At 45.5% G+C, this 576,716-nt stretch overlaps 6 protein-coding genes and 3 pseudogenes across 13 annotated transcripts; 4 read left to right on the forward strand and 5 right to left on the reverse strand.

The window, feature by feature from the left end:
* Positions 1-27,634: 27,634 nt before the first annotated feature.
* Positions 27,635-370,768, forward strand: MACF1 (microtubule actin crosslinking factor 1; the record flags this gene model as incomplete). Of its 3 annotated transcripts, XM_079698745.1 has the most annotated exons (101): positions 127,752-127,860; positions 148,934-148,995; positions 161,636-161,725; positions 163,469-163,561; positions 165,605-165,682; positions 171,907-171,999; positions 194,575-194,741; positions 195,530-195,642; positions 195,744-195,850; positions 196,271-196,390; positions 196,536-196,631; positions 197,632-197,759; positions 197,842-197,935; positions 198,133-198,287; positions 198,966-199,242; positions 200,223-200,351; positions 201,304-201,381; positions 202,105-202,266; positions 203,589-203,693; positions 204,473-204,568; positions 205,814-205,939; positions 208,432-208,584; positions 210,220-210,374; positions 213,895-214,021; positions 214,420-214,603; positions 215,008-215,177; positions 221,290-221,468; positions 222,529-222,667; positions 223,772-223,965; positions 225,205-225,367; positions 226,179-226,262; positions 229,658-229,765; positions 229,957-230,055; positions 231,924-232,076; positions 232,384-232,472; positions 235,379-235,514; positions 239,028-244,457; positions 245,047-245,196; positions 246,474-246,689; positions 246,777-246,929; positions 250,958-251,191; positions 253,414-253,563; positions 254,493-254,726; positions 255,808-256,011; positions 258,249-258,767; positions 259,546-259,722; positions 259,977-260,100; positions 260,914-261,122; positions 261,503-261,820; positions 272,844-273,010; positions 274,298-274,454; positions 276,357-276,474; positions 279,768-279,830; positions 280,487-280,728; positions 281,560-281,689; positions 282,388-282,587; positions 285,229-285,724; positions 286,408-287,879; positions 316,537-316,698; positions 316,872-317,042; positions 317,678-317,844; positions 321,785-321,944; positions 322,294-322,620; positions 323,559-323,643; positions 324,147-324,388; positions 325,417-325,623; positions 326,980-327,099; positions 327,541-327,648; positions 328,583-328,801; positions 329,786-329,989; positions 331,656-331,887; positions 332,535-332,761; positions 333,842-333,964; positions 334,062-334,163; positions 334,757-334,858; positions 334,952-335,125; positions 335,218-335,373; positions 335,536-335,733; positions 336,288-336,416; positions 337,220-337,393; positions 339,807-339,962; positions 340,067-340,273; positions 340,412-340,531; positions 340,948-341,117; positions 342,141-342,300; positions 343,374-343,568; positions 343,895-344,023; positions 345,198-345,341; positions 345,805-345,993; positions 348,065-348,185; positions 348,743-348,906; positions 350,290-350,452; positions 352,415-352,569; positions 353,462-353,536; positions 354,610-354,627; positions 357,548-357,665; positions 358,496-358,564; positions 364,417-364,628; positions 365,149-365,259; positions 367,792-367,921; positions 369,082-370,768. In XM_079698745.1, the coding sequence occupies 101 exons, from the start codon at positions 127,752-127,754 to the stop codon at positions 369,336-369,338; spliced, it is 22,626 nt and encodes a 7,541-aa protein (XP_079554871.1). In that variant the 3' UTR covers positions 369,339-370,768. The 3 variants fall into 3 exon arrangements, with proteins under 3 accessions (XP_079554872.1, XP_079554871.1, XP_079554873.1); XM_079698746.1 differs by lacking the exons at positions 127,752-127,860; positions 163,469-163,561; positions 239,028-244,457; ... (5 more) ...; positions 358,496-358,564; positions 365,149-365,259 and adding exons at positions 27,635-27,854; positions 349,472-349,483; XM_079698747.1 differs by lacking the exons at positions 127,752-127,860; positions 148,934-148,995; positions 161,636-161,725; ... (57 more) ...; positions 358,496-358,564; positions 365,149-365,259 and adding an exon at positions 304,730-309,058.
* Positions 234,695-234,885, forward strand: LOC307049291 (cytochrome c oxidase subunit 7C, mitochondrial-like; annotated as a pseudogene). The gene has a single exon. The product of its transcript is annotated as a cytochrome c oxidase subunit 7C, mitochondrial-like (transcript).
* Positions 370,769-375,111: 4,343 nt separating the features above from the next.
* Positions 375,112-406,642, forward strand: LOC307048196 (bone morphogenetic protein 8B-like; the record flags this gene model as incomplete). 2 transcript variants are annotated; one of them, XM_079697138.1, is made up of 7 exons in its annotated part: positions 375,112-375,454; positions 394,186-394,375; positions 394,816-394,964; positions 402,927-403,121; positions 403,902-403,981; positions 404,535-404,702; positions 406,493-406,642. In XM_079697138.1, 7 exons carry the CDS (start codon positions 375,112-375,114, stop codon positions 406,640-406,642), a joined length of 1,275 nt encoding a protein of 424 aa, XP_079553264.1. The 2 variants fall into 2 exon arrangements, with proteins under 2 accessions (XP_079553264.1, XP_079553265.1); XM_079697139.1 differs by having other exon boundaries at positions 404,535-404,645.
* On the forward strand, positions 396,659-398,212 carry LOC307048425 (succinyl-CoA:3-ketoacid coenzyme A transferase 2, mitochondrial-like; annotated as a pseudogene). Its single transcript has one exon. The product of its transcript is annotated as a succinyl-CoA:3-ketoacid coenzyme A transferase 2, mitochondrial-like (transcript).
* A 5,304-nt stretch (positions 406,643-411,946) lies between the features above and the next one.
* Positions 411,947-433,816, reverse strand: LOC307064119 (peptidyl-prolyl cis-trans isomerase E-like; annotated as a pseudogene). Its single transcript has 10 exons — positions 433,786-433,816; positions 432,652-432,750; positions 430,994-431,037; positions 430,097-430,123; positions 427,285-427,366; positions 426,651-426,751; positions 423,707-423,830; positions 417,934-418,117; positions 412,213-412,353; positions 411,947-412,015 (listed from the first exon to the last, which is right to left on the reverse strand). The product of its transcript is annotated as a peptidyl-prolyl cis-trans isomerase E-like (transcript).
* A 910-nt stretch (positions 433,817-434,726) lies between these two features.
* Positions 434,727-449,615, reverse strand: PABPC4 (poly(A) binding protein cytoplasmic 4). The gene is made up of 16 exons (XM_079698122.1): positions 448,396-449,615; positions 445,618-445,811; positions 444,779-444,894; positions 443,395-443,534; positions 442,940-443,034; positions 442,138-442,275; positions 441,427-441,522; positions 439,434-439,706; positions 439,002-439,089; positions 438,795-438,866; positions 438,158-438,244; positions 437,936-438,063; positions 436,684-436,777; positions 436,439-436,569; positions 436,073-436,175; positions 434,727-435,029 (listed from the first exon to the last, which is right to left on the reverse strand). The coding sequence occupies exons 1-15, from the start codon at positions 448,586-448,588 to the stop codon at positions 436,086-436,088; spliced, it is 1,935 nt and encodes a 644-aa protein (XP_079554248.1). The 5' UTR covers positions 448,589-449,615; the 3' UTR covers positions 434,727-435,029; positions 436,073-436,085.
* A 32,736-nt stretch (positions 449,616-482,351) lies between these two features.
* Positions 482,352-495,319, reverse strand: HEYL (hes related family bHLH transcription factor with YRPW motif like; the record flags this gene model as incomplete). Its single annotated transcript, XM_079698076.1, has 5 exons — positions 482,352-483,010; positions 486,005-486,086; positions 487,329-487,412; positions 488,478-488,544; positions 495,240-495,319. The coding sequence occupies 5 exons, from the start codon at positions 495,317-495,319 to the stop codon at positions 482,352-482,354; spliced, it is 972 nt and encodes a 323-aa protein (XP_079554202.1).
* Positions 495,320-518,130: 22,811 nt separating this feature from the next.
* NT5C1A (5'-nucleotidase, cytosolic IA) lies at positions 518,131-532,188 on the reverse strand (the record flags this gene model as incomplete). The annotated part of the gene is made up of 6 exons (XM_079720623.1): positions 518,131-518,496; positions 520,201-520,385; positions 522,652-522,774; positions 524,373-524,502; positions 524,969-525,136; positions 532,063-532,188. 6 exons carry the CDS (start codon positions 532,186-532,188, stop codon positions 518,131-518,133), a joined length of 1,098 nt encoding a protein of 365 aa, XP_079576749.1.
* An 8,889-nt stretch (positions 532,189-541,077) lies between these two features.
* HPCAL4 (hippocalcin like 4) lies at positions 541,078-543,630 on the reverse strand (the record flags this gene model as incomplete). Of its 2 annotated transcripts, XM_079696908.1 has the most annotated exons (3): positions 541,078-541,275; positions 543,126-543,341; positions 543,469-543,630. In XM_079696908.1, 3 exons carry the CDS (start codon positions 543,628-543,630, stop codon positions 541,078-541,080), a joined length of 576 nt encoding a protein of 191 aa, XP_079553034.1. The 2 variants fall into 2 exon arrangements, with proteins under 2 accessions (XP_079553034.1, XP_079553035.1); XM_079696909.1 differs by lacking the exon at positions 543,126-543,341.
* Positions 543,631-576,716: the final 33,086 nt, after the last annotated feature.

The raw sequence follows: 576,716 nt of genomic DNA on the forward strand, positions 1-576,716 counted from the left end.
TGTGTTGGGTCTTCGTTGCTGTGCATGGGCTTTCTCTGGTTGCGGCGAGCGGGGGCTACTCTTCGTTGCAGTGTGCGGGCTTCTCGTTGCGGGGGCTTCTCTGTTGCAGAGCACAGGCTCTAGGCATACGGGCTTCAGTAGTTGCAGCACATGGGCTCGGTAGTTGCGGCACACGGGCCTTAGAGCACTCGGGCTTCAGTAGTTGTGGCATACGGGCTTAGTTGTTCCACAGCATTTTGGATCTTCCCGGACCAGGGCTTGAACCCATGTCCCGTGCATTGGCAGGCGGATGCTTAACCATTGAGCCACCAGGCGAGTCCTTAGAAACATGTTTTCAGATGTAGAAGGGAAGGTATGAACCCTAGAAAATTAATGTAAGTGTTGAGAATATAATGGAAACCTCAGATATCCTGCAGCGTTTCTTAAACTATTTTTTATTGTGTTAAAATACACATAACATAAAATATATCATCTTAACCATTTTTAAGTGTACAGTTCAGTGGTATTAAGTACATTCACGTTGTTGTGCAACCATCACTACCATCCATCTCTAGAACTCTTCATCTTGGAAAACTGAAATTATATCCATTAAACAAAAACTCCCTCTTCCTCCTTCCCCCTAGCACCTGGCAACCACTATTCTACTTTCTATCTCTATGATTTTGACTACTCTTAGGTACCTCATTATGAGTGGAATCATACACTATTTGTCTTTTTGTGACTGGCTTATGTCACCTAACATAATGTCCTCAAGCTTCATACATGTAGCATATATCAGAATTTCTTTCCTTTTCAAGGCTGAATAGTATCCCATTGTATGTGTATACTACATCTTGCTTATCCATTCATCTGTCAGTAGACACTTGGGTTGCTTCCATGTTTTAACTTTTGTGAATAATGCTACTATGAATATGGGTATACAAGTATCTCCTTGAGACCCTGCTTTCAATTACATTCCCACCAGTACTGCAGAAGAGTTCTAATTTCTCCACATCTTCACCAACATTTGTTATTTTCTGGGTTTTTTTGATAGCCACCTAATGGAAGTGAGGTATCTCATTGCAGTTTTTTTTTTAATTTATTTTAAAATTAAATTTATTTATTTGACTGCGTTGGCTCTTCATTGCTGCGTGTGGACTTTGTCTAATTGCAGCGAGTGGGAGCTACTCTTCGTTGTGGTGCATGGGCTTCTCGTTGCAGTGGCTTCTCTTGTTGCAGAGCACGGGCTCTAGGCGTGCGGGCTTCAGTAGTTGTGGCTCAGTAGTTATGGTGCATGGACTTAGCTGCTCCACGGCATATGGGATCTTCCCGGACCAGGGATCGAACCCATGTCCCCTGCATTGGCAGGTGGATTCTTAACCACTGCACCAACAAGGAAGTCCTCATTGTAGTTTTGATTTTCATTTCCCTAATGACTAGTGATGTTGCATCTTTTCATGTGCTTATCGACCATTTGTATAGCTTGTTTGGATATATGTGTATTCAAGTCTTTTGTCCATTTTTGAATTGAGTTGGGGTTTTAAAAAAATTTTTCCTAAAGTCCAATTTTCTATTTTTTCTTTTGTTGCCTTTAATGTCATATCCAAGAAATCATTGCCAAATCCAATGTTGTGAAGCTTTTGCCCTATATTTTCCAAGTTTTAGGTTTTTTCGGTCATGGGTCCATTTTGAATTGATCTTTAAAAATATAGTGTTAGGTAATGGTCCAACTTCATACTTTTGCATGTGGATATCCAGATTTTCCAGCACCATTTGTTGAAAAGACTGTCTTTTCCTCATTGAATGATCTTGGCACCCTTGTCATTTGGCCATATGTGTGAGGGTTTATTTCTGGACTATTATTCTGTCTGTCCATGTTTCTGTCTTTATGCCAGTGCCACACTGTTTTGATTACTGTAGCTTTGTAATAAGTTTCAAAGTCAACAGTCCTCCTGATTTGAGTTCTCCAGCTTTGTTCTTTTCAGAATTGTTCTGGCTATTCAGGGTCGCTTAAGATCCTATATGAATTTTAGGATGGGTTTTTCTATTTATGCAAAAAAATTGGGATTTTGACAGGGACAGAATTAAATCTGTAAATTGCTTAGGGTAGTATTGATATCTTAATAATTGTCTTCCAGTCCATGAACATGAGATTTCTTTCCATTTATTTATGTCTTTAATTTCTTTCAGCAGTGTTTTATAGTTTTCATTGTACAAGCCTTTCACCTCCTTAAGTTAATTGCTAAGTATTTTTTTAGATGCTATTTTTTAAATTTTTATTTTATGTTGGAGCATAGTCGATTTACAGTGTTGGTGTACAGCAAAGTGATTCAGTTGTACCTATACATGTATCTATTTTTCAGATTCTTTTCCCATATAAGTTATTACAGAGTACTGGGTAGAGTTCCCTGTTCTATACAGTAGGTCCTTGTTGACCAGCTATTAGATGCTATTTTTTTTTTTTTTTTTGGCTGCTCTGGGTCTTCATTGCTGCCTGCGGGCTTTCTCTAGTTGCAACGAGCGGGGGCTACTCTTTTTTGCAGTGCACGGGCTTCTCACTGCAGTGGCTTCTCTTGTTGCGGAGCATGGGCTCTAGGCATGCGGGCTTCAGTAGTTGTGGCATGTGGGCTCAGTAGTTGCGGCTTGTGGGCTCTAGAGTGCAGGCTCAGTAGTTGTGGCTCACGGGCTTAGTTGCTCTGCGGCATGTGGCATCTTCGTGGACCAGGGCTCGAACCCTTGTCGCCTGCATTGGCAGGCAGATTCTTAACCACTGTGCCACCAGGGAAGCCCCTAGATACTATTTTATTTATTTATTTATTTATTTATTTCTCTCTTTCTCTCTTTCTCTCTTTCTCTCTTTCTTTCTGGTATGCAGGCCTCTTACTGTCCTGGCCTCTCCCGTTGCAGAGCACAAGCTCCGGACACGCAGGCCCAGCGGCCATGGCTCACGGACCCAGCCGCTCCGCGGCATGTGGGATCCTCCCAGACCGGGGCATGAACCCGTGTCCCCTGCATCGGCAGGCGTACTATCAACCACTGCGCCACCAGGGAAGCCCTAGATGCTATTTTAAATGGAATTGATTTTGCCTTTTTTTTTTTTTTTTGGATTGTTCATCATTAGTCTTGCAACATTTTGAGTCATAAATGTCAGCTGTAAGGCTTGAATATAAGTTCTCCTCAAAAGAGAAAGTGCACTGTGTCCTAGTCTCAATATTGGAAATAGGGGATTTGGCATTTGAGCAGGCCCTGCTTATTCCTTGTGTTAGCCAAGCAGAGTTTTCTTAAACTAATCATTAATCAATCACAATGGAGAACAAAGCTGGAGGCCTTTCAGCAAGATCCTGCGCTGTGGCCCTGTGTTAAGTTGTTTTATTGTGCTCTAAACACACAAACTTTTCTGAAGTTTTAAAGCCCCAGATGGCTTTAGGTGCATACATATTTATGGAAAAGCAGAGGCCAATTGGAAATGCCAGAGAGGAAAGTAGAATGTTAATCAAGTTAAGGTAGGTACATGCTCTTTCATTCCAAGGTATCTTTTATTCTTGAGCTCTGGGTTGTAGAATGAATGGAAATCCCACAAGATTGTATTTACCTAAAGGTAAAAAATGAGTGATAGAGAACCCTTAGTTGTGTTTGTTGGAAAGGGTTGCCTTGATGTGTTTACAGAATATCAGAAGCCTTTGTTTACATCAGATACCCATAAACACACAGCTCTGGGATAAGCAACCCTGCCTCTTGTCTTGGTGTATTTAGCAAACTTTGTGCCTTAATTGCTTTTTTGAGAAAGTGGGACAGCAGTGTTATGAGCTGGTGAAAGCAAGGAGCCAGCTCCAAGACCCCTGTTCTTTAAGCATTTGAATAAGAACAAGCAGAGTTAGGACTGTATCTTTTTGAACAACTACGTTGGACTAGAATAGGACTGAGATTGGGGGGGGCAGGAGGGAGAGAAAGCTGTGAGGTGCTTTGCTGTTGATGATTAAACACTAAGTTACTTGCTGCCCTAGCCCCTCTCTTCACTCTGGTAAATGGGACTCATAACTTCTTTGGCCTCTGCTTTTTAACCCTGACTGCCACAAGGGAAACCACTAAATACTTTGGCAACTGCATTTCAAATTTTCATTTAATTTTTCTGAATAGGTAATTTATGTGGCTCAAAATTCAAATAGTACGAAGGATATATAATGAAAAATCTTCCCCAGGCATCCAGTTCCCCTCCCTAGAGGCAATCAATGTTTTGAGTATCCTAGAGATTCTGTGTCTACACATACATACACACATTTTCTTTGCCCTTTTTGAAACAAACGGTAGCAAATTGTGCATGTAGTTCATGCATTTTGCTTTCTGTCCTTACTATATTTTCAAGAATGATCCATAGCAGGCACATGACCCAGTTGGAGCCAATGAATGACTCTTGCTTGGAATACTGGAAGAGAGGAAGGATATTTCCTCTGGATTTAATGCTGAGAAGGTTTATTATTTATTGCTGACAAGCATAAATAATGTAGTTGTGCACATTCTCAGGAGTGATTACATTCTGGGACCCTATCAGAGTTGACTCTAAAGATGAACCCCAAATATCTAGAAGTGCAACCAACACCTTCCCAGCTCAAATTCTAACAAGATCAAAAAGCAGCACCTAGGAAGGTTGGCATTTAGGTTAATCACAGGTGAAATCAATCTAAAGTGGCAACTCAGCTTCAACTCTCCTCTAGGTAGAATCTGAATGATCACTTCCTTTAATGCTTAGAGGAAGGGATTTCTACTTTTTGGGAAATAAGCAAGAAGTATACTTTATTAGCTTCTATTCTTTTAGAAACAGTATCTGGAATACAATATGAAATTACGAGACATGCAAAGAAGCAAGAAAATGTTTGAAATTTATGAAAGTTTAAGAAAATTGTGACCCATAACCAAGGAGAAAAAGTCAACCAAACTATTGTAAATATAAAGAAATTTGTTATGGACAAATGAAAATTCTAGAACTGAAAAATACAATGTCAAATAAACTCACTGAATGGTCTTAACAGTAGATTGGACACTGTAAAAGAAAGGGTCAGTTAATATGAAGACAGATCAGTAAAAATGATCAAGACTAAAGTAGAAAGAGAAAAAAGATTGTAGGGGAAAACAAAAGAATCAGTTATCTATGGAATAATATAAAGCAGTTTTGTTGTTGTTTTTACCGTATGATTCCATTTATATGAAATGTCCAGAATCGGCAAATTCATAGAGACTGTGAAAGATGAGTGGTTGCCAGGCAGGGACTGGGATAACTGCTAAAAGGTATGGGGTTTCTTCTGGGGGGATGAAAATGTTCCAGAATTTTACATAGGTGATGTGTAGGCTCGGACCAGTTCTTCACTGTGCAGGACTCTGTACAAGGCAGGCTGTCCACCACATCCTCAAAAGGCCTAAAGTGTGACAACTGGGTGCCCTCCAGGCCACCCACCACCCCTTTCCAAACTGTCCCTTGGGGGAAGCACTGACCAGGCTTGGGAGTCACTGCTGGGGATGGAGAAGTGGAAGACTGGGCTGAGCAGATCTCAGACTTTCCTTTCTGTTGCCCTCATGGCCCAAACAACTTTGTTCCACACCATCAGGGTTTTTGCTGAGCCAAGTCCAAAGTTCAGAAGCCCCAGAGTCTCAGAAGCTTTCTCACAACTCCAGGAAAGGAAAGAAGCCCCCATCTCAGGCAGAGGAACAATTTACCACCTCCTCTCAGACAATGTGCCATGGTGGGGCAATGCCAAGTTTCCAGGAAATCACTCCACAAAGGAACGTAGGACAGATTTGCTAGTGAGTCCACCAACTGCACCATCACAGGGACAAAAAGGCACATGATTAAGAGGAAAGACAACAGGTACCTGTGGGTGAGATGGATGTCCTACAGAGCTTCTTTCTTTTTTTTTTTTGCTGTATGCGGGCCTCTCACTGTTGTGGCCTCTCCCGTTGTGGAGCACAGGCTCCGGATGCACAGGCTCAGCGGCCATGCCTCATGGGCCCAGCCGCTCTGCGGCATGTGGGATCTTCCTGGACCGGGGCACGAACCCGTGTCCCCTGCATCGGCAGGCGGACTCTCAACCACTGCGCCACCAGGGAAGCCCCAGAGCTTCTTTCTATTGGCTGCACCTAACTTTGAGCTGGTTCATCTGCATGTAAAGCAGTCTACATATAATTGGAGTCTCAAAAGGAGAGAAAAGAGACAATACAGCATATGACATATTTGAAAACAATCTGAGAATGCAATTAAGAAAATTCCATTTATAATAGCCTCATAAAGAATGGAACAAAAAAATTAACAAAAGGGTAAAACTGGGACTTCCCTGGTGGCACAGTGGTTAAGAAGCCACCTGCCAATGCAGGGGACATAGGTTCAAGCTCTGGTCTGGGAAGATCCCACATGCCACAGAGCAACTAAGCCCGTGCACCACAACTACTGAGCCTGCACTCTAGAGCCTGCGAGCCACACTACTGAAGCCTGCATGCCTAGACCCTATGCTCCACAGCAAGAGAAGCCACTGCAATGAGAAGTCTGCACACCACAACAAAGAGTAGCCCCTGCTCACCGCAGCTAGAGAAAGCCTGCGCGCAGCGATGAAGACCCAATGCAGCCAAAAATAAGTAAATAAATAGATTAATTAATTTTTAAAAAGAGGGTAAAACTTATACTCAAAGTACAAAATATTAGTGATGGAAATTAAAGAAAATCTTAAAAATGTAAAGGCATTCATGGATCAGAAGACAATATTGTTAGGACAGCAATACTTCTCAAGTTGATCTACATATTCAGTATAATCTCTATCAGAATCCCAGCTAGCTTCTTTGTAGAAATCAACAAACTGATCCTAAAATTTATATAGAACTATAAGGGGCCCAAAATAGCCAAAACAATCTTGAAAATGAAGAAAGTTGAAGGACTCTCACTTCCCAATTTCAAAACTCGCTACAAAGCAGCAGTAATCAAGATAGTGTGGTAATGGTGTAAGGATAGACATTTAGATCAATGGAATAGAATTGAGAGTCCAGAAATTAATCCACATATCTATGGTCAATTGATTCTTGATAAGAATGCCAAGATTATTTAATGGAGAAATAATAGTCCTTTTAACAAATAGTGCTGGGACAACTGGATAATCCACACGTAAAAGAATGAAGTTGGATCCCTAGTTACCATATAGAGTGTCTTTTCACAGACCCATTCTAGCACTGGATAAAATCAAGTTTCCACAAATTCAGGGAAATCAACCAGTAATATAACTGCCTGACAAAACAAAAATCAACTTCAGAAAATAATAACAGAAGTCAGAGTCCCTACAATTTTTATTATTCACATGTTCAATATTCACAACGTTCAATATACAGTAGACATGCTTACTGTAAACAGGAAGCGTGACCCATAGTAAAGGAAAGAGCAGTCAACAGAAACAGACCCCAAGATGACTCAGAAGTCCAATTAGCAGACCAGGACTTGAAAGCATGTATTAAAATTATGTTCAAGGACTTAAAGGAAAAAATGATCATAGTGCATGAACACATGGGAAATCTTAGAAAAGAAATAAAAACACAGAAAAAGAACCAAATGAAATTTTAGAATGCAAAACTACAATATCTAAAATTTTAAATTCACTAGATCGGCATAACAACAAATTGAAGACAGTAAAAGAAAGCTTCACTGACATTAAAAATAGATCAGTACTTCCCTGGTGGCACAGTGGTTAAGAATCCGCCTGCCAGGGACTTCCCTGTTGGCGCAGTTGTTAGGAATCTGTCTGCCAATGCAGGGGGCATGGGTTTGAGCCTTGGTCCAGGAAGATCCCACATGCCGCGGAGCAGCTAAGCCCGTGCGCCACAACTGCTGAGCCTGCGCTCTAGAGCTTGTGAGCTACAACTACTGAGCCCACATGCCACAACTACTGAAGCCCATGCGCCTAGAGCCCGTGCTCCACAACAAGAGAAGCCACCGCAATAAGAAACCTGTGCACCACAACAAAGAGTAGCCCCCGCTCGCCACAACTAGAAGAGAGCCCATGCACAACAATGAAGACTCAATGCAACCAAAAATAAATAAAAAAAAAAAAAAAAAAAAAGAATCCACCTGCCAATGCAGGGGACATGGGTTTGATCCCTGGTCCGGGAAGATCCCACATGCCGTGGAGCAACTAAGTCCATGTGCCACAACTACTGAAGCCCACATGCCTAGAGCCCATGCTCTGCAACAAGAGAAGCCACTGCAATGAGAAGCCCACGCACCACAATGAAGAGTAGCCCCTGCTTGCTGCAACTAGAGAAAGCCCATGTGCAGCAATGAAGACCCAACACAACAACAAAAAAAGATCAAAGAGGGAGAGCAAAAAAGACAATAAAGGGAATCTGAAAATCATGTCACGTGTGAGAAATCAGACACAAAGAAGTATATATACTGTATGATTTTACTCATAGGGATTTCAAGAACAGGAAAACCAATCTCTGGTAATAGAAAACAAAACAGTAATTGCCTAGAGAAGCAATTGGATAGGGATTCGATGGGGGAAAAAAATGAGAGAACTTTTCTATGGTGATTGTTCTATATCTTGATTGTAGTGATGATTAATGTACACAATCATCAAAACTCATGAAACTGTGCACTTAAAAGCTGTGTATTTCACTGTATGTATGGAATTAACCTAAAAGAAGGCAGGAGAAAAGGAATAGAACAAAAAACTAGATGAAATAAATAGGAAACATAGCAAAGTGGTGTACTTAAATCCAACCATATTAATAGTTAAGAAATGGTGCATATATGAGTAAATGTAAAGGTAGCTTTTTTCTTTAATGTCTCTGAAAACTACAAAACGATGATGAGAGAAATTAAAGGTGACTGTGATAGGCTGCTTCTAAAATGACTCCTAGTGATCCCATCCCCTTACATGCATGCCCTATGTAATCGCCTTTTATTGTGTGTTGACCTGATTTAGTGACTTGCTCCTAACAAATAGAGTATGGTGAAAGTGATGGAATGTCACTTCTGAGATTAGTTTACAAAAGACTGTTAACTTCCATCTTGCTGGTTCTCTCTCTCCCTCACTCTCACTCACTCTTCTCACTTGCTCACTCTGAAGAAGCCAGCTCCCATGTTTTAACCTGCTTAGGACTTTGACACTGCCCCTCCTCCCCAGCCACCACCCAGCAGTAACAAGGTGACCCTCATCCATCCAGAGGAGGATTTTGGAAGAGAAGAAACTGATGAATGGAGTTTTTAAACCTGTGTATGAAGTCCAAGGCAGACTCCTGAGTGACCCACATGTCAATAGAATAGAAGCAATATGGCAAATATTTGAGAACTGAATTATAGTATGGAATATCATGCAGCTTTTGGTCTCTGGTAGCACACAAATGAAGCAGACCAGAATAGCACTCAAACACTATGAAAATGAAATCGTTTGGAATGATAGCCCACAAAATTAAGGCAGGACCTGCACACTAAACTAAATAGGGTGACTGCCAGCTAAGATAGAAGATTTAAATAGGATCAGAGTTTTATAACATAATATGCAAATGCACAGGTTTCAATAGAAAATCACTCATCATCCCCAAAATTAGAAACTTGAATGAGAAAACATAATCAACAGATGCCAGCACTAAGATAATTTAGATGTTGGAATTATCTAACAAAGATTTTAAAGCAGTCATCATAAAAATGCTTCAACAAGTAATTGCAAACTCTCTTGAAACAAAATAAGAATCTCAGCAAGTAAAGAAATATATAAAAGAACAAATCTGAAATTACTGAACTGAAAAATAGAGTAACCAAAGCAAACAATTCACTAGATGGCCTCAGCAACTGAATGAAAATAACAGAAGAAAGAACCAGTGAACTTGAAGGTAGAAAAATAGCACAGTTCTAGAAGAAATAGAATATATTTGTGGGCTGGGGTTGGCAGAGATACCTGACAAGGAACACAGAAATCACTAACCATTATAAAAAATTGATAAATTGGAATTCATCGAAATTAAGACATTGTTCATCAAAAGACACTATTAAAAACATGAGTAGGTAAGCCAAGATTGGGAGAAATCTTCAAAATATATCTGACAAAAGTCTTATATCCAGGGTATGTATATATGTGTGTGGGGGATGGTGTATACACACACATATGTATATGTTACTTATATTTCTGCAAATCTATAATTCAAAGGCTAACAACCTTGGGTGTTTTTTGTTGTTGTTCTTGGTTTTGTTTTTGTTTTTTTAATGGCAAAAGACTTGAATAAATACTTCCACAAAGGAAGATATACGAATGGTCAGTCAGCACATAAAAAGTGCTCAATATCATTAGTAATCAGGAAAATGCAAATTAAAACTATAGTGAGAGGGAGTCCCCTGGTGGTCTAGTGGTTAGCATTCAGCACTTTCACTGCTGTGGCCTGTGTTCAATCCCTGGTCGGGAAACTGAGATCCCTCAAGCTGTGTGGCACAGCCAAAAAGAAGAAAACAAAGCAAAACAACATATAGTGAGATACCACTTCACACCCATTGGAATGGCCAAAGTTAAACAAACAACTGACAACACCAAATGTTGGTGAGGATATGGAGCATCTGGAACTCTCTTGCACTGCTGGTAGAAGTATAAAATGGTGTTGCCACTTTGGAAAACTATTTTCCAGTTTCTTATAAAGTTAAGCATACATTTACTACATGATCAAGAAATTTCACTCCTAGATATTTTCTCAAGATAAATGAAAATATGTTTAAACAAAGTTCATAGCATTCATGCTATGAACATGAATGTTCATAGCATCTTTATACATAATAGTGAAAAATCCAAATGATCATCAGTATAATAAACTGTGGTATATCCATATAATGAAATACTATCTAACAATAAGAATGAATGAACTATAGAAACACAAAAAAAAGATAAATCTTAAAAATCTTCATGCTGAGTGAAAAGCCAGACACACAGTGCATGTTGTATGATTCCATTTATACAAAACTGTAATAAAGACAAATGGAACCTAGAGTGATAGAAGGTAGATCAGTGGTCATGGGAGGGAGGAGGGAAGGGGACTGACTGGGAACCAACACAAGGGAACATGTGGCGTTAATGGCAATGTTCTATATTTTGATTGTGGTGGTGGTTGCATGAATGTTTACATTTGTGAAAACTCACAGAACTATATTATTTATTTATTTATTTATTTTAATTTGTTTATTAATTTTGGCCGTTTTGGGTCTTGTTGCTGCGCAGGCTTTCTCTAGTTGCAGTGAGCAGGGGCTACTCTTCGTTGCGGTGCACGGGCTTCTCATTGCGGTGGCTTCTTGTTGCAGAGCATGGGCTCTAGGCGCGTGGGCTTCAGTAGTTGTGGCATGCAAGCTCAGTAGTTGTGGCTCGTGGGCTCTAGAGCGCAGGCTCAGTAGTTGTGGCGCACGGGCTTAGCTGCTCCACGGCATGTGGGATCTTCCTGGACCAGGGCTCGAGCCCATGTCCCCTGCATTGACAGGCAGATTCTTAACCACTGCACCACCAGGGTAGTCCCAGATCTATATACTTTAAAATGTGTGCTTTTTATTTGTAATTTTGTCTCAATTTAAAAATATTTTGGTTTATGGGACTCCAAAGCTTACATTTTTGAAAGGTATTGAATCCACATCTATCTATCTATCTATCAGTATTCTTTGGTTAGAGCATTGTATTTTGAAGATTTCTCCCAATCTTGGCTTGCCTATTCACTTTTTAAACAGTGTCTTTTGATTATTTATCAATGGAAATAAAAAATAAATTCTGTCCTTTGAGGGACTTCCAATTTAACCATAATTCAAAACAAAATAGGATAAATACCACTGGAGAGCCACTTTATTTTATTTTATTTTCATTTTTTTGGCAGCACAGCTTGCAGGATCTTAGTTCCCCAACCAGGGATTGAACTCGTGTCCCTTGTAGTGGAAGCGTGGAGTCTTAACCCCTGCACCACCAGGGAAGTACCCCCTTGCAGAGGCACTTTAAAAGCCTCTGAAGAGGAGCTCTTTCCTGAATTACCCTCTACCGAGCTTTATAGTTAAGTCACTTAAGCCTATCTGACTGACGTCCTAACATGAAGGGGGTTTTGGAGTGGATCATGTCTAAGTTTTCTTCCAACACTAAAGTTCATTGATCCATGAACTTCCAGCCCATCCAATGCAGTTGCATTGAGGCCTTGAAAAACAGGGCAGGATTTCTACTGGTAGACTTGTGAGAATGGCTATTCTGGCAGAGCATTGCATGGGCAAAGGTGTGGTTACTGGAAGCACAAGCTCTGCTCAGCTAAGAGCAAGAACTCCGTCTTTAGAGTGAAGGTTAGATGTGTGTTGGGGAGCAGTGGGGAGAAAACTAAAAAGGTGGATGGGGCCCAACTGGGGCCATGACTGCCAGGCTGAAGACTCTTACCCAAGAGTACAGGGTTCCAGAAATATCTGGGAAAGAGGGGTCAGCAGAAGGAAGGCAAACAGGCAATAAATTTAGTCCTTCCCTATGTGCATGTCCCTCTTATTAGTGCTTACCTATGGGAGAAAGTTCACAGATCTGAAAGATGCTGCAGTCTTACTCAACATCAGTGCTGTATTTGACCTAAAGCAGGTTTCTAAAGGTTATCCTTGGTCATATGAAAGACAGTCGCATGAGGATCAGGCTTTCAAAGGGAATTTAAAACAGCATTTCCTAAGTGTGCTGTAAAGAATTGCTTCTGTGGGATGTCAGTAGGTATTCTTTGGGGAAGTTGTAAGAGGTCAAATACATTAATGCTGAGTAAGCTGAGTTATTATTTTTTAACTGTAGAACGTCTTAGAACCTTAACTATGCTAATATGTTTTGTGAATCTCCAAGAGAAGGATAGAATATAGCATTGCCCTATTGTATTTGGCGACAGAACCCATTTTTGATGAAGCATCTCCTGGGTCCCATGTTCTATTATACACAGTTTGGAAAATAAAGAGATAGAAATTTCTTATCCACAAGGATGAAGAAGAGATTGGCCAACCTACTTTCATTTACCTAATATTTTTATTCAAGACATGGGATTAAGCATGAAACAAAGTACAAGATACTCTATTGGGCTTTGTGGAAGAGTTAAAGATGATAGAGCATGGCCCTGCCCTCATGGAGCTCACGGTACAGTGAGAGAGAAAATATGGGCAAAAATAAACAGTTCATGGTAGAAAGTACTTTTCAGTTTCATGAGGGAAACACATCTGCCTTGAGAGTGATTCTGCTGCCCCACTGGTGCCTGCAGGTTTGGGCACTGAAATGGCAGAGCTGACCAGGCTCTTGTTTGAATCCAGAACTACTTGTTTGAATCCATGAAGAGAAATAGAGCATTTTTATGCCTCTCCTAGGAGCTATTGAAACTTTCACATTACCAGGATCACCAGTCTGGCTGGAGCCACAAACACAGCATTCTTTGCTGTTTTAGAACACAAAGCTGCTTCCCCTCGGGGCTTTACTTTGCAGCCACTGAGAATCTAAGGCTTTTGCTGACCTACATGTTTCTATGGGCCAACTGGCTCACTCTGTAGGGCTTCCACAAGAATGGGCTGGGAGCTTAACTCTGGGTCATGTCCTGATTAGGGGTTTCTCAAGAGGAGGAATGAGCTAGCTCTTTCCTGAGATGAGAGAGGGGAATTTTTTTTTTTCTTACTGTAACTACTCGGAACAGTGTGTGCTAAAGCAGAGTTTGGTGCTGGGAGAGAGAGAACATTTCTGCAGTGATGTAGCAGGATCCTTAAGGATTCTGCCAATAGCTCCTTTTCTGGTGTGACATCCAATCTTTGTTGTGGCCAACACTTCCTGGAAATCAAACACAAGTTTTGAAACAGAGATAGCAAGTCCAAACTCCTATGGTAATGTAAGAACTAGCAATACAAGCCTTTTGTCGGTATAAATACAGTCATTGCAAGAGGAGCAGGACCTATGGTCAGCTCATTACAGTGTCATTTCATAAGCTCATCAGAGGGTCAGGGGATGCCTAGCTCCAGCCAATCGTTACCAAGCAGAAGTGCAGGCCAGGATGGCTTAGCTTCCAGTGTTATATGAGAAACCAGAAGTCTACATTTTTATGGGAAATATGTGATTTTCAAGTGTTGCCTTTAATTTTTTAAAGGATGTGGAACAACTTCCACTTCTGGAAAGATGGAATAGATATACTTTTCCCTATTCCTCCTACTAAGCACAGATAAAAATCCTGGACATTATATGTTAAACAAACACAAGACTCTGAAAGAGAAGAAAGCAGACGGGCTAGGGACATAAAGACCCAAGGAATGACTCAGCAGTGAGTTCCCTGAGTTTTCTTTTTGCCTCATATATGTCAGACTGGGTACTGGAGAAGCCAGCAACCCAAAAATGCCAATGGGTACAGGCAAGAGTCCCAAGAGAAAGCCTGCTTTCTCTGGTCAAAGTACCAGAAAAGGAGCAGCCTAGAAAGACAGACAATCCTTAGACAATATTCCCTCTACTCCAGCCCCTCCTCTATACCCATCAGCAAAGGTCAGGTGGAAAGCCTAGACCTCTACCCTCCCCAGGCTGTAATGAGGCATTTCTCCTCCCCTCTAGAGTGGTGCCAGAAGAGGCCTAGTTATCCACTCAGGATTTTCACCACTGATCAGCAATAACAAGGTCATCTCTCCCCACAGTGCCCATGGAGGAAGTGAGGAGGACCTCTTTCCTCTCTCAGCCAGTGTGATATCAGTGAAGACGTAATAGGACACCTGAACTCCCACCCCTTCCCAGAAATAGGTGTTAACAGAGGCCAAGTGGAGAACCTGGACTTCCACACCCACCTGGCAGTAATGAGGCAGCATTCCCCCTTTCGCACAGAAGCAATGTTAGAGGAGGCCTCCTAAAACATAAGATATAAATGAGATCCAGAGTCTTACAACACAATATCCAAAATTTCCACGTCTTAATCAAAGGTTACTTGTCATACTAAGACCAGAAAAATCTGAACTTGACTAAGAAAAGATAAACTATAGACCCCAAAACCAAAATGACACAAACACTATAATTATTGGCAAAGGATTTTGAAACAACCATCATAAAAATGCTTCAATGTGTTCAATGACAAACACACTTGAAACAAATGAAAAAATAGAAACTCTCAGCAAAGAAATATAAAGCCTCAGCCAATAAATAAGAACCAAGTGGACATTTTAGATATAAAAATATACAGTAATGGAAATTAAAACTCAATGCATGGTGCTTGCCTGGTGGTGCAGTGGTTGAGAGTCTGCCTGCCAATGCAGGGGACACGGGTTCGTGCCCCGGTCCGGGAAGATCCCACATGCCGCGGAGTGGCTAGGCCCGTGAGCCATGGCCGCTGAGCCTGTGCGTCCGGAGCCTGTGCTCTGGAACGGGAGAGGTCACAACAGTGAGAGGCCCTTGTACCGCAAAAAAAAAAAAAAAAAAAAATTCAACGCATGGGCTCAACAGCAAAATGGAGAGGAGAGAGGAAAAAAATCTGAACTTGAAGACAGAAAGTGAGTAATTACTCAATCTGAACAACAAAAAAAGATAGACTGGAAAACAACAAAGCAAAACAAAACCAAAAAACCAATACATTCCCTCAGGGACATGTGGAACTATAACATGATCTAACATTCATGTCATCAGAGTCACAGAAGAAGAGGAGAAAGAGTATTCAAAGAAATAATGGCTGAAATTCCCCCCAAATTTGGCAAAAAAAACCCCATAAACCTACAGATTCACAAAGCTGAGCAAACCTCAAAAGGATATTTATGTCAAGACACATCAGAGTCAAACTTGGGAAAATTAAAGTCAAAGGAAATAATCTTGGAAGCAGCCAGGGAGAAATGACACATTATTTACAGAGAGAAAATGATTCAAATGATGGCAGATTTCTTGTCAGAAACCATAGAGGCCGGAAGAAAGTAGCACAAGATTTTTCAAATGCTAAAAGAAAAGAACTGTCAATCTAGAATCATACCTGGTAAAAATATCTTCAGAACTGAGGGAAAAAAATCAAGACATTCCTAGATGAAGGAAAACTAGGAATTAATTTCCAGCAGACTTACCCTATAGGGATTGCTAAAGGAAGTTGTCTAAACAGAAAGGAAATAGTAACAGAAGGAATCTTGGAACACTGGGTAGGAAAAAAGAACAACAAAAATATAGGGACTTCCCTGGTGGTGCAGTGGTTAAGAATCTGCCTGCCAATGCAGGGGACACAGGTTCGATCCCTGGTCCAGGAAGATCCCGCATGCCTCAGAGCAACTAAGCCCATGTGCCACAACTACTGAGCCTGCACTCTGGAGCCCGTGAGCCACAACTACGGAAGCCCGCGTGCCTAGAGCCCGTGCTCCGCAACAAGAGAAGCCACCTCAATGAGAAGCCTGCACACTGCAATGAAGAGTAGCTCCTGCTCGCCTCAACTAGAGAAAGCCCCACATGCAAGGGGCTTTCGACGAAGACCCAACACAACCAAGAATAAATAAATAAATAGAAATTTTAAAAAATAATAAATAAAAAAACAAAAGTGTGTGGACCAAACAAAATATGTTTTTAACCTGAGTTTTTCTAGACCAAACACTGGTATTTTCTACCTTTTGCCACTCAATACCTTACAAATCAACATCTATTACTGAGCGCTTCAATGCAAGGGTTCCCTTGCCTCTCCAGTATCTGACAGGGAATACAAATAGGTCAGCGTTTACCAGTGAAGTCATGTAGAGGCCTGGTGGAGAGGAGGTAGAGGCTCTGACCTCCCCCATAATAGCATAATTCAGATTGTCTCTTGCTAAACATATCTGGAGCCATTCCCTCTCCTTGTGGTCCAAAGAGTAAGCACATAAAACCAGCCAACCTTAGGTTATATCCTCTCTGTCCTAGAGAACAAATGCTCCAGGACATCAGAGAAGAAAGTCTGGACCAGGGGCGATTACTCTTTGTATCATTCAGGTTGTTATTTCTCTCTATATATATTGTTTCCCTATTAAACTGTGAGCTGGAGGGCAGGACTTTCCAAAGTCTTTCTAACCCTCTCCATCCTTACAATACAACAGTTACTCAAGGATCCTCTGCCACTGATGAATTGTAATGCCATTTGTTCAGGGGGATACACAGCTATTGATGATATGAAAGGGCAGTTCATATTTAAGAACAAATTGGTGAGTGGACTTGTTTTACATGAAGAGAGTAGGTAAAATACTTAGATAGAAGCCTTTCATGTCCCAGACCAACCTACTTAGCTTCAGACAATTTACATTTTAGCAACCAAAGACCACTTCTAGGAATAGAGCCTAAAGGAATAACAGCATACCTACATAAAAATGCATGTAGAAGAATATTTGTTGTAGCACTGTTTGGATTTAACAAATTGCAAATAATCAAAATGTCAAAGAGGAAATAGTGAAATAAATTATGGCATACCCCAAATGTCATACTAAGTAGCCATAAAAAAGGAGAGGCAGACCTTGAAAATTTTCTATATTAAAAGAAATGCAAGACGTCTAAAATAACGAACAAAAACATGATTGGCGAAAGATTAAAAAAAAAAAGAAAATGCAAGCTTCAGAGTTCAGGTATATTACATGCATATATTTTCTTTGAAATTATCTATATAAATATAAATATTTATGTGAACTTGGGAAAAAGTCTGGAAGATACACAATAATACTTTGACAGTAATGTATTTTGGGATCTAGGACTAGAGGCAAATTTTTACTTCTTACTTCAGGGAATTTTCTTTTAACTAGTAGGATTTAAAGAAATACACTTAGACCCATGTAAAGATGCTCACTCTCACCCACAGTAAGAGCAATGCAAGCTAAAACTAAACTGGCATTTAATTTTTCACCTTTCAGACTATCAAGGATCAAAGATTTTGGTAATATTGTTTTGGTCAGAATATGGTAAGCAAATCTTCTCATACACTTCAAGAAGGAGTATAAATTGGTACAAGCTCAATGCTGAGGCAATTTGGCGATATCTATGAAAATTATAAATGCATATACCTTTTATAGCTTTTGACCCAGGAATTTCACTTCTATAAATTTATATTTCAGATATGACACATGTGAGAATTGACATATATGCAAGGTTATTCGTGGCAGCACTGCAATAGCAAAAGATTTGAAATCACCTAAAAGTCCACCAATAGGGTACTGGTTAAATTAATTATGATACAACCATACAATGGAACAACATGCAGGTGTTTATTAAAAATAAATTGATTATTTTGGTCAAGAAATGCAATGTGTTGATTGGCTTAGGCTTAGCTTACAAGATCCCTCCCACTAGGTTGGGGAAGAAGCCCTGAGCTTGAATCCTGGACCTTTGTCTCTTTCCTGTAACCAAGCCTTACCTTGGGCCAGCTCTGGGCACTTGGTCCCTGCCTTGTACTCTTGTCTGATTTCACTTCAATGCCTTCCCTCTGGGCTTTGACCAGCCCTCTCAGAGGCTAGAGTCTATTCATCCATCCATTCAATAAGTATTTATTGAGCACTATTATGTGCCAGATGGTATGCTGGAGACTGGGGTATAGCAGTGACCAAACAGGCACAAGCTGCCTTCATAGAACTTACAATCTCCCTTGGAACCAGTCCCCATGGCTGAGCTCCATTTTCTGCTGCTTATGTCCACAGCCCTTTGCCCAAATGAGAAAAGATCTGCAAAGCATCTATCTTTATTCCTGATACCTAAAAGACAGTGTGGCATCATAGAACGTAGTCAGTTTGGGGAGCTTATGACTTCCCTATGGCACTTACAAGCTATGAGACCTTGCACAAGCACTTATGCTTTCTGAGCCCTAATTTCCTCATCCGTAAAATGGGATGATGACAACACATACCTTGTAGGGCTGTAAGGACTGAATATACTGATATTTGTGAAGCATGTGGCACCGCATCGTGCCTGAACAGTAAGGGTTCAACACACGGTAGATGTTTGAGTTTTGTATGCCAGAACCAGGAGCCTTGTGCAGAGGGCTTGGAAGGGAGAGTGACTCAGCATGCAGGAACTGGGACAAGAGAACAGAAGAGCGGAAAGGAGAAGCAGGCTCTAGGCAGCTGTCCCCAGCCGGAGCACAGGAGCTCAGAGCGGATGGAGAAGCGGCAGACGGTGGGCAGCAGCCCTCCCAGGATCACCTCTGCTCTGGGGGGTGTCTGAGAGCAACTAGCAAAGAAGAGTGGGCAGCAGGGCTGAGACAGCCCATGGGTCCCAGGAATCCAGATGGCGAAGGGACAGGGGCTACAGAAGGCTGGAACAGAGGCAGCCGAGCCTGCCGCCACCAAGTCCCCTACCTTCATCCCTGCTTACCCTTCTTCCACTCTACAGCCGGTCCCTCCCGCCTCTTCAGGAGCCTCACATCATCTGTACGCCATTCTTTCCAACCTCCCCCTCTTTATTACTTCTTTCAGATCCTGCTTAAAAACAAATAAGCAAACAAACACCCAACTCCACATCCCCTCTGTCACTACCCTATCATTCTTCCTTCCCATCACTGCCAAACTTCTCTGTCTCCTTCCCACTCCACCACTCGCTCCAGCCTGGCTTCTCCCTGCAAAAATCTGCTGAGGGCTTCCCTGGTGGCGCAGTGGTTGAGAGTCCGCCTGCCGATGCAGGGGACACAGGTTCGTGCCCCGGTCCGGGAAGATCCCACATGCGGCGGAGGGGCTGGGCCCATGAGCCATGGCTGCTGAGCCTGTGCGTCAGGAGCCTGTGAAGGAAATAAAACAAGGTTTAAAGGAAGTCGCTACTTTAGATGGGTGGTCAAAAATGCCTCTTTGTGAAGGTGACTTGCAAGCTGAGTCTTGGATGATGAAAAAGCCACCAGTTATGCATAGATTTTAGGCAGGGGGCAGGAGCGGGGTGGATTTCAGGCGACCAGAACAGCTTTGTGAAGCCCTAAGATGAAAATGAGATGTTTATTAAAGGAACAGGAAGGTCTGATTTGTTGGAATCCAGTGACCATGGGATCTTGAGATTAGGTCTAAGCAAGGGCCAGATTGTATAAAGCATTATGGACAATTATATGGAGTTGATATTTTATTCTAAGTGCAAATTGGAACTGTGTATGACATGATATGATTTATGTTTAAAAAGATTCACTTTGGCTGCTTCGTGGATTGAAATGGGGTGGGAGCCAGAGTGGAAACAGAGATGATTCAGAAGGTGAGCGCAGCTGTCCAGGTGAGCGATGGATTAAGGTAGTAAGAGGAAAATGGAAGAAGTGGATGAATTCAGGATACATTATGGAGGGCTTTTGTCAGACCTTCCTGCTGGGGCTGAGGGGAACGAGAGAAAGAAAAATCAAGAGTAACTACTAGGGACTTCCCTGGTTGCGCAGTGGTTAAGACTCTGTGCTCCCAATGCAGGGGGCCCGGGTTCCAGCCCTGGTCAGGGAACTAGATCCCACATGCATGTTGCAACTAAGAGTTCGCATGCCACAACTAAGGAGCTCACCCACCGCAACTAAGGAGCCTGTGTGCTGCAACTAAGACCCGGTGCAACCAAATAAATAAATAAATATTTTTTAAAAAATAGAGTAACTACTAGATCTTTGACTTGAGTAAATGGGCAGGTAGTGGAGCCATTTTCTGAGATGGCCAAGACTGGGAGAGAAACAATTTTGTAGGTGGTAGGGGGCAGATATCAAGAGTTCTATGTGGAACATTTTGAGTTTGAGATGCCTATGAGACATCCAGGTAGTGATGGGGATGTCAAGGAGGCAGTGGGATGTGAGTCTGGAGCCAGGAGGAGAGAGATGAGAGCTGGAGCTACAGATGGGACATAAGTCTGGATGTCATCAGTGTACGGATGCGGGGGGAATCAATCAGAGAAAGATGGAAGGAAAACATTCTAGGCAGAGCTTAGAAATCTGTAAGGTCCCACCCAGTTTGGGGATTCTGTGCTACTTCCTCTATGTGGATACTTGAACTTTACAGGGCTCCAGCCTCTACCCATGCTCATGTTTCATCTTCACCTTCAGTCAGACACCTGTCTAATTCCAGAGGGTCCAGAGGAGCAGGTGGGGATAGAGGACAACAGTGGAAGGAACAGCCACTGTTGAAGAGCAAGCTTTTCCATGAAGCTGGATGACTGAAATTTTCCACTGGAACCTAGAAGGACAAGGATGAAATGCCTGGTAAAAATACCTGGCCTCAAGCTTCTAGAAAGTGTCCCTTCTCTGTGCTCCCTTCCAGGGTATCCTGTACTTTCCCCATCTCAGCGTGAATCAGTAGAAGTATAACTGCCCTTTTGCTCGTCTATCTCCCACCTAGGCTGCGAGCAACACAAGGACAGGGGCTGTGTTTTTCTGGTTCATTTTAAAAGTGAATCAGCACAAAGCTTAGTGCTTGGCACTGAGTCGATGCTTAATTAGTGTTTGCTGAATGGAGAGTGAGTGTCATTCTTCTGATGTGTCTGGAAAGCTGGTGGCCCAAGCAGCAGTCTGGGAACCTAGTTCAGGACTCCAAATAGGATAAAAAGTTGTTCTGGCACCCCTCCAAGGAAAGAACTCTGCTCAAGTGTACAGGGTGTAAGGTTCCCTAGTTCCAAGGCCACTAACTTCTGGAGGGAATCGGCAGAGACCTCCAGTTGGTGAAATAAGGGACAGTAGAGGGGAACACTTATCCGGCCCAGAGGACATTTCAGAAGGGAATAATTTTTTTTTTTAAGGCTGTGCTGTGTGGCATGCACGATACAGGATCTTAGATTCCCCGACCAGGGATCAAACCGGTGCCCCCTGCATTGTGAGCTTGGAGTCTTAACCACTGGACAGCCTGGGAAGTCCCATAGAAGGCAATGATTTTTAAATGCCTGCCCCCTCTATCACCCTGTGAATCCTCAAGGACAAAGACCTGATCAGATTCACATCTGTGTTCCCAACAGAACTCAAAACTCTCCCCAGCGCATAGTATTCCTCAATAAAAAATTGCTGAAATGAATCGAAGCCCAGTAGCCCAAGGTTACTGGCCAGCTGCCAGCTGCAAAAAACTTGGCATGTCTCACCAGCAACTCAACCCCAGGGTAGCACTGCTGGAGCTGGAGCCCCAGGGAGACACAACTGAATGTCCTAAGTCCAGAAGCTTCCAGAAGCTCCACCTTCTCACAGCCCACAGCATGAATAATTCAGGACAGGATTGGTGGTCAGATTTGGGAAGGACACTGAGGTTGGAGAGGAGGAAAACCTTTCGATGTTCTCTAGTCAGAGAGGCTGGGACTGCAGGCGTCCTAGCGGACTTGACAGCCCTCCCCCATGAGCTCCCCTCAGCTGGCCCAAGGTCCTGCCCACAGATCCCAGCACCTATGGAGACTCAGCTTCATCTTTCAGCTGGTCTTCCCCCTTGGCACCCATGTTCCCATCTCACCAGGGAAGGGTTTTTGCACTCATTTCTAAGTTGAGAGTGATTCCTTTATTGCTTCTTCAGCTTTTTGCCTCAAGGCATAAAGGAACTTTAGAATCAGGCTGAAGAATTCTCCTGGGCTGAGGCCTCTGCAGGTTTCTGTGGAGAGATATCCCACACAGGAACCTGCACTACCGGCCCAGGTACCGTTTAGGTTACAACTGTGGACTCCTGACCTTTCTCTGGAAGTCTAAGCGGTACCTGTAGTCCAAGGAAAAGAACACTTGACTGAGTCAGAGGACTTGGGTTCCTTGCTTTGGCTTCAGACAGTGGAGACTGATGGTTAGAGCATGAGGTTTGGAGGCAGGCCTGGCAAGCCTCAACACTAGTTTGCTTTGTGGACTTTAGTAAGTCACATAACCTCTCAAAGTCTCTATTTCCTTATTTGTAAAATGAGGATAATAAAGGTACCTACTGTACAAGGTTATGGGGAGGATTTAACAAGATAATATATACAAAAATACCCAGGGCATTGTCTAGTTCTTAGTAGGAGTTTAGTAAGTGATAGTTCCTTTCCCTTATTTAATGGGGGAGAATGCATGCAAACAGAAATCTAGAAGGTTTCAGTGAGTGGAAACCATCCCTTCCCATCCCCACTGTCCCTACCTGGGATCAGAGCTTCCTTACCTTTTGCTGGGACTATTGCAGTAGTCCCCCAGCATAACCATCCACACTTATCTTGAGCCTGTCCTTGGTTTCTTTCACTCTTCTGCTTTCCACCTTCCTTGGCTGCTCATAACCATAAAATTTAGACCAAATTTCTTTTTTTTTTAAGTACCGGTTTTTAAAGAAATATTTTATTTATTTATTTTTGGCTGTGTTGGGTGTTAGTTGCAGCCCGTCAGCTTCTCTATAGTTGAGGTGTGCGGGCTCAGTAGTTGTGGCAGGGGGGTTTGCCCGGTGGCATGTGGGATCTTAGATCCCCCACCAGAGATGGAACCCACATCCCCTGCACTGGAAGGCGGATTCTTTACCACTGGACCGTCAAGGAAGTCCCTAGACCAAACTTCTTAGCTTGAAGATCAAGGGCCTCAGTAATTTGGACCAACCCACATTTCCCCAATAGTTACAGTGAAAAAGAACACAGGACGCAGGGTGTGAAGACACGGATTCCAGTCTTGGATTGGCTCCTTTCTTCCCAGATGACTGAATAAATCATCTAATCTGTTTCCACATCCAGAAATTGAAGTATTGATCTTAACACTGCCTCATGGGATGCACTATGATTTACAGCTAATTGTCCATCTTTATTGCTAACCCAGTGGAGCCAGTGGGCAGGGACCATATGCATCTTGCTCATCACTGTATCCTTACATATTTGTTGAATGAATGAATGAATAGCATGGTGAGGATTAGGTGTGGCATGACCCAGGTGAAGCAGCTTGCACGGTCTCCAGGAGGCACGCCCAAATGGTAGCTGTTGCTGTGCAGACTACTAGTGAAGTGACTTTAGACAAATACCCTTCCTTCTCTGGACATGTACATGGATCTGTACTAGGAGAGCATTGAAGGCACTCTTTCTTGGCTCTTATTTACTGGATCACTAGGCAGAGCATACAGAAGGAGCTCAATAAATGTTTCTCAGTGGATGAAGCCTCTTCCAAGGCTCTGAATGGGGCTACTGCTGTCTAAACCAGAGTCTGAGTTTCTTCCTGGGGCCTGGTTCCCCTCTGCCCTTTACCCCGCGGGGAAGACGGGGCCTCCTTCTGGTCCCTCCTACATTCAGTTCCCGAAGCCCGGCGTGTAAGTGGACCCGCAGGGCGCTCTCGGAGGGGGAGCAGGAGCCCCCGAAGTAGGGACGGAATATGGGTTTAGGGGAAGCAGGCAAAAGGCGGGCAGGCAGGGGGACGGGCTGTTCGAGAACCAGGTCCGGGCTGAGAGACAGCCCCGCAGCCTGGGAGAGCGACCCGGGGACCTGGGGTGAGGAGCTCCAAGGGGGCGGGCCGCGTGAGCCAGGCCCGGGTCAGCGAGCGGCCGCGGGGCCGGGACAGAGAGGGCGCCGGAGCCGAAGGCGGGGAACGTGGGGGTGTGAGTTGGCCCCGGGGACGCGGGCGGCCTCAAGGGAGGAGTCACGGGGGGAAGGACCCTGAGAGAGGGCGCGGGGTCAGTGCGGAAGGCTTGTGGGCTCGAGGAAGCTGCCGCGGGTGGGGTGCAGGGCGGGGAGCGCGCATCGGGGAGTGGGGGCGGCGTCAGCGCCGGGGGTGGGGGAGCGAGTTGGGGGGGTGGGGGAGCGAGTTGGGCGGCTGCGCCGGCTCCGCTTCAGCCGCCGCCTCTAGGGCGCGGGGGGCGGGGGGCTCGGCGCCGCGAGCTCGGCCATTGTGGGAGCCGCTCCCCTCGGCTACGCGGCGCTCCCCTCCGCTGCGCTTCTGACCGGGGCGCGCCGAGCCGCCGCCGCCTTCGCTGCCCCTGCCGCTGCCGCAGGTCCTCCGCCGCTCCGGCTCCCAGGGTAAGGCGCGGGGCGCGGGGCTGGCGGCAGGCTCCCCGCCCGGCTGCACGGGGTGCGCGGCGGCGGCCGGGGCGCGGTGCCTGATCTCGCGGGGCGGCCGCGCCCGAGCCCGGGTAGCGGGCCGCAGCGGGAGGGCGGGTTGACCGGCACAGGCATCGCGGCCGTCCGGGCCTCGCACCTGCAGTCCCGGCGGCGGGCAGCGCCGAGCGCGCGGACCCGGGGTTTCCCTCGGCGGGCGCTGCCCGGGCCAAAGGGAGGCGTGTTCTCCGGGAAAATGGGACACCGAGCCCTCCCGTGCCGGGCGAGAGACCTGCGGGGGCGGGCAGGGGCGGGCGGGGAAGGTGGCTTCACGGTCCCAGGTCTCGGCAGCTGGCCCAGGCGCCTGCTGGGTCCCTGGTCGCGCGTCCGCATGGCGCGGCCCCGCTCTTTGTCAGCCGCGCGCGGCGGGCACGCGGACCCACCCGCGTCGCCCCTGGCTCTCGGTGCGCCCCTCCCCTACCGTGGGGAATGGGACTAGAGGCAAGAGGGAAGGAGGCCCGCCACCGGAGAGCTGCAGGTGAGGTGCCCGTCGCCGGCCTGGCCTGCGACCTTCGGAACGGATTGGGGGCGTGGGCACGCGCTCCAGTAAATCGGGAATTGATGGAGTGGCTCAGGTGACCAAGGGGTGGGGCGGCAGCCCCGAGGTCAAACAGGTGTTTGTGAGGGTCCGGAGACTGACCCGGGTCGAGCCAAGGAGGGACGGGTTCTCAGGCAGGAGGCCTTGGCTGAGCGGGCCTTTGTAGTAAAATGGGCGTCTCGGGGAGGGAGCAGGTGGTCTGAGAGGAGAGGCGTTTTCCTGCCCCGGGCTGAGGGTAGGGATGGAAGCCCGGGCTGAATTTCCCTGCGATGGGGCATTCGTTCATGCACCTGACTAGGCTATACGAAGTGGAAGGCAGGCACCAGAAGGTAATGGGGGTTACATGCTAGGATAAAAGGCAAAGCTGTGCCAGGACCTGGGTCCTTTCCTTTCTGCCTTCTGGGGCTGGATTCCTTCTTGATCTTGCACGGGAAGAAGGCCCAAATGCTGCTGGCACAGGAGGTGCCCTGGCAGTGCTGTTCTGCCTGCTGGAGGCTGCTTAGAAGCCTTCTGCACCGTTGGATGTTTCTTTTGTTGTCTCTCCTCACTCTGTGCCTATGGTAGGGATCTGCCAGTGACCCAGGAGGTGCTTCTGACCCTTGCTGCCTCCAGGCTGAGATTCCCAGAATCCAGGAGGGGCTGTGACCAGAGACCCATGGTGTCTGGCCATTTAGGCCACCTCCCAGTCTCCACACAGCCCTGTGTGCAGGTATTCCCCATAAGGGAGAGGCGATAGTCTCCTGCCCTCCCTGGACCCTGGAGCCAAAGTGAGAGTTGGTTACTTGGGCTGGATTTGGGGCTTGCAGGGAGGCTGGTAGCTGCGGGCATGCGCCATCGGGGGGCTCTGACGAGGCTGTTGGGGTGGTGGGCCGTGTGCAGCAGACGTGGTTCCGGGCAGTGAGCTTGGCCTGGCCAAGGGAAGGCCACCCAGTCTGGCTAGTGGAGCCCAGCTGGCCCCAGAGTGGTTGTATTTCCACTCAGATCCCTCCACTGGCTAAACTGATCAGAAAAATGGACTTTCTGTACCACCTCGCCCACCCCCACGCTGTGCCACTTACTTCCACAACAGCCCCTGGAAAAGAATAGGCAAATGAACATTTTATCTAATGCCTGTTTTATGCCACGCATGGCACCAGCCAGTGTTTTACATTTGCATTTTGCTGTGTTCTTAAAACGTCAACTTAGAAGTTGAAATATTACCCCATTTTGCAGATGGGGAAACTGAGTCTCTGAGAAGTTAAATGACTTGCCCCAGATCACACCAGTTTTTAGTGGCCAAAACGGAAGCTATACCCAGGTCTGTCTTACTTCAAGTTTAGTGCTTTTTCTAATCTCTGTCTTTTGCCAGAGACAGTACAGGAGAAATCAAGAATTTCTGCCTATTCTAACTCATGCTTTATTGCATGCCTACCACTGAGATTCTGCTTTAGCTTTTTGAAAATACTTCCCATCTGTTGCCCCATTTTATCCTTATAACATTCCCAGGAGGTAAGTAGAACAGGAATGTAATAATAGATGCTGTTTGTTGAGTGCTTATTGGACACCGGGCTCTGTTAAGCACTTTACCTGCATGATCTCATATATTCCTTGCAAACAACCCTGTGAGGTAGGTGCTATTACATTCCCATTTTATAGATGAGGATGCTGAGGCTCAAAGAGGTTAAATGGCTTCCCCAGGGTCACACAGCTAGTAAATGATGGGGTAGAATTTGAATCCATATCTATCTGTAAGACTTGAAAGCTTAATCCTCCACAAGTACTAAGTAAGAAAAATAGTGGTTACTAATAGCTAACTTTTTTTGGTGGGGGGGCCTCATGGCATGTGGGATCTTAGTTCCCTGACCGCGGATCAAACCCATGCCCCCTGCAGTGGAAGCGTGGAGTCTTAACCACTGGACTGCCAGGGAAGTCCCTAATAGGAGCTAACTTTTACATAGTGTTTTAAGATTTATAGGCACCTTCACATATATTACTTCATGTGATTTCCCCCAAACCCCATGAGTTAGTTTTGTCATGTAGTATAATTATCCCCATTTTCCAGATAAGGAAACTGAGGTTCAGAGAGGTAAAGAAATCAAGTCAGTGCCAGAACCAGGACTAGAACCTCCGCTTCCCAAGTACCAGCGTCCCTTTTGTGACCCCTTCGGTCTGTTCACATGCACTCCTCTCCCCTACAGATCACTTCTCCCTGGGCCCTTCTGCTGCAGCCCGTGCCTGGGCCATGTCTTCCTCAGATGAAGAAACGCTCAGTGAGCGGTCATGCCGGAGCGAGCGGTCATGTCGGAGCGAGCGGTCTTACAGGAGTGAGCGGTCAGGGAGCCTGTCTCCCTGTCCCCCAGGGGACACCTTACCCTGGAACCTGCCACTGCATGAACAGAAAAAGCGGAAAAGCCAGGACTCGGTGCTGGACCCTGCGGAGCGTGCTGTGGTCAGAGTCGCTGGTAAGAGAGACCCCGAGTGAGCTGGAGACCAAGGGTGTGCTGGATGGGGGTGGGGGGGTGGAGGGGCCCTCCCCGGGCTCTCTGACAGCTGGAGTCCAATTTGGTATTACTACTACTGGAAAGATGATGAAAAGACATTAAAGAAAAATTTGAAAGAGGAAAGTCAGCCACTTCTAATGCCTGTGTGCTAAAGCCAGCCCCGTTTTCCTTTTTTTATCTTCTTCCCTGCCTTTGTCCACATGCAGTTATATTTTCCGTGTAGTCGCCTTCATGGCTCATGTACCATTCTGGATCTGACTTTTTTCACTTAACAACTCCTACATCGAAAAGATTTTCCATGTTACATCTTAGGCTTTATAGTTACCATTTTTAAAGGCTGTGTAATATTTCATGATTTAAAAATCCTACTAATTTTTCACTTTTTTTTTTTTGCCACAATGGACAATGCTGCAGCGAACATCTTTATGAATAACAATACTTGACTTCCACTGAGTTATTTCCTTGGAATAAAGTCCTTGGAGAAGGCAGTTTCACGCACATTGCCTTCTAAAAATGTGGTCCATGTTTACCCTTTCTGCAGGGCAAGGGCTGGGGCTGCTGCCCCTTTGCCAAGCAGCAGAGCAGTGCAGTGCAGTGGTCACAAGCCCAGACTTTGGAGTCAGAGAGGGGAGGTGCTGGACTGTGGCCCAGCCACCAACCAGCTGTGTGATTGTGGGCAAGTCTCTCACCCTGCCTAAGCCTCACCTTCCTCATCTTGAGAATGCTTCCTGTGCAGGGCTGTTTTGAGGATTAGATGAGCTAATGTATGTAAAGCTCTTTGCAAGGTTCTTTGCTCTGTAAGGGGGAAGTGCTCTCTCTGCTGCTTCCACCAGAGGCATCCAGAGCTGCCTCCGTGGGTTGTGTTCAACATCTCAGCAGGTGCTGGTGCCAGAGTGCAGACAGAAAGACAGACAAAGCAGCACCTGCAGCGAATTCAGTGACATCACCCACTTTCAGTCCATCACCAAGGCCTGTCCTGCTACCTCCTTTGTGTCCCTCAAACAAGGCACCCTGCCTGCCTCCACTTTGTCATCTCTCACCTGGACCTTCCAACCTCCATCCAATAGTTCTCTTCCTTCTGGTCTTGCCCCCCTTCCTCCACATGACCGACAGAGTATTTTGTTCAAAAATGCAGAACTGATCCTGTTACTCAGCTGCTTACACACCCTCTTTGGCTTTTCATCCCTGTGGAATAAAGGCTATGGCATAAACACCCATCAAAATCAGCCCTACGTCCAGGCACCCTGCCACATTGAGCTGTACCTCAGGTCCCACAGGCGTGCCTCCTGCAGGATCAGGCCTCCATGCCTGAACTTTCTCCTCTGCGAGGTGCCAGGAGCTCCTCCTGTTGTAAGGGCCGCCTCCCCTCTCCCTGTTACCCCCAGAGGTATCCAGAGCTCCCTCCTCCGCTCTCATTTCATACTTTTCTCTCCTATGTTCCCTGGTACAGCATAGCAGGCATCCCACGGGGTGCCCGTCACTCCCTTAGGACTGTAAGCAATTCCAGACCATGTCTTATGTTTTTACCCCCAGCTCCTTTCACAGGGCCTTGTGCATGTTGGAGATCAACCAGTATTGAATGAATGAATGCAAGGAGTGCTTAGAGGACAATATGTGACCAATTGTGATCCAGGAACAGGCAGTGGGCTGTAGTGGAAAGCTAGGCGGGGAGAGGGCTGTGTGGGCTCAAGTAATCAGGAAAGGATTTGAGAGGGGGTGAGCTTCAAGGGAGGAGACTGGAAGACAGGCTGGAGAGCTTGAACCCCTTCTGTGGGCAATAGGAAGCCCTTGAGGAAAGACTCTTTAGTCCTTCTCGAGACCTTTGGGCCTATGGCATCAGCCAGTCAATAGGGTTTCAGAGCTGTCCCTACGATGCAGGAAGGGCTTTATTTGTCTGCAGCCTTGAAGGGTCCCCACTGAGGGGCCTCTGGACACACAAACCCCTCATTCTCCTGAAGGCAGCAGAGTGGAGGCCTCCTTCTCCCTTCCTCATACCCTCCAGCCCCATCCTCCATCACACATGAACACAGTGGGCCTTCCGTATCCATAGATGTGGAACCCGCAGATATGGAGGATCAACTGTATTACATCAATTTGTATATAAGGGACTTGAGCATCCGTGGATTTTGGTATCTGCTGGGGTTCTGGAACCAATCCCCCCGCACATACCGAGGCATGACTGTACTTATAGATCCCTTTGTGACGAATTCCCCTTCCAGTCTTCTCTGAAGAACCGCAAGGGATGATTTGCCTGCTGTTTAACATTCCGAGTCTAGAACAGAAATGGAGTGGACCCAAGGGGGCTTAATCCTTCAGAACGCTGCTGGGTCCACTGAGCAAAGGGATGGGGGGTTGCTGTGCCATTTCTGGCATCCGTAGCTGATCTTCTTTACGTCCTGACACTGCCACATAACTCTCTTGAGAAGGGGGCTGGGCCAGTGAGGCTGAAAACAGGGAGACTGCCATGGTTAAAAATAACTTGTGCGCTGCAGTTGGGCGTGTTTCGTTAGCAGGAGAGAAGAGAGGCAGCAGAGAAGAGGCGGGACCGCTACTTCAGGGCCTGGCTGAGATCTTCCTGTGATTTAGAACATCATGGGGGTTCTACCAGAGTAATTAAAAAGGCAGCCTTCCTTCTTCGGGGATTGCTTCCTGTGAGGTGCAGGAAGGGCACGTCTGGGAGACCCTATGTGCGCTGAAGCTCTCTGAAGTTAGAACTTACATTCTGGGAGGAAATGAAGTCAGTCTCATCCTGGAAGCCAGCTGTGGCCTATGCAGTTTTCTCCTCCCCATGGGCCTGGGTTCTGAAGCCAAGCAGGGGCGTCTGAATCAGTCTCACCAAATACACAGACCGCCCCCTTCCCTGGCCCCATTCGGTGTCCTGCGCTGGTCTCAGGGCCTCCCCTATGCTGGAGAGGCCGGATGGGGGACCCCTGCTGATCACACGTGTCAGATGGAGAGGCATGTCAGGGCCGGGAAAACTGCCGATCTCAGTCTACAAAGTCAGAACAGGTTCTAGGGGCCCCACGCATGATGTAACCCTATTCTTCCCATCCTCATCCTTTCCCTCCATTTTTTCTTTCTCTCGTCCTTGCTAGCCCTATTCTCAGCTCCTTAAGCCCGGCCACACGGAAGTGGAATAATAGTCATTAACGAGAAAACCTTGTTTCTGTTGATCACAGAGATTTCACAGTGACAGTGCGTTAGGTGGGACACGTGTTAGGATCTGAGGCCCAAAGGGTTTAAGGGACTTGCCTATAGTCATACAGGACCGGTAGACCCAGATCTTCTAACTCCGGGTACATTGCTATTTCCATTCCCTTAGGCAATACCCGGCAACCAGGCCAGCCGGAAACTTCTGCAGGGGACAATCTAAATAGCTGCCTTGGTCTCCAGACTCACCAGAGAGTCATTCTGGTCACTTCTGGGAGAGGCCTCGGGATCCTGACCTATAGAGAAAAGCCGAGACAAAGATCTAGTAAACTGACTCTTCGAAGCCCTTTAGCTCTCTGTTATTGAATAGCAATAGAAATATCCTTATTCATTGGTGGGGTGGCGGGGTGATAGGAAGCGGGGAGCTGAGGAGGGTACTTGAGCAAGGAACACAACCCCATAGCGTAGAACAGGGGAGAGGAGAGAAGGCTGTATCCCTTGGGGCTTATGAGGAGTGGGGGGAAAAAACAAGAGTGCAGGACCATGTCACATGGTTGTACACTGCATGACTCTAGGGGGCACCATTCATACTTTTGTCATTGTAGGTTTGTATTGTGGCAAATCTCCTGCAGATGGCAGTAAAGTATCTGGAGGAAGGGACCCTGTTTGGGCCGGGCTGGGTGCAGGAAGGATTCTTTATCTACCTATCAATCAGGTGTTCAACCATCTTAACATCACATATTCAGGACCCTCCCCGTTTTTGGCATTGATACTTAAGGATGACTGAAGATGTGATCCCTTCTTCATGGAACTCAGTCTAGTTAAGAGGACAGAAGGGACCGAATAATTACATTCCTGTACATATTGTGAAAGAAGGGAGCACAGGGACTCAGCGCTAAGGACTGGCCTCCCGGTGAACCAGTAGAAATCTATAGGATTTGTTTTTGGGAACCTCTCAGCAGGTGCTGGTGAAGTCATCATCCCCAACATTTGCTTCAACGTGGTCTCCCCCAGGAAGCCTTCCCTGATCTCTCCAGTCAGACAGCAATCGTATCTCTACCCAGCCCTTGTTTCAGCTGGCCTTATATTAAAGGTCATTGTTGCCACGTATGTTTCCCCCTCCAGATCTCGCTGGTGAGAGCTCGCTGTAGTCAGGAGGCCCATCTCATCCTTCATGGTGTTGCCCCAGGATCTCACTCTGAAAGCGTGGGCTCTAGAAGCTAGAGGCTCAGGGAGGGCTGTGAAATGCAGCTCGGATGCTGGTGTTTGCTCCTGCTTTCAGAGCCTAAGCTCAGCTGCTGGAGTCACTCAAGGGCTCACTCCTGGGGAGATAGCCTTAAGAGCTTGTGCCTGGTCAGAGGAAGAAGCCTAATCCTCTGTGCCCACGTGTCTCTCCTCCAGGATGGAAGCTCTCAGAAGGCGCCTCTCTGCTTGTTCATTTATTCATTCATTCAGTTTAAAAAGTGGGTTTAGCCCCAGCTATGTGCCAGGCACTGTGAAGACAAGTGGATCTGGAGTCAGAAAACTTGGGCAGATGACTCCACTTCTTAGGGCTTCGGTTTCCTTATCTATATAGGGGAGATAATGACATCTGCTTCGAATGATCATTGGATGAAAGTCAGAACATACTAGACAAACATGGGTTAACATGTCTATTACTGTACTTAGTGTGTCATTCTTTGTATCTTCCCTGGGCAACTAGAAGAGGCAGTGGGGACTCCAGGAAGCCAGTAGTCTCCTAGGTGAGCAAGAAAGTGGCCCCAGGCCTCTTAGTCCTGTCCCTTTCTTTTGTTCAGGGCTTTGTCAGAGAGCAGATGGACGTGTGTGTGTGTGTGTGTGTGTGTGTGTGTTTCTGGCCAAGCCATTATGGGAAAAAGGGGATGCAGGGGTGGAAAATGGAGCCCTAAAAGCAATTCTGTTGGGAATCCCTACTCCTGAGCCCAAGGCTCCTCCTCCTTTCCAGCTTCTCTACTTCTTCCTGGCAATATCCTCAGAGTCCCTGACCCTGTCTTGGAGCTCCGTTTCAGTAGCAGGAGAGATGAACAGGAGAGAATCCCTGAAAGTGGGGCAGAATGGATTGCAGCTACACACCACCGGCTCGGCTCCAGCTCTTTGAAAGTAAATCTGGGTCACATTAGCTGCAGGGATGGAAAATGACCACGTGGGCAGAATTCTGTGCAGGCAGCAGAAAAGACAGCCAAGCTGTCCTTTTTCCGAGGTTGAGGGTCCCTGTGGGACCGCAGCTAGTCAGGGAAGGCGGTTGTCACATTGCAAGGTGCCGTCTTTTTTTTTTTTTTTTTTTTTTTTTTGCGGTACGCGGGCCTCTCACTGTTGTGGCCTCTCCCGTTGCGGAGCACAGGCTCCCGACGCGCAGGCTCAGCGGCCATGGCTCACGGGCCCAGCCGCTCCGTGGCATGTGGGATCTTCCCGGACCGGGGCACGAACCCGTGTCCGCCGCATAGGCAGGCGGACTCTCAACCACTGCGCCACCAGGGAAGCCCAAGGTGCTGTCTTTATGCCACTCGATTCCCATCATGCTTTTCTAGTGACTTCCCCGGTGACACAAAGACAGGTTTGGAATGTCGGTCTGACTCACACCTTTCTGTTCTGGAGCAGCCTAGGACTGAGGTTAGGAATGCGGAGGAAGGATGGGTTAATTTGGGGGCTGTGGAAAGCTGTCATTTCTCAGCCCCGTGGGGTTAGAGACTTGATGCCTCCAGAGGCGCTGACAGTGCAGCAAGATCTGGGGCTGCACTTGTCTTTTATTCCAGCAGTCCTCCTGGGGAAAGGTCTGTGAACACACCTGGGCGTGAGTGTTAAGAACCCATCATTGCCAAAGTGCTCTCCTGAGCCTGGCCAGTTGCTGTGGCTAGGACCTGCTGTGATTTGGCCCCTGGTCTGCCTGTTGCCACCTGTCGGGTAGAAGCCAGCCAGCTTCCTGGCTCTGCCTTGGCTCTCCTGCAGAAGCAGAACTGGTGCCCCTGGCTCAGATCTCCGCCCCGACTTAGGATGCTGCTGCAGAGAAGGTCTGGAAGCCCCTGTAACTTGAAGAGTGATTATGGGCTGAAGTTTCTGTTCTCAGCTGTGTCCCACCCCTACCCCAGAAGGTACCAGGCTTTTGCCTTGTGGTCAAGGGGAGGATTCTGCCTGGAGCATCAGTGGGTGTGTCTCTAGGCATCCTCTTCCCTTCTCATTCCCTCTTAAATCTTCCATTCATTCACTCCAGGGAATGGCTTTGGGAGTCAGCTGGAGTCCCAGTTCCATCACTTTATCAGTTGGGTGACCCTGAGAAGTTACTAACCTCACTGAGCCTCACTTTCTCACGGGTAAAATGGGGGAGCAAGAGTGCCACCGCCAGGTCTTGCAGAGTGGGTTAAATGAGATAGTGGGAGTGAGGGGCCTGGCCCATGCCTGCTATGTGGTCAGACTTGATACGTGTTGGCTATTCTCATTAATATCATTCATTCACTCATACACTTGTTCACTAATTCATGACTGCATTGATTCATTTCTTTGCTCATTCATTGATCATGCACATGTTCATTTAACACATATTCCTAGGACTGCTTTGTGCTAGGCTCAGACTGGGCTTCAGAATGCAGCTCCCACCTGTAAAGGCAGCCAGGATGTGACATGAGCTGCGCACATTGTAAGCCCAGAGTTGTGAGGACGTTCTGAGAGGGAGGGGCTTCCTCCTACTTCTGCCCTGCCTCCTAGCTTAGAGCAATGATGGCATTTGATCTGGGACTTGGAAAAGAAATAGGAATTTGCCAGGACGGTCTGAAAAGAGAGGGCATGTCCCTGTTGCTTGTTTCTATTCTTGCTCTCCTTTCTTTGGCCTCAATAGAAAGGAAGGAAGGGAAATGAAGAGAGAACAGCTGGTGGGAGTTAGGAGTTAAAGAATCCAGAGGTTAGTCTGGGGGATTGAACTCTGGACTCAGTCCAGGAGCTCCTGAGAGCTGATGCCAGCTGGGATCCCCTAGTAAATGGTAGTTGGAAAAGCTCCTGTGTATTGAGTCTGAGATGTGTGCCAGGCATTTTCCATATATTGTTTAAAACTCATGGAACCTTGGGAAGTAGGTGCTATTCTCCCTGTTTACAGAGAGGAGAGTTAAGGAACTTGTTTGAGCTCATACAGTTGGCCAGTAGTGGAGCTGGGATGCAGCATTGCTGAATGTGCACAGCGTCCCCTGAAACACAACACGGGCATGTGCCCTTTGGAATTGTTCATTGCTGGGGTTCAGGTTGGCCTAACTCCAAGTTCCCAGCTTTCTTCAGAACACTTTAAACGTGTACTAAAGTAGTGAGAATACAATGAACCCCTATCAGTCATCCAGATTCAAGAGTTATCAATTCATGGCTCGTCTTATTTCATACACACACCCCAATTCTGCCTCCCCAGTTACATAGGTGGAAGTTCCAGAAATCGCATACTTTCACCTCCAGCACTTTTAAACTCTGATATTATATTGCCTTTCCCCCAGTAGGAAATATATCAGTTTATCTGCTCAGTAGTTCTATCTGAAGTCTGCTGAAGTTCCACTGAACCATTTCACAGAAATGTCAGGAGGAATCCTGCCTCCTGACCCAGGGGTATTTCAGTGTCGCTTGTCTGATCCTCCATTCCTTCTAGCTTGAGATTCATGCCCTCCTCCCAGAAACACAGAGCCAGGCTGGAGCATACCTGGTTCTGTGAGTGAACTTGGTTTCTGAGGAATGTGTCCGTCTCTTTTGCCTAAAACACTTCAAATCCACAGACCCTGGGTTTGAATCAGCGCCCTGCCAATGTACTTGAGGAAAGTACCCCTAACATAGATTTTGAGGATTCTGTCTTGAGAGACTGAAGTTGAGACGCAGTAGGAGTGAAGTCTTTTAAATCATAGAGGGAAGGAATTTTGTTCTTGTGGGTGGGGCCTATGCCCCAGGCCTGCCCTGTTGCTGGTGAACTGTTCCTGAGGGAGTACTGGTTGGGGAGATGTTGTGTCAACTGGAGGGAGCTTCGTCGGTCAGGAGCCACAGCTCCTAATCTGGGGAAGCTCCCGATTCCCCAAAGGGTACAGACTGCCCATGGCCCTGTTTGGTAGGAACTCGGGAGGGCCCACACAGGATGAGGCCCTCCCCTGCCCCAGAGAGAGGTTGGGTGTGGTTGAGCAAATAGGGCTCAGGTTGGCCTGATTCCTTAAAAAGGGAAAATGGAACAGTTATATTCACAGAGACTGGGAGATAGGCGAGGGGCCAGTACCTTTTCCAGCTACTATTGATATGTTCCAAATGCTGGGCTTTGTGCTTAGGATCTTACATGCTATGTTTGACCTAATCCTCAAAATAACTTTAGGAGGCCGACGTGCTGTAGTAGAGGAAACAGAAACCCAGAGAGTTGGGTAACTTGCTCAAGGTCTCCCAGCCAGTGAGGGGACCAAGCTGGGAATGGCACTAGCTCTGCTTAGGGCAACCCACTGCCTTCCCCATTACAAGGAACAGTGGTTTAATGACAGCTAACATCTGTGTACCACTTCAGGGTTCACAGAGTGCCTTAACACCCATTATCTCCACTGAGCCTCGGGAAGCCCAGGGCGGGGCAAGGCGTTCCACGCCCCTTTGGGACAGCTGCCTATCAGGGGTCCAGCTTCTGCTCGTTTCCCCCAGTAAAGAGGGAAGATTCTTTGGCATTGGCTCTGACAAGCCAGGGGAGAAGGCCCAGGGAGAGGCTGAGGTGGAGAGACTTGGCCAGTTGCTATGGTAACCCAGATGGCTGAGTAACCATTTTGAAGGTTGCTATGGTGACGGGGTGATGGGCTGCCCGTTGGCTGGGATCTTGTCTTCCTGGGTGGCTGGCACCATCCCGGCCTCTTAAATTAGCAATTTTTCACTTTGTGAACAGAAGAGGGCAGCGCAATAGTAGGCAAAGCCTTCCTACCCCAGAGCAGATTTGGGAACTTGAGGCAAAGTTTAGCAAGGGTTTCCAGGGTCTGGGCCGAAAAGGAGCTTTGGCTGGGATTGGCTAAAACTGGTGTCTAAAAGGATGGTGGGGCTGGACCTGGAGACGGGTCTTCTGAGCCTAGAACTAGATTTTCTCCCAAGAGCTGGCCAAAGGATAGGGCTTGGGGCAGCCCCTTCAGTGTCTGGCTGTCTGGCTCCAGCTACTATTAGGGCACAGGAGACAGCTAACCCCTTCAAAGAGGAACAGAGAAAACACGCACACAGACACACACACACACACACACACCCTACTAGCAAAGAATTTATAAAGCATCAATTAACACGTGTAAAATAATGCCACATGAGCCAAGCTGAAGAAGTGCTAGGAGTAAACCTTCCAGAGATTGGAAGAGGAGCGGTAACAGGAGAAATGATTTTGCACTTCCCTCTTTCCTCCCTGCACATGAAATGCCGTCAGCTCTTGGCCACTGAGTGGACACTATGTTGGACTCAACTGCCTTGAATCGCAGATCTAGCTCACACCCCCATCTCCATATGTCTTCAGCGAGGCATCCACGCCTTCAGCACATATTTACTGAACACCCACTAGGTGCAAAGCATTGTGTTAGGCCCTATGATGAAGAAGGTGAAATAGACGCCTGCGCCTCAAAGAACTTATGAACCAGGAGGTTAAGGAGGTGGCGATGCAGACATGCACAGTGTGTGTGGTTGCCCGAGGAATAGGGGAAAGAAAATGCAGTTGGGATTTTGAGGAGAAGAGCCTCTTCTACCTGGATTGACTAAAAATAACTTCAAGTCGTTTCAGGTGAGCTTTCAAGATGGGTAGGGGTTCAGTAGGTGGAGTTGAGGGTGGAGGACATTCCAGGCAAAGGCTCCGAGTTTGATTACAGGGGAAGAAGCTGAATGTGAGGGTTTAAGGGGAGATCAGACTGTAAAGGAAGGTAGATGTCAAAATATGGAGGACTTTGAATGCCAGGCAGAGATAAGGGAAGCTGTGAGAGAAGCATAGTCTCTTCTTAAATACACTAGCCTTCTAGCTAGTCAGAAGCTACAGGCAGCTGAGTATTTTAGGATCATCTGGTTCACTCGTTCATGCATTTAATCAAAAGTTAAAACAAATATTTAATGAATGCCCTCTATGTGCCAGGTCATTTGCTAAATGCTAAGGACCCTGTGGTGAACAAGACACACAACAGCCCCAGCCCTCAGGGAGCTAATGATTTAGTAAGGATGAAAGACACTGAACCTATAACAAACCAAATAACTGGCTATTACCAAAGGGGAGTAGAGAGGCAGGAGGGCCTACTAATCTGGGGGATGAAGGCAGGCTTCCCTGCGGGATTTTCAGCAGAGGCCTGAGTAGGAGTGAGCCAGGTCCAAAGAGGAGAGCAGTGAAGGGTTCTGGCCTGGGAGAAAAGCAGGTGGGAAGGCCCTGAGGCGAGAGGGCCCCTTAGAGGAGCTGAAAGAAGTTGAGCTTCAGGGAGAGGCACCTGGTGAGGCTTAAGTGGGGGAGGACACTCAGAGAAAAAGAGCTTTATTTACTTGCACTACCCCTTCCCCCCACTAGATGCCCTTCTGAGTACACCCTGCCTCCTTCAGCTTACCCCACTGCAGCCTCTTTAGAAATGCAACAGCATTCTCACCATTGGAGCAAAGGAAAATCATAGACCAAAAGGAGAAAGCCTCAGAGCTGTCCCAGTTGTGTGGTCTGGCTATAAATTTAGACTGTGGCTTGGAAAACCCCAAAAACCTCCCCTTCCTATGCTTCCTTCTTCCCATGCCCCCAGCAGCCGCTTTGTTCCTCTATCCTTGTAAAATTTTCTCTGTATAAAACAGGAACATCAGCCAAACATGTGGACTTCCCCCTTTCCATTCATTAGAAGAATGCATTACTTCGAAATCTCTTAGGAGCATTTAAATGCAAATCTTGTCAAGAAAGCTACTTGAGTCTGAGAAGCCCTTCTAGCCACAACCCAAACCAGAACTTTCTTCCTTGATTATCATGCTTCTTAATGGTAATCTCAATCCCTTGCCCTCTCCCCCAAATCGCCCCCAGGCCTTCAACAAAGCCTGGTTCCCAGAACAGACTCTTAATCCCTTCCTGCCCTGGTCTTTCCTCACCTTTGGCAAACCTCAGTCACAATTCTTGAGGAACCTGCTAAGTGGTGTATGTAGCGGCCCCAGGAGGGGATGGAGGGACTTTCCTATTTACTGTGATGAAAATGAGGAGGCAGATGTCTGTTTGGGGGCAAGGGTGGAGGTGTGTGTCTGTGTGTTTGTGTCTGGGCCTTCCTAGCCCCACTGGTATAAAATACTATAGGAAATGCAGATGACTCAGCACTGATACAGTCAAGATCCTCAGAGTTAGCATTTCTGTATTCTCTGCTGTTTACGAAAAATGTGCTTATGCCATCAATCACCGACTCCTTCATTCTGCATCTTCTGCTAAAAGCTTCGTATTTATTTTGAAAAGCATAAACCTCAAGCTTCTCTTCCTTTTCTTAAACTGAGCTCATTAGCCACTGATGCCAAACTGCAAACTACCTTTTTTTGAGCACACAGGACTAAACTGGAAGGAAATGAGCATTTGCCCAAGGATCCTCCCTGTCCGTCCTCTTTCAGGCCTTTCCCTGTATGGTCTCTACGCCTAGAACTTGGGCAGGCCAGCAAAACTTGATGGAAAAAGATATGATTAATGACTTGCTCACCCGGTTTCTGATCGTGGTATGATGTGGAAACAACCATCGTGCGCCTATTAGTGAAAAACATCAACTCGTCTTTTTTTTTTTTTTTTTTGGCTGCGTTGGGTCTTCGTTGCTGTGCGCAGGCTGTTCTCTAGTTGCGGTGAGCAGGGGCTACTCTTTGTTGCGGTGCGCGGGCTTCTCATTGCGGTGACTTCTCTTGCGGAGCACGGGCTCTAGGCACGCGGGCTTCAGTAGTTGTGGCACGTGGGCTCAGTAGTTGTGGCTTGCGGGCTCTAGAGCGCATGCTCAGTAGTTGTGGCGCACGGGCTTAGTTGCTCCCTGGCATGTGGGATCTTCCCGGACCAGGGCTCGAACCCGTGTCCCTTGCATTGGCAGGCGGATTCTTAACCACCGCGCCACCAGGGAAGCCCTATCATCTCTTCTTGTTATTAATGTGCTTGCTGAGCATTGACCAAATACTTGGCACTACTCATAGCGTACAGAGATGTAGGCCTTGCCCTGGGGGTGAGAAGCTTCTCTTAAAAATCTCAGAATGGGCACTGAAATGGAAGCCTGAGTCCCAGTTTTGTCTGCTCAGTGTCACATGAGTTCTCCTTTTGCTTGCTAGCGTGCTGTTACTATGAGATCAGCCAGCCTAGCTTTTAACCCACAACTACTTTTCCACCTGCTCCCCCCATCCCCCAAATCAACAGGCTTGTTGAGGCTGGGGAGGATAATGGCTGGATGGGGGTAGATGTGGGCAAAAAACCACCTGCATTTACCTGAGTTCCTCGTTCACTGCTCTTGGCCCCAATGCAGTCCGTGAATATTGGATCTGAAGGATACACACTGAATGCAGGATCAGAGGATACTGGGAACTCCCTCCTCAAAATTTTTCCCAATACATCCCTACCCATATTTATCAGCGTCCTTTCTTCATTCTTTCCTTTTCCCTGATGACAGAGAATAATTGGCTTCCCTTTTTCTTCCCTGAGCAGCTATGCTCCAGAATTCTTTTCTTTGTTCCATAGCAGTCTTGATTCAGTCTCAGGTTCCCACGTTTCTCCCTTTTGATCTAAGCCTTTCTGTGCCTGAGGCTGTCACAGTATAATAATCCTGTTGCATCTTTTCCCCATAGATGTGTGTCCTCCTGTCTCTCCTCTTATTCACCCCACGGTGCAGTCAGAATCCTGTTTTCATTCCCTCAGTTATCATTTCTCAGGCTCTGGCTCCTCGTTCTCGGCCTGGTTTACTTCATGGTGCTGGGTAGGCTCTCTCATTTCGAGTTCAGTTTCTTCCGTTTCTGGAAAGCCCTTTGTTCCTGGGATTCTTTGTGGTCTGAGTGTTCCCTTGGCCTCACCCGGCAGCCCGTCTGGATCTTGCCCCGGCCTCATTCGGACTGCGTCTGGCCCTGCGATCTATCTAGGTCTTTGGCTCGCTCCCTTCCGTTCAGTGTCTCTGGGTTCTTCTCCAGCCGCCGCACAGGCCCAGCTCGGTTTCTCTCCAGCCAGCGGGCTCCCTCCTTTGTCCCGGTTCCGGGTGTGGGTCCGCCCCGAGCGGGGCAGCCCTCCTGCCCCGCGGAGTGGGCTCCGGCCTCTCGCGGCCCCTGCGGCCGGCCAGGCCTTTCATCCCGACGCGCCAGGGGCCTCCCACCCAGCGGGGCTCCGGCGGAACGCCCCCGCGGGGGGCGACCTCCCGGCCCCCAACCCCGGCCCCCTCCCCTGCCCGGCTGCGCGGAGGTCCACAGCCCCTGGTGTGTGTGTGGTGGCGGGGGGCACCTGGGTGGGCCGCCCCGGGGCCGAGGACGCGCCGGGCCGCGGAGGCGGCGGGAAGAGGGGCGGGGAGCGGGCCGGGCCTGGCGCTCCTGACGGGAGGAGCCGCTGCCGCCGCCGCCGCCGGCGGGGTGGGCTGAGGGAGGAGCGGAGCCGAGGGGTGGGGAGGCGGAAACGCCAGCGGGACCGGCGGCGGAGCGCGAGCGGGCTGAGGAGCGGAGAGCGAGCGGCAGGCCGGCAGGGCAGGCGCGGAGCGGAGAGCCGAGAGCCAGGGCGCCGCCGCCGCCGCCGTCCCCGGGCCGCACAAAGGGCCGAGGCTGGGGCCGTCGCCTCAGCGCGCGGACCTGCAAGCGGCGCCCGCCGGGGCCCCGGGAGAGCGCGGCGCGGGCGGCCATGGCCGGCTACGTGCCGGGTCAGCAGCCGGCCAACCGCAGCCAGGAGAAGGAGTTCGTGCAGGCGTACGAGGATGTGCTGGAGCGCTACAAAGGTGCGGCGGCGGGCGGGCGGGCGGCCCGGGGACTGGCCGGAGCCGGGGCCCGCGGCAGGTGGGGCGGCGGGCCGGGTGGCACCCACCGGTGCTGGGGCCGGGCCGGAGCCGCCGGGGGCCGGGACCGGCTCGTTTCCAGAGTTGAGATGAGCCTCCCCTCTCCCACCTGGGACGGCGCCTTCACAGCACTAGTTACATTCTGTGCCCTGTTATCTGGCCCCCGCTGGAAGGAGGCGAGGCCGGGCGCTGTTTCGGAGACCTGACGCGGCGGGGAGTGCGGGGAGGGGGAGGAGAGGAGGAGGAGGAGCTGGGGCGGGAGAAGCCACCCGTTCCTGGAGAGGCTCGGACCTCCGCGTGCCCGCCGAGGGTCCCTCGTCCCCTTTTGTCTCCCTCGGCCTCCGCTCAGTCGCGTGGCAGCCGAGGTTGTGAACCACCTTGGTGACTTGGGGGTCGGGGGGGCAGCGGTCGAGCGTCGGCCGGGGTCGGTGAATGTGCAGTTTTGGTGGCGAGGCCTCCTCCCACCCCCAGCCCCTGGGCTTCCAGCCTGATCGAGGCAGGGGTCTGTGCTCTCCCCCGCCAAAGATTTGTCTTGGAGCTCGGATTTCCGCCCCTGGAAGCTCTTTTGCTAAGCATTTCTGCAAGTTAATGCCTTATCCAAAGCCCGGGTATCTGCAGAGAAAGTTTTGACAGGCCCAGAGTCTCGGTGGACGGCATTTCCCTAACTGCTGTAGGTGCCCCTTAGTGGAAGCCAGGGATGCGTGGCCTTAGGAGGCCCCTGCTTTGATCTTTAACATCCAGTTCTGGGATTTTGCTTTGTGTGGCAGTTGTGCTTTCCACAGACATGGAGATTTTCCCAGAAACTACATAGGCAGCACTTTCTCCTATTTTATTCAGCTGGAGCCCTTGTGACTGGGCCTTTAGTTTCTTTTCATCTGAAGGAGAGGAAACTTCAGCCCTTCTGACCGAGTCCAGCATACTTGCTTACGGCAGCTACTCAGTGAAGGGAAACTAATAAAGAAGCTGTGAAACGCTTTTTTTTTTTTTTTTTTTTTCCTAGTGCCATTAGAGTTCTGCTTGGGAATGCAGCAGAGAGAGAGAGAGAGGGAGGGAGGGAGGGAGAGAGAGAGAGAGGTAAAATGCTGAAATGGACCTGCTTGGGAGTTCTACTTGTTCCCTCCTGCATTAGCTCCTGTAAGCTGTCCAGGTTTTCCTGCCTGCAGCAAGTTTTCTGTCACCCCCCTGTGGTCTTTCTTTTAAAAAATGTGGTTCATTTCAGAGCACAAAGAAGTTAGATTGTGCTGCTGAACTTCATTGAACAAAAATACTGCTAAGTGGATGGTTTCATTCAGTTTCCTTTGCAGGCTTTTGAGCAACTCTGCATTCTTCAGAGGGAGGACCCTCTGAGCCTGTCTCGGCTGTTACAGCTTTAAAAACCAGCAGAATTAAAACAAAAATAGGTGAAGAAATCCCAGTACTTCAGTGAATCATATTGCTGGTGGCCTCCAGCTGAAAGGAAGTTGAATCGCTGCCGTATGAAACTAGGAAAGCAGGGGGAAGTAGAGCGTATTCCAGGAGAGGCTCCTGTGTCCAGTCCTGTTAGCTGTCTCTCTCAGTTTGGCCTTCCTCTGAAGGACTTTGATCAGGTGTATAGGAATTCGGTCCTTCCCAGACACAGATCTCTCTCTTGAGGGGAAGAATGAGTCAAAAATGGTTGGCCAGAGTAAATTAACTTGAGCTGCGTGAGACTGTTGTGCAGTCCGCTTTATGATAGGTGTAGAAGAATTTCTCTTCCCCCCACTGCTCCATTCTCACTGGGAAGTCAGGGTGGATTAGCACCCTGGCCTTTGTTACTTTGCTGTGTGGAATTCCTGCATTTTCCAGACTTAGAAATCCCCTTACTACCTTATTGGAGAACTGTTTGCCTAAGCTGGAATCAATAGAGTGAGCAGGGGAGGTAGTTTGTGAGGTTAAAGCCAGGAATTAGATTTGGAGAGACTTGGGGAAAGAGATATTGATGCTGATGGGGTCCTAGACACTCACTGTTTGGCCACTAAATTACTTGGATCTCTCCTGCTGCTGCTGTTCATTTGTAGTCACCTCATTCTACAAATGTAATAGGATTTTCGTATTCTGAAGGAGAGCGAAAGTTTTCAGCTGCATAAACTGCCCTGGAAGGGGCAAAGATGAGAAGGGAAGTGATGCATTTGCATTGTGAAGGGAGTAGAACAGTGTGTATTGCAGCTGTATTAAGGATGGTTGTCAAGCACTGGTTTTCCAGAATTGTGCTTGGCAACCATTTCCCTGTATGTTGGTCATGAGCATGGTTTTGGCAGGATTAGATGATTTAGCATGGACGTAAACACTCTGTTTCATTTCCTAAATATCCCAAAGCCTCTTTCAGAGCCTGACTGGCCAGCAAACAGGAGGTATTAGGTAATAACTCTGGATCCTAACATTTCAGAGTGGGCAGCACCCCGACAGAGTCAGGGTAGGTTCTTCATTCTTCCAGTCCTCCAACGAACAATTATTATATATCTGTTAGAGATAACACAGCGTTAGCCACTGGAGATGCCAGAATTATGAATGAGATCTGGATCCTGCCCTTGGTTATTCAATCTAGCACGGGAAAGATAATATGCAAAACATGATAAATGCTAGAACAGAGGTGTGGATACAGTACTATAGAAGCAAGAGGAGGGATGAATATCCTACTTGGGGTCCACTGGGAGATTTGACAAAAGTGGTGACACTTGAGAGAGCCTTTAGGGATGAATGGGATTTAGACTGATGGAGGGCGGTAGGGAGGGGAGAAGGCAGAGGGAATAAATAACACGTGCAAAGGCATGAAGGGATGAACGGTTTGAGGAACAGGAGTAGTTGGATGCGACTGAAGGGCTAGAGTTTTGTGGGAGCAGATGATACTGTAAAGAACTCAGAGTCCAGCTTGTAAAGATTCTTTTGTGGCTTTATTCCGTAGGCACTGGGGGAGTCAGTCATTGAAAGTTAAAAAAAAAAAAAGCAGCCATTTGTATGCCAATTTTATTACTTCATAATAGAGGACATACCTATTCAGTGATTGGAAATATTTACATTGCTATCTGGAGCACCCTTTTCCTTATACCAAAGTGCTTATGAAGCTTGTAATCAGATGGTTGCTTGGTAAACATGAAAACAAAACAGGAATGTTTCATCCAGATGATGATATGGGCCCATCTCACAAAGTTCTCTTCTCTGTAGACTGAGGTCCCTGTGAACACCAACGGAAACTAAGAAAGAACAGTAGTCGAAGAGGTAGGAGGACCTGGATCTGATTCTTTTCTTAGTGTAGAGTCAAACTCTATTCTAGGCCACATATGGACAGAGTTTTAGGTTTTAGGGAGGAGGTTTAAAAACAAACACAATCTGGATTCGAGGTGGTTGGTTAAGCAGCAAGGGTAATATGTAAGTTGGTTCAGGAGGAATTATACTTTCTGTTTTCACAAAGCCCTAAAGACTGAAAAGCCTTTACATGCCAGGCTGGACTAGGAATAAAAGAGAACATTCACATTTCAATGTTGGTAACATGGACTATCTGGTACTTAAAAACTTCAGAGTTCTCACTAGGTGCCATGGGTTATACGAAGCTAATTAGGACTGATTTTTATTTATCATATCATAGAAAAGAACTTAAAAAACTTACTGCACAGAGAGTTAGGAGTGAAGGGTCTACCTACTATTTAATATGTAGAACCAGCAAGGCAGCATGATATAGTAGAAAGAGACAAGGCTTTGAATTTCTTCAGTCCTAATTTTGCCTCTTACCTTCTGCTGTGTGACCTTGGAAAAGTTGCTTAACCTCTGATCTTTGTGTTTCTCATCTGTTAAAATGGGGATGATAATACTAACTCCTTGGGATTCATGAGAATATAAATGAGCTCTTGGCACATATTAGGCCATTAATGTTTAGAAAAACCATCATGTATATAGTACCTTGTATTTTACAGAGCAGCTTCATATTCATTATCTTATTTGATCTCCATAATATCCTGTAAGGAAAGTGTTATATATACACCTGGGCAAATTTAGGCAGAGACTTAAATTATTGTCCAAGAGCCAGAGGATCCAGGCTTCTAGATGAAGGTTTCCTATTATAATTTCCTATTATAATTTCCTATTATAGAAGGAAATTAAAAAATCAGAGCAGTGACTTGGTTGATTGTGACAATGCTTTAGTTGTTAGTATCATTGTATATAAGTATCATTATTGTTATCAGTTTTTAGCCTCTGAACTACAGTCACACACCTTATGTGGCTTACCGGATCTCTGAACTGTGAAGGATTTCTTTTATTATGGGAGAGGTTTCATGGTATATAAATCACTTTGAAATTTTTATACAAAAGCAGTGTAGTGCAAAGTGATAAAGTTTTGTTAACACAGTGGTTGGAAAATACAGGCTTAGGATTTGGTATTGTTTAAGCGATACTCTGAAGCAACCTCTTGGTTAAATGTACACTCAGTTTTTAAGTTCCTTTTTAGAACACAGCCCATGAACTGGAGTGGATAGCTTCTAGACAGAACAATAGACTAATTGCTACTTTTGGACATGAACACTGTTAATTCAGAAAGTGAGTCAAGTCCGTCTGCTGGGAAATCACAAGCTTTGGCCACGTTCATGCTGTTGAAATCATAAAATGTGTGCATGTGCTAACAGTGCTTATGAGAGCTACTGCTTGCTTGCTTGCTTGCTTGGCAGGTGACATCATGCACGCCAGGGAAATGCATCAGCTGAGGCCTTATTATCCTGGTACTTTTCAGTGCCAATTTCAGGTTTTAGAGATCACAGTAGAGAGAATACTTCAGAGTGCACATCTGGGAACAGGATCAAAGTCACAAGTGAACAATTATGGGTTGCACAATGAGTTGGTAGTGTTTTCTCAATGATCTTGAAAACACTCAGGCCCTCCTTTTACTAAGTAAGGTTCGCCCTTTCAGCTTCTGGTAATTATATGTTGAGCCACGTTGCAGCTAGGTTGTGTGGTGTGCTAAAGCTCCTGCTTCTGCTCTTCATGGTTTTGATTGGAATTTAAGCCTCTGTTCTCTTGCTTCTGTCAGGAGCATTTACTAATTTCCTGGCCAGTAGGAGCCCTTTCAGGCCCATTGGCTTGGTTTGCAGTGTCTAAGAATGTTTATTCCAACTTTTTTTGCTACTTCTAATAAAATATTATTTTTCCTTCCAGGACTCCTCAGTTCCTGGAATAAATTACACTGAATTTCTGATTCTTTGTCTCCAACTTTTGGGGCCTTCCATAATTTGACTTGTCCTGCATACCTAACTATATCCACTGTGATTGGTTCTCTGCTTCATTTGGGCAGGTCTCAGTAATCCTTCCCCCTGGGTCCTCATACCTGCCTCTGTGTCTTTCTGTTCTCTCTTCCTGGAATGCCCTCTCCCTTTCTCTCTGATTCTTCAAGTCTTATCTCTTTCTTCTTAATTAAAGCTAAGCACGAGCCCTGTGTCCTCCATGCAGCTTTCTTCCATTCCTCTATCAGACATTCATCTCTCCCTTCCCTGATCTCTTAGAATGTCTACCTCATAATTAGTCCTTTAACTATATACTGTTTTGTGTTATTCTTGCATTGCCTGATGTCTGTTAGAATTGTTTCCCTAATGAGGTTTTATACTCTTACATTGTAGGGACTTTTTATACTTCTTTTGCATGTGGTCGATTGGCAGGGAATTTCTCTCAAGAGAAAGGGCAGTCATAGCACTTTCAAGTCATATTTTAAAACAATTTTATTTTCATATTGTAAAAGTAGTATGTGTTTAATGTAGAAAATGGTAAAAAATACAGGACAGTGTATAGAACTTTAGATAATATGCCGTGTGTGTGTGTGTGTGTGTGTAGGTGTAGGTGTAGGTGTAGGTGTAGGTGGAGTGTGGAGAGGCAGGCCAATTAACAGATAGATGTGCTTTAGCTGGAGAGAATGCAGCTCTCAAGGATAGGCCCTTTGTAGCCAGCCTGGGATCTGATACCCTTAGCTTGCTTTTGGCTCCATAAATTTGTGTTACATTGTGAGTCTGCTTTCACTGGGCCCAAACACTTATTTTTCTTTCTCTGTTCAAAACTGCTTTCTTCTGCATGACCATGTGTCAGTCATCAGGGATGTATGCCTGTTATCAGGAATGATTTGGGTTGTTGCCTAGGACAAGTTAATTAATTGGTCAGTCAGCATCTTTCTTTTGGGCAAGGGCTTTGCCAGCTGTACTGCTGGCTTCCCTCTTACCATAGCAAATTTCTCTCATCATTTTTCCTCAGAAATGTAAACACAGTTCCTTTGTGTTGATGAAAAGAACAAGCTTGCTTGAAGTGTCTTTTGGAGTTCAGATGGTTTCAACCCGCAGGAGCATGTTGGATTGAGATATATAGGAAGGGATTTTTTTTTTTTTGGCTGTGTTTTTCGGTTGGTCACTAACAGTGAATAAGCTCACTGCGCACACTGTATTCTGCCAGTAGCTATAAGCAGATACTGTGTTGGGGAGTGTGTTAGTGGGGAGGTGGGAGGCACTTAGGAGCACTGAAAAAATATTAAGATTAGGGGTGGAGGGAAAGAAGGTCCTGTGAATGTTCATATGGGGAGCCTGAGTTTATGCAATGGACAGGATTAACGTAGTGGCTGTGTAAATGATGGATGAGAGCGGAGACTGACTCTCTAGGAGGTCACTGTTGTAATTGAGTCAGGAGGTTAGATTAAGGGATATTTAAAGAGGGAGGGGCATATTTGAGAGACATTTTGGGCAGGTACAGGGACTTAAGTTCAGATACTATACTAACATTGCTAACTCTTTTCTAGAAGATTTTGCCTTAAAAAAAAGAATGAACTACCCCTCATGCGAGGGCTATTCCAAAACAAACTCTTATTTCTTGTATAAAAATCTTCTTTTAAACATTTTACTCCATTCTGAACTTGTTAGATAGGGCTTTGCCTTTGAACCTATGACTTGAGGTTGTGTTTCTGGGTCTTTACTTCTCATTTAAACTAACAATGCTGAGTACCTCAGAATACCTATTCTACCCATTCTCTGGACAGCCTTCATTGTATGCTTCCAGGAATACCTGCCAAGAATTGCATAAGAAATCCTCTTAAATCCCTTCTGAAATCTTCCATTATATCTTGAAGTGCTAATCCCCCAGGGTGTCAGGGGGCTTGTTTGGAGGATCCATTCATTCATTTAATTAGTAATCATTTATTGAATGTGTCTACTCTGAACCAGGCAATAGGCAAGGTGCTGAAGGAACAAAGATACTGTCCTTGCATCTCTATGACCTTACAGTTTAACAGGGAAAACATATTGGTAAACTGACAATTCCTGTCCATTGTAGGGAGTGCTATCGAACAAATGAGTCTGGTGCCATGGTAGTGAAGAGGAATACCCATGACAGCCAGGGTGGGGAAGGGCCAGGGAAGGCATCCAAGAGGAAATGACTGAGCTGTCACCTAAAGAATTCAGAACTCTGGGCAAAAAGTTCAGGTAAGGGGCATTCTGGGCAGCATGAACAGAAGTAGGGCTGAGAGAGCCTTAGGAGAGGAAATATGGAATCTTAGTAAGGTTGGAGTGCAGGATGTGAGGGAAGGAGAAGTGAGATGAGGTAGGAGAAGTAGGCAGAGCTAGAATGTTGACTGGCTGTGTATATCATACTGCAGAGTTTAGACTTCATCCTACAGGCTTTTGGGAGCCATTGAAGGAGCCTAAGCAAGGAAGACTAGGGTTGGGTTTACATTTTAGAAATATCCCTGCTCTGGCAGAGTCGTGAAGGAGGCTTGGAGAGGGGCAAGTCTAGTGACAGACTAGTTAGGAGGCTGTTACCGTAATTTAGGAGTGATTAGAGTGTAAACTAAGGTTGTGGACCTAGTAATGTAAAGTGGACAAATCGAGAAACGTTAAGGGGTAAAATCCATATATTTATTTATTTATTTATTTTTGGCTGCGTTGGGTCTTTGTTGCTGCTCGCGGGCTTTCTCTAGTTGCTGCGAGCGGGGGCTACTCTTCGTTGCGGTGCGCAGGCTTCTCATTGAGGCGGCTTCTCTTGTTGCAGAACACGGGCTCTAGGCGCGTGGGCTTCAGTAGTTGTGGGTCGCGGGCTCTAGAGCACAGGCTCAGTAGCTGTGGCGCACGGGCTTAGTTGCTCCGTGGCACGTGGGATCTTCCCGGACCAGGGCTCGAACCCGTGTCCCCTGCATTGGCAGGGGGATTCTTAACCACTGTGCCACCAGGGAAGCCCCCATGTATTTTGATGCCTATAATTGAATGTGGCATATGAGGGGAGAGGGAAGAACCTAGGATGACTTGCAGGTTTCTGTGTGGGTGGGTGGTGTCATTAACTAAAATTGGGAGTATAAGGAGAGGAAGGTTATTTGCAGTGATGTGGTGGCAGTGCTGGTGCAGGGGATGGTACTGAGTTCAGCTTTGGTTGCGTTGAGGTTGAGGTTTCTGTGGGATGCTGGCAGAGGTGCCCTGCAGTAGGTGGTTGTATACAATGTGGAGCTCAGGAGAGCTATAGATGGGGCAGCTGTCGGCTTCTGGAATCAGAGCCACAGGAGTGGACGGACCAGGAGATTGCTGAGCAAGTGTGTGTACAGTGATAGGAGGTTTAAGACAGAAAAACTCTGGGGAACTCCAAAGAGAGGGTGGTTTGGGGAACAGAGGAAGGGGATCTTGTGAAGGAAACTGTCCACCAAAAGGGAGTGGCCAGAGATGTAGGAGGAAGAGGAGAGAAGTGAGTTCTAGAAGCAAGGTGTACCATACATTGTCAGATTATATAGAGGTCAAGCGAGGTAAGGGCTGCAGGCTCTGATAGAAAGGTCACCTATCCTGGAGCATTTTCAGTGGCAATGTGGGAAGTGCAGTCCAGTGGGCTGGGGAGTGAATGAGAACTGTGTTTTGGGTTTTTTTTTTTTTTTTTTTGTGCGGTACGCGGGCCTCTCACTATTGTGGTCTCTCTCGTTGCGAAGCACAGGCTCCGGACGCGCAGGCTCAGCGGCCATGGCTCACGGGCCCAGCCGCTCCGCGGCATATGGGATCTTCCCAGACCGGGGCACGAACGCGTGTCCCCTGCATCGGCAGGCGGACTCTCAACCACTGCGCCACCAGGGAAGCCCGAGAACTGTGTTTTGAAACCTAGACTGATGGAACAGAGAGGAGGAAGGCATGACTATGTAGAGGGGGATGCAGGGTAGAGGGCGTTTTGTTTGTTAATTGTAACGCAGAAGAGACTTCAAGCGTGTTTAAGTGCTGTTTGGGAAGAGTCAGCAGAGGAAAGAATAAAATTCAAGGGAGGGAGAGAATAATCGATGAGAGCATGGGATCTGGAGTCAAAAGAGGAATGTGTCTGGTGAGAAAGATAAGAGGGAGGAAGGCAAGAATGCAGGTGGTCAAGTTGGTTGATTAGAGGCGAGGGAATTTTCCCTGATGATTCCTGTTCTCTCTAAAAGTAGGGGGTGAAGTTATCTGCTGAGAGTATGGGCTGTGTGTGTGCGCGAGTGCAAGGGTGCATTCGTTCGTTCTTTCCCTCTAGCCCCCGAAGCACTCAACAACCTGAGTGTAGATACTGAGAAAGCAGACAGGTGGATTGATCCAGGATCCAAGTTTTCCAGTGTAGGTTTGATGGAAGAATAAGGGGTCCTTACAGAATAAGGGGTCTTTCTAAAAAAAAACAGTAACATCTGCTTTGTTATAGATTGTATTCTCTGGCTGACTTGTAGTTTGTGCCCCCAGCAAAATCGTAAGCTCTTTCAGGGCAGGAACCATATATGTAACTTTTGTATTATTTTACATCGTTTACTAAAGTGCATGTCAGAAATTGATTTTTCTCTATTTGTTGACTTAATCTGACTTTTGTGGTCAGGGGCATCTTGACTCTTGACATAGAGAGAGGCTTTTGTCACCTGTGGTCTTTAATCCTCATCTCACTGTCTGATGTGGAGAGTGGCTTAGCATCGGCGTACACCTCAGGGGCTAGCTTCACTTACTCTCCCCAGGACAGTTGAGTTTAGGAATGTTTGTGCTTTCCATGAAGACTGCAGGATTAGTATTCCCTATTCTATTTGGACCGGACTTGTGAAGATCAGGTTCATTGCAAGACTAGACAGAGTGGCTGTTGTGGAGGATGCAGCCTCCTTTTTGTTTATTTTGGCAGGCGGACAGCGAATGGGATGGATTTGTTTGCATGACTCAGAACCTTCCCTGCCTTAACCTTAGCAGTTTCAATATAATCACTACTTTTCAAATCATGATAGTGTCCTTCAGAGTTTATCTGACCTTTATATCTACAAAGCGTATTAGTTACCCTTTCCTTTGTCCTCTACTTGCTTGGGTTCTTCACCTTTAGTCTACTGTAGAGGATATTTCCTAGTGTGTTAGGTTACCTTCAGAATTGACTTAGGTCTTATTCCTTTGACCCACTCTACCTGCTTTAGCTGTTAACTGGTATGTTCTCCACATTGTGACTTGTTTTCTGCTCTTTGTTTTGTAAATTTGGACTCTGTGTTGGGTAAACTTGATGTGAGTCACCCCTGGGAGTGGAAGGTGTGTCTCCACTAATTTGGAGAATACTTGATCTCATTTCTGTCCCTAGTTTGGCTGATCCGGTACAATTTCTCTCTAAGTCCTGCGAGAGTTGTGTGTGTATGCTTGTTTGTCCCTTGCCTCTGGTTTCACAAAGTGCAGCGGACGGTCTACTCCAGGGCAGGCTGCTTTGCATGTATGGACGCCCTCTACTATCCTTGTCATCACCATCAGCAAAAATGCCTCTGTTAAGAGCCTCTTTGAATGTAGTACAGTATCTAACACTGAATAAGTAGAGCTCATAAACCCTCTGTCTGCCCCTGGGAGTTAAAGTATACAATAGACGATACAAATGACAAGAGACAATAAAGAATGTATAAGCAGTTGAACAAATAATAGATGGCTGCTCCTCATGCAGCTATCATCTTCCCGGTAGAAGGTTTCCTAAAAAGTGACCCCGTGCAGAGGGAAAGGGGTTCGACAGAGTCAAGCTTATCTTCTGTTCCAGCCAGAGTGACAGGGAGCTCCCATCCATGACCCTTTGGTGCCAGGCAGTTCCTCTCAATGTCCTTTCTAGTCATGCAGGACCTTATTGCCCTGTACCCTCTCCATACAGCTGGGTCAGGATCCTAATGGGGCCCTCACTCTCTGTGACCTGTGGCTGGAGTGGTAGGCAGGAGAACACCCGGAAGACCTGGGTCCTCTGTACAATTGTAACGTGAGGAAATTCATCCCAGACCTACTGCAAACGCTGGTGTGCACACAAACACCAGAAATGAGCCATGGGGTTAGTGTTGGGTTGGAAAGAAGCTGGTCTGGCCTGGTCTGGGGCATCTCTGGGGGTAAGAATGTAGGACCCATCCCAGCCTCTGTTGGTTAGTTTCCCAGAGAACAGGAACCAGACTAGTTCAGGTGGGGTGCTTTGAGATCCTCACCTCTCCCAGAAGACTGATTCATTGTTTTTATCGTTATTATTTTTAATTAGTATAATAACACTATTCATGTAGTACTGCCTTTATTAAGAAGAATGGGCGGCTGTGAAGGGCTGGAATTTCCCTCCACCTTCCCTGTGGAAGACAGAGCTAGAGGGAGCGTTAGATTCCCATCGCTCAGGCCTCCTCAGCCTTTGGGCGGCTCCAGGGGAGGGGTGAGGCGGTGGAGGCCCTAGCATGAATATGCCATTGAGAAGGGATGAGAGGCAGGAGCTGACCTAGCTGTGGCACAGTTGGTATGTTAATAAGAGACGATCGGTGTGGGGGACACTACTAAGGGGGCTAACAGAGGCAGCGGATAATCTTTGTGGCTGTCATTAGCTGCTTCCCTTTGCCTTTGTCTAAAAGCAGAGACAAAACCCCTGCATCCTTTCCTCCTCTACGTCCTTCTGTTGATTACATCTCATTTTCTGACTTGTAAAGATACCTTCAACAAATAGGCTTGTGATGATATGGAAAGTTGAGTAAATAAAAGCTCCAGAGATTAGAAAGCGGAGTGGGGATGGATTTTTTTTTTTTTTTGGCTGCGTTGGGTCTTCGTTGCCGCATGCAGGCTTTCTCTAGTAGCAGTGAGCCGGGGCTCCTCTTCGTTGTGGTTGCAGGCTTCTCACTGCGGTGGCTTCTCTTTGTTGCAGAGCACGGGCTCTAGGCGCGCGAGCTTCAGTAGTTGTGGCTTGCGGGCTCTAGAGTGTAGGTTCAGTAGTTTTGGCACACAGGATTAGTTGCTCCGCGGGATGTGGGATCTTCCTGGACCAGGGATCGAACCTGTGTCCCCTGCATTGGCAGGCGGATTCTTAACCACTGTGCCACCAGGGAAGTCCCGGGGATTTGATTATTGTGTTTAAGTATAACAAGTATTTTTCTTGCAATTCATCACAAACCAAAATTGCCTTGTAGCATTTCTTGTTTTTTTTTTTTGTTACTTAACTTTTTGTGTATATTTGTCTGAACTTTCCAACCTAATTGTGATCTTGTTCAGGGTGTAGATTGTGTCAAATGAGATGCATATGATGCACTTCACAATCGGAACCACTTTGCAAATGGTGGTGGTGGTCATATTTCTTTGTTTTTCCGGCAGCTTCCAGCACTCGTCTCAATGGCTTTTTCCATACGATTGTCCCACAGACATCTCAGAGTTGATACGTCCCAAATGGGCATCATTGTCCTCCTCCCTACTCCCAGACCTGCTTCTCTTCCTGGGTCCCCCAGCTCAGTGAATGCCTTCCTCACCCATCCAGTTGTCCAAGCCAGGAACCTGGGCTTCATGCAAGCCTCCTCCCTCTCCTGCATCCTGCCCGGGGGGCCAGTCTTTCAGCAAGTCCCGTGGATTCCATCTCCTACAACTCTCTCTACCTGTCATCTCCTCCAGCCCCACTGCTAATAGATGAGTTCAGGGCCTTATCTCTTACTGGGACTGCTGTGATTGCTCTGAAGTGCTCCAACATCACTCTTTCTTCCAAACTCCTACCTGAAAAAAACTTCCAAAAGTGCAAAACTAATTACATTTGGTAGTATGTTAATAAGAGAAGATAGTGTGGGGGCAGTTTTAAGGGAGCTAATAAGGCAGGAAATATTTGTTGCTGTTATTAGCTGTTTCCCTTTGTTTACATATTTGTCTGAGAGCAGAGCTGAAGCTCCTGCATTCTTTTGTTTATTAACTTTTGTATTCCTAGCACCCAGAAGAGTGCCTGGTATATAGCAGGTGCTCCGTAAATATTTGTTGAATGAGCGAACTGGAAATGATCAGTTCAGGTCACTCCTGTTCCTTGGAAGGAAATGAAATGAGGCATGGAAGGGTGCAGTAACTTGCTCAGGGTCATGTACCAGTTGGTGCTACATACAGCCAGATCTCACCAGGTGAGTGGTGTTTTTTTATGAAACCATGCTTAATCACAGTTCCTTTGATTTGATACTGATGTGCATTATCAGCTTAACTGTATATCCCTGTGAGCAGGGGTGGGGAGAGGAAACTAATGTATTAAGGCCTTACTAAATGCCAGGTGGTTTATCTCATTTAATCATCACAAATAGCATCCTATGACAGTCCAATGACTTTGATAGATATTACAGACGAGGAAAGCAAAGCTTAAGGAACCTAAATAAGTTCCCTGAGGATCACACAGTTGGTAAGTGACTGCACTGGGTTTTGCACCCAGGCCTGCTGAACTCCACTGGCCCTCTTACCTTAAGGGGCAATATAAATTTTGATTTTGTAGTCTAAGTTGCTTTAAGATTTTCAAGTCAGACTGCTCTTGAAAATGGTCTGATTTGAACTGCTCAGACAGAGTTGCAGTATTGTTTACCTTAAGACAACCCCATGGAACAGTGGGGTCGTGGTAATAAAGAGGAGTCTGCAGGGCTCTTGAGTCAAACAACAATCCTGTGCTCTGGGTAGTGCTGTATCCCTCCGTTCAGTTATATCACGTATAACTGAATTTCACAGTTGTTTTCTAACCCAGGCATCCAGGACCGCTATAGAAAGGCTCGTGCAGTGCAGCACTTCTGTCTGTTTGGTAGAGCTAGTAAACACTTAAGAGCACAAAGACAGTGCCTAGAATGTAGGACAGGTAGAGCAGGAGAGGACTGAGCCTGACTGAAACTAGCTGTTTCTGTAGGAAGCAGGCAGACCGTAATTACCTGTGTTGCTCAGAGACCTGAGCTGAGAGTGGGGGTGGGGAGAGGTCACACCCATTATCTTTGGAGAAATGATGGGAGTAAATAATCCTTAGTTTCCAGCTTACTCCAGAAACTTTTGCTCACTGTTCAGAGTCACAGTAGTCATGTGGACTTCGAGGTGGCACCTTGTCACCCCAGATCATCCACCCGTTAGGTTAACATTTTTTTCGTTAAAGGTCTCCTTAGGTACGGCAGCCGTTCATTTTGAACTCCCTGTTAGCTTCTCTCCGTAGCTTTGTGTAGCCTGCCTTAGAAAGGAGAGTGGAGACTGAGCTGAGGGGCCCAGGAGGGGAGAGGAAGGAATAGTGAAGGTGGCCGAGAAACAAAGCCTTAATTAGGAGGTTCCTCTGTCTTTTGGGAGTTAAAATCCTTTCCATTAGCTGATTGCTGAGATGAGGGTGGAGACCCAGGAGGGGGAGGAGGAGGAGTTGTTGTGATGGAAGCAGAATAGTCAGACACTTGGTGGTGATCCAGGACCAGCAGCATCTGTAGCACCTGGGAGCTTGTTAGGACTGCACAGTGTTAGGCTCCACCCCAGACCTGCTAAATCAGTTTTTATTTTAGCAAGATTCCCAGGTGATTCCACGCACATTAAAGTTTGAGCAGCACCGAGTTGGTAATAAAGTGGTTCAGTGTAAGGGGTTTTGGAGTCTGACAAATCTGGGATTGAAACCCAGTTTGGCCATTGAATAGCTGTGTGACCTTGGATGAATTCTTTAACCTCTCAGTGTCTCAGTTTCTTATCTGCAGAATAGGGGAACTCTACTTCATAGTGCTGTTGGGGAGAGTAAATGAAATATTGGTTCTTTCTGCAATTGATGGTGTCTTAAATTTAATGAAATTTAGTAATGGCTGTAACATACCAAGTACTGGGCCTGGTACAGAGTAAATAATAAATGTTATTACTAATAATTAAGGCAAATTTACGGGAACAAAGAGCCTCCTCTTTTTCCTCTCTCTCTTTATCTCTCAATGAGTGCATTTGTCTGCAGTTTTATAAAACTATAGTCAGTGTGTATATACTCTTCGGTGTTTTACTTAGCTTTATTTAATAATAGTTGTAGCAGAAGTAGTTAACAAACATAATGCTTATTAATGTGCCAGGCACTATTTTAAGTACTTTATGTATATATTCATTCAGTCCTAAGAGTAACCATGTGAGATAGGTATTACTGTCTCCGTTTTTAGATGAGGAAACAGAACAGAGAGGTTAAGTGACTTGCCCAAGATCATGCAGTTGGAAAATTGCAGAGCCAAGATTTGAACTGAGGTAGTCAGATTCTAGCATCCATGCTCTCTATTTTCATGTACTGCTGTTGTCCTCAAACTTATGTGATGGAATGGAAATCAGGAGACTTGGGTTGGATACCTAATTCTGACACTAACTTAGTTGTGACTCTGGTCAAGTCAATTTACTTCTTTGGGCCCATCGCCTTACTGTAAAAATGGGAGAACTAGATGGGATTTATAAGGTCTCTTCATTGATTCACTCAAAACGTAGTGATTGAAATCAAAAGTCTGGTAGAAAATCATATCTAGGGAATTGGTTCAAAAGTACTTATTCAAGCAGATTGGTTTAGTTAAAAACAAGGGTTTTGAATCTTGGCTCAGCCACTCTCTGGCTGTATGATGTTGGGCAACTTACTTAACCTTTCTAAGCATTGATTTCCTCACTAGTAATGGGGAGGATAGTTCATACCTTGCAGGGATGTTGTGAAGTTTGAATAAGATAATGTGTATTAGCACTTAACATGTGAGGCACACAGTAGATACTCAATGTACAAGAGTTCTCTTACCTTCTTTCTTTTCATCCAGTAGTGGTTAGGGAAGCAGATATACCAGATTCAAAAGGAATAAGAATCTGTCTTGGTCCTAGTGTCTTTTTCCCACAAGGGTATTTTCATTGTTGGTAGATGAGAATTAGCAAAGAAAAATGTAAGTATACCTATAGTCAGGTCCTGTCATTTATTTTATCGTTTAATTTTTTAAAAAAATATTTATTTATTTATTTGGCTGCACCGGGTCTTAGTTGCAGCACGCGGGATCTTCATTGCGGCATGCGGGATCTTCGTTGCGGCTTGCAGGATCTTTTAGTTTTGGCATGCATGCTCTTAGTTGAGGCATGCGGAATCAGTTCCCTGGCCTGGGATTGAACCCGGGCCCCCTGCACTGGGAGTGTGGAGTCTTTTTTTTTTTTTTAAACATCTTTATTGAAGTATAATAGCTTTACAATGTTGTGCTAGTTTCCACTGTATAACAAAGTATATCCGCTATACATATACATATATGCTCATATCCCCTCCCTCTTGCGTCTCCCTCCCACCCTTCCTAACCACCCATCTAGGTGATCGCAAAGCACTGAGCTGATCTCCCTCTGCTATGCAGCTGCTTCCCACCAGCCATCCATTTTACATTTGGTAGTGTATATATGTCCATGCCACTCTCTCACTTCATCCCAGCTTACCCTTCTCCCACCCTGTGTCCTCAAGTCCATTCTCTACGTCTGTGTCTTTATTCTTGTCCTGCTCCTAGGTTCACGAGAACCTTTCTTTTTTTTTTAGATTCCATATATATGTGTTAGCATACGATATTTGTTTTTCTCTTTCTGACTTACTTCACTGTGTATGACAGACCCTAGGTCCATCCACCTCACTACAAATAGTTCAGTTTCGTTTCTTTTTATGGCTGAGTAATATTCCATTGTATATATGTGTCACATCTTTATCCATTCATCTGTCGATGGACGCTTAGGTTGCTTCCATGTCCTGGCTATTGTAAATAGTGCTGCAATGAACATTGTGGTACATGTCTCTTTTTGAATTATGTTTTTCCTAGGGTATATGCCCAGTAGTGGGATTGCTGGGTCATATGGTAGTTCTAATTTTAGTTTTTTAAGGAAACTCCATACTGTTCTCCATAGTGGCTATATCAATTTACATTCCCAGCAACAGTGCAAGAGGGTTCCCTTTTCTCCACACCCTCTGCAGCATTTGTTGGTTATAGAATTTTTTTTTTTTTTTTTTGCGGTACGCGGGCCTCTCACTGTTGTAGCCTCTCCCGTAGCGGAGCACAGGCTCCGGACGCGCAGGCTCAGCAGCCATGGCTCACGGGCCCAGCTGCTCCGTGGCATGTGGGATCTTCCCGGACTGGGGCACGAACCCGAGTCCCCTGCATCGGCAGGCGGACTCTCAACCACTGCGCCACCAGGGAAGCCCTGGTTATAGAATTTTTGATGATGGCCATTCTGACTGGTATGAGGTGATACCTCACTGTAGTTTTGATTTGCATTTTTCTAATGATTAGTGATGTTGAGCACCCTTTCATGTGTTTGTTGGCAATCTGTATACCTTCTTTGGAGAAATGTCTATCTAGGTCTTTGGCCCATTTTTGGATTGGGTTGTTTGCTTTTTTTATATGGAGCTGCATGAGCTGCTTGTATTATTTTGGAGATTAATCCTTTGTCAGTTGCTTTGTTAGCAAATATTTTCTCCCATTCTGAGGGTTGTCTTTTCGTCTTGTTTATGGTTTCCTTTGCTGTGCAAAAGCTTTTAAGTTTCATTAGGTCCCATTTGTTTATTTTTGTTTTTATTTCCATTTCTCTAGGAGGTGGGTCAAAAAGGATCTTGCTGTGATTTATGTCAAAGAGTGTTCTTCCTATGTTTTCCTCTAAGACTTTTATAGTGTCTGGTCTTACATTTAGGTCTTTAATCCATTTGGAGTTTATTTTTGTGTATGGTGTTAGGGAGTATTCTAATTTCATTCTTTTACATGTAGCTGTCCAGTTTTCCCAGCACCACTTATGAAGAGGCTGTCTTTTCTCCAGTGTATATCCTTGCCTCCTTTGTCATAGATTAGCTGACATAGGTGTGTGGGTTTATCTCTGGGCTTTCTATCCTGTTCCATTGATCTGTATTTCTGTTTTTGTGCCAGTACCATACTGTCTTGATTACTGTAGCTTTGTAGTATAGTCTGAAGTCAGGGAGCCTGATTCCTCCAGGGAGTGTGGAGTCTTAACTGCTGGACCACCAGGGAAGTCCCCAGGTCCTGTCTTTTTTTTTTTTTTTTTTTTTTGCGGTACGCAAGCCTCTCACTGTTGTGGCCTCTCCCGCTGTGGAGCACAGGCTCCGGACGCGCAGGCTCAGCGGCCATGGCTCACGGGCCCAGCCGCTCCGCGGCATGTGGGATCTTCCCAGACCGGGGCACGAACCCGTGTCCCCTGCATTGGCAGGCGGACTCTCAACCACTGCGCCACCAGGGAAGCCCATCCTGTCATTTTTAAATAACCCACCTTTTGATTTTAAATTAAAATTCCTTTAAAAAATACATAGTTTATAATAGGATAAATGCCAATTAAAAAAAAACCATGGTGTATTATTACTTAACTGGGGCTGCCATAATAAAGTACCACAAACTGGGTGGCTTAAACAACAAAAATTTATTGTCTTACAGTTCTGGAAGCTAGATGTCTGAAATCAAGGTGTCAGCAGGGTTGATTTCTTCTGAGGGCTATGAGGAAGGATCTGTTCCAGGCCTTTTGCCCAGCTTCTGCTAGCCTCAGGTGTTCGTTGGCTTGTAAATGACCTTTCTCTGTGTGCTTTCACATCACTTGTATGTGTCTGTCTTTGTGTCCAAATTTCCCCTTTTTATAAGAATACCAGTCTTATATTGGGTTAGAGTCCACCCTAGTGACCTCATTTTAATTTAACTTGATCATTTGTAAAGAGCCTATTTCCAAATAAAATCATGTTCACAGGTGCTCCGAGGTAGGAAGGACTTCAGCATCTTTTGGGGGACATAATTCAACCTGTAACAGATAGTTTAGTTTAGCTACTTCTAACCTGGAGAGAAGAACATGTATGAAATTAACTTTTGCTTGTCTCTTAGCACTTATTACTAAGATTCTTTTGGTAGGGACACAGGGAGAACCCAGGTTCACACCTCGTCCTGCTAATTCTGCACCTTGGTTTTGGCATTCTTTACGAAAGAGAGCGGAAATGGATCTGGTCCATAGCGTTGGTGGGAGATGTCTTCCTTTTATGAGCCGAATGGATTAATAATAATAATAGCTCCCATTAGTTGAGTTTTTACCGTGTGCCCGGGACTGTGTTAAGCACTTTGTATGCACTAGCCCATTTCATTCTCATAACAATGTCATGAAGTAGATATTATTATTATCATCATCATTTTACAGAGGAGAAAAGTGAGACTCATGCCAGTGAAATAACTTGCCCAAGGTCACATCTAGTAAACGGTAGAGTAGGAATTCAGATCTAATTCTGTGGGACTACAGAACTCCGGCTATTAACCACCATATTATATATCTCCTTGAATAGAATTGTCTGGCCCGAGTTTCCTTCTTTTCTCTAAACACTCCCTAGTTCTGGAAACATGCCGACTGAAGGGTCAGGGGAGTGACCTTTACGTGCAGTCTTGGGAGCTCTTATTGTTTGTGAGTGGGGAAGGGCGTGTGACTTTAGTTGGCGCTTCTTACCTAGTGGTTTAAGTCTTGCCAAGGGGCCCTAGTCAGGTGTGGGACATTGTGAGTTACTTTAAAACAAAAAATACTGCTCTAGAACTGAAGAGGAAAGAACACAGTCTTTCTATGCTTATCTAACTCTCTTTCTTATTACTATAGAATTACACGTGCTTATTGTAAATTTGAGCAGTACAGAGAAAAAGGTAAAAGTTCTCTTTCCTAGTCTTTCTCCATCTAGTGCCACTGGTTAGGGTAACTGGAGTTTAAGTTTAGTTTGTATTCTTTCAGCTTTTTCCTTGCCAGGCTTACTTTTTTTTTTTTTTTTTAAATTGAAGGATAGTTGATTTACAATGTTGTGTTAGTTTCTGGTGTACAACAAAGTGATTCAGTTATATATGTATACATATATATTCTTTTTCATATTCCTTTAAAAATTAATTAATTAATTAATTAATGACTACATTGGGTCTTCATTGTTGGGTCTTAGTTGCTGTGAGCGGGCTTTCTCTAGTTGCGGCGAGCGGGGGCTACTGTTCGTTGCGGTGTGTGGGCTTCTCATTGCGGTGGCTTCTCTTGTTGCAGAGCTTGGGCTCTAGGTGCGTGGGCTTCAGTAGTTGTGGCACGCGGGTTCAGCAGCCGTCGCTCATGGGCTCCAGAGTGCAGGCTCAGTAGTTGTGGTGCGCAGGCCTAGTTGCTCCGCGGCAGGTGGGATCCACCCGGACCAGGGCTCAAACCCGTGTCCCCTGCACTGGCAGGCAGATTCCCAACCACCGTGCCACCAGGGAAGTCCCTCATATTATTTTTGAATATACTTTGTTGTAAAGATATTGAATATAGTTCCATGTGCTATACAGTAGGACCTTGTTGTTTACTTATTTTATATGTAGTAGCTTGTATCTGCTAATCCTAAACTCCTAATTTATTCTTCCCCTACCCCCTTTCCCCTTTGGTAACCATAAGTTTATTTTCTATGTCTGTGAGTCTGTTTCTGTTTGTAAATAAGTTCATCTGTATCATACATATATATATTTTTTCTTTTTTCTTTTTTAAAAAATTTTTTGACTGGGCCGTGCGGCATGTGGGATCTCATTTCCCCGATCAGGGATCGAACTTGTGCCCCTTGCATTGGAAGCACAGAGTCTTAACCACTGGACCGTCAGGGAAGTCCCTGTATCATATTTTTGATTCCACATATAAGTGATATCATATGATATGTGTCTTTTTCTTTCTGACTTACTTCACTTAGTATGGTAATCTCTAGGTCCATCCATGTTGCTGCAATGGCATTATTTCATTCTTTTTTATTGCCAGGCTTACTTTGAAACTGCCCCTCACCCTCCTTTACTCTTTCATGTTGGTCATGTCTCCTCTTATCTCAAAGCCTGACCTCTATTTTATTTATATCTGTATTATTTATTTATTTATTTAGTCAGGGTGGCATTCACCTACATACCCTGTAAAAAGCAGCCTTTTATTGGGAAGGGCTATGTAGGAGAGATAGGCTGTAGATTGTATGCCAGTATAGCATATGGCCAAAATTTCTTAGTAGAAGACACGGTCTCTCCACACCCTGGCTACTCACTGCATTTCTTGCCTTATACCCCTGTAATCCTTTGCTGTATTCATACCCCTCTGCATGCAGTTTACTCATACTCCAAGTTGTTTCTAGTTCATTTGTCTTGCTCATATTACTGCCTCTGTCTGCAGAGTCCTCCTAAATCTGTTCTCTTGAAAAATTTTCCCTCCCTTACTCAGTCCAAATGTTATGTTCTTTTTTTTTTTGCGGTACGCAGGCCTCTCACCGTTGTGGCCTCTCTCGTTGCGGAGCACAGGCTCCGGACGTGCAGGCTCAGCGGCCATGGCTCACGGGCCCAGCTGCTCCGCGGCGTGTGGGATCTTCCCGGACCAGGGCACGAACCCGTGTCCCCTGCATTGGCAGGTGGACTCTCAACCACTGTGCCACCAGGGAAGCCCTGTTATGTTCTTAATCTTAATGATAACTTTTTGAGTTCTTCTGAGTGAGTGAATTAGCCACTCTCTTCTCTCTGCTTTAATATTCCATGCATGCATATATTATTTTTTTAATCATAGCATTTATTTTTGATGCAAATGTTTTAGTATATTTTTCTTATGTTTATTAAGTAAATAAAAAACCCATTATGATTATTATTGCTTTATGCAGACAATATTCATTTAGATTTACCAAATATTTACCTTTTTAAAAAGTTGCTTTTCCTTTCTCCTAGCATGTCCAGTCTTCCATTTGGGATAATTTTCCTTCTGCCTGAAAAACTCCCTGTACTAATATTCTGTAGTGTGGCCTGCTGGGTGATATATTCTTTTAGTTTATATTTGCCTCATTTATTTTTGTTGCCATATATCTGGCTTTCTTTGGGGCCTTCGTTTGGTATTTAGGACTTGTGCCTCTGCTAGAGCCATCCCCTTTTCTGTAAGGTCTTTTCTCACCTCACCTAATGAAATCCTCCTTGTCTTTGGAGCTCAGCTTGAGTCCTCCCTTTTCCCATTAATCCTTTGCAAACCATGCTAACCTGTGATAACTCATTCTGCTTCTGAACTCACAGTGTTAATTTCTGTCACTCATTGGCCAGTTGACCATGTATATTATCACTTGTATTTTATCATTTGTTATTTAACTTCCCGTGTATTTGCCCAATTAGATTGTGCTCCTAGGGCTCACAGATTATTTGTCATTTTGCCTAGCACAGTGCCCTACATTTAGCAGGTATTCGCCAAATGTCAGTGCGATTGGATTTTCTTAGTATTTCACACCCTGTTAAAGATCAAGTGCTCAGAGCCGGAAGCCTGAGGGAGCGTTCAACCGATGACATCATGTTGGCTGCCTATCACAAGGGGTGTGTGCCACTAAGGAGTGTTGGCAGATGCAATACTTGTGCAAGAGCTTATGCTTCCTCCTTATGAATGGGATTCAGACTCCACATTGGGGAAAAGAGATAGTAAGTGTAGGAGGAGGACTGACAAGGGGATGGAAGGGAGGATGCTATATCATTAGATATGAGGATATGACTTTATTAAAAACACAAATAAAAGAATGGTGTAAAGCAGAGTGAAGCTTCTTGGAACCAGTAGGCTGATTAGGTAAACCAGCTTCTCTGGTGCTAACCAGTTATTAATTGCCATTCATTTTCTTTGCCATAAAACTGTACCACCCAGCTACTTGCTTTCTCATTCGGGTGAGTCTGGAGAGAGGGCTTAGTTTAGAATTAGGAAATCCAAGAGAGATGCAGAATAGTAAGGGTGGGCAAAGGGGTGGGGATATTCCTTTCATTTGTCTTTCCACCCCTAGACCTTAGGGGCTGCCAGAATCTCCTTGAGTTTGCTAGTAGGGGTTGCTACTGGAGTAGTATAAAACCTCTTATTTCTACCCCTACTTCTTCCTTTTGCCCATCTTTCTTCCTTCACCGATGCCCGCCTACCACACACACTAGTCATCAGCCGCACCTCTGAAGCCCAGGTATGCAGTGGACATTCTGCCGTTAACTGCCCAGGCCTTGAATGTAATCTGTCTTTCTATCCTCCACTCCTCTGCCTTCCCCAAATGGTAGGAAGGTAGAGAAAAGGAAATAGAGTATGATAGTTTAAACTCTTCTGTGGCTTAGAGAGCAGAATGGTTTTTGGGGTTTTTTTTGTTTTGTTTTGTTTTGGGTCGCGCTGTGTGGCATGCGGTATCTTAGTTCCCTGACCAGGGACCGAACTCGTGCCCCCTGCAATGGGAGCGTGGAGTCTTAATCACTGGACCACCAGGGAAGTCCCAAGGGCAGAATGTTTTGATTGCTTGGTTTAGGGGTCTTGGGGTCTCCTAATAGGAGAATCTATTCTTTTGTTGATAGAAAGGCCTCACTTCATTCTTCATTCTTTTTCTGTGAGTAATGTGGACCTAGAAAAAGTCTTGTGTTGAGGGTTTGGTACCTGCCCCCGAAGGGAAAAAGATCACTCTTGGACTTGATTTTTTTTCCATTAGTGGTTTCTCATTATCAGAAGTTGAAAATTAGTGCTTTGAACGGAGTATAGAGTAAAACAGTATAAATATAGCTAAGACCCTAGTACGTTTATAGCGATTGGGCTTTTTTTTTTTTTTTGCTGCATTGGGTCTTTATTGCTGCGCGTGGGCTTTATTTGAGGTGAGTGGGAGCTACTCTTCGTTGCGGTGCGCGGCTTCTTGTTGCAGTGGCTTCTCTTGCTGTGGAGCATGGGCTCTAGGCACGCGAGCTTCAGTAGTTGTGGCATGTGAGCTCAGTAGTTGTGGCTCACGGGCTCTAGAGCACAGGCTCAGTAGTTGTGGCGCACGGGCTTAGTTGCCCCGTGGCATGTGGGATCTTCCCGGACCAGGGATTGAACCTGTGTCCCCTGCATTGGCAGGCGGATTCTTAACCACTCTGCCATCAGGGAAGTCTGGGGCTTTGGTTTTAAAAATACCTTTTTAAAGTACATTGTTTTAGGCTAGATGTCTCCCCACTTTTTGTGGGATGATTTAGCTGCGGACTAATCTGGAGGGAATAACAATACTAAATGACTTTTTTTTTTTTTTTGCGGTACGTGGGCCTCTCACTGCTGTGGCCTCTCCCGTTGCGGAGCACAGGCTCCGGACGCGCAGGCTCAGTGGCCATAGCTCACGGGCCCAGCCGCTCTGAGGCACATGGGATCTTCCCGGACCGGGGCACGAACCCGTGTTCCCTGCATCGGCAGGCGGACCCTCAACCACTGCGCCACCAGGGAAGCCCACTAAATGACTTTTAAATCATCAAACATTGTGATGTTACTGAGACTGTCTTGGCGGGGAGAGTTTTGGTCCACAGGAATAATGTGGGTTTCCTTTCTTTCCCTTCAGATAAATCCTCCTACGTGTCCCATTTTCTGGCTATGGGAGGGATAGACAGTGGGGAAAAGTTTGTACACTCATCTCATTGTTCAGGTCATTTCCTGGGTGCGGTTCTGCTGAGCTTCCTCTGAGAGCTGACTCAGGAGTTTTCTTCCATTGTGGTAGTGTTCTTGTTTTTACATGCCATACCAATTTATAGCCTTGGCAACAAATTTGAGTTTGGGGCAACTTCATTTGGAGGTGTCAAGTTGGGAATGAGGAAAGTAAAAATATTTTCAGAGGTTCCTTGAGAGAAAGGTTCCTTTCGTTGGGCACACCAGTTCTCGCTAGATGCTATGGCTTGAGAACTGAAGCATTCTAAGCGTATGTTCTTCCTTTTTGATGTCACCGATCCCTCTGAATAACAGTTATTTGTTTGTCTTTCTGTGCCCCATGAGACCGTGCATCTTGAGAGCTAACATCTCATCCATCTTTTTGTCCCCAAAGTTTAGCGCAGTGCCCAACTTGAAGTAAGTGTTTACAAATGTATGTTGAGGGGCTTCCCTGGTGGCGCAGTGGTTGAGAGTCCGCCTGCCGGTGCGGGGGACGCAGGTTCGTGCCCCGGTCCGGGAGGATCCCGCGTGCCGCGGAGCGGCTGGGCCCGTGAGCCATGGCTGCTGAGCCTGCGCGTCCGGAGCCTGTGCTCCGCGGCGGGAGAGGCCACGGCGGTGAGAGGCCCACGTACCACAAAACAAACAAACAAACAAAACAAACAAACAAAAAAAACAGATGTATGTTGAGTTGAATAATGGGGGGAGGCTTTAAATGTATTGTGTGCCGGCAGATGCATGCCTAGCATATTGAGTTGGGAGGCATTAGTAGAAAGCGGAGATAGGAGAGAGAGATAAATAAAGGAATTTTTGTGAATAGGACATAGGGAATTTTTGTTGCTGAAGAATTTCTTGAGAAACAGTTGTTTTGCAGTCTTCCTTTATGTGAGAAAGCATTTAAAAATTGAGCCTTAGGGGGACTTCCCTGGTGGTTCAGTGGTTAAGACTCTGCCCTCCCAATGCAGGGGGCCGGGGTTCGAGCCCTGGTCAGGGAACTAGATCCCGCATGCCGCAACTAAAACAATCCCACATGCCACAACCAAGACCCAGCGCAGCCAAACAAACAAATAAAGAAATAAAATAAAATTAAAAAGTTGAGTGTTAGTTCCATCTGACTAGCTAATGACCTTCCATAAGGCTTCCAGTCACTGACCTTCTTTGTAGCAAGGACTAAAGATACGTGCCTGTACCTCTTAAATGGAGAGATTCAGCAAAGGGAGGGGATCAGGATTAGACTGTGCATGGGAAAGAAAGCATTGAGACCCTGCTAACCAGCACTGTGGAAATATAAAGCTGTTATTATGGTGGTTGCTGTTGGCAAACAAAGTCTCAGCCTCTTCCCTGGTTTGTATCCCACACCCAGCCACAACCTCAGATTGGGTGGATGCAGACTTTAAATACCGGGGTCACCTGTACCTGTTGGCAAATGTCCCTTGTGGTTTCTCTGAGTCTTGTGCCAACATTACTTTTTGGCTCTTTCCTACATCAGGAAAAAGTGGGAAGTTTGTGGAGTTGTGCTTTTGGTTGGCATTAGGGCACGAGGGGCCTTCATTTTCCACTTTTAACTAGTAACTATCTAAACTAGTGAATAGCTATAACAAAACAGCCCTGGCTTGGAAATTCTTACCTAGGTAGTGACTGAAGCTTGAGAGGAACTTGGCGTTCCTAAGCCCCAGCGTTGAGAAGAGGGCTGTCATTTCCCTGACATGGCTGGGATCCTGGTCGGCTGATTTCCTGTCTCTATAGGGATGTGATTCCTCCCCCTTCCTTCTGGAAGAATGGGAGTTTTTTCATTTCCTGTTGGATAGCATATTTTCTGAGTACCGGGAGACACTTGCTGGCTATAAATCATCTGGGTTGTGGGGTGGGATGGAAGCCGCTTTTGTTTTCAGCAGAACTGCTTTCCTCTGAGGGATATACATACACACGAACCTAAGCTTCCCCGTGCCCCCGGGAGAGACACAGGGCCCCGAGGGATTGTTTTGAATCCTTTCCTGGGCTGTGCCTACTTGACCTGTGGTAGTGGAGCCCCTTCTCCCACTTAGGCCAGAAGAGCTTGGCCCCCCACGGGGCCGGCATGCCATGGATTCCACTCTTGCCTCATCCTCTGGTCAGCCCTTTTGGTGCCTGAATCTACCGGGGAGCAACTGTTGGTCCCTGGTGGAAGTGACACCATTCTTGGAATGGAACCTGGCAGGATGCCCCCCTGAGCCCTGACCGAGTGACACAGGCTGGGACTGGAATCTGGCCGTCCAGATTTCCTGCCCTCTGTCCTTGCTTGCAGCTTCCTCTCTGGTGGCGTGGGAGCTGGTCATTAACAAGTGGGGCCACCTGTGGACCCACACAGCTGTTTCTGTTCTGCCCATCCAGACTGGCCTGCTCCTCATCCATCTGGAGGGAGAGCAGAAGACAGAAAAGGGAGGAATGGGGAGGTAGTCATTGTGATCCCCTTTGCTTCTCCTGGAGTTTTGCTTAGTGTCTGGGGACCTGGGGTTTAATTTTGTGGCACACTAAATCTTAGGGGTTTTTTTCTTGACTTTGGAGAAGTACTTAAAAATTCTTACAAAATAGGACATTGCTTGGTAGGTTATGAGAAATGTCATTTCTGGGTCTTGTGTGTAACACAGCTTTTCTTACTGTGCCAGGGTTTACATGACTAGGTAATTGGTATATTTAAAGTTCTTAGAGGTCATCAGAGGAAGAACAGACTTAGAAGTCGAATTAGTGAGCATGCTGTGACTTTTTAAAAAAAATAAATTTATTTATTTATGTTTTGGCTGTGTTGGGTCTTCATTGCGGGCTTTCTGTAGTTGCGGCGAGCGGGGGTTACTCTTCGCTGCAGTGCGCAGGCTTCTCGTTGTTGTGGCTTCTCTTGTTGTGGCGCGCAGGCTCTAGGCGCGCAGGCTTCAGTAGCTGTGGCACGTGGGCTCAGTAGCTGTGGCTTGCGGGCTCTAGAGCTCAGGCTCAGTAGTTATGGAGCACAAGCTTAGTTGATCCGCGGCATGTGGGATCGTCCCCTGTGTCCCCTGCATTGGCAGGCAGATTCTTAACCACTGCGCCACCAGGGAAGCCCCATGCTGTGACTTCTAACAGTAAATTCTCCCTTTTACCTCTGACCGTGTCACCCTTCTCCTTGCTCTAGGGGCTTTCTGGTTTGTGGCTATTTTATAGTATCAGATAAATTTCCCCTCTAGGGTGGAGAGCAGCATCTTATAGTGGAAAGGGTGTAAATGTTGGAATCCTGGTTCTGGTACTTACAAGCTCTGTGACCTTGGACAGTCACTTAACCACTGTGTGATTTTTCTAACTCCTCATTTGCAAAATGTTAGTGATAATAACTATCTTGTAGGGTTTCTGTAAAGGTTAAATGAATTAACATATAGAAAGCATTTTGCTTGACACATTGTAGGTATGCAGTTGTGGCTTTTTATTAGTAAATATATGCAAAGCATTTTGCTTGACGCATTGTAGGTATGCAGTTGTGGCTTTTTATTAGTAAGAGTCATGATAAAATATGATTTTTAAAATAATTTTTAAAAATAAATTTCTTTATTTCTTTATTTTTTGGCTGCGTTGGGTTTTCGTTGCTGGGCGCGGGCTTTCTCTAGCTGCGGCGAGCCGGGGCTACTCTACGTTGTGGTGCACGGGCTTCTCATTGTGGTGGCTTCTCTTATTGTGGAGCACGGGCTCTAGGAGCGCGGGCTTCAGTAGTTTTGGCATATGAGCTTAGTAGTTGTGGCTCGTGGGCTCTAGAGCTCAGGCTCAGTAGCTGTGGCGCACAGGCTTAGTTGCTCTGCAGCATGTGGGATCTTCCCGGACCAGGGCTTGAACCCGTGTCCCCTGCATCGGCAGGCAGATTCTTAACCACTGCGCCACTGTCCATCTCCAGAATGTCCCAAACTTAAATTTCATACCCATTAAACAGTAATTTCCATTCCTCCCCTCCCCCAGCAACCACAATTCTGTTCTCTGTCTCTGTAAGTTTGACTATTATAGGTACTTCATGTAAGTAGACGCATACAATATCTATACTTTTGTGATTGACTTATTTCACTTAGCATAATGTCTTTAAAGTCCATCCATATTGTAGTATGTGTCATAATTTTATTCCTTTTTAAGGCGGAATAATATTCCTTTGTATGTATGTACCACATTTTGTTTATTCATTCATCCGTTGATGGACCCTTAGGTTGCTAATAATATGATTATTTTCAGTAACAATATTGTTGGACTGATTCTCTATAGTTAGAACTCCCAAAGCTGGGAGGAAGAGGTTGAAGTGAGGGAAGATACCATTGTTTGTGTGTCGACGTCATCTCTCTGCGTTTTGGTTGCAGGACATATTTTGATTGGAGTCTGACAAATAATGGAGCCCATTCTGATTGGAGCCCATATAGAGGGCCCAGGTCTGGCAGAACTCCAGGGGGAAAAGTATTACTTCTTAGCCTAAGCAAGGATTAGACTTTCCCCCAGGAATAGACTGCTTTTCAGTGCCTGTAGCTTACCAGCTTTGCCTTTCCTCGTGCCCTCTTCTGCTCTTACTATGAATAGGACTCTTGCTGTTGTGACATACCTAGACTCTTAATTTGTTTTACACAGGTCAGGGCCTGAGGGGGAATTGTCGTACAACCGTACAATGAACGGCCAGCTGTGTGCCAACCTGGCTTGTAGGATTTGTAGGATATATACACACGTGTGTACACGTATACAAATATATGTGTGTGTTCATATATATGCATGTGTATATGCACACACATATCCTGTCATTGACAGTGGACACAGTATAGAAGCTACATGCTCTCCTTTGGCTTCCCCTCAACCAAGTCCACCACTAAAATGTGTACATTGGCAACAGGGGGTCCCAGGATGATGGGAGAGTTCTCCAAGGGGATTGAAGCACAAGAATCTTAGCACGGTGGTCTTGACAGCTTGAATAGTCTCTTGCAGTTTCTACCAAAATTCTGAAGAGAGTACTCTGCAGCTCTGACTTCTTTGCCCATCTTCAGGCCTGAGTTTGACCTGGAAAAGTCCAAGAGGTCAGGCTTCTGCATCCTTCACTTATGCTGGACATAGTGAGTGGAGGTCTAGAAGGAGAGGCAGCTCCTCCAAACTCCTGGATCCCTCTGTGTGGACTCTCTTGTTTGTTTATAGAGGTTAAAGGACAGTCTGTACTGATTTGTCCCCAGTCCCTCTCTGGGCTTAAGGGGACTTCAGTGTCATTGGGGTTTTTTGCCCCATTGTGTCAGGGATACAGGGGCACGTCCCCTCAGTGCACTCCTCCACCCATGTTGATCTACCTGCATATTTCCTGTTCCATACCTTCATTGTCTTCATACCAGTTATCTTTCAGAAGCTATTCAGGATGATTTTATGTTGTCAATATAATGTGAGTGAACTAATTCTATATTAAGTTAATGAAGATCACACTTATTATTCAGTTCTAGTTGTATAAATACTTATGATTAAAGAATTATGGTCATGCTTTGCGAAGGCTGCTACAGAAGAGGATCTAAAAATAAACCTTAAAAAATCTATTTTAGAGAAACATAGATTAAATATGAACGACAGTAGGGGGCACTTGTATGACAGTGGAGTAAAGACAAGCACAAGTGTGTTCAGTTTGATTTTTGAACTTTAACTTGTTCCTTGGAAAGTTAATATTTTTTCCTTAGGCAATCCTCTTTAGGTAAAACTGACAGTTGAATTTTAAAGATAAAGATATTTGACATGATCAACAAGTTATATTTAACCCTTTGTTGACTAAAAATGGACTTTCTTCAAAGTTTAAGTTTATTTTCTTACTTTCAGATACTCTTTGGCAAGCAAGAATTACTAGGTTAAAATTATATTATTTCATTCAAGTATAACAACATATAAAGCTTTAAAAATTTGTCTGAAACAATCTATTGGAAGCCTCAATTTCTGTATCAACAAATTTGTGCTACTCTAGATTATGCGTTTACCGATCACTCAAGGATCTTGTTTAAACACTTTCTCCTACAGAAACAATGAGTGAAAACAAACAAAAAAACAAAGTAAATGTACTCATGTGTATTTAAATAGAGGTACCAGCAAACACTTGAAAAATGGCTAAGAGGGTTGAACACTTTGCACTTCATTTTGTAGCTGGTGTTAGGTGAACAAAGATTTGTCTTAATTGAATAATGATGTCGAATGGTCCGAAAGGCCCAGTCTTTGTGAGCTGTCTCTCTCCTGGATTCCCGAGGAGCAGCTTTGATGAGGAATAACAGTATCGTTTTCAAGCTGGCCCCTGCACAAACTACATAATTATAGTTATTCCATTTTCTATACATACAGTATAGCTGGCTCTTGACCCCTGAAAATGGAGCAGAGGCATGCTGAATACTTCAGGCTTATAGATAAATCCGGAAACTCATTTTAACCCACTGTTTCATCATTTACTCCTACTTGAAGTACCAAAGATGCTTAGAGGAGGAAAAGTGAACAGTGAACAGATTCTTCCCCCTTGTTTGCTCTTTTCCTGCCTTTTTAATGTTATCTCCCATTATTCTTTACAGCTGGAATGAACTAGTGCGCCCCTCCGCCCCCCATATATGCCCTGTGTTTTCATGCCTTTGCTTATGCTCTTTCCTCTACCTGGATTTTCCTTTCATTTCCATATCTTACTTGTCCTTCCACATCCATCTCTCATGTCACTTTTTTTGGGGGCAACATTTCCTGGTCCCTTCAGGTACAAGTCATATCTTTCTAAACTTACATAACATTATTGAAAGAAATTCACTTAAAAGTAATAGCAATAGTAACAACTGACAACTGACATTCATACGGCCTTTTACAGAATGCTTTCGCATGTATTAGCTCTTTTGTGCCTCACAGGTAGTTATTTTGCTTGACAGCCCTGGAAACTAAGGCTCAAGGAGGTAAGGTGACTTGCCTGAGGTCACACACAGCTGGAACTGAGTCTAAGTATTGTGACCTCAAGTGCAGTGTTCTTCCCATCAAAGAATGCTATCTGCTGATTCTTATCACTTGCTGCTATGTGTTGCAGTTACTTCTGTAGATGTCATGCCTGATGCACTGCTTTGTGCTGTCCTTAAAGGAAGGGTTAATGCCTTGTTCTTTGTGGCCTTCATAATCCCATAGCACAGAGTACTGCATGTAATAAGGCATCGATAAACATTTGAAAGGCTGATGATGTGTTGGGGAGATGTTGATGAATGCATGTACCTGGCACAGTGCCTGGCACATAGATGCCTAATAAATGTTTGTTGAATTTAATTGTAAAATGAATCAAAGGCCATAGTTAATAAGAGCGTATATGGCACTTACCAGGTGCCACACACTTTTATAATTGCTTTGCCTGATACCAAGTCATTTAATCCTCACAACAATAAAATGAGGTGGGTACTGCTAGTTCCATCTTACACTTGATGAAACTGAGCAACAGGAAGGCTAAGTGATGTGCCGAGGTCACACAGGTGGTGAGCAGTAGAGCTGGGCTTTATACTGACAGGCGGTCGGCCCTAGAATCCGCACGTACTCTTAACCATCATGCCACAATCAGTTGTTCGGGATACTTTTACGCTGTTAAGTTCCTCCTGAACTCCTTTCTGTCTTGGGTGTGTCTCAAATAAAGCAAGCAGAAGCAGCACAGCTTGTGAATTGAGCAGTGGTTCTCAAACTTTAGCCTGCATCAGAATCACCTGGAGGGCTTGTTAAGCCATAGATTGCCGGGCCCCACCCCCAGCTTCTGATTCAGTAAGTCTGGGGTGGGGCTTGAGAATTTATATTTCTAACAAGTTCCCAGGAGATGCTGCCGGTGTGGGACCACTTGGGTAGAGTATAGGGGTTGAGAGCATGGACTCTTGAGGTTAAGCTACCAGGGTTTGAATCTTAGCTCTGCTGTTTACCATCAGTCCTCATCTGTAAAGTGTCTGCACTGATAGCACCTACATCGTAGGATTCTCATGGAGAGCGAATGAAATAATACATGTAAAGTGCTTAGAATGGTGCTTGGTGCTTAGTAAACGTGCATTGTTAGCTACAGTAATGGTGATAAGACATGGTTCCTGGCTTTGTAGAGTTTGCAGTCTAATGACATATAGACTTAAACCTAATAAATGATAAAATGATGTGAAATTAGGTATTAGTTCACGAGGTTCTGACTGTCAAGGGCCTTAGAGGTGAAGTGTGTGTATGCTGTGGGGCGGGAGAAGCAGTGAGGGAACAGGAGGAGGAGAAGTACCTGGGACGAGGAGGTAATGGAAAATTACACAGAATTGAGGGAGGTTGGGGCGGTCAATGGTTTCCATTTTACAACCAGAGAATCGGGGGTGGGGGTGTTGGAGAGAGAGACACAGAGAGAGAGAGACTGAGAGACGCAGAGAGAGACTGAGAGACACATAGAGAGACTGAGAGACACAGAGAAAGAGAGACTGAGAGACACAGAGAAAGAGACTGAGAGACAGACACAGAGAAAGAGAGACCTAGAGACACAGAAGGAGAGACTGAGAGACACAGAGAAAGAGAGACTGAAAGACAGAGACTGAGAGACACAGAGAAAGAGAGACTGAGACACAGAGAAAGAGACTGAGAGAGAGAGAGATGCTTGCACTCTGTTGGCCAGAGAGAGAACTAACTCGTTTTCCCATTTCTCAGAGCTGGTAGCTGGTCTGAAGGTGAAGCTGCTGGCAGTGTGCTCTTTGTTGGGAACAGTGGCTAAGGAAGTGGCTTGCTACTGGCTTCTGGAACTGGGCTCTGCAGCCTTTATCCTCCACAGCTGATTCACATACTTTTGATTCTTGCTGAGAAAGGCAGTTGTTAGATTTGGAAGTTTTCAGATTCCAGCGCCAGCTGGACAGCTGACCCTCTGGTAACTGTTTCCCAAACTGCCAGCCCTCTGTTGCCTCATCTCCCTGGGCCCCTTCTTTTCGACTTTGAAGCCATATCCTATATTTAGTGAAGTAGCCAGTTAGGGGTTGGAGGAGGATTGACGGGGAGTCTCTCCCACCTCAGAATTCTGGATGGATGGAGTATGGGCCTAGGAACAAGATGTATCCTGCTTAAAAACTTTAACCCTTTCTTTGTCGGGCATGCTCAGGTGACAGCTTACAGTGCTAAGAATGTGCCTCTCTCTAGCTCATGGGTAAGGAAGGAGCAGTGTTTATTTTTGGGTGTCCTGAAGAAAATATTTGGGAGAAGGAGTGGGGAGAAGCCCAGACAGCTCCATTTATGGTTGAGCAATGCTTGGTATTCTACAGAGGGACTGTATGGGCCGCGGGAAAGAGCTTAGCAGTCTCGTTGTTCACCTCTTGCTCCCTCCATTCAGGGATGATCAGGGACACCGTATGAGCCATCACAATGGGACAGGTGTTCCTTGGGCTGACATGAGCCTCACCCTCAAATCCCGGGCGTCTTCTGCTCCGCCAGCCTGCTGAATCACCACCTAGGAATGGCAGTAGCCAGGATGCCTCCTGCAGTGCCTGGAGCACTCGGCATGGTGCGCCGTTCACTGGTCTTGGTCTCCTAGACACTACAGCTCGGGCCTCTCCAGGCCTGCTGGAGTGTTAGGCTGGGTCTTAGCTCCCCTTCCAGCTTGTTCCACAAGGCGATGACCTACTTTTCAGAGACAACTAAGTGTTTGTGAGCAGAAGAAGGCGGTGACCCGAGTGAAGGTGAAGCAGAGCTGCATTAAACAAACATTGGGAGTTACTTTTTTTTGTCTCGCATAGCAGGGCCCACCCACCTCAGTCCCAATGGAACGGCTGACCAGGCTAATGTGGGGGCCAAGTTCCAGAAGCTTATGAAGATAGGCAGCCACCCTTGAATGCTCGTTTCTTCCATCGATGTACTTTAGTGTAAGAGAGAGCCTTTTATAATCATTGTACCCTTTGTCTTTTGGGTGATAGGGGAAGGCTTGAAAGGAAGTTGGGGCTCTTAACAGTGTGTCAGCGCTATAAGCTAGCAGTCCCTTCTGGTGACAGTATTCTGCTTCATTTGTAGTCCCTCTGAGAGGATTTGAATCTTTTTCTTTTGTACAGGCTGGGATAATAAGCTGGATGGGAGCCCAGATATTTAGGGAACAAGTGAGTAGCTTGTTTAGGTTTTCCTGTCCTTGTGAGACAAGGTTTAGATTCAGTTTTTGCAAGTGAAAGGAATTGAACTCACTTTTCTCTTCCCTGGATGTCACTTACCTTATTACCAGACCTCCAACTTCTGCTTCCCTGTTGAATGTGATTATTATGCTCGAGTTGTCACCCTTACAGTTGTAAGTTAGCACTGGGGGAAGGATCCAAGGCCCTGACATGAGATGGACAGTGACTCTTGTCCTATATCAGCTGGCTCTAGGGCCCTGGGGGAATTGCTATACTTGCAATTGGGCCATTTCCTAAACTTTTATTTTCAGCAACTCCATACACACGACAACTCCCAAATCTCCCTGTTAATAAAAAGAAGAGTTACTGATGTTGCACCCAGAGATCCAGATCAAATCTTAAAGTCCAGGAAGGAAGATGCTTAGGAGAAGAACTCAACCCTGCCACTCTCTCCCTGGAATTCCTTCTGATAACCTTAGAGGTGTCAGTCCCACTTGAAGAACTAGTTTACGTATCAGAGCAGGGCTTGGAAGGCAGCATGGCATCAATGTTGGTCTTGTAGATGGCTGAGTTTCTTGGGGAAGAGATTTGAGGTGACCTGAAATTGCCCCCCTCCTCCTAGGAATCCCAGAATCTGGCCACAACCTCCTTTCTTCCACTTTTCCCATCCCTTTATGCCCAGGAAACCTGGTCTCTGCTTATTTCGTAGTCTCTCAGCCTCTTCCTGGTGTCATTGTCCTCCCATCTGTCCTACATGGCCACTCTTGCACTGACGTTCTCAGGTCTCTTTCTTTCTGCCACACCTTCCTGTCCTTCCTGGCAAAGCCAGACCCATGTTCACTTTCCCCACGGAGCTGCCGAGTTCTGCTGCAGAGCATTGTGCTGACGGGCTCCTTCACAGGTTCATGAGCATAGCTTGACTCTCAACCCTGCCCTGAAAATCTCTCTGTTCTCTCCTGGGTGACTCCCATTCCTTTTCCTTACAGCAGCTATTCCAGACTTGCACCACTCTCCTCCAACTTGCTCCACCCCACCTTGTAAACTCTCAGCAGGCCACTTAGCCTTTTACTGTCCACAGCTCTGCCTCTCAGCTTATCTGTAATCTTCCCCAGTCCTCACCTCATTCCCTCTTGTTTCAGAGGCAGTCCTCCGGGCAAGTACATAGTTTGTATTCTTAGTGTCTCCCCACCTAGTGACTCTTCATAAGTTTTCTCCATCCTAAGGAAGAAACATCTTTTAAGCTGTCTCTTCTTCGACCTAACTCTGCTTTTTATTTTTTTAAACTCCTAAACCTCTTTAATAGCCTTTCTTATATTCCTTTAGTCATCTTGACCCATGATAGCATGGCTTTTGTGCTCACTGGCCCAGCTGAAATCGCTCTCACTTATGATGACCTACCTGCAGAATTCACTGTTTCTTTTCAGTTCTCACGTTTGACCTTGTTACAGCTTTTAAAAAAAATATTTATTTTTTCTGCGCCAAGTTTTAGTTTTGGTGCTCGGGATCTTCGTTGAGGCGTGCATGCAGGATCTAGTTCGCCAAGTAGGGATCGAACATGGGCCCCCTGCATTGGGAGCATGGAGTCTTACCCACTGGACCACCAGGGAAGTCCCTTGTCACAGCTTTTGACACTGTATTTGGGCCTCTTTTTTTCCCTTCACTGTGTGCTCTCCCTGGACGAGTTTACCTACTCTGGTGATTTCATTTATCAACATTGTCTACGTGTACAGTGATGACTCTCAAATCAAAATCCCTGAATACGAACTTTCCCTTGAGGTCCAAAATTGTATTACCAGATGACTATTGCCTTTTTCCACTTTGAAGTCTATAGAAGTTCTAATGTAACGTATCCAAAACCAAGTTTATCCTCATCCCCCTTTTCTTCCCTGCCCAAACCTGCTTCGCTTCCTATTGATATATATACTCTCTCAGATACCAGTATCACTCTCTGCCTGTTTGCCCAAGCTGGGAAATTCAGGTTTGTTTGTTTTTTTGTCTTCCTTCGTTCTCCACATCTGACGCTAAGTTCTATTCATTCTAGCACAGAAACATTTCCACATCCATCCTTTCCTCCCATCCATGCTGACTGGACCCACTGCCCTATTTTATTTTATTTTCATTTTTTAACATCTTTACTGGAGTATAATTGCTTTACAATGTTGTGTTAGTTTCTGTTGTATAACAAAGTGAATCAGCTATATGTATACATATATTCCCATATCCCCTCCCTCTTGCGTCTCCCTCCCACCCTCCCTATCCCACCCTTCTAGGTGGTCACAAAGCACCGAGCTGATCTCCCTGTGCTATGCAGCTACTCTCTCACTTCATCCCAGCTTACCCTTCCCCCTCCCCGTGTCCTCAGGTCCATTCTCTACATCTGCGTCTTTATTCCTGTCCTGCCCCTAGGTTCTTCAGAACCTTTTTTTTTTGATTCCGTATATATGTGTTAGCGTACAGTATTTGTTTTTCTCTTTCTGACTTACTTCACTCTGTATGACAGACTCTGGGTCCATCCACCTCACTACAAATAACTCAGTTTTGTTTCTTTTTATGGTTGAGTAATATTCCATTGTATACATGTGCCACATCTTCTTTATCCATTCATCTGTGATGGACACTTAGGTTGCTTTCATATCCTGCCATTGCCCTGTTTTAGGCACTCATCATCTTTGGCTGTCAGTGATCATGCCGTATCTCTTCTTAAAAACTCCGATTCTCACTGCCTTCTGTTCTTACACAAGGTAAAGTTCAGACTTGGCTTGGGTATGATTCTCAGTTGTATCCCTTGTTTATGTTGTTTCCTATGCCTTGGATGTTCTTTCCATTTTATCAGCTTCACAAACTCCTATTCATACTGTTAAGTAATCTTCATTCCAGCTAAAATGAACTAGCCGCCTGTGATGTTCCAGCTTCTTTCCTTCTCTCGAGGAAAAATTTAACTTACCTCCTCATCTGAGTTTTCATGGTACTTTATACATCCCTTTGTGATAGTACTTGTCGTCTTGTTTTACAGTTGTCTGTGTAATTGGCTCCCCTAGACCATGAACCATGAGTTCACTGAGGGCAGACTGTGCCTTCTTCTTCCTTTTTTTTTTTTGGTACTATAATAATTGCTTGAATTGTTGTGTTGGTTGAATTGTATACAAAGGTCTTGCTATCTCCAGATAAAGGATGTTTGGAAAGTCTAAAAGAGCTGTGTTGCTGTTGGATATTAGCTGTGGTAGAATCTGCTCTACTCTTTTTATTTCACAAAATACCCTTGTTTATTGTATGAAAATTATAAAACAATAAACAAAACTAAAATTAAACTCACCTAAATTCCCACCACTTTTGAATAACCACTGTAAGTATTTTGCTGTATTTTCTTTCAGACATTTTCTTCTGCAAATATATACATATAAATACACATTTTGTAAAAATATACTATTTGTAACTTGTTTTCTTCACTTACTGTATGGTGAAAATCTTTCAGTGTCCAAGGTATGTATTCCTATCATAGTTTACCTTGTTGTCAATATTCCTGTGTGTGGTGCAGTGAGACTTGAGATGGCCTCCTAATTGTTGGACTTTTAGGTAATTTTGCATCATTTGATGTTATAAACAATGGGATGAATATACTTTGTGTGTGTGTGTATTTGCACATTTAACCACATTTCTTTTATATAAATTCCTAGGCGTGAAGTTGCTGTGTCAGAAGTTATTGGACACTTAAAAAATTTTTAGGTACATTTTGCTAAAGCCCTCTCCATAAAAGTTGTACCATGTGGTTGAGTTTTTATACTTCATCGAGATTTTTTCCGCCTGTGGTAGGTTTTATGTTTCTGTCAGAGGTTTTATCTATTGGAATGATTGAATTAAGACTATGTTTTAGGAAGACTGTTCTAGCAGCACGTGCAACATGGATTGGGTGAGAAAGAGGGAAGTCCTTTTTTTTTTTTCTTTTTAAGGCTGTTTAAGCAATCCAGGTGAGAGGTAGTGAGAATTAGACAGGAGAGGTTGACTATTGAATAAAGGAGAAGGTGACTGAGAGGTATTTGGGAGAACCGATAGGACTTGATAGTGGGTTGAGCAGAGGATGGTGCCATTACTCAAAGGGGGGAATTCAAAGGAGGCATTGATTTGAGGAGGAAAGATGTGGATTCACTTTTAATAACTTGAGTTCTAGTTGCTGTGGCATGCTCGGGAGGAAGTGCCCCACAGGCAGCGGGCACTGCAGAGCAGCAGTCAGGAGAGAGGCTGGGCTCAGTCTCCTCAGCCTGATCTTTAAAGCCCTCCATAATAACCTTCCCAGCATCCTCTCCAGCTACCTCCTCACATCGAAGCCCGACAAGACTGTCTTTCTGGAGCGTCTTCACTCACTGTGTCTGCTGTACAGATCTTACCCCTTGTTCATAACCCACCCCAAAGTCCTCTAGGAAACCTTCTCCAATCACCCCACTGGAAGTTAGTTCCTAGTTTCCTAAATTCTAGTGGTAGTTTTTTAAAGTATCATTTATACTGTACTTTAACATCCTATTTGTACATATGCTTTATTTTCTTCTGCAAGATTGGAAGCTCCTAGAGGTTGAGGACTATATTGTAAACTCCATTTTATCTCCAACATTGCCAGCTCTGTATTTGGCACATAAGTGTCCCAAAATGTTTGGTGATTTATGGAGTAAGTGGAACCAGTTTTAATGTAGTAGTAATAATACACTGGATTATTATCATTCTACAGCTAACACCTAATAAAGTGCGAACACTATGTTTTGTGCATTTTCCTACTTATTTTTCTTAAAATAATACTCAGATATATCAATATTATGGGAGGGGAAGTGGAAGACAGGAGCTGTTCAGTGAGAATCCTCTTTTACTTGTTCGTTGTTTCCCCCAAGATTCTTAAGAGTAGTATATATCTGACCTTTAGCTTTTAACCCCCTCTGCTCTCCTGAAATTGCTGTTGTTAAGGTCACCGATCATCTCCTAATTGCCAAATCCAATGGTAATTTTTCAGCCCTGATCTTACCTGACCTTTCTGTGGTACTTGACACCATGAAATGAAACACTCCATCCTCCTTGAAAGCTCTCCATCCTTAACCTTTTGTGACCTCATCCTTCCCTGATTTTCTTCCTTCGTTTACAGGTTTATCTTCCATTAAACAAAGGTGCTTTCTGGGATTCTGTCTTCGGCCCTCTACATAGTTTTCTTGAGTGGCCTTATTCGTACTCATGGCTTCAACTGCTGGGCCTGATCTCTCTCCTGAGCTCCAGACACTTGTCTCTGAGTGCTGGAGGACTTCTTTTGGATACTGTATAGGTGTCTTTTACTCAACATGTTCCAAACTGAACCCTTCATCTTCTTTCCAGGAAACCTGCTGTTCCTCCCTTTATTTAAGGCATTGTCTTCTACCCAGTCACACAAGTGACTTGACAGTCTTCCCTCTCTTGGTCCATCTCCCCTACCCCACCCTAACTCAAACAGTGATCAAATGCTGTGTAATTTTACTCTCACATTCCTTCATTTCTTCCCATCCTCAATACTACTTTCTTAGTTCAGATTCTATTATTTCTCAGCATACAACCATAACAGTGTCCTAACTAGTCTCCCTCCCTTCTGTTTTGCTTCCCTCCTTTTCACTGCTGCTAAATGCTCTTTCTAGAATTAAAATCTGATCATAAAAAAAGTCATTCCCAAGCTTAAACCCTTTCAATGGCTTTCCATTGTCTTTAGGATGAGATACGGTTTCTTTAGCATGGCATACAAAGCTTACATGTCCTGCCATCCTTCCTCCAGGGCAGAGTGTACCCTGCACGCTATCCATATCAAACTTTTTTTTTTTTTTTGCGGTACACGGGCCTCTCACTGTTGTGGCCTCTCCCGTTGCGGAGCACAGGCTCCGGACGTGCAGGCTCAGCGGCCATGGCTCACGGGCCCAGCTGCTCCGCGGCTTGTGGGATCCTCCCGGACCGGGGCACGAACCCGTGTCCCCTGCATCGGCAGGTGGACTCTGAACCACTGCGTCACCAGGGAAGCCCTACTTATTGTATCTTGACGATTAATCCATATCAGCACATATAGACCTCTTTTTCCTCCATGCTTATTATTTCATTGAATGGATGTACTATTGATGGACATTAAGGGTGCTGCCTATCTTTTGCTCTTACAAAATGCTAAAATGAAAAACTTTGTTGTACACTTGTCATTTTACATATGTATATCTTTAGGAAAAATTCTTAGGTGTGGAATTGTTGGATCAAAGGGTATGCATATTTGTAAATTTGATGGATAGTTTCATCCATTGCTTTAACTTTTTATTATGACTATTTCAAGCATATAAACAGGTATAGGTAATACTGTAGCATATACATATGTATCCTCTACATATGTACCCACTACTCATTAAACAGGTGTTGTGCTGACACCCTCATTGAGGTTCTGTCTGCTGGGTGCTTTTAGTACCTCCTTAACATTGTAGAGTACTCCAACAGAATGTTATCTTAGACTCAGAGTAAGAAGATTCTCAGAACTCATACCCTGCCATCCTAGAGTCACCATTGAGCAGTCTATCTTGAACTTAAAAAAATACGTATAACCTCATTGTTAGCAAAAGACAGTTTCAGAGGAGAATTCCATTGTGTTATTTTTAGTACCTGCAATCTGACTCTCAAAAATGTTTATTTTGCTTCCTTTCTCTGCTCAAAAGCAACAAAGAAATGCTACCGGAAGTGCGTGGCCTGTCTTTTTGGAGACTTGTTTTATTTGATGGTGGAAGAGCCCAGTTGAATTGAGCCAGAAGCACAGCATTCCACCCCCCTTTGTCAGAATAAGTAAATGTGGTTCTCCTTAGCAGGCACTTACCTTTAACTGACTTGGAGGTGCAGCTGTGTCTGGGTCCTCACGGAGTTGATGAGAGAAACTGTTCTTGGAGGGGGGAAGCTGTTGATCTCTATTACACCTGCATACCTGTAGCCGTTTCAGTAGGCTTTTGTTGAAATAAATTTCCTTCCCTCCCATCTGTCTGCTGGAGACCTCTAACCTTGTTCCAGTGGTAGGTGACTCTTCTGACCTTTTCCGTAGGTCCTCAGAGTGCCCAGCAGTGAGGCTTTTACATTATTTTATGATTTTATAAACCTAGTTTCAGTTGGGGCTATTATAATCTGAGGTCATGCAGGTTCAGATTCACCCTAGAAGCAGGTATTTCTGCCTTCCCTCCCAACTGCTCATTTTTTTTTTTTTACTTTGTTTGGACTTGTACTATTATGTAATCACTGTAGAGAGGAGAGGATGCATAGGATTCACCCATTTCTCCATGGACCACACAGCCAAGAAGAAAAGGATCAAGGAGAGGGAGCTGGTTTGAGGGTCTGTGGCCTAAAGCACAAACCCCCTTTAAGCCTGTTGTCGGGCCTTAGTATAGGTCTGACCACACAAAGTACCTCTCCAGGCCACGGGCGAGTGCAGGGTGGGCAGAGCTCCTTGGGTGGGCAGAACTCCTTGGACCTGCACTTAGTTCCCGTTACAGCTTCCCTTTGTCTTGCCCTTTCAGTCCTTTCCTTCTAAGCAGGAGGTCTGACTTCTTTTGTCTTCAGTTCCTCAGCCCTGCAGAGACAGCCTTGGCCCTGGGGACAACCCTTCTTCAGATGGTAAACTCATTTTCTCTGTATAGGACCAGTGGGACAAGGTGTAATTCAACCCTGTGCTCCATCAGACACTGCTGCCAGGAGAGACAATGAAGAAAGTGATCTTTGTTGCTCCCTGAATAGGACTGTGAACCTGGCACCTGCTTTTGTTACTGGCTTCTTAAGTCACTGGAAACATTTTTGTTGTCTTCCTGGGTCAGCAGCTGCTTGGGGGTAACGGTAGCAACTGGCTGTCAGGGTGTCAGTCCTGCCTCAAAGAAAATGATGTCTTTAAGCAGCATTACCTTTTTTTTTTTTTTTTAATTTATTTATTTTTGGCTGTGTTGGGTCTTCGTTGCTGCACGCGGGCTTTCTCTAGTTGTGGCCAATGGGGGCTACTCTTCGTTGCGGTGCGGCGGCTTCTCTTCTTGTGGAGCACAGGCTCTCGGCGCACAGGCTTTAGTAGTTGTGGAGTGCAGGCTCTAGAGCGCAGGCTCAGTAGTTGTGGCAAACGGGTTTAGTTGCTCTGTGGCATGTGGGATCTTCCCGGACCAGGGATTGTACCTACGTCCCCTGCATTGGCAGGCGAGCTCCCAACCACTGCATCACCAGGGAAGTCCCAAGCAGCATTCTTTCATGTCTCTAGACCTCTTGTCTTCAGGGCTGGTGTTGAGAGTGAGCAGCTGGGCCTTCACTTTGACCACCCGTGACCCTTATTTTCTCTTGAGTCTGAGGAGACAGTTTCCTTCCTTTTTCCTTCTGCTCTCTCCTTAGGCTCTGAGTTCCGTGTTCCAGGCACGTAGGTTGGGGCCTGGTGCATGGTGAGTATGCAACAGATGTGTGTGGAATGGGTGAATTCCTTAACTGACTGTGCATATTTAGTGTCACTGACCCTGATGACGTGAGGGTGCCTTGTTGGAGGACAACCTTTGTTTTTAAGAGAAAGGTTGCCTCAAAGGAATATGGAAGGTCATGATTTCTAGAGGCTTTGGGGAACTGTGGGAACTCCAACATAGGACTTGTTCTCTCCTTCTGGGCCTCGAACTTTCTCCTCAGCTGAAACTCTGCTGGCGGACTTGCCTTCCTGTTTCAGGAGTAATATCCTGAATCTGACTCAGGCCTTCTCTCTACCTGGGCTCCAGCGTCCCTGAGCCCACCCGAGGGCAGGGCAGGTAATTCCTTTTTAGCTGTCATCCTGTCACTATCCTGTCATGGTGTCCTTGAGGACCACACCTCATGCACTGTAGTCTGGACTTCCTGATCTGCCTGCATTCGGTGAAGCTCCACTCAGCTCTTTGGTGTCTGCGCCTTTGTAAAGGCTGTTGGAGACAGCAGGGCTCCCCCTTGTCAGCAGCTGGCCAGAGTGCCTGTTAGACTGCCAGATCCTGAGTCTTTCACATTTGTCTGTGTCTGTCTGGAACTTAGGGCAGACTCTCTCTTACCACCCAAGGTTACCTCTCACTGTTCGCCATCATGGGACCTATGAGGATAAAAGATGAACGGCCGCGAGGAGCACAGAGAAGTGTTGGACTGTGGTGCTTTGAAATGCTCTGATTCTGGGGAAAGGTCCCTGGTGTGCAAGAAAACAACTGGAGTCTGGGCCACTGTCCCCCCCCACCCTTCCCAAGAGCCTCAAGTTGGAACCATCCCTCATGTCATAGTTCTAAACATCCTTCTTTTTGTTTAATTTTTATCTGATAAAATGGTACTAAACAATTTCAATGGTGAAACACACAGAGGAAATGACAGACTAGCATGTGTTGCCTTTTAAATGCACTTAGTTCAAGTGGCTATTTTAAAAGTCAGTTGTTCCTGCCCTTAGATTCCTGTTGTCTGGGCTGCTTTCCTCCCTTAGGTGGGAGGAGTCTCAGATAGAATTTTACGGGGGCATTAAAGGAAGGGGGCCCAGCTCTTCCCCTGCTGATTGATCATTCCTTTGCAGCTTGTTCTTTTCAGTACTTACATTCAGATTGTTCTATGTTAATTGCTCTCAGATCTTGACACAGACGAGGTCTTAGAAATCAGCTCAGAGGTTCTTTACCTATGGTTCACTAACCCCTATCCACTTGTAAACAAAAGTTTGTAGGTAGATGAATATGTGCCTTTTCCTAGGGGAGAGTATCTTTAGTTTTCATCATACTCTGACTGGAGTTTGTGGCCTAAAACAAAACAAAACAAGAGGTAGCATTTTATAGGAATTTGGAGCTCCTGCTCACATAGTTAGTTAAGGGCAAAGTTGGATCTAGAGATAAACTCTGGAATCCAGGTATCTTGACTCTGTAACCAAAGTTATTTCCACTGTGCTCTCTTATCCATACTCTTCCAGGGGAAATAGTAGAATAAAGCCAGGAAACAGACATATGTGATCTGAACTGTCATTTAATGTTTGCCTTTCTCATCCACAGCTTCATTTCACAGATGAGGAATCCAAGGCACCTGGTCTGTTGGACTAGGTGACTTCAAAGACACTTTGATTCTCACAGTAGTATGTTGTAGAATCTATATTTGGTGTTGTGCATGTGTTTACTGTTTCCCCCTGTCTGTTATGCTCTGTAAGCATCAAACTCCCTTTTTTTTTTTTTTCTTCGGTACGCGGGCCTCTCACTGTTGTGGCCTTTCCCGTTGCGGAGCACAGGCTCCGGACGCACAGGCTCAGCGGCCATGGCTCACAGGCCTAGCCGCTCTGCGGCATGTGAGATCTTCCCGGACCGGGGCACGAACCCGTGTCCCCTGCATTGGCAGGCGGACTCTCAACCACTGCGCCACCAGGGAAGCCCTCAAACTCCCTTTTAACCTTGCCCATTAAATGGTTCTTTGAGAAAAGAAACCATGTGTTGTGTGCCCTGTGACTCCTAACACTCAAGATCTGCACAGTGGCTGGCTACCTTGTTGGCACTGTTGACCGAGTAGTAGCATGGGAAGGCACAAAAGCTTGGGTTGGTTATTTTTATTATCCAGAGATTTTCCCTTTCCATTATCTTAGCAGCTGTTAATGTTATTTAGCCCGATCTTTTCAAGTAGACATACTCCCTTTTTTCTTTGTTTTCATAATGCTACTTACACAGTTTCTCCACCTGCATCCAGCCTGCATCATTGGGAGTTATGTGGAACATTGTATTTGGCACACTGTGAGTTCTTCCAGGTCACTGAATGGCAGCCTGCCTGGCAGGTTACTCTGAAAAACTTCAGACCTGGGAGAGGGGTGTCTTTCTTATGAGGGGTTGTTCAGTGGAGTCTGACTTGGTTGTTGCTCATGGATACTTAGCTCAGGTTTGGGAAATGTATGTTCTTTTCATGCTGTCTTATTGGCCTGATGTGTGACTTTTGGATAGTTTGCTTAACCTCTGTGTATTTTCTCATCTGTAAATGAAAAATACATACTTTCATATGTATGTTACTTTCACATGTTAACTTTTCATAAAAACATTTTCAAAGATGAATATAACAATGCAGATGAACTTCTTTGCCTTACAACAAAGATGCTAAGAAATTTAAAGATGCTAAGGAATTTGAAGAAATTTAAGAAATTTGCTAATTTTTTCCTCTAATTATAATCTGTGTAGCTTATCCTAAGAGCCTGTGACAGTTGTGGGGTTAGTCATCTTTTTGAGGCTGATGGAGTAGAAGGAAATTTGCATCAGCTACTGACATCACTAAAGCAAACTACAAACAAATTAGCTGAGTGAAACAGTGCCCCAGAATGGGGAGAATGCAGGTGGTGTCTGGGCTGCATTTTCTCCCTTGTTGCTTTTGGGGAAGGTCTTGCCTCCCTGAATTGGGCTTTTAGCATTTGGGGAGTGGCGTCCCAGAACAGTTTCTGCTTCTCTCCGGACTGTGTTCATATGCAGTGTCTCCTCTGTGTGTGACTGTATTCCAGTCTGTAAACGTGACTGCTGTGAGGAGAGTGCAGAGTTAGTTGTTTATTTTGTAAAACCTGTCTCATTGCCATGTGATATTTGCCCAGGAACTCGTGTTGTGACATTCTTGTGGTGAGTGTGGCCCTTTAAAAGTTTCATTCTCAGATGTTAGATGAGCCCCTAACGGGTGTCCTGAGAAGCATTTAAGCCTCTCTCCCTAGAGTTTAAACCAGAGGAGCAGTAATCCCAGTGGAGCCTGGGCTGGGGTCTAAAGAGAAGGTAGCAGATGAGGTGGCAGATGATAGGCAGGGGCTGCTGCGGTCTCCTGACTCATTTGCACAAAGGAGGGGCTGGCCTCTCCTGGGGAGGTATTTCCGCTCATTGCAACAAATGAGGGCGCACAAAGGGCTGTAATGTAATGAGGCTCCTCTGGTGACGTCACTTGCAAGTGTGGTCAAAGTCCAGTTCTTGGGGGCTAGGAGACGGCAGTGGAGCTCTCCCTTCTCAGCTGTCACTGTGCCATGGTGCCTACTTCCAGCCACTGAGCCAGCACAGCTAGGCCCGGGGCATGAACGCTTACAAGTACCAGAAGTTCCTGGAGGGGCTCAACAACCTGAGAGGTATTCCAGGGCTTCTGGCTCCCCGCCTTTTGTCCTTGCTGTTTGTGTGAACACTTGCTGTGGTGTGTGTTGTATGGGGTCTTCACTCTCCATCAATCCCTAGGGGCTTAGAAAGGCCTCTGACTCAGAGCTGGCCATAGTTTTTTCTGTGTTTGGGCAATTACATAGAAGGGATAGAGTTTGTAAACGCAGTAGTGGGTGACGGGAGGGAATCCTCTCAGCTGCTCCAGCCGCAGCCTGTTCTCTTGCTTGAATGGGCACTGAAGCCACGTTCGGCCCCTTGAACTCAGCAGCGCTCAGGGTGCTCCTTGGCAGGGTGGGCGGAGGGCTTCTGCTTTGGGCCCTGCGCCCTCACCTAGGTGTAGCTGGGGTTCTTGGGACAGATTTTCCACTTGCCTGTGTCTACAGTGAGTCAGAGCCCCATCTGGAGAGAACAGGGAGTTGGGAATGGTTGTGGAGGGGAGGAGGAATGCAGGTTGATAGGGCAGAGACGCCACTATAAAGGGTAAATCAGTGACTTTAAAGGGGACAGCTTTTTACTAAAATAATATTTAAGGGGATTAGTGTTTGCTTTGCATGGTTGGCAAACTTTTCACTGATTATATAATATATGAGAAAAATGCTTCCAGGTATGATGATGCAAGACTCTTTTTGGCTATTAAGGAGGAAAATGAATGAACTCTTTTTACTTCCCTTTTTCTTATTAAGAGGTAGTTTTATTTCCATCTCTTAGGAAGGTGCTCAAACCATCCCTCTTCCATTGGCAGTCAGGGTTCTGGATCCAGAGTGGCCATGGGGTGTGGAGAGAGTCAGGGGAAATAGAGGAAAAGGGTAAAGTTGCTTCCTTCAGGGTTGAGGGGAATGGCAGGCGATCTGGACTCACATCCTGCCAGGGTCTATAGATACTTTACTTTCTTTCATTATCTGTAGAAGAACAGTTTCTAAGAGAACATGAAGAGCTTTGTTTGCTACAAAGGGATATACAACTAAAAAGTATTGTTCCATTGATCTCTGTCTTCTCTTCCCTTGTCTCTCCCCCCATGCCATACAAACATTTTTTTCCAGAACTTCTGACAGCTGGAGCCAGTCGCTTTTAGGTTGAGGGCTCTTCAAGCTCATCACACATCAGACAGGTCTTAGCAAGAATGAGCAACATCAACTGTTGCTTCCCTGTCAAGGAAGTTTTGAGAGGACAGGACAAGTCTGAACTCCTTTATCCAGACTCATGGGGAAGAGGTAGCAGGTGGGGACAGAAAACAGTGGCGCTTCTCAGTGACTCTTCCAGTTCCTGGGCTTTGTTGCGGTCTGTATGAAGGTGCAGGACTGTACCCTTGTCCCATACAAGAGCCCCTTTTCTTGCCTTCTTTCCTGTCTTAGGGAATCCTTCTATATTCCTGGGCATGAAGCCCACCCAACAGCAGGAGCCTTTTTCCCCCTGTGTTTACAAAACTCATGGAAGGATTATCAAACTTAATTAACCTGCATATTCCTTCAGGAGAGGAAAAGCCGCAGAGTAGGAATCCTAGGCCTCTCCTTGGACGCTGATCTCCGTAATATAGTTTTATTCCCTGTTATCCTTACTGTCATTCTTCTGATAAAAGGCCAGAACTTTCTAAAGACGTATTGGCGGTGGGTGGAAACTATAGGAGGTTAATATAACTTTTCCTTTTGGTTCCCCTTTTTTCAAGGGTTTAGAGGAGCAGTGAACCACAATAGGATGGCCACAGCCTATGTGGATCAGGTTTAGCAGTGACCTAAGTGGATTCCTGAGGTTCTCAGGAGACCATACCACTCATAACTCTGTCTTCCTCTGCTGTATGTGCTTCAGGAACAAAGTGCAGGTATGAGGGGTCGGGGGCACTTCTTATTCTCCTCCCATAAAACATGCATGGGATGTTTACTCCCTAAATAGGAGTTGTTTTGGTCCCCAGTTTCCTGTAACTCTCCTGACTTTCTCAGGGGACTAATGGAACAAGTAGCTCTTGATTTGATCTTCTCAGGGCTGTAGAGGTTTGAAGTTACACCCTACATACATATTTTTGCTTTTGGAAGACGTTATATTGAAATCAGCTTGGCAATCATTTGTTTTCTCAGTTCACCTGTAAAGTTTGTTTTTCTCCTTTGCCCTGTTTTTACTAGGAATGAATGAATAACATGGCTAGGAATGAATGAGTGACAGACTAGAAGTACCTGTCATAGTAAGTGTCCTGTATGGGGCTGAAATCAGAGAAGAGAAATGACCACAACAGCAGCAGCTCCCACTCCACTCTTCCTACCCAGACACTGGGGCTCTCTGCCGTGTTATTTTGGCTCTGCACGTCTAAGGTGAACTCAGAAACACTTACTGCAGTGGACATTAAGTAAGAAGACATATGCACTTAGTTCAGTGTCTGGTATGTGGTCGGAATTTACCAAATGTTCTGCCTCTTCTTTGTCCTGTTCCTCCCACAGACTTCTTTGAATCACAGTGAGTCTTGTGCCTGCACTGGTCCAGGGTGAGCTGGATCAGGGCACCTTCTGACTGAGGAGTTGTAGCCCTAGTCACCCATCCACATGTTTGGTTCCAGGTCTTACTTGATCTCACTGATTGTTGAGACTGGAAGACAGCAGCACTAGTGATAGTCTTAAAAATATTATGCACTCAGCAAATGTTAGTTATGGGCTAGGCACTGTTCTAAGCACTTCCCTGTACTAATCCATGCAGCGCTTATAATATTCCCATAACATAGGCTCTTTACAGTGGTATAACCAAAGCTTGGCTGGCCCGAGAACAGGGTCATCTGTCCTGCTAAGGAGATAACAGTGCCTGGGAGTATAGCAGCCAAGATGGCTGTATTGTATAGCTGTCTGATACTGGGGACCATATGAAGTAGGGAGAATACCCAAGTCTGACTGAGTGTATGTGTGAAACACACTTGGTACCTTCCTCTGAGGGACAGCAGCAGTAAGGTGCTTTGGAGTGAGGGCAATAGATTTCTCTCTCCCCACTAGCCTCCTCGAGCTGTGTTCTGTTTTCTAATCCTTCATTCACATATATACACTGTATAATAGTCTTTATGGCATAAAATGCATAATATACAGTAGTTTGTCCTGTTCACTCAAAGAAAGCATCTGATTCACTCCCTTGTCTCTCAGAACCTGACTCTTTTTCGGGTGGGAGAGGTGCCCAGAACGAGGGCATGTAGTTGTTTTGGTTTAGTCCTTATAATCATTTCTGGAACATTGCTACAGGTGTTAGATAAGTATTCCCCCAACTCTGAGTTGACAGGCCAACATCTAGACACAAACCGTGGCCTTTGTCAAACTCTCCTCTGGGTTGAGTTTCACCCACTGTCCCCTGATTATGGTGAATAGCTACTCCCCTTCTTCATTTCACCTGTACCTTTGTGTGTTCTGGAGGGCCTGACGGAAGCAGGTAATTGGCTCCCCTCTTTGTTTAGTTACAGACTTTGCTTTTCTTGACATGGTTCAGCTTGCAGCCACTCCTCCATCTAGTGGGTAACTGTTGAAGGGAGCCCTGTGGGAGAATAGAGACATTGTGTAAGTCTTGAAGTTCCTGTTTCCAATTTCCTGTGAATCTTTGATGCCAGGATTGAGGTGCAGTATATTCCATTGCTGCTGTTTCCTCTGGAAGGCTTTGACCTTTATTTGTCAAGCTCGCCAGCACCCACAGCTGTTGAATGATTTCTGCCTAGATGCACCACTTTTATGGGCATGACAGGTTGAACTGTTGGCCCAAGTCCCGCCCTTTGGCAGAGCCCAGGCCTGTGCTGTAATTAGGGAGGCAGAGAGGTAGGTGAAGTTGAGTGATGAGAAAGTGGTTCTCTAGCCCTTGCTAAGAAAAGTTTGTGATAGGTCTGTGGGATAATAGCTGACTTTTTAAAGCAAATGTACCCCAACATACCCATGTACTTTCACCCTTCTCTTCCTTTGCATATATATACTGTCCTGTTCCCTCTGCCTGGAAGACCACTATCCTTTTCTCCTTGTGTCAAGCTCAATCTTACTTTAGTGCCTAGCTCAATCTTACTTTCCCCCCATGGTTTTTTGTTTGTTTGTTTTGTTTTGTTTGCAGTTCCACATATAATTTATTCTCTCTTTCTCGTCTGTGTTACTGTAGCACTTTAAACATATTTATTTTAAGGGTATCACATTATGGTATAGTTACTTTATTAAACATTTGATTTTTCCTGCTAGTCTTTACTTCTTGGGCAAGTTTCCTGTAACTTCTGTAAGCCTCAGTTTTTTTGTTTTTTTGTTTTTTTTTTTCATTTGTAAGATGGGGATGATAATCTCACCAGTTAAATGAGACAGTAAATGTAATAACATCTAGCACAGATTAAGATCCCAGGAGATGTTAGCTATACTGTTGCTAAAGGTGGGAACTGTGTCTCATTTATTCTTGTATCTTCCTGACCCAGTAGTACCTGGCACAAATTAGGCATGAAAGAAACATTTGAAGAACTGAATTACACTAAACTCGTGTATCCAAATGTCATTCAATAGTCACAAAGACAGTTTAAAAAAAGAAAAATACCAAAACAACTCTGACAGTGGTGCCCATGCTCTATACATTTATAAAATCCTTTTTGTAGTTTTTCTCTTCAGCGCCAGATTGTGATGCCCATAAGAAATTCCATACTTATTTTATAGTCGTACCTAATTTTTGGTCAGAAAATGATATTATCTGGGGCTTTCCTGGTGGCGCAGTGGTTGAGAATCTGCCTGCCAATGCAGGGGACACGGGTTCGAGCCCTGGTCTGGGAACATCCCACATGCTGCAGAGCAGCTAGGCCTGTGAGCCACAACTACTGAGCTTGTGCGTCTGGAGCCTGTGCTTCTGCAACAAGAGAGGCCGCGATAGTGAGAGGCCTGTGCACCGTGATGAAGAGTGGCCCCCGCTTGCCGCAACTAGAGAAAGCCCTTGCACAGAAACGAAGACCCAACACAGCCAAAAATAAATATAAAAATAAAATAATTAATTTTAAAAAATGATATTATCCAAGATTGGCTCTTTGAAACATTAACTCCAGTCTCAAAGAATGAAATGTACTGCTCTGGAAGACATTGGAAAGATGGTACTACTAGTCTGTAGGCACTTCCAAAGGAGGGGTTCCAGGTATATTTTGGGCAGCGGCAACGTTGTTGAATAAGTGAACTAGGTGACTCCTAAGGAGGCATGCTCATTTTTGGTTCTCTTAGTTCTGATGTGTTTGTCAAGTCATCTTTCTCATTATCTTACAGCTTTACTTTGGACATCCACTCAGTTGACCAGCCTGGAAGCCTGTTCCCAGTTGGCACATCTGGGCTAGCAGGACAAGCCCTCACATCCTGACATGTGCCTTCCCAAAGTGGCCTTTTTTGGGGGACTTTTCTCCCCTCTTCAGTGTGACTAATAAAGAACCCTAGGAAAAAAAACTTAGATTCCCCCCCGCCGCCCCCCCCACAATTAAATAGATGCGGTATTTTGTCCTTACAGGAAGAATAGAAAAGCAAAACACCCAAATTACCAAAATCCTACAACCCAAAAATTACTGTTCCTATTTTATCGTATTTTCATCAAGTCTTTTTCTATCTCTCTCTCTATATATAATGTTGTGTTTTTATATATTTGTTATCATTGTAATTTAGTTCTGTCTTTCCCTTTATTATTTTGTGAGCATTTTTTTATGCCTTTAACTATTTGTCTGCAATATCATTTCTTAACAGCTGCGTGGAATTTCATCAAATGTAAGGGTCATTTATTTAACGTCCCCCAATTGTGGGGCGTGTACGTTGCTAATTTTTCTGTGCTATAATATGATAATGAACATCCTTGTAAATAAACTTTTCTGTGCATCTCTGATTATATTTTTTGGATAGATTTCTAGAAGTGGAATTACTGGTCTTAATACATATATTCAGAGCTCTGGATGTTGGTTTTTAACTTTATTTCACCTTTAAAAGCTACTGAGGTTACCTGTAACCCTTTGAATACCTTTCTGAGAGCTCTCGGCCCTTGCCCTCTGGGGACAGCCCTGTCTTCGGGCTTAGTGGCCAGCTGGTTCAGATGTTTTATTATCCAGTTAATTTCATCATGGGACGGGTGCCAAGCGTCTCTTTCACTTAGTCAGCAGCTCCCACATGGCATCATCACATCACTGCCCTGTCTTACTTTGAAGCTTTTTCCCCAGCAGCTCCAGCCTTCATTGAAAAATGGCTTCATTGATTCTCCCCACCCTAGTACCTTTTCCTTTTCTGTCAGGAGAGATCCATAATGTTGATCTGGAAACTGAAGTACCAAGAATGACCTAATCAATGCTGTATAGAGATCCCACATTGGAACCCCAGATTGGTACAAGGTTGAGATTCTCTTTTTCTTTTGCTGTTGTTACTGAGCTAGCATCTACCTAGTAAATTGCGCCAGCTTAACCTGATATAATAGGGTGACAAATTCTACTGTGTCATCACGCTTGCTTATGGTAGGTGTCTGCCTCTGGAAGAAACAGAAATGGTGCTGTGTATTTAAATCAACATATTGCAGTCGAGTGCAAATTGGCTTCTGTTACTTGGGACTGGCAGCCCTTAGGGTTATTATTATGGACATGATGAGAGTACAGTCTTGTTTCTGACTTGGAGTTGACATCCTGCAGTAGACAATGTGGGGTTTTCCAGCTGATGATAGACTGGATAGACGGTGTTTGGAGATTAGCTTGAGGACTGAGAGAAGGAAGACACATGTGTGGGGCTTTGTGTGCCGGGGTCAATAAGAACATCCCGACAGCATCCAGGATGGTGGAAAATGGCTTGAGTTACTCCCAGGATTGCATCTTTCCCAGTGAGAACTGCCTGCCTCTCCCGTTCCCAGAGCCCTTAAGCAAGCCTATCACAATGGGTTGGTTCTCTCCTCTGCAAGGAATTCAGGAGTCTGCATGCTTCTGGGGTGAGACCTGTCAACACCTTTTACACCTACTAGACCCTCAGTATATCCTATACTTTTTGGATGCTTGGCAGTTTTGTACTGTTAAAGTTTATCCCCTCCTTAATTGTATATTTTTAGGCTTACTGCTTGTCACTGGGCTGGAGAGGGGCATTCTGTGCTGGTTTGAAATGTGTGGGGAATATGGGGTTCCATGGTGTAATGGTTAGTACTCTAGACTGTCAAATGTGTGGGTTAGTTCTGTGGTGGGATGGGGCTTTTTTTTTTGGTTACAACAGGGGATGAGTGTTATATTCTCCCTCGTTCTCAAAGAGTGAGCCTATATGCTAACAAAGAATAAATTATCATTTCCCCCCCATCCTTGGTCTTGTGGTTTTTTGAAGTAGGCAGTTCTGAAAGGTAAGGCTCTTGTCTGCACTATTCTGCCACAGTTTCCTTTGGCTACTCTCCTAGAGAAACCCCAGGCTAGTTGTCCTGACTGTGTATGTTCCTCGTTACAACTGTGGGGATGGTCCCTCTGAATGAATACCAGTTGCTAAACAGTGTCTTTTGCTCATTGTGGGGTGGCAGGAACCTTGTAGACTTCCTGGTTTGATGTATTTTGGAATCTTTTGATGTGGAAGATCATTTTTTACAATTTGTTATCAATTAACTATTTCACTCGCTCATAATGTTTCATGCTTCCTGTCTCTTTCACTGGAAACCCCCATATCTGTTTCCTTCCTTCCTTTCTTTGAGAACCTTCTCTGTGCCGTGCCCTGTACAAGGCATTGGGGATACGAAGATAAATGACAGTCCCTGTCCTTGAGAGGTAGTCAGTCCTATACACAGCCTAGTGGGGATGGAGATATATAAATACATTGTGGCCGGTGCTATTATAGAAATATGAACAAAGTGCTGTGAGGACAGAGGTAGAGTGATTACTAGGGGCAGATGGTGGGGGATTGGGAAGACTTTACAGTGGAGTTGGTATTTAAGCTGAATCTTGAACTTAGATAGAGTTTGCCAGTCAAAAAGGAAGAAAAGGTATTCTGGGAAGACAACAGGGTGTGCAAAGGAATAGACTCATGAAGGTCTCTGTTTCCTCCGGGGAAGGTGAGAAGTGTTACGAAGTAGGAAGCTGGAGAGAATGGGTACAGTTGTTTAGGCTAGAATGGAAAGTTGAGCCTGTGTTATAAAAGGCTAAGGAATAATGTAGGTAGTAGGGGGCACTCAGTATTTTTAAGGCAAAGGAATGATATAAACAGGAGTTTTTTTGGTGGGGGAGAAGTATAACTCTGGCAGCAGAATGAAAGGTCATTTATAGGGAGGTAAGGCTGCAGCTAAAGTGGGGCTGTATGTACCTGATTTTATTTGTCTAGGATAAGAGAAGAAATAAAGAGAGCAGGCATGTGAAACTCTTCTAAAAGAGAGTTTGGTTTTAGAAACAAACAAATTTTTGTTGAACTATAGCCTGAGTGGAGATCCACTTTCCCCACAGCTCAAGTTGAACCCGACCCCGGGTTGTGCAATGTTCTGTGTTTGGGTTGATATTTCCTGGGACTGGTCAGATGATGCACCTTGGCATGAGGCCTGTGGAGTAGCTGAGACCAGCAGCCCCAGGTGTCTGTCAGTGATAAGAGGGAGAGAAGAGGCCCATTTAGGTCTGGGTAGGACTTTTGTTTCTTTGAAATTCTCTGGGCTGCAGTACCTGGCCCAGGGCTCCATCTTTACATGACTCTACAGAGAGATTTCATGTGTTGACGTCGTTCTGTGTTGAGTGTTGGCGTTTGACACTGTTGATCACATCCCTGCCTATTTAAAATATTCTGTTAGCTTCAATGAGGGCATTTCTTGGTTTTCCTTTACCTATCTGATTGCTGTTTGTCTGCCTTTGCTGGATCTTTTCCTTCTTCTGACTCACTCTCATAGTTTCCTAAGGGGTGAGGCAGTGTGGGGAGCTGGGAAGAGCATGGGCTTTGGATCCAGGCTAGGTTGGGTTACTTTCTACATTTACCAGGTGAGTGACTTAGACAAGCTACTCACTTTCTCTGAGCTTCAATTTTCTCATCTGTAAAACAGGGATAATAATATCTCCCACATAAAATTATCAGGGCTAAAGTAATGGCATAGGTAAAGCTCCTAACAAGGCTGGCACATAAACACATAACAAACATAGCTGGAATTATTATTAGGCTGTTCTTGACCCTCTTTTCTTTCTCTAGCCATTTCTTCTGGCTCCAGCTTTTCTTTTAAATTGCAAACTCCCATATCTGTCTTCTACTGTTTAAAATCTCTCAATTAAAAATTAAAAAAAATTGTAGTAAAGACCATTTAACATGAAATCTACCCTCTTAACAAATTTTTATTAACTATATGAACATTTGTCGTACAGGAGATCTCTAGAACTTTTTCATCTTGCAGGACTGAAACTCTATACTGGTTGAACAGCAACTTCCCATTTCCCCATCCCCCCAGCCCCTGGCAACCACCTTTCTACTCTCTGCTTCTTTAAGTTTGACTACTTTAAAAACCTCATATAAGTGCAATCATGCAGCATTTGCCCTCCTGTGACTGGCTTATTTCATTTAGCATAACATCCTTAAGGTTCATCCATGTTTAGCATATGAAGAATTTACTTCTTTTTAAAGGCTGAATAATATTCCATTATGTGTATAAAAATCTCTCAGTGTTTTAATCTCTCTTTTTCCAATTGCGTACAGGACATCCATACTTGGATACTGCTTCGAACTCAGCTTGGCTTCCCTCCTTCTTCCCCAGTTTGGACAACTGTGCCCACATTCTCTAGTCTCCGAGATCAGAAACCCTGGAGACATCTTTGACTCTTCTCTCTTCATCAACCCCCATTTTCATTCTGTCATCGAGTTCTTTTGTTTCTTCAGAATTTCTCCTAAATTTGCCCTTTCCTCCCCATTCCCTTTGCCAAGACTCTTGTCCGGTCACTCATTACCTCACGCCTGAATTACTGTGACAGCCTCATATTTTGTTTCCTGTGTCCTGTCTCTCCCTTCCAGTTAACGCTGCCAGCTACTTCCTACTGTTTTCTGTTACCCAAAGTAAGACAGACCTTTTATGCTCTGACCCGCTTCCTCCTTATCAAGGTTTATCTCACATGATTTCCTGGAACACACCTTTAGCTCCAGACAGATCCGCCTCCTCTCATCTCCTCTTGCCCTTTCTGTGCAGTTCTCTTTACCTGGAGTGCCCTGGTTCTTTATACTTCACTGAAATCCATCCATTCCTTCAAGCCTCACTGCAGGTCTTTCTTCTCCACGAAGATGTCTCTGATTATCATTGTCCATGTCGATGTGTCACTTTCCCACACTCTAGTATTGTCTGTCTATGGAAACTGTAAGCTTTTTGAGGAGACTGAGCACTTACTTATAAGGCATGATGACCAAAAGCAAATCCTTCTTTCAGTTGACAAATATTTATGAGCACCTACCGTGTGTGCTGGGCTGTGCACAGGGGTCCAGCAATAAACCACATAGTGAGGAGACTAGTTACACTGTATATAAGCAGATAAATACTGGTTGGTCAACTGAATTTGAGGAAACCAGGTCAGACTCTTTAAGTGAGGACAAATGAAAAGAAGAGGGAGACTTCAGAAAACAAGGCCTAAAGGAAACAATTATTGTAGGACAGAGGCATTTAATGGATTCATCGAGCAAATAGTTTACTGAGTATCCACTGATATCAATTTATTCTGGGTATTAAGGATATACCAGAAGACAAGATCAAGTCCCTTTCCTGGTAAAGCTTATATTCTAACATTTAGAGGCATTTATTTTTTTAAATGAAAAGCACTTAATATTGGGTGAAGCCCATCTGTAAGAGGTCAGCAGTGAAGGAGTTAATATGCTCTTAGGGCTCTAGGCTTTGTTGAAACAGATGGTTTCTCAGCCCTAGGGAGTGTTTTTAAGGGGGATTAGAGGACTGGGCTGAAGAGGGCCTGAGACCTCTCTCCCTCACCCCATAGCACACACACCTGCTGTTCGGCGCCTGATGAGCTATGTAACTTGTCCCACACTTGGGTAGACACTTATTTGCAGGTTTGTGGTTGTGGCTTTAGGGCTGGCTGTATGCTTTGGGCATTTTTATTTTCCTTTCCTGATTTTTATTTATCCTCTAACATCAGCGAAGTCCCACTTTAATTTAACAGATGTTGGGACTTGTCAGTGTTCCTTTCTGATCCATATTTACTTTTACATAATTATGATCCTGGTCTGTATATACATTTTTTTCAATCCAGTTTTTTTATTGTGGTAAAATACTCATGACATAAAATTTACCATTGTAACAGTTTTAAAGTGTACAATTCATTGACATTAAGTACATTTACAGTGTTGAACAACCATCGTGACTATCTAGTTGCAGAACTTTTTCATGACCCCAAATGCAAATCCCATACCCATTAGGCAGTCACTCCCCTCCCCTCCCCTCTTCCCCTCCCCTCCCCTCTTCCCCTCCCCTCTCTTCCCCTCCCTTCCCCTCCCCCTCCCCTCCCCCCCTCCCCCAACCCCTGGCAACCACTAATCTGCTTGTTCACTTGCTTGTTCTTGATATTTCATATAAGTGGAATCATATAACAGGTGGCCTTTTATATTTGGCTTCTTTCAGTTAGTTGTATATATATATATATATATATATATATGCCTTTTTCATGTGACATTATAAGGATTTTTTTAGTGTTTCCTTATAGTCATTATAATTTTACATTATAATGTTGATAATGGTTTCACTTAGCCATTATGTTAAATGTTGAATATTTGGATTGTTTCCAAGTTGTTGCTGTTATCAGAACTGCTGCAATGGACGTCTACCTGACTGTGCTCTGCCTTCTTTCAGAGGACTCTGTATGTTGCACACCAGCTGCAGAAGAACCGTTGTCGTCGATTAGGATAGTGTGGCCTGTTAGCCAACTCTCAGGGAGAACAGGAGAGAAATGATTTTTATACAGAAGGGAGCATTATACTTTGCAACAGAAGAGCTTGATCGCCAGGGAATGGCAGGGAAAAGAAAGGTTCCCCCCCCACCCCCGTACTGTCTAGAATTCTTCTCTGACACTCCCTCCACCCCCTTGGGTGTAGGAAGGAACTGAGTATAGCAGTTGAAGATGAAATGTCTTATTCATTTATTCATTCAACAAATATTTGAGAGCCTACTATATGCCAGACATTTGAAGCTTGCCAGTGGTTTGAGCCCGGCCAAGCAGTACCTTTTACTCTACAGGCCTTTGGTCCTGCCTGGGAGCAAGATGCTGGAACTGCTTCCAGGGCAACCAGGATTCAGAGTCCTGAGCCACACAGGACCTTATTACCTCTTGGTTTAACACCTCAAGGTTTGGGAATGCTTCCTCTGGGGGATTTTACAGCCAGGCTGGGACTCCTCATACACAGCTACTCTTTTTCCCCATTGTGACAGAGACCTGGCTGCTAGGAGATGTGCCATTGGGCCTGTGGCCTCAGAGTGGTTTTATTCACAATATCCTGGCAAAGCAGCAAGGGGAAGGTGCTGTTGCCTGGGTCTAAAGGCTTCAGGCACTTTGTTATAGTGAAGTTACCATGTTCATGCAAAGCATGGAGGGTGGAGTGTCAATTCTGACTTTAGCCCAGATAGCTCTGGGATTAGTGCTGCTGGGACCCTCTTGTCTTCTGGCAGACTGTCCCCCCACTCCTTTTTATTTCCTTACTGACCCATTTTATAAAATAGTCTTAATGTCTCTTTACCCTGCTGGGAAAATGTCTACCACTTAAGGCCATTTAGGGCCACACTGTGTCTTTAAAATCCAGTGTAAGTAGAGAAAGCACTGAAAGCCAGATCTTAACAGTTACCCTTAAGAAAGCTAAAACTCTGAATTGTTGCTGACTTGGGGTAAGAAGCACAGAGGTTGGTGAGAGGGCCGGAGTTAGGCCTAATCCCTGCCTCTTGCACCTACCACTTGTTACATTTCTTTCACTGTCAGAACTTGATCCATTATGTGTCTGTATCTTCAGATGCATTTTTCCTAGTGTACTTTTAAAACTGTTGAACATTCCCTCTCAGGTAGAGGAGAAAGGAGTTAGACCACCAGGAATAGAGACTCTGCTGTCTCTCCCCCTACACTGTGGAGTTAAGGGAATTGGCCTAGAGTTGCTGAGGGGCTGCTGTGTTTGTGTTTCAGTGGGCTGGCTTTACTGAGTGGGACACAAAAGCCCAAAGCACAAGCCATTCCCACAAGCCTAACATTTTCATATTTCTTTCTCTGCCAAAGAATCTTTGGTTAGGGTTAAGAATAACCAGTCTGTCTGTGGAAATACCAAGGCCTTTTGTTTGCCAGAAGAAAAGGGCTTTTGATTAAGGCTGTCTTCTCTCTCTCTCTTTTTTTTTTTTTTTCCTTAAGCTGCTGTGAGAAGACTTCAGAGCCTCTGAAGGTGCTGTGCTTGGGGGAAGGAAAGATAGCTAAATAGAACCAGGAGAGACTTAATCATGATCTGCCACCCATTTCTGAAGAGATTAAAATAAATAAATAAATAAATAAAATCAGTCCAATTTTTGGTGATTGCTTTTACTAGCCTTTCTTTCTTCCTGTCTTTTATGAAATCCATCCAAAACAGTAGTTCCCCAAGGACCTACCATACAGATGTCCTTGAAACCCACTCTATCACTTAGTGCAACCGTGGGCAAGTTACTTAACCTTTCTCTTTAGGTGAGTTTCTCAGCTACAAATTGAGGATTATAATAGTGCTATTTTCATAGAGTTTTAATGAGGATTGAATGAGGTAATATGTAGAAAGTACTTAGAACAGTGCTTGGCACATAGTAAGTGCTCAGTAAATATTGACAACTATCTCAGTAAATACTATTCCTCCTATCTGTATCAAATGCTGAGTGTAGCTTTATTTTCCTGATTCCAGCTGTGGATTGCTAGGGCTGTCAGAGTCAGGCCTTTGTCTTTTTAGAGTGAAAAGGAGGCAGACATTCCCATTGGGCATGATCTTTTTATCAGTCAGAGGCAAAGGGAAAGATATATTCTCTTTGTGGACACTTAGAGGCTCAGTGTGTCCTTAATTGAATGTCAGTAAGGGAATCCATTTCATTAGGAGGAACTTACTATTCTTTGGCAAAAGCAGTTCCTGTTTGTTGGGTGGGAGTGGGTCATGACTAAGGCAGGTAATGACTTTCTTTCTTGGTCTTTGACTGAGGATAGTGAGGTTTCTTGTGCCCCAGGAGAGCCTGAACTAAGCTAAAGAGGAGGGGCCTCTGGTCCTTCAAATATACAGCAGTGGGAGAAGCAGGAGGCATGTTAATAGGGAAAGGGGGCATCCTCAGGGCTGGGCTGGTCCCAGTGACTTTAGTACCAGGTTTGGGAGTGTCATTAATGGAGGCTCCGAGAAAGTGCCTGGCCACTGCATTTCCCTGGCCGTAAGTAAGCGACCCGCTGCATGACTCACCCTAAGCCTCTGAGCTGTTTTATAAAGCTGCCACCTCCTTTCCCAGATTGCTGGGGGTGGCTAAGGTAGTGAGTGACACAGAAATTTACGTTTGTTGTCTCTTTCTTGCCCTTGTCTGTATTGCCTTTAGCTTTTAGGAAGGATTTCCATGTCTGCCCCCACCCCCCCCCCCCCCCCCCCGCCCAATCTCTCAAGGTGAAGTCTCATCTCACCTCTTGCAGGAGGTTCGTTTCTAAAGTTAGCACATAAAGTGAAAGCCCCAAATAATCAAAATTATCCTTGAAAAATATCTCAAATGATCCATAAATCCAAGTATATAAACCCGGTTTTGTATACATGTCAGGACAGAGTTGGAACACCATATGAAGTAGTTGGCCTGCAATCAGGGGGAAATTTATATGAAAGGATAAGTGTTCTCAAACACTAGAATCATATTCAGGATTCAAGGTGCTCATAATGTGAGAGGTACACTGGAGCCAAGACTTGCTGATGTCTCAGATTCAAGTCCTGTCACCTCATGTTCACCTTGTACATAACCTCACCTTGGTGTGAAACCTCATTGAGTGGAATCTGAGTAAACCTCTGCACGTGTTTAAGTTATTTCTCTCTCTCTCTCTCGTCAAGTTTCTTTAGTTCAATGCAAGTGTTGAGATTCTCCATATTCTTCTTCTGTGCTTTCTGTTTTTCTTATTTCACTTTTTAAATCTTTATTTTCTTCTTCTAAACATGTTTCATAGCTCTCTGCATTCTTCTCTTATCCAAAATGCTTATCTGTGTGGCTGCTTGTTGCATTTCTTAATTATTTTCAGTGTTCAGGATTCTTTAAAGGGGGCTTGGGGGAGAGAGCGCGAGTGGGAGGGGAAGGCCTCTAACAGTCTTCATTTAATTCTGTAGTCATAGCTTCCACTCTCCTCCACTCTGGTCCTCTGCTAACTTACAGTTCTTACCCCTTGCACATAAGGCCCTTTCTTTCCTTCATTTTCTTCCCCCTTTGGGTCATTCTTCAATAGAAAATTTCTGCTTGTGTTAGGCCAGTTAGAAATGAATTCTTGTTATACCTACTGTGCATCACTGTTTTAGCTCTAGATGATTAGTTGGTTCATGGATCAACCCCAAAATCATAGTATCATGAAGAGATAGATGACGAATGCAGCCCACCTAGAGAGGTCAAGGGACACTTTCCCCAAGTCACACAGCTGATTATTGACAAGCTAAAGTCATGACCCAGCTTCCTGGCTTGGAGTTGAATTCCTTTTCCCCTAATCACATTGCTTGCCTTTGAAGCCTTGGATGGGAGCAGTCCTTTGTAACTGTTTTTTTTTTTTTTCCTTCTCCCAGCCTTTGGGGAATTGTGACTTCTTTTCTTTCGTTTAATTTTATTTCAGTTCCTTTCCTTAACAAAAATGCTAGATAATATGAACTTCAAGAGGGTTAAATTTAGTTCCTTGTCAAAGATCTATTTGAGAATTATGTCGCATCTCTTGACAAAAACTTAGAGCTGCGTTACAACTTCTAGGACTGGGAATCACTGTCACTGGCAGAGAGGTTTGAGACAAGGGAGTTTGGTGACCATAGTTCCAGGAGGGCGAGGGTTTGTGTAGGGAATCAGCTGGCACACAGAAGGATAGTCAAGGTCAACAAACATTTGTTGAATTCCACTCTTGGCAAGGTACATGACTAGGTGTTGAGAATATACAGTCCCTGCTTTCAAGGGGCTCATGGTCCCTTGGTTCAACTTGAGAAAAGAAGGTAGTATGTGTATTTAGAGAGAGAGCTCAGCGAGGCTGTAATTCCTCTTGTCCTGATTTGGTCACAGAACTGGAGGAGATGGAATTGCTGTTCATTGGGACCTTGAAAAAAATCTGAAAATATAAGGTACTGAATGCTAGTTTAGTACTCAAATAGGGCAAGGTGGGGTTTCGCAGGGCCTCAAGGGCCAGTTGTATCTACTCAGTGAAAAGGTTAGGTGGGGAAAATGGAGTTCTTTATACCCCTTCCTCCCCCTTTCTACTGGTAAGTATTAAGCTAGGTACTTTCTAAAAAAATTTTTTTTTTTAACTATTTCTTTTGAGCGGAGGGTGGGGGGCGGTATCAGAAAAAAATAACTAATGAGAAAAATGATTTGCAAAAGATAACCCTTGCTTCACATAAATCAAGCAGTCAGTCAGGCCTGGGAGAAGTTTATGCGGTGTGTTCAGACATTGAGGCAGCAGGAGCTTCTGGCTGGGAGGAGCATACAGTTGTCCTGACCTTTGCAACCCTGCCCCAGCCATCCATTGTGAGTTTGCCCAGTTCCTTCAGCTTTTGTTGTTTTAAAACATCACATTGTAACAAAGTTCAAAGCTGTATTCCTTGTTTTCTCAATCCTAAGGAAAATGGGTTATTTTCAGCCAGGTACCTTTCTTCTTTGTCCCAGAAAAACTGTAAAACTAAAAACAAAACAAAAAGATGAGCAACTAAACCCTCCAATAAAACAAAAACTTCAACAGCTGTGATAGACTTGTGGAGCCTCTGGTGTTGGACCACCTAATGGGGTGTCTTATACTGCAGGAATTTTCCAAATTGATGGCTAATGTACAAATAACTGTGTCAGGCTCTGGCTGTCGTCATTTTGCTGTTCAAGAAGGGAACATCAAAGAGGGGCCCAGGAACCACTCCATGTGACATTCTTAACATTTTTGGTGTTCACCGAGAGGGGGCTGGTGGTGGTGGGGGGAGTGTTTGGTCAAGTAGAGGAAGGTAGGTGTGCACGGCCCATGCCCAGTTTCTGATTGGCATCCGTAATGCAGCCTTCTCTCAGAAAGCTCCAAGACGTGACTTTGTGGAACAGTCTCAGTTCTGCTCTGTGCACTGTTTACTTTGCTATCTCCACCAGCAGCTGTGTGAATTGCCTTCTGAAATACCCTTAGGCTGTTCCCACTGACCTTCAAGTCTTCAGAAGCATTTGAGTGAGAATAATGCTAAAATCCTTTAGCTATTTGGCTCAAAGGAAAAGCTGCACTGCCATAGTGATAAAGCTCCCAATTGAATAAGGAAAATGGCAATTTCCAAGAATCTGGGTGGTAGTTATTTTAATCAAGTTGAGAAATGGGAATCATTGAGAAGGGGATTTCCGCAGTACCTAGGCTGTCAGGGAAACAGTTATTCCCATCTGCCTTCTGTTTACAAATTCCAGGAAAGGAGCGTGAGGCCTAAGGTTGTATCCCTGTCCTCAGTAAGACAGGCAGTCCGCAGGGGCCTGCCAGCGTACTGCCTTATAGTTACACTGTAGTGTTTCCTTTAATAAATACTTTATATACGGAACATAATCTTAGTATTTGCACATGTATGAACATCCTTCCTAAAATCTGCAAATATAAGAAATATAGAAATACACTGTAGTCTATAAGCCTTTGTTCTTGGGGAAGCCGACTGGGAATTTCCCTCATCTTTGTGTCCTATCAGACTCCTTGAGAGGGGTGACAAGAACATTTCTCTCTTTTTCCCCTCTCTTTCATTCACCCTAATGGGACAAATAGTTGCTGGATTCAACAACATTCTTTCCCAAATGATTCTTAAGGCATGAAGATCACCGAGATTTATTTTTAAACTAATAACCTCAGGCTGAGGGAAAGCAGTTGTCCTTACTGAATTCCCTTGGGGGCTTTCAGCTGCCCAGACACCCCACGTCTTTATGGGGCACATTCCAGCGGTTTTAAAGCCCTGACCCTCAGAGTGAAATCTGGTCTGGCGTCTCACTCATGGAATCCCTGTATGAGCCATGGCCATGGCATGAAGTAGGTGTCAGATTGGAAAGCTGAAGGAACAGGTGGCCTGTGAGCTTAATATAATACTTCCGGCTTGGTAAAGTGGTTTTGGAGCCTTATGCTTATTGAAAGTTTCCTTCTGCTTTCTTGTCAGCTTTAGCCATCTCTTGATGGTTTCTTTAGTTCCCTTCCTGGATGTTTTAGGAGCATGCTGGAGACTGTCAGAATATAAGGAGTTAAAGCGCAGTGAACTTGTGGAGAATAATTAAGCAGTGATTACGTGATATTTTAACTCCTGTTTACAGGGGAGAAATGGAAATCATCAGGAAAAAAAGTTTGACTGAGGCCATCTTTGTTGGCCAGAGTTTGTCTGCCCTTATTCAGTTTCATTTTTAGCTGTAAGGGGAACTCCCACACATACTTCTTTACTGATGTCCATCTTTGTCTTTGGTCATATTTCTCCCTCTTCCCCTTCCCCCTTCCCCCTCTCCCCTTCTCTCTCACCCCACTTCACCTCTGCCTCTTTCCCTACCTCCCCTATGTTGCTTTAATTGGTCTGGGAAAACCAGTTTCACCCAGAACAGTTGGAGTGGGACTCCCTTCTGTGTCTTCTCTTCCTTGAAGGTCTTGGGATGAAGCATACATAGGCGATTTGGGATATTTGGAAAGCCACTGGACTAGTGGGAAAAGCACCAGATAAGGAATTGAAGATGCCTGGGTTTGAATCCCAGCTCTGCTACTTATTAGCTGTATAATCCTGAGCAAGTTACTTAATCTCTTTAAGTCTCAGTTTCCTCTTCTATAAAATGCGAGTGATAATTCCTACTTGAAAGAGTAGGAATTAGAGAGGATTAGAGTTATGTATGTAAAGATCATTGTCTGGCACACACAGTAGGCATTTAATTGTGTTTGAAAGTAGGAGCTTTGTGGGACTTCCCTGGCAGTCCAGTGGTTAAGAGCTCCACGCTTCCACTGCAGGGTTGTGGGTTCGATCCCTGGTTGGGGAACTAAGATCCCGCATGCCAGGCGGCCAAGAAAAAGAAAAAAAGTAGGAGTTTTGCTGTGTGACTGGAGAGGTGAGAGTTGATGGTAGGGTTTAGATTGCCTTTGGTTAGCTTTTTGCCTGTCTAACTACATGTTAATTGTATAGTTTATATATTGTAATATGAAGTTATGTTATTCTTTGCCTTTATTCCTGTCTGGTAAGTGTAGTAGCAACCCAAAGGAGAGCTAAGAGGGCCTTTAGCCCCCCTCCCCATAGTCTTCATCACCTCCCCCTCCTCAGCCACTCTAAATAAACAAATTTAAGGGAAAAGAGTTTATATATAAATGTAGAATTAAGACTTACTATGATTGCTTCTCTTCTTCCAACTGGATTGCTATATTTGAGTCCATTTTATATAAAATTTCTGTTTTCCTACTCTAATACTGATGCAAAGGTTTATTTCTCTCAGGAATGATTTGTGGCCAATTTATATAAAGGAAGATGTTAATTTCTGAACACTTTTTATTTTGTCATATTGGAGGCATTTGTGGTGGAGAAGTGGCTCATGGTTATTCCATCCTTTTTCCTTTACTGAAGTGGAATGAGCCCAGGCCAGTGGGGCCTGGCAGAGCACAGGGCCTTTGTTGTTCCTTTCAGCACTAGTATGCTTGGCGATGTCTCTAGGTCTTAGGACTTTGGGTGCTCAGCTGTTTTCGAAACTTGTTATACAGCGTAATGTGTTGCTTTGCAATATGAAAGACATGTTGTGGCTTTATAATCAGTATCTTTTAGCATATCACTTCTATTTATTTATTTATTTAATTTTGTCTTATTTTATTTTATTTTTTTGGCTGTGTTGGGTCTTCGTTGCTGTGTGTGAGCTTTCTTTAGTTGTGGTGAGCGGGGACTGCTCTTCGTTGCGGTGCGTGGGCTTCTCATTGCAGTGGCCTCTCTTGTTGCGGAGCACGGGCTCTATGCGCGCGGGCTTCAGTAGTTGTGGCTCGCAGGCTTTAGAGCGCAGGCTCTGTAGTTGTGGTTCACGGGCTTAGTTGTTCCGCAGCACAGCATATCACTTCTTTTGGGGAGGAATCTTCAAAATCAAGTGTCTCCAGTATATTTAATATTTGATAAGAGTATAAGGAAATTTGAGTAGTTTTGTCTCAAAGTATCAGAAAACAGTGGCTCAGATTTCTTTTTGTTTTATATGTTCATGAATTGGAAGACTTAATATTGTTAAGATGGCAGTACTCCCCAGATTGATCTACAGATCAATCAGTCCCTACCAAAATCCCTGCTGGCTTTTTTTTTTTTTTTTTGGTAGAAATTGGCAAGCTGATCTTAAAATTCATATGGAAATGCAAGGGACCCATAAGAGCCAAAATAATCTTGAAAAAAGAGGAACAAATTGGAGGACTCACACTTCCCAATTTGAAAACTTACTCCAAAACTACAGTAATTAAGACAGTGTGGTAATGGTATAAGAATAGACATTTAGATCAATGGAATAGAATTGAGAATCTAAAAATAACCCCCTACATTTATGGTCAATTGACTTTTGACAGAAATGCCAAGACAGTTCAATGTGGGAAGAATTCTCTTTTCAACAAATTATACTGGGACAAATGGATATCCATAGGCAAAAGAATGAAGTTGGACCCCTACCTCACACGATGTACAAAAGTTAACTCAAAATGGCTCATAGACCTATGTGTTAGAGCTAAAACTATAAAACCGTTAGAAGAAAATTTAGTGATAAATCTTTATGACCTTGGATTAAGCAATGGTTTCTTGACTATGACACGAAAAGCACAAGCAACAGAAGAAAAAAGTAGATAAATCAGATTTGGTCAAAATTAAAAACTTTTGTATTTCAAAGGATACTATTAGGAAAGTGAAAAGACACCCCACAGAATAGGAGAAGATATTTGTGAATCATATATATAATAAGGGACTTTTGTCTAAAATATATTAAGTCCTCTTAGAACTTAACAGTAGGAAGACAAATAATTTAATCACAAACGGGCATGAGATTTGAATAGACGTTTCTCCAAAGAAGATATATAAATGGCCAACAAGCACATGACAAGATGCTCAACATCATTAGTCATTAGGGAAATGCAAGTCAAAGCTGCTGTGAGGTACCACTTCATACCCACTAGAATGGTTACTATAATCAAAAAGACACAGAGAGGATGTGGAGAAATTGGAACCCTCATACATTGCTGTTGGGAATGTAAAACGGTATAGCTGCTTTGGAAAACAATTCGGTGTTTCCTCAAAAAGTTAAAGACAGAGTTGCCAAATGATCCAGCAATTCCACTAAGTATATATCCAAGAGAAAGGAAAATGTATATCTGACAAAACTTGTACACAAATGCTTATAGCAGCATTATTCATATTAGCTAAAAAAATGGAAACAACCCACGTATCCATCAACTGATGAATGGATAAGCAAAATATGGCATATCCATATAATGGAATATTATTCATCAATAAAAAGGAATGAAGTATTAATTGGTGCTAACATGGATCACACTTGAAAATATGCTAAGAGAAAGGAGCCAACTTGAAAACGTTCTGCTAAGCAAAAGAAGCCTGACGCAAAAGACCACATATTGTATGACTCCATTATACAGAGTAGGCAGATTCATAGAGAAAGAAGTAGATTAGTGGTTGCCAAGGTTAGGGGAGGGTGGAATTGGAAATGACTGCTGATGGATATAGGGTTTCTTTTGGGGGTAGTGAAATGTTCTAAAATTACACGGTGGTGATGGTGTACAATTCTGTGAATATGCTTCCATTGAAATTATATACTTTAAAAGGTATGGGTATGGTATGTGAATGAAATTCAATAAAGCTGTTATGCCATAAACAAGATGAAAAGACAGCCCTCAGAATGGGAGAAAATATTTGCAAACGAAGCAACTGACAGAGGATTAATCTCCAAAATATACAAGCAGCTCATGCAGCTCAATATAAAAAAAAACAAACAACCCAATCCAAAAATGGGCGGAAGACCTAAATAGACATTTCTCCAAAGAAGGTATACGGATTGCCAACAAACACATGAAAGGATACTGAACATCACTAACGTCAGAGAAATGCAAATCAAAACTACAATGAGGTATCACCTCACACCGGTCAGAATGGCCATCATCAAAAAATCTACAAACAATAAATGCTGGAGAGGGTGTGAAGAAAAGGGAACCCTCTTGCACTGTTGGTGGGAATATAAATTGATACAGCCACTATGGAGAACAGTATGGAGGTTCCTTAAAAAACTAAAAATAGAACTACCATATGACCCAGCAATCCCACTATTGGGCATATACCTTGAGAAAACCACCATAATTCAGAAAGAGACAGGTACCACAGTGTTCATTGCAGCACTATTTACAATAGCCAGGACATGGAAGCAACCTAAGTGTCCATCAACAGATGAATGGATAAAGAAGATGTGACACATATATACAATGGAATATTACTCAGCCATAAAAAGAAACGATATAGAACTATTTGTAGTGAGGTGGATGGACCTAGAGTCTGTCATGCGGAGTGAAGTAAGTCAGAAAGAGAAGAACAAATACCGTATGCTAACACATATATGGAATCTAAAAAAAAGAAAAAATGGTTCTGAAGGACCTAGGGGCAGGACAGGAATAAAGATGCAGATATAGAGAATGGACTTGAGGACACTGGGAGGGGGAAGGGTAATCTGGGAGAAGTGAGAGAGTAGCATTGACATATATACACTACCAAATGTAAAATGGATGGTTGGTGGGAAGCAGCTGCATAGCACAGGGAGATCAGCTCGGTGCTTTGTGACCACCTAGAGGGGTGGGATAGGGAGGGTGGGAGGGAGACGCAAGAGGGAGGAGATATGAGGATATATGTATATGTATAGCTGATTCACTTTGTTATACAGCGGAAACTAGCACAACATTTTAAAGCAATTATATTCCAGTAAAGATGTTAAAAAAAATAAAGCTGTTATGCAAAAAATTTAGGGTGATTTGTATGTCTGAATAGCATTTTGTCAGTTTGAACTTGGCTCCTATCCCTGCCACCATGAATCTTGAAGTTAGAGCATCACTGTCTTGAGCACTGGGGCAGGTGACTGTTGCCCGAAAGCCTTTCTCATCTTGAGGTGAGAAATTATGTTTGCAATTATTTCTTGCAGGAGAATAGCTGATGGCACTTTGTATCAGGAACCAGATCTTTTAAGGTGAATGTTCTGAGGTTGAAGCCTTTGCAAGTTTTAAGTGTGACTGTCTGTGCCCTACCTTAGTGCTTATTTATCCTCTCAACTGTGTGTCCCACTGGAATAGATAGTTTATGTTTTGTGTCCCATGCCCCATTCCCACCTCCACCAAGAACCTTGATTCTTTTCACTTCTTACATTTTTCCTCCTGGCTGTTGATCTTGCTCTGAGGCATTCTTTCCTGGGAGGTATGGAGGTAGCTGAAGGAGCCTCTGGGTGGCGCCTTGCCCCCAGAAGATTGACAAATGAGAATGACTTGCCTGATAGAGGCTTAGGGCCTGTGTTGGCAGGAAGAGGTGACTCATTTTTCATCAGAAGCATTTCAAAGAAAATATAATGACAGGATGATGTCAGAGGAGCAGGTGGAGACAGGAACCTTGATTGAGGTGCTGGAGGGAGGTTTTGGGTAGTAGGGTTGCCAAGGTAGTCAGAATGATTGACTGGCATGGATCACAAGAAACGTCACCTGTTTTTCACTTCCTTTCTCATGAGCCCTGTTGCGGGCAGTGCTGTTCAGTGCCTTCAGAGCATGCAAGTCTATGCCTGTCTTAGGTGTACTGTGTTTCTATCTGGGTGAGACATCTCATGACATCCGGTGGCAGTCATGGACTTATTTCACACATGGTGTGGTGTGTATGGGCTCCTGTATTCTGTGCATCAGCTCCATGGCTTGCAGGGTCTGTGTCTGAGAATTGAAAATCACACGCTCATGGTGGTTCGAGGTGTGGCATTTTCCCTGAGGTATTATCAATAGATATAGGAACTTGCCTAGATATCAGAAGGTCAGATCTCAGGGACTTTACCTTATTGCCAGAAGTGCTCCCTCCAGTGTTTTGGCAAGAGCTGGATCTTTGCTCTAATCTTAGTTAAGTCTCCTGTTTTTCATTTTTCTTCTTTGAGTTGGGTCCCCTCCTTGGTGTGTTTGGATGAAGCTGATAAGTGGGGGAAACTTACAGTCAGGAGGACGGATAGATAAGTTTTCGAATCTTTTCATATAAGTACTCAAGTTGGTTAGGTGTTCAGGCTCCCAGTTACATTAAGACTGTAAGGAGTGCTCCTTGTCATCACTATGTTTTAGCACCTACCAGAGGCTGTGTGATTGTGAGGTTGGAGGCTAAATCAGCAGTTTACAAAAAGATAAAAGAGAGGGTATTTATTGCTAGTACTCTGCCTTAGGATTCAGGTCTCAAGGAATATCTGGGGAGGGACAGCTTTGCAATATCAATTTCTGCTTTTGTGCTTTATGTATTGTTCATCTGAAAGTGGCGTGGAGATAGGGACCTTTAGGTAGCATAGGAGACTGCCAAGAAATAGGAGGTATTGCCTCTCTTTCAGATATATCGTAAGCAAGAAGAAAAAACAAAAACAAACCCCCAAACAAACAAAAAAGAAAACCCCTGAAATTGGAAAGGGAGGGAGGACAGCTTTATTTATTACTTGGTGCAGTCTTTAATGGTTGCATCCTCTGGCTGATCATGAGTTCTGTTTTTGGACAATACTGCTAGGTACACTGTGGGACTAAAGCTGATCTTTGGAGTAGGGTATGAAGGACATGAATCAGACAGCTTGTTTCTTAGAGAAGGGTGCTGGGCTTCCTTGGGCCCCAGTTAGCACTATTCCTCCTCCCTGCTAGTTGTGCTTCTCTCTGTATCTCTCCATGAAATAACAAGTCATTAGAAGAGACTTTTAACTTGAAGTGCCAAAGAACCCAGGGGAAAATATTCTCTAGGGTGGGTTTGATATGGGAGCCCCTTGAGGGTAATTTGTGATGACAGTGTTTCAGAAATCACCACCTGACTCACTGAGCAGAAGCAGCAGTCTTGACCTGAACATGTTCTTTATATCTGCCCCATAATATATACAAGTCCTCTTTCCCTTTGGTTATGAGCTCAAGGCCTTTAATCATGAGGTTGAGCAGTGGTAAGGGAGAACTATTCTGATATGCCAATTAACCAGAATGTTAAGAGAATCCACGTATGAGCTGGGATCCCAAACATCTCTGATTTTTTTGGTGGGGAAGGCAAAGGACTCCTTTAGGGGCTCATTATCACCTATAGAATAAATAAAATCCAAACTCATATTGTCACTTAAGACCTTTCATAATCCAGTGCAACTTTCTATAAAATTGTTTTTATCAAAACGATATTTATGCAAATTTTAAAAGGTCAAATATTACTATGAGGCTTCTAACAAAAGTAATCTGTTCTATCCCTCCGCACGTCTGAGAACTGCTTCCAAGTCTTCTAGCTGTTTCTTTTAGTATTTTCCACTACACTTCGTAAATATACCCTTCTACTAGTTATTCTTGAATTTTCAGTTTTAGACATTATCTGTTGATGTTCTACTCTAGGAAATCAGGGTTTAGTTCTTTCATCCCTGTCCCCTTTACACAGCCCCCCTCCCCCTTCTTTCTGCTGTTATACCTTACTACCATTGCCTGGTACTCAAGTGTTTAGATTATTATGATTATATAAACATTGCTTAAAGCTGAGCCACATAGTATTCTACAATTACATTTCCTTTCTTGACCAACTTAAAAATTTTTTTTCCTGGAATTAATAATTGCCCTATTTTATCATTTGTCTACTGTTCTATGTACCTATCTCCACACTCTCCTACAGGACTCTAAGACAACTCTTAGTATGTTGGAACATGTCAGATAATCTTTTGGTTCAGTATTTTCTTTGGAGACATCCCGCAAGAGCTTTCTGTTCTCCACCTGTAGCCTTTAGTAAAGCTATATCACCCTGAGACTTCCCTTCATCATCATACTAGGAAATTCCTTTGCTTCTCTTCTGTATTGGATGCCATGTTTCCTGGATCTCATGCAGTCAGTTTTCTTGGTTTACTCCATCTCTTCATTGGAATATATCTTAGAGTAGCTTCCTGAGAAAGGATACATGAGAGGTTAATATTTTTGAGACTTTGCTTATTTGAAAATGTCTGTATTCTACTTTTCATTTCATGAGGGGTTTGGGCATAGAGTTCTAGGTTACAAATGACTTTCCATCAGAATTTTGAAGGTGTTCCTTCTTCTGGCTTTCAGTGTTGCTCTTGAGAAGTCCTGTGCCATTCTGGTTCCTGACTTCTGTTTTGTGATCTGTTTTCTTTTGATAGCTTTTAAGATTTTATTTTTATCCCTGGTATTCTGAAATATTATGATGATGTACATTGATGAGGATCTTTTTTCATTTGCTGAGTTGAGTTCTCTGTGGACCTTCTTTATTTGAAAACACATCTTCCGTTTATTAGTTCTTTGATAATTTCCTCTCTTCCATTTTCTCCTTCTGGTATTAGTTGGATATTGGACTCGATTTCTGTCCTCTCCCCCCACTCTATATTCCTCTGTCTCTTTTTGTTCTTATTTATGGTGAAGATCCTCAGCTCCATCTTCCAACTCTTCTTTGAATTATTTTTTTTTTCTCTCGTAGTTTTTATTTTAAGCATTTCCCCCCTTATTCTCTTTATGTTCCGTTTTTATATACTTGTTCTTTTCTTATAGCAATATTGCCTTTTAGGGCTCTCTGAAGGTATTAATTACCAGTGTTTTCCTCTGCTTCCAGTATTGTCTCTGTCTCAGGCTCATTCTGTGTTCATTTGGTCTCTGTCTTTCATGTTAGAGACTCTGAATGTCTGATGTTTCTTGGTGATCTTCATAATTAAGAGCCCCTAAAAAAGCTGATTGGAAGCCTAAAAAGCTGATTGGTGGGGCTTGTTGCCTGGTATGCTCTACTGAATGACCAGGTAGGGGGAGGTCCATTTCCCCAGGGAGGAACTGGCTGATCTCCTATCTGGGACCTCTTTAGCCTGGAAGCCAGATCTCTGGGGTTGCCAAGCAGGGCAGTAGGGCAGGGGGAGAGTCTTGTTGTTCATTATGTCAAATTTCATTTAATGCTACTGTTTTCAGTGAGGTACCTCACTTCTGACCTCATGTGAGCCTGAAGACATTCAACCAGCCTGTGTTCTGCCTCACCCTGCAGCTCTTCTTCCCCTCCCCTCAAGCCTTCAGGGGTACCTAGTGCTTCTAATTCTTGAGCCTTTCTGGAGTCCTGCAGCACTGTTTGCCTCGTCCCCGGTCCCCCACAAGCACTTAGCAGAGACAGAAAGCTGAAATTTAAATCAGGTACCATTTATCTTTCCATTCTCCAGTTTGTCAAATTTCTGTTGATATTTTGAATTCTTTATTCCTGCGGTTTTGTGCCATTTTTATTCCTTTAGTGTCATTTTTCTGAGGTTTCAGAAGGGAGTGGAGATAAATATGCATATTAAGTCTGCCATGTGTAACCTAAGGTGGGCAGAAGTGAATCTTCCCAACTTCTCCTTCTCTCTCTCAAATACACAAACCCTGTGCTCTAGCTTTGCTTGTTTCTTCCTCTTTTTCCATAATCTTGCTTGTGCCCTCTCTCCTCCTGGAACATCTACTCTTCTCATTTCAGACTGTTGAAATCCTACATATTCTTCCAGGCCCCCAATCGATGGAAGCCTTTCCCCCAACCTCCTCCCACATAATGACCATTCCATTGACTGAGTTACTAAAGTTCCGTTACTGAATTTTTGTGGTCTTGCCCTCCTCATGACAAAGCATATATTGCCTTATACTATAATTTTTTATACACTCACTGCTTCCCTGTTAGATTGTGAACTCTTAAAGGATAGTATAAGACTAGTTTGTAAATTTTCAATTGTTGGTAACAATTAACATAGAACCTAGGCAACTAAATATTTCACGGAACCGCAGAGTTTTAGAACTGGAAAAGAATTTAGAGATCTAGACTATCAAATCATTTTATGAATAAATAAATAGATCCAGTGTGATTAAACGATGCTAGAGTCATATAATAAGCTAGGGACTGAACTGGAGCTGTAACCTCATCATCTAGCTCTCAAACTGCTAAATGTAGTGATAAAATCTGATATATACTTAATTAAATATTCTGGTTAATCCAGAGTTAACCAGAAGGCACTTTCTGTTTCACTCTTGTTGAAAATTTTTATACATATCTTTTGGTCTTAGTAATGTAGGTAATTTTGTCATAGGTAATTTCTTTTTTCTTTTTTTTTTTGACAAATCAGGATATTGAATATTCTGAATTTTGTCAAAAACTGAGTTGCATAACAGTTTTCTTCCAAGGCCTCAGGGACCCATGGATTATAGGTGAGAAAAATATAAGCAACTGAACTGAAAATGCCCTGATTTCAGGAAAATTAAAAAAAAATCCGATTATGATGTTATGTGGGGTGATTCTTTTTCTTCTTCAGTAGTAGAGTGCGTACAGTAGGGGGCAGACCCAGTCTAGTTGGGTCCTAGTTAAAGTTTTGCTGTTTGATAATACATCAAGGATTATTGCTTGAAGTACTTTAAGGTAAATTGTCTGTGCCAGAGATCCTCCTTGATTTCCCTGAGTTATTTAGCTCTTGGCAGTCATTTCCAGAATGTTTGAGATGGCTCCATAGATTCATCATGTCTGAGGGGTTAGAAGATCTAGGAATATCTGTTGGGAGAAAGTTGAACAATAGCTATTGTGCATTTAGGATTTATTGAATATCAACTGTGCCAGTCACTAATCAAAAAAGCCAGGTGCCATTCTTTTCCTCACTCCCTACTTTGGGCACTTGGGGGTGGATGGGCATGTACTTAAGAGGCTGCCTCTTCCTCTGAGATGTGGTTTTCATCATGCTTTGCCTCACAGTATAAGGCTGCATGATAGCAGATGGTCTGATGCTGGGGCTGGCTTGCAGTCTCCATTGGGCAGAGCTGTTGCTAGACAAGCAGTCTATGGTGGAATGAACCAGAACTGACCAGTAGGCTGGGCTGGGCTCTGCTTCATGCCCATCCCTTTTGGTTTTATCCAAAATAGAAACTGTGGTCCTCAGATTTTAGATGTACTCATTGGTGTTTCTGCCTTTGCCTCTTTCTTCATTGCCACCTGGCTGTCATCGGAGGGAATTCACTATAGCTCTGAGTCCCTGCAGGGGGTTGAGAGGAGCTATCACTGTTTCCAGGACGGGGTGTGTGTTCTCTTCCATTAAAACTGTTACCCACATTTCCTTTTATTACTTGTTAAGTCAGAATCAGCTGGGAGGGTGCATTACTCACCAGGCACACACAGTGGCCCTGGCTGCGGGCGGGGAGAGTGAGAGTGAGTCAGCTCAGGGAATGGAAAAATTGCAGGGTAGTGGCGGGGGGTGGGGGTGGGTAGGAGTTGTGTGCCAGTGACTGTTCCTTCTCTGCCTGTGCTGTTCTCTATAAGGACTCATCACAAAGCTGTGAATACTGGGCATCCAGTTGGGGGTGCCAGTAAGCCAACCAAATTGTGGTGATGATGTCTCCTGTGAAAGGAATGAGCTGACAGTCTTCTATGTTTTGGGTGTATGTGGGTTTTGAGGCAAGCTTGAGCTTGTATAATATTAAGTTCTGTGTGTAAGGGTTTCACTAGAATAAAGCAATCACAGAGTCTCTGTCTTGTTTATAAAATTCAGTCTTCTGCATCTATCTTTGTCCAGTAGGGGTCACTGGGGTATTAAGCTCTAAATGAGAGAAACTCTAAATCCTATGATAGACCAGTCAGATTCCTTGTCTTTATTGTACAGAGTACTATCTATTTTTTTTTATATTAGAGCAGAAACAAAAGATGTGAACTTGTTTTAAGAACGTTGTGGATGGGCTTCCCTGGTGGCACAGTGGTTAAGGATCCGCCTGCCAGTGCAGGGGACACAGGTTCGAGCCCTGGTCCGGGGAGATCCCACATGCCACGGAGCAACTAAGCCCGTGCACCACAACTACTGAGCCTGCGCTCTAGAGTCCGCGAGCCACAACTCCTGAGCCCACGTGCCACAACTCCTGAAGCCTGTGCACCTAGAGCCCATGCTCTGCAATGAGAAGCCCGCGCACTGCAACAAAGAGAAGCCCCCGCTCGCTGCAACTAGAGAAAGCCCGCGTGTGACAGCGAAGGCCCAATGCAGCCAAAAATAAATACATTAAAAAAAAGGGGGGCTTCCCTGGTGGCGCAGTGGTTGAGAGTCCGCCTGCCGATGCAGGGGACACGGGTTCGTGCCCCGGTCCGGGAAGATCCCACATGCCGCGGAGCGGCTAGGCCCGTGAGCCATGGCCGCTGAGCCTGCGCATCCGGAGCCTGTGCTCCGCAACGGGAGAGGCCACGGCAGTGAGAGGCCCGCATACCGCCAAAAAAAAAAAAAAAAAGAACGTTGTGGATCATTAAGTATTTGAAGAGCAGATTATTCCAAAGGCTGAGATGGAATCGATTTTATGAGTAAGATTTGAAGAGCAATTTTTAAAGAAAATGAAAGGAGATAGGGGAAGAAAACTGTTTATTAAGTATCTGATGTATATCTACATACTTTACATATATTTCTTATTTAATCTTATCAACAATGCTGAGAAACAGGATTTATATACACATTGTACATATCACGAACCCAAAGTTCAGAAACATTACGTGGCTTCCCTAAGGTCACATAATTCTGAAGTGATACTGTCAGGAGAGATCCTACTAGCCATGTTTCATTTGACTTTGGTCCTTGGGCCCTGGTAAGGGGTCACGAGAGCAGAAGGTTTGATTAGAAGGTAAGCAGAGCCTGGTGGTAGACTCTCCTGAGAAAGACTAAAATAATTCTTGTGTTGAATTAGGGTTTGGAGCAGGCTCCAGGGGTTCACAAGTGGAAAGAAGCTGACAAATCTGTCTTTGTCTTCAGTGGGCAAGTTCTACATCTTTTTCACTTAGGGCTACTGCCTGGATGTGGAAAACTGTCTCACAGAGATCTAAAATTAGCTCTTTGTTTGTGTGCAAAGCTTGGTTTCCATGGATAAATAGTTTAAGTTGGTCTCTCTTACCTACCTCTTATCTCGGCCTGGACAACTCTTTTGAACCTTGAATGTTGCTACCTTAGGCATTCTCAAGCCTGCCTGGTTACATCATTGTTGAGCTCCTGACCCCTCTGTCAGCTGCATGCTTATTCTACTCTCTTGTGTTCTTGATTTTCTGGTATCTCAGGAAAACGGAAGTTGATCACGTGTTCTTAGCCAGACCACACTAAAAGACATTTTCCATTGAGACCATTTTTTGTTTTTATCTGGAAAAGCATTTAAAAAATGCATTTAGGCGGGATATGAGTAAGATGCTAACTCTCCTTCAATGTGCATTTACTTGGGATGACAGATATTTCTGGACAAAAATAACAGCCTTGGCAAAATTCAGAAGCAACCCCCATAGACAGGGCTTCTTATTCTTATATCATCTTTTCTCCATTTACTTAAGGTACTGACTCTCAGAGTATCCTGGAAAAAGTTTAATAGCTAGATCTTATTATTTTTACTTTCTTGGGGGAAACGGTCAGAACCCCAAAGAGAGGGATTATTTAAAATGGTAATATGGATACTATGGTTGACTAATAATGCTTGTCTTTTTCCTTTTTGAAGCAGTGCCATTGAAGCTCAATTTGTTTTATTCATGGAGTTGGTGGTTTAGAGCTGTTAAATACCACACACTTTGCTTTGACTTACCTCCTTGCATTGGCCACTGAAGATGATTTGATGCTTTGCTAGGGCATAAATGTTCTAGTGTAGGAACAATGGTAACAATAGTTAACATTAATGAGGGAATGTTTAATATTTAAAAAATAGTTAATAGTGCTTACTGCGTGCCGAATAGCCCATGCATTTTCTCACCTAATTCACACTGTAACACTGTGAAGAGGTAAGTTTATTATCCCCATTTTACAGATGGAGAAATTGAGGATTAAAGAGATTAAGTAATTGGTCCAAAGATACAGCTAGAAACCATGAAGTCAGAATTTGAGTCGAGGTTTGGCTAACAGATTATGTTAAGTTTAGAGTTCTGGGAAGAGGGAGAGAGAGGGAAAGAGAAGAACGGGGTTTGGGGAAAGTTTGGCTGTTGGACAGAATCAGTATCTGGAGAGACTTCTAGAAGTGGAATTTCTGAATCAATAAGTTAACTTTTTCTCTTAAACTAGAGGAGCATATTGAGTTATTTCTGCCATAAGAACAGTTTTTCAGGCACTTGCTCCCTGGTGTATGTTTTTGTGGTGAAAATAGATGGATTCTCAAGGAAAGCTTATATTTTGGGAATCTTCATGATTTGTTGGACCCATTTTTACTCTTTCTAGTTTGCTCCCCCCTTGTACTCCTGGCCCTCACAGTGCTCTTCAGATCCTCTTGCTCTTTTTGTTCATTCATTCATTCATTTATTCACTCATTCCACAAGTAGTTATTTAGTGATGAGATTTTATACAGGAGAACATTCATCTAACTTCAAAAACTTTAGTGGAGTCAAAATATACACACAACTATATTCTAAAGTAGAAACTGCTAAACGTTATGAGAGAGAAACACATAAAGTATAAATTCAAGGGAGGTGTTTACTTCTAACTGGGATGGAGGGAGTCACCAGGGAAAATTCTGTGGAAGTACTGGTTTAAACTGACCCGTAGGAGTGGGACTTTGACTTGCGGAGATGGGAAGGAAATACAGTACATTCCAGGGTAAGCGAGGGAAATATTGTAAAGCCAGAGAGTTTTGGACTTAATTTGCTGACTGTGGAGAATTGAAAACTTTAGAATTAAATTACAAATGAGCATTTATTGAGCATTTAAGATGCACCAGTCATTATGCATGCTTCAGGGAGATTAATCTCACAGTGAATGAGGATAGGGTTGGCAGGTTGGAGACGGGGATCAGGTAAATTAGATTCAGTAATTTTGGTTATAGGTTAGGTAAATTATCAGTTTACCAAGGTTTTGTAAAGTCTGAGCAGTATTCAGAAGTCTTGTGATCAGATGTAGTTTGTTTGCTGTTCCTCCAAATAATGATAATAATAGGCAATATTTATTGAGCACATACTATGTGCCAGGCACTATCTAAACACTTTAAATACATTAACTCATTTAATACTCACTACAACTCTGTGGGACAGGTACTATTACTGTCATCATTTTACAGGTGAGGAGATTGAGGTTCCTTGAAGTTATTTAAGTAACTTGCCCACAGGTGCTAATGTGGCATATATAGTAGAGTCTGGATTTGAACTCAAGCAGCCTGGCTTCAGATTGGGCCTGTAATTGCCATTCTACTAAAATACTTATGGCATTTAGGGTACTGAGCAAGAAATTTGGATATTTTCCTAACTTTATTGTATTTGGTGACTCTGGGGTATATAGAAAATTCTTTGTAGGCATTCTGAGCCTTTGCATGTTTATTGTTGTCTCAATACCATATTGCTAAACCTTAGAGACAGGAGTCATGTATGTCTCCTAATTAGCTCCTATGAAGCCCACATCCTCTGCCTTCTGGACTCATAGGAGAAAACAGATGACAAGCGCTCAGGGCCAGGTTTTGAGGCCTGGACCTCCCATTTCCAGAAGCCCATGGTTTCCAATCCTATTAGTCATATGCTAGTCTCTCCACCAAAATTTTAATCTCAGTTATATATATATATATTTTTAAAGTCTCTCTTTGTACGCCTTATTTTTCTAGATTTCAGTCTTTTAATCATATGGGTCTTAAGTTTTCAGTCAGTATCTGCTGAAGTTCTGATGCTTGCGGATGTCAGTTAATTTTGAAACCAGGTATACTCCATGACAGTTTGAATAAAACATGCAGCCTTCTTTCTCACAGGCTTGCTTTCATCTCAGTCGCAGACACTAAAGTGATTCTGGGGTGTTGCCCAAGATTTCTTGTGGGTAATGGTTATGGGTGACCGTCCTAAATTCTTGTGAGTGAAGTAATCTGATAGAAAGGTAGGTCTCAAGTCTTAATGAAGTTCAGAGTCTTGCTTTTACAAGGCTTTCTGATGGTTTGGGGCCCTTCCCATTGGCTGTTAGCAAGGGATATCCTGGGGGGTGCTAAATATGTCTTTAAATGGCCTATTCTTTGTATATTAAATGATCTCTAAGAAGAAAAGTAGTCACTCCCTCCTGCCAGCTTCTAACCACTTCCTGTAAATGACAGCACACAGATCCATCTTAGTTTTTCTGAGTGAAAAAGTTACTTTCACAAAGGCAGTTTCCCTGCTCATTTTTCTTCCTTCAAACATGCATACATACCTATACACAAAGGCTGGAAACAAACTTTTTAACCTGTCATATGTAGAAAAATGGTGTATCCAAGGTATAGCATGTCATCTTATAAAGATCTTATGAAGAGTAAATTACTTTGGGTACTTTTCATTGTCTTCTCTAATAATAACAGTAGATTCAGAATGTATCTTGATATTTGAGTCCTTGAATTTTTTTTTTTTTCCTTCAAATTTCCTAGGTGTTTTTGAATGGCACAAGCATGATATATGATTTTCTAATTAAGACAGCTTTGCAATGGCTTCAGGTAGCAAAATAAGGCAGAGAAATGGTTTTCACTTTGGGAAATGAAAATATGGTGAAGATATTTATAAGACTGCAAAAAGTGTTGTACAGTGGTGACACAGACAGCACTAGCACTGTAACATTTTGTGTTGAAATTGAGATTCTTTCCTTAGAGCTGGGTAGAGCCATTTACAGGCTCTTGTCTTACAAAGAGGGAGTATTCCAAACATATAAATATCTAAAATTGTTTAGCTTCAGGTTAGCATACTGATTTTGCCAGAACTTTTCAGCGAAGAGAGGCAGTGTGATTAAAATATATTGATTTGAAACCAGACAGATAAAAGTTCAGATGTCAGTTCATCTTCTTACTTACTTTGTGACTTTGGGCAAAATAACTTGAATTTTCTGAGCCTCAAGTTCTTGATTTATAAAATAGGGATATTTTAGGGGATATTACAGGGATTACATTGAAATAACAGTTTGAAGATGCTTTCTAGTAGCTGCTTAATAAATATCAGTTTCCCTTCCAAGCAAGTCTGTCTTCTTTGACCATCACAGCTCAGGAGCTTCTCCACAGTAAGAGGGGTGTCATCATCATCTTTGCGTCCATTGTGTCTAGCATAATGCTCCATATTTTAAATTGAATGAATGAATGAAGTGCTCCATTTCACAAGAGAGCCCTGCCTCAGAGGGAGCTCTGGCTTAGTCTCCACTGGATTGCACCATCACTTTTTCCTCCCTAGTGCTTATTCCCTTCAGCAGACACAATTATTGACAACATTTCACATGCCAAGAAAAATTCTCTTTTGGGCCTACATCCCTCTTTCTGCTCCCTTTTACAGCAAAATTCCTTCCTAAAAGAGTTGATGTTAGTTACTGTCACTGATTGTTTCCATTCTCTCTTGAGTCACTCCTGTTGGACCTTTTCTCTGCCATGCCATCAAGACTGCCCTTGTTAAAGGCCCTAGCGACCTCCACATTGCTAAATTCAATGGTCAATTCTCAGTCCTCTTCCTGACACATTAACAGCTTAGTTACTACTTAGAGCACATCCTTCACCTGGCTTCTGGGGCAGCATGCTCTTTTGGTTCTTTTAATCCACTGGCTTCTTTTTTTAGTCTCTTTTGGTGGTTCTTCCTCTTCCCTACCTAATGTTGGAGAGTTTCTAGGGCTTAGTCCTTGCACTTGACCTTTTCTCTCTCTGTGTTTACTCCCTAAGTGATCTCATCTAGTTTCCTGGCTTTAAAGCAACAGCCTGGGTCTCTCCCAGAACTCTGGATTCATATATTAAATTGCTTATTCACAATTCCACTAGAATGTCTACTAGGCATTTCAGAGTTAATGTATCCAAAATGGAATTCCTACCCCACTCCCCACAAAAACCACCCCAAACAACTGCAACCACCAATGAACCCCAAACCCTCTGCTTCTCTGGCTGCCCTTCCCATCTCAGTAAATAGCAGTTTGGTCTTTTGAATTTCTCAGGCCCCAAACCTGGAAGTCATTCTCAACTCTGTTTTTTCCCTGCTCACCCCACATCCAGTCTATCAGCAGATCCTGATGATTCCTTTATATATATATATATATATATATATATATATATATATTTTATTAATCTTTTAAAAATATTCATTCATTCATTCATTCATTTATGGCTGCGTTGGGTCCTCATTGCTGCACGCGGGCTTTCTCTAGTTGCAGCGAGCAGCGGCTACTGTTCGTTGCGGGGCGTGAGCTTCTCATTGCGGTGGCTTCTCTTGTTGCGGAGCACAGGCTCTAGGTGCGCGGTCTTCAGTAGTTGCAGCACGTGGGCTCAGTAGTTGTGGCGCACGGACTTAGTTGCTCTGCGGCATGTGGGATCTTCCCAGATCAGGGCTTGAACCCATGTCACCTGCATTGGCAGGCGGATTCTTACCCACTGCACCACCAGGGAAGTCCCTGATGACTCTTTAATTTGTCCAGAATATGACCACATTTCACCATCTCTACCACTGCACCCTGGTCTCAGTTATCATATCTCAGGCACTAGTTTTCACTTGGATTATTGTAATGGCATTATAACTAGTTTCCCTGCTCCCGCTCTTGTCGCTCTCTAGTCTGTTATCAATATAGCAGCAAGAGTGATCCTTTTAAAATCTAAGTTAAATCCTATCACTTGCTCACAGGAAACCCTTCAAAGGTTTCCCATTTCACTTAGAATAAAAACCAGATTCTTTACGAATAGCCTATACAGCCATAGATGATCCGATCCCTCTCTGGCCTCATCTCCTGCCACTCCCTTTCGCTTTCAGCTTCAGCCGTTCTGGTTTCCCTGATGTCCCCTGAACACACCAAGCCTACTTCTGCCTCAGGGACCTTGTACTTGCTCGTTTTTTGGGGGGCTTATCCTTTCTCTAAAAAGCCACATGACTTGTTGGTTTGTAATGTCATCTTATTAGAGAAACCTTCCCGGACCATCCTGTACATAAAACTGTAAACATCTCCCCTCTGGCTCTCCTTTCTCCTCTTCATCTCCTTTAGTATATGTTTACTTGTTTATGTTTATTTTGTGTATTCCTCTATTCTCCTACTAGCATATAAGCCCCATGAAAGCAAGATCTTTGTTTTGTTCACTACTCTGTTCCCAGTACCTAGAACAGGGCCTGGTACATGGTAAATATTTGATGAATAAAATGTAGGTTAGCACAAAATCGTAGATGGTCTTGATGCCAGGTTAAAACATACACATTGTAAATATTAGTTCCCCCATCAAGGGCCCTTTGTCATCTTTCTGGTTAGTAGATTGTTCAAATCTAAAACCCTTCCCTTTTATTAAAAAAAAAGAGGGGGTAAAGTATCTCTTCATAGAGAAGTAGATGAGAAGAGGGGCAGTGGTACTGCAAGAACTTTGCATATTCAGCTTAGGTTGTACAGAGTTCTTTCTAGTCTTTAAATGTGTTTCTTAGGTTTATTGAAATATAATTTATATACAATAATATCCACCCATTTCTGTCTACAATGTTGTGAGTTTTGACAAATGTATACAGTCGTGGAACTATTATCAGAGTCAGCAAATAGAACATTTCCATTACCCCATAAAGTTTTCTTGTGTTCCGTGGTAGTCTAGTCTGTTCCCTTCCCTCACCCTGAGCCCCTGGCAACCACTTATCTGATTTCTCTCCCCGTAGTTTTGCTTTTCTAGAATGTCATATAAGTGGCATCACACAGTACGTAGCCTTTTGTGTTTGGCTTCTTTCATGTAGCATAATGCTTTTGAGATTCATCCATGCTGTTGTATGTATCAGGAGTATGTTCCTTTTTATTGCTGTGTTGTAGTCCATTGTATGGATGCACCACAGTTTTTATTAGTTCACCAGTTGATGGACATTTGGGTTGTTTTCAGTTTTAGTTATTCTGAATGAAGCTGCTATAAACATTTACGTACAGGTTTTTGTGTGGACACGTTTTCGTTTTTCTTGGGTCAGTATCTAGGAGTGATACAGCTTGGTCATCCTGGTATGTGTATGACTGTTTTCTAGAGTAATTTCTAGAGTTGCCAATTTCACCCCCCACCAGCAGTGTATGAGAATTCCAGTTGCTTTATATCTTGCCAGGACTCTTAGTTTTATTCATTCTACTGGGTGTGTAAGTGTTAAAGTGTTTACAGTTGCTGCTACAATGTCCATATCAAGTTTTCATTTGCAAGCAGGCTTTAGTTTTGTTGAAGGCATTCTTTTCTGTGGAGCTTGTTCTGCATGTGATCCTCTCTGTGGTGATGTTCAGGTCCCTTACCTCCTCCTCCCGGGTTGTGGGTGTGGAAGGGTTGCCCTCCAACTAGGCCAGGGAACTTGTGGACACTCACACATCCCTGCGTACTTCGCCTCCTCCCTGCAAGTGGCTCCCTAGTGTTTCTGCAACTTTCTTCTTCTGGCTCCATCCCAGCCAGGCTGGGAGTGGAAAGTTAAGAGTGTGGCGTCCTCTGACAGTCTCCCTTCTTGTAGAAGGGTCTGAGGCTTGTTTGTTTAAGCTGAACAGAGGATGCCAAACATAGAGTTTGAGTCAGCTCAGCAGTAGCTTAGACGCCCCTTTTTGCTCTCCTGGTTCCTCCTTCCCTTTCCCCTCCCCCTCTGGCCAGTTGTTTCCTGGGCTTTGTCTGAGACACACTGCAGAGTTTTAGTCCCCATCTACTACTGCCTGCTGTAAAACAGAGGCGAGATGGAGGAAAAGCCACCAGGAAGTGTCTGACAACACGGAGCTGCGGGCCTCTGCCTCTGTGCTGATAGTACAGGACAGCAGTAACCTCAGGAGAAAGGCATTTAGAGGCTGCGCTGAGCTGTGGGCTTGTGGCTAATTCAGGGGAGGAGAAAGGACGGGCCTGGAAATGCCTCTCTTAGATTCGTCTTATTTGCCACCAACCATCTTTATTTTGACGCACATTCTTGGAATTGCCGGTGTTCTGTACTGGAAGAGATGTGCCAGAGGCAGAGCAGGTAATGGGTGCCCAGTGCTTCTTGAAATCTGCTGTGGGGCTTTCGAGGGTGGGGTAGATGACGGAGGCCTTCCCAGTTGCCTTCCTTAAAGGGCCAGTACAGCCTCTGGGCTGGGTGCTGTCAGACCTGAGTGTGTGTGGGATCTACTGAGGAAACCAGACTGTCCTGGGACCAGTTTGGGACCTGGACCCTTTACTGTTTTGTGAGGTTCGTCTGGCTGGAGGGTGCTGGTTGGATGAGATGATGTCTGGGCTGGAGGCTGAGGGAAGTGGCAATTGTGCTGACTTTTGTTCTTCCTCAGAGATCAAGCCCTTCCATTCTTTACTTTCTCAGTCTCAAAGTGGTTTTTGATCTTTTTTTTTTTAAAACCAAAAACATACAGTAACTCTATCACCCTCCTTCAGGTGTAAATGTGGGAGAACTTGTGGGGTTAGAGAAGTTTCTAGATTTGGTGTATATTTGGGTGAGAAAAGGCAGAGGAGGAAAGGTCAGTGAGAGGAAAGGGTCACAGGGTGTCCTTGCTGAGGTGCATCTGCGAACACGGGGGTGCCTCTGTTCTCTTTGATAGGGTTGAAACTGTTCCTTTCCCCTCAGCCAGCTACACAGTTTGCTTTCTGTGTATCCAAGCCATCCTGCATCCTGTTCAATGCAAGGAAGTTAACTGTTCTTTCCCCCAGGCGAATATTTGGATCCTGATATTAAAATTTTTTTCTAAGTGGTAGCAGACCCCCCCACACCCCTTATTATTTGTTAAGTTATATTCCTTTGGCTTCTAAACGCCCAGTGCTGGGATCAGCCCCGTGTTTAGCTGATTCTAAATCTCCATAGTTGAGGAATAATAAAGTCGAGCTTTTGCTGGAGTACACCCTTGGATCTCAGTGCCTTTAGTACTGTCTGTGTGACCTGCTTACTGCCTTCAAGCCAACCTCTTGAGACACTTGTTACTTGTATCTTACAATTAAGATGGAGATTTGATGACATTATACTTAGTTTCTTATTAGAAGTTCATGAATGCTTGACAGAATTAGAATTAGATTCAGTCATTCCCCAGTGTCTTTCCAGTAAGTCCCAGAAAAGCTTATGACTAAATATACAGATCCCAATGTGTGTCTGTATCAGCAAAAGCACACAGACATTTAGAAATATGTTTGCTTGTGTGGTGGTGTGTTTTAAAAAGTAGCTCAAAGTGGCTTTCCTGAAATGTAAGCCTGTATTTGAGCTTATAAGGAAAGGAGTAGACAGGCATGAGTTATTTGGCTGTATATACTGTGTCATATATAATGAGAAAGTAAATATTACTTAGGCAAAGGTTGCTGCTTTCATTTTCCTGTGCATTGTGGTAATGGCATTTCTAAACCACTAGTTGATTCATATTTTAAGAAGTTTATCCTCAGTATAGGATTTGCTATTGAACTTAGAAGTCGTAGCCCTATCTTTGAAGTGCTTTCTTGTTTATGTTTTAGAAATATTAATTTCATAAACAGCTGTAAATACATTGAAATAAACAGAAGAAAAATAGATTGTAAAAGCTTTTTATTTTTATGAAACAACATTGATTCTACTACCTAATAGTTATATTGGGAATGTGCTATGTTCAGTTTATCTGTAAAATTAGAGCAGTGGTTTTTTAAATTGGAGAGTATGGGTTCTAAAACTTTCACAGGAGTACTTAAGAGCTTTTGTACCCATTTTATTTTAATTTCAATTTTAACATGTATTTTATCTGTTAAAATGTGTTTTTAAATGACGTGTATACTCTACTGTACTACCTGCCAGTTGGACATCACCAGAATAGTTCCTCCACCATGTCTCTGTATATATTTACAATGCTTATAAATGTATACTTGATTAAAAAAGGTGAAGACTGTGTCTTCTAGTCTGGTCTTTTTTTTTTTTCTTCTTCTTCTTCTTCCCCTAATAGGAGGTGTGTACACTATTGCAGAACATACTGTAGAACATAGGTCCTGTGCCTAATAAATTCTAGGCAAGTCTCAGGTGTTTAGTCCTTAATAGTGAGTGGGTAACACATCGTTAAGTGATAACATTGTAATATTGGCTTAGTGTGTACTACAAGGTTTTGTGCTTTTTGTTCCACTTTTCTAGTCATATTTACATATTATAGGATGAACATAGTTTATAGATATTGAAGGTATTTAACTTTGAAACAAATATTTCTGCAATTCCTTCATGCTCTTGTATTAATTTATTTGAATAATATCCTGAGGTTACAGGCAAACTATGAAACTGTTACTATTTGTTTCTATTTTTATAAAACAGTTTTTTAAAAAATGGTTCCCTACAGTAAAGCACAGTACAGAAATAAACAAGATGCTGAGACTGATATAACTGTAATTAAGTAATCTCTAATTTCAGTCAAAATTACCTGATTGGTTATGTCATTTGGCTTTAAAATAAGTAACATAAATTTGAATGTATAAAATTGATTTATGCTATTTAATACTGAAATTATATGTTATATATGTTGAGTTCCTTGTAAGATTTGTTTAAAAAAGTGTTCTGTCAGAGTTGAAAACTGCTAAGTTCCTTTTAGTGCTACGGTTCTAAGATATGATATTCTAGTAAATCTTCATTGTGTTTTTATAGATTTAAGATTTCTTCCATTCTTAAAGTTGATAACAAATTCTATATTGCTCTTAGAGTTGGAAGGGACCTTACATATCAACCAAAGCAACTTCTCACTTAGTACCACTCTTGTCAGAAGTTATTCTTCCTTTGCTTGAAGGCCTCTGTAGAACATACAACCGATGGACTATTCATTATGTTGGTAATGGAGGAGTTATTTTTTAATCTGAAAGTTGCCTCTTTGTAATTCACACCCATCAGCCAAGTTCTGCCTGGCAAAGATCTAGTATACAGACGGTCCCCAACTAGCTTGGTTCGACTTAGATTTTTCGACTTTAACAATGGTGTGAAAGCAATATGCATTCAATGGAGATCATTCTTTGAATTTTGATCTTTTCCCAGGCTAGTGACATGCAGTACATAACTCTTTCCTGATGCTGGGTTGTAGCAGCAGCTGCAGCTCCCATTCAGCCATGTGATCATGAGGGTAAACAACTGATACAACCATTCTGTACCCATACAACCATTATGTTTTTCACTTTTGTAATGGTATTCAGTAAATTGCAACAGTTATCCAGCACTTTATTATAAAATAGGCTTTGTGTTAGATGATTTTGCCTAATGTAAGTGTTCTGAGCACATTTAAGGTAGGCTAAGCCAAGAGTTGATGTTTGGTAGGTTGGATATATTAAGTGCACTTTCGACTTTGGATATTTTTAACCTGCGCTGGGTTTATCCAAATGTAACTGCATCGTAAGGGAGATCTGTACTCCCTCTTGTAGGTGTCAGGCTTGCTTATACTTGAAGGCTATCTTTGCCAGCCTAGACACTTCCCTTTCTAATACTACATACAGTTTCCTAACTCCTTATCATTCTAGTATTCCCTTTGGACAGTTAAATTGATTATTTTTGCTTTGAAAATGTGGTGGCCATGTGTGTGTAGAGAGGTGAGGGGAGTACAGCAGGAATGTGGGGAAGGAATCTCTGATGACTATTTCTTAGCTTTCATTCGCTATTTTTTTCTAGGTGTTAGGAGTCCGTTGGTGAGATCTAGTTATATGATGTTAAGTACATGGCTTTTACAACGGTGTTCCCAAGTCACCGTCTCTTCAGCAGATGTAAACAAGAACAGGAAGACACAGTTTGTACTGAAGCCATAATACCTGTAAGACAGAATTTAGTACTCACTTAGTATCAATACTTGGGATTTCAAATAGCTTTCAGTACACCCTGTCCACACTTGCATTCACATATATTATCTCATTGTTCCCCAAACTTCCTACTGTTTTAGCTTGCATCATCATTTTTCTTTTCCAGGACTGTTGAAATAATCTGTTTCGCCCATTCTCTTTGTTCCCCCCACCCTCTCGCCCCTAGTTTGTCTTCTACCTGTAGCCAGAATGATCTTTCTAAACTACAGAGCTGTCTGTGTCACTCTTCTGCTTAAAATCCATTAAAGCTTTCGTTCTGCTTTTAAAAGGAAGTTCAAACTCTTCATCAGGAGATAAAAGGGTTTTCATGATCTGCCCCCTGCCTATTTCAGTAGTTTCACATCCTGTCTTGGCCTTATAAGCACTCAGTACTCAAGCATCATTTAAAAACTTGTAGATCACTACCCGAAATGCCTGTATCTTCTTTTTAACTAACAACTTGATGCTTGTCCTTCAAGGTAAGTAGTTATCACTTCTGGAGAGCCTTCCTTGACTGGAATAAAAGTTCCTCTTCTGTGTTCCAGTAGCATTCTGTTAATACTTCCTATTCAAACCTGTGTGGTCATCTTGTTTAGCTTGTTTCTTTCCCCACTAATTAGATTTTATTAGACTGTAAGATCTTTAAGAACAGGAACTCTTACTCATCTCAGTTTCTCAAGTGTCTGTGACAAAATAGATGTCAGTGAATGTTACTTGAACAAATAAATGAAGGAATTAAGATGTCATTAGATTAAGCTGTAACAGGAACCATGCCCTGTTCATGTGTATATTTACAGGGCTGGGCTTAGCTTGATGTGTGGCCTGAGGTGAGTGCTTAGTATAGGTTAACTGAATAATATAGAGTTGCCCTGTGTTTTAGTTTATTAATATCCATGTCATGGTAGTGTAAATAGGAAAAGGGCTTTATTTATATACTTGAGAAGAACATTTGAATTTTTTGTTTGTGAAAGGACAGACTAAGGTCTGATTTTCTTTATCTGTAAAATGAACGAGTTGTACAATCTGATCTCTTAAGGTTCTTTCCATTTCCAGCATCCCACTAGGAGGACCAGCTATAATCCCTGGATCTGGACCATATGGAGTACAATCTAGAATTGTACCATGCCTTTTTTTCTTTTTTTTTTTTTAAAGCAGCTCCATTACACTATTGAGTCTCATTAACCTAAGACAAGTTATAAAATGGCCAGACCTTGTGCATGAACTGTTGTTGTCTCCCTTCCAGAGACTGCTGTTCCTTTGGTTTTCTTGAACTTCAGCATAAGACTTAAAGGCATCCTAGTTAAATTTTGTCCTATGAGATTTGGTGTAGATTTTTGCAGTTGCTTTGAATTTTAATTCCTCCATTTATGACTTAGCTGTGCATCCTCCATTTGTAGTACCTAAATTTTGTTACGCATGTAATAGACATGCAAATATTTAAGCAAATGGTCATATACCTAATATATCTTTGCTCAAATAACTAAAACAATAGGTGTTGTAGTCAAGATGTAGTCTTTCTCTTTTTCTTTCCTTAGCTATTTGTTTCTAGATTGTTCAGTGTGTAGGAAGACCACTGAACTTCGAGTCAGAAGATCTGGATTCTAAGTCCTGGCTTTTCTGCTTACTACTATGTGATGTTAGGTCACTTAATTCCTCTGGACTTCGAATTTCTAATTGGCATGAGAAGAAAAAAGACTAAAGTCTCTAGTTTTCTGCAATTCTGGCAGTACGATTATCTGGCCGACACTTGGATATAGTATGGAATTGTGGTTGAGAGCTTGTTGAGTCTGGGGTCAGACTGCCTGTGTTTTCATCCTAGCTCTGCCCTTACTGGCAGTGACATTAATCTGTCTGGGCCTCTGTTTCCTCATCTGTAAAATAGGGTTAATAATACTGCATGGTTGCTTTGAGTTAGTTCTTAGAATATGTTCTGCACGTGGTTAAGGACTGTATTATTGTTTGCTATCATTATACTTTTTTTTTTTTTTAAGCAAAACAAAACAAAACAGAAGATATCAGTGAAGACATTGCACTTTCCTGTGGGCTCCTGGGACAAAATATAAATGCTTATTTTTACAGTTGGGAATTTAAAAATGTGGTAGAAGCCAATGTGGAAGTGTTTAAAAAGTTAATGATATATTATGAATCATTATCTCACACATTAGAAGGAAAGACTATGTCTGCTTTACTAGCCTCAATAGTGGGTGATTTTGATGTTTTAGGAAATAAATTAAATGTATAGCTTCAGTTTTCTGTACTAGTAAGAAAGCCAGTAGCTGTAAATTCTTAGATAACTTCTAGCCATGTGTGGAAATATTGGCTTGAATCTCTTCCTTCCATTCAACATTTTAACGAATCTGCAGGTAGCAGCCAGATTCACCTTTTCTTGCCTCTCACATCTCTGGACATCTAGTGAACTATGAAGTGGCTCAACGTTGGGCTAAAAAGGAAGTGGACTGGCCTGGATAATCAGTATACAGGCTGATTTCCTCTGCGTAATTAAGAGCTGACTGTCCTCATCAGGGTCCTCTCTTTCCTGTTAGCAGCGGCTTCCCTTTTGAGGCTCAAGATCTCCTAGGATCCTAAAGGAAAGGCCTGTCTTCTGGTGGCTAGACTGACATTGTCCCCAAAACTCTCTCCTACTTTCCTCAGTCTGTAGTACCTTCCGGGGAAATAAGTTCTGCCTGGATGCCAGAGGAGTGAGAAAAAGGGCATGCTTTGGTTCACCTTCCTTAAACCTTACCCAGTAATGATTATTTTGATTTTTGGAGACTGTGAAATTATTTAGTATTTCTAGAAGTTGCTCTACATACTCATTTGGGATATGCCTTAAATCTTCAGTTGGCCGTAGGTAAGTGTTTTTATTTCTTAACTTGCCAGGAACATTCTACCTCCTTACATATACAGCTTCCCTACCCCAGTTTAGTTACTCTGGTTTAGGTCCCTCTCAAAGACAGCACGGTGTAGCAGGAGGCCTAGCTTTGGAGCAGGACAGATGGATATGTAATCTTGGTCTAGTTATTTAACCTTTTAAAAGTAACTTCGTCTCTAAAATGGAAATGATAATACTTTTTTTTAGAGAATTGTTGGGATTAAATGAAATGATATTTAAAGTTTTTAGCACATTGCCTGTGAACTAACAGTAGGTGCTCAATTAATTTTAGCCTGGGTTATCAAGTGCCTTCTAAATGTGTTAGAGACTAGGATATGAAGAAGACAGTCCCTGCACTCAAGGAATTTAAATCTGATAAAGGAAAAGGTTACTAAATATGAATCAGGAAATCTTTATTCCCTTTTATTCTCTCTTCCCTATTTCTTATGCATTTCTTTTCCTAGGTTAAGGTAAATTCTAGAAGGACCCTTCCTCCAAGAGTGACCAAGAAGACTCTAATAAGAGGAACAAACTGAGTAGAGTTGTCACAGGTTATCGGGGTGACTGGGAGCTTAGTCAAGGAGGGATAAAGTCAGCTGTTAGTCCCGTTATTAGTAAGTAGTAACAGGATTATTACCAGTTTGTAGGTGGGAGAGATGCCTAATAGGGGGTAAGGAAACTGTCAGGGAACTGAGGCAGGTCACAGGGCTTGTTTAAACTGTGTGACCTGCTAGGTAAACTTGTGTTTACTTTTTTTCCCACTTGCAGTCTTTTGGGCTAATTTCTGGAAACCTGCTTTCCTGGGTGCTGCCCCTCCCTCCCTGTCTTCAGGAACGGGATTGGAAGTAGCATTAGCCTGAAGAAGTTGTTCTATTTAGGGAGCTAAAGCAGAGGGCCAGTGATTAGGCCCTTATCTGCAGTGGGGCCTTTCTGAGTGGTGTGGGGACAGGATCGGAGCATCTGTCCTGACATCAACAGAGGCTCTGCTTTTTCTATCCCCCGGTTGCATCAGAATTATGAAGAAGCACTGATGGGCCGGGCCATCTGAATGAAAAAGCCCTTCATTGTGTTTCTTCAGCATTCCAGTGTCTGATACAATTAGCCAAGACTCAGAAAACAAGTTGGACAAACAAGCAAGCAGCCTTCCACTGAAGGATAAAGGGATTTCTGGCACAGCTGAGTTAAGTGCGTTGACTGCAGAGACAAAGTGGGAGGGTCTGGGAAGAGGAAGGTGCCTTTGGGATGACATTCCTGGCTGGATGAGGGGAAAGAATGGAGCAAACAAGCAAATGGTATTTTTGAAGCTGATGAAATCTGTTGTGCCAGATCTCCCTAGAGGCTGGTTGGGGCCGGGCTACTCTGTAAGGAGGTGGAATCACTGGGGAGAGACTTTTGACTCTTTGGGCAGCTCAGAGTCGGGACATGAAGCTCCCTGTGGAATCTAGGAAATCCGTTGGCAGTGGACAGCGTGTGGGCTTGCCCCATGATAGCCTCCCCGACCGTGCGGCTTTCTCAGTTGGTTAACACTTTACACACACTTCAGCCTGAGAAGAGTCCAGCCCCAGCAAAAGGTTTTTGGGCAGTGGATGCACTGGGCCTGTCTCCGCAGTAAGCCATTTTACCTCACCAGCCCTCCTGCAACTGTCTCAGATTCACCGGGTCACAAGCTTCTGCCCTGCAAGTGGAGGGTACCTCAAAGACCGGCTTCTGCCTGCGCAGGCTTACTCACTCACTAACTTGGCTGGACTTCTGCATCTGAAGCGCCCACGTCTCCTGCTGCTGTTGGTCTGAAAACACTGAGCTGGTGGCGCTTTTGAATAGGATGCCTCTTGCATGAAGACCTGGACCCAGTTTGGAAATGCCCCAGGGAGGAACTTCCTCTCTGACCTCAAGGGGAGGGAGGAGGTCAGTAGGAAGTGGTGGGTGGAGCCACTTCTCCGAACTTCTGTCTCTGTTCACCTCGAAGCCTTTTTTAAGGAGCTGCAGGGCGTGCACAGGCCCCTAGCCGGCGGTTCTTTGGCACACCTTCCTTCTAGGCAGGGTCAGCTGGCGACATGTGGCCCAGTTACCAAGATGAGCACGAGTTCAGCACCCACCTGGTTTGCCGCATGTGCTGCATGGGTTAGTACGTAAAGTTTTTTTTCCTTGCCTGGGCCTGAGGATCCCAAATAGCCCTTGATCTCACTGACTCATATGAACGCATGGGCTCTAAAGCCTTGGAGGCGTTACAGCCTTTGGGCTTGTTAAAACGTGCAGTGGGAGAGATGGGTGCCCGACTTCCTGGGGAACTTCTTAAGCTTGTAGTGACTGGCAGTTAAGAGCCTAAGCTTTGGGTGTGGGACTTTTTTATAGAGACTGAGTTCATGCTCATGCTTCTGTGTGTATCAGGAAACCACTTTTAAGTTATGTTGCATAGTCCTGAAAGTCCAGGGCGTATTTTTAGGAGAAGTTGGTTGGTTACACAGAGTCCACCTCTGAGCAGACAGGATTGTGGGAGGAGGGGAGGGTGGAGTCATGACCCAGGTTTCCTCTTCGGGGCTGATTGCTAATTCTCTTACATTTACTCTCTTGCCAGCTGTGAGGAGGGAAAAAGGCTTGAAAGTGGTCTGGTGATGGGGATCTTAAGAAGAGTTGGAGGCTAGGAAAAGAGTCTTGTTGGCTTAGATCTCTCTTGATAAAGGAGAGGAGTTCATTTAGATAATGTTCTGTGACCTTGAGCAAGTGGCCTAGCCTTTTTTGGCCATAGGTTTCCTTGGCTTCAAACTGGAGGGTGTACAGACTGATGCTGGAGGTATCGTCATCAATTTCTGGTAAAATGGAAAAGATAAGGCAAATGTAGTGTGCCTTTCATAAAGATAAACTTATTTAAAGAACTGTCCTTTATTCTGAAAGTGCCCTTTCTACTTTTTTGATGTTAAAATGTCCATTATTTTATGAAAGAATTGTTGTCAGATGGTAGTTTGTTTTTAGATATCTTTACTTAGCAAAATAAAAAGTTGACAACTTTATATTAGGTTTTCTAATTTATTTTGGAATATTTACTCATTTGTGAAATCTAAGTTTAGGAACTACTGGATTGATACTACTACTAATATCTTTTGGTTTTGTATTCTTAGTCTCTAAAGCAGAACAAAATTGTGACCCAAACAGGCAGATTTTCACTAAAATTGAGATTGCTGGTTGTTTGATCAAGAGGAGACCTCAGAAGAAATCTCAGAAGGGAAGTAGCAGAGCCAGGATTCCAATCCTGTCTCCTGACTGCTAGACTAGTACTGCCAAATTTTTAAGTGCTTTCTGAGAAAAAGAGTTGGCACTATAATAATGTTTGGGCACAAGGAGTAGCAGTTTTAGTCAGTTACTGCCACGGGGGTCTAGCTTTTTATCTTTCCAGTATCATTGAGATTTCTTCCCTGAGATCTAGAGGAAAGACTCTTCTGCATCTGAAAATGCTTAGAGATAAAAGGGCCCTTTTTCTGTAATCAACAGAGAAGTATAAGGAAGTCTAGAATCTTTATTGAAATTTTCAGGGCAAAACATCATTCTCCTAGCTCATCCTACTCTGTTTAATCCCCTGGATAAATATCATACAGTCATTATGAGGAGTATATGATATTAAAGAGCTTAGCTCATTGCAAGCTCCTCTGCTGATTTTGATATTGTTGATTCACAGTTGGTATTTGGAAACCATTGACCTAGTCCAGACTCCACACTTTATAGATGAAACTCAGGCTCACAGAGGGCAGATGAGTATCCTATAAGGTAAGCCACAGAGTAGAGGCTAGGAAATCCAAGTTATAGCCCTGATTCTGCCCCTCTGTAACCTTATCTAAATTCTTAAATCTGGGCTTCAATTTCTTCATCTTTAAGATGATTTTTTTGAGGATCGTTAACCCCTATATCTCTTTGTATCTGTGAAATATTTTATTTTTTCTGGATGTGATACTCCATTAAATACTCTAGAAGCTATTGTGTTTTTCTCCCTCTTCCCTTCTCCGTATAAGCCTCTCGTTCTATCTCTGTGGCTCTTTCTTTTGCCACCAGTCTTACTCATGGCTTATTTCTTTATCTAACTTCTGCCTTGTACTCTCTGATTCCCAGTAGGGCAAAGAATTATTGGTAACAAAGTTCAGATTTTGCTAAGAAATAACAAAATTTTAATTGTGCACTGAAGTCTCTAGTTATCACTTCCCTAAATTCCCATGTCTCAATCCTCATTGAGACATTCTGAGTCTTCACCATGTCTTGGTGACAGATACCTTTCATGAACCCCTATTACAGTTATAGTTTGCACCTCTCCTCTTCCCTTCATTATATAGGACTATATTGTGTTGCCTTCTGATAATTTCACAGTGGCAGGAGAGTGTGGTGGTTAAAAGCCCATGATAGGGGCTTCCTTGGTGGCGCAGTGGTTGAGGGTCCGCCTGCCGATGCAGGGGACACGGGTTCGTGACCCGGTCCGGGAAGATCCCACATGCCGCGGAGCGGCTAGGCCGTGAACCATGGCCGCTGAGCCTGCGCGTCCGGAGCCTGTGCTCCGCAATGTGAGAGACCACAACAGTGAGAGGCCTGCGTACCGCAAAAAAAAAAAAAAAAAAGTCCATGAGAGACTTGGATTTGAATCTCAGTTCTACTACTTAGTAGCCATGTGACATTGGGCAAATTATTAATAAGCATTTCTGAGCCTCAATTTGAACTATGAAATGAAGTTAAATAATGTGTACTTGATAGAATTGTGAAGATTAAGTCAAATATCAATACTAAATGAGACAGGCCTTGCACAGTGCCTGACACAGAGTAAACACAATAAATATCGAGGCCATTCTTATCTCCCACAGTTGACTTATATACTTCTAAGGAAAGGAATCATTTATAATACTGGTGCCATTGTATATTATTGGTAAACATTTTAATTGCTTGATCTCCACTTCAGACCATTTTCTTTGAGCTCACATTAAGTGGTGTGAAGTCTCCTGGGTGTAGATGTGGCAAGAAGAATTGAGAAAAGCTGTTAACTGTGGAAGGGACGTCTGAATGGAGATCCCTGCTCTACGCTGAAAAGCAGTCTTTTAATTATCATTTGAGGATATTTTTTAGTCTGACTTTGAAAATACCATCATAAAGTATCCATATAGATATAACCTTGGCACACAGTGGGCTCTCACATAGTATACATGGTTAAATAAATGAGCATTCCTGAGTGCTTACTGTTGTCCTAAATGTTGGATATTTAACGAAATTTAAAACATGGTTCTTGACTCCAGAGAACTAAAGTTCAGATAGAGAAATGGGATTTACATGTAAAGATATCTAGCAATAGATTTTGTATGTTCGGTGCCAAGTAAATTAAATAAACACAGGCATCTAGAGATGGCTGGGATAGCCAGAAAGGTGTAAAGGAAGAAGTTGACTTCAGCTGGACCTTGTAAGGAGGCTCTAAGTTAGATAAAACAAGAAGAGAGGGTAGATATTTCAGTAGGGAGAAATAGGTGAACAAAGGCAAGAATGTGCAAGGTATATTTGGAAACTGAGATCAGAATGGTTGCAGTTGAGTCATGCAGGGGAGAGTCTAAAGATAAATTTGGAAGAGTAGATAGATTGTAAATTTCTTCAGGTTAGAGGCCATGTCTTATTTTTATCTCTTCCAACCACCTAACACATAGTGAATAAAAACTGGAATTGAATTTCAGAGGGTTGTAGTAGACAGTAGAAACAAAGGACTTGGGCTCGAGGCTCTGGTCGTCTGAGAGCCACTAAAGGATTTTGAATAGAGGGGTAATACGAGCAAAGTGGTGATTTAGGAAGACTTGTTGAAATAGGCTGGCTGTACTACCTGCCACGGCCTCAGCTATCAACTGTTAGCATCAAATCTGTATCCTCAATTCTGCCTGCTCTTCTGAACTCTAGACCTAAGGTTCCAACTGTCTGCAGGAAGGGCCTGCTGACATCTCATTATGTTTCTTCTACTTTACCCAACGTATCCTCACCCAATCTGTGCCACCTGTTTTCCTTATCTCCAGGTACCACTCCTCCCAGTTGCTGTGACTAGAAACTTTTTTTTGTGGCTGCGCTGGGTCTTCGTCGCTGTGCGCGGGCTTTCTCTAGTTGCGGCAAGCGGAGTCTACTCTTCGTTGTGGTGCGCGGGCTTCTCGTTGTGGTGGGTTCTCTCTCTTGTTGCGGAGCACGGGCTCTAAGGCGCACGGGCTCCAGTAGTTGTGGCACGTGGGCTCAGTAGCTGTGGTTCACCAGCTCTAGACACAGGCTCAGTAGTTGTGGTGCATAGGCTTAGTTGCTCCATAGCATGTGGGATCTTCCCAGACCAGGGATCGAACCCGTGTCCCTTGCATTGGCAGGTGGATTCTTAACCACTGCACCACCAGGGAAGTCCCTGTGACTGGAAACTTTAGAATTATCTTGAACTCTCCCTTTCCTTAACATCTAGCCAGTAGTTAAGGGCTATTGTTTCTTCCTCTACATTGGAGTAGGGATCTGGCTGCCCCTGCCCTATTCATGCTCTTAGATTTCTTTCTTGGTCTGTCACACACAGTAGGCCTCTCATTGCTTCTACCTCTTAGTGTGTCTCTGCTGCAGTCTGGCCTTCCGTCCAATGCCAGATTAATCTTTCCAAAACACCCTCTGGTTCAGAAAATTTCAGTGGTGTCCTTTTATCTACTGAATTGAGTAGATGCTCCTCATTCCTGCTCTCTGGAGTGCTGTGGTCTCAGGTGACCTTGTTAGCTTCCCTTCTCATTACATGGCTAACTGTATGCTTTGTGTAGCCACACCATTCCTTCCAGTGTATCCCGTGTACTCACATATCTCCAAGTCACTGCTCGTGCTTATTCTTCACTTTGGAATTCCTTAACCTCTTTTTGGGCTGCCAAAATCATACTTGTCACCCAAGGTTTACTTCAGATACCACACCTTTCATGAACTCTTCTCCTATCCCTCTGTCAGAATTAATCAGCTTTGTTTATCAGCATGATTTTGTGCAGCTTGTATCTGGTGTGCTATTTGCTTGGTGTTATTGTTAATTATTTATTTACATATTGGTCTCTGCCACTAGATTGACCTCATGTGGTCAAGGAACAGGCCGATTCCAACTTTCTATATATTTATTTCCCTTTTTGTTTACTTATTTATTTAAAAGATTTATTATTTATTTATTTATTTTTGGCTATGTCAGGTCTTAGTTGTGGCGTGTGGGCTCTTTGTTGTGGTGAGTGGGCTTCTCTCTAGTTGTGGCGTGTGGATTTTTCTCTTCTAGTTCAGGCGTGTAGGCTCCAGGGCACGTGGGCTCTGTAGTTTGCGGCACGTGGGCTCTAGTTGAGGTGTGCGAGCTCAGTAGTTGCAGTGCGCAGGCTTAGTTGCCCCGCGGCATGTGGGATCTTAGTTCCCTGACCAGGGATTGAACCCATATCCCCTGCGTTGTAAGGTGGATTCTTTACCACTGGAGCACCAGGCAAGTCCCAGGTATCTCATTTTTAGATTTTCAGGTGGTTGGTGCTTCTTGAACCACTTATAATTTGTCTGTGGCCCTCAGGGAAACAAGCAGAGGCTCTTCTCTCTTTGCTTTTTTAATGACTCATGATGCTGTGTTGGGCTGTGATGGAATAGAACACAGAACTGTTTGCCTCAATGCAGGCTTTCATTCCGACCCCAGGCCTATCCTCAAAATGCTCCAAGTAGAGCAGAGTAGGACAGATGGACAAGCAAACTATGATACCTTGAAATAGGCACAAGAGGGAGATCACTCAACTAGTGTATATAAGGGATGGAGGAGGTGATAGCTGAGTTGAATGCTGAAGAATGAGTAGTCAAGGAAATGGGCGAGCTATCTTCCATGCAGAGAGAACAGTAAATGCAAAGCATGGAAGTGTGAGAGCACATGCCTCATTTGGGCAAAACTGTACATTCGGCAAGGCTGGAAGTTAGCGTTTTTATGAAAGCGTGGAGAGGGAAGAGTGGCCACATCATATGGGGCCTTAGATCCCAAGCTAAAAAGTTTAAATGTTATCCTGAATGCAGGCATCAGGCTTTAGAATCCAGTAGCACTGGGTTCAGACTTACCATATGGTCTCCGGCAAGTTACTTAGCCTCTGTGGGCTTTATCTTTTCAGTAAAATAATGCCTCTCAGGGTTGTTGAGCATTGGAAACAATATATGTAAGGTACTTGGCATATAAATAGAGGCTTGGTAAATGTTACCTGTTAATATTATTAGGATAAAGATTCAGTGTGGGCAGCATTGTCCACAGTGCTGGCAGCACTCAGGAGGGTGGTGTCTTAGTCAGTTTGGGCTGCTGTAACAAAACCATAGACTCAGTGGCTTAAACAACAGACACTGATTTCTCACACTTCTGAAGGTGGGGAAGTCCATGGTCAAGGCACCTACAGGTTTGCTGTCTCGTGAGGACCTCTTCCTGGTTCATAGACAGCTAGCTGTCTTCTTGCTGCACCCTCACATGGTGGAGTGGGAATGAGAGAGCTCTCTGGGGTCCCTTTTGTAAGGACACTAATTCCATTTATGAGAGCTTCACCCTCATGACCTAATCACCTCCCAAAGGCTTCAACTCCTACTTCTATCACATTGGGGGTAAGATTTCAACATATGAATTTCAGGAGGACACAGACATTCAGGCCGTAACAGATAGATTATAGCAGGGAAACCTATTAGAAGCAGAGAGGGAGACAAGAAGAGTTCATTTTTAGACAAGTTGAGCTTGAAATGAGCATGAAATTTTTAGGAGTCAGTTGGACATACGAGAGTGGTGTTTAGGATAAAGGCCTGAGCTGAAGATACGGATTGGGAATTGTCAGTGTCCAGGTTACAGTTGAAACTATGGAAGTAGATTAAATCATTCTGGGAGAATGTAGAGAACAGGTATTATTTACTTTTTTTGAAATCTATAGGTGGTTTTTTTTTTTTCCATGCCATAGTATACATAGCACCAAAAATTTTGCATGCGATTTTAGGTGGTTTATGACTCCCCCGAACCCCGCAAATCCATTTAGGCACCCTTAGGCCCATGGATATCTTAAGAAGCTTTAATACAGAATAAAAAGGAAAGGGGGCTAAGAATGAGTAAACATTTAAGGGGTGAACAGAAGAGAGGGAACAGTTAAAAGGGAAGGAGGGAAACCAGGGTAGAATGAAGTCTCGGAATCAAGAGGGAGAGTGGGTTTAAAAGGTAAAGGAATGGTCCCCAGTGTGTTCTGGGTTGGCAGCTAGGTGACTGTGGGGAGGGCAGTTGGAATGAATTTGTGGGGCTGGAAGCCAGGTCACATGGTGGAGCAGGAGGTGCAGCAGTAGAGAAGTGAGCACTGTCCTCACACCGTTCAGGAGCCCAGGGGAAAGGAGAGGGGTATAAAGCTACACAAGCTACGGGATGGTGGTTGGATTAAATTCTCAAGGGGAAGGGAAGATCTAGGATCCAGATTTCAGAGGGAAGGACTTGCCTAGGTAACAAGGAGGGACATCTCTGCCAATGAAACTAAAAGAAAATTAGGGTAGGTATTGGTAGCTCGGTGTCCTGTAGTGGTCTTAATAAAGTAGGAAACAAGTAGTAAATCCCTCTAATTAAGCAACCCTCACATGATTAATTAGTGCCTCAATATGTTCAATCTAAGAATTTCGCAGTGGCCTGTTGGGTTCTTCGTGGTCAGTTCATAGCCTTTGGTGAGGCTGAGCTTACAAGAAGCATCTAAAAGAATATCACCTTTTCTGTGATTGACTGTTTTCTTCTTACATAAGGGTACCTTCTTAAAATTCTATCTCCAGTGTTAGGTAGAAAGATCTTCACTGGGCCTGAATTAAATGAAGGATTTATGTATAGGGAATCAAACCTAAAGCTTATTAAAAACTTTAAAAGTCTGAGCTGTTTGGAGTGTTCTGTGATAAAGTTGCTCTTTGGCTTCCCTAATGAATTTCCTTGCTGATATTAAGATCCTAAAATCCAGGCACTGCAGTATTCTCTTATCCTGATACTTAAATCAGGAGAGAACGTTCATGTAATTGATTGGTCTGCAACATAGGATCCTAAAAAAGGATCCTCCAGCTTTGGGGCAAGGTTGTTCTATAAAACCCTTTCCTGGGGAACTTATAGCTTGGCTCTAAGCAGGCTAGCTACTCTTGGGAAGGACTTGTAATCATGTTGCTTTTAGTAATTACATTCAGAATTAGTACTTGAACCTCTTCCCTCCGAACTGAAAGTCAGTTTTTTAGCTATTCGAAGCATGACTGATATGAGGCTGTCCGGTTTCCCTAGTGCATTATCCCCATGGGAGGGCTCGGTAGGTGAACAGCATAACTATGGGTAGTAAAATTCAAAAGACTCAATTGTGTTAATGGCATCTTCAGGTCTAAAATAAATGAGGCAGTGGACTGAACTCTTACAAGTGACTTGGCTTTGATTTCATTGTGTGTTTCTTTTTTTTTTTTTTTGTTTCTGAGATACGTGGGCCTCTCACTGTTGTGGCCTCTCCCGTTGTGGAGCACAGGCTCCGGACGCACAGGCTCAGCGGCCATGGCTCACGGGCTCAGCCCCTCCGTGGCATGTGGGATCGTCCCGGACCGGGGCACGAACCCGTGTCCCCTGCATCGGCAGGCGGACTCTCAACCACTGCGTCACCAGGGAAGCCCTGTGTGTTTCTTTAGCCAGTCTTCTAATCATATATTGGCCAATCAAGAATGTTTATTTATTACCTATAAGAGTCCAGTCCAGGGAATTCCCTGGTGGTCCAGTGGTTAGGGCTCGGGGCTTGCATTGCTGGAGCCCGGGTTCGATCCCTGGTAGGGGAAATAAGATCCCACAAGCTGCGTGGTGTGGCCAAAAAAAAAAAACAAACAAAAAACCGTCTAGTCCAATATGTAAAAACTCAGATACACCAGTAAGTGTCACCTTTTTGCTGGGACATGCAAACATAATGGAAAAACAGTGTTAAAGCTAACTAAAAGTTCTGCCCACCACATTTTCACCAATGCCAGGTCCACTCTGCTTTGCTCTATTTATTACCCTTATAAGCAAGAATAGTCTGTTTCTAATTTTACAGAGTTCTCACTCTGAAGACACAGGTTTTGTTTATAGAATTTCTTTTATTATAAAAGTAATATGGGTTTGCTATAGTAGGTTAAACAATACATAGATGGAAAAGAAAAAGTTAACAGATTTCCTTTTAAACTAGCCAATATTTTAAAGAGGTGGAATTCATGTGATTTCTTTTTAGTCCACTGCCTCAGTTCTTTTAGACCTGAAGATGTGATGAACACAATTGAGTCTTCTTTATTTTCTATGCATAGTTATTCTGTTAACCTACTAAGCCCTCCCATGGGGATAATGCACTAGGGAAACCAGATGGTTTCTCATCAGTTATGCTTCCAATAGCTAAAAAGCTGACTTTCAGTTCAGGTAAGGGGAAGGATTTATTGTAGTCTTATAATGTAGAGCTTTAGATGTTAGAAGCTATGGGACATGCAGAAAAGTAAAGCATGATCTCTTTCCTCAAGGAGTTAATGATCTCATTGATGAGTAAGAATGAGCATATTAAGAGATCAGAATTTATATAATTATATAAGTATGGATTGAGTGATTAGCATAGTAAGTACCATAAAAATTTGGAGAACAAAGAGACTATTGAGAAATGGAATTGTCAGGAAACGCTGCCAGAGTAATTTTTCTCAAACACAAATCTCACATGTCATTCTTCTATTTAAAATCTTTCAATACTTTCCCTTACCTTCCCTTTACCAGTTTCTTGGTGATAAAGTTTGGACTCCTTAGCTTGTCTGAAAGGCCATGATTTGACCCATGCCATTCTATCCAGTTTTAAGTGTCACCACTACCTATTACACGTCCTGTCTTTCAACCATACTTAATTCCGTGCAGTTGTCTGAACATGAGCTCCTTCTTATCTCCGTGACTTTGCACTAGGTAGAACTTCATGTAGTAGCTTTGTCCCTTCTCTTTCTGGCTAACTTGTACTCATCTTTTAAGGTTTAGTTAGTCACCCACCTGGAAACGTTCACTAATCTCCCATGGGTCCCTCCTCTACTCAAACAGGTTAGCCATTTCTCTTACGTTCTTGAGCGCTGTGTGCTTACCTCTGTTAACAGCACTTGTCAAGCTGCATTGAAGTTATTTCTCCTTTCTGCTAGACTCTTTTAAAGGTAGGGACTGTGACTTTGTATAGCACAGGGTATGCCAAGCAGCTAGCTCCTTAATAAGGACTTATTCAAAGAATAAATGAGTGAATGAATGAGCTGAATTTTAAAGAATAAATAGCATTTGGAGAGGTGGAGAAGAAGACAGTAGCTTGCCATGAAGAGAAAACAAATGTCAGTGATTTAGATGAGATTGTAGCTGCAAGCTGATTCTAATTCAGTCTGCAGATGATACAGACTTGGAAAGGACGATGAAGAGGTCAGATAACTGAATCAGCATCTAAAGAAGATCAAAAGATCAAAATATGTTGGAATGACAGTGGTCAAATCTAATAAACATTCTGGCTTCAAATACTTGCAGGACTCTATGAAGTGAAAATTAGATAAGACTTAAAAAAAAATCCCAACCGTTCCAAGTGAGCGCCAATAGGTAGAATTTATAAGGATGCAGATTATGACATGTTATGGAACTATTAAATTAGTATGTGTTGCTTTATGAGGTAGTGAATTCTCTATTAAGTTTTAAGAGTCAATAATATTGTAGATGTATGCAAGATTTGGACAGACCTTTCAGCTCTGAACATATGATTCTTTGTTGTTGAGGGGATTTGTGAATCAGCAGGGAATTAAACTAAATCCATTCTAATTCCTAAGTTCTGTGGTCTGTAATAGGAAGAGATCACTGTTCCTTGCAAATAAAGCAGGAAAGGAAGAGGTAAAGGTAAGGTTAGAGAAAGAGATGAAAGAGCACTTACTGGATGGCTATAGATTCAGAAAAATAAGAAGATAGTGCATCCACCTGGAAGTGGAGAGAAAGCCTTAGCATTGTTTGGAATGGTACCTATGTGGCTTTTACTTGGGAGTCAGTAAGAAGGGAATAACTGTGGCAGTAGGGAGAGAAAACCTAACTGAAGTTTGTGTGAATTACTAGTGAGCCAGAGTTACATAATTCTGCTACTTTCTTCTGAAATTTCTCTGAGTTGGAGAAGAAGTGGAGGAGTCAAGCCATGGTAGTCATTCAGGTTTGGGGATTGTCCTGGTGAACATACTAGTAGAAGGTTAGGTAGGTGAGACTCCCTGGGGTATTAGTGCCTGCAGCTTTGAATTGCTTAACTATGTTGTCTAGCACAGACTGGGATGATCTTAGGTGTTCTTAATAAACAGGGTAAAATAAGAAGGGAGTGGTTGAAGGTTGAGAATGATGAGGAGATCTGAAAGATGATAAAGTGACTGCTAAATAGGTATGTTTGGAGAAGGAATGAGGCTCAGGAAGTGGCATGGTGGTGGCTGGCTGTGAATTGGAGCTGAAGCTCAGTGGAGCCAAGCAGGCTCACATGCATTGTCCACACACATGCTGAAGTAATTTGAGGATGACGCCGTAGGATACCCTTGGAGATAGTAAATGTGAACCAAGTTGTTAAGAGAAGTTAACGTAGATTTGCCACGTGGAGGGGGCAGGCAGCACGGAATGGTCGATGACAGAAAGGATGATTTGAACAAGATGGTATAGTGGAGGGCAAGGGCTTCAAATAAGTAGAAAAAGGACGGAGCTGATGAATCAGTGATCTGGAGGTGGCGTTGTGGGAGAAGGTGAGTTCTCCGCAGGATCAGGCCTCTGTGGCGCAGGCATTGTCAGGTGTTGACAGTCATGTTTCTGTTAAAGAGGTGAACAAAATTGAGAATGAAAGTTTGCCTACAAAAAAAAGTGGGGCTCTGTAAGACTTGGGAGAAGGGAGGGAGGGAAGAGATGTGCGGGGCAGGGCATAGTGGGCAGCTCTGAGAGTTTGGTTGGTGAGGCTGGGGAGGCAGCTGGAGTGAGGGAGGACCGGGGAGGAGGGGGTGGGAGGAGAGCATCGATCAAGAGGACCGGTGTGTGGAGGGTGAGATGTAACCCCGCACTATAGTGTCCCGAACGCCAAGGGCACTCCACCCCTTCTGTTGGGGGTTTTCACAACTTTGGCTTTTTGGAGCTTGCTGGGGGCAGGGGAAGCAGGGAATCACTGTGCTCCCCGGAAAATTACGATGCGAAGGAGACTTTGCCATGACAAGATTCTTGAGGCACATGATTCTGTCTAATGCATAAAGTGACAACATGATAAGGACAGAAGAGGAAATTCAGACAGACTGAACCTTCCCAAAACAAGACGCTGTCTCATAGTCCGGAGGAAACTGTCTCCACTGTCCTGGAGAATCTGGGTGTGGGCAAGGCAGTAGTTGGGGAACGTGTTGCCGGGTAGCGCTAAGCCAGTGCCTTCTCCTTGTTTCCTCACAGATGAACGGGACCGTGTGCAGAAGAAGACGTTCACCAAGTGGGTCAACAAGCACCTGATGAAGGTAAGACCCCTTCATGGATGCCACCCTGGCCCCTCTGGCTGCTCCTGATCTGGATCTATCAGTCCCTTCTCTAGTTCATGTTGCTGGCCATGTGCTCCAGTTGATGGGGATACACATGACCTTTTTTTTTTTTTTAAATATCTAACATAGTCCGAATAACGTGGAAACTTCCACTGATCAGTTTCTTGGTGAAGACAGTAACACCTCCATTACCTGAGGAGGCTGAGGTTGAGGATACCGTGGTGTGATTCCTGGGATTCCAAGAACACTTTGCACCAAACTTTACATACTATTTTTTTTTTTTTTTTTGGTGGTACGCGGGCCTCTCACTGTTGTGGCCTCTCCCGTTGCGGTGCACAGGCTCCGGACGTGCAGGCCCAGCGGCCATGGCGCTCAGGCCCAGCCGCTCCGCGGCACGTGGGATCTTCCCGGACCGGGCCACGAACCCGTGTCCCCTTCATCGGCAGGTGGACTCCCAACCACTTAAACCATCAGGGAAGCCCCTACATACTATTTTATAAGCCCCTTTCTTGTTTTAAATTTTTTAACCTGATTACTGTGGAAGGGTGGGGCAGAGGGGATTTTGTTCTCTCTCTTAAAGTATGCAAATCTTGAATGATCCGTTTAATGAATTTTTAAAATATATATATTCAGGTGTAACCCCCATGCAGTTTAAAATACAGAGCAAAATGGCCAGGGTTGGAGGGAGATCTTATTATTATTTTTATATTACTATTTTTAAATAGAGGAAAATCCAAGGCAGAGGCATACTAAATACTCACCTAAGGATAAACAGTATGACTAATGTGGCAGTCAGATTTGAAAACAAACTTTTAAGTTACAATAATTACTCAACTCATAACTGTGAGTTATAATAATTACTGCTCTGGGAAAGATTACCAGTGACCTCTTAATTGCTGTATCTGGTAGCCTAGTTTTATCTTCTTCTCATTTGATTTCTCTGTAGCATTTGACAGTGTTGACTAAGTCACTGCTCCTTTTGCTTTTAATTTATTTTATTTTACTTTATTTATTTATGTATTTATTTTTGGCTGCGTTGGGTCTTCATTGCTGTGAGCGGGCTTTCTCTAGTGGCGAGCGGGGGCTGCTCTTCGTTTTGGTGCGCAGGCTTCTCATTGCTGTGGCTTCTCTTGTTGCAGAGCACAGGCTCCAAGGGCACGGGCTTCAGGAGTTGTGGCTCGTGGGCTCTAGAGCACAGGCTCAGTAGTTGTGGCGCGTGGGCTTAGTTGCTCCGAAGCATGTGGGATCTTCCCGGATCAGGGCTTGAACCCGTGTCCCCTGCATTGGCAGGTGGATTCTTAACCACTGTGCCATCAGGGAAGCCCTCACTGCTCCTTTAAAGCTCTCTTTTATGTTGCCTTCTAGGATACTGCTTTTTCCTCAGTTACCTCTTCCCTCCATGAATGCCTCTTTCACTGGCTTCTCTTCCTCTGTCTGAGTCCTCCATGTTGACGTTCCCTGGGTCCTAACCATTTTCATGTTTTCTTCGGCAGTCTCATTTGCGTTAGCCACGGGGATCATTCGGTTGCATGGAATGCAAGGAATCATAAGTAAAAAGGGATACAGGGTGATCTCCAGAGTCTGGTGTCCGGATGCATCTGAGCTTTATGAAAACTAAACTTTATTGGGCAGTTACTCTCTCTTTCTCTTTTTATGAGGCCTTGTGTTTCTTCATTTTTATATCTTTCTGTGTGTCTCCTACATTTAGTTCTCTGCATTCCTCCCGTTGCTTGTATGTGAGCCACGGTGGCTGTCCCTCAAATGGTAATGTAAACCCCTGCAGCTACATGATTCTAAAGACGCAAACACAAGCAATCTGGTTGGCTGAGGTTTGCTTCTCCTCCATGGGTCAGTGGTCTATCGATTTAGTTCCGTAAACTATGGCGGGGGAGATGGCTACATAAATCAGACATGGCTCGTTAGGGCCACTTGTTTAAGTACAAATGAGGGCAATTTTCTAACTATAAGATTTAGATAAGGAGGTGATGACAGAGCCTTTTCCTGCATTCTTTCCTAAGCCCAGGACCTGTATCTCACAGTGTACTTGACACAGTCATCTGGATGTTACCCAGACATGTCCTATATTCAAGACATCCCAAATTGCTCAAGGTTTTCACTCATGTACCTAGCTGTCCAAGTTAGGAACCTAGAATCATACTATATTTAGTCCTGCCCATCATCTCTCCCTGTCACCAACTACAATCAATCACTTCGAACTCAGAAAGATGCTTGCATCTGGTTTCTCTTCTCCATCCCCATTACCTCTGTTCTAGTCCAGGGCCTCTTCATCTCTTGACTTGGCCGTAATAGTTTCCTAATAAAGTTTTCTGTAAGAACAAATGTAATGATAATGGTAGTAGTTTATTGAGTGCTTACTGTAAATCAGACTTTCTGTACTAAGTCTTTTACATGGATCATCTCATTTAATTCTTCACTGACCTTATGCTGTAGATTCTATTAATAGTCCCATTTTATCAGTGAGGTTCAGAGAGGTTAAATAACCTGTTCAAGGTCATACCACTTGAAAGAAGAACTAAAATACTAGAACTCAGGCAGCCTAAAGTCTAGCACCTGTGCTCTTAACCTCTGCAGTCCTGACACTGGTCTGCCTGCCTTTCCAGGCTCATAGTGTCATATTCCTCTCAGACCTTAAGCTCTTGCTGAACTGTTTGCCATGCTATTTATGACTCTGTATCTTCGCTCATGGGGCTCCCTCTGCGTGGATTACCTTCCCCAACTCTGTTCTGCCTGGACAACACCAACTTAACACCTCCTCAATAGACATTTTCCTGACTCTCCCACCTGGAACTGACTGGCCTTTCCTTTGTGCCCTCCCTGTATTCGTTATGTACTTCTGTTATAGCACCTGCAACATTCATCTTTCTGCCAGATTGTAACTTGAAGGTTGATGTTGTGTCCTATTTTTTTTTAGTCGGGACAAAGTAGGAAGGGAGAGAGACAGGGAGAAAAAACCCTGCAATTTTCCTCTAGTTTCTTCAACATTTACCAGTTAGTTGCCTCTGGTTTGGTGGCACATAACTCTGTCATGGTGCAGAGCCTGTTTCCAACCAGGCATTGTCCCCTGCATAGCCTGTGCTGTAGCCGTACGAAACATCTCACTGCTTCCTAAACACTGTGTGCTTTCATACCTCTTTGCTTATTCATTTCTCTCTCCCTTGAATGCATGTCTTGGCCTCCTCTGCCTGGCCATCACCCACTTACCCTTCAAGACCCAGGTCCAGTATCCCCTTCCTGAGGCTCTGACCTCCATCCTTGGACTAAGTTAATTGCAGCTCCATCTCTGTGCCACACCACTTGGAAGAGATGGGCTTCTGTGTTCACACGTTGGTGTCCTCTGCTCTTTGAGGTCTGGGACTCGTGCTACTGTCTCAGCCAAGTACTGCACCTGGAGCATGAGAAGTATCCAATAAGGATTTGTTACCTTGAGGAAATAATAGCTCAGTAGTCTTTTTAGCTTACAAAGCATATTCTAATCTGACTTGATCCTTACAGTAACCCTGAAGGAGGTAAAGGTATTTTATCCTTACAGTTTTAACAGTTGAGGAAAGTGAGAATTAGAAGAATGAAGTGACTTTCCCAAGGTCATACAGCTAGTGAAGGATGGAGCTAAAGAGCAGTCATGAGTCTTCTGGCCAGAATTACTTGCTGTTACTATTGAATATGCCCCCACCTTGCTCTGCTTTCATACCTCATCTCTTAACAGTCGGAAGAACTGAATTTATCCTGCCTCAAGCTTGTCCCCCTAAACTCTGTAGTTGGATGCAAGTGCTCTGGCTCCCTGCTCTGTACTTGTAGCTGATGTTGCCTGTTGGACCTCTGCCTCAGTTCTGTGTGATGACAGGAGGCCCAGGGAGGGAGAAACTAGACGAACACATAGCATTGTTAGAAATTGGAGGCCAGCCAGAGCTTTACTTAAATCCTTGGCAATTTTTCATCTCTTCTCAGGCCCCAAGCCTTACAGTTCCAATGGCATTTTCTCATCTTGGAATATTTCACAGAGATTCACTGCTCATCAGAATCATTGCTCCGTGTTGGAATTCTTTGAAGTTTGGGCTGAGAATTAGGGATCAAATCTGTTTTTTGTAATTCAGGCATCCTTTGCTTTGCTCCCCAAGTACACATGAACTACATTAGTGTTGCCATTGGCAAGTAGAATGATGTAAGATCAAAACAGCCAAGCCCCTTCAAGTTCTAGATTTAGTTGACCTAATCTCTTGGATTCCCAAATATCTCTTTAGGAAACAGTTTGTTCTTGCATAAGCAAATCAGTTCCTCTTTATTAGCTGAGAACACTGTTGGTCCAATCATAAAAGAGATTTAAGGATGTAAGCATCTGAAATATATAAATAACCTAATTTAGAACACAAGTCCTACAAATCGAAGAGTTCTGCTCATATGCAAGAACCATCAAAAATAAAAACCTAGAGTTTTAAGTGAGATTTTATTTACATTATCCTTGATATATCTCTGGGTTCTGGTAGCTGATAAAGTATCCTAAAGAGAACTTCAAGAAAGGCTGAGACGGGTCTTCCCTGGTGGTGCAGTGGTTGAGAGTCCACCTGCCGATGCAGGGGACACGGGTTCATGCCCCGGTCCGGGAAGATCCCACATGCCGCGGAGCGGCTGGGCCCATGAGCCATGGCCGCTGAGCCTGCGCGTCCGGAGCCTGTGCTCCGCAGCGGGAGAGGCCACAACAGTGAGAAGCCCGCATACCGCAAAAAAAAAAAAAAAAAAAAAAAGAAAAGAAAAAAGAAAGGCTGAGACGATGAGACAGAACTGAGAGCATGAGCTCCTGAGAAGGAGGAGGAAGGCTTTCTCTGGTCAGCGTCTACTGACTGTGGAGGTTAGTGGGTAGAAAGGAAGGAAAGCATTTAATCTAACAAATGGACTAGTTCTTTCCACCTTTAGTCATGTATGCAGTCTAGAAGCAACTGGCCTTCCTGGAATTTTAGTTAAGAATTCCAGATAAACCAGCAAAAGTTTTTAACTCCGAAGTTTTTTACTAATGTTCTCAATTTTTCTCCGCCTGTTTGAGGCTCTCTAGCTGAACACAGGGTGGGAGAATGCTCTAATGGTTCCAGGCCCTCTCTCCTGTGCAGCCTCTGTGCTGTGGCCACATGAGATGGAGACTGGCAGTGGAGTGTAATTTAAGAGGTTGATGGAGTCGTGCTGGTCGGATGCTGAGGAGAGGAGTGTTGCCTTTGTTGCCCAACTGTGACTGTATGGTGGTGGTTTGTGACCATGTCTGCCTAGACCTGAGTTTTCAGGGCTTGATTTCACCCTGAATGCATCTCGACCCCCACTGAAGATTTTGGTTCTACATTTGGACTTGGATTCTCTACTCCCTGAGCATTAGTGCCTGCCTATTAAGTAAAGATACCCTTGGTGGATTTTAGAATCCTCCTCATCCTCAGAGAATCTTTGTTAATCAGGGTTGGCTGTTAGCACTGTCAGATTCCTTAAAACTTAAGGAACTCTCAAAACAGAGAGGCGATAGGATTCTCATCTGCAAAGAGCCTCACACTTTGCTCCCCATCACACTCTACTTACTCCAAAAGGGGCTCTCAGCCCCCTCTCTTATTCCCTGCGTTCGAGCACAGTTCTCTCCAGAGTGAAAAGTCTGTGACAACTGTTATCTGTTTTTTTTAGTATTGGGCTTTTCTGGAGGATAAATTTGGCCTTTGAAACAGTATGGAGTTTTCCCTCTTACAGTTTAGAAATCTATAAATTCAGAAATCCATCTGAAGCTACCAGGCTCACTCTTACTTTCCCGGTATCTTTTAATAAGTATAGATGAGAGTAAATAACATACTCTTCTCTTTAAAACTTTCTCCTCTGACCTATATATTGCTCTTCGACATAATGTGGATCAAGGAAGTTGAGCTGCTTGTGTTTTCTTTTAAGAGTCTTTGAGCAAAACTTTTCTAGATCAGGCTTTCTGCAGGTGTTAAAGAATGCTGCATGACGATCGTTCGTTCTTTTTTTGCGGGGGGGCTCTTATAATTTAGTAATGTTGTTAATATGTTGTTTCTACCCTTCAAGCATCATGGAAGCCTTGTGAGGGGAAAGAGCACTGAACTCAGAGTCAAGAGACAGTGATCTGACACTTTCCAGCTAAATGGTCTTACAAAGTTATTTAACTTCTCTAGACAATGCTTTTCTCATGTGTAAACTGAGTATATTAGAGTTAAGTAATATTTAAAGTCCCTCTGGGCTCAGATCCTGATTCCAAGCACTTAAGTGCAATTTATTCCCTTTGCTAAAGCCACTTGGAAATTGGGGGAAGCTGTTGAAGAAATTGGGGGAAGCTGTTTATTTTTTCATAACTTCAAGCCAATCTTTTAAAAATTGGGAGAGCAGAGTTTTCCTTGGCTTACTAATGCATGTTGATTAGGGAGGATTGGCTTGGTCTCAAAATTTTTAGTTTTTTAAATTAAAAAATTTCATTAATTTTTTTTTGGCTGTGTTAGGTCATTGTTACTGTGCGTGGGCTTTTCTCCAGTTGCGGTGAGCGGGGGCTACTCTTTGTTGAGGTGCGCAGGCTTCTCATTATGGTGGCTTCTCTTGTTGCGGAGCATGGGCTCTAGGCGCGTGGGCTTCAGTAGTTGTGGCTCACGGGCTCTAGAGTGCAGGCTCAGTAGTTGTGGCTCACGGGCTTAGTTGCTCCGTGGCATGTGGGATCTTCCCGGACCAGGGCTCGAACCCGTGTCCCCTGCATTGGCAGGCGGATTCTTAACCACTGCACCACCAGGGAAGCCCCATTCATTAATTTTTAAAAATAGCTATGTTGAGATTTAATTCACATATCACATAATTCACCCATTTAAAGTGTACATTTCAATGGCTTTTATTGTATTCACAGAGTTTCGCAGCCATCACCACAATCAATTTTAGAATATTTTCCTCATCCCCCAAAAGAAACCCCGTACCCTTTAATCATTATCCCTAACCAACCCCCCATCCTCTCCCCCAGCCCTAGGCAACTACCAGTCTACTATCTGTCTCTATAGATTTGCCGATTCTAGATATCTCATGTAAATTGAATCATACAATATGTGGTTCTTTGTAAGTGGCTTCTTTCACATGTCATTTGGATTATTTTCACTTTTTGGCTATTGTGAACAATGAATGCTGCTATGAACATTCATTCATGTACAAGTTTTGTTTTTGTTTTTTTTCTGGACATATGTTTTTAATTCTCTTGGATATATACCTATGAGTGGAATTACTGAGTTGTATGGTAACTTGTGTTTAGCCTTTTGAGGAACTGTCAGACTGTTTTCCAAAGCAGCTGCATCATTTTACATTCTCACTGGGAGTGTATGAGGGTTCCAGTTTCTCTATAGCCTCATGAACACTTATTATCTGTCTTTTTGATTATAGCCATCCTGGTGGTTGTGAAGTGGTATCTCACTGTAGTTTGATTTACATTTTCCTTATGGCTAATGATATTGAGCATCTTTTCATGAGTTTGTTAGCCATTTGTACATATTCCTTGGAGATTTCTAAAGAACTAATTTTGATGGTGATTTTCACAGGGAGTACAAACAGGCAAGGACCTGGATAGTTGAAGTTTTTCACTCATCTTGTTTGTTAACAGAGCAGCATGATTATTTGTTGGAAAGAAACATATATATGGATGATTTCTGAGCACTCTTGGCTTCACTTGGCTGCCTCTAATACTTTTCTGGTGCTTAGTCCACCAGACTTTTTCTTAGGAGATTTGTGGAAAACTTCAGAGGCAATGTAGCATGTACAAAAATGGTGAAGACTTTAGAAGGGGGCAGACCTGGATTTGATTGGCCTGGTCATTAAGCTGTATGATCTTGGGATGTTAATTGAGCCCTCCAAATCCCCCCTCTGCATCTGAAAATTTTTTGAGGTAAAAGCACTAGTAAGTGTTAGCTAGTTCTTTCTCTTTTTTTGATTATCATAGTTCCTCATTTTTTTTATTATTTATTTTTATTTTATTTTTGGCTGTGTTGGATCTTTGTTGCTGCATGTGGGCTTTCTCTAGTTGCGGCGAGTGGGGGCTTCTCATTGCGGTGGCTTCTCTTGTTGCGGAGCACGGGCTCTAGGCGCGCGGGCTTCAGTAGTTGTGGCTCGTGGGCTCTAGAGCGCAGGCTCAGTAGTTATGCACGGGCTTAGTTGCTCCACGGCATTTGGGATCTTCCCGGACCGGGGCACGAACCCATGTCCCCTGCATCGGCAGGCGGACTCTCAACCACTGCGCCACCAGGGAAGCCCCTAAATTTCTTGTAAGGTGGTTGAATTTTGCTATTCACAGGTGTAAAACATAACCGGAATTTTCAGAAGGAGATATTGGAGCCTTGATGTAAAACTAACTTTACATTTCAAGTACTTCCTTTTTCTTTTCAGCACTCCATGGTGTTTGGTATCCTATTGATAACACGATCTCACCTGGTACGCAACCCTATGTAATTTATTTAAATAATTACTTGATGACCACTCCTGATTTTTATACCCTATGTTCAGGTCTTACCTGTCAATAATAAATCCCTCATTATTGTTTCTTCTCTTCTCTTTTTTTAATAAATTTATTTTATTTTATTTATTTATTTTTGGCTGCATTGGGTCTTCGTTGCTGCGCGCAGGCTTTCTGTAGTTGTGGCGAGCAGGGGCTACTCTTCGTTGCAGTGTGTGGGCTTCTCATTGCGGTGGCTTCTCTTGTTGTGGAGCACGGGCTCTAGGCGCGCGGGCTTCAGTAGTTGTGGCACTTGGGCTCAGTAGTTGTGGCTCGTGGGCTCCAGAGCGCAGGCTCAGTAGTTGTTGCGCACGGGCTTAGTTGCTCTGCGGCATGTGGGATCTTCCCGGACCAGGGATCGAACCCGTGTCCTCTGCATTGGCAGGCGGATTCTTAACCACTGCACAACCAGGGAAGTCCCTGTTTCTTCTCTTCTTAACCCTAATATCAAGTATTTAATAATTTCTGACTTTTTAAAACCTACTGTTCATTTAAAATCTGTTTTCCATTCCACCACTCTCTAGAAAATTATTCTCACAAAAAGCACTCTTATTTGTAGGAAAATTCAGAAAGCCTTTCTTAGTCTTCGTCCTCCTTGTCCTGTAGCATTTGATACTGGTGATCATCTCTTCCTTGATTATACTTTCTTGGTTTGTTGCCTACCTCTTTCACTGCTTTTTCCCCTACCCGCCCCCCCTCCTTTGTTGATTGCTTTCCCATCTCCTGCCTTCTAATTTTGGCTGTTCCCTCAGGCTCAGTCCTTAGCACTCTGCTCTTCTTTTTTGCCCTAACCCAGAAAGCCCAACATCTCCCATGTCTTTAGGTAGCACCTCTATGCATATGACTTCTCAACTTAAGTTCTCAGCTGCCCCAGATTAAATTCTGGTATTTTCAGCTGCTTCGAGAACATTTCCATTTGTAGCTCCTTTGCTGTTGTTTTAAATTCAACATACTTCAAATTGAACTTGTCAAATCAAACTTCCTTTCCAACTCCTATGACCTGCTAATTTCTTGAGTGGTGCACTGTGGTTGAACCCTTGGACCCACATAAGGGAGGGGTCTTGAAACCTTAGAGCCACTGGTGTGTTGGAGTCAACTGTCATGGGCTCGTGAGAGCCAAATATTAAACTTTCAGGAATTTTGTGAGCTATTTGCTGAGCACAGCCATTATTAAAAATTAAATTATGTAAACTTAAAATTAAATAAATTATATTTAAAATAAAGGTAATAAATATTCAAAGCTCATCACTTCAGTTACTTTACTATGTTATTACCATCTGTGCTGTTGAGGTCAGTTACGTCTGTTGTATCTCTCTGATGGAAATTCTATATATTGGTGTGCTACTGTACATTTCTTCCCAACATTGCTTTTAGTGATATTATATTAATAGCTTGAAATTGGTCATTTCAAGAGAGTATTTACACCATGGAAATCAACAAGTGATACAAGTCTGAGGTAAATGTATCATTTCATTCATTGTCTAAACTTAAGAAAGTGAGGGAGAAAATGTTAATATTGCAGATTAAACTAAAATGTGTGTCATATTGTCAGTAGCACAAAAAAATTGAAGAAATATTCTTTAAATATTTGAAACCTATATTTAATTTTTAAATATTTGAAACCTGTTATTCAATTTATCATGAACCATTTTCTCCAGTTGGATTATCTACCTGTCAACTTCTTATTCCTTCACACACACATACAAACATGCATGTCTTGCATGTTTCCACCCCTATACCCAGCCTTATGTGGTTTTCCCCTCCTCTTTCTTTCTACCAAACATTTTCTAATCCTTCAAGTCCTTTCTTTTCTAGGAAGTTTACTGAGATGTTTCCAGCCTTTATCTTTTCTGATTTGCAATCTGTTTTTTTAAAATTTATTTATTTATTTATTTATTTATTTATTTATAGCTGTGTTGGGTCTTCGTTTCTGTGAGAGGGCTTTCTCTAGTTGCGGCAAGCGGGGGCCACTCTTCATTGCGGTGCACGGGCCTCTCACTATCGCGGCCTCTCTTGTTGTGGAGCACAGGCTCCAGATGCGCAGGCTCAGTAGTTGTGGCTCACGGGCCCAGTTGCTCTGCGGCATGTGGGATCTTCCCAGACCAGGGCTCGAACCCGTGTCCCCTGCATTGGCAGGCAGATTCTCAACCACTGCGCCACCAGGGAAGCCCCCTGCAATCTGTTTTGAATGCTAGAATATTATAGTTGGAAAGGATTTATAGTTCAATCTTCCGTGTGAATGTAGAAATTCCAATATCCTAGTCTCTGTTTGAAAAACTCCAGTGACTAGAAATCCACTATTCTGAGAGTAACCCTTTCTCTTACTGTCTAGAAAATTATGTTGAAAAGAATCTTCTTCCTTGTAATTTCCAATTGTCTTCTGATTCTGTGTTTGAGCATATCACTCAGTGAAGTTGTCACTAGACATGGAATGAATCAGTCACTTTAGGCACTTTCTACAGCTATGTGACCATAACTTCTCAGAGCCTTAGCTTCCTCGGTTTCTGTTATAGAATGGGAGTAATAAATAAACTTCACAGGGCAGTTGTTTGGATTAAGTAAATAAAATGAGATTATGTCTGATTACAAAGCATTGTAGTAATGGCAAAGACTAATAGCAGAAAGACCAAACTGAGGCCAGTCTTTCCACTTGTGACCTTAGGCAAGTTACTTAACCTCTTTGTGCCTCATTTCCTCATGTGTAAAACAGGAATAACAATACCTACCTTATGGATATGAGGGATAGATGAGATAACATCTAAAGCATTAGCACAATGTTTGACATTACCCACACATTTTTCTAAAGTGATATTTATTTGTTTTTGCATAGTTTCAGTTATAAAATTAGAATTGCTTTTTCCCAAAAGGAAAGTAATTATCAAGTTCACTATTAGAAGTATGTGGTAAGGGGCTTCCCTGGTGGCGCAGTGGTTAAAAATCAGCCTGCCAATGCAGAGGACACGGGTTCAAGCCCTAGTCCAGGAAGATCCCACATGCCGCGGAGCAACTAAGCCCGTGCGCTACAACTACTGAGCCTGCACTCTAGAGCCCGCGATCCACAAATACTGAAGCCCGTGTACCACAACTGCTGAAGCCCACGCTCCACAACTACTGCAGCCCTCGTGCTTAGAGCCCATGTTCTGCAACAAGAGAAACCACCGCAGTGAGAAACCCGCACACCGCAACAAAGAGTAGCCCTCGCTCGCTGCAACTAGAGAAAGCCCGCACGGAGCAACCAAGACCCAACTCAGCCAAAAATAAATTTAAAAAAAAAAGTATTTGGTAAGAAAGAGGTTAAATTAAGGTACACCGTATGCAATACTGGGTATCTAGCATTTTAGTTTCCTTCGTAGCACTCTGGAAGGCTTTTCTGACTCTGACTGGTCTCATCTGTCCATCACTGGCTCTCATTTCACATTTTGGTCCATAATAATTTCTGAGATGTTTCAGGATGATTAAGACTCCCCATCCCTAGTCCAAACTTGCTGGAGTATTTTTCATGGTTGGCTGGAGTGTGTAATGGATCTGGCCTCAATTTATTTATTAATTATAAATTTACTTATTTATTTTGTATTTATTTTTGGCCGTGTTGCGTCTTTGTCACTGCACGCGGGCTTTCTCTAATTGTGGTGAGTGGGGGCTACTGTTCGTTGCCGTGCGTGGGCTTCTCATTGCGGTGGCTTCTCTTGTTGCGGAGCACGGGCTCTAGGCGCGCGGGCTTCAGTAGTTGTGACTCACAGGCTCAGTAGTTGTGGCTTGCGGGCTCTAGAGCGCAGGCTCAGTAGTTGTGGTGCACAGGCTTAGTTGCTCCGCGGCATGTGGGATCTTCCTGGACCAGAGCTCGAACCCATGTCTCCTGAATTGGCAGGCAGATTCTTAACCACTGTGCCACCAGGGAAGTCCCTGGCCTCAATTAAAAAAAACACACATACACTTCTGTTAAGTGTTACTATTTCATATATATTGTACTCCAACCTGAAAATTCCTGAATTTTTTGTTGTTTCCAGTTTCAAATTCTTTAATTTGTGTTTACCTAGGACCAGAGATTCTTGTGTAGATAATAAAATAATTCAAGATAGAATAAAAATCAGTCTGTTTCACTCTCATGCACAGGTCCGGAAGCACATCAATGATCTTTATGAAGATCTGCGGGATGGCCATAACCTGATCTCTCTGCTGGAGGTCCTCTCAGGCATCAAACTGGTGAGCTCCTCTCTTCTCCTAATGAGTTGACCTCACAGGTGTGGCCCTATTAATGACATATGGGTCCACCTTGTTGAGTGCTAGGGCAGTGGCTGTCAGTGTGTTACATGGGAGGAAAAAGTAGTAGAGGTAATTGGTGGACTTTATTTCTAACTCAGACTTAACACTTTATAAATGATGTAATTTCATCTTAATTTAACCTGATGTATCATATATTCTCATTTCTTGATGGAATTAGGTATCGGTTCTGTTCCTTTCATATTTGCATGTTTTCTCCTTACTTGTTCTTTATCTATTTATAGATGCTAGTGTTTCAGGAATAGCAGATTTACATTTAAAGATTTTTGAATAAGGTGTATTTTTCTTCCTACAGCTTTATTTCTAGTCTATATAGACTCCTCCTATTTTCGCTTCTACTATGAATTGTTCTATTTATATATTCAACAAAGACCTGAAATTTACATTTAAAAGCCCAGGTGTTTAGAGTCATTTTTTTTCCAAATCACCTCACTTTCTCCCTTCTGGGATTCACTGTCTTTCACAGGGCTGGAGAAGTGCTGAAGTTGATGTCTGAGCATAGCCCCAGACGGAGTACTCTGGGCTCCTTGGATAATTAAACATGCTTGCTTCCTCCCCAGATGTATTAAATGTGGCTTGTGGAAACACTTACCTATCTGAGAGCAAAGGCTGTCTGAACCTCTTGGCTCATGAGTTCTTACCTTCACTTTGAGGGATCAGCGTAACCTCTCTGTGGGCTCATTGTTTCCTATATGGGAGCCTAATGGAAGCCTGTGATCCTGTGCAGCTCCTGCTCTATCTCAAGCGTTGTAGACAACATACTTTTCATTTAGAAAAGGCCAGGGCTGAATACTGGAAACACCTGTGAGGGAGGTGTGCTCTGGAGAGGCACACCGCTCGAGGAGCTGGTGGAGCCAGCGTGCTCACCGCCTTTGGTGAATTCTTAGTCATTGTTTGTTGTGTTTCAAGGGCAGGATTTGGCACATTAGATTTCACTCCCTAAGTAATAGCTTCTTCCACGGTTGGAGCTTGCCATCCCCTGGGGCCTTTGTTTTGGTTTCACTTTTTTTTTGGTCTTACAATAGAATTAATTTTATAATGTTTAATGGCCTAAAATTGACAGATGCTTTTATTAACATAGCCAGTACATATGAATTCTAGTTCTTCTCTGGCCCTCATTTATAAATCTCCTAAGTAATCAGAATTTTACTTTCACTGTGCTGGACTTAACAGTGCTCACAAAGTTATATTTTGGGCAATTTGGCTGGTATATTTGATGAACTTGTAGTGATTTTATATTGAAAAGTGATTCTTTTCAGTGATGTTGCTTAAAAAACAGGTTAAAACCACTCCAATCTAATTTCTTTTCCTAACCTTTGAAAACCTACAGGTGTTTATGGAGATAGTCATAAAATATCATCTTTTCACAAAAAACCACCCAAATATGTCTTTCATGGTTATTCTCATCCTCCTCTCTGCCTTACTTGATTCACAGAAGTAGGGAGGGTGGGTGGCTGTGGAGAATTAAAGCTGTGTTTCAACATAAGAAGTGTTCAATATAACCATCTGCTCTGGTCTTAATTTGGTTTTTGCATCTTTCTGGAGGTGGGAGGGTATTTTCATATTTATTTTCACCTTTTTTTCCCTGAATTCATTTCCTTTTCATTTATGTGTTGTGAATCTCCTGTTACTCTGTCGTGTCTTTGTCTCGGTTGGTGGCCAAAGGAGCCAGCAGGGCTGAAGACCCTCCGTCTGGTGAGCATGCCCTCCTGGCGCCATACAGACAGCGAGGAGCAGGAGGAAGATGATGATGATGTAGTAGGTCCTCCTGGGGCCACCAGCATCCCAGCCGGCACTGCAGGGCCATCAGAGAGTTTGGGGTTCTCTAGGTCTTCAAGTAGCTCAGTTACCAGTTGCCTTCTTCCCTGTCCACCTGGGAATTTGGGTCCCAAAGAAAGTGGTTAAAACTAATTGTGCCTCTTGCCACTGTTTAGATGATCCTGGAGTGGGAATTGTTTTGCTTATCTGAGAGTAGCTGGCACGAAAAGAATAATGGTGTTTGGTGGCATCAAGTCCCTTTGTGACCTGGAGACCCATGGCTTTCTGGTGGCCTTGCTGTGTTTTCTGAGTCTAGATCGCAGAGTCGTGGAAAGCTTAGTTGACAGCATGACAGTTATTGCTTATGACTCCACACTCCAGACTAACGGGGACTCTCCATCTCTCTGGCCTCCAGGTTCTCACCACACACCATGTCACTTGTTTTCAGAAGAGCCTGGTGTTTGCAAACCACTCACTGCATGGAGATACTCTGCTTGGTCAATAACATCTCTAGTTGCTGTAGAGGACAGATATTTAACTTGCATGTTCTTAAGGGCCTTTTTGGTGGGGAATACTTAGGAGTAAAGATCAGAGTGTGTAAGAGGGCCATTTTCTGCTTGCAGGCTCTAAGTTATAGCCTATGATCTTTCTCCAGAAAGAGGGATTAGGCAGTATCCCCATTCCCTGTCCTCTTAAAGTCATCTTTTCACCTCATTGATCTCCCTTCCCATTGCCTTAGAGTCTTCAGTTTCACAGGCTCTGTCATCTTCTAAGCTATAGTCACAGTTAGTTTAGCTGAAATGACTGAGAAGAGGTTCTCACTAAGAAGATTTTTCCTAAAACTTTGACTTATGAAGTCATCCTGTTTCACAGAGAGGCCTCATCCTCTCTGTCGATTACTCTGGTTTGGGAGTTTTGCTTAGAAGGGTTAGGGGACCCCCACAGAGATGCTTCCACCCCATCTTTCCACATGGTGGGTTACTTTTTGCCCATTTCAACCCGGGGCAGTGTTTCTTCTGTGCAGGTGCCCACAACAGAGCTACCTTGTATTTTATTGGCCTTTAATTAGTACCAATTTGACATTTACAAATGAATTGGGTATGATCTAGTGAGAGTAATGTTTTAGTCCCAATTGTAGTAAAATAAAAACAGCATTGGAAAGTGGGCAGGAGAAAATGTTCCAGAGGTAGGTAGCCGTCCCTGCCTGTACCCACTGGGGAAACACTTCCTGCACTTCTGGAGGGATAGGAGTTGAGCAGTGGACGAGGCGGTGGGGACAGGCACCAGGGGCACTGGGTGAAGGTGGGCCTCTCCCCTGTGGCTTGTATGACATCCAGGACTGAGTGACTGGCAGGAAATACCTTTCTTTGGAGGACCGTGTTGAACAGCCCTACATCATCAAGGTCTTTTTTGCTCTGGGTATTTCATACTGGGGTAAAGGGTGGCTTTGCTACACCAACACCCATCTTCCTAGAAAATAGGTTTCTTCCTGATTTCTGCCTTCCATTGTAGGTTTTTTCACTTGCTTGTTGAGCATGTGTAACTCCTCATTCCCTACTATAAAATTGGCTACCTCTAGTTTCTTTTGCCAGGTTTGTAATACACTTGGCTCTGTCCATCACTGTGCAGTATGCAATAGGACTTTCTACCCTTCCTTACAATAGCATTTAACTGCGATTCGGGGAGCCATAGAGGCAAGTCTTTGTTCCCATTAACGTCACATCCAGAATCAGGTTCTGCCACGTACGACTGCAAAAGAACCCGTAGAGGAGCTGCAGCACTACCTAAGCATTTGCATTCACATGGGCTGTGTGTTCATGGGGATCCTAGTGGTAAACAAGGCATTCTGGGGCCTCAGCAAGCATGGTGAAAACACACACAGATCCTGCCCTGGGGGGTGCTTTATGTGATGCTCCCACGCCTGGCTTCAATCATGAGGAATTCTTTGTGGTCTTTTAGTCCTTGAAATGAAAGAGGAAAGAGGTCTGCATGGGTAAATTGGTGTAGCTGAAATTAACATCCCTTTTGTTTGTTTGTTTGCAGCCCCGGGAGAAGGGCAGGATGCGTTTTCACAGGCTGCAGAATGTGCAGATTGCCCTGGACTTCCTAAAGCAGCGACAGGTAAGAGTGTCCCGTGTGTTCCCCATTCTGCCAGGGAATGTTGGCATCGGGTCCCTAGAAGTTCTCAGTGCTCCTGGTAAGCCCTCAGTAAATCTGACCGATGCAGTTCTGAGTCTTGCTTGCTAGTGAGCAGCTGTATTGTGTTTGGACAAATCATTTGGAGGTCCTTACATAGAGTTTGTGGCCTGTCTGAGGGGGAGAGTCTTAGAGAAGAGCAAGATATAAAAGATTGACTCACCTCGGGTGGAGGTCAAAGGGAAGATGAAAAATAAACCAGCACAGAAGATGGGAAAAGGTACATCGTCTAGGAAGAGGGAAAACCAGAGTGCTCCGTCATCATGAGAACTGGGTGAGGGGATGGTCAGGATGGCTGAACGGCTCATGGAGCTGAGGCGAAGGGCTCAGCTGTGCAGCACTGGTGACTTAAGAGAACAGCCTCAGTAGAGCAGAAAAGTGTTTAGGACATAGGAAAGAAGCTTTTCCCTCCCTAGATAAAGAAGGAAGATGGCAACATATTTTTAGACACAGGGAGAGAAGCCAGTGAAGAGAGGAGAACAGAATGAGAGTGAGGAGTACGAGTCAGAGCGTGTCACCCTGGAAGGTGCCTTGGAGACCCTCTAGTCCAGCCTTTTTGTTTCATACGGAAGGAAACTGAGAAATGACCTGCCCCAAATCACACAAGGTAGAGCAAAGCTGGGACTTACACCCAGGTCTCCTGCCATTTGTTTAACGCTCCTTCCATGCTGCTTTCTACACACGTTTCTTCCTCCCATTGCTTCCTAATTGATGGAACGAAGCCCAGGGATTGAGGGATGAGATACAGAGCACAGCTGACGTGGTTTCTTTGAAAAAGAATGGGAAAAATGCCTCTTCTGAGATACAGGGAGGAGGAAGGAAGGAGGGATAAAGACACAGAGAAAGTTTGTGGAGAGGAGGAAGGTGGATGGATAAGGGAGTCAGAGATCATCTGCCTAGAGAGCTGTTTGGAAAGATTTGGTATAGCTACAGTCGCCAGGCAACAGCACCGGTCACGATGACCTTAGATGGTACACATATTTTTGGAGTTAGTTCATTTTTGTCACTCTTACCAGTAATTCTCATTAACTTGGGAAATTCTTTTTCTGTGTACTCCTGTAGCAGTTTGCTTCTAATATAATACTTATTACTTTATTGTTATTTGTCTGTTTGCTCTAATGCACTGTAGGCCCGTGAGGACAGGGAACGTGATCTTACTTAACATTTTTATCTTCATCACCTGTCATCATGAATGGTCCATAATCAGCACTTAATAAATATTTGTTGAATAAATTGATAAATGAAAAGAGGTAGGAGCATCGGAGGCTGACATGTTTAGGGGACTGGAGAGAGCAGCGTTGGAATGTCTGTATGTAGAGTTACAGGAAATCAGGGAGGGCCTTAATGGGCAAAAGGTGAATGAGAGGAACTGATTAGCTAGCAATGTAAGTGAGGATGGAGAGGAGATTGGTTACTTGGCTACAGTAAAAATGTGAGCGGTTAACAGTGGACACAGAGAAGGGCAGAGAGAACTCTAGGGCAGTTCTTGCTTATGGTGAGGTTGTAGCTGTGCAGCTGGCCAAAGCAGAGTGAAAATGAAAGTCATCAGAAGTGGGAAGGCAGACGAGTTGTACAGATGGGTGATACTTGGGTCATCGAGATGAGTGTGACAATTACCAAGAAAGGTGATAGAAGATGAGGTAGGAAAAGTAGGAGTTAGGTGTGAAGTCTCCAAGGAACAGATTGGCAGAGGTTGGAAGGTGGCTTGGCCAAGGAAGGTAGACTTCAGAAAACAAGGGGAAAGCTGACAGAGTTGGGACTGAGGAACGTGGACTTGGCTGATACTGCCAGCCTGCCAGCTGTGGGCTGCTTGTGGTTAGAAAACCTGCACTTAAGGAATGTACAGTGGAGAAAGGACAGTCTCTTCAATAAGTGGTGCTGGGAAAACTGGATAGGGACATGTAAAAGTATGAGATTAGATCACTCCCTAACACCATACACAAAAATAAGCTCAAAATGGATTAAAGACCTAAATGTAAGGCCAGAAACTATCAAACTCTTAGAGGAAAACATAGGCAGAACACTCTATGACATAAATCACAGCAAGATCCTTTTTGACCCACCTCCTAGAGTAATGGAAATAAAGACAAAAATAAACACATGGGACTTAATGAAACTTAAAAGCTTTTGCACAGCAAAGGAAACCATAAACAAGACCAAAAGACAACCCTCAGAATGGGAGAAAATATTTGCAAATGAAGCAACTGACAAAGGATTAATCTCCAAAATTTATAAGCAGCTCATGCAGCTCAATAACAAAAAAACAAACAACCCAATCCAAAAATGGGCAGAAGACCTAAAGAGACATTTCTCCACAGAAGATATACAGACTGCCAACAAACACATGAAAGGATGCTCAACATCTTTACTCATTAGAGAAATGCAAATCAAAACTACAATGAGATATCATCTCACACCAGTCAGAATGGCCATCATCAAAAAACCTAGAAACAATAAATGCTGGAGAGGGTGTGGAAAAAAGGGAACCCTCTTGCACTGCTGGTGGGAATGTGAATTGGTACAGCCACTATGGAGAACGGTATGGAGGTTCCTTAAAAAACTACAAATAGAACTACCATATGACCCAGCAATCCCACTACTGGGCATATACCCTGAGAAAACCATAATTCAAAAAGAGACATGTACCAAAATGTTCATAGCAGCCCTATTTACAATAGCCCGGAGATGGAAACAACCTAAGTGTCCATCATCGGATGAATGGGTAAAGAAGATGTGGCACATATATACAATGGAATATTACTCAGCCATAAAAAGAAACGAAGTTGAGCTATTTGTAATGAGGTGGATGGACCTAGAGTCTGTCATACAGAGTGAAGTAAGTCAGAAAGAGAAAGACAAATACTGTATGCTGACACATATATATGGAATTTAAGAAAAAAAAATGTCATGAAGAACATAGGGGTAAGACAGGAATAAGGACACAGACCTACCAGAGAATGGACTTGAGGATATGGGGAGGGGGAAGGGTAAGCTGTGACAAAGTGAAAGAGCGGCATGGACATATATACACTACCAAACGTAAGGTAGATAGCTAGTGGGAAGCAGCCGCATAGCACAGGGAGATCAGCTCGGTGCTTGTGACCGCCTGGAGGGGTGGGATAGGGAGGGTGGGAGGGAGACGCAAAAGGGAGGGGATATGGGAACATATGTATATGTATAACTGATTAAATTTGTTATAAAGCAAAAAAAAAAAAGAAAAAAAGAAAACCTGCACTTAGACCAGAAGCAGGTTGTCCCACTCCCAATATACAGAAGAGGAAACTGAGATACAGAAAAGGGAAAGAATTTGCCCAGGTGTCTTGGTCCTTCAGGTTGCTGTAACACAATATCACAGCCCTGGTGGCTTATAAACAACAGAAATTTATTTCTCACAGTTCTGAACACTGGGAAGTCCAAGATCAAGGCAGATTTGGTATCTGGTCCTGGTTCAGGGATGGCTTTTAGCTGTGACCTCACATGATGGAAAGGTCGAGGGAGCTTTCTGGGTCTCTCTTATAAAGATACTAATTCCATTCCCTCAATACCTAATCACCCCCAGAAGGTCCCACCTCCATATACCTTCAGATTGGGTATTAGGATTTAACATATGAATTTTGGAGGGACACAAGCATTCAGTCTACAGCACCGGTCACCATAGTGTAAGGGAGAAGTGAGGCTTCTGTTTGAGGTCACTAGGTTCTTTAGTACATGAAAGATTTCAGTTCAATTGAAGAGATAAGGGAGGGCAGCTTCAGGACGGTTTGCCACAGTTGTCAGGACCTCCGTGAGGGTACAGCAGACACTCGCAGGGGTGGAGGTGGAAGTGGAAGTAGGCTGGTTTTCCTAGGACCCTCTTGGTTTCAGCACTGAAAGGCCCACATCCCAGGAAACCCCTCAGTTTCCAGCATCCAGGGATGGTTGGTCACCCTGGTGGGGGAAGGGCCTGTGTGTCTGTGCACATCGTGTTGCTGGAATGAGATTTTAGGAGTAAAGCATATGCTATGGGAGGTGTGGGCAGGTGGGGATGTCTGCAACAAAGGAGGGGAAATAGGCGGGAGCAGGCCAGAGACCAGTGAGGGACAAGGGGCAGATCTCCCCCTTTCAACCTTGAAGAAATAAGAAAGAAAAAGAAAAAAGTCAGGGCTGTGGTGACTTAATTAAAAAGCAACTCATAATAGCATGTGCTTGCAAGGTTGCTTTGCTGGTGGGATTGCAAAATGGTACAATCACGCTGGAAGATACTGGGTTGGCCAAAAAGTGCCTTCGCTTTTAAAGTAAAAATCAGACACATTTTTCGTTTTCACCGAGAACTTTATTGAACAAATATATTCACCCTTTTGTTCCACTGCTTTCTGCCATTTTTCAGGCAACTTCATAATTCCATCTTCCCAAAACTTTTTATCTTTTTGAGCAAAGAACAGTTCCAGGTGCCTTTTACAGTCTTCCAGGGAATTGAAATTTTTTCCATTAAGAGAATTTTGTAAATACCTAAATAAATGGAAATCTGAAGGTGCAACGTCTGGTGAGTACAGTGGGTGAATCAAAACTTCCCAGCCAAGCTGTAACAGTTTTTGCTGGTCATCAAAGAAACTTATGGTCTTGGCGTTATCCTGATGGAAGATAATGAGTTTTCTGTTGACTAATTCTGAACGCTTTTTGTCGAGTGCTGCTTTCACTTGGTCTAATTGGGAGCAGTACTTGTTGGAATTAATGGTTTGGTTTTCCAAAAGGAGCTCGTAATAGAGGACTCCCTTCCAATCCCACCATGTACACAACATCACCTTCTTTGGATGAAGATCGGACTTTGGTGTGATTGATGGTGGTTCATTTCGCTTGCCCCACAATCTCCTCTGTTCCGCATTATTATACAGTATCCACTTTTCATCGCCCATCACAATTTGTTTTAAAAATGGAACGTTTTCATTATGTTTCAGTAGAGAATCACAGGCGGAAATACGGTCAAGAAGGTTTTTTTCACTTAACTTATGTGGAACCCAAGCATCAAAGCGAACATAAACAAGCTGGTGCAAATGATTTTCAACGCTTGATTTGGATATTTTGAGTATGTCAGCTATGTCCTGCGTGGTATAATGTTGATTGTTCTCAATTAATGTCTCTATGTGATCGCTGTCAACTTCAACTGGTATACCTGACCGTGGAGCATCGTCCAGCGAGAAATCTCCAGCACAAAACTTCGCAAACCACTTTTGACATGTTCGATCAGTCACAGCACCTTCTCCATACACTGCACAAATTTGTTTTTGGGTTTCAGTTGCATTTTTACCTTTCTTGAAATAATAAAGCATAATTCGCCAAAATGTTGCTTTTTTTCTTCAACATTAAAATGGTTACACAAAAATTCACCAACTTTGATGTCTTTTTTTAAACGCACACTGATATGACAGCTGTCACATACAATCTAACAAAATTGTTTTGAATGAAGTTAAAGACAACTAAGTGCTACTAGAGCCATCTTACGGAAAAAAACGAACAAACCTTTTGGCCAACCCAACAGTTTGGCAGCTTCTTACAAAGTTAAACATATACCATATGACCTAGCAATCCCACTCCTGGGAATTTACCCTAGAGAAATGAAAACATGTGCTCGCACAAAAAACTGTACATAAATATAGGAGCTTTATTCATAATTGCCCCAAACTGGAAACAACGCAAATGTCCTTCAATAGATGAGTGGATAATTACAGTGTAGTATATTGGTATAGTGGAATACTCCTCCACAATGAAAAGGAGCAAACTGTTTTTACATGCAGCAACTTGGATGGGGATTTCATGGACATTATGCTGAGTGAAAAAAAGCTATTATCAAAAGATTACATACTGTGTGATTCCATTTATATGACATTCTGGAAAAAGCAAAATTGGGAACAGATCAGTGGTTGCCAGGATTTAGGGGTGGGGGCAGGGTTTGACTACAAAGGGGCAGCTCGAGATCACCTTTTTGGGTTGACGTACCTGTTCTGTTATCCTGACTGTGGTGGTACTTACACAAATCTGTACATGTGTGAAAACTCAGAACTGTACACCAAAAAAACCCAATTTAACTGCATATAAATAATGAAAATCTATAAAAATGAAATCAAAACAAAAAAGTCACAGAGCTCTGAGACCAGCTTTTGTTTCTTTTTCAGGTGAAACTTGTGAATATTCGCAACGATGACATCACAGATGGCAACCCCAAGCTGACCCTGGGCCTGATCTGGACCATTATTTTGCACTTCCAGGTAGGGTCTGTGAAGTTTGGGGTCCTGGTTGCTTGGTTTGGACATGGCCTAGAAAGAGTTAGAGGTTGCCCTGCCTTCCAAGGGCACACTGAGGCTTGCTTCTCCGTATGTGGCAGTGAATGAGGGTGAGAGTGGGAGTTGGAAAGGAAGATTAGGGTGGCCTGGAGACAAAGCTCTTGCAGTATAAACCCAGAACTTCCTCATCATTTGCATGATGAAATGGGATTTTTCACTTGTTTGTGCTTTGGCCCTTTCATTGGCAGTCTGGTTATTAAAAGTCTGCTCAGCTGAGTCAAAACTGGCTCTTCAGGGGCTCAGAATGTGAGGGGTGGGGAGAGATGTTGGATTTGATGCTCTAGAAGGGTGGAGCGAAGCCTTATAATCCTTCTTTGTTGTAGACTTTTCCTCTTCTCTAATGATCTTAAACAAGCCTAGTTAATTGTAGCGCTGTCTTAGTCAGTTCAGGCTGTTATAATGAAACACCATAGGCTGGGTGGCTTAAACAACAAACATTCGTTTCTCACAGTCCTGGAGGCTGGAAGTCTAAGATCAGAGAGCTAGCATGGTCGGCTCCTTGGTGAGGGCCCTTTTTCTAGTTATGCCCTTGCGTGACCTTTCCTTGGGGCATGCATGCATGCAAAGAAAGAGATCTTGTGTCCCTTCATCTTTTTTTTTTTTGCGGTTCGCGGGCCTCTCACTGTTGTGGCCTCTCCCGTTGCGGAGCACAGGCTCCGGACGCGCAGGCTCAGCGGCCATGGCTCACGGGCCCAGCCACTCTGCGGCACGTGGGATCTTCCTGGACCGGGGCACGAAGCCGCGTCTCCTGCATCGGCAGGCGGACTCTCAACCATTGCGCCACCAGGGAAGCCCCCCCCTCTTTCATCTTTTTATAAGGACATCAATCCCATTATGAGGGCTCCACTCTCATGACCTCATCTAAACCTAATTACCTGCCAAAGGCCCCACCTCCAGATACCATCATATCAGGGTTAGGGCTTCAATATATGAATTTCGAGGGGACACAAACATTCAGTTCATAGCAAACACCTTGGTCTATGGGTTTGTATATGTGTTTGTAATCAAAACCTTGTAGCATCCATCACACCCAAGAACAGTGGCATGTTGCTAGTGTTCACATGGTCACACAGCCTTCCTGTTGGTCCCCCCAAAGAAGGTGAATCCTTTTCCAGTCTGGATTGCTACTGGAAAATCACAGCCCTATTTTTATAAGTAGACTATCTTGAATCACGTTAGCTCAACTAAACAAAACTATTTCTCAGACAGTTCTCCTATACCCAACGGCTGTACACAAGGCTGATCGATTACAGGGAGCAGTTCTTTTTTTTTTTTTTAATTAATTAATTTATTTTTGGCTGCGTTAGGTCTTCATTGCTGCGCACGGCTTTCTGTAGTTGTGGCGAGCGGGGCTACTCTTGCTACTCTTGGTTGTGGTGTGTGAGCTTCTCATTGCGGTGGCTTCTCTTGTGGAGCACGGGCTCTAGGCATGGACTTCAGTAGTTTTGGCGCGTGGTAGTTGCTCTGTGGCATGTGGGATCTTACCGGACCAGGGCTCGAACCTGTGTCCCCTGCATTGGCAGGCAGATTCTTTACCACTGCGCCACCAGGGAAGTCCCAGGGGAGCACTTCTTGAGCAGGTGGGAAAAGAAGGCTAATATAAATATCTCAAGGCAGTGACTCCCAGGGCTGTGGCTGCTGTGATGTCCCAGTTGGGGAGTCAGCGCCACCTGCTGGGTGAAGGCAGAACAGCAGGTGTCTCAGAATTCCTGAGAATCTGGGAAATTCTGAGAGCTCAGGGTTTATTTCTTGGGGCTCTGGTTTGCAACCAGTGCTGGCAATCTGCAGCATAAGTAGGCTTAGCAAAGTGTGGAGGTAACGTGTGTTTTTGTGGAACCACAGGGTGTCCTCAGGCATGCTTCGGATATAGGGATAACCACGAACATGAACTTGGCAGTGTGCCTTGGCAGGGTGGGAACAAGAACTTTGCTGAGCTTTCATAGAGTTACCCTCTTGGCACCCTCATGAAAAGAGGAGTTTTTTAGAGAAACTTGGTTGGTTGTTTGTATTTCACCACAAACCTGCCTTCACTTTGAGAGACCAATGTTATTCTTCATAGGTGTGAGGTAAGAGGAAGCTGTCCGCTGGGTCTTTGTTTCTCCTGACGGGAAATTCAGGGGTCAAGGAATGAAAATTGAACTGGCTAATTAAAATTTTCCTGGGACAGAGGAGATGGTGGTAATGTTCCTTAACTGAACACCGCATCAGGAAAATGTTCTCTCTTACTCTCTCTTTAAAAATTTGTTATGAAAAATTTCAAACGTATATAAAAGCAGAGAAAATAGTATAGAACCACCATGTACCCATCACCTAGCCCTACAGTTACTAACTCATGGCCAGTGTTATTTTGTCTATATCCTGATCCACTCCTCAAACCCCCCAGTAGGTTATTTTGAAAGGAGTCCCAGACATCATATAATTTCATCTGTAAATATTTCGGTGTGTATCTCTTAAAGACTCTTCATTTAAGCAAACCACAGTGTTATAACACTGTAAAAATCAGTAATTTCTTAAAATCATTGAATATCTGAGCATTGTTCAGATTTCCCCAGTTATCTCATTTAAAAAATGGCTTGTTTGAATCAGAATCCAAACAAAGTCCACACATGTATTAAATTTTCTCCTCCTCTTTTTCTCCGCTTTTGGTTTGTTGAATAAATCAGGTCTTTTGTCCTATGCAATTTCTGTAAAGATGCTGGTGGCATCTCTGGGATGTTTTTTCCAACAGCATCCTCCATCCCTCTCTTGTGTTGCCTGTAAACTGGTGTTTTAGACCTGAGGCTGGATCATACTCAGTTTCCCTTTTTTTTGTGTGTGTGTGGGGCGGGCAAGGATGGTGATGTTGAGTTGTATACTTTTTTTTTTTTTGGCTGTGTTGGGTCTTCATTGCTGCGTGTGGGCTTTCTCTAGTTGCAGCGAGTGGGGGCTACTCTTCGTTGCGGTGTGTGGGCTTCTTATTGCCGTGGCTTCTCTTGTTGTGGAGCATGGGCTCTAGGCGTATGGGCTTCAGTAGTTGGAGTAAGCGGGCTCAGTAGTTGTGGCACACGGGCCCTAGAGAGCGTGGGCTTCAGTAGTTGTGGCATGTGGGTTCAGTAGTTGTGGCTCACGGGCTCTAGAGCTCAGGCTCAATAGTTGTGGCGCACGGGCTTAGTTGCTCTGTGGCATGTGGGATCTTCCCGGACCAGGGATTGAACCTGTGTCCCCTGCATTGGCAGGCGGATTCTTAACCATTGCACCACCAGGGAAGTCCCGAGTTGTATACTTTTATTGCTACACATCAGAAGGCACATAATGTCTGTTGTCTGTCTTTTCATGATGTTAAGCTTGATTAGTGGGTTCAGGTGTTACCAGCCTGATCCATCCATTGTAGATCCACTCACTGTTAGCTCTTCCCCCAAAACTTTAGCAGCTACTGTTTGTCATTGCTAGTTCCATTATTTCATTAGAAGTTGCAAAATGGTGATACTCAAAATTCCATAATTCTTTTGTAAAGTAGAATTTTACTTTATCCATTACCCTGAGAGATGGCTCCTATAGGAAAGGCAAGATACAAAGATAAATCTTTCATCTTTCCCTGTTTTACCAGTTTTCAGAATAATTAGTTGATTCTCTATGTTTCTCCAAAGACCAATGAAAGTTTCTTTGTTGATATTTATTTTCCTTTAGTATCAGTGTGACTCATGGATTTTTAACAGACTTAAATGTGTTCTAATCAAATACAGGTGTCATTTTTCCTAATACTCAGCTCCATCTTTGGCCAATGACTTTTTTCAGATTGACTCTGAGTCCTTTGTCATGATCCCCATAGTCTTTGATAATGTCCTTTATTTCTTGTGTGAAGAGCTGTTCCAGATATTTTTTGTACATTTCCTGTTTCAGGCCTGGGATTAGCAATTTCTCCAAGGAACTGAAATTCTTTGTTGACAACAGTCTGAGTGCTACCGGGTTGGCCACTGTCTCTAGGCGTTTTCTATGGACAGAGCTTGCTAACACTTGTATTTTTCTCTTTTAAAAAAATCAGGAATTTATAATGATGTTTCTAATTCAAACTTAGAATTACAGAGTTTTATTCAACTTCTTTGACTTTATGTTTGTATCCTTTTTTTTCTTATGCTGAAAATCTTGATGCTATCTAAGTAACACATTACTTTTTCCCTTTTTCATACACACACAAGCACACGGATGCACGCATACATAAAATCACATATATATTATAGCGTATATAGAAAGTCATATATATTATATGTAATATATTTGAATCAAAATAACAATGACAGCGTTATTATTAACAACACGATTACTGAAAAATTTGTGATTTCTTTGCGGTTCTTTTTGTCCTTAATGTTGATCTCCTAAGGACATACAAATAATTTTGTTTTATAGTCATTTGAAGCAACTTCTCTCTGTGTTGTTAAGCCATTAATTCAATACACAATTAGGTTCATTTGTTTTTTGTTTTTTTTTTTTTATAAATTTATTTATTTATTTTTGGCTGTGTTGGGTCTTCGTTTCTGTGCTAGGGCTTTCTCTAGTTGCGGCGAGCGGGGGCCACTCTTCATCACGGTGCGCAGGCCTCTCACTGCCGCGGCCTTCTCTTGTTGAGGAGCACAGGCTTCAGACGCGCAGGCTCAGTAGCTGTGGCGCACGGGCTTAGTTGCTCCGCGGCATGTGGGATCCTCCCAGACCAGGGCTCGAACCCGTGTCCCCTGCATTGGCAGGCAGACTCTCAACCACTGCGCCACCAGGGAAGCCCAGGTTCATTTGTTTTTATGTTCCTTCAGTTTTTAAGGATTGTTTTTTTCCCTTTCTATTTTATTTTATGTTTTATAGACCATATACATTGTTCCAAAGGGAAATTTTAAAAAGTGAACACAAGGTGTGTTCAGTGAAGTCTAGCTTTCATCTCTGCCCCCTCCATTCTGTTTCTTCCCTTTCCATATAGTTAGCTAATTGTTTTAAAACATCTTTTGGCTATCATTCTATTGTTTGTTTAAGAAAATACATTCTTTTTAAAAAACTTTATTGAGGTATAATTTATGTACCATAAAATTGACGCATTTTCATTGTGTAATTCAGTGATTTTTATGAGTTGTATAACCATCACCATAAGCCAATTTTAGAACATTTTCATCATCCCACGAAGGTCCTTCTTGTCTATTTATAGTTATTCTCCATTCCCATCCCCAGCCTTAGGCAACCACTAATATGTTTTTTGTTTCTACAGATTTGCCTATTCCAGACATTTCATTTAAATGGAATCTTACAATATGTGCTCTTTTGTGTCTAGCTTCTTTCACTTAACATAATATTTTTGAGGTTCATCTATGTTGTAGCATGTATGAGTACTTAATTCCTTTATTGCTGAGGAGTATTCTGTTATATGGATATACCATATATTTTGTTTATTCAGCAGTTGATGGACATTTGGGTTGTTTTCATTTTTTGGCTATTATAAATATCGTTGATTTGAATATTTGTGTGGATGTATGTTTTCATTTCTCTTGGCTATATACCTATGGGTGGAATTGCTGGGTTATAGGGTAGATTTATATATAACTTTTTAAGAAACTGCCAAACTGTCTTCCAAAGTGGCTGAACCATTTTATATTCCCATTAGCTCAATTGTGAGAGTTCCTGTTTTTCCATATCCTTGTAATTGTCTGTCTTTTAGATTATAGCCATCATAGTGGGTGTGAAATGGTATCTCCTTGTGGTTTTAGTTTGCAGGAGAATGTATTCTTTTTTTTTTTTAAAGGATTTTATTATTATTATTTTTTGGTTGTGTTGGGTCTTCATTGCTGTGCACGGGTTTTCTCTAGTTGCCGCGAGCGGGGGCTACTCTTTGTTGCCGTGCGTGGGCTTCTCATTGTGGTGGCTTCTTGTTGCGAGCGCGGGCTCTAGGTGCGCGGGCTTCAGTAGTTGCGGCATTCAGGCTCAGTAGTTGTGGCTTGAGGGCTGTAGAGCGCAGGCTCAGTAGTTGTGGTGCACGGTCTTAGTTGCTCCATGGCATGTGGGATCTTCCCGGAGCAGGTCTCGAACCTGAGTCCCCTGCATTGGCAAGCGGATTCTTAACCACTGCGCCACCAGGGAAGTCCCGATTTTAGTTTTTAATTATGAAATTTTTAATTACCCAGAGAAGTACAGAAAAGTATGTAACAGATCTTCATGTGTGTAGTCACCTTCAAAATTAAACAGATGTTAATATTTTATATTTGCTTTTATATATGCTTTTTTTTTCCCAGTATACTTTTCATTTTTTCAGTCAGTCTGAGAAGGCCAGTATGACTTACAGGGTTGTGTGACACATACTGCTGTGTAACGTGGTTATTTGTTTCACTCAATAAGTATTTGTTAAATGAATGGATATTGTATGAAATTGGTCTCCTCGAAGCTGTGGGGTAGGTAGACCAGATAAATAGACTGTGATGTCTGTTTTCCTGTGCCCATTGTTCAGATGAGCAAACTGAAACACAGAGACCAACTGACTTTTTTTTTTTTTGCTTTTAAAATTATTATTTTATTTTATTTTTTATTGAACTATAGTTGATTTACAGTGTTTCAGGTGTACAGCAAAGAAATTCACACACACACACATATTCTTTTCAGATTTTTTCCATTATATGTTATTACAAGGTATTGAATATAGTTCCCTGTGCTATATGGTAGGTCCGTGTTGTTTAGTCCTTTTTCTTTTTATTCCTCTGTATTCTAATCTCTGTCAGAAGGGTCTTCCTCTGCTATAGCATCGTTATGATACTCCCTGTTAAAGAATCTACATTAGTCCACTGTTTTCTATTATATATACTTCTCAGCTATATTGCTCTTTGACTTCCCAACTGACTTTTTTAGGTTATACATCCAGATACTAATAATAGGATTTCTTATCTCTTGGTTTTGTCCAGGCCTGTTTTAAGGTTCATGTTAGGATTTATGATTTTTCTAGAAGATAAGTTCTTTAAAAATCAGAATCTGACAAAATTAGCTTTCCAACTTTCAAATGTTTATTAAATACTCGTGTATGTATAGCACTCTGAAATTTAAGAAGTCTGGGAGTTTAGGTCAAGAGTGGTCTTAGTTGGGTTTACATTTGTGTGTATTTTATGACACTTAGTGCTTGGCATGTAGATGAGGCATCATTCATGCTTGTGGAGTGAATGAATGACGTTTTCTGCTCTGGAGTCTTTCATGCCCGCTGTCTCTATGGGAGACCTATGGGCAGTAAACAGTTAACTAGAAAAAGCCAAAGGAGAAGACGTGAAAAATATGTGGGCACTAGAAATCTGCTCTCCCAGAAGGCAGCTGGCCATGTGTTGAGAGTTCAGGCTAGATGAGAAGAAGGTCCAGGGGAAAGCCCTTGTGATCAGTTAACTTACTCAGTAAACTAGGGGAAGCAGCGCCCCCTATGGAGAAAAACAAGCACCTAAACTTTGGACGTTAGAACATAGCTACTTTCCTTAGAGCCTAATCAAGAAAAAGAGTATATTAGGACCCTGGTGGTGGTGGAGTGCCTCATACCTCTTAGCTCCAGTAGTAAATGAGGAGAAAAGGGACTTAACATAGACCAGGCAGGGAGCCAAGCACTTTCAAGACACCATCCCATGAACCCTCTCTACAACCCCATTAAGTAAGGGGTAGCATCCATGTTTTAGAGGTAAGGAGACTGAATCACTTAGCAAGATAGTTACTTAGCTACTGAGTTAACAGAAGTGGGAATTTGAACCTAGGTCTACCTTGCTGAACTCTCTGCTCTTTTCCTAGACCAGTTTTCCTCTGGAGCAGAAGGAAATGAAAGCTGATTTGCCCAACATAGGCAGAAGTTTAAGAAAGAAAAGGCTCCTAGAAGTAATGTGCTCAAGCTCTGTCAGGCCCGTCTGTCAGAGAAAACTGCAGCAGCAGCGGTCATATCCAGAGGCTGTCTCTCTTGCCCCTGAGTTGATCGTTTTCAGGAATTCAGTTTGCTTGTATTTCACGAGCAAAATTCAAGCTTGAGCCTTGGGGTGTACATCTGAGAAGTTCCATAGTTCAGCGCTCTTCGTTGAAGGAGTGGAGGCCTGGTGCCTGCCTGGAGAATTACACTGTAACGTCACATGTTTTGCCGATTAAGTGATTTTTCTGGAGTCTGACTGAGTTTCTCTCTCATGCTAACCTCCTTGTCTTGTTTCTTGCTGTGGTTTACAATGGCCATCAGATGGTGCTACAGCTTCACAGTCAGCCTTTGTAAAGGCTTAGGGGAGAAAGAACACCTCCTGCAATGGTGAGGCAGATGGGGCATCAGTAGGGTCTCAGAAGTGCTGTGGAAGAGCTGTTGCTTAGGGGTTCTTATTGCTTTCCTTTGGTGGCAGGCATTTTTTCAGGTCTCCAGGAGAGGTGGGTAGGCTTACGTAGAACCAGGTCGACTATTTCTCTCTGCAGTGTGGTCTGGATCCTTTCGGTATAGAATAAATAGATTTGACCAGGAGGAAACACATGTAAGCTCTGTCCTTCCACTCCACTTGGAGCCCTTTGGATTGTGCTGTTATCTCACCTGTCACACGCTATACTAAAAAAAACTGGGGTGGGCAAATCCCACTGGCACAACAGGGTGGTTTTTGAATCCAACGTTTTAGACTTTTTTTTTTTTTTTTAAAGATGAGCTTTAAAGTAATTCCTGTAATTATTTTTTAAAATATTTATTTAATTAATTAATTTATTTGGTTGCACCAGGTCTTAGTTGTGGCTCGCGGGCTCCTTAGTTGTGGCATGAGAACTCTTAGTTGCGGCATGCATATGGGATCTAATTCCCTGACCAGGGATCAAACCCGGGCCCCCTGCATTGGGAGCACGGAGTCTTATCCACTGCACCACCAGGGAGGTCCCACCAACTTTTTAGACCTTTAATTCAGACTTCCTGCCCTGCTGCAATTTGAGTAAAAACCATCTGGGCTTCATTTTAGTGACTTCCTCTGTTACTCCCAAAGATCAAGAGTTATCTTTTTGTTTCAGCCCTTGGTCCATGTGAGTCTAGTTGCCAATTCAAAACAGTGGAGTATCTTCCTGTTTTACTTAACTGAGTACAGACTTCCATCCCTGCTGCAGGTAGAAGGCAGTGTAACAAGGGTTTGAAGTTCAGAGTCTTAACCAGGGGTTCATGTTCTGGCTTTGCCACTTCGTGTAGCCTTGAGCAAAGGAATCCACTTTCTTGAACCTCAGTTTCTTTATCTGTAAAGTGTAAAATAATAGTTTTGACTTCATTTGGTTACTGTGGGAATTAAATGAGACAATCTATAGCTTAGCATGGGGCGTGGCACATGACAAATGTAAAAACATGTTAGCTGTCAGTAGTAGCAGTAATTACTGTTGGACATTCACATCAAGTATTGTTCAGCAGAAACGCTGCTTCTCTGTTGTATATGGAAGTGGTATCCTTTTTACCGAGCATCCATATACTGTACTCAAAGCCGATTTCCAGGTTTTTCCTCTGTGTGTCATTGGCCAGCAGAATTAACAGATGTCTCTCTCTCTCTTTCTCTCTCTCAAAAGTAGGGAAATAAATGCTACAGGAGACTAGATCTTGAAAGCTTGTGTTTCTTTTTGTAACTATGAGGATTACGCTCTGGTCTCTCTTCTGGTTATAATTTTATTGTTTCTGACCTGAAAAAATCGAGAGTATGTTAATCCTGCTTGATATTTTCTTTTGGACATCTTGGTGCAGCAATTGAAATCTGTTTCACTTCACAGTTTGGGGGCCATAGTCCCCGGCCCTGGTTCCTCTTGGCCCTTCCCTTCCTGGTTGCTCCCAGCCGCTGGCTTGCTTTTCCCCCTCTTTCTCCTCCTCCTTCCTTCACGTTACCTTCTCCCAGGGCCTCTTTTCTTTCCCCCTCCCTTTTCCATTTACTCTTACATTCCCTCCCTCCTTCCTGCCCTCCCTATTTCCTCCCTTCCCCTGGTTTCTAGCTCCTTTCTGCTTTCTGTTTGTGTTTCTGAAGGCAGTGCTCCAATTACCTCATATTTGGAGAGAGGAAGCTGCAGCCAATCCGGTTTCTGTCTGCTTTTAGGTCAAATGATTTCTGAACTGCAGTGAGATGCTTTGAATTTGTCTTGTTGCAGCTCTGAGCCTGTAAGATGGCTGTCTGAATCGGCAGCGGCTGGAAGAGACAGAGAGAGGCGGGGAGGGAGGAAGAACTGGAGGGATCGCCGGCCTAGTGCATGTTTTTAAACGTGCATCTAATCCGATGAAGCCAAGGTTGGGATTTCTCTGGGATCCCAGGACTGGCTTAGCTGCGTTTTTGCTGCGATTAGGAGAGGAAGGCAATGGGAAATTCGCTGGGCTGCGTTAAGGAGCCGAAAGATTCAATAGCTGTTTCTGAGAAGACTCCCATATCTCCTAAGAAAAGGGTTCGGTTCAAAAGGAAGTGGAGGGGGAAGAAAACCCCTACTCCAGAGGTCCCTCGTGAGGAAGAACCCTTGCAAGGAACTGGAGTCATCGAAGAGACGGAAACCCTGACGAAGTTAACAGTGAGTCTCCAAAAGGAGGAAGGAGTGGGAGGGGTAGAGCCACCCCCCACAGACATTTTACTGCCTGGGGACCCGGCCCCCGACTCAGGGGTGGGAGATCAGGGGATGATCGTGCAGGTGAAGGAGAGATTCCAGGGGGAGATCCAGACTGCTCAGCTTTTGTTAGAGGATGAGTCATCAGTTGCCAGAGGGGTCTGGGATTCCCTGGAAGAGGGGATGACTGTCATTGCTCACCTGCTCGATAACCCCGCAGAAAGGAACTGTGAGAAGTCAGTGAGCCAACTGGTGGAATTTCCGAGGGCAGCATCCTGCAGCAGCAGGGCTGTGCTGCTGCCTTTGCATGGACGGACTGCAGTGGAGAAAGGAGATACTCAGCTTGGATTTGGGAGCAACACTTTCCCCAGGACAGACTGCCCCACCGACACAGGAAGTCAAGACCATCTTTCCAAGGGATGGAGTGTAGGGGGAGGAACCAAGGGCATTTTAAGTGCCCCTCAGACAGGTGCCTGGATTGTGGAACGTTCTCCTTCATCACTGCCGGCCCAGTCGAGGGGCCAGAGCTGCACAGAGCCTGCCCACGTGGGTCGAGTGCCGCCCCAGGTTCCCAGACTGCCTGCTTCTCAGAGTGATCTATCCATCAGTGGCCTGACTGAGAGCATCTTGCCCTCCTCCTCTGGCTATGGCAGCGACAGGCTGCACTTACGAGGGGTCCAGCCTAAAGATACAGAGCCTGAAAAGAGCTCCACGTCCTTCTCAGAAGAGGATGGCACCCTTTCTTTGGAGGCAAGCCCCACCCCCTTAGGGGGTCTGGAGGAGGTAGGTGGGCATGTTCAAGGGGTAGTCAAACAGCGGTTCGTATTACTGGCCTCAAACTTATGAAAGTGGAATGTGGCGAGCAGTGAGGAGCTTGGTGCTGCTTCTCAAACTTTACCTGTTAGTCAAGTACTAGTAGTTAGCGACTGCTGCGCTCGGCAAGCAAAATCTATTTCAGATCTGCCCCTTGATGCTTGAAACTGTCTTGTGGTCTCTGGGGAATCCCTGACTCTGGGTAACCATGCCGCATAATTGCTCGAGCTATCTGGTGGGGTTATCTCTCCAGGTGCAGTGCTAGGTAATACTTAACTCTCAACAGGTCTGTTTATCAGCGTCCCTGCTGTCGGAAGTTGTGGTATGGCATGGAGGTGATGGGGAGGCCTGGCTGACTCCAAAATGAGTGTGGAAGGTCTGAGGGGTGGTTGTTCTTCTCCCTGGAGAATGATGTTCTTATTGGAGCTGATGTAATTCCCCCCCTTGGGGACACTGCTAATGGCAACACCCATTCAATATGTGTTTAGGTGGAGAGGCTAGTCCTCCTTTGGTTCCTAATTCCAGCATTAGAGGAGAGGAGCATGGATTTATCTGGAGATTAGTCCAGAGCTGGGGGGAGGGGGGGTAGAGAGGGAGTTAGGGCAGTTTGAAAGTTCAAGGCTAGAAACAGTTTGCTTTCTGATTGGACTTGTTTATGGCTCTGACATGTTTTTGTTTGTGAGATATATATTCAGACATAAGTGGAGGTGGTGGTAGTTTTAGGTGGTGGGTGCTGTGAATGTTTTTAGGGGTCAAGGAGCAAGTGGGAATTCAAGAGCTCTGAACACTGAGAGGGAAGGAGACTCAGCAAGACCCTGGGTGGCACAGGGTCTGGTCTCTCACATAGGGGTGTGATTGTGTAGGTGACTAAAGTTATAATTCATCAGTGACTGAAGAACTTTTATTGGCATGTCAAGTCTCTGCAGCAGAAGAAATAAAAACTTAGGCTCCCAGCGCGGCAAGAGGTGGAAGATGGAGGATGGCATTTTCCTTGCTAGGCTGTGGGCAGCTGCCCTGATGTCTGCAGAGCAGACAGTGTGGCCCACCTACAGGTGCCCTGCTAATCATCAACAGTATGAGGCTGAGGAGAGAAGTAAATTTTAAGCTGATCTGTGCTTAAAATGACCTTTTGGGTGATGAATTTCCCCCATGGATAGGCCCATTTCAGTGCCCTTTGTTGTTATAGAGTTTGGAGACTCCAAACAGTTGGAGGAAAAGATGGCCATTGAAAAATATTTATTATGCGGTTGGGCAGGAGGCATCCTTGGGCTTTTCCATATAAAAATGTGTGTGCGTGCGTGCGTGTGTGTGTGTGTGTGTGTGTGTGTTAAAGTGGAAAGGGAGGCAGTGAGGCTGCGGGGGGGTGGGGTGTATTTGAGGTTCATCGGATAAGAGGGAAGGAATGTCAAAGTCAGCTTTTATCTTTGTACAGAACAGATGTAGAGTAATTGTGGCAGAACCAACTGCTGAACTGACCGCTCCTTTGATATTCCTGGGGTTAAAGTTGAAGCTGTGGAGGCATCACGATGATTTAGGATACATTCTTATAATTCGGTGTGAGACTTTCAGAAAGTTTGGAGTATAAAATGTGAAGGGACTCCTAGTGGAAATCAGTTCTAGATAATGGCCCATACGTGACTGTGGTGCTTTTGATGTGGGATCTCCACCCTGGAGTGGGAAGGTTCTGGACAACTCTGTGAGGAGTCTCCAAGAAAAGATTGGTGGGAGTAGACTCTGATCTGTAGTTTAACAGAATCAACAGCAGTGTGATTCTTGTGCTGCTCAGTATGAGAATCATACTGGTGTGTGGCGTTTTCTGGGCAGCCAGGCTCTACATCCCGTCCCAGCTACCCCTTGAGAGCAGACACAACCAGACTACTCAGTGATGACCCAGGCAGAAAAACTAGGTGGCCCGGAGTCAGCTCAGAAAGCTGACACGTCTCTGAGGCTCTGTGTCCATCAGGTGATGCAGGGACCACAGGCTGTATGACAGATAAGAAGTGACTTCTCAAGATAAGTGTGAAATCCCTTCAGGATGAAAGTCCTTAAGGTCACAGGGGCCTCAGACCCTCTTTGGTCTCTGACGGCATTGTCTTCAGGGAGCTGCCCCCTCCCTGGAAGACTGTTCACACGGCCTGGGGACAGCGTCAGCCGCCAGCTGAGAGACAGGGCAGCGTGTTTTGACACTGCAGACCTCCTGTGAAATGTGGATTGAACCACAAGGCGAGAGCATCTGACTGGAGTGAGAGCCCTGGGAGGACACGGGGGTCAGAAGAGCGGCCGCTGCTCATCACACACCAGCTCCTTCGCGGAGAGGGGCAGCAGGCGCTTCAACAGGGTTGATTTTTTGTTTGTTTGTTGGTGCTCGTTTTGTTTTGTCTTTAACATGTCAGGGTAGTAACCCTCCGCAGAAACAGTTCGAGCTTCAGAGTGGTGTCTGTCCTTGGCATAACTCAGGCCGCCTTGTCTCTCCCGTTGATCACTCCAGGGCATGGTGATGGGAGTGGGGCCAGGCTCCGGCTGCACAGAAACTTGGCAGTGGGTTTGTTTCTTTTCAGGATAGAGAGAAATGGGAACTGATTCTGATGCTTGCTGAGTGCCGGGTTTAGGTAATAGAAGACAGATGGTCTGCTTTTCTGTTCACCTGGTAGAGTTGATTCTTCTCTTGACAGGAAACAGTTAACAAGAGAAACAGGATGACAGGGGCCAGGGGACAAAAATGGTTTTCAGAATAAGTAGACTCGGATTTGGAGCCGGATGGGAGCGAGTTAACAGCAGTTGTACTTTGATGTCAGACAAAGGCCTTCGCTGGTCCATTCCATCTCTCAGGAGGACTCCCTACTCCCAGCTGCCATCAATAGCCATAATACCTGACTTAATGGAACAAGGAAAATTGTTGAAAATCCTTTTCTTTTCTCTGTCTTGGCTCCACTGCCAATTGTTAGTGGATTCTGTTGATGGAGAATTGGCTGTATACCATTGCCCTTGCCACAAATCCTTAGATTTCAGGTGAATAGTCAGATAACTCTGGGGCTAGGAATGATGAGAAAGAAATCAGTAGGTATATTATTTTCTGGGCTGAGCCTTTTCAGTTATAAGTATCCCTTTCCCATTTCTCCTCTTTCATTATAGGGAAAGTAGTTTTACTAATATTGGCTTTGTATTACAAGAAGAAAGCAAAATTAACCAGATGATACTATTGGAGGAACGTAGCAGTTAAAGTTACAGTTAGAGCTTCATTTAAGAAAGGAATTTTCTTTTTTAAAAAAATTTATTTATTTATTTTTGGCTGCGTGGGGTCTTTGTTGCTGCCCGCGGGCTTTCTCTAGTTGCAGCAAGTGGGGGCTACTCTGCGTTGCGGTGCGTGGGCTTCTCTTGTTGCAGAGCATGGGCTCTAGGCGCACGGGCTTCAGTAGTTGTGCCACATGGACTCAGTAGTTGTGGCTTGTGGGCTCTACAGCGCAGGCTCAGTAGTTTTGACGCACGGGCTTAGTTGCTCCACAGCATGTGGGATCTTCCCGGACCAGGGTTCAAACCCGTGTCCCCTGCATTGGCAGGCGGATTCTTAACCACTGCGCCACGAGAGAAGTTCCTTTCAAAAAATTTTACTTAATTGAAAATATTACCAAAGAATCATTATTTTTCAGGTGTAACAATGGTGTTGTGGCTATGTTTTAAAAAAAAGAGTCCTTTTAGAGATACATACTGAAGTGTTTTTGGAGGAAATGATAGTGTGGGATTTGCTTCATAATAATAGGGGAGGGGTGAAGTGGGTGGAGTGTAGATGAAACAAGATTAGCTATGAGTTGATATGGTTGAAACTGGGTGATGGGTACATAGGAGTTCATAATACCATTCTGCCTTTTTTTGTATATATTTGATATTTTCCATTTCAAATGGAAAGTTGTTTTTCTGGGTTTTGATTTGCTTTTTGCTGCTCTTCTCACTAATTTGTTTTGGAAAATGTATTTTTGTCAAATTGTTATTTATATTATTAACATGTAATGTGTTTATTATTATCTTTATTATTATTATTGTCTTTTTTTTTTTTTTTTTTTTTTGCGGTACGTGGGCCTCTCACTGTTGTGGCCTCTCCCGTTGCGGAGCACAGGCTCGGCGGCCATGGCTCACGGGCCTAGCCGCTCCACGGCATGTGGGATCTTCCCAGACCAGGGCACGAACCCATGTCCCCTGCATCAGCAGGCAGACTCTCAACCACTGCGCCATCAAGGAAGCCCTCGTTGGGAGGTTTTTGATTACTGATTCAATCTCCTTACTAGATCAGTCTGTTCAGATTTTCTATTTCATCATGATTCAGTCTTGGTAGGTTGTATATTTCTAGGAATTTATCCATTTCTTCTAGGTTGTCCAACTTGGTGTGTAATTTTTCATAGCAGTCTTTTATGATCCTTGATCTTTCTGTGGTATCATTTGTAACATCTCCTCTTTCATTTCTGATTTTATTTGTCTCCTCTGTTTTTCTTGGTGAGTCTAGCTAAAGGCTTGTCAATTTTGTTTATCTTTTCAAAGAACCAGCTCTTAGTTTTGTTGATCTTCTCTATTGTCTTTTTCATCTTTATTTCATTTATTTCTGCTCTAATCTTTGTTATTTCCTTCCTTCTACTAACTTTTGGCTTCATTTGTTCTTCTTTTTCTAGTTCCTTGAGATGGAAAGTTAAAAATAATGGTAGAATTATATAGTGCATATACTGAAAAAGGACTAATGTCCCGAATATATGAAGTGTAGTATAGGTGATGTGGTTAAGAATGTGGAGCCAGATTGGCTGAGTTTGAATTCCAGCTCTACTACTTAGTAGCCATGTACCTTGGGGCAAGTTACTTAAATTCTCTGTGGCACAGTTACCTCATTTGTAAATTGAGGATAAGAGTAGTATGTACTCTGTAGGGTTGTTGTGAGAATTATATGAGTAAATTCAAGTAAAACACAATAGATGTTCGTTATTAATATTATTATTTAAATAATGCCTATAAATAAACAAGAAAAAGGTAAACACACTAGTAGAAAAATAGGGGAAAGCCCAGGAATAAGCAGTTCACAAAAAAAGAAAACCCAAATGCCTCATACACAGGAGTCTTTCTCACTAGCAATCAAAGATATAAAACTCAAAACAACAACAGGATGCAATTTTATACCCCTCAGACTGGCAGAAAATAAAAAGTTTGAAAATACAGAGTGTAGGTGAAGATGCAGAATGATGGAAAAACCTCTTCACACCCTTGTGGATAGAAATATAAATTGGTATTGTTATTTGACAGTAGTTTGGCAGTATTTAGGAGAATTAAAAATTGCCAGTAGTCTGTGACCTAGGATTTCCATTCTAATTGTATTCCCTAGAGCAGCGGTCCCCAACCTTTTTGGCACCAGAGACCAGTTACATGGAAGACAATTTTTCCATGGATAGGGGTGTGGGAGGGGGTGGGGGTGTTTCAGGCGGTAATGCGAAATGTGAGCGATGGGGAGCGGCAGATGAAGCTTCGCTCACTCGCCTGCCGCTCACCTCCTGCTGTGTGGCCCGGTTCCTAACGAGCCGCGGACTGGTACTGGTCTGCGGCCCAGGGGTTGGGGACCCCTGCTCTAGAGAGACCTCCATGACTCTGAACTTGAATATTGAAAGGAGCACCCCTGATCTTTACCTAACTCTTCTGTAGGGAATAAACACAGCTGCCATGAGATCCTTCTAGCCAGGCATTTGTAATGAATTATTGCATTGTGCCCTCACCTGTTTCTTGAATGGAAGTTTTGAAAGACTGATGCCTTCACTGTAGCGGGATGAAGTCAGCTAGAAACTTCAGGACATGTGAATCAAGTATCTGTTAGCTCATTACATCTAGTTCATTCCCTGAGACTTATGTAGACTTGCAAAGTCCAAAATCCTCAGCCTGGTATTCCAACCCCTCCATAATCTCTCTAATCTTCTCTCCTATATCAGTTCCCAGTTTGAGCTTTCATGTCTTTTGTTGTTTTTAATATGCTGAAATTTTTATTTTTTAATTTTTAATTAATTAATTAATTAGGCTGCCTTGGGTCTTTGTTGCTGCCCGTGGGCTTTCTCTAGTTGCGGCAAGGAGGGGCTACTCTTCATTGTGGTGCATGGGCTTCTCATTGCGGTGGCTTCTCTTGTTGCGGAGCACGGGCTCTAGGCGCGTGGGCTTCAGTAGTTGTGGCTCGCGGGCTCTAGAGCACAGGCTGAGTAGTTGTGGCGCGAGGGCTTAGTTGCTTTGCAGCATGTGGGATCTTCCCAGACCAGGGCTCGAACCCGTGTCCCCTGCATTGGCAGGCAGATTCTTAACCACTGCACCACCAGGGAGGCCCTCTTCTTAGATATTAAAACTCAGCATAGATGTTGTCTTATCATCTCTGCAGAGTTCCTCGACACTGCTAGTTTGGGTTACTTGCTTACCTCTGTCACAGCATTGATCTCTCTGATTGGTATGTTGTCTCCCCTACTGAATTGCTTGAGCTTGAGGCCCAAGGTTGTGCTTCTGTCCCGAGATACCAAGAACTTGAACACAGCTCCTAGAACATAGGTTTTGCTCAAGAAATAACAACAGAATGAGTCAGTCCCATGGTGATTGACTGTTTTGTTGTTGTTCTTCTCCCTCGTCCTAACATATGGTGTCTGACATAGTGTGAAGCACAGATGAGATGTTGTTCAGTAAAAACTTACTGACTTATTAGGAACATGCTCAGTTTCTAGATAATACTTCAGAGAAAGAATTAATCAAGCCATGGGGAGTGTACGTTGAAAGAAAATTTAGGTAGATGAGTTTAGTCTCTGAGATGGTAATGAGGCTGTGCTCTCTCTCCAAATGGTTCCTTTTAAACATCCAGATGAGGGAGAAAGCCCCCTGACACTGAAGCTGGAATTCTCCATTTGGGAGATTAAGGTAAAAGCTTCTGCATATCCCAAAGGACAGCACTGTGCAATCACATGTGAATATTACATGAAAAGATGGACAAAAGCCAAATTTAATTATTGAGATGATTTTGATGATAATCCCATTTTTCTCATCCAGTTCACAATCTAGGAAAGGTCCTAATCCAAACAGGGTATTTTTCCTTCCCCTGAGGGATCTAAATATTTCCCTGTCTCATTACAGCTGTGTGGAAAATCTGAAGTACAGCTGTTCATTGAACTGCTTCCAACGCAATATACAAAGATACTGTGATTGGCAGACAGGAGATGCCATTGGAGATATTGACTGTGATATTGTGGAGATACAATATCAATTGACTAACTGGAATTTCTTTTTTGGGTAAAGAACCCAAATACTCACATTTCATTTTGCTTATTCAAATTCTATCCCTTTTCACTTCAACAAATCTATCTCCTGTTCCCAGCAATGTTTTGCCTTAATATGTATGTGAAGCACTACAGTGGAAGAACTGGGATATGTCAATGTGGGTGGCATTTAGCCACTGAAATAAATAGCTAGAAATGTCGTTGAGGAGAACTGGCAGAGAATTGGTACTGGTGAGGGGCTGTTTACACTGGACTCACAGGATGATGGCGTGGGCACCATAATCCATCATTGGGTCCTTGGCTTGTTTGCTTATATACATTATATACATTATTTGCTAGGTAAGTTTGCTGTCAATAAAGTAATGTGTCTCAGGATTCTAGGTGGGTCTTACCCCCAAATAATTTATTTGTTTATTTTTATTATTTTGTTTATTAACCAAGTGATTATTAATTAAAACATGTTAAGTGTCCACCATATGACCAGCACAACACCAGGTGCAATACAGAAGGACCTTGATCACTGAGTCTCAGAGATGCATCCCAGCTTCTGCTGGGACATATCCTGTGTTGAGGAGCTCTCCTTCATAGCACCTGCTATGATTTTAGGTCATTCTGATAGTTAAGATGTAGTATCAGCACCTCAGGAAACCTAGTCTTGGGGAGATATTAAATAATAAAAATACATTAAATTATAGCCAATAATGCAAGATAGCATTTAATTGATGATAGAGACTGACAGTGCTGTGGGAGTTAGACAGCAGTAACTGAAGGAGAACCACCATTTATACAAGGAAGAGAGAAGGGAACTTTGTCGAGCTCAGCCCCGTGTTTGGGCTGGTACTTCACTGTATAATATACCGTTGATTGTCACAGCTATCCTGAGAAGGTAATAGGTGTGATTCCCACTTTACAAGTGGTATAACCAAGGCCCAGCTTGTAGTTGGTGAACTTGAGATTCAACCCTAGGCTTGTGTGGAATCAAAGGCATGCACTTTTCTCCTCTCTCAGACTGACATTTCTTCAAAGTAGGTCCTGTGCTAGATTTTGGAGGTTTCTTAAAATAACTTTTTTCTAAATATAAAAGTTTACATAGGGCTTCCCTGGTGGCGCAGTGGTTGAGAGTCCGCCTGCTGATGCAGGGGACACGGGTTCGTGCCCCGGTCTGGGAAGATCCCACGTGCCGCGGAGCGGCTGGGCCCGTGAGCCATGGCCGCTGAGCCTGCGCGTCCGGAGCATGTGCTCCGCAACGGGAGAGGCCACGGCGGGGAGAGGCCACGGCGGTGAGAGGTCCGCGTACCGCAAAAAAAAAAAAAAAAAAAAAAATTACATAATGTAGAAAATTTGGGAAATATAAAAATCATCTGTAATGCTACCACTTAGAGATAACTATGATTACTAGTTTGGTGTATATACACATACATATATGCATCTATCACATACATTATGCATATATATGACTATTACTTAAGTATATGTTATATATTTTTCATGTAAAATCAGTGTTATTATATATTATTTTGTTTGTATTCTTTTTGTAAAATATGGCGATCATTTTCCTATCATTAACGTTTTCTAAAGCATATCTTTTTTTTCCTTAAATAAGATTTTTTATTGGTAGTAAAATCAGCAAACTTTATATGGTAGAAACATCTCAGAGTATTTTTACACTAGAGGGAGACTTAGCAAAGGCAGCCAGTTTATTTGACAACACATTTCCTTTTTTATTTTATTTTATTTCATTTTATTTGTTTATTTTTCCTCATCAGTTACTTCCTTTTTTTACTAAAGCATACCTTTTTAAGTGCTACAAAGAATTCTACCATGTATGTGTGCTATAATTTATAACCAATCAATCCCTCGTTAGAGTTTAAGCTCTTTATAGCTTTTTGCTATAAAATATTTATCATATTTTGATAAGCATTCTTGTGACATATTTAAAGTGTACATCATGGTGATTTGATACACAGGCAGACCTTGTTTTATTGTGCTTTACAGATACTGCGTTTTTTACAAATGGTTTGTGGCAACCACGCGTTGAGCAAGACTGCTGGCATCATTTTTCCAACAGCATTTGCTCACTTCTTGTAATATTTCAAACCCTCCACCAGCAAAAAGATTACAACTTGCTGAAGGCCCAGCTGATGGTTAGCATTTTTTAACAATAAAGTATTTTTAAATTAAGGTGTATACATTGTTTTTGTAAGACATAGTGCTATCGCGCATGTACTGGTAATATAGTATAGTGTAAACATGACTTTTATATGTACCGGGAAACCAAAACATGCATGTGACTCACTTTATTGTGATTGATATCTCCTCTATTGCTGTGGTCTGGAACTGAACCTGTAGTACCTCCCAGGTGTGCCTTTATGTATATATTGAGAAAGGATTCCCACCTCTAGTTAACTACTAACACATCCATTACGTCACATTTTTGTGTGTGTGTGAGAACATTTAAGTTCTACTCTCTTGACAAATTTCAGTTATACAATACAGTGTTATCAACTGTAGTCACATGTCTTTTACATTAAATCCTCAGACCTTATTCAACTTATAGCTGAAAGTTTATACCCTTTTTCTATCCTCTCCCTGTTTCCCCCACCACTATCCCTTGGCAACTACTTTTCTACTCTCTGTTTCTATGACTTAGACTTTTTTTCTTTTTCTTTTTTTTTAGATTCCACATATAAATGATATCATGCAGTATTTGTCCTTGTCTGGCTTATTTCACTTAACATAAGGCCCTCAAGTTTCATCCATGTTGTCACAAATGACAGGGTTTCCTTTTCCATGGCTGAATAATATTCCATTGTATATACCACAACTTTTGATGGACACTTACGTTGTTTCCATATCCTGGCTATTGTGAATAATGCTGCAGTGAACATTGAGAGTGCAGATATCTTTTCGATATCTTGTTTTCATTTCCTTTGGATGTACCCAGAAGTAAGGTCGCTAGATCACATGATAGTTCTGTTTCTAATTTTTTGAGGAATCTTCATACTGTTTTCCAGAGTGATTGTACCAATTTATAATCCCACCAAGAGTGCACGAGTGTTCTCTTTGCTCCACTATTTTACCAATACTTGTTATGTCGTCTTTCTGATGACAAGCCATTCTAATAGGTGTGAGGTCATAACTCATTATGGTTTTGATTTGTGTTTCCCTAATGATTAGTGATGTTGAATACCTTTTTGTGCACCTGATGGCCATTTGTATGTCTTCTTTAGAGAAATGTCTATTCAGATCTTCTACCCAATTTTAAATCTGATTGTTTGTTTCTTTGCTTTGAGTTGAATGAATTCTTTGTATATTTTGGATATTAACCCTTTATCAGATATATGAATTGTAAATATTTTCTCCCATTCCGTAGGTTGCCTTTTCATTTTGTTGATGGTTTCCTTTGCTGTGCACAAGCCTTTTAGTTTGGTGTAGTCCCAATTGTTTGTTTTGCCTGTTGCCTTTGCTTTTTGATATTGATAAACATTCTTGTATAAAATTTTTTGCACATTTCTCTGATGACTTCCTATCAAGTGTATGTGTATTTTAAGACTTATTAAAAACCGTCCTCCAGAGAAATTATGCCCTTTATACTCTCACCAGTGGCAATGTATGAGACTACCCAATTTCAGATATTCTTTCCAATACTGAGTAGTATCATTAAAAAAAAAAAAAAAGAAAAACTATTCTAATTTGACAGGTAAAAAAGTGACCTCTCAAAATTTTAATTTGCATTTCTTTGACTACCAAATAGGGTGAATATATGTTGGAGTTGTCATCTTGAAGTGCTGCCAGCCTTGGATCTCCCTCTTCTAAGAGCCATAATGTATGAAGAGAAGGTTAAAAGGCTTCATCTTATTTATACTAAATTACTTCATATCCTATCTTTTGGCAGATCTCTGACATCTACATTAGTGGAGAATCAGGGGACATGTCAGCTAAGGAGAAGCTGCTCCTGTGGACCCAGAAAGTGACAGCTGGTTACACAGGAATCAAATGCACCAACTTTTCCTCCTGCTGGAGTGATGGGAAGATGTTCAATGCACTTATTCACCGATACAGGTAAATACAGTGGAGTTTCAGTGGGCCTGGAGAGGCTTCTTCTCATCTCTTGTTTGTAATCAGCTGTAATGCCACATTTCCCCTCAACCAACATCCAGGCTCTGATTCATTTTATTTATTTTAAAAAGGAATTTGTATTGAACTCCTACTATTCCAGGCACTGGGCTCACATAGCAGTGAAGAAAACAGCTAAATTCTTGCCCTCATGGAGCTTACTTTTCAGTGGGGAAGATCGGCAATAAACAAATAAGTGTATGCTGTCTTACAGTGGTTAGTGCAGTGGAGGGAAAGGGAATGATGGAGGTTGTGACATTTTGGACAGGGTGGTCGGAGGTGGTCTCTCTGATAAAGTTGTTGGAGCAGAGTCATGGATGAGGAGTAGCGGGCCATGCAGGTCTCTAGGCTCAGCATGTTTCACTCGGAGGAAATAACAAGTGCAAAGGGCCTGTAGTGGGGGACTTGCTTGGAGTGGGTGAGGAAGATGGGAATTTTGAATGACGAAAAGCAAAATTTATTGTACTCTTAGTGGTCATAGACACTCATAGGGAAAGTTGATACCTCTCCCTTGAAATCCAACAAACCTACTATTATGTAAGTTTAGAATTACCGAGCACTGGGCTCCTGGAGTGTGATTAAAAATGGGACTAGTGCTCCTCTAAACCTCTTGCTTTCTCTCTAACTCATCCAGTGTTTTTCAGCTCTGAGTACTTTTAAGAGGGTTTCTTTGTGTGAACTCCCATGTGCTATGTAGCTGGGGGCCTTTCATATACCTTGGTGGACTTTTACAGACCTGATCTGGTAGATATGGAGAGGGTACAGATCCAGAGTAACCGAGAGAATCTGGAACAGGCTTTCGAAGTAGCAGAAAGACTGGGCGTCACGCGGTTACTGGATGCAGAAGGTGAGAGCTGACTGAAGTTGATGATGTTTGACGTATATTCATTATTCCTTCCCCCGGCGGGTTCCTTTGTTCTAAGACATTTCTTGCCTTTTGTCTCTCAGATGTGGATGTGCCATCTCCAGATGAAAAGTCTGTAATCACTTATGTGTCTTCTATTTATGATGCCTTCCCTAAAGTCCCTGAGGGTGGAGAAGGGATCAGTGCTACGGTAAAAGAACACTTTCCTAAAATACCTTCTGCTATGATTTGTTTGGGTGGAATGTATTGATTAGAGTAGGTTTCTTAAGCACTCAGTGTATACAGAGCACTTCTAAACGGAGCAAACTGAATCCACATCATCTTTATACATGGTTATTGTCCTTGGTCTGTGGGAATGAGTCTAGATATCACTAATTTTGCAGCGTCCAGCATAGGCTATTCTAGGTGTCAGGAAATTAAATCCCATCTTGAGAGTCCTTGAGGAGCTTTGAAACTGGGACTCTGAGCATTAAACTGAATGGCTGGTGTCTGTGTAGGCAATTAGAGGAAAAGATTTTATGTGGTTTGGGATGGCCTGAGCTACTTTCTCCTGTGCTTGTCTTGCATACTGCTAACCAGAAGGTGTGTGATATCTACCTTTTGGCAATAGGAAGTAGACGCCAGGTGGCAAGAATACCAAAGCCGAGTGGACTCCCTCATTCCCTGGATCAAACAGCATACAATACTGATGTCAGATAAATCTTTTCCCCAGAACCCTGTTGAACTAAAGGTAAAGTCATGGACTTAAATTGTTTTTTTGTAAATTCACTCTGGGGAGTAAGTCTCAGAGCTTGTTGCTGCTGGCTCCTGGGTGAGGTGGTATGAAAAATTAGACCGGGTTGCTTGCATTCATTCACCAAATATTAATTTTGTAGGCACTTTATAATCAATATATACACTTCAAAGAAACAGAAATTCTGGCCAAGGAGAGAGAAAAAGGAAGAATTGAAGAATTATATAAATTATTAGAGGTAAGGACACTTATCCTTTGCTGAGACTTAGGGTTTGCTGGTGTGCTCTTTGTTGCTTCTTTGTTAGGCAGATTCCCTGCATCTTCTTCCGAACCTTCATTATAATAGCAATATTCTCAGGGTGACAAATCGAGCATCACTCTCAGGCTGCTCTTGAAAATTTACGGTAAAGGGGAAGTAGCAACCATCTCTATTTTTTAAAGGGCCTGTTGAAAAATGGCATACAGTTATTCAGAAATCCTGAGTTTTATACATATTTTCCTGTTTCTCAGAGGGAAGCTAATTCTTTCCCTAGAATAGAAAGAAAAGAGACTTTCCCTCACATTTTGATTCCTAGAGAATTTGAAGCTGTAGAGATGGGCATTTAACCTCTCCACAGTGGGAGGGAGGGGTATGGGGAGGACAGGAGGATTTATGGAAAGTATAGAAGGAATGGAAGGATTTCAAGCAAGTGGTCCCTGTATTTTAGAGGTAATTTTTTTTTAATACATTTATTTATTTATTTTTGGCTGTGTTGGGTCTTCGTTGCTGTGCACGTTGTTGCTTTCTCTAGTTGTGGTAAGTGGGTGGCTACTCTTTGTTGTGGTGCGCAGGCTTCTCATTGCGGTGGCTTCTCTTGTTGCGGAGCACGGGCCCTGGGCTCACAGACTTCAGTAGTCGTGGCTTGCGGGCTCCAGAGCGCAGGCTCAGTAGTTGCAGCGCACAGGCTTAGCTGCTCCCCTGCATGTGGGATCTTCGCGGACCAGGGCTCGAACCCGTGTCCCCTGCATTGGCAGGCGGATTCTTAACCACTGCGCCACCAGGGAAGCCCCCTACAGGCGATTTTTTTCTGTCACCTAGAGGTGAGGTACTGCTAAAATATTTGGTTGTTTTCTCTTATTAGTCAATGGGGAAAACTGCTGAATGGCTGGGTAAAGAAGCAAAAAATTAATTAAAACTGGGACCTGAGGAGGGCATGGCTGTGTTTTTGGACTAAAAGGGTTATCTCTGGGTTTTTTAGGTATGGATTGAATTTGGCCGAATTAAACTGCCTCAAGGTTATCACCCTAATGATGTGGAAGAAGAGTGGGGAAAACTCATCATTGAGATGCTGGAGCGAGAGAAGTCACTTCGACCAGCTGTAGAGAGGTGGGTCCAGAGCCTGAAGGTGACATTACTTACTGGGCTGCTTTGAGGCCTGCACTTGACTATGGTCTTGATCTCATTTTAGGCTGGAATTGCTGCTACAGATTGCAAACAAAATCCAGAATGGTGCTTTGAACTGTGAAGAAAAACTGACATTAGCTAAGAATACACTGCAGGCTGTAAGTCTGACTGTTCTATCTCACTTCTTATGTTACATGTTTTCCACTTCTAACCTTTTGCTCTAATGGTTGAAGTCAACAGTTAAGGGATCCAGCTTCCTTTCTCTTGGAATTGCAGTGGACCGCCTGGCTCCCTTGGTCCTAGTGGGTGGGAGCAAGGGGAGTTTTCTCACTCTTCTTCTCCCTTTCTCTCTCAGGACGCTGCTCACCTGGAATCAGGACAACCAGTGCAGTGTGAGTCAGATGTCATCATGTACATTCAGGAGTGTGAAGGTCTCATCAGACAGCTGCAGGTGGATCTCCAGATCCTAAGAGATGAGAATTACTACCAGCTAGAAGAGCTGGCTTTTAGGTGAGGAACATGGGACTCAAACGGAGGGCTTGCTTACTGCTGAGGCTCAAGGATCAAGAGTCGGGTACTGAATCTTGTAACCTGGATGCTAGAGGTCAGCGTCTCAGTGGGGATGTTATAGGTATTTGGGGCAGGAAAATTCTCATGGTAGAAGACAGTTTCCCTTTACTGTTGGCCCTGCCCACTAAGTACCTGTAGGGTTCCCTAATCTTTGTGTGGCATCTTATAATGCACCCACATGCTTCAGGGTGACTGCAGCCGTGTGGGACCACGTCTGCTTTAGAACTGCTGGGGTGATTCGATGTAGCATTTCATGGAGGAGGAAACCAACACCCACAGAGGGGCTGAGGATCTTTGTACAGAGCCGAGACTAAGAGCCACACCTTTTGACCCCTAATCCATGGTTTATTCTGTTATATCATCCAAGAGTTATAGGAACTGGTATTGATTTATTGCCTTGAGTTAATGCTGTGACTTGGCATTTGCCTCAGTGACAGCTCTGAACGATGAAGATGTTAATAATATCACCTTGCATTCACAGAACACGTTTTCTTTCTCAAAACACTTTTCCTAATATAATCTCATTTTTATTTTTACCTCATCCTTGTCAAATGGATAGGGAAGATCTTAAAAAGCACGTTACAGATTTAATCTTTTCTTTCTCGTCTTCCATTTCAGGGTCATGCGTTTGCAGGATGAGCTGGTTACCTTGCGTCTAGAGTGCACAAACTTGTATCGGAAGGGCCATTTCACTTCACTTGAATTGGTTCCACCCTCTACTTTAACCACTACTCATCTGAAGGCAGAACCCTTGACCAGAGGAACCCATTCTTCTTCTACCTCCTGGTTCCGAAAGCCCATGACTCGGGCTGAACTTGTGTCTATCTCCTCCTCTGAAGATGAAGGCAACCTCCGATTTGTGTATGAACTACTGTCTTGGGTGGAAGAAATGCAGGTGGGTGTACATTCCAAATGCTTATGCAGTGCACTGAGGTTTACTGGATACAGCAGCTTGTCTCAGAGGGTTAGGTTGCTCTATGCCCCTTGTATAGATCCCCTCAATTATTGCTGCAACCTGGGACCCAAGCCTCCTTGTCTATTAAATTTTGAAAGGATAGGATCAGTTCAGATCCTCAAAATCCCATACTAAATGCATAGGCTTTTCTAATTTGAAGCCCTTTAGGAATCTCTTCCCTTCAGCCAACTGTGTTCTAACTGGGAGCTGGTGGAAGAAGTTGCAGAGTCTGTAAATCTGTTATCTTTTCTGAAATTCTCTCATTGTCAGAGGAGCTGCTTCTCTACTGTTGTTTTTGTCTCAGCTCTTAAGAGTAAGCAAGACTGCTGTGTTTCACAGTTCTCAGGGACATTATTTATATGTATTCTAGGATAATGGTTCAAGTTCAAGATTGTCCTCTTATCCTCTAACCCTTTTGTTTTGTGTTAAATTCTTCCCATCGTCGGATGATGGATCTTCCATGTACCGATAAATAAAAATATTCAAAGGCAAGCTGTTTTACAGTTATCTTCCATTGGCCAATAGTTGGTGGCATGAATGAAGCTTAGTATTTATAGATATTTATTTCTTATCTCCATTCTGATTGTGAAATGAAGAGACCCCATAAAGGGAAATGCCTAAATTATAAAGTTAAGCATTTCAGCCTGTGGGAATGCCTTTCTGGTTGGTAAATGCAGGGATATGTTCCCATAATTCAGCAGCAAAAGGCTGCTTCTGCTGCTATAGGTGGTAGGGTTTATTCTCCAGCTCCTTGGGGGTGGTTATGGCATACTTCCCTGTAAGAGACCAAGATGGAGATAGTTTAGATGTCCTTTTTCTCAGTCCCCTCTCCCCAGCCCCCTTGTCCAAACTGATTGTGACAGTTTTCTTTTTCTGCCAACTTAGCAGTAAATTATATTCGTAATTTTTCTTTTTTTCAGATGAAACTGGAGCGAGCAGAGTGGGGCAATGACCTGCCTAGTGTGGAGTTGCAGCTGGAAGCACAGCAGCACGTCCACGCCAGTGTGGAAGAACTGGGCTCAAGTGTCAAAGAGGCCAGGCTATATGAGGTGTGTGGCATTCAGAATCCATTATGGGAGGCTGGGGTGGCTGTGTGCGATGGGACAGTGCACAGCGCAGCTGTCCCTGTGGAAAAGGATACCCACGAGCAGCACTTGACCACAGGTCCCCTCAGCACAGGAAGCGTCTCTTGCTCTTTGAAATAACCTTGTGAGAAAGGTGGGGTTTTTTGCTTTTTTTTGTTTGTTTGTTTGTTTGTTTTGTGGTACGCGGGCCTCTCACTGTTGTGGCCTCTCCCGTTGCGGAGCACAGGCTCCGGACGCACAGGCCCAGCGGCCATGGCTCACGGGCCCAGCCGCTCCACGGCATGTGAGATCTTCCCGGACCAGGGCACGAACCCGTGTCCCCTGCATCGGCAGGCGGACTCTCAACCACTGCGCCACCACGGAAGCCCTGAAAGGTGTTTTTTATTAACCGCTTTTTAGTAAAAAGAATAGTGATACTGAAAGCTAAGGTCAAAGTTAGTAAGTAGTGAATGCAGTTTCCAAACTCAAACCCTCTGTTCCAAAAGTTCATGCTCTTTCCACTTCACCATCTACCTGCAACAGAGAACTGGCAAGAAAAACTATTCACTTGGTCTCTCCTCTCCCTCACTCTTCCTATCTTCCCATTTTAAATTTCAACTCTCCTCTTCCAAAAAAGCAACTGAGTAGTTGAAGGAATCACCAGGTATAGGTTTTGCTTAGAAACCTCCCAGAATTACTGGAAGCACAAGACCATGAGGTCATTCAGCTGTGCTCACTCTGCTGGACTGTCCTCACTCAGTGCTGCTCTGAGCTATCACATCTCACCTGGAGATTTGCTGTGCAAGCTTCTGTTTTCTCAGAGTAACCAATCTCTGTCTATGTGCAGACATAATATTTACATAGTTGAAATCATGCTGTAAATATAGTTTACTTACTCTTTCTCTAATATATTTTTATTTCATTCCTTTCTTATCAGGGAAAAATGTCCCAAAATTTTCATACCAGTTATGTTGAAACTCTTGGAAAGCTGGAGACACAGTATTGTAAATTGAAGGTGAGTTTTGACTAACTCTCTTTTGTTCTGTTCATGGAGAATGTGGTTCCCTAATTCAGAAAGCTCTTGGTTTGAGCCTGTTTTGGTTTTCTGTTTGTTAGTTTATATTGTTCACTGTGCAGTTGTTCATATGTATCATAACATTTTCTCAATTTTCTTAATGGATCAAAAACCACTGCCCCAGAAAGTTTTAAGTAAGTAGAGCTTATCCCAGTTATCATACTTCACCAAAGCAGTGGGTGTATGTGCCCTGAGGCATCAAAACTAAGTCTCCCCCCGCCGCCACCCCTGCATGGCTTGCGGGATCTTAGTTCCCCGACCAGGGATTGAACCAGGGCCCTCGGCAGTGAGAGCGTGGAGTCCTAACCACTGGAACACCAGGGAATTCCCAAAAACCAAAAGTTTAAGATTGACAGGGAGGGGACTCCTCTTCTGTCTGTTGTCCTTCAAGATGTCCAGAGTAGGACAGTTCCAGGATCATTCTTTATCCAGGGAGCCCCACACAGGCCTGGCGTGTTCTCACTTCTAGCTGGGATTGACCCGGGCTCTCTGGGAGTCCTGTACCAAACTTGTACTAAATTTAAGTCTGTGGAGAAGCACCCAGAGATTGAAAAAGCAAGGCTAAGTTCATTTTCTCAGCTATTCTTTGCTTTGATGTCAAATGTGATATATCCTACAGATGAAAGCCTAGCAGTCTAACCTTGTAATCCTGCCTTTGTCTAGGAAACTTCTAGCTTCCGGATGAGGCACCTTCAGAGCCTGCATAAATTTGTCTCCAGAGCTACAGCTGAGTTGATCTGGTTGAATGAGAAGGAGGAGGAGGAACTAGCATATGATTGGAGTGACAACAATCCCAGTATCTCAGCCAAGAAAAATTACTTCTCTGTGAGTCTAGCACAACAGACCTGTCATATTTTGTAATAGCAGCAGAAGGAGCCAGAGGGGCTAGTCTGCTGAGAGCTTGGGTTTCTGGATTTGCATTTTGTTAGATAGAAATAAGGACCCCGCTTAATGCATCTGTTCCTGTGAAAAAGTGTATATGGAGAGAGGGGAAATCGAGCCCTAGAATGAATTTATTTAGAATGCATTTAGAAAGGTAGTGTCTTGGGTGAAGAGAGCAGCAGTCTGCAAACTGAATCATTTCAGAAGCAGTATAACTTTGTGGTCAAGGTTATAGGCTTTGGAATGTGATAGACCTAACATCAAATTCTTATTCCTCCACTTATTAGCTCTGTGACCTTGGCAAGTCATTTACTCTCCCTAGACCTCGGTAAAATGGGATAATAGTAGCACTTCAAAGCGTTGTGTAAAAGGTTAAGTAAGATTTAGTAAGTTAATATAGCAAAGCACTTAGTAGGCTTAATGTTGTTTGAGGTATATTCTTGGCTTCTTACAAATTCTGAATTCTCTTTAATTCATTCAACAATTTTTTGGTCTCCATCTCTTGGTTTGTAAAGTGGGAAGGAAAATTCAGCATTGGCCAATGCAACAATGCTTTTTATGCTTTTCAGTGAAAGATATAAAGTAGGATTGTTTTTTTGTCATTTTCAGTTTGCCCACATTTCAGAGAATTTTTCAGGACATTATGAACCCCACGAAAATACAAAGATTTTTAATAACACTTAACTTCATTAGAGAATGGTATATGATTCTTCTGAAGTAAAGAAGAAACAATAGATACTGTAATACAATAAACAGTCTGTATGAGAACAGAAATTAGGCTATGATAGAGACATAAAGAAAGGGAGCATCGAGGAGAAGGGGTCAAATCTGATAGTGAGGATCAGTACCCAGCTGCACAGAAGAGCTGGCGTCTAAACCAGGTCCTAAAGTGTTAACAGAATGTAGAGCCGGAGCAGGGCACTGCAGCTGAGGGTACAGTCTGAGCGGAGCCAGCCAGGCGGGGATGCGGATCAGGTACCGTGTTCGGTGGGTGCTGACCTGAACCATCCACACCAGCCACATTCCCTCCTTTCTTGCCTTCCGTCTCATCCTGTGTGACCCCACTTACTCAGGCCTGGCTCAGATCCCATATCCTTTTGATTCATTCTCCTGTAATTCCAGCACTTGTGCTCTTCTCTGAAACCCTCTGGGGTGCACTGTTTATGCCTCTCATTTTGGCACTAACCCTGGGTTGCGGGCTCCTTTAAAGTAGGGCGCTCCTCCCTTAACAGCACTTACTGAATAAAATTGAATTCAATTTTCAGGAATTGACAATGGAACTGGAGGAGAAACAGGACGTGTTTCGGTCTCTACAAGATACAGCCGAGCTTCTGTCACTTGAGAACCACCCAGCCAAGCAGACTGTGGAGGTGTGTGACTTGAAGGTGTGAGGGTCAAGTGCTCAGAGGTTGTTACTATACAAGTATTCAAATCAGAGACTTAGCTCTGATGAGGGACTTGGAGCAAGGGTCAGGGAATCATGTGTCTTGGGTCTTCTCCCTTTTCTTCCCAGCCCCCAAAAGACTGCAAACAGTTTTGTTAATAGTCTAAGGAGGATACTACGAGAAACAACAGAAACGATATTGACTCCTCGCTTCACGGGGAAAGTGACTTGAACCGTATTTTTTCTTTTCTTTTTTTTAAGGTTTTCTTTTTTTTTTCCTCTCCCACATCGTGAGGCTTGTGGGATCTTAGTTCCCTGATCAGGGATTGAACCTGGGCCCTCAGCAGTGAAAGCGTGGAGTCCTAACCACTGGACCACCAGGGAATTCTGAACCATAGTTTTTCAGATAACTGTCTAGACAGACCCTGCGTGCCTTTTGGTGTGGTGCCTGTGCTCGGAGAAGAGAGGCAGTGGAGGAAGCCAGGAGAGACTGGCTTAGGCCTGGGTTTTGCTGACCAGGTCATTTAGTTGCAAATGAGTGTGGAAGAGGCCTTTTCTGGGTAACCCCTTCTAACAAAACCATGTTGGATGAAAGACAAACCTCTGTCTCGTGGGAAACTTTGAGCAGATGCCAGTCAAGTATCTCCACTTATCCTCTGTTGGCCTCTCTAGCGTTAGCAGAGGTGTACTTGGAAGAGTGCATCGCACATGTGTAGCAGGTCTGTTAAACCCATGCCCTTCTGTTCGTGTGCCTGGTTGTTGCAGGCTTACAGTGCTGCTGTCCAGTCCCAGTTGCTGTGGATGAAGCAGCTGTGCTTGTGTGTCGAGCAGCATGTGAAAGAGAATACTGCTTACTTTCAGGTACGTGGGCTATTGTGAGTGTGTGTGTGTGTGTGTGTGTGTGTGCGCGCGCGCGCGCGCAGAGAGGATGAGGAGGATTTTTTTTTTCATTCAGGCAAGAGATTGTGAGTGTGACTGCGTGTGTTGGTGTGTGCCTGCAAGCGTGCACACGGGAGGGGTGAGGCTAGAAACACATCTGTATCAGTTACCCTTTACTGTATAAACCACCACCCCAAAAGTTAGTTGCTTAGAGCAACAACCGTTAGCTCGAGATTCTGTGAGTTGGCAGTCTGGGCTAGGCTCAGCTGAAGGCTTTTTTTCATCTTGCCTGGGTGACACGTGGCTGTAGGCAGTGGGCAGGCAGGTTGGGGGCTGGTTGGCCCCAAATGGTGTCACTCACACGTCTGTCATTTGGTTGGGGTGATGGGGTACAAGCCCTCCCTGATGGGAGGGGCTGTAAAATATTAGAACCGTTTTTTGTTTTTTGGGTTTTTTTTTCTTTAATCTATTGCTACATCAAGAACATACTGTTTGGGCTTCCCTGGTGGCGCAGTGGTTAAGAATCCTCCTGCCAATGCAGGGGACACGGGTTCGAGCCCTGGTCCGGGAAGATCCCACATGCCACGGAGCAACTAAGCCCATGCGCCACAACTACTGAGCCTGTGCTCTAGAGCCGCGTGCCACAGCTACTGAAGCCCGGATGCCTAGAGCCCGCGCTCCGCAACAAGAGAAGCCACTGCCCGTGCACTGCAACGAAGAGTAGCCCCCGCTCACTGAAACTAGAGAAAGCCGGCATGCAGCAACAAAGACCCAATGCAGCCAAAAATAAATAAATAAAATAAAATAAAATAAAAAAAGAAAAAGAACATACTGCTTGTTTTCAGGTGAGGGTGGGAAGAGGAAATAAGCTCTTATCTCTGTTTGGATTTTCTCTTAATTAAATAACCTCCCTGATCATTTTGTAATCATATCAATGAATTGAGATACTCAACCTCTAGGCTTTTCATGAAATAAACCTGACAGTCAAGTGCTGCCACTAGCCAAAACTCAAGGGGAAAGAGCAGTGATTTCTGAGGAGTGAAGCAGACTAAGTGTTCTGATGGGTTCAGTGGGCTTTGTGGCAGTTGTCACTACTGTTTCCCTGGCATGGCATTTGTAATCCAGGATTGTGTAATCAGCAGGCACGGTAAGGTTGTTCTTTCTCCATTATCATCTTGGCGTTGTGATGTATTGAGCGCAAGGCACCCCTCCCTCTTATCCCTGCAGTTCTTCAGTGACGCCCGAGACCTGGAGTCATTCCTGAGGAACCTCCAAGAATCCATCAAACGGAAGTACTCCTGCGACCACAACACCAGCTTATCCCGCCTGGAGGACCTGCTGCAGGACTCCATGGTGGGTGTTGCGTCACTGGGATGATTGCTTCTGAGAAACAGTAAACCCCATCAGCTGCTGCTCTTTATATCCTTGAAAGCGCCAGGGCTGTGGGTCACCGTTACAAAGTTTGGCTCACATTCAATTAGAGTTTAATCTGTGTTGTTCTTTTCCTTTTTTCTTTTCTTAAAGAAGTTGCTAATGAGTCCTTTGGGTATGCTGTGCAAGTAAGGGCCTAGCCATGTGCCCCTGAGCCACATAGTGCTCATCAAAGTTTCTTTGCATTGTTCCTATTTTAATTCAGTCGTTGGAGCCAAAGATGGGGGTGTAGAGCATGAAAAATAGGGTTGACGGGATTAGCTGACACCAAATTCTTTTTCACTCTCTCGTGCAAAGAGAATAAAACAAAACACCAGTGAACTAGACCTGAGCCAATTTTTTCCTCCTTGGGAATTTTCTTTTGGTAATGATGAAGTATTTGAAACATTAAAATCTTATGTAGGTGTAATGCAGTATTTGTTCAGTTTATTTATGTAGTGGTATTAACTTTTTAAAAATAGTTTTGCAAGTAGTATTTAATCCAAATCAGTTTTACATTTATTTTCTCCAATGAACTATTCCTTCAGGGGTGGTGGTAGTAAAATCACCAGCAGACTACTTATAGTTATTGAGCATATATTACACAGAGTTTGCAAGACAGGGCTCCAGCTACAACTCTGATTAAGATGGAAATGTATATGTGATAGGGAAATTACTTTTCCTGTGTGAGAAATGCGGGTAGTCTCACATTTCAGTAGAAAATTATAAATAAGAGAACCAGAATAACCCAAAACAGTGTCATTTTATTCGTGGGTGAGACTTGGGAATTAGTGAACATAAGTTGATTTTTTAAAAAACACTTTCAGGTATTGTAAAGCTATGAATGGGTTTAGATTCAGTGTTTCACCTGCGCAAATAACCTGTGAATTTAATTAATTTGGAATGAAGGGTAAAGACCTGACTTTTCCGATGTTGTCTCTAGAATGTCGCTCTTGGAGGTACATCAGGTATGAAGGAGGAATCTAATAATCCGTGGCTATTATCTCCTCCCTCCCACAGAGTACCTTCCTGTCATAGGGTAACTCCTCTGCAATTGTTGTCATATCTTCTCTTCTCGAGGGTCGCTGCTCTGTTCCCTCCTCTCCAGGTCAGGGGCATCGGGTTGGCGGCGTCATCGGGGCGTGAAGTCACCTGGGTCTGCTCCTCAGCTTGTCCTCAGCTTGTCCGTCAGGTTCGGGAGCATCTGTCGTGGCTTCTGGTTCTTTTCAGACCTTTTACCACGCTGAGCACTTGGTCTCTGGAGCTTGAGACGTTTGGCTGTGGTTTAGACAGAAATTGACATCTTTATTGCAAGGAAACTGAAATGGGTAGACCAGCTCTCAAGAATGGAACAGTGTGGCTGTCTCCCTGACCTATTCCATTCCTCTTTCTTAACTAATAAGTTAAAGTTGTATTTCTTCCAATCATGCTCCCGGGGACAGGCACAGGTAGTTTATTTAAGCATTTCTTTTTATTTACTTGCGTATTCTTAATTCTTTAATGGCATTTCTTAACATTATTAACTCTTTACTCTCATCACATCTACTTCCATCCTAAGAAAGCCCTCTTCTGGGGACTTTTTTATACCTCAAAATGGGCTTGAAACATCCTGGTTAAGAGATAAAGCTTATCTTTTACTCTTTAATGGAATTGGTAGTAGATTGCTACCAATTTCGTTGACAAGAAGTTCATTAGTTTTTAAGAAAATTGGGTTTGCAGAGACTTGAGTATTGCAATTTTGCATGAGACCTCTTTCAAATCAATCAAATTTATATAAATACAGCACAGCAAGACTCTCAAAGGTAAACCTTAAATCATTTGTCCCAATACCTTCACCAACAGCATTGGTTTATAGATTGTTGGTTGAAGAGCTAAGATCTTTCTCTAGAAAGTTTGATTCAATTTAAGAAAATAAAATATTTGTAATAGAGCTTGGGAGATAACATTATTAAAAAAAAAAATTTTAAAGAGCATAACTAGCTTCTCCTAAGCAGAGAGGCAAGAACTGGCTTCTACCAGTGAGAAATTTGATAATAATAACAACCACAACCTAGTTATTATCATTGTTTTTAACTTCCATGTTCTCTGAACCTTATTTGGCAAAATCCTTTGTTAGCTGTATAGCTGTATTTGGCAGCTAGAAATTCTTTTTTTTTTAATTTATTTATTATTTGTTTTTGCATGTGGCTTTATGGTTCATTGAAAAAGACACAGGGAGAAAGCTGCAAAATTTGAGTATAAAAGCACTTGGTAGCAGACAGAAGCATCCTCTCCTGTTTTCTTTATCCCTATGTTTCTAAGATGGCTCCACCAAGGATCCCTACTTAACCGAGAAGTGACATTCTCGGAGGGAGTGGAGCATTCAGTTTTCTTTGTTGACTGAGTCTCCCAAGGAGCAACATTAATGTCTTTTTCGTTTTCTTCCCATTTTGTAGGATGAGAAGGAGCAGCTTATACAGTCCAAGAGTTCCGTTGCCAGTCTTGTTGGGAGATCAAAATTCATTGTTCAGCTAAAGCCACGCAGTCCCGACCATGTGCTAAAGAGCACCATTTCCATCAAGGCCATCTGTGACTACCGGCAGATCGAGGTGAGGAGGCGGAAAGGGTACTTCCCGCTCCAGAAGGAAGCAAGGGAGAAGGGAAGCCTTCAGTTAGGGTTATGATAACAGGGAAAGGTCAAATGATAGAGTTCTTCTATTAGAACTTAAACATGCTCAAATCTCTTCTATCATGAAAAAAATAAGCCTCAACTCTATGATCTTGACCTGCTCCCTGCCTCAGTAATTGGCATCATTATCCACCCAGTTGCTTAAGTGTAGATAGAAACAGTGCTTTGTAGCACCCGGGAGAGATCCATGACTCCTCCCCTCTTATTCCCCACAGCTAGTAGGACTATCAAGTCAGTAGTATCAATACCTTGTAAATAAGTATCCCTCAAGGGTACTTCTTTCTGTTCCTGCTGCTACTACAAGTTAGACCCTAAGTTTCTTTCACTTGGATCATTGCATCAGCCTCCCCATTCAATGCATTCTTTATCCTACCACCAGCATGGTCTTTTTAAAAAATTAATTAATTAATTAATTAATTTTGTTTTGGCCATGCCACACAGCATGTGGGATCTTAGTTCCCTGACCAGGGATCGAACCCACGCCCCCTGCAGCGGAAGCGCAGAGTCTTAACCACTGGACCACCAGGGAAGTCCAGCATTATTATTATTATTTTTTTTTAACATCACTCCCCTGCCTAAGTCCTACAACAATTCCCCATTTCTGTTTTTTTTTTTTTTTTTTTTGCTTTACCTGGATTGTTTTATTTTATTTTATTTTTTAATTTTTAAAATTTTTTTATTAGTTTCTGCTTTATAACAAAGTGAATCAGTTATACATATACATCTGTTCCCATATCCCTTCAATTCCCCATTTCTGTGTAGAAAGTCTAAATTCCTTAATGTGGCTTTAAGATCCTGAATAATCTCTTTACCTCTCTAACCAAGACTGGGCCTCATGCCTTCCACGCATTCCCTGGTAAATCGCATTTGTCACACAGTGTTGTAACCAAATACTGCATCAGAATATGTGGAATATAGACCATGGTTGTTGACTTACCATTTTTACCATTTTTATCTCTAATGGCATAGCATACTTCCAAGCACATAATAGGCTCAATAATATTTGTTATACAAAGGAACAAATAAAGTTTTCCTGTACTTTTCTTTGTCTCAGTATTTCTGTCTATAAAATAGAGATGATATTGTTGGTTACTCGTCTCCTAAGAGAAGGAATTGGTGATTTCAAAGGCTTAAACATTTCAGGGATTTGGGTGGGGTGACAGGAAGGGAGGAGGAAGAAGTATCAGAAATGCAAAGTTGTGAGTATTATGTCCCTTAAAGTTTCACCCTGTTGGTTGTAGGTTCAGAGAGATTGCTCTTGCAGGTCTTACAGTCTCCTTATAAATTTCATATACTGTGTTACTTGACATGTAACAGGCATTTAATAAACACTTGCTTCCTTGATTTATTTCATTTCACAACCTTCCCTAGGTTGTTTATTTATACACATTATCCTTTTGTCTAAATCAGAAACTCTCCCTAGATGATCTCCAAACGATTGGAGATCTCCAAAACGATTTTTCCTTAAAGATTTCATAGCCTTGGGATCAGCCACCAGGTAATAATAGGTTGTTGGTTTTTCCATTAGCAATGATTTGTAAATTTGTCTCTTCAGATCACTATTTGCAGGAATGATGAGTGTGTGTTGGAAGATAATTCACAGAGGACCAAGTGGAAAGTGATCAGCCCCACAGGGAATGAGGCAATGGTGCCATCAGTCTGCTTCCTTATTCCCCCACCCAATAAGGATGCCATTGAGATGGCCAGCAGGTAACTCAGCTCAACTGCCAATCTGTACTTCCACCTCTGCTGTTTTGCTGGGTGAACTGATGGAGGTTATGAATCTGCGTTTGTGATTTTGAACAGAGAGACCAAGTTTTGAAGATTCTTTTGGGAAAGACCTCCTATTACGATATCAAGTCTTGCACTGCCAGCCACATAGTAGATTTTCAGTAAATGCTACGGTCAATTGAGATATATTCAGTGATAATTCTTTTTTTTTTTTGATCTTTATTGGAGTATAATTGCTTCACAATACCTTGTTAGTTTCTGTTGCACAACAAAGCGAATCAGCCATATGCATACACGTGTCCCCATATCCCCTCCCTCTTGAGCCTCCCTCCCATCCTCCCTATCCCACCCCTCTAGGTCATTGCAAAGCACAGAGCCCATCTCCCTGTGCTATGCTGCTGCTTCCCACCAGCCAACTATTTTACATTCGGTAGTGTATATATGTCGATGCTACTCTCACTTTGCCCCAGCTTCGCCTTTCCACCCTATGTCATCAAGTCCATTCTCTATGTCTACCTCTTTATTCCTGCCCTGCAACTAGGTTCATCAGTACCATTTTTTTCTTCTTTTTTTAAGATTCCATATATATGCATTAGCATACAGTATTTGTTTTTCTCTTTCTGACTTACTCCACTCTGTATGACAGACTCTAGGTCCATCCACCTCACTACAAATAACTCAATTTCGTTTCTTTTTATGGCTGAGTAATATTCCATTGTGTATATATGCCACATGGAACCAACCTAAATGTCCATCGACAGGTGAATGGGTAAAGAACAGTGATAATTCTTTTTTAAATAATTCTTGGTTATAAACAGTTTACTTTCAATAGTTGATTTTTGTACTGACAGCTAACTTTCTTCTTTATATTTTGTTGAAATACGTATAAAGATTTTAAAAAGTTGAATTATACCACAAAACTTATAGTAAAAACTAGCAATCACCTCCCCCACCCCAGAGTTCTGCTTCCCAGAGTGAACTATTTTCAACTCTTTGAGCAGATTTTTCTGGTTTTTAACATCAAATGTCTAAATAATGTGATTTTTTTCCTGTTACTTCTTAATTTTTTTTCAACTTTGGAAATTATTGACTTCCTACTCTAGGAAATTAACAATTAGTTTTCTAACAATTAGTTTTCTACACACCTGTAATTCACTCCTCCTTTACCCATCTTCCAAATGTAGTTATGTCATGATTTTTGTTTAAAATCGGTATCTTGTTTGTTATTTTTACATTAAGTTGTTTACAGCTGAACTGCGTAGTACACTAGGGCATATTGTAAGCCTTACCCAAGCATGTCTTACCTCTCTAAACCATCCTCTGCCACTGTCCTTGCTTGCGCTCAGCTCCAGTTTCTCAACACCACAAGCATACTCTTGCCTCAGGACCTTTGCATTTCCTTTGCTTTCTTCATATATTAACGTGATTCACTCCCTCACATCTTTAGTTCATCTAATCACCTTCATATACTACCACCCCACTCACTGCCTATCACTCTCTATCTCCTCTCCCCATCAGAACACTTTATTTTTCTCCAGAACACTAATACGGTCCAAAAGATTATAAATTTGTTTATTGCCTTTCCCCTCCCCTTAGAAGTTCTAAAAGAATAGAGGTTTTTGTCTGTTTTGTTTACCTCTGTATCCTCATCACCTAGAACCTGACATGTAGTAGGTACTCAATAAATGGTTGTTAAAGAAAAGAATGAACGAGTTAGGTGATTGAATATATGTATGAACAAATTATTTTGTATAACTTTATGTTTCCTTGGAGCTGATCATTGTTTTGTTTTTAAGTTTGCTTAGTTGTCTATTTGTATCTTACGAATGTATTCCCAAACTCTCCTATTTTACTGTAAAAGTCTTCTTAGTATGGCCAAACACCAGGTCATTTTCAATTTTATTTTCTCTTGGAAACGTCTCTTCTGAACCATTCTGTCTTGCTTTTCCAGTCTGAACGTGCTCTGTAGGCCTGCTTCATTACTGCCTCCCTGGCATTTCCCTTCATCCTCACCCTGAAGATTCCCTTTATATCTCTTCTGTGTTGGACCCTCTGCTTCCTAGATTCTAAGTCTTATTTATTGGTTTATTCCCTGGTTTGGGAGAGTACACTCTCCAGTAGCTTGCTGAAAAAAAGTGCAGGAGAAGTAAATTTTTTGAATCCTGTCATATCTGAAAATGTCCTTCTTCTCCCTTCATAATGAATTGGTCAGTTACAGAATTCTTCTGGAAATTCTTTTCACTCTGAACCTTGAAGGCACTGGCCCACTGTTTTCCAGCTTCCAGGGTTTGTTGTTGAGAAGTACAGTACGATTATCATTCTTTATCATTCTTTAAGTTTATGTAACTGTAAAATGCCGCCTTTGTAGTGAGCAATACTGTCATTTTGACAAATGCATAGAATTGTGTCCTCTACCACAGTCGTGATACAGAACAGTTTGATACTTTAACCTTTTGAATGAAGTCTTTATCTCTCTGAAGATTTTAAACTCCTCTCTGTCTTTAATCTTTGAAGGGGATGCTGTGTCTTCAGGTGAGCCTTTCTTGTGCTAACCCTGAACACAAACTGGAAACTCATATCTTTCAGATCTGGGGAAATTTTTCTTGGATTATTTCTTTAATTATTTCCTCCTCTATGTTTTTTTTTTTCTGTTCTTGCTTTCAAGAACTCCCATTTGTCAGCGATTGGACCTCCTGAACTGTTTCTCTCATTTTCTCTTATTTTCTTTCTGTTTTTTCTTTCTTTGTATTTTTATTTTTCTTTGAGATTTCCTGAACTTTTATTTCAACCTTACAGTCATTTTAGTGGGATTTTTGGAAAATGGAAAGATGAACTAATGGGTTTAATGTCTGACATCCTAGCTTCTAGTTTTCCATCCTATTCTATATATCTTACATTTATTAGCTTGAAGAAATTCAAAGTAATTTTGTGTGTGTTGAGTGTGTCTGTGTATCTGAGTTTGTAAGTCATCTGTAAGTTGAGATTGAATTAGGCATGGGATGCTAAGAAAAAGATCTTCTCAAGCCCTTCACACTACAGTTTCATTTTATATGCCAGGTGAACTTCTTAAATTGCTATTAACTTTTAAACATTTTAGCAGCTTTGTAAAAATATAGAACACAGCAAATCGCTTTTTAAGCATTGTTGTCATTTTTCAGCAATTTCAAATGGAGTTATTTTGTCTCTATTTTTCTCTATCATTGCTTTCCCTGGGTATTCCTCTCCCTAACTTCTCATAATTATATTACATTCAGGTAACATTTATGAGATTGCTAAATATGTGCTGACATAATGTATATAATAGTGTAGCAAATTGCTTGAGGATCTCAATTTATTTAGGTCTAAAGATTCCTGTGTTGTTAGTATTTGACTTATTGCCTTTCTCTGCTCAGCATATAAGCTCAGTTCTGCTAAGGCAATCACATTTTTTCCTTAGAAGGTCTCTAGTGTGGAGCTGAAGCCTTAGAAAAGCTATAGCCAGGTTCTGTGTTGTTTGTAGGGTGGAGCAGTCTTATCAGAAGGTGATGGCCCTTTGGCATCAGCTACATGTTAACACCAAAAGCCTTATCTCCTGGAACTATCTGAGGAAGGACCTTGACCTTGTAAAAACCTGGAACCTGGAAAAGGTAATTATGACAGCTTTACCGCAGGCTCATAACCTATTGGCAGGTTTTTTTCAGAAGGAACTTCTTACTGTGAGACTCCTCCTCACCCAATTGGTGTAAAATGGAGTCAGGGATACTGTTTTGGGGTTAGGGGCTTGAGGCTCTTAGGAACCAGAAACTTTTGCATAAGTGTGTGGAGTAGGGGAATACTGGTGAATTAACCACCATTAAGGTTTACATCCAAGAGGGCACAAAGAGTGCTTCTGAGATACTAGTAATGTCCTGTTTCTTGATCTGAATGCTGATTTCATAGACAGGTTCAATTTGTGAAAAATCAGCATGTTTATAATTACGGTTTGTGCACTATTTTGTATTATATTCCCATTCCACTGAAATGTCCTCTGGCTTTTTCTCTGCAGCTCCGCTCCTCAGCACCTGGGGAGTACCACCAGGTTATGAAGAACTTGCAGGCCCACTACGAAGACTTTCTGCAGGAGAGCCGTGACTCGGCGCTCTTCTCAGTGGCTGATCGTCTGCGCTTGGAAGAGGAGGTGGAGGCTTGTAAAACCCACTTCCAGCACCTGATGAAGTCCATGGAGAATGGTGTGTGCCTTGGGAAGAGGGAGAGGAAAGTGGAATGAGAGCCCTGAAGGGTGCTGCTGGACCCTTCATATAAACTAGAAAGTATCAGCACCACCTTTTTACCACTTGAGTTGCTAAAAAACTTAAGATAGAGAAAAACTTGTAGAGATGAATTCTCAAAATGAGATCATGGAAGAAGAGGCCATATTTCATTCATTATTGCTTATCAACCTATCACATTTTCCTGTGGAAATTACGTGTTTGGATCCTTAAAGAGAAGTATATAATGCAGGGAGTTTGGGAACAGGCAGAAGGTTCCCCACATAAGGCCTTGCTTTCATTCATGGAATATCAGGTCTGCTGGAACCAGTGTTGCTGATCTCCATTGTTGTGCTTAATGGTCTTCTGTGCTTGTGCATTCACAGAGGACAAAGAGGAAACTGTGGCCAAGATGTACATTTCAGAGCTGAAGAATATCCGGCTGCGCCTGGAGGACTGTGAACAGAGGCTAATCAAACGAATTCAATCCCCTGCCAGCTCTAGGACTGACAGAGATGCCCGGCAGGACAGTGCACTAAGGATCGCAGAACAAGAGGTAAACCCTAAGAGCAATGGCTGCTGGATGCAGAGTAAACAGTTTCAGAATGAATTGGAGGGCAACAGAGTGTGGATCCTAAGGAATAAGGCAACAGACTCATGGCAATCCTACTCCAGAATTCTTCCCTGAAGCCTGTAAATGCCTTTCACCCATGGAAAAGCGTAGTTTCAGCTCCCAGGATATTGCTGAATGTTGATTAGTTTCCTACACAGTTGGGACGGCAGACACTGGCAAATTGTTCTAAGCGCTGTCTTTGGGCTACATATTTTGTTTTTTTTTTTTTTTTTTTTTTTTTTTTTGCGGTATGCGGGCCTCTCGCTGTTGTGGCCTCTCCCGTTGCGGAGCACAGGCTCCGGACGCGCAGGCTCAGCGGCCATGGCTCACGGGGCCAGCCGCTCCGCGGCATGTGGGATCTTCCCAGACCGGGGCACGAACCCGTGTCCCCTGCATCCGCAGGCGGACTCTCAACCACTGCGCCACCAGGGAAGCCCTGGGCTACATATTTTAAGACTACTTAGTAGAGATGCTGCTCTCTGCTCTCTCCCTTATATGTATTGATATGTATTATATTCTGTGACATGGTTACTGTCGGTCACATGACTCCAAAAATAGTAAGGAAAGACTCAGATTCTACTATGGCTCTGATACACACTTTCTCTGTGACTGAGCAAATTCTCTTCCTTAGTTTCCTTTCTTATAAAATGGAGATAGTAATATATGAGTCACACAAGTTGTTTTGAAAATTAAGTGATACAGTACATATCATGAGCTTCCTGGGAAAGTAGAATGCTGTAAAAATATGGGGTTGTATTCTTGACATAAAAGCAGCAAATATTAATTGCTTTATTAAGTTCTCATGGGCATGCAAAGAAAGTAAGCCAAAGCTCCTTGCTTTTGGCTCCTAGTGTAAAGAAGAAGAAAAGGTTAAAGTTATAGTTAGAGACTTCAAGTATAAGAGATGTCATAAGATAGTACCTAGTGTACTTCCAGATTGCCAAGCAAACATTGCTGTAGGAATGTGGAGTGTTACTGGAACATTTCTACTTGGGGTGTGATGAGGGAGCTCTATGAAGAATGTTAGATTTGATCTGGGAGATTAAAGGAAATGGAAAGGAATGCCTAATGAGGAGTGAGTTTTCTCAGCTTGAGAAATTTCTCAGTAATTCCTAAGCCTGAAGAAGAGGATGTGAGCCCAGTATAATTTTTTTTGGTCAAGAAGGATCTAATATGTCTGTGTGAGGCATGTCATATGCACCTGCAATTCTCATATTAAAGTGTTTTTACTATTCTGTAGTCATGCAAAATAGGACAGTCAAAGAAATACAGGTTAATATTGAGCTCTTCTAAAGGACCTTTTCTTTTTAAAAAAATTATTTTGGAATAGATTCAGATATAGAGAAAAGTTTTTATTCTCATATAACCTTCACCTAGATTCCATAAGTGTTAACATTTTTCTACATTTGCTTTATCATTTTTTTCTACATATGTATACATAATATTGATAATAATCTTTTTTTTTTTTTGAGAGTAACTTCCAAACATGGTGCTCCTTTACCCCTGTATAGTTCAATGTGCATTTCCAAAAACAAGGATAGTCTCACATAACCATGGGACAGTGATTAAAATCAGGAAGTGAACATTGGTATAATACTGTTATCCAAGACCTTAATTGAAATTTCTTCAGTTGACCTAATAAATGACTTTTTGAGTAGTACCCCCACTCCCATAATTCCCCCCCTAAAAAAGAATATTTTGGTGTAGGATTCAGTGCAGTATCCCACATTGCATTTAGTTGCTGCGTCTTTTTAGATTTCTTAACCTGAAACAATTTCTTGATTTTTCATCATCTATCATGACCTTAACATTTTTGCAGAGTGCAGCCCATTTATTTTATAGAATGTCCCCCTATTTGTGTTTATCTAAGGCTTGTTCAAGATTAAATATAGGTTACACATTTTTGGCAGGAATACCGTAGAAGTGATAGTATGTCCTTGGTGCATCCTATCAGGAGGCATGTGATGTTGATTTGTCCCATTACTGGTGATAGCTTTTATCACTTGTTGCTATTTTCCTCATTGTGATTACTAAGTATCTTGTGAGGAGATACTTTGAGACTATGTAAATATCCTGTTTTACATCAAACTTTCACCAAAATGTTATAGTATCTATTGTTGATTCTTTTTTTTTTTGATTTTTTTAATAGATCTTTATTGGAGTATAATTGCTTCACAATACTCTGTTAGTTTCTGTTGTACAACAAAGTGAATCGGCCATATGCATACATACATCCCCATATCCCCTCCCTCTTGAGCCTTCCTGCCTCCCTCCCTATCCCACCCCTCTAGGTCATCGCAAGCACCGAACTGATCTCCCTGTCCTATGCTGCTTCTTCCCAGTAGCTAACTATTTTACTTTTGGTAGTGTATAATGTCGATAGTACTCTCACTTTGCTGCAGCTTCCCTCTCCCCTGCCGTGTCCTCAAGTCCATTCTCTATGTCTCTGTCTTTATTCCTGCCCTGCTAGCAGGTTCATCCTGCCCTGCTACTAGGTTGGTTTTTTTATTTTAGATTCCATATGTATGTGTTAGCATATGGCATTTGTTTTTCTCTTTCTGACTTACTCCACTCTGTATGACAGACTCTAGGTCCATCCACTTCACTACAAATAACTCAATTTCGTTTCTTTTCATGGCTGAGTAATATTCCATTGTATATATGTGCCACATCTTTATCCATTCATTTGTCAGATGAACATTTAGGTGGTTACCATGTCCTGGCTGTTGTAAATAGTGCTGCAATAAACATTGTGGTACAATGTCTCCTTTTTTATTTTTAATTAATTAATTTATTTATTTATTTATTTTTGGCTGTGTTGGGTCCCCGTTTCTGTGTGAGGGCTTTCTCTAGTTGCGGCAAGCGGGGGCCACTCTTCATCACGGTGCACGGGCCTCTCACTATTGCGGCCTCTCATGTTGCGCAGCACAGGCTCCGGACGCGCAGTCTCAGTAGTTGTGGCTCACGGGCCGAGCTGCTCCACGGCATGCGGGATCTTCCCAGACCGGGGCTCGAACCCGTGTCCCCTGCATTGGCAGGCAGACCCTCAACCACTGTGCCACCAGGGAAGCCCACAATGTCTCTTTTTGAATTACGGTTTCTCAGGGTATATGCCTGTGTGGGATTGCTGGGCCATATATTAGTTCTATTTTTAGTTTTTAAAGGAACCTCCATACTGTTCTCCATAGTGGTTGTATCAGTTTACATTTCCACCAACAGTGCAGGAAGCTTCCCTTTTCACCACACCCTTTCCAGCATTTATTGTTTCTAGATTTTTTGATAATGGCCATTCTGACTGGTATGAGGTGATAACCTCATTGTAGTTTTGATTTGCATTTCTCTAATAATTAGTGATGTTGAGCATCTTTTCATGTGCCTCTTGGCCATCTGTATGTCTTCTTTAGTGAAATGTCTATTTAGGTCTTCCACCCATTTTTTAATTGAATTGTTTGTTTTTGTTTGTTTTGTGGTACGCGGGCCTCTCACTGTTGTGGCCTCTCCCATTGCAGAGCACAGGCTCAGGACGCGCAGGCTCAGCGGCCATGGCTCACGGGCCCAGTCGCTCCGCGGCATGTGGGATCTTCCCGGACTGGGGCAAGAACCCGTGTCCCCTGCAGCGGCAGGTGGACTCTCAACCACTGTGCCACCAGGGAAGTCCTAATTGTTTGTTTTTTTGATATTGAGCTCCATGAGCTGTTTGTATATTTTGGAGATTAATCCTTTGTCTGTTGTTTCATTTGCAAATATTTTCTCCCATTCTGAGGATTGTCTTTTTGTCCTGTTTATGGTTTCCTTTGCTCTGCAAAAGCTTTTATGTTTCATTAGGTCCCATTTGTTTGTTTTTGTTCTTATTTCCATTTCTCTAGGAAGTGGGTCAAAAAAGATGTTGCTCTGGTTTGTGTCAAAGAGTGTTTTTCCTATGTTTTCCTCTAAGAGTTTTATAATGTCTGGTCTTACATTTAAGTCTTTAATCCATTTGGAGTTTGTTTTTGTGTATGGTGTTAGGGAGTGTTCTAATTTCATTCTTTTACATGTAGCTGTCCACTTTTCCCAGCAGCACTTATTGAAGAGGCTGTCTTTTCTCCATTGTATGTTCTTGCCTCCTTTGTTGTAAATTAGGTGACCATATGTGTGTGGGTTATTTCTGGGCTTTCTATCCTGTACCATTGATCTATATGTTTTTGTGCCAGTACCATACTGTCTTGATGACTGTAGCTTTGTAGTATAGTTTGAAGTCGGGGAGCCTGGTTCCTCCAGCTCTGTTTTTCTTTCTCAAGATTGCTTTGGCTATTCAGGGTCTTTTGTGTTTCCATATGAATTGTAAAATTTTTTGTTCTAATTCTGTGAAGAATGCCATTGGTAGTTTGATAGGTATTGCATTGACTCTGTAGATTGCTTTGGGTGGTATAGTCATTTTCACAATATTGATTCTTCCACTTCAAGAACATGGTATATTTCTCCATCTGTTTATGTCATCTTTGATTTCCTTCATCAGTGTTTTATAGTTTTCTGAGTACAGATCTTTTGCCTCCTTAGGTAGGTTTATTCCTAGGTATTTTATTCTTTTTGTTGTGAGGGTGAATGGAATTGTTTCCTTAATTTCTCTTTCTGATTTTTCATTTTTGGTGTGTAGGAATCCAAGAGATCTCTGTGCATTAACTTTGTATCCTGCAACCTTAACAAATTCATTGATTAGTTCTAGTCGTTTTCTGACCGAATTAATTATTAGTATGACTTTTGCCAAAAGGTGATTTTCTAATTCTGTCATTCCTTTTACATTTAAAATTTTCCATTCTATCAATAGGGAAGAGCTTGCCTCTCCCGGTCCCTCCTTTCTTCCTTTGTTATGTCAGTATGAACTTACGGATTCTTATTTTAATTCAGTGGTTTGTATAATAATTTGCTACTGTCTTTATTTTGATGTTCAAAATTTCCCAAATTTAGCCATTGGGAGCCCCTTCAAGCTGGGTCCTATGTCATTTTTTTTTTTTTTTAAGATGTTGTGGGTAGGAGTTTTAGTAATTTATTTATTTATTTTTGCTGTGTTGGGTCTTCGTTTCTGTGCGAGGGCTTTCTCTAGTTGTGGCAAGCGGGGGCCACTCTTCATCGCGGTGCGCGGGCCTCTGACTATCGCGGCCTCTCTTGTTGCGGAGCACAGGCTCCAGACGCGCAGGCTCAGTAGTTGTGGCTCACGGGCCTAGTTGCTCCGCGGCATGTGGGATCCTTCCAGACCAGGACCCGAACCCATGTTCCCTGCATTAGCAGGCAGATTCTCAACCACTGTGCCACCAGGGGAGCCCCTACATCATTTTAACACGCCCTCATCATTCTTTGAGTGCTTTATTATTTCTCAATAACACAGGATATTCTGGGTTCCTCTTGCCTTTACCAGCCCCAACCCTAGAATCAGCATCTCTCCTAGGAGTCTTTCTTCCTTTAGGTTCCTTTATTTAGAAACCAAGATCAGGTGCTGAGTGTGCTCATTTTTACTGGCATGTCTACTTCTAGGCCTGCTCAGCAGATAGAGCATACAAGTGATCACAAATTCATATATATCCATCCATTTTGGTAGTGTATAATGGAACTTCCATTTGGAAGTTCCACTTGGAACTTCCATCCAGTTCCAAACCAATACCTCAGGGCTTATTCTGTTCTTTCCTTTTTCCATATATGTAACTCCCCCAAGACTAAAAATCCTCCTTCACATTATCCACAGTAAATTTATTTATTGCTCAGTTCTAACATGTACAGATAATGGTTTCAGAACTGCTAACTCATAGTATTACAAAAAGCAAACCTACTAACTAGAGTTTAATATAATTCTTTTTGTGTTTATCCTGAAGGTATGTCTGTAGTCAATTCTGTGTTCAGAAGTTGCTTGTCTGTATTCTTTCCCCAGCTCCCCCTGCATTGCTGTTTCCTAGTTGATTCCATCATTCTCCTATATATGGCATTTGGTTTATTTCCAATATTTTGCTATTATGAACAAGGACTTCTTTTTAACTTCTTTGTTCAATCCTGTCTCTGTGTTTGTTGTGTGCCTTGTTCCTGACAGCACACCCAGGAGGATTTGCAGAAACTGAGGTCAGACTTGGATGCTGTTTCCACGAAATGCAGCAGCTTTCTCCATCAGTCCCCATCTGGTTCGAGTGTCCCAACTCTGCGCTCAGAGCTCAATCTGCTGGTGGAGAAAATGGAGCATGTGTATGGTCTCTCCATTGTCTATTTGAACAAGTAAGTGAGCTGAGAATTTGGGTCCAGAGGGCAGTGTTTTCCATTCAGATGAAAAAAAAAGTGCCTGGAATGTTTCACGAACAGTTCAGGGAGAGTGCATCCATAAAAAGGGCTTGTACCCATAAAAAGAGACCTTGGCTTTAGTTTCAAATAACATGGAGTGGGTTCATTTGGCCTGCAATGAACAAATGCCAGGAGTATAGAAGGGGAGTTGATTTACAGTTTTAGGACTAATTTTGAACCTAATTTCTGATTGATTAGATACCTCTTTTGAAAAAGAAAAAGGGACACTAAAGAAAGAAAATTTTTCATCTAAACTAAATACTGGGCTTTGAGGGTCTTCCCTCTACCCACCCATCCCTACCCATGACCTTGAGAAGCAAGATCTTAGAGTCTTCATGGTATTGAGTGGATTTCTGGCCTCATGCCTTTTCTCCCATGAGACCACCATGTGCATGTGTGTGTATGTTTGTGTGTGTCCCAGTGCCACCCAGAACTTCATGTTTAATTGGCTTAAATTGGCAGCACTATACCATGCTTTCTTGTTTTTATGAAACCCTGTCATTATTTAGTAATGGCGAAGTTGATCTTTTTTTTAAATAAGTTATTTATTTATTTATTTATTTATTTTGGGCTGCATTGGCTCTTCATTGCTGCGCACGGGCTTTCTCTAGTTGCGTCCAGCGGGGGCTACTCTTCGTTGTGGAGCACCGGCTTCCCACTGCGGTGGCTTCTCTTGTTGTGGAGCACAGGCTCTAGGTGTGGGCTTCAGTAGTTGTGGCGTGCAGGCTCAGTAGTTGTGGCTCGCGGGCTCTAGAGCGCAGGCTCAGTAGTTGTGACGCACGGGCTTAGTTGTTCCGCGGCATGTGGGATCTTCCCGGACCAGGGCTCGAACCCGTGTCCCCTGCATTGGCAGGCGGATTCTTAACCACTGTGCCACCAAGGAATCCTGCGAAGTTGATTTTGACAGTTACGTTTGGTGAATCTCTCTGTAGTGCTCCAGGTCTGTAGCTCAGCTCTTAAAATGTGTATATTAATGGAAGTGATTTTATCCTCACAGGCTAAAGACAATCAGTGTTATAGTGCGTAGCATCCAGGATGCTGAACTCTTAGTCAAAGGTTATGAAATCAAGCTGAGTCAAGAAGAAACAGTACCAGCAGATCTCTCAGCTCTGGAGTCCCATCGGTCTACGTTACAGGTTGGTTGTTCTCAGTTCTTAGGTTGACTTAACATATCCATAGCTTGCGGTTTGCAGAGAAATGCAGTTTTGGATGGCATGACACTAATTTAAGTTTGCATTTGAATTAGGCAGAATATCATACTTAAAATCTTTTTTTTTTTTGCGGTACGCGGGCCTCTCACTGTTGTGGCCTCTCCCGTTGCGGAGCACAGGCTCCGGACGTGCAGGCTCAGCGGCCATGGCTCACGGGCCCAGCCGCTCCGCAGCATGTGGGATCTTCCCGGACCGGGGCACGAACCCGCGTCCCCTGCATTGGCAGGCAGACTCTCAACCACTGCACCACCAGGGAAGCCCTTAGTATCTTTTGATGTGGGTCCAAAGAAGAAAGGATTGAGAAATATTTCTAGCTAGAAAGGCGAGATAAAGGACTATGCTTCTCTATTTATTTCTTCCTATTTCTCCCCAGTAAAGTCATAGTTTAATTGGTGGTTTAATCAGTGGTTGTGCTATAGGTTTGTAAATCACTTAGCTGTTATCTCCTTTGATTCTCACAAGCAACTCTGTGAGGTGGATAGAGAAGGGATTTTTATCTCTATTTATATATAGAATACCAAGATTCAGATTGGCTAAGTGACTTATCATGGTTTCATAGTTTATAAGCGATAGAGCCAGGTTTCAGACACAAGTTCTTTTTTTTTTTTTTTTTTTTTGCGGTACGCGGGCCTCTCACTGTTGTGGTCTCTCCCATTGCGGAGCACAGGCTCCGGACGCGCAGGCTCAGTGGCCATGGCTCACGGGCCCAGCCACTCCGCGGCATGTGGGATCTTCCCAGACCGGGGCACGAACCCGTGTCCCCTGCATTGGCCGGCGGACTCTCAACCACTGCGCCACCAGGGAAGCCCCAGACACAAGTTCTTTGCACATTTTCTGTACTCTACTGGCTGGCCAGTTTGTATGAGGACTGTGGAGGCATTTCTGCCACAACCAGTATAGAGTCTAGGTTTCGAATCACAGATGTAATATGGAGCTGGCTATAGACAACGTTCTTGTTTTTTACCTTAGTCTGAGTCCTTTTTTAGCATGGAATATATTTAACCTGTTGCTGTACTTGTGTTTTTATAGCACTGGCTCAGTGATGCGAAGGACAAGAATTCAGTGTTTTCAGTCCTGGGTGAGGAAATTGCGAAGGCCAAGGTGGTGGCAGAGCAGCTGAATCGTCTGACCCCAGAGCGAAACCTGGACTTGGAACACTATCAGGAGAAGGGCTCCCAGCTGCAGGAGCGTTGGCACCGGGTCATTGCCCAGCTCGACACCCGGTAAGTAGCGGCCCCACCCTTTTCTTCTCTTAGGGTTCAGGAACCAGGTTTTAAACAAAAATAGAGTTATTTCTGTGTATGCTTGTTTAAAGGCAGGAATTCATAGGGAGGGGTAGAAATTAAGTGACAATATACCATCTGGACAACATAAGTGACAGGAGGTTGGGACCACCAACCCCAAAGCAGTCCTGAGGCTTGCTTTTGGGGTGCAGTGATGGTCCTATTAGCAGTGCTTCTCCTGTGTCCCTGGTCTTAACCCATTTAAGCCATGATGACAGTGGTGTCTTAGAATATAGACTGGAAAGGTGACTTAATGATCTTTTCTCAAGGACAAAACCTGAGTTCTAGCTCTTGTTTTACTAGCTTTGAATCTTTTTTTTTTTTTTTTTTTTTGGCCGTGCTGCATGTCATGCGGGATCTTAGTTCCCCGACCAGGGATCGAACATGCGCCCCCTTACAGTGGAAGTGCAGAGTCTCAACCACTGCCATGCCGGGGAAGTCCCTAGCTTTGAATCTTAATATGAGTTATTATTCGTAGTGGAGCTTTGTAGAATTTCTTGCTTGCTTTTCATTTGCTGATTTAGTGGTTTTTATCTGTTATTTGAAGTCCTGCTTTTGATGACTGATTTGAGTAGCAAAGATAGGAAACTACCTATCGGAGGCTAGGCTAGTTAGGAAAATATATAGGAAGAGGGGTTATAGAGATTCAAATAAGCTTGGATTGATTCTCTATAACTGAATTACTATCCCAAGGCTAGTTAGACTAACAAAAGTGGTATAGGAAGCTGTTACTGGAATTAACAGTCAATTACTACTATTTTTTACCCACTCCACCCCTACTTTTCTCCCCAAGAAACTACAGTGATTCATAAATCATAGCTGGAGTACTCTGACAGGTACTGTGTCATCAGGAGACAAAAGTGTACAGGCAGTACTACCTTATTGGCAACCCGGTAATCCTTGGCAACATAGGTGAAAAATTTGACAAGGATTATCATGGGATGCCAGGCCCCAAAGCCGATTCCAGGCCTAGCAGGGCACGACTGGCTTCTATTCACTTTTCACCCCATAGCGTAGTGGGTAAATGCATAGCTCCCCCTCAGTGCTGCATTTGTCTTTCCTCAAAATAGAGATGTATCCTCTGTGGTTAAGCCCAACTGGGCTTGGATGGAATTGCCTCATTTACTTAACTGTATTTATACCAAGATATCTGATAGCAGTTTCCCTTTGCTTCTGCAGCCAATCTGAGCTAGAAAGTATCCAGGAAGTTCTGGGAGATTACCGAGCCTGCCATGGAACTCTCATCAAATGGATTGAGGAAACCACTGCCCAGCAGGAAATGATGAAGCCAGGCCAGGCTGAGGACAGCAGGATGCTATCTGAGCAGCTCAGCCAGCAGACGGTGGGTGTGGCTGTAGCCGAGTGGAAGTTGCAAGGGGGAAGCTAGCTCATCATAAAGAAGATGATATGCTAGCAATTAGCTTCCCTCCAATGTTAAGACATTCTGAGCTCCTTCTGAAAAGGGTTCAAGCAGGATGGTCTCTAGGTACTGGTTTTGCATTTAGGCCAGGTAACCTATAAGGCCCCTTCCAGTCCTGAGTTTCTGTGAGTATATATTGAAAGCACTAGATGGGCAGAGTAGAATTATCTTGCTTTATTTTGTTTCTTGATATTACATTTTGTTTTGCTAGGATTAGAATATAGGGGAATGAAAACCCAGGGAAAGCTATGAGTGGAAGAAAATTATTTCATTCAAAGCAGTTTTTATTTGTTGGTATTTTGGGTTTTTTTTTTTTTTTTTTGGCTCCCTCACTCATTATGAGAACTTGAGCAAATTACTTAGTCTCTTAGTATTCTACTTTTCTTAACAATAAAACGGACATAGTACATTATTTGTTCAACTGCCCTCATGAGGTTTTTGTAGTTAGGATTAAATGAAATGATACATGTAAAATACTTAGAACAATGGTTTTCAAAGTGTGGACAACCAGAGTAGCAGCATCAGCATCACTTGGGAACATGTTAGACATGCGAGTTCTCAAACCCGAACCCAGATCTATCGAATCAGAAACTCTGGAGGTGGAACCCAGCAATCTATGCTTTATCCAGTGTTCTAGGTGATTCTGATGCAGCTAAGGTTTGAACATGGTAAATGCTCAGCTGTTTCAGTGATGATAATGACAATGATAAGGTTGTGATATTTTGGTTCCCAGGAGCTGTTTGCAGAAATCGAGAGAAATCAGAAAAAACTGGACCAGTGTCAAACATTTTCCCAGCAATACTCCACTCTTGTAAAGGTAATGCTACCGTATCCCAGAAGGAACGTAAATGGTCTCCAGCTTAGGAAGATCTGCATGTCACTGTAGGTTTTGGTTTTGGACAAGTAAGCAGAGCTCTTTTGCTCCATCCTTAGGTTAATGCAGATGTGTGCTTCTCATGGCCACATATTTGGAGATGCTCAGAGAGGTACCAGACATCAGCTGAGATTTGAGGAATCTCCATTTGGATGACCCACAGGCCTCTTAAACTTACCATGTGAAAAACAGAATGTTTGGGTTTTCTTCTCAAATATGCTTCTCACTATCTTGCACATCTCAGGAAATAGTGTCACCATTTTCCTAGTCGCTGAGGCAAAAAAAACCCCCAAGAGTCATCCTTAACTCTTCTCTTTACCTTAAACTTTATGTTTAACAACAGTCTGGGAACAAGTTGGCTTCATCTTCCAGTATGTCCCGGATCTGACTACCTGTCACTGCCCCTCCCCCACTTTCCTGGTTCACATCTAAGTGAAGACTCCTCCATGGCCTACTCCAGTGCTCTGCTCTGCTCTCTTGCTTCTGCTCCTGCCCCCACAAGCTGTTTTCCCACACAGTAGCCAGACTCACTTTTTAAGAACATACCACACATCACAGAACCTCAGACACCATCGATTATAAGCCACATTCTTTTATGCACTACCAAAAAGGGAGAAACTCTACCAATTATGCACATGTCAAGTAAGACATATTGCAAATTTTATTTTATTTATTTATTTATTTATTTTTTTTTGCGGTAGGCGGGCCTCTCACTGCCGCGGCCTCTCCCGTTGCGGAGCACCGGCTCCGGACGCGCAGGCCCAGCGGCCATGGCTCACGGGCCCAGCCGCTCCGCGGCACGTGGGATCCCCCCGGACCGGGGCACGAACCCGCATCCCCCACATCGGCAGGCGGACTCTCACCCACTGCGCCACCAGGGAAGCCCGCAAATTTTAGAGATACTAAAATGTGAGGGAAATGTGTACCTTACCATAGCTGAAACATGATAGATTAGATCCTGTCACTCTTCTGCTCAGAACTGTCTCATGGCTTCATATCATACTTGTGCTAAAATTTTAAATCCTTTTGTGGTTTATGAGGCTATGCAAGATCTGGCTCCCCACTCCCTATTTCTCTGATGAGGTCTTTTAAAAAAAATGACCTGAGATTCTCATATATTTATTTGTTTAACGTCTGCTTTCCCACGAGAATGTAAGTTCAAGGGGAGCAAGATTTTTTCTGACTTGTCTCCCACTATGCGTGTAGCACTCAGAACAATGACAAGCACATAATCGGTGCTCAACAAATAGTTTTTTAAATGAATACATTTCTTCAGTTAACAACAGGAGACTTGGTGTCACAAAGAGTTGAGTTCACATCCTAGCTTCACCATTTTCTAGGCTTAAGACTTTGAGCAAACACTTAGCCCCTCTGAGTTTCTGTTGCTATATCTACAAAATGTGAACAGTAACTACCTCACTTGTGATTGCAAAGTGTTTGCAAAGATTAAATGAGATAATTTATACATAGGACAATGCCTCAAACTTAAAATACATTCAGTAAATGGTAGCACGTGTTTTTATTATTATTAATATTTTATTGTTACTACTACTATTTTTTTTTTAATAGACTGCTTATGGAACTCATTCAGTATTTTCCTCCTGTCTAGAATATTCAAAGTTGACAACAGAAAGCAAGACATTCTAGGCAAAAGGAACTGCATAATCAAAGGCACGGAGGAATAAAACCCAATGATTATATGAGGAAAGAGCAAATTCTAGCAATTCTGGTATAGCTAGAAGGTGTACTTTACATGAGAAACAGTGATTGTGGAAAATGAGAGGGGAGATTGGGGCCAACCTTTGAAAGGCCTTGTTCAGTTCCTTTGTCTTTACCATCTGTTCTTTTTTTTTTTTTTTTTTTTTTTTTAATAAGAAAGAGCTTAACGGGTTCTCAGAACTGACAGGTTATGGCCTAGGCAGCCTGAGCAAGAAGAGTGGCATCAGATAAAGCTGAACATGTAGACTGAGGGCTGGCTGGGGCTCACAGGCGTTTGGATTTTATTCTAAGAACATAGAGGAGTCAGCCAAGAAGTAAAATAGTAAGAAGTTAAGATAAATAATCTGAATAACATTTTATTTTTTCATTTTTTTATTTTTTGGATTCCTTTTTTTTTTTTTTTTTTGCGGTACGCGGGCCTCTCACTGTTGTGGCCTCTCCCGTTGCGGAGTGCAGGCTCCGGACGTGCAGGCTCAGCGGCCATGGCCCACGGGCCCAGCCGCTCCGTGGCACGTGGGATCCTCCCAGACCGGGGCACGAACCCGTGTCCCCTGCATCGGCAGGCGGACTCTCAACCACTGCACCACCAGGGAAGCCCTGGATTCCTTTTTTTTAAATTTTATTTTATTAGTTTTTTTAAACAGCAGGTTCTTATTAGTTATCCATTTTATACATATTAGTGTATATATGTCAATCCCAATCTACCATCTGTTTTTGCTCTTCAAAACATGGTCTGTGAACCAAGAGCATCGACATCACCTGGTAACTAGTCAGAAATGCAGAATCTTCAGCCTGCTGAATCAGGATCTGCATTTTAAGAGGATCCCCAGGTGAATGTTGATATTTGAGATCTTCTCTAGGTCACTGAGAATTTTCAAACAGAGGAATGAAGTGGTCACCTTTTTGACTTAGAAAAGTTATGCTAGTAGCAGGACAAAAAATAAATTGGAGGTGAGACTCTAAGCAGGAGAGTAAGAGGCTATTGCACTGTCGTGTGAGCTATGAAGAGGGCCTGGACCAAGGCAGCACTCTCAGGATTGCAGAGGAAGTGACAAGATAGCATGGTGACATGAGAAGAGCATTGGTTTAAGGACAGAAGACAGATTCCAATGCTGACTGTTGCTCACCCACTGAGTTAATTAGGGAAGCTCACTTCCTGTCTCCTGACCTCAGTTGCCCCATGTGTGAGATGAAAGGATGGGGTCAGCACACAACAAACTGCAAATTCAGGAGCAGCAAACTGTGACCCATAGGCCCAATCCAGTCTGCACACCTATTTTATATGGCCCATGAGAAATGCCTATAAAAAATCAGAAGAAGAATAATACCTCATGACATAAGAAAATTATATGAACTTCAGCTTTCAGTGTCTCTAAGTCATGTTTTATCATAATACAGCCATGCTCTTTCATTTACTTACTTTCTGTGGCTGCTTTCACTTGCAGTGGCAGAGGTGAGTAGCCATGACTGAGATAGTACAACTTTGAGGAAAAGTTTGCTAACCTCTATTCTAAAGGATCGTCAAAATGCCTTTCACCATTGAAATGCTGTAATGCTACTGCATGCAAGTGTGAGCTATAAGCCCTGTGTAAATGTAGTTCAATGTCTTCTTCCCCCAGGACTATGAATTGCAACTGATGACATACAAGGCCTTTGTGGAATCACAGCAGAAATCCCCGGGCAAGCGCCGTCGCATGCCTTCCTCTTCAGATGCCATCACGCAAGAGGTGAAAGGGTGGGGCAAGGACTTGTGCCGCTGTCCTCCCTCAAGGAAAGATTTGCTCATCGAGGCCTTACAGTTTGATTACTGTCGAGCGTGTGACTTCATGAAAACTTCCTCTTATTGTCAACTATTTAAATTGACTTTTCTGGCAGATAACTTACCTAAATTGTTTTTGTTTTGTTTTTTGAACCGTAGTTCATGGACTTAAGGACTCGCTACACAGCATTGGTGACATTAACAACTCAGCACGTGAAGTACATCAGTGATGCACTCCGGCGGCTGGAGGAGGAGGAGGTGAGGGCAACTGGGTCCTAAATCATCTTGAAAGTAGAATGAAAAATCTTGAACCTCATCTGTCAAGATTTAAAATGCACACACAGCCAGCCGATGTCCATTGTTCACAGTAGTGATGTTCTATGAAGGCACTGTACACACTGCACCAGCAAATTCTTTCTTTTTTTTTAACATCCTTATTGGAGTATAATTGCTTTACAATGTTGTGTTAGTTTCTGCTTTATAACAAAGTGAATGAGCTATACATATACATATATCCCCATATCCCCTCCCTCTTGCGTCTCCCTCCCACCCTCCCTATCCCACCCCTCTAGGTGGTCACAAAGCACCGAGCTGATCTCCCTTGTACCAGCAAATTCTGAATTCATGCATCCAGGGGAACACAGGGTTAGGTTCCTGCCAGCTTCTGGTCACATCACAACATTTTTGTCAACGGATAATGCACAACCTGGTTTTATGTGTGTTTTTGTTTAAAAACACATTTTAAAATATATCTTATTGATTAACTAACATTGAACTCATGGCCTAGAGCAATATAACTCACACCTGAACAAAGCTTATTAAGCGCATTTTCTCCATAAGGCACAACACAGCCTTCTAGTGAATAATGAGGACTGACTGTCTTGTCTGACACTCCCACTTCCAAGTATCTTTATTACAGAAACATTATAAGCATGAAGAAAGGGATATGAACAAAGATCCTTAATAAAGCATAACTTGTTAAAGAGAAATAGTGGAAATATCCAAATTCCATATGATGGAATGCTATGAAGCTGTTAAAAATAATGTAATAGATTTAAATGAACCAACAAGAAAAGATATTTATAATATATTTTTTGAGGAAAAAACAAGTTGAAATACTATGTATAATTATGATTTCAGTAATAACAAAACTGTGTGTACCACAAAGGGACAATATGGGCATACAAACAAGTTTAGAAATATATATACCAAATTCCTGGGGAAATGAGATGAAAGGAACATATATTATGAATTTCAGATTGTTTGAATTTGTTGTAATGAGTATGCAGTCTTTCTGTAATTATGAAGATCTTCTATGTCTTTGCAAAATAAGTTTCCACATATTCAATAACATTTATAAAAGAAATGCTGTTGGAAACATTAACCCATACCAACTTTTGCCCATGTAAATTAGCAAAAGACTTCCTTTCTATCAGTACCTACCTCATTTAATCTCTGTAGATGTCCATCTCTTCATCTGTAAATCTAAGAATTATGAACATAAGTAAGATGCTATATGTGAAGGACTTTTTAATTTATTTATTTTATTTTATTTATTTTTGGCTGTGTTGGGTCTTTGTTGCTGTGCATGGGCTTTCTCTAGTTTCAGCGAGCGGGGGCTGCTCTTCATTGTGGTGTGTGGGCTTCTCATTGCGGTGGCCTCTCTTGTTGTGGAGCACGGGCTCTAGGCGCACGGGCTTCAGTAACTGTGGCTCGCAGGCTCAGTAGTTGTGGCTCACGGGCTTAATTGCTCCACGGCATGTGGGATCTTCCCAGACCAGGGCTGGAACCCACGTCCCCTGCATTGGCATGTGGATTCTTAACCACTGTGCCACCAGGGAAGCCCGTGAAGGGCTCTTTAAAATCAGTAAATAATTATTGACTGCCCATCACATATGAAAACAGCATGCTTTTTTAGAAAAGTGCTAACGTAGATATAATGAATTTAGCTATTAGCATCACCCAGGCACTGGTGAGCGATGCTGTAGGCTGAGTAAATTATATTTAACTTGGGGTTATTTTAGCTATGATTTAGGTAACATTCATGTCTTTGTTTTAGGAACTCTGAATCAGGCTGGTGTAGTAAGACATTGGCCAAGATACTGATTTTCTATTTCCTCTTCTAGAAAGTGGTAGAAGAAGAAAAACAGGAACATGTGGAGAAGGTTAAAGAACTTTTGGGCTGGGTGTCTACCCTAGCAAAAAATACACAAAGCAAAGCTACCTCATCCCAGACCAAAGAATCAACAGACATTGAAAAAGCTATTTTAGAACAGCAGGTGAGTAGAAGGTCCATCTGTCACTTCCTGGGTAGCATAATATGTGATTACTCATTAAGTGGAATAATATGCCACATATGGGCCACCCAGGAACGATTATGATCTCAATAAGTGTTAACTTCCAAGACTTAAAGAAACTTAAGACGTCATCTTATTTGTACTTCTGCTTTCTGGATCGCTGTATATAGTGGTAATAATCATCTTACCTAAGCTAAGTTTTTCCCTAGGATTTTATTTTAAGTTATTTCAAACGATTTTTGGTTCTTTAATATCTTGGGTTCTGAAACTTTTTTCTTCTACTGCATAGGTTCTGGCAGAGGAGCTAACAACCAAGAGGGAACAAGTCTCTGAGGCCATTAAAACTTCACAGATCTTCTTGGCCAAGCATGGTCATATGTGAGTATTAAATGAGAGATTACAGCACATCTGGGGGAACTGGATCTACCTGGCTAAAACTTCAGGTCATGATCAGAATTTGGGCTGGAGAATTCAGGGTGGCAAGAGCCAGATTATGAAGAGCCTTGTAGTTCATCCTGAAGAGTCTGCATTCTACCTGTTGGCTATGGGGAAAGATTTTAAACATGATTGGACTTTGTTGATAAAGGTTTCTAGAACAGTTTTATAGAGAATGGATAGATATGGGACAAGAGTAGAGGCCTGAGAGACCAGTTAAGAGGCTGTTCTGATAATATAGGCAAGAAACGATGAGAGATGGAGAGGGGACAAAGATTCAAAAGATAGTATGGATAATGAACTTATAGGGTTTGGTGACCAATGAAAATTATCAGATATAACTCCCAGGTTTCTGGCTTAGGCCACTGGATATTTGGTGATGCTGCTAACCAAGACAGAGAATACAGGAGAAAGTATGGGTTGAGGAAGAAGGAGGCAGCTATAGTTTCAGACATTATGAATGTGAAGAACCCACAGGACATCAGAGGGTAAAATTCCAGTATGTATTTGGAAGTACCTGATACATTATTTATGCCTTATGTAGTTCCACTAAAGTTGTCCAGTGGGCAGCTTTATGTGTAAATTTAGAATTAATGAGAGACGTTTGAAGTGACAGAGATTTGAGTCGTCAGCATAGAAGAAACCATGACTGGATTAGCTTACAAGGGTTCAAGGGCTTCTCGGCCTATAAAGGAAGCCTTAGAGAAGTAAGAGGAAATTATGAGTGATACCTTAGAACCCAAGAGAAACAGGGCTCCAAAAAGAAGGGAGTGGTCAAAAGTCAAGAAAAGTTAAGACTGAGACATGGCTATTAAATTTGGCAAGTTGGCAGCTTTTGGTGTCTCTGGTGAAAAGCTGGGGGATGATGTCTGATTTAGAGTAATGGGGAGCACGTGAGGCGTGGAAGGTAGTGATAATGAAATTAGACTACTCTTCCAAGGAGCTTGGCCATGGGAAAGGAGAGAAATAATACAGCAAATACTTAGAGCAGAATTTATGATCAAGAAAAGGTTTTGTTTTGTTAAAAGATCGGGGAGACTTAACTGTGTTTATGGACTGAGTCTCAAGGACCGAAAGGGAGAGAGAAATTGAAGTCATAGGAGAGGGGTTGCAAAGGATGTAGGAGAGGACAAAATTTATCCATGGATAGAAAGTATGACCTTAAACAGGAGTTGAGACACCTTTTCCTCTGAGGTGTGAGGAAAAGGAGATTAGGAAAGGTATGGATACAGATAAATATGCCAGAAGTGAAGTCAGAAGGTGAGAGAATTAGTGCCCAGTGGTCTGTATTTTCTCTTTGAAATAGGGAGAGAGGTTGTTTGCTGCAAGTTAGAGTGGGAGCCTCCAAGAGGATTGTCAGGAAGCACGGAAGTCCAGTAGAGCTTAGAAACCAGGAAGACCTCTTCTGTCGATAACATGGTTTTGGAATCCCCCCACTAGATAGACTTAGGCTGCATGTGGGAACAGAGAAGTCCAGGGGTTTGGTTGATCTGGGACTGGAGTCTTGTTAGTGAGGAGAGAGTGCAAAGATAATAGGGACTAATTGAGATGGTGGCCTGTGGGTCTGGACTCCAAAGAGAAGAAACTGAAGGTAATGGAGAGGACTGATGGATTAAGAGAGGTGGAGGAGTCAAGGAAGGTTTGGGAAATCTCAGTAAGCTGATGGATGCTTGTAAGATGAATCACAGGATTCAGTCTCAGAAACACCATGTAGAATGAGAAAAGGAATTCAAGATAGTGATAGCTTCTGGGGAGAGAGGGATAGGAACAGGGTTGGTGACAGATACACATGGGACTTTAATTCTATCAGTAATGTCTTATGTCTAAGAAAAGGATCTGAAGAAAATTTGGTAAAATACTACAGTAAAATTTGGTAAAGTTGGATAGTTGGGTAATGAGAGTATATTTTATTCTTCTCTTTTGTCTCTTTAAGATATTTTGTTTTTAAAAGAGAAGAGCTGTAGGAGTAAAGAAGGAAAACTAGCCAGGTAGGATTATAATCAGAAGTTAAAATCCGAGAGTAGATTCTTGAAGTTTAAAATTTCAGAAGTGGACGGTCCTTGCACACAGGGGAACAAGGTCTTGAGGAAAGGAGTGCTTGATGTGCTGCCGCCATTTCTTCCGCCTTCAGTTTCTGCGCCTTTCGCAGGGCTTCTGACAGCGCTATGTTGGGACAAAGCATTCAGAGGTTCACAACCTCTGTGATCCATAGGAGCCACTGTGAGGAGGGTCCAGGGAAGAATTTACCATTTTCAGTGGAAAACAAATGGCGGTTACTAGCTATGATCACTTTGTACTTTGGGTCTGACTTGCTGCACCTTTCTATATAGTAAGACACCAACTGCTTAAAAAATAATCCATGAGACAGATACGAAGAGGAGCATTTTAAGATGTACAGTCTCTTTGGAAAAAGGATCAAACTCTTGAACTCAGCATCCTAGATACGTTTGTAAATAAATTCCTGGCATAAATCCTGAAAAAAATAAAATTTCAGAAGTGGAATAATTTTAGATGATGGTAGCATCCAAGTTTGCCATGTGTGGGTGGGGCTGAAGTGGCGTGGAGCGCATTTGCATTGAGAAGGTCGCAGAACTACAAGCATCGGGTGTTAGATAATTGGTGACATGAGCATTGACATAACCAAGAATCATGACTTGGTTTGAGATAGACAGGAAAACTGTGAACTGGATGCCAAAGTGTTCAATGAGTATGGAAGAATGACCAGATGATCCATCATGAACAGTGATGAAGAAGAATACTATCCAAGGTGGAGAAGTCATTTTGAAGCAATAGAGAAGAGTTTGGGGAAAGGTTTTTCTCTGAAAGAGCTTTCATGCTTCATCTTCTAGGCTCTCAGAAAAAGAGAAGGAACAGATATCTGAGCAATTGAATGCCCTGAATAAGGCTTACCATGACCTTTGTGATGGTTCAGCAAACCAGCTTCAGCAGCTTCAGAGCCAGCTGGCCCAGCAGACAGAACAAAAGGTACTTTTAGTTTTCTCTCCAAATGTTGGAAGGGTACCTTTTGAACGGTATGAAGGCAGCTTTGCTGATTGGGAGTCATGATCACTAGCTTTCCATGACCAGTGTGACTTAATTTTTAACCTCACTATAGCAGCCATGTGTCTCGTGTTTCTTTACTGGGGTTCCACGATGTGTTGGTCAGTCAAAAATCACTAGAAGGTGCTTACGGCTAACCCGTTAGACCTGGTTCACTGTTGTGTGATCTTCCATTTTGTGGCAGACCACAGTCAAGGAGAACCTAAATGCTATATTATATCTGATCAGAAGGCAATAAGGTTACTCTGTGGCATTGTCACTCAAAAGTTGATAGCCAAGAGTTCTGAATATTGGGAAGTAAAGGCTGTGAACCTCTTCCCCCCATACTTTTTTCCCTGTCTACTAAATAAATGAGAAATGTTAATTTCCAAAAGAAACTGGTGGATTAGCTGCACTGACTGAGACACTGGTTCCCCTTACCCATTGTCGCCCCATCATGTGACATCTTTACCAGTTCCCTCTCATGTTCATTTCCTGGACCATATGGAAGTTGTTAATTTCCTGCTGGTTGTCCTAAGTTCTTCCTGGATACTTGTGTGTATATGTAAACTTACCATATTATATACATGTGTCTCTGGGATATATATGTGTGTTTGCCTGCTTATTTCCTATGTTGTGAAGCAATGGCCAAATTCCGTGGGGCAGGCCAGAATTGAAGCTCCTGTGGCAATCAGATTTAGTCTAGATGTTGCTCAAAATGATACTCATACAAAACATGCTTTGACTCTGGTCATGAAATTTGTTCAGTGGGAGCTAGAGTTGTAAAGACCACAATGCAGAACCAGCTGTGATTTATTTGAGAGCAGATTTCCAGAAAACATGCTGGTTTAACATGCCCTGTGTGAGGTAGCCCACTTCTAATGGTTCATTGCTTCACCATATACGGGAGTACATGAAGAGTTTTAACAATTGCTTGCTGAGAACATTCAGTTCTCATTTTGAAAGGTTAAAAAAGGGGAGAAGGAAAGAAAGAAAGTCAAGCTGCTGAGCACCACTACATTGAGCATGATGTGTCCCCTGTTACCGTTTGTGTGTTTCATGTGAAGTATTGTTCTGATTAACTGACATCCTTGCTTACAAGTTTCACTAACCCTTTGGAGTTTAAGCACAAATGCACAAAGGGAAAAGAGGACGACCTGTTTGGGGTTCTTTTTTGCAAAAAAACAAACAGTCGCATGCTGGACGCTAACACCAAGCTTACACTGTGTGTGCGATACGGCTGAGCTGCTCCGTAAGGCTCTCTCTCTTATCTGCCCAAGGCACACCCTGCAACCCTGGTAAGTAGAAGCCTTTTATGTTTTCTTTCCTCTTCTCCCTCTGTCTTTTTCTGCTTGTTTAGGCCAGAATGCCCATGTTTGGTGGGGCTGAAATGAGTTCCTCTGGATTATTTCCTGATACAGTGATTCCTGCCTCTCCTCCAATTACGAGGGTGTTAGAAAGAACAGTCTTCTCTCTTTGGCTGGACTCCAGGCCTTTTTTCAATACCAGCATTTCTGAGACTCTGTGAACTCACAGAAGAAATTAGAGTTTTCCCCAAAGAATCTTTTCCTTTGTCATATTGTCTGCTTCTGAGTAGTCTTTATGTGGATTTTGTAAAAGGAATTTTTCATACATTTCAGAGAGTCACATGCCAGTGGGATTTTTCCTTCAATTTATAAAGACTAGCTAACTTGTCGATTCACATAGCATACGTTTACCTTATACAAGTTAAACTCTACATTCTGGGTCAGAAAACAGAGGGAGGATGAAGAATAACACATAATATTTTAAATAGTGTGGAGAATTCTCAGTTACTCCATTATTTGAACAAATACAGTGGGATGAAGATGCGACCCAGATCTGCTTCCTCATTTGCTGTCTGTTCTGCGTCTCTGATAGTGTGCAACTAATCAAGCTTGAAATGCTCAGGGCATGTTTTTAAAATCTGGGGGAAATAGGTTAATGATTTTAAGGATTTCCTTACTATTTATCAATGTAGTCGTTTATTCATCAAACGTTTCTTTAACTGCTGGTACTAGTCCTAGACATCCACTGGGCAAAGTACCTGCTCTTATGGAGCTTACTTCTCACTGAGACAGAAATGAAATGCATTATATAGGAGGCAAGGAAGTGATTGGCAGTTACTTCAATAAGATCCTCCATGAATAAGTTGAGTTAAATAAGGATCAAAAAGTAACACTGACTGAAGAGGGATAGATAAAAGCATGTATAGAAGACGAAGATAATGTACACTAACAAGAAGAAGTGGAAAGTTGGAGATGAATAAAAGTGATGAAGTGTTCTAAGTGGTAGAACACTGGAAAGATTTAATTTCTGAATAACATCATGTTGCGATGAAAGGCTTCGAAATAGGAATTCTTCAGAAGCTGTTTTCAGGCTTTTTTGTGAGGGTAATTTTGACAATGTGTAAGGCTTGCCTTATTCTCTGTCCTTATACCTAACTCCTGTGTAAGATGCAGCTCCGCTGTGCTTATCCTTCCTGCTCTTCCGGATCTGACTGGGGAGGCAGTATAATAGTGTGAGATTTAGAGTAAGATCTTGGTTTGATTCTGGAACTCATTCATTTTGTGACCTTGGACAAGTTACCTAATCTCTCTGTACCTCATTTTCTTATCTGCAAACTAAAAATTAATTGCTTTCGTAGGATTGTTGTGAGGGCGTCAGTGCTTAATAAATATACTAAGTGCTCAACAAGTAGTAGCTGTCGTCGTGATGACTGTACTACCCATTCTAGCCTGGACTGGAAGAGAAGTTATTAGTGGTTCCAGAGTCAAGAGTCCCTAGTCTGCTCCCTCCTTGACTTGCTACTTCCAATTCCTAGAGCTAATTTAACTCAGAGCCATTGCCATGGGACACGCTAGCACTGGCCACCAAGAGTATGACCGCTCCAGTTGCTAAACAGCTGCCTGAGTAATATACACAGGGCCATTTACTGAGCTGCACAGCTGTTACTGGGCTGCTTAAGTCTCTCTTCGAATCCTGTGGACCCATCGCGCTGAACTCATCGGCAGGGAGGTCCTACTTCAAGAGTCTTCTGCGTGGATTGCAACACTGAGAAGTTGTTGTATGGGGTTGAATTCTCACTTTGGGGGAGCTGGTATGTGTCTGTAGGAGCCATTGTGGTGATTTAGTCTTATAAATAGCTGTCCCCTCACTTTCACTGCTTGCTACTTTGTAGAGCTTGTCACTCAGATATGCTTAATGCTACCATCCCTTGAGTAATCTGTGAACTTCTGGCCATGTTAAACATTCTGTAGTTTAGAAAAATTCTTTTTTAGCATTAACACTGCCAGGCTTCAGAATGTTTCCTACAGGTTGGGGCTCATCCAGGCTGGGTTTTTTTTGTGGTCAGAATTTGATATACTGTAGTTCTTTGAATGACTGTTTTCAACAATTGTGCTTCTCTGATTCAGTGTTCTTTTTCATTTTCTCTTGTAGGGCTGCAGAGCAGTTGCTGGGGTGATTGACCTAGGCACAGTGGAGATATTTCCCATCTTCAGAGCCATGCAAAAAGGCCTCATTGACCAAGACACAGGCCTTGTGCTCCTGGAATCCCAGGTTATCATGTCTGGCCTCATTGACCCTGAGACCAGTGAAAAGCTGTCTTTGGAGGAGGGCCTAGCCAGAACCCTCATTAATCCCCAGATGCACCAGCAGCTGCAGGAGCTAGAGGATGCCCTGTCCTTAATCATCAGGCTTACTGAGAACAAAGGCCCTCTTTCTGTGGTGGAAGCAATTGAAAAGAAAATAATCAATGAGAAAGTTGGACTGAAAATCTTAGAAGCTCACCTGGCAACTGGAGGTTTCAGTCTCCCCCCTGATGAGAACTATATTAACCTAGAGGAGGCTTTTCACCAAGGCCTCATTTCTGCCTGGCTTTACTCAGTGTTAGAGTCTCACCTGAGATCATCTAAGAACTTGATAGACCCAAACACAGCTGAGAAAATCGGTTTACTGGATCTGATGAGGAGATGTATTGTCTACCAGGAATCAGGGTTGAAATTGCTGCCTGTCAAGCAATTGGCAGGGGGAATGGTGAGCTTGAAATCAGGCCGGAAGGTTAGCATTTTCCGTGCAGTTCAGGAAGGGCTAATAGATAGGCAGGTCACTGTCCGGGTGCTGGAAGCTCAGCTTTTTGCTGGAGGCATAGTAGATCCAAGAACAGGACACAGACTTACAGTGGGAGAGTCTGTGAGACATAATTTGATTGACCAAGATATGGCCTGTGCTCTTCTCATAAGGCAGCTTCAGACAGGAGGCATCATAGACACTGTCACTGGGCGTAGGCTGACAGTAGATGAAGCAGTGAGCAATGATCTAATAGCTGCTAAGATTGCACTTGTGATTCTGGAGTCCCTTTGGTCATTCATGGGGTTGCTATGGCCCGAGTCTGGAGAGATTCTCCCAATTACAGATGCCCTGGAACAAGGTATTGTGTCTACTGAACTAGCTCATAAAATCCTTAGTGGCCGACAGCATATTAAAGCCCTATTTCTACCAGCAACCACAGAGATTTGGTCCTGGAAAAAAGCAATAGAAAATGGTATGTTAGACAAAGATCTTGCCAATAACTTGAAGTCAATTTGTATCCCTGATGTGATGCCCCACATGCAATTAGCAGACTCTTTAGAACGAAGCAAATTGAACACGAATCCTGGAGCAGCAGGTGTGCTGTGCAGCAAGGGCCAAACTGAGGGCATCACAAGCCACAACGAGAAGCTGCTGTTTCATCTGATGACTCACAGCTATATTAATGTGCGGGATGGACAGAGGCTGCTCCTCTTGGACAATGAGCTGCTAGAGGCACTAACAGCAAGAGGTGATCAAGCGGGTCCTCCAGAAGTGTTTGGAAGTGGGCATCAGAGACTAGAAGCTCCTGAGAAATTACAAGAATCGGTGAATGTGAAAATCACAGAAACTTTCTGTGATGGGCTGACTGTGAGGCCACATGAGTTCCAGTTTTCTTCTCAGAACAAAGAAGATCCTGATCAGGCAAATTGCACTGAAGCAAAAGACAAAAAGACCATTGTAGAAACAGAAGAGAACACCAAAAGGGACCTGTCTGTAGGGCAACAAAAAGTGGGAAATCCAAATGTTGATACTTTGAAGGTCATAGATAAAGTCAAGTCAGAGTTTAAAAGGCAGTTGTTAGATACCAAAACGGAAGACCAAATAGAAGTATCTACCAGAGAAAATGTCAACAAAGGATTTCTCCTTATGGTACCTCCTGAGGAAGCAGAAGACGTGACTTTGGTGGAGGACAAAGATCCTTTTCCTGTTGAATCACCAAAGGAAGAACGTCAGCCTCTCAGAAAGACTTCCTTTATGTGTCAGAAAGAACAAGCAAACACACTTGAAATTGAATATACTCTAGGTGAAACTGGAAGACCTCTCATAAAACCCCAAAGCAAAAAGTCACAATTTCCGGTAGAGAAAACTCTAGTTTTAGAATCGGAACTGAAGTCTGAAAAGGATAAGAATATTCATTCTCTGGGCAGAAAGAAAGCATTAAATAAGACTTGTTTGGGTAGGGATGACCATAAACAAAGTCCAGAAGGACACAACATGGCAGGTGGTGGTATGATGTTGTTAGAAAAGACAGACAAGGAAGCTAATGGCAGTGAAACTTCCCTGTCATGCAGTCATCCTTCAGAGTTGCTTGAAGAAGCTACCTTAAATATATTATCTGCACAATTACTAGAGGGCGGTATCTTTCATGAACAGACAGGTCAAAAGCTCTTACTAAATGAAGCAATAGCCCGAGGCCTTGTGCCTAGTCACACTGCTGTGAAACTTTTGGGAAAGCTGAACATGTTTCGGGGCTTCTTTGACTCTCAGACCTGCGAGTCTTTGAAAACTGAAGAAGTCATTGATGAAGGTCTAATGGATGAGAAATTGCTACGCAATGTCCTCATGGCAGACAAAGCTATAAGTGGTATCTTAGACCCTCGTACCCACACACTCTGCTCTGTGAAGGAAGCAGTTGCCATTGGACTTCTTGACACACAAACAGCCACCAGAATTTTAGAGGGGCAGGTGGTGACTGGTGGAATTGTTGACCTGAAACGAGGCAAAAAGGTGTCAGTAACTTTGGCCTCAAATCTTGGCTTGGTGGACAGGGCTGACCAGACAGAGCTTATAAATCTGGAGAAAGCTTCTAAAGGCAGAGATGCTGAAAAAGCAGTTAGGGAGAGATTAATTAGCTTACAATTGGAAACAACTGGAATTATGGACCCTGACAGCAAAGCCCCTTTAACAGTTGTGCAGTCCATTGACAGAGGGCTTTTGGAGAGGGATGAGGCCATGCAGTTGTTGACAAAGCAGGTGGTAGATGGAGGTATCATTCACCATATATCTGGGATGAGACTTTCTGTTGATAGTGCCTTTAAACATGGCATCATTGATGAAGATTTAGCCGAGCAACTCAAAAAAGTTGAGAACTTAAGCCTCCATCAGTTCTCTCATCCTGAAACAAAGGAAACTATTTCCCTGTCTGAAGCCATAAAATTAGATCTTGTTACCCTGGACTTGAAAAGAGAAATCCAAGAAATTCAGGCCTTGACTGGAAGCTTTGTAGATCTCATTTCTGGCCAGAGATTGACCTTGGCAGAAGCTGAAAAAGAAGGACTCTTAACTAATAAAGAAATATTGTCTTCAGGAATGATGAATGGGATTATAGATCCTGAGAATTACAGAATTGTTCCCTATGCAGAATTAGTAAAAAAGTGTAAGATTGATATTGAATCTGGACAGAGGTATCTAGAAGTAATTCCCTTCTCAGACATTAAAGATGGAGCAAGTGACAAAGTACTTACATTGTCTCAAGCAATTAAGCTTGGAAAAGTAGATTTTGCAGCTACACTGAAGGTTCTGGAAGCTCAGGCAAATGCTGGAGGAATTATAGACACTGCCACGGGGAAAAGATTGACATTGGCATCAGCTTTGGAACAGAAATTAGTGGATGAAAGCATGGTCCGAATTATTGCATCCCGTCAGGTGTTAGATGGAGGAATTATTGACATATTTAATGATCAGAGAGTGACTTTAAAGGAAGCTATTGAGAAAAGACTTATTAGCCCTGAACTGGCAACTATAATCCAAGCAGATACCTTTGAGTCCAGTGATCACCAGGCTCAGAGTGAAAAGCAAGATGGAATTGAAGTATGTGAACTAAAGAAAGAATTTCTAAGAAAGGAAATGTTAATTGCTTGTAGTCAGACTGCTGAAATGAGTTGTGGTAAAGGAGAAAGTGAGAAATTATTTCAAACTGAAAACCAGTCTGCACAGAAAAAGGTTAAAGTGAGAGTTTCTAATGGGGAGCAGGCAAAAAAGAGCAGGGAAATTTCATTAAAGGAATTGGAATGCAAGGGTCAGGTTAGGAGATCTTCTCGAGGTGCTAAAGAATCTTTCAGTATCATAATTTCTAGTGATGGTAAAGGTAAATCATTGGGCCAAGATTCAGTGACACACCCTCACTCAGAAATTTGTGATTTTAACCCCAAAGAGGTGGCTTATAATACCATGGAAAAAAATACAAATGAAGAGCAAGAAAAAGTAGTGGCACAGACAGAAATTATTTCTCAAATGAAACAGTTTATATCAGGTCTAGATTCTAAAGAAATAAGGGAAAACCAAGGAGAAGTTATTTCAGAAGTACAAGAATCAAATTGTGAAACTCCGGGCAAATTGCCTCGTCAGCAGGTTATGCAGAAACCAATGAAAACCAGGGAGAAAGGTAAGAGAGGAAAGAGGGAGATGATTGTAGAAGAAAGTGTCAAAACACGCAAACCAGCAGTTCTTTCAGAAGAAAAGCTGAATCAGGAAACTGCCATTAGAGATGACCATGACTCTAATATAGAGAGTCAACCTGTGGAAATAACTATAAGTGAAAAAGGGAAAGAAACTGATGGGGAGCTGGGATTTTCTGTTGTTGGTGAAGCTGAAGATCCTTCTTCCCAAATGATACCCAAAGGAATTTCTGTAAGAAATCAAGATGCTTTAACATTCTTCAACTCTAATCAGGTCAGTGAAGGAGATGTGAAAAATTTAAGCCTCTACTTGACTGTAAAACCAGAAGAAAATTTATCTCAAGAAGTTACTGTTGGGACCCAGAGTGACATACTCTCTTCTTTGAGCCCACAACCTGAAGGATTGTACTACCAGGAACCAGTTGGAGAAGCCCAAGTTGCAGACACATCCCCAATTTTCACAACAGACAAGTCTTTCCAAGGAACCACCAGACAGGAGACCAGTTATCATCAAGATTCTTGTGTTACATTTAAGATTAGGGAAACCAAAGATCTGACTTTCTCATCTAATGAAAGTAAAGAAAAATCATACCAAGAAGTACCTTTTGACTCAACAAGCGCTGTTAAGTTGGAAGAAATTAGAGTAGGCTCCAAAGGTGTCAGTTATTTGGAATTCTCAGACAGAAAGGACCTTCATCCTCAGGACAACAAAAGTGATCGTGAACGTTGCGGAATTCTTGAATCTAAAATAGTAACAACTCAGGAAATAATGGGGGAGAAATTTCTAAAAATGTCAGTCCCTATAGTTACAGATGCAGAAGCAGGGTCCTTTGAAGGCATAGTGACTCGGGGAGTTTCAGTGTCTCTTCTCCCAGAGAAACTGTCCAAAGATGTATCTAGAAAAGAGAGTACAGGACAAGAGGATGCCACCATTAGTCCTATTCCAGAGACCCATGAAGAAGAGATGGTACCCCTAATATCATACCCCACAATGAAGATGGACGAGAAGACACCACAGGAGAAACTCAGAGAGAGCTCAGAGCCTGGCAGTGAACAAACCCCCTTCATGACTGCACCGGGGGGAACGAGTGTGAACTCGGAGCCCTTCAGAGCTACCAAAGTAAGTTACCCAGTGGTGTGTTTGTGTGTGTGTGTGTGTGTGTGTGTGTGTGTGTGTGTGTGTGTGTGTGTGTATCTGTATCTGTTATAGCTAATTTCATGCTAAGACTCTTGACAAGATACTGAGTTTTCATGTGTATAATTGTATACATACATACACTTCAGGGCACTAGATGATTCTCTAAGATATAATTAGTTTATCATCATCTGTTTGTAACATAGTTGTTGGAAAATTAGGCAATGGCTCTGAATGTCTTTCTGAAATTTGCAAGGGTTTTAAGTTAGACACTGACGTTGAAGCTAATTTAAAATACTGAGGCTATGGTACCTGAAGTCAGAATAGGTTTTGGAAGTTTTGCTAAAATGATGTTTATAGATTGATAATTTTGAGCTTCTGCTCCCTGAGGAAATATAATAAAATCACTTTTTTGTCTATTGATTTGAGACAATTTAGACAAAATAACATACTTGATTTCATTCCACCCAATGTGTAGTAAAAATTTCTATTCTATTCTAAGACCCTGCCTGCTTAAAAAACAGACTTAAAGGAGTATGTCAGATTTGAGTGAGTTTTCTTTTTGGCTCCACAGAATGTATTTAACCGGCAGCTCTGCCTAGAACATGATGAGAAGTTGGTATCCTATCTGTCTCTATTACGAGACATTGAAATGAGGACCAAACAAATTCAACCTCTAGAGCTAAATCTGGCTGAGCTACAGGATCTGCTATGTCAGGCCAAGGTAGGTTCCCAGAGACTTCCTCCAGGCCCATCGACGTGGAGAAAATAAAGACTATTCAGGAAGAAAAACGTGTTCAAAAACACTACCATTTAATGGACAAAAATAGATTGGAAAAGTGTAACTAGAGATCTATGAAGAACACCAGGGAGTACCGGTCTCACAGAAGCCAAAGCAGAAGAGACTCAAGGGAGGAGTAGTCGGCAGTGTTAAATACAGCAGGGAGACTGAGTTCAGTGAGGACTAAAAGGGGGTTTAGTGCCTGCGAGTTGCTGGGGACCTTGATAAGAACAGTTACAGTGGAGTCATGGGATATAAACTAGGTTGCACTGAGAATAAATGGGAGGTTGGAAGGTGCGGACAATTAGTGTATGTCATTCTTTCCAGAAGCTTGATAGTGCAGGCAAGGAAAGAGAGGTAGGTAGAACACCAGCTAGAGGAGATGGACTAAAAGAGGAATGTTTTGAGTGAATTTTTAGGCTGAGGAAAAAGAACCAATAGAAAAGGAGAATTTGAAGTTAGAGGAGAGAGGAAGTGCTGACTGGTGGAATGAGGTCCCTGAGGACATGGAAAGACATAGACAGCCTTGAGCAGGAGGAGGAATAGCTCTTTGACTGAAACTGGAGGCTGAGAGTTGTCACAGGATTGGAGTCACGATGAGGACAGAGGTTGTAGAGGTTTACCAGTTCTCTCAGTATCTAGAGTATGGCCTTGGGCAGGGGGGCTGAAGGGGAAATGAGGATGATGCCCAGAACAGCTACCAAGCTCTTCCACAGCTGGTTTCTGGCTTCTCTACTGAGGGGTAGCTGAGTGGGAAAGCTGGCTTGGGATATTTTTATGTGCACTGGTTCTGCTCCCTTGGACTTTGTAGTGGAAGACTTGTCCTTTGATTGACTTATATTGCATGACATTATTTAAAGCATAATGACACTCTTGGAGAGGCAGCAAGTTGTAGTGCAAGGAGCATTGCACTGAGTCAGAAAACCTGCATCCAAGTCTTGGCTCTCTTGCTTACCAGCTGGGCGACCTCAGGGAAAAACAAATTCACATTTTTAAGCACTGAGGCATCTCTACTGTAAATCCAGGATAATAGTATCTACTCTGCCTACTTCAAGAATTATTGTGAGAACCAAATAAACTAGTGAATGTCTATAAAAACATTTTATAAACCCTAAAGCCTGTGTAGGCCTGAGGTGACAGAAAAATGTGTTCACAGCTGATTCCTAGACAGCAAGATTTCTAGTGTTGATTTTGGAGGTAACTCTACTTTATGCCCTCAGGTAGTAGACAGGGAGCTAAAGGATCTGTCCACCGTGGTGAGTCAGGAATTGGAATGTGTGAATCAGATTATCATCAGCCAGCCTCAGGAAGTCCCAGCTCAACTGTTGAAGGCTCTAGAAAAAGATGCCAAGAATCTTCAAAAGTCCCTCAGCTCTGTGAGTGACACCTGGGGTTCCAGACTACTCCACCTCCAGAATGCTGCAGAAGTAAAAAAGGTAGCTTCTTGTTTTTATTCACAAAGGCTCACAAACTCTGCGTAGGCTTAGAGAGTTTTATCATCTAATTTGCCATTTATTTCTTAGACTAGAGTTTTAAATCAGTATGAACAGCTAGAAGGCAGACTTCAAGATCTGAGAGCCTGGGTTGGCAATACCCATCTTATTCTGAACAACAAGGAGCATGTCGATGAAACAGATGCCATCGACAGCCTGAATCACTGTCTCCAACAGTATGAGGTAAGCACTCCACCAGTTCTCAAGCATGTTTTATTTGTCCTTTTGAGTTGTATCAATTTTATTTCTCTGCTAGGCAAACTGGTATCTGTACTTGCCTTTCTTAGAAAGTCTGACTTTGCATTTGAGAAATAAAGTCAGCTACGTTTAGTTTTTTAGGTTATCATACCTCTGGAGCTTCTTCAGTGATTATGATTATTTTTCCTTTCAGCTGTACTGAGAATCTACGGAATGGCCTATGATTATCCAACTTCATCTTCTCTTTATAACTGAGCATCTAGTATACCTTTTTTCTGTTTTGCCCAAGATCTAATCCTATGCGCACACACCAGTTTTTGTTTTTTTAATGATGCTAGACTTTCTTTTTTTTTGCTTTTTATTTTTTGAATTTTATTTAATTTTTTTTATACAGCAGGTTCTTATTAGTTATCTATTTTACACTTATTAGTGTATATATGTCAATCCCAATCTCCCAGTTCATCCCACCCCCACCCCCTGCTTTCCCCCCTTGGTGCACACACACCAGTATTTTTAAAATTATTATTATTATTTAACATCTTCATTGGAGTATAATTGCTTTACATTGTTATGTTCGTTTCTGCTGTATAGCAAAGTGAATCAGCTACACGTATACATATATCCCCATATCCCCTCCCTCTTGTGTCTCCCTCCCACCCTCCCTGTCCCACCCCTCTAGGGGGTCACAAAGCACTGCGCTGGTCTCCCTGTACTATGCAGCTGCTTCCCACTAGCTATCTGTTTTACATTTGGTAGTGTATATATGTCAGTGTCACTCTCTCACTTCATCTCAGCTTACCCTTCCCCCTCCCCGTGTCCTCAAGTCCATTCTCTACGTCTGCGTCTTTACTCCTGTCCTGCCCCTAGGTTCTTCAGAACCATTTTTTTGTTTTTTTAAGATTCAATATATATGTGTTAGCATACAGTATTTGTTTTTTTCTTTCTGACTTACTTCACTCTGTATGGCAGACTCTAGGTCCATCCACCTCGCTACAGATAGTTCAATTTCGTTTCTTTTTATGGCTGAGTAATATTCCATTGTATATATGTGCCACATCTTCTTTATCCATTCATGTGTCGATGGACACTTAGGTTAATTCCGTGTCTTGGCTGTTGTAAATAGTGCTGCAATGAACATTGTGGTACATGACTCTTTTTTTTTTTTTTTTTTTTTTTTTTTGCGGTACGCGGGCCTCTTACTGTTGTGGCCTCTCCCGTTGCGGAGCACAGGCTCCAGACGCGCAGGCTCAGCGGCCGTGGCTCATGGGCCCAACCGCTCCACGGCATGTGCGATCTTCCCGGACTGGGGCATGAACCTGTGTCCCCTGAATCGGCAGGCAGACTCTCAACCACTGTGCCACCAGGGAAGCCCCCATGACTCTTCTTGAATTATGGTTTTCTCAGGGTATATGCCCAGTAGTGGGATTGCTGGGTCATATGGTAGTTCTATTTTTAGTTTTTTAAGAACCTCCATACTGTTCTACATAGTGGCTGTATCAATTTACATTCCCACCAACAGTGCAAGAGGGTTCACTTTTCTCCATACCCTCTCCAGCATTTATTGTTTGTAGAATTTTTGATGATGGCCATTCTGACCGGTGTGAGGTGATACCTCATTGTAGTTTTGATTTCCATTTTTCTAATGATTAGTGATGTTGAGCATTCTTTCATGTGTTTGTTGGCAATCTGTATATCTTCTTTGGAGAAATGTTTATTTAGGTCTTCTGTCCATTTTTGGATTGGGTTGTTTGTTTTTTTGATATTGAGCTGCAGGAGCTGTATATTTTGGAGATTAATCCTTTGTCGGTTACTTCGTTTGCAAATATTTTCTCCCATTCTGAGGGTTGTCTTTTCATCTTGTTTATGGTTTCCTTTGCTATGCAAAAGCTTTTAAGTTTCATTAGGTCCCATTTGTTTATTTTTGTTTTTATTTCCATTTCTCTAGGAAGCTGGGTCAAAAAGGATCTTGCTGTGATTTATGTCATAGAGTGTTCTGCCTATGTTTTCCTCTCACACACCAGCTTTGATCAGTGATCTAGAGCATGGGTTTGCAAACTTTTTCTATAAAGGGTTAGATAGTAAATATTTTAGGCCTTGCAGGTGACCTGTTTCTGTGGCAACCATTCAGCTCTACTGTTGAAACATGAAAGCAGCCATAGACAGTACATAAACAAATGGTTGTGGACATGTTACAATAAAACTTTATTTACGGGCTTCCCTGGTAGTGCACTGGTTGAGAATCTGCCTGCCAGTGCAGGGGACATGGGTTCGAGCCCTGGTCTGGGAAGATCCCACATGCCGCAGAGCAACTGGGCCCATGAGCCACAACTACTGAGCCTGTGCGTCTGGAGTCTGTGCTCTGCAACAAGAGAGGCCGCCATAGTGAGAGGCCCGCGTACCGCAATGAAGAGTGGCCCCCGCTCGCCGCAACTAGAGAAAGCCCTCACACAGAAACGAAGACCCCACACAGCCAAAAATAAATTTAAAAAAAAAGTGAAGTTGGAAAATATGAACTTATTTAAAAAAAAAAACTTTATTTACAAAAACAGGTGGCAGGCAGATTTGGCTCGGGGGCTGCAGATTGCCGACCTCTGATCTCGAGAGGTGGTTTTCTTTTTGTTAAACTCCAAGTTACTTGGTTCTTTTTATAAGTCAGTGAGAGAAAGTTAAAGATTCTGAGATACATATGAGCCGAGGATTCTCCCCCCCATCCCCACCTCCAACATTGTTGTTTCTTTTGGTTATACTTAAGATAATATCAGATAATACTCACATTGGTTTATCCACGCTCTGCTATAGATATTCCTCTCCTAAAACTCTTTCTAAAGTCAGAGCAGAACTAGAGATGTTCCCTCCTATTCCATCCTCTTCATTTTCCCCAGTCTTAGGAGATACAGACCTAAATATTGTCTGTGGTCAGGCTTCCTTGTATGCAACCTTGTCCCTCTTTATCTTGCAAGAGTTGGCCTGCCTTCTTCTTTCATAGCCTTTTATCCAAATATACCATTGGAGGAGTGAGTAGCAGACTTTATCTGTTCACGGGCAGAGTACTAAAAGAAGCAAGGGGGAGAAAATTTTCTAAGATACAGTATGAGATATGAAAACAGAGCATCTCATGCATTGGGATCCTTGCCTAGTTATAACTTACACAAATTCTGTTATAGAAAGAGAGCCACAGCCGAAGCCTCATTTTCCTAGTGACAGTTTCCCAAATCCATGTGTTCACACATGAAGGAAGTATAGTCTTGTGATAAACATCCAAGAAGCCCTCCTCCCAGCCTGCTTTTCAAGATTGCTGACTACGCTCAATTTCAGAGTGACAGACGTATAGTTTTTTATTGCATCCAGTATAACATAGTTGATGATCACTAAATGTTTGTGGGAAAATTGCATGCTTTTTAATTGTCTGAAAACATAAATTCTAGTGTTCAGGCAGTTTTCTACCGCTTTAAAGAAGCAATATAACTATTATATAAGAAAGTCTGACTGTAATCCTTTACAGTTTTAAAATGTGTAAGCAACATTATTTACTCTAAAAGTCAAATTTCAGTGAACCAAAAATAAATTGAATATTTTCTCACTTCTGGCCTACCAGGTACTCACGGCTAGACAGATGCAAATAGGTATTTGAATCTAAGAAAATACAGATATATCTCAGACCAAAAATTCATGTTATACTTTCCAAAACTTAAAAAAATACATTTTTTCACAGACACCTGGGATTAGCTGTATTGTAATTCTGTTATTATAAATAATTGAAAGCTTAGTGCATTTAGAAATCAAGGGCTAGTAAAGGAAACCTAACTGTAATATGCGAGGGGTTTGGAGAGGCCAGAAGTGAGAGAGACTTTGGTTTGGCCCTAGAAATTATCAGTGTCAATTATAAAAATGCAAGAAATTAACCTCTGTTTGATCATGTTGATTCTTTGATTAGAACCAACAGCTTCTGCTTCTATAGAGAATAAGAAGTTTCTCTTCTTTTTTCTTTTTCTTCCTTTCCCCACTTACCTTAGGATTTGAAACAGCCCATGGCTGAGAGGAAATCTCAGCTGGATGCACTTGCCTTTGATATCCAGTTCTTTATCTCCGAGCACGCCCAGGACTTGCCTCCTCAGCGGAACCGACAGATGCTAAGGCTTCTGAATGAACTGCAGAGGTCCTTCCAGGACCATGTGGAACAGACCGCAGCCCAGGTGGATGCCTTGCAGGGCCGTCTTCAACAGATGGAGCAGGCAGCCCGGCTTAAGGTCAGGCTGAACCAGAAGCTGGGCTCAGTTGGTCTCTGGGATGTCCTCTATCTTTGGGTTTTCTGGCCAGACTCCGTTTGTCATGATTCCAGGAGCCTGCGTTTACCAGTTTTGATTGGTTTAGGCCAGTTTGGTTCTGGTCCAGGAGGCAGCTCTTCTGGCTGTTTTTCTTGCCGTGTTTTTGGTTTTATGTGTGTATGTGAGAGAGAATATGTGTGTTTACATGTGTATGCATGTGCAAGTGTTTTCTTTTTAGTGAGACTCTACTGTCACTGTGTCTCACTGTCTCTGACTTTCAAATGAAAATTTTGTCTCTAGCCCTTATTTCGCCTACTCTCTCCCTCAGCATTTTTTGAGGACTGTTAGGAGCATTTAGGCACTCTGAGCTCTTGAGAAGAACGGTCCTGAAATCAGTTTTATTCTGGGGCTTTTCAAATGATTGACAGTAAGATTCCTTGACCACCTTCAAACAGCTGACAAAAAGATTTTTATCAGAATCATATTAATTTTTTAGCACATTTGAAATTATTATTTTCTAGCACCGTTCTTTACACTGTTGTGCCCAGTGCTTATTCAGTTATTGGAAAACTGTGTGTAGAAGCACTCTTGATATATTTTGGGGGGTGGGGGGAAACAACTAATCATCTCACCACCTTCTATCCCAAGCCTCCTCTTGCAAGACTCAACATAATTGCATTAATGGTAACATCATAACCTCATAATACCAAGAATGATGCTTATGCCATTTCTGCTGTTTGAATAATAAGTTGGAATTCAGCAAGATGATACTAGAATTGTCCTTGTTGCCAGCAAAACTGTCTCAGGGTCTCTTTTATTAAATATTATGCAAAGTAGAATTGAGCTTTTGAGTCAGGCTTAAAGGATATTAAAGGCTAAAGTCAAGTCTATATGTCCCTTATTACTGCTTAGTTGTTTCAACTGTATTGAATTTGAAGTAAAATATTAATGAAATATGTTAGGTTACCTTCCATATCTGGAAATTTGCAGTGTCCTCACTTGGGAATTTATATAGCCTGGTGTAGCTTATGGAAAATTAACGAAATAGCGTTGGTCTGGGCCACCTTAAGACACAGCCCACATCCAGGATAGGCTCCTGAGCTGCAGAAGGTGATACAGTTGCATGTGAACATTCTCTCTAAGCGTGTAATTAATTCCACAATGTTTATTAACCTTGTTATTGTCAGAAATGCTCTGCTTCTCTCTATATTTGCCCTGAATGCATGTGTATGTCTGTGTGTTAACTTGTTTGCTTTGCTTTTTTCAGATTCAGTCTGCACCCATCCTAACCCATGAAGATCCTGTTTTACAGCTGAAGAACTCTTAGGAGTTCTCTTCCAGAGCCCTTCTATTTGTCCTAAAGAGGGGGAGAGAGGGCCAATTTGGGCACCTGTTTGTAAGTGCAGGTGACTAAAACACCATCAGAAGGTAGAAACTGGTGGAAAACGGTTCTAGAAGGATGGTCAGGAGAACACATCATGCTCAATTGCTCAATCAGGTGCTTCAGTGTCGTGCGACTGAGAGGTCTGGAGAAAGGATCAGGCACAGAAGCGTACTCCCTCCTCCCCCCTGGGCTGGCTTTTCTCTTGGGTTGCTATTCTGGGGCAGTTCCCTTCTTCTCAAAATAGCCAAGCCCTTCATGCCTGGCATGTAATCATTCCATTTAATGGGTGTCTGCATTTGTGAGACATTTGATTTATATAAAATCAGCTCAATTACTAAGAAACTCAATTAGCTTATAAATTAACCAGTTTCTTGATTTTTACTCCTTGTCTAGTCCTTCTAATTTTCCATATTATGACTTAACATGTAGTGTATCATCCAGTTCCAATAGAATTGATCAGAACCTCTAATTTATTATTACCTCCAATATCATCTGTGGATTTTAAGCATCTGGGCTCTCTGTTCTCCATTTCCAAGGATAATAACAGCAGTCTGGCAAAGGAGCTTCCAGACCAAAACCTGGGAGTGTTCTCACCCTAAATCACCCCTGATTATAATCCCAACCATAGCCCCAGATTAACAGACAATCCAATTGAGGGGAGCTTTCTGAATATGATTTCTGTGCCTTTTCCTCCTCTAGTCTCCCACCAACTTTTCCATCCTTGAGATATAACCTTCCTGTTTTACATTTCAGGGAGTTATCTTGTATTTATAAAATGAGAATCATTAATTGTCTCTTGGCCCCTTTGCATTTTAATTAGACCCTGCAGAAACAACAAAATACCTGTCACCAGAAACTGGAGGATCTTTGCAACTGGGTGGGACAGGCAGAAAGAGCATTGGCTGGCCATCAGGGTAGAGCCACCCAGCAGGATCTCTCTGCTTTGCAGAAGAACCAAAGTGACTTGAAGGTCAGTAAGAGTTAACTCATTTTTTTCATTCCTTCAAGTATTTATAAAGGCCTGCTATGTGCCAGGCACAGTGCTTAGTGCCAATAACATAATGGTAAACGTCCCTGCTCTCATGAAGCTTACAGTGTAGTGGAAGAGACAGACATTACACAAATAATCACAAAAATGAACATATAATTTATTCAGTATTGTATCTATAAAGGAAAAGTTACATGAGAACATATAACAGAGAGACCCAATCTTGACTTGGATATCAAGATTACCTTAAAGAAGTGTCACTTAAACTGAGGAACAGAGGGTACATAGGGGTTGATGCATGAAGGTGTGGGAGGAAGAAGAAAATTGCCAGGCAGAGGCCTGTACATCAGTCTGGAGGTGGGAATGGGGTCGAACACAATGTATTCAAGAGCTGAAAGAAAGCTAGTTCAATTGGACTGCAAAGAAAAAAAGGAAGATTAGTGAGTGATGAGTCTGGAGGGTAGAACCCGGATCACTCTGGGCCTTATAGGCTACATTAGGATTAAGGAGTGAAAACCAAGAGAGTTATAAAGGACCAACCAGGCCTCAACTCTGCTAGAATCCGATTATCAACTCTTCTTTATAGAAGAATGATCTCTTTGAGGATAACTCATTGCAGAATAAAAATCATGTTTATGGGCAGTCTCCTTTTTTGTCTTCACTAAATATCTTCTTAGAAATTTAAATTTAAATTTTTCTTAGAAAATTAAATATTAAAAAAGTTTCTTAATTAAAAAGCATTTAAAATTTTATTATCTCCATTGGTTTAGGCATAAACCTTAAGCAAATTATACTCAGGGACATAACGTCAATTGCAGATAATGTCATCCTAGTCATTCATCTTCATGCTGTTGAGAGGTCTTAGAAGTTCTAAAGTTGAAGCCTCTGCCATCCTGTTTCCATGTGTTAAGGATTTACAGGATGACATTCAGAATCATGCCACCTCATTTGCCAGTGTTGTCAAAGACACTGAAGGGTTCCTGGAAGAGAACCAAACTAAGCTGAGCCCCCATGAGTTGACAGCTCTCCGGGAAAAACTTCATCAAGCTAAGGAGCAGTATGAGGCTCTCCAGGAAAGGACGAAGCTGGCCCAGAAGGAGCTGGAGGAAGTGGTGACCTCAGCCTTACAGCAGAAGACTGAAAAGGTAACCAGACTGCTATGATGCTTGGTGTTTTTCAAAAAAGAAAATTTTGGTACCTACACAAATAAAAGGTAATGAAGGGAAACTGCTTTACAGAGAGCATAGAATCACAAAAAAAGGGTTAATTCAGGAGCAGATCTGTGAGTCAATATTTATTTTTATAAGAAACATCCTGAAGGACTTTAAGTCAGGAATAGTTGGTAGTAAGTTCATATTCCAAATCATCACCACCATCATCATCATCCTTGGGGAAAAAGCAAATGGCATATTTCTAACATGAATCTGGACTGGTGATCCAGGGGTGGTAATGAAAATACCTGGGCAGTATTAATGGGCCTCAAGCTGCCACTGTAGTTTCAGTGGGAAGTCATGGCACTGGGGTAAACCTAAAAGAAGGTAAAGTCTCATGGTCTTCTGCACCCCACTCAGCACTGGCTTATTGAATCAAAGTTCTTTTTCTGGCTGTGAACTTGTACACTAATGAGGGAGGTAGAGAATGTGGAAAGAGAAGTAAGTTACCTGAAGATGAATTCTGAAATACATGAATCTATCACTTGGCATAACCTGTTTTGTTGAAGTACTTGAAGAGTCAGAAAATAGAATTTGAGAGACAAGTTTCAGAATTCAGTGCTCTACTTGGCAGAGAAAATGCTGGGAGTAGTCTGCATTTTCCTTAAGGAAGAACAGAAAGGTAATTGAGTGTGACCGTGCTATTTTTTATCCTACCAAGGCAGTGTATAACTTCTGCGTACCTAGAAAGGATTCCATAAAGCTTGGCGGTGCCAGGACTAAATCATCTCTTAAAAAAGCCCTTTCAAATCCTGGGATTTGCCGCCCTCCTGCTCCTTTATTAAAAGCAGTGAGATATAGATCAAATTTAGGGATTGTTTTAAATAATTATTTTTCAACAGATTTAGAAGACGCTTGTTTTTCTCTGTGGGTGCAAAGACTGTTTATACCCAGCCTTAGAGCTGCTGCTGCTGCTTTTTTTTTTTTAAGCCTAAATGTCTTCCCCTGTACTTAACCTTTGGTTCATAGCTGAGTATCTAAGGCCTTCTCACTAGACTCCCCCTGTGGCTTTCAGAGTAAAGCAGCAAAGGAACTGGAAGAGAACAGGAGTAAGATCGATGCTCTCTTGGATTGGCTGACTTCAGTGGGATCATTGGGTGGACAGGTGGAGCAGCTCTCAGGAGATAACCTGGAGAAAGGAGCCTTGGATACCACTGATGGTCACATGGGGGTGAACCAAGCCCCAGAGACGCTGGACAAGCAATGTGAGAAGTTGAAGGTGAGCATGTTAGCTTGTTCTTACAATGCTGGGTGAATCTCTGCTCCTGGGCAAGTCACCATAACCTCCTGCCCTAAATCCAGTGAGCACTTCTCAGTTCACATCTTCTTTGATTTCTCAGCAGCCTTGACAGTCTTGACCACTCCCCTTGAAACAGTTTCTCCCTTGTTTCCATAGCACTATCTGCCCTGATAATCCTCCTCCCTTTCCTCTGGCCAGCTTTTGAAATACTGATATGCTTCCAGGTTGTAGCCTAGGCCTCTTCTCGTCTTTCAGAATATATTTTCCTTGGGTAATCTCATCCACACACGACACTTCACTTCCCATTTGTACTAGTGGTTTCCATGTATATATTTGTCTCCAGCCCAGATGCCTGCCCTGAGCTTCAAACCAGTGTATAAGTCCATCTGCTTATTTGCAACTTGGAACCACAAGCACCTCAACCTGAGAAATAGACCTCCTGTTTTCTAAAATACCCCTCCCCCACTGAACATGTTCTCCTTCCTATATTCCCACTCACTTGCCTGGACTAAACATCACCCTAGATTCCTTTCCTTCCCTCACTCTCCCATATTGAATCAGTCATCAAATCCCACGCTTCTTATAGCTCTTTTAAAATCATCCACACGTTTTTATCTCCATCGAGATATTATTGCAGTTCAGACTACTATCAGCTCTCACTTGTGTTATAGTAACTTCTACTGGTCTCCTTGACTCTTGGCTTTTACCCTCCAATCCATTCCCACGCTATTAAGTGATCTTTTTAAGATGCTGTGTCCCTGCTTAACCCTTTTAATAGTTCCCTGCTGCCCTTAGGAAACTATTTCTTACTCATCTCTACTCATCTATTCATTCAGCAAATATTGAGGGCCTGATGCATGACAGGTATTGGAGATAAACCAGTGAACCAGCCAGATCCACCATCTCTAAGACATTAACTGACATATGCAGGTATATTGTATTACATGATTGAAAGACTATTTAGGGAACTTAGAAAACACACGGATCACATATGTTAGTGATACCTTTATAGCATACAAAACTGGTTTAGCTGAAATGCTTCTGTTGAACAGCCTGTGTGGGCCATTGCCTTATTTTGTATTCATAGGATTTCTGCCTCTTGCATGCTACTTCTGTGCTTGGAAGATCCATTGTAGTGTGTACCCTAAAGCCATGACAGTCTTGGCACAGAGCAGAAATGGTCCTGCTGTCACAGGGGCTTCCTGATACTGCTTGCTGGCAGCTCCATCTAGGAAGGACACTGTCTTACCTGTGGGTGGATGAGAGTGGGGACATCCGGGCAGTATACAGACAAGCTGTAGTACTGTCCCTTACTGTCTCTTTGAGCAGGATATATTTGTCACCCCAGCTTTCCTGAGATGACGTCGGAAGCTGAAGCTATCAGGTTGCTATTGTCCTTCTCTAGGGAGTTGCATAAACAGTATAGATAGTTAAGAACACTTACTGAGCTCCCGGTGACTTCTGTTAGACTCAGGAAGAACATTTTAGGAACAAAACCAAGCAACCACAACTGTCCTAAAAGAACTTACATTCCACTGAAACAGAAAAAAGGCCTACATGTCTGTACATAGACATAACACATACAAATAAAACGTACAGATTACCTATACTATCCAGAAATACAGTTTATTCTCACTAATATACAAATTGTTTATTTAAAGAATTAATTTTCCAACATTTTTTCTAGTAGGGACAGTCTTCAAGGATATGTGAATGACACATTTCACAGCTTAGCATTTGCAGTTTTTATGCTGTCATATGTATGACTTATGCAGCTTACTGTCTCCTTCCATCAGTGTGGGTAGTTTTAGTTGGCCATTTGTTCCTTCTCTTAGATCTGGGGTAGTTTAGTGAAGAGAGTTGGGTTCAAGTCACAATTTGTCCCTTAACTATCTGCATGACCTTAGTCAAGACATACAACACCTTTTTGGTATTCACTTATCTCATCCTTGATATGGGAATTATATGGTCGGCCTACACTACAGATGGTGGCATGAGTATTATGAGATAATACATGAAAACTGTCAGATCCTAGATGAGTCAGTTCATCTGGGATTAGCAGATGGCATAATGCATAGAGCGTGAGAGATGTTGATGATTTCTGAGGAGCTGGAAAAGTGACCTATTGAGATCTCTCCCTACTTCTAGCTGTAGACATAAACAAGTTATTGTGGTGTCCCCACTGATTGTCCTTTGTTTGGGGGGATTTTTGCTAGGCTCGTCACCAAGAATTGCTGTCTCAGCAGCAAAATTTCATCCTGGCCACCCAGTCTGCACAGGCCTTCCTCGACCAGCATGGCCACAATCTCACACCCAAGGAGCAGCAGATGCTGCAAGAAAAGCTCGGAGAACTAAAGGAGCAGTATGTGACTTCCCTGGCCCAGTCAGAGGCAGAACTGAAGCGGGTGCAGACACTACGGGATGAGCTGCAAAAGTTTCTGCAGGATCATCGAGAGTTTGAAAACTGGCTGGAACGGTCTGAGAAAGAGCTGGAGAACATGCACAAGCGAGACAGCAGCCCCGAGGCCCTTCCTGCCCTACTGAAGCGACAGGGGAGCTTCTCGGAGGACGTAATTTCCCACAAAGGAGACTTGAGATTTGTGACTATCTCAGGACAGAAAGTCTTGGACACAGAAAACAGCCTTGAGGAAGGCAAAGAACCATCAGCAACTGGAACCTTAGTGAAGGACAAGCTGAAGGATGCAACAGAAAGATACAGTGCTCTCCATTCAAAGGTAGAGGAGAGGTTCCTGGCAGCCCCTGGTGAAACAGTCATGGCAGCCCTCACACAACTGTGGGTGGTGTCTGGGGCTTACAATAAGAACCTCAGACACAGTGAACAAGCTGATTTGTAGATTGACCATGGGTAGAATGAGTTATGAGTGTTTATATAGAGGCCCAGGGGCTCATGCCTGATCTGAGCAATATCCAGGGGTATGTCTCACTGCAGTGGTGAAGGTGGAAGTGCTCACCTCCCTGTGTCCTGACCAGCAGCCATGGCCTCCCAAGAGACAGAGCACAGGGAGACTTAAACCAAATACACAGTCTTTATTCCTGGACAGAACATCTAGGGTAAATCCTTATCTTCCTCCCTATCAAAGAACTCCCTTTAGCTCCCAAGATATAGAATCCAGTCAGTTTTTCTTACCTCTCTTGTGCTTTTTGCCAACATCTTTCACCCCCAAAAAGGAACACATTTTGTACCTTTCAGTCCCCACCTTTGCCTGCAACCTGATGTATATTTCTTTGGTGGCTTGTCATACAACTAAATCTTCCCAAGTATATAATAAAGTGGGGGTGGATAGTATGGATCAAACAGTCAGGACCCCACTTACAGAAAATTGTTGCTACCATCTGTCTGTGGGGGCACACAGTAACCTTAACCGTAGTTACAGTCAGTTCCCTGTAACATAGCCAAACCTCTTTGGACTGTGCCTGGGAAGCTGCTGCCTTTGGCCTGACCCACTTAAGTCTGCTTTCCCTTCTTTTTTTTTTTTTTTTCTTATGGCACAGTGTACACGACTGGGCGCTCACCTGAACTTGCTGCTAGGCCAGTATCAGCGGTTCCAGAGCAGTGCCGAAAGCCTGCAGGCCTGGATGAAAGCTTGTGAGGCCAATGTGGAGAAGCTTCTCTCAGAAACTGTTGCCTCTGACCCTGGGGTCCTGCAACAGCAGCTTGTGACCACAAAGGTGAGCCAATACACAAGCTGTTGTACTGCATGGCTTAGAGTAGCTTCAAAGTGAAGCAAATGCTTGCATAGGTTAAAGGCAGTGGTTGGGATGCCTTGGACAACATATGATTCCTAAATACTTTATTCTGATGTCTGTGGCTATGGATAAACAGAATTTATTCTCTAAAGCTGCTCAGTAGCTCTCGATCCCTAGAACCAGCTTTGAGTATGCACTGTGATGGTTTTCTTTTGTCTTTTTTCATGGACAAGCAGCAGTTGCAGGAGGAATTGGCTGAACATCAAGTACCTGTAGAAAAGCTCCAAAAAGTAGCTCATGACCTCATGCAAATTGAAGGGGAGCCAGCCCCAGACCACAAGCATGTTCAAGAAACTACAGGTATGAAGCAGCAATAGCCAGAGTGTTCCCCTAATTCCTAGTATGTGCCTCTGTTCTGTAACATATCACATTGTGTTGTACAAGTATCTGTGGTGCTAGCTAGGGGCTGTGGATATAAACACGAATAGCTCACCTTCTAATGAACTTTATTCTTACACCATATGAGGCCTTCATGGTCTGACTTCAACCTCTTTTCCCCAGGCACTCGCCTTCCAGCCACACCCGACTTCTTTCCTTTCCCAAGTCATTTCCTCATTACTTTACCCCTGAAGTTTTTCCTATTGCTTAGCTGCTAATATTTATTGAGTCCTTACCATGCATGATGAAATCTTGCTCATGCGTCAAGATGTAACCGGGAAGTTACTTCCTTTGTAAAGTCCTGACACCACCCCCGTCCCGACCCCCAAGAAGAAGTAAAAGATAAGAAATAATCATTCTTCCTTCGGGTTTCTCTAGTACAGTACTCCTAGTACCAATACAGCACTTATGATTTTATTATTATGATTAGTTGATGTGCCTTCCACTACCAGTGCTCTCTTTTAGAGTTTTAAGGTTTGTAGAAGGTAGGGACTTTATCATAATTATCTTTAGTCCTCAGCATCAAGCACAATTTCTGGCACTTAGTAGGTGCTAAATATATAATGCTTCTTGAATTTGGTTCAAATAGTGATGTATTTAGGTTTATTATTCTTTCTGTTTGTCTTGATTTCTGTTGTTATTATAACTAACATGTACAATTTAAATACATTTTCTTTTTAAAGTGCAACACAAAAATTGTCCTCACTCTCTCTTCTCATGGCCTTTAATTTCCAGATTCCATACTCAGCCATTTCCAAAGCCTCTCCAGTAGCTTGGCAGAGCGCTCTGCTCTGCTGCAGAAAGCCATTGCCCAGTCTCAGAGTGTCCAGGAAAGCCTGGACAGCTTGTTGCAGTCCATCAGTGAAGTTGAAAATAACCTGGAAGAGGAGAAGGTGGCACCGCTGTCATCAGGAGTCATCCAAGAAGCCCTGGCCACTAACATGGTGAGACCTGTGCCCCAAGAGTTAGCATAGAGGGTATATTTGCCATGTTCCATAATGACATCATTTTGAAAAAGTATCAGGAAAAGAATTCATTTCCATGAATCTTCTAATAAGACTTAGAAATGTTGACTAATCCATGTAAAGGTTTGTCTACCCAATTTCCAAACCATTGGTAAGCTTGAGGAAAAGTGGTGATGTCAAAGTCACTGGTCGCATGGGGTGGAGAACTAAGGGTATTGATGGTATTCTGAAGTTTCAGTTGCAATCCTCCAACCCTCCTTGAGGAGGTGAGCATGTAGTTACTAGAAGCTTATTAGTTTGTGGCTGAGATATCCTGGAATAAGTGAGCCAGGAGCTGACAGACGTGTTCTTGATGACAGAAATTGAAGCAGGACATTGCTCGGCAGAAGAGCAGCTTGGAGGCCACGCGTGAGATGGTGACCCGATTCACGGAGACATCGGACAGCAACTCGGCCGCAGTGCTGCAGGGCAAACTGGCCGAGGTGAGCCAGCGCTTCGAACAGCTCCGGCTACAGCAGCAAGAAAAGGAGAGCTCCCTAAAGAAGCTTCTGCCCCAGGCAGAGATGTTTGAGCATCTCTCTGATAAGCTGCAGCGATTCATGGAAAACAAAAGTCGGTTGCTGGCCTCTGGGAATCAGCCAGATCAAGATATTGCACATTTCTTCCAACAGATCCAGGTGAGGATATATCTGCCAGATGGGCAGAATAAAGGGGAAAGAAAGGCAAGGAAAAAAATATATTTACTGAACACATAATATGTCAGTCAATGTACTGGAAACTTTACCTGCATTGTCTTAAAGAATTCTCACAGCCATCCTGTAAGCTAGATATTGTTTGTTCAATTTTTTAAAACACAGACTAGATTTATTTTTCACTCATATTACATGTTCAACCCAGATCAGCAGGAGTACTTAGCTCATCAAGGTCACTCAGTCTTTCAAGTTGATGGGAACTTCATCCTGACATATGTTTTCATGATTACTACTGCAAGGGGAAGAGGACATATCATATCCATTTACATTTTGTTAGTCAAAGCAAGTTTCACATGACCATAGCTGACTTTCAAAGGGGTGGAGAAATGTAATCCTACCCTATATCTAGTAGGTGCAGAGCTGAAAATCTTTGGTGAAGAGTTATTACCTCCCGTAGATACAGGTATATATCCAGGAGCAGAATTGCTGGGTCATATACCTGCCTGTACTTAATTTGACCAAGTAGTAGCTAACTTGAGCTCCAGAATGGCTGCACCTGCCCACATTCCCACCTGTAGTACCTCAACATTGCTGTATTCTCACATCTCTGCCTTGGGTTTATCCAACTATCTAACATTTTCCATATTATACTGCGATCTCATTGTTTTGTTTGGTTTGCTCTCCTAACTTTTTGCTTTTTGTTTTGAAAATTTTTAAACTTACGGAAAAGTAAAAGGAACAGCATAATAAACATCAGCATACTTTTCACCTGGATCCACCAATTGCTGTTTTTTTCTCTCTTTATAAATGTATAAAAGAGTATCACTATGGGCTTCCATTTTAATTATCATCATTGTTCTTTTTTATGCTCAAACGTTTTCAAATTTGGTCAATGGGTGCCCCTTTAAGCTGTCTCCTGGTATCTTTTTGACATGTCCCTACCAGTATATGAGTACTCTCTTACTTTCTGGCACAATAAGATGTGTCACGGTCACCTTGTAGTTTTCCTGTCCCATACCTGAAATCACCTGTTTCTCCAAGGAGCCCTATTTTTACTGGGGAATTGTAATTAGATATCAAAATCCAGATAACTAGACGAGCCATTAGGGTGTCATTGCTTCTAGGTCCTTTAAGTGGACAGGATTAGGAAATCTTGAAAGTTTTTTATATCATGTATTCATACTGATAATCCAGCTCCAACTCAACACCATAGGATTCTTCCTCCATTCCCTATTTGTATCTTCCTCTGCCTACAGGGAGAACCCTTGTTTCCAACAACTTAATATATTATTTGCTATATCCTACAATAAAATAAGATCACTTTGGAATTACACTATTATTTCTACCAATAACAAACCTACTAAGTAAAATTCAAGATTTCTTTAGATTTCTTTTTGTCTTGAGACTCTGACCTACTGTATCCTATGTTCAAAGTTACCTGAATTTTTTTTCCCTGTAATTTCTTATATAATTAGCTTTGTTTGTTTCTATTTGTATTCAACTCCAGGATTTTATTTTTCTTTGTAAAGTTTTATTTTTAAATATTGGAAACATTAAGAAAGCTCAGATTTTCCAAGACTGCTTTCTAAAGGATCAACAGTTGGCTAAATTCTCACGGAATAATAATATCTATCTTGAAGAAACTATTTTGGGAGTTAAAAAGTATCGGAGGTTGGAGATTGGTTTAAGATGGCAGAGTAGAAGGACATGCTCTCACTCCCTCTTGTGAGAGCACCGGAATCACAACTAACTGCTGAACAGTCATCGACAGGAAGACAGTGGAACTCACCAAAAAAGACACCCCACATCCAAAGGCAAAGGAGAAGCCACAATGAGACGGTAGGAGGGGCACAATCACAATAAAAGCAAGTGCCATAACTGCTGGGTGGGTGACTCACAAACTGGAGAACACTTATACCACAGAAGTCCACCCACTGGAGTGAAGGTTCTGAGCCCCACGTCAGGCTTCCCAACCTGGGGGTCTGGCAACAGGGGGGAGGAATTCCTGGAGTATCAGACCTTGACGGCTAGTGGGATTTGATTACAGGAATTAGACAGGACTGGGGGAAACAGAGACTCCACTCTTGGAGGGCACACACAAAGTAGTGTGCGCATCGGGACCCAGGGGAAGGAGCAGTGACCCCATAGGAGACTGAACCAGACCTACCTGCTAGTGTTGGAGGGTCTCCTGCAGAGGCGGAGGGTGGCTGTGTCTCACCGTGAGGACAAGTACACCAGCAGCAGAAGTTCTGGGAAGTACTCTTTGGTGTGAGCCCTCCCAGAGTCTGCCATCAGCCCCACCAAAGAGCCTGGGTAGGCTCCAGTGTTGGGTCACCTCAGGCCAAACAACCAACAGGGAGGGAACCCAGCCCCACCCATCAGCAGACAAGTGGATTAAAGTTTTACTGAGCTCTTCCCACCAGAGCAACACCCAGCTCTACCCACCACCAGTCCCTCCCATCAGGAAACTTGCACAAGCCTCTTAGATAGCCTCATCCACCAGAGGGCAGACAGCAGAAGCAAGAACTACAATCCTGCAGCCTGTGGAACAAAAACCACATTCACAGAAAGATAGACAAGATGAAAAGGCAGAAGGCTATGTACCAGATAAAGGAACAAGATAAAACCCCAGGAAAACAACTAAATGAAGTGGAGATAGGCAACCTTCCAGAAAAAGAATTCAGAATAATGATAGTGAAGATGATCCAGGGCCTCGGAAACAGAATGAAGGCAAAGATCGAGAAGATGCAAGAAATGTTTAACAAAGACCTAGAAGAATTAAAGAACAAACAAACAGAGATGAACAATACAGTAACTGAAATGAAAAATACACTAGAAGGAATCAATAGCAGAATAACTGAGGCAGAAGAATGGATAAGTGACCTGGAAGACAGAATGGTGGAATTCACTGCTGTGGAACAGAATAAAGAAAAAAGAATGAAAAGAAATGAAGACAGCCTAAGAGACCTCTGGGACAACATTAAACACAACAACATTCGCATTATAGGGTTCCCAGAAGGAGAAGAGAGAGAGAAAGGACCCAAGAAAATATTTGAAGAGATTATAGTCGAAAACTTCCCTAACATAGGAAGGGAAATAGCCACCCATGTCCAGGAAGCGCAGAGAGTCCCATACAGGATAAACCCAAGGAGAAACACACCGAGACACATAGTAACCAAATTGGCAAAAATTAAAGACAAAGAAAACTTACTGAAAGCAGCAAGGGAAAAATGGCAAATAACATGCAAGGGAACACCCATAAGGTTAACAGCTGATTTCTCAGCAGAAACTCTACAAGCCAGAAGGGAGTGGCATGACATATTTAAAGTGATGAAAGGGAAGAACCTACAACCAAGATTACTTTACCCGGCAAGGATCTCTTTCAGATTTGATGGAGAAATCAAAAGCTTTACAGACAAGCAAAAGCTAAGAGAATTCAGCACCACCAAACCAGCTCTACAACAAATGCTAAAGGAACTTCTCTAAGTGGGAAACACAAGAGAAGAAAAGGACCTACAAAAACAAACCCATAACAATTAAGAAAGTGGTACTAGGAACATACATATCGATAATTACCTTAAACGTGAATGGATTAAATGCTCCAACCAAAAGACACAGGCTCGTTGAATGGATACAAAAACAAGACCCATATATATGCTGTCTACAAGAGACCCACTTCAGACCTAGGGACACATACAGACTGAAAGTGAGGGGATGGAAAAAGATATACCATGCAAATGGAAATCAAAAGAAAGCTGGAGTAGCAATACTCAAGCAGGTAAAATAGACTTTAAAATAAAGAATGTTACAAGAGACAAGGAAGGACACTGCATAATGATCAAGGGATCAATCAAAGAAGAAGATATAACAATTATGAATATATATGCTCCCAACATAGGAGCACCTCAATACATAAGGCAACTGCTAACAGCTATAAAAGAGGAAATCGACAGTAACAAAATAATAGTGGGGGACCTTAACAGCTCACTTACACCAATGGACAAATCATTCAAACAGAAAATTAATAAGGAAACACAAGCTTTAAATGACACAATAGACCAGATAGATTTAATTGATATTTATAGGACATTCCATCCAAAAACAGCAGATTACACTTTCTTCTCAAGTGCGCACGGAACGTTCAGCAGGATAGATCACATCTTGGGTCACAAGTGAAGCCTCAGTAAACTTAAGAAAACTGAAATCATATCAAGCATCTTTTCTGACCACAACACTATGAGACTAGAAATCAATTACAGGGGGAAAAAATGTAAAAAACATAAACACATGGAGTCTAAACATTACGTTACTAAAGAACCAAGAGATCACGGAAGAAATCAAAGAGGAAATAAAAAAATACCTAGAGACAAATGACAATGAAAACACGATGATCCAAAACCTATGGGATGCAGCAAAAGCAGTTCTAAGAGGGAAGTTTATAGCAATACAAGCCTACCTCAAGAAACAACAAATATCTCAAATAAGCAATCTAACTTTACACCTAAAGGAACTAGAGAAAGAAGAACAAACAAAATCCAAAGTTAGTAGAAGAAAAGAAATCATAAAGATCAGAGCAGAAATAAATGAAACAGAAACAAAGAAAACAATTGCAAAGATCAATAAAACTAAAATCTGGTTCTTTTTTTTTTTTTTTTTTTTTTTTTTTTTTTTTTTTTTTTTTTTTTTTTTTTTGTGGTACGCGGGCCTCCCACTGCTGCGGCCTCTCCCGTTGCGGAGCACAGGCTCCGGACGCGCAGGCTCAGCAGCCATGGCTCACGGGCCCAGCCGCTCCGCGGCATATGGGATCCTCCCAGACCGGGGCACGAACCCGTATCCCCCGCATCGGCAGGCGGACTCTCAACCACTGCGCCACCAGGGAGGCCCCTGGTTCTTTGAGAAGATAAACAAAATTGATAAACCATTAGCCAGACTCATCAAGAAAAAGAGGGAGAGGACTCAAATCAATAAAATTAGAAATGAAAAAGAAGATGCTACAACAGACACCACAGAAATACAAAGCATCCTAAGAGACTACTACAAGCAACTCTATGCCAGTATAATGGACACCCTGAAAGAAATGGACAAGTTCTTAGGAAGGTATAACCTTCCAAGACTGAACCAGGAAGAAATAGAAAATATGAACGGACCAATCACAAGTAATGAAATTGAAACTGTGATTAAAAATCTTCCAACAAACAAAAGTCCAGGACCAGAGGCTTCACAGGTGAATTTTATCAAACATTTAGAGAAGAGCTAACACCAATCCTCCTCAAACTCTTCCGAAAAGTTACAGAGGAAGGAACACACTCAAACTCAATCTATGAGGCCACCATCACCCTGATACCAAAACCAGACAAAGATACTACAAAGAAAAGAAAATTACAGACCAATATCACTGATGAATATAAATGCAAAAATCCTCAAAAAAATACTAGCAAACAGAGTCCAACAGCACATTAAAAGGATAATACACCATGATTAGGTGGGATTTATCCCAGGGATGCAAGGATTCTTCAATATATGCAAATCAATCAATGCGATTCACCATAATAACAAATTGAAGAAGAAAAACCATATGATCATCTCAATAGATGCAGAAAAAGCGTTTAACAATATTCAACACCCATTTATGATAAAAACTATCCAGAAAGTGGACATAGAGGGAACCTACCTCAACATAATAAAGGCCATATATGACAAACCCACAGCAAACATCATTCTCAATGGTGAAAAACAGAAAGCATTTCCTCTAAGATCAGGAAAAAGACAAGGATGTCCACTCTCACCACTATTATTCAACATAGTTTTGGAAGTCCTAGCCACAGCAGTCAGAGAAGAAAAAGAAATAAAAGGAATACAAATTGGAAAAGAAGAAGTAAAACTGTCACTGTTTGCAGATGACATGATACTATACATAGAGAATCCTAAAGATGCTACCAGAAAACTACTAGAGCTAATCAATGAATTTGGTAAAGTAGCAGGATACAAAATTAATGCACAGAAATCTCTTGCATTCCTATATGCTAATGATGAAAAATCTGAAAGAGAAATTAAGGAAACACTCCCACTTACCATTGCAACAAAAAGAATAAAATACCTAGGAATAAACCTACCTAGGGAGACAAAAGACCTGTATGCAGAAAACTAAGACACTGATGAAAGAAATTAAAGATGATACCAACAGATGGAGAGACATATCATGTTCTTGCATTGGAAGAATCAATATTGTAAAAATGACTATACTACCCAAAGCAGTCTTCAATGCAATCTCTATCAAATTACCAATGGCATTTTTTACAGAACTAGACCAAAAAATCTTACAATTTGTATGGAGACACAAAAGACCCCAAATAGCCGAAACAGTCTTGAGGGTAAAAAATGGAGCTGGAGGAATCAGACTCCCTGACTTCAGACTGTACTACAAAGCTACAGTAATCAAGACAATATGGTACTGGCACAAAAACAAATATAGATCAGTGGAACAGGATAGAAAGCCTAGAGATAAACCCACGCACCTATGGCCAACTAACCTATGACAAAGGAGGCAAGGATATACAGTGGAGAAAAGACAATCTCTTCAATAAGTGGTGCTGGGAAAACTGGACAGCTACATGTAAAAGAATGAAATTAGAACACTCCCTAGCACCATACACAAAAATAAACTCAAAATGGATTAGAGACTTAATGTAAGACCGGACACTATAAAACTCTTAGAGGAAAACATAGGAAGAACACTCTGTGACATAAAGCACAGCAAGATCCTTTTTGATCCACCTCCTAGAGAAATGGAAATAAAAACAAAAATAAACACATGGGACCTAATGAAACTTCAAAGCTTTTGCACAGCAAAGAAAACCATAAACAAGGCGAAAAGACAACCCTCAGAATGGGAGAAAACATTTGCAAACGAATCAACGGACAAAGGATTAATCTCCAAAATACATAAACAGCTCATGCAGCTCAATATTAAGGAAACAAACAACCCAATCCAAAAATGGGCAGAAGACCTAAATTTCTCCAAAGAAGGCATAAAGATGGCCAAGAAGCACATGAAAAGCTGCTCAACATCACTAATTATTAGAGAAATGCAAATCAAAACTACAATGAGGTATCACCTCACACCAGATAGAATGGGCATCATCAGAAAATCTACAAACAACAAATGCTGGAGAGGGTGTGGAGAAAGGGGAACCCTCTTGCACTGTTGGTGGGAATGTAAATTGATACAGCCACTATAGAGAACGGTGTGGAGGTTCCTTAAAAAACTAAAAATAGAATTACCACATGATCCAGCAATCCCACTACTGGGCATATACCCAGAGAAAACCATAATTCAAAAAGACACATGCACCCCAGTGTTTATTGCAGCACTATTTACAGTAGCCAGGACATGGAAGCAACCTAAATGCCGATCGACAGACGAATGGATAAAGAAGATGTGGTACATATATACAATGGAATATTACTCAGCCATAAAAAGAATCAAAATTGGGTCATTTGTAGAGATGTGGGTGGATCTAGAGACTGTTGTACAGAGTGAATTAAGTCAGAAACAGAAAAACAAATATCATATATTAACACATATATGTGGAACCTAGAAAAATGGTACAGATGAACCGGTTTGCAGGGCAAAAATTGAGGCACAGATGTAGAGAACAAACATATGGACACCAGGGGTGAAAGTGGCAGGGGGTGCTGTTGGTGTGATGAATTGGGAGATTGGGATTGACATATATACACTAATATGTATAAAATGGATAACTAATAAGAACCTGCTGTATAAAAAAATAAAATAAAATTCAAATTAAAAAAAAAGGTAGCTCAAAAGTCAAAACTTTTCAAAAAGTTATATTCAGGGTGTAGGAAAGTGAATAAGGATATACTCTCACTATCTTCCGTGTGTCTTCTATCCCATTCACCCCCACAGGTAATGGATTTCACATTTATTATTTCTATTTCTTTTTTCCAAAATAAACACACCATTTCCAATTCTTCGTTACACAAAAGTGGGTACAATACATGATCTTTTGCACTTTCCTTTTTTACTTAATATGTCTTAGAAATCACTTAATTCATAGATAATCCTCCTCTTTTTTTGTTGTTTTTTAACTATACATTCATTTTGAGGATGAACCGTAGTTTATTCCACCAGACTCTTGTTCTGGTTGTTTCCAAAATTTTTCTATTAAAAATGACACTGTAGTGAATAATTTTGTGTTTTTTCCCTGTATTATTGGAAGTGTATCTTCAGAGTAATTCCTAGAGTAGAATTGTTGCATCAGAGGTTAAACGGTTGTGTGGTTTTGTTAGATGTAGCCAAGTTCCCTCCATGAAGATTTCCCCATTTTGCATCCCTAGCAGAAGCGTATGACAGTGCTATGTATTTCCCCTGCAGCCTCACCAATAGAATGTATTGTCAAGCATTTGAGCTTTTGCTAATCTGATTAATAAAACATATCTCAATGTGGTTTAAATTTTTTATTTCTTCTCTAAGTTGAATATATTTTTATACATTTAAGAGACATTTATTTGTAAATCATTGGTTCATGTATTTTGCTATCTTCTGTCAAGAGTTTGATCTTTTTTTTTTCTTTCAACTTACAAGAGTTCTGTATTAGGGAAATTAGTCCTTTATAACATGTTGGAAATATTTTCTCACAGTTCGTCCTTTGTCTTTTGACTTTGCTTATGGTGGTTTTGGCCATATAAAAATTTTTAAAAAAATTTTTACACAATAGATTTTATCACTTTTTTCTAAACTGAAATATAGTTGACATACAATATTATGTTAGTTTCAGGTGTACAACATAGGGACTCAACATTTAAATACATTATGAAATGATTACCTTGATAAGGCTAGTAACCATCTGTCTCCATTCAGAGTTATTACAGTGTTATTGACCATGTTCCTTATGCTGTATATTACATCCCCATGACTTAAATTTATTTTATAACTGGAAGTTTGTGCCTCTTAATTCCCTTCACCTATTTCACCCATTCTCCTAACCTTCTTCCCTCTAACAACCACCTGTTTGTTCTCTGTATTTATGAGTCTATTTTTGTTTGTTTGTTCGTTCACTTGTTTTGTTTTTGAGATTTCAAGTATGAGATCAACAGTATTTGTCTTTCTCTGACTTATTTCACTTAGCATGATATACTCTAGATCTATCCATGTTGTCACAAATGGCAAGTTTTCATGCTTTTTTATGGCTAATATTCCAGTGTTTGTGTGTGTGTGTGTGTGTGTGTGTGTGTGTGTGTGTGTGTGAGAGAGAGAGAGAGAGAGAGAGACATCTTCTTTATCCATTTAGATTTATATTCTGGGCTTTCTGTTCTGTTCCATTGATGTATATGTCTGTTTTTGTGCCAGTATAGTACTGTTTTGATTACTGTAACTTTGTAGTATAGCTTGAAACCAGAGATATCACTCTTTCATTGAAGTTGTATTTTTAGTCATAGTTTGAAAGCCTTTTGCCACACCCAGGTTATGATGGAATTTAGCCACATGGTTTCTTTTTTTCTTTTCTTTTTTTTCTTTTACATTTGAATACTTTAACAATTTAAGTTTTTGAGGTATAGTATAAGGTATGAATACAAGTTCATCTTTTTTCAAAGTTCTGTATAGTTATTCCCAATATCATTTATTTGAAAAGTCTGTCTTTACCCCAGTGATTTGAGAATCTGTCTTTATCACATATAAAATGTCTTATGTATTGAAGTTTATTTCTTGATTTTCTATTCTATTTCCCTGGTCTTTCTATTCATTAACAATAGCATACTATTTTTAATTCTAGAGGCTTTCTGGTATGTTTTACTATCTGGTAAGGCTAATCTCCCTTATTTCTTTTTTCTTTTTCTTTTTTTTTTCTTTTTCAGGATTTCTCATAGCTCTAATTGTACATTTATTTTTCCATATGAACATTAGAATCAATTTTATCAGTCCTAGAGAAAAAAGTTGGTTTTTTTTTTTTTTTTTTTTTTTTTGCGGTACGCGGGCCTCTCACTGCCGTGGCCTCTCCCGTTGCGGAGCACAGGCTCCGGACACGCAGGCCCAACGGCCATGGCTCACGGGCCCAGCCGCTCCGCGGCATGTGGGATCTTCCCAGACCGGGGCATGAACCCGTGTCCCCTGCATCGGCAGGCGGACTCTCAACCACTGCGCCACCAGGGAAGCCCAAAAGTTGGTATTTTTGTTTGGTTCACATTATGCATATATGCACACATAGATGCATACATACACATACACACATAGCTTTATGGACATCTTTTGTTTTTTTCCAGGTCTGCTTTCATGTCTTTCAGAAGTCTTTTAAAGTTCTATTTATAAAGGTTTTGTACCATTCCTAAAATTGTACCTTTTGTGTTGCTATTATATTATTCTTGATCTTTATATGTTGATTTTATATTCTGCTTATTGGATTACTTCACTGTTCAATTTGGTTGTATTGTTGATTCTCTGAAGTTTTACAAATATACTTTCATGTAATCTGCAAATATAGTTTTACCTCTTCAAATTCTTATGCCACAAATTGTTTTCTCCTACCTAATTGCATTGGCTAATATTGTCAATACAGTGTTAAATAATAGTGAAGAGTGTGTTTACCTGTTTTAAAGAAGAGACACACTGCAGAAGCTTAGAGAAGTTCAATAGCTTAAGATCACAAGCTAGTAAATGGCAAAGCCATGATTGACTTTCAGGTCTGTTGTACTCCAGAAACTTCCATTCTTTTTATTCTGTCATGCTGCCTCTGGAATCTTTAAAGATTTGTTTAAAGGAGACAAGACTCCTTTGTAATTTCCAGCCACTCTCAGGTGGATTGGAGAAATCCTACATATTTAATGTTTTGATCTAGCAGTTGACCCAGTGAACATGCCTCTTTTCTTGCTCCCTCTTTTTCTACAAGTAAGGGAGAACATGCCCCAGCTTTAATCTAGATATCTTTCATTCTTTAGAGTCGTTATTTACAAGGACCAGAGGATTGAATACATTTCCTTGTTTCCTTGACAGGAGCTCAATTTGGAAATGGAAGACCAACAGGAGAACCTGGATATTCTTGAGTACCTGGTCACTGACCTGAGCTCCTGTGGCTTTGCCCTGGACCTGTCCCAGCACCAGGACAGGGTACAGAACCTCAAAAAGGACTTCACAGAGCTACGGAAGACAGTTAAAGAAAGGTGAGTTTTCATATGTATGGATCAGTGTCATGGAGCTAATTTTTTCTTGCTGTTGAATGAAATGACTTTCTCCTCCTTCCTTCTTCACCAGAAAAGATGGCATCAAAATTCTGCTACTGAGCCATAGGAGATTGGAAAGTGCCTCTTTCAGACAAAGCTCTTCAGTCTACTTAATGCTTAGTGGTCTTTCTGTTAGTAAATAGTGAGTTCCTTCTCAGTAATGGGACTCAGTTCCCCCTCAGTACAATCAAAAGCCCCAGGTCACCTGGACCAAACAGAACAAATTCGGGGCAGCAAGTTGGATTGTGGCAGGATTTGAAATAATGAGAAAAATTGGAAGAGCCTTCCCAGACATAATTAAGGATTATATTGGAACTCACACTGCTTGTTTTGACCACATTTAAGTTGCTGTTACGGAGGAGTTTCTGGATTCGTCTTTTAAGGCAAACATGGGAATATACAACAAAGGTGGATGACTTCAGGTTATTAGCTCACAGTTGAAAAGCCATAATTCCTCCATTAGAAAGCCTCATGTGGGTTTAAAAGCTTGATAAGACTTCTCTTGGTTTAGCCATAAATATCTCGATTTAGCAGATGACGGCTTTAGTGACTAGAGGAAAGCAGTTGCTGAAATCACCACTGTAAGCAGCGGTTATTTAGTGCAGGTGAAAGGAGGGACAGGACAAAGGCCAAGAAGACTTTGTTTTCCTTGCCCTCAGCTGAGGGCTGTTTAGCTATATGAAGAGCCAGGATCTCTGTCTTGAAGTCTAATAGATGTGACCATTTCCAAAACTTAATTTCAAAACTGAATTCTCCTTTCTCCTTGATTTATTTTACTCATTGGTGTGCTTAGCCTAACTTCTCTGAGCTTCAATTTCGGCATCTTCCTTGTTAAAGGAATTAGCATTTGAATTGGGCCTTGAAAGAGTCAAATACCTAAAAAGTAGCAGAGCTGGCCTTGAGATCCAAAGCCTGCATTCTTTCCATTGTATCATAGTACCTAAATAGCAGCCTCCTGTTAGTTTTTCTCATTTTCACTTTAACCTAGAGTAAGATTGAAGACTCCTTACCCCAGAAATGTCCAAACAAGGGCAACAGATTCCTTAGTTTGATGCTCTCCTACATTATATGTGGTTGTTTAGCCAAAGCTGCCATGGAAAAGATTATGAGAAGGAAAGGCCCTGTTAGGAAACTGATGCCTAGAGTCCTAGAATGAATATAGTTTTAGTTCACGTTGACTTCTTTACAAGCTTAGTCTGGCAAGTAACAAATTGTCTCTGTTGACAGAGAGGAAGATGCATCATCTTGCCAGGAGCAATTAGATGAATTCCGGAAGCTGGTTAGGACTTTCCAGAAATGGCTGAAGGAAACTGAAGGGAGTATTCCACCTACAGAGACTTTCATAAGCACTAAAGAGCTGGAAAAACAGATTGAACACCTGAAGGTAGGTGAACAAAGTCTCTCCAGGAATCAGGCTGGACAGCAGTTTGGAATCTTGTGTGGACTCATTTCCACCTGTGGTGGGCAAATGGTGTGAGAAATCCAAGTTATCCATGTGTATCAGAATAGCAGTTCCTCCATTTTCTCCACGTGAGTCCAACCTACCCCTACCCAAGCACTGAGCACCAAAACATCTCCTATTTAAAAACCAAAACCAAAAAAGTAATCTGGGAATGATATCTATAAAGTTTCAGCTGTCTTGGGGATGCCTGTCATGCTGTGGTAGATCATAAAAAAGACAGTTGTCAGAGTCCAGTCTTGAGAAGATCACACTCTCGTTGTATGTTTGAGAATTAGACAATTATATGTGAGCAAGTGACCAGATATGTGATCAGAAAATTGAGGAGAGAATTTCTCCTCAACTAGTAAAGGAAAAGTTACTACAACTAATCAAGGAAAAGTTACAGATCAGATGGTTGGAATGTACCTGCATGGGTAGCATCAGCCTTTCTCCCATCTGTTGCAGAATGCCTTCTCTCCTGTATTTGGTTCATAGTCATCCAGCTCTGTGTGCACCTCTAACATGTTTCTTATTTTTGTTGAAACCGGTCTCCAACTAACTCTCATGCATTTGTCCTTATTTTCTTAGTAAAACAGGATTTATCTTGAATAGATGAAAGAGAAGAGCTTTCACAGAGAGAGTGCCAGGAGCATTTGCTGTGGGGAGTTCCCTAGGACAGAGGTTCCCTGATCTCTTGGTTCATGGTTCCGTTTGTGTTTCAAGACATTTTTCATAGCATCTCAAGGCAAAAAACAAACAAACAAAAAAACACCCAAAAAACTGAAAAACCTCACTTACTAAGTGGTCAGGTCCAAACAGCTTAGCAGTAGTTGTTCACATGGTGTCCAACAGATGTCACTGTTTTTCCCTCAAAAATTTAAAATATCCTGTGAGTCAGTGCATAGTTTGGGAACTGTTGGCTCTTTGGAATCAAGAGTGACTAATAAAAGAACTGACACACTCTGAATTGACAAGGTTCAGTTTGAAGTTCGGCAGCATGAGCTTGCCAGATGTTCATGGCTCGATGTCTTTCTCTGCTGCTGCTTTGCAGCTTGAAGTCAAAAGCAGACTAAGTAGATTGTGAGGGAGATTCAGTATGGAGGAAGGGATTGAAGGCTAGGATGGTGTCCCAGCTTGGAAAAGAGTAAAATTCTACTTCTGTAGCAGGCAGTTCACAGCTTAGAGACAACATGACCAGATACTTTTGTCTTAGAGCAAATGCCATTGTTTCCTAACAGCTTTCTGTGGTGGTTTGAGCTCTGACTTCAAACCCAATATAAAATTCTGTAGCCTATGATTCTGTATGTTTCTCTACATTTCAATATCTAACTCCTCATTTTACCCTCCAATTACCATTTCCTTTATATTCTTTACAAGCATGGTATTCCCTTTGTCCACCTGGCAAACTCTTATCTTAACTCCAATCTTTCCTCTCTCCAGGCAGAGTTAGATGTGTCTCCTTTTGTGCTCTCAGAGTCTAGTGGCTGTCCATATTTCTGTAATAGCATTTATCACATTATAATGCCACTGATAATCTGAGCTCTTGGTTTTAGGAACTGTGTCGTAAGCCTATTTTGTATCCCCAGTGTTTGGCACAATGCCTGGCCTATAGTAAGTGCTCAAAAAATATTTGCTCGATGAATGAATGAGAAGGGCCTGAATATTCCAGGATATCATTCTCCCACATCTTGGCTGGCTCAACCAAGTTCTGGAAATGGCTGAATAAATGAGGATGATTGCTTAATGCTTATCAAAACTTTTAAGGAGTGTATGTAGAACAGGTGTCCCTACTTATGAGGAGAAAGCCTCCAGATATTACATTTTGCGATTTTGTTCTTTAAACAGGGTCTCCTAGATGACTGGACAAGTAAGGGAACTTTGGTAGAAGAAATCAATTGCAAAGGTACTTCTTTAGAAAATCTCATCATGGAGATCACAGCACCTGATTCTCAAGCCAAGACAGGTGAGTGCAGGCTCTTGAAAATGTAGTGAATAAACATCATTCTTCCCTTTGCCCTTTGGTGATGACCCCTTATTGAATAAACATTAGAATCAAGGTTGGATATGAAAATCAAGGATGTTTCATGAAGCAGTCTTCCCCTCAACCTGATCTGTTTTCCCATTTCCTTTGTAACATTGCTCCATTTTGCAAAACCCCTTCCGGTGATGGGAAAAAGTAAAGGGACTAGTTGGCCCACTTAGAACTGTCAAATGAACATAGAAGGATTAAAATAGGATTTTCCATCTTGAGGAATTTCTGTCTTTTAATGTGAATGGATGGCTATGCATTAACTTTAAATTAGGGTCAGCCCTGGAGGGTATAAGCATGATATCTTGGGAGAGGCTAAGTGTTTAGGAGTCAGTATTGGTACACCAGGAACTGACACACTTCTTGGAAGTGCATACAAAGATTGTGCCCAACTATATGAATTATCTCTGCCTAGAAATTAATTCTTTCAAACAAAATGCATTCTGAGCTCACAGTCACTTGCTGGTTGTCAATTGGGATCTCCTAGGTTTTATTACCAGACTATGTTAATGCACTCCTATAGTCACTTAAATAGTAAGGGCAAAGTTTACTTTCTTTTTTCCTACTGAGAATGTCTACTTTCCTGTTGTATCCTAAAGTTTAAAGAAGTCTTGGAACTATCTAGACGTGACAACATTTCAGAGATTTGGTGACTTTTATATTCTAACACTTAAATTTCTAAGTTCATTGACTTATTAGTGTGTGACATCACCCAGCAAACTTTTTCTATAAAGGGCCGTAGAGTAAATATTTTAGGCTTGTGGGCCATATGGTCTCTGTCACACTACATGTCTCTGCCATTGTAGCACAAAAGCAGTCATAAACAATACATAAGTGAATGGGCGTGGCTGTGTTCCAGTAAAACTTCACATACAGAAACAGGCGGAGGGACAGATTTGGCTGGTGCACAAAAGTTTTCTGACTTCTGGACTAGATCAGTGGTTGTTCGAACTTTTTAAAGTACTGTAATCTTTTTTAAAAATAAATCTCATGTAGAGCTATAAGACAAATAAAAATATAAGTGAATTTATAGCATTTATCTATTATGAAATTCATCAATGAGAATATTGAGGCTATTGGGACTTCCCTGGTGGCACAGTGGTTAAGAATCTGCCTGCCAATGCAGGGGACAAGGGTTTGAGCCCTGGTCCGGGAAGATCCCACATGCCACGGAGCAACTAAGCCCATGCGCCACAACTGCTAGCCTGCGCTTTAGAGCCCACGAGCCACAACTCCTGAAGCCCGTGCACCTAGAGCCTGTGCTCCGCAGCAAGAGAAGCCACCACAATGAGAGGCACGCTTGCCGCAACTAGAGAAAGCCCATGCGCAGCAACGAAGACCCAATGCAGCCAAAAATAAATTAATTAATTAAAAAAAAAAGAATATTGAGGCTATCTTAGTGAATATGAAAACTTGGAAAAAAAGAATTTTTGAATGACAGCTTCATTATTTATTTCTCAGTTTTTTCCTTGGTTGCATTGTATCCAGAAAATACGTTTCACACAGATAAATAGTTGCAAATGATGACAAATGTTTTTAAAAGTTCACTTTACAATCCGAAGTGTTAAGAATTCTCTTACTACACAATTCTACCCTGATGAGAGCCTGCTCTGAGTAGATATACCTCAGCCTTTTTTGTCATTTTATTTAATGGAATTCATGTGTGCTGTAGATGTTTTTCTTTGTACATAAGTGGACATATGTAGGTTTGAATATAGAGTGCTAATGAAGAACTACAACTTTTCCCATCAGTGACACTCAGAAAGAAGTTTAAATGTATGCACAGAGGTGCAGGAGCTACTTTATTCTCCCCAAAAAGCAGCGTAAATTGGCTATATCTACTGGGTTAAAATGTGGTGTTCAATATAATTGAAATGTGCATGTTTTACTGCCATTTCTAAGTACTTAGGAATATATTCTGAATATTAAAATTAAACCAAACATTTACAGAGTCCCTAAAGCACCTCCTCAGGGTGCTTTGAAAATCAGTTTGAAGATCACTAGCCTGAGTGCTCTTAAAAAGTTCTCTTCCATCTCTGAAAACCCATGCGTGTTCTAGTTCCTTATGGTCGTGGAGCTCTCTTGGTTTCGTAAAGTGCTTTCACATACACTACCTCACTACTTCTCACCAGTAACCCCACGAGAGCTGACAAGATAGGTTGTATTATGTTCATATCCCAGAGAAGATACCGAGGTCTGTCCATAGATTAAGGCTCACGTACTGAGTTAGTGACAGTCTTGGCTACGACTGTCTTCTCCAAATTACTAGTCCGGTTTCTTTTTGGTCATCACCAGACTGCAGTGGAATATGATCTTTTGGTTTGATCCATTTTTTAAATTGAAAATACAATAATGTTAACATTTAAAAGTTTTACAATCATTATTGTCTAATATATAACCTTGCACTTGACCTTTTCCACAGTGAAATCAGTGCACGTGAGAGTCTTATTCTGCCCTTTGAATGTTACATTATGTCATAACTATTCTTCACATTTCTTTATAATCATTGTAATTACATGATCTGGTTTTTACTTACTTGGGATACTCCTGAAACACAAGGAATCAACTTGGGGAGAATATAGGTGAAATTGTGGTAATGAGAAACAGAACCAAAGACCCTAAACAGAATTTATGGGAATGTTTATGAGCCAGATTTATTGACGCTTAGAATTTCTGTTTTCTGGTGGGGGAAGGGGAGCAGAAAGTCATGAGAAAAAAAAGACGGGATCTTTTGAAACAATATAGGAAAGGCTCATTTTAATGTCTTTACTAAACGAATGCTGCTTTTTATGTCCTTAATTGTACTTATTGTTTATTTTTATTATGTTGAAGAACATTGATGTTAAAGTTGAACCTTTTTGGCTGTATTATAAATCCTCCTCATTCTAAAGTATGTCAAATGCCAGTCTAAAGACTTAGTCATTCTACTAACACTTGCTTCACAAAATTAGGGCAAGGTCCAAAGAATCCAAATTGGAGATTTAAGAGGAGAATTTGGATTTCCTGTAGAAAGGGTTAGGGTTAGGGTTAAGGAGCTGAAACTCCTCCAGTGACCCTGTTGCCCGGCAGCTAAAATGATTTGTCTCTTTCCATGAGTATGTTGTCTTGTGCTGTGTTAACTTCCTGATATCTGAGCTTAAAGTGAGTGCCAAAGAATAAATTCAGTGCCTGTATGTATTCCTAACACATTTGTCTTGCCTTGTTTGTCTCTCTGTCCTTCTGCTCAGGTTCCATACTGCCCTCTGTAGGAAGCTCTGTAGGCAGTGTAAACGGATACCACACCTGCAAAGGTGAGAATGCCATTTTCAACAGTGCCTCTTCATTGGTTGTGTTAGGATAGTGTTCGTGTTTGCATCTGTGTATGTTTCCATATGTGTGGAAGGATTGCTGCCAGGATGGGTGTGAGGGTAAAAGTCTGGGGAGAAGCAACTGTGATGCCTCTTTGTTGCTAGCGAGAGGCTAAACAGGTTGGCAACCAGTGAAATAAAGTTACTAAGCAAATAAACTGGACCACTAGATAAGACCAATAAGGAAAGACCCGGAAGAAAATATATGCAAATCTTTGAATTATAAAGAAGCTATACTAGAGGTGGTCTAAATCTAGCCCTCAGCCTCTCAGCTAGGTTTTCTTCTCTGCAGTTTAAAGAAGAGGAAGTAGAAGAATGCCCCCAATCCTTCACTCCCTTCACCTTTGCTGCTCCCATGTTTGCTTAGCATTTTATTTATACATCTGAGTATATAATGCCAACATCAGAAATCAGATTAATGAGAGCTCTTTTGCTTTTTGTATATAAACAGGAACTTTTATGTGATTTAGCAGGAAGATCATCTCTAGTTCACTAGAAGGAGTGGGAGAGATACTTAATCCTGATGAATAATTTAGTGAGGAACCACTGGGGATGCTTGAGAGCTATTCCCAGTCTGATCTCTGTTTCTGTGATGCTAGATCTGACGGAGATCCAGTGTGACATGTCAGATGTAAACCTGAAATATGAGAAACTTGGGGAAGTGCTTCGGGAACGCCGGGAAAGTCTTCAGGCTGTCCTCAGCCGCATGCAGGAAGTTCAGCAGGAGGCAAGCTCGGTGCTGCAGTGGCTGGAATTAAAAGAGGAAGTCCTGAAAGGCATGGAGACCTCTTCATCTCCAACCAAGACAGAGACAGTGAGAGCCCAAGCTGAATCTAACAAGGTACTGTGTTCCCATTAGCTGCATCTCAAACACCAAGAGGAAGGGGCGGTTGTACCAGTGTTCCCGCCTGAGCCCGGGGGCCTGAGAGTGAGACATGGCCAACCACCCAGTCGTTACGAGCAGCATGTTTGACTTTCAAATGACTAGTATGCCTAAACTCTCCCAGAGAATTTTCTTACCTATGAAATTAGAAATGGTTACACATCAGACTGAGAAACAAAACCAGATCTGTTTGCAGAAGGAGAATAGCCCTCCTCAGAAGCATCAGTTCATTGAGAATGGGATCTCATTTTCAATGTGATGGTATAAGCCAAACCATTCCATCAAAGCACCTTTCCAACTCTTGGAGGGATCTAAACAGCTGTGATTGCAGTTCATTCTTAAGATTGACTTGTAGGCCTAGGGAAAATGTCAGAAGAAATAAGACCATGTAGAAAATCCGGTAAAAATTTTTTGCCAAAAATTTTAGTATTCCTGTTGAGGCCTAGCATGTCATATCCTACAACTGCATAAACATCGCCATTACTGTCATCACCGTCATCATCATCATCATCAATTCCTGACACTTTTAGTTTATAGGGATTAGCAGTTTTCTTATTGGGTTACTGATGTGTTGTACATAAAAGAAATTCAAATCTTGCCACCTAGATTTTCCTTTTAATTAAATATTCAAGCAGAAAGGTTAAGTATCTTAAAATCATGAAACAATCATGGATAGAATCAGAAGTCGAGCCTGTAATTGCTGCCCCATCTTGCCGTCATTTCCTCCACGCTCACAGCTTTGTTTCCTGTCCAGAAATCTCATGGCATTCATGATGTTCTTTCTCCTAGGCCTTCCTGGCTGAATTGGAACAGAATTCTCCAAAAGTCCAAAATGTAAAGGAAGCCCTGTCTGGATTACTGATGACATATCCCAACTCACAAGAAGCAGAAAACTGGAAGAAAATGCAAGAGGAGCTCAGTATGTTATCACTGGGGTGTTACAAATTCACTAAATTCCTTGTCTTCAAAGTAAATACAGGCTTTCAGCATACCCAATAAACAGGAGTGATTTTTAGTTAATTGTCATAAGCAAGCAAGAAGGGCAGGGAGGGTTAGAGAATGAGCCTGATTGTGGAAAAAATTTAGAGATTCCACTCAAAGTATCAGTATTGGCTTTCTTGGGCAAGTCAAACTGACAATCTGCTGTGACAAAGAGCATTGATGATAAAAATGAAAAATGGGTAATATCTAAACATTCTGTGAAGGAATTAAATTATGCTGTGCTCATAATATTGAACTATAAATGATGTAGGTGAATGTGTATTGGTATGAAAAAAATTTTTGTCATGAAAGATGCTCATAATTAGTAAGCTTAAAAACAGGTTAAAAATAATATATATGTCACATAAGGTATTTTACATGCGTTGTGTATGTATGTACGTACTTCTGTGCAGTTTTATCCCATGTGTAGTTTCATATAGCCACCACTGCAGTCAAGATACAAAACTGTTTGTTACTTTAGTTAAAATTAAATGCAGGTTATTTTTAACTTAAAAAATATTAAATAATGCTCCAGGGGTCATTTCCTGTAGTATATTAGGAACATAATTTAGGGACCAGGCTAGTGGCTGATGAGGGTAAAAGAAAAGAATACATTCTCTCATTTCCTCTCTACAGATTCCCGATGGGAAATGGCCACCGAGGTGACAATGGCTCGGCAAAGGCAGCTGGAGGAATCCGCAAGTCATCTGGCCTGCTTCCAGGCTGCAGAATCCCAGCTCCGGCCCTGGCTAATGGAGAAAGAGCTGATGATGGGGGTGCTGGGGCCCCTGTCTATTGACCCCAACATGCTGAATGCACAGAAGCAGCAGGTCCAGGTGAGCAGTATGGCTGAAAGCTTTCGAGCAAAGAAATCAGAGGCACTTGAACCTGGGTCTGAATGCTGCTCTCAACAGGTAGATTTACATGACCCTGGACAAGTCATTTAACTTCTCAGAGTCTCCATTTCCTCACTTTAAATGAGATGCTTGTAAGGTCTTTATCATGGTGCCTGTCAAATAGCAAACAGTATTGTTAATATCATTAATGTCAGTAACTGTATTATTAATATCGTTGACTGAGGCAGTAAGATGAGCAATGGGAGACAGGGAACTTCTGACTAAATGGTAGAATCATATTTTATTTTCACTCCCCAGTGGTAGTGATCCACATTACTTCATGCAGTGTCTTATATCTGCCAGCTTTACTTAGAGATTTTCTGCTGATCAGATCTCAGTACCCAACATTTGCGAAATTTAGGTTGGTCCAATTATGTCATTTCCAGTGAAATCCTGCCTAGACCCTTTCCTTGTTCTATAGCCTTCCCTAAACTTGTTCTGTTTCTTCTCACCACCCACCAAGTCCCCTAAGAGTAGTTTTTGAAAGAACCCTTTCTTTTAGCCCCTGCATCCATGTTATTTATCAAGTCCTATTTGGTCTACTTACAAATATTTTTCTAATCCAGTGGTTTTCAAACTTTTTGATCCCAAAACCCTTTACACTCTTAAAAATTATTGAGGATCCCAAAGAGCTTGTGTTTATCTACTAATATCTATTAATATTAACTGTATTAAAACACTGAGGAATTTTTGAAGTATGTATTTATAAATTAATTTTTTAAATTATGATGATACAACCATAACACTAACATACATAACATTTTTATGAAAAAATAACATTTTCCAAAACGTAAAAAATTGAATAAGAGTGGCATTATTTTATATCTTTGGCAAATCTCTTTAATGATGTCTGGCTTGGGACTCCCTGGCAGTCCAGCGGTTAGGACTCCGCGCTCTCACTGCCAAGAGCCCGGGTTCAGTCCCTGGTCGGGGAACTAAGACCTGCAAGGCATAGCGATAAATGAAATGAAATGAAATGAAATAAAAACGTCTGTCTAATAGAACAGTCTCACAGATTTTCATATCTGCTTCTGCAGTCAATCTGTTGTGATATCGGATGTCGTGAGAGAACAAGAATTTTAAAAGGCAAATAACATCTTAGTATTATTATGAAAATAGTTTTTACCTCACTGACCCCATGCAAGGGCTTAGGGACTGCCAGGGGCTACCAGACCGTACTTTGAGAACCACCATTCTAAGCTTCTCTTCTTCTCCACTCTAAATGCTGGTGGGTTGGATCTTGGGCCTGTTCCATTGCAGCAGCCCGCTAAAGGGCCTCTTGGTCTAGTTTATCCTCTACATAATTATCAAGTTATCCCCTTAAATCATATATCTGAATATATTAAAATGCTTCTGTGGCCCTTGGCTGCCTATTGAACAGAGTTCAAATACCTGCTCACTGTGGTGCATGAGGCTTTTCACAGTCTGGTCCCATTTTGTCTTGCCAGCTCTTCCCCCATATACCTGGGCTTCTTCCCACACCGGATAATGGGTTCTTTCCTGAACACACTGCACTCATAGATCTCAGGATCTCTGTGCCTTTGCTAATCCCAGGCCCTTCTCTGAACCAGGCTTACTCTCTGTTCTCTTGGAGAACTCACATATTCTTTATTGTGTCACCTGTGAAGCCTTTCCTGATTTCCCTCTTCTGCTCTTGTCATCCCCGGAGGAATTAACCACCTTTACTTCTTGCTTTCACAATTCCACGTTCACGTCAGCATTTTATCATTTTAACTTTTGTTACATTCTATTATAGTTCATTATTTACACATCTGTTAGTCCTTGAGGTCCTGTCGTATTTATTTTTATGCAGTGTAAGTGCTGAGTACTTTCCATAGGTTTTCTTGTTTAATCCTAACAACAGCCAAGTAAGTACTTTACTGTCCTCATTTTGCAGATAAGGAAGCTGAGATTTGGAAAACTTTTAAAAACTCGCCTAAGTTTATACAGTTTAGTGAGTGATGGAGTCAGGATTTGAACCCAGGCGTCTAACTACAGAGCCTGTAATCTCAACTTCTTTGATGAGTGAAACAGTGAATAGAAATAAATAAAAAGGAATGGTACTTGCTTTAAAGAAGCTTTTTATCTCATTGTGGTATATTATAATGTGCAGATTATATGTGCTGATGGGAATTCGAGAAAGGAACTAAGAAAAGTAGGGCATTAAGAGTTGAAATGGCAAGCCCAGCCAGTAATATAGCTCACTTTGGGACCCAGGGTTCCAAACTCCCAGTTCAGAGGCCTGGGTTTTGCCTGGCAAAGCTGACAAGTGCCCATCCAGTAAACAAACTTTGGTTTCCCAACCAAGGCCAACCTTAGTAACTGATGTTGAAACGGTATAGGACAAATAAGGAAAAGAAATAAAATAGACACAATCAATGATCCTTTCAAAACAGGTTTTTATTAAGCAGTTGTTAAAAGTGATACTTCATTTTCCTAGTTGACTGGTCCTTGGAGTTTTCTGGTTTATTTTCAAAAGGAGTTGGCACTGCTTGGCACAATCCAAAATCAGTTTTTGTTTTGACAGTGTTTTTAGATTTGTCTTTTCTCTCTAAACATCTTGGTGTCATTTCTATTACAGTTTATGCTGAAGGAATTTGAAGCACGTAGGCAACAGCATGAGCAGCTGAACGAGGCAGCTCAGGGTATCCTAACAGGCCCTGGAGATGTCTCTCCTTCCACCAGCCAAGTACAGAAGGAGCTCCAGAGCATCAATCAGAAGTGGATTGAGCTGACTGACAAACTTAATTCCCGTTCCAGCCAAATTGACCAAGCTATTGTCAAAAGCACGCAGTACCAGGAATTGCTCCAGGACTTGTCAGAGAAAGTGAAGGCAGTCAGACAGCGACTGAGTGGCCAGTCGGCCATCAGCACCCAACCTGAGGCTGTGAAGCAGCAGTTGGAGGAGACCAGCGAGATTCGATCTGACGTGGAGCAGTTAGACCACAGGATTAAGGAGGCGCAGACACTCTGCGATGAACTGTCAGTGCTCATTGGAGAGCAGTACCTCAAGGATGAACTGAAGAAGCGTTTGGAGACTGTTGCACTGCCTCTCCAAGGTTTAGAAGACCTTGCGGGTGAGGAATACACTGCTGCCATTCTTAGTGGCAAGCCAAAAGGAGGAGTGGATTAGTGGTCCCAAGAATCTAGGGCGACCCTTAAGTAGCTTTTGGACTCAGAATAGTGTTACTCTATCCCTTTGTCCACCTACAGTGAGGACTGCCGTGGTCATTACACATTGATTGGGCACTAGCAATATGTGAAGCTTTACACACCATAATCTAAGAGATAAGAACACTAATATAAATCTAGCCAGCAGGTAGAGATTCATAGAGGTACTTATAGGTGGAGTTACATGCATACTTTCACTGATACTCACTTATTTTCTTCATACTATATGGGTACACACACACACATATACCATATATACAAAATTAGAACATGTTCTAGACTTTTTAGGGTGGCCTTATACAAGAAGAAATTTGTCATTAATTTGTCGCCTCTTTTTCTAGAAACATTTATGGCTTTTTACCAGCTTAGAAGTTAAAAGTTTACTTCTGTTACTCATATCACCTTAAAAGGTTGACGTGAGGGTTAAATAGGATATAGTCTATGAAAGAGCCTCGCTATGTGCTTCTTTTATGGTAGACCCTCAATTAGCGTTAGTTTCCTTTTCCTAAGATTAGACCATGTACTCTCAGCAAACATTTTAAATGCCATGTTCAGACTTGATGATTTAAATTTGATTTTCTCATTTCAGCTGATCGCATGAACAGACTCCAGGCAGCTCTTGCCAGCACCCAGCAGTTCCAGCAAATGTTTGATGAGCTGAGAACCTGGTTGGATGACAAACAAAGCCAGCAAGCAAAAAACCGCCCAATTTCTGCAAAATTAGACCGGCTACAGTCTCAGCTACAGGAGAATGAAGAGTTTCAGAAGAACCTTAACCAACACAGTGGTTCCTATGAGGTGATTGTGGCAGAAGGAGAATCTCTGCTTCTTTCTGTACCTCCTGGAGAAGAGAAGAAAACTTTACAAAGCCAGCTCTTTGAGCTCAAGAGCCATTGGGAAGAGCTTAGTAAAAAAACTGCAGACAGACAGTCCAGGCTCAAGGACTGTCTGCAGAAAGCTCAGAAATATCAGTGGCACGTGGAAGATCTCGTGCCATGGATAGAAGATTGTAAGGTCAAGATGTCTGAGTTGCGGGTCACTCTGGATCCAGTGCAGCTGGAGTCCAATCTCCTGAGATCGAAGGCTATGCTGAGTGAGGTGGAAAAGCGCCGCTCCCTGCTAGAAATCCTGAACAGTGCTGCTGACATTCTGATCAACTCTTCAGAAACAGATGAGGAGGATATCCGGGATGAGAAGGCTGGGATCAACCAGAACATGGATTCCATTACAGAAGAGCTACAGGCCAAAACAGGGTCCCTTGAAGAAATGACTCAGAGGCTCAAGGAGTTCCAGGAAAGCTTTAAGAATATTGAAAAGAAAGTTGAAGGGGCCAAACACCAACTTGAGATCTTTGATGCTCTTGGCTCTCAAGCCTGCAGCAACAAGAACCTGGAGAAGCTAAGAGCCCAACAGGAAGCGCTGCAGACCCTGGAGCCACAGGTGGACTATCTGAGGAACTTCACTCGGGGCCTGGTAGAGGATGCCCCGGACGGATCTGATGCTTCCCAACTTCTGCATCAAGCTGAGGTCACCCAGCAGGAGTTCCTAGAAGTGAAGCAAAGAGTGAACAGTGGTTGCATGGCAATGGAAAACAAGCTGGAGGGCATTGGCCAGTTTCACTGCCGGGTCCGAGAAATGTTTTCTCAGCTGGCAGACCTGGACGATGAGCTCGATGGCATGGGTGCTATCGGCAGAGACACTGATAGCCTCCAGTCCCAGATAGAGGATGTACGGCTGTTCCTTAACAAAATCCAAGCCCTCAAGTTAGACATAGAAGCCTCTGAAACAGAGTGCCGACAAATGCTGGAGGAAGAAGGGACTCTGGACTTGTTAGGACTCAAGAGGGAGCTAGAAGCCCTGAGCAAACAGTGTGGCAAACTGATGGAGAGGAGTAAAGCTCGGCGGGAGCAGCTGGAGCTGACCCTGGGCCGGGTCGAGGACTTCTATCGGAAGCTGAAAACACTCAATGACATGACCACAGCAGCAGAGGAGGGGGAAGCGCTCCAGTGGGTAGTGGGGACCGAGGTGGATGTCATCAACCAACAATTAGCAGATTTTAAAGTAAGTCTTACCCTTGTTTTTTAATCTTTTTCTGGCTAATATGTGTATTTCTTTTCTTGTAACTTGGAGACCGATTGAGTACACATCTTAACTTCTGTCCCTGGTTTCATTATTCTCACTTCTGTCACCACCATAGCACACAGTTTGGAGACTAGACAGTCTCTTGGACTTCTGGGCAACAGGTTTGAACATTTTTCTATTGTAATTTATTTTAATGTTTATAACAAATTAAGGGTATAGAAAGAAATGTCCAAACCTTATTTCTTACTCTAAGAATCTTCTCTTATGACTTCTTGAGAATTCAAATTAACCAATTTTGTAACAGTAGTGAATGTTTGTTGAGGGCCCTGTTTTTCGTATCGAGGTATGAGAATCCATAAGATAAACATGGGCTCATCTTGCTAAAGTGTGGATTTTTTCACAGATTTTGAGGGAAAATTATTGATGTATTATGAGACAAAATGAAAAATTCTCATGAATTATTAAGACGAAACATGACACTTCAAAGAAATTTTCCACTTGCAGCAAGTAGTGCTTAAGACTACACCTTAGACTCCTCCAGAGCACAAGTTCTCTGCCCGTACGAGAGTTTGAGAAGCACTGCCTTAACTGCACAAATATTTTGATTCTTTGCCTGAGTCAGAATTTCCAGTCCTGAGATTTTGTGAGTCTATATTAAAACAACCGGGAAGGTGAGAGGAGTTGACTCAAAAGCGCAAATTTGCCAGGTCTGGGTTTGGAACCCAGGGCTGTCTGCTGGGTCTTGGCTCTCACCGCATGAGCCTTTCACCCCAAGACTTAACCTAAAAGTGCCTCGCTTCCCTGCTGGAGGCCTGTTTGCTTGCTCTTTCCTTTTTGGTGCCTGGAGTAGATTTGGAAAGGATACCTTACTTCCATCACCAGTGGTGATTGTTCCTACTTACACAGTAACACTCTGCCATCAGAGTTAATTTGTTCTCTCAGAGCCCCTGCCTGTTAGGATTCTTTCTGTTAAAAACATGGATGGAAAGGTGGTGTTGACGCCAGGTCAGAGCCACGTGGTCCCGAAAAAGATCACAAATTTGTAGACAGGATCCAGGTGCAGAAAGGTGGCTGTTTCAGAAGGGCCTTCTAGCTTGGGGAATGTTTAGCACACTAAGGTGGGACATTGGCTGAAGACCCCCTTACAGTGCCATGTGGAGCAACACAGGTCGTCATGTTTGGGATTCTTGAGGCACCGGGTGAGGAAAGGGTAGGTAGAGAAAGTTCAAAGCCATGAGCCCACATGTTATCCTCTGGGAAATGCCCACACCTAATCCAGTGGCTGGGTGGCCTTTCCTGCTTCACCACGTGGGCTTTTCTTCCCTCTTCCATTGTAAGCCCCTCAAAAGGAGAGGCTCTGCTACAGGCATGCTTCATTTATCTGATTTACTTGGATCTGGGTTACTTAGAATCAGCTGTCTAACCAACTAAATGAGTTTTTTAGAAAATTGAAGCTTATCCCTTGAGGCACCAAAGTAGTTTTATCAAACTAGATTCTGGTTTATATGGAATGATTTTAACTTTTATTTGCCTAATTTCTTAAACATTATATTGTATGTAAGTTTTTATGAGTGCAGGTTAGCATTACTAAACAGATTATACTGTTTTCTACTATGGTGAGGCTGCTTTGTACTAAATGTTCTTAAATTACCATGCAGTTTGAGTTCTGTATTGAAGTCCTTGTTTAGGGCCTCTAATTGCTGTACTGGTTGGGTTGGATGTATGTGTATGTGTATGTATCCATGGGGGGATGTAGTTTCTGCCTTTTTCCCCATGACCCTGATATCAGGTATTATTTCTCACTGCTTTACTTTTCACTGCTGTCACTGAGTCTGCCTTGAGCAGTCTGTCCCGTCCTTCTGATCTTCAGTGAGCTAGAAAACAAACTAAACAAGCCTGTTAAAATTGTATTAAATATGACCTAGGATATAAAAAAGAATCCACAGGCAGGCATATATAGTGTTTGGATTTGAGGACAAGCGATTGTTTCCTTTTCATTTAATCCTTGGTTTCTAGAGACATTCTGAATTTTGACGCTGCTGAAAGCTTTTGAGAAATTATTGGACATTCCCGTATTTTATTTGTATCCTAGTATGTAGCCCAGCAGCACTCAGGGTTCAGTAGCTGCTTAGTTGCTTGGGATAACAGACTTGTTTTGCTGCTTTCTAAGAAGCCTCCCACCACCAATGCTGTGGATATGGCGGCTGGGGCCAGTGTGTTTATCTGCAGGGAACTGGTGGTGACAAGGCAAGATGAGAAGATGAGTGCGAGAAGGAGGGTGGTGAAGTTGGGTGCCCGTGTGTACCCTCCTCCAGCTGGGGGTGCAAATCAGAAACCTGGTTCCACAGGTCCACCTTGTAAAGTCAAGGGCTTTGGGAAGAGTTGTTGCCTCCTCCCAGCAAAGGTTTTGAGGCAGGAGGGGAGGAACACAGTACTGGCTTAGCTCATGCTGAGCTCATGGGAAGTGAAAATAATGAGAAGGGAAAAGCTCTGTGTGTCAGTTCACAGTTCCCTAGAGGCTGAGCCAAGGGAAGGTCTTTTTGGACCCATTCTGAGGACTGAGTCATTTTCATGACTGAGCGTTGAGTTCCTGGGTTAATGTGCGGAGTAGTCCAGCGATAGGTTAATCTTGCCTCACACCAGCAGCAGACCAGATGCATACAGTGTGACTCTGCTTTCAGATTCAAATTGTTTTTAATAAGAAAAAACAGAGATGAAGGTAAGTATTAAAAAAACAGTGTTCGCTTTAAGTTTTCAACTCTTGTCTTTTTACAATGAGATCACGCTCTCAGCACAGAATCTGCTGTAGAGAGGAGGGTATGAATCTGTGAGACGGAAACGTGGGCTGTGCTTTGACCTAGCTGACTCCACTGGGGATGGTCAGAGTAGAAAAATGAGTCAGGTCTGTGGAGAACCCCAGGCTTACTTGTGCAACGGTGCTGAAAAATGCTAGGAAAGGCAGTTAGCCTCTGGGAAAAGTTACTTCCTTCTTAAATGAATGTGAAAAACTGAAAGTCATTATTCCTAGGAAAGACTTTTCCCTCGATTGCTTCTGAATAATTGATAGAATCTGGACAGCCAGTGAGGACCTATCAGACGGGAATGGAAGAGAGTCCTTTCCCACTAAACAGGCAAAAACCTCAAACCTCCTGAGTTAGGCGCTTTACTGGGTTCTCCTCTCTGTTGGAAGTAGAAAGGAAGAAGCCATTCCAGAAATCACGAAAGAGAATATTGAGCATGTTTGCAGAAAACTGGAAGGAAAAGACTTTGGCTGATCTCTTCAGGAAATTCTGTTTTCCTGAACAAGAGAGTCTCTGATTAGTGAGGAAAAGGAACTGTATATATATAACTAGTCTAACAAGAAAGGAGGGACCTTTATTTCACTGAAACTTAAGTCAAAGAATTCCCCCAGGGTGACCTTCCTAGGAAGGGAAGAGAAAGACTCCAGATTTGCAGAAGAAATCTGTAAGTCTGATGATAACAAGAAGCTTTCCTCATTTTGAAATTCCCTATGTAGGTTTTGTAATCAAGAATTGAGATCATTCTTTTTTTTTTGCGGTACGCGGGCCTCTCGCTGTTGTGGCCTCTCCCGTTGTGGAGCACAGGCTCCGGACGCGCAGGCTCAGTGGCCATGGCTCACAGGCCTAGCCGCTCTGTGGCATGTGGGATCTTCCCGGACCGGGGCAGAAACCCGTGTCCCCTGCATCTGCGGGCGGACTCTCAACCACTGCACCACCAGGGAAGCCCAAGAATTGAGATCATTCTGAGTCTTACACCACCCCCTCCCTTGCACCCCCCTCAGGAACCATGCCTGCCTCTCAGTCAGGACGTGTGGAGGTCTGGGGTTTGGTGGGCTACAGGTAAGGCAGCAGGCTTTCTTAGGACTGTTCTCAGTCCTGATTCAGTCTGAGTAGAGCCCAGGGTCAGGGACTGCATACACTTGCAGCTTCTGTCTGGGGACCTCTATCCTACTATGAAGCCAGAACTAGAAAGCCCCATAAACCTGTTCATCTGATTTTTTGGCCTCACGAAAAGCAAGCATAAGCTTCACTGTGAGCACGTGTGAAAACCCTTGGAGGACAGGGCCTGCCATGGAGCTGAGAGACTTCCAGTTTGCACAATGATAGATATTCACTCCTTACTTTCAAATAATTACAAAGACAGTATCAGTTCATCTTCGTCTTTGCCAGTTAGATTTACCAGAGAAGAAAGCAAGTGAGGTTAGCATTATCTACCTGCCCTTGGAGAGAAAGGAAATCACACTTGGTGTGTGACCTGTCTGTCACCGGAGGTTTAGGTACCTCCAGCTTTACAGCAGTCAAGATAAGATGAGTAGACCCTCACCACCCCTGCCTGCCCTGCCTTGTGCTGACCCTTGGCCTGCCTTGGTTTTTTCCTTCTTCCTTAAACAAGGCTACTCCAATAGGAACTACTGGGGTCCAAGGAAGTAAAACGAATGCCCTAGAACAGGGTTTCTCAACTTGAGCACTCCTGATATTTTGGGCTGGATGATTCTTTGTTGTGGGCAGCTGTCCAGTGCATTGTAGGATGTTTAGCAGCATCCCTGATCTTTGCCCACTAGATGCCAGTAGCAACCTTTCCCCAGTGTGACAGCCAAAAATGCCTCTAGACATTGCCAGATGTCCCCTGGAAAGAAAAATTTTCCCTCAGCTGAGAACCATTGCCCTAGATAGGAGAAAATTGCCACCTGTATGCGGGAAATTTAGGTCTCAGTTGGAAAAGGTGCTCGTTAAGATAAATATTGACGTGGCAAGCTACCTTCTGGTAATCTGGGTTTGACTGTGTAGTTAGCAACACCCTTAGGCTGGGCCCTGGATTCTTTATTTTTGCTGGTGCTGATCTGTGTTTGGTTTAAAAATCTCGTCACTTTTCCTGGCATCTGCGGTTTCTTTTGCGTAGAGTGGTTGTTGCAGGTGTTCAGCTGATGGAGCATTTCTGTGGAGAAGAGGAACTTCCTTTGTGGAAATACTTGAGGGAGCTTCCTTGCTCTGTGCCTTTAAGGGGAGACTACAGTCTGTTCTCAGCCCAGGAGCTCATAGTTCGGCTGCTGATATTTATAACCCTTATGTGACCATCCCCCTCTGCACCTCCCCCTCCCCCCAAGAATTCCAATGCTCTGTAATAATCCGCTCCACCCACACCGTAGCAGCTGGGTGGGGAGAAGGTGAAGGAGCCTTTAAGACCCTTAAGTTTGCTTCATGTTGAACTTTTTCCAGCCCCATTTTAAAGTATTGCCATTAATATTTTAAATATCAGCACCACAAGCAAAATCCCAAGGTTGTAGCCATTACATCATCTTGAAGGAGCCTCATGCCTCAGTGAAGGTAGTAAAATCAAACGGAAGGGCGACAAGAAAGTGTTGATGGATTTCACAAAAATCCATCTGGAAATTTTGATAGCAAAGGGAAGATTTTAAAGCAAAAGCGAATATATCCTCAACCAGAAGGAAGGAGTGAGGAGTTTCTCTTTGAGTTTACTGAAATTCTTCACATGTAGTGTCAGCATGTAGCATTTGCAACCAAGATTGATCATCATGTGAAACATGTGTGTCCAGAAAAACTAGAATTTATCCTGTGCAGAACTTGTGTTTATTGTTGAGTTTTGATTAGTGGATATGATTGAGATAAGCACAGACTTGCAGAATGGGGCTGTTTTCTCTCGCTGTGTCTTGAATGCATGGTAAGTGGTCTCAGCCTTAGCCTAGTCCTGGGCACTTTCCAGCTAGCTGGCTGGCACACGAGCCATAAGTGGTGATTCTCTAGGAAGTACGATGAGTTGCTTTTAAGGGCATTTTGTTGTTAGAGGTGGTTGGTTTACCAGGAATAAAATCAGTCCCACAGGGAGTCAGGTCAGGTCAGGTCACTGCACCAAAGCATTACTGCACCAAAAGGCTGTCTCCTGCCAGACAGACTCTTTCCAAGTCTCAGCTGTCCTGGTTGGAAAAACCTAGCTATGGGGAGTATGTGCTCCCTCCCCACCTTCCTTATTACTTTTCCAGTGCCACTACCGAGTGCTTTTCAAATACCAGTCTCTGTTAGTGGCTGTGGAAGATTAATGGGATACACTTATCCCCTGGGCCTTCACAAGCTATTTTCCTACCACCAGTACTGTGATTTGAAATGTGGACCTTTCAGAACTTTGGCCACCCAGGGATGAGAATAAGTGCTATAAGGTGATGGTCCGTGGATCACTTTTTGGGGGTTAGGAGGAAGGGGCTCTGTATTCCTTTCAGTCCATCCTTACTGAGCACTTGCTCTGGGCCAGTCCTTGTGGTGAGAGCTGGGGTCTCAGATAGTCTCTAGTTAACAGTGCAGTAGGAGAAACAGGCACAAAGAATTGCAGTGGTGGTGATATAGCAGTAAGAACAGTAAGAGAGACCTAAGTCTAAATTATCTCCAATCCTAACCCCCCCGTAAATCAGACATTTAAAATCCCAGTTGCAGGTAAGAAAACTGAGATTTGAAGATGTTAAAGTAACTTGTTCAAGCACAGAGCAAATAAATGTTAGAGCCGGGATTGGAAAGATCTGTTTGGCACCAAAACTCGTGCTTGACCAGTGGCCCTCAGTGGGGGTGGGAGGAGCAGTTTTGGCCCTTGGAGGACATTTGACAATGTCTAGAGACATTTTTTACTGTCACAACTGGGGAGGCTGCTACTGGCATCTAGTGGGTGCTGCTAAATTTCCTATAATACACAGGATAGCCCCTTGCAATAAAGGGTTATTCAGCCCACTTCTAGAAATATAGGGGGTTTTGATATTTTGCCCTTTTCAGATTCCATAACAAGTAAGAGTTAACTGATGAAATAGTCCCATTGCCTGGGGAAGCTTCGTGGTTTTCCTCCCTTTTTTCAAAATTTAGTTAAGAAACAGTGTTGGTTCTGAGAATGACTTGTACAGATCTGTTGGATCAGGTCAGGATCTTGGTGAACTAATTTGAGTCAGCGGCTAAAGAATTCTCTCCATGCTTGACCAGTCCGCACCCCACCCTGCCTGCCACAAGGTTCCTGCTGTGGAAATCAATCAGCTGTGTATCTCAAGCTGCTTCCTGTAGGGTGTGTTATGGAATGGCATCAGCCCTGCACCAGCTGGGAGTACTGACCTCAGTGTGATTTTATCAGACTGTCTCTTTTGAGCCTTGCTATTCGGAACAAAAGATCCTCTGTTAGGAATGCAGAGAGCTAGTGTGATTGGACAGCTAGTGTGTATGCACATGGTTCCCACGGAAAAAAACAGACATAAATTATGCTGTAGCCTTCTAAAACTTGGGCCTCCAAGGTGGTTTTCCCTTAGCGTCTGTCTGTATTCACCCTTCTTTCTGTGAGTACTTATCCTTCCCCCAGATCCATGCAGGAGCCATCCGATCTGATGGATTAAGTGGTGGCATCCTGCAAAACTGGTCTGTATCTGTGCCTCCACTTTTTTGCTTCCTCAGTCTTAGGAACCACATTTTTGATCCCTACTGTCTATCCAGTCTTGTTTCCTATATAGACCATCCACTCCATCCACTTATCCCAAGCACTTCTTATTCATTTTACCTATTTGATTTCTACTCATACCTGATCTCCTCAAAACCTTCTTGATCGCCCCCCCACCCCAGGCTAGCTCACTACTTCTCCCATTCTCTTAAATCACTTAATATGTGTAACTCATTTGGCCTTCATCATATACTGCCTAATTTTGGCGTTTAATGATTATATGCATTGTCCCATCCCTCATCTTAATATATCCATTTTTGTGTCTCTCAAAGTAGTTAGCACATGGGTATATGCATAGTTGGAGATTAGTGAATATTTGACTGATTGAGTGAATGCTCTTTATTTCTCATATGCCACGTGAGCCGTAGGATTCAAAATGCTGACTGTTCCGCAACACTTGAGGTAAATCCTTGTGTGTCCTGAGAAATTCTAATCCGAGCCTGGATTCCTCACCTCTACATCTTGCCTCTGGGCTCCCTTCCTTCTCTACTAGTTAGCATATGTTAAAGGAAGACAGTTTCATTTCAGTATTAGCCTGAACAAAGTAAAACTAAGGAATTTACTACTTTAGGTGCACCTGAAGAAAGCCAGGTTCTGAAATACTGTCTTGTAGTCATTTACTCAACCAGTTGACACCAAGAAGAATCTTCATACTTCATTCAGCTTGGCATAGTGAGAAAAACTGAATACGAGGTTGTCAGAAATATTCAACTTTGAATTCTGGCTCTATCATTTACTAGCTGAGTGACCTTGGGGGAAATTACTTAACCTCTCTGTATAGTTATTTAAACTATAAAATGTGAACAGTGGTAAATCCTACCTTGAGGGTTTTTATGAGAATTAAATGAAGTGATGTGGATGAAAACCCTAGGCAGATATTTAGTGCTCAGTAAATGATAATATTCTTTTAAGAAGTTTATCCAGACACACAAATTATAATATTGTGAAATCTTTTTAATAAGAAAAGTTATTCCCTTGGTGCCTACAGCTTGACCATTCCCCAGAAGATTTGATCTAAGACCCAGCACCAGATTAAATTAGTTCTTTTTCTTCTTGAAAAAAATGGAAATGATGAAGATAAAGTAAATTAGTTTGATGACAGCAATGAAACAGGTGGATGGACAAAGAGCCTTCCTGAGCAGTTTTTCTGGGGAACAAATGAAGAGCTCGTTTCCAGCCCTATACCAGCAATACATAGGCAGGTTTAGGTCATGACTCCTTAACACAGCTTTAAATATACTGTATGTACACATACATACATATACATGGTTATTAATTAATTTATTCATTCATTGATATCAGAATCCCACAGCCAGCAAGTTTCTCTGAGACCATTTTGACCTTGGCTTATGTGCTCTACAAATCAGTATTATTTTCAAATCATTAACCAGAATTAACCAGAAGCCATTACCAGCTCAGTGACTTCCCCAGTCACTCAGTTACCTAGCAGATCAACTTTAATGATCTCAGGGTCCTTGGCCTAATTAGCTTTTAGCATAGACCATGTTACCTTCCTCTGTTGCCATACAATGGCAACTACCAAGTCAGCATCTCTGAGAGAGACACCTCTTAATATTAATCAATCTTTAATTAAAACATTAAGATGTGAGGGGAAAAAATATCAGCTTAATTTCAGAGGAAGCAGCTTAAAAACACGGATATAATTAATCTCTCTGCCAAGCACATATACCAGATCAAGATGTTTTACAGAAAAGCTTTCAGCAAATATATGTTTCTAGTATTCGGTTACGTGTATTTGTGAGCAAGGGAAGAAGAAGATAAGAATTCAAAGAAATTGAACTTGTCTTAGGTCTTCTCCAGCTTGAATTCATTGCATCCATTCAAGTAAACCATTTAATATCTCTCTCATCTTGCAGTTCACTCCCAGAGGAAGAGCTCTGATTTGGGTCTAATTCTTTAAATTCAAACCTAAGTTGTTTGTGATCAGTGATAAGAATTGCTTTAGTAACAAAATGAAAGAGTTTTCAAAAATCTCTTGACTCTGTATTACTTACTTTACCTCCTTTTCTAATATTGGAGAGAGGACGCCTACAGCAAGATTCCTTAGAGATTCAGCCCAGGGATATGTTTCATAGAAATAGCTAAGCACCTTTGTGAAGTTGCTACTTTGTGAAAGTCGTGAAGTCATGCCATCCTAGAATTGGAAAGGCTACTCTTGGTGTTAAGTGAAAGCCCGCATGGTCACTTTCTCAAGGAAACCTCCCCTGAACCTCCAGACCACATCAGGGCCCTTGACAGATGCTCTCATAGCACTGTTTGCTTTTCCTTCAGAGTACTTATTGCAATTGAGTTAAAATGAATGTCTGTCTCCTCTACTAGAACATAGGCTCCTGATCCTGTCTTGCTCATCACTTTCTCCCTTAGTGTCTGGCATAGTTTAGGGCACATAGTAGATCCCAATAAATATTTGTTGAACAAATGAAAAGAACCAAGGCTACACCTTGTGGAATTACTTGCCTTAAGAGGACGGGAAGAGGGGCTTCCCTGGTGGCGCAGTGGTTGAGAGTCCGCCTGCCGATGCAGGGGACACGGGTTTGTGCCCCGGTCCGGGAAGATCCCACATGCCGCGGAGTGGCTGGGCCCGTGAGCCATGGCCACTGAGCCTGCACGTCCGGAGCCTGTGCTCCGCAGCTGGAGAGGCCACAACAGTGAGGGGCCTGCGTACCGCAAAAAAAAAAAAAAAAAAAGAGGACGGGAAGAGGAGCCCAAAGACACAAAAGAAGGACTGGCTAGAAAGGTACCATCGGTATAGCACAGTGTCATGGAAGCCGAAAGAAGAGTCGCAATAAGGGAGGACCAATACTTACTTTCTCACCACTGCTTATCCTTGATCCCCTACAGCCTGACCCAGCCCCCACCACTGCACTGAAACCATTCTTTCGGAAGTACTCACTGACCTCCTAGTTGCCAAGGCTAGTGGCCTTGTCTAACTCATTGTCTTCCTCATTCCTTGTGCACCATTTAACGTCATATCTTCTTTCTTAAAACCCTCCTGTCCATTTACTTTCCTGACCTTGTGCTCTCTCCATTTTCTTCTCTGGCCGCTCTTCTGCTTTCTGTTTGGGTTTGTCTTTCTACCTCCCCAACATGTGGTGCCTGAGATCCCGTCATCTGCCCTCTTCTCCCCTCTCTCCACACTCAGCCCCAGGATGTCCAACCCCTCACTGTTCTACAAGAGAAGGTTTCCACGTATCTATCTCTGCCCTGAACTTCAGTCTTTCTGGACACCTCCACATGGGTAGCCTTTGAGTCCCTCACACTCAGTATGCTCCACATGGAATGTGCTGTCTCCTTCAGTATTTCCTTCCTCCCTGCTGCTGTTTTATAGTACTGCTGTGCCCTCAGTCATCCAGGAGTAATATGACAGCCTTATTTTAAATGTATTTTTCCCCCTAACCGCTACCTTCTATCAGATCAGTTGTAAAGTCCAAATCGTCTGCCTCTGCAATTTCTTTACCACCCCCTTCCTCAGTTTCACAAGTCCGGGCTTTTGTTACCTGTTACCTAAACTGTGTAACCCTCCTAGCTGATTGTTCCACCTTCCATCTTCCCCAGCTACACTCTGTTCTATACATATTGATACCAGTGCAGTATCAGCAGATCTAGGCTCAAATCTTAAGAGCTTAGGTGTTTAATAGCTGTGTTCCTTTGGAAAAGTAAGTTTAGCACCCCAAGCGTCATTTGTAAATTAAGGATTTGGATTTTTTTAATGCAATAATATATATTAAACGGCAGTTGAATGAGCAGCCAGGCTCAAATTCTTTGGAAACTTTCCACACACCACTCAGTAATTTGCATGACCCCCTGGTAAGTTAAATAAGTAAGTCTTGGTGTAGTCATGGTGTTCTGAATAAAGCAAAAGTTCATGCTTGGCATTCAGGGGCATTCGTGAACTGGCCTTGAGCTACTTACCATTCTGACCTTTCATTTTTCCCTTGCATATATCCTATAACTTAAACCATGGTAACCTTGAATCTGCTTCTTTAGGGTCCCTACCTCTTTAGGTTTCCTGCCTCTAGTCCTTCACTTAGAAATCCTTTCTTTACTGTCTCTGTATATCCAGATCCTAATGAGTAAATGTGATTCCCTCCGTAATCCCCTGCTTTCCTTCCTCCCCCTCTTCTGTTAGGCCTTTTCTCACTTACAAAGCCCTGTGCTTTTGTCATCACTACTGTCTTGGGGAGTGGCTAAAGAGGGATTAATACACTGTCTTTTGGAAAGTCTACAAGCAGGAAAGGGCTTACAGAGGTCATGAGAGTTCCTGAAGAGTGTGTGGAAAGTTTTCTCATGAGTTCAAAAATACACTTAGTATCCCATTTAAAGCAAGCTTCACATCATGCTGCATCGCTTAATGAGCCACTCTGTAGCCATCTTTGTGTAATAAAAGAATGGTAGTGACTGATGCCCAACAGGTTCAGACGAATACTGTGGAATTTCCACTTGCCACTAAATAAAAGCTTGTAAAGTCTAGAGATCGTAAGATGAAAGGCGTTTTGTAAATTTTAAATGTGCAAGATCCAACCAGTCTTCTGTCCCCTCCTCTAGTCAGCACGAATCCTCCGAGAGAGAGAGGTGGATGAAAAGGCAGTATAGAATCTGAGGAAGTGTGGATCTGGGGTCTCCAGATTTTCCTAGGAGGCTGGTGGTTTAAGTCTGGAGCAGACAAAGGCAAAGTGCCAAGTCCAAAACTTGGAAAGGGAGCTGTGTTAGGGTGTGAGGAGACTCCACCTTGCTGTTTTAATTAGGAGACAGCAGGAAGGGCCAGGATTGTTCTTTCTTCCAAGTTCACCAAAGGAAAATCTGATACCAATTCTGTTCTTAGGAATTTTGAAATGAGTAGAGAATTCTTTGAACTCTGTAATCAACTAATTGGAAACTAATTTGAAATTTGGCATCAGCACAGATATTTGTGTTATAGGAATGGGGGAAGCATCCAAAGGGGGTGCTCCCTGTACTTCTTTTTTTAAAAGTTTATACACAGCATGTGAAATGAACAGATGCTTTTTTTTTGTTGGAGCTGTCAGGGTAACAAGAAGTTGAAAGCTGTATCAGGTATTTATTTCAGTCACTGAGATGGCTATTGGCAGAGTTCCACATACCAAAACTAAGGAGAAGCTCATGAACAGATTAAAAAAATAATAAGACACGGAGGAAAGAGACTTTGTGCCTCCTTTCCTTCTGAACACAAACTGATGATTTTACACAAGGAGCGAAGTACTTTTTGCGGGGGAGGGGGGATAATTGGCCAACTTTATGTAATCCTTTCCACAAGGCTGTGTTTGAATTTTGGGGAGATTTATCTGTAATGGTCTCCTAATACGCTAGTCAGAGAGTGTGACTTAAGCTGATAAGTAATTTGAATCTGAACTTCATAGTTGCTAAAATGCTCCACTTATTTGTATTATAATATGGAGCATTGGCGAGAGTGGTGAGAATAAGGTAGATAGGTGTGGGGAGGGATTAAGAAAAGACTGAATTGACTGGCACCTGCCTTGGTGAGGAAACAGGAAAGGAATTTCTGGCCATGAAGTTTGTGATTCCACATCAATATCATTCTTTATAATAGAATAACCACACACCCTTAGTCCAGAGCCAGAATTGCTCAGATTCTTCCAACCAGAGGGCCCCTGGCACACTAAACAGTCTGTTATGATATCTCAACACACAAGTGAGTGTATTTGGCCAGGGAGATTTGCTAGTGAAATTGATCTTGCCTTCCCTGGGTTTTTCCAGTTGTACTTAATAATTAAAGGAAAATTAAAACCCAGATTCCCTGAAACGTAAAGTATCAGATCTGTAAGCTTATCAAGCCTTCCAGTCACATTGTGTTAGAGTTTGAAGGGACCTTAAAATTCATCTTGAACAAACTGTTCGAGGAATTGTAAATCTCGTTCCCCAAATCTCTGCCAAGTGATTGCTTGAATTTCTGCTCAGACACCTCCAGGGTCAGAAAAATCATCCCTTTAGGGGACACCCTATTCTTTGAATAGTTGTGAGAAAGCTCTTTGTTGGTTTGAAATCTGCCCTTGGATCTTAGTGTGCCAGCTTCAGTAGACATCCAGAACAAGCTTCCTTCCTCCCACTTCCCAGCCCTTTAGATACTTCATCATATTGCTTGGAACCTTCTCTAGGTCAAGCATTCTTGGTTCTTTCTGCTGTTTGTTCCTCAGAGGGCAGTGTTTCTAGTGTCTTGCAGTATAGGACCAGGAGGACTCAGGATTCTGGGGCAGCTCCTTTAACAGTTTTAGAACTAAAGAATATTCAAGTTAGAAAGGCTGTCAAGACACAATCTAGTCTGCACATCCTCCCTTTCAGTTACAGATAGAGTCTTCAGGATTTGAGTAGGCAGAAATTGATCAGCTTCAAAGTGAGAAATGAAGTGTAAGACATTTTGCCAGTCTTTTGGTTGCTTATTCCGATCACAGGCTTCAGCTGACACCTCATTTTTGTCAAGGACCTCTCTGGCTCAAGTAAGCCTAAGGCTCAGCTCAGGGTTTCATTGCCAGATCTCCATACACCAACTATTGGCTTCACTTACTGTCTGTGTAAAGGACAGAAATAACTTTTCCCTAAGTTTTACCATCTGTATTGACCACTTGGTCAATTCAGTAATTTTAATAGATTTTTTTTCCTTCATAAAATCAGAAAATGACCATCACAAAGGGAGCAGCGTATTACACCCCTTCAGATATGCAGCTGCCTCTGGTGGACAGTTTCGTGGGTTGCCCTTTGTACTTTGTTTAACAGTCACCAGGTGACTAGATGGCTTTTCTTTTCTTTTTATAAATTTATTTATTTATTTTTGGCGGCTTTGGGTCTTCGTTGCTGCGCACAGGCTTTTCTCTAGTTGCGGAGAGCAGGGACTACTCTTCGTTGCGGTGTGGGGGCTTCTCATTGCAGTGGCTTCTCTTGCTGTGGAGCACGGGCTCTAGGCGGACGGGCATCAGTAGTTGCGGCTCGCGGGGTTGTGGCTTGCGGGCTCTAGAGCGCAGGCTCAGTAGTTCTGACGCACGGGCTTAGTTGCTCCGCGGCGTGTGGGATCTTTCCGGACGAGGGCTCGAACCCGTGTCCCCTGCATTGGCAGGCAGATTCTTAACCACTGCGCCACCAGGGAAGTCCTAGATGGCTTTTCTAAAAGCCAAAAAGCTGTGGACGGGATTGTGGGCCACTTTTCTCTAGTATTTTCCATCTTGAGACTTGAAATACCCATGCTTTTTAGCTGGCCCCAAGGAGCTCACGTTTCCTTGGATGTGCCCAGCAGTAAAGGAGCCCAGGTATTTGGGCGTGGGGCACTGCCGCCAGTATCTCCACCGTCGCGCGGCCCCCCAATTCCCTACTCCTCAGTCATCAATCAACACCATTCACATCTGTGGGCAAAGAAATCTTGGTGGGGGAATGGAACAAGACCTGACGTACGTGAGGAGCCGAAGGGAGAAGGTGCTGGAGTTTATCCAATAACTTGGTCCGAATTTAAGTGCCAGGTTTAAGGCTGGAGTGTTATTGGGCCCGGCAGAGGCGCGCTAAAGGTGACATTGGAGGGACTAGGGACACCCCTTTGGCGGCAGAGCCGAATCCGGGAGCGATGCGGGCGGCATCGCTACCCTGCCGGCAGATGGGGCCCAGAGTGGCCCTCGCCAGAGCCGGCTGGCTGGGGGTCGGCGGGAGCGCCCCTTCTGGGTTCGCTCGCCCTTGGGCTAGGAGCCCGGCGGGCTGGTACGCGGCGGGGGCAGCGGGGGCAGCGGGGGCCCGGCCCGCGGCAGGAGGGCGGGGCTTTCCTTTGTCAGGGGATTTGCGCGGCGCGGCCGAGACTCACGCGGGTGTCGCTCCCCGCCCCTCGCCCTCTCGGGGGGCGGGGCTTTCCCTCCGGCCCGGCGGGGCGCGGTGGGTGTGGGCCTGTGAGCCGAGCGGACGGCGTCGGGCTCCCTCGCCCGGAGCCGCGCAGAAGCCCCTCCTTCGGTGCCTCGGCTTCCAATCGCCTCCGCCGCCCCCTCCCTCCCGCTCGGGCAGCTCCCCGCCGCGGCTCCGCCCCTGCCCTCCTCCCCTAGCTGTCCGCGTCGCGCTCTCCGGCGTCCAGGGGGGCTGCCCGGGCGGGGCGGCGCGGGGAAGGGGAGGAGAGCCGCCCGCCAGCCGAGCACTTCCAGCGAGCGGCGGGCGAGCGGGCCGCGCGGCGCGAGGGAGGAGGGCTCGCCCCCGCTCGGCCCGAGAGGAGCCTTTTGTTCCCAGCCAGAAGTTTGCATGCCGGGACCGTGACAGCTGCGGGCGGGGAGGACGGCGGGACCGGCGGCGGCGGAGAATAGAGGCGGCTGCTTGACATGCAGCCCGCGGCGCGGCGGCTGCGGGCCGGGGACTGGAGGCGGCGGGGGAGGCGGCGCCCACAGCACACGGGACTCAGCTGCCGGAGGGACAAACTAACTTCCTGAGCGCGGGACCGGAGGCCGGCGCGGCCGGGAGCCACCTGCCAGGCTGCGGTGAGGCAACCCTGGCCCTCGGGGCGCGCGGCACGGCGCGGGGGAGCAGCGCTGAGCGAGCCCTTCCGAGTGACCCTCGGCCGCCGCTGCAGCCTGCCGGCCTCTAAAAGGCCCGGCGCCGGGCTCCCCTCGCCTTGTTTGGCGGCCACGGCGCAGGGCTGTTCTGGGAGCCACAACAATGCCATGATGTTTTGGAGACAGGAAGCCCCAAGCTGGCCGCGAATGAAGGACTTCCTGTGTTTAAAGTTGCAGGAATATCCGCCGACCAGCCCAGTTCAAATGCAAACACCCGAACTAGGGAGGACGAATGGCTAATTCAGACCAGCTGGACTCTCCAGGGCTGGAACTGAGGATAAAATGAAAGGAATTCCTAGGAGCTTGGGCCATACTTGAAGACCGGAGGGGCTGTGCCATTGTTATTAAAGGACACAATCGATATAAATCCTCTGCTTCCAACTCTGCTTGGGTGAGAAGTGAGTGGAACTAGATATTGAATAAGACTTGTCAACATCAGATGATTTTTTTTAACTGACTGAATTGGAAAGAGCAGTGCTCTTAAAAAAAACAAAAAGGCCATAGAAGGAATTATTTTGTTTGTTGAATACATTGTACCATTTATCTGCCTGCAACTATGAGGCTGCTAACCTGTGAGAAGAAAGCTGTTCTTAGAGCGTCTCTCAGAATGGTTTCAAAGTGGGACTTCCAGGCCTTTCTGGAGGGAAGTTCCAATTGGTGGTTTGAGGTTACGAACATGTAAAAGGATTTTTAACTTATGCAGAATGCATTTCGGGGGAACCCGTGAGAAACTTTTGAAAGGTTGATGGTTCATCTTGTTTGAAAAATATGGGTAAGCCACTCAGCAGGCCAGACTGTTTAAGGCAGAACCCCATCTGCCTGGGGAAAGGAGAGGAGGAGGATGGCTATATAGAGGATTGCTATGTTCCGCAGCGATCTATATATGATACAATGAGGATAAATGAACAAATTGACCAGGGGTCAAAGCTTAATCAGACTTCAAAAAGCACCGTGGAAAAGATAGAAGGAAGTACTATATCCAGCAATGGTACATTAGGAGCAGCAGCTAATGTTTTTGAATCCAGAGCACCAGAAAGCAAAAAGTTGGATGAGAGAATAATATTTGATGCACTAAAGCTAAGCAGTGATGTGCAGAAGTCAGCACCTGTGCCACCCAGAAGGCGGCCAAATGCAGAACGCAAAGACAATGTTAACAGGAGATCATGGAAGTCCTTCATGCCACCGAATTTCCCAGAATTTGCAGAAAGGATGGAAGCTTCTCTCAGTGAGGTTTCCGAAGCTGGTGCTTCAAATCCTTGCTTGCAAGAGAAGAAGGAATCCAGTTCTGCATTAACAGAAAGTTCTGGTCATTTGGACCACAGGGAACCTCAGTCAGAGTCCGTAACTCTGGAACATGTGTCCAAATCCATAGGTATTCCAGAAGGGCAGGATGTGAAAAACTTAGGTGGAGATTGCCAAGACTTCAGATTTCAGCAGCACAGTGAGATCTCTCCCCGTGAATTCCAGCCTCTAGAGTCAGAAGCTGCAGCAGCAAGTGGTAACACAGATGTAACGCAGGAACACAGATTCTCAAGTGCAACCTGGCCCAGAGCCATGAAAAGTTTGGCTAAGGGAGGCTTTGGCGAGAAGCAGCACCCCCTTCAGGACACAGGTTGCACTGTAGAAATGCCACCTCTCTCCCCTTGCCTGAGTGAAGAGCTGTTGGATCCAGAGTTGCATATTCTCATAACCCCCAGCCTGAGAGAGAAAACAGAATCTGAGCTAAAGTTTGAGGAGGATGAGCGATGGATTATGATGGAGGCTGAGGAGGAGTGGGAGGAAGAGAAACTGTCAGAGAGAGGAAAGACTTTTCTAATGGCAGATGAGGAAAAGAACAGCCTGGCAGATGTTTTCGAAGAAAGAGAGCAAGCAAACACTGTAGCAGTGGTGGAGGATGGAGCCAACTTCTCAGCTGCTGTCTTGGGGACTTTTGACCACCTAGCTCTTGGTCAGATCTGTTGTTCTGATGACCGACAGCCAGCTAAGAACCTTTTGGCGTCTGTTCTCAAGGATGCATCGCTTGATTACAGTTGTGTCCTAACAGGTGAGAGTGCTGTAGGAGAACTGAGAAACAGAACTGCTCAGGGGCTAGAGGGTCTTGTTTCAGATTTAGAATGTACTGTTGGTCCTGCCAATTCAGAGCAGCTCTCTGACACAGATTCAGTTCAGATGTTTCTTGAACTTGAAAAGGAGTGTTTATGTGAAGAAGGAGTAACTCCTTTAGTTGAGCTGGAGACTCAAGCCTCTTCTGAAGGGCTGGCCCCATCCCAGGATGCAGAAAATTCACTTGTAATTAGTCATTTTCCAGGGGCTGCCTTAGAAAAGGAGCATGTAGGCCTTTTAAATGTAAGAGCAAAGGACTCTGATCCTGGGTTGGATTGTGACTATTTTAATGCCCTGGATTCTTCCCAGGTGCCTAATACTTTGGAACTTACTGCCTACTCTGATACCGTGAGGGGCGCTTCCACTGTTAGTGAGGAGGAGGGTGAAAAAGTGCCTTTTAGCCCCGAGACTGCAGGGGAATTTAACTTTAGACACCCAGCTGATCTGGAGTCACCGGGAAAGCCAGACCCAGGAGGATTGTCCACCTCTGATCACAGGGCTTCTCATGAAGAAAATGTATCAGGCTTTGAAGCCAAGCTGGCCAAAGAAAATGGCAGTTTGTCCCAGCTGGACTGTAGTGAAGTTGAGGGGAATGCTGAGGAGTGTGTGGAGAGAGTCCCCCTCAGTTCTGTTAGCTATGAACTAATAGATGTTACCTCAGGATCTGAAGTAGAGGCGTTACCATATGATTCACATTTACTAACAGATGAGATTCATTGGGAAGGTGAGAAAGGAGCTATTAATCAAGGAAATAACTGTCTGACTTCCTTGGGAGATGTGGACCTTTGTGAATTGTTGTCCGTGGAAGGAGCTTGTGATGAGGATGGTGAAGCACAGGCACTGGGTTATGATGCCAGGCTGGAGGACCGAGCCCCAGCACATCTTCCTAATGACCTCCCAGAGTGGGTCTCCCAGGATCTCCAGAGGAAATCCCCAGAGTCAGAGATCCTGAGTCTGCACCTGCAGGTTGGAGGACTGGGACATAGCAGAGATGGAGTGGAAACTGTGAATGACATAAAGCCCAAGCTGAATGTGGCCTCATTGGAGGGAGGGGAAACAGAAATGAGAGATTCAGATTCATTGCTAAATATCCTTCTGGAGGAACAAGTTACCAAGGCTAGTAATACGGAACCAATTTTGGAGGAATGGATACCCATCCCACAGAAGCCTGACCCAGCTGCTGCAGTGCCCACTGTAGAAGAAGATGCCCTAGATGCTGCAGTGCCTGCCCCAGAGGGAACTGCTATAGTTGCTCTTACAGTGCCCTTCCCAGAGGAGGATGTACCTGTTGTTCCAGTGGCCACCATGGAGGCACATGTCCCAGCTGCTGCAGTATCAGCTACAGAGAGTGCTGCTGCCCCAGCTGTTGCAGTGCCTGCTCCTGAGGGGACTGCTTCACCTGCTTCAGTGGCCATCACAGAGGAGGATGTACTAGCTGTTACAGAATCCTCCCTGGAGTGGACTGCTCCAGCTGCTGCAGTGCCCACCCCAGAGGAGCCTGCTGCCCCAGCTGCTGCAGTGCCCACCACAGGGGAGCTTGCAGCTCCCACTACTCTGGTGCCCACCCCAGAGGAGCCAGCTGCTGCAGTGCCCACCCGAGAGGAGCCTGCAGCTCCCACTACTGTGGTGCCCACCCCAGAGGAGCCTGCCACCCCAGTTGCTGCAGTGCCCACCCCAGGGGAGTTTGCAGCCCTAGCTGCTGCAGTGTCCACCCCAGAGGAGTCTGCAGCCCCAGCTCCTGCAGCGCCTACCCCAGGGGAGTTTGCAGCCCTAGCTGCTGCAGTGTCCACCCCAGAGGAGCCTGCTGCCCCAGCTGCTGCCGTGCCCACCCCAGGGGAGTTTGCAGCCCCAGCTGCTGCAGTGTCCACCCCAGAGGAGCCTGCCACCCCCACTACTTCAGTGCCCACTCCAGGGGAGCCTGCCGCCCCCCCTGCTGCAGTGCCCACCCCAGGGGAGCCTGCCGTCCCCACTGCTGCAGTGTCCACCCCAGTGGAGCCTGCCGCCCCCACTGCTGCAGTGCCCACCCCAGGGGAGCCTGCCGCCCCCACTGCTGCAGTGCCCACCCCAGGGGAGCCTGCCGCCTCAGCTGCTGCAGTGCCCACCCCAGGGGAGCCTGCCGCCCCAGCTGCTGCAGTGCCCACCCCAGGGGAGCCTGCAGCCCCAGCTCCTGCAGTGCCCACCCCAGGGGAGCCTGCAGCCCCAGCTCCTGCAGTGCCCACCCCAGGGGAGCCTGCCGCCCCAGCTGCTGCAGTGCCCACCCCAGGGGAGCCTGCCGCCCCAGCTGCTGCAGTGCCCACCCCAGGGGAGCCTGCTGCCCCAGCTGCTGCATTGCCCACCCCAGGGGAGCCTGCTGCCTCAGCTGCTGCAGTGCCCACCCCAGGGGAACCTGCACCTCCCACTACTGTGGTGCCCACCCCAGAGGAGCCTGCCACCCCAGCTGCTGCAGTGCCCACCCCAGGGGCGTTTGCAGCCCTAGGTGCTGCAGTGTCCACCCCAGAGGGGTCTGCAGCCCCAGCTGCTGCAGTGCCCACCCCAGGGGAGTTTGCAGCCCTAGCTGCTGCAGTGTCCACCCCAGAGGAGCCTGCCGCCCCAGATGCTGCAGTGCCCACCCCAGGGGAGCCTGCTGCCCCAACTGCTGCAGTACCCACCGCAGGGGAGGCTGCCGCCCCAACTGCTGCAGTGCCCACCCCAGGGGAGCCTGCTGCCCCCACTGCTGCAGTGCCCACCCCAGGGGAGCCTGCCGCCCTGGCTGCTACAGTGCCTGCTGTGGAGGAAGTGTTCCCTGCTGGCGTACCCTTCCAGGGAGATACTACCCATACTGACTCAGTGCCTGTCTTAGAAGAAGGAAGTCCTGTTCTAGAGGAGGCTTCCCCTGCTGGAATGTGGATCAAGGAGGACCTTGATTCCCCAGCATTTGGAATGAAAGAGGTGACTGGCACAGTGCTGCATGGGAAAGTGCCTCTGGCTGCAGTTGATGGATTAAATTCAAATGAGGTAATTGTTGCTCATATTGTTGGGGAAGGATCTGGAGAGTAAAGTGAGATTTGCAAGTTCTCTGACTTGGTGGTGATTAGAAAGGGCACAGATTGTTCTTTCTTTGGTTCCCTTTGGGGTGTCTGGGCTTTTCTGGTCTTTTTTGGTCTTTTTATTGAGTTTATGGGGAAAATGTGTTTTTACCTGCTGAAAAACTTTATAATTCAGACTCTCTCATTGTTTTTAATTCAGACATAAGCAAAACCCAAAGAAAACAGGGATGTAAACAGTTCTTGGCTTACATTTTGAAAAAGATTATTAACAAGAAAGGGTGATTCTGCTTTTGAATTTTACAGTAAGCATGTTCTTTCCTAAATCAAGAGGCTGCTTATTCATTGGTGATGTCAGCAGTCAGGTAGAGGCTAGAATGTGGACTTTGGAGTGAGACCTGGAGTACTTTTTAACCACCCTGAGACAGTTAAATGTCCTGAGGCTCCAGTTTCTTCATTTGTTAAGGCAGAAGAACCCTGTGAGGGTTGTGAGGATAAAATGAGATAATCCATTCAACGCACCAAACATAGAAGATTTCAATTACTATCAATATGCTCCCCCCTTCCCCTTTTTTTCTATCTATCTATCTATCTATCTATTTATTTATTTATTTATGGCTGCGTTGCTGCTCACAGGCTTTCTCTAGTTGCGGCGAGCGGGGGCTACTCTTCATTGTGGTGCGCAGCCTTCTCATTGTGGTGGCTTCTCTTGTTGTGGAGCACGGGCTCTAGGCGCGCGGGCTTCAATAGTTGTGGCACATGGGCTCAGTAGTTGTGGCTTGTGGGCTCTAGAGCGCAGGCTCAGTAGCTGTGGTGCAGGGGCTTAGTTGCTCCACAGCATGTGGGATCTTCCCAGACCAGGGCTCGTGTCTCCTGCATTGCCAGGCGGATTCTTAGCCACTGAGCCACCAGGTAAGCCCCCGCCTTTCCCTTTCAAATAGATATGTTGGTTAGTTGAAAGAATTCACTAAGGCGGGTTGGAGGAAAGCCATATATAGATGTGTGAATAACAGTTTTTTAATACAAATGTGTGTTTTTAAAAACCTAATAAGGCACAATAATATTTATGAAAAAGAGGCATTTTAGTCATCTTGTCAAACTTTGTATCCTGAAGCAGTCACTTTTCCTTTCCTGGACCTCTTGTTTCTTAATCCATAAAATAAGAATTGGGCTGATGTCCTCCTGGGTCTCTCTTAGCTCCAGGATTTTGAGATTCCTGATGTTAGAAAACAGAATGTGTTGTGAACCCTCTTCCCAGGTTTCCTATCCTTGAGCATTCTTAGTCAAAGGATTTTGAGAGTGGCAGCTTTCTACAGCTCACTGTCCTGTCGTCATTTGGTCGCTGGTAAGCAGTGAAGGAGTTAGAAGTTTAGTCAAATACAGTCAGGGGTTACTGAGTGAGGAGGTGGTTTTGATTTTACACCATCCCCGGGACCCAGAACAGTGCCTTCTTCGTAGTATGCCTTCCCTATTGCGAGTGGATGAATATTAATCTCCTGAATATCCATGGATGCTGCAAGAAACATGGGTTCACCCCATTGCAGAACCTTTCAGGGCAGCCTTAGCTAGAGGACCAATTAAACATGCAGCTGCCAGCAATGAAAAATCATCTTGATTGTAGGCTATAAGCCGTCACCTGTGCCACAGATCCTCCTGCAGAGCTGAGTGGTGGTAGTGTCACCTGGGCTTCGCCAATTATTTTGTAATTAGGCATCCCATCAAATTAGAATGCATCACCTTTCAGATTGAGGGATTTGATTCAGTTTTCTGAGTTTTACTGAATTTGGGATTGACACTAAGATCCCAGCAACCTATCCAAAGTCACCAGCATTCTTGATTATACAGAATATTTCTAGTATAAAGCCTACAGCAGTAATCAATGAAATATAGGGATTACCTTACAAAGAGCCAGTCAAATCTGCATAAAGGAAGAATATTCAGAGAAATCCTTAATATCAGTCTCTGGGATCTCTGTTTCCCCATCTACGAAATGAGTAGGTGGGGCTAGGTAATCTCTAAGGATCCTTCCAGCTACAGGAGGTTGTCATTTTATGAAATATTACCTGATATAAATGACAGGAGAAGGAAATAGTAGCCCAGCTGCAAAATCTGTGATTTAAAATGAACTGCTTTAGATCCTCTGCACATGTATGTACAAATGTCCACATGTATACATGGTTAAAATAGATATAAGCTTTCAATTGCAATCACAAGAAGGTTTGATAGAGGAAACAGAAGGCCAGAACTTGCTTGCTATTTCTTTTTCTTTTTTTTTTTTTAAGATGTTGGGGGTAGGAGTTTATTAATTAATTTATTTATTTTTGCTGTGTTGGGTCTTCGTTTCTGTGCGAGGGCTTTCTCTAGTTGTGGCAAGCAGGGGCCACTCTTCATCACGGTGCGTGGGCCTCTCACTATCTCGGCCTCTCTTGTTGCGGAGCACAGGCTCCAGACGCGCAGGCTCAGTAGTTGTGGCTCACGGGCCTAGTTGCTCTGCGGCATGTGGGTTCCTCCCAGACCAAGGTTTGAACCCGTGTCCGCAGGCAGATTCTCAACCACTGCACCACCAGGGAAGCCCCGCTTGCTATTTCTGTAGTGGGATCCTAGGCCCACTAAGAACAATATGTGGTTATTTAAGTGCTCTCCTCATGTATAGACTTCCTTAGTCTTATTTCCAGTCATTGGTTCAATGGAAGAAAAAAACCTTTTGTATAAAACAGTGGTTCTATAAAATTAAAATTTGCCAAGAAAGTCTTTTTAAGCAAAAAATTGGGGAGCCCCGCAACTTCAGGTCAGTGTTTGAATACTCAGCTGACCAGCAGAACTTTTATGGATTTGTTTGCTTTCTCTAACACCGTTTCTATGCAAAGATTCATTCATTTACTGGATAAATATTTATTGTGTAGCTACCCTGAGCCAGGCACTGGGGCTTCTGCAGTGAATAGCATCGGCATGGTCCCTGCCCTTGTGGAACTTATACTGTAGTAGGGGAGGCAGACATTAAGCAAAAATGACACAAATACATGGTTACAAATGTGGCAAATGCTTTGAATAAAAAATAAAGGTTATGATGAGAAACAATAAGGGTATTTAACTTCAATTGTGGTGTCAGGGAAGGAATTTTAAAACTAAAACCTGAAGGATAAGTTACTTAGTTACTCAGAGAGTCAGAGGGAAGAGCATTCCAGACAAAGGAAATGGTAGCTGGGAAGAGCTTGGCATGTTAGAACTAGAAGAAAGCCAAGTGGCTTGACCACAGTGAGCAAGGTCTCCGGAAGAGTGCCTTGCAGTAAACCTGGAGAGTTAGGAAGGGGCCAGATGATGCAGGGGCTGAGAAAGAAGTCCTCAAAAGGATTTCTACCTTAAGAGCCGTAAGAAGCTATTGAAAGATTTTAAGTAGGGGAGTGAAATGATTTCATTTACGTTTTTTAAAAGATGACTCTCAGCTTAAAGATAGAGAAAACTGGTTCACACTGACAGTAACATTCTCAACATTATCCAGGGTTTATAAATCTCAGATTTCTTTTGTCTTGTATTTGTTAGTTCGTATTATGATTATTCACATGGAATACAGAAAACACAGAATGGTTCGCAACTTAAAAAAAAAATCACACTGGCAACTGTGTTTAGAGTGGATTGCAGTGGATCAAGGACAGAGTAAAGAAGCCTGCTACATTACTGCAATTGTCCAGGTGGCTTGGACTAGAGAGGTGTCAGTGGATTTGAAGACAATTGGATGGATCTAAGATACAGTTTGGAGGCAGAATCAATAAGACCTGATAATGGCTTTCATATTGGGAGGGAGTGAGGGGGAGTTATCAAGGATGGCTTCTAGTTCTGGTTTGCACAACTGAGTGGATGGGTGTTGGAGGGTGGAGGGAACAAAAAGTACTCATTAAACCGAGAAGGCATCTTGAGACCAAAAAAGGAGGCAGGTAGCTCCATATAATCAATGGATCAGTTTATTACAGGGTAACTTACTGTCAGGGTGGGATCAGACAGACAACAACTCGAAGCATTCGCAGCTGCACTCTGCACCGCCCAGGGGGCCACTGGGACAATTCTACAGTTAACCTAGGGTCTGGGGTTTATGGGGTGGGGGCAGCAGGTGCTTGGAAAAAGGACGTGCATTCCTAAGTCAAGATTTATGAATGGGTACTAGTCTCATGGGCGCCAGGAATATATGTCAGCGAAGGTTTTCATCATTGTTTGGGGACTAACGGAGCATAGGGGCTACTGGGTCCTGATGATTATTAAACAATATCTATTATCTACAAAGCCCGTGACAACAGAGAAGTGATTTACTGTACGGTACAGTCCTGGGTTGGGCCAGCAAAAGGACGGGAGAAACTCTAAGGGCCCAAAATGGCGTCAGTTATGCTCACAGCCATACAATGGGGGCAGTAGTAAATTGCTTAGGGAAGAACAGATTTGGGGGAGAGGAAATTAGCAGGTTCAATTTTGGAATGGTTAAGTTCAAGATGCCTGTGATTCATTTGTATGGCAATATTAAGCAAGTAGTTGGATACCCAGATTTGAAATTCAGAAGATATATATAAATTTTAGTGATGAGCATTTATCATGGTAAGTATTTAAAGCCATAGGAATGGATAGAATTGCCTAGAGGAGACTGTGGAATGAGAAGAGGGCTCAGGACTGACATGCTACTCTTATCCCTACCCCCAAAGGCTAACATTTGGAGATCTAGAAGAGGAAGAGGGCAAAGGACCTCAAAAAAGGATCAGTCAGGATGAAAACTGGGAGACTGTGGTGTTACCAAAGATAAAAGCATTTGAAGAAGTTCTTTGGGAAGTTTTCTGTTTTATGTCCCTGTTGCATCTTACAGCCTTGCAATAATTTTTACTAGTGTTCTGCTCTGGGAAATGTCTGCCAGCACTGGTTAGTTAATAACATGGCACAGTCCCATTGAAGTAGTTAGGAGTAGGAATTTAATGTATCTTAAAAGCACTGGTTTTGCACAACAGCTTTATTTGGGAGTTGAGAGAAAAGGAGCAAGTGTTTTCAAATTTACTTTCTTTAACCTTCTGTTCACTGGTGTTCAATATAAATATTTAAACTACTTAAGTATCTAGAGGCACTTTCATATATTTTTTAACTTCTGGGGAAAAAAATGAGACAAATACCCATTCCCTGTCAACTTAATCCATAGAGTAGGCATGGGAAATGAAGTAACCTCTAATGCTTCTATGTGAAATGTTCACGAACAAAGTAAATCCAACTTTTAAGAAAAGAATTCACTCTGTTATATGAAAGAGATTGTTAAGCTGTTTAAATTTTATTTTTGCTTTTCTGTGTCATTTACATTGATAGCCCATAGAGCTTCTTGCCAGGAGAGGAGGTATTCTCTGTGTTGCCCAATACATTAGGCCCTAGCCACACGTGGCTGTTGACCCGCTGAAATGTGGCTAGTGTGGTTGAGGAACTGAATTTCTAGTTAAAGAGCCACAAGTAGCTGTTGGCTACCGTATTGGCACAACAGAGAAAAAAATAAATGTCAGTCATAGCATGAGACAGGATTTAATTACTGAGTGAAAGGGGGCTCTTCAGTGTGGACTTGACATCTTCTCTCTGTACCTTAGGCATTTCTGCTTTCTTTGCCTTTCCAACCCCTGCCCCACAGCCATTTTGTTGCACTCAAGCAGCTTAAGCCATGGGAGTTGTTTTTCCCCCCTCTGCTCTGATTTTTCTGCAGTGAAAACATCTTTAACACAAAATACAATCATAGTACTTGCTTTCTCTGGAAACCATGCTGTCAGAGTAACAGTCATTTTTAGCTGAACTGCCTTGTAGTGTTGCCTAACAAAATATGGTGTAATCGGATTATAGTGTAAAATGAAGCCCACTGGTGAGTACCCATATAACCTTCCTTTTTCAATGTTCCCTGGAGCCTTTCCTCCCTGGTGACTCACTTGTTCAGCCACAGACCACTCTTGCTAGAATCAGTTTCCTAATCCTAGTGTGATCTGTGGTCTCACATAGGCCAAAATTAGTCTTACCCAAACTTATAATTTTCTTTCACATTTATTTTTGTCCTCTTCGATTTTCTGTCATTCTTTGGCTTTAATTGGCTCACCTGTCTCACTGAAACTGAAGGAACTTTTTTTTTTTTTAAAGATTTCTTTTTTTAATTAATTAATTAATTAATTAATTAATTAATTTATGGCTGTGCTGGCTCTTCGTTTCTGCACGAGGGCTTTCCCCAGTTGCGGCAAGCGGGGGCCACTCCTCATCGCAGTGCGCAGGCCTCTGACTATCGCGGCCTTTCTTGTTGCGGAGCACAGGCTCCAGACGCGCAGGCTCAGTAATTGTGGCCCACGGGGCCAGCCGCTCCGCGGCATGTGGGATCCTCCCAGGCCAGGGCTCGAACCCGTGTCCCCCTCATTGGCAGGCAGACTCCCAACCACTGTGCCACCAGGGAAGCCCTGAAGGAACTTTTTATGGAAGAGAAAAGAATGGAAATAGATCTAGACTAGTGGAAATATGGCTCATTTTATCCTCTGATAATTGAGAGAAATCTGATCTTAGGGACAAATATTTATCTCATTCTTTTCCTTAATACCATTAGAGTGGCAAAAATACTGTTCTCTTGTGACTCTTTGTTTCCTTTTAGGAAGTTCCAAGTAATAATGGACCTTGACTGCATTAGAAAGAAACATTCACATTGCTTGTTACACTTGTTCATATTGTTTTAAAATTCCATTGTTTCATGGTGAACATGGATATATAGTATCATTATTTTTTAAATGTTTTATGTATACCTGCGCCTTACTCAGAGTAGGTGTCTGAAGTTGTTAAGGACATCTCCCAGTATTACTGGCCCATTTCCCTTTGTAATCAGAGGAATACTATTTCAAGATTATTGGCCATGTGTGGTCTATGGCCTTGGAACAGAATGGAGTTAAATAGCCACAGGGGGATTAAGCTATGAGGTTGGTGTTCTTCACACCATTAATATGTTTTGGCTAATTGAGTTATTAGTCCAAGTCAGAGAAGAGCATTGCATGTATCAGCGGTCAATTAAAGCTATTCCCCAAGGTATTTTTAATCTTAAATACTAGTCAGTCTTCCCTTTTAGGACTGATATGCATCACACTTTCATGATATCTTGAGGCTGGTGCTGGTTTTATTCTCTATAGCTTTTTGCATTAAAAATTAAGAAGATTAAAAAACAAACAAACCATGAGTCATTGGGTTAAATGCCTAAGTAGTGCTGTAACTCTCAGTAATTACTTGTCCGTAAGAGAATGTGTGTATTGAAATATGAAACCACATGTTTCCTTGATACTTTCCCGTACAAATGGCTTGTTTTCTCTTGTTATTCCTGGCCCTCCCTTGTTAAGTCATAAATCTCCCAAGAATAACCAGTCACTGTGTGGTGTAGAGGATCTCATTGCCTTTAGATTAAATCTTCTTTGGCTTACAATTATCTAGATGTTTCAGAAAGAGCAGGTGGATCCTCTTCAGATGAAACTACAGCAGGTGAATGGACTCGGCCAGGGCTTGATCCAGAGTGCCGGAAAAAACTGTGATGTGCAGGGTTTGGAACATGACATGGAAGAGATCAACGCTCGGTGGAACACATTGAATAAAAAGGTGAGTATGCTGGGAATGGAGGGCAGAGAAAAGAGACATTGCAATCTCTGGTTTCCCTGGCACCTGAATGCAAATAAAAATTTGCAGTTCCAATCTGTAGTTACAAAAAGGGGTGAGTAGTCATTTAAAAGCTCTCTCCTTTCTCGTAATGAACCTCCATGTCTGTGATACAGGTTGCACAAAGAATCGCACAACTCCAGGAGGCTTTGTTGCATTGTGGGAAGTTCCAAGATGCCTTGGAGCCGTTGCTCAGCTGGTTGGCAGACACTGAGGAGCTCATAGCCAATCAGAAACCCCCATCTGCTGAGTATAAAGTGGTGAAAGCACAGATCCAAGAACAGAAGGTAAGTGAGAATGTTGGGGCAGTGAACTGTAACAGCCGTAGGGAATGACAGACAGCACATTTGCTTATGGTTTCAGGAGCATATTCAGGAGTTTTAGTAGAATCCTAACCTACCTTGTGTGATCCAGAAAAGAAAGATGGAAATTGATTTTCATCATCTTACTTTATAATCTCCTAGATTACCATGACATGTATTGAACTGAACAATTTTGCTTGTTCACTTACCCTATTTCAGTGTTTCAGTCACCACTTTATCTTAAGAGGTTTTTAGTGTTTTTTGGGTCAGCAGTATTTAAATAATGTGTATCATGTATAAGGTTCTATCTATATATGTATATATTTTTGGTTTAATTTCCATTTCAGTGCCTTTTTCTTCTGGTTCAAACTAAGTTCCCTATCAGTCACATAATGATAGTCACTGCTCCATTTAAAACCCTAAGTGTATGAAAAGTTTATATGGGTGGTAGGAATTATATCTCATGTTTTTGCCTCAGGATGAAAAAAAAAAAACTTCATTGTTCAATTAAACTTAGGGCTCAGTGGGGTGAGGTTTTGCATTTTGTTTGTTTTCCTTGTTTCAGATTTTAAAGTGACCCCATGTTATCACTTTTCATTCCCTTTAAACATGTACATCAGTTGCTCCAGCGGCTCCTAGATGATCGAAAGGCCACAGTAGACATGCTTCAAGCAGAAGGAGGCAGAATAGCCCAGGCAGCTGAGCGGGCTGATAGAGAGAAGATCACTGGGCAGTTGGAGAGTCTTGAAAGTAGATGGACAGGACTACTCAGCAAGGCAGCAGCCAGGTAAAGCCACTGGGGTTTTGAGGAATATAGGTCAGAGGCAGTTTCTGACTTGTATCACTGAGGTGCTCTAAAAGCCCCTGGATGATTCATACAGTGCTTTGGTAGGTGTTTAACGGCTTTTATCTTGAAGAGAGATAAGTTTTTAGAGGTGATCCTCATAACCAGAGTAACTCAGGAAATGAGCCTAAGCTACTCCATAAATTTCTGAGACCTGGAAGACTCATTGCTTTTTGGTGGTGTTCTGTTGCAATATAATCTTGGTTCCAAACAGCAGACGCAGACTCCTACAATCCAGCCAAGTTATTTTCTGAGTTTTGGAAACAAGATTTTTTCCATTCATATTTATAAATAATGTTTTCGATACTTGGAGTTGAAATTTATCATGTTCTTTTCCGTTAGCTTATCCTAATATTAGATGTTCTTAAATCTAGGAGCTAGTCTGTGGTTCTGTTAAATGAGCATTCAAGAGATGCATGGACTTTCTTCACTAAATGGCCACAAGACAGGCAGTATACTTTTCTCCTCCAAGGAAGTGCTTTCTCTTTCCATAGCTATAAGTTAGCCCAGTGTCACTTGAGCTTAATAAGTCACACCATGTCTTTACTTTTAGCTTATACTGTTCTCAGTTTTAAAAATAAATGATAAGTGGGCCTCCCTGGTGGCGCAGTGGTTGAGAGTCCGCCTGCCGATGCAGGGGATACGGGTTCGTGCCCCGGTCTGGGAGGATCCCATATACCGCGGAGCGGCTGGGCCCGTGAGCCATGGCTGCTGAGCCTGTGCATCCGGAGCCTGTGCTCCGCAACGGGAGAGGCCACAACAGTGAGAGGCCCGCGTACCACAAAAAAAAAAAAAATAAAAAAAAATAAATGATAAGTAATCAGAAATCAGTATGAGAGTTGTAGAGCTGATCATGTATTATCTAGGTAGCCACGGGCCGTCTTCAGATATAACCCCCTCTTCAGTCTCTTTACTTCTACCCATCCATGGCTTGCTTATTTCTTATCTGAGCTACAAAGTATTTGCTTGCTCCACGTTAGTGGGAGAAACAAATGAAAGAATTCAACTTATTTTCATTTCCAAATTGCACCACTTTTCTTCTGTCTCTCCATCCATTTCCACTAATAGCACCATTAACCTTCCAGTTTCCTAGGCTTAAAACCTCAACCTCATTTTTTACCCTTTTTTTCCCGCCTGCTTTGTGTCCCATATCTATCAGGATGCTAAATTCTGTCCATTTCACTTCTACAGTGTCTTTCCTCTCCGTCCATTTCTCTAATTCCCACTCGCCTCAGTTCATGACTTACAAACTCTCACTTGGGCTAGTTCCCATGAGGTAGCCTCCTGATCATCACTCCACTGCTGCTTACCCTCAGGCCTTCCCCTCTTTGCACGCTCAGAGACATTTAATGACTCCCTGTTGCCTATAAAATAAAGTCTCTTTAATCCAACATTCAAAGCCCTCTACTGTTTGGCCCTAACCTACCTTTTTTTTTTTTTTTCGGTTACACGGGCTTCTCACTGTTGTGGCCTCTCCTGTTGCGGAGCACAGGCTCCGGACACACAGGCTTAGCGGCCATGGCTCACGGGCCCAACCGCTCTGCAGCATGTGGGATCCTCCCGGACCGGGGCACGAACCCATGTCCCCTGCATCAGCAGGAGGACTCTCAACCACTGCGCCACCAGGGAAGCCCCCTAACCTACCTTTCTTAGTTTCCACTATTCTCATTCCTTGGGGGCGCAGTAAACCGTATTCGGTTCTTCAGTATCTTCTGTCAGTGCCCTAATTCTGTCTTTGCTGATGGTGTTGCATCTTCCATGAAATGCTTCTGTTCATCTCCCCTGCTTTTATGAAGGTTTTCTTTATTCCCCAAGCATAGAACAATTTCACTTTCCTCTTAACTGCTGTAACTCATCATCTGTACCTTGTATTATGGTCATTATTTTATGTACTTACCTCCTAGGTCCTTAAGCTCACTAAAGTCATGGTTTGTTCCTAATGTATCTTTTTATGACTCTTTCCTTCTGCCCTACTTGCTTCCATCCTAGTCTAACACAGTTTCTGAGCCAATATTTTAAAGAAATACCAAGAGCAGCGTCATTTGTTGTAGACATTCTAAAGACTTTTGTTTAGATTCTTTAATATTGGATTTTTGATGCCTCTAAATTATTTTAGCTCTTCTCTTTGCTACCCCAAATCCTATTACATTGATTCCTTCAAACTTTCAGATTCCAAAATCAGAGGTGAGTAAGAAAGACATAGAAATTAGGGGCTATTTTTTTAAGAATGAAATTTTTTAAATTTAGAATTTAAAAAAGAATAGGTACATGAATATGTATAGCTGAATCACTTTGTTGTACACCTGAAACTAACACAACATTGTTACTCAACTATACTCCAATATAAAATATAATATTTTATTCTTTTTTAAAAAAAAGAATAAAATCTATAAGCAGGTCATTAATCAATTAAAATAACCCACCAAGCAATATTTTAAAAATGAAATTTTTGATTAATAATATTTAAGATTATATGTTTTAGTTGTATTATTAATTCAAGATGTATTTTGCAAGTGGACATAAACTAAGAAAGGAAATTCTATACTTTATATTGACATTTAAAAATAGCATCTAGAAAAAAAAAAAATATATATATATATATATATATATATATATATTTTTTTTTTTTTTGGTACGCTGGCCTCTCACTGTTGTGGTCCCTCCCGTTGCGGAGCACAGGCCCCGGACGCGCAGGCCCAGCAGCCATGGCTCAAGGGCCCAGCCGCTCCGCGGCATGTGGGATCCTCCCGGACTGGGGCACGAACCCACGTCCCCTGCATTGGCAGGTGGACTCTCAACCACTGCGCCACCAGGGAAGCCCTATATTTTTCTTTATACTCGAGCATAATTAAATTTCCAGATAATTAAGATGGCAGATCTTTATATTAAATCATTTCTTATTAAGATAAGTTTGTCCAGAGTAGGTGTTCAGTGAAGGTTTTCTGAAATAAAAGTCACATGCTTCCAGGGCCTTTTCAGATGACATAGCACCGAGTCTGTTTTTAATGCTCCAGCGTCATCGTCATGGCCTTTGATTGTTAATCTGTGTGCTCATGCAGTTCTGCGGTGGTTTTTCTGTATGTTGCTTATTAGGCTGCCTCCAGCATTCAGGCTTCCTCTCTCCTTTTGTAATTTGCTGAGTTTAATCTACAGGGTATTTGAAATCCAAGCTAAGTGTGGATGTTACATTAAATAAGATTTAAGATTCCAGATTTAAGATTCCAGTTATAAAGTCCATAGATCTTTTGGCTGCTGTTGGCCTTGGCAAATTCAGCTAGTTTGAGGTCATTTTTTGCCTTGAATCAGAATTCAGAGTTATGCTCTGGGGCTTGAAATTACTAGAAGCCTGACTGGATTGGGGGAGATAGGAAGGGGGGTTCTCATTCATAGCTTGGTCTGCCTTTGCTCTTCAAATGCTCTCTCTTCTCTTCACTCACAAGTGAAGGTAGCAGTGATGGGGAAAGAGAAATGAAAACTGATGATTTTTTTTTACTCCTTTAAACTTTATTTTGGTCACATTTACAGAGGATGCACATGCCACATCCAACAGGAGAAAGAGTAGTAGAAGGTCTGATTATAATCCTCATTGTACTATTGCTACCCAGTGGGCAACCTGGAAAGATCTTCCTTTAAGCCTTCAGGGTTGGTTTTCTCTTTTGTAATAGTGGGATAATTCTGCCTACCTTACAAGGGCATGACAAAATCAAAATAAGGTACTGCTTATGAAAGCCTTTAAAACAGCAAAGTGCTGTTTATGTGTGTTCTGTTTACTATTGATATTTCAAATGTGCCTCATTAAGATTGGTCTTTTACTGAATATAGTACTATTATCAGTCTTAATGTGACTTTTTGCCTGAGCAGCTTGTTCTATATATTTGTGTAGGCAAAAACAGCTGGAAGATATCCTGGTTCTGGCCAAACAATTCCATGAGACAGCTGAGCCTATTTCTGACTTCTTATCTGTCACAGAGAAAAAGCTCGCTAACTCAGAACCTGTTGGCACTCAGACTGCCAAAATACAGCAGCAGATTGTTCGGCACAAGGTAGGAAGTAGTTATGATAAATGAAAACACAGAATTGGAACCAGAAATCCTAGAAAACTGCCTGCAGCATTCTATAAGATGTGTTTTGTGAGGGTTTTTTAATAAGTTTAATTTAAAATATGGTCCAGTGATTAATTGGACTAGTCACATTCTTGAAGTAAAAATAGAAATGGACTAATAGGCTGCTATCAGGAAAAACATCTTTTGTTCTCTGTCTTTATGTTATTTTTGCCCTTCAGTAGGTGAACTTTTATATTATTATTTATTATATCATTTGTGATTCATTGTTTCATGTCTACTTCTCATTTATTTTGTTTCTGTTATTCATTTTTTCCATCTGGATTTCCAGGCTCTGGAGGAAGAAATAGAAAGCCATGCAACAGATGTGCACCAGGCAGTCAAACTTGGGCAGTCCCTCTCCTCCCTGACATGTTCTGCAGAGCAGGGTGTACTGTCTGAAAAGCTAGACTCATTGCAGGCCCGATTCAGTGAGATTCAAGACCGGTGCTGTCGGAAAGCAGCCCTGCTTGAACAAGCACTGTCTAACGCTAGGCTGTTCGGGGAGGATGAGGTGGAGGTGCTCAACTGGCTGGCTGAGGTTGAGGACAAGCTCAGTTCAGTGTTCGTAAAGGATTACAGACAGGATGTCCTGCAGAAGCAGCATGCCGACCACCTGGTATTCGTGTTTTCCATTCTTACTGATTATGTTACTAAGTTATTTTGTAATTTTGATTCACGTTTCTCTTCATTTCTCTCTTTTTTTTTAAATTCCAAACATTTCAACTTTATTTTATTCACAAGTGCATAGTTACAGACTGGACTAATCTATTTTTTGATGACTTACATGGAAATACTTGTACTTAACAGACTGAATCAATAATTCTAGAAAATGATCCAGAATGTAATCGGGCCATCTCAATTCCAACTCATGTTTTACATCATTAAGGAATGTATCATTCAGTTTCCACTTGAGCAGTTATGTGAAAGAGAATGTTCTGTAACAAAACCAGATTACCTAAATAGTAGTGCCTAGGGTTTTTTAATGTTTCTAGAATTTATATCCTCAAATTCCAGGGATTCTGTGTCATCTGAGTAGAAACAACAATTTGCCCCTTTTTGTTTCCGTTTTTGTGACATTTCCTTGGGGATGGTAAAAATCAGCAAAGCAGGTTTTTGGTTTTAATAATCTTAGATTTTTCTGCTTCGTTGACTTCAGATATTGAGAGTTTTTAACCAGGATCCTGATTTAAGTCAGCCCGTTCTTGCTGACTTTCTTCTGTTGAACTTTCCACCTTATTCTTTATTTTGGACATAGTAGACATTTTTGCTGAATTCTACTTCTACCTTTCTTGGGTTCACGTTTGGTACCAATAGATTAGTAAAGTGGATTTAGTCCTAAATCTCTTCTCATCAAAGGAAACTTTGCCTATAAGTAACTGATTTCATTGTTTTGAGTAAAGAAGGGGGTCACCAAAGAGAAAATGAAGGAATCAAATATCTCATGTTTAAACTGGTATTCATCTCTTTACTTTAAATTTGGTCTCTTAAAGGGCTCACATTTGTTTCCCTTTGTTGTGCCATAGTTTTAGGATTAATGGTATTCTTTCCTTTCAGGCTTTAAATGAAGAAATTGTTAATAGAAAGAAGAATGTAGATCAAGCTATTAAAAACGGCCAGGCTCTTCTAAAACAAACCACAGGTACTTTGAAAAGTGGATCTCTTAGCACCTCTATGGTCCCACAGACAATTACATCAGCACCCTGCAGTAGCTACTTCTCTTTGCAGATAGGAGGAGCTTAGCACTCACTGATTGTATTACCATGTGCTCCCAGATGACTGGCAGCTTGGGTTCCTATTTCCTGCTCAATCTTTTGAAAACTAAAACACTGTGTTGTCTCAGATCTGGATATATGAAGGCTCCCTCCCCCTGCCCTCCAATACGGTGAATGCCAGCATTTACTGAAAGGTGCTGGGAATGTGTAGGAACACCTGCAGTCAAACTCAGATCTTAAATCTCAGGAGTCACTTCTTCTATTGATTGAAGGTGTATTTTCCACCTCCCTTAGTGTGGGATGCTAGGTGAAATCACTGCCATAGGGAGAGAGCATCTATAAAAGTTGAGCTCTGATTTGAAGAAAGGGAGGTTAAGAGGGCTCCCTCATATCCTATTAAGTGTGAATAATTGTGTGCTGTCTCCCACAGGTGAAGAGGTATTGCTTATCCAAGAGAAACTGGATGGCATAAAGACTCGCTATGCAGACATCACACTCACTAGCTCCAAGGCCCTCAGAACCTTAGAGCAAGCTCGGCAGCTGGCCGCCAAGTTCCAGTCCACGTATGAGGAACTGACCTCATGGCTGAGGGGGGTGGAGGAGGAGCTGGCAGCCAGTGGAGGACAGTCTCCCACAGGGGAGCAAATACCCCAGTTTCAGCAAAGGCAGAAGGTGAGCTGTCATTTCACACTGTAAAGGGAAAAAAATTTTCCTCTTAGAATCCTTCAGTTCAAATTCTTGTGTTTAATACCAACTATCTATACCTTAAATGTAAACCAGAAATTTCTGCCTGCCTCGTTTTTTGTTTATTCTTGGAAAATAAAATTTGATATACAGACCTATATAAGAGCACTTGTTATGGTCTGAAGAGGAAAAAAGATTGACTCTCAAAACCCTAGGAAGGGCTTCCCTGGTGGTGCAGTGGTTAAGAATCTCCACCTGCCAATGCAGGGGACACAGGTTCAAGCCCTGGTCTAAGAAGATCCCACATGCCGTGGAGCAGCTAAGCCCACAACTACTGAGCCTGCGAGCCACAACTACTGAAGCTCGTGCACCTAGAGCCCGTGCTCTGCAACAAGAGAAGCCACCGCAATGAGAAGCCCGCACACCACAACAAAGAGTAGCCCCTGCTCGCTGCAACTGGAGAAAGCCTGCGCACAGCAGTGAAGACCCAACGCAGCCAAAAATAAATAAATAAAATTAATTTTTTAAAAAATTGTTAAAAAAAAAAAAAACCCGTAAGAAGCTTGCTTTATATGCAGCATTTTAGAATTTACTGTCATAGTTCATTCTCTAAAAGAGTACTTCATGGTTATGTTTGATTCTCCTGCAGGATCTAGTGCAGTTCTAGATGTGTAGAAATACTGTGTAGGTACTTGTTGAGGTAAATATTTATGATTAAAGCATTATTTATCATTTCTACTGAAGTAAGGAGAAAAAAAGCAAAAAGCACCATTCATGTTACCCAGAGACAGTCTGGCTCGAGAAGTCTTGCAGACAGTTCTAAGCCGCTAAGCCTAAAGTCAGGCTGTGGAGTGACTGAAAAATCTGAGACAAGAAAAAAAATAAAACAAATAAGTGAAGGAAGGAGGTCAGAGCCCTGCTGGGATGTGTGGTAGAGAGAGCACTTTCCACCCAGCACAGCTGCTAATGTGCTTAATTTAGCAAGGGATGGCCTGAAAACTTTTTTCCCTCTTTAGGAGCTAAAGAAGGAGGTCATGGAGCACAGGCTGGTGTTGGACACAGTGAATGAGGTGAGCCGTGCTCTCTTAGAGCTGGTGCCCTGGAGAGCCAGAGAAGGGCTGGATAAACTTGTGTCTGATGCCAATGAGCAGTACAAGCTGGTCAGTGACACTGTTGGACAAAGGGTGGATGAAATTGACGCTGCTATTCAGAGATCACAACAGGTAATCTTTATAAACACCTCTGCATTAATATTTTAGGCAGCGTGAAGTACAAAACTATGACCCACATAAATACGGGCTCAGGAATAGGAATAAATGAGATAGAGCTAAATCTGATGCAATGGATTATTTCAGTGGTGGGAACTGATTAGGTAAAGGTATGTGAGGATGGATCTAGGTTTGACCAAAAATACTTGACCCCTTTGAGCAGAAAAGAACTTGGAGAAGAGAGTGTGTGAGCCCTTTCCTTGCTACTGCCCTGCTAAGAGGCAGATGGTGATGGGGGTAGTTAATATCTAGATCCAAAAGGTCCAAGTGCATCACAATCTTAGTTTGACATAATCAGCTGTTTTAGCATTAGATGGAAAAGGGGACAGAACCAAGAACTATAATTACTGTCAAATATGCTAACCAAAATAGCAGAACCATCCAAAATAGAACCCTTCCAAGTAAACACAGGTGTCATATTTCCCTCAATCCTTTTTCCTTCCTACTTTCTGGGAAAAGTTATTTGCTTTTCTTTGTAGCTGGATATGCACCTATTAATGTGCCATGGTGCAAAAAATAAATTAATATAACATGACTCCTTGAGTTCATAGTGATAAGCAAATGCTTTCTGAACCACAGAGAAGTTTGCTCTGATGCCCAGTGCATTCCTGTTGTGTCTTAATTAATATCCCTCATCTTGGACAGATATTTCAGTATGAAATTTATCACGCTTGGGAGCTCACTTTCCTTTAAATATTAGTGTAATTTGGCACCGTTGATGAGGAAGAGAGAAAAGATAGAGGGACCTCATTAAACATTGGTCACATAGAACATGTTCTTAGGTTTTGTATTTGTTGATGTCATTGCATTCCATTTAAAGGTTTGGTGTTCTTCTGGGGTCGTAGGGTTCTTCAGCTGAGCAAGTACTTCAAGTTAACTTGACTCAGCCGTCTGCCGCCATGTTAGTTTGTATTTAAACACATGACTACTACTGTTTAGAGCATGGGTAAGAAAGAGGATTGGCAGAAAAAGCACAGCCTCATAAAAGTACTCTCATTAGAAAGTGTATTTCTTTTGAAGAGTCTTGGTTTCCATGATTGTTCCTAGCCGTAGAACCACTAACTGGGTTCTGTAACGTCTTTCTAAAGAAGTTGAAATAGGATCAACTCATATTTGTTGAAGTATAATCAACGCTAAATTGTCTGCATCTTGATTTGTGATTTTATGAAATTCTCACCAATTTTGGCTTTACTTTGTGAGATGTAAACTGTATTACTGAAAATCTAGGCCTTTCTATGTTGAATAAATTAGAATTCTCAGAAGGAGGACGTTGGCTGTAATATGTCCATTTTTCTTCAATATGTCTGTTAGTATGAGCAAGCTGCTGATGCAGAGCTAGCTTGGGTTGCTGAAACAAAACGGAAACTGATGGCGCTGGGTCCAATCCGCCTGGAACAGGACCAGACCACAGCTCAGCTGCAGGTACAGAAGGTAAGTGACGTATTCACTGTGTCCTGAGCTAGAAGAATCATCAGTCGCTTAAGAGTGACTAGCAGAGAGTTTCTGACTATCCCAAGTAAAGTAGAATGAGTCAGTGTCATGATGGTGGATAGAGACTAATTATATAAATATTTGGTTAGGATGAGGAAGAGATTTTTTGCTTTATGAAAAGGGTAGAAATAGGCCCATTAATCCAGGAAAGAGTAGTTAGCAATTTTCTTCCTGGTTTTCAGGAGGGCAGATATTCTTGTAAGCTGCTAAAAGATAAGCATTGAAGATGTGAAGATAGGCAAAGTGTCAAACTTTATAAGAACAGTCTTTGATGTGGCTTTTTTAAAGCAAAGAATTTTTCATAGGGTATGTCTGACTTTTCACCAATACAGGCTCGGGCTTCTTATATTTCTTGACTTAACAATAGTTTACTTTTCAAAGGCTTTCTCCATTGACATCATTCGACACAAAGATTCCATGGATGAACTATTCAGTCATCGTGGTGAAATCTTCGGCACATGTGGGGAGGAGCAAAAAGCTATATTACAGGTAAACTACATTTATTTATTCACCATATTGTTCTTATCTTGATCATGGTGAATTAGAAGTACAATTGTGAAATGATAGTTTAAGATGGTTTTTTTTTCCCTCTATTACTGGTAGTGATACTTAAGTCCAGCTGGATGTTCTGGGGCATTCAGACTCCTAACTCTGTGTTCACAGATGTCTAAACAGCCGTACTGTATAATGTGAAATACACTGCAAATCCATCTTCTTTATAACAGAGGAATTGCTACTCATCCTCAGTCCATAATGAGTTATCTTTGAGTTACCTTTCCAGGTAGATAGATTTTTCAGAACCGTGTGCAGATATTAATTCCTGCTTCAGGTCCTTCTAAAAAATCATTACCCATTTCTAAAAGAATTGACCAACAGAGTCCATTTCTACACCAGTTTTGTTTTTTATAAAGGGTATGGGTAACCACTGTTTCCTCAGAAGTCTTCATAAACTGAGCTGCTCATCCTAAACATATAAAGCATAAATGCCAGGTTGGTGGAGACTTTTATCAGAGGGAAAAAGACAAATGAAACTTGATGAGCAAATACCCATCTTAGCCCCTGAGAGATTCAGTCAAACTGGCCTATTACAATAATGCTGTATCTAAAGTTGTAAAAGGTATTCACTAAAAGGTTGATTTTGGTGTGTTGTGCTTGTGCTATTTTACTGTTTGTGAAACTACTTTAATATTTCAAAAATTATAAAATTATGTATATGTATGATAGAAAAATTCAGTGGAGTATAAAGAAAATAAAAATCACTTGTAATCTTACTAGATTAATCCATATTTTTTAGCATTTTAGTGTGTATTCCTTTAAACTTTTTAGTGTATATATATATATATATACACCTATATATACTTAACATTTTTACTTTAAAGAAGGGTTCATCATAATAATGCTTACTTTTTTTTGTTGTTCACAGGAAAAGACAGAGTCTCTAACACAACAATACGAAGCCATTAGTCTGCTCAATTCAGAGCGTTACGCCCGCCTAGAACGGGCACAGGTCTTGGTGAACCAGTTTTGGGAAACATATGAGGAGCTCAGCCCCTGGATTGAGGAAACTCGGACACTAATAGCACAGTTACCTCCTCCGGCTATTGATCATGAGCAGCTCAGGCAGCAACAAGAGGAAATGAGGGTAAGGAGCATGCTGGGTTTTATTTAATCACAGAACTGAAAATGGGCTCTATAATTTATTCAAAAACAGCCTATTTATTGGTACCTACTGAGTATAAGTAAATGTTATGAAATTAATTCTTAACCAGTTAGAATTTTTTTGCACAGTAAAAATACATATCTGAATTATTTCCTTTGTCCTTTAATATGAATCATTTAAAGAATAAGATTATGGAGGTGTCAGAAACCTGGGTATAACAGAAGTAAACAAAGCACCACGTAAAAATCAAGGGAGTTTAAAATCTTCCCAGTGACAGTGGGGTGTTATTAGACTTGGTTGTGGTTGGGTGGCCCTTTCCTTGTGGTTAGGCCGTAGCTGGAGTGAGAGCCTTCACTCAGGAATGTCAGAAAGCATTTGCTGCCTAGAGTTGAGATGAAAGGGAAATTTGTAGACACTTCAACTGATGCTGTTACCATTAAAGATAGTTTTTTTAATGTTTATTTTATTTGTGGTGTATGACTCGTGTTGATTGCTATCTCTGTATTCCTGTAAGAGGAAGGATGTAAACTGGAAGTAGCCAGCAGTAAAGTCAAGGAGCGATTGGATTACCAGAAATGTTGCTGTTTGTAGCTGGTCCTGCTTAGTGTCTCCCAGTCTGGGCAGGGAGACAGACATTAAATCATGCAAACTACAGTAGGGTACAGAGAAGTATTTACAAGTACAGAAGACAGTGGAATACATTTGTATTGGAGGGTGAGAGTGAGAGAGGATTTCTGGGAAGCTTCCTGGGTGGTGGAACATGTGAACTGGCTTTTGAAACTGAAGAGAATTAGAGTCAGAGCCTAAGACTTAGATTTTTTTTCCCTCCATAAACGGTGAGATGTTGGGACTTGCTGGGTTTTAGTAACTCAGTTTGTTCATTTGGTATGAGCTCTGATCAAAGTATTTCAACAAAAACTGGTATAAGAAGGCTCATTTTATTTTAATCCATATTTCTTTGCATAGCAACTAAGGGAATCCATTGCTGAACACAAACCTCATATTGATAAGCTGCTAAAGATAGGCCCTCAACTAAAGGAGTTAAACCCTGAAGAGGGGGAAATGGTGCAAGAAAAATACCAGAAAGCAGAAAATGCGTATGCCCAAATTAAAGAGGAGGTGCGCCAGCGGGCCCTGGCTCTGGATGAGGCTATTTCCCAGTCAGCTCAGGTATGTGTGTGTCTTAAACTCTTATAACCTTCAACTGTCCTTTAGTCTAAGCAAGAGGCTCTGTATCAGTATGCCCCTATGCTCAGGAATGTCCAGACTAGTATGCTGGTGATACATTATCAAGAGACTGGGAGCCTTTGCCTGTCTGCATTTTTATTCCAGGGAGCATTGGTTATACTGACAATTATAAGAAGGGTGAAATGCTTCTTGGCTGGTATATATTGCCTGTTGATGGTTTCCTTGAAAATTTTATATTGTGATAATCCTTTAGCAGGGATGATTTTGGGTAAATTCATCTTGAAGCAACAAATGCCTCAAGAAGTCAAATTCCTATTGGGCCTGTTGCTTTCAAGATTTAGACAGCACATTTGTTTTCCTATTCACGAGGCCACCAGCTAGCTCCTAGTTCAGAGAAAGATGCTTGACTAGGGAGAAGGTAGAGTCAAGGAGAAACAAACCACCAGCAGTGGAGTTTAAAGCATGTAACTACATACTTTCCAACTAATATATTACTGTTATGTCTGGATAATTTATTCCTATGTTTGGTCAATATTCTTGGTTAATATTTGTACTTACTCAAGTTTTTCCCCCCCACCTTCCGTCCCATCTCTCACTCACATTGTGGAATGTGTTACTTTGTGTTGTTGCTGCCTGCTCCTGTCTTCCCCACATCGTCACATTTCATTGTTGTGTTGACCGCGCCCACCATTACAGATTACAGAGGTAAGGTACCCACCCCCTTGGGATTAGGGTGTTTTTATGAAGCTGAGAATTGAGAGGATTATTTATAAGGAAATTTCCCTTAACTTTAGTGGAATAAATTTTATTAATGCAGTTTATTATGCCAGTTTCATTTGGGGCAGAACCTAGAAGTGAGGGAGTGATGGGAAGGGATTTGTTTGTTTACCATGTTATTTCCTATAGGACATTTAACAGTCGGCAAGCGTAATTCTAATGAATGAATCCAGAGTTGGCTTTAGGGGGCAGACTTGTCTGTTTTGCTCCCTTTTGTCCCCTCTCTGCTTCATATTACAAATTAAGATTTTACAATTATAGATATGTTGTTCAGAGTACCAGAAAAGTGGAAAGGGCAGTAGTTCTCTCTGAATAAGGTTAGATTTTGCCTTCCCTAATTATCTTTCATCATGCAGACATTTTAGTTTCTTACTATTACACTGGTGGGTTGTCAAATTGCATGCCATGATACTTCTAAACTCCAAGTCATGTAGCATATTGGGTTCCCCATCCATTTATACAGTTGGTGCAGGGCATCTAACTTCTTGGTCTACTCTGTTGCATGCAACTGTCATCTGAGATGTTGACACACTGACTCTCACTGGTTTCATAGTCTTGTCCCTTTTTCATCACGTTAGTTGGAATAGGGGAAGTATTGTGGCAGCATTAAGGATTTGAGTTGATTTTTCGTATAGTAAGTAATAGCTTTTTGATTCTTAAACATTTACTTTTTCTGATGGGCCAGCTCTGGTGTACTATGCCCAAAACAGTTTCTTAGACAAACCCAACACTTGACAGCCATGGGGCTAGGCTGAGCATAGGTTTTATCCTAAACAGTAGTAGGTTTATACACTGGCCTTAATCCCTAACATTTACCCCAGAAGTGTGACGAAGTACTGCTGTGATGGCTAATGGTCCGTTATTTGTTTAGTTCCATGATAAAATTGAGCCCATGTTGGAGACTCTGGAGAACCTTTCCTCTCGCCTGCGTATGCCACCACTGATCCCTGCTGAAGTAGACAAGATCAGAGAGTGCATCAGTGACAACAAGAGTGCCACCGTGGAGCTGGAAAAACTGCAGCCATCCTTTGAGGCCCTGAAGCGCCGTGGAGAAGAGCTCATTGGGCGATCTCAGGGAGCTGACAAGGATCTGGCTGCAAAAGGTGTTTGATTAATCTAATCATTTTTTAAAAGTCGATAGAATAAATTCTAGGCTGTGGTTACCTCCAGCATCCCACCAGATGTACTTCATTGAATGCAAAGACAGTGCCTAAGTAATGAGTATTCCACGAAGTCATTTAGAATTCAGAACACATCTCCCCATTGAAATAAGGTTACAATTGGTAGTTAGATTCCCAGACCAGGAAACAAATGCTCCTTTACCCCCTAATATGAGGAAACTGCAGTACCAGTAGTGGGTAGAACATAACTACCTTTTATAACACTTTCCATGGGAAACATAGCAGGTTCAACACAGAACACTGGAAACAGAGTTCTCATTTCAGCCCCTTTATAAGTATCTTAGCAGTACTTTTATAGTAGATGATGTATCTTAGCAGTACTTTTATAGTAGATGATAACTCATTTCCAGATTACCTCTGTAATCTCTTTATGTGGGAGACCAACATAAGTGATAAATAAGAAGATAGAAATAATTAATAATAAAGCTAAGATAGAAAACTATCCTTCAGTTATACATTTTTAGAGCCTTTTAAGGATAATTTCAGTGAAAATAGGATTAGATCTAATTTCTGATGAGACTGATTTTAAGTCCTTAGAAAAAGCCTGTTCACTCTTCTGTACCCCTCAGAAATCCAGGACAAATTGGATCAAATGGTATTCTTCTGGGAGGACATCAAAGCTCGGGCTGAAGAGCGAGAAATTAAATTCCTTGATGTCCTTGAACTAGCGGAGAAGTTCTGGTATGACATGGCAGCTCTCCTCACCACCATCAAAGACACCCAGGACATCGTCCATGACTTGGAAAGCCCTGGCATTGACCCATCCATTATCAAACAACAGGTTGAAGCCGCCGAGGTAAGAAACAAAACACCTTCTCTCATGTGTTTGTCCTCTGGGAAAGCACTGTATCCAACTGTGTTGGATGTTAACTGCTTAGCCAGGCTGAGTGCCTTAAAAGTTTTTGTGTTTTTTTTTTAAGCTTAATAGTATGTCTTTACACTAGAAAAAAAATACCTGCTCATTATAGATTTTTCTTTTTTTAATGTACAAGTTTTACCACTTTGTATAGGTACATACAACCTCCACTGGTCGTGATATAGAGCAGATCCATCACACAAAAGTAATTCTGTCATCAATTTTAAACTTAACACTTCATATTAGTAGCATGTGCTTTAAAAATCCAGTTTTGCTTTCATTTCTGAATTTAGTCCTCTCTTTGATGTACTTATTTCTCAAGTAAATTTATATACTGTAGACTTTCTGGACTTATCATCCAGAAATAACAATTGTTACTTCCACATACCTTTTTCTAGCCTTTTTGGGGATCCTAGTTTTTATTAAATGCATTTCTCACCTCATTTTGTCCATTTAGCCCAAGGCAAGACTGTCTTGCTATTCTATATTCTCTCTCTTATCACTCATATCTTTCTTTTACTTCAGCCATTTCCACCTCCCCACCCCTGTCATTGCCAGTTTGTGAACCATTTTTTAGGATCTGGCACAGAACTGACTTTCTTTGAGATTATATAGCCTAGCATTCCTATTATGCTCATCTCCCAGCTCTTAGATATGTGACTTTTGTACTCTGTTATTTTATCCTAGTTAATTTTCTTCTCTGTAATAAACTTCTGGTTGTAGATTATAATCTCCTTGGACCTTTGGTAAATTATTGAAGCTCACTGCACCTTTCTCAGACTTTTATGTATTTATTGTTAATACATAAAAATATATTTGATGTATATATAAGAAAAATAACCAGACTCTGAAGCTTCACTATTTAGATGAGTGAAATATTAAGAACACTGGAAGACGTTAATGAAATTGACCGTTCTGTTCAACATCTGCTGTCGATGGGGGTATAAATTACATTTGCAAAGTTTGGGAAGTTCTGTTCTGCTTTCTGTTTTGGCTTATGTTCTGTTCATTTACATGTAGACTATTAAGGAAGAGACAGATGGTCTGCATGAGGAACTGGAGTTTATTCGAATCCTTGGAGCAGATTTGATTTTTGCCTGTGGAGAAACTGAGAAGCCAGAAGTGAAGAAGAGCATTGATGAGGTGTGGAGAAGTGGACAAGGGGTTCAGACAAAACGTTACTGGACTCACACTAAGAGTGGGATTCATTGGAGAGTCTGATCCACTGTTTTTCCCCTAGATGAATAATGCCTGGGAGAACTTAAACAAAACATGGAGAGAGAGGCTGGAAAAGCTTGAGGATGCCATGCAAGCCGCTGTGCAGTATCAGGACACTCTTCAGGTGAGAGGCCATGAGGTGACCACCATGGAAACACAGGTTCCGTGGTCTCTTTGTCATATTCTAAGTCCAGCGTGAGTCGGTCACCTTCACAGGACTGCAACATTCTCGAACCAAAGACAGGCTGTTTCTTTATTTCTAGCCAAAGTTTCCCACTTCTAGCAAGAAAAGTTTTGACATCCGAATTTCTAGTCTTCTTGCCATGTTTTTCATCATATTATCTATCCTCACAGTGGCTGTAGAGTAAAGCTGGCCTTGCTGTCAAAATCATTGCTTGCTAGAGGTCCCAACCCAGGTTATCTCAAAGCACAGCACAGTACGGTAGCTTCAGCACATTGTGGGCTTGCTAGCTGGCCATAAGAAATAGTAATTTATTTTGGACATTATTCCAATCATGTTGGCTTTATCCTTAAGTCCCCATATTACTGAAATAAAGATCATTATCCCTTATTTCTGCCCCCAACCTCAGAGCACAAACAGCACAAAGTATTGATACTTTGATTTATCTCTGCTTGTATTAGCAGAGATCATGCTAATTGTCTCCCCAAGTCCTCATGGTTTTGTTTTTTGACTGTTTATTTGTATGTTTATTTTAGGCTATGTTTGACTGGCTAGATAACACTGTGATTAAACTCTGCACAATGCCCCCTGTCGGCACTGACCTCAACACTGTTAAAGATCAGTTAAATGAAATGAAGGTTTGTACCTGGGAATGGTTTTTGAAGAAGGGTTGCTTCTTTTTAGTTTTTAAAGACTTGGTTTGATGTTAACATTCACTGTGTCTTTGACAGGAGTTCAAAGTGGAAGTTTACCAACAGCAAATTGAGATGGAGAAGCTCAATCACCAGGGTGAACTGATGTTAAAGAAAGCTACTGATGAAACGGACAGAGACATTATACGAGAACCAATGACGGAATTGAAACACCTCTGGGAGAACCTGGGTGAGAAAATTGCTCACAGACAGGTAAGGCAAATGGTAGAGTACATAAAGTGGACTACTATCTCCTGTTTTCTAATTTCCTAACAAACGTTCCCTTTAAATCATTTTCTGAGTAGCATAAGCTAGAAGGTGCTCTCTTGGCCCTTGGCCAGTTCCAGCATGCCTTAGAGGAGCTAATGAGTTGGCTGACTCACACTGAAGAGTTGCTAGATGCTCAGAGACCAATAAGTGGAGACCCAAAAGTCATTGAAGTTGAGCTCGCAAAGCACCACGTAAGTCTTTTCATTTTTCATCTCTAAGCCTATTGGTTTGAGACCAGATATTGCCATCAGAAGCTTTTTGATGTTTTTGTACCTTTTGATGTTGTGTGTACCCTAGAGAGCCAGGCTTAATGATACCTATAGAGGTAAATTATGTTGTTCAACATTTTTTAGGTTCTAAAAAATGATGTTCTGGCCCATCAAGCCACAGTGGAAACAGTCAACAAAGCTGGCAATGAGCTTCTTGAATCCAGCGCTGGAGATGATGCCAGCAGCTTAAGGAGCCGTTTAGAAACCATGAACCAGTGCTGGGAGTCAGTGTTACAGAAAACAGAGGAGAGGGAGCAGCAGCTTCAGTCGACACTGCAGCAGGTACACGCACTGTCCAAGTTAGGCGGGTGGGGCTGTGCACATGACAGCATTCAGAAGGAAGTCAATCTAAGTCGACAAAAGAAAAGCAGTTTGGGGTAGAACCCCCTCTGCCTTGAGAGGAGGGTCAGTTCTGTGCTGGACTTGTCTGGAAAGAACAGCTTTTAATTGGGTCATTCTTTTTGGATTAGTTTGTGGTCCAGTCCCTCTATCTACTATTCAAAGTTAGTAGATCTTTGCTGTAACGAACCTTGTTCACAGCTTTAGTTATTTTTTGGATCAAGTCAGGTCCCTCCATATCCATATTCAGCAGTACCTTAGTCAGTCAATTCATCAGGTTATATCAGGCATCTCTGTTACAGTGAGGTCTGAAGGATTCTGCTCAATTCCGAAAATAAGTAAATACATTGGCCCCATAATCATCCAGCAACAGAACAACCCTGCCTGAGAGCAGCCTAAAATTCCTCCCTCAAAGAGATTCCTCATGTGGTCATTTAGAAAGTTTACTTTTGAAACTAGAATTGACTACTGACCTTGCTAATGTCTTTTCTCAAAAGGCCCAGGGTTTCCATAGTGAAATTGAAGATTTCCTCTTGGAACTGACTAGAATGGAGACCCAACTTTCTGCATCAAAGCCCACAGGAGGACTTCCTGAAACAGCTAGGGAACAGCTTGATACACATATGGTAATAGATTTCTTCAAATTGAGCATAAGCATCCCATTTTCAGTAGCTCCTTTCCAAATTCACAGAGATATATGTAGTTGGGAATCTACAAAGTAGTGCATTTTTACTGACAATATAGTACTTGGGGATTGCTGCTTAGGTACAGGCTTTTAACACCCTGCCATAGGCAGCAACAGGAAAGAGTCAACCAGAAATGCCCTGGGGAGCTGGCAAATTTCGAGTTAATCAGATTGACTGGCATAAGAATATTGATTTGAAGGTGAGAGCATCAAGACCAAATACATGACACAGATATGGTTGTATTTAAGAAAAAGACTGCTGGGACTTCCCTGGCGGTCCAGTGGTTAAGACTTTGTGCTTCCACTACAGAGGCCAAGCGTTCTATCCCTGGTTGGGAAACTAAGATCCCGCATGCCGCATGGAGCAGCCAAAAAATTAAAGGAAAAGACTACTTGAGGGGGGGATTTAGGGAAATCCAATAGAAACTGACAGTATTTCCAGAAAGTGGCTGAGAACAAAAGGCAACATAATTTCTAGGCATATCCCTCGGGAAAAGGAGAAATAAATTATTGGCATCTATTTTTGTGATCTCTGATCCTTAAAAATTCTGTTGGTGACAAAATTATTTTTATATTAAGGAAGAATGGGTTTCATTTCCTAATTGTTCAGCAGTTGAATTCAATCCAAAAGAAAGGATTTTAATCAAAATGAGACCTTCCTTGGCTTTTCCAAACTGTGCTTGTAAATCTGGGTGGGTGTCTTTCAGGGAACTGGCATTACTGATATCTTTCTTGCCCTTATAGGAACTCTATTCCCAGCTCAAAGCCAAGGAAGAAACTTACAATCAGCTGCTTGACAAGGGCAGGCTCATGCTTCTCAGCCGTGATGATTCTGGATCTGGCTCAAAGACAGAACAGAGCGTAGCACTCTTGGAACAGAAGTGGCATGTGGTCAGCAGTAAGATGGAAGAAAGAAAGGTATCACCACACAATTCAGTTTGATTACTGTTTGAGTAGTTTGCTTAATGATTACATGCAATCATCATCTAGTTTCTATGGAAGATTTTTCATTATATTGTAGCAAGCTAGCAGAACTGATATCCTCAGAACTGGCTTTGTGCTAAATCAAGCCATCTTTTCTGCCATTACGTTTCTATTTTCCATCCATGTCAAGTTGCATTGATGCTGATAGTTTCTGCTGATACTTGCTTTTATAATACTGCATTCCTTTTCTGTATCTACCAGTTAAGGCATTACTGCCTGTTACTGCTCAGTGATGGACTTAAAAATAGGTTTTGTTGGAGTTGGGAGGTTGGGAACAGCATGCAGGGAGTATCACTAATTATTCCTCACACGGAATTTGATGTCTAGTTACTAATACTCAAGAGCAGTAAATTGTATGTCCTCTTCTTACTACTCCTCAAAAATCAAATTCTCCTCAAACGAAAAGTGATCAGAGATCAAGGCATTTGCCCCCAAACATTGTTTTTTATGAGCACAGAGTTCTAGAATATCACTCTGCATAGAGTTTCTGTGCTGGGCAGCTGAAACGGTAAAATATGTGTTCAAGTCCATTGGCCACATCCATTGAACAAGTAGTCGTTAAGCATGTATGTACCAAGCACTGTGCTAGGTGTACAGTGGAAACAATAAGGGCATGAGCTCTGTCATCATGAACTTTAATGTTCAGAAGGAAGTAGACCACATCTTCACACATATCAATGAACACTTTGAGAGAAGCATTAATTTCCTAGGGTCCCTCTAGTGTGGGGTCTGGTAGCTTCGTTACATGAAGAGTGGGCAGAGGACCTGAGTGTATGGCTGTGTTCTAATTCTTGGACAGGGTCTTGTCTATAATTCCTGCTGAATGTAGAACTAAGACTAGTTAAAGAAACCAAGGTAGATTCTGGCTCAAAATCAAGTAGTTTCTAGAGGGTTTTGCCACAATGGAACAAGTTGCCTCAAGGAATATAGTTTTGACCCTTGAACAACATGGGTTTGAACTGCGCAAGTCCACTTGTATGCAGGATTTTTTTTTCTTCAGTAAGTATATCTACAGTACTACATGATCCCTAGTTGGTTGAATCTTTGGATTCAGAACCGTGGATGTGGAGGGCAGACTTTAAAGTTACACACAGATTTCCAGCTTCTCGGAGGATCGACACCCCTAAACCCATGTTGTTAAGGGGTCAACTTTAGTTGGTGAATTGATCAAGCAAAGGCTAGCTGTCAATGACAGTTATTTCTGATTTTGTAAGAACATTACATTCCAGGATCACTAAAATTATTTAAGCCCTGTTAAAGACTATATAGATAAAATGATGTGGAAAGATTTCCTGCCATCTAGGAACTTGCAATATATTAATTGCTAAGCATTTCTATGATAGATTTGAGGTAGATTTCCTTTTTCCACTGAACTTGTTTAGACTGGGTCTATGCATTTTTATAACATTCATCACAGTGTTTTTTAGGTTACAGAAGTAACCTGAAAACACCAAGAGGAAAGTAGAAAGAATACACAACCCATTTAACAGCAGTGAACATTTTTAGTGTACTTCTGAGGTTTCTTTCTGTGAACATTTTGCATATATTTATTTTTAACAACCTGTCATTACTCTACTTTGCCTGCCTAGTAGACGGGCCAGGGGCAGAGGCCACCACTCAGATGTTTGGGGTAGAGGTCTTTGGGGATGGAGCTTGTAGACTGTGGAAGTGGGATGTACTCGTGGAGAGTAGCACACACCCTGAATGAGCCACTCTCTTTTGTCATTCTGATTTAGATCAAAATGACTAAAAATTTACATCTATGTAAATTGTCACATTTTTGTTTGAAATGTTCTGGCTTTTATTACCTTTGTTGCTGTAGCATAAGCATAAGTTTCAGACTCAGACATTTTCAAGTGCCATATTTTCTGAAAACATATTCAAATAGAGAGCACTGCAGTGACCGTCATCTTCACAGTAAAGTGCTTTTCATTTAGTTGTTTTATGCCACAAAAAGGACATGAAAGGAGACTGAGACTTTGCCCAAAGTAGGTTGCAGATCCTGCAGCTGTCACCACTAAAGGGTGTGTTCACTTACATTTACTGAATGGCTTGAATGCCTTTATTCCTGTTCTTTAATGTCCCAGGAAGTGGGGAAAGGCAGAGAAAGCAACTTAGCTGCAAACTGTGCTCTTTCCTTTTCCAAGCACAGTTGTTTCAGTTTCAAACACTAGCACTAAAATGTCCCCTTCTTTGCAAACAGGGCATGTTTGGAGGTTGATTAAATGAGGCTTCCTTCTTAGAAGTCATTTCATTTGGTGTACAATTCACGCCTTTGTCCTTAAAACTATAATTCTTGAATTTGGCACTTTTCTCTGTGTGTGTGTGTGTGTTACTTAAAATTTAGTCAAAGCTGGAAGAGGCCCTCAACCTGGCAACAGAATTCCAGAATTCCCTGCAAGAATTTATCAACTGGCTCACTCTAGCAGAGCAGAGTTTAAACATCGCTTCTCCTCCCAGCCTGATTCTAAACACCGTCCTTTCCCAGATAGAGGAGCACAAGGTAACAGTGGCATTACGATGCTGCCCTCCTTTTGAAAGCACCAATTGAAAGTGATGCTCCTTGATCTTATCTCCAGTTTAAAAAGAGCAATATTTTCCCCTCAGGTGTTTGCTAATGAAGTAAATGCTCATCGAGACCAGATCATTGAGCTGGATCAAACCGGGAATCAGTTAAAGTTCCTTAGCCAGAAACAGGACGTTGTTCTGATCAAAAATTTGCTGGTTAGCGTCCAGTCTCGATGGGAGAAGGTTGTCCAGCGATCTATTGAAAGAGGGCGATTGCTGGATGATGCCAGAAAGCGGGCAAAACAAGTAAGTTGTAAAAGAAAGATACTAATTTACTGAACAACCTTGGGCTGCATGTGTTGAGTCTCCGCATTGGTTCACATAAAAGTGCTGTGTAATGTGCATAGTCATTCCTGTTATAACGTATTTCTTACATAATTTTAGTTCCATGAAGCTTGGAAAAAACTGATTGACTGGCTAGAAGATGCAGAGAGTCACCTGGACTCAGAGCTGGAGATATCCAACGACCCAGACAAAATTAAACTTCAGCTCTCAAAGCATAAGGTACAGCAGTTCATTGCTCTTAGGTCCTGAGCTTGGTATTCACTGATGATTGTAGCTTGATAAAAACAAAGAACTAGTCAAAAGAAAACTAATCGGTTAATGTTAAACAGCCAAGATCATAGAGCCATTTTGTATCTGGACAGTGTCTAACCATGACAATTGCTCATTTAAATAAGAGTTCAAACAAAGTGACTGTGGGAGTAACCAGCTAAAACTGTGGGCTTTTAGAAGTAGTCATGCACTGCTGTATGTGACACAGACAAAACCTTATAAATTTCTTCAGGGTAAGCTGTTGTTAATTTTAGTTCAAGAAGTAGTGACATTCATACTATTTCTGGTTACCCACCTGAAAACTCGATGTCATCTGACTTTTAGCGTGGTTTTTTTTTTTTTTTTTTTCCCCTTTCTGAGAACAGGAGTTCCAGAAAACTCTTGGTGGCAAACAGCCTGTGTATGATACCACAATTAGAACAGGCAGAGCACTAAAAGAAAAGACTTTGCTTCCTGATGACACTCAGAAACTTGACAACTTACTGGGAGAAGTCAGAGACAAATGGGATACTGTTTGTGGCAAGTCTGTGGAGAGGTGAGTGTGAATGTCCCTTTCGTGGATCTGTGTGTTATCCCCAAAGTAACCAGGAGACAGTGACAGGATTCTAGAAAATGGTAATAAAGCTAATGTATCAGTAACAGTAGCATCTTGCTATCTCCAGTTAATTCAGTGAGAGTTATGAAATAATTTGAATCAAATATATTAAAATTATCATATTTTAAACTTGAACCTTACTGTATTACAAAGAGAGAAGCCTATAAAATCAGGCCAACAGTAATAGAAGATCTGTAACTCTAAATACATGTAAATCACAAATTTGTAATGCCAGTAGCTGTCTCACTGAGTGTCTCTTGTGTCAGATGCTGTACAAATCCTCCAATGTAGTATCTCATTTAACCATCTTGAGGCTCATTAACCCTCACAACAACCACTGAGGTGTGGGTACTGTTCTTCCCATTTTACAGATGAGGAAATGGTCACAAAGAGGTTTCTTAACTCCCCCATGCTCACTCAGCTAAAGCAGCAGAGCTGAGATTTGGTTCTAAAAGTTGTACTTTTATCCACTTGTACCAGCTATGCTATGTAAGCATTATGATACCTCTGTATTATTTGTACTCCCAAGTTTTCAGATGAAGTGACTGAGGCTCAAAGAGACAGCCAGAGTCTCACAACTGGTGGAGAGTTAGGAGTTGAACTCCTGGCTCCAGATCGCTAATAGAACCACCACCCTCTACTGGAGTGGTGTAATGTAAATAAAAAGACCTTGTAGGGTTGTAGGGTGTGTGCATAGCATACCGTGTGCATAGCAGTTGGACTCTAAAATGCCAGAAGGGCATCTACACCGGCCTCCTGCACTATGCTTAATCCATTTTAGAGAGTGGTTTAATTTAAAATGTCTAAACCTCTCTTAGTCACTTTTTATAGTATTTCTAACTGTTCTAACACAGTGGTCCCTCTCTAGATAAAGTTCAAGCAGTATTCCTGTTCAGTGGTCAGAATTGTGAGCCATTCATAAAAGAACCACTAAAACCAGTGAAGTTTGTGTGCTTTTCTCAGGCAGCACAAGTTGGAGGAGGCCCTGCTGTTTTCGGGCCAGTTCATGGATGCTCTGCAGGCCTTGGTGGACTGGTTGTACAAGGTGGAGCCACAGCTGGCTGAGGACCAGCCTGTGCACGGGGACCTGGACCTCGTCATGAACCTCATGGATGCCCACAAGGTGAGGGGTGAGATCTGGGCTGCCTGGAGGGCAAAGCCGTTGGGTCCTCCACCTGTGTGTGCCTTCGGCTCATGGTACCCTTCTACAGCTCCCCTAGAAAGAAAGTCTGAAAGAGCCTGTGTCTCTGCTTGTCAGAGACGCAGCTCCCTGCTCTGTGTGTTTAAACAAACTGTTACAGGGATTCTGCATCAGCCACAAGGAATTTACCAAAGTTGGTTTGATTCAGATTTGCCAGTGTGTAAACTTCACATTGAGGGCCCCCCCCAGTTTCCTGTTTATATCTCTCAGTTGAGTCAAAATGGATTTAAATTCAGGAGACCCTCAAGATATCCATTTCCACTGATCTTAAAATGAAAATGAGTGCTTTTTAAACTACTTCTGAATCTGACAGGCCAGCTCCGTGCACACCAGCATTTAGTGTAACCTACACCTGTATGTTGAACTACATACTGTCCTCCTGCTTCAGCACAAAGTGTTGAGCTTTACCTTGAAGTTACACCAAATTCTTATATGCGTGGCAGGTGGGCTCTTACCAAGGGGGAAGGGGGGAGGGAGGGATAACTTGGGAGATTGGAATTGACATGTACACACCACTACATATAAAATAGATACCTAATAAGAGCCTACAGTATAGCACAGGGAACTCTACTCAATACCCTGTAGTGACCTATATGGGAAAAAAATCTAAAAAAGAGTGGTTATATGTATATGTATAACTGATTCACTTTGCTGTACAGCAGAAAGTAACAACATTGTAAATCAACTAAAAAATTAATTTAAAAAAAAAAACCTCCCACAATTCTGGAGATGCTAGTACAGCATAATTCCTGTTTCACAGATGAGGAGACTGGGACTCCAGTTAAGCAGCTTACCCAAAGTCACGCCACTCACATTCAGAGCCACATCCTGTGGTGGTTCTTTCTTACTTGTGGTCCCACCTCCGTCTGTGCATAAAAGACACACAATTGGAACCTACCAAGGAGAATTGAAGGAAATGACTACTTCTGTGTGGTTTTACTTCTTGAATTCAAAACATTTGTAAGACAAACTAATTCTCCTGTTTTCTTTTCCAGGTTTTCCAGAAGGAACTGGGAAAGCGAACGGGAACCGTTCAGGTCCTAAAGCGATCAGGCCGGGAGCTGATTGAGAACAGTCGAGATGACACCACTTGGGTGAAAGGGCAGCTCCAGGAACTGAGCACTCGCTGGGACACCGTGTGTAAACTCTCTGTCTGCAAACAGAGCCGGCTTGAGCAGGCCTTGAAGCAGGTCAGACAGCACTTGGGGGTGGGCCTGAGCAGAGTCAGTCTAGCCTCTTTATCAGGATCGGTTTCAGCCAGTCTTGTAAGGAACACAAAGTCAAAAATTGATATTCTAAATGTTCAACAAGCTTTTGAACATCCATATAAGAGAAATAATGAATTTAGTTGGTTTTTCAAGTTGCGCAGATGAAAGATGACCTTTGTGGGGCTTTGATAGAGCCTTCAAGTGCCTGTGGTACTCCATTGAGTTCAGACCAGACCGTTCCCTGGCATACCGTGTCCAGGACCTTGGCTGCAGAGAGAGGTTCAGTCTTTTGTGCTTGGTCATTTCAGGCAGAAGAATTTCGGGACACAATTCACATGCTGTTGGAGTGGCTTTCTGAAGCCGAGCAGACACTGCGTTTTCGGGGGGCACTTCCTGATGACACAGAGGCCCTGCGGTCTCTCATTGACACTCATAAGGTAATCCAGCCCCCGGGTGCAGGGACCCATGCCACCCACATGGGGAGGGCGGCCCCACTACCAATGGAAAGCAGCTTTTGCTTAGAAACGTTAGACCTCATGTGAAAAGGAGCAAAGCCAGAATGGGCCCAGCTTACTCGTTATCAGGAATGAGAGGGAAACGATTGGTGGGTTTTGTGACCCCTTAAAGATCACTCATCCACTCATTCTTACAAAAGTAGCACATGGTGGTTGTAAACAAGTCAAAGAGCTGGTGTTAATATAGAGGAAAACATGGGCTGCTCTACCTTTACGCCCCACCTGCACATGCCTTGTGTGACTTTCCTTACGTTACCAGCTCCAGGCCCTGATTTGTGCCCCTAGAACTGCTTACCAAGCTGCAGAATATAATACAGTGTCTGGGGCTTCAGTGTGACTGTGCTAACAAGGTGGGAAATGTTTCCTTTTTTAATTTTGGTGTTTCCCACTGAGAGATTTTCATCATGGTTTTGTCATTGCATTGTGTTGTAGGTATTTTTAAAACGTTGTAGTGTTGGCAACAAAGATTTGCCTTTGAAATCTGTAATGTAATGTGCATATATGAAGTTTGGGAAGAGGGGGTTGAGGCACCTGGGGTGATTCTGATGGGAAGACAGGGCTGGGAGCTGGTGGAGCTCACAGACGTGTGTCTTCAGGAGCTTCCTCTCTGGTTGTTAGGAAGGACACTTGGTCTCTGAGTCCAGGAGAAAAGCTGTGGTCATTCGATTGCCTTCTGTTCTATTAGTATTCATAATCTTTTTCCTATCTCATCTTGAACAACAACAACAACCAAAAAAAAGTCATAGTGTTTTGTATCTGTCACTATATGTGTCCAAGACAACACCATTTACACATATGGAAATGAATCCAAGCAGGAATTTATAAAAAGAGAGAGAGATCAGGGAAAGGGTCATGCCTCTGTCTCTCTAGTCCTTATCATCTGTGCAGAGAAAGTCATTTTTGTGAAATCCCTCGCTTCCCCCCACCTCTGAGAACTGGAAAGAAAATGACAGAGATGCCTAAATGCAGGCTTTTAGAGTTCTGTGTCAACATATAGAGTCGAAAAACACACTAAAGTTGTTTTCCCCTCTCAGTGTAAACTAACAGCGCTGCTAGACGAGATTTAAGGTTTTGGTTTCAAATCTTGTTTGTTTAGGAATTCATGAAGAAAGTGGAAGAAAAGCGCGTGGATGTTAACACAGCAGTGGCCATGGGAGAAGTCATTCTGGTGGTCTGCCATCCTGATTGCATCACCACCATCAAACACTGGATCACCATCATCCGGGCTCGCTTTGAGGAGGTGAGTTCCTAGTTTTAGGGGAAGACCGCATGTGCCCCGTAAGATGGGTGAACAGCAGTAAAATACTCCAGAGCTTCCCCACCCCCACGTAAGGAATCTTTCACTCACTGTGAATATCTCAACAAGAATCAAGTTATTCGCATTTTAGTAGTGACTGTTTTCTTGATAATGTGCAGAAAACTGGAAGGATGGTGCTGGTGTTGTGATGTGTTCCTTGACGCCCAGTGGACACGTGGTGCGTTCTTCCCTCCTTCCTGAGAAGTTCTGTGTCTAATACCACGTGCTACATTTGGTTTCAGGGGAGCTGATTTCTTATTCCAGCTCTGTCCCCAGAATAAGAGTGAAGCCTCTTGACTGCTTGGGTGGTCTTTTCCCTAAAAGTCATTGTTAGGCTCACACAAAAAAGGGCTTTGAAAACGAGGGATGTGCTTGACTGAGAGCCGACGGGTTCCCTCCCCCGCAGGTCCTGACGTGGGCCAAGCAGCACCAGCAGCGCCTCGAAGCCGCCCTGTCAGAACTGGTGGCCAACGCCGAGCTCTTGGAAGAACTTCTGGCGTGGATCCAGTGGGCCGAGACCACCCTCATTCAACGGGACCAGGAGCCAATCCCTCAGAACATCGACCGAGTTAAAGCCCTTATCGCTGAGCATCAGGTATCCTCACCACATCGTGTGGTCGCGTGTTTCCTGCATGGCTCACGGAGCCCGTTTCCTTGGCCCTGTGCATCCGTGTTTTAATTGCTGCTGGACATACTCCCGCAGACTTAGCAGCTTAAAACACGCTTACTGTCTCAGAGTTTCCGTGGGGCGGGGCTCTGGGCCTGAAGTAGCTGGTTCCCCATCTAGGGGACCAGGGGACGTCTTACCAGGCTGAAATCAAGGTGTCGGCCAACACTGCAGTTCCCACCCAGGCTCTTTCAGGTTGTTGGTGTCATTCATTTCACTGCAGTGTAGGATGGAGGTCTCCCTTTTCTTGCTGGCTGTCAGCTCCTGGAGGCCACCCTCAGGTCTTAGGCACACGGCAGTCTCACAGCATGGCAGCGTCTGTCTTCAAAGCCAGCAGGAGACCCTCCATCCTGCTCTGACAGATCTTATATAATAAAACGTAATCCAGGGCTTCCCTGGTGGCGCAGTGGTTGAGAATCCGCCTGCTGTTGCGGGGGACACGGGTTTGAGCCCTGGTCCGGGATGATCCCACATGCTGCGGAGCAACCAGGCCCGTGCGCCACAGCTGCTGAGCCTGCGCTCTGGAGCCCGTGAACCACAGCTACTGAGCCCACACGCCTAGAGCCCGTGCTCCGCAACAAGAGAGGCCACCGCAGTGAGAAGCCCGCGCACCACAATAAAGAGTATCCCCTGCTCGCCGCAACTAGAGAAAGCCTGCGCACAGCAACAAAGAGCCTACTCAGCCAAAAATTAATTAATTAATTAATTATTTTTAAAAAGACATAATCCAGGGAGTGACTGCCCACACTTGAGGGGGAGATTACACAGGACATGTATGTTAGGAGTCTTGGGGCCTGGCTTAGAAATCTGCCTGCCACATCCTGTTTCTATTGACTTGCCTCTGTGCCAAGGTCCCATTACCTGGGACCTATCCCATTACACCTGGGTTCAGAAAGACGTCTTGCATGAACTCAGAGATGGCCAGACAACACATCAAACTAAACTGAACAGAGGAAAGCTCAGTTAGGAGACAAATGTGGTTTTTAACCATGATAATTTACACCAAATGCAAGCATGGATCTTGCCTAGTTATGCTGTGGACATAAGGTCTTTTTAGCTATGTAATTAGCCTGGCCAGTGAGGACTCCCTGTACTTCCCATCAAGTTTACGTACATTGACCCCTTCTCTCCTGAGTGAGATTATCTTCTTCCATCAGAGCCAGTCCCTCTCCCTTCTGTTATCACCTCTCATTCCTTGTGCCGTTAAGCTCCCCCTTCTTGTGTCCCCCCCATCTCTCTGACAATTCTTTCTCAGTCTTCTTAGCTGGTTCCTCTTCCTCTATCCACTTGTTAACGTTGTTCCCCAAAGTTCCATTCTTGACCCTCTTCTCATACCTGAGGTTGTATCTGGCCTGACACCTTCAGCCAGCACCTGTACACCAAGGGCTTCCACATCTCCTGGCTTGTCTGCAGCATGCAGGAAGCCAGAGGCATCTCTGAAACTCCATTTCATCCCTGCTTCCTGGCCCTGACCCCACCCCTCCCTTCCACACCTGCCTCCTCTCTCCTCATCCACCCAGTCACCCAACACAGGAGTGACTCCTTTTTCTTTACCCCCTACATTTAGCCAGTCATCAGGTCTTACCTGTCCTACTTTCAAAATACTTCTTGGCTCCTTCTCTCCTGCCCTGGCTCAGGCCCTCACTGTGTTTTGCCTCAGTTACTGCAATGGCTTCCCAACTTGCCTGCCTCCCCCCTTTCCATCCTCCCTCCTACACTGAGGCCAGAATGATAGCTCTAAAACAGAGATCCGATTGTGTCTCTTCTCTGGATCGGAATCCTTCAGTTGCCCTTCAGGTCTCCAGCACCTGATGAAGTGCCTCACTCAAGGCCACAATCATGTTTCTTGAAAGGAGTGCAGCCGTGTACGAAGGCATTTGCAATTGCTCCATCAGCCAATTGCTCTAACAGGCTTGGCCCTTGTTAGTAAGAAGTTGCCTAATTCCATCTTAGTCCAAGAAAACTCTCAACCCTTTTCCTTGTTGTTTGTGTTTAACAGACATTTATGGAGGAGATGACTCGCAAACAGCCTGACGTGGACCGGGTCACCAAGACGTACAAAAGGAAGATCATAGAGCCAGCCCACGCGCCTTTCATGGAGAAGTCCCGTGGTGGCAGCAGTACGTGGCAGCCTGTTGTGCAGGATGCTTCCTTCCTGCTCATTGATGAGTGCTTCCCAAGTGCCCAGCAGAAATTTCTTTTTCATTTTCAAAAACCATATTGGATTTGAACGAAAATCTTTTTTTGAAACTCACTTTTCTTACACTGACAAACAGTAACTAGACTCCAGTTTTTTGAATTGGTATGAAATTTGGAGTGGTTAAGCAGATTCTTTTGCAGTGACCTTTCCATGTTTTGGTCATCAGCGCTGACTGTTGCGCTAATTTCATCATAAAATAAATCTGCTCCTGTAGAACCACTGACATTTCCTCAGTTTGCAAAGGTAGGATAGAATTGATTGAAGGTATGAGACAGGTACCTGTTGGCTGGGGAAGAGCATCAATAGTTTTTAAGTCAGTGTGCTTCCATGTCTAAGTGTCGCCAGGTCCCGACTTCCTTTTCTCAGTTACTGACCAGACATCATTATGAAGATCTTTCAGGTTCATACAGATGGCAGTTTCTCTTTGTGAACTGACAAAACAAGCTTTTCTAACCTCATGATTACTTTTCCTTTCAGGAAAGTCTTTGAGTCAGCCCACACCTCCTCCCATGCCAATCCTTTCACAATCTGAAGCAAAAAACCCACGGATCAACCAGCTCTCTGCCCGCTGGCAGCAGGTGTGGCTTTTGGCACTGGAGCGGCAGCGGAAGCTGAACGACGCCTTGGACAGGCTGGAGGAGGTGAGGCCCCGCCAAGCAGTCTTCCCTGGAGGGAGGTGACTTTTATCAAAACACAGCCCTTCTGAGGCCCTCTGAACATGACCTGTGTGCCTTGACCTACTTATGCAGAAGGAGGAACCGAGCAGTGTAGGCCAGGACTCTGTCCTCCAGGCCCCCTGGGAGGACAGACACACGTGAGGAAACCAACAACAGATAGGCCGTAGCACTGGTGGCGGAAAGCAGGCAGCCAGCCAGTCCAGGAGGGTCCAGCCTGTGACACGACCCTCCTTGGCACCTGGCCTTGGTTGAGGATCGGGGCATAACTTTGCAAGGTTACCGCCAAGTGTGGAGCTTCTCACAAAAATGACCATTACTAAGCCTTTTGTGTAGATATAAGCTACCCAATTCTGAAACGAGTAATTTTTTTATCATCCTGTTATTCTATCAGTATTATTCTTCAGTAGTTTATGGAAAGCTAATCTATTTTGAAGTATCATTAACCAATCTAAAAAATATAGTACTTCCTAGTTTCTAAAACAAATTTCTAATATCCTCTATATTTTTTTATTTGTGCATATCAAAGCAGCTATGCCCAGAAGTGAGTGTTCTGTGTTTTTTGTTGTTATTTCTGTAGATCCAGTTGAGTTTTAAGCATATTTGGTTTTGGCTTTTTCTTTTTTCCCCATTCCTTCCAACTTTGGAGTTTGAAAGACCAGGGGGAAAACCGCTGCACTGTTTAAGTCATTCTGAGTCTGTGTCACTGACATAGTCCAAGTAGCTCAGCATCATTCTGCCCACTGCATAGGCCTGCTGCCATCTACCAGGGCCAAATATTTAAAATGGGAGTCAGAAGGACAGTTCACTCCCTCTGCTGCCATCCCAAAGAAATGTACTTGGGTGCGGGACTGGATTCTTGATGCTTCCAACCAGAACTCAAATTATCTCAGAAGACCAGTGGGGAGCGGGGCTGAGCCTCGAAAACGTAGGCTTCTGTGTGATTATAGTTCCTTTCAAAATCACATAAGTGAGGAGTGCTGAGGATGTCTTTTCTGGGATAGAATCCATTCTCTTACATCTAAGGGGATGATCTTTTGAAAAAGTGCCAAGGGAAAAGCAAGGCTGGCTCCACCCATTCTTGTTCTGCGTGCTCCGTATTTTCCATGGTGGTTGTTCAGTTACCGTTTCTCTCGCTGCTCCATTTTACCACAGCTCGTGTAAATAATCATGGCTTTAAGTGAAGGAGCCAGAGTGTGCGTTCCCAAAAGATGCAATACACAGATATCATTGTTGGTCCCCCTCGAAAGGCCCGCATGGCTTTGCTGGATGTCTGAAAGTTTTCGTATGCTCTGGGCAGGTTTGAAGGCCAAACAATAGGTCTTGTTGACATCTCTGATTTCTGTCTAGTTGAAGGAATTTGCCAACTTTGACTTTGACGTTTGGAGGAAAAAGTATATGCGTTGGATGAATCACAAAAAGTCTCGGGTGATGGATTTCTTCCGGCGAATTGACAAGGACCAGGATGGGAAGATAACACGTCAGGAGTTTATCGATGGCATTCTAGCATCCAGTGAGTCCAGTCATAATTCCTTGCACCTACTTTGTAGAAGCAGGCTATATTCTGGCTAAACAGTCTTTCTCAAGTTAAAGCTGTAGTCTTAGGGAAGAAGTAATGTACCTGCTTACTAAAATTGGTCTATTGTTTTGATGGAGGGAAGAACCTCCATCATTTTGCTGGGAATAAAAAAAGCGGGTCTGTTTGACATATTATGGCAAGCAAAACACATTCGAGGTACAGAAAAGAAGCTAACTCTTGTGAATAACGAGGTTCTAAGTACAAGCAGACCTTGGAGATATTGCAGATTTGGTTCCAGACCACCGTAATAGAGCAAATATTGCAATAATATTGTTTCCCAGTGCATATAAAACTGATGTTTATACTATACTGTAGTCTGTTAAGTATGTAGTAGCGTTCTATCTTAAAAAATGATGTACATACCTTAATTTAAAAATACTTTATTGCTAAAGAATGCTGACCATCGGCTGAGCCTTCAGCAAGTCATAATCCTTTTGGCAATAGTAACTTCAAAGATCATTGATCACAGGTCACCATAACAAATATAATAATGATGAAAAAGTTTGAAATATTGCAGGAGTTACCAAACTGTGACACAGGGTTGCCACAGACCTTCAATTTGTTTTAAAAGGGGGAGGGAGAATATCTGAAGTGCAGTAAAGCGAAGCACAGTAACATGAGGTACGCCTGTTTTTTAAAATAAGTTTTTTACAATATCAGTTTCTCAATAGGAATTCAGATTAAATTTTTATTCCTTCCAGTTCTATTGAGATATAAGTAGTGTACAGCAGTGTATAAGTTTAAGATGTACAGCATAATGATTTGATTTACAGACTATGAACTAATTATCACAATAAGTTTAGTGAACATCCATCATCTCATAGGTACAAAATTAAAGAAATAGAAAAAAATTTGTTTTCCTTGTGATGATAACCCTTTGGATTTACCCTCTCAACAACTTTCATATGTAACATACAGCAGTGCTAATTAATTATATTTATCATGTCGTACATCACGTCCCTCATGATGTCAGTTTCTGGCATCTGCATAACGGCTTACAAAATGTATGATCGCATTTATTTTCAACAGAAGGAATAAGGCATAAAGTTGTAAGTGACTTGCCAAGATCACAAAGCACATCTCACAGCTGTGTTACTTCACATGGGCGGCCCAGGAAGGCCTGTCTGGAGGTAATATTTGAGCTGAGACCTAGGTGATGGTAAGGATCCAGCCATGTCAAGATTTCAGGGGAGAGATAGAGGCAGAGCCACAGCAGATATGAAGTGCTGAGATGGGAATGAAGTTGGCATGTTCTAGGAATGGAAAGGTTAACACGGCTGGAGTGTCATGACCTTAGAGATGGTAAGATGTGAAGTTGGAAAGGTAGGAAACAGCCATTAATTCAGGGCTTTGTTGGCCAACATGAACGGATCAGATCTTATTCTAAAGACAGTGGGCAGCCAGCAGAGGTTTCCATCTGAGAGACAGTATAGTCCAGCTTACGTTTTAATAAATCACTCTGGCTATTGTAAACATTCACACTCTGGAAAGCAGTTGTTAGGAACCCAAGGCAGTAATCTAAATGTAGAAAAACTTTATCCTATTAATTCCAAATTGTCACTCTCCTGAAATAATCTATATATCCAACAACAGTGGAGTGGATAAGTAAATTCTGAAGTTTGTTGGTAGGCCTCTGGTTTTAAATTGCATTGGGAGGGGGGTAGATGAGTCTATAAGCTAAAATGCCAAAAAACTTGAGTATGCTCTGTGTAATATTTTTTTTTGGTGATTTTTATCTTCTTTATAATATATTTTCTAAGTTTTCTAAAAGGAGTATGTACTGTTTTCCAGAAAAGAATCAAGACAAATTTTTTTTAAAGAAGTGTTTATATAACCACCAACCAACCAAGTAAGCCCTCTTAGTTAATGTTCCAAAATGTGATTAATTTTCTCCAGAGTTCCCTACTACCAAGTTAGAGATGACTGCTGTTGCTGACATTTTTGACCGCGATGGGGATGGCTACATTGATTACTACGAATTCGTGGCTGCTCTCCATCCCAACAAGGATGCTTATCGACCAACAACTGATGCAGATAAAATTGAAGATGAGGTACGGGAAATAGTTGTATTTTGAGTACATTTTTGACCATAGGTTACTACTGTCCTGAATTTGGTTGGGTGTAATTGCCGTATCAGCCCTTCAGCGTGTCTGTTGGGAGGTGATTATCTGGAGTTCTTTTTGGGGATCCCCTTTTGGATGGTGTTGCCCCAGTGGATCTCCGACTCTTGAGCTGTAGCTCAGTCTCGATGAATTGTTACCTAAGTGAGTCACCTCTGTGTGGTGCTGTGCAGCTTGCAGAGAACCTCTCCAGGGCACCATGTTGCTTAGAACAGACTCATCTCTCAGTCCTGAGATCCTACCTCGGGATGCAGGAGAGCGTCTTCATGTGTAGCATTTAAGGGGTGAAACATAAAGTAATGTTTAAGATGATGTGTACCCACCAAACTTTCTGCCTAAGTAAGAACTGTATCACACTGAAAATTGTATCACACCAAAAAGTGTGAATTCATTGGTAGCACATAGAGTTGATCCTGGGATGGGAGAGGCAGTGGGCCTGGTCTTGGAGAGTGGCTTGGAGCACCCCAGGACTGACTTCCAGGGAATTTTGGGCTCCTAGGTTGAAATTTAAATCAGCTCATAGTTTGCTTTATTTGTCAGTTAATATTGATGCATGCGTATTAGCACATTGAGGAAATTTTGAAGCAGGATGGAAGAATGTGTTGTATCATTACTGGGGAATTTCTTTCATACTCAGCGTCTGAGTATCCCAGTTAGCGAGACTCACAATAGAAGATAAAACGCATGTGTCAAAAGCCTGAGATGCCTAAAAAATATGTAATGAAGAGCTTCTCTGATGACATAAAAATCTTTGTTTCTCTGAAGAGGAAGTCTTGCTTTACCCTTCACACTTTTCTCTTTTTCTGTTGTTCACAACCAATAGGTCACAAGACAAGTGGCTCAGTGCAAATGTGCAAAAAGGTTTCAGGTGGAGCAGATTGGAGAGAATAAATACCGGGTAAGAAAGAGAAAACCAGTCCTTTGTGGTGGTCATTCCTGCTGTGTGGCCCTTACAGGTGAAAGCAGCCTGACACACAGCAGATGGCTGATCCCACCTTCCCGTTACCGATGCTTGGAGTACCAAAGCCAGTGGAGACTTGCAGTGCAATCAGTCTCTGGCCCTCACCTCTGTAGGTGCCAAATGTCAGGTGTCCTGTGGGCTGAGCTTTAGTGCCCCAGATAGTTGCATCTGGAAAATCATGCCGTATCTAGCCAGCAGTAGCTTGTATGGGATCCAACATAGGAGACGTTTCAGAGCCCTCTTTTCACTGCCACACAGGTCTTAGAGGAAATGGAGGCACCTTTATCATAAGGAAACAGTTATCTAATGACTGACCATTTCCCCCAGGGAGCTGGTCATTGTGAGCCCGAGTGGCTCGCAGGCTCAGAAAGGGCTGCAGAAGCTCTGTCCAGGCCCACAGGACGCTCAGCCTGCTCAGTAGTCTTCCCTGGAAAGCTGTGCCGAGAGAGGCCGTAACTGACAGTGAACTGTGCTGTGTTTTAGCTTCTTTGGGGACCAGGGCGGGGCACAGAAGGGATCTATGACAGGACCCCTAAAATGTATCCAGCAGTTTGTCAGGGTTCTCTACAGACCTAAGGAAGATCTAGGATTGTCAAAGAGGATTTAGATGGCCAGATAGCACAGTTACGTGCACGCAGTTAGAAACAGGAAAATGAGGTTCCATTAGCACGTCACAACTGTCTTCAAGGTCTAGCAGAGCCACACTGTGCTGCCCTGAGCTGGGGAGTGGAGTGTTGGGTGACTCTGCCTTGGATCCAGCCCAGGGTTTTGAGTTAATAAGGCTCCAAGCAATCTTATAATGGTTTTCTTTCTTTCTTTTTTTTTTTTTTTAATTACCTGTGAGAGAAATGAGTTAACAAAGAATATGGTCAGTATGTGTCGTTCTGCTTGGAACTGGTAATATGATGACATGATTTTCATTCCTTAGTGTTAATTTGACAAAACGTTCTTTTCTCTCTTTTTTTTTTTTCTCTTCCTTTTCCTCCCTCCTTTACTCTTACTGTCTGTAGTTCTTCCTCGGCAATCAGGTACAGTGTGCCTTGCAAACGTTCTTTTTGGTGGAAATGGTCTGTGTGGCTAATGCTGCCTGTTCTTTGCTGTGGGGAGAGGACGTAATCTGAAGCATGCCTGGGTCACGTCTGGTGGTCTTACCAAGTGGAGAAACTAACAGCAGGGCTGGTATTGTAAAGCTGTCTCAGAAGCAAAAGGATAGAAGTATATATAATTTTCCATTTAAAATTAGATTGGCTGAAGATGATATTTTGGTGGGCTGAGTTAAAAGTAGTATGGTTCTGGGGAAGTTAAAGCTATGGTATCAATCCATTCCCACTTCTAAAAAAGAGCCCAGTCTTGTCAGAATACCAGACAGCACAGTTCTGATTTACAGCCAAGTCTTTTGACCGTTAACACAAATTTTATAATGCACACTAAGTCAGAAAAGTCTTAGGGTATTTAAGATACTGTGTTTAAATACCTTACTAAAATTTTAGTTACCTGTGCTTATGTTATATTTTATAATCATAAGGGATGTGAGAAGGAGTGTGGAACTCATACTTGGCTGTAGCCCGACGTTTGCCGATTATGGCCAGCCAGCATAATCTAATGGGATCAAATTAGACTTGCAAAGATTGAATGCTTTTGACTCCACTTGGTAACTCTAACCTTTTAGATCTTTTTGAGGGCTCTGGGGTCCTATGTCTTAAAGTGGAAGGAAGTTGCATGGGTAAAATTTGTCTTGTGATATGAAATCAGAAACACTAAGAGTTGATTTGAAGCCTTCAATCAAAGTTCCAGGCACTGCTTTAACCACCAACTACAGTAACATTCTGGGCCAGTGGGAAGAGCAAAGGATGGAAAGAAACTAAAGACAAGAACAGTCAAACTGGCTTTAAATAAATCATTGCATAAGAGTGCCAAGTAGTACCTAAAGGTTGTACCTGTTTGCTAATGGCTGCATGTGGGTACCAGGGGCCCCTTTCAAGTGGCACCGATGTCCTCCTCTACTCCACTGACCAGCAGGGGGTCAGAGGGTTAGTTCCAACGTTTGGAACAGAATTACGAAGTTCACTTTATACACGAGGCACCTGAGGCCTTAAGGACCACTGTGCCAACAGTCACACAGCAAATGTTAGAGCAGTGACGCAGAGAAGGAACCAGAGCTTACTGTTGCCTCTAAGACTGTTAGGAGGTCTTTGCCTCACTGGCAACCCCTCTCTGCCGGATTTCTGCAGGTCCCTGTTTTTAAAGCTGCTATAACTCGTTCCACATTCATCTCTCTGGCCTCCCCCAGACACTTTGGCCCCCGGCTTGGGTCAAACCTCCTTTTCCCTATAGCTCAGTAAAAGCAAGTTAGAATCGTTCAGAGAGAGCTTTAGTAAGAAATTAAGGGGGAAACAAGAATGAAATCAATGGAGTTAATTCTAAAGGTTGACAAATAAATTACAGGGCACAGTAATGTAAGAATAAAGTACAGCTTGGGGTTCCTTCCTGATTCCCTCTGGAGGACACATAGGCCCTTATTTCCTTCTTCCCCTCACTTATCCAGAGAGGACCCCAAACAGTGACGCGGGCCGGCACTGCCCTTGGGTCTGGTGGAATCCTCAGTTCCTCCCAAGGGGCCTCCCCGTTCCCACGCATGGGGCCAGTGTCTGAGGGCAGCTTCCTTCCCGGGACAGGACCTTTATTCCCTCATGTTTCTGGGTCCCGACTTCAGTGCTCTTTACACTACACCATGCTGTGGCTGCAGTCACTTTGTATGAAAACCTAAAACCTGCATGAGATGAAAGATATAGGACCATTTTTATTTTCAAAGAAAAGGGCTTGGGTGGGGGATGATATTTTTTCAATCACCTTGCCTGTATAAACAGCTTGAATCAGTGCAAAGTAATACAGAGAATTACCACAGAAATATTAATTTTGAGGGGGGTTGGTTACGGGTCCTTCTTAAACATCCTTTCTGGCATTTTCAATTTTTGTGCCTTCTTTCAAAGTTATGGTTCTCCTTTATAACTTCGAAAATCCTAATTAAGTGATTAAATTACCCCCCTCAACATTCTCCTTGAATTAAACAATTTTAGGAATTCCATTTCTCCAACCATATGTTTGATTTTTGTTTTGAGATCTCAGCATGATTCTCTTTTGTTACCTCAATTTTTATTTTGGGAAGAGGATAATTTATGCAGTGGGAAACTCCAGATGTTGATAGGGCTGGGAAGTAGGAATATTTGGCAAGAAAAAAAGGAAAAATAAATATCAGAAAATCATGCTTGTTTTAACATCCCAAAATGATTGTTGAAAACTACTTACAATCAGCATGGTAGATTTAAATTTTAATTTCTTCAACTAAATTTTAGTATAAACGCTAATCATTTGTTCAGCTGAAGAAAATTTTCTGCTGGTGACAACACAATTAGAGAATACTTGGGGGTTTATTTCTGAAAATGATGTGGAAAATCAAATTTCCTTCTAAGCTTGTAATAATGATGATGCTTTGCAAGGTTTTCCTTGAGACTTGAAATATCATTTGCTGTTCTCCATTTAACTTTCGAGCACACTGTATTCAGAAGCTGACATCCACCTTATAGCTAGCTACCTTTTCTTTTATGGAAACAAGCTAGCTTAACAAAGAATTGTATCATTGGGTTTAAATTTGGGCAGAATCTCTAAAAGAATCAAAGTGAGCTAATGCCTTGTCTGTCCTCCTCCCTCCCCTTTGGAGCAAGGTCGCAACCATCAACAGTTAACTTTATCCGAACAGAAAGTACGTCAAGATAATGACCTTCAGCTTTTCCATGTTTTAAGTTTTTTGTGAAAAATGCAAAATAGTGAGAGTTAAAATTGCCCCCAAACTGTGAAGTTGTCATTCTGTCTGAATACAGTCTGCTTAGGAAAGAAAGTCTAGCCCTGCTCTCGGGCGCCCTCGCTCACCATTTCCCCTTGGCCCTGCAGTTTGGGGACTCCCAGCAGCTGCGGCTGGTCCGCATCCTGCGCAGCACAGTGATGGTCCGCGTTGGGGGAGGATGGATGGCCCTGGATGAATTCCTAGTGAAAAATGACCCCTGCCGAGGTAAGAAGCCGTTCGTTCTGAGCTCGTGTTACTTGTTAGCTACACCCTCACCGCTGATCTTTCATGATTCCACAGGGTGTTGGTGGTGGGGTCTGTTTGTTGATTCGGTTGTTAAGCTGCCCAGGTGTCATCCCACTAGCACAGATTGGGACTCAGGGTGCAGGGCAGACCAGGGAGAGAGAGCAGGAGGGTGTGATGCTGTCAGGGGAGATGGGTTTCTAGAGACACACTAACGAGAATTGGGAGTTTATTGGTGTCATCAGATGTTTCTGTGTGAGGGGTTAAATTAACACCAGCCTAGAAAGAAGCCTATAAAACCCTGTCGGTTCCATGTTAGTGCTGCAGATGACTTTGCCTGTAATTCCTGCATCTGAAACTCAGAGAGGGTATTGGGCCCCTCCTAGGCAGGGGAGGATTGGGAGCTCCCTTAACCAGGAGAGGAACAGAGAACACCTAGCAGTGAGCCTGGGCACTGCATTGTGAGGCATATGGTCAACTAAGTAAGTCCTTGGGGTCTCAGTCTGCTTCGACCTAAAAAGGCCCATAGGCCAAAGAGAATGGTTTACTCTTTTAGCCCAAAGGCCAAAGATAACAGTCAACTCAATGTGAGTGATGACATCTGCAGCTAGAGGCGTGTGAGGGCCGCAGCAAGCGGGGACGATCAGATTCCAGTTGCTACATCCCGTTCAACTGCTCCTTTCCTTTCTCCTGTTAGCCAAGCTGCATGTGGGTACACAGGAGCCTCCCCCACTGTCTGCCAGTTTGTCTTTCTTGACCAGTTTCTGCGTTTCCTGCTCTGTTTCTTTGTGTTTATATATTTTTTATTCTAGTTCACCATCCTGGAAGTAAAATAAAGCGCTCTGATTCCAGCTCTTCGATTTCCAGTCAGTCTCCCATAGGTTGGCTTTTAAGCTTTGTCCCTCTTACCCACATCCCAGCCCGTTGAGAATGGCTTTGCTTTTTAAACTGTAGCATCTCTTGGCTCTGTGGTATCTGCTGCCTTTATGAATGCTTTGAAATAGCCAAACCATAGCTTTTCTGACTATTATAAGTTAACAAAACATAAAATATGCCTGTTGAGACAGTACCCATGGAATTTGTTCTGAGTTTCTGTTTATTTAACAAATACTTATAGCTTTGTATACCACACAGTGTTTTATTTTAAGACCTTACAAATAATAACACATTTACACCTCTAGGAGGTGTAGCTACTATTATTATCTCCATTTTATAGAATAGGAAATTGAACCATAGGAAAGTTACATAACTTTCCCAAGGAGAGGCAGCTAATGGCAGACACAGGATTCACATCCAACACAGTCTGGCTTCTGACCCCCATGCTGTGTCTCAGATGCTAACATACCCACCACCACCCCTTTTTACATGTGTTTTACTGGTTCCAACTGCATAATTAACTTAGTAAGGCTTACTTATAAACCGAGCAGAGATGTTTACAATACTGTTATGTCACTTCTTTGGAAGCAATTTATAGTCAGAATCTGAAGCATTTGAAGCTAAAGGTTCTCACATGAATTCAGATACGCTCATGAATTAGTTCCTCTTAACTCATTCTGCATTTACTCCAATAAACCAGAGCAATAATAGAGTAATAATTTTCATTAGGATTTCCTTTTTATAAAGTAGTTAGTCTTAAAAACACCTATTCTGATAAAAACTAGAGCGGGTTTAAATTAGTTTTAGAACTTAATTATATTGCAAACCAATTTCTTTGATATAAAAGTGCCCTCTGATTGTTTTAAATGAGGAACTATATATATCTCTCTCTCTCTCTCTTTAACCTTAACTCAGTAAAGCAACATTATTCCTTTCCAAGTCTATTAATAAGGTTTTATTTTTCATGCTGTGTGTGATTGAACTAAATAAACAAAAGAGATACTGCATGTGACATTTTGGAATCTTTGACTGCCTGTTTGCTGCCTGTTGTACTTGCTCTCTTTACGATAACATTGTGCTGCTGGCCAAGGAGAACACTGCTTGCTTTTTCCTTATCTTGTTAGCTAGACATTGGAACCCCAAGGAGATTTGGGAGGGCCATCTAGGGGCTATTTTCTATGGAACATAGTAGCCTTTTTCAGCATCCCTTGGAGCAAACAAGGTAAGGCTTTCCCCTGTGCCTTTCCAGGAATGCCCTCACCCCAATTCCATTGACTACAGGGTCAAGAACTCCTAGCAGTCTTAGATATCATAATCCTACCAGTGAGGGACAGGATGAGCTACATCTAAGCAAATAAAAAATTGTGCTACGAGGGGAACACTTAAAGGCCCAGGTGGACGTAATACATGACTTAGAAGGGCATGAACATCACAAAGAGAAAAGTTCCTTGAGGCTACCTAGGGTTCTGTGAGGATTACTGTGGCTTATAGAAGCACCACTTGGGGTGGATTTTTTTTATTCATTTGGGTTGCATTTCCTTGGCTCTCTGCACCATAGAGAATGTTATTCTGAGGACAGTACCAAATGTATATGACAGGGTTATAATACTAGTGTTGCACAATCGTGTTATCTGTCTTTACACAGTTGTTTAAGAAGATGAAAGTTGTCTCAGACTGCACGTTGCTTTAGCCAAATGTAAAAGGTAAAAGTATTCAACTAGGTAGGTTCCTGGTGCTGCCAAAATTCACTTTCTGAATTGAGCCATGGCAAAGGAAATCATGATGTTTGGATGGAGGTAAAACAACGTCCCTGCCTAATGAATAGGTGCACATTTACCCTAGGGTTCCGAGAATGTTTCTGAGCATTAGACAAATTAATTGCCCAAATTTTACTGAAAATCTAGAAAAACTTTATGAGGATTTAAAAGACACAATTTGACTTAGAACTGATTTTTTATTATTATTATGGTAAAATACACATAACATAAAAACTTACCGTCCTAACCATTTTTAAGTGTACAGGTCAGTAGCATTAAGTACATTCACAGTGTTGTGCTACCATCACAATCACCCATCCACAAAACTCTTCATCTTGTTATACCGAAACTCTACCCATTAAACAATAGAACTGAATTTTAACTAACAAGCCTGTTCCAGCCAACATCGGTGGCCAGCAGTAGTCTCTTAGAAAATCGTGGTCTCTCTGGCGGTTGAAAAACTGAACTTGAAATGGCTGTCTTTGGGGTCTGGCCCCCAAGATGTGATCTTCAAAAAATCATGGTCAAATGCGTTTGGGAGACACTGAGTTAAAACTAAACAGGTTTCTTTGCTGCAGGACTTCTCGGAGCTTATAAAATGCTGATTGATTGCATTAGAGAGAGAAATGTAGAATCCAGTGTTTACTAAACTGCTCTTCATAGGAAACCCCTCAAAAACCTCAGTTTGGGAAATTCTGCTGCAAGCAATGAAAGACCATGGAAAGATTTGGAGCTGTTTAGAGAGATCAGGTTTTTATTTAGAAATTCAGTGTGGGGAATGAGGAGTGAGGGAGGGATGGGGTTAAGATGAGAAGCAAGGAGACCATTTGGAAGCCTGTTACAGTGGTCCAGGGTGGAGGAGATACTCCATGAACCACGTAATTGTAAGGGGTACAGGGAAGGCTCGGGGATTCAAGAGGCATTAGAAGGTGGAATCAATAGTAGACTGAATTGCCATCAGGAGGGAGGGACCTACGTCAACAACCAGGTTTCAGGCTTCACTCGTGTCTAATCAGTTAGATGTAAGGTCCTGGCATCCAGGAGAGGTCTATGCTGGGGATGTATTTGAGAGTTAGGCAGGACCGTATGATGGCGCTGACGTCTCAGATGCCTGAACTCATCACCAGGTCAAAAGTCTAAGGGAGAACAGGACTGTGGATGGAACCAGGGGAACATTGGCGTTTAAGAAGTGGGTGGGATGGAGTACTCAGGAGAAGGGGGAGAGGCAGGAGAGCGGGGGCCCTGGAAGCTGAGGGAGGAGAGTGTTTCAAGAACAAAATAGTAACTCCCCCAAGTGCAAATGACAACAGCAGAGAGGTGTTTTTACCCGTCAAATTATCAAGTTTTTACCTGACACGTACACATGTGTACACACACTCTCAATACAGAGAGCATTGGCCGGAGTGAAGTAAATTGAATATATTCATACATTATTTTTGAGAGTGTACATTGGTATAAAATTTTGTAGATCAGTTGAAAAAACCTTCAGTGTGCATCCTTTCTCCCCAGCAGATCCACTTGTAGAAATTTATCCTAAGGAAGTCATCATGGGTGGGCACAAAAACTTTTTACAAGTAGTTTGTCACAGCGTTGTGTACAGTGTTTTAAAAATTGTGAACAAAATACAAGGTTGGTGAAATAAATTATGTCGATATGATGAAACAATACTTTGCAGCTAGCTGAAGTTATGCAAGACACCTCAGGCATGGAGGAATGTTTCTGATATTTTGTATCTTTTATATATATATATATATATATATACACACATATACACACACAGTTGTGCGAAGGAATAAAGACACCAACATTTTAATAGTGCTGTCCCCTAAGATTAAGCAATTTTTATTCTTTGTACTTTTCTGTAGATCTCAACCTTTCTACAATCTAAAAGCATCCCCCTGAGGCAGAAGTTGTCCGTAACCTTTGCCAGTGGTTAAACAGTAGTGTGGTGGGGAAGGAAGGCGGAGTGGGATGAGCTAGCGTAGATGAATGCAAGGAGCTGGGCCGGGCAGAAGGCAGCTCAGGTGGAAGACCTTGGTTCTGGTCCCAGTTCTGCCACAGCATTCCTTGACCTCAGCCTCTGAATGCTTCAGTTCCTTTGTGACATGGGAATGCTGACTGGTCACTGATAACAGTCAAGTGCAGTATTACACGTGATCACACTCTGTAAACTGTACAGTGCATGGGGAACATGTTATTATCGTCACACTTAAATGTCATTGCCCTCATCTGCAATGCCATTTCACAGTCTTCCTCTTGTGTCACTGTGTTGTTTTCTGGGAGGGTGGGCTCAGTGAACTGTTAAATCTCTACTAGGTTTAAACCACACGTCTGAAGTTCTTTATGGCTTAGGGCCATAAACACTTCTTCTGGGGTCCAAGTCCTCAGCTGAGTAATGATTTCCACTTGTCCCTGTTAACTCAGTGCTTGCTGTGTGTCCACCCTTGTGCTTGGCCCTTTAGCAAACATAAGATAAATGAGTGTTTAGCGATGTGGAATCTTACTGAAGTACCCAGGTTAGCCCTGAAGGAAATTCTCTTTGAGAACTGGACACTGAGGAAAGTGCTGGAGTTTGAAAAATGGATGAGTAGGGAACAGAGGGCCAAGGAATGAACCTTGAAGGGCATGTTCTGTTGGGGCCTCAGAAGGGAGGAGACAGCTTAGCATTCCAGGGACCAAAAATCCTAGACCGTCCAGACAAGAAGGACTCTTGGACGTCAGTGAGCCTGATTGATCACCTCTAGTGAGCCTGAGGAAACGGAGGCCCAGAGCAGGACGGATCCCAGTTGGGGGCGGAGCCTGGACTGTAATTCAGGGGTTTTGATAATGCAAGTTAGTCCTTTTAACCTCATACCTTGATATGTCAACTGAGTATATTGAAAAGAATTTTGATTTGATTTAGGAATTTAGAACCTCTGCTTGGACACTCATGCAACCTGATTTAAAATCTGATTCTACCAAGATTCCTCAAATTTCTTGAGGACATGTGGAGTTGGGCAGGAGAGGGTAGGCACAATTACCTGAAATCTTCTAAACTTGTAGTTTCTGGCCAAAGTAAAAAATCCAATATAGGAAAGAAAGACAAATACTTTGTTTCTAATGGTTCCCTTTTCCCAGGCTTTACCAGCAGTCCTGTTTGTTTAGATCTATCTAGTACATCCTAAAAAGTGAGCAGCTTGGGGATGAATGAGCAGACAGAAGGTGATTGCAGAATAGCACCGAAACAGTGAGGAATAATCTAAGAACACATTCCAGAGGAATTATTTCTTCTAAATTCATAACGTCTTTCACATTTAATGTTTGTGTTGGCTGTACTTGGTATCTTCTGACCGAATCCAGATTTTGGGTTCTGGTCTGCTGGCTCCAGGAGGCCCCAGGACAGCACTGTTGGCCTTCAGTGGTGTTTCCAGACTCTACAGCTGGATGTCCCTCTCCCACTGCAGGTGTGCCTTCAGCTTCTCATTGCTTTCAGCTTTTGACTTAACGGTTTCTCACTGGCAAGTTTTGTGCATGGTCTTGATCTCTCTCTCTCCTCCCACATGTTTACTTCTTAATGATTCAGTCCAGATCTTTTTACTGTCCTGAGTTCCTGGACCCCTTTCTTTAATATTATTATCGACTGAATTCAAATAGAAGAGTCTAGGTGACGTCAATTTCAATGATCTGTTTTTCTCTACTATTTCATTACCGTGTATCCTGCAACAGTTGAGCAAAAAGTACACATGTACTATGAGAGAGAAAAGAGGGGTTTTGATTTAACCTCAGAGGTTTGTGAACTGCTTCATCTGCTTTCTCTTGACCCCAGGGGACAGTGGCAAGGCAAGATCGTGACCACAGGATGGGATGGTACTTTGTACACAAAGACTTCTTTATTACAGCAAACCAAGGGGCTTATTAGTTAGTGTGTCTGCTGTGGGTAAGAATCATGACAAGGCTGATAAATCATGAATTTATCCCTATTCTAAAAGAATCCACAGATGGTACTAAACCTATAAGTTATATAACTGTTATCATGGGGTCAAGCATCTGTATAACCATCGAAGATATATTTTTTTTCAAGGTTAACTGTTACTGTATGTGTGTGTTTATTCCCTTTTTAGCACGAGGTAGAACTAACATCGAACTTAGAGAGAAATTCATCCTACCTGAGGGGGCATCCCAGGGAATGACCCCTTTCCGATCACGGGGCCGAAGGTCCAAACCATCTTCCCGGGCAGCCTCCCCTACCCGCTCCAGCTCAAGTGCTAGTCAGAGTAACCACAGCTGTACGTCCATGCCGTCTTCTCCAGCCACCCCAGCCAGTGGCACCAAGGTACGTACAACCTGCAGTGTGACCTCCTTCCCCGCTCCCAGCTTTGCAGATGTCCATTGTTCAGTGTAGCCTCTGAAAGACCCCAGTGAGGAGAGGCACTTGAAGACATGCAGATCAGGCTGGTCAGGCCCTAGTGGTACACAGATCCGGACCTTTAACATGACTGAAGAGGACATTATTAAATAGGAATTCGGGTTGTTAAGTCCAAAGCGCTTCTTTCCACATATTCCCATTTTGAGTTTGAGTCCATCCAGTTACTAATCCTGAAAATCCAGGCACTATCTGTGCTGCTGGAGCTAACAGAGAAGTTTGTTGTTACGACAGGTGATGGATGAAGAATGCTGTTGCCTTTCTGCCTGGTCCCTTTCATCCCGTTGGACTGATGCGCATTTTATTTTGTCTTCTGTTTCTTTAAAATTTAGTGTCTTCTATTTATTTTTTTTTTTATGTTCCCAATTTGCTCCCTTTCTGTTCCATTTTCAATTATTCCCGTCCTTCCCTTTGGATTTCCGTTTCACAGACTCCACTTCACTTCTCTCGCTGTTATGACAAACCCTGGTTGGTAAACAGTAAAGCTGGCACCCCTGTCAGGGACAGCCACTATCCTGACCTCCAGCTGCCCAGCCCCGAGGTAGAGTATGGCTTTGCTGACTAAGGACACAGTCAAGACCAGGCCCTCGCTCATGCCGAGGACTTGACCAGCTCTTCTTCCTGACACGAGTCCATGCTCTTTTCCATCTCTGTGGTGCTTGCTCTCACAGCTGATTCATCTCGTCCAGTGTTTTTCAGGGGTTTCTAACTCGGATTCACCAAAATTGGAGATAAATAAGAGATGCCTAAGACTGGATTGTTTAACAACTTCCTAACATCTTTAGAATGATAATTTGTTCAGGGTGAGAAACAATGGTCATTTGTGGTGATTTGTTTATTGATACTGTTTATAATCAGGCCTCTTGGAGCCTCCAAACGTCATATCTGACACACGCGAGTTATGAACACTTGAAATTCAGTGACGGTGCATGTTCAACAGTGTTCTATCTTTGCTTAGGACAGAAGAGTGGCTGGTGGCCCCGCCTCCCGCCCGAGCCACATCCCCGGGGTGGTGGTATTGCCACAGTGGTCCGGGTGTGGGTGCTGTCTCCTTCAGCCAAACACAGTATCAGTGAACACTGCTCTGAGGCTCAGGTTTTAGCTTCGAATTCCTTGGCCTAGGCACTTGGGTTTCTATAGCCTTGATTTGAATACATATGCCAGCAATTAAGCATGTTCAAGTACAGTCATTAAAATGCCCAAGTACTGTTGGAAGAGCAGTGTTTCAGAAATAAAATGTGGACTAGAGGCTTGTGTAATAGCACTACAATTTGCATTCTAGCTCCTGCTGGGAAACATTGGGTTCTTGTGCCGCAAAAGGTAGCATTGCCTTTAGTCATGTAAAGCTTCAGCCAATAAAAGCGGGAGGTACAAGAAGCCAATGCCCACGAATGGACTTGCTGCTTTGGGATTCATCCCACTCCAAGCTAAAGCTCCAATTCAGAAATACATCTGGCTTAGAATATGATCTGGGGACCCACTGACGCTGAAACCCCACGACTCAACCTGCTTATCCTGCTTTTCTTCTCCTTTAATGGCTCCAGTTTCATGAAAGTCTCAAAAGTTCCAAAATTTTTAATGTTTTAATTATGAAGTGCCAATTCTCATAGGATTCTGATAGATCCGCATTTTTGTTTCATCTTAGGGTTTTACCTTCGGTTTCATTTCATTTTGAGGTTTCATCTTTCCTTACCCACTGGTGTTCTGCAGGCTGTGTCCTGACGCGGACGCCCAGCCCGGCATCTCTGGCGCCACGTCTTCCCAGCTGCAGTAGCTTCTGAAACTGGTGCTCTTCCTCCTGTGTGGGCCAGGAGGGTTTGTGCTGGAATGTTAATCCCTCTCTGTCGCTTTTGCTCTTTCTTTATAAATTAAAGATATAAGAAACACCATGCAATGGGTTGCTTTACTCTTCTCTTTGTATAAACATCTTAAAAGTCCTGGAAAACAACTTACACGATTGATTTCAAAGAAAAATTGGAATAGCATGCTGTGGCATGAGTGATACTTAAAACAGATTTAAAATATTCTTTCTCCAAACTAAATCTTTAAAAAAAAATACACTCAAATGGGAAATGGAGCTCCTATCAGCAGCAGTAATGATTATGTACATCTATCCAGCTCTTCTCCAGTTTAGGAAGTGCTTCCACACATGACTTATTCACTCAACAAGTTTTTATTGAGCCCCTTGCCTGTGCCAGACGTGGTATTAGGTGCCAAGGGTGTGACGGAACAAAACAAAGTCCCTGCTTTTATGGAGTTTCTGCTTTAATACAAGAGATTCAGGCAACAAACAGGGAACTTTCCTGGGCTGTTACAGGAGGAACAGCCAGGAGGCCAGTTGCTGCAGTGGACTGAACGAGAGGGAGTGTGGTAGGAATGGGGTCTGAGAGGCAGGACCCTTCCCTGGTTTCCAGAGGGAGAAGTGAAGGCACAGATGCCCATTTAGATAAGCCAAGAGCCCAGACCCAAGCTCAGTTCTTCTGGCCCCTCGTTCAGAGCCTTGTTCCTGATATCACAGCCCCACTCTTGTGTGTGCTTCTCCTAATCATTTATTTGATCAAGTCAAGTAATTTAACCTGCATTCTGCCAGTGAGAAAATAGAGCTTTACTTGACTGAAGTTACTGCATCTATCTAGTAGAGATTGGAGTGATATTTGGATCTCCATGTTAAATATTCGGGGTTAGAATTCATATGTCACATTTCTAATCCCAAAATTTGATACTTGGGAGTATTTGGATTTTTTTCCTTTACTCATTTACCATGTTTCTGTTTGTTATGACTACTATAATCTTAACATTTGAGGATTTTTTTTTTAAGTAGAAATTTGTCAGTAAGATAAAAGGTATTGGAAGACATTTTAAAACTTTTAATTGGGACATGAAACCTTTATTTTGGGAATCCTCAAAATACATGACCTAGGACACTTTCAAAATAAATCTTTGTTTTCCTGGACTTTTAATTGGCTTTTCAATTGATTAGACATAAGGAGGGCTTAAGTAGACCTTTTAAAGTGGAATTTCTACCAAAGATTACACCAAGTAAATATGACCTTTTTATTTTTATTTTTTTAAGATCATTCCATCAACAGGCAGCAAGTTGAAAAGACCAACACCAACTTTTCATTCGAGTCGAACATCGCTTGCTGGCGATACTAGCAATAGTTCTTCCCCAGCCTCCACAGGTGCCAAAACTAATCGGGCAGGTAAGTACCTGCCCCAGCATTTCTGCATCGGGATGAGGGTGAGGGGAGCGGCCAGGCTAGGAATTTGGAAACAGCAGCCTCTCAGCAGTGCTTCACTGCTCCCCAAGGAGCAAATAATGAGAGTAGCACTGAGGTGTGATGCTGAAAGACAGCCCTGCAGATTTCCTGCTGACCTTGACTTCTTCTCCTGTCAGTACAGGTAGCTCGAACCTTGTCTTCTGAGAGCAGATGCTCTCACAGCCAAAGCCAGACCACCTGTTCTTGACCAGAAATGATAGTATTTGAAAGTAGAAGGAAAAAAGGGCCTCCTGAAGCGGGGCCTTCCTCAGAAGCCCGTCCAGTATTGGACCTGGCAGTTTGCTAGTAATTTTTCCGACACCCCATGTTTATTATCGCTGCTGGGAAGCTGAGAAAGGCAGGGAGAGATTACATCTGCTCACCTGTTGCTGTTCCTTTTGGGAGCCTAGGGATTTGGCTTCCGTTTCCTACCGTCTGTTTGCCATCCCTTCGCCCCCATTCTCAGTCTGCCCATGCAACTAGCAGGCTCTCTCCTCTGTGCCGAGGCCAAGGGATAGCCCTGCTCGACTCCACCGTGGGGGGGTGTGAGATAACAGTGCTGCTGATAGAAGCTGGTTTCTAATCCTCAGGACGCTTCTCAAGTAGAAGCACAAAGCCAGAAAGGGTTTCAGCAACTTCTGTGTAGGTGAGAGGACCAGGGTTCAGAAAGGCTGTGGTTTGCCCAAGGTCACACAGCATATCAGGTGGTATTAGGATCAGAACCCTGGCCTCTTGTGACAACCTAGAGGGGTGGGTTAGGGAGGGTGGGAGGGAGATGCAAGAGGGAGGGGATATGAGGATATATGTACACGTATAGCTGGTTCACTTTGTTATACAGCCGAAACTAACACAACATTGTAAAACAATTATACTCCAATAAAGATGTTTAAAAAAATTAATAAGTAATAGGAGATGCTGTACAGCAGAAATTAACGCAACATTGTAAATCAGCTATACTCTAATAAAATTTTTTTTAAAATAAAAGAACCCCGGCCTCTGGTAACTTGTTCCCCCGCTGCCAGCACCCACCCACCCCACCCCACCCCCCACCCCCCGCCCAATGCTGTCTCTATTAAGTCTGTGGCTTTATTCTTAAATTCCAGACCCTAAAAAGTCAGCCAGTCGCCCTGGGAGTCGGGCCGGGAGTCGGGCCGGGAGTCGAGCCAGCAGCCGGCGAGGAAGCGATGCCTCTGACTTTGACCTTTTAGAGACGCAATCTGCTTGTTCAGACACTTCAGAGAGCAGTGCCGCAGGGGGCCAGGGCAGCTCGAGGAGAGGGCTAAACAAGCCTTCCAAAATCCCCACCATGTCTAAGAAGACCACCACTGCCTCCCCCAGGACTCCGGGTCCCAAGCGGTAACACTGCACAAGCACCCCCAAGCCTCTGTCCACTTTGAATCCTGCTCCACACATTGGGTGTATATTTATTCTGAATGGGAGAAGTTATATTGTTAAAAGTGTAAAAGAATAATTGTGTTATGAAGCTGCCTTATTTTTTTTCTTTTTGTAAGTTACTATTTTCATGTGAATATTTATGTAGATAAAATTTGCCTCCTGGTAACCCTGTAATGGATGGGGCCCAGAAATGAAATATTTGAGAAAAATAAGCAAACAGATCAAGATGCAAATGTGTATTAAAATTTTAAAAAGCCTCTAAATAGGGTTTCTGTGCGGTGCAGGGTTGTAAACCTGCTTTATCTTTTAGGATTATTCCTAAATGCATCTTCTTTATAAACTTGACTTGCTGTCTCAGCAAGATAAATTATATTAAAAAAAAAATAAGAATCCTGCAGTGTTTAAGGAACTCTTTTTTTGTAAATCATGGACACCTCAATTAGCAAGAACTGAGGGGAGGGCACTTCTGACTGCTTTTTCCATTGTTTTTAATGTTGTGTAATTTTAGCTGAAGAGAGGGAACCTCATCTAGGTAATGTTTGCACATGATACAGCAAAAGTAGTTCATTGCAATACTGTCTTTGAATGCTGTTTCAGTACTAGGTGTTTAAAGGACAAATAGCTGCTAGAATTCAGGGGTAAATGTAACTGTTCAGAAAACGTGAGAACATTGGGGTTTTTAAGAGTCCTGGTTTATAACTTCCTATCCAACCCGGCCACCAATAACTCCTGTGCTCACCGGGACCCAGGCCGTCGGCAAGGGGAGACTCCTTGGTGGCATCATGAATTACAGATTTGTTTATCTGCATTTTTTACTATTTATTTAAAATGGTCGATCAACTTCCCACAAACTGAGGAATGAATTCCACAAGCCTATTCTGAAAATGTGGACATAAAACACTCGCTCGTCCTTTAAAGGAGTTCACCAGCACACTTGTTAAGAAGTCCCGTTTGCTTCCGTCTTTTTTTTTGTGCGTAATAAAGTTAGCTGACCAAGTGATCATGAAGAGGGGCTGTCTGGGGCTCCTGGTTTTTAGCTGCTGTTCCTCTTCAGCTCCGACCACGTTGCTGTGTGATTATCTCAATTGATTTTAATTGAGGCAGAAACTGAAGCTCTACCAATGAACTGTTTAAAAACAAGACACACTTTTGTATTAAAATTGCTTGCAGTAACAAATATTTTGTACTTCCTGCTTTACTTCTGAACCATTACCTTATGTATAACATATTACTCTTTTAGGTACTTCAGTGCATTATTCAAATCCAAATATCTTGATGGATAAATTATGGAGCTCATTAATAGATTTTTTCTTATATATTTTATCCTCATTAATTTTATTTAACAAGGGAACAAAAGATCAAACTGTTGTTAATGTAAATCTGTAGGGCTATCTGGCCCACTTACATGATTAAACAAATAACCAGTATGTAAGAAGATTTTTGTTTTAGAAATCACAGGTCCTGGGTTTTGAGAGAATGGGGCCAGTTTCCCACAGTATGCTGCTATTTCTGGTTAAATGGTAGAATTTCAGAGGTAGAAACAAAATTGGTCATCAAATCTTACCTCCTTTGTTTTACAGAAGGAGAAACGAATGGGAAAGTGGGTGAGAAAGTGATCTGCCTGAGATCACATAATGAATAAATGGCAGAAGAGGACCTTGAATCTAGTCCTCGGCTCCCTATCCAAGTCAGGCAGTTCTCTTCCCTCCAGTCCCTGGTTGGCTTTATAATATTTAGAACAGCCAAATATTAACTAATTCTGATGACAGGAATTAGACTAATAAATAACTAGAGGGCTTTCCTGGTGGTGCAGTGGTTGAGAGTCCGCCTGCCGATGGAGGGGACACGGGTTCGTGCCCCGGTGTGGGAGGATCCCGCGTGCCGCGGAGCGGCTGGGCCCGTGGGCCATGGCCGCTGGGCCTGCGTGTCTGGAGCCTGTGCTCCACAACGGGAGGGGCCACAGCAGTGAGAGGCCCACGTACCGCAAAAAAAGAAATAACTAGAGAACTTGAGAGGTAAGAGGGGTTGAACATCAGCCGCCTGTGTTCTTGATCATTAGGCCATACTCCCCTTGTGATAGGGGAATTTGGTAATATGGACACATGTTTGCCAAAGCTGTTTGAAGCCAAATATCCAGATTAAAAGGAATGTGCAGCCTGATGGATTCTGAAGGAAGTGCTTAGTGTATTCATGGAATTGAATAACTTCAGGCTGCCAGAACTTTGTAGGGTGGTGTTTTCACCCAAATCTGCTTCCCCCTCTCGGCCTCCTGGCTGCAGAAGCATGCTGAAAGGAGCTTGACTTCCATCTTCTCAAAGTCTGGACCATGGTCACTTGTTTTTCTTACCAAGTAATTCAGGTTTTCCCTCAGTCTTTGCAACAAAGCTCAGCTAGTGGTGCAATCTGCAGGAAGTGTATTTCCATTCAGTGAACACCTGTGTGCAAGACCATGTGGGAAACAGGGATGGCAGGAAAGGGGTTAAAACTGCAGTTCTGGGCTTCCCTGGTGGCGCAGTGGTTGAGACTCCACCTGCCGATGCAGGGGTCACGGGTTCGTGCCCTGGTCCGGGAAGATCCCACATGCCGCGGAGCGGCTGGGCCTGTGAGCCATGGCCGCTGAGCCTGCACATCCGGAGCCTGTGCTCTGCAACGGGAGAGGCCACAACAGTGAGAGGCCCGCATACCGCAAAAAAACAAAAAAACTGCAGTTCTGTGATACAAGTGCTAAATAAGTAATGCAAACTTGGTGTCTGCTAGGATAGATGAGGGCAGGTTCTGGGGCTTTGAATAACAATAGCTAACATGTATTGAGTGCTTCCTGTGTTCCAGTCACTGTGCTAAGTGCTCTGTGTATATTCTCATGTAATTCCCATCACAGTCCTACAATCGTGAGCCTTACTGACAGATGAGAGACAGCCTGAGAGAGGTTCAGTAACTTGCCCAAGGTCACAGAGTTGCCAGGTGGCTGGGGAAGCCCTTGTTTGACAAAACTTCCTCCAAGAAACCTTCCCCATGTCAGTTCCCATCCAGTTGAGTTCCAGGATTCCACTCGCAGATCGCCTGTCCCCACTGCCTCTGCCTATCTGGGCACTTTGCCAGCTCCTCTGTCCGAGCACAGCCTCTGTTTTGCCTTCAAAAAGACTGCATGTTCACCTGTCACCCCTGGGGTGACCCCTGGGAGCCACTAGAGGGCAGGGAGCTGGTCAGCTTCATCTCTGGCTCAGGGAACAGCACGGAGCAGCACTGCTGGTTTATGGGAATGTGAGGCCATTGTTTAAAGAGCACAGCCATCTCCACTCATCCTAAATTGAGATAAATGACTTCTATGAATCAGACCAGCACTGGGCTGCTTGCAGTCTTGCTGGGAGGCCAGCATTTTACAATACACAACTGGAGAATTACAGGCTAGATCTGAGACCTCCAATGATGTATGGACTCGGGAATGCAGAAGGATGCCCAGGGACAGTGAAGGGGGCAGGAGATTCAGAGACCCTGACCAACTCTGACAAGGGAACACCCCCTTGACTCTGCCCCCTGCCTCTGCATGCAGTCACCAAGCCCTGTGGATTTGCCCTCCTAACAGCCCTCCATTCCTCTAATGATTCTCCATTAGAGGATCATTGTCATCATCCCCTGACCCCTCCCATTACTGTACCTGTCTCCAACTGTGGGTGACTCCAATCTCACTCCCTCCAATCCATAGTCCCCTCTGCATCCAGGCTCTGATCTTGCCTTGAGAACGTTCAATGGCTCATCTGCAGCATTCTCATCCAGCTTTAGCAGCCTGGTGGAGGTTTACCTGTTGAGTAAAAGGAAGACTAGGCATGGACTTAAGTCACCAGCAAATGATTGGATTTAAGATTTGATATTTTTTAAGTTTGAAGTGATCTTGGGGAAATGTGAATTTTACTGGACATCATACCTTTATTTTGAAGTTTAATCTTGAACCCACGTTGGGACGCCATAACCATCTGCTGTCCAGAGCCCCTCACCTGGCCATTTGCCCCCCAGGCTCTCCAGCCTCCACTGAACAGCTCACCTGCATGTGCCCACCTGCTGCAGCCCAGCTCCAGCGTTGTGTGACCTGAGGGAAGTCCCTTAACCCTTGTGGGCCTCAGTCTCCTCGTCTGTTAAATGAGGTGGGGGAGGGGCGGTTAGGTATCTACCCTATGACAACGTGTGAGCATGAAGAAATGGTACAGAACACGGCTGGCACATGGACAGTGCTCACTGTCACCTGCCACTTTATGCTCCTGGGAGTCTCGGCCTTCGCACAAGCTATTTCCTCTGCCTGGAACATTCTCCTCCCACTGACCTTTCCTTCATCCCAAACAATTCCTTCCGGCCTTCAGAGCTCAGTCTAAGTGTCTCTTCCCCTCAGCGCAGCGCCTTAACTATAAACGAATAAATGCGGTGAGAAGGCGCCTAGGGAAGAGCAGGGTGTGCAGAAGGGGGCTAGTCAATGGAGGAGTTTCCGTGAGGAGCCTTCTCTCGCAAGCCGCTGAGGGCCGTGACAATTCAGATGCGCAAAGGCTCAGGAACGGCACCAGAGCTCCTTGACCGGCGGGAGGCGGGAAGCGGGTGCGCGTATCCCGCGCGCGGCTGGACAGGCACCGGGGTCCGAAGTGCGCCCAGCCAGACCTAGTGGTGGCAGTGCGGCTGCTGGAGCTGCCGGGGCGGCCCGCCGGAGGCGCCAGCCGGGAGCGCGCGGAAGCCAGGCGGGTGGGCGCGCCAGGAGCAGTGACGGAGCCGGCGTCAGGTGTCCGGGGAAAGAGCTCTCAGAGGCGCACGCAAGGGGACTGCGGGGAAGGCGCCAAGAGGCCAGCGAAGAGCTGCGGTGGCTGGGAACACGGGCCCGGCTGCTGGCAGAGGGATGTGCCCCACCCTCGGGCCTGCCTGTCACCCACGGGGCCCCTCTACCTCTAGACCCGACTGAGCCATTTCCGGTCCTGGAGCGACATTCGTGCACCAGGAGCGGCTGCCGGGTCACTCCTCGGGCCGGACCGAGAGTTGGGATGCCGCCCGGGCAGGGTGATCAAGGACACGCCCCGCGGGAGGGCAGGGTCCGATCTCCCCGAACCGCTCCACTACCCTGGGTCACCAGGCCGAGTCCCCGCGCCCGCCCGACAGCGCGGCCAGCGGCGGGAGGGGAGCCCAGGACGACCGCGAGGCCCCCGACGGCGGGGCTAGGGATTTCTCGCCGACCACCTACCAGCGGGTCGCATCTCACGGTCGCCAACACCTGGCATCCAGAGCCCCTTCCTGGGGCGTCTGTTCCTTGGCCTTGGTCCCGCCGCTGTGCCCCCATTGGTCGGGTCCGGAGGGGGCGGGACCCGACGGCTGCAAGTTGGACTGAGAGAGGCCACCTCGGCCCGGGGCGCGCGGCACAGACTGAGGGTCCGCGCCTCCCGGAGCCCGGCGGGAGCTCGCCCTCCGCCTCTGAGCTGAGCTGCCTCGGCAACAGCCGGACTGTCTGGCGCGGCGGCACAGACAGACTAGCCAACGGTCCCCGGTCCCCGGAGGAGCCCTTGCCCGAGGAGGTGCGGCCCCATCCGACTACCCGGAGCCACGACAGGCGCCGCGGGCCGGGCGCTCTAGGGACCGCGCTGCGTTCGCGGGGGACGCCCGCCCCGTCCCGCCGGCCCCAAGCCCGTCCCGCCTCTCGCCCTCGGGGCGGCCCCAGCCCCGGGCCCGGCCGGGAGCGGATGCGCGCGCGGTGAGGCCGCCCGGGTCCCGCCATGGCCGCGCGCCCCGGGCCGCTCTGGCTGCTGGGTCTGGCGCTGTGCGCTCTGAGCGGCGGCGGCGCCTCTGGCCCGCGCCCCTCGCCCGGCTGCTCGCAACGGCGCCTGGGCCCGCGCGAGCGCCGCGACCTGCAGCGCGAGATCCTGGCGGTGCTCCGGCTGCCCGGGCGGCCCCGGCCCCGGCCCCGCGCGCCGCCCGCCGCCGCCCGGCTGCCCGCGTCCGCGCCGCTCTTCATGCTGGACCTGTATCGCGCCATGGCCGGCGACGACGACGAGGACGGCGGGACCCCCGAGCGGCGCCTGGGCCGCGCCGACCTGGTCATGAGCTTCGTCAACATGGGTGAGAGCGGGCCCGGGGTGGGCGGCGGCGACCTAGCGTGAAGGCGCGTGGGGGACGGCGGGCCGAGGGGCCCCTCGGGGGCTGAGCGCGGGCTGCGGGGGCGTGTGCGCCACCTCGGGCAGGGCGAGCGCCCTGCTGGGAGCGGGGAATGCCCTCGTCGTGGACAAGGAACCGCGGGAGGGAAAACCGCCCGGGTCAGGGCAGCGAAGTCTCAGTGGGGTGGGGGTCGGTGACCGACAGATGAGGGATGTGAGTCCCAGAGGCGTACATTCACCCGCGGCCAAACACACCCGATGGTAAGATTCATGTAGTGTCAGGGGACGTGGGCAGTGCCAGGAAGACAGTCTCGTCCTGGGGGGACAGATGAGTAAACAGAGGCTGTGATGCTGTCACGTTGATAAGGGCGGTACTGAAGAGAAGGACAAAGTTCAGCGTGGAAAACCCTGGTCACGTCATCAAAGCACCAGAGTAGAGATGAGGACCCAGATGTTCTGAGTCCACAGCAGCCTCTTCCTTGGGCCACCCGGGGGTGGGGTGCTGCTGGGGGGTGGGACGGTGGGGAAGGAGTAGACTCTGAGCTCAGCGGGGCAGGGACTGTGGTCTTGTCACCCTGGGCTCACACCCGGGACTTGGCTTGTCATGGAATGAGTGTCCAGGCCATTGAATGACCTGATGGGCAGCTTGGACCCTCTTTGTCCTCCCAGGTAAAGCCCAGCTTTTCCTCTGCAGAATTATACTCCAAATCGTGGAGCCATTTACCCCTTAAAGTTCTCAAAGATTAACGTTTTCCATTACTAAACTCTCTTTAATCTACATTCATGAACATATGTCCCCCATCTGCTTTGCCTCTTGTCTGTGGCCAGTGAGGGGCAGGAGTCTGGGCTGAGGCAGACACTAGGCTGGACCTGGGGACCCAAGGACTACAGCTCAGCCCCAGGTGGGGAGAGCTTTGGGACCCAGAGCAGGGAGAGGACCCTTGCCATGGTCACCAGCCTCCCTTCACCTACAGCACCGCTCTTGACCCTCCCAACAACCCTGTGGGCGACATGATATTCATCCCCATGTCCCAGATGAGGACAGTGAGGCTCAGAGAGGCAGTGTCTTGCTCAGGACAACGTGGCCTCTATGTGGCCAAGCCAGGACAGGCCCAGGTTGTTTGGCCCTCCATCTAGTGCTCAAGGAGGTGACATTTCTGTGTCAGGAGGGCAGGCTTTCAAGGTGGAGAGAGCTTTCAGAGGGATTTCGGCAGAGGAACCCAGGGGTCAGAGTGACAGTAAGTTTTGTGGGTCTTCAGCCATTTGCCTCAAGGAGGCCTGTCCCCCCCAAACCAGAGCTCGTGATGGGCTCAGGTGGGGGAGCGAGCAGCAGGAGGCAGCTGTTAACCTCTGCGGAAAGCCCAGTGCCAGGCACAGGACTTGGGCTGGCGGGTTCTAGATACCACCTTCCTGGTTAGAGGGCAGGGGTGGGGACTTGGGACAGAGGCGACCACATGTGGAACTGAGGCTGGAGCTCCGTGCTGGGGTCATGCTGACCCCGGGCTCAGGACCAAGAAGAGCTGTGGATGCAGTCACCCTGAGAATGCCTCCAGGGGAGCCGTCCCTCTGAGTGAGTCACCGCCTAGCCCATGTCCCTCTTCCCCCAGCATCCCCTGGGGCAAGGGGTGCACAGCCCTGATGGGAGCTGCTGCTGTGAGTCGAGCAGCACCCTGAGCTCAGGAGGAGCTGGTTGCCCTCCTGCTTCTGCTCTGTGATCTTAGGGAAGTCCCTTGCCCTCTCTGAGCCTCAGATCTCTCCTTGTAAAATGGGGCTCCTAGCGATCCATCCTCAGAGTTGTTGTGTGATAGGTTGACAGAGGGGGAGGGGCAGAAAGTCAGCCCCCTTTTTAGGGTGAACCTGGCCCTGGTCAGTGCTGATACCAGACCCTCCCAGCTGCTGCTCAGCCTTGGTGTGGATGTGATGGAAATGTCACCACATGTCTTATAGACATGTGAAACCCAGAAACAGATTTTTAAAGTCAACCAAAGGTGTTTCTATCTGGTTTTGAATAAAAACTAGCATTTGAAGTTCCATAGTCCTATAAATACTCATTTCTTCCATGCAGCAACTTGTGAAGCTGTTTTACCAGCCTCATTTCATGGGCTCAGAGAGGTTAAATAACCAACCCAGGGCCACACAGCACATCCATGGCATCATCCAGGCCGTGGATTCCGAATCCCAGTTTCTTCCCACACCACCTCTGTGTGTTTCATGAAGATCTAAGGCCTCTGATGCTGTGGATTAACAAGAAGATCTTTGTTCAGTGGAAGCCTGGCCTGTGGGCAGTCCAGCCAGCTGTCTGAGGGCCTTCTTTATTCTCACGTACTAATTGCACTAGTAAAACTCCTTCAGTTCGAGTAGTTTTAACTGGTAATTACCTAGGCTGATGTGGGGAATTAGAACCTACCAGGATTGTTTCCTCCTTTGGAGGCCCCGGCTCCAGGCCCCTGAAGGTCAGCGGCCCCTGAACCACAGTGGAGTCTTACAGCAGAGTTGCTGTGGCATTAGCGCCCATGACAAGGCTCCCACACCTGTTGGCTCCAGCTCCACCTCTGCTATTGGCCTCATCAGCTCCTGAGCAGCCGGCCGGGCCTGGTGCTTGCCGGGCCCCTGATTGTCAGTGGCACCTGTAGGACCCAGAGGCCTGGGCCTGCCATCCAGGGGTCAGGCCTCTGCTTTTGAGCAGATGCTTTAGGAGCCGTGTCGTGACTGACAGGGCCTGTGTTGGGGGCCAAGGCTGCGGTCAGAGCTGGGCCCTGCCTGGCCTGCTCGATCTCCGCCTGTGGACTCTTGGCTCCCCTTGGCCAGGACACAGTGACGGGGCCGGTGCTCTCGAGGAGCAGACAGAGCCTGTCCCTGGTGCCGCCTGAGCTCAGGGGAGGAGGCCCTGATCTGGGAGGCAGCGCCCAGGTTCTTGTCCCTCCTGGGCCTGCCGTGGACTCCTGCACGTCCCGAGCCACATCCCTTCCCTTCTCTGGGCCTCTGCTTTCCTGTCCAGTCCACAGCGATGGTGTCAGAAAAACGAGGTGCCTCCCAGCTCCGGCCCTGTGGCTCCTCGGAGACAGCTTCTCACACCACCACCACCCATCCCTCCGCCCAGCTCGGTGTGACTGGCTGGACCCTTGAGGGCCTTAGCTGGCCCAGCCAGCCCTGAGGGAGGAATGAGGCAGCAGAGACCACCTCTGCATGTTCCTCCTGAGCCCTTCTCCGCCTCCTCTTTTTGGAGCACCAGGTGCCCATGCTCTAGAGTGAGAAACTGAGGCACAAACAGCACTGCAGGCAGAAGTGTAGTCAGAACTGGATGAGCCATCTTCACTTTTGTCCTGACCCTTCCCTGGACTGGACTAATTCACTCCCATGATCCTGGGTGGCTGAGGACAGGGGTGCGGATGAGCTGAGGCTGTTGGATTCGGGAGATGCAGGGCTCAGTGCGAGCGAGGGACCTGGCCCGGGTCCTGCTCAGCCCCCTGACCTTCACCTCCGTGAGCCCCAGGGTCACTTTCTTTGATTCTTTAGTAGGCAATTCTTACATATTTTCCTGAATTCACTCCACAAATTGTCATGTAACACCTGCTCTGTGCCAGGCTCCGTTCTAGTTCCTGGAATATAACAGGGAATGAAACTAAGTCCCCCCCTTGTGGAGCTGACCTTCCAGTGGGAGAGAGAGACAGATAACAGTACATCAGCCACAAGGTGATTGTCACGTGGTCTAGACAGTGACGCCTCTCTCTGGAAACGGGGAGTGGATGGACAGTGGGAGGGCAGGCAGGACTGGGCTGGGGGTTCTGACCTGGGACTCAACAGAATTTGCATCTTGACTCCACCCACTGCTCTCAGTGTCATCTGCATTTTCAGTCCACCTCTAGGAACCTCAGTCTTCTCCTCTGTAAAATGGAGATACTCACCGTACCCACCCTAGGGGCTGTTCAGGGATTGTGTGAGATGACACCCAGTGGTGACCACATGCCCAGAACCTCCATGTCTGTCCTTTCATTTCATCTCACATTTACTGTCACATCTTTGTTTAATAAGAGGACAGTGAGGCTCAGAGAAGCTAGGTGGTTTTCCCAAGGCCACACAGCTGGTCAATTCCCTGCCTGCACATCTTCTGCTCTTGTCCTACACCGAAGTGGCCTCTCCCCCAGTCCAGGGGCCATCGTTAGGTGCAGTACATGCTGCTGAATGTGACTGTGTTGAATGTGTGTTGTAAACTGAGAATCCTGTTTTTAAAGTGTCTTTATTGCTTTGGGGTTTACAAATAATGCATGCTCATTGTACAAAATTCAGACCACAGAGGAACATATAACACGAGTGCCCCTGGGAACCCTATTTCTACCAGCCAATCTCCTCAGGCAGCCACTTTCTGATTTCTATCACAAAACATTCCTTTGATCTGTTCTTGAACTTCGTGTGAATGGAATCATACAGTACCTACTCTGGGTCTAGTCTTTCACACAACATATTTTCTTGAAATTCATCCATGCTTTTGTTATGTATGTTGTTCTCATATAAATGAGTTGTTTGCATTGCAAACCATTCTTATTAAGGGACATTTGGGTTGTTTCCAATTTTTGGTTGTTCATAAAGCTATCTGGACGTGCTTGTACACATTCCTCTGTGGATATATTAAACCTGGATTTTCATCCTGACTCTGCCACTGGGGAGCTGTGAGACATCACACAGTTTCCTTTTAAAGTCTCCGCACCTCATTTCCTCACCTTTAAAACAAGGTTCATAAGGGCTACCTCCCAGGGTTGTGTAGGACTAAGTGAAACATGCAGTCAGGCCAGCCTCATGCCTGCCACACGGTAGGAGAATAATAAACGGGAGCTGATATATTGCGTCCTACTTCCGTGCCTTTGCTCACATTGTACCCTCTGCATAGAATATACTCGCCCCCATTTCTTCTTTTAAAAGGGATGGGCAGGGCTTCCCTGGTGGCGCAGTGGTTGAGAGTCCGCCTGCCGATGCAGGGGACACAGGTTCGTGCCCCGGTCCGGGAAGATCCCACATGCCGCGGAGCGGCTGGGCCCGTGCGCCATGGCCGCTGAGCCTGCGCGTCCAGAGCCTGTGCTCCGCAACGGTAGAGGCCACAACAGTGAGAGGCCCGCGTACCGCAAAAAAAAAAAAAAAAAAAAGGACTGGGCAGGGTTTTCCATAAGTCTCACTCCTCCTACTGCTCCAGCCCCGAAGAGACAGACTCCTTCCATGATTAGAGCCCTCAGCCTTGCTCGTCTGGATTCCTTAGGATTCTGCCTGTCTGATCTGGGGGCACATCTAACCCCTCTTTCTGCTACTCCCCAGGACACCATGAATAACCTGAGAACAGGGACCAAATATGCGTCTCATGGCAACCCCCAGACTGTACCCCCTGCCCCCGCATGGCCACAGGGCAGCCTGGCAAAGTTGAGGGAAAGAGGAAGGCAGTGGGAAAGCAGGGAGTGCCCAGAGCCAGGCGAAGGAGGCTGGGCCTGGGCGGGTGGCACAGAAGCAGGGTCAGCCTCCCCGTCTTTGCAGACACCCTGTCCCTCCCCTGGGACCCGAGTCCCTGCAGGACTCTGCCTGGAGGACAGTGGCCTCAGCAGGCCACCTCTTAGCCACCGGTTCATGAAAGAATCTTGTGAACAGGTGACCACCCTCCCATCTCAGAATTGCCACCCAGAGGTAGTCCAGGGCCACTCATTTTACATGGGCTCCAAGTCTGCAAAGTTCACGTCAGGTTAATCCAGGCCCCTAACCTGACACATGACCCCCAGCAAGTCCCTGCTCCCCTGGGCCTCAGTTTCCCATCTATGCAGGGTTGCCCCGAAGGCCTTTCCAGCTCCCACAAAAGAATGTGTCCCCCACCCTCCCTGCCCACTGATGGGGCTCCTCCAGGGCTGAGGCACAGGGTGGGAGGACACCCGCCGCTCCTCACGGGCACCCATTCTCCACGGGAGAGAGGGGATGTGTCACCGTGACCACGTCTTTCTGGAAAGCCCCACAGTTCAGGTCTTTCCTGGGTTTGAACTGGAGGAACCGCATCCTTCTTGCTCACATCTCCTTGGATCTATTTTTGGCCTTGGCGGGCTTGATGTGGTGCAGTGGGCAGGTTGTTCCCTTTTAATTTGGGCTCTGAAGCCGGCCGAGGCCTGGACCAGTAATTATAAGCACAGAGCCATTTATGGAAACAGCTCTTGAAAAAGTCAGTAATGAGAACTGACTAAAAATACCCCCAGCAGTGAAGCGGGGGGCCTGCTCTGGGCAGCGCTGAGATTCCTGGGCGGGAGGAAGCCCTGAAGAGGCAGAACCGGGAGGTGATGGATTCTGCAGCTCACTCGGGACCCGCACGGGCCGCGGAGACCCGGGTGTTTCCTTAGGTCTGAGGGGCCCCTGGGCCTTGTTACCGGCAGGACCAGCCAGACGGGCCCAGCCCATCTGCCTCTGGGGCCCCGAGGGAGCCTGTCCTCCACCTCGGGGTCCGGGCCGTGAACGGAGGCGAGTCCCACAGTAAAGTGAGAACGTGGGTGGCTTGGGTTGGAAACCCTCGGTGACGCGGAAGCCACTCCCAGACCAGCAGGACGCCCCAGCCCAGGGGCTGCGCTGCTGGATGCTGAGCCGCTGTCCTGGGGACCAGGAGCCCTTGGGATGAGGGGCCGGGCATCCCCTCTCTGGGCCCCCGGGACACGAGGGGCTGGACGAGCAGACTGCTGAGGCCTCCCGTTTCCACCCCACACTGTTCAGTCTCTGTCCTCAAATTGGTCACCGTCCAGAGGGCAGATGAACCGGGGACGGGGACCCCCGGAACAGGGAAAGGGAGAGACCGGCAGGCTGATGTGTGTGGGGTCAGAGGCGGGCGAGGGGACTTTCACAGGTGGACCGAGAAGAAAGTAGCCTTTATACCTGGCGGAATGGGGCAACCCCGGAGAGAGCGGCTTCGAGGAGGGACTCCAGGGGGAGGGTGCTTGCACCAGAAGGCCCAGGAGGCCGTGAGGATGGGCAGGGCCAGCCTGTGTGGGTGAGGGGCGGTGGCTGGACAGCAGAGCCAAGCGTAAGACCCTCCCATGGGCCCTGAGGGGCTGGGGAAGGGTTTGAGGGCAGGAAGGACTGTCAGGTCAGAAGATGCCATTCTGTCTCTCTTTCTAAAAACTTTATTGAAGTATGATTGATTTACAGTGTTGTGTTAATTTCTGCTGTACAGCAAAGTGATTCAGTTATATATATTCTTTTTGATATTCTTTTCCATGAAAGTTTATCACAGATGTTGAATATAGTTCCCTGTGCTATACAGTAGGACCTTGCTGTTTATCCATCCTGTATATAATAGTCTACATCTGCTAATCCCAAACTCCCAATCCTTCCCTCCCCCATGCCCCCTTGGCAACCACAAATCTATTCTCTATGTCTGTGAGTCTGTTTCATAGATAAGTTCATTTGTGTCATATTTTAGAGTCAACGTATAAGTGATATGGTATTTGTCTTTCTCTTTCTGACTTACTTTGCTTAGTATGATAATGTTTAGGTCCATCCATGTTGCTGTAATGGCATTATTTTGTTCTTTTTTATATATATATACCTCATCTTCTGTATCCTTTCATCTGTTGATAGACATTTAGGTTGTTTCCATGTCTTGGCTATTGTAAATAGTGCTGTTGTGAATATAGGGGTGCATGTATCTTTTCAGATTATAGTTTTGTCTGGATATATGCGTAGGAAGAGAATTGCTGGATCATATGGTAGTTCTATTTTTAGTTTATTAAGGAACCTCCATACTGTTCTCCACAGTGGCTGCACCAATTTACATTCCCACCAACAGTGTAGGAGGGTTCCCTTTTCTCCACACCCTCTCCAGCATTTATTATTTGTAGACTTTTTAATGATGTCCATTCTGACCAGTGTGAGGTGGTACTGCATTGTAGTTTTGATTTGTATTTCTCTAATAATTAGTGATGATGATTATCTTTTCATGTGTCTATTGGATATATGGCTTCTGTATGTCTTCTTTGGAGAAATGTCTATTTAGGTATTCTGCCCATTTTTTGATTGGGTTGTTTGTTGGGGGTTTTTTTGTGTGTGTTATTGAATTGTATGAGCTGGTTATATATTTTGGAAATTAAGCTCTTATTGGTCCCATCATTTGCAAATATTTTCTCCCAGTCCAGTCCATAGGTGGCTGTCAAAGGTTCCTTTTTTTTTTTTTTTTTTGGCTGTGACGTGCAGCATGTGGCATCTTAGTTCCCCAACCAGCAATCGAACCCAAGCTCCCTGCAGTGGAAGCACGTAGTCTTAACCACTGGACCACCAGGGAAGCAGATTCCATTCTCTTAATAGGCATGCTGAACTGGAAGAAGAGGGTGTCTTTTGAAACAAGATAAATTTTAGTCAGAAACAAGACAGATTTGGGTTGTCTCAGTGACTCTAAATTTGGTCCAGGGCACAAAAATAGCCCAAGCCTTTATTGGTGTCAGGCTGGCGGATACAGGGTGTGACATCTGGAGATCTAGCCTTTGTGGAGGGTGCAGCCCTCAGATGTGGGAAGGCAGAACATGGACGGTGGCCGTGATGGTGGAGGCTGCCTCTTGCCCCCGGCAGGCTCTTCCTGCAAATGTGGGATCTGGAGGCCTTTTTATCAGAGGCTGGAGGAGAAGGCCGAGGGTCTGAAACTGCTTATTTTCCTAGAGCCACAATAAAGGGTTAAGAAAGTAAACACTCTGACTGCTTCCCCAAGCGGAGCTTTGTAGAAAAGAAGGTACCTGTGGAACCAGAAGTGGCATTGTGCGTCCCCAGTGCTGGGCCCATCCCTCACCGCTCAGGTATCTCAATGGAGCTGGATGTCAAGAGTCTCTGTTGGCTTCAAGAAACTACAAGTGGCTTCCAACCCACCTTACAGGGTCATGAAGTGTCATAGCATCAGCAAGAGTTGAACTTTATTAAATTCTTCCTAGGTCACAGAACTTCTTTAAATCACTGTGATGAATTCTTGAAGGCTGAGAAGTAGGATTTATTGTACATGAACTGGCCTTGCTTGTCACTCCAGCCTCATCTTGGACACCTAGACCCTGGACCACTAGAATCCAGCCCTGTGGACCTCCTGGATGTTTCTCAAAGATTCAGGGCCTTTGCATTTGTGGTTTCATCTGCCTGGAAGGCTCTTCCACCACCTCTTCACGTGACTGCTTTTTCTTCCTCCTCCAGACTTGACTATTTATTTCCCTCATTTAACCAGGGTTTAGAAGAGTGAATTGATTCCTAACATTCTGCAAAGGCAGTGGTTCTCAGTCTCCCAGGAGACATTTGGCAATATCTGGAGACATTTTTGGTTGTCACAGCTGGGGAAGGGAAGGTGGTGCCACCGGCATCCAGTGTGCAGAGGCCAGGGATGCTACTAAATAGTCTACAATACACTGTACAGTCATCCACAGCAAAGAATTATCACCCACAACAAAGAATTATCTGGCCCAAAATGTCAATAGTGCCAAGTTTGAGAAATTCTGTCCAAAGATGACCAACGCTGCTGCTGCTGACCTAATGGATGTTAATATACGTGATACTTTTCCATCTATTACAGTTCTCTCTGATGCTCAAATTGTCCCTTCCATGGCTCTTATGAAGCCTCTTCAGGTTAGCTTCAGAGTACTTTTAACTCTCTCCTAGGAGGTTCAGGGAGCTTCCTTGCCTTCTGGGATGAGATGTTCCAGGCTGTGCTTATGCGTTTCCTGCCCTGGGTCAGAAATGGGTCATTTCTCTAAGAGCCCTGGTGCTTTGTGGTGGAGTTGATCATTTAAGACTACACTCGGGGGCTTCCCTGGTGGCGCAGTGGTTGAGAGTCCGCCTGCCGATGCAGGGGACACGGGTTCATGCCCCGGTCCGGGAAGATCCCACATGCCGCGGAGCGGCTGGACCCGTGAGCCATAGCCGCTGAGCCTGCGCGTCCGGAGCCTGTGGTCCGCAACGGAAGAGGCCACAACAGTGAGAGGCCCGCATACCACAAAAAAAAAAAGACTACACTCGGGGCATTAGAGCTCCCCACTGTCCCTCCTTGGCCACCATTTCTAGGCTTTTTCAGTGGACAGAGCTAGGGAATATGTATTTTCTAAGAGAAAAAAATCACGAGTTCAAACAAATATTTCCTTTTTTAAAAAAATTATTATTATTATTTTTTGGCTGCACTGGGCGGCATGCAGGATCTTAGTTCCCTGATCAGGGATCAAACTGGTGCTCCCTGCAATGGAAGTGTGGAGTCTTAACCACTGGACCACCAGGGAATTCCCCAAACTAATATTTCTTCTTCTTTTTTTAAAAAAATATTTATTTATTTTATTTTTGGCTGCGTCAGGTCTTAGTTGCCCCACGTGGGATCTTCATTGCAGCATGTGGGATTCTCTGCTGTGGCGTGCGGGCTCCTCTTTATTTGTGGCCCACTCAGTAGTTGTGCAAGCGAGCTTAGTTGCCCCGCGGCATGTGGGATCTTAGTTCCCCAACCAAGGATCAAACCTGCGTTCACTGAATTTGAAGGCGGATTCTTAACCACTGGACCATGAGGGAAGTCCCCAAATATTTCTTTTTTTTTTTTTTTATTGCGATACGCGGGCCTCTCACTGTTGTGGCCTCTCCCATTGCGGAGCGCAGGCTCAGTGGCCATGGCTCACAGGCCCAGCCGCTCCGCGGCATGTGGGATCTTCCCGGACCAGGACATGAACCCGTGTCCCCTGCATCGGCAGGCAGACTCTCAACCACTGCGCCACCAGGGAAGCCCAATATTTCTTTTTTTTTATTTTTTTTTATATTGGAGTATAGTTGATTAACAATATTGTCAGGTGTACAGCAAAGTGATTCAGTTATACATACACGTGTCTATTCTTTTTCAAGTTCTTTTCCCATTTAGATTATTACAGAATATTGAGCAGAGTTCCCTGTGCTATACAGTTGGTCCTTGCTGGTTATCTGTTTTAAATATAGCAGTGTGTATATGTCAATCCCAAACTCCCAATCTATCCCTCAAACTAATATTTCCAATTCAAGCTTAGGATTATAGACTTACTTAAATTCTTTTTTTTTATATTTTATATTTCTATTTTCTTTTGCACTGAATAATTTGGTCCTAACAACATTAATATGATAGTCGTTTACTTTATCCTACAAGTATATATATATAACTTATATATATTATATATATAAATATGTTATATCCTACACGTATAATAGGTGTAGAATAACATCATCATAGCAATATGATTACTGAAAAATTAAGATTTATTTTTAGTTTATTTTGTCCTTAAGCTATCCCACTAGGGATATACAGTCAAATTACTCTGTTTGAAAATAACTTGAAATAATTCCTCACTGTGTGGGTAAGCCACCAACTCAATATACCCACCATTTATTTACTTTATTCTGCATTTTAGTCTTAGGTATTACTCTTTGTTTTTTGAATTATTCTTGTTTTATACTTATGTGAAATATTTACAAAATTTACAAAGCAAGGGACATTCAGAGAGGCCTGGCTTCCATGCCTGTCTCCTACACTCTGTCTCTGTTCTCTTCCTCCAGCAAAAGATAATTACATTTTTTAAGTTGAAATATAGTGGACATATAATACTATGTTTCAAGTATACTACATAGTGATTTGACATTTGCACACATTATGAAATGATCACTGTAAGTCTAGTAACCATCTGTCCCCATACAAAGTTATTACAATATTATTGACCATATTCTTTATGCTGTATATTACACCCCATGACTTATTTATTATAATAACTGCAGATTTGTACCTCTTAATCCCCTTTACCTATTTCACCCACTCCAACTATTTTTTAATTAATTTATTAGTTTGTAGTTTATCTCCGTTTTAAAAATACAATTACATATATACGAACCTATGATGTGTATGCATTTTTATAATATTTTTATTTTGACCTGTTCTTAGATAAAAGGTATATTATCTGTACTGTTCACCTTAGTTCTCTTTAAAAAAAACTGTCTCCTGGAGATCACTTTATTGCAGAATATAGATGATCTCTTTGTTCTAATTTACAGCTGTTTAGCACCCCATCATGAAGAAGTACCATGGTTCATTTATTCCATCTTCTGTTGATAGACATTTGGGTTGTTTCCAGTCTTTTTCTGTAACAAGTTACAAAATTGGGTCATAACAAATAGTCTTATATGTACATCTTTTTATATTTTTGTGAGTGTGTCTTTGGGACAATTTCTTAGAAATGAGATGTTTGGGTCAAAACATGTATAATTTTGCTAGATATTGCCAGATTCCCCTTCATAGGGATTATGCCATTTTGCGTTCCTGCCAGCAATGCACGAGTGCTTGATCCAGTCTTAGAGTGTCTTTCTGGGAAGATTTCTCCAAAGTACCACATCTAAAGTAAGCCCACACTGGGGGCTTCCTTGGTGGCACAGTGGTTGGGAATCCACCTGCCAATGCAGGGGACATGAGTTTGAACCCTGATCCAGGAAGATCCCACATGCCACAGAGCAGCTAAGCCCGTGTGCCACAACTACTGAGCCTGCGCTCTAAAGCCCGTGAGCCACATCTACTGAGACCACATGCCACAACTACTGAAGCCCATGCACCTAGAGCCTGTGCCCCGCAACAAGAAAAGCCACCACAATGAGAAGCCCACGCACCCCACAACAAAGAGTAGCCCCCACTCACTGTAACTAGAGAAAGCCCACATGCAGCAAGGATGACACAATGCAGCCAAAAATAAATAAATTAAATAAATAAATTTATTTTTAAAAAAATAAAGTAACCCCACACTGAACTGGAACTAAAGGTATAACTCCAATTTTTAAAATAGATATATCCAGAAAAATAGAAATAAATACAGATGTGTGTTTATGCATGGGTTAGTATACACACATATATTTCCTAGCTCTGTCCACTGAGAGCGCCTAAAAGCATGACACTTTATTTTAATGAGTACTCCCTGTGCTCAGAGCTTGGTGTTTAAATCCCCATTCTATAAATGGTAAATGAAATGAACCAGAGCTCCTTGGAGAAGTTACTGATGTCAGCGGCGGGGAATGGGGAATCACAAGATGGGCCTGGAGCATCTGGTGGTGCCAGACAATTAGGAAGTACTCAAAAAAAGGATGGGGAGGGGGGCATGTCAAAGGGACAAGGGGCCCACACAAAGATGCTCCCAATGGGCAAAGCTAGAACAATCTGAGCAACAGTTGTATTGGATTATAACCCATAGAATAAATGAAATATCCATGAACCCATAATGATATAAATAAATAACAGAATAATTATGGGAAGAAGAACAAGTCTTCCTTTCAAAAGAATTCCAATTAATAAAAGTACAGGGAGGGGCTTCCCCGGTGGCGCAGTGGATGAGAGTCCGCCTGCCGATGCAGGGGACACAGGTTCATGCCCCGGTCCAGGAAGATCCCACATGCCATGGAGCGGCTGGGCCCGTGAGCCATGGCTGCTGAGCCTGCGCGTCCGGAGCCTGTGCTCCGCGACGGGAGAGGCCACAGCGGTGAGAGGCCCGCATACCGCAAAAAAATATATAAATAATAAATAATAAAAGTAGAGGGAAAGAAGGAAATAGAAAATCACTATTGCAGATATTGCAGTAATAATTGCTAAAATTAGTGGGCAAAAGTTTGAGGAGAAATATACGTGCAAATCTCAAAATCTCTCCCTAATGATATTTATTATTTCCAAAAGAAAAATAATGACATTACAGTGAAGATACCTGGCAGATACCACCTTAACCAAAGAATTAGTTACCATCACTAGTAATAATACATATTGACATTATATCACCCAATTTGACGTGCTTAGAAGAGGACACAAATTCCAAGGTGGATTTCTCCAAAATCCGTAACTTCAATCTAATAATGAGAAAACATCAGCTAAACCCAAATTGAGGGACAGCCTACAAAATACCTGACCAGTGCTCTTCCTAAGAAAGGGCATGAAAGACAGGGAATGGCTTAGCACTTGTTACAGGTCAGAGCACATCAGGGAGACCTAACAATGAAATGTGATGTGGGATCCAGGATTGAATCCTGGAACAGAAAAAGGACATAAGTCGGAAAACCGGCAAAATTCTAGAAAAGTCTGTAGTGTACTTAATAATATCGTACCAATATCAATTTCCTGGTTTTGGTCATTAAGCTGTGCTTTGGTTATGTAAGATGGTTATCATTAGGGAAAGCTGGGTAAAGAGTATATGGGGGCTTCCCTCGTGGCGCAGTGGTTGAGAGTCCGCCTGCCGATGCAGGGGACGCGTGTTCATGCCCCGGTCCGGGAAGATCCCACACGCGGCGGGGCCCGTGAGCCATGGCCGCTGAGCCTGCGCGTCCAGAGCCTGTGCTCCGCAACGGGAGAGGCCCCAACAGTGAGAGGCCCGCGTACCGCAAAAAAAAAAAAAAAAAAAGTATATGGGAAGTTTCTTGCACAATTTTCTCTGAATCTAAATAATCTAAAATTACTACAAAATAAAGTTAGAAACATAAAGTAACCCCACACGTCCTCCCTGCATTATCCGCAATCCCACCTCTCTCTTGGTGTCCTTCACACGGCTCATCACATACAATGACTTTGTTTGTTCACTCTTTCCTACCTGACTTCCCCCCTGCACATAAACTTCACAGGCACAGGGCCACAGTTTCCCCAGTGCCTAAATACTGACTTGTGTTCAATAAGCACTGCTTTCAAATGTGTTGCATACACAAATTAATTAGTATTCCTAAATGTGCCCGGGAAAAATGAAGGGAAAAGTGAGTGTTCTAGAAGACCTCCAGAGCATGAGAAGGCAGCAGAGTCAGGCACTTCTCCCACGTGCCCAAAGGTGAACTTATAGGACCCCCCCACCCCCACCAGATTAGGAATTCCTACCCCAGATTCTGCAGAGAGGGGGAATAATTTACTATCCTCTTGCTTCAAACATCAGCAGTCCCCCCAGGACGACCACAGAGAGCGGATTCTTGGCAGGACTTAGATGGCCAGGATCCAGAACATAGGCCAGGCAGGGAGCACCCCTTTCCCTGCACCCCCCAGCCTGTCTTAATCTGCCAGGGGACCCAGGAATGAACTTCCCAATTCCACAACCTGCAGCAAATTTTACCAGGAAAACCCAAGAAATCACATTGTGCAGACCTTGGCCTTTCCCCTAAATTCCCTCTACAGAGCATCCCACAGTAGCAGCGGGGCAGGAAGCAGGGAACTGCCAACTCCAAGGTGGAGGGCTTATGCTGTTTGGTAGCCTTGGACGGTGGAGGGCCACTGCAGTGAAAAGGAGCCCAGATGGGAGCCAGGACTCCTGGGATCTGTCTCCACGTGTGCGTAAAAGTGAGAGGAGACTGTATGCAGTGATCTGTCCTTTGAGCTCTGATGTTTTGGAATCTTCAGCACTTTCATAAAGAAGGGGTCAGTTTTTGCATTGTGCCCGAGCTGGAACACAGTGGACGGCACCACTGGCATTGCTGAAGGGCTGCCTCTCCAGGCCTGGGCATGTTTGGGAGATTCCAGACTTTGATTATAGGGGAAGGTGGAGGCTGGGCATGAATGTGCACCAAAAAGGAAATGCTCCTGAAAAATAGGTTAGAAGCATTTGCTGGACCATACCAAGTGCGGCCACAGTAGCAGACAGGGCTTTTTACACTTTAATTTCAATTTCATCTCTGTATCAAACATTTTGCAGATGTGGATTCCGAGGCCCACAGGATCGAGTGTCTTCACAAAGGTCAGGCAGGTGGAAAGAAGGCAATTTGAAGCCATTCAAATGCCTTTCAGATGCATTGATATATTTTTATTTTATATAATCTTTCATTTCATACTTTTATTTAGAGGAAGAAAACTGAATGTCTCTCTTTTCTCTTCCATGGCTTTGGAGTCTCACACATGAAACTCCCGATGGAGCTGGCAGGATGTTATTACTTTGATATGTCAGTTAAGTTAGGAAATTAGAGGTCAACACCCCTCCCACCTCCTAAGGAATGGCCATCCCTCCTATCCCATGATCCCTGTCCTTTTTGAAGCCCTTTCCCAGCCTTATGTGGAAAGGATCCTAGGATCCCCACTTCCCAGATGAGCAGACTGAGGCCACCCAGGGTAAGTACCTGATTGCTGACAGGGTCAGGGCTGGGACCAGAAGCCCCAGCTGCAGGTCAGAGCATCTACCCTTCTCAATGCTGTTTTAGTGGCTAAAGCAGGGGCAGCCAGCCCAGGAGCTACCATAGGGGACGTCCAGGTCCCAACAAATGCTGTTTCTTAACACCAGCTTTTGAGAAACATCTTCCCCTAATCCACAGAAGCAACTACTGAAAAGCTGTACATTCACGTGGTTCCAGCAAAGAAAGGGGGTGCTCTCCTTTGGCTAGCTACAGTAATGTCCAGTTTAATGATGCATCCCAGAAGTTTTATCAATTTCCAATGAAAATCATTTTCCTAAAAATGTCCCACCTCTAATGCTTGCCTGGAACACTGGGACAGGCAGTTTCCTGTGCTGGAACTATTGGGCAGGGGTGGGGGGTTGGTGGGGGCAGTTATCGATTTCACGAATCCACAGGACAGCAGATTGGAGCTGAGGTCAGTCCAGGTGAAGAGGGCTCGACCCAGCACTGGCGGGCCCCCAGGTCAGCAAGGGAGGAAGGCCACAGAGCTTGGTGCCTGCAGGAGCTGGGAGGTTTGTGGTTGTTCCCTCAGTCCTGGATCCAACATGAGTCAGTGTCAGGCCTGCAGACAGAGGCTCCCAGTGACCCACCAAGGGTCACCCACTGTGCCTTGGGGTCAGATATACTTAAGAATGCTTTGAGAGGGGTCGGGCTCAGGGCGTGGCTAAGTGACCCCTCCTTATTCTCGGGGCCACACCCCGTGACAGCCAACAGCCTGGACCTATTTCATCCTGCAGATCAGGGATGCTTACACAGCCATGTAACCGAGGTGGTCTCTGCAGTTACCAAATCCACAGAAATTGTCCCCAAAGCTCTGTGTGTGAGTGTGTAGGGAGGAGGGGACTCTTGTGATATTCATGGCGAGCATCACTCGGCAAAGGTCCAGAACCCTGCCCTCCACATCCTGCCTCTGTGGGAGGACCCAGATCCGTCCTGTGTCATGCTGCCCCTGAAACAGTGTGGCTTGTAGGTGGGCATTTGCTGCAGGTCCAGCACCCTGTCAGATGATGGAGGTTCTATTTCCTCTCCTCCCTGGTCAGGGGATGAAACGCCCATCTCCTGCCCAAACATGTGTCCACTGGCCCCGCCCAGCACAGCTGTTTGCCCATCCATCACCGGACCAGGTCACCACCGCAAGGACAGGAAGTGCTCCCACATCCGCCTCTGCCACCAGCCTGGTGACTTGTGGTCTCTGAGTCCAGTAGCCAGAGAGAGAATTTTTAAAAAGACTCACAGACGTGTAATTAAAATCTCAGTGTTAGTTTTGGGGGAAGGCTCTGGGAGGCTCCCGCCCCTGCTTTGCGGAAACACAGATTTTTAGTGTTTGAAAGTGACAGGAGGCTAAAGTGAGACGCTCTAAATATACTGTCCTGGGCATTTCCGGGCAGCTGAGGAAATATGGGGTTTATTCTGCTCCTGTGGTCTCTCGCCCAGACTGTTAGAGCAGCCCTGCCACTGGCCTGCCTCGGGTCCCCTCCAGCCTGGGCTTTACCCTCGCCTCCACAAATAGCTTCCACTCTACCCTCAAACCACACTCCCTTGCTGCCCAGAGCCCTGACCCCCCACTGGCCAGAGCACAGCCCACGCTCCGAGGCCAGAATTCCAGCTCTCTGCAGTCAGGCCACAGCCAGACTTATGCCCTGAGCCGCACATTGCGGGATGGTGGGCGGCCCCAGCACCTCACACCTGTGCAGGACCTCTGCCTAGAATGTCTTCTCCCCAACCTTGTCCACCTACCAAGACTCAGTCCCATCCTTCAAGGCCAGTTCAGGTGTCACCTCCTCCGGGAAGCCTGCTCAGATCATGCCATGGGACCCTCCAGCTTCCCCAGCACTTGACCCAGCATCTCCAGGAGCTGTCATCCTACCTCATCTCTTCCTGGTTCTTTCCATGTCTCCCTCCGGCCCCCTTCCTGCTTCCCCTTGTTCCAAAAAGGGTCCTGCCATCCTTTCACCCTTTGCTGGGTCTTATGGCTGTTGTTTTCCCTGCCGGTGCTGTCGTTCCTCGGCTCTAGGCCTTTGCTCAGGCTGGACCCTGCCTCTGCAGCGTCCTCCTCCCTTGACATCGTGGCAAATTCACTCTCACCCCTCAAGGCCCAGCTCCAAAGCCCTCTCTCCCCTCACAACTCCCATCCACATACCGGCTGACTCCGGGAGCCCAATCCTGCTCAAGTGTACTCAGCTATGTCCCTGCTGCCACCGTGGCCCTTTTCTGCCTTGGGTCTGATGTCCATCTCCCCAGAGGAGGGACCTGTCCTGTGCCCCATCTGTGGGTCCCAGAGCCAGCCCAGCAGGGTGCTGAGTGGGGCAGGCTGGGTTTGGGGCTTGCGGACCAGACATGGACACTGCCCTTGTGGCACCATCGTGTGCCAGGTGCCGTGCCTGGCGCATCACAACACAGCTCCCGGAGCCCTCTCGGCACCCAGGAGGCAGAGCTGGGACAAGCCTGTTCTCAAGGAGGGAGTGGTCCCACCCAGACAGCCCAGGCCCCCAGATTCCACCTGGCCCTGCCCACCCCAGAGCCCAAGCTGGAACCACAAGTGACCACCAGTCCCACTTTGTCTTGCAGTGGAGCGGGACCGCACCCTGGGCCACCAGGAGCCCCAGTGGAAGGAGTTCCGCTTTGACCTGACCCAGATCCCAGCAGGGGAGGCCGTCATGGCCGCGGAGTTCAGGATTTACAAGCTGCCCAGTACCCACCTGCTCAACTGGACCCTCCACGTCAGCATGTTCGAGGTGGTCCTGGAGCAGTCCAACAGGTGCCTGCCCTGCGCCCCGCGGGCCTGCTCAAGTCTCTGTCGGAGGGTCCGGCCCAGCCCTGGGTTCCGGGGAGGACATTTCCCAGAGGACAGAAGGGGAGCTTCCTGGGCAGCCCACCCTCAGAGAAGAAAGATGGTTGGCCCGAGGCCTCGTGTCACCGTGGGGAGAGGCCCAGCATCAGTCCTGGATTCAAGTCCCCATCCTACTGTCCTAGCTGTGGGACCATGGACAGGTCACTGAGCTCCTGAGCCTCAGTTTCCGCAGCTGTACACGGGCACAGTAACACCTTTGTACGGTAGACGCAGTGAGAAAAGGCATGTAAGGCCCCCAGGTCAGAGCCAGGCGGGGTAGATGCCCCACTAATGATCCCCCAGGAGGGCACTGGAAACACAAAGGCAGCTGTGCCGGCCCTCGGTTAATTGTTCTTTCGTGTCCACAGGGAGTCTGACTTGTTCTTTTTGGATCTTCAGACGCTCCGATCTGGAGACGAGGGCTGGCTGGTGTTGGACGTGACAGCAGCCAGTGACCGCTGGCTCTTGAACCGTAACAAGGACCTGGGACTCCGCCTCTATGTGGAAACAGATGATGGTAAGACTCGGGTCAGCAGCGAACCTTCCCCTGGGGGCTCCTCCGAGGAAGCTGCTGGCGGCAGACGCAGCTGGAGCCCCTCACGTGGCCCTGGAGGCCTGGCCTTTTCCACCTGTGCCGCTGGGGGATACCTCCACCCCTCCGTGGGGGCTAAGTGGGTAGAGAGTGAGGTTCCCGCAGTGCGGGACAGCGGGAGACCCCCTACCAGCCGAGAGCGCCTCCTCTCCTTCTGCAGGACCAACAGTTGTGTTGCTCAGAGTGAGTCCACGTTTTCCCTCCCCAAGAAATGGGAGATTCTTTCTACTCTACGGATCCGCCTTCTGCACCAGGAGTCTCCGTCCTGGGCTGGGCGAGGGGAAGCGCTCACACCCTCAGGCTCTGAGGCAGAGGCCTGGGTGTGAATCTCAGCTCTGCAGCCTTCTAACTCGGTGACCTTGGCAGGTTACTTACCTTTCTAAGCCTCGGTTTCCTCATCTGTAGAATGAGGATTCACACCTTCATTCATTTAGCAGGTGTTTGGATGAGAGCCTCCTGGTGGGCCCAGGGTTGGTGTGTCTGCGGTACAGCGGGGGCCACCATGGCTGGAGCACAGGGGGCTAGGCAACGGCTATGAGGAGGCTGAGAGAAGTGGGCAAAAGAGTAACTCTGAAATAAATGTCATCTTATTTAATAGCAGTGGAGGGGGACAGGATCTGATTCAGCGTTCTATAAAACAACCCTCTGAGACACTCCCCCTCAAGGGGGTGTAGCATCTCTCCCCCTCCTTCAGTGTGGGCTACGCTTACAGACTTGCTTCCCAAAGTATGCCGTGGGCTGGGGCAGTACCTTTGCAGGGGCAACCTGAGCGGCACCCCTCAGCCGGGTGCTCAGGCTCCCATGAGCACGTCATGTAGCTCCCAGACACCCTTGATCTGACGGGGTGGGAACAGCACTTCACCTCCATGGTCTTCGTCCCCAAAACCCAGAACCCCAGTCTCACCATAAGAAAAACATCAGACAATCTGGAACTGAAGGACATTCTACAGAATACCTGACCAGTACTTCTCAAAACTGTCAAGGTCATCAAAAAACACGGGAGGTCTGAGGAATTGTAACAGCCCAGAGGTGCCTAAGGAGTTGTGATGACTATATGCCAATGTGGGACCCTGGGTGGGATCCTGAAAAAAAGACACTGGAGAAAACTAATGAAATCTGAGTAGATCGTGATGTTTAGTAAATAATAAGATACCAATATTGGTTGATTAGCTGTGACAAATGTGGTTCCAGGACAGTACGTGCTGGGGACACAGGCGTGGGAACTGACGTGCAGGTGGATCTGAGGGCGGGGGGACGGGAGTAGCGCGCCGGGGAGGAAGGGTGACGATGGAGAGGAAGGAGACGGCGCCCAGGCTTCCCCGGAGGGACGTCGCCTCGGGGCCTCCGTGCGCCAGTCCCCGGATCCCTCCAGTCCCGCCTGACGGTCCAGACCGGTCCCGCCTACCGCCTTCGCGGCCCGGGGAAGCTCGGCGCCTCGGGCCCTCGGAGCGCGGAGACGGAGCGGGGCGGCGGGGAGCCAGCGGGGCGGCGGGGAGCCAGCCGGGCGGCTGCGTCACCGCCGGGAGCCCCCTGCCCTGTGACGCGCGGGTGGGCGCGCACGGCCGCCGCCTGTCCCCGCTGGGCCCGGAGCCGGAGCCCCAGCCGGAGCGGAGCGGACGATGGCAGCCCTGCGGCTCCTGGAGTCTGCGCTCGGGCGCCGGGTCCCCGCCGGCCGCTCGGTGCCCGCGCTGGCGACGGGCGGTGTGTGCGGCTTCGCCAGCAGCGCCCGCGCGCGTGCCAAGTCCTACGCGGACCCCGTGGAGGCCGTGAGAGACACAGCGCGAGGATCATGGTCCGGGGCTTCGGCCTCTGCGCGATCCCGGAGAGCCTGATAGGGGCGCTGCTCAGAAACGCGTGAAGGACTTGACCGTGGTCAGCAGCAACGTGGGGGAGGGGAATTTCGGGCTCGGCCTTTTCCTGGGGACCAAGCAGATCGCCCGCAGCGTCTGCTCGTACTTGGGGAAGAACTCGCTCTGCGAGCACCGGTACCTGGCGGGCGAGCTGGAGCTGGAGATCATGCCCCAGGGCACCCTGACTGAGCGCATCCGCGCGGGGGACGCCGGCGTGCCCGCCTTCCACACCCCCACGGCCTACGGGACCCTGGCCCAGGAGGGCGGCGCACCCAGCAAGTACTTAGAGGACGGCCACATCGCCATCCTGAGTCAGCCCAGGGAGGTGAGGGAGTTCCACGGACAGCACTACATTCTGGAGCACGACGTCACGGCCGATTTTGCTTTGGTGAAAAGGTGGAAGGCCGACCCGGCAGGAAACGTCATCTTCAGGGCCAGCGCCAGGAACTTCAACGTGCCCATGTGCAAAGCTGCGAGAACCTTAGTGGTGGAGATTGAAGAAATTGTGGACCTGGGGTCGTTTGCCCCAGAGGACATCCATGTTCCTAACATGTACGTAGATCGAGGAAAACAGGGGGGAAAATATGAGAAAAGAAATGAGCGTTTAACGATGCAGAAAGAGGATGATGAAATATGCAAGTCTGCAGATAATATAAGGACACGGGTCATCAAGCAGGCAGCTCTTGAATTTGAGGACAGCCTGTATGCCAATTTGGGCATAGGAATCCCTCTTCTGGCCACCAACTACGTCAGCCCCAGTATAACTGTTCATCTTCACAGTGAAAATGGAATCTTGGACTTGGGTCTGTTTCCACTGAAAGAGGAGGTGGACGGAGATCTCAACAATGCGGGCAAGCAAACAGTCACCCTTCTCCCTGGGGGCTGTTTTTTTCCAGCGATGAATCATTTGCCATGATTCGAGGGGGACACATCGACCTAACCTTGCTGGGAGCCACGCAGGTTTCCAAATACGGTGACCTGGCTAACTGGATGATACCTGGCAAGAAGGTGAAAGGAATGGGGCGTGCGATGGATCTGGTGTCCAGTACCGAGACCAGAGTGGTGGTCACCATGGAGCACTCCACCAAGGCCAGTGAACCCAAAATCTTGGAGAAATGCACCAGACTGTTGACTGGGAATCGGTGCGTGGACCGCTTTGACCAAGAAGGTGAAATCATCACCGAGAAGGCTGTGTTTAACAGGAGAGGACTGTCCCTGATCGAGCTCTGGGACGGCCTGATGGCAGAGAACATCGAAAAGAGCACAGGGAGCACCTTTGCCATCTCCCCGAATCTCAGACCCATGCAGCAGGTCCAAACCTAGCCGGAAAGTGAACCTTGGTCCCAGAGCGTGTGCTTCTCCCTTTAACCTCCTGGATTGCATCCTGAGAAAGCCACAGTCACATCTCTACATTTCACCAGCATCTGGCTGGCTTTCTCCTGCCGTCCCAGACTGGCTGCCACTGGGTAGGCTTTGTTGTCTCAAGAGGGACATGCCTTTAATTAAAAAGAAAAGGAAAACAGAGGCACTGACCTTATACGTCCTGTGAGTTCTGAGAAAGCTCTGCTCCGATCACCCTCCTCCCTGTCTGTGGTATTTACATTAAATTCTATGCAGCTTGAGATGATCCCATGGGAAAGGTTTCACTGAAGTGCCTACTCTCGTGAGTGAATAATGAAATATAGGGAAAAGTGATGGGCGAGGAACTGTTACCGAGCCCAAGCTCACTCTGCTCACTGCATGACAGGTCAGTAAATCGGGAGATGAGTTGTTGAGACAAGGAAGAACGACTTTAATTGGAAAGCTAGCAGACTGAGAAGATGGCAGACTAGTGTCTCAAAAAACCATCTTGTCGCAGTCCAAATCTGGGCTCCTTTTATACAGAACAGGAGGAGAGGGAGGGAACTACTGCAGTGCCAACCAATGGCTTAGCGGGACCACTAATGGTCACTTGTTGACAGTTGCTTGCTTGGGGGAAGGGCTCACTGTGGCATTGACCAAAAGCTGAGCAGGATTGCTTAGGTTGCACCTGCCCCACCCCTATTACAGAACACCTCCACCCAGAGTCTATGTAAGGCACTGGTTTTTTTGGTTTTTTTTTGCGGTATGCGGGCCTCTCACTGTTGTGGCCTCTCCCGTTGTGGAGCACAGGCTCCGGACGCGCAGGCTCAGCGGCCATGGCTCACGGACCCAGCCGCTCCGCGGCATGTGGGATCTTCCCAGACCGGGGCACGAACCCGTGTCCCCTGCATCGGCAGGCGGACTCTCAACCACTGCGCCACCAGGGAAGCCCAAGGCACTGTTTTATTAGAACCATAAAAACATACACACTTACATGTGAATTTGTAACTGGGAGAAACGCTGTCTGAATGAAAGATGTTTTTCCTTTGGCCCTTCTGACTTTCCTTCTGGGGCCTTTCATTTTGTCTCCTTGTAGCCTCACCTCCCCTGCCTCCCACATTTCCCCTCCTCGTAGCTAAATAGATGTCTCTAGAAGGGAAGCAAGACGGTTTAGGCAGCCAGTAAACTGGTAATAGGGGCACCTGAAGGGGGAGAGACCGTTGGTGCAGACATTTCTCCGGGACGTCTCCTCTATGAATAAAGAGCTCGCCTGTGTGTGGCCAAAGGCTGCGGCTTAGGATGGGAGGAGTTCTAGAAACCCGGCCGATGGACTTCGATTGGTTTTTCCATCTCAAATCATAGCATTCCTGTGTCGTCCAGATCAGACCGTTAGACCCTTCTTCTCTGTAATGCAGCCCAAACCAGCCTCTTGTTCATACTCCCTTGAAACTCATGAGAGGCAGTGAGGTACTTCATCCTGAATCCACAGTCTCACAAACTAAACAGAAAAAAATGAGTTTCCGTTTGTGTGTGTGTGTGCATGCGTGCGTGCATGTGTAGGGTTCAAACCCAGGCCTGCTGTGGAGCCCACACTTTCTCAATGTGGCTCCAGGGCTGCACAAAATGAATGGGAGCCCATGGGTAAGAACAGGAAGTTCCAGCTGGTCAAGGAAGGCCTTTCAGAGAGGTTTCCCTGAAGCCTCACCCTGACAGGTGGCCCAGATCCTGGAGTGGAGCGACAGTGCACCTGAGGGGACAGCCACAGAGTATCAGGGGACCGTGACCAGGCGGGCAGTGGATGGATATCACTGAGTGGACTGTGCAGCACCTTCTGGGGCTTCTGGGGAGGAGGACTGATCTGCCCTGCATGTTGGGAGACGTCTTCCAGCATCAGCCTGGGACAGGCAGAGGTTTCCAGAAGCAGACGAGTTACAGGGCTGTTCAGCAGTAGAAGAAGGAAAAGCATTGAGTTCCTAGTTCTCATGCGGTGAGGAAATAGATACCCTGTGGGACAAAAGCACACCTGGTCACAGCTGGCTCCCCTCCAAGGGCTTCAGCCAGGCGTCCTGATTGTCCTTCAACGTGGCACCAGGGTCACATCCATGACCGCAGGCTGAGGTGGGGCAGGGGCTGCAGGGAAGGGGCAGGTGGCACCCAGAGCAGAAGGAGGCCTTGGGGAGAGAACTTGGCCTGGCCCAGGGGGAGGGGGCATGAATCCCCAGGGATGGGATAGGGCAGGGAAGCTGCCAAGACACCCGGGCCCTGATGGGGTAGACTCAGAAATGGGGGGAGGCTGGAGGTTTCGGGGGCCTTCCTGGCCCAGAGGAGCAGCATCTTCATCTGGACCTGCGTGCAGGGGGAGGCCACAGTGTGGCCCCCATCTCGAGGTGTGGCCACACATCCCACGTCTCTCACAAAAGGGACAGCGTGCCTGCCAGCACCCTCACAGTTCAGGTCTAGAGGCAGGGACCCTGGGCCTCAGAGGTTCCTGAAGTTCCTGCCCCTGCTTTCTGGAAAGGGTCCTGCCAGAGCCAGGCAGCCTGGGGGCCACCACCTGGACAGCCGGGGCCTGCCCTGTGACCCAATCTCTCTGCGCCCAGGAGACCCCAATACGATCCTTGACCAGACAGTTGCACAAAGAAAAGCCTACAGTGAACACAGCCTCGGAAGCACCGAAGGTCTCCCTGGCCTCTCAGTGGACAGGGCTCTCCAGGGACTCACAGGACAGGGCAGCTGCACACACAGGCCTGGAGGGCTGCCGGGCCAAGGCCGCCGCATGTGTCCACCAGGTGTGGAGCTCCGCTCCAGTGCCGCGTGGAGGACAGCCGCCCGCCGGCCCCCGTCGCTCACGGCCTCCTCCTGCTGCCCTCACGGGCCTTTCCGGCTGTGGCGGCGCTGCTCTGTGTCTCGTGGCTCTGCATCCTCACGGGCCTGCTCTTCCTCGTGACCCTAACCTGCCATGACCCAGACTCCCTGAACGGCTTCTCCCTGGGCCCCTTCCAGTGTCAGCTCCTGTCTCAGCAGGGTCATCCCTGAGTGGCACCTCTGATGGGCCCAGTGCATGTTTGTGGCAGGTGATGTCATAAGTCAAAGGTTAGTCTCTGGTCGATTAGTTGTTTAGTCAACTGTGGCGCATGGACTCAAGGGTAAAGCACAGCTGCGTAAGGGCCGGTGATGTCCTTGACCTGTAATGTGCAGTGGAGGATCATGAGACCCACTAATAGAACACACATGTTTATGTATGTGCACATGTACACTAGCTGTATAAATGCACACGTGAGTGTACACATACACATATGTGCATGTGTGTATATATATGCCTGTACGTCACTGTTGCAACACTGGGGTGAAATGTACATGGAAGTGGGATGTTCGGCCCTGTGTTTTAAGAAACCTTAACAGTGAGCTTGTAGTCATCCCCTGTTGTTTAGTGTGAGAAAATTCCACCGGGAAAGGAAATGAAGAGATTCTATCACATTCTCATCTTTATGATGAAAGCCAGGAAATAACTTAAATGTCTAAAGATGAACTAGTATCTAAATATTCAGATATACCTACTCAAAGGAATTTTATACATTTGAAATGTTCATAGTTGAGACTCAACAACCGAGAAAATGTTTATGTGGAAAAATTGGGAAAAATACAGACTTCTTTCTTACGCTCACAATATAAATTAACATATGAAAATATCCCAGAAAAATGAAAATGATGCGTTGTAGCAGGGGAGGGGTTGTATGGGTGATATTTTTTCTAAGTTCTTTACAGTTGTTATATATCACTTTGACAATTAAAAAACAAGAGGTCATTGGAACTACAGAGAGCTACAGGAAGATAGTTTTACTGGTGGAGGTGACTTTTCCAGGGATGACCAGTGTGTTTTTTCCGGCATCGTCAGGCTTTAAGCAGCTGCGGGTAAAATCCCAGTTTTACAAGCATCACTACTCCTAGGCTGAGGCCCCAGTCATGTCTCTGCCCACAGCCTTTTCTCTCTTTCTTCCTTTTCAAACCACAAACCCGCTGGTTAAGAACCTAAATGGATAAGAAGGGCTCTGGAATTAAATGCACGTGTCTGAACGTGGACTTGGGGTAAATGTCTCTGCCCGTGGAGCCTGGGGTCTCGTTTGGGGGCATCAGGACGGTGAGTGGCCTGCTCTCGGGTGGAGCTCAGCAGAGCAAGCACTGAGTCCTGGCAGCCGCTCCCGCTAGCCGGGTGTTGTAAATCCTACACTGATCCCCAGGAAGGATGGGGTGGAAGGTAGAACTCGGGCCTCGGAGCCCCGAGATGGATGGGAACCCTGGTTCTGAGAGTCCCCGGTAGTGGTGCTCCGAGCCGTCACCGAGGGGCTCTGATGTTGCCCAGTGAAATGATGGGTCTGGTGTCACCATGAAGACCGGTTGAGATCATCACGTGAACTGACTGAAGGCTGTAAAGCGCTGTCACAACTGGCGGTGCCCTGGCCCATCACTAATCCCGAGCCTGTGCTCCCGAGGACCCTCCCCCTCTCCTGCAGACCTGCCCGCTGGGGGCTGGGGCTGGACTTGGGACTCGGGTCTTCAGAGGAGAAAACCGAGGCCCAGTGGGTCCCCTGCAGCCTCAGGCTCTGTGCTCCTGGCCCGCCCACAGAGAGGTCCCTGCTGTGTCCCCGTGCAGGGCCCCACCCTCGAGTGACCGCCCTCTCTGCTCTCTCCGTCTCAGGGCGCAGCGTGGATCCTGGCCTGGCCGGTCTGCTGGGGCAACAGGCACCGCGCTCCAAGCAGCCTTTCATGGTCACCTTTTTCAGGGCGAACCCCAGCCCCGTCCGAGCCCCTCGGGCAGTGAGGCCCCTGAAGAGGAGGCAGCCGAAAAGAACCAACGAGCTGCCGCCCCCAAACAAACTGCCAGGGATCTTCGGTGAGGTTGGGGACCAAGTGGTGGGGACAGAACCCTCCTGGCCTCAGTGGGGTCAGGCTGACGGTCAGTCACCCAGCCACCTTTCCTGACACCGCTTTGCCCCTGCACCCTGGGGACCAGCCACCGCACGGTCTGCAGGGCTCTGAGCATCTGCCCTCGCCGCCCTGAAGTCCCTTCCTGCCCTCCCTGGCTCACCAGGCCCCCCCTCCCGCACCCCCGTCAAAATCAGGTGCCCCTGGTGGCCCCCGGTGCTGCCCCGGGCGCCCTGCAGGATCCAAGCGTTTGTGTGAAGGTGTCCCTACCAGGCCAAGCCCCTCGGGATCAGAGCCCCCTGGTGCCTTCCTTTCCTTCACGGGGAGCCAGGCTTTGCTTGGCCTCAGTAGGAGCCACTTGTCCTGTGGAATGGGCATGGCTGGAGAGGCGGATGAGGTCAGGGGTGTCTCCGGAGGAAAGGAGGAGGGGCTGCTGGACGGCAGAGGGTCCCCGGGCTGTTTAGTGGACCATCGGGAGTCACAGGCTGAAAGTCAGGGGAGGCTGGGCTGAGCGTGGGGTGGCTGTAACCATGGGGAATCATCTGGAGCCACTTAAGGTTCTTGACCAGGGTCACGGCACCAGCAGAGCTGCAGAGATGGGCTTTATGAGACCAAATGTGTTAGTTTCCCATCAATCATTTACTCAACAAATGAGCCCATCAGGGCGTCCCCCGCCCCAGGAGCTCCCCGTGGTGGGTGCACAGGGCAGGAGCCCCAGCAAAGACCTTGCCCCTTCTGTTCCCCACAGACGACGTCCACGGCTCCCACGGCCGACAGGTGTGCCGTCGGCATGAGCTCTATGTCAGCTTCCAGGACCTTGGCTGGCTGGTAATTCCTGACTCTCCCTCTTTCCTAAATGACAGTCCCCACCTTGAAGATGGCAAGTGTATGTCCAAGAGGAGGTAGACTCATGGGGGATTTGGATTTTCTTGTTTTATTTTCCTCTGTGTTTTTCCAAGTTCTCTAAAGGGAGAATGTGTTGCCTCTGTAGTGAAGAGTGCCTTTTTGTGAAAACCATGAAACTGGAGACTGAATCCTTAGTCATAAGATGTCAGAGCTGCAGCAGGAAAACTGAGGCCAGGGTGGGCAGTGCCTCTGGCCTTTGCTGTGACTGGGGGTGGGCTGGGGAGGACGAAGCTGAGCGCTGATGGCGCATGAAGGGGACGGAGATCGTGCCCAGCCCTGTCTGCTGAGGGTCTTCCGGTGGATGTCAGGCCTCTGGGGGAAACTGCCCTGGGAGGGGCCCGAGGGTGGGTTGATGGGCCCTGAGGCTGAGGGGGGGTAAGGGGCAGCCCTGAGTTGTGCTGTGACAGGTGCTGGACTGGGGGGCTCGGGAGGGGCACATGGATGGGACTCACCTTCTCCCATTACCTGCCCCCAGGACTGGGTCATCGCCCCCCAAGGCTACTCAGCCTATTACTGTGAAGGGGAGTGCTCCTTCCCACTGGACTCCTGCATGAACGCCACCAACCACGCCATCCTGCAGTCCCTGGTCAGTACCGCGTCCCTCTGCCTGGACGCCCAGGGGAGGGGTTTGCAGGGGAGAGGGGCGTGTGCAGCCAGCAGGTGATGGCGGCACTGCTGTGTCAGGGAGCTTTCTCTACATGGAAACCTTTCTGCGTGCACGTGCAGTGAAATCTCACAGCCGTGCAGAAACTGGTCCCCGTGTGGGCCACCCCCAACCTGTGCACCTGAACACACGTGCACGTGGGGGACTTTCACGTCCATGCAGTGGGTACCAGACTTATAAAGCCCCGCCTGCTGGTGGTCAGAGGCACAGCCCGTGCATGATAGGCGGGCATCCCACACGGCTACTTGTGCCCTCGGAACACACACGTGCACCATGTTCACAGGCACGTTCGGCCTCCTGTGTGTCACACACGCCCTCAGGGTCGGGGTGGGTGACACACATGTGGGTTCTGCCCCCTTTTCCTGTGCAGGAGTCACCAGGTACCCCGTGCCCTTCTGGTTTCCCCTCCCGTTCCTTTCCCGTTGGCTCTTTTTTCTGGGTCCCTCTCGGCTCTTTGTGTCTCTACAGGCTTTTGATGCCCTGGTGTCTGGGGAAACTTTAAATGCTGAAAAAGTTTCTAATGGGAACACTGTTGCTGCTGCTTATTGCTAAGTGTTTTAAATGTTTTTTAGTGCTGAGGCTTCTTTCTAGAACATTGACCTGGACACTGTAGTTACAGGTTGTTCAAGGTGATGCCCTAGAGCAAATGAGTTAAGGCAGCATGGACCCCAGGATAATGCCTCTTTTCCCAATGGTCACATGGGATTTGCTGGATCCCTGGGGAGCTGCCTTCCTTGAAGAAGGTCAGGGGTGATGGAGCCTGTCCTGGCAGCAGGCTGCTCAGAGCTGGGGCTTCTGGGGTAAGGCTGGGCTCTGGGGACCGGGCGCCAGGCTGCCGGACAGGGCCCCCCATGAGACGGCTTCGCCCAGGTCCTGCTCAGCGGCCTCCGTGAAGCCTGGGAGGTCCCGGTGGATGGAAGCAGGTTCCCTTTTCTCTCCAGCCCCTGACAGGCTCGGGGGCTGCCTTCAGGGCCCTTCCATGTGGGGCCCCGATGAAGAGTCAGGGTGAACGGCAGCTCATCCTGCCGAGTCTCCAGATAAATATTTTTGTAGAGGCTGCAAGAGCTCACTCAGTCGGGCTGTCTTTAGGGGTAGAGCTGTTTGGAGGAGGGTAGCGGGATCCCCGTGCCAGGTCCCAGTCGTGCCGCGGCCTCGGCCTCAGCCATGGAACTGGGCAGGTGACTCGGTCCCTGTGCCCTCAGTGGTCATCTGCCCAGAACAATCCCTGCCTAGAAATTGTTAGGAGGGGTGGAGGTGCTTTGAGAAACAACAGTGTCGGACACCCCAAGGGTGAGCCTAGAAGTCTGGCCGCTAGCAGGTGTAACACGGACCTTCACCGGCTCCCAGTCTGGAGGGGGAGACGGACCAGAAACAGCTCATGCGGACAAGACACGATCAGGGACGTTGCAGAAGCGCAGGGAGGAGAGAGGAGCAGAGGGGACCCCGGGGGCGGCGCTGCGGGGGCGCAGGCAGGACCTGGCACACGTGCCGGAGGCCAGCAGGGTCAGGGTTGTCCTGTCTGGGGGGAGAGGCTGTGACAGGAGCCACAGGTGCCCAGGCTGGGCCTGAGGGCAGCGGCGGGGCGGGGGAAGGGGTGGGGATGGCCAAGGGGGCGGGGCCGGGGCAGAGTTCGCGCCAGCACCTGCAGGGCTGCGGGGCGAGATGGCGCCGGGGAGGGGCGAGCAGCTGGAGCCCGGGCCGCAGGAGCTGGGGGCTGGGACGGGGTCCCCGCGGTTCTCACGCCTCTGCTTGCCGCCCCCCCCCGTCAGGTGCACCTGATGAAGCCTGACGCGGTCCCTAAGGCGTGCTGCGCGCCCACCAAGCTGAGCGCCACCTCCGTGCTCTACTACGACAGCAGCAACAACGTCATCCTGCGCAAGCACCGCAACATGGTGGTCCGCGCCTGTGGCTGCCACTGAAGCCCCGCCCCGCCTGCTGCGCCGCCCCTACCGGGTCAGGTCAGCCCTCCGCAGGAGACACCCGCCAACGCCCTCACAGCTCAGGCAGGGCGGCAGCGAAGGCGCCCCTCCGCTGCCCACATCCTGCCAGCGGCTGGTCCTCCCCAGGCCCCTCTGCCCCGCTCCCGCCCGGCGCCTGAGGCGGTGGTGGAACTCTGGCCTGGTGGTCTGCGTCCGCAGCAGGGTCCTACCCCAGCCCCCTCTCCAGAGGCACGGGCTGACCGTTCTTTGGGGTTGGCAGAGAGTCCTGAGGACCTGCCCTTGTCCACTGCTGGCCCAGCTGTGGGCAGGTGTGGGACGAATTCAGAGGTACCTGCAGCCCAGGATGGCCACCTCAGGCCCTTCACCGTCCACGACAGGGTCTGGGGGTGTGTAGACAGGTCCTGTTCCATCTCCAGTTGCCTCCCCTCCCCGGGGGCAAAACTGAGCATTTCTGGGCACTTCTGTTAGAGTGTGGAGTTGCCCTCGGTGGGCTATATTTGTGGATCTGAATTACCAAACCGCTGGCCACAAGGAGGCATGTGGGTCACCTCTAGAAAGAGCTAAATGAGCAGCATGATTTAGGGCCAAGGCTGATGGCATTCATCTTCCCTGTCTTCCTCCCTTGACCTGCCTCTGCTGTCTGGGGAAGACGTGCAGTGCACGGACACTTTAGGGAAACAAAAAATCCTGGGGACTTTATTGACCCCCATCTGTCTGACACCATGTTGAACCATCAGGAGTTCACCTCTGTGGAAGAGTTATCTTTTTGCTGAGCCAAGTATGGTGGATACATCGGGTGGCCCAGGGTGACAATGCCCGGCACGGGTGACATAGTTTCCCTTAACCTTCTGCACGGCAGTCATCAATAATCAACTTTGATATTTTTTCTTTCAAATCTGGATAGAATTTCAAAATGACCAGCACAGAACTCCAGGTGGCCACCACCAGGTTAGAGTTGGCATGTGGAGTGAAAACTCTCTGCCATCTCCTGCCTCCAGTGCTCTGGGACGCGGGGCAGCCTGGGGCCAGGTGTGGAGCGAGGGCAAGGCTTGTTAGCACCTGCCCGTGTCCAGAAGCTGTCAGAAACAGCCTGGTCAGCCAAGTCTGCGTCACCCTGTGTGCCCAGGGGCCCTGTCCTGTTTCTTGGGGCCTGTGAGCCAGAGAAAAGGCCCTGGTCCCAGGGGAGTGACAGGCGGCAATTAAGCTGAGCTGGGTGGGGAGATTCCCGGAAACCACTGCTCTCCTTGGAGCGGCCGCCGGCAGTTAGAGTGTTTATTTGATTTCTGACTTGGTAAGCCTGTAATTTACCTGGTGGAGCAGACTGCGTCCAGCTGCCCGAACCCTGAAATACTGTGTCATTAAAAGCAGAGCCTGGGCCCGCCCCAACCCACGGGCACAGCTCGGGACGTGCAGCCCTGGAATTCACTCTGCGCCCCAAGGAGGGGCTCCAGGAGCGCAGGTCTGGCAGCAGGGGTGGAGGCTGAGGCCTTGCTGCAGGACAGCAGCCCCTCTGCCTGGACCTGGGAGGGCCTCTGGGAGCCAGTGCACAGGAAGAGACCCTCCCCATGGACACAGGAAGGTGGTGGTCTCTTCTTTAGCCTGGGGCTTTGAGCTCAGGCTGGCAGTGAGCAGACCAGGTACCAGCCCAAGTGTCAGGAGACCCATATTCTGGCTCCAGCTCAGCCACTGATGTCTGGGCAAGTGCCCCCTGATTCAGGCTTCAGTTTCCTGTCTCTGGCATGAGGACATACAAGGACTCTCACATCTCCAAAGGCTGTTCCAGCCAGAGAATCCGCCTGCCACTCTGGCCGTCTCTTCTCAGAGAGCCAAGACATGGCCTGAGTGCCCAGCTGTCCTAGTACCTGGGGACAGGTCCCCAAATGACTTATGCCATTTCAGGGCCATATTCAGAGCTCTCTCCTCCCAACATCAAGGGCAGTGGAGGCTTGGAAACTTTTGACAAATGTCAATGTTAGGTTTCTTCAGTGCCTAAGCACATAACCTGGCATGGTTTGGGGCACCAGGGAAGTTTATGAAGTGAATGTTTTGAAGATGTGGACTGCCCTGCCATCAGAGGTGTAGAACAGAAGGAACATAAGATTGTGATACGACTCCCTTTTCATGCAATAAAGCCAAAAGTCCATCAGTCATGGCCTTCCTGACACTTCTAGCACCTTCAGCCATCCAGGTGGCCACCAAATGAAATCAAATAGAAAAGCCTTCAGAGAAGGGAGACAGTTAAGGACAGAAAGCTGATGAGGTGGCAGTGGTCAGTCACTAGGCCCACCTCGTTTATCTGGTTGCCCTTGGCAGTCTGGGTCACTTTCAAGGCTGCACATGAGAAGCATAAATAAGGGTGGTCAACTCAGGCCCACTGGCAGCAAAGTAAGCGCTGCTGGAGAGGGTGGGCCCAAAGGAACAGCAGCGCCTGGAGCCATGCTGTGTGGGCACACTACTCTGTCACCTCAGCCCTGGTGCACATCTTCATAACCGAAGTGTGATCCTGGCCCAGATGCCAGCTCATCTGGCGAAGCCCTATTCTTGTGTGTCTCTATGTAGGGAAGTAGGTGACATTCTTCAAGAAATTCCCTGTAACTTCATAGGAAAGGAAGCTGGGACAGGAGAGGGTGAGCTCTGCAGCTGGCAGACCCGCTGGCCACAAGCCCTGGCTCTGCCTCTTGTAGATCTGACCACACTGCGCACCGGGAAGCCGGCTCCGCCCTCTGTAGAACGGGCTACTGGCTCTGCCCTGGCAAGGCCAGCGGGGGGAGCAGGTCTGTCCGGAGCACTCGGCACTGGCTCTGCACACCTGCGCTGAATGAATAGCATTATTAGTGGCCTTATTTTAAATGAATTTGCAAACGTGGGCCTCTCCCGTGTGCCTTCCTATTAAAACCCACTCCTCCCAGAATGTGTCCTTGGAGGTGCTGCTGTACTTACTTCAAAGCTGTGCTTTTCCTAAAAAAATAAAAACTTGGTAGTCTCCTGGGGTGAGGTGTGGACTTGCCCGCCCCTCTGTGGCAGGGGGTGGGGGAGGGTCGCGGCCGGCAGGGGACATGGCAGCGCTGCCCCCTCCCCATCCTCCCACGGCCCTGCTCACTAGTGCAGCTTAAGGGGAAACTTTCTGGGGTTTGTCTCCTCACTGGGAAGCCTTGAGCAAGCATTTGGCCCTCTTTAAAAAAAAAAAGTTTTTCTCACTTAAGAAAATATTACTTGCATGTCGGGGACACTCTTGAAAATCAAAAGCAGAATACTAATACACACAATCTCACCACGTGGAGACAACCGGTGTTAATAATTCCTTCCAGGCTTCTTTCCTTAGCACATTCCTATCGGTCTCTTTATATAATATATGGGTATTCTACAAAGTTAGGATCGTACTCTATGCGCTGCTTGGTGATCTGAATTATTCAATCTATGACATATTTTGAACATTGCTGTTATTAAATGTTCTCTGGGAACATAGTTTGCAGTAGCACTCCATCCCTTGACTTCTGCCTTAGTTTCGTCACTTACAAACCAGGGCTCACTATTTCTTCCCTGGAGGGCAGGTGTGCGGCCCCCCGATCCTGTCACCTGCAGCCCTGGCCCAGCATCGGGAAGGCAGGGAGCCAGGGCACGGCCACCAGGCTGGCCATTAGCTCAGAACACCTGGACCAGGCACCTCAGCTCTGAGGCTCAGGTCACCACCTGCACAAGGGTCACAGGTGATGACCTGCAGTAGTTTCTGGGGAAGCCTTTACACAGGACAGGGTGAGCAGTCGGCCCCTGATGATCCCCCAACCAGCCTCTCTGGCCAGTCCACTGGTCCCACCTTCCCAGGGCAATCAGGGAGGTCCAGTGACGAAGTCCCCCCGCCCCCACCCTGCCCTTGTTTCACAAGGGCTTTGTGACCAGTCTTCCCTCCTGGGGCCTCAGGCCAGCCTGCTCCCCATCCCCACGTTATCCCTAGGGCCAGCCATGCTGACTCCGAGTACTTCACACACTTTCCCTTGTCTCTTGGACATCACACCAGCCCTGAGTGGCTGGCATTCTCCTGGCCTCACTGCTGCGTGTTCTGACAGCCACAGCTGACCACCAGTGAGAGGGACACCTCTGTTAAGTAGCGAGGGCCCCAGCCAGGAATACTGCAGCAGTGGATCCCAGCCACGGGAGTGGACCCCAGCCAGCCAAACGGGACGAAGCCCCACCTGAAGGCAGAGAACCAGGCTGGCACAGGGCGGCAGAAGGAGGCCTGGCATCCATCCCTCCGCAGCAACTGACCTGGGGGCACTGGGGCCAGCAGGCTGCCCCCCCCACCCCCGACTCAACCTGATCTCAGCCCAAAATGAGACACAGACTGAGGGAACCAGCCCAGCGCAGCAGTTTCTGAATGCTGAGACTCGATCCAGACAGCCACTTGCAGGCGGCAGGGTAGCAGGTGGCAGCCCTGGATGAGGTTTCTGGTGACTGAGCACCTGACAGGGCTCAGCCTTGGCATGGCGGGTTGCTGTGAGGTGGCCTGGCTGGTGTGGGTGACAGGCGAGCCTAGAGCAGGTGACAGACCACAGCGTCGGAGCACAACTTCCAGGTGGGACTGGGAGCGGGGCAGGAACCACCTCTGGCTTCTTTTATCTCCCCGGCACCAAGCTCACAGCCTGGCAAAAGAAGGGCCCTGGACTCTGCTGTAATACAATTCTGACTGTTGGTCCACTGAATGAACAATAAGTGAACGGGTCGCTGAGACGGACCACTGTGCCCATTAGACTCAAGACCAGCAGGTGTGAGGGCAGGAACGGGGCCTGGCTCACCCACCTCGCCTGCCTGGCAGCAGGTGAGAGACAGGAGACAGAGGCACTTCTGCAGCAGCTCTGACCTCTGCTGCCCTGCCGTGGTCTGACAAGGGTGTGCCTTCTGGGCCAACCTGGAGGGGAGGTGCTACGGTCTGTCATCCATTGCAGCAGGACAGGTTAGTCACAGGTGCAACCTCTGAAAACACCTGGGACCTGGCTGCGTGGCAGCAGTACAAGAACTAGGATTAATTTTACCGGAAGATACAGCCAAGATCCACACAGGTGGGCCCAGGAGAGGCCCTGGCCTGGAAAGGGCACGCACAGTCGTCCACGGTGCGGAGGGCAGCACCCTGGCTCACGGCCCCACTTGGGGAAGAGCCAGAGGCAGCCCAGGCCGTGCCTGCAGAGGAGCTGCCCCACGCTGACCCCAAGGAAGGGTCAGGACACAAAGCCCTGCTTGCTGCAAACGGGACACCTGGGCTGCCGGTTCCCCGGGCTGACAGCTGCCCTCTCACACGTACTCCCTGCAGTCGGAGATGATGACCTTCTGCTTGGGTTTCCCGTCCTTGCTGCCCTGGGCCTTTGCAGGCAAAACAGAAGAGGAGGAATCAGGGGAGGGAGGGAGGGTGGAGAGGAAAGGGCAGCTCAGGATACCCGCCCCGCCCCCTGCCCCTCCACCTCCTCCAGCAGCAGCCGTGGCCTCTCTCTCCAGGCCCCGGAGCCCCCGCTCCTGCCCTCCCACACGGCTGTGCACCGGGGGCCCGGGCAGCCGCCCACCTCAATCTGCCACAAGACATCCAGGCCTTCCGTGATCTCCCCAAATACCACGTGCTTGCCGTCCAGCCCATCCATCTTATCACCTCAGGAAGAACTGGGAGCCGTTGGTGTTTGGGCCACAGCTGGCCATGGAGAGCAGGCCTGGGGGAGAGAATGACCACATCGACCCCCTCCACCCTGCTCCCGGCCCTCAGGACCTCTGGTAGTAGAGGGCGGAACGTAAATGCTGCTGGGATGTCTGGCCCTCAGAGGACGTCTGTGCACACTGCTGTCAGCCTTTCAGTCAGGCAGGCTCAGACTCTGGGATGTACAGAGTCTTGGATGCCTTGTCTTCCACTCAACTGATAGTCAATGAAACGCTAAGCATGGTTGTTTCAATCATCTTATACTGGTTTGTCCTTTCATTAATTCATTCAACAAATACTTATTACTTCATAACCAGGCACCTGTTGAACCCTGGGGACACTGGTCCCAGCCCTGGTGGAGCCCACAGTCTAGCAGAAAAGAGTCACTCACAAGTTAAATATTGATTCATCTCAGGAATGCAAGCTTGGTTTAATATCCAGAAACCAATGTAATAAACCGTATCAATAGAATAAAGGACAAAAACCACATAATAATCTCAATAGATGCAGGAAAAAAAATCCAACACCTTTTCATGATAAAAACACCCAACCAACTAGGAATAAAAGGGAACTTCCTTAATCTGATAAAGGATATCTACCAAAAAACACATAGTTTTCCAATTCTAGGTATATACTTAAGAGAAATAAATACATACGCCCATACAAAAACCTATATATGAATGTTCACAGCAGCATCATAATAGCCAAAAAATAGAAACAACCCAAATGTCCATCAACTTATGAATAAACAAACTGTGCTATATCCATAAGTGGAATATTAATTGGCAATAAAAAAGAATGAAATACTAATACACGCTATAGTGTAGATGAACGTTTTTAAAAACATTATGCTAAATGAAAGAAGCCAGTCACAAAAGACTACAATTTTATGATTCTGTTTACATTTAATGCCCATAATAGGCAAATCCACAAAGACAGAAAGTAGATTAGTGTTTGCCTAGGGCTGGGGGACAAGGGGATCAGAGAATGGCTGCTAAAGAGTGTGGGGGTTCTTTTTGGGAGTGATGAAAACATTCTAAAATTATGTGTGGGGATGTGGCTACATGACTATGTGAATTCATTAGAAACCACTGAAATGTATACTTTATTTTTATTTTCTGGCCACACCATGCAGCATGCGGGATCTTAGTTCTCCAACCAGGGATTGAACTCACACACCCTGCATTGGGAGCGCGGAGTCTTAACCACTGGACTGCCAGGGAAGTCCCGAAATGTATACTTTAAATGGGTGAACTGAATGGTATGTGAATTCTATCTCAATGAAACTGTTAAAAAAAAAAAGGATAATTATGCTCTGAAATAGTGAAGCCTAGTGGCAGAGATGTTTGCTCGGTGAATGAGAGCACAAAAGACAGTCACCTCAGACAGACACACACACACTGGTGAGAGTATCACAGAAGGCTTTCTGGAGGAAGTGACATCTGAGTTTAGTCTAAAAGGCCTAGGTTTGGCAGGGGCTGATGGAGTGTAGCATGAGGAGCTGCAGTTCATCTGTGGCAACAAGAAACCCCACCCCTCATGGCTGGGCCTCTAGAACGTGTGCTCCCTTCAAATGGGGACTGAGTCCCATGCTACTTTCAGGCCAGAGTTGATCAGGGTGCCTGACACATAAAGGACTGGCCCTGTGAATATCTGTTTTAAATATTTAAATATTTACTGCAGGTTTACTATGTGTCAGACACTGTTCCAGAATACAATGGTGAACAAGAAAGACTAAGTCCTGCCCTCATGAGGCTGACATTCTCAGGAGAAATAAGACAATAAATAAGTAAAAGAGTAAATTTATAATATGATTTCAGGTAACGAGTGCGTGAAGAAAAATGAAGCTGATTAAAAAGAAGGCCCATTTTATTTTTTTAATTTTTATTTATTATTTATTTTTTTTGTGGTACGCGGGCCTCTCGCTGCTGTGGCCTCTCCTGTTGCAGAGCACAGGCTCCGGACACGCAGGCTCAGCGGCCATGGCTCACGGGCCCAGCCGCTCCGTGGCATGTGGGATCTTCCCGGACCGGGGCATGAACCCGTGTCCCCTGCATCGGCAGGCGGACTCTCAACCACTGCGCCACCAGGGAAGCCCAAGAAGGCCCATTTTAGACAGAGAGGCAAGGGCAGGCTTCTTGGGCTAGACGACCTGTGGGCGATGCCCAGAGGAGATGAGGTGTGAAGCCTGTGGGTGCTGGAGGAGGAAGCCTCCAGGAGAGGAGCCGGCACCTGCCATGGCCCTGTGGGGAGTGAGCTCTGGGTGTCTGAGGAATAGCCAGACTGCAGTGGGGGCAGAGAGGGTGAGCAGCACAGTCCATGAGCTTGGAGAGGGGCGAGGACCCAGGGCAGCCAGCCTGTAGGACCAGATGCTACACGAGATGCACCACGGGGGCGTTGTCAGCAGGAGAGCAATGTGATGAGAGTTATTCTTAAAAAGGACTGCTCTTGGGGCTTCCCTGGTGGCGCAGTGGTTGAGAGTCCACCTGCCGACGCAGGGGACACGGGTTCGTGCCCCGGTCCGGGAAGATCCCACATGCCACGGAGCGGCTGGGCCCGTGAGCCATGGCCGCTGAGCCTGCGCGTCCGGAGCCTGTGCTCCGCAACGGGAGAGGCCACAACAGTGAGAGGCCCGCGTACCGCAAAAAAAAAAAAAAAAAAAAAGGACTGCTCTGACCATCTCGCAGAGATTAGACTCTGCGGGGGAAGGGGCAAGAGTGGAAGGAGGGAGACGAGCTCGGGGACGCTGGTGGTGGTAGAGGAAGGTGAAGAGCAGCTGCACCAGGAGGTGAACTGAAGACAGATGGACCTGCCATCCAGGCAACAGAGGAGCGGGGCAAGGAGGAGTCCTCAGCTTCTGACCAAGCAGCCGGGTAGATGGTAGCTGAAACAGGGGAGATGGGGAGGGAGCGCTCGGGGGTGAAGAGCAAGAGCTGCTTGGGCACGTGAGGTCTGCGACCCCGCTGGGATGTCCAGGGAAGACAGCGGAGAGCAGCAGCGAGACGTACATGGGGGCGAGAGAAATTCAGCAGACACGAGGGAAAGCCCCGGGACCGGACAGGACTGTCGAGGGCAGTGACTCTAAATAGGGTACTGCTGCCCCCTCGAGGCTATCTGGAAAGTTCAAGGCATGGTTTTGGTTGTCAGTAATACTGGGGAGGAAGCAGGCATGTCCTGCAATGTCCCACCTGATGAAGAATTATCCTAAATCCTCTTAGACTTTCAATGCCCAGACAAACATTCATGCAGATGACAAATATCTGTTTATAATGATCTAAGCCTAGAACCTAACTCCATTTTACATGTAAATCCAAAGATTTATTATGTAGAATTTTTTCAGAAATGGACCTACCACATAAACTGAGGGAACAGTCATTTTCTTTTTGTTCAGAATACTACCAAGAGATTTTCACTGTTTCAGAAAATCATGTTGCCGTGACTCTGGTGACATGACATGCCAGTGTCAGTCAGTCCATGTTGCTAAGCTGCTCCAGGCAGAAGTTCATGTTTAAATATTGTTTAATATTTGGGGCTTCCCTGGTGGCACAGTGGTTGAGAGTCCGCCTGCCGATGCAGGGGACGCGGGATCGTGCCCTGGTCCCGGAAGATCCCACATGCCACGGAGCGGCTGGGCCCGTGAGCCATGGTCGCTGAGCCTGCGTGTCCGGAGCCTGTGCTCCGCAACGGGAGAGGCCACAACAGTTGAGAGGCCCGTGTACCGCAAAAAAAAAAATAAATAAAATAAAATAAAATAAAATAGTTTAATATTTAAAGTGTTTAAATATTCCATACATGGAGTTGTGTCCAAGCATCTAAATACCGAAATGCATATTATTTTATTCTAAATTACTTTCCTTTATGTTATAATACTACTTTTTAAAAATTAGGTATTGGCAGGATATATTAGCTGTGACTTTCATTTCAGCATATAGTAAAGTATCAGTTCTAAGAGGTGGGCACGAGGCTAACGCGTTAAGAACCGTTAAGTAAAGAGCAAGTGTAGACAGAGAAGAAAAACCAGAGCTGAGCTTTGAGTCCCTCTAACAACTTGGAGGTGGGGAGGAGGGGAAAGGAAAGGAGACTGAAGAGGAGCAGCCTGTGAGGCACAAAGAGAACGGAAGATGAGGTGTTCTGCCAGCAAGTGAAGAAAGGGGCTCAGGAAGGGCGTGATTCATAGTATCAAGTGCTACTGAGAGGTGGAAAAAGAGGGTCGAGGCTTGGCTGCTGGCAAGATGGAGGCTGTTGGCATCTTCAACAAGAGCAAGGCGTGGTGGGGAAGAAAGTCTCACTGGAGGGGGCTGAGGAAAGAAACAGAGGCCATGAGCTTACACAACTCTTAAGAAGTTTTGCCAAAAAGGGACCAGAGAATTAATGTGGCAGCTGGAGGGGGAACACAGGGTCGAGGGAGAGTTATTTTATTTCTTTAAAGGCTGGCAGCACTGCAGCATGAGGGGGACTGGAGGATGCAGTAGAGGGAGGGGAGGACCCAGGGTCTGATGGGCACTGGGAAGAAGGGTACAGCAGATCTTTCTCCCTGTTCCTACTGCTCAGTGAGATAAGAAGCAAGATCATTAGCTGGGAGGGAGAGTGGAGGGGGCAACGCTGGAGATCTGAGGATCGAGGAGAAGGAGTGCTTTCTTCTCAGACTGTGGATGAGGATCAACCAGCGATCTGCGAGGACTGCTGGGCTGTGCTCCTCAGCCTGAAGGGGATCCGGTGCGTGGGCACGTGCTTTTCTCCAGCACATGGGAGTTTTGTACCGGGTGAGCAGGAGAGAGCAAGAAAAAGGCAGTAGTGCAGCTGGAAGGCAAGAGTGAGGGAAGCACACTGGTGACGGAGCCCGGGATGAGCGGAGGCAGACGCACACACACACAGTGTTTGGGGGGTGGGGGAGGGGAGGGGTGGGACCACGACTGTGTGAGCGGATGATACATTTCAACTATAAATACAACGGAAAGGACATGACTGTGACCACGATGAAACCTGAACATGCACTGCAGGTGACAGTACTGTATCAGTGTTAATTTTCTGCTTTTGATAACTATATATTGTGGTAATACTAAAAATGCCCTTGTTCTTAGGAAGTAACACAATGAGGTATTTAGTGGTGAAAGTGCGTGAGGTCTCTGACTTACTCTCAAATGGCTGCCCCCAAATAGACATCGTCTATAAATATATACAGAAAGAGACTAGAATAAGTGGGGAACGATGGGCACCAGTAAACAACTGGTGATGTGGGTGAACGGCATATAAAGGTTTACAGGCAGGGGCTCCTTGTTGTGTTCTGGTAAATTTTTGGTAAACTGGAAATTATATAAAATAAAAAGTTACAGAAACAGTAACAACACATCACTGTAGCAGCAGGACCAGGCTATATGCCTCTTCCTCTTAAAAGGAGGCAAGCATGAACTTGAGTAAGTCAAAATAAAAAACAAAAAACCTTTAGAAGCCTAAAGCTCTAGCCAGGCGGAACGCCTCTCCTCTGTTCACTGGGTGGCAGTCTGGAGGAGACCAGAACCACAGCCCATCACTCCCCCTGCTCAGCCATCTGGCCCCAGCCCGGCCCGCCGATCACCACCCACCGATAGGGTCCCACCTGGTCCCATGTGTTTGAGGATGAAGTTTTCATCATCAAACTTTCCCACAGATAGACTTGCCCCCGGTGCTGCTGTGGTTGGTGAAATTGCCGCCCTGGCACATGAACTGGGGGATGATGCGGTGGAAGCTGCTGCCCTTGAAGCCAAAGCCCTTCTAGTGGGTGCACAGGCAGCGGAAATTCTCTGGGGCCGAGAAGGGAAAAGGTGCCGGGGTTAAAAATATCTAACTGAAGAGTTAAACCTCCAGCTCTCAGAAGCTAAGAAAGTATATATTACCTTCACTTGAAGTAAATGTCTACTAGTGGTATGGCAAACAAAGAGACTGAACAGACCAGGGGAATAGAACAGACAGTCCAGAAACAGACCAAGGTACATATAATTCAGTATTTCATAAAAGTTGTCATCTTAAAATCGTTGGGGCAAAAATGGACATTTTCTAAAATGGTGCTGGGACATATGAACAAACATTTGAAAAAAGGTGAAGTTGGATTTACAACTTACCTCACTGCAAGAATAAACTCCAAATGGATCAGATATCTAAATGTAAAGAAAAAAATTAATTATCGGTACTAGAAGACAACATGGGTTGGATTCTTCTATAACCTGGGTGTAAGAAGGACTTTCCAACTATCACCAAAACCCAGGGGCAATTAAAAAAAAAAATTCAACAACTTTTGCATGGCAAAAAATCCATAAACAAAGTAAAAACAACAACAAAAAATGACAAACTGGGAGAAATATTCATTGGCAACATATATCACAGAAAATCTAATATCCCCATGTATGAAGAACTCTTAAAAACTGGAAGGAAAAAAAAGATCAAACTTAACAGAAAAAGCGACAGAAGACATAAAAAAATCATTTTGGGGGGACAGTTTTTGTTATAAGTCATTAAATATATAAAAAGATATTCTTTGACAATCATAATAAGAAAAACGTAAATTAAAACTATCAATACTTGGAGACTCCATTTCTTGCCTATCAGACTGGCCAAAATTCAAAAACTTAAAAACACAATCTGTGAGTGAAGCCAGGGAAACAGGTATTCCCACACATTACTAGAGGGAATGCAAAATGATACCTCTTTGTAGGAGAATTTGGCAATATCTAACAAAACTACCTGTGCATTTACCCTTTGACCCAGTAACCCTACTTTTAGGAATGACCCTGAAGATATACCTCCAACGATATGAAATCCTCATACACATTATTTGTAACCACAGTGTAATGGAAACAACCTAAATGCCCATGCTCCAGAATCTTGTTGAATAAACTATGGTATGTCCACCTTGTGAAGTATTATGAACAAGAATAGGAGATTTCTGTGAACTGATATGGAGTGATTTCCAGGATATGTTGTTTAGTGAAAAAAGCAAAGTGCAAAAGAGAATACACAATATGCTACATGTTGTGAAAGAAGGAGATAAGGAAATGTTCCTATATCTGTTCATTTTTGCAAAAGGAAACAAAAGGAGGATTAACCAGGAACTAATGAAATTGGTTACTCATAGAATAGGGGGATAGGGGCAGAGGGAGTGGGAGGGAGTGACACAACTCCATGTGTGCCTCTTGGTATAGTTTTGATTTCTGAAGGCTGTCAGTGTTTATTCAAAAAATAAAATTAAATCAATAAGGCTGGGGGTGGAACCCCTAAAACGGAACACAAAGAGAAACAAGTGAGAACTTAAGTTAAATGGATAACTTAGCCATACAGAAGGAAAGAAAGGAATCTAAGAACTCTTTGAACACAGTATTTGGACCCTCTACAGACTGAAGAAAAAGAACTGCAAAAAAACTATTTGTTGGTAGTGGTACAATTGTAGCAATTCTGAAACTATTTTGTACTGTAGGATTGAACAGTATGTGAATATACTGATGTTACTGGGAGCCAAGGCTCTTGCTGTGGGAGAAAGGAGATATAAATATGTAGTATTAGACAGAAATTAGAGTATCAGTATGAATTCATGACCTAAAGATACACACACACACACACACACACACAAACACACACACACACACTTCCTACTGAAAGGCTGAAAGGGCCTAGGATCAATGACACCCCAGAAGCAGTGTACCTACTCAGGATCCAGATCTTGATTTCTAATTATTATTTCCTACTAAAAGGAACAGGAGCTTCTTGGAGAAATGGCTGATTCCAGGGTCAGAGCAGAGAGAGTACCAGATAAGCCCAGATCTTTTTATTGTACCAGAAAGTAAGGAAATGCTCAAAAAATGAGTGTCAAATGGATATGATATAGGAGCAGACTTGAAGGGGCTCCTGATGGCCAAACTTAGGACAGTCTGAGCAACTGACAAGTGAGTGAGTGTAATGGAGTAGAACATGAATAAGAAGACTCATGAGTGCACACTGACACAAGGACTACTAACGCAAAACAAATAAAGGGGGAAGGAAGAAGAGAAAGCTCTTATTCATAGCAGAAGGCTAATCAGAATAAATGTAGAAATGCTAATGTTTTTAATACAGAGGGAGCAATAATTAGAAAATTACCATCACGGTAATAATTGACTTAGTCTAGAATCAAAAACAATACCAAAAATCACCAGGTGAAAAGTCTTAAAGTGTCTCCTTAAAAGTCACTTATCAATTACAAAGGGGAATAAAAGTACCTTGTGAGTGGGAAAAACTGGCAGACACAACCTTAACCAAGTAACCCTCACCAATAATGGAAAAATCAACATTAGTGACAGGGAAACAGACATGTCACTTCTGGAGTACTGCAAAGAATACCAAAAATAACCTGAATCTAATCATGAGGAAACAAACTCAAATGAGGAACATTCTATAAAACAACTGGCCTGGAGTCTTCAAAAATGACAATGTCATAAAAAGCAAAGGCTGAGGAACAGCTCCAGATTAAAGGAGATTAAACTGACACAACAAACACAGTGCATGATTCTAGATTAGGGGGAGAAAGGTTTCTACGAAGGACAGTATTAGGATATCAGAAATGATATCCTGGGGACTTCCCTGGTGGTCCAGTGGTTAAGACTCCGTACTCCCAGTGCAGGGGGCACAGGTTTGATCCCTGGTCAGGGAACTAAGATCCTGCATGCTGAATGGCTCAGCCAAAAAAAAAAAAAAAAAAAGATTTCCTGTAAGGACAGCCCTAAATCAGTGCTCATTAGCGAGTGCTATGTCCCTGGGGGTCCAGGAACCAAGAAGTAGAAGCTGGAGTGGTCCTGGTTACCATCACTCCTGTTACTTTCCATCCCTGCAACTCAAGCCTCTGTGGGTCTAGAGGTCCTGGCTCCTAGCGGGCACACCTTCACCAGTGGAGACAACCAGACTCCCATTACACTTTAAGCTACGCCACTGGGTGATCACTTCGGGCTCCTTGTGCCAGGAGACAAGCAGGTAAGATAAGGAGTCATCATCTTGGCGGGATTCTTGACCTTGGTCTTTAGGAGGTAGGTCTGCTGTTACACAACAGGGCTGGTCAGAATATGTTTGGGGGACCCATGGGACCTCTCTTGTACTCCCCTGCCCAGTCTTGATGGGCAGCCATGGCCTGGGAAGGGCACAATGACCAGGAGCTCAAATCCCCTTGGATAAAGGTCTAGGTCACCTCATCAGGTAAGCCACGTAGACAAGCAGAGAAGCCAGCTGAGGTGAGGTTGAGAGGAATCTGGAATAAAGTAGAGGAGGGAGATGACAAGTATCGTTTGTGGTTCTGAGACCAAGAGCAGCAATGGGATTATAGTTCCATTAACATTCCTCTAGAAATTTCCCCAGAAAAAGAGACCAACCAGAGTCCTGGAGGAGCCGTTCCCAGGTGAGGTAAGCGGATCTGAGTTGCGAGATGGGTGGACTGCAGTGGATGCTGCGGTTAAGCCCACAGATCCTCTCCAAGACCAAGACCCGCATTCCCTCACCCCCTCACCTCCCAGGAGTGTTGGATGCTACCAGCCCCAGGATGAGTCCCATCCAGGAAATGCCTTTGGCCAAAGAGAGCTGCCTCACCACTCCTGGGAATCGGCCAGAATTCATGACTGGTCCATATGAGGGTACAAAAGCCTGGCCCCCTGGCCTAAAATTCAGAGCTGGACATTCTGGAGGGATATCCAAGCTCCCAAACTCCCCATGGGATCAGCTGAGGTCTCTGTGTGGCTGCAAGGCTGGTCAGTTACTCTACTTTTGCCTCATCTACTCCACTCATTCTCTTACAGAAGTTGTTCCTGAGATCACTCCCCAATAAACGACCTGCATCCACCTCTCCATGAGTCTGTTTCCCAGAAAAACTGACCTATAACAGCCAAAAACTGAGAAAAATCAAGTAGCAGTAACATGAATATATTTTTCAGAGATACAGCAATAAAAATCAAAATAATCACCTAAAAGAAAAGAAGGTTGCCTCTGGCAGGGCAGAAAAATTATGACGATGGGGGAGCAGAAGAATGTCATGTTTTGTAACAAACTCCAAAGAACAATTTTCTTTAAACTGTATGCAATTATGACTTTGATAAGCATTAAAAAAAAAAAAGCTAGATTGAAACAAACAAAAAAAAGGATCATGGGTAAAAAGAGTAATTATGAATATTTAAGGAAATAGGCAACATACAACAACTGTCAACAGTAGTTACCTCTGGGAGATGGGCTGGAGATAGTGAGGAGAAAAATTTTAGCTTTTAATTTATAACTTAAAAATTGTAACCTTCCAGGGGAGAAACCTGGCAGAGATATCCTTAACCAAGTGGTCAAAGTTAACATCACAAACATTGGAACTGACCTCGAGTACTTCCTCATATGATGCACTAACAAGGAAACAATGTTCTTCTGAGGTATTCCTGCCGAAACACATAATCTAAATCTAATCACGCGGAAGTACCAGGCAAAGACAAACCGAGAAACAATCTTAGAAACAACTGGCCTGTCTCTTCAAAGATGTCAAGATCAAGAAAGACAATAAAAAACTGAGAAACTGTTACAAATAAAAGGAGACTAAAGAGACCCACCCACTAAATGCAATGTGTGACTCCTTGTCAAGGAACAGAAATTGTTAACATTACTATAAAGAACAATATTGGGATAAGTGATGAAATTTGAATATGACCTGAAGATTAGTTAATAGTGTTATACTGATGTAAAATTTCCTGATTTTGATAGCTGTACTATGATTATGTAAGAGAATATTCTTGTTCTTAGGAAATTCATACTGAAGAATGATGTATGTCTTCAACTTCCTCTCAACTAGTATGGGGGTAAAAAAATACACATATGTATGTATGTATATAAACAAAATGATAAAGCATAAGGGCAAAAAAGTAAATTAATCAACAGTTAAAGGACATATGAGAGTTCCTTGTACTATTTGTATAGAATTCTTATTCTTTCTGTAAATTTGAAAATATATCAAAACAAAATTATTTTTTTAAAAACCCAATAAAATCAAATGGGAGAGTAATTAAAACAAATCACAAAACTTTCAACTGCTTACTCTTTCTAACAGTCCTAAGCCTTTATGGAATTTCAAAAATGCCTGTTCTGGGAGTTCCCTGGCGGTCCAGTGGTTAGGACTCCATGCTTCCACTGCAGGGGGCATGTGTCCGATCCCTGGTCGGGGAACTAAGATCCCACAAGCCATGTGGCGTGGCAAAAAAAGAAAGAAAAGCCTGTTCTGCCTCATTTGTCACTAGATGCTGGGATCTAAGATGCCTCAGATAGACTCAGGTAGAAACAGTCAAGGGCCCAGGAGTCCAGGCAGCTTCCTCAGCCACTAGCTTCCCAGCCATCCTGACTGGAGTCCTGCTCACCTGCTGTCATGGGAACAATGTCTGAACGCAGGAGCATCTGGATGCGGCCTGCTGGCTTGTTCCTGACCTTGATATCCATGTACATCTGAGGGTTTAACTGGGCCTGTTTTACAGTGGGCTCTCCCTAGACGCAGGAGAAATGGCCAGGTTAGAGAGAACAGCCTCACTCCCCGACTAGGAGAGCGAGTGTTCTTCTGAAGACACCCCAGAACCCACTGCAGCGAGCGGGCTGAGCAAGGCACCGACAGGGAAGGCCTTGGACCCTGATGGGGCTGCAGAAGGCACAGGCCACGGCCACGGCCCCCAGCTGGACACCCAGTGACAGGAGACTCAGCACCGTCTACCCGGAGCCCCACCCCTCAGGCATTTTATCTCATCTCACTCCCTCAGACGCGTCAGCTCGCTTCACCTTCACCCTCCACTGCAGTCACAGAACAACGCTTTTCTGGCTCAAAACACACAACTCTCAACAACTTCAACTTCCAGTTCAAGCCCACCCACCTTAGTCAGTTAAACGGACCCACTTCTGCAACACCACCCCCTTCCTCTATGCTTAGCCCTGCATATCCACAGGCTGGCTGCAGTGGAAGCAAGGAGGGCCTAAGTGCTCAGAAAGGAGACAGTGGAGCAAGTTGGGCCTTGCTTAGTGCTCCAAATGGACAAGGCTGATTAGACGATAAAACATTCAATAGAAACCTTCCCACCTGTTCGACAGAGAAAACTCTACGGTCTCTGTCTGACCTCTTTGTAGTGTGGGCTAGGTCTCAGGCCAAGCCCTAGGTTATTAAATAAGATAGGGCTTCTGCCCTTGAAGGACTGGCTACTCAGTGAGGGTGGGGCAGCCACAACTGTGAGAGGCACACAGATCCTAGAGCCCCACAGCCTTGGTTCAAACCTCAGCCCCACCACTTCTGAGCTATGTAACGTCCACAAGTTATTCGACCTCACTGTGCCCTAGTTTCGTCACCTAGACTTGGGGATAATAATAGTACTTACCTCAAAGGACTGCCAATAGGATTAAATATTTGTAAAGCCATTAGTGCCCAGCAAAGAGTAAGCAATATTTAAAATACGTTAAATAGGGCTTCCCTGGTGGCGCGCTGGTTGAGAATCTGCCTGCTAATGCAGGGGACACGGGTTTGAGCCCTGGTCTGGGAAGATCCCACATGCCGCAGAGCAACTAGGCCCGTGAGCCACAACTACTGAGCCTGCGTGTCTGGAGCTTGTGCTCCGCAACAAGAGAGGCCGCGATAGTGAGAGGCCCGCGCACCACGATGAAGAGTGGCCCCCACTTGCCACAGCTAGAGAAAGCCCTCGTGCAGAAACGAAGACCCAACACAGCCAAAAATAAATAAATAATTTTTAAAATATAAAAAAATAATTTTTTAAATTATTTTAAAATAAATAAATTTTAAAATAATTTAAAATAATTTTTAAAATTTTAAAATAATTTTTAAAATGTTCTCTGTTTAAATAAATAAATAAATTAATTAATTAATTAAATTAAATACGTTAAATAAGTAATGTCAAAACAATGCAGTAAACGCTAGGATAGCGGGTCCCATGGAAGCCCAGAGGCCATGCAAGCCCAGAAGGGAGGGATGAAAGGTGAGTAGGAATTAGCCAGATTAAGTTGGAAAGGTCATTTTAGGCAAAGGAACTGCTTACGCAAAAACACAAGAGATTTGGGAACTCCCTGGCGGTCCAGTGGTTAGGATTCCCCGCTTTCACTGTCGAGGGAGCAGGTTCAATCCCTGGTCCGGGAACTAAGATCCTGCAAGCCACGCAGCGCGGCCAAATTTAAAGAAACAAAACAACACATGAGATTTGTAGGTAACTATAAATTTGTAGTCTCTTGTTTCCTAGAATGTAAAATGGGGCTACAATATAGAGATGAGCAGGGTCAGAACATGGAGAGCCCTCCTGTGCCTCTGATGTAGCCCAGACTCAATCCTATACATGAGGGAGGTCCTTCAAATGCTTGTGGAGAGCACTTATCCTCAGATCCATCCTTCAGAAAGCTCCTCCTGGCTACTCAGATCAGGAGGAAGCAGGCCTGCGACAGAGAGACCAGTTAGGAAGCTACTATCGTTATTCACAGGAGAGAAGATGGAGGCTAAACCAAGATAATGTAGTGGGAACAAACAGGAGAGGCAAGAGTCAGGAAGACTTAAAAGATAAAATAAGCAGAATATGGCAACGCATCATGTGTGAATTAAAATAAACTGAAGCTTCTGCTTTGAGTGACCAGAAGGCAGCAAAATTAGCTAAAATCGGGCACACAGGGAAACAAGAGTGAAAGGAAAGGTGAAATCCACTTGGGATGTGCTTTGTTTATTTATGGTGACTGTGAGACATTCAGACAGAAGTATGTGAAACCCAGGAGAGAGGTCAGGGCTAGGACTAGAGATAAAGAAATCACCAGAACCCTGCCTGAGTGGCTGCGATAATCTCAGACAAGGGACAAAAGTGGCTGAAATGCACAAGGACAGTGTGGAGAAAGGAGGCGAGCGCTACGGAAGGAACTCAGAGAAACACCACTGTGCAAAGGGTGGACAGAGGAGAAGGAGCCCCTGAATTAGTCTGAGGAGCAAGGGTCAAGATGTGTGTCAAGAAGCAGGAGAAAGCGCCCAGGCATGGGGAGCCCTGGACCTGGGGAAGGGGCCTCTGTGGAATCAGGGTAGGAGCAGGAAGACAGGGAGCCTGGAGCAGGAAAGATCGGTGGATGACGGGTACTGGTGGTGTCCCTTCTCATCTGAGATACCCCCTCGTTGAACAGCCGTCACAAATCGACACCAAGCACACATAAGGCATTTCTCACCCAGTGCCCTACAAGGACAAGACACCCACAGTTTCTCCATTCAATTCCCCCAACACCACCCACAGCAGAAGTGTGCTGGGTGCAGAGTGCCAGCCTCTCTGGAAGCGCAGCCTGCAAGCTCACCTCCTGGGTTTCCACTTTGGGAGGCTCTGACCCTTCTTCCTCTTTCCTTTCTTCAAGAGTCTTCCTAGAAAACTTTTTCAACCAGTCACCATCTGACCAAAACGAAAGGAAAGAATCAAACAGATGTTAAGAAACTCAAGCTATCAGCCAACTGCTCATTAGCCATGTCCAATTCTTTGCTGCTTTGGTCAGCACTACGTGGACGCATAACGTGGACACACTACGTGGGCTCTCATAGGCCACAGAAAATAAGTTACATCTTAGGAGCTCCCCAGGGCAATGAAAGCTGTCACTGGGAAATGTCAGGCCTTCAAGTCCAGCTCTTAGCAGAGGTGGGTGAGAATACGGAGGAAGGACTCAGCCATGTCAAAAGGGAAGTCCCAGCCCTTGTCAAGGCTGGAAGGGCACAGTCTATGTCTATGTCCCAAAGCAAGACTTTCATGGGGACAAGGCCTCTAGCTTTCTGAGAATCTCAAACTCTTTATTTCCTTGGAGGTGCTGCATTCTCTTCTCTACTCTACACCACTCTACTCATGTACACATTACCCCACAGCAGGAAGTAAGACAGGAATAAAAATGTAACAGAGGCCACAGTTGAGGACATGATGGGGTATCTGTGGTTGCCCCCACTTACCTGGTCTGGACAAGCCTTCCTTAATTCTCACTGGTTTGGCCAAACTGACATGGATTGTCCGCCCAAACATTTCAGATTCATTCTGAAAAGAGTGCAATACTACTCAGCTGCTTAAACCTTGTTAGGTTGAAAGAAGACCTGGCAGCCTTCCATTTACTTCTAAGACGCCTGAGACTTGCTCATGACTAGTCTTAAGTTGGGAGCCTGCAACCCCCAGTGGCCAGCTAAGCACAAAGCTCACCACAGAAAGCCCCTGAGCCACCACACACTTCCTTTATTTCACCACCAACAACAGAAAGGTCTGTGCTGGCATAATCTTTGGATCTGAGCTCAGGACTCTGAAATTAAAAGGGTAAACGCAGTTACCAAATACCTGAGCCCACCTTAAAAAGACAACAGCAGTACTGAAGTGGAAAAAGATAGTATTGCTGACTGTTGAGGGGCATGTTTGATGAAAGAATGACAGAGAACATGGTAACATGGAATAATGTTTAAGAATATTTCAAAATCCAAGAATAACTGATACCAGGAAAAGGTGGGTAGATAGCTTTTTAAAAAAGGTTTGTGGGACTTCCCTCGTGGTGCAGTGGTTAGGAATCTGCCTGCCAATGCAGCGGACACAGGTTCGAGCCCTGGTCTGGGAGGATCCCACATGCCACGGAGCAACTAGGCCTGTGTGCCACAACTGCTGAGCCTGTGCTCTAGAGCCCGCGAGCCACAACTACTGAAGCCCACGTGCCTAGAGCCTGTGCTCCACAACAAGAGAGGCCACCGCAATGAGAAGCCCGGGCACCGCAGCAAAGAGTAGCCCCCGCTCGCCACAACTAGAGAAAACCTGCACGCAAAGACGAAGACCCAATGCAGCCAAAAAGAAATAAATAAATTTATAAAATACTTTAAAAAAAAAAAGGTTTGGGGCCTTTTCATGAAAACTAAAAAAAGGAAAAAAAAAGGGATTCCTTAATTTAATAAGATTTAGGTTACAATTATACCTATGTCTTTGTTCTTAGAAACAGACAAATAAAGTACTCACTTTATTTCTAGCGATTAGGAAAAAATTGAATGATAGCATGAAATAACATCCTTATTTCACATTTAGTCATGAAGAGTGATCATAAAGATTTTTTTTTTTTTTTTTTTTTTTTTTTTTTTTGCGTTACACGGGCCTCTCACTGTTGTGGCCTCTCCCGTTGCGGAGCACAGGCTCCGGACGCGCAGGCTCAGCGGCCATGGCTCACGGGCCCAGCCGCTCCGCGGCACGTGGGATCCTCCCAGACCGGGGCACGAACCCATGTCCCCTGCATCGGCAGGCGGACTCTCAACCACTGCGCCACCAGGGAGGCCCGATCATAAAGATTTTTAACAAGGGCAAAAGCATTTGAGGGTTTTATGGCAGGCAAACTAATGGCCTGCCCAAAGATGTCCCCCTAGGGACTTCCCTGGTGGTCCAGTGGGTAAGACGCTGCTCTCCCAATGCAGTGGGCCCAGCTTCGACCCCTGGTCAAGGAACCAGATCCCACATGCATGCCGCAACTAAGAAGTCCGCATGCCGCAACTAAAGATCCCACATGCTGCAACTAAACATGTCTCAATGAAGATCCCGCGTGCCGCCACTAAGACCCAGTGCAGCCTAAGTAAATAAATATTAAACAAAGAAAGATGTCCACCTACTCCCCAGAACCTATGAATATGTGATATTACGTGGCAAAAAGGAATTAAGGTTGCTAGTCAGCTGACCTTAAAATAAGGATATTATCCTGGATTATTCATATGGGCCCAACGTAAACACAAGGATCCTCTAAATGTGAAGAGGGAGACAGAGGACTTTGTTTCAGAGTGATGCGCTATGAAAAAAACTCACCCTGCCATTGCCAGCTTGAAGATAGAAGGGGCTAAGAGTCAAGGAATATAGCCATTCTCTAGAAGCTGAGAAAAAGGCAAAGAAACATTCTCCCCTAGAGCCCCCAGAAGGAACACAACTCTGCCGAAATCTTCATTTTAGCTCCAAAGTGAGACTCACTTTGAACTTTTGACCTCCAGAACTGTAAGACAACACATTAATGTTGTTTTTAAGCCACCAAATTTGTGGTAATTCAGCAACAGGAATTCAAATCATTTTCTTTTGAAGTACCCAACCTATCATAATCCTTCTATAGGTTTTCTCTTTCTCAGTTGTTAATTGGTTTAACTTTATGACAGCATCACTATTCAGTGGCTCAAAAAAGCCTCACATTTTTGACTAGAGCCAACTACAGAAGTTCTCCACAATCCCTTCATGAGACCCTGCCTCTTATACAAGATTCACCATTTCACCTTGCAGTCAAGTTACACTCTATTTGCAGTATATTGCCCTAGCCTACAGGTTGGCAAACTTTCTATAAAGGGCTAGATAGTAAATATTTTAGGCGTTGTGGGATACATAAAGTCTCTGCTGCATGTTCTTCTTCTTTTTTTTTTTTTATAACCCTTTAAAAGTATAAAAACCATTTAGCTCATAGGTCATATAAAAAACAGCCTGCAGAATGGATTTGGCCCATAGACTTAGTTTGCTGACTCCTGACATAGATATAAAAATGTCAGGGAGAGACTGGCCAATAAGATGATTGACATTTATACAAATGTTAAATGGGGAGGATTTCTGAATAAGAATTAATTTTATAAGCAGCCAGTTCCTAGAGAATACTTTCAAATAACGGCAACTTCTGCTTCCTCTAACTTTGAAACTATGGAAACTGGAAACACAATATGTGCATCAGAGTCCCATGTAGCACCAAAAAACAGCCTCAGTGAAAAGCAAGATTCTCAGCCATACCATGTTTTTGATAGCTGCTTCGGCATCCTGCCAAAAGAATACAAGGAAAAAGTTGATGTGTGTAGTTCAACTCTTTTTGTAGTTAGCACGCAAATTAAAACTCAGTACCACAAGCTTTGGAAAAAAAGATGCTACTTCCCTTCCTACGGCCTAGACTGTATGTGTTTAACAAAGAGCATGTACTAATTGCTTGTTGGAGCTGGTGGTGTAAAGATGGGTGCTCAGGTTATACAGACAGAATACACACAGGAAATGGGAAACAGTAGTGCCAGGCCAGAAGGCTCAGGGCTCTGCAGGGCCTGTCTTTCACATTCTGACTACATGAAGGGAACTTTGAACCAGGGCTTGTGGGCCTTCCTTCAACCAGAACTTCCTGTCTCTTGGCAACTGTCACCACCAAGCCACTATAGGGGGTTGAATAGTGTCCCCCCAAATTTCAGGTCTATCCAAACCTCAGGATGTGACCCTGTTTAGAAATAGTCTTTGCAGATGAAATTAGTTAAGATGAGGTCATAATGAATTAGGGTGGGCCATAACTCCAATGACTAGTGTCCTTATAAGAAGAGAAGAGAGAGATACACGCAATGGAAAAGACCATGGGAAGACGGGGGCAGAGACTGAAGTGATGCAGTTATAAGCCAAAAAAATGCCAAGGATTGCTAGGAAGAGTCAAGGAAAGATTCCTCAGAGGGACGCGGCCCTGCCAATACCTTGATTTCAGACTTCTAGCTTCCAAGTTATGAGAATAAATTTCTGCTTTTTTAAGCCACAAAGTTTGTAGTAATTTGTATGGCAGCCCCAGAAAATTACTACATCCACTCAAATGGAGAGTGGCACCTTTTGTAACCAATGACAACAGCAACACTAGTCAAATACTAACCAGGGAAAATTTCTTACCTCTGCCAACTCAGATTCAACAAAAGCAAATCCTCGGTGCTTTTCTATGATAGCAGAAATGGGTAGTTAATATGTGGGCAATAGGAGGAAATATGCCATAACCAGATGCCATTCAAAAAGCGAAAATCTAATTTTTAGATTTTTCTTGGTTTATTCAGCAATGCTTCCAGAAATATTAAAGTCATTTTGTGTGTTTTAAATAAACATACTAAATAGTGAACTAAGTTTTTAAATTTTGTAGTATTCAATTCTACCACTACAGAATGGAAGATTTAAGTTACTTTCCAAGCATTTTGGGAATCTTTGTTTACAAGACTTACGGAAAGTAGAAAAAGTTGTCGATCTGTCAATTACTCATTCCAATTGAGCATCAACTGCATACAGAGCACTGACTTCACTACCGGGTTAGTTGACTATTAAAGCACAGTGCTTGGCCTCAGGAAGAAGTTAATTTCGTTGGTGGAGAGCAAGAGCAATAGGAGTTACTAATTTATAGAACTCAGAGGTAGAAGGACCAAAAAGCCAATCTTATCCTTTCATTTAAGCATTGAAGCAATGAAGGCTCAGAGAGTTTAAGTGTCGCACAAAGTTAGTGGCAGGGCTGGGTCTAAAACTCCTATCTTAGAAAATAACAGCCAAGGATCAAATAGAAACGTGCATATAACTGTGACACCAACTTAGGGAAAACTCACCCAGGTGAGCAGAGGCCAAGGCTCCCCTGCCAAGGCTAAGCTTGCCCGCTGCCCTCTGCTATTTAAAAGCATAGCTGCCGGGCTTTCCTGGTAGCGCAGTGGTTAAGAATCCGCCTGCCAATGCAGGGGACACGGGTTCGAGTCCTGGTCTGGGAAGATCCCACATGCTGCGGAACAACTAAGCCTGTGCACCACAGCTACTGAGCCTGCACTCTGGAGCCCACAAGCCACAACTACTGAAGCCCGCACACCTAGAGCCCATGCTCTGCAACAAGAGAAGCCGCTGCAATTAGAAGCCTGTGCACTGCAACAAAGAGGAGCCCCCGCTCGCCACAACTAGGGAAAGCCCGCGTGCAGCAACAAAGACCCAATGCAGCCAAAAATAAATAAATTAAATTAAATTAAAAAAATAAAAACAAAAATAAAAGCATAGCTGCCAAGAAGGGAGGTCTGGTCAACAGGCATGGTGGGGTGATACAACACCCAGACCTTTTAAGATTTTTCTAAGACTATCTTCCTACTGGTTCTTTTTTTTTTTTTTTAATTTTATTTTTTTATACAGCAGGTTCTTATTAGTTATCCATTTTATACGTATTAGTGTATGTCAATCCCAATCTCCCAATTCATCCCACACACACATCCCCCCGCCACTGGTTCTTACTATACGGTTTATATATTAAATGATCAGAAATCAAAGCCCCCAAATGATTCCAAGATAGAGAAAGCCTTTCCTCAAATCCAACAAATTGCCAATCTCTGTAAATTTCAGCCCATAACCACACCACCATCCTGGCCTAGCTGTCCTCAGAACATTCCATCACCAAGATCACAGTCACACTGACCTAGAGAGATATCCTCCTGAACTTCAATACATACCAACCATACGCAGAATGTTCATGACTTAAAATGTCTCAAGTTCTTTTCCTGGCATTAGGCAGCTGAATATGAGTGACACTGAATAAACACCTGTTTCATAATCCAGTGGAATCTGAATACCTGTGATGTCTCCAAAAGGAATAAAAGCACCACGAAGAACTTTGCCATCCATCTCCTCTGCCAGCCCACCTGCAAAGACACCAAGTGCTTTCTGAACCGATGGCCTTCACACTCTTGGTACGGCTGCTGCAACACCCTGTCAGCAAGACAGCCACAGGGAGGGCAAGGAGGGGTCCCTATAGTCTTTTGGGTATACAAATGACTTGTGAGGTACACTCCTCTCCCCATCCCTCTTCAGACCTACATCTAGCCCCTGGTTATTCTGACAGCTTCCTAAATGGGCTCACTGCTTCCAGTTTCTCTCTCTCCTCTACACAGCCACTAGAATGATTCCAAGAAAGGGTAAATCCGATTACATCACTGTCCTGCCAAATAAGTCTCCAAAAGTTCACCAATGACCACAGGACAGAATCCAAATTCTTAGCATGGCACGTAAGACTTTCAGAACTTGAGCCCTGCCCACCTCTCTAGCCTCTTCTCTCCTTGCTTCCCCAATGCAAACTACTTGCCCCAAGTGCTAGACTGCTTCATCACTCTGGGCTTTCACTCTCGCTGCTCTCCATTCAAGCAGCAGCCTCTTCCAGCTTAGCTACTTGCTTAACTCCTAATCTTTCAAATCTCTGGTCCCTGTGCCTCCAAGAAGCTTGCCCGTATCTCTCTGGATGGAGTGGTCACTTCCCAAAACCCCCAACCCGCCTCTTGTTAACACTGCCATACAGTAGCATCATAGAGTTCACCAACCAGCGTAGCGAGGCTATTTCCGTAATTTCCCAACTATTCTTGGAGTTCCTTTACCTAAGGGGGCAGGGCTGCAGAATTTAGGGAATGAATGAGCATGACAGTTTGGGATGCGGTCTGAAGTCGCAATAACAGATCTCACTACCTCCCAGGGTCCAGGGTCAGAGGGGAAAGGGCTCTGGGCAGAGCTAGGGCCAGCAAAGCCATTAGGTCGCAGGTGCTGCTCACAAGCTGAGGGGTAGACCCCCACAAGAGACCCCGGCCCGGGCTGCCACACGCTGCCTGGGGCCCTGGGTCTGCACCCAGTCCACGCGGCCCCCAACTTGGACTCAGTCCGAGCCCCGCCTCACCCCCACGCCAGCTCACCCAAGTTGTGGACCCCTTTGGTGGCAGCCATCTTGCTCCTCGGCTCTTCCGCCGGAAGCCGTTACCTGGGCCCCGCCCCCTCACCGGCTGGCGCCCAGGCTCCCACACTGCTCAGGTCCCAGGAAGCTAGGTTTGGAGGGACAGTCTGATGTTAATAGAAGAAACACATATACTCGCATTAACTGCGGACATTAGAAGGTAGGGGAACCTACTTTAGATTGGGCCTTTACATCAGTTATTTAAGGTAAAAGCATACCTTGAGAAAAAGGGGGAACCTGCCAAGAGGCACGAACCAGGGAACATTTCAGGGAAAGGGACCACGTCGGTAAGGCCCTGAGGAAGGACAGCCTGCCAAGTTTCAAGGAAGAAGGGGAAAAAAAGTGTTGCTGCAGGACAGGGAGGGCAAGTAGAGTAGTTGACCCTGACCAGGTTAAGGTCGCTTCAAGGACTGAAGGAACCACAGAACACTTAGGCCTTCAGCCACTTGGATCTCTGGAAACTTTTCCCACTGCCAGCTGCAGAATCTGAGCAAGTGGACCTGCCTGCAGGAAAAACTGACAGCAGGAGATAAGAGGGGACTGGCAAACCCCGAGCAACACAGTCCAAGAAGGGAGAGGCAAGATAGGTTCTGCATGTCTCACCACGTGTCCTTGGAAAGCACGCCAACGCCACCCTTTACCCGATTTTCCTGTGCCAGACCCAAGGTCTGCTGTGACTGTACTAGACTTCTGTTCCCAGTATAAAGGTCCTCCCACGGTAGACCACAATGGGACAGTTCTGCACACCTTGCTAATTCAAAATAATCTGCTTATAACCATCAGGAAAGGATGATAAGCTATACAGAACTTCATTTGACCCTATTTACATCCAAAAATTACTTGCAGTGAAAACTGGAATTTATATAGAAAACTGTGGTCAGAGAAAAACAGAGGCAGTTTTATGGAGATTTTTTCTTTATTGAGAAACTTAAGACTTGGGTACATCAAATAAAACCAGTTTCTGGGGGGGAAAAATCAAAACTCACAATAGAAAAAAAAAAGTTAACACTGTTTGGGCCATATCAGAACCCAGAGAATATATTCTTTTAATTGAAAAATTCTAGGTGCTTCGTAATTGACCTTTTGATACAAAATGACCTATTAAATTTGCAATTTGTGGTTCTTGGTGTTGAGGTCCATAGGACAAGCTAGGACGTCTTCAAACCTTGAGCTGAATTCCATGAGGGTTTATTTGGCTTTTGAATCCTGAAAAGAAAAGCACCGACACTATAAATACAAAATCAAAAAAACCTCAGAGACGCATGGAAATCTCTGATATAAGTACTATAGAGCAGGGTCTCAGTCTTGGTGCCCACTGACATTTTGGCCCAGATAATTCTGTGGGGGCTGTCCTGTGTATTGCAGGACGTTTAGCAGCATCCCTGGCCTCTACCCAACTAGATACCAGTAATATTCCCAGTTGTGACAACCAAAAATGTCTCCAGATATTGGCAAATGTCCTCTGAGAAGGCACCCCTGGTTAAGAACCAGTGCCTTCAAGGGTACTTGTATGTAAAGCCCCACCTTTGACCCTTCCTGGCCATCCTTGTTTAAACTCCAAATGACAGGGCTCAGGCCCTTGACAAGAAGCTATCACTATGCCAAGTCAAGCCCTACCAACATACGAGCTCTGGCCCTTACCTTGTGCTCTTTTCCCTTGCCTCTGCCCATGTTCATTTGGTCCTCTCTTTTCTCCATCTGGAGGCAACCACCAGTCCTCGTCAGAGGTCCTAGTTAAGCTTCACTGCCCCAAGTCCCTGCAGACAGAGGCCCTGGCCCCCAAACGCAGAAGTCGATGGGAACACAGCTTGTAACTGTAGCCAAGTGTGTCTGTCTCTCTCACTCTGACACCAAGGCCTCTGCCTGCTGTGTTTCCAGAGCTAAACTGTGGATGCCACACAACTGACCTCACAACCTCAAGCCAAACTAGGGAGATGCTCATAGAGTGGGATTGGATTATGACAATGTCTCATATATCCACCATTATTCGAGGGGCTTCCCTGGTGGCGCAGTGGTTGAGAGTCCGCCTGCCGATGCAGGGGAAACAGGTTCGTGCCCCAGTCCGGGAAGATCCCACATGCCGCGGAGCGGCTAGGCCCGTGAGCCATGGCTGCTGAGGCTGTGCGTCCGGAGCCTGTGCTCCGCAACAGGAGAGGCCACAACAGTGAGAGGCCCGCGTACCGCAAAAAATAAATAAATAAAAAATAAAAGTCATAACCATTGTAGAAAATAAGAAGAATCAAACATACGGTTTGTCCTTGTCTAAGAGGTAGCAGCAGCAACAGCGCCCACCTTCTGGGCAGCTTCTTTCTTGGCATGATGAGCCTGTAGGACCGCCACAGCTTCATCCACCTGTGAGAAACTCCAAGTGGTCAGTGACACCTGAGGAGAGCCCCTCCGCCCCTCCCTGGCACCCAGGCCCAGCGATGGCCTCTCCTGGTGCTGACCGCTTTCCTAGATACCCACGCGCCAGCAGCCCTCAGGTCACAGGCGAGGCAGGAGGAGGTCACAGGGGCAGCAGACCCTTCTCTCTGCCGCCCCTTGGTGTCCAAGGCCACCCCGTGTCCTCCTGAGCCGAGTGAGCGGAAGCCGCGGGGGTCTGGGAACCTGCTCACCTTGGAGCGGAGAGACTCGGGGGACTCCAGCATGTGCAGCAGCTCCGAGTTGTCAATCTCCAGCAGCATTCCCGTAATCTTCCCAGCCAGGTTTGAGTGCATCGTCTGGATGAGCGGGAACAAACGTTCACCTGTGGGAAGGTATTCTGTGAAAAACCCAGTGGCATCCCAGTAGAGAAGGGATGCTGGTGTCCAGGTCAGTAGCAGCTCTGGCCCCCTCTTCTGCAAGCACGTGGGTCACTCACCCAGCATCTGTTTCTGTTCCTGCGGGGGTGCTGCGGCCAGCATGGACGCGGTCAGCGGCTCCTGCCCCTGCACGTGGACCGCAGGCTGGGGTGCCTGGGAACCAGGAGAGGCGGCGGGTTAGCACCCGGGTAAGTACAGTGACAGTGGTCATGTGCCCAACCACTCGAGTCTACTGAGTTAAAGAGGAGAAGGAGGTAGTTGTCTTTGCTGTCAGGGAACTGACTGCAGTCTTGGGGATGGAGGGAGAGGAACAGAGTGGTGTGAGCAAAAAACACAACCAACCACAGTTAAAATGCCACATGCTATTCAAAGAGAAGGGAAATGACTAAGAAAAACCTACAACGCTACACAATCATTTACCAAATGATTTTACTTTACTCAAGGCTACAATCATAATTTACCTAAGGCTGCCCAAGACATCGAAGCCTTGTTAATAAGGTACTGTGAACATGTGTGTGTAGCCCTTTCCTGAAAGTTAGTTTTCCTTTAGGGTGAATTCCCAGTAGAGACTGGGTTGAAGGACACGAATAGGAAAATGCTTATAATTACATCCTGTATCACTTTTACTGAACCGCATGTTTTTATTGTATTAAATGCTGAGGACCGTCAACACACAATGTCAATACCAGTCACAGTCCTAAAAGTAGGGCTTTATAGGCAAAAATATTTCTCACAGCGCCAAGTTCTGGGAAATTTCCAACTTAGAGCACAGAGCAGGAGGAAGCAAGGCCCAGCACAGCTCCTCCAAGCAAACTGCAGAGTTCTGCCACAAGCTCGCTGCTTGGCCTGAGAGGCGCAACTCGAGAGACAGCAGCTCCAGCTTAGAGAACCTGAGATCCAGGTCCAATTCCTCCACCCAGCCTAATACCTCTGAAGATGAACCTTTCATCTAAGATGTTCTTTCCCACCCAGTCACCTGGAAGAGCAGCTAAGGATCAACTCGACCACTGGATGTGAAAGTGAAACGGAAGCTTCAAAGAGCTGAGAGAGCCCATGCAGGTGGTGAGGAGGAGAGCAGGAAGCACAGCTGCCTCCTCTGGGGCATTGCTGAGTCAACCATTATCAGAAGAACACTTGCAAGCCCCCTCTCTCCCACTAGAGTGTCCCCCAAGGGCAGGGTCACCACATGGGACATGGCTCCCTGACACAGAGCAGGCATTAATACCTGTTGAGGGAATCCAAGCAAGGCAGCCTTTGAATCATGTGGAAGCGGGGGGGGACCCTTCTAGGGTTCTGTTTGGTGGACCTCACCTGCAGGGGCTGGATGGCGGGGTGAGGGCTGCGGACACTGGAGGCGTACTTGTAAGGTGCAACAGCCCGAGGAGCAGCGGCAGCAACAGCGGCACGAGGCGCTAGGCTCTGCACAGCTGTGGGAACACCTTAGGAAAAGGACAAGTAAAATTAAAGCCCATCGGTCTGGGCAAAGACCCGTCAAATCCCATCTTTCCCCATTCTGTGTGCATCCAATACCACCTCCAGACTGGCAGCTGTCAGTCAGCCCTTGCTGGGCGGCACCAGCCCCACCAAAGTCCATAGCCAAGCGGTCCGGGCACTCAGACCCTACAACAGACCAGCAAATGCACATCAGTGTTGGCAGCAGATGTCCAACTGGCCACGTCCCACGGAAGGAGCAATTCCAAAGCATGTTCATACAGCACACATCACACATGGGGCCGCTACCGCTACTTTCGAGGAAGAGCCAACAGAAAACATACAACTCTTGCCACCTCTTGGAACACAGGACAGAATCTGGAAAAAAGTCCCTTGAATCTCCCAACCCCACCCAAAGAACAGGCTGCCTCTGTCGTCATTCAGCTAACAAATTTCTACAATTAACCTTGTTCACCTGAGTCACCGATGAGGCAAAGAATCTTAAAAGGAACCAACACTCAGAACTCATATTGTTTCCCTGCTCCTTAAGTACCCACCTAAGCACACAGCTAAGCATAAAGAACCAGGACCGGACAACACGGTGAGCCCAACGAACTGACCAACCCTGAGCAGAGCCTAGTCGTCCTGACTCCCTCCTCCCCGGGCCACACTTCAAGGCCAGTTTGCTCACCGACTCTCTGAGCGGTAGTAGGGAGGCCACGAGAGGCCGGAGCATTACCAGTTGGAGCCAGATGGCGAAGAGCTGGACGAGGCCCAGACTGGCGTATAGCACTTGGCATTCCTTGGAAGCCTGGTGAAGAGACAAAAAATGCACGTCACTGATGAACGACACAGCCGAACCTAGACTGTGTCTCAGAGGGGGCAGGGAGGGGAGGCCAGAACAGGTACATCCTGGGTGATCAAATCACTGTTCCCCACCACCTACCTTGAGGTCTCCCACCTTGCTGCCAGCGTGGATTAGGCCTCATCTGTGCTAACTGGTTAGGTGTGTAATATGGAGGTCTTCCCTGAGCCTGTAAGAAAGAGCAGCCAAGCCCTTTTATTTAAGGACCTGAAGCCACACTAGAGAAGTATCTCATCTCACTGCCAGGCCCTAGGCTAATTATTCAGGACAGAGGCGCTCTCTGCTCAAGAGCCGGGGGAGGGACAGCCAGTTAACGGGGACTCCTTTACTCTACCCCTGCCACTGTGTGTGCACAACCACAAGTTAAGTCCTTCCTCGTTTTATTTGAAGGATCTTTACTGTGACATTCTAGAACTCCAATATCCAAAAATCCCTCTCCCCAACCACTGCGGACTATAGGAGCAGCTATCAGCAGGCAGGTTCCAAGGAGACATGAGCATACTGCAGACCCACCTGTGGAACTGCTGGCACAAAGTAGCCCCCAGCTGCAGGCTGGAACTGATTTAAGATGGCATTGGCGGGGAGCGCTCTCATCCCGGCCACCCGCTGCATATACTGGTTGGTCAGGTGAGCCTTTCTCTCTTCTTTTCTCTGGGCCAGGGCAACATACAGTGGCTTGGAGCCCACGATGCGTCCGTTCATCTCCGTGACTGCTTTGGTTGCCTCTTCAGGGGAGGAGAAGCAGACAAAGCCAAACCCTTTGCTTCTCCCATCCTCCAGCATCACCTACAAAATGAGACCAGCCACTTAGGACAAAGGTGTCTGTGTGTTAAAACCTGGGTTCCACTGCAAGAGTTACCAGGTCTAGGTCAGGGCTTCACAGTCCAGTCCCACGATGGACCCCAGACCAACTGAGTCACCAACTGAATCACAAACTCTAAAGGGAGAAACTAAGCATTTTCCTTCCCAAATACTGTGATATGGCTAATGGTTGAACCAGGAACCCAAAGATGTTTCCTTGTACCTAGGAGCATAGCTATCTCTGGGAACTCACAGAGATCTGGACATTAGCATCAAGCAATTTACTTGTAAAACTCATCTGCCCAAGACCTTGGTGAACAAAACTTAATAAGCTCTTAGCAAGGTTAGGACATGCTTTTGAAATACCACATGTGGGCAGGAGTCATAAAATGAATGACTGCCACCATTAATTCAATGGGAATAAACACAGCAGAACTACAAGCAGCCGGGAGACAAGCAGCTGGATTCTAGTCTCGCGCTGTAATCTCTACATTTCACTCATGTCTTAGCTCACCGCCTGGTGAGCCTCCTGAAGCGGAGGACATGGGAGTAAAGATGTGTATCAACCCAACACCTGTCTGTCTACCAACGAGATGGACCAGTAAGGTGTGTGAAAGTAATGTGACACCTTGATCTTGGGCATGGTGCCGGGAAACTTCAAGATACGGCTCTTTTGCTCTCTTCTTGCAAATGCCATCTTGACTCCTGTGCTGGTCCGCTAGGAGAGACTATCATTCCTTGTGCTGCTGGAGGCCCGTCACGGGGGTGATAGGAGGGAGGGGGTGAGGAACTGAGCAAATTCCTGGGAGTGGCTTCTGGCCAACGCCCTGCAACCACTGATAATGCTCCTGGGTTGTGAGTGACAAGCTAAGGGCCAGGGCAGGGTCACCAAGTCTTTACCGGCCCGCTGGCCTCCTTTCTCACCCCCTGGAGGACTCTGTGACATCTGCCTCACCTCTGTGGAGCAGGCATAGAGTCTGCATCAGGTTATGCCCCCAAATTTTGTGATGCCATCAGTGCCCACCACAAACCCAAAGCGCTAAGGACACACAATTCAACATCCTCACCTAACCAGCATTCTCTTGCTCAAGGACTCAACTCCTTATCTTCACAAGCGGGTTTGTACTTACTCCCCCAGCTAACTCAGTTGCTATGACTATCAAAGAAAATCAAGCAGATGATGCACGTTGCAAAACACGGAAAAACAAACTTTCCACTCCCCTCTCCTTCTTTAGGACACCAGAGGGAAGTTCCCAACCCCAGTTCCAAAATCCTCAAACACCTTCGTTCAAGGAAAAAGTGTGGCAGAGTTGTAGAGACAGGCCTCAAGACAAATGGAAGACAACCCGTCTGGATTTCCTCTGCTCATGCTGTGGCACCATCTGTCCCCACACCAGCACAAAGCAGCAAAGAATGGGAAAGATTCAGGTGCTCTTCGGGGGCTGGCAGGGAGGGACTGCGTCAGATGCATCTCCACATCCCAGTACTTGGGAGACAGTGCAATGTTAACCTAACAAAATGTCATTGTCCAGAGCGTATACTCAGATGGGTAACCAAATGCCAGGAGAAATTTGCTAGATGAATGTGGTAGGTACTCTCAGAAATGAACAAAATTTAGATCCTATTCCTTCAATGAAACAAATGCAATAAACCTCTGCAAGTTCACAACTTCCGCTTTCAATCCCCACATCTCAGTATAAAATACCTTAGCACTGGTGATTGATCCAAAAGGAGAAAACTCTTTCCTTAACTTCTCATCATCAATGGTGTCATCCAAGTTCTTAATGTAGAGGTTCACCCCCTGAAGCAGAAAGATCTGTTAATTGCACTTCTATACCTCACACATTTCCTAAGACAGTGGTTCTCAAAATATGGGCCCCAGACATGCAGTAGCAGTATCTCTGGGTACTTGTGAGAAATGTAAATTCTCAGGCCAGAACCCACACCTAATGAATCAGAAGCTGTGGAACCCAGCAATCTGTTTTCACAAGCCCTAAAGGGGATTCTGATACAGGCTCAAAGCTGAGAATCTACTGCTGAAGACTGACAGGACCATCGATACAGTCCCAGCCTTTCTCACGGCTGGTCTGGCTGACCACTGACCTAGCAGGGCTCTCCTTACACCGTTCCAAACAAAGTGGTACCGTTTAAGTAAACAGAACACACATGACTAAGAAAAACAGGCTGAGGCTTCCAGAATAGAATTTATTCCTTAAATGAATAAATTATCTTCATCCTTGTTCCAGAACCGCTGCTGTATCTGGTATGTACATCCTGTTAAACCTGATGATCTTGAGAGAAATGAGAAAAGGAGACTCATGGTCCCCAAAGAGAAAGCCTGCCAAACTAAGGATGCTTTTGCCAACATCTCGTGGTACATCCCCTGCTGGTAGGCTGGGCTGAGACCACCTCTTACCTGATACCGACTAATTCTCTCCTGTTTCAGCTGTTCAAATTTTCGCTTTAACTCGGCCTGCCGTTCCACTTTCTTCTGTGCACGGCCAACGAAAATGACTTTCCCACTGATTTCTTTTCCATTCATCTCCTCCACGGCCTGAAAAGGAAATACATGATTTTAAATCAAGATGCAGAGGCAGGGGCCTTGCTCTGGAGGTCTGTTAAGTCACACCAAATATTCTGAGAGAAAAATCTTCCCTACAGGGCTAAAAATTAATTTCACTCTGAAGTCACCTAAGCCAATCCAAACTTCCTCATCAGTAAAATGGGGTTAATATTTAAATGGATCAGTGGTCCAGATAATTCAGTGAAAAAACTGTACAGCTGTATAAATACAAGCACAGTAGACATGGGCCTAGGTTGATAATCTGGCTGTCACTAAATTTCTTAGGTTCTTTCAGGGTATTGAGTGATACATGTTGAGGGCCTAGCACAACGCTTCTCCCGGAAGCGGCTACTGTTCTTTTATCAGATCAGCAACTCGGGGCCCTTGGTTCCCTCACCTATGAATGGGAACAAACGCCTGCCCTACTCTTTCAACCTACAGGGCGGAACAGCTGAGGTGATGGGCACATGCCAAGTGCTTTGAAAACAGTTATGTGAAATCCCTCAGGAAGACAATTCCAGAGCACAGTGACCATGCATCACTACTAGGTACTCAGACAATTACAGCTCCGCTCTACTATGTGCTGGCAAGGCCCTGCCCACACACTAGGGCCACTCTCCCTACAAATCCTCCCCGACCCTCATGGTGCTCTCACCTTATTGGCATCCTCGTGTTTTTCGTAACTCACAAAGCCAAAGCCTTTGGATTTCCCACTGGGATCTCTCATCACCTTGACACTTAGAGTCTTACCTATTACCAAAGACAGAACTATTAGTAACAGCATCTCTATCACAGCTCAAGGAGAGAAGGCTTCTCTAGGAGCCCACTTGAAGCAACCTCCTGCTGAGCCCAGATGGACTCTAAGAAAGAGGCACCATGCCTGGCCTTCTACTTCTGACCAAGCTGCTGAGATGGCCTTGGGGATGGGACAAAGTAGGATGAAGCCAAGAGCCGAGGCCTGGAGTCTATTCCTATCTACCCTGTGGCCTTTGTCATACAAGGCATTTTACTTCTGGGTCTAGGTGGACTCATCTGTTAAGTAAAAATAGATGAATTCCAGGTCTGGTGGACTGTGAAAGGGGACACATGGGGCAAAGGACCCTGACTTACCAAACTGGCTGAATAGCTCTTTCAGACTCTCATCATCCACCTCTTCCCCGAAGTTTTTGATATAAACATTGGTAAATTCCTTAGCTTTGGCTCCAAGCTCAGCTTCCCGCTCTTTTCGAGACTTGAATCTGCCCACAAACCTAAAAAGAAACCATGAAAAACAGTGGTCACTCAGAGGAACAAAACATGATTTCCAGGGGCCCAAAGGAATGCAGGTTAAAGGCTGACAGGAGAGGTTAAAACACACGAGTTCCCATCCAACCACCAAGAGAGCAAGCTCAGAGACGTCCCAACTCCCCAGCAGAAAGAGAAAGAGGCAGGACTGTCCTACAAGGACCAGCCCCAGGGCTCCTGGCTCAGGCCAGGGCTCCTCCTACCACATCACACTGCCTTCGTGAAGAAACCTGATGACCATGTTTTTAAAACGTTCATTTCTGTGCATCTATGTAAATGCATAGAAAAGGTCTGGAAGGATACAAACCAAACTGTTAACAGTGGTTAATCCTAGGAATGAGATTGTTGGAGTGAACTAAGAGGTAGCCTTTGCTTTTTTAACTTTGTTTTGGTGCTGTTTACACTTAATAAGGAAAGGTATCCACCTATGAAAAATCTTTAGGCTTCTTTCCAGTGATACCTTTAGAAGACCTGACCACTGGGCACATGCACATCATTAACACAAGCCATCCCCTGGTCTGTTCAGTAACACAAAGGACAGAAATGACTTTTGCTTGTCATAACCAAGATTTATTGACCCTTCTCTCCTTGCGTGGCTTAACTAAGATCCCCATCTCTCCATTCTGAAATAACCACACCAAAGCAACAAGGTCTATTATGAACAGTCTTCTGCAATGGGATAAGACTTTTCATTGTAACCAAATTAATTATTGCTGTGGAGCCAGCCTTGTATTTGAAGACCACTGAGTCATAAGTTAGCCAAGTGGAGGGGACAATTTGCATCAACCCCTAGCGAGTGACCCCACGGACAGACCTGAATCACAGAAGGCCAAGGTCACATGACTAGTACACAGCTCCTGGTCAGTCCAGGGCCCTCTCCACTCTGCCGCTGGCCAAGACCCCTGCTCAGAGTGGGCTTAAGAGCTGCCTTCCAGCCAGCCCCTGTTGCCGACGCTCACAAAACCCACAGAAGGATGCTTTTAAGGGAGAGGCGGCAGGCCAGCCATGGCTTGGGCAGAAAGCCCACCTTGGCGAGTCAAAAGGGCTGCCACGGCTCGGGCAGGGAGACTCACCAGCCCTGGAGTGGAGAGGTAGGAGCAGGCCACACTTGGGCCGAGAACCAGTAGCCGCCTTGTGTGTGCCAGTTAATACCGAGGTGGGGCCACGGCTGGCTCATGCGACGGCTGTTGCTCCGGACTGGGACACTCACACTTTGCGGTCATTGAGGAGCATGCCATTCATCTTCTCGATGGCCTTGTCAGCAGCCTCCTGGGTCTCGAAGTGGACAAAGGCATAACCCTTAGAGCCGTTCTCATCACACACCACCTGTCAAAGACAAGGCGGGCCACTTCAGCACCACTGCCCAGCTGCAGAGACTCGAGAGCCATGTGGGCTCCTGGGTCTGAGAGGCCTCTAGCCCATCCATGTTCAAATGGCAGGAGACTACAGCAGGTACCCAGTAATGTTCCATTTACAAATGGTAGCCACCATTAAGCTGCTTCTATTCCAAATGTTTTCTTACTTCATTAAAAAAATATATTAAGATCTGGGTGCAAAACCACAGGGCCACAGAATGACAAACCACTTTCCAAGCCCACAACAGTTTCAGTCTAGTGTGGAGTCAGACATGTAAACCACCACCACACAAGCTGTACAAAATACTCCACATAAACAGGTGTGCGGAGAAGGAAGAGGGTGAATTCATGCTTCTAACATGACTAAGTACAGCTTCCTGGAGACCAGAGGCATTGCTCTGGTACTTGCCAGCCCCCCACTCCCCAGGAGAAACCTTTTGATGCCTTCCAAAGCTAGAAAACAGGAAGGATATTTCAGGCAGAGGGAAGAATAAACAAAGACATGAAAGCGCCTGCTGGTTTATGCTGGGCTGTGGCACCGAGATTTGCTGCAGTGAACTTTTAGACTTCAGAGCCATTTCCAGCATTTTGAAAATTATCATACACGGTCACCCAATTCCAAGCAATTCCCCATCTAGTATTTGTTTTCATGATTCTGTAATTATTCTGCTGAAATCATTTAATCAGTGTTTACCTTGCAGGACAGAATGTTTCCAAAAGCAGAAAAAGTATCATAAAGTGCCTTGTTATCTATAGATTTGTCCAGGTTCTTGATGAAGACATTTCCCACGCCAGATTTTCTCAAAGAGGGATCCCTCTGAGACCACATGATTCGGATTGGCTTTCCCTTAATCACATCAAAGTTCATGGTATCCAAGGCCCGCTCAGCTGCAAGAGAGAAAGATATTTCAGTCAAGGATATAAAACGTTACCTGCCACCATCCCAGGAACAGGTAACTCCAGAACTTTCAAGGTAAGCACTCTGATGAAATTCAACTCTATCAAAATTAAAGGACATCAGATTCCTCTAGCCTACAGTGCCACTGAGGCTAAGTTCTAGCTAATCGTCCTCCTTCATGGCAGAAGTCTCAACCCCTCTGGAGTAAGGAGGTTACACAAGATAATCTAAATGGGTTTATAGCACCAGGATCAAATAACACCTCACATTTGACTAAGCGTTATCATTTATAAACGACTTTGCAGCCTACTACCCACCAGGATGGAGGTGAAAGAGGTGAAATGATCCCTCTTATAAAATGGACAAACTTATGTTCAGGATGGCTAAACGGTATAGCTAACTACTGACTAAGAAACTAATGGCAGACTTTCTGAAAGCCTCAATCATCAAAATGATGGCCACACATGGAAATGTTCTTTGTATCATCAGGACAAGGATGAAACTGCAACCCCTTTCTGCCTAAGTTGACAGTGGAGGCAGGCCCTGCACCTAGTGGTTTCTAGGCTATCTAGAAGCCTTCACCTGCGTTCTACGGAATTCCAGGACTTTCAAATGCCCTGGTGCCCAACAAAGTTCTCAACCCAGTGCTTGGGGATGCTTCCTTAGCTTCCCAACCAAATCCATGTATACACCATGGAGACCATTTAAAGAACCAGAGACCAAAATAACCCTCACCTGTCAGCAGAACACTTCTCTTTACTGGTAGTAAAAAGGACCCAGACCCACTTCCCCTGACTTATGCACTGACATCTCCCAGAATCTCCTCCTCCACGAAGGGATGGAGGTAGAGGGTGTTTCTCCTGCCTCAAGGCACCGTCTCACTTAAAACAGGGACACAATCCCTAACTCTGCCCCCCCACAGGCTCAGCTGTCCAGTCAGCAAGGTATCTCCTTTGCCCTATTTCCAACCATCTTTCCCACTTTCCTCAGGTGGGCTGGTTCAGCATGAGAGGGGAGGAGATCAGGGAAAGGGGGGACGGCAGATCCAAGTCAGTGCAAGTCCGGGACAGAAAGAAGGGCTCGCTTGTGAGGACTCTGTGATCCACAGCCTGGGACCCCTAACTGTGTTGCGTGAATTAGCAACGAAGGAGCCCATTTCAACACAGCTCCTGTCTATTTCCGGAGAGGGCTGCACAAGGCAACTCGGCTTAGTCTGACAAATCTGGCTGCACTTATTTATAGCAGGGAGAGGTCCTGCAGAGGTATGTGCTGGCAGACACACTAACCAATGGCTTCTGCTATTATCTCTAAGTGACAGGACTTTTGCTCAGAAGAGTCAAGGAGGCAGACAACAGCCAATGTGCCCACTACTCCCCCCGAAAAAGGCCACACTCAGCTACCTTCTTTGTGCCCTGTGGCCAGACACAACTCAGAGCACACTGAACTGACGGTAGCAGTGCCTTGTGTCTCTCAACAAGTCCAATTCTCTGGTCTCAGCTGCATCCTGGGCAAGTGACATTCTCTGTGCTTCACGGACAGTGAACAAAGTGGCGACAAAAATAGGGACCCAGACATCCTTGGCCACAGAATGGCTTGTTTCTCCCAGTAATGGTCTCTACAGTTGTTCCCTTTTATTCTGGAGTCACGTGCAGCCCCTGATTAGGTTTCTTCTGGCCTCACTCGGGCCAGGCCTGCAGCATACCTCTCCACGCTCCAGGCTATGGCCCCAGTCAGGGCTGGCAGAGTACTGCACCCACAGTCCCAGCTTAGCCTCCCACCTTTTGCAGCTGCTTTTCTCCCTCAGAAGTCCTATTTTCTTCAGATGGGATGAAGTAAAAGGGTTTTGACAAGTATAAAACACTGTGCACAGGTGAGGCGATAATCCCCACCAGCCTAGCGGATTTCCAAGAGGCGCTTCCCCAGGCTACCTGCGTACCACGCTCCACAGCCCGGGGCTTGTCCAGAGAAAGAACTCCTCCGCCCTGGTGGCAAACACGCAGACGAGGGAGCTGGCCCAGCACCACACACACTCTGGTGGTGCTAACACAAGTGCCTGCTCAAGTTCAACACACAACATTGTTCCCCTGCTTCCTACCTGCCCGGAAAAACCCCTTATCAGCACAAAGTCAAAGACTCTTAGCCCAGGGTACAGTAAGGGGAGGGGGCAACAGCTTTGCCTAGTATAATTTTTGAAGTAATTGTGTTTCAATCATCCTGCCTCTTCCACAGGCCTGTGAGGGGCCCGAACCCCTGGCCACAGACCAAAGCGTCCACATACAGAATGACAGCGACTTCCTTCTGGTCCCGTTTTTACAGCCTCCTTGGGCTCCAACCCCACCAGCACCCATTAGCCCAAGGTCACCCGGTTAGCAAGTGTGATGGAAGCAAGACTGAAACTCCAGTCGTCTGATGCCAGGATCCCGCGTTCTCAACCCCCATGGCCCGTCCCCGACTAGGGCTTCTGCGGCAACGTGCTGTCGCGATGCCCCCTCCACGGGGGTGGGGACCTGCCCGGAGAAGAAATCTTAGGGTCCCCAGAGAGCCCACGGACTTGTGGCCACCGCTTGTACTCACCGTCAGCCGGCTGCTGGAAGTTGACGTAGGCATAACCCAGGGAGCGGCGGGTGATCATGTCGCGGCAGACCCGGATGGACAGCACAGGCCCCGCAGGACTGAACTTTTCGTACAGCATGGCCTCGGTGACGTCCGAGTGCAGGTCACCCACGTACAGGGAGGCCATGGGGTAGCTGCTGGCCGCAGCGTTCATCTCCCCAGCCCCCAGTACCCCGAGCCCCGCCAGGAGGACTTCTTAGGGGGGGCCACACAGGACAAAAGGGACTCCGCTCCGAGCCGCGGCCCACAGGTGGCAGTGAAGCTCAGAGAAGCTGGAGTCGGCTCCGAGGGCCGGAGAGGAGTGCAGGGACGGCTCGGACGAGACTGCCCAACCACAGACAAAAGGCTCTCAAAAACAATATGGCCCTCCCTGGGAGTTTGTTAATTTTCAGCTGTCCTGGTCTGGAAGCTCCCAATTTCAAAAAATGAAAACAATGAAAACAGGGACTGTCCTCCAAATTACAAAAATTCTTCCCGAGGCAACCCAGTGGTGCCCACGGCGGCCTCCGGAACGTGCGTTTCTCTATAAATATAGGCCTCGGGCTCCCGGCGGTTTAAGATTACAGCAACCCGGGGAAGAGGGAAACCAAATATTTGTCGGTGCCGACTCGGCAAGCCCCGCGCGGCCGGAGCGCGCAACCGCCTCCCACGCCGGGCCGGCGAAGGGCAGCGCGGACACGTGGAGCGCGGAGGCCGGCGCGCGGGGGGCGAGGACGGCGGGCGCGGGGCTGCCACGCGGCGCGGCCGAGCGGCGGGCTGAGGCGCGTGGACGCGGGCGCGCGAGCGGCTCACCACCGGACCGACGGACGGGGACCGACGAACGCCCAGGTGCGGCGGCGGCGGCGGCGACGGCGGCGTCGGGCAGGCCGGAAGCGTGCAAAAGTGACTTCCCCGCGGGTTCTCCGAGGAGGATTCGCTCTTTTTTTTTTCTTTCTTTCTTTCTTTTTTTAAGATTTTAAAGCGTTTTCGGGTTTTTTTTTTTTTTTTCTTTTTTTTCCCTTCAGGCTGCTAGGCCCGAAAGCGGCGGAGGCTGCGGCGACCCGGGGCGGAGAGAGGCGGCCGGGGGAGCCACCGCTCCATTTATACCCGCCCGCCCCGGGCGCTGCTGGTCGAAGGGCGCCTCGCGACCTGGGCGCAGTCGTGCCCGCCCACTCGGCCCGGGGGCCCGAGGCGGGGCGGCCACGCGAGAGCGTCCCGGCACGGCCGCGCGGCGCCACAGCGACCCCTGGCGCTCGGAGGACCGCTCCGCTGGGGCCTCCGGCGGACCCAAGGGCCGCTTTCCCTACGAGGGGGTGGAGAGTAAATCACCCGCCCCTCCGGGACTAGAACCCAGGGATAAAGTTACCCAACGGCACGCATCATATTTATAATCGATGTCTTGCCTAACTGTAAAATAAAGATGACATAAAATAAATTATAGTTACATAATAGGTGCTCCGCTATGTAAATGACTGGGCCCAAATAACGGAGAAGACGTTCTGAAGATTTTAGAATACTGGGACCTAAAGGTAGAATCATTGGGAACACGACAGCTACTAATGCAGTAGTGCCCATGGGTGACGGGATTCTCTGGAAAGATGAACAAATTTGGGGAAAGCTTCAATAAAACAAAATACAATCATCTTTCTATTTACAAGGTAGTGGTGTTCCTGGAAATTTAGTTGATATTTAAGGGCACAAAATATGTTCTGTTCCCATGTAAAAGGGAGTCAGGGTCTAAGCTCTGATAGTTATGAAAAGATTTTTCATCTGCATGAGGATCTGGCAGGTCATTTGAAAGTCATGTGGCAAATGGGACAAGTCTAGTCCATGTGGCACTGTCCCCATGCATTGCAAGATATAATAGAGACGGCATCTCTTCTTCCATAAATGCCAGGAACCACCCTCATCATCACTGTGATGACCAAAAATGGAAATGATGAAAAGCACACAGACACCCCCATTGAAAAGCATTGATTTGATTGAATGAATGAAGAAATATTAGTATTTATATATTCATTCAAAGAAATGGGCTCACTCTCTGTCAACACCAGATAAAGGTGCTGGGGGATACCATGATGGACAAGGCAGAGGAAGTCCATCTCTCCCTCGTGAAGTTTATATTCTAGTTAGTGTATTAAATCAAGAAACATTTAGGGAGCATTCCATCTATAGGTAGATCCCCTCCTCAGGGAAGACTTCCTAGACCACCCAGTGGTTTAAAGCCTGACAGCACTGTTCATCCCAGCACAGTGGGTCTGTACTGGATAGATGGTATGATCTGTCAAGAGAGAGAATGGGTCCAGGGTTGGGAAGAGGAAGGAAAAAAAACTTCATTGTGAGGACATGGCTGCAGGTGAGGTCTCTGCAGCTGAGGATTCTGTAGTATAGCAGGAATGTCAGAGCTTTGCTTTCTGGATTCATTCATTTGTCATTCAACAAACTTTATATGGCATTTCTAAGAGCCAGTCTTGCTCTGTTCCAAGTACTAGGGAAGACATGTGAACTAAACATTCACGGACCATCCTGCCCTTAGGAAGGAGAGAGATGAAAAGCAAGCAAATATGGGTGTGTATAGAACTTGTGAAAAGGGCTTTGAATCTAGGGACTGTTTGAGTGTAAGAGCAGGGGAAACCCAGCCCCATCCTCCCAGCAGGAGGTCAGTTCCACCTACAAAAGCTCTATTTCCTATAAGCAACAATGGCTCTGCCCCTCAGGAAGGAAGACCCTTCCTTGTCCACAGACAGGGTCTTTGAGATCTTGGAGGTTTGGTCCAGCCAAAAGACAGCACAACTTTGGACCGTTGTCACATCTCTGGGCCTCCTCCATCTGTATGATGGGCTCAGTCAGCCCTTTAAGGAGGAGGGGCCCAGTATCTGCCCACTAGAGGGAAGATGTTCTTCCCTTCCTATCCTCCAAGGAAAGCTTCCTGGAGGAGGTAGCAATGAAGCTGGACCTTTAAAAGAAGGTCGTGTTTTGGAAGGTAGAAATGGATGGAGGCAGGGAGATCATTCTACAGACAGAAGTACAGAGACGGATAAACCATTTGTTAGCTTAGTAAGTCATTTTACACTCTTGGGGCTTAGTTTCCTCATTGGTAGAATAGACATGATATGAGATAGTATACGTATACCTTTACACAGTGCCAGGAATACAAGAAGTATTTGGTAGACAGTGGATAATATAATACTGTATTATTACAACATGACATTTTCAAGGTTGCTATGAGTAGCCCAATGAGGCTAGAACGTAGGTGTGTGTGTGTGTGTGTGTGTGTGTGTGTGTGTGTGTGTAGTGGGGAAGGAAACTGCAAAACAGAATTGAAATCTTGCAGAGGTCCTTGAATGCCATTCTAGAGTGTGGCATTTCCCAGGAGTAACTGATCCAATAAATACTATTATTTGGAAATAATGACATTAATAGCTAACACTGCACAGTACTTCCTACACCCCAGGCAGTATTCCAAGCTCTGTAGAGTAACTGGCCAAGATCAAAAAGCTGGCAAGAGTGGATTGAGGCTTAAGTTTTTTCTTGCTCTAAATCTCATGCTGTCTAAAATAATACAGGCAGACCTTGTTTTATTGCACTTCGCTTTCACAGATACAGTGTTTTTTACAAACTGAAGGTGTGTTGCGACCCTGTGTCAAGCAAGCCCATTGGTGCCATTTTTCCAACAGCATTTGCTCACTTGGTGTCTCTGTGTCACATTTTGGCAATTCTCACAATATTTCAAACTTTTTCATCATTACTGTATTTGTTATGGTGATCTGTGATCAGTGATCTTTGATGTTATGACAGCCAGAAGATTATGACGTGCTGAAAGCTCAGATGATGGTTAGCATTTTTTAGCAATAAAGTACTGTTCAGTTAAGGTATGTACATTGTTCTTTTATTTATTTATTTATTTTAATTTTTGGCCATGCCACGTGGCTTGCGGGATCTCAGTACCCAACCAGGAATCAAACCCGGGCCACAGCAGTGAAAGTCCAGAATCCTAACCACTAGGCCACCAGGGAACTCTCTACAGTGTTCTTTTAGACATTATGCTACTGCACATTTGACTACAGTATAGTGTAAACATAACTTTTATACGCACTGGGAAACCAAAAAATTCATGTGACTGGCTTTATTGTGATATTTGTTTTATTGCAGTGCTCTGAAACCCAATCTGCAGTATCTCCAAGGTCTGCCTGTACTAATAATGATAACTAACATGTATCGAGGCTTACACACATTATTTCATTTAATGCTCACAACAGTCATAGAAAGTCAGTGCTATCATCCATCACTTTGCAAATGAGGGAACTGAGGCTCGGGAGGTTGAGTGACTTGTCCGCGGCTTGACCCCTGGTAGCTGGTGGGACACTGGGAGCCATGGAAACGTGCCATCCTAACTCCTTCCAGAAAGCCTGCTGTAGGGGTGTATTTGATTGACAGCTCTGGCTCCCTCTGGCTCCACCATCGTGTTCATGCAGGGGCCACAGCCAATGACGAGCATGGAGGAGGTATGAGTGCTGGCCTATTCCTGCCTAGCATGAGCCTCTCCTACAGGATATCCTCAGCTTTAGGACTCCCCATCTACCTGGCCAAGATTCTCTCGAAGCCACACTGTAGTGTGTGCTGGCCTATTCCTGCCTAGCATGAGTCTCTCCTACAGGATATCCTCAGCTTTAGGACTCCCCATCTACCTGGCCAAGATTCTCTCAAAGGCACACTGTAGTGTGTGCTAGCCTATTCTTGCCTAGCATGAGTCTCTCCTACAGGATATCCTCAGCTTTAGGACTCCCCATCTACCTGGCCAAGATTCTCTCAAAGCTACAATGAAGTGTGAAGATTTTCCTACCCAATCCTTCCTTCCCACTCTCCCACCAGGTGTCAGATCTACATCATGGTCTGAAGGTTCACCCTGCCTGCTTCTACTCCCATCTCCTTTATCTTTCATTGGCATTTTCCTGATAAATCTCTTGCACACCTAATCCCATCTTGGTGTCTGCTTCTTGAAGCACTAACACACCGACCATGTGCTACAGACTCTTAACAATCCTGCCTCTTGCGGGTGACCCCTGAGGTTGACAAAGCAGTTCACACACACTAATCCTTTCATGTCTACAAGAAGTATGTTCAGCAACCCTGTGTCTGAGCACCAGTGAACAGGAACCTGTCATGAAATTCTGGTGGCCATAAGCAGGGAAATGGACACCCAGGAGGAATATGGATGTGTGTGCTGCAGCCTGCAGAGCCCAGGGTAGCTCTGCAGGCTGCAGCTTGGCTTCCTGACCCATAGTCTGGCTTTGACACAGCAATCGGTCCAGAGAAAAGAAGGAAGCCTCAGCAGGCTCCACTCATAGCTGGACGAAATCATCCCTCAGAAGTAGCCAGCTGCCCTTGCTCTAATTCACTCACCATGCTGACTCCTCATGTGAAATCTCTGATGTTGGGAAAGAACTCACCCACCCAGAAAGGGGTGATCTTGGTGGCTAGCAGGGTTAAAGCCACGTGGATGCCGTGTATGAGAAAGAGCCCAAATTCCCTGCCTTTCTGGTAGAAATCCTCTGCATCTCTCGATATCACCTGGGAGCTTCTTAGCAATGCAGCATCTCAGGCCCCACCGCCTGCCTACTGAATGAGAATCTGCATTTTATCAAGATCCCCAATAAAGGTGTAGAAGCTCCATACTGTTGTGTCCTACACACCACCACTCTGCTTTGCCCAGGCCCCAGGCACTTATGATATCCATACAATGCAATATTATTCAGCTAATAATAATAATAATGTACTGGTACATGCTACAACATGAATGAACCTTGAAAACATCATGCTAAATGAAAGAGTCAGTCACAAAAGATAGCATATTGTAGGATTCCATTTACAAGAAATGTCCAGAAGAGGCAAATCCATAGAGACAAAAAGTAAATTGGTGGTTCTTAGGGCTGGGGGTGGGAGGATCCTGGAAGGAAATGGGGAGTGACTGCTAACAGATGGGGGGTTTCATTCTGGGTTGATGAAAATTTTCTAGAATTGATTGTGATTCTGGTTGTACAACTCTGTGAACACACTCAAGACAACTGAATTGCACACTTTAAGTGGGTGAATTGTATGACTTATGAATTATAGCTCAGTGAAACTGGGATATATATAAAAGGGTCTGCCTCAAAGAATTGTTGTGAGAACTCAATAAAACCATGCGTGTAGAGCTTTGGTTCTGCAAGAATAGCTACCATGGAGCAGGCACAGACCCTACCTTTGAGTAGCTCGCAGTCTAGTGAAAGAAATGACACAGGCATAAGAAACCAAAAATCCAGAAATGAATGGATAATGATCTCTAAATTAGGTACAGAAAACATGTTGGGCAGATCGTAAGAGAGAGAAGTAACTTGATTATTCATCCATCCATCCATCCATCCATCCATCCATCCAACCATCCATCTATTCATCTATCCAGTAATTGCCTGACACCTATTATATGCTGGATATGGGGAGCAGAGATGAATAGATGAGAGGCAGGCATGCAAACATATAAGTTCCATCACAGCATGATAAATGCCTTGGAGAGGACATAGTGTAAGTCCAAGGGAGGGGTGTGTAATTAACTAACTAAAAAGGCCAGAAAGGGTCTCTCCAAAAGGGGACAGCTGGGCCCTTCTCTTTTTTTCTGATCTAACCTACTTTTCCTTTCAAACTAAAGAACAATGCTTGCTTATTGAAACAAACCAAACTCTGAGGAAGAGAATAAAGATAAAGGCAAATTTCCCTCTCCCCGACGGAATCACTGTTTTGTGGATTTTTTTAATACTTCTCTCTGTGGTCATAGAAATGTACATCTACTTGGCACTGTGTCATGTGTGATCTGGCATGCACTCAGGTCAACCCAGGTAGATCTAACTTGTTCCTTGCCAATGAGGGTGAAGCATAATTTGCTCAAACATTTTTTACTCACAGACACACATTGTTTTCAGGTTGGAGCCATGATAAAATACTGCCATGAACATCTTGACCTTAATTACCAGGGCCTTTAATTTGGCTGGATAGAGTCTCAAAAATGGGATTACAAGGGTCAAAGAGTACATGTATTTTAAATTTTAACAGGCACTACCAGAGTTTTCCAAAAGTTCGTTGTAATTCAGTCTCCCAAGAGAAATGTATGAAAAGGCCCAGTTCCCTGCATCTTTGCCAGCTCTGAATGCTATCAATTTTAAATATTTTCCTCAATCTAATAGGTAATGGTATTTTGTTGCTGTTGTGCTGTTGGTGCTAATAGGGTGACTGTCTTTTCATATGGTTATTGGCATTTCCTTGTCTTTATTTGTGAGTTGACTGAGCCTGGGTTTGAAACAAGTAAATGGCATTTACAAAGCAAATGGGACCCTTAGCAGCAAACATTCTGCATAGAGTCTGTGCAAAGAGCCCAGAGGAGGAAATCTGTTGAGGGAATTATAAGTGGTTTAATGTTGATAACTTTGCAGAACGATGAGAATGGCAGGAAATAAAACTGGATATGTGGATAGAGGGCCAAATCTTAAAGTGTTTTCATGCCATACCCCTAGAATCCCTAGACTTTATCCCCTAGGTGGTAGAGCCATCTCTACCTGGGTGGCTGGTACGGAGTTTGAAATAGTGACTACATTAGGGTCCTAGGGCTGCCGTAACAAAGCACCACAAATCAGGTGGCTTGAAAAAACAGACATTTTTTGTCTCACAGCTCTGGAGGCTCCCTCTGAAACCTGTAGGGGAATCTATCTTTGCCTCTTCCTGGCTTCTGGTGGTACCTACAGTCCTTGGTGTTCTTTGGCTTGTAGCTGCATCACTCCAAATCTGTCCTCACGTGGTGTTCTCCCTCTGTTTCCATCTTCACATCATCTTCCCTCTTCTTATAAGGGCACCAACTTTACTGGATCAGGGGCCCACCCTTTTCCAGCATGACCTCATCTTAACTAATTCCATCTGCAATGAAACTATTTCCAAACAAGATCACATTCTGAAATGACTGGGGGTTAGGACTTCAACATAGCTTTTTGCAGGGGAGGGGTGTACTCGATTCAACCGATAAGGATGGGAAAAGTGTACTCATAAAGAGACTATTTAATGGAGCTCAAATGAGGACAGTGAAAGCAAGGACAGACAAAAAAGGATGCATCCCAGAGAAATTTAGGAAGTAGGATCAACAGGAGTTGGTGATGGAACGTGAAGGGTGGCAGAATATGCTACTTTGGCGTATTGGTTACTTTGATCTGTAGGCACCTGAAAAACAGTAAATGCAGGGAGAGGCTTTCTCTGAACTCCCCTTATCTGCCTAAAGACAGATCTTCTAGAAGGAACTGAATTGTCAAAAATCCACTCCCTGGACATTTCATCACCCAGGAAAGATTGACTCTCATAATAGGAGAAGACACTAGACATCAACACCACACCCAGACCAACTTCGTCGCAAACTGTTATATCTCCCATCTTCTAAGGGCCCATTCACTTTTCTAGAAATCATTTTCTCTCTTCTAAAAGGCCTAGATCTCCCCTCTTCTTTCCCTGTTAAGATGGTATTTAAACCTGAACTCTAAACCACTTCAGGGAGTTACTCATTTTTCCCTGGGTGTCTCCCATGTGTACCTGAGGTATACATGTTAATAAACTTGTTTGTTTTTCCCTTTTTAACCTGTCTTTTATTACAGGGGTCTCAGCCCAGAATTCTGTAGGATAGAGAGAAAATTATTTTTCTCCCCCTACAAATGCAAGGGAAGGTGAGGGAGAAAAAGACACTTCCAGACTTCCAGCTTAGGGTATTGGATAGATGGGGACTCAGTGGGGAGGGAGGATGCCCAGCAAAGAGCTAGGTATACAAGCCCAGGTGGCTCCGCAGAAGAGAGGTTGCAGGCCAATATTTCTCACCTGGACCAATGCCATAACTTCTTAGTTGGCTGCCTGCTCCAGTTTTTGTTGCTTTTCCAATGCACTTTTCGTACAGCGGCCAGAGTAGACTTTTAAAAATCTTTTCCCCTGTATAAAACTCTTCAAGGGCTTCCCTGGTGGCGCAGTGGTTGAGAGTCTGCCTGCCGATGCAGGGGACACGGGTTCGTGCCCCGGTCTGGGAGGATCCCACATGCCGCGGAGCAACTGGGCCCGTGAGCCAAAATTACTGAGCCTGCGCGTCTGGAGCCTGTGCTCCGCAACAAGAGAGGCCGCGATAGTGAGAGGCCCGCGCACCGCGATGAAGAGTGGCCCCCGCTCTCCACAACTAGAGAAAGCCCTCGCACAGAAACGAAGACCCAACACAGCCAAAAATAAATAAATAGATAAAGCAAACTGTCAACAAGTAAAAATAAACACTATTAAAAAAAAAAAAAAAAAAAAAAAAACTCTTCAAGTTTTCTCATTGCTCTTAAAATAATACCAGACTCTTTGCTGTAACTTACAAAGCCCTGCACCGAGCTAATTGACACCCTTCTCCCCAATCTCATTTCACCTCATGTCTTGTTTAAGCTGCTCCAGCCACACAGCGCTCCTTTTTGTTCCTTGAACCCTCCCCATTTCAGGGCCTTTGCACATGCTCTCCCCAGGCTTGGAAGGCTCTTCCTCCAGTGACTCTCTGCCTGGCTTATTCACATTCTTTAAGTGCCACCCTAAATACTACCTCCCCCGAAAGGCCCTTCATGACCATCTTGTCTAAGGCAGCATGGCCACCACTTTACTCTGTCAATTTCCTTCCCATCCCATATCACTGTCTGTCGGTTCTAGTAAGGCCATCTTACTAGACTATAACCTGCACCAAGTCAAGGAACCATGTCTGTCTTGTCCACCCTTGTATCCCCAATGCCTGGCACAATGTCTGGCTTGGAGTAGGTTTCCCTGCATTTTGGTTGAGTGAACAAATGGCCATATAGGATTGTGAGTCATCAGCCTAAGTATGATGGAGGAAGTCGGTGGAGGGGAGAAGGTAGGACGTTGAAACCCTGGGGAGCATCCACTTTGAAGGGGCAGTGAAGGAGACTAAGGAGGATCCAGAGAGGTGAGAACAGTGATGTTGGTGCTCGCTGGATGGGATTTCGAACCATAAATCCAGCCAGGGAGGCTTCCTAAGATGGTGGTGCCTGGAGGTGTTCGTTACTGAAGAAGATGAGCCAATGGAAGAAATAGAAGATCCCAGGTGGAGCAAAGAATCATGAGACAAGGTCCCCACGGCATGAGGAGGGGGTGTGGCCTGGGGCTCTGGTGTAGGGATTAGCCTGGGACAGAGAAATGGCACTCCCCTCCGTGGTCCCTCCTTAGGAGGAGAGGACAGGGTTCCTGTTCAGACTCTTCTGGAAGCACTCCTCCCTAGTTTCCTACATACACCCCAGCTGCACTGGCCTCTTGGTCCTTTAGGACCTTTGCATTAGCTGCGACTTCTCCTGGCAGGCACCTTTCTCATTCTCCTGGTCTCAGCTCAGGTATCTCCTCCTCCAAGAGACCACCTCTGCTAGGAGGTACCTCTGAAATTCTCTATCCTGGCGCTCTTCCTTCCCAGAATGCATGAAGGTCTAGAAGGCACCATTCATCACGACTGTGAGCTCCGTGGGGCAGGCCCGGAGGTCTTGCGCAAGCCTGTATCTTCAGTTCCTCCCATACAGCAGGTGTCCAATGCCCCCCCCTTCCCACTCATCTAGTTGCACAAACCAGAAGGACACGGGCATCAGCCGGTGTCTCTTCGCACCCCATTGCCCCAACCACCTCCAGCCAAACACCAAGCCATGGACCCTGGTCCCACCTACGAGAAACTCCAGACCTACCGACCCTCCCTTCCACTCCTGCTGGGCTCTCAGCCTGGGGGTCCTCCTCACCCTTCCCATTCTCAGCTCAGAGCTGTCTTTCCAAAGTGCAAATCCTGCCCTGCCCCTCCCTTGCTCAACCCCTTCCGGAACTCTTCTTTGCCTTTAGAATACACTGTAAATGCCTTAAAAGTTTCCCAAAGTCTTGCCTCTGCTCTCCTCTCCTCCTGCCCCATAGCCCTGCCCTCTACCTTCCAGTATAGCTCCAGCCTTTTCGAAATCCGGCTCAGAACTCTGTCTCTTTCCTCCCTCACGTGGCTGTACTGGAAAGGGCTCCTCCCCCACTGCCCGGGGGTGCCAGGTTGTCCATCTTGCTCACCATCCTACCCCTGGTATTTAGCACAAGGCAGCACAGAGCATCCTCTTCCCCAACCCCCTCATCAAATAGTGAATGAACTGGAGGCACGGAGGGCAGTTTTGTTTTGCAGGAGAGTGGACGAGTAATGGTTTTCCAGCAGCACTGGGGAAGGGCCACTCCAAGTGGGGGTGGGAGGATGAGCAGACGCCCTCGGGGAGGCAGCAGCAGAGGGAGTCAAGACTTCCAGTAGGTAGAAAGCTTTCGAGTGAGGCAGGCTACAGAGGGTGGGTAATGAGGATGAATGAAGCAGTGCGGCCCAGTGGTTAAGGGTGGGGTCTGAGTCATCAAGATACAGGTGATAGAAACCCACCGTCATAGAACCCGCTTAGTTCCTGAACATGAGCAAAGTGATCAGTCATGGGAGCCCTTGTTGCTGGATTGGAAGCCACAGGACCTGATGAGATGTGACCCAAAAGTCCTAACTGTGATCAGCCGGAACTGGCCCAGGAAGCTGGGCTCACATGAGTGCACCGGACACATAGTCTGGAATCCTGGGGCTGATACTGAGATGGGAGGATCACAGAAGAATCTACTTATCAGGAAAGGCCATGAATCAGCACAGGGAGATAAAAGAAAGGAGATTTGGGGTTGGGTGGAGTGTGGGGCTCGTGTGAATGCTGGTGGGAAGGGCTGGCTCCCTCTCCCCTCAGGTCCCCATGGCTCGTCCCTGGATGCTGGCAATGGCCCCCTCATACGTCTCCTTCAGGAGCCCCTGCCATACACCCTGCACTGGGCAGCCAGAATTCGTTTTAAAAAATGTAAATGAGACCATGTCGCTGGCCTCACACAGCTGAAATCCTGTTAAAGGCTTCCCATGGCTCTTAAGAGAGAGTTGGTGATAAAATGGTGTTTTCCAAACTGAGGTGGGAAGGGGGTTGATGTTAGGTAAGGCATGAAAGAACATTTTTTTTTCATTTTTTAAATTTATTTTATTGAAGTATAGTTTATTTACAATGTTGTGTTAATTTCTACTGTACAGCAAAGTGATCCAGTTATACATACATATATTCTTTTTCATATTCTTTTCCATTATGTTTATCACAGGATACTGAATATAGTTCCCTGTGCTGTAAAGTAGGACCTTGTTGTTGTTGTTTTTTTTACATCTTTATTGGAGTTTAATTGCTTTACAGTGGTGTGTTAGTTTCTGCTTTATAACAAAGTGAATCAGTTCTACATATGTTCCCATATCTCTTCCCTCTTGCGTCTCCCTCCCTCCCACCCTCCCTATCCCACCCCACTAGGTGGTCACAAAGCACCCAGTTGATCTCCCTGTGCTATGCGGCTGCTTCCCACTAGCTATCGATTTTACGTTTGGTAGTGTATATATGTCCAAAGGCATGGGGGAACATTTTTTTATTTCAACTGTGTATTAGGAAAAATATGTGGTATGCCAATTCTTTGATGTCACGAATATTTGTGCTTAGGGTAAGGATACAAAGGAAGCCAATTTAAAGGAAAAAATTAAGGCAATGAGAGTACAGTTGGAGGCCCATGAAGGGGGTGCTCGATCTCAAGGCCCCTCTTCAATCTCATCTGGTCCTCTCACTCCTCCCTCCCTGGCTCTAGCTGTACCTCCCTGCAGGTCCTTGAAGATGTCACCCCCTCATCTGCCAGGAATGTTCTGAAATGTTCTCCCCAGCCTCAGCCCGCACCACTGCCCCCACCTTTTGCTAAGATAACTCCACTCATCCTCCAGATCTCCACTCCAGTGTCACTCTCTCGTGGGGGGCATCTCGTGGTCAGGCCCGCCTCATAGTCCTTCATAGTGTTTCCGAACTGCCGTTTGTGACGATCTGTTTTGTGTCTGGGATTAAACCTGAGGCCCCTGCCAGAAGGTAAGCTTCTTGAAGCTGGATGTGTCTGGCTCACCACTGTAAGCCCAGCACCTAACACAACGCCAGGCTCATACTAAGCACCCATCTGAATGAATGAATGCACGAGAGAATGAATGAACCCAGTGACCTAGAGGCTCCTGCATGCTCACACCGCCCAGCTGGGGCTGCCTCTGTGGAGTTAGGCATCGCCCCTCACCAGTCTTTGAACAAGGGACTCCACATTCCCATTGTGCGCCAGCCTCACAAATGAGTTGGTCCTGAGTGGAGGGTGGAGGAGATTGGGAAGTGGGGACATGGGGGATGGGATGGGGGGGGCGTGGGGACTCCTTCCAGAAGCATGGCTAAGAAGGAAGGGGAGATGGGGTTTCAGCCTCCCTCTCTCCCTCCCTGGTCCTGGCTCTGCCAACAGGGAGAGGTCTTGGAGAGCAGATCTGAGCCCTCTTCCCAGGGGGCCCAGGAGAGATATTTGGGAGGGTCAGGGGCTTCTGAGCCAGGCTTCTGTGGGCCTCCAGCCACTCCTCCCTGGGCCTGGGCTGGGCCTCTTCCTCCGGGCCTCTCCCCACTCCCCAGTGCTTGCCCCCGTGGCCCCCAGATGCCAGACCTTTGCTGCAGGAGGGTTTAGGTCCAGAATATGTCTTTCAGTTTAAAGCATTTAAGAATATTCCAGAAAAGCCCAGAGGATAATATTCCAAACACCCATGTGCTCATCGCCCAGCATAACCAACTATTAACATTTTTGCTTCAGACAGACTTTTTTATATAAAATAAATAGAACATCGCAGATAAAGTTGAAGGTCACTCCGTTCCTCTCCCCAGTCCAATTCCTCTCCCTCCCTTTCATTCCTAGGCACAGTTGTTATTATTAATCTGATGTGTATCCTTCTAATCTATTTCTGGCACAAAACAGAATGTGCAGTTTAGAGTAGCACTGTTCACCATAGCCCCAAAGTGGAAACAAAGCACATATCCATGAGCTGATGAACGAATAAACAAATGTGGTATGTCTATATAATGGAATAAGCGATAAAAAGAAACGCAGTGCTACCATGCTAACACGGACCAGCCTTGAAAACATTATCAGTGAAAGAAGCCAGACACCAAAGGCCAAATATTGTGTGAGTCCATATCTACATGCAAATCCATAGACACAGAAAAGAGACGAATGATTGCCAGAGGCTGGGTGGGGAGGAAGGAGGAGTGACAAGTGACTTCTTAGTGGGTACGGAGCTTCTTTTTGGGGTGATAAAAATGTACTGGAGGGGCTTCCCTGGTGGCGCAGTGGTTGAGAGTCCGCCTGCCGATGCAGGGGACACGGGTTTGTGCCCCGGCCCGGGAAGATCCCACATGCCGCGGAGAGGCTGGGCCCGTGAGCCATGGCTGCTGAGCCTGTGCGTCCAGAGCCTGTGCTCCACAGCGGGAGAGGCCACAACAGTGAGAGGCCCATGTACCACAAAAAAAAAAAAAAAGAAAAAAAAATGTACTGGAATTAGATGGTGGCAATGGTTGTATAACTCTGCAAATATAATAAAACCCACTGAATGTTCACTTTAAAATGGTTAAAATGGTGAATTTTGTTATGTGAATTTTATCTCAATAATAAGAAAAATGGAATGTGATTTTCAAATATTTTCCTAAGTGCTTTCACACTGCAGATACATTTCTGCACCTTGTTTACTCTCTCAGCATGATATTGATACGTGTAAATCTGGTTCATTTATTTTAACTGCTCAACTATCTTTTATTGGAGGAACATGCCATAGTTTATTTTTCTACTACTAGGCATTATCAGTGATACAGTTTTTCTGTCAGAGGTGCTCCCATGAATGGCCTTGACAGTCTCTTGGAGCACATTTGGGGAAAATTTCTCTAGGGTATATAATTGCTGGGTGGTAGGGAATACAACTTTTCACAATATTGTCAGTGGTATCAATTACACTCCCATAGGCAGCTTGTGAGTTTCCACAGGTCCTTACCACTGACACTTGTCATTATCTGACTTTGATGGTTGTGCCGTTTTAATTCGCAATGGTGTTTCCTTTATTTCTAGTTATATTTTCTTTTGTTTCCCTTGCCTCCTTTCCTCTCTTCATTCCTTCTTTCCTTTCCTTTTTGGTGTTTTCTTGACTGTTTTTGGATCTTTACACTTCCATATGGATTTGGAATCACTTTGTCTAGTTCCATGAAAAACCTTGTTGGATTTTTGATTGGAATAGTTCTGAGATCATAGATGTACTTGCAGGTTACCTGGCATCATTACTATATGAGTATTCTCATCCATGAACAAATAATATATTTCCATTTATATAGATCTTCCTTTACTTTTAAAAATAGACTTTATTTATTTATTTATTTATTTATTTTTGGCTGCATTGGGTCTTCCTTGCTGCATGCTTGTTTTCTCTAGTTGCAGCAAGCAGGGGCTACTCTTCGTTGTGGTGTGCAGGCTTCTCTTTGCGATGGCTTTTCTTGTTGCAAGTACGGGCTGTAGGCATGCGGGCTCAGTAGTTGTGGCATGTGGGCTCAGTAGTTGTGGCGTGAGGGCTTCGTTGCTCTGCGGCATGTGGGATCTTCCTGGACCAGGGCTTGAACCCGTGCCCCCTGCACTGGCAGGAGGATTCTTGACCAGTGCGCCACCAGAGAAGTCCAAAAATAGACTTTATTTTTAAAACCAGTTTTAGGTTCACCACAAAATTGAGTGGAAAGTGCAGAGGGCTCTCATAGGCTCCTTTCCCCCTACACGCACAGCTTCCTCCACTGCCAACATCCTGCATGTCTGCACACCCCACACCAGAGTGGTACATTTGTTACAATCGATGGACCTGCCCTGACACGTCATTATCATCCAAAATTGGTAGTTTACATTAGGGTTCACTCTTGGTCTTGTACGGTTTATGGACTTTGACAAATGTATTAATGGCATGTATCCACCATGATAGTATCATATAGAATAGTTCCACTGCCCTAAAAATCCTCTGTGCTCTGCCTTTCCCTATACCCTCCTCCCAGCAAACCCTTACAACCACGGGTCTTTCACCGCCTTCATAGTTTTACCTTGTCCAGAGCATCATATAGTTGGAATCATGCAGTATGTAGCCAAATTAACTTTTTTCAGTTAGTAATACTATGCATTTAAGTTTTCTCCATGTCTTTTCAAGGCTCGACAGCTCATTTCTTTTTAGAGCTAAATAATATTCCATTGTCTCAATGTACCACAGTTTACCCATTCACCTACTGAAGGACATCTTGGTCATTTCCAAATTTTGGCAATTATGAAAAAAGCTACTATAAACACCTGGGTGCAGGTTTTTGTATGGACGTCTTTTCAACACATATGGGTAAATACCAAGGAGCACAATTGTTAAATCGTATGGTAAGAGTACGTTTGGGGGCTTCCCTGGTGGCGCAGTGGTTAAAAATCCACCTGCCAGTGCAGGGCACATGGGTTCGAGCCCTGGTCTGGGAAGATCCTACATGCCACAGAACAACTAAGTCCATGCGCCACAACTACTGAGCCTGTGCTCTGGAGCCCGCGCTCCACAACAAGAGAAGCCACCGCAATGAGAAGCCAGTGCACTGCAGCAAAGAGTAGCCCCCGTTCGCCTCAACTAGAGAAAAGCCCGGGTGCAGCAACAAAGATCCAGTGTAGCCAAAAATAAAATAAATTAATTTTTTTAAAAAAGGGTACGTTTGGTTTGTATTTCTTTACATTTAAAAAATGTTTTACAGTTTCCCGACAAAACATCTAGAAATCTTTTGTATATATATTCCTAGGTCCCTTATAATTTTTGTTGCTATTGGAACAATAGCTTTTGATTACATTTTGATTATATCTTCCTGTTTCCTGTTGCTAATCCAGTAAGCATTCAATAAGAATGTCACTGATTTATGTAGGATGATCTAGTATTCAGCAATCCTGCTAAATACTCTTATTAGTTCTAATACTTTGCAGGTAGATTCCTTTATTTACTGGAAAGAAAATAAATCATATGCATATAAGGATGGTGTAATTTCTTCCTTTCTATTTTCTAAACCTCTTTTTTTTTCTTTTATTACATTAGCTAGAAGTGCCAGTAAAGTTGAGACTAGAGAGCATTCTTACCTTATTTTCGATCTTTATGCTAGAATGCTAAAGTTTCACCCTTAAGTATGATGTCTAGGCATTTGGTAAATATCCTTATCAGGTTGACGTATTACCATGCTAATCCTAATTTGCTAAAACTAAAAAAAATATGAGTGTTCAATTTCATCAAATGACTTCTATACATTTATTAAAGTGATCATATGCTTTTTATCTCTTAATATATCAAGGTTCAGAATATAGGAGTTGTTACCTGGTGTTAAACTATCCTTGCATTTTTGGCTAAACTCTACTATATATTTCTGCATTTTTATATACATTAAAAATTTTTTAATTTATTTATTTGGCTGTGCTGGCTCTTAGTTGCGGCACGCAGGATCTTTAGTTGCGGCCTGTGGGATCTAGTTCCTTGGCCAGGGATTGAACCCAAGTCCCCTGCACTGGGAGCACAGCATCAACCACTGGACCGCCAGGGAATTCCCTGTTTTTATATTTCTATGCAATATGGATTCTGTTTTCTGTTTTATTATATAGGATGTTTGCATCTCTAATTACAATTAGGCTTGTTCTATAATGTTCTTACCTCTAGTTGGCCTTGCCTGGGCCTGATGTCAAGGTCATACTAATACTAGAAAATGAGTTAGGTAGCTTTCCCTTTTTTCCATCTCCTAAAACAGTTTGTATAAAATAGTCAGGGTTCTCCAGAGAAATGGAAACAGAACCAATAGGATGTATGTGAGTGTGTATCTATATCTACGTCTATACCAACCTCTATCTCTCTATCTATCTATAGGGAAAGAGAGAAAGAGCAATTTATTATTAGGAATTGGCTCATGTGATTATGGAGGCTGAGAAGTCCTAAGACCTGCAGTTGGCAGGCAGGAGACCCAGGAGAGCTGCTGGGGTAGTTCCACTCTGAGTCTGAAGGCCTGAGAACCAGAACAACCAATAGTATAAGTTCCAGTCCAAAAGCCAGCAGGCTCGAGACCCAGAAAGATCTGATGTTTTAGTTTGAGTCCAGAGGCAGAAAAATGCCTATGTCCCAGCCCAACTGTCAGGCAGGCCAAGTTTCTTCTTACTCAGACTTTTTGATCTAGTCAGGCCTTCAACTGATTGGATGAGGCCCACCCACATTATGCAGAGCAATCTGCTGACTCGGTCTACCAACTCAAATGTTAATGTCATCCAGAAATTCATAGACACACCCAGAATAATGTTTGACCAAATGTCTGGGTATCCTGTAGCCCAGTCAAGTTAACACATAAAAGTAACCATCACATAAGGAGGATATGTTCTTGGCAGGTGTGGAAAACTCAACTGTGAAACCTACTTAACCTGTCATCATTTTCGTGTATGTTTGTTTGGACAGGGAGATTGGGTAACTTATTTTTCATGAGAATCATTTCCTTGGAGCCATTCTGCCCTTCAGGGACACACCTGGGCTAGTCCTTCCTGTTTCCCTTTGAGGAGGCCTTATCCTCATTTAGCCCCTGAAGACTAACAGGATCCAGGAGACTAAAGGAACCAAGAACCCTGAACTATTTTATTTGCAGAAACTATTGGCTTTGGGGCTACACCATGTAGGGATTCCGTATTTCACAGAGCAGGTATGAGTTATTTTAACCGACCACTAGAGGGCAGTAACTGACCAAAAACAGGTACTGTATACCGGATGAAACAGCTAACACTTGGTAGATAAAAACGTAGATTTTCCCCTTTTGGCCCATAAGGACCCTGGAATTTAGAGAAGCTAAGAAACCTATCCAAATCTTGTATTCTAGTACATAGAAAATCTAGAATTTTACCCTACTTTTGTCTAATTCTAAACTTCATTGTTTCTGGTGCAGGTACAATAAATAATTACTCTTCTTTCATTCATTTTTTTCATTCATGCATTCATTTATTCATTCATGCATTTGAGACCAATATAGCAGAGTGGCTAAGAATTTAATATCTGGAGTCAACCATCTGGATTAAAATTCTGGCCCCATCACATACTAACAAGCACCATAAGAGCCCTGTGCTTCAGTTTCCTTGTCTGTCTATGGGGATATTAGGATTCACCTCGTGAAACTATTGTAAAAGTGAAATGAGATAATACATGAAAAATATTTTTGGAACAGCGTCTGGCACTTAGTAAGTACTTCACGCATTTCAGTTACTGTTATCATTTACTCAACCAATATTTATTAAGTGGCTTCTGTGTTCTAATACCGCCACCATTGTAGGTCACCAGGGCTGGAGCAACCACACACACACACACACACACACACACACACACACACACACACCTCCTTGCCTCCTGCAGCTTACATTCTATGGAGGGAGATCGACAACAAATACAGTAAGAAAAAGTTTGTATTTTTCTTAGTATAAGTAATGAGAATGGCCAAAAATAGAGCATGGAATGGGGACAGGGAGAGCTGGGACTGGAGGAGGACTTGCAGTTTAAAATGGGGCTGTCAGGGACTTCCCTGGCGGTCCAGTGGTTAAGACTTCGCCTTCCAATGCAGGGGGTGCAGGTTTGATCCCTGGTGGGGAGCTAAGATTCCACATGCCTTGGGGCCAAAAAAACAAAACATAAAACAGAAGCAATATTGTAACAAATTCAATAAAGACTTTCCCCATCAAAATAAAAATCTTTAAAAAGAAATAAAATAAAATGGGGGCTGTCAGGGAAGGCTTCATTGAAGTGACATCCAGCAAAAACCAGAGGAGGAGAGGGAGCCACCTTCTGGATATCTAGGAGCCATGTGGATGTCTGGAAGTCAAGCATTTGGGCAGAGAGGAGAGTAAGGGTAAAGGCCCAGAGATGGGATGATGCCTGCCTTCAAGGAATGGCAAAGAGGCCAGGGTAGCAGAAGACAGTGGGCAATGGGGTGAATACTATGAAATGGGGCCAGAGGTGAAGTGTGGAACTAGGTAGACAGCTGTGGGGGGGCCTTGTAGCCTGGGGAGGGCTTTGGCCTTCATGGGGGCTGATAAGTCACTGGAAGGTTCTGAGCAAATGGGTGACCTCATCTGACTTCTGTATTCCAAGCCCCCTTCGGCTGCTGTGAGGAGAATGGACTGCAGGGCAGGGTGAGGCAGGGAGCCCAGGGAGGAGGCCACTGATGGAATCCAGAGGGGAGATGCAGACGTGCTGAGGGCTTGCACTGGAGGATAAAGGTGCCGACGGTGAGAAGTGGCCAGATTCTGAAGCTATTTTGAAGACAGAGCTGATAGTATTTGCTGACAGACCCGATGTGGGCTGTGAGAGAAAGAGGTGTCAGAGACAACTCCAGGTCTTTTAGCCTGAGCAGCTTGCAGGACAGAGCTGTCATTTCCTGAGACCTTGAGGATCCAGGGAGGAGAGTGTCAGGGAGGGGAGCGGGACGGCAATCAGGAGTTTGCTTTCGGACCTGTTAGTTTTGGATGCCTCTGAGACATTTGGCTGTTGGGTTTCCGGATCTGGACTTCAGCGGTCTGGGCTGGAGATGTAACTCTGGCAGCTTTGAGCCGGCCTTACCCATGACCACACAGGGAGGCCGCGGAGCTCTGCCCAGGACCAGGGCCTGAGTTCTCCACTCTGCACCTCAAGCATGGCCTGTGTCCTAGGGAGGCTGCTGCAGCGCCCCCAGCTCCCCACACGGGGGCTCCCAACAGAAACACCGACCTCCATGCCCGAGGCGGGGTGGGTAACACCCAGGCCTCCTCCCCGCTGTTCACAGGTCATTGCACTGCAGGCCACGGTTTTTCACAGAAAACAGGAACAAACCCCAAACCCAGTTACCCATTAACCCAGCCCTGAGTAAGAGCCAAGTGGGCAGGCCTCAGTTTCTCATCAAAGCTGGCTAGTCCAGGAAAGGAATCTTATATGCCAAACTCAATTAATTAGGTTTGGCCCTGGGTAGTGCTGTCTTAACAGCGGGGAAGGGGTGCAGTGATTGATTAGCAACGTCTGCCATGGGGTCAGGATTGGGAAGTAGTTGCTCAGGTAGCAGATATTGGTTATTCCTAATCGAGCTTCAAATACTCATAGGCTTTTGCTTGAAAGGGCCTGCTGGGCCACCATGGCAGTGTGGTCAGTCAGCCAGCTTCCTGAGATTCTCAGGTCGAGTGAGAAGCTTTCAGTCCTTCTTGAATCAAACAGAAAGAGCCCCCAAAGCCAATACTTGTCACTGTTTCACTCATCCCACCAGCTATATAATGAGTGCCTCTCAGTAGCCCTTTTGGTTGAATCAGCGATTCAACTTCACAAACAGAATGTGGGGCCACGCAGAGGATGTGGCTGGTGACCACAGCCCCACAGATGTCTTTCTTAGTGGACAGGTGACTTCAATGAATGAAAAGGCTGTGGTCTTTTTTTTTTAAAGCAGAAATACATCTTTCAGCCCTAGGAAGATGAAGAATTAATTAACTTCTGCTACCTGGATGGAATTTTCTTCCTTAGAGAGTACCTGATATACAACTTAACCTCAGAAGGTTTAAGATTAAGTATATCATGCTAAACCAAGAATTAAAACTTGAGTATTAATATTTCTGTTTAAAGAGGAAATCTCCGTACATTGAGCTTTTTATATAAATATAATTTTAAAAGAACTTAAGTTTCACAGTTTTTATAAGTTGCATTTATTAGATTTATAAGAATGAAACTTCAGGAAGGTTTTGTTTCTACCAGATAAGTGAGGTACTGAAAAAGGAAATCAAAGCTATTCATTTACAAATGCACGTAAAAATGTTTGAAGAAGCAAGTTTGTAAAAAGTCCCTTTAGGAGCATTTGCTAAAATCTGCTAGATTCTCAAACATGATTTGTAGGCTAAGTTTTAAAGGTTAAGAAAGAACTAGTGCTTTGAATTAGTAACGTTAGTGAATAGAAACGAATTGTGTGCTCTCAAAATAAACTTGTAAATAGTCTTTTTGTGTTCAAAAACCATCCTCAGAAAACAACCCAAATGATCATCAACAGATGAACGAATCAACAAACTGTGCTCCATCCATGCGGTGGAATACTACTCAGCTGTAAAGAGGAAGGAACACCTGATTGACAGAACTTGATGGATCTCTAAAGCATGATGCGAAGTAAAGGAAGCCAGACTCAAAAGGTTATACACTGTATGATTCCATCTATAGGAAAATTCTTAAAAAGGCAAAACTGTAGTGACAGAAAGCAGATCAATGATGGCCAGGGGCTGGGGTAGGAGGAGGTGATTGACTCCAAAGCGGTAAAAGGGAACTTTTTGGGTGACAGAAATGGTCTACATCGCAATTATGGTGGTTACCTGCCTGTATACATTATCAAGAATTGCACATTTTATTTTATTTTTAAAAATATTTATTTATTTTATTTATTTTTGGCTGCGTTGGGTCTTAGTTGCGGCACGTGGGATCTTCCTTGCGGCTAGCGGGATCTTTCGTTGCTGCGCGCGGGCTTCTCTCTCTAGTTGAGGCGCATGGGCTTAGTTGCCCCGCGACATGTGGGATCTTAGTTCCCTGACTAGGGATTGGACCCGCGTTCCCTGCACTGGAAGATGGATTCTTTACCACCGGACCACCAGGGAAGTCCCGAATTGCACATTTTAAATTGGTGAATTTTATTGTATGTAAATGACACCTCAGTACTGTCGATTTCAGAAATACTATTCTCGGGACTTCCCTGGCGGTCCAGTGGTTGAGACTCCACACTTCCAGTGCAGGGGACACGGGTTCGAACCCTGGTCAGGGAACTGGGATCCTGCATGCCGTGCAGCACAGCCAATAATAATAATAATAATACTATTCTCAAGGTCACCCCAAACCTCCATATTCAATGTGAGGAATGAAGCAGGATCATCCTCTTCTGTTTTTGGTTTTTTGTTTATTTTGTTTGTTTTGCTTTTTGCAGATCATCTTCTGGAATGACATGGGGAGGGGAATGGGGTTGTGAGAAGAGAGGCCAAGTAATAATGTAGTTACCTTGAAAAGCTGGAGAGCCAGCCTGGTGGAGGAGCAGGGTGCCCCCCTCATTTGAGGTTTCTGATTATGAAATAAATCAAATCATTGGCTTTTCTAGTCGGTTGAATGACTCTTTTCTAGCAGGTGTAGGACAGGCAGGAAGCTGGTTGTAACCAAGATTCAGGTTTTGCCTGATGTGTTAATTATCTATTGCTGTGTAATGGTGACCACAAACTTAGCACACTAAACAGTACACACTTATTACCTCATGGTTCTGTGGGTCAGGAATCCTGGCACGGCTTAACTGGGTCCTCTGCTCTGTGTCTTAGGAAACTGCAATCATGGTGTTGGCCAGGCTCATCTGGAGGCTCTCCTGAGGGAAAATGCACTTTCAACCTCATTCAAGCTGTTGGCAGAATTCATCCTGTGAAGGATTATGGGGCCCTGGTTATTTGCCGGCTGTTGGCTGGAGGACGCCCCTGAGGCCCTAGAGACGATACACAGCTCCAAAGTGGCTACTTACTTCATCAAGCTTGGGGGGAGAGCCTCTCCCACCAGTCGGCTAAGACAGACTCCTTTTTTTTTTAAGTAAGTTGTATCTGACCATGAGCATTGTTTTACAGCTGGAAAGTCCTGCAGTGATCATCCAGTTTAAGCTCAAGGAAATTGAGGTCCACAAAAGTTAACGTATTTAACCATTGGTAGTAAAAATGAAATTAGAATTTAAATTAATTGATTCCTAGTCCAGGGATCTTTTTAACCACACCAAGCTACTTCCTGTATTTGCTTCATTGTTTAAGTGAGAATGATAACCAGTCATTACACACGATTCATTACCTGTGAGCAAACACTCTCCTTAATACTGACCAATATTCTGCCATTTTGAGTAATATTTAGCCAGTGTAGACAAAACAATGCCAATAATAATAGTGAGTACCTTCTACTTTCTGGGCATGTAGAATCGCCATTGATCTTCACATAAGACAGTCTTATACAGATGAATGGGTAAATGGATATATATATATATGCAATGGAATATTACTCAGCCATAAAAAGGAATGAAATAATGCCATTTGCTGCAACATGCATGGGCCTAGAGATTAGCATATTAAGTGAAGTAAGTCAGACCGAGAAAGCTAAATTTCATATGATACCACTTATATGTGGAATTTCGAAAAATGATACAAATGAACTCATTTACAAAATAGAAACAGACTCACAGACAACCATAAGAAAACAAACTTATGGTTGCCAAAGGGGAAAGGAGGGGGCAGGAGGGATAATTTAGGAGTTTGGGATGGGCAGATACAAACTACTGTATATAAAATAGATAAACAACAAGGTCCTACTGTATTGCACAGGGAACTACATTCAATATCTTGTAATAAACTATAATGCAAACAAATCTGAAAAAGATATATATATATATATATATAATATATATATCTGAATCACTTTGCTGTACACCAGAAACTAATACAACATTGTAAATCAACTATACTTCAATTAAAAAGTTTTTAAAGGGTGAAAAAAAAAAAACCCACAGTCTTATATAAGGTAAGGTAATCATGGGAGTGACCGCCCACCACTTTTGCCACATGATGTAGCTTAAACAAGGGGTGACAATTCTCACATTTGCCATATTCTATTGATTAGAAGCAAGTTGCAGTTTCTGCCCACTCTCAAGGGGAGAGGATTATACAGGAGTGTGGGCACCGGGAGGTGGGGTCATGGGGTCCACTCTAAAGTCCGTCCCCACACCTGGTGACCGCAACGGAGACAGGGATGGGACAAGGAGTAAGGGCGTTTGAAGGGGTGATTTTGGACATGAGGGTCCGTGGGCCCTTAGCTAGGTAAGAAGTGAAGCCAAGCCAGTAAATGACCAAGGGCTGGGGAGGGAGTCGTAGGGTGATTTGAAGATCTTCTTAAGTTTGAGAGTTTTTACCACCGGAGGGTTGAGGAGAGGGAGGTTGGAGGAGAGTATGTAGTGTCTGGAGAATGGGATGTGTGAAATCAGGATTTCCTAGAGGAGCCATTTCGGGGGATGGTAAGTTCTGTGGGAGTGGGCAGTTAGGTGGTGTCAAGGAGGTCCCTGGAATTGGGGAGGTCTAGATGGTCTCCCTGCTCCCACCCTGGCCCTCTTGAGATCTATTCTTCACTCCACGACTCCTAATGTGTACATCGGATCACGAGTCTCTTCCACACTTAACCCTCCACGCCTTCCTGCCTCACTCAGAGTAAAATCTAACACCCTCCCGTGAGCTGCCCCCCACCCCCCTCAGACTTTTATCTCTCACCACTCTCCCCCTGCTGTCCACACTCCAGCTACACTGGCCTCTGGGACCAGCCCTTGATGCTCCTGGCCTGGAACGCCCTGCTCACTGATGGCCTCATGGCTCCCTCTCTCCCTCTAGTGTCTGTTCGAACTGCTCCCTCTGGCCTTCCCTGTCCATCCTATGTAAAATAGTACCTCTCCCCCATCACTCTCTGTCCTCTCAGCCACCTTATCCTGCTTCCCCATCAAGCATTTCATGTATGTCTTTGTCTGGGTGTTTATCGTCTATCTCCCTCAATGAGAAAGTCAGCTCCAGGAATCTGGGGGTTTGTTTTATCCACTGCTGAATTCCAGTACCTAGATGAGTGCTGGGCACATGGTCAGAGCTCCCTAAGTGTTGTTATAAAGCCAGACCGAGCTGGTTTCTGTGTCCTGAGGGGTGGCTGAGTTAATATTGATGGGTCTGAGGCCAAAGCCTTGAGGTGTAAGCCAGGAGCTGTGGTAGAAGCCTGGATACCCCATCTGATGTCTGGAAGGGGTGACACAGGAGATACAGCGCTTGGTAGGCTGTAGAACTTGGCAGTTAAGAGCTATGCTGCTTAATAGCTGTGTTACCTTGGATAAGTTACTTAATTTCTCTGAGCCTGTTTCCTCACCTGTAAAATGGAGATAATAATAGAACCAAAATCTAAACCATGGAGTTACACAGATAAACCCACACTCTGCATGTGAAGCATGTGGTACAGGGCCTGCATATAGTGCATGCTTAGTAGTGATTGGATAATGTTATATTACTTCTCTGTGCCTGCTTACAATCTGTGACTTTCCACTACTGTCCAAACAAGCTTTGCCATTTACTATTATTCTGATCTGGGGCAGATCATTTTACCTGAAACGAGATTCAGTTTCTCATCTGCATAATGGAGATAATAATTCCTGTCCTTGACTCCCTTGACCAAACTGTTCAGAGATGTAAGTGAGGTGATGCATGTGAAAGCACTTTGAAATGTTATGTTGCTGTACGATGTAAAGCATCCTCACTTCTCGTGCTTGTTGACTGGTTCCTTTCAGGGTTGCTGGTGTTGTAGGCAACGAGTGGTTTGTTAATTGTCAGAGGCTCCAACAGAACATCTGGGGTGCCCGGGATGGGGCGTTGCCACACTGGACTTCCTCGAACAGAGCAGTGGAATCCAGATTTTGCCCAAAGGCCTGAGCCAAACCTGAATTTAAATGGCCCCTGGGCTCTGGGCAGCATTGGTCAGCCAGCCAGCTTTCTGAGACTGATGGCCTGAATGACAGTCTTACTTCTTTTCACTCCTAGGTGAAGCAAAAAAAAAGAGTCCAGGGAGCCTGGGTGTCTGTCTTTGGAGACCTAACACCTGGCCCCTTTTCACCTGCCACTGTCAAGTAACTAACAAGGGCATCTCAGCAGCCCTATTCATGAGAGGCTCAACTTTGACAAACAGAACCCACAGCCCTGTGAGGCCCAGAGCTCCTGGGCTGGTTGTGTCCCTGGCAGCTGGGAAGACAAGAAAGCACGACCAGAGTCTGGGTCAGGGAAGGTGTGAGCATCTGTCAGTGCCTCCCCAGGTGGGAACCAGGATGGGGAAAGGCCCTCTGGGCACCATGTGGTACACAGGTAATGCTGATCATCAGTCAGCTTGGGGCTCACTGGCCATCCTAGAGCAACAAACCCTCTTTTCTTACACTGTGTTCCCTGGGGGAATTCTCCAGGGAGCTGGGTCCAGTAGATACAACTCCATTCAGGAGTATCCAACCTACCCCTGTAGCATCAGAGAGTGGTAGGTGGAGACCCTATACCTGGTTCCTCCAACTCAAAGTAAATTGCCCTCCAGATCATGTACACACACACACACACACACACACACACACACACACGCACAAGCCAGGTGGTAACTACTGATGACTCTGATTCCCACATTCCTCTCAACCTCCCAGGCTGGGAGGCAAGAGTGAAGTGATAGAGACTATCTACCAATACCCATTCACACTCATTTCAGAGAACAGGGCAGAAATGCATTTCCCAGCCTCTTTTGCAGTTTGATGTGACCATTCATCAAAGATCTCACCAGGGGAATCTGGATGGACTGGACATATATGTGCTACTTCGGGGCCTAGGCTTTAAGTCTGTGGTGGCCATGTCTCCACCAAGTCCTCTTTCCCTTCCTGCTGGCTTGAATCCATGGAGACCTAGCTTAGTGGTGCAGGGACAATGTTCTAGGGAATGGCAGGGAATCATGACGGAAGGAATCTGGAATGTCTGCATTGATTAGAGCTTCTGGCTGACCTGGAATGTACACCAGTCAGTTAGATGAGAGATAAATAAAATTCTATTTTCTTTTACCCACTGAGTTATTGTTGGGCCCCTTTGTTACAGCAGCTGATCTTTACTCTGACTAGCACATGGGAGAAGAACATGGCCAAGCTGAAGGCTTCCCAGGCTAACATGAGAGTCCAGTCCACCGGCCCTGTATGACCTGTCACTGAATGGCTTCGGGTTTGTATTACAAGAGGCAGCTGGGGAAGGAAGCCGTGTACTGTATTGGTTAAGATGGAATCAGAGAGACCTAGGTTTTCATTTTGGCTAGGACGTTCACTAGCGTTACGAACTTTGGGCGCTTTCACCAACAAATTGAGTATCAATTTCTTCTTCTGTAAAACGGGGATAACAGAACCTACCATTAGATGAAATATATATCATCTCATATGATTATATGAGATAATGTAGGTCAAGGGCTTGAAAATGTTTGCTGCTATTAATGAGATCGGGTGATACCCAGACCTGATTTTTCCTGCCCTCTTTCCCCAGGAAGGAGGGAAGGAAGCTAATGTCTTGAGTTTTCCACGAAGTCATAAGATATTCAGTGACTCCTGAATGAATTACAGTCATCCCTCAATAACCATGGGGATGGGTTCCAGGACCTCCCGTAGATACCAAAATCCATAAATGCTCAAGTCCCTTATATAAAATGGTGTAATAGTCGCATATAACCTTCCCGCATCCTTCTGTGTGCTTTAAATCATCTCTAGATTACTTATAATACCTAATACAATGTAAGTGCTATGTAAATAGTTGCTGGCTGGGGAAAATTCAAGCTTTGCCTTTTGGAAGTTACTGGAATTAAAAAAAAATTTTTTTTTGATCCGTGGTTGGTTGAATCTGTGGATACGGAAGCCACAAACACATAGGGCCAACTGTACAAGTCCCTAAAGCTTTCAACACATAAAATTTCTTAAGTATCTATGTAGGCCCAAGACTAGGATGGGGCTGGAGGACAGACATGCCCTTGTGGAAATTAAGTTCTGCTTCACTTCTTAGAAAGCAGCAGACTCTTCAGGCTCATAAGCTGGAGTCCAGTTCACTAATGGAACTGAAATTCACCTTGACTAGGAAAGAAATCCTGATTCTTCACACCTCCTTATGGGGTGCCTGAGCCCCACTGCAGGTGAGTTACATCATCACCTCTAGGGCCTGGACATTGATATGTCTCAAAAGCATCTAGGCGTTTCCAATGAATAGGTGGCACCGAGTCTGAATACTCTCCTCCCAGTCGTCCACACCACCCCAAACAGGAGTTTCTTAAACAAGGTCTAACCTTGGCATTCACCTGGCAACACTTTCCAGGGCTCGCACTGCCCACAGGCTGAAGTCTAAACTCTGCGTGGCACTCACAACTTGGATCCAGCCTCTTTCCATTAATGACACTAAAGGCTAAAACGGACTGAGTGCTTCACTTGACCCAGGCATTGTACCAAGGGCTTTATATGTGGTATCCCATTCACTTGTCACCTAACTTTAGGAGAATATGTCTTGGCCCAGTTTCCTTATTGTAAAATGGGGACATTCTAAGCAAAGCATTTAGCACAGAGTCTGGTATGTAGTTACTGCTCAGTGAACAGTAGCTATTACGGCATCATCCCTGTTCTAAAGACGAGGAGGTTGAGGTTCAGGGGTGTTAAGTAACTCGCCCAAGGCCTCAGCCCTGATACGTGAGCAGAGGTGGGGCCTCAACCCAGGAAGTCTGGCTTCAGTGCCCAGACTAGCCTGCCTTTCGCTCTGCCACTGAAGGCCAGTGCTCACGTCAGGCCAACTTCCAGAGCTGCCCTTGACGACGGTCCCCCCGTGGTTAGAATGCCTCCCTTCGTCCTCCTCCGGGAAGGCTTCCTTCCAGCACTCTCTTCCCCCATGACCCCCCTAGGCAGAGGCTGATACCCCTCAGCCTTCTCAACAGACCTCTCTCTCCACTCTCATCCCACCCAACTGTCACTTAGACAGAGGGTGCACCCCCTCAGGGGGACAGAGTCCTCGTCACCTCTGGCTCTGCCATGCCTGGCCTGGCACGGAGCAGACCTCTGCGAAGGTTGCCTGGGTTTGTTGCAAGCCAAATCCATGGGGGAGAGCTGGGCCAAGAGTGGAGAACAAAACCTTCTGGCAGGGACGGCCTGCCCGTTCTCAGCTGTCAGCATGCACTCCAGAGCAAGCACGCTCGTGCTTTTCTTTGGCCAGAGTCCCTTCACCATTTGCCAGAACTTCCAGTCCCCTGGCCCTGGCTCTCACTTTGCTCTCCAGCCACCCCCTAAAGTTGGCCCGCAGGAGATTCACCCCTAGAGGACCGTGTACCATCCAACAACATGAGTCTAGAAGATTCCTCACCTCCCCCAGTTCATTTATTCAACAAATATTTATTGAACCCTGACGTTGAGCCAGGTACCATGGTTGGCACTGGATACAGGGTGGAGTGCAAACCAGGCGTGGTCCCTGGCCTCACAGAGCTTACGTGCTGGTGGGGGAGCAGCCCACAAGTAAATACACAAATGGATGTGCAATGGTAATTTCCATACGAGAACAACAACAAAAAGATAGAGGACGTTGAGATAGATTCAAGCCCAGTAGTCAGGGAAGGCCTCTCTGAGGAGGTGGCATTTATGCCAAGGCCTGAGGGCATGAAGAGCTCAGCCTGCAAAAGGCAGAGGAAGAGCATTCTGGGCAAAGGGCAAAGCATGTGCAAAGTCCAGGCCACTTTCCCTCTAACAGAGGGAACAAATGGCCCAGAGACCTTTCCCAGTGGAGCAGCAGGAACTGGACAAGACAGGGGCCGACCAGAAGCGGGAGGGAATGAGGTTGGAATGTGGAAGAAATGAAGGAAGGCCAGGGTGTCAGAAGCACAGGGAACACGATTGGGACTGGCAAGAAAAAAGCTGGAAGTGAGTTCGGGACCAGATGAGGAAGAGCTTGGATTTTATCCTTAGAATAATAGGGTAATAGGGTAAGGATTTTAAACCAGAGTTGATATGATATGGTTTGCGTGTTTAAAGCTCTCTCTGGTTGCGTTGAGAACTGATTGGCAAAGCAGGAAGGAAGCAAAGCGACCTTTTGGAGGGCAGTGATCTGGGGAGAAGTGATGTGGCCAGACCAGGGTGAAGGCTGTGGGATCAGAGAGAAGTAGATGGACTCCAGAGATATTTAAGAAGTAGAACCTGAACCTTGCAGAGGTTTCCAGAAGAGCTAAAGAAAAAAAACTTTATTGAATGTCTGCGACAACCCCGGGGATGGGGTGGGAGTCGGGGGCACCAGAAAGGCTTGGGAATATAAACAAACATATGAGTTCTCAACCACAGAAACCAATACACACAGTCACCTTTCCCCGCACAATCTCTCAGGGAGAATGAACCTAAGAGCAACTAAGATGCTCAAAGTTCTGGGCCATTTCCACCTCATTCAACGGTGTCAACTGGTTCTTTTGGAGTTGGGTATTTGAAATATGAAAATGTGTTTCCCACCGTCCTGCCATGAGTAAATGTTGGATTCTTGGGCTAGGAAGTGGTCAAACTGCAGGACTGGAACACTGCCCTGGTATCTTGGGAGCAGTGAGCCACCACCTGCAGTGGCCAGGGAGGGGGAGAGTGCAGGGGAGGAGGGGGAGGAGAGTGCAGGGGAGGAGGGGGAAGGGGAGAGTGCAGGGGAGGAGGGGGAGGAGAGTGCAGGGGAGGAAGGGGAGGGGAGAGTGCAGGGGGAGGGGAGAGTGCAGGGGGGAGGGGAGGAGAGTGCAGGGGAGGAGGGGGAGGGGAGAGTGCAGGGGGAGGGGAGAGTGCAGGGGGGAGGGGGAGGAGAGTGCAGGGAGGAGGGGGAGGGGAGAGTGCAGGGGGAGGGGAGAGTGCAGGGGGGAGGGGAGGAGAGTGCAGGGGAGGAAGGGGAGGGGAGAGTGCAAGGGGAGGGGAGAGTGAAGGGGGGAGGGGGAGGAGAGTGCAGGGGAGGAGGGGGAGGGGAGAGTGCAGGGGGAGGGAGAGGAGGGGGAGGAGAGTGCAGGGGAGGAGGGGGAGGGGGAGAGTGCAGGGGGGAGGGGGGAGGGGAGGAGAGTGCAGGGGAGGAGGGGGAGGGGAGAGTGCAGGGGGAGGGAGAGGAGGGGGAGGAGAGTGCAGGGGAGGAGGGGGAGGGGGAGAGTGCAGGGGGGAGGGGGAGGAGAGTGCAGGGGAGGAGGGGGAGGAGGAGAGAGCAGGGGGGAGGGGGAGGAGAGTGCAGGGGAGGAGGGGGAGGAGGAGAGAGCAGGGGGGAGGGGGAGGAGAGTGCAGGGGAGGAGGGGGAGGAGGAGAGAGCAGGGGGGAGGGGGAGGAGAGTGCAGGGGAGGAGGGGGAGGAGGAGAGAGCAGGGGGGAGGGGGAGGAGAGTGCAGGGGAGGAGGGGGAGGGGGAGAGTGCAGGGGGGAGGGGGAGGAGAGTGCAGGGGAGGAGGGGGAGGGGTGGGGAGCGCCGTTCTCCCCGCCCCTTGTGAAAACGGTGAAGTTGGTCTTTGCCTTCTGCCACCTCCCTCTGCCCCCCCAAATCCTGGGAGCCTGCTGACTGCCTTCCCTCCCTCGCTATTTCCCTCTATCTCTGTCTGCCTCAGGAGCACTCCTGGCCAGTGACCCACTCCCTGAAATGACACCTCCTCCCTGCTGTACACACAGATGGGTCCAGGAGGAGAGCAATATCTGATCCAACTACCTCACACTGAGGAGTAAAAGAATTACTTTAGTTCTTTATCCCTCCTTGAGGAATTTGCCTTCTCAAAAGAGCTTTCTGGGTCATTTAAATGATCTCTGCCCTCCTACCCACTTCTCTGAAAGGGCCCTTTTTCCCCAGGGCTTTTGCAGACTCTACTTTTTGAGCTCATGGAGTCTCCTCAATTCAGCCTCTGGGGAGGGTAGTTCCATCAAAGGACGGGAGTGGGAGACTCTTCAAGGGGTGACATCAGAAGCATTTAATAACCAGTGCAGAATAAGCACCAACGACTTGCCAGCTGGAGGGCCCCACGGCCTTGGGTTGGCCGGGCATTAACCAGCATGGGGTCCTGGGAGAAAAGCCATGTGGTGGGAACACTCAGGGAAAGCAGGTTTGTCAGTGAGCACAGAAGTGTTTCTCCATTTTAACAACCATCTGGCAGCACTGGGCCGGCTGTGTGTTGCTTCTGGTCGGCCCCTGTCTTGTCCAGTTCCTGCTGCTCCATTGGGAAAGGTCTCTGGGCCATTTGTTCCCTCTGTTAGAGGGAAAGTGGCCTGGGCTGAAGCTGGGTAACGCCACGCATGGCCTTTGAGCAGAGCCAGCCGCGTGGAATCCCGGGTGAACAGGATCTCAGGCCCTCGACCCACTGTGTGACCTTGAAGGGCTGAGCCGCCTCTGACTGTCCTTCCTCTTGCCCCTCCTCGCAGTTATTTTCGTCCAGCCTGACAGCCCTTGGCGGTCCCAGCAGTCTGGGCCCTGTGAGTCGGATGCAAAACAGGCAGCACAAACGTCTGGTGCTGAATCCCAAGAGGATTCCTCTCGGGGCGCCATCACGTGGGAACATGGCCTCCGCACTGTGCATCCGACGGGACCACAGGCCGGGAGGACGGTGACTGTGTGGTAGGCAGGGAGCTGGGTTCTCTGTGGCTCAAGCCTGGCTCCTGTCTGGGGACGCCGTCCGAGGCCTGGTGGTGAGTACACCCTGTCACGGAGCCCAGAGACCTCCCAGCTGTGTGCAGGGAACTGCTGGTCAGCTGGAGGGTAGGTGTTGGCAGCTGGCAAGAGGGCAGGAACGGGCCCTGCTGGGCTCCCAGTCCCCAGCCTTGGCCGTGGTGGACAGCAGGTCTGTTCTGGGTTCATTGCAGTGGGCGGGAGACAGGTGGGCTGGGGCAGACGGGGTTCCCAGGAGACCTCTTTGTGGCCCCTGTGTGGTTACTGTCTCAGGAAGTGAGACAGACACTATGTTCCGACCCCTGGGGGCCTGGGAAGGCTACAGCCAGGCAGTCACTGCTCTTGGCTGGGGTCTCATCTCTAGGGGAGCAGCGTGCCTTAGGTCATTGTGCCTTTTAGGTTAAAGCGTTGTTCCCCAACCTGAGATTAATGCCTACTGCCCATATGTCCTGGGGCAGGAGAGGGGTCTGGGTACAGCTCTTGGGGGGCTCTCCTGGGACTCATTTCTCCAGGGAAAAAATAAGACCAAGCTTCTGAGATCAGAACAGCCCCAGGAGAAGCTGGGACAAGCAGTGAGGAGGGGAGAGGGGCCAAAGGAGAAGGGGGCCTCTGCTGGGTGAAGAAAACACCTTCATATATGAACCAGTCCAGAAAGCAGAGCAGAAAAGGCAACGCCATTTTTAGAGCTCCTGGAAAAAGAACTCTCCTCATTCCTGGGGGCAAAGCCAGCTCAGAAAGCCCCCACTTCAGTGATTTCAGAGACCCAGGAGTGGCAGAGCACAGCTCCCGCTGGCCTCCCAGCTGCCCCCTGGGAAGACCCAGGAACAGCCACATAAGCAGGAGACCTCACAATGCCAGGAGGGGCGGGGGAAGAAGATCGCAGGAGGGGTGCCATGTGGCTGCTCCTGGCAGCCCTGCCACTGGGGGGCAGGGGTGCGGCTGGCCTCTCCGGGGGGCGGGCCCTCCGGGTAGAAGATGCCCCTCGACTGGGCAGCAAATTCCTCCGGGCTGGCAGGATGGTGCCAGTGGCTCTGCGCAAGGGAGTGGTTCTGAAGGCCGGGATGGGGTAAGCCAGAGAGGAGGTGCTGGGGAGGATGGGGCCGGGCACTCTTCCTAGGATGGCGAGCTGGCTACTCGGGGCAGATAGCCCTGGACAGCTATGGAAGAAGGACCATGGCCAGGCAGGAAAGGCCAGGGGCCCAGCGGGCGTGGGTGAAGGTTCCATCTCGGCTGCATAGCTGTTGAGGTGGGAGAGAAGGCGAATCCGCACCGGGTCTGCACGGCTGCTGGGCCCTTCCAGGACCCCCAGGTACCTGACGACCTCGGTAAGGCACTCCCGAAAACCGATGCTCCGGAAGTCGACTGCCAGGGCTCGAGCATCAAAGAATCCTGCAAAGTGAGGCACGATGAGGGCATGCCAGGCAGGAGACAAGCACTGAGCCTGGGGTCAGACTGTCTGAGTTCTGGACCTGCTTTCCCCACTCACCCCCTGGGTGACCTTGGGCATGTCACCTCACCTCTCTGAGCCCCAGTCTCACCATCTTAAAGTGGGAATAATCATCCCTACTGGGGTAGAGCGGGTAGACTGTGCGGATCAAATGAGTTCACTAAACTATGAAGCATTATAAAATGTAAAGTGTTATTTTCATCACCATTCATGATTAACCCAAAGAAGGAAAGCTGCGGCCCAGATAACTTCATTTAAATAGACACTTGCCAGATGTGAAAGCGTCGTGCACATGGAGGTGGAGAACAACCCTGCCTGTTGATGGGGGCAGATGCTGGGAGGTGGCGGCAGCAGCCATCAGAGCTGGGAGACTCCTTGGAGAGGAGAGCATAGGGTAGCAATGAAGCATGAGGTCTTTGGGGGCCAGCTGCTTGACCATGGACTTAACTAGCGCCCTGACTATGGACAAGTCTCAATCTCTCCATGCCTTGATTTCCTTAGCTGTGAAATGGGTATATAACAGGCCTTGCCATGTACAGATGGGAGGGCGAAGTGAAATGGTGCACAGAAATGCTTAACAAATGAAAAGTTAGCTATCATTTATATGACTGGTTTGGCCCCCATAAGCATTTGAGTTTGTTCCCCAGCCCAAAGGGCAGTCTAGAAAGCAGGACCCCACTCTGGTCCGCAGCTGCTGCCCTCAGGCCAGGGACCCTGTCTTTGGCTTGACTTCAGTGTGGGATGACCAGGGGGACTGCCTGCAGAAGTATTCACATTCTCACAGCTTCTCCACACCTGCCCATCTCTCGACCACCTTCTGGGCAAAGACAGACCAGCCCCAGTGAGCACTGGCTTCATGATCATGGTAGCAAATATCGGGTCCCTGGTTCACGGCTGAGGTCCCCACAGAGGAACAGCTTGGCAGGAGATGATGTTTGCAGCCAGGCCTCCTAGGCGGCGAGACCCGGCTCTGCTGTCTACTTTGTTGTGCAACTTTGAGCAAATCCCATCACCTTTCTCTGTTCACTGTTCTTTTTTCACTAACATTTGCTGAGTTCTTCCTAAGCACTTAATTTGCATTAGCTAATTTAAACCTCATAAAAACCTATCATTATAACCATTATGGGGCAGTGGTTAAGAATCCTCCTGCCAACGCAGGGGACACGGGTTCGAGCCCTGGTCCAGGAAGATCCCACATGCCACAGAGCAACTAAGCCCGTGCACCACAACTACTGAGCCTGCGTGCCACAACTACTGAAGCCCGCACGCCTAGAGCCCGTGCTCCACAATAAGAGAAGCCACTGCAATGAGAAGCCTGTGCACCGCAACAAAGAGCAGCCCTCGCTCTCCGCAACTAGAGAAAGCCCGCGCGCAGCAACGAAGACCCAACGAAGCCATAAATAAATAAATTTATATTAAAAAAACTCTATCATTATTCCCATTTTAGAGATAAGGAAACTGAGGAATAAAGAGCTTAAATCAGGGTTTCCCTGGTGGCGCAGTGGTTGAGAGTCCGCCTGCCGATGCAGGGGACACGGGTTCGTGCCCCAGTCCGGGAAGATCCCACATGCCGTGGAGCGGCTGGGCACGTGAGTCATGGCCGCTGAGCCTGCGCGTCTGGAGCCTGTGCTCCGCAACGGGAGAGGCCACAACAGTGAGAGGCACGCGTACCGCAAAAAAAAAAAAAAAAAAAAAAAAAAAAGAGCTTAAATCATTTGTCCAAGGTCCTAAAGCTAGTAAGTAGTAAACTCAGTGTTAAAATACAAAGCCAGTGCTCTAAGCCAATTCTCTGTCTTCCCATCAGCCCTTAGCCAGAAAACAGTGAGGATAACAACACCCACCCTCGAGGTTCTTGTGAGAATCAAATGAGATAACATTAGAGAAAGCATTTGGAAAACTATAAAATGCTGCCCAAATATTAGTCACTAGTTTTCTTTTAATTGGATAAATACAAATGTAGCTTGAAATTCCTCCCCCACTGGTTGATTAGAGACAGTTTCCACTGTTGGCTGTGCACTCCTTTGGCACAAGTTCTCCAAGTGACCACCTGCAGCAGGGTCATCGGGCGTGTTTGCTAAACTGGCAGATTCCTAAACTCCAATCCAGACTTACTGCCTCAGGATCTCTGGGCTGTGACCCACGACACTGTCTGCCCCTACATGACACTGCTGCCCACCGAGGCTTGAGAGGCACCAGGCTGGGCTGCTTAACATGCAACCATCCCCTTGAGGGGGTAGCAAGTGAAGGCTTCAAGACTTAAGTCTTTGGAGCCAAGGTCAGTGGAGCTTTCAAGTTTTCCCAATTGTGAAATTACCAAAATACACAGAGCGGCTTCAGGCACACAGAATTTCCATCTGTCCAGAAGTCTTTTAAAAGCCACAGTTCCGTGGCTTTTTTGTAGTGGACTAGCTCAAAATAACAGAATGTGTTAACATTCGCATCCTATTAAAATCCCACGACTGATCTTCAGCAGTGAGCGTGACATATCCCCCCAGCACTGCCAAGGACACAAGAGCTCAGAAGCCTAGACCAGTGCGTCGGCACACTAGCGAAGCGCTGTGGCTAAAAATCTCAGGCGTGTCCCTCCCACTGGGATCAGTGAGAATAAGCTCATTCAGGCTGATGCTTAACGAGGCCCTGGGGGCAGGGGGATCAGTAATCTGCTGTAGAAGAGCCCCTCCAAGGTTCAAGGCTGGAAGGAGTGGAGTTGAGGAAAGGGCTAGGACACATGGAGACAATAAAAGCGGAGAGGGCAATGCCAAAAGAAGAAAGACAGGCTTTGCGAACGTTCCACCTGGATCTGCTTCAGCCCCTCTGTGAACTGTGAGCTCCGTGAGGGCAGGGACCACATCTACTTTGCTCACCAAAGTATCCCCAGGGCCCAGCCCCCAAATATTGGCTGCAGGAATGGTTCCAGGAAAGTAGAGCATCAGTACCTGTCCCGCCAGTGGCGTGGAGCATTTTCAAGTGATCTACCGTCATCTGCAGGACCTCGGCTTTCTCCAGCTTGGAGGAGCCCTGTGTGTACAGAAGACAGAAGAGTGGCGGCCTTCAGCTGACCTCTGTCGCCCACCTCCCCCGCATGGCGTCATCAGCACTCACGACCTCAGTTTTCTCCTCCTCCCCCGACGCCACCACTGCCTGCGATCGGGCTTCTGCTTTAGCCAAGCCCACCAAATCTAACCCATTCTCTTCAGTTCTCATTTTAGCCCACCTGTCCACCACATTGCCGACCATCCTTCCTGAAAGCCCTCCTCCCCTGCTTTCTTGCTCTAACTGTCTCTTAAAACGGTGGTGTTCCCAGTGGGTGACGGCTCACTTTTTTCTCACTCTGTGCGCTCTCCTCGGAGGGTCCCCTCTACCTCCATGGCTTCAGGCACCATCACCAGAATGTCACTCCTGCATCCTCACCTGCCTCCTAGACCAGCTTTACTGGGAATCCAACTTCACACTCGCCACACACACCCAAGATCGGGCTCACTGTCTTATTCCAAAGCATCTGCTCTTCCTCCATTCTCTCTCTTGAGGAGTGTTTCCGAAGCCTCCAGCATCACCTGGTCTCCCAGGTGAAACCTGAGGGTTGGACTCTCCATGTGAGTCCCTTGAAGGTAGGCACTAGGTCTAGTTCACGGCTGGACTTGTGAAGGTTTTAGTGAATGTCTGTGGAATGACTGACTTGTTCTCCCCAGCAGAAAGGAAGACACAGGACCTATGACCGTGCCTTGGCGCACACGGTGAGAATCTTTGAGGTTGTCTGATTGATTCAACTGTCTGACTCCCCATTGGAGTCCCTCCACCCCAGCATGTTCAATGACAGAGATTTCACTCCCCAAGCGGCCTGTTCTACTTTCAGATAGTTCTGGAAATGTCAGTAGTGCAGAGGGATAGGGCACTTTAGGATCACACAGTCTGTGTCCAGTTCCGCTCTGCTACTTACTAGCTGTGTGATCTGGTATAAGTTACTTCACCTCTCTGTGCTTCAGTTTCCTTACCTGTGCAATGTGCATAATAATCCCTACCCTTCAGGATCATTCTCAGCATTCAGTGCAACCGGATGATGGACATAAAGCCACAACCCCTGAGACACCTCAGTAAATATGAATTTCCATCCCCCTTATTCTTGGCCATCAACAGATATCAGTAAATGATATCATAGCACTTCAGGCAGTTGCCACCAATCGATAAGAGATGCTGTGAGAAGTGAACCTTACCTGCCACCCACAAAGCATTTCCTCTAGCACATTCAGCAATGTCACATACCTGCTTCTCAAAGGCAGTGGGGACCAAGCGCCGCAGTTCAGAAAGGCTGCTATTGATGCGGTCCCGGCGCCGTTTCTCTATGATCTAAAAAACAATGATGAAACAAACAAACAAACAAACAAACAAAAATCAAGTAGGCACTTCATCACAGTTTCCAACATGCCTTGACGGGCACTGACTCATATCCTCCGTCACAATATTTCTGTCAGGGAGATAAATCCATTCTTACATTATGGAAGAGGAAAACGAGGCTCAGAGGGGCAGGATTTGCTTAAGGTCACACAGCAAGGAAGTGCAAGGCTGGGACTAGAACTCAGATCTCTTGTCTTGATCTAAGGGGTGGTATTCAAAACGTTTAACCACTGATACAGCAGGGCACCAACCAATTAGAACAGGAACACCAGCCACAGCACTGGAGCACATCCTGGAGGCCCCTCCTGGGCCAGGGAGACCCCTTGAGGTGCTGGGTCATGAGGTCTGAGGAGTCCCAGGCATTGCTCTGTCCAGCTGGGAAGGCCTTTCTTTCCCACAAGCTCACTCACATTTCACAATACTGGTAGCGGAATACTGATAGCAGGACAGAAATTACAGCACCCATTTTACCGATAAAGAGAACGAGGGCTGGGTGGACGTGGCTGCTTAAGGTCTTTTGGTTAGTGAGTGGCAGGGCTGGTCTGTGCCAGATTCCGGTCTCTGGACTCCCAGGGCAGAAGCACAGCTGCATCCTGGGGGAAAAGTAGGGCCAAGAGCAAGGACGGGCTCTTCCTTCTCCTGTCCCCCTTCCCTACCCCTCAGTACACTAAGAGGGAAGGAAAGTTCTGAGCTCAGACAGAAGCAGGGGAAGGCTGGAATAAATGATAATGGCTAATTGTGCATCAGGTTCTGTTCTGGGTGCATTACATTAATTCACTTCAAAACAACCCTTTGAGGTAGGTACCATCATTATTTCAGTTACACAGATGAAAAAATGAGGCACACAGAGATTAAGTGGCTTGCACAAAGTCACCCAGCTAGCTACTGGCAAAGCTGGGACTTGAACCCAGGCAAGGTCGCTTCCCGGTGGTGTTTCTGACCAGGGTTCTCTGCGCCAGGCCCCTGGGAACTCAGGGCAAACATTTGTCCGACAGCTCTGCTGAGATACACACTCACCCCTCTGCGTTTCTTCCTGGCTTGCATTTGTGAAGGGCTGGGGGTGGACAGCGGCCGGGCCATCTGGCTGGAGAGGAAAAGAAAGGCTGATTTTTCAGAGGTCCATCTCCCTGGCCTGGGCTGACCTCGGAGGCCGTCTGTGGGCGGGCACAGACCCCTCCCAGGCGGCCGAGGTCTCCCAGGCCGGGAAGAGGCGCAGGGCAGGCGTGGGTGGGGACGCCTTCTCTACCCTTCTCCCAGGGGGCTCATTTCTCCCCGGGCCAAGTCCTCCCCTGCACAGAGCTTCCTGCTCCAGAGTCGCCGGCGGCTGGGGCCATGGGTGGGGGGGCTTGGCTCTCGCCCGGACCTGACCCGCTCGGCCTTGCCTCCTGCCCCTCGCCCCTCGCCCCTCGCCCTCGCTGCTGCCGCGGCCGTCGGGGGAACCGCAGCCCGGCCGCCTGGCTCCTGCAACCCGATCCCCCGGGCGGGGCGGGCGAGGGCACGGGCGGCGGCGGCGGGGCCGGGCCTGCGGGTTAGGTTTCAGAGGGAGCCGCTGGGAACGAGCGTGGAAAGAACAGATGCCGCCGCTTCCCACGGGCCGGGCGCGCCGGTCGCCCGCCCTCCACCCGGCCTGCAGCTGCCGCCTCCTCCCACGCTGCGCGGCCCGGGCGAGGGGGAAGCGACATCTGGGTCACAGGGCCCTCTCGGACTCTCGGGACGTGGCCCCAGCCTCCCCAGAAGGCTCCAGCCCCGCATCGTGTCAGGCCTCCGGTCCCCGGGCTTGGCTGAAGGATGTATGTTTGCTGGCAACCCAGGAGTTCCCATCACCGGGAGGAGGCTCAGCCCTCTGGGGCTTTTCCTGCCCAGACTGACCAAATCCTCCTCAGCCCAACTGCTCGCCCTCTTAAAGGTTTCCCGCTTCAGAGGCTCTCTTGGAGTGAAGGAGATTCTCTGGGTTGCCCTTAGGATCATTCACTTGGCCAACATGCCAGAGGCCCCAATCAGACCTAGGGCTGGACTGGATGCCCTCAGCCAGGCCCCAGCCCTCCAGAGCCCAGCTCCCAGCCCTCCAGAGCCCAGCTCCCACTGGAGACATCACAGCCACAAATAACTTTAGGCAAGGTGACTCCCCTGCTATTTCAGAACGCGAAATGCCACACATCTGAACAGGAACCCGAGAGCTTGCCTCCACCTCTCCTCTTCGGCCTAGGTTCCCATCTCAGCGAAGGCACCCATATCCCACTTCTGCAAGGTGGACACCCGAGGTTGATTCCTCCACTGTCCTCACCTACCCCCATCAAAACCTGCCCATTCCATGTCTAAAATACATCTCACACCTGTCCCCCTTATCTCCACGGCCGATCTCGGGACCAATCCTCCATCATCTTTCTAGACTGCAGGAGTCTATTACACCCACTACTTCCTACAAGCGGGCAGTGATCATCTAAATGCAAATCTGATCATGTCACTCTCTTACAGGGCCTTCCCAATGCTTTTAGGATCAAGGCTACCATCTTCCAGGTAGCCCAGCAGGCCCCTGTCACCTCCTAGACTCAATTCTCTTTTGCTCTGTGTGCTCCAGCCTGTGAATGCACTAACTCCTTCCTGTGGTGGCACATACTGTTCCCCTAGCACAGAACTCTCTGGTCCACTCCCTCTCCCCACCCCCAAACCCCAGCCCCTTTGCCTAGTAACTTCTGCCACCTTTCAGATCTCAACTCAAATGTCAACTTCCAGGGGAGCCTTTTCTGACATCACCCCTCCCACTTGATACCCCCTGCTTTACACTATCCTAGCATCCTGCATTCATAGCATTTGTGCCCATTTGTTGCTTTATATTTATATGATTATTTGATTAATGTCTATCTCTCCATCAAGTCTGTAAGTTCCATGAGGCCATGAACCATATCTGTCTCATTCACAGCTGTACCCAGTACTCAGCAAGTGACATGACAGAGCTCGTGGTTGAGCTCCTCCTCCTGCCCTCATCTTTGGCACCACCGGAGAACACAGAGGTGAGACCATAAAATCTATGTCTTGGGACTTCCCTGGCGGTACAGTGGTAAAGAATCCGCCTTCCAATGCAGGGGACGCGAGTTCAATCCCTGGTCGGGGAACTAAGATCCCACATGCCTCGGGGCAACAAAGCCTGCGCCACAACTACTGAGCTTGTGCGCTTCAACGAGAGAGCCCACGCGCTGCAAACTACAGAGCCCACGCACCCTGGAGCCCGCACTACACAACTAGAGAGAGAAAAACCCGCATGCCACAGCTAAAGAGAAGCCCATGTGCTGCAACGAAAGAACCCGCAGGCCTCAGCCAAGATCCCGCGTGCCTCAACTAAGACCTGACGCAGTCAAATAAATAAACAAATACTAAAAAAAAAAAAAAAAATCTATGTCTGAGGCCTTTGTGGAATGGGGGCATATGTGGCTCACCGGGAGGGTCCCAGCCCACGTGACGACCCTCTTGGCATTAGAGGTTGGATCATTTTCATCAACTGCTTAAAGAGATAAGTTTGCATGGGAGACCAGATCAACATTTGTCAAACCTACTGCTATGTCCCTGGCTTCATCTAGCTACATCTGGAAAAGGATATGTCCATCCAAACATCTGGACAAGAATGTAAGAGGCCTATGAAAGCTCGTGGGAGGGATGGGTCAGCAAGCTAGATCCAGGGCTCAGGTGGCCAGATCCTGAGATCTGTAGGGCAGCTTGTTTACAAAGCTTCACTATGGACAAGCCACAAGAGCCAAGGTCTACTAAGAAACACGGCCTTTGTCCCCGCAGCTTGGATAAGGTGTCTCCTGGGGTATTGGGTTACCACTGCTCACGTAACTGCCTCTCGGCCTGATCCTTCCTTAGGGACCATCTGTTGGAGGCTGACACACCCCTTTCAGAGCATGGCAGCTCAGCCACCCTTTTTCCACTCTCCTGGTTCTCTGCAGTGTTATCCCTCTCCCCCTACTCCCATATCCCACAGGCAAACCTCATTTCACAGCTTTCTTGGCATCACTACATATACTTCCCTCCTTTGAGGGGAAGCCCCATTTTACAGATGAGGATGCTGATTACTGGGGAGGTAAGGCAGCTTGCCCAGTCTACGCAGCTGCTGAGGAGCAAAGCCAGCATGGGAATCCACATCTTCTGGCTTCAAAATCAGCATTGTTTTCCCTTCTGATTCCTATTTCCTGTCTGTCTGAATAGCCCTCCAGTCCCCTTAGCCTTAAAGCTCCCAAGAGCTCAGCCAGAGCTACCTCTTTTCCAGGCTGTGATCTGGCCCTGACATTGGGAGAGGGTGTGAGAGATTCTTGTCTGAGAGTCTGAAAATAAGACAGATTTTCATGGACCCAGAGAAGATATGTTGACCCCCAAGATCTGCTCCACGGGCCTCAAGGGGTCCCTAGCCAGAATTCTGGGGTGGTCTCTTGGGGGAGGGGCAGCTTTCCAGGTGGTCTGGCTGCTAGTCCTGACTACCCTCAGCGCTCACCCTCACTTCCTTTTTGGGAACTCCCCCGAGGAGCCCTTGCAGGTGACCCTGCTCATTTTCCATCAACCAAAGGCAGAATCACAGTGTCTGCGATGAAGGGCTCTCAGAGAGCACTGAGCCTACTTGTAAAATGAGGAAACTCAGAGAGGGGAAGGCATCTGCTCCAGGCCACACAGCAAATTAGAGGAAATTCCAGAACTGGAGCCAAGTGTACTGGCTTTTCATCCAGTGCTCCCCATACAGTCATCGTCCCACCATGTACATTTCATAGCCAGTACTTTTTGTTCTAGAGAGCACTTCCATGTTCATTTGTCTCATTTATCATACAATGAGTTAAGTATATTATTGGGCCATTTCACACTTAGGAAAAATAATCACTTGATAGATGGAGAAACAGAGACACAAAGTCCAGTCTTCAGATGTCCAGGCTTTTCATTAGACCATGCTGCCTCACGGACACGGCACCCTCCAACTGAACGACGACCCCTCAGAGAGCAGCTTTCATTGGAAGTTGCCTTGTGCCAAAGCAGGGAGCTGTGTGCCTTAAGTTCATTACCTCATCAAAGCCTCACCCTGTGAGGTAAGGTATTAGCATCCCCATTTTGTAAAGGAGAAAATTAGAATTCAGAAAAGGGTAGTCAGTTGCCCAAGTTAATGGTGGTGAGACTTCAAAGGCCACCATGTGCCTTAAATGACCCACAGACCCTGACCCAGTGCCTGACGTGGCAGGTGCTCATAAAATTTTTGCAGGGGGAGGGGGGAGACAATATTCTCAGTTTGGACCCACATGTGTCAGGAGGCTGTGTTCAGATAGGAGCTCTGAGGGTGATTCCCATATATGGGGCAGGACACTGCCACCAGGTAGATGCCTACAGTGGCAATGGAACACAACCTGCTCTTTACTCTTACGGGGGGGGGGTGGATTTGCACCCTGCCTCTGACCCTGGGGAGGCTGGCTGCTCCAGTCCCCTGGCCCTTGCCAATGTTCATCTGGCTTTCTTTGTCCATGAAGCTCTTCTTCTCTGAGAGTTCCCTGAGGGCAGAGGCTGAGCAGGATACATCTGGGCCCCCCACGCCCAGCCCAGGGTCTGGGCCACAGCAGGCATCGTTCAGCGCTCCCTGAATTGAAGCATTGATGTCTGCTGGGGGGCGGGCCCTTTGGTGAGTGCTACAAAGAGGGGTCTATAAGTCGGCCTCTGCCAGATGTCCAACTGCTTCTCTCCTCTGGGGGGGTCTGCTCGCCTAAGAATCTAGACAGTCTAAAAACATGGGCTCTAGTTGAAAGGACAAAATGTACAGGAAAAAAACTGCCTATTGATCCTTTATGCCATAGTCCAAATGCCACAGTCCAAACGCCACCACCTTCAGGAAGCTCTCCCTGCACTTTTGGTTGTGAGTGACCTCTCCCTGCTCAGGTGCCCTCACAGCCCACAGTCTGTCTCTCCTTCCATCTTCCATCCTGTCCATGGACTTTGTGTGACCTGGCAGGTCACTGACCAGGCTGCAAATTCTTGGAGTACAGAAGGCAGCTCCAATCAGCCTAGCTCTCTGACACCAATTTCATGCCTCTGATTCATGAAGACCCAATGACACTGAGCTTGAGACACCTCCCCGCCAACCCCCCACCCCATGGTGCTGGGCCCTTCCCCTGCTCCTAGCAGGCACAGACTCAGAGAATTGATTCTCTAAAGAGCAGTTTCTGCTAAACAATTTTAAAAGGCTATTAAGTTGCATAGGGAATGCTATTATATACCCCAAAACCTCATGGACAGGAAATTACCTCCTATTATAAGCTAGAAAGAATTGGAAGCTGGTGGCACTTTACTGGGACTTGTGACTGAGGCAGGATCCCCTGGTCTCAGAAAACTAGATATCACTGAAAGTATGAAATACCCTCAAAAACATCCCTAAGAATGAACTGAATCCCCCTTTCAAATCTATTCTAGAGGGTCAGGTTTGGATGAGCCAGGAGGGACCAGATAGGCTTCCTTTTCCCACTCCCTGTTCTCCTTTATTTTACTGATGAGGAAACAGGCTCACAAAGGGAAAGCAATGCCCCAAGGTCACACGATAACTTGGTGGCAGATTTGGGGCTGGGACCCAAGTCTGCAGACCCAGTCAGTCCCTGCTGCTCTTTCAGGGTTCTGAGTATCACATATTGGGTGCTTGATACTACTTAAGCATTTGCTACGTGCTGGGCTCTGTGTGAAGCCCTTGACATAGGTTATCTCATCTGATTTTCCTAATTATCCTATGAGGTCAGTTCTATTATTTATACCCATTTTGCAGATGAAGAAACTGAAGCTTAGATTGTTCACAGAACTGGGACGTAACAGAACTTATACAAGTTCAGTTTGTTCTACAGGTTTGAAGCAGGGTCAGAAAACGTACCAAGAGTTGAAAGATATTGACAGCAGACTGGTGCAGTAGGAAGAGCACTGGAATCAGAGTCTAGGCCCTTGCAAGGACCATGGGCAAGTCAGCGATTATTTTCTTCAATATTAAAAACTTAATTCCAAAGATTTTCTTCCCCTGGAAGTTTTGTGTCTCTCTCTGTGTGTGTGTGTGCGTGTGTGTGTGTGTGTGTACTATATGAAAAGTGCACCCCAGCTAGGGTAAAATTAAGAAAGTATGGTTACTCTGCATAGTCACTGCAGAGTAGTGACTACTCTACTTCAGGACCAGGGGGTGTGATACCAACAGTCCATGAGGGTTTCCTAACATCTTCAGGGAAAAGCCCTCCCTGGTAGCGCAGTGGTTAAGAATCCACCTGCCAACTCAGGGGACAGGGGTTCGAGCCCCGGTCCAGGAAGATCTCACATGCTGCGGAGCAACTAAGCCCGTTCGCCACAACTACTGAGCCCACGTGTCATAACTACTGAAGCCCGCGCGCCTGGAAACCCATGCTCCATAACAAAGAGAAGCCACCGCAATGAGAAGCCCGCGCACAGCAACGAAGAGTAGCCCCTGCGCAGCAACAAAGACCCAACGCAGCCAAAAATAAATTAAATAAAAATAAATTAAAAAAAAAAAAAAGTCCTCGCCAGTAGCCTCACTTGGACCTCAGACCCCGAGCTGAACTCTCCCTCCGTCCCAGCATCTCGAGCCCTAAACGGCCGAGAGCGCACAGGATCCCGGGCACTCGTGCGCGTAACGGTGGCGCCACACCTGCGTCTACACCCCCGGTCTCTCCAGCTCTCCAGGACTGGCCCCGGGACTGGCCCCGCGCTCGCCGGTCCGTCGGCTTGCTCCCCGCTCGCCCCGGCGCGCCCCGCGCCCCCAGCCCGCCTTACCTCAGCTCGCCCTCGTGGCCCACGTCGATGGGTCCGTCGGACTCGCTGTCGGAGCCGCTCGGCTCCCGGGGCCGCTTCATCGTGAGCGCGGGCTACGTGGGTCTCCGCCCGGCGGCGCAGGCGGCGAGCCGGGAAGTCGGGCCCCGCCCCGGCCCCGCCCCGGGGGCGCAGCCACCGCCCTTTCCCAGGGCCCTTTCCTGCGTCGCAGCCCCGGGCGCCCCCTCGCCCCCTCGCCCCTTCCGTGACGCGCTGGCCGAGCCGTGGGAAGGCTCCGGGCGGTCACCGCCCCGCCGACGGCTGGGAGGTCCAGCTCCGCTCCCTCGGCCGCCGCGCGCTGGGTGGCCTTGGGCAGGTGCCCTTGGAGGCCCCCGGGGAAGCCAAGAGGTCCCCGTCTGTCCCTGGTTCGTCCCCGGGGCGCTGTCGGCCTGTGGAGGCGGCGCTCCGCTATGCCCCAGCCTCTCTAGAGGTCCCCTCGCCGGCTCCAGCCTCCTGGGGTTCTGGGGGCGGCAGACACATCGGTTTGGGGAGGTCGGTGGAGTGGCTGTGGCCTGATCCTCGGCCAGAATTCTCTGGCAGCTTCTCCCAAAGGGGTCCAGAGCAAGTAGAATGTGGGTGAGGACGCCATCCCCAAAAGGGACGGCCGAAGTTGTGGCTGCACCACCTGCGCAGGACCGCCTCTGGCCAAGGTGCCTGAAGACCTGTCTTGATCGTGGGTGTCCCTGGGAATTAGTTCCCAGTTCACCAGAGGCAGAGCTGTCCTGGGAGGCCAAGAGTGCCTGGAGAGGGCCCATTCCTGAAGCTGTTGCAGGGCCTCAAAAGGGGGTGGGTGGCACCCTCCAGCCTCCCTTCCTGGGACCCTCCTCCCCGCTACAACAGACCAAACTGTTCACTAGGTAGGGCCTCCGACTGCCCTGCCCCTAGGGAGGGAGACTCAAGGAAGATTCTGAGATTCACCTGCCATCCTCATGGGTCAGTGCCTCAGAGAGAACCCCCAAAGCTCAGAAGGAAATGGAATGGGGGCATCCTGGAAGGTGGACTTCATGAGCTGGGAGGAGGAGATGGGAAGGTGGTCTCCATGTGGTGGGTCAGAGACGAAGTCTTACCCTTTGACTCACCTCCCAGGACACAGAGGAAGCCATATCCTCATTTGGGAGAGTGGGGTTAGTCATCTGAGAATAACTGCACTTTCACTCCCACTGTAAGACCTGCTTGGGGACACTTGATTATGGTGGTGGGACAGAACAATCCCATGCCCCCTTCCACACGTGTCCACAGACACTACCACGTGGCCAAGTATACGGACACATAGGTATAGACATGCACGGGTACACAGCTGGCATGCGCAGTCAGAACCTGCAGCTTGGGCTTCCTCAGGAGGCCCTGGTGTTCACCCCAGCCATACCTATGGACTCTCTTTTTCCAAATGCCCTCAGCACTCACATAACTTCCATGGACATGTACCAGTGGAGTGGAAACCTTAACCAACACAGAAGTTGTGCAGTCCGTGCACTCTGCATTCCCTGGAAAGGCAGAAATCAGCCATGTTGCCCAGAGATCTGCCCTGCGTGTGACTGAGGTCACAGGGACTGGCAGTGGAGCAGATTTGCAGGGGAAGATCAAGCTCCGTTGTAGGTATGTTCATGTGAGATGCCCCGGGTCATCAAAATGGAGTGCACAGGGACTTCCCTGGTGGCACAGTGGTTGAGAATCCACCTGCCAATGCAGGGGACACAGGTTCGATCCCTGGTCCGGGATGATCCCACACGCCATGGAGCAACTAAACCCAAGCGCCACAACTACTGAGCCTGCACTCTAGAGCCCACGAGCCACAACTACTGAAGCCTGCACACCTAGAGCCCGTGCTCTGCAACAAGAGAAGCCACCGCAATGAGAAGCCTGCGCACTGCAATGAAGAGTAGCCCCCACTCGCTGCAACTAGAGAAAGCCCGCTTGCAGCAATGAAGCCCCCCCCCAAAACAAGGAGGGCACAGATAAATAGGAGCTCAGAAGAGGGGTCGAAACTGAATATTTAAATTTAGAAGTCGTTAGGTAATAGGTGGCACTTAAAGCTATAGGAGTAGACAGATTACCTAGAAAGAAAGTGTGGATGGGGCCTAGCTAAATAGCTAACGCTTGGTAAGCACTTATTATAACACCTGAACCTGTTTTGTAAGTATTAACGCACTTCATTCTCAACAACTCTATAAAGTAGTAAAATTATTATCATCCCCACTTTGTAAATGAGAAAAAAAGGCACAGAGAGGTGGAGTAACTCTACAGAGGGTAAATGGAAGGGCTGGAATTCAACAAGGCAGTTTGGTTCCAGAGCCAAACCACCAGACTTTACTACCTGTATAGCTCTTAAACATCAGGCTATAGTATCTAGTACTGAGCCTAGAGCTGTGCCATCAATACAATAGCCCTGAGACACATGTGGCTACTAAGCACTTGAAATGTGCCTGTACTGAATTGCTTTGTTAGTAAGTGAGATACACACCAGATTCAAGAAAGAAAGAAAGAGAGAGAGGAAGGAGGGGAGGAAGGAAGGGAGGGAGGGAGAAAGGGTGAGCTCTCATTTATATTTTTAATATCGATAACATGTTGAGATTATAATATTTTTAAAAATTTATTTATGTATGGCTGCGTTGGGCCTTCGTTGCTGTGCGCAGGCTTTCTTTAGTTGCTGTGAGCGGGGGCTATTCTTCATTGCAGTGTACGGGCTTCTCATTGCGGTATAATATTTTATACATATTGCATTAAATAAAATATATTATTAAAATTAACTTCACTTGTTTTCTTTTTAGTTTCTTTTTAAATTAATTGTTTCTGCTCCTCCCCATTCTATTTCTATTGGACCGTGCTAATCTAGTACAGGGGTGGCTTGACCTCAGTCCCACTTGACATTTTGGGTTGGAAAATTCTTTATCAGTGGGGCTGTTCTGTGGATTGTTGGATGTTTAGCAGCATCCCTGGCCTCTACTCACTACGTGCCAGTAGTACCTGCCCCAGTCGTGACAATTAAAAATGTCTCTAGATAACACCAAATGTCCCCTGGGGGAGAAATCACCCCCAGTTGAGAACCACTGGTCTAGAGAAACCCCAGGATTTAGATGTTGAGTAGAAGAGAAAGAGCTGCCAGGGGAGACTGAGAAGGAACAGCCGGGAGGTGGAGGAGAGCCAAGGGTGGGTGTTACAGGAGCCAGAGAGCGTTTCAAGTACTTGGTCATGATCATTTAAAATGTCAGTCAGATCACATCACTTCCTGCTCAAAACCATCCATAGGCTTCCCATCACATTCAGAATAAAATGCCAACTGTTTACCGTGGCCTATATATAGGGTGACTCTATAATTTATCATCTAAGCCTGGGGCACCTCCGAGAGTGAAAGGAAGCAACACTAACTATGCCAACACAGTCCAGGGCATTACTGGATGTATGGCCACCCTAAGCCCTGGGCCCTGCCCCTGCCCTGCTCACTCAGCCACTAGAGCCTTCCTGCCCTTCCACCGAAATTTCCTGCTTGTAGCTGCTGCAGGACTTCAAATTCGTTGTTCCGTCTATCTGGAAGCCTCTTCTCCTTGATGGTCTCAGATTAATTATCTCACTCTCTTCAGGTCTTGGCTCAAATGTTGCATCCTTAGAGAGAACTCTCCTGACCCTCTGTCTAAAACAGCGACCGATTTCCTGCTCACTCTGTGTCCCCTGTTTCACATCATCTTATTTGGTTTGCCCAAAAAGTTCGTTCGGTGGTTTTTTCCGTCAGATGGCTCTAGTAGTGGTTAGTTTCTTTAACTCATTCAAAACAATTATGTTAGATTGTATTGTGACAGCTGTCATATCAGCGTGCATTAAAAAAATACTTATCAAAATTGGTGAATTTTTGTGTAGCCATTTTAATATTGAAGATGGAAGAAAAAGAGCAACATTTTCAGCATATTATGCTTTATTATTTCAAGAAAGGTAAAAACACAACTGAAACGTAAAGAAAGATTTGTGCAGTGTATGGAGAAGGTGCTGTGACTGATCGAACATGTGAAAAGTGGTTTGGGAAGTCTCAAAGTGCTGGAGATTTCTCACTGGACGATGCTCCACAGTCGGGTAGACCAGTTGAAGTTGATAGCGATCAAATCGAGACATTAATTGAGAACAATCAATGTTGTACCACGCGGGAGATAGCGGACATACTCAGAATATCCAAATCAAGTGCTGAAAATCATTTGCACCAGTTTGGTTATGTTAATCGCTTTGATGTTTGGGTTCCACATAGGTTAAGCGAAAAAAACCTTCTTGACAGTATTTCCGCCTGTGATTCTCTACTGAAACGTAATGAAAATGTCCCTTTTTTTGTGGTACGCGGGCCTCTGACTGCTGTGGCCTCTCCCGTTGCAGAGCACAGGCTCCGGACACGTAGGCTCAGCAGCCATGGCTCACGGGCCCAGCCGCTCCACGGCATGTGGGATCTTCCCGGACCGGGGCACGAACCCGCATCCCCTGCATTGGCAGGCGGACTCTCAACCACTGCGCCACCAGGGAAGTCCAAAATGTCCCATTTTAAAACAAATTGTGATGGGCGATGACAAGTGAATGCTGTACAATAATGTGGAATGAAGGAGCTTGTGGGGCAAGTGAAATGAACCACCACCAATCACACCAAAGGCCAGTCTTCATCCAAAGAAGGTGATGTTGTGTATACATGGTGGGATTGGAAGGGAGTCCTCTATTAAGAACTGCTTTCAGAAAACCAAACGATTAATTCCAACAAGTACTGCTCCCAATTAGACCAACTGAAAGCAGCACTCGACTAAAACATTCGGAATTAGTCAATAGAAAATGCAGAATCTTCCATCAGGATAACACAAGACCACATGTTTCTTTGATGACCAGGCAAAAACTGTTACAGCTGGGCTGGGAAGTTCTGATTCATCTGCTGTATTCACCAGACGTTGCACCTTTGGATTTCCATTTATTTTGGTCTTTACAAAATCCTCTTAATGGAAAAAAATTCAGTTCCCTGGAAGACTATAAAAGGCACCTGGAACAGTTCTTTGCTCAAAAAGATAAAACGTTTTGGGAAGATGGAATTATGAAGTTGCCTGAAAAATGGCAGAAGGTAGTGGAACAAAATGGTGAATACATTGTTAAATAAAGTTCTTGGTGAAAATGAAAAATGTCTTTTATTTTTACTTTAAAACCAAAGGAACTTTTTGGCCAACCCAATACTTTATAGCATCTATTAATCTCACTGACATTATATGTTGATATATTTATCATCTGTGTCCTCCACCACAAGATAAACTCATTGAGGGTAGACACTGGTTTCTCCTTTTCCCTGCTGACTCTCCAGCACCTAGCACAGTGCCTGGCATGCAGTAGGTGTGCAATAAATACTTGCTGGCAGAATAAACTCATTTAAGAAGCTTGACTGTGATGGGAAAGTAAGCTAGGACAATAGCTGGAGGGAGATGTGTAGTCTGGGTTTGTTTGCTTTTGCTTTTGTTTAGTTTTATTTATTTATTGAAAGGGAATTTTTTTTAAATAAATTTATTTATTTATTTTTGGCTGTGTTGGTTTTTCATTGCTGTGCGCAGGCTTTCTCTAGTTGTGGAGAGCGGAGTCTATTCTTCATTGCAGTGTACGGGCTTCTCATTGCGGTGGCTTCTCTTGTTGCAGAGCATGGCCTCTAGGCATGTGGGCTTCAGTAGTTGTGGCACATGGGCTCAGTAGTTGTGGCTCGCAGGCTCTAGAGCGCAGGCTCAGTAGTTGTGGTGCACGGACTTAGTTGCTCTGTGGCATGTGGGATCTTCCCAGACCAGGGCTCGAACCCATGTCCCCTGAATTGACAGGCGGATTCTTAACCTCTACGCCACCAGGTAAGCCCTTTCATTTTGTTTTAAAATGGAAGTGAGTAGGGCATGGTCCAAGCAGCAGGAAACCATCCCTCTGTGGGATTTTATGAAGAGGCTTCCACCTTGACTGTGAAGTTCTTGGGGGTAGGAATCATTTGTGTTGTTCATTATTATGTCTTTCAGTGCCTAGCAAAGGGTCTAGCGCACAGTAAGCATATAACATTGTTGTGAAATAAATAAATGATAATAATAACAATAAAAATAAATTCTTATTGCACCCTTACTGCACCATGTACCAGGCACTGTACTATTTGACATGTATTAACTCATTTAAACCTCACAACCCTATAACAGAAGTTGCTATTATTATCTATTATAATCCCACTTTACTGAGACATAGGGAAGTTAAGCAACTTATCAGAGATCACACAGCTAGTAAGTGGTAGAGCTGGGACTCCACACAGACAGGTTGGCACCAGAGTCTTTTTTTTTCTTTTAAATACAGTTTTAAAAAAAATTTATTTAGTTAGTTATTTTTGGCTGCATGAGGTCTTAGTTGCGGCACGCGGGGTCTTTGTTGCAGCATGCGGGATCCAGTTCTCCCACCAGGGATCGAACCCAGGCCCCCTGCATTGGGAGCGAGGAGTCTTACCCACTGGACTGCCAGGGAAGTCCCGGCACCAGATTCTTTCTGGTAACCGTGGCATTGTGCATTTAGAGTGGGGTAGACCAATCAGAAGCCTCCTACGATAGGCCAGGCAATAGGGACTGGTTTAGAGGGGAAGAATATAGAACAAATCCACGTGATGCTGGGCTCCTGTCTGGATGACTGAGTGGGTGAAGGTGACAGGCACCAATGGGAAGCACAGGAGAAGTAAGCTCAGTGTGGCCATGCTGTTTGTGAGATCCATGGGACACCCAGGAGGAGAGCCCGGGGAGATGTCTGGGCTGGAGTAGAGATTTGGGGACTGGTAGCTGAAGCCACGGGGTACATGAGGTAACTCAAGGAGCTAGTGCAGAGCAAGAAGGAGGAGAACCTAGCATAGAACCCTGAGAAAAACAGCCAGAGAAACTTTGGGAGGAGGAGGAAAATTGAACAAGGATAGAGCACCCAGGGCCGAGGTCAGAGAATGACGAGTAAAGGGCTCGGTGGCCAGCCCAGGGGCTCTAAGAGGAAGACCTGCAAACATGAGGTCACAGAGGCTTTGGCATGAATAAAGGAGTCAGAGGCAGGGGCCGTACCCCAGGGATCTGGAAGTGTCTGTGGAGGATGCAGAAGCAGGTTTGAAGAAGGAGCAGGTGAATGAGAGAGGGCAACACAGGCAACTGCAGAGGCCGGCAAGTCCTTAGGAGGAATTTGCTTGCTGATGGAGAGGGGTCAGGGAGAGGCAGAGGGGTGAGCCCAGAAGTAGCAACTAGCCTCCGTCCAAAGGGAGGGAGGCAGAGAGGGAACCTGTACCCTCTCCACTTCTCCCATCCCCCTGCCCCAGAGCAGAATGAGCAGGAGAGATTTTCAGGGGCAGGTCTCAGCTCCAGTGACACTTTCTCAATCCCTGATCCCACACTAGGTCAGCCCCCTTCTTCTCCCAGGGCTGGTATTCAGATTAGTAGACTGACAGCGCCTGGGTGCCAATGGTTGGGTTGCATGTGGACCATATGTTGGAACAGGGTTCCAGAGCCCTTTGCTGGGCCAGACACTGAGCACATAACTGCTGAGTGATGGAGGTATTGGGGGTCCCAGAGGAGAGGATGGTTGTCACAGAGATGCTCCGGGCAGCTGTTGGTAGTTATTAATTGTGCAATAATTTATGTCAGTCTCTGGGACATAAAGGCAAAACCCAAGCTGTTCGCTCCCCATCGTCTCCCCATGCCTAGCAGTGTTTGGCATGTAGTAGGCGTTTGGTAAATATTGGCGAGTGACTAGTGATGGGGAGGGGAGCTGGGGGGCTCCTGAAGGCCTCTACCTTCTCTGTGCAGGAGGTGGTGCCCAGTCCCAGGAAAAACAGCAGAGTTACAATGGGCAGAATCCTGGCCCAGGGCCTGGGGGGAGTGGCTGGAGCACCTGGGTGCTACTCAGCTCTCCCTCTGTAGGCCCTTGCCCCTCTCCTTGTGTCTGTGGACATTGAGACCCAGAGAGGGGCAAAACATCCTTAGGGCCACACAGTGAGGCAAGAGGTGAGCCAGGATAAGAAAGGACTTCCTGTGCCTTGGTTTTCTCATCTGTAAAATGGGATGATAACAAAGCTACTCACTCCATAAGCTTGTTGTGAGGATTAGATTAGGTAAGATGCATAGCCCAGTGCCTGGTGTTTTTATGTTTTTATATTTTATTTTTATTTTTTTGAAAGTTTATTTATTTATTTTATTATATTTATTTTTGGTTGCATTGGGTCTTCGTTGCCATGTGTGGGCTTTCTCTAGTTGCGGCGAGCGGGGGCTACTCCTCTCATTGTAGTGGCTTCTCTTGTTGCAGAGCACAGGCTCTAGGCACGTGGGCTTCAGTAGTTGTGGCACGCAGGCTCAGTAGTTGTGGCTCATGGGCTCTAGAGCGCAGGCTCAGTAGTTGTGGTGCACGGGCTTAGTTGCTCCGCGGCATGTGGGATCTTCCCGGACCAGGGCTCGCAACCGCGTCCCCTGAATTGGCAGGTGGATTCTTAACGACTGCACCACCAGGGAAGTCCCATGCCTGGTGCTGAGAAAGAGCACTTGGTAATGTTAGCATTTGGACTCAGCCTCTGTCTCCATGTGTTTTCTCCCTAGGTGATTCATCTACTCCCATGCCTTTACCTCCTATAAGCCAATGATTCCCCAATTTTTATCTTAATGCAGACTTTTTCTCTGAGCTTCAGACTGCACCGTCTTTCTCCTTACACTCAGTTTGGCCCACCTATACGCCAAGACCTAACCGGGTGTGCCAGGCCTGCCCTGGATGTCCCCCAGGCTCTCTTTGCCAAGGCCCACACTGACAGGGCCTCCAGCCCAGATGTCAGGTACCCCCATCACCAATTTCCTGCTCAGTGTTTTGTCCTGAGAACAAACTGAGCCTCCTTGCCTCACCCCTTCCCTGACCCCTGCTCCTCCCAGGCCCTTCCTGTCCTCCCCTTGCCCTCCTCCCCTGCTCCCCTGGGACCCATCAGTGCTCACTCCCCACCTCCCCAGCTGCCACTGCAGCTGGTCACTGACGGAATGTGCAGCTGCTGAAAGCCACATGTGCAGAACAGGTGGTGCACATCCACCCCTGGGGCCAGCGGGAGTGGGAGCTGGGACCATCTGTCTGTGTCTGTTTGTCTGCGTACAACACACACACACACACACAAATTCACAGCTCCTTGTTCAGGGGAAGTGGTGGACAGTATTGCTTTGGTTCCCTTCCCCATCCTCAGGCTGCAGAATTCATGGAGGTCTTGCTCCATCTACAGGGGTCCAGCGACCCCAGCTCAGGACCCCTGAAAGCAGACAGGCTGGGCTGGCCCAGCTGTCTTGATGCTCATATATTCCCCATGCGTGTGTGCAGGCAGCACAAAGCTCCACAGAGGCTGCCTGGGGCCCGAACAGCCAGCTGGGTGATTAGGGCCTTCCTAGCTTTCTCAGGCCCTGGGGGGTGGCCTGCAACAGAGGAATCCGGAGACCTCAGACACATCCCAGAGCCCCCTTGGCAGCTTCCAGAGGTTCCGCTGCTGGGGTGGAGCCAGCAGCATCTGTCCTGGTTCCCACACTCTGGCCTTTCTGGAATCTCCACAGACTTCTCTTCCGTGTGTACATGATGTCAGCAGGACAAGGACACTGGGAGTGGAGGAGGGGGAGGGACTGGGGACACCATGCTCCTTGGAGTCAGATGGCCATGAGGGGGTGGGGTGGGGGAGAGCCTGGTCCTTGGTACTGCCCACCAAATAAGGAGAGGACGACTTGGCCTGTGGCTCCCAAGCCTGACTGGGGCCTGACACTGCCCAGTGCATTCTCGTCACAGCCCCTCACCATCTCTGGGGGCCTCAGTTTCCTCATCTGTAAAATGGAACTAAGACTAGCATCCACTGTCTAAGGGCACTATAAAGGCTGTAAAATCCTCAGCCTTGATGGAGGTCCTTCATGGTCTGGGCACAGCTCACTCACTATTTCCCTGACCTCCACCCCAGTCCTGCCGTTTCTCTTATGTTTTAGGACACATAACACAGGTTCATGTCTCTGAGTCTTTGTATTCTGTCTATTTTGAAAGTCTTTCCCTTTTCTATCTGGAAAACTCCTACTCAGCCTCCAAAGCCCAGCACAAAAGTCTCTCTCTCTAGGAAGCCTGTCCAACCTCCCTTGGGCACTGGTACTGCCTCCTTGTACTTCTGTGTTTCCCTTCCCATTCCGCTGCTGTCTGCTTACCTCCCCTGACTGTGGCTCCTCCGAGAGCTGTCCTTCCTGGGGTGGGCTCTCAGGAGCCCAGGCACAGCACTCTGCAACCTGCGGTGTCAGACCATAATCAGGACATGGCTTTAGGCCTGGCCTCGGCCCTAATGCTGCCGGGTAGAACTTCCCACCTGTACCCTCTGGTCTGGTCTTAACAAGCAGAAGAAATAGCTTAGTCCTCACCAGCTGCCAAGGCATTTCTTAAACCCAGAGCCCTTAACCCCTTTCCCCACCCAGGCCAGCCAAGCCAAAGTCCCACTGTACAGATGGGGAAAACTGAAGCCCAGAGAAGGGATCTTAGCAACAGGGACAGAATTAGAACTGAGGGCTCTTACCCCAGTCCAAAGCCCCGAGGCCCTTTTCTCTACCGTGAACCTCCCTCCTGGACAGAGGATCTGGAGGCTGGGAAGTGATGATGGGGTCGAGGCAGGGCATGGGTTGGGTGGGAGCCCCAGGCTTGGAAAGCAGCTGTCCCTCACCTCTGGCTATGGCTGGAATTAGATTCCACCATGTCCCCTGGTGGTGACAGGGAAACCACACTTCTATTCTACCACTCAGTAATGATGGAGACTTGTAAGACCATCAGACAAGCTATCCTGAGGGGCAGATGGGTGTAGGGCTTACGGCCCAGAGAGGGTGTGTCATTTAGGTCTTCTAGAAGACAGATGCTAAGGTGAATTAGAGGTGCAAGAGACTTATTGAGGAAATGGCTTGTAAGGATAGAGGGAAAGAACAGGAGGAAGCAGGAAGAGGCTTCTGACCATGATGGAGACCTGACACCTGTGAAGGGGAGGGAGAAGCAGGAGGATTGGGTAGGAAGAGCCCCAGACTGCAATGCAGCTCTGAGAAAGTCTTGGTCAGGCCCAGGGTAAAAACTGTGCATTAGAGGAGACTCATGTAGGGAAGAAGTAGCCCCAGTCACTGACCCAGAGCAGCCCAGGGAATGCAAACTATATGCAGATCCACAGAGACAGCAGCTGAAGGAGTTAATGACACTCTTTGCAGCCAGTCCTCTTGAAGGCAGGTACGAGTGATGTACCCTCCTGGTAGCTTCAGAGGGTACGTGCTTTGCAAGGTCACCCAGCCCAGCAAGCAGGTGACAAGTTCTCATGCCTGGGCTGTGGTTGCACTATCCTGACACAGGGGTGAGCTTTAAGCCACTTGGATCTTCACAGGGCTTCTAAGGGGGACTTTGTCAGACAAATGAAAGAATGAAGATTTGGGTGAAGTTGGGTGAAATTATGGTGTTTCAGAGAGAATAGCACTGAATTTGGAACAACAGACTGGCATTAAATTTCCTTTTTGCATTTACTGATATGTGTCCTCAGACAAGTTGCTTCCTGTCTCTTAAGACTGGGTTTTCACTTTTTTCTTGATGTGGTTGGAAATAGCTCACCCATGCTTCTCCTGCCCAGATCCAGAAACAATGGGGCAAGGGAACCCAATAGCTGTATCTTGGGAAAGATGGCTCAGCTTCTTACACAGGTACCCATGAAAGACCAATTCTCAAACTTTTCCCCTGGAGTAACCCAAATGGCAGAAAATTATTTGTACTACCTCTAAGATTCAGGGTGGCATATCTCAAACTAGCGATGTAAGCTCTGGGAATTCCCTGGCGGTCCAGTGGTTAGGACTCTGTGCTCTCACTGCCGAGGACCTGGGTTCAATCCCTGGTCAGGGAACTAAGATCCCACATACAAGCCTCGAGGCACGGACAAAAACAAACAAAAACCAAACAAACAAAAAACAATGTAAGCTCAGATTTTCTTAAGTGTGTTTAATCTTAAAATGTACATGAGAGAGTCAGTATAGTGTAGCACTTAAGATACACAGTCTGGAGCCAGACAGCTTGAGTTTAAATTAAGCTCTGCAATGAACTAGCTATGGACCTTGAGTGAGTTACCTTACCTCTCTGAGCCTCAGTTTCCTCATCTGTAAAATGAGGATAACAGTAGTAACTGCTTCATAGCATTATTGTGAGGATGAAATGAATGGTTTGGATTAAGTGTTTAAAACAGTCTATTCTGTTTACTGTAAGACATGAATTTGTAGTTTTATTTCTTGAGTGACCTGTTTATTAAAAATTGTTTTTTTTTTAAATGACTCATGGGCAAGTAAAACTGACCACCAATAAGAAAAAAAAAGAGACAGAAAGTAAACACGTAGTTCTCAAGTCTTGGAAGAGCTTTGCAAGTGGAAAAGGGGGCGCACAGAGGAGGAGAAGGACTTTTGTCCCCAATTTCTCTGTCACATTGCTCCTTCTTTTTCTGTTCTAAGCCACAGCCACATCTCTACCATATTATGGGGGTTTTGCTCCCAAATCTGGTCCAAAATCATGTCAGAAAATAGAAGATTTAGTTCTGGCACCAGAGAGTTGAGTCTGTTCATCCAAGATCTGGTTAGGAAAGGGTGTTAGGCCACCACCCCTCTCTCCTCCCCTCCCTCCACCCCTGCCCTTCCCCTCACCTTAAACATGGTCCATTGGCTGCAAACCAGTGTAACCACCTGCCTTACGGACATTATAAAAACTTCACAGTGAGACCAAGACGTCTCAGAACACAAAGTTTCCGTGACGTTCCCAAGTGGGTGACCCAAGGGCTCCTGAAAGAGTACGTTGGATGGGAGGTATCAGGAAGGAAGAAGATGAGGCGTCACATTTCTCCTTATCCCTGGTGACTGGGTGGGAAGTGGGGAACTTCAGGTTGGAGAATCAAGGAGGCACTTTTTGGTCTAGTCTTTTTTTTTTTTAATATTTTTTAAAATTTTATTTTTTTTTTTTGCATTTGGGTCTAGTCTTAACCAGCGGAAAGGAAATGATGAAGATAAATGTAGAGGCCCCTAGTTATACCGGGCTGATGGGGATATAATAATACATGGGAGCCAGCCTCCAAGACAGCCCCTGATTATCTCCACTCCCTGGCATTTCATACCCTTGTGTCATCCCCTCTCGCACTGGATCAGGTTGCTCTTTGTAATCAATAGAATATGGTAGACATGATAATATGTCACTTCTGAGGCTAGGTCATAAAAGAATTTTTTTTGCCTTTTTGAAACTTTATTTTTTTTTATTGGAGTATATAGTTGCTTTATACTGCCATCAGTTTCTGCTGTACAGCAAAGTAAATCAGCCATACATATACATATATCTCCTCCTTTTTTGGATTTCCTTCCCATTTAGGTCACCACAGAGCACTGAGTAGAGTTCCCTGTGCTATACAGCAGGTTCTCATTAGTTATCTTTTTTTTTTTTGCGGCACGCGGGCCTCTCAATGTTGTGGCCTCTCCCGTTGTGGAGCACAGGCTCCGGACGCGCAGGCTCAGTGGCCATGGCTCACGGGCCCAGCCGCTCCGTGGCATGTGGGATCCTCCCGGACCGGGGTACAAACCCGTGTCCCCTGCATCGGCAGGCAGACTCTCAACCACTGTGCCACCAGGGAAGCCCTAGTTATCTATTTTATACATAGTAGTGTATATATGTCAATCCCAGTCTCCCAATTCATCCCACCCACCCACCCCTTTTCCCCTTGGTATCCATACATTTGTTCTGTACATCTGAGTCTCTATTTCTGTTTTGCAAATGAGATCATCAATACCATTTTTCTAGATTCCACAAATATGCATTTAATATACAATATTTGTTTTTCTCTTTCTGACTTCACTCTGTATGAGAGTTCTAAGTCCATCGACGTCTCTGCAAATGACACAATCTCATTCTTTTTTATGGCTGAGTAATATTCCATAGTACATATGTACCACAAAAGACAGTTTTTTAAAGCAAGTTTGCCTTGCTCTGTCTTGGATTATTCTGGGGGAAGCCGACAGCTCTGTTGTGAGGACACTCAGGCCATCCTGTGGCAAGGAACTGAGGCCACCTGCCAATAGCCATGCGAGTGAACCATCTTGGAAGCAGATCCTCCGTCCCCAGTCAAGTCTTCAGATGACTGCAGCCCCGCTGACAGCTTGATGACAACCTCATGAGACACTCTGAGCAAGAACCACCCAGCTAAGCTGCTTCTGGATTCCTTCCCCATAAGACTGTGAGATAATAAATGTTTGTTGTTTTGAGCAGTTAAGCGTTGGACTAATTTGTTACATAGCAACAGAAAACTAATCCACTGTAAGACTCCCATGCTTTTGGTTTACTTTTTAGAGAGATAGTCAAAATACTTTACAACCAGTTCAGAAACGACATTGGCTGCAAACAGCTGGCCCAGTCCTATCAGCTCTGAATTCAATCATTCAGTTATAGGCAGGTTGATTCACAGCCACTTAGTCTGGCTCCCATAACTAATACTTTTTTGGGCTATGGGAGAAAGAACCGCAGACCTCAATATTGTTCAAGGGAGGAAGTGATCTGTCCCTCATGATAGTTTTGAGGGAGCCTAGTTGAGGAAGTTGTGTGTGAGATGAGCCTTGACAGGGCCTCAGTGGATGGAGGTGAAGGGAAGTGTGGGAGAAATGAGGGTGGTGGACAGAATGGAAGAGAGGTATCGGCCCTAGGTTGGGTTTGCTGTGGAGGGGGCTGAGGTGCAGGAGGAAGGATGATGTGAGGGCTGAGGCTGGAGTCTGAGTCAGCCCCTTCCTCCTCCAAGAGGCTTCTTTCTCAGCGCTTCTTCTTCCTCCCACTCCATCCCCCTGCCCCTCCACCTTGGTAGTTCCAGATGGGGACGTTGAGTCCACGCCAAGAGCACTGCTGGAGGAGGCTTGCCTTCTGATGGGCTCAGACTGCCGTCTATCACAGAATCCCCCTCAGGGTGGTCTTCGTGTGGGTGGGGAGGGTCTACGGAGAGACACTGGCACCCACGGATGGAACCAATCCCAGGCCTGCTTACTCCTTGCATCCCCAGTGGCATTTCTTTTTGTTTTCTTTAAAAAAAAATTTTTTATTGGATTATAGTTGATTTACAATGTAGTGTTAGTTTCAGGTGTACAGCAAAGTGAATCAGTTATACATATACATATATCCACTCTTCCCATTGGCATTTCTTAAAGGGACCCTAAGCCAGTTTGTGAATACAATTGTGAGGGGGGACAAGAAGGCAACCTAAGTTTATTTTAAAAGTCTTCTATTTATTTGAATGGCTTTTAAGAAGCAGAAGGCCAGGTTGTAACATTAGGTATGGGACCAGCATGAGTAGTGAGAGGGATCCACACTGACCAGCACGTAGCACCCTGTATTGTGTGAGTTGGTAAATGCCACAGAGCCAGACAGAGCTGGGGCCTTTGGAGGTTGAGGGCAGACCACGGAGGGACCAAGCTGGGAAAAGTGTGAGCAGTCTCACCCCCAGGCAAGGGAAGTCTCACAGATGAAGAAACACAGGCCCCAACTGTTTTTTTTTGTTTGTTTGTTTTTTGCGGTATGTGGGCCTCTCACTGTTGTGGACTCTCCTGTTGTGGAGCACAGGCTCCGGACACGCAGGCTCAACGGCCATGGCTCACGGGCCCAGCCGCTCCGTGGCATGTGGGATCTTCCCGGACTGGGGCACGAACCCACGTCCCCTGCATCAGCAGGCAGACTCTCAACCACTGCGCCACCAGGGAAGCCCCTCCCCAACTGTTTAAGGAGGCACTTATAGGTTTACCATGGAAAGCAACCCAGAGAAGTTAGGTTATAAGGAAGACCAGGGCAGCCCATGTTTGCAAAAGACAGAAGTAGACCTATCATAAACCAAATGGTATAAAATAGGGCTTCTGACAGGTAGATACAAGCCTACTATGTGTAGAGACTTCATTTTAAATCTTGTGCTAAACTGGGGGTACAGAGATGCTTTTAGGTAGAAACTAGAACTTAAGGATATGTGTGCTGTTAATAAAAATGTTTGTACATACACAGTTTAAAACACACAAGGAATGAACTAGGTTATCTTTAAGTTTTCTTAAAGATGCAAAGCTCTGTGAGTCTGAGTGTAATATCCTCATACTCAATTACTCAGTCCTGAAAAACCCCATTCACTGGGCCTCGGTCAGAGGGTGCACACTGGAAATTCAAAGGCCAGATTTTGCCTGTAAGATGTGGTTTATCTGGCATGCACAGTGTTTTCTAAATTCAGAATTCAGTTGCCAACATTTAGAAGTCCAGATTTCTAGCTTCTCTTGGAAAATGGGGAGGAATATCTGGCACCAGCAGGCCACATTCCCACACGGCAGCAACCGTGTCAGACTACAGCATATGTGTTCCGCATTTTGCTACAGTCCTTGCCTAATCCTCTTTGCTCATTGATGCTTCCTGTCCAGCTCTTGGAGGCATCAGAGTTTGTGACCTGGCACAGGTGTCCAGTCTATAGCGACCTCATGATTTTCTACCTGGTGCAGCTATAAACCTAGACTTGAGGCTTCTACCCTAATTCCGTAGCAGAGCCATCTTAACAGTTGGCCCGTGAAGGCGTACTCACCTGCAGGCCAGGAGTGTGGGAATCAGCGACCTCATCTGCAGAGTTTTGGTTTGTCTTACAGTAACTGAAAAGTTGCCAGCCGTATTTCATTTTCATAAATTGAACCCAAAGGCCTCTTGGGGATGGCCCATCAGGGAGATACTTCCTGATCAAGGCCAAGGGTAAGTCACTTCTGGGCCAGACTAGAACACCCAAGCAGAGGAAGGAATCCCAGCCTAGGCTGGGCTGGGCCAGGAGGGCAGGGAAGAAGGCAGCTTTCCTAGCCATGGCCATGAGATGACCAAGGCAGCTGGGTACAGTTGGCAGCTTTTATAGATGCCTAGGAGGTACCATTCCTGGTGTGAATGGCTCCATCTGCCTTTGTTCAGTGCACAATCTGCCCAGCTGTACATGTTGGACTCAGGACTGTCAAGGGGAGGGAAGAAATAAATGTAGATGGTGAGGCAGGTGCAGCCAAAAGTGATTCTACCACTTTGTCCCCAAGGGGCGGGGGAGGCAGAGGGTTAGGAGCCAAGACCTTGTTGGCCAGAGGCTAGAAGCTGGAGAGATAGATAAGGGCCTCAGAGAACCCCATACTGCATATGTGCAAACGCCCATGAGATGATAGGAAGAGCCAGAACTAGTCCCAGGAAGCAGGGCTGGCCATCAGTATGTGGGGCCCAGGACCCTTAGTTAACAGAGATAACCAACCTGTACACACACACACACACACACACACACACACTCAGTCGTCAGCAGAGATATCTGCCCCATTACATACACCCACAAAAGCATGCATACATGCAGTTTTAATCCTGTTGCACACACTCATATGAGTGTGTCCATACATGCAATCACAGTGGTTGTTGGCAAGAGCTGTCAGCTCATCACAGTTATGTTTAGCAGCACCTAAAGTCCTTTTTGGCCAAGCTACTTGCGGGAGTCCAGCACAGTACCAAGTAACATGGAAGGAGAGAAAAGTAACCAGGGAAGAAAACCATGAACTATGGCCAGCAGCGGATCATTGGCTTGCAGTGCCACCTACTGGTAGGAGGGGTATTTGTCCTTTGCTTGAAGACCATGAAACCTGGGACACTGCTTCTCAGGCACCTCCTCTAAGGAAGCCACCCACACAGGATGCCATTCTTCCTCCTTTTTGTGTTCTGCCTGAGTGGGGTGAGACCCTGGCATCCTCAGAGTTGCAGCACAACTTTGGGGAATGAACATTCAGGGCCTTGCACGCCCCCCAGGAAAGCAATATCCAACACCAGTAGGGATGGCAACATAGGTTTTTCATCTTTCATGCCAGCTCCAACCCACTGGTGGTAGCTGCCTGGAATGCTGGGTTGAGAAGGATTCTGAGGTCGAGTCTGGGCTTAGCGTAGAAGAGTATCCCGATGGAACAGTGCCAGCCACCATGGCGGTAGGTAGGGCCACTTCTACCCTTGCCATTCCCTACATCGGCAGATTTCTCCTGATTCACAATTCCATCATCAGGGTATGCGTGTTTGTTGCTCCCTCCCTAATACCACAAGAAAACTGTCATTCCAACTTTCACTGGAGTTTTCTCTCTCACTTGATCAGTAACTTCTGAGCCAGCTAAAGTCCTCACTGGGACCATCTTCGTGAAGACCTTATTCTTGCTTCCATAGAGAGCATATGCATGACTTGTTAGATCTGGGTCCTTAAGTCAACATGGGGCACTTCACTTTACCCACAATTAATATTTACCTAAGGCCCATCCATCTACCAGCACTTATTACTTCTCAAGAGGCCCCTCAAAGGCAATGATGAGCTGAGAACAACATAGCCATGCTGAGCAGAGGCCAGCCAGCTGGGCTCAGCCCTAGCCAGGGGTCCCGCTCCCTGCCCCTCACCCAGCAGCTTGGGAGAGCACACTAAAGTCACATGTGTGCATCGACATTCCAAATTACAACAGGCCATGGGTCACTTGAAAATAGTCAGACTTTGAAATCTTCAGTCCTCAGATGCCAAGGGTCTGCTGGGTTTAGCATCAAGGTTCTCAGTTAGTGCCTGCCCTCCCTGACGATGCCTGCAGATGGGCACAGAGATGCCTCGTGCTGCCCCCTCTGCAAATGAGCCAGCCTCTACCTCCGAATGCTTAGGTGGATGTCAGCTGGACTCTCCCACTGAGGAGCGGGCCAGGGAGGTTTGCCTTAACCCAGGGGTCAGCAAACTCTTTCTGCAAACAGCCAGAGAAATATTGGGTCAGCCAAAACGCTCGTTCGGTTTTTTCATAGGATGGAAATGAAAAACCCGAACGAACTTTCTGGCTGACCCAATATTTTCAGCTCCTTGGTCTCTGTTGAAACATTTCGACTCCATTGCTATAGTTTGAAAGCTGAAGACAGATGTAAACAAATGGGCATGACTGTATTCCAATAGAAGTTTCTTTGCAAAAACGTGGTGGGCTATATTTGGCCAAGGAGCTGCGTTTGCCAAACCCAGCATTAGCCCAATAAGAACTGGGTTCTACAGAACTTGGGGTTGTCTGGAGGTGCTTCAGAAGATCTGCAAATGTTTGGCCCTAGTTTAAATTCCTCTTAGCTATTTAGAAAGCTATAACAAAAATGTACCCTCTCAAGTCTATTATAGTATCTTAACATGCAGGGGGTCAACACATTAACAGACTGTCAAGGGAACGCCATTGCTATGAAGCTTCTCTTGCTACGTCTATGCACGTATGGGCCGTATGGCAAAAGAGTTCAGGGCCTGAGTCCCAGCATCAGACAGACATGAGCTTGAGTCCTCCCACTGTCACTCACCAGCTGTGTGACTTTGGGCAACTTACTTAACCTCTCCATGCCAGCATGGCCAGGGGACCCCCAAACAGAGTGGACACTGGCCATCATGCTGGCACAGACTCCCAGAGCCCCTTTTTTCTGGATCGTGGGAAGACGAAGGGGCCAGGGCAGCTGAGGCCATGGGGAGGGGGAAGTCAGGGGCTCAGGCCAGCGCTATTTACAACCGTTATGGAGGCATTTCAATATTTTAATCACCAGTTTAGCTGGACTGGTGCACACCAGTTGAGTATCATTATAATGCTGGATCCAGCTTGGATTTACACTTCTTGCTGGTTTCAACTTCTTCTGCTACATCCCCGTCATTCTGATTGGGCTCTCAGAAAGTGGAGAGGGCTATTTTGCAGTGACCTTGGCAATCTCAGGGCACAGTAACAGGGCTTCTGTTTTTCTAAGTGGCAGTTTCCATTGGGTCTGGGACTTGGCTGGCAAGAATTTCCTGGGACGTGCTCTGCAGGCGCTGTTGGGGTGCCGTGCTTTGGGCTCCAGGGGCTCTGCATGTCAGGAGCTGTGGCTCCTCTGGCCCAGTGCTGCAGTCCATGGCTGGGCCTGGGGCTTTGGTGCTCACATGGCTTTTTAATTTGCCTGCTGATACAATAAGCGATGTTCTCCCCAGGACGCCTCATCACTTGAAACAGTCAGAAGGTGTGTCTGGCAGCTGTCTAAGCCTGCCCCCAGGACTTCTGGCCTTTTATTCCAGACACTGAAAGCTTTTTTCCAGGCCTGAAATGCTCATTTATGGTTTCAATAATAGAATTTGGACCCTAGTGTCTCTCATCGCTGAGGGCTGTCCAAGTCTATTAACAGTGCTCCAGTGAAATACACAGCTTTTACAGCGCCTTATCTTGCTGCTTCCCACATCATGTTTTCCTGCTTCCTGAGAGACCTGGAAGAATCAGGGGTGTTTATCACGAGGCCCTGGGGGCAGGACCTCTTGGTCTCAGCATCCCTCGGTGCATCTTAATTAGGTGACATCTGGTGCTGCCCTTGCAGTGCATGTGTCCACCCTGGTCACACAGCCTAGTGCCATGCAGTGAGCCTTGGCTGTGCCCAGGCTTGCAGGCTTCTCATGGCTACCAGCTGGCTCTGTGGGCCCCGGAGGCTCACCCAAGGGGTGATTCTGACCCCAGAGGAAGGAGAAGCAGGCCTTCGTGTGGTTCGGCCAAGATCAAGACTGACTGGGATTGAGTTCCTTCTCTCACTTCCTTTTGGTTTCCTGGAGGCTGTCCTTAGGTCTCACAGTACCTCTAGCTGGGCTGGGAGCTTCTGCAGAGGAAAGAGCTCCAAACCAGACCCTCTGCCCCGAGGCCTCCTCTGTTGGCCAGAAGGATCCTGGCTGTTGATGGGATGACCCTGTGCAAGGACATCCTCGTCACCTGCCCGTCCCCTGGCGGTGCCCAGCCACCCAGCACGGCCTTGCCCTTCCTCCCCACGGCCAGCCTCTCAGCCGCTCCAGCACTAACAGGACAAGCCCAGCCCAGGACTCTCTTCTCACCCCATCTGTTGCTCATTTCCAGAACCACCTCAGTCTTCTGACTTTGTTCTCCCTCCTGCGTTATCTTTCTGACATTACGATCCTGCCCTCCACTGCCCAGAACCTGTGCCCATTCAGACCCTGGGCTGAGTCCTCAAAAGGATAAAGGTCAGGCCTCACGTGGCCTGTCACCCCTTTTCCTGCCCCCAGAAGTGTTCCAGCTCCCCTGCACACACCTCCGATGACACCTTTGGCTTTCTTCATAAAGTGCTTGCTCACGGCTGGGATTCGCCCAGGAAGCTGGGCAATCAGTCCCCGCCACTGACGTCTCCTCACCCCTTCTGGGTCTTCCTGAGGGACCAGCCTTTGGAGGTCCCACCCTCTCTCTGGAGAAAGCCAAGCTGGTCAGCAAAGGAGGAGGCTGACTCATCAAGCAGTGAGAGTTCTTCCCTGGAAGTGGTGACAAAGAGGCTGCAGGGGCTCCTGCAAGGATGGAGAGTTCACCAGTGCACCGCAGGGGGAGGTCACCTCATCCTGGAGTCCCTTTGACAGCATCCTCGTGACAAAGAGCTCGCTACCTCCAATCACAGTCCCATAGCTGGAGAATCTTGCTAATGCACATTGCAGCTCCTTCCTCTCTAACCAGTCAGTGCATCAGATCTGACCTCCCCACACTTCCTATATCACTCCAGGCAGGCCTTCCCTTGGGCTCAGCCTGGACCACCTCCCACTTCAGCCCCTAAGGTTTCTCCCCTTGCATTTGAGCTCACAACAGTAAACACCAATTCTCCACCTCTTCCCCCCAGCAGGGCTGCTTGGCAAGCAGAGTAGGACACAGTCATTGAGGGAGTGAGGGTTGAGGTGAGGGGGTTGATAGGCAGGAACAAATTAACTTTGGCTAAAAAGCAAAAGCAAAGGAAGCACTGAGCAGGCCTAGTAAAGCGCCTTCCCAGGGAGGGCCTGCAGTGCCCCCTGCTGGCTGGAGGAGAGTCTGCATGCAGGTTAAATTCACTCCCTCCCTCCTTCCACAAACCCTGCACCTGGCAGCTGACCCTTGATGACTCAGATTAAGGCATCGCAGGAAGTAGACAGGTCATCTCATCCAGTAGTTTCCAAACGTGTAAAATTATAGGAAAGGTTGCTGTGGATGATTGTGTGCCTTTCCCATTTGACAAAGGCCTCTGGGCCGAGGAGCTGGTAGGGGCCAAAATCCAGCCTATATCCTGCTAACCAAGCTGTGTGCCCCAGCGTGGTCTGGGTCAGCCCAGAGGAAGGGCTGTCTTTCACAATTAACTCTAGAGACAGCGTCCTTCTATAATTTGTACAAAGGTGCTACATATATCAGGAGAAGCCCTGGCTCAGAATCCTTCCTTCAAAGAGGGCAATCTTATAAAACCAAGCTTCTTTAGCTAAAGGAGAGTTTGAAAACCCCCTAAAAGATGGGGAAACTGACTCATCACGCAGTGAGAGTTCTCCCCTGGAAGTGGTGACAAAGGGGCTGCAGGGGCTCCTGCAAGGCTGGAGAGTTCACCAGTGCACCACAGGGGGAAGTCACCTCATCCTAGAGTCCCTTGCAAGGGAACTTAAAGTCATGTACAATGCCAGGACAAAGCTTAGAAGCCAGATCCCATCTCTCTCAAAGCAGTGTTCTTTGTGCTACACTGAGCTAGTTTCATAAGCTCCTTTTGAGGCACCCTGCTGCTCTGACCCTCTCACCCTTAGTCCCATCAACTTCCCCCTGAAACCCAGCTTTACTGCACAGTCTTACTTTCTGAGCCAGGATCATGGCACAGTGTTTGCCCAAAAGGGGAGCTGGTGAGAATGCCGGACCAGTCTGCATAATTTCCTACAAGTACCTCACTCATAGGGATGAGGGCAGACATGCAGAAGGGCAGAGAGGTGAGGAACTAGAAGGGTCCGTTGGGCGACGTGTATGACATGGAGCCATGCCTGGAGCAATGTGGGTCAGCAAAGCTGGTGGTTCAGCTACAGGGCAGATGTGGCTTGCTTCGTGGGTGTGGCCCGCCGGGGTGTCTGTGCCACACCGTAAGGCACGTGGGCGGCCACTGTGCCCATCTCCTGAGCCCCAGCCACGTGGAACATCTGGTCATCAAAGAAAATATGTGGGCGGATCTTCTCCAGGAGGGGGCCCTTGGGCGCTCCCGCAAGGAACAGGGCCTCATCCGTCTCCAGGCCCCAGCTGCGCAGGGTCTTGAGAGCCCGGGCTCCAGAACTGGCTGCACTGCGTGCCGTCACCAAGTAGGTGCGGATTGGACACTCCAGCCGCAGGCCTTTGGAGTAGAACTTCTTCTGCAGCCTACCCAGAGCCTCCAGAAAACCCTTTAAGGGGCCCTATGAGAAGGCAAAGGGACACGTGAGCTCCCCCATCTCCCAAACATTTGCCCCCTCCCCTGCTGGGCTCCTACCTATAACACTAGGATCTTGCTGTTTGGGGTGGGAAAGCTTCTCAGGATCTCTAAATCTCTCAGTTCTGCTATGCCTGCTCGGGCCACTGCATGCATCAGTTGGACTGTAGGTCCCTATGGCAGTCTAGGTGTCCATACTGCTGTGATTGGGGATGTCTGCATCAGAAAAACCATACCAGGGCTGTTACTATAGCAGCCCACCGGGTACATGGGTGTCTGTCCTGCAACTCCGTTAAGGGTGGCCTTTGTGCTCATCAGAAGGGAGGATATTAAGAATATTTAGTAACTATGGCATGGGCACCCTTCAATCAGAATGGACTCTAGCTGGGACAGACAGACCAATGTGTCACTGCGCAATATCAACCCTGCCCCTGGGGCAGGTGAGTGGCTCAGGGTGTCGTGCTCCAGCTCTGCAGGGTCAGGGAAAGGATGTACTCTTTACAGTGCCTGGAGCAATGAAGCTTCATGAGGAGGTGTGAATAAAGAACCAGAGGATGATGAAGAAGGAAACTGTAACACAGCTGGAAATCAGGAAAGGTGGGTTTCTGATCTTGGAGACCCCTCACTTGCTGGGTGACCTGGGGCAAGCAGTGGTCTCCTGGGGCTCTGCCAACCACTTAGTGGAAAAACTGTCCCGCTCTGGATTCCCAAGGATTTCAGAGGGAACCAACAAGAGAGAAAGTGAAATGATTACTCTGGAGTCATAGCTGAGGCCTGCTGAGCTCTTGGAGAGAGAGGCTTTGGGGTTATTGAGCACCCAGATTTTTGTTAAAAGCACAGATAGGAGCTCCCTGGAGGGCTGGAGAATGCCAGTGGCTCCAAACCCAGGGAATTTCCACCAGCTTTAGGGCGTATTGGGCTCTCAATGACACTCTGAGCAGTTTAAGGGTGAGTGAGGGTCTCTGAGCCCCTGGCCAAGGGATGGATGGCAGGAGGTGTGAAGAGCTGGTGTGGCCCAAAGCAGATGGGCTGCCCAGACCCCACACTAGCTGGATCTCCTTGCCCCAATGAAGAGCACCAGCCCAGCTCTTCCTTTCCTCCAGTGAGGGAAGCAGGGACTTCTTGGGAGGATGGGATCCCTCTCAGAGTGGTGGGGGAATCTCTCAGAGGGGACAAGCGTTCCAGAGAGAGGATGGCAGCTTCAGAGAGAGAGCATGAGGCCTTCAGAGTGGGATGGGGACTTTAAAGATGGGATGGAGACCTCAGAAAGAGGATGGAGGCTTCAGAGAGGAGCTGGGAGCTTAGAGGGAGGATGGGGGTTTCAGGAAGGGGATAGAGACCTACACTTGATTTTAGCCAATAGGCTGAGAAGCGATGGGGATGGAGACCTCATAACGGAGCTGCAAAGAAGAGGTAGGGGCTTCAGAGAGGGGCTTAGAGAGAGAATGTGGGCTTCAAAGGGGGGATGGGAATGCAGTGAGAGAGATGGGAGCTCAAAGAAGAGGTAGAAGCTCACTGAGGGGACCCAGGGGTCAGGTGAGAGGGAGGAAGGCTGGAGGCCTCGGGAGGGGACCCGGCTGGATTCTGGGCTGAGCTTGGGGTTTGGTTCTGGGCTGGAGGTTCCAGCCAAGGGCAGGTTCTGGGGAGCTTCCTTGCTCCACCCAAGGGTTCCAGGGAGTGTGTGGAGCACCTGGGCCAAAGGTTTGTTCTCGTGGGCCTTCTCATGCTCGAAGAACCTGTCCAGCCCATGGGCCTTCACGATGCGTTCCGACTCATCTGAGAAGAGCACAGCATCCCCATCGAAGGCCACCCGCAGCTGACTCTGGGATACAGCCACATCCCTGCTGGGGCTGAAGATGGTGGCGGCTGCGATCCCTGGGCAGAGAAAGGCAAGCATTGTCTGCCTTCGTCTAGGTAATAGGGCCCTGACACCTGCCTCAGCTGCCTGGGGGCCAGGAGAGGGCTATCTCAGGCTATCCTTGCCCTGCTTGCCTCACCTAGGACACAGGGGCCGACTAACGAGGGCTAATATTCAGAATATTTCAAAATGGGCCAGTAAGAATGGATAGTGGCTTTTGCTCTGAGTAGGGCTCTGAAGGCCCCAGCCTACGCCAGGGTTTCCCTTTTAGTTGCTGCTTTGATGGAAGGTCTGGGAGGTGTCCCAGGGAACAGGGGGCACTCAGAGGACTCAGGCCAGGAGCTATTTATCAATCGGCATGGGGGAATTTCAACACTTTAATATCTAGTAAGTTCATGCTGGTATGGACCAGACAAACATCAGTCCTGGATGGAAGGGAGGGTCTCCCAGGCCACCACTGTCCTTGCTGGAGTTCCTCACAGGCCCCTGATGTAGATCTACAGGGGGGCTGGGAAGGAGCCCCGACCCTGGCTGGGCCTCAGTTACTCTCTTGCTGTCGATTCTGGCAAGTCCCTCACCCTCTCTGGACCAAGATAAAATTAAGGGTGCTCAGCTCTGTCTGGGGCTGAGATTCTAGGCTGCAGTCTGTGGTGAGGTGGGTGTGGGCACCCCCTCAGTCTGCCGCCACAATGGCACAGACTCTGGGCTTCTCCAGAGGGCCCAGTATGCCTGTTGGGGACCCTGGCTCCAACGAGAACTCACTGGACAACAAAGAGCAGTACCAGGAGGCTGGAGACCCAGGCAGTGGGCTCAGCCCATCCCCGATTCTTCACCTCTCCAAAGGCCATGTCAGCCCTGGTTTTTGGGAATCTAGGGTCGCAGGCCTGGATAGAGGCAGAGCTTTGGGAGGAAAGAGCAATGCCAGCCTCTCCACAACTTCACAAGCCTGAGGATGTGTAAGTAAGCCCAGGTCCTGGACATCAGCTTTGCCTTCTCAGCTTTGCCAGTGCTGGAACCAAGATGAACCAGAACCACTGGACCTGGGGAAGGCCTGCCTCCTGACCATCCCCTGCTCCCTAGCCTGGGCTTAAATTATAGACATATAGAGGCACACATGCGGACCAATGCCAAGACCCCAACCAGAGGGAGTGACATCTGTCTAGGGAAATGGCTTCCGCTTCCTGGTTAAAGAAAGTCTCTTGGAACCCCAAGCAGCTCAGGGGAGTGAGGCATCAGCGGGAGAGAGGCCAGGCTTCCAGGCAGGAGACAGCATGAAAGAGGAAGAGGAAAGTAAACGTATCGTTGGTTGATAAACAAACTTATGGTTACCAAAGGGAAAACACTGGGGGGAAGGATAAATCAGGAGCTTGGGATGAACATACACACACTACTATATATAAGATAGATAACCAACAAGGACCTACTGTATAGCACAGGGAACTCTACTCAATATTCTGTGGTAACCTATATGAGAAAAGAATCTGAAAAAGAATGAATATATATATATATATATATATATATATATAACTGAATCACTTTCCTGTACACCTGAAACTAACACAACATTGTAAATCAACCATACTCCAATAAAATGTCAAAATAAATAAATAACAGTAGCTTTCAGTCTGAGGAGCCCTCTCAGGCAGTGGGGCAGTTCCTCCTCCCCTGTGAGCCTGTCTTCTTCCGTGAACAATAGGGAAACACACCTTGTCAGAAGACTATGGATACCATCCCCAAAACTGCCCCTTGAAAGAGACATGTGGAGGGAAATTCTCTTTGTCAGCACTTGCAGCTGTGTCTCTAACCTCACCTCAGCACTGACTGGCCCAGGTGCTGGAATGCTGGCCATTTCCCAGACTCTACTGCTCAGGCTGGACTAGGTACTGATTTCCCTCCTCATTGGTCCAGAGAAGGACAGAGGCTGCCCATGGTCACACAGGAATTAGAACTCCTACTGACCTGGAAGATTCTTGGAAGGGAGTAGCTTTCTGGACTGTAAGGAGGGTTCCCATGGAAACGGAAGGCTGGGTGATGCTGATGAGTAAAGGCATCCTTAACATGGTAGGGCAGGAGGTGGGACAGTGGAATAGATGGGCAATAAGTGAAATAGGTGAGGCCTTGTTCTCAGAGTTTACAGGACAGGTCATAGGAATTAAGGAAGGTACTCCCCTTCCAGTTACCATGGCAACCCCTAGAGCCTGCTCAGAGCTTTAGGACCAGGCTTCCCATCTCTGAGACCCCTTAGCCAGACTCCCCACACTCTCCTTCCCCAGTTTGACTCACCTTCATCGATGGCTTCCTGCACTTTTTCTGCATCAGCCGACAAATAGAGATTGGTGTGATAGGCCTTGAGGTAGCAGATGGGGCTGTTCCCGCCTGTCATGCAGAACCTCTCAATGGACAGGTCTGGAGAGGAGGTAGAGAGTACCCGGGTGATGCCTGGGTCAACCCTCAGGACCTCAGAGTGGTCCCTCCGTGTTCAATGGACGCCATCTTGGCTCTGAGTGGTGGTGGGGCAGCAGAGTGATTCTCTGAGTGATTTTAGGCCAGCGTTCCCCCTCTCTGAGATCCTCCATTCTTCGACCATGAAATGGGGATGATCACATCTCTGGAGGGGTTGCTTGGCTCACAGTAATATGCCCTTTCAGGGGATCACAGTACTACAAAAGTAGGTCCCAGCCTTGTGGCTCGTGGTCCCACCTGGTCATAGCTGACTGGATAGGGGTAGGCACCTGACTTAAGCTGGGCCAATTAGATTCCCTCCCAGCCTGGGCTGAGAGCCACCTAGTACCTATGTCTGTGCAGGTTGTAAAACTTTGCTTGTTGATAAATGGCTGCTGCTCTGAGCCCACTGAGTTACCCCATCACTACCCCAGCCCCTCACACAGGAGGGTTCACAGTGGAAGGGCACAGCTGGGGTCCTTCAGGACTCTGCCCCAGTACCATAGGTGGTGTCGGTACTGATTCCTCGGTACTTATGTCACAAGGTGGTTAAATATTTTGAATATCACCCCTGCTCCTAACAATTTGAAATTAGGATTTAAAAATGCCAACTGGCCTCTCTTGGTTGCTGAAAACAAGGAACAAGGACTTGTAAACTTGTCAATTTTGGCCATATTCATGAAAAGCAGAGAAACCGAGTTTGAGGAAAGAGAAAAAGAGACAGAAAAAAAAAGAAGAAAAAAAAAAAAAAAAGGAACAGATTTGCTGAGAGAAGCATAAATAAGGGCTCATGTGGTCCAGAGAGAAAAAAAAGCCCTGGAGAGATTGCCAGTACTTGGATTCAGGCCTTTGTGGGCCCAATTTCACTTCCTTCCCTGTGGTTCCAAGAGGCACACCTGTAACCTAATAAGAAATCATTTTCGGGAATTCCCTGGCAGTCTAGTGGTTAAGACTCCGCGCTTCCACGCAGGGGGCACAGGTTCAACCCCTGGTCAGGGAACTAAGATCCTGCATGCCATGCGGCACAGCCAAAAAAAAAAAAATTATTTTCTTCAGCTTAGGCTGGATCTGGAAGGTCTATTACTTTCATACAAGAGTTTGGACTAAGACACAAAGTCCCTTCACTCTGACGACTGCACCTGCCTCTGCCAGCAGACTTTAAGGCCTGTCAGCCCCCTTGCAGAGAAAGAAACTGAGGCACAGGGGTAGCAAGTGCCCTGCCCAACCACATAGGGAGTGGGGCCTGTGCAGCGATGTGCTGGAGCCAGCTTGTACCAGCTTGCAAGAGCCGAACGTTAAACATCCAGGGACTTTTGGAGCCAGTTAGATTGTTCAACTATTGGTGGCTTGACATCAGCCATGGTGGGAATACTTACACCCTGAATATGGCAATGCTACACAAGCAGGGTTTTGGGGGTTTGTTTTGTTTCTTGAAAGGGCCTGTTTACCAACACCCCTCTGAGTTCGAGGTTCCAGTGGGTTTACCTGCACCCTGCAGAGGTGTGACCCCAACCCCGGGTGTCCGGTAGGGGTCATGTCATAGCCAAAGCCCTCATGCTCACCATAGTGGTTGATGCTGTTGATGAGACGGACGCCCACTTGAGCGTGGTTGTTGGTCACGAGGACAATGTCGAAGATGTCCTCGCTCTCAGGGTACAGCTCCCGCAGCCGCCTGTTCACCGCCTCCAGAGCCTGGATGGGAGAATGGACCCTTGGGCTCAGACCCCCAGGGACTGATGCCTGGAGTTGGTAGCCAGGGTTGGGGAGGAGGGGTGAGTTGGGATCCAACACGGGGAGCAGAGGGGAGGTCCGGGGCCAGGCTCGGGGTGAGGCCAGTGGACGCGGGCTATCTCTTCCTAGTCTCTGCCATTGTGCGCGTTGATTATTGCCCAGGGGTGCCTCACTAAAAGAGTGAGTGGGGGTCGAAATCCAGCTCAGGTTCCATGCACTAAGCTGGTTACCTGGAGTGGGGTTGCACTAGTCCAGAGGATGGGGTGGCCTCTTCTTCCCACAATGGCTGTCCCCTTGCCAAACTATGCTCCTGTGTGGTGGCATCTGCCCAGAGGGGACCCCTTTTCCTCACTCATACACCCATGGGAGTGCCTTTCTCTAACGCCCATGAAGGCTCTGTATGGCCAGTGGTGGAACTGCCCCTCACCTTGACGAAGGGGAAGGCCGGCCCAGGGCTGAAGGGCTCGTTCTCGTGTTCCAGCTGGTAGCGCACGTACTCCTCCACACCCTGTTCCGCGTAGATCCGCTGCTCCTCGTCCATGCGGAACAGGGCTCGGGAAGACACAGCAATGGTGACTGCATTCTGAGGCTTGGGCTGCAGGGGCGCAGGAGAAGGGGCTGACTCTCAGATTCTCTTGAGGCAGGTCTCATGTGTCAGCCCCTCCGGGGACCGGGGACAGGGAGAAGACACAGGTCCAGCCTCTGCCCTAAGGAGCTCAGCCTTGGGCAGGGGCAGACCTAGATCAGGACCCCCTCTGGGCAGGACCCAACTGGGGACTGAGGGAGTTGATGGCTCCCCACAGAGGAGGACAATCTGATGGGAGGCACAAGCCCTCAGGGAGTGTGCAATCTAGCCAGCCATCTGGACTCGACAGAAAAATGAATACAGCGTATGTAGCCAAAGTATGACTGATGCTCAAGACGGTCTCCAGATGGTTTCCATTACAAAATGGGAGCTACATGCCCTTAGGAAGAAGTGGTGCCCAGAAACATGACAATTATATAAGAACATCTATCTCCAGCCCAAATCTTTCTCCTGAGCTCCAGACTCATATATCTATCTGCCCCAGTTGACTAATAGACACTCAAACTCATCATGCCCATGGCTGAATTCCCAGCATTCTCTCCACCGCCAAACCTGGTCCCCTCCCCGCTTTCCTCTTCTCAATGCTTGGCACCACCAACCACTCATCACCTAGACCAGAAGCCCGGAAGTCAACCGCAAGTCTTCCCTCTTCCTCCACCCCCTTCCCCCATCAATCAGTCACCAAAACCTGCCAATTCTACTAGAATCTATCTACTTCTTTCTGTCTTCCCTACCATGGTCCGGCCCATCACCATCTCTCATTCCCTCCAATATGTGGTCCATACTGTTGTCAGGGGATTGTTCCCAAATTCAGATCTGATCATGCCCTGCCATCCCCTTCAGTGGTACCCACTCTTCTCACACTAGGATCGGCAGCCTTGAGTATGGAGTAGGAAGCCCTTCACGACAGACCCTACCTCTGTCTCCACTGTCACCTTCCCATTACCCCATTTTGCTCAATCTGACCTTTCTCATGTCTGAGCACACCCCGCCCCCCACCTTCTCTGAGCCTTCGCGCATGATGTTTCCTTTGCCTGATGTGCTCTGCTAACTTCTATCCAGCCTTCAGGTTTCAAACTACAAGTCACCTCTAGGAAGCCTTCCCTTACCCCTAGTCATGGGCTTGCTACCTCTCCTAAGGATTTCCTTGGTGGTAAGATTTAGCACTAAATTATAATTACTTATTTAACTATTTCTATTTCTAGACAGAGCTCTAGAAGCAGGAACCATGCTTAAGTTCTCAGGGAGCAGGAACCAGGACTATCCCGTTCATTTATTGTATCTGTAGTGCTCAGAACTGTGCTTAGCACATAGTAGGTGCTCAGTAAATATTTAATGTCTCTGAACTTTTAAGCAATATAGTTTAATGAGAGACAGTATTTGCCATGACAAATTTAACATGAACTAGAAACTCCAGTGCAGTGCCCTCATCTGTTCAAAATGCTTGAAATATAGTAAATGCTCAGAGAATATTGTTTTGGTTGATGCTAATTTGACAAACATTTACTGGTTCTTTGTGCCAAGCACCTGGGCTCTGCCTGGGAATGATACTGAGAGATTTGGCTCCTGCCCTCAGAGTCACAGGCTGGTAGGGGAGAAAGACAGGTAAACAGAGAAGCAAAGGGGACTGAAATGAGTGCTAGAACCAGGTGAAAGCAAAGTCTCAATGACAAGTGTTCAGAGCAAGTTGTTATAGGACAGGAGGCGTTTCAGCAAAGCCTTGAAGGAGTGGGGTGAAGGAAGGCATGAGGAGGTGTGCACATACGCCGTGACTTCACAAAGGTGAACAGAGCCCTGTGCATGGGAGCAGAGTGTAGTTGAGCCCAGAAGAGTAGGCAGGTGCTAGATTGCAGAAGCCCTTCTTTCAGGGGCTCGGGAGGGCCTCAGAACTCCTTTGGCACCTCCAGCAGAATGGGGAGAGAGGAATGTCACCACAGGCAGCAGCTGGACCCTTCATAATCCCTGGGGTCCCCAAGGGACTCACAGAGAGTCCCACCACATCTCTGAGACTTGAGCAAACCTGGGACTATGATTCCCACTTTACAGATGAGGAAACAGGGACTCAAGTTGGGGGCAAGACTCATAAATGGAACTTGCATTCTGGCCTGCTTCTTATAGCCCGCAGGTCATGCACTCAACCCCATTTCTCCTCTCTGGAGTCAAGCCTGGATCCCAATCAGTTGACAACACTGAGTGATGATGACCATGTGACAGGCATTGTGCTGGGGACATGGCAGGGATCACACAGTTGTGATCCCTGCCCCCATGGAGCTTATGATCTATCCCCAAGGCAGAGATTTGTGCATGCTTTAGAAGAGCACTGTCCAATAGACCTTTCTGTGATAATGGAAATGTCCAGTGCTCTCCGTGTGGCTGCATGTGGCTAGGGAGCCACTTGAAATATGGCCAGTGAGACAGAGGGATTGAATGTTTAATTGTATTGAATTTTAAGTTTAATCAATTTAAATTTAAGTAGCCATGAATGGCTAGTGGCTAATGAAGCTTTAGAACCTCAAAGTAGGAATAAAAGACCAGAGTCCCCAAACTTAGGGGGAGGACCTCAGTTTGCATTTGACTTTTATCCCAACCAAGATGGTGTGTGGGCCCAGCAGGGTGAGTATAAGGCATTGGCAGCACAGGTGCCAGTCCTCTGGGGCCCAGCCCAGTAACTCTCCCAGCTGCCAACCGCCCCCAAGTGTCTGTGTGTTCTTGGGCTGGGTACCTCCCAAACCCCTCAGCCACCATGAGCCTTCAAGGAAGGAAGGTAAAAATGAAAGAAAAGGGGTGATAGAGGGATGGCCAGGGATGGGAAGGGTATGGTTGGGGGCATGGGGAGGCCCACTCTCATAAACCCAGGAAGCCTGTTGGCCTTCAGGGCAAGGGCTGAGACTGCCTCGCCCCCTGGGCTTACTGCCCCAGGGCCATGCCCAACACCCCTTCAAGGACAGGGAACCAGCTACCCTCCAGCTTGTTCAGGCAGGTTCCCAAGCCGGCGGCTCCAGCTCAGGCAGCCAGCCAAGGTCTTGCTCGTCACTTTCTGTCCCACAGTCCCTGCCAAACTGCTATGCTCTGGGTCTCCTCCGGCTGACCGGCCCAGACCCCATCCCATCCCACCTCTGGCCACTGCAAAAAAAATATCCCAGCTGCCTTGGTCCCAGGAGTCTCCACTTCCTTTTTTACAGATGGGGAAATAGGCCCAGAGAGGGGCAGACTATTACTCTTGGTCATCTAGCAAAGTCAAGGCAGAGCCAGGATAAGATCCCAAGTCTCTGGTCTCCAGCCTGGCCTCTGTCCACACAGCAGCACCCTACCCCCATATGCCCCTCCTCAATCACTCCCAGAAGACCCCAACCCCTGCTACTTCAGGCACTTCCCTGGGACACTCCCCACACCCCGGCCCTCCCTTTCCAGATCTGGGAGAATTGGTGAGGGGCACCATGCCCTCAGAGCGAGGTTTCTCAGGGCAGGGCTCTCTTTACCCCCAGAATGGAGGGCCCCAGGGCAAGGACCCTGCTTCCCTGCTCAGCCTGCTCTGACTCTGTACAAGTGAGAAGTCTAAGGGCCTAGTGGTCATGAGCTGCTGTGGGAAATATGGAATCCCAGCTGGGAGAGAGAAGCAGTCTGTCTGGGCTCCAGGTGGAGCTGAAGGAACAAGTGAAAGGGGCTGGTTGGAGCTAGGGAGAAGCCAAGCATTTAGACACCCCCTTGGACCTCACTGCAGAGGGAGGCCACCCCTTCACGTGATGTCAGGTGCATCTAGAGACAGTTCTTCCAGAAATCAGAAAGAAGTCCAGATGCCAGACTGAAGCTTGGGTCAGAAAGACCCCCTACCCCAGACCAGGAGCTCAGCTTGGGAACACTGGGCTCCAGGGAGCCAAGGTCCTGCCAGCTCTCCCTGTCTTTCACTGGGTGGGGGTGGGGGGCCGGCGACTGGGGGGGTCCAGCTGATTACTCCTGCTTCGGGGACAGGAATGGAGGGATAAAGGAGGACAGTCCAGACCCACCCAGCCTGCCTGAGGAGCTCTCACTGAGGCCAAAGTGGTTTTGCCTGTTGGGCCCAAGATAGGAGCATAGCCAAAAGCTGTTATTTCTAGAAGGACTTAGAGTGAGAAGGGCTGCCGGAGGAGAGAGAAACAAAACAGGTTTGGACAGAGGAAGTCCTCTGACCTCATGCGGTGAGGGCCTCCTATAGGCCTTTGGGGGTTAAATATTTCACTCAGGCTCCTGGGGATGATAATAAGCCTAGGCCAGGCCCTGATGGGGCCCAGGAGGCCCAAAGCCCCCAGAATAGCTTGTAGGGGGAGGGGTTTCTGCAGGAAGGATTAGGGCCCAGGAAGCCATCAGTCTCCTTGCCTCCCAGAGAACAGTGAGGGCCAGGGGCTGACCGAGAGGTCATAACCGACGACTGGGCCTGAGCTCCCGGGTTCCTTGGTGCTTGGGGAGGAAACAGATTGGTGTGCTCCACTCACTCACCACCCTAGTTCCCAGTGTCCATCCCTTCCTTTCCATCCCCCAGGCCATGACATTAGTCCAGCTTCCTCCCCAGGCAGGGACCTGCTACCAGACACACCCTCTCCAATCCATCCACCAACACAGCCTCAGAGTGACCTTTCTAAACTGAAAATGGACCGAGTTAATCCCTTGCTGAAAAGTCCTGCGATAGCTCCATAATGGTTTTCATACTTTTTTAAAAAGTAGGTTGACATTTTATGCAAATGAACTCTTGGGAGGAGCCCCAATATGTAAACCATAGAGTACCATATTTTATTGGCATAAATTTATACTATAAATTCAAATGTATTACATATTCACGCTATATTTATTATCATGTCAACCCGTGAATACAGGAGACCAGTGTGGATTTAAGCTTCATCATCTAGTCAGTTTGTTTCTGTTTCAGTTTGTCGGTTTTTGCGCAGCATTGAGAAAGCCCTGATTCACACCAATAAGTGGTTGCAAACGGTAAAAGCCTTTTTTTTTAAGGTTTGGTTTGGTTTTTTAAAAAAATTATTTTATTTATTTATTTTTGGCTGCATTGGGTCTTCATTGCTGCTTGCGGGCTTTCTCTAGTTGCGGCGAGCGGGGGCTACTCCTAGTTGCAGTGCACGGGCTTCTCATTGCGGTGGCTTCTCTTGTTGTGGAGCATGGGCCCTAGGTGCATGGGCTTCAGTAGTTGCAGCACGTGGGCTCAGTAGTTGTGGCACGTGGGCTCTAGAGCACAGGCTCAGTAGTTGCTGGGCACGGGCTTAGTTGCTCCGTGGCATGTGGGATCTTCCTGGGCCAGGGCTCGAACCCATGTCCCCTGCATTGGCAGGCGGATTCTAAACCACTGAGCCACCAGGGAAGCCCCAGGTACAAGCCTTTTTTGTTTTGTTCTGTTTTAAACTACAACCCTCAGGAGACTCAGCAACGATTGTCAGTAATCTCAAGATACTCTTCTATTAAAACAGATCACAGGAAAAGCTTTACTCTGAGATTTGCTAAAAAGGTAATCAACCTGTAGCATAAGTTAATATGTTGGCAGTCTCCAAGGTGCTAAAATGTCCCATAACACATTTGAGTAAGTTGAGTTTTATCACCTATTTTTACTTGTGTAAAACATAGTTTGAGAAAGAAAGAAAATGAATTGGCTTCACATGTGAGTAGACCTCCTGAAACATGGGGCTTCATGGAACCTAGTTTTAAGACCCCTAACCCCAATGAATAAGGTTCAGACTCCTTAACGTGGCATTCAAGGCCCTCTGTGGGTCTCTGGCATCACTTCAACTCTTCTCCTTCAGATCCTGCATCCTCTCAGTTTCAAAGACATCAGTCATGCTTTTTGCTCAGCCTGTTTCCCTCTCTGCCTGGGAAAGCCCACCTACTCAGGCTTTAAAATCAGCTCAAATGCCACCTCTAAAAGACTTCCTGAGTTGGCAGTCACTCCCGCCTCTATGCTCCCAGTGCTAGGGTCTTTCACCTGAGCACTCACCATGTCCAGGGTCTCTGTGAGCTCCTGAGGCGGGGACTCAGTCTAATTCATTCTCAATCCCCACTGCTGGGCAGGCCTGGAGGTGCTCTGGGGGAATGACTGTTGACAGGGTGGGCCTTATGGGAAGGGTCTCAGGCTGGAGCTCTTTGGAGGATGCTCTGAGCCAGCTTCGATCCTCTATCCCCTTCCCAAGCTCTGAGATCTGGGAGGCTGGAGTGAGCAAGGTCCAGGGACCAACCAGGGCATCATGAATCTGTCCAATGGGGAGACGAGCTCCCTCCTCTGTGTGAATCCCCAAGGGATGAGACGACCACTGAGGTCGCAGAGATGTCGATGCCAGCGAGGGCTCCCTTGTGAGGCGAGCAGAACCCGGAGCTGGGGAGCAGAGTCCAGCGTTGGGATCCCAGAACCAGGGACGCAGAGCCCTCAGCACGGAGAGCAGATTCCAGTGCAGCTCCCTTCTCTTAAGACGCGGGGAACCCGGCACCCCGAGCCCAGGGCGCAGGACCTTGACTCAGACCCCAAACGCAGAGGTTCGGGTCCGGAGCCCGGTGCCCAGATGGCAGAAACCGGAGCGCACAGCAAGGAGCCGGGTTTTCAGAGTCGGGTTACCTGAGCCCGGGGCGTTTCCGCAGGTGCCGCTGACCGGCTTTGCCAACAAATGCTGTCCGCTAGCCCCAGGCTGCCCGCAAGGGGAGGGGCTGGGCCGCGGCCTGGAGATGGGCCCTGATGACAGCATGAGGGAGGGGGATCCTGGCGTGGAACCCGAGCCCCGGGATAAAAAAAACACCGGAGCAGAGCTCCAAAAATAAACCCGAGCCCCTGCCAACGGCCTGGCGCATTCTGGTGCTGAGGAGCTGCGTCCCTTCTCGGAGGGGCACCACGGGTCCCTCTCCAGAGGGCTGACGACCCCCCCTCCGGTGACCCGCCCCCTGCCCTCCCCCATACCATGCCCTGCTTTTACCGATTTGGGTTTCTTCTTGGGTGCGAGGTTGTCGTGGAAAGTCTTGGCTTCCTCCCAGCGCGGGGCCGCGGCGGTCTCTGCCCCCGGCCCGGGCTCGCGGGACTCCCGGGGCTCCCCAGGCTCCATGCTCGGCTCTGACCCGGCCCAGCCAGAGCAGGCGGCTGCGGAGAGCGGAGCCGGCGGGGTGGGCTGAGGGAGGGAGGCGCGTCCCGGGCGTGAGAAGGGGGCGGGCAGCGGTGGAGAGTGCGCGTGCGGGCCGGCCGGAGGGCGGGATGGGGCGGGGGGGCCGCTGGGGTGCTCAGCTCGCCCTGTCGGCAGCCGGTGCGTTGCTGCTGTTGCTGGTGGATGTGTATTTCAGGACAGCTGCGCTCTCCTTCCCCGACCGCCCCACGCCCGAAATTGGGGGGGGGAGGGGCGGTTGGACCCTCGGGCTCGCAGGAGGAGGGGGCCTAAGCCGGGCCTGCGGGCTGCTGCGGGTTCGGGATTGCGGGGATCGTGTTCTTCGCAGGAGCTATTCGGTACCGAGAGAAGGGGAGGCCTGCCAACTTTTTTCCCCCGGGGTGGGGATCCACAAAGGAGAAAATGCAAAGCTAGCCGCCCCCACAAAACAAAAGCTAGCCCCCGTCTTTCCCCTCTGATGCCAGGACAGTGGGACCCTGAGCGGCGTCCTCTTCCCTCAAACCCTAGTCCATTCCGCGGAGGGGGAGGAGGTGGTGGATGGACAGCTCCATCCACGAGCAGGAGCCTGCTCCTAGCTGGGGGCACAGCGGAGGGCCCAGCCGGGCAGCTCTTCCCCACCAAAGCGGAGGTGCCCTTGAAGCCGGTGGCGAGACCAGGCTCCCCTTGGCCTGGCGGGGGCCCCAGACCAGAGAGACTCCCGGGCCCCCCGGTTCCTGCTGGCCCCTTGATGGCCAGCAGGGGGAGCGCACTCCCAGGTACCACCTGCTGAGCTTGGTTAGTTACACGCCATGAAGTGGCTGGATGGAAAGAGGAAGGAAAAGGAGCCTAGGAACCCAAGAGTCTTAGACCAACATCCTGGAGTTCTAGGGCATTGCCCTCCTTGGTGCAGACCCCGAGGTGCAGACATTAATGCCCCTCATGCCAAGGCACAGGCTAGGAAGCAGACAAGGGGCATCTCTGCTTGTGTCTAGAAGTGTGCAAAGATGGCTGGGAGCAGCAGGAGAAAATACTGGCTTAGCCTGGTGGACGTCTGACTGGGATGCGGTACAGAATGGAGGGGTCTGCCCAGCCTCCATCATGACCTGGGAGGAACTAACCAAACCTTGCATGGGAGAAAAGGAGAAATAATCATAACAGAAAGTTTTAGGATTGGGGGAAGTATGTTTAGACTTGTCCTTCTCCAGGCTTGGTAGATTGTTTCCATAGATGGCCTCAAACTCTCTCCCATCCTGCTTGCTCTTTGGCAATGTGACTTGGACACTTCTCGCATCCAGAGGTGGAGCTGAATCTGAGTTGACCCAGCGTCTTGCTTTGACTTGCTTTGACTAATAGAATGCTGTAGAAGTGATGCTGTGTGATTTCTAAGCTTAAGCCTTAAGAGGCCTTGCAGCTTCCATTTTTGCCCTCTTGAGAGCCGGCTACTAGGTAAAGGAGTCTGGAAAGGCCACATGGAGAGGCAGAGAGGCCCTGGAGGATAAGAAGCCAGTGGAGGACGGTGGTTTCCCAGGCAACTGTCAGCATCAATTGCCAGACATATGAGTGAGTCATCTTACTGTTCCAGCCCCAGCCCAGCTCCTAGTGGGGTGCAGCAGGAAAAGTGACCTCCACCAACAGCACATAAAGTAGCAAAACCTCCCAGCTGAGCCCAGCCAACCCAAAGAATCATGAAAAATGATACGTTTTTATCGTTTTAAGCATTACATTTTGGGGTGGCTTGTTACACAGCAATAAATAATGAAACTCTAGGAAGGGGTCTATTATTCTCAGGTGCCTCATGGAGGAGGAGGAGGAGGAGGTCATCAGGGAGAATGTATAGAGTTATTTGGATGGCAGTGAGCACCTGACCCAAAGGTGAACCATCCCCATGCTGTGCAGTGACCGACCTTTGACCTGGGTAGTAGCCTGGGTTGAAAAGATGACCTGGGCCAACCAGATTCCTCTTTCTCAGGAATTTAGAATTGGGAAACAGGGGCTGGATAGTCAACTGTAAGAACAGAAGCCAAGGATGCTGCGAAATACAGCTGGCTTCCAAGAGGCCTGGATGGGCCTTAGCCAGCTGCAGTTACATGCAACATAAATCTAAGAGGGAGCAGAAACTCTGTGAGCAGAATGAGCCCATCAGCATGAAGATGGAAAAGGGTTTCTGCAGAGGGCAGCAGAGACCCCATGAAAGAGAAACTGTGCTGCCCTGAGAGGGAGCTGCTTCTGGTCCTGATAGTTTCCCAAGTCCTAGCTGAAGCCTGGCTATAATGCCCATCTCTAAATTTCCATGAGATTCTCCACATTGCTTCAACAAATGCCCCTCAGAAAGGTGGTGGCTATTGGATTTGCTTGACTAGCAACTTTTCCCACCCTCTCCTCCTAGTAACAGGCCCTGCCTCCCTGGTCACAGGAATAGGCATGCGATGCTGCCCAGTCATATAACCCTATTTCCCTGGACACAGTACAGTGATTGAGCCACAATGGGGATGCGACCTCAGCTGCGCCGGACTCTTGTACAGGGATGCTGGGAGACTTTGGCTCTGTCTTCTCTGGGGTTATTAATCAGGCACAATGTGAGCTGAGACCCATCTTTCCCTGTGGCGGGAGAAGCCCATCTGAAGAGGACTCAGGATCCCCGCATCTGAACTGCTCCCCCTGTGGGCTGGTCTTCAGCAAGACCAGGGGTGGAAGCCACCTCCTCCATGAAGCCTCCCTTCATCCTTTACCTGTCCCCCTCCCCTTCTCCTCCCCTACCTCCTGCCCCCTCCAGGCAAGACCCTCCCCTCCTCTGATGCCCAGAGCTCAAGCTTTGTTACCTCCCTTTTCACATCTTGATTTGGATTCCCTCCCATGGATGAGAAAGCACTATAAGCAGTGGCCTTGAAGTTAGGACACCTGAGTTCAGGTCCCAGCATTACCATCCATTCTCTAAGCCTTCATTTCCTGTCTTTTTTTTTTTTTTTTTTTTTAAACAGAGACTTAAATGTGTGTTCAGCTCAGCTGACAGGGAATCACATGGGAAGCTCTTTGGTTACTGTGATGGACTGTGTACACATGAGGGGCCAATTGTTTGAGGTCTGGGAGGGCTTCACAGAGGAGGAGATCATTGAGACAGGGGCACGGGTGGCCCAGGGAGGAGCAATGGCTTGCGCACAGGCACAGAGGCCTAAGAGATCCCTTAGGGAAACAGAGGGCAATTCAGGGTGACTCAAGTGCAGGAGGGGGAGATGGGGCTTAGAGCAGACTTCTGAGGTGAGCAGGGGACAGATCATGCAGGGCTGTGAGGGACTTCGAAGGAGCTTATGATACTGAGGGAAGAAGGGGGGCATTGGAGAGTTGACATGGTCAGATTGCTGCTTTAGGAAGATCACTCTGGTTCCTTAGGGGCAGATGGTCCAGAGGGCAAACTTGAAAGCAGAAGCTGGACTGACCTGTGACCTCAAGACAGGCAGGAACTAGACTCCCTTTCCCCTCAGTGTGGTTTCAGCTGCAAGTAGCAGCCCCCCCACCACCAGTTCTCAGGCTTCTGAGTCACCTCCTTAGGTTCATGGTTGCCCTGAGGCCAGGTCAGCCTCATTCCTCTGTCCTAATTGCTTCCTGTCAAGGGAGCTGGCCCCCTCCAAGCGTCCTTGAGAAAACCCTTGCAAAAGTAATTGAGCGTTTCAGGAGGAAGCAGGCACCTCCAGCTGCCACTGCACCTGCCACCCCCCCGACCCTGCCCTGCCCCGGACTCCCTGCAGAGAACAGCTCTTCTCTGGCTTTAGGGGGGGCGTTCTGAGAAAAACACTTCACCACCAATTCCCATCCCCACCCCACTACATTTGGGTCAGTGTAGGGTGTCTCAGGGCTCTGGACTCCTGAGGATGGTGGAACAGTGTCTGCACTACACAACACCCTTGACCAGGAGGGCAGGTAGAGGCTGAGATCCAGGCTGGCTGCCACTTGACAAGCTGTGCATCGTGGCATGACAAGGCTGTATTTGTTCAGAAAAGGGGTATATTTTTCTCATTAGCCCAAAGGTGCCATCCATTGGCCGAGCTGAATGCTTATGGGACTGTTACACTCAAAGGGGCACCTTTTCCTAATTCGTGCAAAGAGCCCCAGATGGACTACTTGTAATCCTGGCTCTCAGCCTTTCTCCCTGCTGCCCACTACCAACTCATCTGGGCTCTCACAATGCCTTCCACTGGACACAAGGAGAAACTGAGTCCAAGGTCTCCTGCCACTAGCTCCCTTATGGGGGAACTGCTCTGCCCACAGACCCCGCAAATCAGTTCTGGTCTGGCGATGAATGGACCGTGGCCTCCCACCAAAAGCTAATCAGATTCTTTCTCTTGAGAACTGGATGAAGAGACACAGAAGGGAATTGTCAGTCGCTGGTGAGTCTGGATACAGAGTTGGAGATGCAGCCACTTTGTGTTGGGAAACCATGGATGTCTGAAGAGAAATTAAAGAAGAGAGCACAGGGCTTTCCCTGGTGGCGCAGTGGTTGAGAGTCCGCCTGCCGATGCAGGGGACACGGGTTCGTGCCCCGGTCTGGGAAGATCCCACATGTCGCGGAGTGGCTGGGCCCGTGAGCTATGGCCGCTGAGCCTGCGCGTCCGGAGCCTGTGCTCCGCAATGGGAGAGGCCGCAACAGTGAGAGGCCCGCGTACCGCAAAAAAAAAAAAAAAAAAAGAGAGCACAGATGTGAATGTTGCCAAAGGGATGAGAACCCGCAGGCCCAGAGAGGACAGAGGCCCCATTGACAGTTCCAGTTCTCCTGAGGCCCAGACATTCTTGAATTTCCATCTTTAGGGTCCCTTGTAATCTGCTCACCCCTTTCTTTGAACTAGCTCGTGTGGGTCTCTGTTCCACGTAACCTAGAACAAGGACCTCAGCCCCAAGGAGGATGCTGAGGTTCCCCCACTGTGTGAGCTTCCTCAGGCCTCTTCTCCCCCTTTCCCCTCACCCCAGCCCTATCTCAGCTTAGGGAAGAGAAGGAGCCCTTGGTACGGTCACATCTTTTATTCACTGTCAGTGGAAAAAAAAAAATACACCACACAGCACAGGGTCAAACACTGAGGACATTCACTGCAGGCACAGCCTGGAGCAGCACATCTGAAGGGGACAGGGGGCCACGCTGGAGAATGAGTTGGGAGGCCACCCAGCCCCCCACCCCCCACCCCACCCTCCACTTTTCTCCAGGCCTCCACCCTCCTGCAGCCTCCACCAAAGCAGGAAGGGCCATACACCCTGGAGGTCCAGTCCTGCCCCCAACACTCTGGCAAAGGTAAAAGAAAACGTTGAAAAGTTCAGAAAAAAAAATTCCATATTTTTCTGAGACTTTTCAATTGCATATTTGAATTGTTTTTTTTTCAAAACTGATGAATAAAATATGTAAGAAATGTATTCATGCCCCCACAGTGATCTCTAAAGTCAGCACAAAGCCTCACCCAGGGTGGATCTTCAGGAAATATTTGTTGCTTTAGTAAATTCTTGTGTAAAAATATTTAGTGTCAGCTTTCTACCCTGCCCAGCTTCTTCTCTTCTTCTCTCTCTTTCCCTTCTCTCCCCTCTCCTCCTTCTCTCTCTTTGCAGCAGGATGAATTTCTACCTCTGGGGACTCTGCCATTATCAGGAAAAGATTCAGTGCCTTTGCTTATGGGCTTCCTTCTTCTTAACTTTTGATTTAAACCTAAGTCATATAATCTTGAGTACAGCTCAAAAGACTAGAGTGGCCATCTGAAGTTGCCCTTGGTGGTGACTTTTAGAGATAAGAAATAAGGGCCCCCCTTCAATTAGCCCAAAAGGATGAATGGAGACAGAATACAGTAACAAGGCAGATTTGGGGACCTTGTAATTCACAGAGTTGCTGCAAGAAGATACAGAACTTCAAAAGAGAGTTTGGATATTTCAGCATTTTAACTGTGTATATTTTTGTGTCTAGGCGTGTCATACTTCAGTCTCTGCTAACCCTGTGCTCTGTGGCAAGTCCCTCTTAGCTGGGGCAGGGATGGGAGGCCTGCCTCTCTTCTCAAGGCAGGGCCGGTGCTCTACCACAGGAATTCCCAAGCACACAGTCCCTGGGGACATCCAGGAGCAAGTGGGAGCAAGATCTGGCCCGCCTGTGGCTCTTCCCATCAGCAAGATGGTGGTCCCAGTTCCCAGCCTGGCATTATGTGTTCACACTGCTGGGATGTCTGAGAATCTTTGGCCTGACCATCAAACATCACCCATGGGTATATGTCCAGAAGCTTGGAGTGATCAAACATGCCTTCATGGGTAGGACTTGCCCACCATCTAGGAAAAAACAGAACAGTTCTCTCAGGGAGGAAGATAATAAAGACAGTGAAAGATGCTTCCCGGGTCGAGTCAGAGGCCTCCTAGGAGAGCATTGACCTGTTAGCAGAGCTGCCCAGAAATAGAAAATAAGATGCTTGAAAATGTGGGGACTTCAATCAAGCTCCTATTTCTTTATGGAAGACCACAGCCTCAGAAACTTCTTAGCAGGAAGCTTGTAGAAGACCAAAACCAACTTAGCTTGTCCTACAGTCAACCTCTGTACAACTCAGAGTCAGAGGAATGAGCAGGGAAGACGCTCTGAAGGGAGGAAACCCTTGTAGAGCCCTGGGTTCAAGTCTTGGCACTGTGCCACCTCCTGACTGTGCTCTAGCACAAGGAACTCTACTCTGTGCCTCAGCTTCCACATCTGGAGAAATGGAATGAAAAATCCTATTTCCCTAGGCTGTGAGGATAGAATGAGAGGGGTCAATGCAAGCCATGAAGTTCTGTGTGACTGTGAGTTAGGTTAGAGTCAACGTTGGGGGGATAGGAACCCCACTTTATAAAAGCCTTCCACTGGAAGTCTCAGCTGAGCTGGGCTGTTGAGTCCCTATGTATCTCTGGTGTTGACTGACAGCACAAGACACACTTAATGGCCAGCTCCTGAGAGCAATGAAACATTCCTTGAGACATTACTGGATAAAAACTTGCTAGTTACTGCCCAAGGATGTGAATTCCCCAGTCTTACCATGTGGCTGGTCATTGGCAGGATAAAAAGAGGGTGGCAACCCAGCGGACTTGCCACCCCTAAGGGCAGCAAGAAGGAAAGTCTAATAGAATTTGAGACCACAGGTCAGCATCCCCAAGAGTTTCCACCTGCAGAGAGGGAGGACAGGTGAGCACTCAGAAGTAAGAGGTATGCTGCATCTCTTTCCTGAAGATACAATCCCGCACCCCCCAACCCAGCAATCATTCCCTGCTCCCACCCTGGGCTGACAGCACCTGTGTACTAGACTATTTTCACCAGCAGTTCAAGAGAAAATCCACTGTCACTGCACATTGAAGCTAATTTCTGATTACAAGCACAGGAGAAAGTAAAGTGAAAGACTTGATGAAGAAGCAAGATTAATTTTCTGGCAGTCAAAGCATGCAGCTGTATAGCTCATGGATCCAAAATTGGAAAGCAGACATTGGGAAAGCAAAGCCAGTGCACTTGGAAGATGATGAATTACCTGGTGGACTTAGGATTTGGGGTTAGAAAAAGCCTTTCAATGGAGCATGCCCAGCACATTTTTAGGCATTTGGTCCATAAATGCAGCCTGGCAGCCAAAACAGCGGCCGGCTGGTCCTCTTCTTCTAGCTCCGTCTGCTTCTGTAGCAGTGAAAGAATAAGCCCATCCTTAAACTACACCAAATCCAGATGTGGGAACTACACTTGTCTCACTCTTGGCAAACACTGTGTTCTCTGTTTCTGAAGTCAGCACCTAATCAGAATAAATGCACAGCAGAGACTTGCTCACTGAATTGAAAAAGATCATTAAAAAGGAAGCAGCAGAAACTGCTGACTGTGACAGCTCAGGACTTAGCCTGATAAGAAAAACTGTCATCTGGTAAGTTGGGTGATATTTTCTCTTTTTTCTCAGTTCTTTTTTCCCCCTGAAAATTAGCATTTTCTGTATTCATTTAGTCATTTTACAAGAAACCAAGTAATATAAAGTATGTTTTAGTATCCTCAACTAATAAAATGATTTTAGCTCTTTTAAAGGGTACTAAAAATATAAGTATTACATAAATTTCAATTTTTCTTAAAATTCCCCCTGACATGGTTCCTAGACTTCCAAACACTTTTCATTTCATCCTTCTGCAGCTCTGTGTGGAGCTGAGCAGAAAGATTTAATAGTTCCTCTCAAACTAACCAGCCTCACCGCACCCTCTGCTCACCTGTGCTCAACATCCCTGTCTGAGACCCTGACCACTAACTACCCTACGAGCTGCCGGAGGGCACAGAATGAGTCTTGTAAACTACCATAGCCTCAGCACCTAGAGGTGCCTGGCACTGAACAGGTGCTCAATAAATGTTAGCTGAAGAAAGGACTGAATGAACACTCCAAAGGCTGGGGCCAGTGGGGCCAGGTAGAGTCATGGGGGCAGGACACAGACCACCTTTAAGGGATCTGGGTCCTCAGCAAAGGACAGACCCAATTTGGCCCTTTAACCGGGGTCTGTGGGACCACATCCTATAAAGCACAATCCCAGGAAGAACAGAATTTCAAAGAAGAACCCAGCCCCCCTCCTTCACCCTGCACCTTGATGCAAAAACCAACTCCCCTATGCCCAGTGGATGTTGATTCTGGGCCAAGACTGGGGCTGGGGCTAGACCATAGGATACCTGAGGATCTGTCTCTATTCCAGAGTTAGGTGGTCCCTCAAGGATCTCGGTTGAGGGGAGCAAGGACTTGGGCAGAGGGGTAGGTGGGCCAGAGAGTGAGGCTGGAGTCCCCCTCCCCCTGGGGAAGGGCCAGCCAGAGGTCACTGGGTTGGGAGGTAGCCACGCCCCTCCTGGCCAGGGGCCCTGCCCCTCACCAGCCTCTACTTCTGCATGTCACACTGCAGCAGCAGCACAATAGACGGGTCACTCTTGGCCGCCTCCTTGAACTCCTCCAGTGTAATCTGGTCGTCCTTATCCTGGTCCATCTTCTTGAAGATCTTGTCCACACGCTGCTGGGGCGTGAGCCCATCCTGGTTCATGCGCATCATGATCACAGTGCCCACCATCTTGTAGATAGCCTGGTGGGGCAAGGAGGGAGGTGTGAACACTCACAATGGGAAGGGAGGATTGGGGGTGAACGAAAGGGCCTGGGGGTGGGCATGGAGAACACTGGGAGATGTGAGGATACTGGAAGGTGACAAATGGTCATTAAGACTGGATATTTGGGGCTTCCCTGGTGGCGCAGTGGTTGAGAATCTGCCTGCCAATGCAGGGGACACGGGTTCGAGTCCTGGTCTGGGAGGATCCCACATGCCACGGAGCAACTAGGCCCGTGAGCCACAACTACTGAGCTTGCGCGTCTGGAGCCTGTGCTCTGCAACAAGAGAGGCCGCGATAGTGAGAGGCCCGCGCACCGCGATGAAGAGTGGCCCCCGCTTGCCACAACTAGAGAAAGCCCTCGCACAGAAACGAAGACCCAACACAGCCAAACATAAATAAATAAATAAATAAATTTATTAAAAAAAAAAAAAAAAAAAAGACTGGGTACTTAATGAGCATCTCACATCAAACATGTCTACTACCCAACTCTTCACCTCCAACCTGCTCAGGCCCCAGCATGCCCTGTCTCGGTGAACAGCAAATTCATTCTTCTAGATGTTCAGACCAAAAACCTTGATGCCATTCTTGACTCTCCTTTTCTCACACCCATATCCAATCTTTCAGCAAATCTTGTCAGCCTTAATTTTGTAGTAGGTCCAATAACCAGCCACTGCCTACTACCTCCACTGCTCCATGGTTGTTGCCTCCAACCCCTCCTGACCAGACTGCTGTGGAAGTCTCCAAGCTGGTCTCCCTAATTCTGCTGCCCTCCCACCCCCTATTCCACACAGAGAAGAGAGACAGCCCTTAAGGGCCTCCCATCTCACTCAGAAGAAAGCCAAGTCTCTAGCCCAGACTATGATGCTAAGAGATGGACTCCTGGCTACCTATCTGACCCTCTTCCTACCATTCTCCCCTTGCTGACTTCTCTCCCACCACCCTGGCCTCCTGGCCACTCCTTGAACACTGAAAACACAGTCTAACCTCAGGGTCTTTGCACTTATTGTTCCCCATGCACAGATCACTCTTCCCCCAGACACCTAACCTACGTGGTGAGCTCCCTCACCTTATCCAGGTCGCTGCTCACCTTTCACCTCACACAAAATTGCTTTTCCTCCATCGCTCTCTCCCCTCACTTTGCTTTGCTTACCTTCTTCATAACACTTACTGCCTGACACAGCCTAAGTTTTGTTGCTGTTAAATTTTCTCACTAGAAGGAATGTCTCATGAAACCAAGAACTTTTTTTTTTTTTTGCGGTTCGCGGGCCTCTCAGTGTTGTGGCCTCTCCCGTTGCGGAGCACAGGCTCCAGACGCGCAGGCTCAGCGGCCATGGCTCACAGGCCTAGCCGCTCCGTGGCATGTGGGATCTTCCCAGACCGGGGCACGAAGCGGACTCTCAACCACTGCGCCACCAGGGAAGCCCAAACCAAGAACTTTGAACAGTGCCTGGCACGTGGCAGGCACTCAGTATACATTTGTTGAAATAATAATGAGTTAACTTAGACTCTGGAGTCAGACTCCTTCGACTGGAATCATGAACCGCCACTTGATTCATCTCCTCATCCGTAAAATGGGATTTCTAACAGTACCTACCCCCTGGAGTTGTTGGGTAAAGCACTATAGCACAAGACCTGTCCCACAGTGAGCACCCAACCAATGCTACCCACTGGATCCTGGGAGGAGGGAGGAGGGAGGAGGGGAGTGGTGGGGTGTCCCGAGTCCTGGGTGGAAGGTGGCTGGAGAGGGCGGTGCCAGAGAAGGGCCCCGCAGCAAAGACAGGCGTGTCACCCTAGCACACCCCGGTCTCTGGGATCCGCCCCAGCGCACCTCGATGATCTCCAGCATCTCGAGGCGCGTGATACGCCCGTCGCCGTCCAGGTCGTACATCTCAAAGGCCCAGTTGAGTTTCTGCTCGAAGCTGCCGCGGGAGGTGACCGAAAGGGCGCAGATGAACTCCCGGAAGTCGATGGTGCCGTCGCCGTTCTTGTCGAAGGTGCGGAAAGCGTGCTGCGCAAACTTGGAGGCGTCGCCGTAGGGGAAGAACTGAGGCGGGGACACTGGAATTGCGCACCGCAACAGCCTGGCGCTCCCTGTCCGCCCCCGCCCCGCAGAGTGCCTGGCCCCGCCCCCGCCCTCCGGCCCGCCCCCCGGAGTGCCTGGCCCCGCCTACCTTGATGTAGAGCTGCTGGAACTCCTCCAGGTTGAGGATGCCGCTGGGGCAGTCCTTCAGGAAGCCCTTGTACCACTGCTTCAGCTCCTGCTCACTGAACGCGGTGTTTTGAACCAGGTCGTCCAGCACCTCTGGGGCCAGCTTGCTGTTGGTCTTCCCCATGGCAGGGCCTGAGGGGACAGGGAGCTCCCTCAGTTTGGTCCAGGGCAAGGCCCTCACCTCAGCAGCCTTCCCCCAGGTCTCTGTAGGACAAGGCTCCCTTTCTCCACCACAGCGCCCTCCCATAACAAACTCCACATCCCCACAGCCAGGACCCCTCCTTCCATAGCAGGGTGGGTCCCCCTCCCCTCACCACCACCCTGGACAACCCCCAACTCCTACAGCTGGGCGGTGTCCTTTCACCACACCTCTTCCCATAGGAGCTCCTCCCCCCCCACCCCTTCCCCTACACACAACTGGGCTGGGGGCTTCCCCTCATTACAGGGCCTCCTCTGTCTACAGCAGGCCCCGCCCCTCTCCTCACAGCAGGGTTCCTCCCCCTGGAAACCAGGAGCTCAGCACTCTTCCTTCTCACTGCCCAGTTTGCATGCTACAATCTTCATCCTCTCCTCTCCTCTTTACACCTTCCATAGCTCCCTACACCCATAGAAGAGAGCCTGAATCCTCCCCTTGCTATTCAGAGCTTTCCGCACTCAGCCCCTTCCCACCTCTGCAGGCTCCTCTCCTGCCAGGCAGGCTCCTCACATGCTCCCCCTGCATGTCTCCCAAGTTCTTCCTCAAGGCCTTCCAGGCCACCCCAGCAAGAAACTTCTCTCCCTCCTTCCTCTGTACAAATAGAAGTCCTAGCTGGTAGCACTGATGACGCTGATTGCATTCTCCTTTTCATTCGTTCATTCCCTGAGCATTTATTGGGGCTGACTGCGTGCTAGGCCCTGTGCCGGTGATGGGGATAAAGTCGACATGAGCCCACCTTCACTAACTCATAATTGGGTCAAAGAGGTAGATGGCTGACTGTAAAGGGTCTTCAATCCACGCCAAGGAGTTTGGCCCTTACCCGTGGGGGACAGAAGCTCCTGGGGTTTTAAAGCAAGGGTTAAGAGGACCACATTCGTTCCACAGACACTTATAGATTGCTTACGATACGGTGCTGGGGACCCAGAGAGAAGGAATGTGTTTTAGGATGTTTCCTTTGGCTACAGTGTGCAAGATGACCTGGGTGGGGGAAGGAGGGAGAGCAGAGAGGTCCTGCTGCAGAGTCCAGGTGAGAGACGATGACACGGGGGTAGGGGTGGTGGAGGGATGTGGATGGACTGAGAGATGTTAGGAGGGGGCCTTAGCAGGACTTGGGGAATGACTGGATGCGGGGGTGAGAGGGACAGAGGAATTGCGGCAAATGCTCAGATCGGGGGCTGAATAGATAGAGGTGGTGTTGCTGAGAAACAGGTTTGGGGAGGATGAAGAGTCAGTCCCCAGTGGGAACATGAGCCCCTCAAGGAGCCTGTGCCCAAGGAATTTTTTGCAGAGGGAGGTACAGGCCCTCCCCATGAAGCCTGGCTAGAGTGAGGCCCCCACCAGACCCGGAAGGCTGAGTGGACATTCAGGAATGTCCCACTAGAGCCCCAGTTTCCCAGGACATGGCCTGGGAAGTGAATTTGACCTGCCTCGAGTCTCTTTGGAAGGGTGCTAGACTCCAACTGCAGGGTAGCTTGTCATGTAGACACTGTGGAAAAGGAAGCCCTCAGGCTGGCAGAAGGAATTCTACTTCCACAGCCCAGTGCATGCCAGTGTGGCTTCTAATCCTTACTGCTGGAAGTGCCCTAGACAACTAGATCTGAGATCGGTCAGGTCCGTGCCCCTTCCCTTGCTATGTGACCTCAGTGAGTTACAGGATAGCTCTGGGCCTCAGCTTCCTCTACTGGGCCATGAGGCAGATCAAGGAGCAGCAGGGGTAGCAACATCCTCTCCCACTTACCAACCCCAGAGAATGAGGACTCCTATATGCTCCCAGAAGAAGGCAGGGAGGGGGAGGTGTGCCATCTTCAGGAACCTAGAACTGTGGGGTCCAAAACGGCTGCCCTGGGGCCAGAGTCAAGGGTACATGTGGAACACACATGGGCAGAAGGAGGCAGGCTCCATCCTCAGCTGCCCCCCGCTCCAGCCCAAAGCACACTGAGGGCTCAGGGTATAGTCAAGAAAGCTCAAGAACCCAGGGGTGGAAGTATCTGACGGGGAAGGCAGAGCCTCTCCCTCTGCTCCTGTGGGATGTGCCTGAGTGTCTGCGTAAAGGGCTGGGAGTGGGTGGGAGCACATCAGCGTATGAGACTGCAAATCTGCCAGAGTGCACACGTCTGTGTGTGTGTGTGAGATGGCGTCTGTGTGGTTCTCACTTCCTGCCCCTTTTCTCCTCCTTCCCTGTGCTGCCTTCCTACCATTTTCTGTCTCCTGGGGCCATACCTGTTCTCAGTGCCCATTTGATCCCAGGCCCACCAAGGACTATGACTCCTCCTTCATCTCTCTTCATTCCTTCTAGTGCTCTTAGGTCAGCAGGCCAAAGCTGGTGATGCCCTTTAAGATCATCCTCTCATTTTAGTGAAAACTAGAACCCAGAGAGAGGAGAAAACTGGCTGAGTTACACCCAGGCTGAATCCATGCCACCTGCCTGGACCACCCTCTCCAAATCATGGCTACTCTTGTCTAGTACAGACTCCTACCTGCCTTCCAGGAAAATCATAGCTCTGATCTCCCCCTTGGCCTCAGTGGGACCATCTTGGTGGCTCCAGGCCACAGTATCTGATACCCAGGAAATATCGACCGTTTGGGGTGGCCCACCAGAGCCTCTGACTCAGCACATCTACAACCAGACTCACCCTCAACCTGTGATGGTCCTTCTCTCTCCATTGCCCTTCCTTCCTTCCCTCCCTCATCCCAGTGGGGAAATGCGATCATAGTTACCCTTAGTTTCCCCTCTCCCTTTTCCCTAGGTTCAACTTGCTACCAAGTCCTATTGTTCCTTCTTTTGAAGTGTTCCTGAAACCTTCACCATGTCCTCTCTCCCCACATAGTCAGGGCCAGGGGCACAGCCAAGGGGGCTGAAACCCAGCTGGGGCACTGCTTGCCAAGCCATCCTGTGGGCTCAACTGCCTCGGAGGGAGTGTGTTTCCTTCTGATTCCTCTGTTCCACGAGAATGTCTTTTCTAGTTTTGCCCAGAAGTACAATATAGGCTAGGGGTGGCCATGCCCATGGGCCCCTGAAACTCCAGAATCCTCTAGAATCTGGTGTCAAGGTGTCCACCTGTCTTGCCTCACCTCCCACTGCTCCCCTCACAATTACATACTTTCAAGTTAGTCTTCTCATAGCCAGAACCTACTTCAACTATTGCTTAGCTGTTTCCGTCTTCCTTAATATCCTCTCTTCTCTTCGGGGCTGATGCAGCTTTAATCAGCCTTCAGGCCTGACTGAAGCCCACTTCCTTATGATCGGCCTCTCCCAGCCTGGAGAGTGGACAGTCAGCAGCATGGACTTGGCATTCTGGGCATGAGTAGAACCTGTGAGCCCATGGAGTTGAGCCCCACAGGTGTGTAGACTCCAGAGCTCTCTGACCCTCACCTGCTGCTCTAGAATTCCACAATGGAGCCTGATTTGAGAGAGACTTTTGCATTACACTCTTGTCTGAGCCAGAAAAAGTTCTCCAGGACTTTTGCTCCACGGCAAAGAGCTTATTCCCTCCCGATATAACCCAATCTGTTTGGGAGCAGCTTGGACAGTGAGGAAAGTACTTCTCCCCTTGTTCCTACTTGCCCTCTTGTAGCTGCCCCACACAGGTTGCCACTCTGCCCTCTGTGGCAACACAGAACCGCTCTGCAGAGACCTAAAGGCCACATCTGGAACACAGAGATGTTCAGTGAATGTCCCTTTGTGGATTATATGCAAGGGGCAGAACCCCCTTCTTTCTCCTTGGAATGGCATCAGGCTGTTTTGTTTATCTGTGTTCTCCTGCCATTGCTCCCACTTAGAGACAATGGAACCCAGACCCTAGGAAAGGAAGAGTTCACCCAAGGTCAAGTAGAGCCTATCAGCAGAAAGGTGAAGGCCGGAACCCACTGGGGGCATGTTATGTTGGAGCTGTGGCCTGGCTGCATGTGGGCAGGCTCCTCTTGAGAGCTGCCCTCCAGCTGTGAAGGCGCTGGCACTGACTCATACACAAAGCCGCTGCCCTTCTGGGCTCAGAGGCTTCTTTCAGAGGGCAGGACTCAGGGTTGTGGGCTCCAAATGGGGAGGTGGCAGGGAGGGTGGGAGGGACTGAGGGAGGCAATAATCCCACACCCTCACCCAGCTTCAGAGGAGCTGGTGCTGAGACTGTTGCCATGGTGACAACAGCTCCCTGGTCAGGAGATTTTTCTCTTTCCTCTCCTCCCTTTGCTCTTCTCCAAGCAGTGGCCATAGCAGCAAAAGCCAGGTCTTCTCCCTCTCCTTATTAGTGAAAGACAGGAAATGATAAACAAAAGGTGGGCTCTGTTGAGCACCTCCACCTTGGAGCTGCCCATGCCATGCGGGCTGATGGTCTAGGAAGGACTCCGAACTGCTGAGGAGGAGCCTGGGCCTGGAGAGTATGTGGGAAGGGGTTGGCTCGTACCCAGGCCTGGGTAAGAAGCAATGTCCTTTTGGTGAAGGCTAAAGCCTCCTCTCTGAAATGTCTTAATGGTTCAGGGTAAGAGAGAAAGGGTCCTGTTCTCTCATAATCAATCACAGAACCAGAGTGCGTCAGTGTTGGAAGGCTGTCCAATATCATCTCATCAAGTCCACTCTCTGTCCTGCCCACCCTGCCCCCTGTTCCCCATCTCACGAAGGATGAGAGAGGGAAGTGACTTGGCCAAAGTCAAACAGCAACTGAGGCAAAGGCAAGATTTGAACCCAGCTCTTCTGCCCTGCAGGTTCAGGCTGCCTTAGGGAAGTCCACACGGAGCTTTGGCACGATCCCTACTGAGACAGGAAGATAGGAGAGAGGGAGTGGCTGGGAGCAAGAAGGCTAGAGAGGGTACGAATTAGAAAGATATTTGAGAGGTGGAATGAGAAAACTTGGTGCTTTGGCCGTGAGAAGTCAGGGGAACGGAGGAGGTTGGGACCTTGGCAGTGGTGACTGACAGGTATGGATGGTCTGCTGGGGAATGGTGTCCCTGATTTATCTTGAAGCCAGGTGAAAGAGGCCAAACATGGGGCCTCTGCCTTGCACTGAGACCGTGGGCAGGGGGACCTGTTGAGAGAGCATCACAAGGAGGAGAACTGGGTGGTGAGCCTCTTCCCACCCCCAGGTATGCTGTGAGCTCTGTCACCTTGAGGGGTGGAGGTGGGGACAGTCTGAGGGGACAGTGTGAAGTGGGAGTGGGCTCTCTTTGGAGGTGGAGGCTGTCTTTTGGGGCAGGGACATTGCGATGTGAAGTGCAGTGAGCTGCCGGTGGGGCTGGGTAGGGTGTGGGTAGGGGCTATCTGTGGAGGTGGGAGGTTGCCATGGGGCTGAGCGGACTACCCACCTGCAAAGGAGGGAGGGTGATGGGTTCCTCTCTAGCACCAGCAACACCACACCCCCGTGTGTGTGTGCGTGTGACTGTGTATTGGGGGCCAGAGCAGTGGTTGCTCGGGGGGTAAGGAGGCAGCTCTGCCTCCTTGCCTGGGACCTGTGGGGCGTGGACTGGAGTGGGGGGTCCCCTGGCCAGGGGCGAGCCCTCCACATGCTGCCGCCTATGCTGGAACCAGGGGTCAGGGAGATGAATCAGAGGGGGCAGGAGACGAGGGAATGGGAATGAAGAGTGGAGGGGGAAGGGACAAGGGCCTCCACCCGGCCCTGCCCACGTTACCTGAGGCCGTTCGCCGGGTCGCTGGATGACTCTGAGCCTCGGCGAGCCGCGGAGACCGAGACTGGCTCGCGGGCCGGCGGCCAGGTTCTCCAAGGTCCGCGCCCGAGTCGCCTCCCAGCTCTTGTATCACTATGTGTCTCTCAGAGGCGACACGATTTGCATAAGCCCCGCCTCATCTCGGGCAGGTTGGGCGTTGATTGGTTCGGCTGAGGCGGAGTGGCAGGCGGGGTTTCAGGTGGGGACCTGGTGCCCAGTGAGGCCCGGAGGCAGGAGAGCGCTCCGCCCACCTGCCCTGAGCTTCCCAGAGTAGCGAGGAAAGAGTGGAGAGCTGTACCCCCATCTGTACCCCGTCCTGAGGCTCAGACCCCGGGCCATCGTCTGAGGTTAAAAGTGTCTACGATTGAATTGGATTCGCAAAAACAACCGCATGGTTGCTATGGAAACGGAAGAGCCAAAGCTGAGTCTCTAAGCCTTTCCTTCTTGGGCCCCAGCGGGCGTGGGGATGGAAAAGAGGATGAGTCACAAGATGTGACCCCCCCACACACCCCATATCCCACCCAAAATCGGAGGAGGGCAACGAGGAGCTGAGTTGGGGAGGGAAGAGATGAGGTGGTCAGCAGCCCACGCCTTCGCATCATCCCCTCCCCCAACACATCCATTCCCCTCAAGCCATGGCGGGTGGGCGAGGATGGCGAAGTACCCAGCCTCTACCTAGCCCCATGCTAGCCGTGGGCCCCCCACAGCCTCTAATTCCGATCCGTCCCTTCCTTGTTTCTCACGGAGTCCCAGAGGCCTCCCGGAATCTCCCCCAGAAGGATCTGCCTACCTCATGAACCCCTCCATTCCCCACCCTCCCGTCTTCCCGTCCCGTAGACGAAGCCTGTCCCCAGCCGCCAGTCTCCGGCCTCTGATGCTGACACAAGCCAGAGGCGGTTTACACTGTGTGGGTCTGGAAGGTTTCAGGGCCTTGGGAACACCTCCTCCCCGCACTTGGGGGTCTCCCCAAAGCCGGGCCCAGCAGCCCCAGCTGCAGTGGCAGCTGAGAGCTCCTGACCCAAAGCAATGAGAAGGAATCCTTTTACTCCAAACTGGGGGCGAAGGGGAAGCAGATAGCCTCGGGTTGGGCCACGTGCGGGGGAGGCACTTCTAGGCATCTGATAAAAGTAGGGCGGGGCATCTGGGGATTGGTTGAATCTGAGCCCGGATGTTGAAGAGGGGGGAGGGGAGGCGGGGCTTCTGCCAATTGAGTGAGTGTTGAGGTGGGCTGCGCGATAGGGGCTGAGGACCAGCTTGCCAAGCGGGGAGGCTAGGTTTCTCTGGCTGATCCCAGAAACTTCACGGCCAGGCTCGCTGGGGAGGAGCCAGTGGAGTTCTCTCTTTTTCTTTAGGAATCGTCCGGTTCCCGTGAAAACTGTTTTGCTATCCATCCTCCCAGCTGCAGGCTATGTCTTCTGTCTAGGGTCCTAGCAGGATGAGAGCATACCTGGGGCACCAATTAGCAGGCACGTCCCTGGCCCCTTTGTTTGGTGATTTACGAGAGACAGGTGTTTGAAAGCCCTGACTCTGTCACGTTCTGAGCACCTGGCCCTGGGGACCCAGAGACAGGCAAAAGCTCATCCCTGCTCACAGATACCATAATCTAAGGCATGAGGAAGTGGGGAGAGGCAGCATGAGATGCTGGAAGTGGTCTCTGGAACTCTAAAATAAAATCCCATCTTTGCCAATGACCCCACATGTGACCATGGGCAAGACCCTACTCTCTCTGTGCCTCCCAGTCTGTAAAATGTGGGAGCTGGTACAGGAAGCCCAGGAGAGCAGGGGAAGAGTTTCAACTAGGAGGGTGAAGAAAAATTGTTTGTCACCCTGGACAGAATTATGTGGGCATGAATCTGACTGCTCCACTACACCTGTGAGCTTCTTAACACTAGGTAACATACAGATAGCTTACTTTGTGCCAAATGCTCTTCTAACACTGTATATGTATTGCCTAATTTATTTCTCATAAGAACTCTTCGAGGCAGGTACTTTTATCACTCCCATTTAACAGATGAGGACATTGAGGCACAGAACAGTTAAGGGACTAGCCCAAGTTCACATAGCTAGTAAAGCTGCAGAGCTGGGATTTGAATCCAAGCAGTCTGGCTCCAGAGCCCAGACTTGTTGCCAGTACACAATACCGCCTCTCTTTAAGATCATTCAAGTCCTCAACGGGAGGGGCCTTGGATTGGAATATTCTTTTCTGATCCCCCAAGGCATTAAAAAGACAAAGCCCTGCAGGATATAGTGGTCCTGCTCTGGCTCTTTAAGTCAGGCAGGACCACCCACACAGCTTTGCCCTTGACTCTTCCCAGGCCCTGTGACTGTTCCTGAACTGCCAGTCATAACCCATCTTCACCAGCTTATAATACTTGAGACCCTGATCTTGATCCTGCCTCTGCCCTTTAGGTTCGATGTTTAAAGCAATAGCAACTGACATTGACTGAGTTGCTTCACTATGTACCAGACACACTGTTAGGGGAAACACTGACTGAAACTGCCCGCCCTGGCCAGGCAAAGACAGTAACAATTTGCATGACTTATTTTACGACAGGAGATCCTGGTAAGGAACATGGAACTAATAAGCCACCACCAACTGGAAGAATATGGGAAAGGTCAAAAGGAGAGAGGAGACGCCAGTCCACATGTCCTACCAACATCCCAGACTCCTCCTCGCTGGAATCCATCTTGGCTGAGCGGTTGTGTGTGCCACCAGAAAGGACCCTGAGTCAGAATGATTGGCCAGAGACAACCCAGAAACTAATCCCATCACCCTAAAACCTGAGACTATGAGCCACGTGACAGAGCAGTCCTCCTGGGTTCCTTTACCCTCCTGCTCTCCGCCCGGGCACCCCTTCCCAATAAAGTCTCTTGCTGTGTCAGCACGTGTGTCTCCTCGGACAGTTCATTTCCGAGTGTGAGACAAGAGCCCACTCTCGGGCCCGGGAAGGGGTCCCCCTTCCCGCCACAACTCTGCCCAGTCCTTTATCTGCATCATCCCAGAAATGACCTCTGCCAGGGGTCATTCCTGTTGAGGCACAGGCGTTACCAATCAGAACAGATGCTGGCCTTAGTGCTAGATCAAGGACTCTGTTCTGCCAAGAGTGAACACTTTAGTTACTGGATCAAGGGGAGCAGGCAGCAGAGAAGCTAGGGAGGTAGGGACCCAAGGCTATGGCTATCTACCAATCAATTTGCAGATATTTTGATGTTTTAACAACCAGCTGTACCAGTATGTAGGGACTGAATTTCAGTGCTGGTATCATTACTTTATTTCATGGCAGTGGATGGCAGCTCAGAGATGTTAGACAACTTGCCCACTGTAACACAGCCCACTAGTGACAGAACTGGGATTCCAACCTAAGTCTGACTCCAGAGCACACAGTCTTAACCACTAACTGACCTGTGTTCCTGGGAAAGAAGAGTGTCCAGAACAAGAGTTGTTGTTTCCACTGTTCGGCGGCTAAAGGCTGAGCCAGAGGAATGAGGTTTAAGTTCTGAAATTTGTTGTGGCCTCTCTGTTCTCAGGCTTGGCAATACCTACTACGTATGTTGAGGGAGTGGGCTCTGCAGAATAAGGAGGGTGGAGCAGGCTGCAAGGAAGAAGGAACAGTGTGTCTGTGTGGGAGACCCCAAAAAGGAGGCACAGAAGTCACTGAGCCCATAGGGTTTCAGTGAGGGCAGAAGTTTGCAGGCTGTGGCCACTTCAATTTGCTTCACCAGAATGCTAGCATTCCTCCCCTTGTTGGTCCCAAACTGTGCCTTTATGATGGATAATGCCTTCCTGACTCCCTGGGTTTCCTCAGCCTTGGCTAGTGCAGCCTGGTGACAGCTGGAATTCACCTTGGTTCTAGATATTTCATAGTCTTCTTAGTGGCTGGGAGAGAGTAAGATCACCAGCTTTGGGCTCTTTCCCTTTCTCTATTGGCTCAGCAGGATTTTTTTTTTTTTAACTTCTAAAATAGAAATCTATTTTTTTTTTTCCTGTTAATGCATAGTGGCTAAGAAAGTAATAGAGAGGTTGGAAGTTCCCCATGCTCTCTCCCTTGAGAATTACCTGCAGGGGACCTTGTGTTTTGGCTGGCCCTGCCCTCACTCACTTTCTGCTGGAGAAGCCCTATAGTGTAGTGGGTTAAATGTATAGACCCTGGGGCCAGGCTGCCTGGGTTTGCATCCCAGCTCTATCACTTTCCAGCGGTATGACCACAGGCAGTTTATCTCTCTATGTCTCAATTTCCTCATCTGTAAAATAGGGATAGTAAGACCAGTACCTATTTCAAAGTGCTACTCTAAGGATTAAAATGAGTTAATATATGCAAAGCGCTTAGAACCGATTTCGCTTTGGGGAATTAGCCCCCATTGTATACAGTCTTGGTGGGACTATCAATCCGGTGTCCTGCCTTCCCATGGGCAAGTGTTGGGCATGAGACTCAGGTAAGGCTAAATAGTCTCTCTCTCTCTCTCTCTGTCTCTCCCAAGCTAATCTGAATCTTGAGTAAGGTGACTCAAAGGTGGTAGATAATTAGCTCTGGTTTATTCCAGAGCAGTGCCCTGATGACACTCTATGTTCATTCCTGCTATCTGAATCCCCAGGGATCACTTTGGTACACATCTCTTCCAAGACCTGCTTTTCCTTTGTCTCTGTGAGCCATTTCACATCTCTCCCCCCAAATTTATTTTCTTTCTTTTTTTTAAACTTAAGCTATCTAGAGGTGACTTCTGTTTTCTTGCAGAAAGTTCATATGAGTTTGTCATATTTCTCTATCGGTAATGACTCTTGGTTGCAAATGACAGGAAATCCAGCCCACAATGGGCTAAGCAAAAAAAGGATGTAGTGGCTCCAGTAAGGGAAAACCCCAAGAGTAGATTGGACTTCAGGGGTGGCTTGATTCAGGGGCTTAAACAATGTGATTAATATCTGACCTCTTCCTAGGGCTTGGCTTTACTCACTTGTGTCAATGTCAATTTTGTTCTTGGGATCCATATAAAGGCAAGATATCTGCCATCATCTCTAGCCAACATCCTTTCAGGTGGAGTCCCACAGAAAAGAAGAGTTTCTCTTCCCCAGGGCAGCTAGTCAACATCCTGGGCTGGTTCTCATTGGCCTGATTTGGGACAGGCTAAGTTCAGAATCAATTGCTGAATACAGGGGGATGCAGTGCTTTCATTGGCTAGGGCTGAGTCACTTGTCTACCCCTAGAACTGGGAGGTAAGGTCAACTCCTCCCAAAAGATGTGTATCCAGAGTAGGGAAAGAGGGTGTTCCTACCAAGGACAACAGAAGTTCCTAAATTATAAAAACACATACAAGTTATACTATCAGAGTACTGACAGGAAACAGATGGTACTCAAAGAGATAACTAAGATAGGTCAATGGGGGAACTATTTACACAGATATGGGCAGGGTTAAGAAATCAGCAAGGTATTGTCAAGCATCCTGGGGCTAGTGCCAGTGGAGAGTCATGACTATTTCTAGCCCTCACGTGGTGAGAAAGGGAACAGAGCTGTTACTTTAGGAGAGTCTTCCAGTGGGATCCATGACCTTTGGTAAAGGAACAGAGTCACTGCCAACACCTGGCCTGGTACAGAGAGACTGAGGGTCGGTGGAATAAATACACTGACCCCCTTCTATTCCCATGTGCCATTCTCATACTCATGTCTTCCATTGGCCAAACACAACAAGAAGCCAGAGGGCAAAGTAGCCCAGTTGATACAAGTTCACAAGTCAGTCTCCTGGGGCAGCACAGAGAGGGTAGAAAGTGGAGGCAAGCAGAGAACAAACCTAATGGGAGAAATAAATAGATGATATAGATATGGATACACACACATATATATGTATACTAAGTAGCTCTCTATATATAGACTTTCAAGTCCATTGGCTTTCAAGTTAGGCAGCCCTTGGACAAGTTACTTAACTTCTCTGCAATTCTTTTTCCTCGTGTGGGATTGGGCATAATAAGAAGAATGACTTGTTATGTGAGGCATCCAAGGAGGATAAATTGCTTAGCAGAGTGCCTGGCACAAGTAAGCACTATGTTCACATAAATATATAAGCCACAGTTAAGGTGCTATATTTGCTGGGGCAGAGGCTAAGCTGCTGTAACAAATAGATCCAACCATACCATAACTCAAACGCAATAGAAATTTTTTCTTGTTTATGTACAGTCTAGGGTCAGTGTCAGGTTGGTGAACGGCTCTCCTTCTTATAGGAATTTGGGACTGAGGCTCCTTCTACATTGTGATTCTACCATTTCCTAAGGTCTCCAGCCAGTGAAAAGGGAAAGAGAATGGAGGAAGCTGGAAATGGCTCATATCGCTTCCTTTCATGTACCAGGGAAAACAAAAATGATTCTAGTATTTCCAAGAGTGCATTTAATACAAGAGATTGGACACAAAAATGTTAGAAGGGCTCTAGGAACAAAACACAGACAGTGAGGTTACCCAGAGATGTCTAATTAGGGGATGCCATTACCACCAGTGGGCTGGAGGGGTAAAAAGGAAGACGATGCTCTCCGGAGCCCATGTTCATTGCATTGCGAAGGCAGCTGGTGCACCTGCTGCTGTCACTACTAGAACCACCACCACTGCTGCCCTGCAGGAAGCCAGGAGCTCACACCCTTGCTGAAGTCACTTGCTGCTGCTGTTGACACTCCCAGACTTAGAGTTCAAGAGCACCATGCTGCTGAGGCTGCTGGAGTGCCAGCCACCTACCACGTCTGGAAGAGTGCTGCTTGAGCAGGAACCCAGGAGCCTGCAGCCACTCATTGTTTTTGCTGCACTTACAACTGCTGGAGAAAGAAAAAAAAAGCTTCTCCCTTCTGTCTTCCAAACTCCCACCAGTGCCTCTGACTGGCAAAACCTAAGGGGAAGGCAGCTGAAAAAGGAGTCTAAGAAATGTAGATTACAGGCTTCCAGCTCCAGGCTATACAGAGGAGGGCAGTGTAGGACGAGAACAGAGTTAGAGCAAGCAGATAAGTGGCTGGTATTATAAATTCAGAGTACTGAGGACTGTAGTTTCAGCCACCTTCCTGCAGTGTTTACTGAGAGATGCTCAACTTCAAAACTAGCCCAAGAATCTCTCTACCCTCCCAATAGATTTCTACAAAGAGGACGGAAACTGGAGGAGATTATGATTGTAAAGGGGGACAGACTGTCCTCGCCCGTCATTCCTTGTGAGTGTATTCATCTGGTTCCCTTCCTGATAGCTCTTGGAGGGGGATCCCAGAAATTAGCTCATGAAGTTTTGGGGTATCCTCAATATAAAGGAAAAACCTGTTTTCTGCTTCCTGTGTCTTTCTTTCCTGTGTGTCTCCTTGACTCTCACACCACTACCACACTCACACAGAACACTTCACTTTTGACCCTTCTGGTCCCCACACCAAAACAATTCTCTGGGACACAAGCTGGGTGTCTTAAAATTTAACTCAATTCTGATGCTATCTACCTGGAGATAGAACCTGTAAGATCCCACGGTTAAGGGCTCAGTCTTACAAACTGTTCCCATATGAATCTCCCATTCAGATGCCAATCACAAGTAGTAGGTCCCCACGTCACCCAAAATTTATCTCCCACTTGGCTACAAATCATGGGTTTCCATGACCCCCTCCTTGGGGTTGATTAATTTGCTAGAGCCACATGCAGAACTCAGGGAAATACTTACGTTTACCACTTTATTAAAGGATATGATAAAGGATACAGATGAACAGCCAGATGAAGAGGTGCATGGGGCAAGGTATGTGGGAAGGGCGCAGAACTTCCGTGTCCTTTCCAGAAGCATCACTCTCCCAGCACCTCCAGGTGTTCACCAACCTGGAAGCTCTCCAAACCCTCTCATTTTGGGGTTTTTATGGAGGCTTCCTTACATAGGCATGATTGACTATGTAATTGGTGATCAATTCAACCTCCAGCTGATCGCGGTGGCCTTGCCCTGCAGCAACTTGAAGCAGGGTTTCAGTTCCTGGCCAGAGACTGAGGTCGGGTCTCGTCAGTCAGAGCACCAGATCCTAGCACTGACCAGTGGTCAGTGACAAGGCCCTGGCCCTTCAGCTTTGCAGAAAAGAATTCCCACAAAGATGGAAAGTAGTGAAACAAGTAAAGTATTTATTAGGAGGAAAAAGAGTACAGTATGTGGATAGACACACAGGTGGACTCAGAGAGAGAGAAAGTCGTGCCCTCGTGGTAGTTTAAATCATTTATATGGGACATTTCTTCCAGGTTTCCTTTGGCCAATCATTTTGATTTGCCTGGTTCAGAGTCCGTATTTGGTATATCTCAGGATCCTCCAATGTGTGTGTGTGCATCTCTCAGCCAAGATGGATTCCACCCAAGAGGACTATGGGTAGTTGACATCACTTACTATGGGGTGGCACCCCTCCCTTTTTGACCTCCAGGGAGCCTTTCTGCGCATGTGTAGTTAGGGAGTTCTCCTTGATTTTCAGGAATGAGAAATATGTGGTCTCTTATCTTTTATCTGGGCAGGGCCCAGCCTCCTCTCTCAAATGTCCTGCCATTCTCCTCTTGGAGTATCTGTCCACAGGGAACGAATCTCCAATTGCTTTCCTTGGGGGGCCCATCTCCTCCTGCCTCACAGCCCCTCTCCCCTTCCAGGAGGTCAAGAGATGGGAAAGAAAGTTCCAACCCTACAACCAAAGGGTTGGTTCCCCTGGCAACCAGCCCCATCCTTAGGTGACCCGAGGGCATGCCAGAAGTCACCTCATTAACATGACAAAAGACACCATTCTCTATCCATTTAGGAAATTCCAAGGGTTTTAGAAACTGTGCTGTCAATGAAGACCAAATATGTATTTCTTGTTATAATTCACAATATCACACTCAGGAAGGGGAATTGACTCATTTGTCAGTTCTCTCTTAGCTGACGCATAATATCATCTGCCTCAGTGCTGCAATGGCAAGGGTAGGATGAGGTAGGAAAAGGTATCGGGGAGAGATGATGTAGTGACAGTGCCAATTGGAGAGAGAAAAGAGCGTGCCCTGGAGTGGTCAGTTCCTGAGAGTTACGGAAGACAGATCTCACAGTCCAGCACTGATCCACTGAACTTTTCGCGACAATGGGAAAGTTCTACCTCCATGCTTATCGCTTATCCGATATTGTAGCTATTAGCCACTCGTGACTAGCACTTGAAATGTGGGTGTTGTGAATGAAGAAACAGAATTTAAAATTTTTATTTAACTTTAATCAATTTTAATTTAAATAATCACATATAGGTTGTGCTTATTAGATCGGACAGTACCAGCTGCCGAACTTGAAGTTGGAGATAAAGAGACTACATAAGATTGGGAGCTGCAGGCTTGCTGGGACCATTGCAGAGGAACCCCACGTGCTGCCAGCTGAGAGTCAGCAGACAAATGTGACTATGTTTCAAGAGTCCACCCCTATCTAAGAGAATGGTTTAGGATCAAATCTCTCTCCAGCAGAGCCTGTAGGGAGCTCACTGCTGGCTCTTGAGTCTACAGACCATGAATTGGATTAGTGGTGGCGAGGTTGAAATTCAACCAGAACACGCTGTCCACTAAAAAATTATTCACAGTCTAAAAGTTGAGAGTTATCTTTTGTTCTGTAACCGAGCAGGACCCTATGGGGCCTTCCTGGGACAGGGCTTCCCCCATATCCTCTGCTTTAACTCCTCTCTGAAGTAGCTAGATAACAGTATTTGATGCACATTTCCTGAGTTGTTTTACAGATGTGAAAACCCCCCACCAAACGGAAGATGTTAACTACTTGATGACCATGAGCACATGGGCCCAGGCCTCCTGGAGCCTAAGGACTGATAATGTTAACCCCTGTGACACCACCCTGTTACCTCACCATCAGCCAATCAGAGAATTGTGCATGAGCTGATCACTTACCCTTTGACCCACCTCCCTCACCTGGCTTTTATTATTTTTTTTTTTTGGCTGCGTTGGGTCTTTGTTGCTGCGCACAGGCTTTTCTCTAGTTGCGGCGAGTGGGGGCTACTCTTTGTTGTTGTGCGCGGACTTCTCATTGAGGTGGCTTCTCTTGTGGTGGAGCACAGGCTCTAGGCACGCAGGCTTCAGTAGGTGTGGCTCTTGGGCTCTAGAGTGCAGGCTTGGTAGTTGTAGCACAGGGGCTTAGTTGTTCTGCGGCATGTGGGATCTTCCCAGACCAGGGATCAAACCCATGTCCCCTGCATTGGCAGGCGGATTCTTAACCACTGAGCCACCAGGGAAGCCCCCCTCACCTGTTTTTAAAAATGCTTTGCCAAAACCCTTCCGGGAGCTCAGGGCTTTTTAGGGAATGAGACACCTGTCTCCTTGCATGGCCCTGCAATAAACCTTTCTCTGCTCCAAACTCCGATGTTTCAGTTTGTTTGGCTTCACTGTGCATCGGGCACATGAACTTGTGCTAAGAATTCAGTGGGAATTTTTAGGACTTTAAACCCAGGAGGCAGCATCTCAAGTAGCCATGATAGAACTGCTCCGAGGAGGTGAGCGGGGAGCTAGGATATATTGGAGTTTTGCAACAAAGGGCAGGAGTAGGGAACATCAAAAGATTATTTTTACCCACCCCCGCCAAAGCCTCCTCTGTCTGCACGGGTCCCAGGCCTGAACCCCACCACTGCCAAGGCCTCCTCTGGCCGTGTGGGTCCCAGTGGACCTGAGCACTGCCACCCCCCCATAGCCTCCATGGGCCACGCGGGTCCAGGCAGACTGAGCACCACCCACCTCCAAAGCCTCCTCCAGCTGTGCCGGCCCCTGCAGACACACCCATGGAAGCCAGCGCCCCAGCCAGCCTGTGTGGGCAACGCACTCCAGGCCAGCTTCAGGGACAGACACTGGTGAAAGGAACACACACAGAGGTGGTGCTGACACAGCAGGTTCAGAGACCTACCTAGAGGTCTTGGAGGCCGTCCTGGGGAGGCAGGGGTTGGATGTAGCTCACCACGGGGGCAAGTACACTAATAGCAAAGGCACCAGGAAATTTTAATTTTTAATTTATTTTAATTTTTTTCCAATTTTTTTTTGCTGTTGTGTTTTGTTGTTTCAATTTTATTTTTCTAATTTTATTTTATTTTTTATGCTTTGTTATTGTTATGCTCTTTTTTGTTGTTGTCTGTTCTGTTTTTTGGGGGTTTTTTTTCCCTGCTGCATGGCTTGCGGGGTCTTGGTTCCCAGGCCAGGGGTTGGGCCTGAGCCCCTGTGGTGGGAGTGCTGAGTCCAAGCTGCTGGAATAACAGAGTACTTCAGGCCCCAGGGAATATTAATAGGTGTGAGCTCTCCCAGAGGTCCTCATCTTGGCACCAAGACCTGGCTCCACCCAGCTGCCTGCAAACTCCAGGGCTGGACACCTCAGACCAAACAACCAGCAAGACAAGAACACAGCTCCATCCATCAACAAAAAAGAGATGACAGAGAAATATGTTACAGACGAAGGAGAAAGGTAAAAACCTACAGGACCAAATAAATGAAGAGGAAATAGGCAATCTACCTGAAAAAGAATTCAGAGTAATGATAGTAAAGATGATCCAAGACCTCAGAAATAGAATGGAGGCACAGATGGAGAAAATACAATAAATGTTTAACAAGGACCTAGAAGAACTAAAGAACAAACAAACAGTGATGAACAACACAATAACTGCAATGAAAAATACACTAGAAGGACTCAATACCAGAATTACTGAGGCAGAAGAACAAATAAGTGAGCTGGAAGATAGAATGGTGGAAATCACTGCTGAAGAGCAGAATAAAGAAAAAAAGAATGAAAAGAAATGAGGACAGTCTCAGAGACCTCTGGGACAACATTAAACACATCAACATTCAAATTATAGGGGTCCCAGAAGAAAAAGAGAAATATAAAGCGCCTGAGAAAATATTTGAAGAGATTATAGTCGAAAACTTCCCTAACATGGGAAAGGAAATAGCCACCCAAGTCCAGGAAGCACAGAGAGTCCCATACAGGAAAAACCCAAGGAGAAACATGACAAGACACATATTAATCAAACTAACAAAAATTAAATTCAAAGAAAAAATATTAAAAGCAGCAAGGGAAAGCAACAAATAACATACAAGGGAATCCCCATAAGGTTATCAGCTGATTTTTCAGCAGAAACTCAGCAGGTCAGAAGAGAGCAGCAGGATATATTTAAAGTGATGGAAGGGAAAAACCTACAACCAAGATTACTCTACCCAGCAAGGATATCATTCAGATTCGATGGAGAAATCTAAAGCTTTACAGACAAGCAAAAGCTAAGAGAATTCAGCACCACCAAACCACCTTTACAACAAATGCTAAAGGAACTTCTTTAGGTGGGAAACACAAGAGAAGAAAAAGACCTACAGAAACAAACCCAGAACCATTAAGAAAATGGTAATAGGAACATTCATATCGATAATTACCTTAAATGTAAATGGATTAAATGCTCCAACCAAAAGACACAGACGGGCAGAATGGATACAAAAACAAGACCTGTATATATGCTGTCTACAAGAGATCCACTTCAGACCTAGGGACACATACAGACTGAAAGTGAGGGGGTGGAAAAAGATATTCCATCAAATGGAAATCAAAAGAAAGCTGGAGTAGCAATACTCATATCAGACAAAATAGACTTTAAATAAAGACTCTTACAACATATAAGGAAGGACACTACATAATCATCAAGGGATCAATCCAAGAAGAAGATATAACAATTATAAATATATATGCACACAACATAGGAGCACCTCAATACATAAGGCAAATGCTAACAGCCATAAAAGGGGAAATCGACAGTAACACAATAATAGTGGGGGACTTTAACACCCCACTTACACCAATGGACAGACCATCCAGACATAAAATTAATAAAATAAAATAACACAAGCTTTAAATGACACATTAGACCAGATAGGCTTAATTGATATTTATAGGACATTCCATCCAAAAACAGCAGAAAACACTTTCTTCTAAAGTGCACATGGAACATTCTCCAGGACAGATCATATCTTGGGTCACAAATCAAGTCTCGGCAAATTTAAGAAAATTGAAATCAGATCAAGCATCTTTTCCAACCACAATGCTATGAGATTAGAAATCAATTACAGGGAAACAAACCGTAAAAGACACAAACACATAGAGGCTAAACAGTATACTACTAAATAACCAAGAAGTCACTGAAGAAATCAAAGTGGAAATCAAAAAATACCTAGAAACAAATGACAACAAAAACACAACAACCCAAAACCTATGGGATGCAGCAAAAGCGGCTCTAAGAGGGAAGTTTATAGCAATACAATCCTACCTCAAGAAACAAGAAAAATCTCAAATAAACAACCTAACCTTACACCTAAAACAACTAGAGAAAGAAGAACAAACAAAACCCAAAGTTAGTAGAAGGAAAGAAATCATAAAAATCAGAGCAGAAATAAATGAAATAGAAACAAAGAAAACAACAGCAAAGATCAATGAAACTAAAATCTGGTGCTTTGAGAAGATAAAAGAAATTGATAAACCTTTAGCCAGACTGATCAAGAAAAAGAGGGACAGAACTCAAACAAATAAAATTAGAAGTGAAAAAGGAGAAATTACAACTGACACCACAGAAATACAAAGGATTATAAGAGACTACTACAAGCAGCTACATGCCAATGAAATGGATAACCTGGAAGAAATGGACAAATTCTTAGAAAGGTACAACCTTCCAAGACTGAACCAGGAAGAAACAGAAAATATGAACAGACCAATCACAAGTAATGAAATTGAAACTGTAATAAAAAATCTTCCAACAAACAAAAGTCCAGGACTAGATGGCTTCACAGGTGAATTCTATCAAACATTTAGAGAAGAGCTAACACCCATCCTTCTCAAATTCTTTTTTTTTTTTTTTTTTTTAGCGGTACACGGGCCTCTCACTGTTGTGGCCTCTCCCGCTGTGGAGCACAGGCTCCGGACGCACAGGCCCAGCGGCCATGGCTCACGGGCCCAGCCACTCCGCGGCATGTGGGATCTTCCCAGACTGGGGCACGAACCCACGTCCCCTGCATCGGCAGGTGGACTCTCAACCACTGCGCCACGAGGGAAGCCCAGCAAGATACTTTTTGACCCACCTCCTAGAGAAATGGAAATAAGAACAAAAATAAACAAATGGGACCTAATGAAACTTAAAAGCTTTTGCGCAGGAAAGGAAACCATAAACAAGACGAAAAGACAACCCTCAAAATGGGAGAAAATATTTGCAAACGAAGCAACTGACAAAGGATTAATCTCCAAAATATACAAGCAGCTCATGCAGCTCAATATCAAAAAACAAACGCCCCAATCAAAAAACAGATGGAAGACCCAAATAGACTTTTCTCTAAAGAAGATATACAGATATCCAAGAGGCACATGAAAAGATGCTCAACATCACTAATTATTAGAGAAATGCAAACCAAAACTAAAATGAGGTACCACCTCACACAGGTCAGAACGGCCTTCATCAAAAAGTCTACAAACAATAAATGCTGGAGAGGATGTGGAGAAAAGGGAACCCTCTTACACTATTGGTGGGTATGTAAATTGATATAACCACTATGGAGAACAGTATGGAGGTTCCTTAAAAAACTAAAAATAGTACTACCATATGACCCAGCAATTCCACTCCTGGGCATATACCCAGAGAAAACCATAATTCCAAAAGATACATTCACCCCAATGTTCATTGCAGCACTATTTACCAGGACATGTATTTAGCCAGGACATGGAAGCAACCTAAATGTCCATCAACAGAGGAATGGATAAAGAAGATGTAGTACATATATACAATGGAATACTACTCAGCCATAAAAAGCAACAAAACTGTGCCATTTGCAGCGACGTGAATGGACCTAGAGACTGTCATACAGAGTGAAGTAAGTCATAAATAGTAAAACAAATATCATATATTAACACATATGTGGAATTTAGAAAAATGGTACAGATGAACCTATTTGCAAAACAGACATAGAGACACAGACGTAGACAACAAATGTATGGACACCAAGGGGGAGGGGATGGGTGGGATGGATTGGGAGATTGACATTGACGTATGTACACTACTATGTATGAAGTAGATGGCTGGTGAGGGCCTACTGTATAGCACAGGGGAGAAAAAAAAGAAGATACAATCTGTTTTCAGGACATATATTGAGTTAACCTTAAAAACGCATTTCAATATACATTGGGAGCAGACAAATACTGTTTGATTCCACTTATATGAGTTACCTAGAATAGTCAAATTCATAGAGTCAGAAAGTACATTGGGAGATGCCAGGGGCTGGGTGGGGGGGGGTGGGGAGTGGGAAAGGGAGTTAGTGTTTAATGGGGACAGTGTTTCAATTTAGGAAGGTGAAAAATTCGGGAGATGGATGGTGGTGAGAGTTACACAACAGTGTGAATGTACTTAGTGCCACTGAACTGTACAGTTAAATATGGTTAAAATAGTATGTTTTATATTATGTGACTTTTACCACAATAAAAAAACATTAAACAAAGATAACCAGGATATATTAAGTAAAAAAGAAAAAAAAAGATTATTGTTAATTAAAGAGAACCAGATATCCCAAGTTAAGGAATTTAGCACTCTCCTATGTATAACAGAGATGTTATGGGGGCAGGAGGCTTGGTGCAGAGGAGGAGGATGGGAAGAGGTGGAAGATTCTGAGGTCAAAGTTTGGTGGAACAATCTGGAAAAGGGAAATGGGGACACCTTCTCCTTTGAGGTGATGGGAAGGGCAATTAGGACAAACACTGGAAAAATTGCAGGTAGGTGTGTAAGTCAAGAGACTTCCTCCCCTCACACAGGCCTCCAGTCTTTGTGAAGCAGCCCATCTGCTCAATGAGGGGCTGGATGAGGAAGGTTCAGCTCCTCCACATTCACAAGCCTGGGCCTCCTTTTTCATGTGAGTCCTAGGTCATTCTTCTCTTAACTTGCATCATTTATTCATTCATTTAATACATATTTTTGGATTAAATGTAGTAATACTAAGTACTAAGCTCTGGGTATACAAATGTGAACCAGACTGTATTAGCCAGCGTTCTTGAGAGAGACAGAAATAAAAGCATTTATCTATCTATCTATCTATCTACCTACCTTCCTACAGAGAGAGAGAGAGAGAGAGAGAGAGAGAGAGAGAAAGGGAGAAGGAATGGCTCCTACCTTTATGCAGGCTGAGAAATCCCAAGATCTGCAGCCAGCAAGCTGGGGACCCAAAAGAGCCTATGGTGTAAGTCCCAGTCCTAGTCTGAGTCTGAAGGCAGAAGCAGACCAATGTCCCAGCTCAGAGATAGTCAGGAGAGAGCAAATTCTCCCTCAGCTTTTTGTTCTATTCAAACCTTAGTGGATTGGCTGAGGCCCACCACTATGGGGACGGCAATCTGCTTTACTGAGTCCATTACGTCAAATGCTAACCTCATCCAGAAACACCTTTGCAGACACACCCTATGGCCCTGTAAAGTTGACACATGAAATTTACCATCATGAAGACCAACATGGCAACCCCTCTCATGGAGTTTACAGCCAAACAGACATAAAGTAACCAATAATCATGTAATTACACATTGTTGTCACAATATGCCATGAGAGAAATGACAGGATGCTTGACCGAGTAAGGGGGAGCGGAATTCAGTGCCAGACTGGAGGTGTGGGGAAGCACCTCCACTAAGATGGCATCTAAAGGACTGGAAGTGGCCAGCTGCATGAGAGAAGAGGAAGAGTGTGCCAGGCAGAGGGACTGCATGGGCAGAGACCTTGAGGTGAGGAAGAGTGACTTCTCACATGAGCTCAGGGGAGACATTTATGGCTGGAGAGAAGTGTCTTTGCTGAGAGAAGACCATGGTCAGGAGTTTGAATTTTATCCCAAGTGCCGTCAGACTGTTTTGTGGCTGGGGGTGAGTAACATGAACAGCCTGAGTCACACTTTTAAGGATTACTTGGGCTTCTAGGTGTTGAGTGGGTTGGGGGCCTGAGAGCTGGAGTGGCTGAGGGGATGGAAGTCTGGACCAGAAGTGCTGGCACCCGATGGAGATGGGTAAGCAGATAAGAGCTGCCAGGAGAAAAGTCTGCAGACCCACTCTCACGACCTCCCACACCTAGAACATGGGAGGTGATCGGGAGCCTGGCCCATCATTCCAGATATTGGGGGCATCTGGGTGCTGGGTGCAGGGAAGGTGCCTGTGCATTAGGGCTCTGGGGGTGAATGGTGAAGCCTGAGGGGAGCCAATCCATGGAGAGTGAAGTGCTAAGCTCATTCCTCTCTTCCTGGTAGACAACAGGTAGCTAGACTGTGTTTCAAGGTCACTTCCGGATCTGAGTTCCAGCTCCTGCTCTTGGGTGAGCATGTAGGAAGGGAAAGAGCAGGCTTCAGGAGGCTTCAGGACAGGTCTGAATGGAATCCCAACTCTGCTCTATACTCTCTACCGGGGTTTCACTGATGCCTGGTGTCCTCCTCTCAGAAGCAGGATTAATCATTGTCCCAAGACCCTCCTACACTGTTGGTGGAAATGTAAATTGGTGTAGCCACTATGGAAAACGCTATGGAGGTTCCTCAAAAAACTAAAAATAGAGATTCCCTGGTGGTGCAGTGGTTGAGAGTCCGCCTGCCGATGCAGGGGACACGGGCTTGTGCCCCGGTCCGGGAGGATCTCACATGCTGCAGAGCAGCTGGGCCCGTGAGCCATGGCTGCTGAGCCTGTGTGTCCGGAGCCTGTGCTCCACAATGGGAGAGGCCACAACGGTGAGAGGCCCGCGTACTGCAAAAAAAAATAATAATAATAACTAAAAATAACGTTGCCATATGGTCCTGCAATCCCACTCCTGGGCATATACCCAGACAAAACTATAATTTGAAAAGATCTATGCACCCCTACGTTCATAGAAACACTGTTTGCAATAGTCAAGACATGGAAACAACCTAAATGTCCACCAACAGATGAATGGATAAAGAAGATGTGGCACACACACACACAATGGAATAATACTCAGCCATAAAAAAGAATGAAATAATGCCATTTGCAGCAACGTGGATGGATGTAGAGATTGTCATACTAAGTGAAGTAAATCAGAAAGAGAAAGACAAATACCATATGAGATCACCTATATGGGGAATCTAAAATATGACACAGGTGAACTTATGTATGAAGCAGAACTAGACTCACAAACATAGAGAACAGACTTGTGGTTGCCAAGGGGAGAGGAGGGAAGGACTGGGAGTTTGGGATTAGTGGATGCAAACTGTTATATACAGGATGGATAAACAACAAGATCCTACTGTATAGCACAGGGAACTATATTCAATATCCTGTGATAAACCACAATGGAAAAGAATATGAAAAAGAATGTATATATATATATATATAACTGAATCACTTTGTTGCACAGTAGAAATTAACACAACATTGTAAATCAACTATACTTCAATAAAATAAAATTTTAAAAAATCCCAGACTCATAAGATTTGTTGTCAGGATTAAGTGAGGTGATACATGAAAAAATACAGTATGGTATCAGGCACGTAGCAGGGGCTCCACAGATGGAGGTTGCTTCCCAGTGCCTAAAGAAAGTTCTAGTTTCTGGTTGAGACTAGGGGATGATCAATCTGGGGCTGTGTGATCTGGGATGGGTCTGCAGCCTCAGTCACCCTCTCTTATTTGCAGACAGAGCCTGGATACTTTGGGCCATCCAACCCTCCCAAATGGGGGTAAAGAATCGCCAGATCTGGAAGGCAGAGCGGTAGCCTAGGGCCAGAGAAGGGCAGGGCTCGAAGTGACCTGGAGAATGTCTTACTGTCTCAAAATTGGAAACTCAGGGGTGACTCCTAGGAATCTGCATTTGTGTATCGTAAAATTTGAGAATTGCTGACTTGTCCATCTTATTTATTTTCAGTTCAGGGAAACTGGAGGCCAAAGGAGGAGAAATAAAAGCAGGGTAGTTGGTGCCCTTGGGTGAGGAGCATTGGATGGGAAAGAAAGGGCCCCAGAATAAACCAGCTGTGCATGGGGTGAGGACACAGGGTTTGCCTGCATCCAGGAAGTGTTTTTCCCATTTAAAAAGAACAAATGAAATGCTTCTACAATTTGAATTTTGAAAGGACAATTTGCAGGTGGGAAGACCTCCAACTAAATCACCAGTTCGCCCTGCCATCCGCCCCCCACGATGGCGAGCACTAATGGGGCTACGGGACAGGTATGCACTGTGAAGCCTGTGACAGTGGATGAAATATTGAAATACTAAGATACCAGTTAGCAAATGGTAAACAGCAACTGCAATAAATAGTACAATTAATTATTTATAAATATGTTATAATATAAGCTCATCCATTCATTGGATACCATCATGACCATTGATAAATGGGCCTCTTAAATAGCCACTTCTGAGAAACACTGATGGCATTCTGCTGCTTCGCTTACGTCCCTGTCCACAGCACACACCACATTGCTCATTCTTTAGGAAGAACTCTGCTCTGTGCTTTAGAGGAATTATCAGTTTATCTTTATCCTCAAATTACTCACTTGTTAGTGATTCTAAATAGTTTACCCTTTACTTTGGTTTTATTGTGGGTGTGTTCTAACACTGGTATAAGTAATAAGTCAGCAGGGTTTTGTTTTCTTAAAAGATCCAGAACCAACTAGTGTGGCACTTGTACCATTCAAAAATGGCAATTATGTTCAGTTCAAATCCAGAGTTGTTATTGATCGTGGTTGGATCATACAAATGGAAACACGATGACTAATATAGGAAAAGGAATTTATTAAGGAATTAGAATTTATTCAATTGTTGGGATTTGTTCAGGGCAGAGTGGGGGAAAGTGTATCTCTGTTCCTCAGTGTCTGGGGCCTCAGTTGGGAAATTTTGACAGCCGAGGGCTAAAGTAATCTGCAGACATCTTCACACTCATGTTGGGTACTTGATGCCGGTGTTGATGGGGATCTCAGCCGGGGCTGCTGGGGGTGGACATGTGACTGAGAACTGGAAGTGATATGCCTTGCTTCCTCATACAGACCTCCCAGGCATGACTCTTTCTCCTCTCCATCTATCAGATGAATGGAGAGGATTTCAAGGACCTAGAAGAAGGCAGAACCCTAAGATGGGAGAAGTCTGGGTCTCTGAATGACTGTATAGAGCAAAGACCTCACCATCTTACATCAGATGGTGACATGAATGAGAAATATCTTTCTATTAAGTTCAGCCATTTACATCTGGAGATGTTTGTTCTAGCAGCTAACGTTACTCACCCTAACTAATAACCATCTCCGATCATTTATTGAAGTTCTGAATGACTGGAGATGTTCAGCTGGTGAGATCTGGTGTTGGGAACATCCATGGTGGTTTTTCTCACCATCACAACTGTTACGTAAGCCCTGTTTATAGTCACAGGTTGGTCTTGTAGCTTGTATTACTTAAAATGTGTTTGATGGCATTTTAATGATCACATATGCCTTTTTTGACTAATGGTCACAGCTCATGAGGTCATTATATTGGCATTTTGTTAGGAAAAAAGAGGAATTCCATTGTCTTTCTATCACCAAGTTTACAAACCATTCATGTCTGGATCCATCTCTTCTGCCCCCATGAAAATGAAAAGTGTTCATCTCCTATCTAAAGGCAGTCCAGGGTACAAATCTACCAAATCCAATAGCAATTTTATATTCTTGTCCCTCTTAATCCCTTCAACAACCTTCAATGTAGTCGAACAAACTCCTTCTTGAAAAACTTTCCTCATCGCCTTCTGTAACACACCTTTCCTGTAACTCACTGGCCTCAACTTGGCCCTGTTTGCGGACTCTTCAGTTAGGTATCTAATAGGAATCTCAAATCACACACATCCATATTAGAACTCTTGATTAATCCTGCCACGTCCATGCCTCCCACAGACATCCCCATATAAATACATGGCACCACTATTTATCTGGTGGCTCAGGCCAGCCACCTAGGAATCATTCTCTTCACTTCCCTCTAATACCTCCAAACTCTAATCAATCAACAAATCCTATCAAGTCTACCTTCAACTGATATATATTAGAATCAATCAATTTCTCTCCATCTCTGCTTTTACTACTCTAGTTCCAACAAGCATCATCTTTTACATGGATGATGGCAATAGCCTTGGAATTGGTTTGCTTTCCTATACTCTTGTTCCTATATTGTCTATTCTCCACACAGAAATGAGAGTGATCTTTTAAAAGCCAAAATTGTGCTTTCACTTCCCTTAACATACCAAGTTCTTTCCTGCCTCAGGGCCTTTGCACTTGTGGGTGTCTTCTCCTGGAACATCCTTCACCTGCTTGTTGAATGGCTGACTATTTCTAATCCTTCAGGTCCAGATCTAAATGTCACATCCTCAGAGAGCACTTATCTCCCTGTAGAAATTAGGTTCTCCCTCTCTACTATTCTCTATCATAGCACCCTGTTTACTTTTTAATAGGACTTGTAATTATATTTTTGTTTACTTGTTTATATTGTTAAGTTGTCAATCTTCATGAGACCGTAATCTCCATGAGGGCAGGTGCCGTGGACTGAATTTTATCCTCACAAAATTGATAAGTTGAAATCCTAACGCCCAATATGACTGTATTTGGAGACAGGGTCTTTAGAAAGTAATTAAGATTAAATAAAGTCATAAGGGTGGGACTCTAATCCTTTGATAGGTCTGGTGACCTTAGAAAAGGAAGAGAGAGGGAATTCCCTGGCGACCCAGTGGTTAGGATTCCGCACTTTCACTGCTGAGGGCCCAGGTTCAATCCCTGGTCGGGGAACTAAGATCCTGCAAGTTGCATGGCCAAGAAAAAGAAAAGAAAAGGAACAGAGGGATCTCTCTCTATCTCCCCCCTCCGCCACAAAATGTACACACAGAAGAAAGTCCACGCAAGAACACAGAAGAAGAGAACACAGAGAAGGTGGCTGTCCAAAAGCCAGGAAGGGAGCCTTCCCCAGGAACTGAACTGGACTTCCACCCTCCAGAACTGTGATAAATAAGTGTCTGCTGCTTACGCCACCCAGTCTGTGCTATTTTGTCATGGCAGCCCGAGCTGACTAAAACAGCAGGCTTACAGAGTAGGCTTGTTTCTACTTTTTCATCCCCTACACTTAGCATAGTAACAGCTACGTGTAGGCAGGTAAAAATTATTTGCTGAATAAATGAATGGGCTGCACACAAGCGTCTCCCTACTTGCACAACTGCTTCAGCTGTCTCTACCACCCCCAGTCCAATCCTCAGATACCCCACCTAGGCTGCTTTGAGGGAAAGACAGAGCTAAATGTCACACTTGTGTCACAGGTATTTGAAGAGCAGCTCTTCCTTTCTCCTGCCCCCAACCCACCCCCTGATGGATGACCACACCCCTTCCCTCTGCTTAAGACAGCTCTATCTAGAGCCAAGCTTAACTAATCAAGATTGACACATGAGATGAAACCTGTTTGCCTTCCCTGGACTAACAGAAACCAGCTCTGCTGAGAAAACCAGGCCTGTCTGCATGGTCCTCACTCAGGACTGGGTTAATAGAAAACTGGGTTTGGGGTTTTCCAGGCTTGTTCCTATTTTCTGTGAGTAACCGTGGCCTGCAGTGCAATGACCTGTGAACAGCTGGGCGGAGGCCTAGGTGTTACCCACCCCGCCTCGGGCATGGAGGTCGGTGTTTCTGTTGGGAGCCCCCGTGTGGGGAGCTGGGGGCGCTGCAGCAGCCTCCCTAGGACACAGGCCATGCTTGAGGTGCAGAGTGGAGAACTCAGGCCCTGGTCCTGGGCAGAGCTCCACAGCCTCCCTGTGTGGTCATGGGTGAGGCCGGCTCAAAGCTGCCAGAGTTACATCTCCAGCCCAGACCGCTGAAGTCCAGATCCGGAAACCCAACAGCCAAATGTCTCAGAGGCATCTCTCCACTTCTCACCACCTGCACTGCCACCTCCCTTTCTCCCCTGACCCCTCCACGTCCTCACCACGTGTCCATCCCTGCAGTGACCTCCCTGCCTCTGGCCTTGCCCCGCAGTCTATTCTCCTCACAGCACCCAGGAGAAGCTTTGAACACACAAGTCAGATGATGTCACCCTTTTGCTCAGAACCCTCCAGTGACTTCCCAGCCCACGTAAAGGCCAAAGCCCTCCTGTTGGCTACGAGCCCCTACACCATGGACTCCTCCCTCCCACTCCTCACCTCTGGCCCCATTTCATAGGACTCACCCCACTGTTCACTCTCTTCTGCTACCCTGGCCTGTATTCGTCAGAGTACTTCAGAGAAACAGAACCAATAGGATGCATATTATAGCTATGGTGAGAGAGATGGATTTTAAGTAATTGGCTCACACTATTGTAGGGGCTGGCCAAGTCTATAATCTACAGGGCAGGCCAGCAGGCTGGAAATTCAGGCAAGAGCTGATGTTGCAATCTTGAGTCTGAGGGCTGAAAATTCAAGCAGAATTTCTGTGTAGTCTGGGGGCAGAATTCCCTCTTTCTCAGGGGCAACTCAACTTTTGCTCTTAAGGGCTTCAGATGGTTGAATGAGGTCCCCCCACATTATAGAGGGTCATCTACTCTACTCAAAGTTGACTGATTTAAGTGTTCATCACATCCCCAAAAATGTCTTCATAGCAACAGCTAGACTGGTGTTTGATCAAAGAACTGGGCACCATGACCTAGCCAAGTTGACACATAAAATGAACATCACAGGACTTTCCTGGTGGCACAGTGGTTAAGACTCCGTGCTCCCAAAGCAGGAGGCCTGGGTTCGATCCCTGGTCAGGGAACTAGATCCCACATGCATGCTGCAACTAAGAGTCCACAACTAAGGAGCCTACCTGCTGCAACTAAGACCCAGTGCAACCAAATAAATTAAAAAAAAAAAAAAAAAAAAAGAACATCACATGGTCTCTTTGTCATTTCTTGGAGACAGGGTCATCCTTTTTCAGGGCCTTTGCCCTAACTATTTTCACTACCCAAATGATCTGCTCCCAGATATCCACATGGCTCCTAGACAACCCCATAGCTCATTCCCTCCCTTCCTTTGGATTTTGCTCAGTGTCACTTCTGGAAGCCTTCTTTGATAGCCCCATCTTAGGTTACAAGCCCTCCTCCGGCCCTAGCTCTCGCAGGCCTTCTCTGCTGGCCTTCCCTATGTGGTGATCTCAGGTGAGGCATGTCTCAAAGGTGCATTTTTCTACTGTTACAGTCCAGTCAAAAACAATTTTGTCATAGACTAGAAGCTCCTTCATAAACAGACCTTATTTAACTTGTACACTAGCCAGAGTGTCCGCTGTTATCTCCCTGCTTCAAACTCTCCTTTCTGTACTCTCCCTTGTGAGGCTGGAGCTGGGACTCTGACACCCACATTTCTCCTTTGTGAACTGGCTTTCTGTTAGGCTCTGTCATGAGGGGATGCTACAGGGCGTTTTAAGGGTACCTGGGATTTGATTAATCTGTGTGACACACAGATATGGAATTGACCATCATGAAGGAAGAAGTTTGCTCAGTTCCCTAGAAACAGGGGGCATGGCACACCACTCAGGGTCACATGGCGAAGCACCAGGGTGGGTCAGGGGGCAAAAGGGGTGAGGAAAAAACATGGGCAAGAGTTTTTATTGTGGTTTTCACTGGAAGGAACAGGCAAGGCAGGGTAAGCAGGCTTAGGGTTGGCTAGTTTGAATAATTTCAGTGGTCTCTGAGGTATAGGGACTGTCCTTAGTTGTCTGGTACCCGGCCTTGGAGTGATTAGGGTGGATGGATAGTGGCCCAGAGTGTGAGAATTCAACAGAGGAGATGGTTGGGATCATGGGCTCTGGATCAGTTGGTTTGCATATGAAAAGAACGCTCTAAGGCAAGTTGTTTGCCATCTCTAAAGGGGATGTTAGCTAGCCTTGGAAGAAGCAATCCCTCCAAGGTCAGTAAGGCCCCAGAATGCCCAAGCATCAAATAACAGGAAATTAAAAGGCATGATTAATACACAGGGAGAGAGAACATGCAAGGACAGTGGTAGCAGAAGAAACTTGCTTTTTGGTTTCCTATGGGCTCTCTGATGGCTTACACTTTCTGAGTATCACCCCAGGGATGCTTCTAATCCCTGGTAACAGCAGTTCCTTCCTGTAGCAGCAGCTGCATCCAGTCACAATGTCCATCACTTGCAGAGGCAGCTCCATGGTGCTCTTCTCTGAGATATCAGCATGAGCTGGCCAGTGCCCTGTCCCCGAGATGTCTGGGTCTCAGCCCCGTGGGACCCTCTTCCAGGTTCAGAGACACCAACATCATCTAAGCAGTGATTCATCCTTAGGGGTCTGAGTTTCAGCTCTGCAGTGCCCCTCCTCTATGCTCAAGCGTTTTGATTATTCACACTTCTTCTCTTAGTTTCTTCAGCCCTGGGGGTGGTAGCTGCTTCCTCCAATTGCTATGTCTATGATAAATTGGTGTATTTTTTATTGCTCTTTTACTTACCTCATTTACAACTCTATACCTAGTTTGCAATGATTTATAATCAGTTCTCTCTGTTCAAATAACTGGTGGGGTTCTGTCTCCCCATCGGACCCTAGTTGATTGAGAAATTGGTACCAGAAGAGGAATTTTTTGACAATGCTTTGGTTGTGTTCTTGGAGTTGAACTCAGTGCTGACCTCCTTGACGATGGGAAATACTAGGAATCCATGGTATGCAGTGACTTCATGATGGATCAAATTTTCACCTGTGGTTGATTGTGATGAAGTGCCTATTGAAAGGGCTATTTGACAGAGTGGCTGTTTCACTGGGTCTTAGGGCACTAATAAGGACCACAAGGACTATGGTGTGGGATGAATCCTTCTGAATGCCCTAGAGTGCATGTAGAGAGGAAATGACAAGCTCAAATGAATAATCAGTTGGGATTAAGGCTGAATTTGAGGAGTAATTAACATGTTTTAGAAATGGATGGTATGACTGTCACTCAAAGATGATTTGATTATACAATGATTATACAATGATTATTGCAATTTTGCATCTCCTCATTCAGGGTAGAGAATTAGATGTCTTCGTTTGAATGAAGGACAGTTGTAACTTGTTAGAAAGAAAAAGAGTGTTTTTAATTTTCTTATGGAAGTTCAAATATATGAAGAAGGTACATAGGGATGCTGAATAGCCAAAGGGACGGATTGTGCCATTAAGTAATCTGTTTTCGGGCTTTCCTGGTGGCTCAGTGGTTGAGAGTCCACCTGACGATGCAGGGGACATGGGTTCGTGCCCCGGTCCGGGAAGATCCCACATGCCGCAGAGTGGCTGGGCCCGTGAGCCATGGCCGCTGGGCCTGCGCATCTGGAGCCTGTGCTCCGCAACGGGAGAGGCCACAACAGTGAGAGGCCCACGTACCGCAAAAAAAAAATCTGTTTTCTATTAGCTCCAACCCACCCTTCTATACTCTATATTGTGATTCTGGGGCAGGGACCAGAGTAACCATATTTCTGCTTTGCCAAAAGCAGGTTCCTCTTAGGCATTATGAATAGGTGGTACGTGAGGGGGCTACAAAATTGGAGGAGGAAGAAGGAACTGGTTTCTTCCCTTGGGCTTCCTGAACTTGTGAGCATCCTCCAGCAATGCTTCTTCACCCTGGCCACAACACTTCCTTCCTGGGGAGGATGCTGAATCTAGTTTGCAGTATTTCCAACACTTGCGTACCAACGTTATTGTGCTTCACCCATAAAATCCAGCAACAGCTGAACAGTTCACCCTCCTCAGAAATCTGAGTTTCAGCTCAGCAGGGCCACTCCACTAAGCTTGAGTTTTAATAATTTAAATACCTCCCATTTGTTCTCCCAGCCTAAGGGGCAGTAGATGCTTCCTTAATTGCTGCCTCCAAGATACCTTACTGTTCTTTTCTTGAATTGTCAGTTAACCAGTTAATAACTTTATACCTAGGTAACAATTCTTTATATTAAAATCTCTGCTCAAATAACCAGTGTAATTTCTATCTCTTGATCAGACTCTTCCTGATACACACACACGTTTCAAAGTGTCTTTCGAATGGAGAATAGTGCCTGACATTGTAGGCACTCAAAAAAATATTTGTTGAACTAACAGCAATAACACTTCGTGAGCTCTTATCACCTCAGGCTTTGTTCGAAGTGCCCTACATGTATCATTTCATCATCAAAATAATCTCATGAGATAGGAACTCTAATTCCTAACAAAAAAATAAATACTGATATGTGGTCAGTGGTTAAACTGATTGTACTGCTGGGTAAGGCAGGGAAACTTGATCTAGTACAGAAGTTAGACCATGTAAGACTGGGTCTTCAGATGAAATGTTAGCAAACAACTCAGGATGATTAGCTAAAGCATAGAGCGTTTACTCTCAGGTAGGTAATCTACAAGGAAGAACAGGGCGCATGAAGACTGACTCCCAGTCCAAAGACAAGGATGGGCTTCTAAGAGCAAAAGGCACTGTA

Source organism: Hyperoodon ampullatus (assembly GCF_949752795.1).
Source record: "Hyperoodon ampullatus genome assembly, chromosome: 2".
In the NCBI taxonomy this organism is placed as follows: Eukaryota; Metazoa; Chordata; class Mammalia; order Artiodactyla; family Ziphiidae; genus Hyperoodon; species Hyperoodon ampullatus.

Bases quoted from the DNA above. Each gene is read 5' to 3' on its own strand.
- PABPC4 (XM_079698122.1), bottom strand. From the start codon at position 448,588: ATGAACGCTGCGGCCAGCAGCTACCCCATGGCCTCCCTGTACGTGGGT. The intron at 438,867-439,001 runs GTAGGTGGTGGG...TCTCTTCACCAG, and splicing joins GCAAGGTGGGAGACCTCAAG to GCTTCCAAGGAATGCCAAGT. The intron at 438,064-438,157 runs GTGGTATTGGAT...CCTTTTCCTAAG, and splicing joins TGACAGCTGCCAGTCTGGAG to GTGTTCCCACAGCTGTGCAG.